Genomic DNA, 429,261 nt, shown 5'->3' with positions numbered 1-429,261 from the left:
ACATTGCTTTGTGCATGTATACCAGGTGCTGCTGGTTTGAAAGGCAATTTCTTGAGCTGGGCTGCAGTGTTAAAGCAGCTTTGGGGTATGTGCACATCTCCATTTCTATTGCTTCTCTTGGTGTGAAGCTGCAGGACGTGGACAACAGGCCACAATGCTGATGGTGAGCTGTAAAGATAGACATGATTTGCATTGGGAATTCATGCAGCACTGCATCACTTGTCCCAGTCTTGATGTAACTCTTTCGAGTTATCAACAGTCACAGATTGCAACTCTTTCGAGTACAGTCACAGTTCTTGGTTTCCGGGAGTGGGACAAGAACCCACAACCTTCTGATTCAAAGGCGAGGGTGCTATGAACTGAGCCACAGCTGACACCTCAACTTGCACATGCTGTCTCCTTGGGTGATTTGCAATCATTGTGTGGCTTGAATCTGCATTTGTTCCTTCTCAAATTACACTGAAAGAACAAAAACAGTCTGTTCAGCTTAACTGGCCTATTCTGGTGTTCATGCTCCACATGAGCCTCCTCCTGCCTTAATTCATTTAATTCTATTAACATGCTGTTATGAAAGTATAATAATTTTCATAATATTATTCTGGTTTATTGTAAAGTAGGTTTATGGGTGTGAGTGTAGTTGGTTCTGTCCGTCTGATTTAATTACCTTGGAGTCAGGTAGACTGCAAACTTGAAATTATCAAAAGTAGTTAGGTGTACAAATGTACTTGAAATGCTAATGAGTAAATATGGATGCTGTCTTAGTATGTAAGGTGTGAAGGGAATTTGCATTTTTAGATAAGTGAAGGGGTTGTTTGGATTTCAAAGGGATGTAAGGATGTTTACAACTAGCCAGATAAGCAAGGTTAAGCAGTATGTTTATTTTCCCAAAAGGCTACTGACAATATTGGCAACATGAAAGATTTTGATGTTATGTGAAAGGTAAAGTTCCAAAGATGTATGGAGCAATGGAATTTACATATTAAAGAGAGAGAAATGTATATCAAGGCGAAGGAAAGGCTATGTTGGGGTGGGGGTGGTGGGGGGGAGCGCATGTAAGAACTAACAGGAGTGTGTGAAACAGCCTTAAGGAAGCCTCCAGCCATATCTGCATAAACCTGCTATGTCCAGTAACTAAAGTTAGAGAAAAGCTTTTTGGAATTCCACTGTCAAGTGGGTACTGTGATAACTTGTTGGATTGCTTTTTTAAAAAATTTAAAATTTTGGACTGTTGCCTTAAAGGGGATGTGTAATTTAGAGTCAGGTTAATTAGGAATTTTAGGATTTGTTATAGTATTAAGCAGTTGTAGTCTTATATATGTGCTTGAAATCTTTTCTTTTGTTAATAAATATTTTAATTTAATTTTAAAAATCTCTAAAGGTCTTAGTGGACTCATTGCTTCTGAATTCAGTGCACACATCTTCTTGTAATAAATACAAATCACAAAACCGTTGTGATAGTGTGGCCAAGTTTCCTTGTGGATTTGGTCCGCCTGGCACACGTCATCTGCCATGCCATAACAATGTCGTCTTTTATTTTTCCTTCCTTGTGCTTGTTTAGCTTCCCCATAAATGCATTCATGCTATTTGCTTTAATTACTCCCAGTCGTAGTGAGTTCCACAATCTCACCACTCTCCTGAGTTCTCTGTTAGATTTATTAGTCACTATTTTATATTTATGGCCCCTGGTTCTGCTCTCCCCAACAGTGGAAACATCATCTTTATCTCCTATCCTTTCAAGCTCTGCCATAATTTTAATGGCCTTTATCAGGTAACCTCTCAGTTTTCTCACTTCTAGAGAAAAGAACCCCAGCTGTTTATAAGTTGTTTAGAGTCTTGAACAGTGAATGAGAGAAAGAAATAGCAAGGTGCTGCTTACCCAGTTGCTACATACTCTGAATGTGCTTCTTGCTGCAATGCTGTAAATGTATTGAAGGTAAAATTTACCTTGTGCAGTGATGAATGAATTGTTTGCCTGCATTGACTTCAATGGAAATAGTAATCGGGGCGGAGTGTGAAACAGGCAGCTGATTTGTTGTCGCTGCTTTGCGCTGCCATCCAAAATGAATTTCACCTCCGTCGTCTTCTGTCATCGGGGATGCGAGATTTCTTTGTTTTCTCACTAGGCATGCTTGGTGCCCCTAGGTTGTATTGTAACAATGACCAAGAATGCAGGAAGACCAACTATCCCTAGACCTGCTTGAGATGGACGGGAGTGGTGTGGTGCTAATGTTTTCTGCTGGAGAAATGAAGTTGAAATAGGAAATTGAGCCTGTGTCTCATTGCACTGGAATGCGCTGCTTGTTGCCTCATTATATTAAATTAAACAATATCTTAAAACTACCATTTGTGCTTGGATGATTCTTCATCAGACAGAACTGCCTTGGAAATTGGATGGGTAGGCACAGAGGAGCAGGAAGGTTTTTGCTTTATTTTTTTCTTATGGTTATTGTGAAGCCTGTTATAATGGTAGGCCAATTTTGAATTTGTATGGGTGGCTTTGACATTTGTCAAACACAAGTTAATTATTCCCCAAATGTTGAGAGATGTGGAAGAGTTTACCAGGAATTTAGGAGGGAAGAACTGTTGAGTTCTGTTAAGGAGAAAATCAATTTATGCTGACAGACATCTGCACGTATTCAAATCAGCACTGAACTGTGGCTGTGTTCCTGAGATGGGACTGATTCAGAACAATAAATTTTTAATGTAAACTGAAATTGATAGGGCTGAAACAGACCTATAAATGAGTATGCTTTTATTTAATCTGAGAGAGTTTTGGGTGGAAAATTTGAGCCGTTGGTCATCTAAATTTCACGGTGACGTAGTTTTCTTGTCATGAGTAAATGAGGCATCCGTTGTATTTCTGTTCAAGCCAAGGTTGTTTTTTTAACAATAACTTGTAATTGTCATGTGTGCATGAAGCAAGAACCAAGTCATGGTAAGTATCAGTGCTGCAGGGCCGGATGTTTAATCAAAGAGCCGGAGGTATTTACCAGCCCGGCTCCTGATACAATACCTATCTGTGGATATTATTTAACAAGGAAAACGGTGCTGAATATTTATATATCTCCTGACTCATTATGTCTCTTGAATCCTGTCCCCATTGTATTTCTGATGTAAACTTGCAGAAGGAACCAAGCCTGGAGAAGCAAATCTTCAAAAATGGGACTTAGCAGCTTACATATTTTGTTTACATATTTGCCACATTACAAATGGGCAAATTTGAAAATGTTCTTCATCTTTTTCAATAGAATATGCCCCTCCCACAAGTTGAAATCATTTTGTTTGAAGTTGCATTGGGCTGTAAAGGGAGAGCTACCAAGCATAAAGGACACTGTTGATTTTTGTTTGCTGTTTTGCTAAATACAGTATTAGTTGAATGTATGAAGGGAATGACAAAACCAATGTATGCAGTAAGTAGTTAACCACAGCACCTGGTATCACTCAAAGACTGGGTAAGCTGCATGGTCCAGTTCATCAGAACTGAATTGTAAATTTTTCATTTACTATGTAGGATATTGCATTTATCAGAAGCTTTTATTCTTTAGAGTTTAAAAGAATGAGAGGCGATCTCATTGAAACCTACAAAATTCTGAAGGAGCTTGACAGGGTGGACGCTGAGAGTTTGTTTCCATTGGTTGGGGAATCTAAAACATGGGGGACACAGTCTCAGGATAAGGGGCCCATCATTTAGGACTGAGATCAGGAGAAATTTCTTCTCTCAAAGGGTTGTGAGTCATTGAAATTCTCTACCGCAGAGGGTTGTGGATGCTCCATCATTGAATACATTTAAGGCTGGGATAAACAGAGTTTTGGTCTCCTAGGGAATTAAGGGATATGGGGAGCAGGCAGGAAAGTGGGGTTGAAGCCCAAGACCAACCATGATCGTGTTGAATGGCAGAGCAGGCTCCATGGGTCATGTGGTCTACTCCTGCTCCTAGGTCTTATGTTCTTAAGCCTAGAGAGAATCAAAATCTATTGTTCCTATTCACTCTACCCATTGTTCTGGTGAAAAACTGGTACTTTCTTGGCAATAGCCTTGAGTATGTGAACTCATCGTGTTTAGCAGTGGCTCAAATTAACACATTGGTTTATAACCCCTTGTACACGATTCCCTTCTGGAACCTTTTCTTCCTATAAGATATTGCAAACAGTTATTCTTCCAGGGTGTGCTCACCAGCATAACCGGGTGACCTTCTCCATTCAGGTACACATTTGAACTATCTTTGAATTGAGTGTTGTTCATTGCTGGGGAAAAAGACATGCTGTTGAAGCTTTTTGTCTTGCACTCACCAGAACAGATGCGCAACAATTTATGCTGCATGAGAAGAGAGTGCTGATTGGTTTGCAAGTGGACTCTGGTAGAGGTGTTGCCATGGAGAATGCACTACGGAAATGTTAACTGCCAAGCTTTTGTTTAAGTTCAAAACTGGTAGGTTAACTCTGGTCAAGGCATTGCCATGATTCGAATCTGGTCAAGGCATTTCCATGGGGAATGAATGAGGGAATGGCTACCCCCCAAGCTTTTGTTTAGTTGGAAAAGGTGCAATACATGGACATGCACCTCAGGTCTGCAAAGGACAGCGCCCTGTGTGTAAATATATGTAACTTCTAGCACGCATAAGTGAGCCACACTGCAAACCCGGCTGATAATTTAAATTGGTTCAATGTAATGGTTAGCATGATCAGGATTATTTAGCAAGTGCTATACGATTGCGCATTCACATCTAATGTTGGACACTGTTTTGAATTTTGCGAGCACGACCTGGTTGGATACGGTCAGTACTTTGCCTATTGTGAACAGCTGAAGGGATGTGCTGTTTGATACGATCCGCCAGTCGTTGGGACATATGGCCTATGTATCTGGTATCACGCCAGCACTGAAATTCATGTACCACATTTACTCATTTGTGTGATAATCAGAACGTTGCTTTGGCTTGATAGCAGCATCCTGTTAATGGGGAATAGCACTCGTGTTGCTGCTGCATAGTAGCAATGTGAAACGGCTAGCTTCACCTGTTGCTCAAATTTTTGAGACGCCTGGCCCCTCCAGGGTGTCTGAGGTAGACTGGGCACTTCTCAAGACCGAAAGTAGTGGCCATAGGCTCATTCATGAGTTTGTGTGATATATGGTGAGCAATGATCTGATCAGGGTAACTGTTATCCCACAGGATGGCTTTGATGTGCCCAATTTCAGCATCAAGCTTGCACGGTGAACAAATGCCTCAGTGCCCTATTTACAAAGCTGCCAATGAGGCCAATCTCAGAGTGTGGAACTGTAGGAATCCCAAAACGTATATTGACCAGTGAAGGTAGACTTGCTGTTCTTTGCAGACTTTGCACCTCTTTCAACTAAACAAAAGCTTGGGGGGTAGCCATTCCCTCGATCATTTCCCATGGAAATGCCTTGACCAGATTCGACCCATGGCAATTCCTTGACCAGAGGAGACAGTACTAGAAGATCCACTGGCAGATTCCTCAACTAGCATGTCAAGGAAAGGCAACTCATTTGATTGCTTCATTTCAAAGGTGTATCTGGGAGCAGGATGGAGCCCATAAAGATGTGTAAGGAAATTCTTACATGCAGCTGCAGGTTCAAATATAGCAGATGTATCATCTACGTAACGCAAATATGCAAGGGGTAGGAGGTTTGGTGTCATTCCATCGAAGATTATTTTCTCGTGGAAACAGACAAAAATGTTTGCAAGAGCTGGGCCTAGAGGGGATCCCATGGCACCACCATCTATTTTGGCATACGTGGTGTTGTTGAAACTGGACCCAACTGCACAAGTTGCTGAGTTCATTATTTAAATGAATACAGATTCAGACACAGGTGGTGCATCTGGATTGTCATGATATAGTGACACAATGCAAATGTCTACTGCTTCCCTGAGCAGTACATTGGTGAGTGGGCTAGCAATGTCAAATGAGCACATGGACACGGCATTGCTATTGATATGTAAATTCATCGTCTATGTGAAAAAATTGCTCAGAACTGGTTGTCGCAACTCGCCCGACCATTTGGCCAATTCATGTTGTGCAGAATCAGTCATAGATAAGAAATGACGTAAAGGGACATCACTTTTGTATGTCTTTGGCAGCCCATATATACGTGGACACAGTGAGATATGAGTACGAATCCTATCAGATACCACCTAACAGCTCGTTACTCTTACACAAGTCCAACAATCATTTTTGAAACAAAAATTGAAAATGCTGGAAAAACTCAACAGGCCAGGCAACATCTGTGGAGAGAGAAACAGAGTTAACGGCTCGAGTTCGTGCGACCCTTCTTCAGCGGCCATATGGATTCTGTTTCTCTCCACAGATGCTGCCAGACCTGCTGAGTTTTTAGAGTTTTCTGTTTTTGTTTCAGATTTCCAGCATCTGCAGTATTTTGCTTTTATTTAAGCATTTTTGAAACTTGGTTTTGAGCAGGGTTGTCCGGTTATGCTTAGCAGCGGGTCCAATGGATACTACAGGTCTACTCTGATTGGTCAAGGCATTGTTGTGGGGAATGAATCAGGGAATGACTGCCCCCCCAAGCTTTGCACCTCCGTGCATTGCGCCTTTTTCAATGAAACAAAAGCTTGGGAGATAGCCATTTACTGGTTCATTCCCCATGGAAATGTCTTGACCGATTAGAGTCGACCTGCCTGGTTTGAATTTAAACAAAGGCTTGGCAGTTAACTGTTCCCTGATGCATTCTCCATGGCAATCCCTCTACCAATCAGAGTCCATTTGCCAACCAATCAGTACTCTGTTCTCGTGTAGTATAAATTGTTGTTCCCTTTATAATTGGTATTCTTGCATATCTATCCTGATGAGTGCAAGATGAAAAGCTTCAACAGCATGTCTCAGCAATACTCAAGGTGTGTACTACCAAACGACTGAGAGTTATTCCTTTGTGTTTTATATTAGGGAAAATTGACTGTTTTCTGACAGGAAGTGAGGGTCAGTCTATAGCCAGTGAATGAAAATGAGTGAATGATGCATTTTCATGTTGATGCAGACATCTGTGTTTTTGCTAAGGTTTCTGAACACGGATATAACAAGGCAAATATTTCAGTTGAACAGACATTCTCTATTAATAAATGTCTCTTGATGAAAGCCAGAATATGAGTTGTCAACATGATATGTGCTTAAATTTATACAATTTCATTTCTGGTTCATGTTGGTGTGTAGGGCTATTAAATATGTTTAGACATTTCTGGCTGTTAAAATGATAGACTGTTTGCTGATTACTAAGTAAGAATAGGCTTTATTAGCCGTGTTGCACTGAGAGAAATGGATGTCACATTTAGATTGTTTTTAATATATGTTGTGCAGGGTAAAAGGTTGGAAAGATGAATTTGCATTTATATAGCACCTTCTCATTTCCTCAGGCTATCTTGAAGTTGTCACAGACAATGGATTACTTAGAAGTGTTGTTTGTTAACCTAACTTTTATGAGAAGCCTTTTAGAAGGAGCACCTGTGGTTAGGAAGCTTATTAGCCTCTTCTGCTTAACCTGGAACCAGGGCTTCCATAACTCACCTGTACAAAAGGAAGGGAAGCAAGTCCATCTTTGACAATCATTGTGGTATTTCACTTCTCTTTGCAGCGTGAAGCATTCTTGCAGGGGTTATTCTCAACAGGATTGTCACTCATCATGCAGACTCTGTGTAACCAGAATCACAGTTTGGCTTTTGTACTGGATGAGGAACGGTTGATATGATCTTTTCAAAGTGTCAAATTCAAGAAAAGTCCCACAAACAGACCAAGGACCTCTACATGTTGTTCATTGACCTGACCAATGCCTTCAACACAGTAAATTATGAAGGTCTGTGGAAGGTACTGTACAAATATGGCTGCCCTGAAAAGATGATCAGGGTCATCCAAATGTTCCATGACAAGATATTGGCCAGTGTGATGCAGAATGGCACCTTATTCAAATTGAAAATCAAATCAAGGCTCGCATAAAGATCACAAAACAGCTACTAACTGAACTTTTGTTTGCCAATGGCAGTGCTCTCACAGCACGCACTCTGGAGAACATGCAGCTGCTTGTTGAACGCTTTGTCTCAGCCCCAGAACACTTCGTCCTTACAGTAAGCCTGAAAAAGACAGAGATTTAGTATAGACAGGAAAGTGGAGTTGAGGCCACAATCCTATAGGCCATGATCTTACTGAATGGCCGAGCAGGCTCGAGGGAACGAATGACCTACTCCTGATCCTTGTGTTCTTTGCTGGGTCAGCCATGTGGTTCACATGGAGGATTCCCACATACCATAGACAATATTCTTCAACTAGCTGAACACAGGAACCCACACTTTAGGGCATCCCCAAATCAGATACAAAGACATTCTGAAAGCCGATCTCTCAGGCTGTAAGTTGCACCCCACTACATGGTGGGGGGGGAAACCCTAGTCAGATTCAAATGGAGAAATATCTGTCATCAAGCAAACTCAACATTTGAGGAGAATAGAGTCAGGTCCCTACAGGACTAGCAAAGACACCACAAAGCTAGTATCTCCAGCCACCTTTCCAACAGTGTCTTCATACAGCTATTCCTCATTTAGCACTCCTAATGTGTTCCTTGAAAACCACTTTCCCTTTAGAAAACATAGGCTGGGTTGTGTTCCTGACCTGTAATTATTAAAAACCTATTGGCTGCCTTGAACCTAACTGGCCCATAATCCTCTTTCTACTTCCCTCTAGCTTGTCGCTTCCCTCTCACGACCTTACCGCTCATCGCTTCCTGCTCCCTCCCCCACTCCCACTTGCCACCCTTCTCATTCCCTCCCAGCCACTGGCTATTCTTTTCCTGAGACCTCTCTCACAGTCAGGGCTTGGGAAGACGGGTAGTGAGCGAGCCAGGCAGTGGGAAGTGATGTGGGTTCTGGAGAGAGAAGCGGCGGGTGGGAGGGTTGGAATAGGGAAGTGGCGGACAGGAGGGGTCCGGTGAGGAAGTGTGTGGGTTGACAGAGGTGGTGAGTGAAGCAGTGGTTTGTCTTTTTAAAAAAAAGACTGAGCATGCTTAGTAACTGCACTAAAACAAAAATGAAGACATTGATATTTGGGAAACTTCTCAACTTTACAAACTGAGCTAAAACAAAAAAGCATGATTAAAACATACATTAAAGAGGGGATACATGTATGTAATGTTTGCAATCAGATGTGCAAATCAAGATTTGGTTTGACATCACAAATAAGATGACACCAACCTAAACAGTGAGCGATTGGTCTCCTTGCCTAACACTCATCTGTAGAAGCGATGAGAGAATCCATCATGAGGAGCCTTGGTGATGGATTGACTTCCAAAGGACCAATTACAACTATTTGCCATAGCGACCCATGCATGATGTTAGCTAAACCACATTTGTACTGCAAGATCTTTTGAATCTTAATATTTAAAATTTTCTATGTATAATAAAGTTACATGAAACCAGTGATCCACTTTGATTGTTAACAAAATCACAGAAGTGGTGCTTCTTTGTGCCCTGTATTGTAACCAAAGCAATGAATGTTTTATTGGCGTTTGTCTCACAGAATACTTGTTACAACTATGAAATGTAAATAAACAAAGTAATATATTTTAAACAATTCCAGTTCCAAAAGAAAATAAAATAAACTCTGCAGGATATATAAATAACATGCTCAGCACTAAACTACTATTTAAGTACCAGTTTAAGTTTTATGTTCAGGTAACTCTGAAGTGATTGATATTTGGTATTTCTTAAGGAGAAAACATCAGGTTTAAGTGGTAAAGTTCTAACATGCAACAATAGTGGAGAGATCACACAAAGTTGCTCTTCATTAAATGTGTTGTCAATTAGAACCTAACATTTACACTTTATCTCAATAACTTTCTGGATGAATACTGGAAGTATTGTAGCCAGTCATTTAAAATGAACTTTTGGTCAGCAATCCTGGGAAAATATTTAAAAATTACATCAAATACGTAGGATATGCAGCATAGAAACAGGCCATTCAGCCTAACCAGTCAATGCCAGCGTTTATGCTCCACTCGAATTTCCTCCCACCTTTCCTCACCTAAATTTATCACTGTAACCCTCTCTTCCCATCTCTCTTGTATGCTTCTCGAGCTTCCTCTTAAATGCATCTATATTGTTCGCTTCAACCATTCCCTGTGTAGCAGTTTCCACAATCCCTACCACAATCCTACGGGATTTCTTGGTGACTATCTTATATTGATGGCCTCTAGTTATGCTCTTCCCCACAAGAGGAAATATTCTCTGTGTTCCACTCTATCAAAACCTTTCCTAATTTTAAAGACCTCTTTCAGGTCACCCCTCGGTCTCCTTTTTTCAAGAGAAGAGAGACCCAGCCTTTTCATCCCTTCCTGTTCGTATACTCTCACATCTCTGGTCTCGTCCTTGTAAATCTTCTCTGCGTTCCCTCCAGTGCCTTTTTATAATATGGTGACCAGAACTGCACATAATACCCTGAGTGTGGTCTAACCAAGGTTCAACACAAGTTTAGCATAACCTTCCCTGCTTTTCAATTCTCTTCCTCTAGAAATAAAGTTTAATGCTTGTTTGCTTTTTTAAAATGGCTTTGCTAACCTGTGGTTCCATTTTTGGTGTTTGGTGTATTTGTACTCCGAGGACTCTTTGTTCCTCTACCCTACCTAGACTTTCATCTTCCAGATGATCTCCCTATTCTTCCTACCAAAATGTACCCCACATTTATCTGTGTTGTATTTTATTTGCCAATTCTGAAAGTTTATTAATGTCCTATAATTTGTTACAGTGCTCCTCTGTGTTGACTATCACCCACAATTTGGTGTCATATGCAAATTGGAATTAAAAACACAATTTCTAAAAGTCCAAACCATTAATCTAAATAGTGACCAGCTGTAGATTCACTCTCCAGAACTAGATTCTGAAATGTGGGTGGCAGAAAATTGGATCTACCATTGTAGAAGGATTCGCAGGTTAAACAAAGCCTGACAGGAACTGTGATGGGCAAACATTGGCACACAACTTTAATCTAGTATATCTTGGAGTAACATTAGATTACACTCTAAGTTTCAAAGATCATATCATTAAAGGAATGGCAAAGGTGTCAACCAGAAACAACATCTTAAGCAAGTTGGCCATCTCTAAATGGGGAACTGACTTGACAATATTATAACCAACTGTACTTGCCCTGGGCTACTCATCAGCTTCTCAAGGGCAATTAGGGTTAGGCAATAAATTGTGGCCGCCAGTGATGCCCACATCCCATGAGTAAATTAAAATAAATAAAAAGTTGAATGTGCCTGCTCAGCCTGGGAATGTTCTCCCCATGGAAAGAAGTTGGATGCACCCTCAACACAACTTGAAGAACTATTACTGGCTGCTTGAAACCTATTAATGTGGGTGATTTGTACCTGCTTGCTGGTATTGTTCCACCATCGTAAGGAGGCATGTAACATCAAGAGTAGAACTGATAAAGCAGACCACTGACCCTCGTCACCCTTTCTTCCAGAAAGAACCAACATCATAAAGGCTCAAGTCAAGGGGCAGCTTCTTCCATACTGTCCAGCCCCTAGATTGTAACTCCCACTGATACGCCTTGCTAATTGGTCAGCACATCTACAGATGAAGGCACATGGGTTGTCTAATGACCCAGAGGAATCCCTCTCATCAAGAGCCAGCGAAACATGGCCTACTTGACTGTGGCTCAATCACCTCAGGGCTAGTGTCGGCCACTGCAAGACCCTTATCAGATGTGGGGATTCTGGTGACTGTGAAGAGGCCTCCCAAATGATGAAATATCTCCTAGAATGCCCTCTACTACCAGAGCCATGCAGCCACTGAAGATTTAGGAACATAGGACTTGGGAGCAGGAGTAGGCCATTTGGTCATTCGAACCAGCTCCACCATTTGTTAAGATCATGGCTGACCTGTTTGTGGTCTCAATTTCACTTTCTTGTCTGCCACCACACTCCTGCCACATAACCCTTGACTCCCATGTCTTTCAAAAACTCGATCTAACTCAGCCTTGAATAAATTCTGTGACCCAGCCTCCACTGCTTTCTGGGGAAATAAATTTCACATACCAACAACCTTCTGAGAGAAAAAAAAATCTTCATCTCCATCTTAAAAGGGAGATCTCTTATTCTTAAACTGTGCCCCTTGGTTCTAGTTTTCCCCACAAGAGGAAACATCCTCCCAGTATCTATCCTGTCAAATCCCCTCAGGACCTTATATGTTTCAATAAGATCACTTCTTATTCTTCTAAGCCCCAATGGGTATAGAACCTACTTGTTCAACCTTTCTTTATACCATAAGCCCCTCATCCCAGGAATGAGTTGAGTGAACCTTCTCTAAGCTGCTCCTAACACAATTATATCATTTTTCAAATAAAGAGACCAAAACTGGTAGACAGTACTCCAGATGTGGTCTCACCAAGGCCTTGTACAACTGCAGTAAAACTTCCCTACTTTTATGCTCTGTCCCATTTGCAAAAAAACTTGTGATAAATTTGAAGGCCTTTAACTCTTGAGCTAGAGTCTGCGTGGAACAGTGGCGAGGGATGGTATGACAAAATGATGAGAAGAAAGAAGTGGACAGCAGTGGTCCGAGCACTGATTCTTTTGCCACTCTGAATAATTGCCCTTTATTCCCATTCTGTGCTTTCTGTCTTGAAGCCAGCCAGCAATCTATTCTACTCCTTGTCCCCTTACTCCATGTTCTCTGACCTTTTTCATTAGTCTATTATGGGGCAACTTATTGAAGGCCTTTTGAAAATCCAGATAAATTACATCTGCTGCATTACCATTGTCTATCCCCTTTGTTACCTCCTCCAAAAAATCAATAAGGTTGGTAAAGCAAGATTTTTCCTTTTGAAATCCATGCTAACTATTCATAATGTGCCACTGCAGTAACACATTCCATGTTGAACTATAGGTTTGTATCTGTGAGGTCGGTGAATGGCTTTGGCACAAGAGTAAAAGAACTATTATGAATAGGAAAAGGCCTTTGGCCAACCGACTCATCTCTTCTGTTGAGGGAGGGCAGGTGTTTTTAGCACTGAATGCTCTTTAAATTCTGAACTTAACAAAACTGTTTTTGTTTAAGTCGATAGCTATAGGTTATTTCAAATGGTCAGGAAAATCTAAATGGCGGCAAGAAAAAAGGCAAAATAAGAGGTGCAAGGAGAACCTGAATGACTGAATCCCTTTATTATAGCCTTTGAAAAAGCTCCATATCGAGGCTCTCATAACCATGGATGGATTTCCATGGCATAAATTACACTTGGTGTCCTGCAGGCAAGAACTTCAGGAAATAGCAGGATGAAGCCATGTCTCCCACCACCCAATTTTAATTTAAAGTTTCCTACCCTGTTTGTTTGCCCAGCAGAGGTGTGTTTTGTGTACATATGAGGCACAGATCACTGCCAAATATTCCTCTTTGTTACACTCTCTTTGTTAGCTTGTGGGACTTTACAGAGACAAAAATGGCCCCATGGTGTCTTATGGTGCACTGACAACCCCAGCACCTGAAGTGACTTCAAGACCCTTGGGTAATGGCTTGCCTTCCAAAAACTGGTTGTCAAACATTTTTGGCTGTAGGATCCCTTTACGAATTAATTAGTAATCACAGACTTCTTCAAGCTATAATACTGTACAATATTCATAATATCTGGGCAAACTTGTATTTTGATGCCCTTTGAGTTTAAAAAAGGAATATTAAAAAAAAACTCCCCTCTCTTGAACAAGGCTGAATCCACCTAGTTCTCACCACCAGCCTCAGTGACTGTGGGTCTACCTGATGATCTTCCTGCTGCTCTCAGCTCTCCTCCATGTGCACTGTCCTCCAAGATGAGACAGTCAGCCAATGCTGCCTCATTCCGCTTCCCCCTCCAGTCGTCCCTTATTTGTATACTACCTGCCTATATCGCACAATCCCCCCCCCCCCCGAAAATCTCCACTGACCCTTGGGTCCGCGGTCCTAGTTTGAGAAAAACTGTTCTGAAGGGAAGAATGTGATGTAGTGGCATGACATTAGTTACACTGTACTGAATTAGTGAAGTGAAATTGTGGTGCAGGAATGCTCCATTTTCTCAAAAAACATTTGGATTAATACACGTTGGAAATGGTTTCAAGTTTGTAATTTAATGTTGAGATAGAGATGATCCTACAAACTGAGACATAGTCAAATGAGCATAGGTTGCTTAACTCTAAAATGTAATTACTGCTTTGTACTTAATCCTTTTGTACTGTTTACTAAATAAACACATTCTAGCAAAACTAACTGCCATTTCAACTGTGACAGCTTGGTACACAAGGTCATTGTGATAGAGTATTTATATTGTGACAGGAAAAAACATTATGAAGAGCAATGGAATATGATCTTCCAGCCACAAATAGGCTGAGCTGAAAGTGACAACCCCTGAATGATAGTCATTGCTAGGAATTAAATCCCTTGAGACTTCATAATGTTTTTTGTTTTACAGCAAAAGAAAAGTGAATTGGGTAAAATATTATGTGACGTCGGGGCCAGTTATGGTAGGGGTGCCTGTAAAGTGCAACATGGAGCTGTTTTGTGTAATTTTGGTATCTCAGGGCCCTCTGTATAGCTTTGAGTTTTAAATACTAGCTACATTTTTAATCTTAAGCTGACGTGACAGCCTCTTGAGAGCTTTTTTCAAAGTTGACACTCTACAGAGTGTATTCATACTGTAGTCAAAGTGAAGCCAAATAGCTGGATATCAGGCAGCAATGGTCTCCTGGATCGTAGGGCTCAGAGAATACACTTAAGAGGAGTGGTGAGTGATAATAGCTGGAGCAGACCTGTGGACTTTGTAGAGGATCATATAACTGAGTCATTAAAAGAAGTCTTTATGATTTTCTCCCTTTGATTCGATCCCAGTATAGCTGGGGCAGCATAAGAGCTAATCACCGATTCTTGTGTGGAAAGATTTGGATTGTTTATATGTCTAATATTTTCTTTCAGTTAAGCTCCAAAGGGAAATCTAGTTGCAGTAGGTAGCGAATACTTGGGATGAACAAGTGACTTTAAACCTATGGTTCCCAAAACCCTCCGCCACTGGGATTTTCCTTACCTCATGTCTGGGTCTGTTGTAAATTCATAGGTTGATTGCTTTGATTACTTGGCTCCATTATTGTTGTATCATGTGTCCACCAGCTTGGTAGTGGGTGATCCAGATGAACTTTGGTGGTCTTATCATCCAGGAATTCCAGTATTTCTATGATTACAAAAGTAGATTTATATTTCAATGGAAATGCATTCACATATTATACAAAATTAGAAAATATTTTCCTACTGTTACAAGGCAAAGTTAAAAAGAAACAGTACCTCCTCTCTGTCACTTGAGTCAATCTCTGGACAAGTTCCTTTTTTATTCATGGAATGTGGGTGTTACAGGCAAGGGCGGCATTCATTTTCCTTCTCTAATTTCCCTGCATGCTTCTGGTAATGTAATGTCATACATGACATGGTGGTGAGTTACATCCTTAATAACTGAATAATTTGAGACCATTTCAGAGGGCAGTCAAGAATCATCCACTTTGCTGTGGGTCTGGAATCTCTCACAGGCCAGCTGTCCAAACCTATATTTTGTTTCAAACAAATTGTATTTGCTTTGTGTACTCAAACATGAAAACAATTGCATTATTATATATAGATGATTGTCGGCCAGAGTCCAAATGAAATCAGCAAGTCACTGGCTGTTCTAAAACATCAATATGTAAGAGTGTTTATGGGGAAATTCTTAAAAACTGTAATCCAACACAGAATTCTGTTGTTCAGAAACACCAGTTGTCCAGAATATTTTTCAGCAGACCCAAGCAACTCATGGACTCGCCACTTGGCTGTTTAGTACAGTTCTTTGGGAGTGGAAGACTGAAGTTACAGTATTTTGTTATGGTCCCTGTAGAGACCGATAACTTTTTAAAAGAGGTGAATATCCCAAATGACCAATGAAAATAAACCAGTAGACAAGATTTTACTGTTTAAGACTTTTATTGTAACAAACGAACTAGAATCAACATAGGTCAAACATTAACAGGCAACTAATGTATCAAGCTAAAGAAAAAGATGTTTCACTAATTAACATAAATATGTCTTACGAAACACTTTTATGCAACACTTTCAGATATGTAGCATTACAGGAACAGTCCGATGGTCACTCCCAGCTCTCCAGTTGAGGTTCACCTCACCATTCCAGGTTGGAACTTCCAGTGCCCGTCGGCAATCCTTCCACTCAGCCGGAATTTTCCCAAATATGATTACCATGAGTAAGGCACGCCTTGGCGTCTCTTCATTTCTTAAATCTTCAAGACCCTGTCTGTTCTGTTCCCTTTCTTTTGAACAGAAATTGAGCTCTCACCAGCATCCTGCTTGGTCGGTACCACAAAAAAAGTTCATCCGGCTTTCCCACAGCAATAGCTCCTTTGTCTCTGCATCTCAAACAGGAGCTGTCCTTTTTCTGATGTACTGCGAAAAGGTCTTTAAACTGCTGTCACAGAGGAAGATACGGAAAATCTTTCAGAAATACTAAGGAACCAAGGGGCTTGTGAAAAAAGGAACTGAAAGAAATTAGTATTAATAAAGAGGTAGTACTTGAAAAATTAATTGGATTGAAGGTTGATAAACCCGCTGGATGTGATGAGCTACATCCCAAACTGTTGAAGGAGGTGGTTATTGTTATGACCCAGCAGTTGGTAAAGCTGAGTTATTTAAAAATCCCAGAGGGATACTTTAAACAACTGTCATAACCTATATTTTTATTTTTGTATGTTTGAGATGCAGCTCTAAATTCAGGAATCAGACCTCCAGTTCTTGAAAGATTTTATATCAAAATACATGAGACATTTATTAATTTACACAAGTTAAGTATATACACGTAGCTACAAATTACTACTATCATAACTTTTAACAAATTCCCAAACTAATCTCCACTAAGTCAACAGCAACCCATAGACTTTCAGCAGACACCAGGCAAAGTATTTTCACCTTACAAATTCAAAATGAGGTTCCTTTCACTTTGGCCCCTGTGGAGACAGTTATAGGCTTACAGCTGCTTTGATCTTACATTGCCTCTGCCCTGCACACACGAAAACTGCTGCCTGTTATATCTAACACAGCTCATTTGAATGTAAATTCTCATTGTATCACCAGCCCCTTTGAACCCACCTCTTCTAACAATAAAACCCATTTCATAGTACCAATTTTATTATTAATATAGACATATTGCTTGGCCTGAGTTAGCTAGGTGCCAGATTTCACCCCCCTTTTTGAATGCTATATTCAAAAAATTGCAAATGCACTCTTCCTCACTTACATCTCAAAACTAGTACACATCAAAGCACACAGATTAGCTGTCTTTAATCCGATTAAGACACGCCCACAGACTAAACCTCTATTTTAAAAGAAAAATATTTTCCAAGAATATTATATACAATAATAGCTTCATGACAGTATAGCGATGCATTGGTGGTTATGTTTGCAAATTCTGTAGAATGGAAAGGTACCTGCAGACTGGAAAGTAGCAAATGTAATCCCACTTTTTAAGGAGGGAGAGAGAAACTGGAGAACCACAGACCTGTTATTTTGACAGTAGTAGGGAAATTGTTAGAATCGATTATAAAGGATCTGGTAACTAGACACTTGGAAAATAATTATATGATTGGGCAAATTCAATATGGATTAATGAAAAGGAAATCAAATTTGACAAACCTGTTGGAGTTTTTTGAGGATGTTACTTGTAGCATAGATAAAGGAGAATCAGTGGATGTAGTGCATTCGGATTTTCAGATAAGGCCCCACACAGGAGGTTAGTAAACAAAATTAGATCACATGGGATTGGGGGTAATATACTGGTATGGATTAAGAACAGAATAGGAATAGACGGGTCAGTCTCAGGATGGCAGGTTGTTATTAGCTGTTTACAATCCATATAAACGATTTGGGTGTGGGGACTAAATGTAATATTTCCAAATTTGCTGATGACACAAACTAGGTAGGAATGTAAGTTGTGAGGAGAATGCGAGGAGGATGCAAGGGGACTTGGACAGGGGCTAAGCGAATGGGTAAGAACATGGCAAATGGAATATAAGTGAAAAAGTGTGAAGTTATCCACTTTGGTAGAAAAAATACAAAGGCTGAGTGGTGATGACTTAAATGTAAATCACTTAAATGGTGAGATGTTGGGAAATGTTGATGTCCAAAGGGACCTGGGTGTCCTTGTTCATGAGTCATGAAAAGCTGACATGCTGGTGCAGCAAGCAATTAGGAAGACATGGTATGTGGCCTTCATTGTAACGGGATTTGAGTACAGGAGTAAAGGTGCCTTGCTGCAATTGTATAGAGCCTTGGTGAGATCACACCTGGATTATTGTCTACAATTTTGGCCTCCTTAACTAAGGAAGAATATAATTGCCATGGAGGGAGTACAACTGAGGATCACCAGACTAATCCCTGTGATGGTGGGATTGTTTTATGAGGAGAGATTGAGGAAACTGATCCTGCATTCTCTAGAGTTTTGCAGAATGAGAGGTGATTTCATTAAAACTTAAAACAATTCTTATAGGGCGTAAAAACAAAATACTGCAGATGATGGAAATCTGAAACAAAAACAGAAAATGCTGGAAAAATTCAGCAGGTCTGACAGCATCTGTGGAGAGAGAAAAACAAAGTTAAGAGCTCTGAAGAAGGGTCATACGGACTCGAAACCTTAACTTTGTTTTTCTCTCTCCACAGATGCTGTCAGACCTGCTGAGTTTCCAGCATTTTCTGTTTTTGTCTCTTAAGGGCTTGACTGGGTAGATGTAGATAGGTTGTTTCCCTTGGCTGGGAGATCTAGAACCATGGGACACAGTCTCAGAATAAGGGGTAGGCCATTACGACTGAGATGAGGAGGAATTTATTCACTGAGGGTGGTGAATCTTTGGACTTCTCTACGCCAGAGGGCTGTGGAAGCATTGAGCATCAAGACAGAAATCAATAGATTTCTGGACATTAATAACATCAAGTGATATGGGGATAGCACAGGAAAGTGGCATTGAGGTAGATGATCAACTGTGATCTAATTGAATGGTGGAGCAGGCTTGAAGGGTTGAATGGGCGGTAGGTGTAGTGGTATTGTCACTGGACTAGTATTCCAGAGACCCAGGGCAATGCTCTGGGGATCCGGGTTTGAATCCCGCCACGCCAGATGGTGAAATTTGAATCAATAAACACCTGGAATTAAAAGTATGATGATGACCATGAAACCATTGCCAATTGTCATGAAAACCACTAATGTTCACTAATGTCCTTTAGAGAAGGAAATCTGCCATCCATACCTGGTCTGGCCTACATGTGACTCCAGACCCACAGCAATATGGTTGACTCTTGAAAATGCATTCCGAATGAGGGCAATTAGGGATGGGTAATAAATGCTGGCCTAGCCAGTGATGCCCACATCCCATGAACGAATAAAAAAAAAATGGCCTATTCCTGCTCCTATGACTGCAGGGAGGATGAGTAAACTGACCACAACATTGTGGTACAGGGAGCCGTTCACATTGGGGAAGTAAAAAGGAATGTAGTAGTGGTAAGAGATAATATAGTTAGGGGATAGATACTGTTCACTGTAGCCAAGAGTGTGAGCCTCAACGGCTGTGTTGCCTGCTCATTTCCAGGGTTAAGGACATCTCCAGCCTTGAAGAGAACTTTAAAGATCCAGGTGCTGTGGACCATTTTGGAACCATTAACATAGGTAGAAGTTAAGCAAGACGTACTACAGGAGTATGAGCAGCTAGGGGCTACCTGAGCCACAAGCAAACATGGCCAGTAAGATCCAAGAGTAGAATAAGTGGCTCAGAGATTGTTATTGGAGAAATGGGTTTCAAATCATGGGACATCGGCACTAGTGCAGTAGTGCAGGGTAACTATATAGATACTGATAAACTGAGTGTGACAGGAAAGGACAGAATGTATAAACCTAAGAGTGCACTGGCAAATCAGGTTGGAGTAAGGAAAAATGATAAGACAGGATTAAAGACTCAATCTGAATGCATGCAGCATTTGCGATAAGATGGATGAGTTAGAAGCACAATACAAATAAATGGGTATGATATGATGGCCTTTACAGAGACATGGTTGCAAGGTGACCAAGGCTGGGAACTGAATATTCAGGGGTACTTGACATTTCAGAAGGATAGGGAGAAAGGAAGAAGAGGCGGTGTAGCTCTGTTAATAAAGGCTGAGATCACTACAATAGTGAGAAACAATCTTGGTTTGGTAGGTCAAAATGTAGAATCAGTTTGGATGGTAAACACGGATACAAAGAACTCAAAGTATTGTAACCTTGCCTTGCACGTCCAGGCACATATCACTCTCTTTGTCCCTAGTAAGATCCATTCCAACTCTTATTACTCGCTCACTATTTACATGGTGGTAGAAGATTTTTGGGTTCCATTTTATGTTGATTGTCATTCTATTCTCATAATCTCTCTTCACTTGTCTTATTTCCCTCTTCACCTCCCCTCTCAACTTAAAGTATTTGGCCTGGTTCTCACTTGAAGAATTCACCTGACGTGCATCATGCACCCTTTTTTTTTGTTTCATATCCTCTATTTCCCTCATCATCCAAAGAGCCCTGGCTTTAGATGCCCTATTTTTCTCCCTTTTGGAATGTACTTAACCTTTACTTGAAGCATCCTATTGTTACGTTATAATTTTTCCTATCAGTGTTTGGTTTCATTTTACTCTGGCTAGATCCCTTCTCATCCCAGTGGAATTATCTGCCTTCCAATTTAGAAGTTCTACTTTAGATTGTTCCTTGCTCTTCTCCATTACTCGTCTAAACCTTATGATATGATGATCACTCTTTGCCAAGTGTTCCTCCCCTAGACACTTGGTGCACTTGGCATACCTCATTCCCCAACACCAGATCAATGTCTCCTTCCTAGTTGAACGGAGAGTATACTGGTGAAGGAAATTCTCCTGAACATGTTACAGAAATTTCTCCTCCTCCTTACTCTTTAATGTTATCCCTAGTGATATTTGGATACTTAAAGTCCCTCAATATCACCACTCTAGTTTTTGCTCATCTCTGTGGTTTCTTTGCAGATTTGCTCCTCTATCTCTCTCACTATTTGGTGAACATAACATAAGAAATAGGAATAGGAGTAAACCATTTGGCCATTCAATAAGATCATGGCTGATCATCTTGTATTTTGATTTCCAATTCCCATCTTTTTTAAAAATTCATTCAAGGGTTGTGGGCGTCGCTGGTTGGGCCAGCATTTATTGCCCATCCCTAGTTGCCCTTGAGAAGGTGGTGGTGAGCCGTCTTCTTAAACTGCTGCAGTCCATGTGGTGTAGATACACCCACAATGCTGTTAGGAAGGGAGATCCATGATTTTGACCCAGTGACAGTGAAGGAACTGCGATATATTTCCAAGTCAGGATGGTGAGTGACCTGGAGGGGAACTTCCAGGTGGTGGTGTTCCCATCTATCTGCTGCCCTTGTCTTTCAAGATGGCAGTGGTCGTGGGTTTGGAAGCTGCTGCCTAAGGAGCCTTGGTGAATTCCTGCAGTGCATCTTTGTAGATGGTACACACTGCTGCTACTGTGCGTCGGTGGTGGAGGGAGTGAATGTTTGTGGATGTGATGTCAATCAATTGGACTGCTTTGTCCTGGACGGTGTCCAGCTTCTCCAGCGTTGTGGGAGCTGCACACATCCAGGCAAGTGGGGAGTATTCCATTACATTCCTGACTTGTGCCTTGTAGATGGTCTAACCCCAATAACCTTTGATTCCCTTGCCTAACAAAGATCTATCTACCTCTGTCTTAAAAATATTCAATGACCCCGCCTCCACCACCTTCTGAGGCAGAGAGTTCCAAAGTCGCACAATCCTCAGAGAAAAAATTTCTCCTCATCTCTGTCCTAAAAGAGTGACCCCTAATTTTAAAACAGTGCCCCCTCTAGTTCTGGACTCACCCACAAGAAGAAACAACCTTTTGACGTCCACCTTGTCAAGGCCGTTCAGGATCTTGTATACTTCAATCAAATCACCCCTCACTCTTCTAAACTCTAGTGGAAACAAGCCCAGTCTGTCCAACCTTTCCTCACAACACGACCCACTCATTCCAGGTATCAATCTAGTAAACCTCCTCTGAACAGCCTCCAATGCATTTACATCTTCCCTTAAATAAGGAGACCAAAACTGCACACAGTATTCAAGGTGCGTTCGCACCAATGCCCTGTATAACTGAAGAACTCAGAATATCCCCGGTAGTGTGATCATACTCTTTTTTGTTTCTCAGCTCCAACCAATAGATTCTGTCTTTGCCTCCTCTCTTTCCAACACAGCAATGTCTTCCCGAATCAGTGCTGCCACCCCATCTCCCTCTTTCCTTCCCTATCTTTTCTGAACACTTTATATTCTTGAAGGTTAAGTGCCCAGTCTTCACCACTTTTAACAATTTTTCCGCCATTATCACATGTTACTACTCCCTTCTCCAGTACTGTCCAGATAGGTTGAGTGGTCAAAAATTTGGCAGATGGAACATAATGTGGGAAAATGTGAGGGTATCCATTATGGTGGAAGAATAGAAAAGCAAAATATTATTTAAATGGTAAAAGATGACAGAATTCTGTGGTACAGAGGGATTTGGCTATCCTTGGACATGTATCACAGAAAATTAGCATGCAGGTGCAGCAAGTAATTAGGAAGGCAAGTGGAATGTTGGCTTTTATTACAAGGGCGACAGAGTATAAAAGTAGGAAAGCCTTGCTACAGCTATAAGGGGCATTGGTCAGACCCCACAGCTGGAGTACGGTGTACAGTTTTGGTTTCCTTATTCAAGAAGGGATATTCTTGCATCGGATGTAGTTCAGAGAAGGTTCACTAGGTTGATTCCTGGGAGGAAGGGGTTGTCTTATGAGGAAATGTTGAGCTGGTTGGGCCTATTCTCATTGGAGTTTAAATAATGAGAGATTATCTTATTGAAACCTGTAAGATTCTGAGGGGGCTTGACAGGGAAGATACTGAGAGGATGTTTCCCCTTGTTGGGTAATCCGAAAGTAGGGGGCATAGTTTAAGTTGTAGTCCATTTAAGACAGAGATGAGGTGGAATTTCTTCTCTTAGGTTTTGTGAATTATGGAATTCTCAATCTGAGAGTTGTGGAGGTGGTGTCATTGAATATATTCAAGGCTGAGATGGACAAATTTTTGAACTATTGGGGAACAGGCAGGAAAGTGGAATTGTGACCATGATCAGATCAGCCATAGTCTTTTTGAATAGCAGGGCAGGCTCGAGCTGTATGGCCTATTCCTGCGCCTACGTCTTATGTTCTTTGGTATCCTCAGTAAGCTTGAGATCATCCAAAACTCTGCTGCTCATGCCTTTACTTACGCTAAATCCCATCCAACCATCGCCCTTGTGCTCACAGGCCTACATTGGCTCCTGGTTAAGCAATGCCTTGACTTTAAGTCCTTATAGTTATCTGATAGTACAGAACTTGAGTATTGCTGAAAAAAAGTCATGCTGTTGAAGCTTTTTGTCTTGCACACTTCAAGACAGTTCGCAAGAATACCAATAGTAAAGGGAACAACAATTTATACTGCATGAGAAGAGAGTGCTGATTGGTTGGCAAATGGACTCTGATTAGCGGAGTCATGACCATGGAGAATGCACCAGGGAGCAATTAGCTGCCATGCTTTTGTTCAGATACAAACCAGGCAGATTGACTCTGGTCAAGGCATTGCCATGGGGATTGAACCAGGGAATGGCTGTCCCTCAATCTTTTGTTTAGTTGGAAAAGTTGCAATGCGTGGACATGCTCCTTCTACCTGCAAGAAACAGGGCCCTGTTTGTGAATATACGTAGCTTCTAGCGTGCATGAGTGAGCCACACTATGAGCTCGACTGATTATCTTAAATTGGTTTTCAGTGTAATTCTTCGCACAATCTAGATTGTTTAGCAAGTGTTTGCCTGTGCCGGTGCGATTCCAAGTATGTAGGCGATACATCCCAATGACTGGCGGATTGTATCAAACAGCATGTCTCATCGGCTACTCGCAACAGGCAAAGTACAGACAGTACCTAACCAGCTGTGCTTGCAAAACTCAAAACAACATTCATTATTAGATGTGATTCCATAATTGGACAATACTTGCATTATTTACCTTCTCTAACAAAAACTATCACAGATCTGAATTAATTTGTTCATGTCACATGCAGTGTTGTGTTTATATACCAAATGACACAATTAAACCAATTTATACATCAAAATGATGGACAACCCATAATATCCAGAATTTGCAGTTGCTTGCAGCTGTGCGCCGGAGCCTCTTCACTGATTACTAATATTATTAATCCCAATCACTATAGCAAGGTCACACCTTTCTTGACTTTTTGTCTCTTGATTGGCCAGAACTTTGAACTATTTGATGAGTCAGTTAATTGCTGATTGTTTGGGTGTCAAGTGGTTGTAACCGATCACAGTTGAATTTAGTCCTGTTATTCTGTCTGATGACACCCACATAATTATAGATCCATTTAAACAAAATGTATGATGACTTTGCTGGGAAAGTGAATGTGGTAGCCTGTGATATATAAACACATTGTATGGAGCTTAAGAGTATAAATGATGTCAGGTAAGGATTGAAGCAATAACTGAGCTGTGACTGATTGTAAATGCCTTGCTATACTCACTTGGAACATTCATTTTGAATTTCAGTTCTTTTAACCTGGTTCCTGCAACTAGCACCAAATAGGTGCCATTGGTATTGATATGAACCAAATTTCTGCTTGATCCCTCCCCTTCCCCAGGAGCTTCTACATCCACTTCTGACCCACCTGATTCCTGGGACTGAATACATCATTGTGTTAGCACCTAAAGAAGTTCAGACCAGTAGCTAACCTCACTAACACTACCCAACCCTGTTTAGATATTATCCACCTCTCCTGTACCAAGGCCTCTTGCACAAACTCTCTACCAAAGAGGGACCCAATAACCTAGAAAGGATATCATTTTACAGCCCCTGCCTTTTAATTTTCAGGAGATATGCCCAAATATATTTTCAGAATCTTTGACCGCTTGTCTGTTATTTCTCACATGGATTACCAACATGGTCTCCCTTTCCCACTCTGTAAACCTATCTGCAGCCTCCCATGTATTAGCAACCTTTGCCCCGGTAAACAAGGGACCAACCTTTCTAACTTTTTCTGTACACCAAAAATATGTCCAAAATTCACACTACCGTAACCTCTTTTCCTCCCCTCTTATCACATTTTTACTTTGTTTCCCTTCCTCTTTGTGTGAAACATCCTGAATGTTAATCATTTCTTGCAACTTGTTGGTGATGTTACTTCCTGTACGGCAAAGTCCCGCCATTCCTGGGTGTTCCGTTCCTGTGTGATCTCACGAAGGGTGAAATCGCGAACAGTGAACACAGTTTATAATGGGACTGAATTAGGTATGTTCCAGCCATCCTAAAACTTCACATTTTTTCATTAATGGAGTCAATGACAACTATTTTTTTTTGTTTAAATTGAAGAAAGTTTTACTGAAGAAATTTTGTCAGCACAAGAAAACAAAAAAACAATTTAAAATTTTTTAATTACAGAATACAGTAGTACAATTTACAAATCACAGTACATTACAGTATTGCAAAGTACTGTACTACTGCATAATCCTGTAAATCACAGCAACCCACATGCACATGGACACTGTACACGCGCAGCGAAGGGACATTTGCAGTGCACGCTTTATTTGAGGGCAAAAAATTTTTTTATGGTTTCTGATATAAGGTACAGTAAGTTCTTTATTAACCTTTTGGGACCATATGCATGTGTGCTGTTTAAATGTCACTCTGCACGTGAGGCTTTCTGCTGGTTTGACAGGCTGCACAAGCTTGAAGCACAGAAGCAGCAAGTTTGTCAACAGTTCGAAGACCTGCAAAAAGAGACAAGTTTGTGTCCCTCAAGTGCCTTTGTTTTTTGGTTTGACTTTTCCGGATTATTACATTTTTAATTGTGGATGAGCGAAGCTTCGGAGGCGTGAACTGAGATTAGATACACAAACATGTTCGCACAGGTAAACAAAATCATGGTGGGGCACGAACGGCGGGAGTTGACTGTATTTATTTTATCTCTTTCTTACTGCAGTTCCTTGTTTGTAACCCAGTCCTTGCCTCATCCATTAATTCCCAGGTATGTTCTTTATTCCCTCACAGAATCCTAGAATAGTTACAGCATAGGAGACCATTCAAACAGTTGTGTCGCTGCCAGCTCACCTAGTCCCACTTTTTCCTAGTGGCCCTGTAAATGCTTTCTCCTAGTGGTGCTTATCCAATGCTCTTTGAAAGCCTTGATTGAATTTGCCTCCACCACACTTCTCAGGCAGTGCATGCCAGATCCTAACCATTTGCTGCATAGAATCGTTTTGCCCCAAGCTGCCATTGCTTCTTCTGTTAGTCAACTTAAATTGGTGTCCTTTGGTTCTTGACCCTTTTTGAGAATGGGAACAGTTTCTCCATATCTACTTTGACCAGACTCCTTATGATTTTGAAAACCTTCATCAAATCTCCACTTAATCATCTCTTCTCTAGGAAGAACAGCCTCAGCTACTCCAGTTTATCCACATAACTGAAGTTCCTCACCCCTGGAACCACACTAAAATTTTTTTCTACACCCTCTCTAATGCCTTCACATCCTTTCTAAAGTGTCTTAATACTTATACTCCAGTTGAAGCCAAACCAGTATTTTATAAAGGTTCACACAGCTTCCTCGCCTCTCCTCATTCTACCTACCAACCCTCACACTTCTCTGCATTAAATTTCATGTGCACTTCTCCAGCCATTGCACTAGCTTGGACCCTTGGGGAACTCAGTCCTGTGATTTGCACATCCTGCGCTATGTGGGAAATCATAGACGTTCCTGGCAGTCTGGATGACCATGTGTGCAGGAGGTGCCTCCGACTGGAGCAACTCGAGCTCCGGGTTTTGGAGCTTGAGCGGCAGCTGGGGGCACTATGGTGCATTCATGAGACTGAGAGGTTCGCGGACAGCACGTTTCAGGATGTGGTCATCCCGCAGCTGAAGCAAGTGCAAGCAGAGAGGGAATGGGTGACGACCAGACAGAAGAAGGGGACCAGGCAGGTAGTGAGGGAATCCCCCGAGTGCATCTCGCTGGCAAACCGTTTAACGGCCTTGGAAAATAGTGAGAATGATGGTTCCTCTGTGGAGGCCAACCAGAGCCATGGCCATGGCACTGTGGGTGGTCCAGCTGCTTGGGGGTGGGGGGGTGCAGGAAGAAGTGTGGAAGGGCAATAGTGGTAGGGGATTCGTTAGTGAGGGGAGTAGACAGGTGCTTCTGTGGCCGTAGACATCACTTCAAGATGGTACGTTGCCTTCCAGGTGCCAGGGTCAAGGATGTCACAGAACTGCTGCAGGACATTCTGAAGGGGGAGTGTGAACAGCCAGAGGTCGTGGTCCATGTTGGGACCAATAACATAGGAAGAAAAAGAAATGAGGCCCTTCAAGCAGACTTTAGGGAGTTAGGTAGGGAATTGAAAAGCAGGACTTCAAAGGTAGTAATCTCTGGATTACTCCAGGTGCCATGCAGTAGTGAGTATAGGAACAGAAGGATAGAGCAGTTGAATGCGTGGCAGGAGAGATGGTTCAAGAGGGAAGGCTTTAGATTTCTGGGGGAGGTGGGACCTGTACAAGTTGGACAGGTTACACCTGAACAGAAACGGGACTAACACCCTTGCGGGGAGGTTTGCTAATGCTGTTGGGAGTGGATTTAAACTAAATTGGCAGGGGCATGGGATCCTAAAAAGAAGTCCAGAGGGGAGAGAAGCTGAGATGGAATTAGAAGTTAAAATGCTAGTAAGTGAGTCTGGAAGGCAGAGGAAACATAGGCTAGATAAGAAAGAAGTGAGTTTAGCAAGGCTAAATTGAATATATTTTAATGCAAAGAGCCTGAGGAATAAGACAGATGAGCTGAGGGCACAGATAGGCACGCTTGAATATGATATAGCTATGACTGAGACTTGGTTAAAATAAGGGCAGGATTGGCAGCTTAACATTCCTGTTTCTAGGATATTCAGACGAGATAGAGGGGGGGATAGAAGAGGAGGGGGGGTTGCAATATTGATCAAGCAATCAATTATAGCAGTGAGGAGGAATGATATCTTGGAAGGATCATCAAATGAGGCCATGTGGGTAGAAGTAAAGAACACAAAAGGGGCAAACACACTGTTGGGTGTGTATTATAGACCCCCAAACAATCATGGAGAAATAGAGGATCAAATATGTAATCAGATTTCAGAGAAGTGAAAGAATAATAAGGCAGTAATAGTAGGAGATTTTAACTACCTAAATATTAAATGGGTTAGTTTTACTGTGCAAGGGAGGGAGCAAAATTCTTAAGTTGCATCCTGGAGAACTTTTTTAGCCAGTGTGTGGAAAGCCTAACAAGGGAGGGGGCAGCTTTGGACCTAATATTTGGAAATGAGCCTGGGCAGGTGGAAGACGTATCAGTAGGGGAGCATTTTGGAGATAGTGACCATAACTCAGTTAGGTTTAGGATAGTTGTGGAAAAGGAGAAGGTTGGGCTGTGAATAAAAGCTCTAAACTGGGTAAAGGCTAATTTTACTAAGATGAGATATGATTTGGCACACGTGGACTGGGAGCAGCTACTTGCAGATAAAACTGTGTCAGAGCAATGGGGGGCATTCAAGGAGGAAATAGCGAGAGTACAGGGCAAATGTGTTCCCGTAAAGACAAAGGGGAGAGACAAAGTCCGAAGAACCTTGGATTTCAAGGGACATAAAGGTTAGGATTAAGTAAAAAAGGGAAGCTTATGGCAGATACCAAGGGCTCAATACGGCAGAGACCATAAGACCATAAGACATAGGAGCAGAAATTAGGCCATTCGGCCCATCGAGTCTGCTCCGCCATTCAATCGTGGCTGATAAGTTTCTCAACCCCATTCTCCCGCCTTCTCCCCGTAACCTTTCATCCCCATACCAATCAAGAACCTATCTATCTCGGTCTTAAGTACACTCAATGACCTGGCCTCCACAGCTTTCTGTGGCAATGAATTCCATAGATTCACCACTCTCTGGCTAAAGAAGTTTCTTCTCATCTCTGTTCTAAAAGGTCTTCCCTTTACTCCCAGGCTGTGCCCTTGGGTCCTAGTCTCTCCTACTAATGGAAATATCTTCCCCACGTCCACTCTATCCAGGCCTTTCAGTATTCTGTAAGTTTCAATCAGATCCCCCCTCATCCCTCTAAACTCCATTGAGTATAGACCCAGAGTCCTCAAACGTTCCTCATATGTTAAGCCTTTTATTCCTGGGATCGTTTTCGTGAACCTCCTCTGGACCCTCTCCAGGGCCAGAACATCCTTCCTGAGATACGGGGCCAAATATTGCTCACAATATTCTAAATGTGGTCTGACCAGAGCCTAAAAGCCTCAGCAGCACATCCCTGCTTTTACATTCTAGTCCTCTCGAAATAAATGCCAACATTGCATTTGCCTTCCTAACTACTGACTCAACCTGCAAGTTAACCTTAAGAGAATCCTGGACTAGGACTCCCAAGTCCCTTTACACTCCAGATTTCTGAATTCTCTCCCCATTTAGAAAACAGTCTATGCCTCTATTGTTCCTACCAAAGTGCATGACCTCACACTTCCCCACGTTGTATTCCATCTGCCACTTCTTTGCCCATTCTCCTAACCTGTCCAAATCCTTCTGCAGCCTCCCTGCCTCCTCAATACTACCTGTTCCACCACCTATCTTTGTATCATCTGCAAACTTAGCCAGGATGCCCTCAGTTCTCCATCTTGATCATTAATGTATAAAGTGAAAAATTGTGGTCCCAACACTGACCCCTGCAGAACTCCACTAGTCACTGGCCGCCATCCTGAGAAGGACCCCCTTATCCCCTCTCCCTGCCTCCTGCCAGACAGCCAATCTTCTATCCATGCTAGTACCTTGCCTCTAACACCATGGGCTCTTATCTTACTGAGCAGCCTCCTGTGCGGCACCTTGTCAAAGGCCTTCTGGAAGTCCAAGTAGATAACATCCATTGGCTCTCCTTTGTCTAACCTACTCGCTACCTCCTCAAAGAATTCTAACAGATTTGTCAGGCATGACCTCCCCTTGATGAAACCATGCTGACTTTACCCTATTTTACCATGCACTTCCAAGTATTCTGAAATCTCATCCTTAATAATGGAGTCTAAAATCTGACCAACATGTATTAACGAAACCTTGACACATTCAGAGCCTGTAATTCTTGAATAACGAGTAGATCTAGTTATGCTTAATTTGGTATTCTGGAGAGTTTTAACAGAGTTTTGATTATTCTTCCTTCTAGTTAGACAATTAGAACATTCTCTAGGCCGAAGGTGGGGAGTTATCTCTCCTCTGGCCTTTGTATATGCTGCTTTGTGATTGGATGCTGGGCAGTTCTAACCTGACTCATCACTTTGTTAATCTGCAGATGATTATATCTTCTTCTTTCTCTTCCTTTGACTAGAAAATGACTTCAACTTGATTCCACCCATGATGGCCTCATTGGCTGCTACTCAGGGTGGGTGAGGAGGTTGAACTTTGATCCTTCTGCTCTTTATGGCAATGTGCCAATCGTGACAGCTTTGATATGTCCAAATCTGCATTCTGGTATTCTATCTCATAAAAACAAAATATTGAGGATGCTGGAAATCTGAAATAAAAGCAGAAAAAGTTGGAAACGCTTAGCAGGTCAGGCAGCAGCTTTTTCCCAAACAGTTAATACTTCAGGTTGTTGACCTTCTGTCAGAATTGAAAGAAGTTAGAGATTTAATAGTTTATAAGCAAGTACAGAGGCAGGAAAAGATGAGCGGAGGAGGAATGAACAAAGGAAGAGCATAAGATTAGAAGGAGGAGGAGGAGTGGAACATACAGCACTCTCCCCACCCCACCCTGAGCCTGCTCTGTTATTTGGTATGATCATGGCTGATCATCTGTCTCAGCTTCACTTTCCTGCCTGCTCCCTATTTTCCTTGATTCCCTGAGACACCAAAATCTGTGGGATGGGAAGAGCAGGAGTCATTAAGTGACAAAAGAGGTAGTCGTGCATGGGGGTGGTCGTGAGACAAGTAAAGAGACAGAAGCTGGGTCTTAAGGGGGTCTAAATGGGAATAGCAGAATCATCGCCAACACCTGCTGTCTGAAAAAATAGGAATGATGGTTTTGATCTCAACTTGACCTCATTTCCAAATGATCATTGGTGTTATATTTGTACCTAAGCAGGTCCCATCACTTAACACTGCCCACACTTATCACAGACACCTGGGAAAATAGTGCTAACCATTTGGCAATTACAGAAGAATTCACAAAAGTGCAATACTTGGTAATTGTGGTGGCTATTGTTATAATCATATATTTCAAAACTATATTCTTTTAAAATATGGAAAGACATGGCATTATCTGAACACTTGGATACTGACCTGAAGTTTTTTTTGTTGAAAAAATGTCATCAGTTCACCTTGCAACTGTCAACAAGTATGCCTTTTCTAAGAAATCACCTGATCTGCATGGTACTTGGTGGGGGGAAGCTGTTTGTTTGTTTTGAACTGCAATCACTTTTATTGGTGAGGGAATACTGGTAAAGGCAAAGGCTAGTGATTTACTGGAAATCACATGACTGAGACAAGCTTTAAGTTTTGAACCTGTTGGTTTTGAACTCAGTCTTTTGAGGAGTAAACTGAGAAGGAAGTCTGCCCTTACTGGCACTCTGCCTGCCTTGCTTGAAATACCATGTGAGATTATCAACTTGTGGACAGAGGACCCTCATCTGAGTATAATTTACCTGTGTTTAGAAACCTGCTGCAAAGCTGAGACAAGAAGAATAGATCTAGCTCTATATTCTCCTCAATGCCAAAGCTCCATTTGTGAGAACATCTAGACACCTACTGGGACCAGGATCCCATATTCACATGAGGGAGCTCCAGACAGTGTCGAAACCCTGAGAACTTTATCCTTTGTTTAATAAAGCCTATCCTCCAAAACCCATCTCTGCAGTGACCCTGTCTGTTTGTCCTTTGTTTGTGGGTGTGTGCTGGAGTATTTTTAAAAGGGTAGATAGTTAAACTGCCAGAGTAAAATTGTGTATTAACCAGTTCTTGCAACTTGTTTAAAGAGAAGGAAGTTTTATTTTATAATAACTCAATCATTGAGTTTCCTGAAAGAATCCTGGTTAAAGTCTCTTTTGTATTGCTGAAAAAGAGACAGTTTGTCAAAGTTTTTCATCTTGCACTCTTCAGGACTATTTGCAAGAAAGTACCAATGTCAGGGGAAACAACATATTTATGCTATATGAGAAGAGAGTGCTAATTGGTTGGCAAGTGGACTCTTGGAGAGGCGTTGTCATGGAGAATGCACAGTAGATTGTGACTGATCGTTAACTGCCAAGCATTATTTGAAATTTAAAGCGGGCAGCTTGACTCTGGTCAAAACATTGCCCTAAGGAATGAACCAGCGAATGGCTGTCACTTATTTTGTTTAGCTGAAGCAGTCGCATTGTATGTATATGTTCTTTTGTCTGCAAAGAATAGGGCCCTGTGTATTAATATATGTAGTTTCCAGTACACATAAATGTGCCACACTGCGATCCAGACTGACCAACCTTAAGTTAGTTGTCAGCGTGATTCTTAGTACACTGAGGAATTCTTAGCAAATGTTGTCCAATCGCGGAATCACATCTAATGTTGGACACTGTTTTGACTTTTGCATGCATTGGCTGTTTGGGTGTGCAACTTGCCCATTGATAACAGCGGAAGGGACATGCTGTTTGATATGATCCGCCAGTCTTTGGGATCTACAGCCTACATACCTAGCATGACACCACATGAATGGTGAGTGCAAGATGAAAAGCTTTGATTAAAAAAAAAATACTGAAGTTCTGTACTACCAAACGACTAAAGTCTCTTTTATTCTGCATGACAATAGTGAAGGTAAACAATTGGCTATTTTGGTGAGTGAATTGAACACTTAAATTAATTTTGCGATTTATGGAGTAGTGGGGCTGGATCAACTGTGCACTCCTCCCATCCTGGTTGTAACACAGACTGGGGGCTTGTTTGAGATTTTGAAACGCGGACAGTGGGTGATTGGACACAGAATAATATTAATTGGTAAAGAATAAGAGGACAGATACCAGGCTTCTTATACATTGGTAAACCAAATGGCGTTGGAATTTGCTAAGACTTTTCTATAGATGAAAGATTTATCCCTGATTGGTTTACAAAAAGTAACCAAGACTAAGCAAATGGAATTGGCGGATAAGTTGGAGTTAGAATTAACTGTAAGGATGAGGAAAGCAGACGTAGTTTTGGTCATAGCACCAGCTTTTGGAACTGGAAGGTATACCAGAGAGACCACGTTCTCCAGGGAGTGAGTAAATTGAATTGGCTAAGATTTAGTTGCAAATGAAAAAACTTGAATTGAAGGCAAATGAAAGAGAAAATTTCAGGAACTGGAATTTCAGGCAAGGGAGAAGGAACAGGAAAGAGAATACCAGCTGAAAAGGCTGGAATTAAAAAAATTAGGCCTCAGATGGTGGGGAAAGTTCTGATGATAAAAAACTATCTCCAACCCTAAGCTCAGTGGAGAGATGTTTAAATTTGTACAAGCACTCAAAAAGTTTGAGAAAAGGGATGTAGAGACATTCTTCATTTTGTTTGAGATGGTAGCTAAGCAAATGAAGTGGGCAAAAGAAAACTGGACATTGCTCCTACAAAGTAGGTCGGTGGGTAGATCTCATGGATTTTATGCATTGCTTTCAGAAGAGGTTTCTCTGGATTATGATGCAGCAAAAATGGGCAATTTTTATGCATATGAGTTGGTTCCTGAGGCATACAGGCAGAAATTTTGAAACATAAGGAAACAGCCTGGGCAGACTATTATTGAATTTGAGAGGGTAAAGCAAGTTTTTATTAATTCATTCATGGGATGTGGGCTTCGTTGGCTGGTCCAGCATTTATTGCCCATCCCTAGTTTCCTTTGAGAAGGTGGTGGTGAGCTGCCTTCTTGAACCGCTGCAGTCCACCCACAGTGCTGTTAGGAAGGGAGTTCCAAGATTTTGACCCAGCGACAGTGAAGGAACGGCGATATATTTCCAAGTCAGGATGGTGAGTTACTTGGAACCTCCAGGTGGTGGTGTTCCCATCTATCTGCTGCCCTTGTCCTTCTAGGTGGTCATGGTCATGGGTTTGGAAGGTGCTGTCTAAGGAGCCTTGGTGAATTCCTGCAGTGCATCTTGTAGATGGTACACACTGCTGCTACTGTGCATCAGTGGTGGAGGAAGTGAATATTTGTGGATGTGGTGCCAATCAAGTGGGCTGCTTTGTCCTGGCCGATGCCTAGCTTCTTGAGTGTTGTGGGAGCTGCACTCATCCAGGCAAGTGGGGAATATTCCATCACACTCCTGACATACTTAGAGGCAGGGCGACAAGAGGATCTAGTGAGGTTACTTACAGAATTTAAGACAATCTGTAGGGACAAACCAGGATGTACAAACTTAGCCGTACATGATGTAGATGTAAAATAATACCCTCCTAGAAAACAGCATTCTTACTGCTTAGGGCCAGAGAAACAGTCCCAGGTGAGAGCAGAGATCCAATATATGTTGGAAAATCACTTCACTGAACTGAGCCAAAGCAGCTGGAGTTCCCCTGTTGTGTTAGTGTCTAAACCAGATGGTACATCCAGATTTTATATAGACTACAGAAAGATCAGTGCAGTAACAAAAGCAGATTCCTACACAATCCCTTGTTTGAAGATTGTATTGACTGGGTTGGCAGTACCACATTCCTTACTAAGATTTATTGAAAGGATGCTGGCAAGTACCTTTAACGTCACGAGCTAAGGAGTACCAGCTTTTGTCAAACCGAATGGGCTATACCAATGCTGAGTGATGCCATTCAGGCTAAAAAAAATGCTCCAGCCACTTTCCAAAGACTAATGAATCAAGTGACAGTTAGTGTACCTAACTGTGTAGTTTACTTGGAAAGATAATGTAAAATAATTGGAAGCCTTACTTAAACCATTACAGTTGGCAGATCTAGTAACAAATCTGGCCAAGAGTGAGTTCACAAGTAGCTTACCTAGGGCACAATGTAGGACAAGGACAAGTGTTGCTAAGAACAGAGAAGGTACAGGCTTGTGATGGAAATCCCTGTCCTTAAAACTAAATGGAAAATCATAAGATTTTTCGGGATGTGCGGTTTCTGTCGTAAATTTGTCCCAAACTTCACAATACCAGCTCCACTAATGGATTTATTGCAAAAGAAAGCAAAGATGGCATGGTGAAGAGAGCTTTTGAGAAGCTTAAGGTGATCCTAACTAATGAACTGGTGTTAACTACCCTAATTTCACTAAATCCTTCAAGGTGGCAATCAATGCTAGGGACATGGGGGTGGGTGCAGTCTTATTGCAAGAAGATGAGTCCAGCATAGAGAATACAGTGGAGCACATGTATCTGTCATGGCTGTAAAGAAACACTGGTATATACAGACCATAATCCCTTGCCCTTTGTGCAAAAGTTTAAGATTCAAATGGCAGACTGTTCTGATGGAGATTGCTAATACAGCCTTATAATTCAAAGATTGTTCATATTGCTGGAAAGGATAATATAATTGCTGATGCATTTTGAAGAATGTAATTTTTGTAGAATTATCTGGAAAGCAAGGAAGTCAGAAAACTGTATAGATTCTATAAGGAATGAGTGAGTGCATGTTGAATTTTGTTTTATACATTGTATATATCTTTTTCTGTACACTTTGTAATGAAATGCATTTTGGAAAAACTGTTTCAATCCTTAAGGGTGGAGGCATGTCAGAACTATATTTTTCACAACTATATTTTTCTTTTAAAATATGGAAAGGCAGTGCATTATCCTAGATACTTGGATGCTGACCTGGAGTTATTTTTTTAAAAAGGTCATAAATTCTTTTTGGCACTGTCAACAAGCATGCCTTTTCCAAGAAATCATCTGACTAGCATGGTAATTGAGGAGGGAAGAGCTGTTTGTTTTGAATTACAATCACTTAATTGCGGGAAAAACTGGTAAAGGCAAAGGCTAGCGATTTACTGGAAATTGCATAACAGAGACGAGCTTTAAGTTTTGAATTCAGTCTTTTGAGGAGTAACACGAGAAGGAAAGCTGCCTCAACTGGCGCGCCCCCTGCCTTGCCTGAAGTTATCAACCTGCAGACAGAATCGTCATCTGAATTTAACTTGTCTGCATTTGGAAACCTGCAAATCTGAGAGAAGGAGAATTTGTGTATATTTGTGTGCGTGAGCGTGCATGCTGAGGTATTTTTAAAAGGGAGAGATAGATATACTTGCAGAGTACAATTACGTGTTGATCAGTTCTTGCAACTTTCTTAAAGAGAAAGAAGTTTTTTATAATAAATCAATCATTGAGTTTCTTGAAAGAATCAAGGTGAAAGTCTATTTTATTCTATGTAACAGTAGTGAAGATAAACAGTTGGCCATTTTGGGGAGTGAATTGAACATTTAAACTAATGTCGTGACCTGTGAAGTAGGGGGAGCTAGATCAGCTGTGCATTCCTCCCCTCTCGGTCGTAACACTACTTTGTGCAGTTTAATAAATTCTTCCATGAGGAAAACCAAGCTATGATGACTTGTCCAATGTGTTAAGCCTCTGTATTCACTGATTTAAAAGCTCTGCAGACTTCAGGCAAAGTAAGGTCTTCAAGCAACTTTATTCAGCTCTTTGCAACTTGTTAAATTGCAATTACCTTGGCGATTGAGAGACTCTCAGCATTAGTATTGATTCAAATGCAACTATTAACAACTACAGGTGGCGGTTGAAAAGTGGAGACTTCAGGCATTTTGTGCCAAGCTTGATTTTTAGAAGGTCTGAATGTGAAATGTTTCTACTGTCTCTCGAGATATCCTGCCAAAAAGGGACATGTCTAAGCTTTTCATCTTGGACTTATCAGGACACCTCAAGAATACTAAAATAAGGGGAAAACAACAATTTATACTGTATGTTAAGAGAGTGTTGATTGATTGGCAAGTGGCATTGCCATGGAGAATACATCAGTTATGGTGACTGACAGTTAACTGCCAAGCATTGTTTGAAATTTAAACCATGCAGCTTGACACTTATTGGTCAAGGCATTGCCCTGAGGATGAGTCAGCAAATGGCTATCTCTTGTTCTGTTTAGCTGGAATAGGCGCATTGGTGTATATGTTCTTTCTGTTTGCAAAGAACAGGGCATATACAGCGCAAAATGACCTGATCAGGGTCGCCAAGACTGGCGGATCATATCAAACAGCATGTCCCAGCCACTGATCGCAATGGGCAGGGTACAAACCATACCCAACCAGCCTGTGTTTGCAAAACTCAAAACACAATGTCCAGCGTTAGATGTGATTCCGTTATTGGACAATGTTTGCTAAATAACCCTCAATGTGCTAAGAATTACGCTGACAAACAATTTAAGATTGCCAGTTGGACTCGCAGTGTGGCGCATTTGCGTTTACTGAAAGCTACATATATTAATACACAGGGCCCTGTTCTTTCCAGACCGAAAGAACATGTACACGCATTGCACCTGTTTCAGCTAAACAAAATAAGTGACAGCCATTTGCAGACTCATTCCTCAGGGCAATGCCTTGAGCAATCAGGGTCAAACTGCCTGGTTTAAATTTCAAACAATGCTTGGCAATTAACTGTCAGTCACCATAACTGGTGTATTCTCCATGGCATTGCCGCTTGCCAACCAATCAGCACTCTCTTAACATACAGTATAAATTGTTGTTTTCCCCTTATTTTAGTATTCTTGCGAGGTGTCCTAATGAGTGCAAGATGAAAAGCTTAGACATGTCTCTTTTTTTCAGCAATGCTCAAGTTCTGTGCTACCAAATGACTAGATCCTGCCAATTTAATCAACATACTTCAAATGAATTCTGACCAGCATTCTTTGCAACTTCAGTGTTGTTTACTTCTTTGCTTTTTATAACTTTGGTTTATTGATATCTTTTTGCATTGTACAAAATAGCTGATTTTTATGTTGTAGGTTTTTGGATCATCATAGCAGACACTCCTCCCCAAACTTGTGCTTTATTGTTTGTGTGTACGTTGGCATAAATTGATACTTTGCATATCATATTTTTATTTTTTTATTTTTCTTTCCCAAGTTGTTATTTATTTGCAGACTGACAGGAATTCTTAGCAATTTTGAAGGAAGCATACAGTATCCTAGTAGTATTGGTACTGGACGAACAACCCAGTGATTGAGCTCAAATCCCATCAAATAAAGCTGGAAATTGTTGGGCCAACACCAGAAGAATAACTATGGAAGCTTCTGGATTGTTGCAAAAAAAAAAAATCCTTAATGTCCAGCAAATCAATTCAACATGTTGCCAGCTAGTTTGATGGCACACTCTTTCAGAATCTAAACAGTGCTGTGAAGTGTGGCATGTCATTTCCTGTTTTATCATGTTTGAAGCTCTATCTACTGAAGGTTAACATTCTGAACCTGGGGTGACAAGCAATCACACTGCTGCTTGTGGCTGGAGAAATGAATGTCACTTGTTTAAAATGTGACCTTACCAAAGAAGCAAGGAAGAGCAGAAAGATCAATATTGCATGGGTGTTTGGGTTTTTCATCTCATTGCCCTCATGTTCGTGGAGAGGGAAGAAAGCTAATAAGATGTATTGAAATAAACTCTTTAATAGAAGTCAAAGCCTTGAGTTGCTCCGTATTCAAGAAGGAGCATTTTTACTGGCTCTTATGAGAGGTAGCAGATGATTTCTCAAGTATGGTACTCATATTCTAATTCACTGTATTTGAAATCCTTATGTTTAAATCATGGCTTAGATAAAGGATGTCAACTATATGACAGAGATTTTGTGACTGTCATTAGCAACCACCTGTATTTATGTGTCTATTAGCAATCAGTACTAAATATTAGTGATAGATTTCTGTATATAGAAGCAATAAATCTCAAAAGATGTCTTGTATATTTTAGCACTAAGTTCAGTTCCCATCCTATTCCTTTCCCGCTTTCTGTCTTTTCGTCTTAGCAATCTTGATAAGAGTATGACGAGACTAAGTGATTTGTTCTCTCAGGTTTCCCAAATGATTGTTTATACTTGATCTGTCCAACCAGTTGGATCTTTTCCTCTTGCATTAGCGAATGATCCTGTGGGTGTTACTTATCCACCAATACCCTATTCCAATGGCAGTTCTGTACACGCAATCTTAAGCTCTGAAATTCATTTTGGGGAACATCAGTGGTCAAGCTGCACCCTGTCCTCACCTGAAGCTGCACATGAGGAGTTTCCAGGAGAGCGGGCCGGGGGGAGGGGGGGTGGGTCACTGGAGAGCAATCGCTATTTGTTATAGATTGCTACAATCTTAATAACTTAACCTAAAGGACCTCTCCTTACTGGTTCCAGATATTGCCCTACATCAAGTCAACAGTAGGATTATGGGTTAATTTTCCACAGAATTCACTTTGTTGCCTAATAAAAGCTGAAAGAATGAATGTAGTCTTTTGGGATTATTGAAGTTGGCAGAATATGTCCTGAACAGGAATGACTGCAGGGGCAAAAGAAATGTTATAATTAATGTGGGCAATCTACCAATGCTGTATCAATAACACAGACTGGCCAACCCCACATGCTAAGATAAAAGCAAAATACTGCGGATGCTGGAAATCTGAAATAGAAACAGAAAATGCTGGAAAACTCAGGTCTGACGGCATCTGTGGACAGAGAAACAGAGTTAACGTTTCAAGTCTGTAAGACCCTTCTTCAGAGCTCTGAAGAAGTCTTACAGACTCGAAATGTTAACTCTGTTCCTCTCTCCACAGATGCTGTCAGACCTGCTGAGTTTTTCCAGTATTTTCTGTTTCTATTTCAACCCCAGATGCTATTAGCCTTGTCTTTGTCTCCTGGAAGATGTATAAAGAAGAGTTGCTGTTCTTTATTTAACAAGTACAGAGGAATTTGAAAAAGCAACTGTTTCACTTATGGGATGGTGCCTTTAGCATACTGTTATCTTACTTATAAAAAAAAACTTTGTTTGAAGTTAGCCTTAGATGAAGATAAGCCCATTTTGCACTTCTGTTGAAAGTGTTTAACTGTATGTTTGGTAAAGTTATCCAGATTAAGTCACTGCTAGAAAGAAATTAAAAATAGAACAAGCCAATATTTCTGAATTTATGCATGAAGCCATGCAAATTTGGGAATGGTGTAAACTCAATGAATTATATTGATTACAGAGCAGTAAGATAATCAAGTAAACTCAATTTTAAAAGTTGTGCTGTGTTTACACTCTACCACAGAGCTAGTTGCCCATTTGATGTTTTTTAATGTAATGGCAACTTGTGCAGGATTCTGTGATTAAATTAAATGATATAGTTCATGTTGACTATTTTATCTTGAGCAACAACTAATTTATGTACCTCAAAGCTGTACAGAGCAGCCAGAGATCTTGGTATTAATCTGTTTGTAGTGTAGGACAGAATAATAGTCACATATAACTGACCATTTATTGTCTTTCTTGATTTTTGTAGTTTTTTTAAATTTAAAAACAGTTCCACTAAAAAGGTTACGGTTTTTAAAAGATTATTTTGGATGTTTGGTTTGTAAATAGGGAAAATTAATAGATGCATAACAAATACAGTTGGCCGTTAAAGTGGTTACATCTTCTTGTATAATTGGCTCTGGAAAGGATTGGTTATCGAGTACTGTGTTTCTTTGTGAAACCTAATTGTGCTAGATCAGGAAATATGACTCATTGCTACCTTCCATGCCCGGTTGAGGACATTCTGAATTTACTGAACTGAAGTAAAGAAAAAAACTAGTGTTTATAACGCACCTTTTACAACCTCAGGACGTTTTGAAGCACTTGACAGCCAATGGAGTATTTTATAGTTTAGTCATAAAATAAGTCATAAAGCCATAAAATGAGCTAAAAAGCTGATAGAATGCTTGGCTTAATGACAAAATATACATGCGACACACACTCCCACACACACATGTCTCTAGAAAAGCCAGCATTTATTGCCAACCGCTAAAAAACGGTGGTGCAATTTTGATTCAACTGAGTGGCTTGCTAGACCATTTCAGGGTGCAGGTAAGAGTCAAACACATTAGTGTGGGACTGGGGTCACGCATAGACCAAACGGCAGGTTTCCTTTCTAAAAGGACATTAGTTAACAAGCTGGACAGTTTCATAATGACTTTTACTGATACCAGTTTTTTATTTCCAGACTATTTTCAAATTATATTCAAATTCTCAAACTGCCCTGGATTTGAGCCCCCATTCTCATGATTATAAGTCCAGCCCCTGGATTACGTTCGGTAGCATAAAAGAGGGTTGAAAACTTGATACACCCATTTGTTTCAGCCATACCTTAACCTCCTCCCCTAGCTCAAGTTCATTTATAAGCACCTTGCATTTATAAATCACCTTTAATAATGCACAACAACTTACATTAACGATGAAAAAGGGACTAAGGTTTTGAAGACAATTTACTAAAAATTCAAAAATTTCAAGTTGTTATGAAGAAGTTAGCATTAACACAACTCAAATGATAGGACACAGCTGAAGGACACTGACCACCTGGAAAGTTATTCTCAGCATACATGGATAATTGGTGAGTTCATATTTGAATTTTTAGAATCATAGAATAGTTAAGACACAAAGAGTCCATTCAACCTGTCGTGTCTATGCCAGCTCTCTGTAAGAGCTACTAAGCTGGTCTGACTCCCCTGCCTTTTCCTCATAGCCCTGCAAATTTTTTCTCTGGATACTCAATTCCCTTTTGAAAGCCATGATTGAATCTGCCTCAATCAAACTCTCAAAGTGCAATCCAGGTCCTAACCACTCGCTGCATAAAAATGTTTTTCCTCATGGCACTAGGAAGTTCTGAGGAACAAAAGGACCTTGGCGTGTGTGTCCATAGATCTCTGAAGGCGGAGGGGCATGTTAGTGGGGTGGTGAAAAAGGCATATGGGACACTTGTCTTTATCAATTGAGGCATAGATTACAAAAGTAGGGAGGTCATGTTGGAGTTGTATAGAACCTTGGTGAGGCCACAGCTAGAGTACTGTGTTCAGTTCTGGTCGCCACATTGTAGGAAGGATGTGATTGCACTGGAGGGGGTGCAGAGGAGATTCACCAGGATGTTGTCTGGGATGAAACATTTAAGTTATGAAGAGAGGTTGAATAGACTTGGGTTGTTTTCGTTGGAGCAGAGAAGACTGAGGGGCGACCTGATCAAGGTGTACAAGATTATGAGGGGCATGGACAGGGTGGATAGGGAGCAGCTGTTCCCCTTAGTTGAAGGGTCAGTCACAATAGGGCATAAGTTCAAGGTGAGGGGCAGGAGGTTTAGGTGGGATGTGAGGAAAAACCTTTTTACCCAGAGGGTGGTGATGGTCTGGAATGCACTGCCTGGGAGGGTGGTGGAGGCGGGTTGCCTCACATCCTTTAAAAAGTACCTGGATGAGCACTTGGCACGTCATAACATTCAAGGCTATGGGCCAAGTGCTGGTAAATGGGATTAGATAGGTAGGTCAGGTGTTTCTCATGTGTCGGTGCAGACTCGATGGGCCGAAGGACCTCTTCTGCACTGTAATTCTGTGATTCATGTCGCTGTTGCTTCTTTTGCCAATTGCCTTAAATCCGTGCCCTCAGGTTTGTGATCTTTCTGCCATTGGGAATAGTTTATCCTTATTTACTCTGTCCAGAACCCTTGTGATTTTGAAAACCTCTATCGAATCTCCTCTCCATTTTCTCTAAATAGAACTAGTCTATCCTCATAAGTGAAGCCTCTCATCCCCAGTAAATTTTTTCTGCATCCTCTCCAGTGACTTCAGATCTTTCCTAAAGTCCGGTGTCTGGAATTCAACACATTACTCCAGTTGAGGCCAAATCCGTGTTTTATAAAGGTTCATCATAACTCTCTTGTTTTTGTACTCTATGCCTCTTATTTATAAAGCCCAGGATAACATATGCCTTATTTATCACATTCTCAACCTGTCCTGCCACATTCAGTGATTTGTGCACATATACCCCCAGGTCTCTCTCTTCCTGCATCTCCTACAGAATTGTGTTCTTTATTTTATTGTTGCCTCTCCTTGTCCTTTCTACCAAAATGTATCACTTCACACTTCTCTGCACCAGCCTGTGACCTTTTGAAGTCTCTCACTATCCTCTTCACAGTTCACAATACATCCAAGTTTTGTGTCATTTACAAATTTTGAAATTGTACTCTGCACACCCTAGTCTAGGTCATTAATATGATCAAGAAAAGCAGTGGTCCCAATATCGGCCCATGGGGCAACCCACTGTGAACCTTCCTACATTCCGAAAAACAGTGGATCACCATGACTCTGTTTACTGTCACTCAGACAACTTCGTATCTGTCCCTTTTCATTCCATGGCCTTCAACTTTGTTGACAAGCCTGTTATGTGGGACTTTATCAAACACTTTTGGAAGGCACACTCCCTTCAAAAGGACATTGATGCACAGGAAAGGGTTCCGAGAAGAGTGGTGGGTATAATTCTAGGAAGTAAGACTGGCAGGAATTTTACATGGACTCCTTATTTAAGAAAAGATGTAAATGCGTTAGAAACAGTTCAGAGAAAGTTCACTCAACTAATACCTGGGATGGGGGGTGATGAGGGTACTTGCTGGCCAAGCTGTACAGACTACGAATGAGCTACCTTGAGATGTTGGGTTGGCAGTGTCTACTTTCTGGAGAGGCTGTTGGCTGATCTGTGCACCTTGATGGCAAAGGAGGTGAGTCCAGATTGTATTGGCAGGCATCTGATGCCAGTGGTTCGCAAGGTCACTGTGGCTCTGAAATTTTACATATCGTGCGCATTCCAGGGGCCCACTGGAGACATGTGCTACATCTCTCAGTCAGCCACACACCACTGCATTAAGTTAGCGACAGATGCTTTCTCCTGGAGGGCCAACCAGTACATCAAATTCAGAACCAGTGTGAACAATCAGGCTGAGAGCCAGAACTCCGATTTCATGGCTGGATTCCCCCTGGTATAAGATCTCATAAACTGCATGCATGTGGCCATCAAAGAAACACATAAGATCCTGAGGGAACTTGACAGGGTGGATGTGTAAAGGATGTTTCCTCTTGTGGGAGAATCTAGAACTAGGGGCCACTGTTTAAAAATAAGGTGTCGCCCATTTAAGACAGAGATGAGGAGAAATTTTTTCTGAGGCTTGAGTGCCTTTGGAATTCACTTCCTCAAAAGGCAGTGGAAGCAGAACCTTTGAATATTTGTAAAGCAGAGCTAGATAGATTCTTGGTAAGCATGGGGGTGAAAGGTTATTGGGGATAGTGGGAATGTGGAGCTGAGGCTACAATCAGATCAACCATGACCTTATTAAATGGGTAGAGCTTGTGGGGCCAGTGGCCTACTCCTCCTAATTTGTATGTTTGTATGTAAGGCACTCAGAGGCCAGCCAGGGCTTTCATTAACTGGAAGGGGTTTCACTCCCTCAACATCCAATCTATCAGTGACTACCCCCAGTGGATCCTGCAGTTGTATCCTCATTATCCTGGGAGCAGTCATGATACCTACATTCTTTGGTACTCCCATAAATTTTCACCCCCTCTGAGCACCTGCAAGAATGGATACTTGCCTCATGGATTACCCACTATAGAGTTCACTACTGATACCAAGGCCTGAGGCAGAGGAATGCTATAACGTGAGCTACGCTGCAATCTGAGCAACTATCAAGCAGACCATTGGTCTCAGAATGCGATTCCAGTGCCTGGACCAACCAGGCGGCACTCCTCAGCCAGCAAACTGCTCTCCGATTCAGTTGGTTTGCTGTATGTAACACAACTGGCTCTACAAATAGAGGCTGCAGAAGACATGATGGAACTCAAGGCATCCTCAGACAAGGAGGATGATGAGGAAGCTGAAGTAATTACTTGTTTGGTCACTTGGTAAGTCTCTGCTCCCCCTCCCCAACCCCTTTTTGAAACCCATACAAAGGGCAGGGATCTTGAGCCATGAATGTATAATTGAGACAAGCCATGACATTCCCAACAGAGTACACATATATTGGCAACCAAGGTTAGGCCATGCCCACATCTGTTTCAGGCATACCTAACAACGAGGCATCAACCTGGTGAAGCTACAACACAGGACTGCTTGCATGCCAAACAGCATAAGCAGCAAGCAATAGACCGAGCTAAGCGATTTCACAACCAAAGGATCACATTTAAGCTTTGCAGTCCTACCACATCCAGCCGTGAATGGTGGTGTACAATTAGACAACTCACTGGAAGAGGAGGGTCCACAAATATCCCCATCCTCAATGATGGGGGAGCCCAGAAAGTCAGTGCAAAAGATAAGGCTGAAGCACTTGCTACAATCTTCAGCCAGAAATGCCAAGTGGATGATCCATCTCGGCCTCCTCCAGAGGTCCCCAGTATCAGAGATGCCAGTCTTCAACCAATTCGATTCAATCCACGTGAAATCAAGAAATGGCTGAAGGCACTGGATACTGCAAAGGCTATGGGCTAGGGCAAAATTCCGGCAACAGTGCACTCCAGACCTTGTCGCACCCCTAGCCAAAATGTTTCAGTACAGCTATAACAGCGGCATCTACTCAGCAATGTGGAAAATTACCAAGGTATGTCCTGTCCACAATCGGCAGGTCAAATCCAACCCGGCCAGTTACCGCCCCATCAGTCTACTCTCCATCGTCAGTAAAGTGATGGAAGTGGTCATCAATAGTGCAATCAAGTGGCACTTGCTTAGCAATAACCTGTTCACTGACACTCAGTTTGGGTTCCACCAGGGCCATTTAGATCCTGACTTCATTACAGCCTTGGTTCAAACATGGAAATTAGAGCTGAACTCCAGAGGTGAGGTGAGAGTGACTGCCCTTGATATCAAGGTTGCATTTGACCGAGTGTGGCATCAAGGAGCCCTAGCAAAACTGGAATCAATGGGAATTGGGGAAAACTCTCCGTTGCTTGGAGTTTTACCTAGCACAAAGGAAAATGGTTGTGGCTGTTGAAGGTCAGTCATCTCAGCTCCAGGACATCACTGCAGGAGTTCCTCAGGTTAGTGTCCTCCGCCCAACTATCTTCAGCTGCTTCATCAATGATCTTCCTTCCATCATAAGGTCAGAAGTGGGGATGTTCGATGACTGCACAATGTTCACCATTTGTGACTCCTCAGGGACTGAAGCAGCCCATGTCCAAATGCAGCAAGATCTGAACAATATCCAGGCTTGGACTGACAAATGACAAGTAACATTTACACCATATATGTGCCAGGCAATGACCATCTCCAACAAGAGAGAATCTAACCATCGCCCCTTGACATTCAGTGGCATCACCATCACTGAATTCCCACCATCAACATTCTGGGGGTTATCATTGACCAGAAACTGAACTGGACTAGCCATATAATATAAATACTGTGACTACAAGAGCAGGTCATAGGCTAGGATTCCTTTAGCGAATAACTCACATCCTGTCGCTCCAAAGCCTGTCCACCATCTACAAGGCACAAGTCAGGAGTGTGATGGAATACTCTTCCACTTGCCAGGATGAATGCAGCTCCAACAACACTCAAGAACTCGACACCATACAGGACAAAGCAGCCCACTTGATTGGCACCCATCCACAAACATTCATTCCCTCCACCGCCGCTGCACAGTAGCAGCAGTGCGTACCATCTACAAGATGCACTGCAAAAACTCACCAAGGCTGTTTAGACAGTACCTTCCAAACACACGACCACTACCATCTAGAAGGACAAAGGCAGTCGGTACATGGGAACGAACGCCACCACCTGGAAGTTCCCCTCCAAGCTACTTACCATCCTGACTTGGAAATCTATGGCTGTTCCTTCACTCTTGTTGGGTCAAAATCCTGGAACTCCCTCCCTAACAGCACTGTGGGTGTACCTACACCACATGGAGTGCAGTGGCTCAAAACGTCAGCTGATCAACACATTCTCAAGGGCAATTAAGGATGGGCAGTAAATGCTGTCCTAGTCAGCGAAGCCCATATCCCTTGAATGAATTTAAAAAAATCTGATTCACGTGGAGCACCACCTGCGGGTTATATGCAAGTTTCATGCTGTTGGCAAAATGACTGGGGAACAGCAGGTGGAAGGGAAACAGCCTTTAGGTTTCTTTGGCTACCCTGGCGCCTCAAGCGACATTAAATTAGTTTTCGTATTAATTTGCGTATGTTCCATGTTGTTGATCCGAATGGAGCTTGGTGTTCATTTCTCTATCAAAAAGCACCAAGAACAGCCCTTTCAAATCTCCAGGCCAACAAAATTAAACAGAACAGCCAATGATTAAGAAATAAAACTCAAATAGGACTGGATTCCTGGACTTAGAGGAGACGCTGGGGCTATAGGCTGAATGTTGCCCTTGTTTTAACTTCAGATTTGTCCCACTGACTTAATGTTGAAGGTTTAAAACACTTAAGCATTTGTATTTCTGTCATGTGGGTTTGGCTCATTGCTGCCTCAGGATTAGCCTCTGATGGATCTCCACTGCTGTTCGTTTAGGACTAAAACTGAATTAAACACGAATTGAGGAATGTAATGTGCTGACTTTTATGCATTAACAGGAGCATCTATAATTTCAGCAAGTCATGCTGGAATTCATGAAACATACAAATCAAAAGGCACGTTAATTAAATAAATCTCCAAATGTATTTTTCTGTTCAAAAGGTACTAGAATGTATAATTAAAATGCATTATATGTGTTATCACTGAAATAAATAATGCAAAAACATTTATGTAGGGATCTAGATAAGTCGCAAACAAAATCTTGCGATTGAACTTTATAGGATCATCTTATGAAATTAGCAGTTTTGCTATAAGCCTACAATGTTCAACAAAGCTGTTGGTAGCCTTGTTAAAAGATTTCATCCTGTTGGCATTTCCCTCATTGATTATTTAACCAAATCTTCTGTTTTCAATGATAGCTATTTTAACTTTCATTTTCAGCACCCTGATCTTACTGCTTTTTGCCATAGCAATCAGATTGAAATATTTATACATCTTTCTTTTGTGACTTATCAACATCCTTCCGTAAAAATTTTTGCATTATTCATTTCAGGCATAAATATTTAATACATTTTAACATTATGTCCTATCTTTTTTTGTGAACTGGAATTTTGCAGAGTGTAGATGTCACTGGTAAGATCAGCATTTATTGCCCATTCCTAATTGCTTTTTAAAAAAATTCTTTAAAAATTTTTTAAACAACAGTCATAATGAGTAACCGTACAAAAAAACTTAGTGCAGCAATAATTCAATACACTTACATTTGGAAGCGAAAGAAAGGAAAAGAGAAGTAGAGGGAAGAAGAAGCAAATGGAGAGAGCCAAAAAACCCCCTCCAACCCCCCAAAAAATAAATAATAAAATCAACAGCAATCATAGGTCAGATATAATTTCACTTGATACAATACGTACAACTTAATTAGGGTCAGTTATATGAAAGTAGAGAGCTGTAGCTCCTCAAAGTAATCTGAGAAGGTTGCCAAGCTACATAAAATCCATCAGTGGACCCTCTCAGAGTGTACTTTATTTTCTCAAGTTTAAGATTCTGCATAAGATCATGTATCCAATTAGTAAAAGAAGGTGGGCAGACTATTTCCAATTTAATAGAATAACATGTCTAGCCAATAATGTTGAAAAGGCAAGTGCATCAGTCTGAATTTTTGTAAAAGGGATGCCATTTGGTTCCACTCCAAAGAGTGCTGTAATAGGAAAGGGATCAATGTTGCTACTGAAAATATGTGAGAGTGATCTAATTTTCTTTGTCCAGAACAAAGCCAATTTAGGATAAAACCAGTACATATGAATTAGAGAGGCTGGGTCAGTATGACATTTATCACAGGTTGAATCAAAATTTGGATAAATCTTAGATCATTTCACCTTGGATAGATGGATACTATGTAAGATTTTAAATTGTAGCAACCCATGTCTTGCACACACAGATGAGGAATGTACATGAGAGAGAATAAACCTCCTAGTTATCTTCTGATAAGTCTGAGTCAAAATCTTGCCCCCAAAGAGTTTTTAAGGTAGAAAGCAAAGGGCAGTGTAGTGAAAAAACTAGAGAATACAATTTGGAAATGAACCCCCTAACAAAAGGATTTAATTCTAACATAATATCTATCAGTGATTTAGGGAGCAATAAAGAAAAATGGGCGTTCTTTTTTGTATGCAAAATCTGATTTGTAAATAGTGAAAGAAGTGAGTGTGGGACAGATCATATTTTGGAGAGAGAGAGTCAAAAGAAGCAAAAATATTATCAATGTTTAAGTTAGCAAGGGTTGTGACACCTCTCGCGAGCCAGACTTGAAAGGCAGAATCTCGGAATGAAGGCGGAAATAAATGGTTTGCATTAATAGGGCTGCATAAAGAGAGAGATTGTAGCTCAAAGTGTGTTCTGAACTGGGTCCAAATCTTGAGCAACTGTCTAACAAAAGGGTTTGAAGAAAAATGACTGGTTGAGAAAGGAATGGAGTACAACAGAGCAGGCAGAGATGTGGATTGACAGGAGGCAGCCTCCAATTACACCCACGCTAAACTAGCTGAGTCCGAATGAAGCCAAAAAGAAATATTACAGATATTAGCAGACCAATAATAAAACTGAAAATTTGACAGTGCCAGATCACCTAAATGCTTGGGACTTTGTAAAAAAACTTTACGAATTCTGGGTTTTTTCTTATTCCAAATAAAAGAAGAAATTAATTGACCTATTGCAGTAAAAAAACTCTTGGGAATAAACAATGGAATGCACTGAAATAAGTATAGAAATTTTGGCACAATATTAATTTTTACAGAATTTATGCGACCAACTAAAGAAAGGGGTAAGCTAGACCAACGTACTAAGTCCTGCTTTGTATGTTCCAACAAAGGGTCAAAGTTGAGCTTAAAATGGTCCCCAAGGGATCGAGTAACTAAAATTCCTAGTGTAATGCTGCTTCACTTGAAAGGGGTGTTTGGGCCCTTGGATGGTGAGGAGAGAGGAAGTGAAGGGGCAGGTGTTGCATCTTCTGCGGTTGCATGGGAAGGTGCCGTGGGAGGGGGTTGAGGAGTAGGGGGTGATGGAGGAGTGGACCAGGGTGTCACGGAGGGAACGATCCCTACGGAATGCCGCCGGGGGGGGGGTGAAGGGAAGATGTTTTTGGTGGTGGCATCATGCTGGAGTTGGCGGAAATGGCGGAGAAGATGCAACACCTGCCCCTTCACTTCCTCTCTCCTCAATGTCCAAGGGCCCAAACACTCCTTTCAAGTGAAGCAGCATTTCACTTGCACTTCCTTCAATTTAGTCTACTGCATTTGTTGCTCCCAATGCGGTTTCCTCTACATTGGAGAGACCAAATGCAGACTGGGTGACCGCTTTGCAGAACACCTTCGGTCTGTCTGCAAGCATGACCCAGACCTCCCTGTCACTTGCCATTTCAACACTCCACCCTGCTCTCATGCTCACATGTCTGTCCTTGGCTTGCTGCATTGTTCCAGTGAAGCTCAACGCAAACTGGAGGAACAGCACCTCATCTTCTGACTAGGCACTTTACAGCCTTCTGGACTGAATATTGAGTTCAACAATTTTAGATCTTGAACTCTCTCCTCCATCCCCAACCCCTTTCCATTTCTTCCCCCTCTTTGTTTTTCCCAATAATTTATATAGATTTTTCTTTTCCCACCTATTTCCATTATTTTTAAGTGTATTTCCACCCATTGTTTATCTCTACCTTTTAGCCCTTTTAATATTCCCCACCCCCACTAGAGCTATCTGTACCTTATCTGTCCTGCTTTCTACTCTTAATTAGTACATTCCTTTAGATAATATCACCACCTTCAACAGCTTTGTCCTTTTGTCGGTGACAGCTTTTGGTTATCTCCACCCATTACTGGCTGCTTGTCCCAACAACCCCCCCACCCCCTAAACCAGCTTATATTTCACCCCTTTCCTATTTTTACTTAGTTCTGTTGAAGGGTCATGAGGACTCGAAATGTCAACTGTGCTCTCCTCCGCCCATGCTGCCAGACCTGTTGAGTTTTTCCAGGTATTTCTGTTTTTGTTTTGGATTTCCAGCATCCGCAGTTTTTTGCTTTTATCCTCCTAATCTTCATCTTAAATGGGAGACCCCTTATTTTGAAACTGTGCCCCTTCATTCTAGATTCCTTCGTGAGAAGAAACATCATATTAGCATAATCCGAACATTTAACAATCCACCCTATCAAACCCCCTCAGATCTTATGTATTTCAATAAGATCACCTCTCATTCTTCTAAACTTTAATGAATATCGGCCAAATCTGCTCAACGTTTCCTCATAAGACAACCCCTTAATCCCAGGAAACAACCAAATGAACCTTCTCTGAACTGCCTCCAATGCAAGTATATCCCTCCTTAAGTAAGAAGACCAAAGCTGTACACAGTACTCTAGGTGTAATCCCACCAATACCCTTTACAGCTGTGGCAAAAACTTCCTTACTTTTATACTCCAACCCCATTCCATTTGCCTTCATAATTACTTGCCATACCTGCATGCTAACATTTTATGATTCATGTATGAGGACATCTAGATCCCCCTGTACTGCAGCATTCTGCAGTCTCTCTCCATTAAAATAATATTCTGCTTTCCTATTTCTTCCCACCAAAGTGGACAACCTCTCATATTTTCCCCAATTATACTCCATCTGCCAAATTTTTGCTCGCTCACTTAACCTATATCCCTCGCAGAATCTTTGGGCCAACCTCACAACTTGCTTTCCTACCTATCTTTGTATCATCAGCAAATTTGGCTACAATACACTCTCTTCCTTCATTCAAGTCATTAATATAGATTGTAAATAGCACTGAACCCTATGTTACTCCACTAGTTACAGTTGGTCAACTTGAAAATGACCCATTTATCCCAACTCTCAGTTTCCAGTTAGTTAGCGAATCCTCTACCCATGCTGATATATTATCCCCAACATCTTGAGTTCTTATTTTGGGTAGTAAGCTTTTATGGCACCTTATCAAATGCCTTTTAGAAATCAAAATGCAGAACATTTATTGGTTCCTCTTTATCCATCTTGTTACATTTTCAAAAAATGCTAATAAATTTGTCAAACATGATTTCCCTTTCATAAAACCATGATGACTCTGCTGGACTGTACAGGTCGAGTATCCTTTATCCAAAAGCCCTGGGGTTGATTGTGTCTCAGTATTCGGATATTTTCGGTTTGCAGATGTGATTTGCCTACTGTATTGGATATCGTTAGGATGAATAAGCAGTGACTTGTGGAAACCTAGCTAGTAATGAGTTAGAGAAAGGTTTTGTATCCTTCAATTTGTGAAGCAAGGGAAAGCAGCCTCTGGCAGACCAGGCTTGGTACTCAAACCTGTACTTCCAAAGACTTGCTGATTCCATTTGGATCAGATATCATTATTTGATCGAGGGGCAGCATCTTCTTGGTTGAATTTACCATGATAGGGTTTGGGTCAGATGCAAAAACCCTCACAGCAGCTGGGCACAAGGCAAGGCAAACAACTAGACTCCCCGCGCTAAAGGCTGGTCCTGTCGGTAAGGTTCATGTTGGCTCGGGTCACAGACTTGCCATTCAAAAAATGTTTGGTTTTTGGATGTGTTTGGTTTTTAGATGCACGGATAAAGGATACTCGACCTGCATTATGATTTTCTAAATGTCCTGCTGCTACTTCCTTAATAATGGATTTCAGCATTTTCCTAGTGATCTTAAGTTAAGTTTCCTCTTTCTGTCTCCTACTTTCCCGAATAGAAGTGTTTCATTTGCAGTTTTCCAATCTGCTGGATCTTTCTAGAATCTAGGGAATTATGGAAGATTGCAGCCAATGCATCCAGTATCTCTGCAGCTACTTCTTTTAAGACCCAAGGATGCAGCCCATTAGGTCCAGGAGACTTGTCAGCCTTTAATCCCATTAGTTTTCCGCTAACTAGTTTTTTCTCTAGTGAAAGTGATTATTTTAAGCTCTTCCCCTTTTGACGTTCAATTTCCTACTATTCTTGAGATTTTTTTGCTTCTTCTTTTGTGAAGACAGATATAAAATACTTGTTTGAAGTCTCTGCCGTTTCCATGTTTGCCATTTCCATGTTTGCCATTATTAATTCCTCCATCTCAGTCTCATCCTGTAAGGAACCAATGTTTACTTCAGCTACAATCTCCCTTTTTATTTACTTGCAGAAGCTCTTATGGTTTGTTTTATATTTCTTGATAGTTTACTCTCAAATTCTAATTCTCCCTCATATTTTTACTCATCCCTTGCTGGTTTCTTAAATTTATTGGTATCTTCCTCACTTTGCCACACCTCCAAGTGCACTGCAGCAACTCGCCAAGCCTCGTCCGACAGCACCCTCCAAACTTGTGACCCCTGCTATCCAAAAGGACAAAGGCAGTTGATGTTTGGGAACAGGGGTGGTGGTTGCAGATTCAGTAATAGTATTTAAAATGGAACTGGGTAAATAATATAAAGAGAAAAAATTAGTGGCATGGGGAAAAAAAGCAGTGGGGAATAACTGGATTTCTCTTTGAAAAAACCAGCCCAGACTAGATGGGCTGAATAACTTCCTACCGTGCTGTACTATTCTATGATTCTGATGACTGGAGTCAGAGGTTACTGTTTTTCCCATTTAAAAATCACAATTATAGGTTGGAAATGTGAGAGGCTTTAGTTGCCTGTACTATTCTAGTTCATTTGCAAAATATCAACTGTATTGTAACCAGAATCTCCAACGATACCTGTATAGCTCAATGCATCAGGAACATTAAATTTTTCAATCTAGCAGTGTACCTTTGAGGCAAAATGGCTGCTTGCAGCGTCAATATTGCTAAATGTTGTGAAATAGGAATAGAAAATAGTGAGTTGTTGATGCTGTAGAATTTGAAAGCTGACTGAAATTTTGGAAAGCCATAGTCTTGAACAAATGAAGACCACTTCAGCTAAAATCTTGATCACTCACCTTGGGGAAGAGCAGTCGGAGAGGTGGACCTGTCAGCTGCTCGGAACCGGCCCGTGCTGAGTTCGATAGGAGAGTTTAAAAAAAAACACAAACTGTGACATCACAGGAAAGAAGCAATTTGATTGGTTCGGGAAGAAGCTAACTGTTTAGTGAGTATCTGGTGAGTATCTAGTAAGTTTTAAGGTTAATTCTATTCATAAGGTTTAGAATAAAGTAGGAACTGTACTTTTTGGTATGATTTATTAAGTAGGGCCAACTAAAATCATTTTCTATTTGGATAAAACAGCGAGAGTTCGGAGGATAAAACAGCGAGAGTTCGGGGGATAAAACAGCGAGAGTTCGGGGGATAAAACAGCGAGAGTTCGGGGGATAAAACAGCGAGAGTTCGGGGGATAAAACAGCGAGAGCTCGGGGGATAAAACAGCGAGAGCTCGGGGGATAAAACAGCGAGAGTTCGGGGGATAAAACAGCGAGAGTTCGGGGGATAAAACAGCGAGAGTTCGGGGGATAAAACAGCGAGAGTTCGGGGGATAAAACAGCGAGAGTTCGGGGGATAAAACATCGAGAGTTCGGGGGATAAAACATCGAGAGTTCGGGGGATAAAACATCGAGAGTTCGGGGGATAAAACATCGAGAGTTCGGGGGATAAAACAGCGAGAGTTCGGGGGATAAAACAGCGAGAGTTCGGGGGATAAAACAGCGCGCGTTCGGGGGATAAAACAGCGCGCGTTCGGGGGAATAAAACAGCGAGAGTTCGGGGGAATAAAACAGCGAGAGTTCGGGGGAATAAAACAGCGAGAGTTCGGGGGGATAAAACAGAGAGAGTTCGGGGGGATAAAACAGAGAGAGTTCGGGGGATAAAACAGCGCGCGTTCGGGGGATAAAACAGCGCGCGTTCGGGGGAATAAAACAGAGAGAGCTCGGGGGATAAAACAGAGAGAGCTCGGGGGATAAAACAGCGAGAGTTCGGGGGATAAAACAGCGAGAGTTCGGGGGATAAAACAGCGAGAGTTCGGGGGATAAAACAGCGAGAGTTCGGGGGATAAAACAGCGAGAGTTCGGGGGATAAAACATCGAGAGTTCGGGGGATAAAACATCGAGAGTTCGGGGGATAAAACATCGAGAGTTCGGGGGATAAAACATCGAGAGTTCGGGGGATAAAACAGCGAGAGTTCGGGGGATAAAACAGCGCGCGTTCGGGGGATAAAACAGCGCGCGTTCGGGGGAATAAAACAGCGAGAGTTCGGGGGAATAAAACAGCGAGAGTTCGGGGGAATAAAACAGCGAGAGTTCGGGGGGATAAAACAGAGAGAGTTCGGGGGGATAAAACAGAGAGAGTTCGGGGGATAAAACAGCGCGCGTTCGGGGGATAAAACAGCGCGCGTTCGGGGGAATAAAACAGAGAGAGCTCGGGGGATAAAACAGAGAGAGCTCGGGGGATATAACAGCCGAGTGGAGAGACGGTTGGGTGATTGAAAACAGCGCAAGTACAGAAACATTCATTTCTAAACAAGCACAAGAAAAGTAAGAATTTATAGACACAGGAAAAGTATCTGATTTGTGAGTAAGGGCGAAGAATTTCTACTTTCTACTGATCTCCAGTTTATAGTTAATAGTACAAGAGCAAGGTTAAAGTAAGTAAAAGTAACTAAAGTTTAAGTAAAAAATGTGATTTAAAAGTTTAAGGTTAAGGCATGGCAGGACAGCTCAGCCAAGCAGAATGCCCATCCTGTGGCACGTGAGGAGTTGTGGACCCTTCTCGTGACCCAGACGAGCCCATGTGCAGGAAGTGTCACCGGCTGCACAAGCTGGAGCTCCGCGTTTCAGAGTTTGAGCAGCAGCTGGAGTCACTGAGGTGCATCCGTGAAGCAGAGAACTATGTGGATAGCGCGTTCAGAGAGATGGCCGCACCGCAAGTTAGGGGCAAGTAGGCAGATAGGGAATGAGTGACCACCAGGTAGTCCAAGAGAAATAGGCAGGTAGTGCAGGAGTCCCCAGAGGTCACACTCACTAACCGGTTTTCCATTCTGAGTATCAGTGAGAATGTCGGATCCTTGAAGGAGTGGAGCAAGAGCCAAGTCCATGGCACCACGGGTGGCTCAGCTGTACAGGAGGGGAGGAAGAAGAGTGGAAGGGCAGTACTGATGGGGGATTCTTAAGGGAGCAGACAGGCATTTCTGCGGCCGTCAATGTGACTCCAGGATGATTTGTTGCCTCCTTGGTGCTAGGGTCAAGGATGTCACACAACGGCTGCAGGACATTCTTGAGTGGGAGTGTGAACAGACAGAGGTCATAGTCCACATTTTCACTAACAACATAGGAAGGGGGTTTTGGTCCTGCAATCGGAATTTAGGGAGTTGAGTAGAAAACTAGCCAGCAGGACCTCTAAAGTAGTAATCTCAGGATTACTCCCAGTGCCCACGTGCAAGTGAGTACAGAGATAGGAAGGTAAGACAGATAAATGTGTGGCTGAAAAGATGGTGCAGGTGGGAAGTTTTAGATTCCTGGGGACACTGGGACTGGCTCTGGGGGAGATGGCACCTATACAAGCCGGAAGGGTTGCTTCTGAACAGAGCTGGGACTGAGTTCCTTGCGTGTTGTTTTGCTAGTGCTCTTGGGCAGGGTTTAAACTAACTCAGCAGGGATGTGGGAACCAGGAGAGAATATTATAAAGTAATACCAGGGTGTGCGGAATGCTGGGAGAGATGCAGATAGCACCAAAATAGAGAAATGTAAGTTAATAGATGGAGTCAGAGTAAGGGAACAAGTAATGAAGTCTAAATCAGGGTTACACTGCATGTATGTGAATGCACGGAGTATAGTTAATAAAATTAGGGAGTTACAGGCCCTGTGGGGTTATGATGTTGTGGCAATAATGGAGACCTGGCTTAAGGAAGGGCAGATCTGGATGTTAAATATTCCTGGTTACAAAGTGTTCAGAAAAGATAGGAAAGGGAAAAAAGGAGGAGGGGTGGCGTTTTTGGTTCAGGAGAGTATTGCAGTACTGGAGAAAGAGGATGTGTCAGAGGATTCAAGGACAGAATCAATTTGGTTAGAGCTAAGGAATGAGAAGGGTGCAGTTACATTACTCAGTGGAATATATAGACCACCAGCTAGTGGAAAGGATATAGAGGAACAAATCTGGAAGGAAATCAGAGGTGTAAACGTCGTAGAGTAGTTATAATGGGGTACTTTAATTACCTGTATATAGACTGGGATAGTGGTAGTGTGAGGGGCAGTGAGGGACAAGCATTCCTAGATTGTGTTCAGGAGTATTTCCTACAGCAATGTGTGTCTAGTCCGACAAGAAAGAAGGCACTGCTAGACCTGGTTCATGGGAATGAGGTGGGCCAAGTAGATCAAGTGACAGTGGGGGAACATTTAGGGGACAGTGATCATTGTATCATAAGGTTTAGGATGATAGTAAAATGACATTGGTCAATCCAGAGTAAGAATAATTAACCGGCAGAGAGCGCACTTCACTGGGGCAAGAACGGAGCTGGGCCGGATAGACTGGAACTAAGGTTGGCGGGGAGAACTGAGCAATGGGCTACCTTCAAAGAGGAGATGGTCTGGGCACTGCAAGGTATGTTCCCTCAGAAGGGAAGGGCAGGACAAACAAATCCAGAGCTCCCTGGATGACAAAGAAGATAGAAATTAAATTAAAGAAGAAAAGTGTGCTTACGACAGGTGTCAGGTAGCAAATACATTTGAGAACCAAGCTGAATGCAGAAGGTTCAGGAGGGATGTGAAAAAGCAGATACGAGAAGCAAAGAGTGATTATGAAAAAAAATGGCAGCTAACATAAAAGGAAATCCCAAAGTATTCTATAAGCACTTCAATAGTAAAAGGGTGTAAAAGGAGGAGTATTAAAGTGTTTTGCAAAAGAAGCAAATGCGAGGTGAGAAAAAACTTTTTCACACAGCAACTAGTTAGGGTTTGGAATGCACTGCCTGGAAGTGTGGTGGAGGCAGATTCAATTGAGGCATTCAAGAGGGTATTGGATGATTATTTAAATAGAAACAATGTGCAGGGTTACAGGGAAAAAGCAGGAGATTGGCACTAAGTTAAAATGTTCAGAGAGCCAGTGCAGACACGATGGGCCGAATGGTTTCCTTCTACACCATAACGATTCTGTAATTCTGTGAGTAGGGCCGATTGGGAACCAAAAAGGGGATTTACACATAGAGGCAAGAGGCGTGGCTGAAGTGTTAAATGAATACTTTGTATCTGCCTTTCCCTATGAGGTAAATGCTGCCCAGGCCATGGTGACAGAGGAGGAAACTCGGTCACCAGAAGGGTCTAAAATTGATAAGGAGGAGGTATGGATAAGCTGCCGGTACTTAAAGTTGATAAGGAGCTGGGACCAGGTGAGATGCATCTAAGAATGTTGAAGGAAGAGAGAGTGGAAATTGCAGAGGCACTGACAATAATCTTTCAATGTTCCCTGGATTTGGGGGAGGTGCCGGAGGACTGGAGAATTGCAAACATTATGCCCTTGTTCAAAAAATGTTGTAAAGACCTGCTCTGCAATTATAGACCAGTCAGTTTAACTTCGGTGGTGGGAAAAGTTCTAGATACAATTATTCAGAATAGAATTAATAGTCATATGGAAAAATGGGGATTGATTTGGAAGAGTCAGCATGGATTTGTTTCTCACTAACTTGCTGGAGTTTTTTGAAGAGGGCAAGGCCGTTGATGTGGTGCATTTGGACTTCTAAAAGGCGTTCGATACAGTACACACAACAGACTTGTGAGGAAAGTCATAAGTCATGGAATTAAAGGGACAGTAACAAGGATACAAAATTGGCTAAGGGATAGGAAACAGAGAGTAATGGTTAATGGGTATTTTTCAGGCTGGAGTATGATTTGTCGTGGAGTTCCCCAGGGGTTGGTATTGAGACCCTTGCTTTTCCTGATGTACATAAATGATCTCGATCTTAGTGTGCAGGGGACAATTTCAAAGTTGTGGCTGACACAAAACTTGGGAGTATTGTAAATTGTGAGGGGGACAGTGTAGAACTTCAAAAGGACATAGACACATTGGTGGAGTGAGCAGATGAAGTTCAATGCAGAGAAGTGAGAGGTGATACACTTTGGTACAAAGAACATGGAGAGTATAAAATAAAAGATACTATTCTAAAGGGTGTGCAGGAGCAGAGAGACCTGGGTGTATATGTACATAAGTCATTAAAGGTGGCAGGACAGGTTGAGAGAGCTCTTTCGAAAGCAGGCAGTATTCTAAGCTTCATTAATAGGGGTAAAGAGCACAAGATCAGGGAGGTCATGATGAACTTATATAAGACACTGGTTAGACCTCAGCTGGAGTATTGTGCACAGTTCTGGGCGCCACACTATCGAAGGGATGTGAATGCTTTGGAGAGAGTGCAGAAGAAGTTTACAAGAATGGTTCCACCAAATGAGACACTTCAAGTTATGAGGAAAGATTGGAGAAGTTGGGACTGTTTTCCTTGGAGAGGAGAAGGCTAAAAGGAGACTTGATAGAAGTTTTCTAAATCATGAGAAGTCTGGACAGAGTAGATGGGGAGAAACTATTCCTGCTTGTAAACAGATCAAGAACCAGAGGGCACAGTTTTAAAGTGTCTTGCAAAAGAAGCAAATGCGAGATGAGAAAAAACTTTTTCACACAGCGAGCAGCTAGGGTTTGGAATGCATTGTGTGGAAGTGTGGTGGAGGCAGGTTCAATTGAGGCATTCAAGAGAGCATTGGATGATTATTTAAATGGAAACAATGTGCATGGTTACAGGGAAAAGCCAGGAGATTGACACAAAGCTAAAATGCTCAGAGAGCCAGTGCAGACATGATGGGCCAAATGGCTGCCTCCTACACAGTAACAATTCTGTGATTCTGTAATGGTTAAGTGGTGTTTAAGCTTTGCTGCAATTGGGGCTAAATTATTTTTTAATTACAGCAGACAGAATTACTTCATTGTCAACACAAGTAGATCTCAAAATAGCTGCATTTTATGTAATCACATATCTTTCAGAAGAATTGAACATTTCCATCATATTAAATTATGTTAACTTCAATCCCTTGGAGCAGGTGAGTCATACTCATGGTGCAGTTTTTAATGTTCAATACAAAGTACTTATAACATTTAATTTGCAATTCAGTGGCTAAGGTGGATGCTGCTTTTACTGTATTGAATGAGCTATGTCCCAGTGATAATTCATGACTAGATATATTGACTGCTGGATGGTTACATGGTGACAGATCAGGATTAGGATACATTTTTTATTTTTATTTATTTTGGGTAATGAGTTTATGTGGCAATATTAATCATAAAATAGTATTTCTAAGTGCTTTTTAAATGAGATAATGCATCCTATTGCAAATAATTTGTCTTTGTTTTCTGCAAATGCTTCATAAAATTAAAAAAAATGTATACAACATTTGTAGAAAGTGTTAGAAAAGGGAAATCTAAAGTTGATTGGACAGAGCATTCAAAGTGAAAGATGCTCAAATGATTTATGTGGCACACATCAATGAGTACAGCACTGTTACACTACCAGTAAGATGTACTATCGTTTTGCATAATTAATTTTGTTTCAGGCGGACTAATGGTAGAAGAGAAGTACTTAAGGATCTCAACTGTCTACTTGGATTCTTCAATTGAACCAGTGATGGTGACACCAGGAAGCCCAGTGTTACTGGGCAGAAATCAGTACCAGAAGTAAAAACAGAAACAGAAATACCTGGAAAAACTCAGCAGGTCTGGCAGCATCGGCGGAGAAGAGTACAGTTGACGTTTCGAGTCCTCATGACCCTCATGAAACGTCAACTGTACTCTTCTCCGCCGATGCTGCCAGACCTGCTGAGTTTTTCCAGGTATTTCTGTTTCTGTTTTTGTTTTGGATTTCCAGCATCCGCAGTTTTTTGTTTTTATTTCAGTACCAGAAGTGTTGTCTTTGGGAGGCCATTACCTATAAAATAATCTAATGTGATGAATTGTTCCATGTGGAATAGTAATAATGGAGTCGTAGTGGCAGTCATTTTGCTGCCTGTGACTTAACTTGCAGCAAGTCCTGTTCCCCTATTATACCCATGCTTGCTCAAATACATTGGCAATATCTTGACTTTAAAATTCTCATCCATGCTTTTAAATCCCTCCATGGTCTTGCCTCTCCCTATATCTGTAATGTCCTCCAACCCCACAACCCTCCAGGAGATCTGCATTCCTCTAATTCTGACCTCTTGTGCATTCCTAATTGTAATTGCTCTGCCATTGGTGGCTGTGCCTTCGCTTGCCTAGGCACCAAACTATGGAATATGCTCCCTACACCTCTTAGCCTCTCTACCTCACTTTGCTCCTTTAAGTCACTCCATAAAACCTACCTTTTGACCAAGCTTTTGGTCATCTGACTTAATATCTGACCTAATTATGTGACTCAGTGTCATACTCTGTTTTATAATGCTGCTTTGAAGAGCCTTGGGACGTTTCATTACTCTAAAGGAGCTATATATAGGTTTTTGTTATTGTCTACCTATTATGCTTGCTTGAGTCCTCCCACTTTATGATTTCAGTTACCAAGGTAAAACAAGCCTCTTGCTGGACCTCCAGACTGAGATGAGGAGAAATTTCTTCACCCAGAGAGTGGTGAGCTTGTGGAATTCGCTACCACAGGAAGTAGTTGAGGCCAAAACATTGTATGTTTTCAAGAAGGAGTTAGATATAGCTCTTGGGGCGAAAGGGATCAAAGGATATGGGGAGAAAGTGGGAGCAGGCTATTGAGTTGGATGATCAGCCATGATCATAATGAATGGCGGGGCAGGCTCGAAGGGCTGAATGGCCTACTCCTCCTATTTTCTATGTTTCTAAACCCATGCTTCCACTCCCTGTGAATTTACTCTTTTGCCCATTCCCTTGTACCACTCTTCCTTCCCTTCCTCCAGGTCGTTGTGACATTTTTCCTCTACTTACAGTTGGTCTGTGCTCGGTGCCACTTTCCTGGAACCTGGTGTTCAACCTTTTGACACAATGAGGACGGATGACCACATGTAGCTTTTCCAGCCTTGATCCAGGAACCACGTGTATCTTATTAAGGAATGTAGTTCCCTTATACTATATATAAGCTCACAGTCAGCAAATACAGCGCAACACTGTGTATGATTTATAAAGCCAACATGCAGTTTCCAAGTTTCCAGACTCCCATATCAAAAGCTCCAGATCGCAGCCCCCACTTTGTCACCCCATACCCAGGCACTCTATCTGCTGTACTCAAACCCCACCCTTTATCATGTATATCCCAGATCACAGAAACCCAATTCTGATGCTTCCAAAGCCTGTAAATCCCACCTAAAGTAGCCCAGCAAGTTAATCAGTTGTGCAAATAATTGCTCAAAAAATTGGCCAACTAGGGATAGCTTATAAATACAATCCTGCCGCATCGCTCATATCCTGAGGACATTGAATCATAGGGTGGTTATAGTACAGAATGAGGTCATTCAGCCTGTTGTGTCTGTGCTGGCTCTGCAAGAGCAATTCACCAAGTGCCACTACCTCGCCTTTTCCTCATAGCCCTCCAAATTTTTCCTTTTCGGATAGTGACACAATTCACTTTTGAATGCCATGATTGAACCTGGGCCTCCACTGCATTCCAGATCCTGACCGCTCGTTGCGTACAAAAAAAGTTCCTTCATGTTGCCATTGCTTCTTTTGCAATTTCTTTAAATCTGTGCTCTCTTATTCTTTCTACTAATGGGAACAGTTGCTCCCTATCTACTCTGTCCAGACCTCTTATGATTTTGAATACCTCTATCAAATCTCCTCTCAACCTCCTCTTTTCTAAGGAAAACAGCCCCAACTTCTCCAATCTGAAGTTCTATCTCTGGGTTACTCTTGTGAATCCTTTTTCCACCCTCTCTAATGCCTTCACATTCTTCTTAAATGTGGTGCCTAGAACTGAATGCAGTACTCCAGTTGAGGCTGAACCAGTGTTTTATACGGGTTTATCATAACTGCTTTTGCACTTCATGCCACTATTAATAAAGCATAAGATGCTGTATGCTTTATTAACTGCTCACTTGACCCGGTCTGCCACCTTCACTGATTTATGCACATATACACCCAGGTCTCTCTGCTCCTGCACCTCTATTAGAATTATATCCTTTATTTTATATTATCTCTTCACATATTTTCTACCAAAATGAATCACTTCACACTTCTCTGCATTAAATTTCATCTGCCACTTGTCTGCCCATTCCACCAAACTGTCTCTGTCTTTTTGAAGTTCTACACTATCCTCCTCACAGTTCACAATACATCCAAGTTTTGTATCATCCACAAATTTGAAATTGTGCCCTGTAAGCCAAAGTCCACGTCATTAATATACATGGGGCAGAGCTGGGGTCCTAAGACCAACCCCTGGGGACTTCACTATAACCCTTCCTCCAGCCCGAAAAACATCCATTCTCTGTTTCCTGTCACTTGGCCAATTTAGTATCAGTGTTGCTAGTGTTTCTTTTATTGCATGAGCTCAAACTTTGCTCATAATTCTGTTATGTGGAATTGTATCAAATGCATTTTGGAAGTCCATGTACCCCACATCAGTGGCATTGCTCTCATCCACCCTCTCTGTTACAGCGCCAAAAATTTAAGCAAGTTAGTTAAACACAATTTTCCCTTAACAAATCTGTGCTGGTTTTCCCTAATTAACCCACATTTGCCTAAGTGACTTTTAATTTTGTCCTGAATTGCCTGTCAGCTGCTTCTCTTCAGCTGCTTCTCTTCAGCTGACGTCAATTAAATATAACATATGTATCAAATATAACATATTAATAAAACATACTGGACCATGAGAAAACCTATTTAACCTATCAAGAGTTCGCTGCTAGAATTTTGTCATATGGCCATCCAGAGAAAGTTCTTCATGTACCAGTGACCACGAGTATCTCGGCCTGTGCTGCTCTGAGAGATGTAGAGTGAATTTTTTTTTATATGTGAAAGAACATAGTCAACCACATCCATGCAGTAGTTTAACTGAGAATGCTTTGTTTGGGCAACTGAGGGGCCAGAGTCATGTCACAGCTACGTTATGTCAAAGTTGCATCTCAGGTGCCTTTTCCATCATTCAATTAGATCATGGCGAATAGGTGCCTTAAATGCATTTACCTGCCTTTCATGCATGTGTTCCGATATGTGTTTTATACATAAGTGTCTTCTTTCTTTTTATTCTTTGCAAACCACTCCTCGGTCAGGAGTCTGCACACACAATTGATTTTTGGTTCCTTCCTCCAGGGCACTAATTGGTAAAGCCTGTGATGACTCAATTACCAAATTGCACTTCAATGACTTAAAATGTAAAAAAAAAACGAGCCCTCCCTCTCTGCCCCAGTGACAATTGTTTTTGTGGGAAATCAAGTGCAACATTACATGGCCCTGCTATATTGGTGATATTAAGCCTCAGGATATTAACACATGAAAGTTTACCGTGCTTGTCAGAAATTCATTGATTGCAATTTAGTGCAGGTTTTAAAATATTTTATTTTTCAATAAAAAGATCAACGCCTCTACTAAAATAACAATGGGAGCATCAGACAAATGCTTCAGCATTCACTTGCTGATATCACATGGTGTTATTTCGGAACCAGTTTTTCTTCATTATTTCCAATGCTTAAAGATTCTTGTGTTTACATACTTTCATGGGTGTTGCTCACTGTAATAGTTAAAACAATTTTGTTTTCAGGGAATGGAAGATTAAGTGAATGATTGCTTTGATTTCTGGAAAGTCTGTTTCTTGCCAGGATAACATGACAGCTTGATTGTTAATAATTCCATGTGCAGTACTTGCAGTGATGTTTGGATCAAACTGCTGACAGCAAAATCTGCCACTGAATGAGGGAGCTGCTTTCAGATTGACTTATTCCAGGAATTTCTAAATCATGAAACTTACATATTGAACGCCATTTTTGTTGTGGTTTATTTCAGTTAAATGCTACTGTATCATTCCTTAAAACCTGTCTTAGAGATGGATTCTTCACTCCCTTTTGATTTTTTTCCATTCTTGTGGGATTATTCTGTTTTAGCATTTGGAAAATTTAAATATTGCACATGATGATTTCAAGAATTTGATTGTAAATTGGTTTCCAATAGCAGACAGGTGAGCATGGTACACCCTGGGCAGAATATTTGAAATTTTATTTTATCTAACTATGCATTGCACGACAAAGGATCACTGTTTTGCACAGCCGTTGTTCCTGAATAGGTTTTTCGTCATGTCACTTGTCAATACAACTGGCTGACCTGGATGTGCCAACAAAGAATCTGCAGATGCTTTTTATTTGTTGCACACTGAACCCCATTCATTGTGTTTACATTGGAAACCAACAAACCATTATGTTTCTCACTGTTGAAGGCTCATCCAAGGTGCATTATGGTTGCATAACTCTTCAGTGTAGTTATGATGACCGATCACTGGTTGGAATTCACATTGGTTGCATCTTTCATTATGGATTTGTGTTATGCTGATAATATGGCCATTTGTGTTTCTCTCACTAGAGAAAACGTACTAGGGAAACTAATGGGGCTAAAGGCCGATAAGTCCGGACCTGATGGGTTACATCCTAGGATATTAAAGGAAGTAGTTAGAGATTGTGGATGCACTGGTGGTAATCTTGCAAGAATCCTTAGATTCTGGAAAAGTGCCAGAGGATTGGAAAATCGGCAATATAACACCCTTATTCAAAAAGGGAGGGAGACAAAAACAGGAAACTATACGCCAGTTAGCTTAACATCCGTCATTGGGAAAATGTTAGAGTCTGTTATAAAGGATGTAATAGCAAAGCATTTAGAAAGCCATAATATAATCAAGCAGAGTCAGCATGGCTCCATGAAGGGGAAATCATGCCTGACAAATTTATTAGAATTCTTTGAGGAAGTAACAAGCAGGATAGAAAAAGGGGAACCAGCAGATGTAATATATTTGGATTTCCAAAAGGTGTTCGATGAGGTACCACACATAAGGCTACTTAATAAGATAAGAGGCTATGGTATTGGGGGCAGTATATTAGCATGGATAGAGGATTGGCTAACTAATACAAGACAGAGAGTTGGGATAAGGGGGGCATTTTCAGGATGGCAACTGAAACTAGTGGAGTGCCACAGGGATCAGTGTTGGGACCAAAATTACTTACAATATATTTTAATAACTTGGATGATGGAAGTGAATGTACTATCACGAAGTTTGTGGATGACACAAAAATAGGTGGGAAGACAAGCGGTGAGGATGACACAAGGAGTCTACAGAGGGATGTAGACAGGTTAGGTGAGTGGGCAAAAACTTGGCAGATGAAATATAATGTGGGAAAATGTGAGACTTTGGCAGGAAGAATAGAGGAGCTGAATATTATTTAAATGGAGAAAGACTACAGAAAGCTGCAGCACAGAGGGATTTGGGGGTCCTCGTGCATGAATCTCAAAAAGCTAGCATACAAGCTCAGGTAATAGGGAAGGTAAATGGAATGTTGGTCTTTATTTCAAAGAGAATGGAGTATAAAATTAGGGAAGCCTTGCTAAAACTACACAAGGTACTAGTTAGACCACACCTCGAATACGGTGAACAGTTTTGGTCCCTTTATCTAAGGAAAGATATACTAGCATTGGAGGCAGTCCAGAGAAGGTTGACTAGGTTAAGCCCAGGGATGGAGGGATTTTCTTATGAGGAGAGGTTCAGTAGGTTGGGCCTGTACTCATTGGAGTTTAGAAGAATGGGAGGCGACCTTATAGAAACATATAAGATTCCTAGGGGGCTTGACAGTGTAGATGCTGAGAGGCTGTTTCGCCTTGTGGGAGAGCCTAGGACCAGAGGGCATAGTCTCAGAGTAAGGGGGTGCCCATTTAAAACAGAGATGAGGAGGAATTTCTTCTCGGAGGGTATTGAATCTGTGGAATTCTTTACCGCAGAGGGCTGTAGAGGCTGGGTTGTTAAGTATATTCAAGGCTGAGATAGACAGATTTTTAATCAGTAAGGGAATCAAGGGTTATGGGGAGAATGCAGGAAAGTGGAATTGAGGATTATCAGATCAGCCATGATCACATTGAATGGTGGAGCAGATCTGATGGGCCGAATGGCTGACTTCTCCTACGTCCTACGGTCTTATGTTTCTGTTAAAGTGAACAGTATCTGCCTAGCCTACATAGGAAAAAAAATTAGCTGAGGTTTGACTGCAGTTTGGACAATTATCCTATTGGGTGCAGAGACAAGTGAGCCAGTGGGGGCCTGCAAGTGTTTCATCACAAAAGAAAAAATTTTGGGAAAACAATGAAAGTGTATATTGCATTTTGTTTTATAGAAGAAAAAAGCTAATCCAGGATGTTGGCCGTGGCTCAGTGGGTAGAATTCTAGCCTCTGAGTCACAAGGTTGTTGGTTCATGTCCCATTCCAGAAACTTTAACACAAATTCTAGGCCAAGATTCTAGCACAGCACCAAGGGAATGTTACACTGTTGGGGGTTAAACCAAGGCCCTGTCTGCATTTTTGGGTGGATTTTGAATATCATCATCATCTTCAGCTCTCTGCCCAAAGGCAGGTCTGACCCATGACCACCACCACAGATAGGCAAGGAGGCAGGTCCTGAACCTACCCCAGCCGGAACAGGGATCGAATCCTGTGCCGTTGGCATCAGTCTGATCCACACTGGTCATCCAGCGAACTGGCCCCCCCAACCTTTGCTTTTGCACATTCAGATTGTAGTCTGGAGCTATGAATAGTGATGGTGGATGCTCCAATTTTCTTTTCATCAAATGGCTGACCCAAAAGGAAGTTCCAGTAATAAGGGTACCAGCTGGAACCAGTTCTGAACGGGGAAATAAGAACAGTTCAGAACTGGCGCTCCAGTAGAAATTGCTAGTTAATACTGGTTATGGTACCATTAAGCCAGAGGGTGGTGCTAGTAATACTGGCAACAATAGCTACTACTGGTCCAAACTGGTTATTTTCCAGTTCAGCTGCTGTGCTTTATATTGCACTTACATTTATTGTTATATGTATTTATTTACCACATTTATTGCTGGTGAGCATCAACTGATGTCATTAACTCCCCCTTCCACCGTGTAATTATTGGATGGAAATGCTCAAGATTAATGAGCGGGATTCTGCAGATTTGCAGGTCAGACAAAACACTCAAAATAGAAAATAAAAAACTATTAATAAAAACTGAGCAAATTTTGATGTGAAAAATGTCAAGCAGGCAAAATTAAAATTCCTCATTGATCACAGGCAAAAAGAAACTCAGAATGACGGCTTCAGTAAAGCATCAACAACTTTATTCCTGGGAAAGAAGTGAGAAAACACACACAACTCATGCACAGCATCAAAATGCTGATTGATTTCAGGCTAAATTTGCTCATGGTTCAGATCCATTATTTTCTCTGTTATATAACTGATCAACTTGCTTTGAAACTTTGAGACCTCATCCTCGCTGAACCCCTTCTTCTCCAAATGACGAGTGAAACATGCTGCAGATGGAGGAGGAAGAGGGAAAACATAAGCATTGATTCATTGAAACCGTTAAACAAATAGTGAAAAACAATTAAACAGAAAAAACAAATGGAAAAATAATTGCTGCTCACTGATCTCCAGACCTTGAACCTGTAGGGGGCAAAAAAGGAACATATCAGTGTTCTGCATGCAAGATCTGTAATACAGACTAAATTACAGTGCATATACAGACTGCATGAATGAAGATGATGTATAATCACCCCCTTAGATAGCCATCACCTTTAAGGATGCTGTGTGTGTGTACTGGCGCAGTTTTTATCTGGAACATTCAGAAAATCATACCTTCCCATCTATTGGAGTGTAAAGCACCTCCGCACATGTGCTTGCCCCAACTGTGTGAATAAATGCGGGTGCAGTTTCGATCTTTGCAGGCCTGTTGCTCTGATAAGCGTGGTCATGTGCTGCAGTGTCCCCACACGTGATTGCTGTGGCCCTTGGGCTGCAATAGAAAGCAAAAGTAATAGTTAAGCACGAAGATGGCTGTTGCATAAGGCTTGCAGTTATCTAAACACGTACCATTCTGTGTGCAGGTGCTGAAAAATTGGTCCTGCAGCCTGCAGTTGAGCCTCGATAGCTTGAACTCTAACCTTTCCTGAAGGCCTTGATTGATCTCCAGATTCTGCTGGCCAAGGGCTACCTTCTCTGCCTTCAGCTTCTGCTGGCCAAGGGCTACTTTCTCTGCCTTCAGCTTCTGCTGGCCGAGGGCTACCTTCTCCGCCTTCAGCTTCTGCTGGCCGAGGGCTACCTTCTCCGCCTTCAGCTTCTGCTGGCCGAGGGCTACCTTCTCCGCCTTCAGCTTCTGCTGGCCGAGGGCTACCTTCTCCGCCTTCAGCTTCTGCTGGCCGAGGGCTACCTTCTCCGCTTTCAGCTTCTGCTGGCCGAGGGCTACCTTCTCCGCCTTCAGCTTCTGCTGGCCGAGGGCTACCTTCTCCGCCTTCAGCTTCTGCTGGCCGAGGGCTACCTTCTCCGCCTTCAGCTTCTGCTGGCCGAGGGCTACCTTCTCTGCCTTCAGCTTCTGCTGGCCGAGGGCTACCTTCTCTGCCTTCAGCTTACACCCAGAGTTCTGAAGGAGATAGCTGAAGAGATAGTGGAGACGTTAGTAGTGATCTTTCAGGAATTACTGGAGTCAAGGAGGGTCCCAGAGGACTGGAAAATTGCTAATGTAACCCCCCTGTTTTAGAAGGAAGTGAGGCAAAAGACTGGAAATTACAGGCTGATTAGCCTGACCTCGGTCGTTGGTAAGATTTTAGAGTCCATTATTAAGGATGAGATTTCAGAATACTTGGAAGTGCATGGTAAAATAGGGTAAAGTCAGCATGGTTTCATCAAGGGGAGATCATGCCTGACAAATCTGTTAGAATTCTTTGAGGAGGTAATGAGTAGGTTAGACAAAGGAGAGCCAATGGATGTTATCTACTTGGACTTCCAGAAGGCCTTTGACAAGGTGCCGCACAGGAGGCTGCTCAGTAAGATAAGAGCCCATGGTGTTAGAGGCAAGGTACTAGCATGGATAGAGGATTGGCTGTCTGGCAGGAGGCAGGGAGTGGGGATAAGGGGGTCCTTCTCAGGATGGCGGCCGGTGACTAGTGGAGTTCCGCAAGGGTCAGTGTTGGGACCACAACTTTTCACTTTATACATTAATGATCTAGATGAAGGAACTGAGGGCATTCTGGCTAAGTTTGCAGATGATACAAAGATAGGTGGAGGGACAGGTAGTATTGAGGAGGCAGGGAGGCTGCAGAAAGATTTGGACAGGTTGGGAGAATGGGCAAAGAAGTGGCAGATGGAATACAACGTGGGGAAGTGTGAGGTCATGCACTTTGGTAGGAAGAATAGAGGTATAGACTATTTTCTAAATGGGGAGAGAATTCAGAAATCTGGAGTGTAAAGGGACTTGGGAGTCCTAGTCCAGGATTCTCTTAAGGTTAACTTGCAGGTTGAGTCGGTAGTTAGGAAGGCAAATGCAATGTTGGCATTTATTTCAAGAGGACTAGAATATAAAAGCAGGGATGTGCTGCCGAGGCTTTATAAGGCTCTGGTCAGACCACATTTAGAATATTGTGAGCAATATTTGGCCCCGTATCTCAGGAAGGATGTTCTGGCCCTGGAGAGAGTCCAGAGGAGGTTCACGAGAACGATCCCAGGAATGAAAGGCTTAACATATGAGGAACGTTTGAGGACTCTGGGTCTATACTCGATGGAGTTTAGAGGGATGATGGGGGATCTGATTGAAACTTAAAGAATACTGAAAGACCTGGATAGAGTGGACGTGGGGAAGATGTTTCTGTTTGTAGGAGAGACTAGGACCCAGGGGTACAGCCTCAGAGTAAAGGGAAGACCTTTTAGAACAGAGATGAGGAGAAACTTCTTTAGTCAGAGAGTGGTGAATCTATGGAATTCATTGCCACAGAAAGCTGTGGAGGCCAGGTCATTGAGTGTATTTAAGACTGAGATAGATAGGTTCTTGATTGGTAAGGGGATCAAAGGTTATGGGGAGAAGGCGGGAGAATGGGGTTGAGAAACCTATCAGCCATGATTGAATGGCGGAGCAGACTTGATGGGCCGAATGGCCTAATTTCTGCTCCTATGTCTTATGGTCTTATGTTATGAATGTACCTTTCTTGACCATCTGGAATGGGACTTGAACCCAGAGCTCCTGGCTCAGAGGCAGGGACGCTACCCACTGTGCCACAAGATCTCCTACTTTGAAGGCCCCATGGCACTATTTGAAGAACAGCAGGGGCGTTCTCCCCGTGTCCTGGCCATTAGTTTTCCCTAAACCAACATCTAAAAAACCTGGTCATTTATCTCAGTGTTGTTTGTGGGATCTTGCTCTGAGCAAATTTCCTGCTACATATCCTACATTACAGTGGTGACAATACTTTAAAAGTGCAGGTAATTTAGCACGTCCTGAGGTTGTATCAGATGTTATATCCGCACAACTTTTTATTGCCATAAAAAGAGCTTAACATTCTGGAGATCTGAAATTCAAACAGAAGGGCTAGTGCATCCAACAGAGGGCGGTAGTGAGAAGTGACTGAGAAGCATTCTGGGAGAAGTCAGTGCAGTCACCGCAACTCAGAAGGGGATTGAGGAGGACCCACTGTCAAAGAAGGGAATAGCCCCAACCATTACATTGCTGTAGTGTTTCCATCCCTCCCTCCTCCTCAAACCAAAAAAAAGAGAGAGAGAGGTGGTCACACCGCAGGTGAAGATTACACAGGTAGAAAGGGAATGGGTGACCATCAGGAACAGTAAAAGACTCAGGAAGGTAGTCCAGGAGTCCCCTGTGGTCACCCCCCTCTCTAACAGATATACCGCTTTGGATACTGTTGGGGGGGATGGCCTCTCAGGGGAAAGCAGCAGCAGTCGAGTTCACGGCACCGTGGGTGGCCCTGCTGCTCAGAGGGGCGGGAGGAAAACAAGTGGCAAGGCTATAGTGATAGGGGATTCAATAGTTAGGGGTACAGACAGACGCTTCTGTGGCCGCAAATGTGAATCAAGGATGGTATGTTGCCTCCCTGGCGCCAGAGTCCAGGATGTCACGGAGTGGCTGCAGGACATTCTGGGGAGGGAAGGTAAACAGCCAGTGATCGTGGTACACATTGGTACCAATGACATAGGAAAACTAAGGGATGAGGACCTGCAAGCTCAGTACAGGGAGTTAGGAGATGAATTAAAATGCGGGACCTCAATTGTAGTAATCTCAGGATTACTCCCAGTTCCACGTGCTAGCGAGAGCAGGAATAAGAGGATGGACCAAATGAACACGTGGCTGGAGAGATGGTGTAGCTGGGAGGGATTCAGATTCTTGAGGCACTGGGACCGGTTCTGGGGAAGTTGGGACCTGTACAAACCGGACGGGCTACACCCAGGCAGAGCTGGGACTAGTGTCCTTGCGAGGGCTTTTGCTAGTTCTGTTGGGGAGTATTTAAACTAGTGTTGCAGGGGGATGGGATCCCAGGAGTAGGATCAGATAGGTCAGATTCAGATCAGAAAAATGAAGGTAGAACATTAGCTAGGGACGTTGTGATAGACATGGAGTTACAGGAGAAGCAAAGTTTAAAAAGTGTCCAGCAAGGGAAATTGATGGGGTTAAACTGTTTATACTTCAATGCAAGGAGTGTTACAAACAAGGTAGATGAGTTAAGGGCACAGGTAGACACATGGTAGCAGAATGTCATTGCTATAACGGAGACCTGGCTAAAGGAGGGACAAAACTGGCAGCTAAATATCCCTAGTTATAGAATCTTCAGACACGATAGAGTAGGAGATAAAAAAAGGAGGGGGAAGTTAGCACTAATGGTTAAAGAATCAATTCCAGTTGTGAGAAGGGATGATATACTAAATGGGTCAACAAACGAGGCTTCATGGATTGAGTTTAGAAATAAAAAACGGGCAGTCACACTACTGGGAGTATACTACAGACCCCCAAACAGTGAAAGGGAGATAGAAGAACAAATATGTAGGCAAATTTCTGCTTGTAAGAACAAGAGGGCAATAATAGTAGGAGACGTCAACTATCCTAATATCAACTGGGATTCAAACAATATAAGGGGCACTGAGGGAGAAAAATTCATGCAGTGTGTCCAGGAAAATTTTTTCAACCAATTAGTGACAAACCCAACGAGAGGAGATGCAATTCTAGACCTAGTATTGGAGAACGAAGAAGGGCAATGGGTGAAGTGACAGTTGGCGACCATATCGGGGACAGTGATCACAATTCAGTTAAATTTAGCATTACCATGGAAAAGGACAGAGATAAGGCAGGAGTAAAAGTCTTGAACTGGGGGGAAGGCAAATTTTGCAGAAATGAGAAGGGACTTGGCTGAGGTAGACTAGACAGCACTGCTGGAGGATAAAACAGTGGAAAACCAGTGGGAAGCACGAAAAATGCAAGATCCTAATTGTACAAAGTAGACTTGTACCCTACAAAAATAAGAGTGGTACTGCCAAATCTAGACCCCCCTGGTTGTCTAGAGGAATACAGGGGAAAACCAAACAGAAAAAGAAAGCGTACGATAGGCACAAAGAACTAAGTACTGAAGACAGCCTAGACGAATATAGGAAGTGCAGGGACGAAGTAAAAAAGGAAATAAGGAAATGAAAGAGAGGGCATGAAAAAAGGTTAGCAAGTAAAGTTAAAGATAACCCAAAGATGTTTTACCAATACATTAATGCTAAAAAGTTAGTTAAGGAAAAAGTGGGACCTATCAGAGATGAAGATAGAAACTTGTGTGTAGATGCAGAGGCTGTGGGAAGGGTTTTGAATGAATATTTTGTCTCCGTGTTTACAAAGGAAAGGGAGGATGTAGATATAGTAGTCCAGGAGGAACACTGTGAGATAATGGACGGGATAGTCATAAAGAGAGAGGAAGTACTCGAAGGGTTGAAATCCTTGAAGGTTGACAAGTCACCAGGGCCAGATGGATTGTTTCCGAGGCTGCTGAAGGAAGTCGGAGGAGATAGCAGATGCTCTGAGGATGATTTTCCAATCTTCACTAGATACGGGGGAGTTACTGGAGGACTAGAGAAATGTAAACATAGTTCCATTGTTTAAAAAGGGATCAAAGGAAATGCCAAACAATTATAGGCCAGTTAGTCTTACATCGGTGATGAGCAAATTAGTAGAATCAATCCTGAGAGATAGGATTAACGGTCATGTAGAAAGGCATGGACTAGTCAGGGATGGTCAGCATGGATTTGTTAAAGGAAGGTCTTGCCTCACAAATTTGATTGAATTCTTTGAGGAAGTGACAAGAAGGGTTGATGAAGGTAGTGCAGTGGATGTTGTGTACATGGATTTTAGCAAGGCAATTGACAAGGTCCCACATGGGAGATTGGTCAGGAAAGTAAAAGCCCATGGGATTCAGGGTAATGTGGCAAACTGGATAAAAGGTTGGCTTTGTAACAGGAAACAAAGGGTAATGATCGATGGATGCCCTTGCGAATGGAAAGTTGTCTCAAGTGGTGTTCCACAGGGCTCGGTGTTGCGACCCTTGCTGTTTGTGTTATATATTAACGATTTGGATGTGAACGTGGGGGGCACGATTGGGAAATTTGCAGATGACACAAAGATTGGCCGAGTAGTGGATCATGTAGAGGATAGCGATAATCTCCAAAATGATATAGATGGGTTGGTGGAGTGGGTGGTAAAGTGGCAGATGGACTTTAACATAGAGAAGTGTGAGGTCATACATTTAGGGAGGTCAAACAATTACAAGGATTACACAATAAATGGGAATATACTAAGAGGGGTAGATGAAGTGAGAGATCTTGGCGTACAAGTACACAGGTCCCTGAAGGCAGCCGTTCAAGTAGACAAGGTTGTAAAGAAGGCATATGGAATGCTCTCCTTCACTGGCAGAGGTATGGAATATAGAATTAAAGATATAATGTTGGAATTATATAAAACACTGGTGAGGCCACAACTGGAGTATTGTGTGCAGTTCTAGTCACCACATTTCAGGCAGGACATAATAGCTCTGGAGAGAGTGCAGAGGAGGTTTACAAGAATGTTGCCAGGGTTAGAAAAGTGTAGCTACGAGGGGAGATTGGATAGGTTGGGGTTGTTTTCCTTAGAACAAAGAAGGCTGAGAGGTGACTTGATTGAGATGTACAAAATTATGAGGGGAATAGATAGAGTGGACAGGATCAAATTATTTCCCTTGGTGGAGAATTCTAGAACCAGGGGATATCGATTCAAGATAAGTGGCAGAAGGTGTAGGGGGGACATGAGGAAGAACTTTTTTACGCAGAGGGTAGTGGGTGTCTGGAATTCGCTGCCAAGTTGGTGGTAGAGGCTGAAACTCTAAACTCTTTTAAAAAGTACCTGGATCTGCACCTTAAGTGCTGTAAGCTGCAGGGCTATGGGCCGGGTGCAGGAAGGTGGGATTAGAAAGGGCACCTGGTGTCCTCAGGCTGGCATGGACAACAAGATGTGCCAAATGGCCTCATTCTGTGCTGTAACTTTTCTATGGTTCTAGGAAAGACTGAAGCAAGTCAGTTAGCATTTAAAAAGATTGTTGATGTTAAATAAAGTTGAAGAGTCATAGAGTTTTACAGCATGGAAAGAGGCCCTTTGGCCCATCGTGTCCATGCTGATTATCAAGCCCCTATGTACTCTAATCCCATTTTCCAGCACTTGGCCCGTAGCCCTGTAAGTTATGGCATTTCAAGTGTTCATCTAAATATTACTTAAATGTTGTGAGGGTTCCTGCCTTTACCACCACCCCCAGGCAGTGAATTACAGATACCTCCCATCCTCTGGGTGAAAAAAATTTCCTCAAATCCCCTCTAAACCCCTTGCTGCTTACCTTAAATCTATGCCCCCTGGTTATTGACCCCTCCACTAAGGGGAAAAGTTTCTTCCTATCTACATCCCTCAACTTTGTACACCTCAATCAGGAACCCCTCAGCCTTCTCTGCTTTAAGGAAAGCAACCCCAGTCTATCTAGTCTCTCTTCATAGCTGAAACACTCCAGCCCAGGCAACGTCATGGTGAATCTCCTCTGTACCCTCTCCAGTGCATTCGCATCCTTCCTATAGTGTGGCGACCAGAACTGCACAAACTACTCCAGATGTGGCCTAACTAAAGCTTTATATAGCTCCATCATAACCCCCCTGCTCTTGTATTCAAGCATTATTATAAAACATTATTTTATAGCAACAGAAATTATGAAAACACTGTGTTTGTGGAGAGAAGAGAGAAGGTAATGTTTTGGATATACTGTTTTGAATTTGAGTCATAAACTTGCCTGTTTCTCTTTCCACAATACTGACTGACCAGTTAAGTGTTTCCAGCTTTATGTGTTTGTTTCAGATTTCCAGTATCTGCAGGATTTGACTTCTTGTTTAGGTGCTGTTGTGAATTATTAAACATATGAGGCTAAGTCTGCCTTGTCTTGCAGAACACCTTCCAGCAACTAATAACATAAGAAATATGAGCAGGAATGAACCATATGCTCCCTCGAACTTGATCCACCAATCAATAAGATCATGGCTGATTTTCTATCTCAATGCTATTTTCCCACCTGATCCCCATATTCTTTGAGGCAGTGGTAGTGAGTTCAGTGGATTTGTAACATTGAACATAGGTTGCCCACCACTTAGGCTGTAACATTCTAAATTGCTGGAAATTCAAACTTAGTTTGTGCAACAATTCCACAACAGCTGGATATCTTTAGTTCAAAGCTATCCTCGCCAGTCCTTTGTTTGTCTGGGGAGACCAAACACAGATTGGGTGACCATTTTGCGTGACACCTCCGTTCAGTATGCAAGATGATCCTGAGCTTTCAATCACCTGTCATTTTAATTGTCCACCTTACTCTCTGGCTGACCTCTCTATGCTTGGCCTCCTGCAGTGTTCCACTGAAGCTCAACATAAATTAAAAGAACAGCAACTCATTTTTTTGATTAGGCACTTTACTGTCTTCTGGACTTAACGCTGAATTCAACAATTTCAGAGGGTAACCCCTTTCGCCATTTTTGTTTTCTTTTTGCAAGTTTTGGTTTTGGCCTCGTTTTTCCCTTGTTTCCACTTTCAGGTGGCAGCTGTTCATCATTCTCCTATTCACATCTCCTCTCAGCACATCCTTTAGTTCTTTACTTGTCCCATTACCACTCCTTTTGGCTTTGCGCCACTACCTCTCTTGCCTTTTACTCTATCACAGACCTTCTCTTTTATTCTTTTCAACCCTCCCACTGTCATTGATTAAAACCTATGAGATTGCAAACACTTCCCAGTTCTGATGAAAGGCCATCGACCCACTTGCTTTGTAGAGGATTAAGGTATGCTTCCTGTGCTGTCCCTTGGGCTCCAGTGTATAAAGCCACCCCTCAGAACAGTTATTGCATTAATGCCACAAATGCAACATCTCTTTTACTGTACAGATCTAACAGGAGCTAAATTTGTCAGAAATAGTGTTTTGCAGTTCTCAAGCCAATCATCTTCCATAAGGTAATTTCAGAAATGCGTCTGGTCAGTGACGTCCAGGAAGGGGAACATGCCCATTTGTGTGTTAATTTGTTATTTCATAGGAATTATTTGCATGGGAGAAAAAGCTCCTCGCTTTTTCACTATGTATCCCTCATCACTTTGGTTTCAATTAAAAAAATATTCTTTTGAAGATTTTCCTCTATGCATAAGATTAATTTTCTGTAAATAAATTCTAGTGCCTAGGGATATAGGAACAGGAGGAGGCCATTTTGCTCCTCGAGTCAGTTTTGCAATCGAGCAAGATCATGGCTGATCTGTGCCCCACCTCCATTGAACTACCCATGCCCCATATCCCTTAATACAAAAATCTATCAACATCAGATTTAAAATTAACTGTTGATCTAGTATCAATTGCAGTTTGTGGCAGACAGTTCCAAACAACTTTTGCATGTCCAAGTGTTTCTAACTTCTCTCCTCCGAGGCCTGACTCTAATTTTTAGGCTATATCCCCTAGTCCTAGATTCTCCAACCAGAAGAAAGTTTCTCTCTATCTATTCTATCTGTTCGCCTTAACATCTTGAAAACTTTGACGAAATCACCCTTCATCTTCTAAATTCCTGGAAATACAAACCTAGTTTGTGCAACAATTCTACAACAGCTGGATATCTTTAGTTCAAAGCTCTCCTCGCGCACCAGGAGATATTTCAACAGCTTTACAGATTTGAAGTAAAAGAATGAATGCCAAGCAGAAGGGGGATCTGTGTAGGTCAGAGAAGTGGCAAAATTACAGTCAGAAGAAAGGATTTCGGAGTTTTTTGAAAGTGGGTGGGGGGGGGGAGAGCACTGGCAAAGCAGAGTGATATAGGAAAGGGCTACAAAATATAGTGGTGGAATTAGTGCTGTTAATGAAAGGAATGAAGAAAATAGAAGAATATCCTGGTAATAGAAGAGAGAAGTGTACACCTGGGGCATACAGCTGGAAGAGATCGCTAACCTAACAAAAGGGATTTTAATGTGAAGACAAAGATATTTACTGGGACAAGGTGGACCATTAGAGATCGGTAGAGTGTCTGAGAGGCCAGGGGCTTTGACGATCTGAAGGACATGCACTTCATGGATGCATTTGAAAAGTTTGATTTGAGGTGGTTAAAGGCACAGATCAGGGTTTAGGCTATGGTGGGTGAGAGGTGGGGCAAAGCAAGCAGTGTTGTTGATATGGGAAAAAAAAACAGACTTGGTATTGGAACTGATGGGAGGTTGGAAGTTCAGCTTGAGTCAACGGGTGCGAGGAGCTTCTGGATCTCCTGACACTGCCTCAGATGGTATCTGGGTGATCGAATCAGTGCTCCTCCAAGTATAAACTGAGAGAGAAAAATTGTATTTGTTAAACTGTACACATGTTCCCTACAGGAGAAGTAAACAACAGTAATCATGATATCTGTGTTCATTTCCTCAGACACCATGTATGTGAGGCAGCTGTTATTGACGTCGACAAGTCAGTTTTGCCTCTCTGATATCTTCCTTGAATCTTGAAAGCGAGTGGAAGTTGCGTACAACCAGGGTAAGTAGCTGTACACTAAAGATCTATGGTTTTCGCTGTCAACTTGATAGATGTCTTGTGGTGGAGGGAAGTGAAGCAGTACACAGGATTAGTAAGTCCAGATTTCTGTTCTGCACAGAAATATTATCTTTGCTGTTGGTTAGTTATTGCGCAAAGCTATATTAACTAATTCATTCTTGGTGTCGACAACAGGCTACATATAAGGTAGTGAAAAAGCATGATAAGATCCTATGGTATAATGGCTTACTGATACAGACAGGAAATGTATTCTGAGTTAAGGTTTTTCTCTCGTCTCTGTAGTGAAATTTCATTTGTATGGTTGAGCTAAGCTTCTTGTGTGAAACAACGATGTTTTTGGAAATAATGCTAATTGTAGTTAAAATTAATATTTTGCTGACCTAAAGTTGTTTCCTAATCATTTTAATTGCTGCATACAACTCTGTGTGTGCCCTTAAAGTGTTACAAGAGTGTGGGACAGAACTAGTGCTTGGCTGAAGTAAATACTGATACTTAGAAGTGAGCGAATCAAAGTATTTTGATTCAACAGCAATTTATATTTATATAGCTCCTTTAATGAAACATCCCAAGGCGCTTCAAGGAAGCAATCATATCGCTCAAATTTTTTCCCCAAAGCTAACTATCTAAAACTGCCAAGTATCAAAGCCGACAGAGACACTAACTGCAATTTAAATTATTGAAAATATCAAAGAGTCTGAAATACGGAGCAAAATAATCAGCGCCAGTAAAGGGAAAACACAGATTAGCATTTCAGGTAGCACTGAAGAACAACATTATTGAATTGGGTATATTGCCTGTGGGTTTTTTTCGCTAATGCTTTTGTTCTTTTCACTTTGTTCAGAAAGCTCCCTTCCCCCTTCCTCTTGGCTACACCACCTTTGCTGAAGCTGTGGTAATCCATCTACTACCCTTGCTCTCTCCCTTAAACAGTACATTTCCAGTTTTGCCCTCTGATCCTTTCTCTGTTCTGTTCTCTCCATTGCTGTATATCTGTTTTCTCACCTGCCTACCCAGTCTTCCTGCTTGTCAGCCTACTTGCATATTGTCAGCCTGAATACTTCCTGGACTGCAGGCTTTAGGCTCACATCTGTTCACCTGGGAGCATCTCAGTTCAGACTGAAGTGTGTTTCGTTGCAGGCCTAGCTCAGGTTATCTAACACAAGTCAGACCAGGGATCAAATCTAGTACAGTGGCATGTATTACTTAGCTTATTCTCCTATTGCTTAAGTTTTTGATGGGAGTTTACTTTTCAAAATGATCTCATAGTTTACTTTGAGATGTTGCTTAAGACAAACTCAGCGTTGAGAATATGAGTGATATTAATAATCATCTTAAAATGCATGCAGCAGTACAAGGGTTTCTTTTAGTGTTTGTCGGGTACTACCTATCTTAAATGAAGATGTTTCAGAATTATTCCTGTAATGCTAGGGGATTTGAGTAAAATATTTTCTGAGTCAGCTATAGAATCATAGAATTTTACAGCATAGTAGGTAGCAATTTGCTGTTCTTTTCATAGCTGCAAAGGAAATGCGTATAAATGTTTTTTACAGATCTTATCTGCATGCTGAATTTGTGGTTTGTTTGTGTCTCTTATCGACCAGTAGCTGGTTGGTAAGTTGTTGATGAAAGGATGATGTATGATGGTGCTGCATAATGAAGTTTGAATTTATAGCAACATAGGCTTTAAAGATGTGTTAGTGATGTACAATGGAGAGAGATCTTGTTAAGTTCTACATACTTATGCAAAGGAAGTAATTATTGTTATAGATTTTCTATAGAGCCAGAAACCACATTTCCTTTTTTTTAAAAAAAAGTATTCAATATGAAATAAAATCTATTTGCCTGCATACTGTAGAGAATGTGTTGTTCAAAATCTCTACTGCCAATATTTACAAGTTCCTTGAACAATTGTGAATCCCATTTGTGGTATTTAAATGATTTCACAAAATCCTGTAGTAGAATTTTAAAAGGATTAGTATAACACAGCTTAGGAAGGGATCCTTGTGGACCGTAGTGGCTGCTAAACTTTAGGATTGCTCTATCTGTAATTATTCATGGTGACATGATGGGTCGAATGGTATAAATCTTTCTGTTTCTATGTACGAAAGGAAGCAAACAATGCACTTTAATCCCTCCAAAATTTATTGCATTGAGAGCACCTTTCAAGCAAAAATTCTAATTTAACAGTTTATATGCAATTTACAATAAACCCCTGATAAATGCACATATATTATGCAATAACAACTGATACCCACAAATATTTTTTTAACAGAGAGAAACTTTAAACTATTTGAAAAAATGTGCAAGCAAAGTACACAGAACAGAGTCAACAGGAGGCCATTCAGTCCCTGGAGCCAGACCCAAATTCAGTTAGACCATGGCCGATTTGTACCTGAACTCCATTTATTTGCCTTAGCTCCAGGTCCCTTAATACCCTCTCATTAAAAAAAATACATAGAGAAATACAGCAGAAAAACAGGCCAGTTGACAAATGTTGGCAAGATCTATCTCTTTCAGTCTTGAAAGTTTAAATTGACCCCAGCATTGAGTCTTTTGAGGGAGAAAGTTCCAGATTCCTACAACTCTTGTGTGAAAAGTGCTTGCTAATTTTACTCCTAAACAGCCTAGCTCTAATTTTAATATTGTGCCCCCTTGTTCTAGAATCCCCCACCACAGGAAACAGTCTCTTTCCATCCGTCCTGTCAAACTCCTTTGCCATTTTAATAGAGAATAGAGGTCAGAAAGAAAAGTCAAAGGGGAAATTCTTAGCGTGTGAGTGGGAATCAGGAAAGTGGATAGATGTATTCATATCCTTTATGGTGTTCAAGGACAGCAAGGCACATATGAAATGCAGTTTAATTTACAATTAGAAACTAAGATACGTAATGGAGAAGTAATGACATTGAAATTGTAAAATAAGCTGTTGTTTATGGAATGATTTTGGTGAAGAGGACATTGCTACAATTTTTATATTTACATTTTCCCACACTGTTGTCAATGATGAACATACATAAAGTAAACCTGTCTCCAAACTGCTTGTGACTGAGTTTAAATCATGGATATGAGTGTACTTTCATATTAAAGCATTAAATTATGAATTTTCTTACGATCCCAGTAGAAACTGATAACTTCTTAAAAGGAAAGGATTTCCCACCACTCCAGAAAGAATATTTAACTTTTTAAAACTTTTACTGTTACAAACCAACTAAACTCAACATAACTCAAAAATTAAATAACAGGTGAAAGATATTTCAAATAAAAAGGTAAACTTTGCTTTAAATAGTCGATTCAACAAAGATACACCTCACGCAGTTATCAGCAGTCTCATTTTTTCCCACACAAATGTGGGACCATGTACAATCTCAGCCTTTCCAACTCGACTTTCGTTTTGCAGGATTCCTCACTTCCCATCAGCTCGAGTCGCATTTTCCAGCAACTGTATTCCATTTAAAGTTCCCGGACATGGTTACCACTGACAAGGGCGTAAGTCTATGAACCCTTTTTCACTCATGTCATGACAGTCCTGATGATACAGAATCCCAGAGACTCCTTTGTCTGACTCCTTTAAATGGTCTGGTGGGCTCAGGCACCACTTCAACAGCAACAATGGGTATTGTCCAATCCAAAATCTTTGTTCTTCCTGTCTTCAGTGTTCTGTCCTTTCCAGTTATATAACGTACAGAGTAACACTGCCCTAGTCTGAGTTCTGCTTCAATACCAGGATCTATTTGAAGACTGCCAAACACAAAACTTTCTCATTTGGAGAGAGCCTTATTTGTTCCCTCTTTGCACTAATTCCCAGTCTTCTGAACTGCTAAACAGAAAACAAGCTGACCCCTCCCACTGCGATTAGGTTTCCATGTACCTTTGCTTCTAAGCTTATCATCTCTATGGCAACCCAGGCCACATGGGCATTTCTTAATGAGCCTAATGATGTTATAATAGAAAGACCAATTAACCATCTTTCAGAGTACCTCCCTACCCCACTTTGGTCTTAATGGGACATCACACTAAAGAAATACAGGACTTTCTCAGCTGGTGGCCTATGTTGCTACTTATTAATGTGACCGAGAGGCATGGTCAGCTTCCACGTGTACACTGATGAGAGCCAATCTCCCCAATCCCAGAATGACACTGCTCTCAATCTGCTCATCTGACAGTAAAGTGGTGTGAGAAACATTGGTAAGACTAATGCCTTTGTAGGAACATAGGAGTAGGCTGTTTGGCCCGTGGAGTCTGCTCTGCCATTCAAACAGACCACGGCTGATTGTCAACCTCTACACCATTTTTCCCCACTATCTGAATGTCCCTTGATGTCATCAGTACCCAGAAATCTACCAATTTTTGTTTTGAACATGCTCAATGATTGGGCTTCCACAGCCCTCTGGGGTAGAGAATTCCAAAGATTCACCGTCCTCTGAGTGAAGAAATTCCTCCTCATCTCGATATTAAATGGCCCACCCCTTAATCTGAGACTGTGTCCCCTGGTTCTAGACTCACCAGCTAGGGGTAACATCCTATCTACATCTGCCTTGTCACACCCTGTAAGAATTTTGTAAGTTTCAATGAGATCACATTTTATTCTTTAAAACTCTAGGGAATGCAGGCCCAGTTTCTTCAATCTCTCCTCATAAGGCAATCCTGCCATCCTAAGGATCAGTCTGGTGAACCTCTGTTGCACTCCCTCCATAGCAAGTATATCCTTCACTAGGTGAGGAAACCAAAACCGTACACACTGCTCCAGGTGCGGCTTCACCATGGCTCTATACAATTGTAGCATGACATCTTTATTCCTGTACTCAAATCCCCTTGTGATGAAGGCCAGCATACCATTTGCATTCCTAATTGCTTGCTGCACCTACACTATACTACATCCACTGGTTCTCCTTTATCTATGCAACAAGTAACATCCTCAAAAAACTCCAACAGGTTTGTCAAACATGATTTCCCTTTCATAAATCATGTTGACTCTGCCCAATCATATCATTATTTTCTAATGTCCAGTTATCACATCATTTATAATAGATTCTAACTTTTTTCCTACTATTGACATCAAACTAACAGGTCTGTAGTTCTCCATTTTCAGTCTTCCTTCCTACTTTCCAGTCCACAGGAACCTTTCCAGAATCTATAGAATTTTGAAAGAAGACCATCAATGCATCCACAATCTCTATAGCCACCTCCTTCAATATTCTGGGATGTAGTTCATTAGGTCCAGGGGATTTATCAGTCTTTAATCCAATTAATTTTTTGAGCACTACCGCTTTATTAATACTAATTTCTTTCAGTTCCTCATTTTCACAAGTCCCTAATATTTCTGGGAGATTTTTGTATCTTCCTCTGTGAAGACAGACACAAAATAATTGTTTAGCTTCTCTGCTGTTTCCTTATTCACCGTTATAAATTCCCCATCTCCGTCTATAATGGACCAACATTTGTCCTTGCTAGTCTTTTACAGTCCGCCTTTGTTTCTTGCTAGCTTGCATTCATATTCTCTTTTCCGTTTCTTTATTAGTTTCTTGGTCCTCCTTTCTTGATTCCAGATTGCTCCCAATCCTTGGGCTTACCATTTTTCTGGCAACCTTATCAGCCACTTCCATTGATCTAATGCAATCTTTAACTTCTTTTGTTAGCCACGGTTGGTTCACCCTCCCTGTTGGATTTTTGTGTCTTAGAGGAATGTATATTTGTTGTAGACCATGTAATACTTCTTTAGATACTAGTCATTTGCCTGCCTACAATCAAATCTTTTAATGCATCTTCCCAATCCATCAGAACCAACTTGCCCCTCATACATTCATAGTTTCCTTTGTTCAGATTTAAGAACCGAGTGTCAGAATGAACTATATCACTTTCAAATTTAATGTAAAATTCTATTATATTATGGTCACTATTTCCTAAAGAGCTTCTTTACAGCAAGGTTGTTAATTAACCCTTTCTCATTACATAATACTAATCTAAAATAACCCAATCCCTCATTGGCTCTTCAACATACTGCTCCAGAAACCCATCTCGTACACACTGCAGGAATTAATCCTCCACAGCATTAGTGCTAATTAGGTTTATCCAGTCTACATGTAAATCGAAGTCGCCCATTGTTACTGTATTTCCCATGTTACATGCAGCTCTAATTCCCTGATTTATACTGTGCCCAACATTGTCACTACAGTTTTTGGTGACCTGTAAACAACTCCCACTAATGTTTGCTGCCCCTTGCTCTTTCTTAGCTCCACCCAAACTGATTCTACATCTTGATCCTTCGATCTAAGATCCTCTGTCACTAATGTACTGACAGCGCCACCCCACCTAATTTTCCTTTTTGCTTATCCTTCCTAAATGATGAATATCTTTGAATATTCAGTTCCCAGCCTTGGCCGTGTAATTACGCTTCTGTAACAGCAATTAAACCATATCCATTTACCTCTATTTGTGTCTTCAAATCATCCACCTTGTTATGAATTCTGCATGCATTCAGGTAAAGTGTCTTTAACCTGATCCTTTTAATATTATTATTCCGTATTCTGATCCTATTTAAGGCTTGCCTTCACTTTTTCTGCCTTCTAATTTTGCTTACCAGTTTTCTACTACTTGTTACCACTTTTGCTTCCCTCCAATTAGAGCTCCCTCTCAGGTTGCCATCCCCCTGGCATTCTAGTTTAAACCCTTCCCAACAGAACTAGCAAATCTCCCTGTGAGGATGTTGGTCCCAGTCCTGCTAAGGTGTAGCCTGTCTATCTTGGACAGGTCCCACCCATCCCAGAACCAGTCCCAGTGCCTCAGAAAGTTGATGCCCTCCCTCCTGCACCAATTCCCCAGCCATGTGTTCGATCGCTGAATCCTCCTAATCCCATGCTCACTAGCGTGTGGCATTTGGAATAATCCTGAGATTGCTGCTTTTGAGATCCTGCTTTTTAATTTCTTTCCTAACTCCCTAAAATTTGCTTGTAAGACCTCGTCCCTCTTCCTGCCTTTGTCGTTGGTCCCAATGTGGACCATGACCCCTGGCTGTTCTCCCTTCCCCAGAAGAATGTCCTGCAGCTGCTCTGTGACATCTTTGACCATGGTACCAGGGAGGCAACACAGCATCCTGGAGTCACATCAATGGCTGCAGAAACGCCTGTCTATTCCCCTAACTAATGAATCCCTTGTCACTTTTGCTTTTCTTTCTCGCCTCCTGTGCAGCTGAGCCACCTGTGGTGTCAGGAATTTGGCTTTTGTTTCATTCCTCTGAGGAACCATTGCCCTTAACAGTACCCAAATTTAAAAACTGGTTTGTGACCGAGATCGACTCAGGGGATTCCTGCACTGCCTGCCTGGCTCTTCTGGACCGCCTGGCAGTCACCCATTCCCCCTCTGCCTCTATGCTCCTAACCTGCGGTGTGACCATCACCTCGCTGATGCACCACAGTGACTCCAGCTGCTGTTCCAAGTTCTGAAACCCAGCGTTCAAACTTCTACAGCTGGTGACACTTCCTGCAGATGTGCTTGTCTTAGACACATGGTGCATCCATGACTTTCTGCAATCGACAGGATGCACGTTCCACTTGGCCGAGCTGCCCTGCCATACCTTAACTTTACAAACTTTTTAGTGTAAGCAGAATAACTTACCAGCTATTTGTCAGTTAGCTTCTTCCTGTATACCAAAATAAGAACCAAATACTGGAGACTGAAAAAGGTAGAAAAAGAAACGAACACTTCCTTCCCCTCATCATCGAACTTCCTCACTCTGTCAAGCTTCACTCTGTTTTAACCTCTCTGCCCTAGAGTCTTGCCATTTTAACCAATCTTCAACCTCATATTCCAGCCCCTTGCCACTGACTCCATTACCCTCGCTGGCTGGTCACTGAGGCTGAACCAAAGGAGCTGCCCGACCCAGAACTAATCTTACGTCCTAATGTTCTATCTTGCACCAAACCTGCTCACTTGTGAAATTGTCATGTTTCCTGCCTTTGTTCCTCTTTTCTTCCCCCCACCTTGCCACAGCAGAAACCCTCATGCACGCTTCTGTCACCTTCAGATTCTCTTTCATCAATGGCCTCCTCTTGAATTCCACCCTCCATGATTCTGATTCCAAAATGGCAGATGTGTATGGCTGGTAAGAGGCCAATGATAAAGCCATAAAAAAGTTAAAGGCACGTAAAAAGGGCAATGACATTTTGGGTTTCATAAATAGGAGCATAGGGTACAAAAGTGAAAAAGTCATAATGCAATGGTTAGGCCTGAGTTGCAGTAGTGTGTGTAGAAGAGGTGCATAAAAACAAGACAATTGAATGTATTTAAGGAAGGAAGTAACTAAATAAATAGAGATCAGATATTTAGTGATCTAGCTGGATTAACACATGTCAACTTTTCAAATTTTAACAAAGAACTGTGAACTGATGTTTAAAAGATGGTTGCTTGGTAGATGTCATTATAAGGAGGGGTGTTGATGGGAGCCACACGTTGATTGCGGGGGGGCAGTGGTTGATGACTCTGCACATCAGTGCCAGATAGCCAGTAAGAGTGCCAATTGAGGGTACATTTCAACTGCTATCTGGATTTTCCAGACGGTGGACAGCCCTGCCGATGTGTCTGGAGCCTATAGATGGAATGGCGGTGGCCTCTAGGTGGAAGGCCTGGAGTTGTGGGGGTGGGGGGAGCGCGGGGGGTGGGGGCAGGGGGGGATGGCGCAGAGGAGCCCAGCACATCAGTGCAAAAGATAAGGCTGAACATTTGCTGCAGTCTTCATCCAAAAGTGCTGAGTGGATGATCCATCTCAGCCTCCTCCGGAGGTCCCCAGCATCACAGATGCCAGTCTTCAGCCAATTCATTCACCATGTAATATCAAGAAGCGGTTGAAGGCACTGGATACTGCAAAGGCCATGGGCCCTGACAATATTCCAGCAATAGTACTGAAGACTTGTGCTCCAGGATTTTCTGCGTCCCTAGACAAGCTGTTCCAGTACAGCTACAACACTGGCATCTACCCAGCTATGTGGAAAATTGCCCAGGCATGTCCTGTACACAAAAAGCAGGATAAACCCAACCCTGCCAATTACAGCCCCATCAGTCTAGCGACATTTCCTTAGCAATCACCTGCTCACTGAAGCCCAGTTTGGGCTCCATCAGCCATTACTGCCTTGGTTCAAACATGGACAAAAGAGCTGAACTCCTGAGGTGAGGTGAGAGTGACTACCCTTGACACCAAGGCAGCATTTGACTGAGTGTGGCATCAAGGAGCCCTAGCAAAACTGTGGAGTCAAAGGGAATCAGGAAAACTCTCCACTGGTTGGAGTCATACCTAGCACAAAGGAAGATGTTTGTGGTTGTTGGAGGTCAGTCACTCAGATCTAGGACATCACTGCAGGAGTTCCTCAGGGTAGTGCCCTTGGCCCAACCATCTTCAGCTGCTTCATCAATGATCTTCCTTCCATCATAAGGTCAGAAGCGGGGACGTTCGCTGATTGCACAATGTTCACCATTTGCAACGTCTCAGATACTGAAGCAGTCCATGTCCAAATGCAGCAAGACCTGGACAATATCCAGGCTTGAGCTGACAAGTGGCAAGTAACATTCGCGCCACACAAGTGTCAGACAATGACCATCTCCAACAATAGAGAATCCACCCATCACCCCTTGATGTTCAATGGCATTACCATCACTGAAACCCCCACTATCAACATCCTGGGGGTTTCCATTGACCAGAAACTGAACTGGACTAGCCATATAAATACTATGGCTACAAGAGCAGGTCAGAGGCTTGGAATCGTGCAACGAGTAACTCACCAGCTGACTCCCAAAAGCCTGTCCACCATCTACAAGGCACAAGTCAGGAGTGTGATGGAATACTCCCCATTTACCTGGATGAGTGCAGCTCCCACAACATTTAAGAAGCTTGACACTGTCCAGGACAAAGCCCACTTGATTGGCACCACATCCACAAGCATTCATTCCCTCCACCAACGCACAGCAGCACCTACAAGATGCACTGCAGGAATTTACCAAGGCTCCTTTGGCAGCATCTTCCAAACCCACGACCACTACCATCTAGAAGGACAAGGGCAGCAGACACATGGGAACACCACCACCTGGAAGTTCCCCTCCAAGCCAATCACCATCCTCACTTGGAAATATAACATCATTCCTTTACTGTTGCTGGGTCAAAATCCTGGAGCTCCCTTCCTAACAGCACTGTGGGTGTACCTACACCACATGGACTGCAACAGTTCCACAAGGCAGCTCACCACCACCTTCTCAAGGGCAAGTATGGATGGGCAATAAATGCTGGCCTAGCCAGCGAAGTCCACATCCCGTGAATGAATGAATGAATGAATAAAAAACACAGCATGGATCCATTGGATTGTGAGGGTCACAGCCACAGGCCCACCGTGGAGGGGTTCCCCCTCCATTATGATGCCCTGGCCACATATTTTGCATTTTTTGTTTCTTCAGTGAGTACCTCCATTTTGGGGTTCCCTCTTGTTCTTCCTCCTTTAGTGGCAATTCCCACCTCTTCGATAGCCTGCCGGCTGCCCAGAGCCTCAGGCACCCCCATTGGCCCCCTCGACTGCGGAGTTCATCCCCTGTCCTGAGTTCAGTAGGACCTCTTAATTGACTGCCTCCTTGAAAATCTTCTCTGGAGTCCTGCCATGGCCACCCCTGGGTTCCCAACCCAGAAGTCAGGCCAGCTTCAGGATCAGGTCGCTGGAACTAAAATTCAACCCCATGTCTTTTGCTTATGTCTTTGCTTATACTTGTCCAGTCTTTCAGGAGGTGGACTGAAACCACTTTAGTAAGCAACACCAAGTTGATAAGCTGTTTTGTTTTATAAACAGCAAGTGAATGTATAGAGTGACACTTGCAATCAAATCTCATTTTACTTGAAATTAACCCTTCTCTCCGAAAATTAAAAAAACAAATAAACCATTCCACACTCTTCCACCTTATTTGGCTAACTTTTACTGATCAGCTTTTTGGTTCAGCCCTCAGCTTAAGCTGTGGAAGTTTTTCCTTGCCAGGTCAGCTTCTTCCTGGGACTAAAAGAGCTCCAAAATGGAGTTTTCTCTCTCTATTTCATCTGAGCACAGGAATTAGGTGGGCTGTCCCTTAGACTCCTCTGTTTCACCAACAGGCCTGTCCATCATACTGAATAGTATATCTCTTCCTTCCCTGCATTCTGAGCACACACACACATCCTACACTGGACTCAAATGAACAGGTCACCCCATTGTTAATAGGCGTGAATGTTCACTGGAAGCTTGAACTAATTCCGAATGCTGAGAGCACTGTGATTCACATCGTTTGACTGAGTCCTAACATACATTTTCCAGCTTCATTCTTCTGTGGATTCAATTCTTCAGAACTACATTTAACTTTCTGGTGTTCTTAAATTATGCCAGGATCCTCCAATGGAAGCATAGTCACTAATCCTGGAGCAGGACACAAAGGGACATTATGAAGCAACAGTGATGCTGATAATTGAGCCCTTGGAGTCCTAGCAAAACTGGAGTCAATGGGAATTGGGGAGAAAACACTCCACTAGTTGGAGTCATACCTTGCACAAAGGAAGATGGTTGTGGTTGTTGGAGGTCAGTCATCTCAGCTCCAGTCATCACTGCAGGAGTTCCTCAGTGTAGTGTCCTAGGCCCAACCATCTTCAGCTGCTTCATCAATGACCTTCCTTCCATCATAAGGTCAGAAATGGGGATTATCGCTAATGATTGCACAATGTTCAGCACCATTCGCGACTCCTCAGATACTGAAGCAGTCCATGTCCAAATGCAGCAAGACCTGGACAATATCCAGGCTTGGGCTGGCAAGTGGCAAATGACATTCGCGCCACACAAGTGTCAGGCAATGATCATCTCTAACAAGAGAGAATCTAACCATCACCCTTTGACATTCAATGGTATTACCATCACTGGATCCCCCACTATCAACATCTTGGGGGTTATCATTGACCAGAAACTGAACTGGGCTAGCCAAATAAATACTGTGGCTACAAGAACAGGTCAGAGGCTAGTAACTCACGAGTAACTCATCTGCTGACTTCCCAAAGACTGTCCATCATCTACAAGGTACAAGTCAGGAATAGAATACTCCCCACTTGTCTGGATGAGTGCAGCTCCAACAACAATCAAGAAGCTTGACCCCATCCAGGACAAAGGGGCCCGTTTGATTGGTACCACAGACATTCACTCCCTCCACACCGACGCACAGTAGCAGCAGTGTGTATCGTCTGCAAGATGCACTGCAGAAACTCACCAAGGTCAAGGTTCTTTAGACAGCACCTTCCAAACCCAAGACCACTACCATCTAAAAGGACAAGGGCAGTAGAAAGATGGGAACATCACCACCTGGAAGTACCCCTCCAAGCCACTCACTTGGAAATATATTACCATTCCTTCACGGTTGCTGGGTCAAAATCCTGGAACTCCCTTCCTAACAGCACTGTGGATGTACCTACACCACATGGATTGCAGTGGTTCAAGAAGGCAGCTCACTACCACCTTCTTGATGGGATGGGCAATAAATGCTGGCCCAGCCAGCGAAGCCCATGTGCCCTGAATGAATGAATAAAATAAAAAAATGAAACAGACTGCCTAGCTTGTTGAGTGACAGAGGATACCTGCAAAGTTAGCCACCGACCACACGTATCTAATTGAAAATCCAGATGGAGTTAATGCATTTTTGATTAGTAAATTAAAAAGGGGTAATAAACAGTCGGGCATTTGATCTCCATGTTCACATTCCGATAGCATGTGCCTGTGAACTTCAACCTGTTTGAGGTTTTATAGGTAAAATTGGTATGATGAAAACTGTGCGGGTGTTTTTTTTAAACTTGGTGACTTAATGGTGGCAGATGTTTGTTCAGTAAATATCCACTCAAGATAGAGGTGCCCTCTGAAGACTTTTTAACCACTTTAAAAATAAAAAGCTGCATGATTACCATTGAGGCAGGGGAAACATAAGATCATGGGAAAGTGGTCCTTTGGCCTGTTAAGCCTACTCAGCCATTCAATAAGATCACGACTGATCTGGTTGTGGCCTTAACTCCTTTCCTGCCTGCCCCGCCATAACCCTTCATTCCCATGTAGATCAAAAATCTAACTCAACCTTGAATATATTCAATGATCCAACTTCCACTGCTTGCTGTGGAAGAGAATTTCTAAGACTAACGACCCTTAGAGAGAAGAAATTCCTCCTCATCTCTGTCTTAAATGGGAGACCTATATAGGCGGCTTAACCGCTGCAGCTGTGGCCGTCTCGGTATGTTGGCTACGGGCGGTGGTGGTGGGTTTTAAATGATGTTGGAGCGCTTAACCAATGGTCTGCTGCTGGCATCAGCTAGCTTCGACTGCCATGTGGGCCTACTAGTCAACTGGGAAATTCAGTCATGGCTCAGTTGGTAGTACTCTTGCCTCTGAATCACAAGGTTCCTGGTTCAAATTCCACTTCAGGGCTTGAGCACAAAATTACTCCAGTGCAGTACTGGGGGAGTGCTGCATTGTGTTTTGGATGAGGCGTTAAACCGAGGCCCCATCTGCCAGTTTGGATGGATGTAAAAGACCCATGGCACTATTTTAAAGAAGAGCAGGGGAGTTATCCCGGTGTCCTGGCCAACCTTTATCCCCCAAACAACATCAAAGAAAAACAGATTATCTGTTCTTAACATGTTGCTGTTTGTGGGAACTAATCTTGAGTTGTTCGCCCAAACCAGAGCCATCTATATTAGGAGAGTAAAAATGTCAGAAAGGACCAATTAATCAGGAAGTAAATTAGTCAATTCAATCCAACTTTTATTGTGTCATTACTTGCTTCCCAGATTGTATGTGAAAAAATAAAATCATTTTTAAAAAACAGACATGGCCCCCATCTCTGTTCTCCTGGGATTGTGACTAAAGGCACTCCTGCATTTGGTGCCTTGTCCCAGTGCCCATTGTGCATGTATGAACCTAGTGTTGGCATATTGGCCGGCTGTTTGGCTGTAGGGGCAAGCTTTGATCTGTTCTATCTTGGTGCCTTCACATACACACTTTTTTCATTTTTCCATGAGATGTGGGCATCGCTGGCAAGGCCAGCATTTGTTGCTGAGTGACTTACTAGGCCATTTCAGAGGGCAGTTAGAGTCAATAACATTGCTGTAGGTTTGGAGTCACATGTAGCCAGACCAAGGATGACAGATTTCCATCCCTAAAGGACATTAGTGAACCAGATGGGTTTTTACAACAATCGATTACTGAGACTAGCTTTATATTCCAGATTTATTAAACAGAATTCAAATTCTGCCAGCTGTTGCGATGGGATTTGAAACCATGGTGTCTGGATTACTAGTCCAGTGACATTACCACTACACCATCATCCCCCCTTGTTCCATAGAATCACTGGAAGTGATCAGCAGAAGGCACCCTAGCTAATTTGTTTATTCCTCCTTAGCCTAAGCCAAATGCAGTGTCCCAACTACAGATGTGGTAACTCAACACCCGCCACACTGTGAACCTAAGATCTTCTGGTGAGTTTTGATTTAGTGCTACCATGTCTCTCTACTTGACTATTAGAGGAGTTGATTTGTTTACAGTTTTAATACCCTGCAATAGTTTTTGGGAGCAAGATTCTTGTCAGATGCAGTGGATGTGACCATCTCTAACAAGAGAGAATCTTACTGTTGCCCCTTGTCATTCAATGGCATTACCATCGCTGAATCCCCCATTATCAACATCCTGGGGAGTTACCATTCACCAGAAACTGAACTGGACTAGCCATATAAATACTGTGGCTGCAACAGCAGGTCAGAGGTTAGGAATCTGCGGCAAGTAACTTACCTGCTGACTCCCCAAAGCCTGTTCACCATCTGCAAGGCACAAGTCAGGAGTGTGATGGAATACTCCCCACTTGCCTGGATGAGTGCAGTTCCAACAACACTCAAGAAGCTTGACACCATCCAGGGCAAAGCAGTCTGCTTGATTGACACCTCTTTTGCAAACATTCACTCTCTCCACCACCAACGCACAGTGGCAGCAGTGTAAATCATGTACAAGATGCACTCAGGAACTCACCAAGTCTCCTTAGACAGCACCTTCCAAACCAACAATCACTATCATCCCGAAGGACATGGACAGCAGACACATGGGAACGCCACCACCTGAAAATTCCCCTCCAAGCCACTCACCATCCTGACTTGGAAATATATTGCTGTTCATTCACTGTCGTTGGGACAAGACCCTTGAACTCCCTTCCTAACAGCACTGTGGGTGTACCTATACCACATGGACTGCAGCATTTCAAGAAGGCAGCTCACTCCCACCTTCTCAAGAGCAATTAGGAATGGGCAATAAATGCTGACCTATCCAGCGACGACCACATCCCATGAATGAATTTTAAAAATGTGATGACCTGTCATTATATATAGTTGTGCACCTGCTGTATAAAAATCCACTAAGCATGTGATTTCCTGGATGTTTCTAAGTCAAATTCGAGATTGACGAAGCTGGGATTGTTCTTCTAAGAAAAGAGAGGGTTGAGAAGGAATTTGATAGAGGTGTTTAGCATTATGAGGGCATTGCACAAAGTAGATAGAGAGAAACTGTCCCGCTGACAGACAAGTCAAGGACAAGAGGACACCAATTTAAGGTGGTTGGCAAAAGAACCAGAGGCGACATGAGGAAAAACTTTTTTACAGAACGAATGGTTAGGATCTAGAATGCCCCTGCCTGAGAGTGTGGTGGGGGTAGATTCAATTGTGACATTCAAAAGGAATTTGGATAATTATCTGAAGAGCAAAAATTTGCTGGGCTATGGGGGCAGTGGGTTCAAATCCCGTTAATAAATCTGGAATATAAAGCTAATCTCATTAATGGTGACCATGAAACTATCAACAATTGTCATAAAAACCCATCTGGTTCACTAATATCCATCAGGGAAGGAAATCATCCATCCTTACCAAGCCTGGCCTACATGTGATTCCACGCGCACACTAATGTGGTTGTCTTTTATCTGCTCTCTGAAATGCCTAGCAAGCCACTCAATCCAAGGGCAATTAGGGATGGGAACAAATGCTGGCCTTGCCAGCGATACTCACATCCCATGAAGGAACACATTTTTAAAAATGACAGACTGAATGGCCTCCTTATGTGCTGTAACCATTTCTATTAAATCCATTGGGATGAGTGTTGGGAAGAGCAGAATCAGCTAAACTATTTTGATACACCATCATGTCCATGTTTCCCTCTGCTGACTTGTGTGTCACCGTTACTTCATTGTCATTGGTCTTGTGGAAGCACCATCACTACATGGACTGTAGTGATTCACCATCTCATATAGCTAGTGATCTTCAGCAGATGCAACTTTTCCGACATCACCCGAGTGTCAAGAACAAAGTTAAGGAAAAAGCAAGCTCGAACAAACTGCAATGAGATGTGACCAAGGAGTGAAAGTAGGACTAATACCTGGCTGGGAGAGAGTAAGGGGTTTACTGGGAATAGGGGCATCAAAGATGGAGGAAAAGAAGTGGTTGCACAGATGACAGCTGCAGAAGTATTTGGGTTAATAAAGGGTCAAAGGCAAGGCAGGTGACCCATTGAAAATGTCGTTGTAACTGGCTGAGAGGTGGACGAAAGGAGTTAATATTCCAGAAGTGAATGCACATGGAAGAAGGTTTGGAAGGGGTATGGGATGTGGCTGGTGAAGGAAGTTTACTCTTTTTACTTCAAAACTATTGTTCCTTTCAAACCTTGACTTCAACTTGATATTTTTTACTACTGAGCTGAAGGGAACTTTTGGATGTTAAATATATACCAGTTGACCCCCAAAGATTTTATGCACGTTGAGTCTGGACCAAGCACTGTCTTCTGGTTCAAAAGCAAAATATAAAGCTCGTTCACCAACCCGTAGACTCAAGTTCTTTTTGTTATATTTGTTCTCGGGATGTGAGTATTGCTGCCAAGGCCAGCATTTATTGCCTATCCCCCTGGCCTTTTAACTGAGTGGCTCGCTAAGCCATTTAAGAATCAATCACATTGTAAGCCCGGAGTCACATGTAGGCAAGGCTGCATACCCCCGATGGGTATTAATGAACCAGATGGGCTTTTACAACAACGCAATAAGGCTCAGGATTAATGTCATGGTTATTATTAATGAGACTAGCATTTTTGCATTAATGACACCAGCATGTTTGAACATCTAACACATTGCAGTGTGCAAGCTTTCAGTGTAGATCTCGGAATTGAATAATTTAATCTTTTTGCTCGAGATTTTTTTCTCTTTGCTGAAAGTAGTGGTGATGTTTTGGGTATCAGCAATATTCTAGTCACTCATTGAAGTCACCGTTCTTCAAGTCGGAGTTTGAATAGTGAATGATGAGCCCTATAAAGGGCTTCAGAGTTGAACTAGTTCTTCTCTTGACCCAACATATATACATTCGAGTTTCACTATGTTCCTGGCTGGAGATGAGGAGCAAGAATTCTGATTGTCTTTTCCCCTTCTTCCCTAGCCCATAACTGCCGGGGCCAACTGAAGTGTCCACACTGGAACCAGGATCCAGGCATATATCTGGCCCCTTTCAGATGTGTATTGTTGAATGCTGCGCAATGAGTGCACTTTCACACCATACTTCCTGCTGGTTGAGTCTTGTATTTGCAAAATCTTAGATTGTATTTTTAATTCTTTATTAAATACTATTTATAAAGCACTGATTTTTTTATCCTTCCTCTTTTTCTTCCCTATCTTCCCAGTAAGCTGTCATTAAGAGTGCCCAATAGCTATAATGGACTTTCAGTCTTCAGAGCGCTAGGGTTGAGATCCAGCCTAAACTGAATTTGCCGGGGTGTGTTTCCCAGGCTCTGCTGATTTCTGCTCATAGCATAGATGCTTGCAAATGCTGTGTAAGAGATACCCATTCTCCTCTGGGGAAAGTAATGTAATGAAAATATATTTTTATCTTGTTTAATGTGCTTGTCTTTAAGTCGGTCTTTTGCCATCCAGTTTCAAAATGATGCCCATGCGCTAAGCTAAAAAGCTGAAATGCTAACATTCAGCTACAGTATTTGTAGTAGTAAAGGATTCCCCACCTTTAGATTATCCACAGTACATATTACCGCAAAAAGCCTACAATCGCCACTCTTGAGATAATATACAGTCTGACTGAAGTCAAAACAGGAAATGCTGGACTTAGGAGATCATGCAGCATCTGTGAAGAGAGCAACAGAGTTAATGTTTCAGGTTGATGACCTTTCTTTGGATCTGGGGAAAGTTTGACATGTAACAAGCTTTAAGCAAGTACAGAGGCAGGGAAAGAGGGGAGAGGAGGGAAGAACAAAAGGAAAGGTCTGAGATGGAATGGGAGCTAGGAGAGATTAAACAACAAAAGGGATCTTGGTGCAAGGTAGAAACAGATAGTAATGGGACAAGTAAAGAAACAAATGATGTGTCAAGAGGAGGTGTAGATGGTAACAGCAGAATCATCACCAAAGCCCATTGTCCAAAAAACTGGGAGGAGTGGTTATGATCTGAAATTGTTGAACTCAATGTTGAGTTGCAAAGTGCCCATTGGAAAGATAAGGTGCTAATCCTTGAGCTTCCATTGAGCTTCATTGGAACAATGTTAGAAGCTGAAGATAGAGAGGTCAGAGTGTGGGAGCAAGGTGGGGAATGAAAATTAAAAGTGACTGGAAGCTCAGAGTCACGCTTGGGGACTGAACAAAGGTCTTCAGCAAAGCTGTCACCCAATCTGTGTTTGGCCTCCATGATGTAGAGGGGACTGCATTGTGAGCAGTGATTACAGCATTTTAAATTGAAAGAAATACACGTAAATGGCTGTTTCACCTGGAAGGAGTGTTTGGGGCCTTGGACAGTGAGAAGGGAAGAGTTAAAGGGATGGTTTTGCAACGCTTGTGGTGGTATGGGAAGGGGAGTAGGTTTCAGATGGTGGAGTGGACCAGGGTGCCGAGGAGGGAACAGTCCCTTCGAAATGCTGGAAGTGGAGAGGGGAAGATGAGTTTGGTGGTAGCATCACGCTTGAGGTGGCAGAAATGGCAGAGGATGATCCGTTGAATTTGGAGGCTGGTGGAGTGAAAGTTGTGAACCTTATCTGGGAGGAGGGAGAAAGGATGAGAGCAAGTGCAGGAAATAAAATGGACACAGTCGTGAGGGCCTGTCAACCAAGGTGGAGGGAATCCTCAATTGAGGAAAAAGGAAAGCATATCGGAAGCCATGGTATGGAATGTGGTATTGTCAGAACAGATGAAAAAAGAGAGAAATTGGGAGAATGGAATAGAGCCCTTACAGAAAGCGGGATTTGAAGAAGAATAATTAGGGTAGCTGTGTGATTCAGTGGGCTTATAGGAGGCATTGGTTTAAAACTTATTGCCAGAAACGGAGACAGGGAAGTCAAGGAAGGGAAGTGAAGAGTTGACGATAGATCATTTGAAGAAGGGAGAGGGATGGAAATTGGAGCAAAGTTGATGAAATTTTCCAGTTCTGGCTAGAGCAGGAAAACAACACTGATACAGTCATCAACGTGCAGGATAGGGAGGTGAGGGATGGGACTTGTGGATTGGAGCGAACAATATTCCACGTATCCCACAAAAAAGGCAGGCATGGCTAGGACCTATGAGTTGCCATAGCAACATCTATCAGGACGTCCTGTTTGTGAATCTCAGGAATTACTGTTTTACTGATTTGCAGCTTGTTTGGTAACTGCCAAAAATGAATTTTCTGGTTGCTCCAGGGACTCCAGTTGGCTGTAACTGAATAAACTGAGTTTTGTGTTTTCATACTAGTTCCAAGAATTTTAGCAGTGTTTTGTGAATTCGCTTCTGAAGTTCTGTCCATTTTTCTCAGTGAAGAACATAAAACAGAGCTCAAATTTGGAACATTGTTTGCCTATTCAAAGATAGTGCTTGCAAGTGTTAATCTTGTGATTAGTGGATCTGGACCCTTGACAAGTGGAACTCCATGTTTGGTTTAATGTTGCCAACTTTACATTTTTCACTGAAGGACTGAACTACTGTACCATAGTTGTTGTGACATCTGATCACTTGTCGTTTGTCACAAGGCTTAAGAATTGGGTTATCAGTGCCAGATCGGCATTGTGTTTGTCACAATTTTCCTTTGTGATCTGAAGTTTATGCCTTTTAGTTAATGAGTCAGTGAATAGTGGAAGTTATTTTTCCTTAGTTACCTTATCTAAACCTTCATGAAGTTTGCACATATTGATCAGACCTTCTCTCAACCTACTTTACATCGAAGGGGAGTTTCAATTTCTATAGTGTGTAAAGAACATATTTTTATTTTTTCTTGGATATGGCTTTAAGATTGGACTGTGGCTTTAAAAACCATGGCTGCAGTTTAAAAGAGATGTTCACTGGAGCAGGAAGAAGAAAATCTACAATGTTGCTATCTCCTGGAACAGTGTGTGCCGGTTGGACAGAATGGTGCTGGAAAGGAGACCTGGTTTAAGAGGGAACTACTTAGCGGCGGTGTTTTGATTGACTCCTGACAAAGTGGTAAGGTTTTGTGTGAAGATAGTGCAGTAGATCAGCTCTTAGCCTGAAAAGGGGAAAGACCTGAAACCCCTCTCTCCTGTGTTTTATAAGATTCCAGTAATCCTGCCAGTGTAGCTAGCTGGCTATTCCTCAAATCGCTGTATCCTGCTTTCTTTGAGAAACCTCTGTCAGGAGGGAAAGGGGAAAAAATCACCAGAAGAGACGTTAAGAGCAAGTTTCAATCAGAGAACCACAGACTGCAAGTGCTGGGAGACCATCTCGTGTCAGCCACAACAACCTGCAAGGAATTTGGGAAAAAGCAATCAGTCAACCATCTAATCCCAAACTCCAGATTGGTGCTATTGAATTGTTTTATCTCACCCTTAAAATCCATGTGGGGTGTGTGTAGATGGGTTAAGAAGGGGTAGAGTTTAAGTTACAGAGTTAAAAGTTAGCAGTTCATATTTCTTTCTTTTGTCACTGGTTATTCAATTTGTTTAATAAACAATTATTTACTTAAGTTTACAAACCTGGTGCTCATATTCTGCTAACCTAAATTAAACAGGTAGAATTGCGGCAATTTGGTGATCTGATTGAACTTTTCGCATTTGTCTCGGCTCGGGGAGCAGTGGGGCTTATTACAGCGCACTATCCTTAGTGAGTCATGACAAGTACCATAATAAAAGTTCTTGTATCATCTTAGCAATTCTCTTCTGCACCCTCTCCATGGCCTTAACAATCTTGCTAAAGAAAAATAAACAGGTCCAGGGGCAGAATTTTGTGCCTTGCCCCGTGCCATGTTTGGTGAAAGGGGGCATTTAATCAGGTGGCAGCGTTACGTGGGAACCCCATCACCTTCCCACCGCCACCCGATTAAGTCCATGGCGGGAAGGCCCATGGGCCCCACTGCCAATTGAGGCCCTTAGGCAGGTAATTAATACCCACTTAAGGGTCTCATCCACCACTGTTGGTATTAACTCAATGGTGGGTGACCAGCATCAAGAAGGAAAGGGACCATTGAGTCATTCCCTTCACTTTGTGCCGACAACCCCCACTCCTCCATGACCCTGACCCTGTGACCCCCTTCTACCCCACCATCACTCAACTGTGCCTGGGTCTGTGGCTATCCTGGGCCTTGGCTGGGTGTCATACTAGCAGCAGCCATCCCCTGCCAGTGGCGCTGCTGAGTACTAAAAAGTTGCCAGCCTTTGATTGGCTGGCAGTTTTTGACAGGCAAGACTTCTGCCCCTAGGTTCCATAAACCCATGGAAAGGCCTATTAACTGCCTGAGCGGCACAAGCTGCAACGGACCTTCTCGAAAAGAAATGACGCAGGGGTCTTGCCGACTCTCCAACGAGCGGCCGAGACCTGGTCTCCGCAAGATTCCATGCCAATCATTTATGTACCTTTGAAATAACAACAGACCTGACACTCTCCCTGACCCAATGCTTTCAATGTGGCACCTCACTTCAAACATTTTTGCGAAAACTCATTAGCAATATCTACTGCATTTCCTTTCTTAACATAGCTTTTTGTTTCTTCAAATAACACAATTAAAGTAGTCAGCTGTAAATTTCTTTTGTACTATCTGTCTCTGATGTTTACTGCATCTTTTTTAGGTGGGGCAGCTGTGGACATTATTTAGGTGCATAGTGTGGTCGCTCCCATAAGTCATCTGTTCAGAGATGTAAATGCCTTTACTACTCAATATCTAGCTATACAATAAATAGCATGGCTCAGAGGTGGAACAGGAGGGCCCCTTGTGATCCAAACTTGATATTCTGTCTTTTTCACATGCCCTCGTGTAATCGCCTATAATCTTTGAAGGCAGACTCAAATATTTAGTGAGGCGAGGTTGGATACAAATCTTTAAGCTGCTTCATTTTATAGACAGCTAGTGAACAAAGAGAGTTAAGAAAAATCTCACTTTATTCAACCAACTACAGAACCCTCTTTGAGAACAAGAAAAATACTAAAAATATGTCACCCTAGTCAGTTTAGCAGGCTCATTTCACTTTTCCTGGTGAGCTGTTCTGGTTCAAAACAGCTGTGGCTCAGTCCATAGCACCCTCGCCTTTGAATCAGAAGGTTGTGGGTTCATGTCCCACTCCCGGAAACCAAGAACTGTGATTGTACTCAAAAGAGTTGCAATCTGTGACTGTTGATAACTCAAAAGAATTTTTCAAAACATCCCTGGGCCCTCACCAGCCAGGCTTCCTGCCTATGCATGGCTAACCTATCTCTATCCCTGCGCACAGTGTTACACAGCCAGGGGGTAGGGGGAGCTGTCCCTCTGAGTCTTTCCCTTATCATTGGCATTTATTTCAAGGAGAATCGAGTATAAAAGTAGGGAAGTGTTGCTACGGCTGTACAGGGCCTTAGTGAGACTATATCTGGAGTACTGTCTACAGCTTTGGCCGTCTTACTTAAAAAAGGATATAATTACATTAGAAGCTGTTCAGAGAAGGTTCACTTGACTGATTCCTGGGATGAAAAGATTATCTTATGAGGAAAGGTTGAGCAGGTTGGGCCTATGCCCATTAGAGTTTAGAAGAATGAGAGATGACCTTATTGAAAGGTATAAGATCCTGAGGGGACTTGACAGGGTGGATGCTGAGAAAATGTTTCCCTTTGTGAGGGAGCCTAGAACTAGGGACACTGTTTAAAAATTAGGGTCTCCCATTTAAGACTGAGATGAGGAGAATGTTTTTCTCTGAGGTCGTTAGTCTGTGGAACACTCTCCCCCAGAGAGTAGTGGAGGCTGGGTCATTGAAAAGGATCAAGGGAATCTAGGGTAATGGGGATGGACAGGAAACTGGAGTTAAGGCCACAGCCAGATCAGCCTTGATCTTATCGAATGGCAGAGCAGGCTTGATGGGCCGATTGGCCTTGCCCCTGGTGCTTGTGTTCATTGATTCACCAGTAGCATTGTTGAGCACATCAGCCTCTCCCATGCCCTGTGTGGATTTAACAAAACTATTTCTTACTATTCTTAAAAGTGAATCAGAAATACCTAGCTTAAGGGGCCTGGAATAAAATAATTGACCCTCAGTGTGTGCACTTGCTGGGGAAACAGGCTGTATAGGTGGGTGTAATTTCTCAGTAGCCTGAAATAAGAACTCTTAAGCGTGTTGATAGGTTCCTGAATGTGTCAAACATCCAGCTGATCAAAATAATCTAGATTGCAGCAGTTTAAACAATGTTCTGCAAATGTGTACATTGATATCCTTCTATTGCATTATTAAAATTGTTTATTGTAAATTAACGCAATGACATGAGAAGTACTTCCTATTTAGAAGCTGCAGGAAGAGTACGTTGTGGAACAATTATATTTTTTAATGTGGGAGTACAGTTTGGTGAACTACAGTTGCGGTAAATGTAGTGAGAGGTGTTGAAAAGGTTTTGTGTTGAGGAATTTCTTTTCCAGGCTAAAATTAGTACAAAAGCGGATTATCTCATTATTGACCACATCCAGGCAGACTTATGATATCCTCTTAATGGATAGCCAGCATAGACATGTGGTGCAAGTAGCATTCAATTTATGAAAACAAAAATCGTTAGCACACGAAATCTTATTGTACAGACAGAATATCACTATGTACAAGGAGCATCGCTAGAGGAAAAAAAAGTTAGTTTTCTAACTGTATCACATTGCAGCTCCTCAGATCGCATCAATTACTGGATGGCCTTCAGAATGAATGTATAAGGCTGACTGTTAACATTAGACTTCTACGTCTCTGTGAAACTTATGCACACCGTGTGTCTGTCACATGATTTTGTTTTACAGAAAGCTTCATTGCTGCTTCAGCGTGACTCTTTTTTCAGCAATACTCAAGTTCAGAAAGCTTTATGTTTTTATTGAATTCTTTTAAACTTGAAGGTAATTGCTTCTTAAAAACAATTAGGTCAGAGTTGGGGAGGGCAAAGGTGGAGGATGTGGGGAGGGTGGGTGGGGTGGGGTGGTGTGTGCGGGCAACAGTGCCTGTATTAGTATTGGCAGCGAGAAAGTTTGGTGTACAGGTATGCAGGTACAGGTATACAAGACCCTAGCAAAACTGGAGTCAATGGGAATCGGGGGAAAATGCTCCGCTGGTTGAAGTCATACCTAGCACAAACAAAGATGGTTGTGGTTGTTGGAGGTCAATTATCTCAGCTCCAGGACATCACTGCAGGAGTTCCTCAGGGCAGTGTCCTCAGCCCACCCATTTTCAGCTGCTTCATCAATGACCTTTCTTCCATCATAAGGTCAGAAATGGGGATGTTCGCTGATGATTACACAATGTTCACCACTTGTGGCAACCCAGTTACTGAAGCAGTCCATGTCGAAATGCAGCTAGAGTTAGATAATACCCAGGCTTGAGCTGACTAGTGGCAAGTAACATTTGCGCCACACAAGTGCCAGGCAATGACCATTTCCAACAAGAGAGAACCTAACTTTGACATTCAATGGCATTACCATCACTGAATCCCCTACTAGCAACATCCTGGAGGTTACCATTGACCAGAAACTGAACTGGACCAGCCATATAAATTCCATAGCTAAAAGAGCAGATCAAAGGCTAGGAATCCTGTGGCGAGTAACTCACCTCCTGACTCCCCAAAGCCTGTCCACCGTCTACAAGGCACAAGTCAGGAGTGTGATGAAATACTCTCCACTTGCCTGGATGAATGCAGCTACAATAACACTCAAGAAGCTTGATACCATCCAGGACAAAGCAGCCTGCTTGATTGGCACCCCATCCACAAACATTTACTCCCTCTACCACCGATGCGCAGTATGTACCATCCACAAGATGCACAGCAGGAACTCGCCATACCTGTAGGGGGTTCCCCTTTTCATTCAGAGATACTCAAGTTTATGACACCAGACTCACAAGTGTATGGCTTGAACAGAATGACCAGCGAGACAAGTTTCTTCTGATAATTCACAATTGCTTGATTGAATCAGCTACAACTCCACAGTACAAAACCCAAAATTTGAAACAGCCTAATCCCAGTACCCGACACAAAGTCACCATGACTCGGTTAAACTTACAAAAGCACAAGCAAAACACCCTGTCATGTCCTGAAACCTTAAGAAAAAAACCCTCGGACCAATATCACCAAGATACGGCTGAAACAAAATACAAGGTACCTGCAAAAAACGCCAAGTTTTCACCCCAAACCTTCAAAAAAGCCTCAAACCAATATCACTACGATTTCGGCTGAAACTTACAATCCCCAACATGGCTGGCCTGTCCAGTGTTGACTGTAAGCCTGAGTCAGGGTGACCATATTCGACCCTTCTTCTGACTGCAGCCCAAAACCTTCAGGCCATTATCACCACAATATGGCTGAAAGCACTTACAATCCCCAACACGGTTGGTCTATCTGGTGTTGACTATAGGCCTGAGTCAAGGTGACCAAATTCGACCCTTCCTCCAACTGCAGCCCAGATGTGCAGATCTGCTCTCTGCTTTCATAATAATTTAACTCCGACATGTCAAAACACATCTTCTGTTGTTCCAATGTCCATTTAATTGATTCCACACAAAATCCGGACAAATGTCATCAGCTCCAGCTGGTTGAAACCATACAGGGTTTTCCAGGGAAGATGTATCCAGACAAATATTATCAGTTCTCATTGTATGAGCAATTCTCCTGCTGTTTGAGGTGGCACAGTAACAACACCTGGCTCTAAAGTTAATGAGGGTTTGAGTGACCCTATTTCCAGTGTTATTGTCTGTGGTGACTGAATAATTCCTTGAGTGTATTGTATTGATGGTATGCCCTTTGTGCCACTGTATTGAGTAATCAGACCTCTTGGTCGTGTTAGTCAATGTCCAAACCCTTTTGATGAGTCACAGTATTTCCACTAAATGTCTGAATTAACCCCTTGCTGTCCAGCCCTGTACTGCTAACAGTAGCTTATCTTTTTGAAGTTTATAGCTCCAATCATGAGGTCAAAATATGTCTGTGGGTTTGAAATTATGTTTCATAAATTTCCAAGTTGGAGGGGATTTTTGATCCTACACACCTCCTTAGACAGAACCTTCCAAATCCACAACCACTACCATCAAGAAGAGCAAGGGCAGCAGGCACATTTGAAAACCACCACTTGGACATTCCCCTTCAAGCCACTCATCATCCTGACTTGGAAATATATCACCGTTCCTTCACTGTCGCCGGGTCCAAATCCTGGAACTCCCTCCCTAACAGCACTGTGGATGTACCTACACCACATGGACTGGAGCGGTTCAAGAAGGCAGCACACCACCACCTTCACAAGGGCAACTGGGGATGCGCAATAAATGCTGCCCCAGCCAGCGATGCCCACATCCCATGAATGAATAAAAAAAAGTTCTTAATTCCTAATATCTCTGCTTTTGTTCACAATTGATTATCTAGTCAGAATAAAATATCTTTCATGTCTACAACTTTCAATATATAAAAGCTTTCGCAGGATAAATATTGTTGAAAACAGATAGGGAAAACAAATACTTATATTTAAAATAGGAATTTGAGTAATGACTTGGAGGAAATGATCTATTTTGTCTGTTTATAGTTTTTGACGTGATTGGAAATGAGGTTAGAATTTTGTCTTAGGAATATTTATTGAGCCAAACCACGAAGCTCTGCTGTTGTCAAACTTGCCTGTTCACACTGGCAGCGCTTAAAAGTGCATCACTGAGGAAAATACATTTTGAGGGGCAATCATGAGGATTAAAGTTGTCCTGGTTTTCTCCTTGTTGTTCGACAGAATGTACCTGTTTAAAAATCTGCATGCTGCATTGTGAGAACATTGTGAGTTTATTTGTGAAATATGTGATCCCAGTTCCTTGTGAAATGACAGCAGTTTCTCTTTAATGAATACCTGGAATACAGCAAATTAATAATTGCTCCCCCCACCCACACCCCTATCCCCTTACCCCCGGAGTGGAAATTTCTTAATGTGCTGAGTTTTAGACCTATTTAGAAAATGATTCTTCCAGGTAAATGTTAAAATTTGTGTGCACTTTGTATTTTGGGAAATATATTGGAGATGTGCTACCTCACATTTGAAGTATTGTTGTCATGTGGGCAAATGCAGTAGCAATTTGTGCATAATGAAGTCCCACAAACAGTAAATGAGATGAGTGATGTTGGTTGAAGGACAAATGTTGGCCAGAATACTGCGTAAACTCTCCTGCTCACCAGATAGTGCCATGGGATCTTTTGTATTTTCTTCATTCTTGCATGGATTGTGGGCATTTAAAGTGGCGTATGGGTTTATTTTTAATATTCAGTTATGGGATGCGGGCATTGCTGACTAGGCCAGCATTTATTGCCCATCCCTAGTAGCCCTTGAGAAGGTGTTGGTCATCTGCCTTCTTGAACTGCTGCAGTCCATGTGGTGCAAGTACATGCACAGTGCTATTTGGAAGGGACTTCTGGGATTTAGACCCATGGAGAGTGAAGGAAAGGTGATATATTTCCAAGTCAGGATGGTGAGTGGCTTGTAGGGTAACTTCCATGTGGTGGTAACTTCCATGTGGTGGTATTCCCATGTGTCTGCTGCCCATATCCTTCTAGATGGTCGTGGGGTTGGAAGGTGCTGTCTAAAGAGCCTTGGTGAGTTCCTGCAGTGCATCTTGTAGATGGTACACACTGCTGTCACTGTGCGTCATTGGTGGAGGCAGTGAATATTTGTGGATGGGGTGCCAATCAAGCGGGCTGCTTTGTCCTGGATGGTGTCAAGCTGTTTGAGTGTTGTTGGAGCTGCACTTATCCAGGCATGTGGGGAATATTCCATCACACTCCTGGCTTGTGCCTTGTAGATGGTGGACAGGTTTTGGTGAGTCAGGAGGTGAGTTACTCATCACAGGATTTCTAGCCTCTGACCTGCTCTTGTAGCCATAGTATTTATATGGCTAGTCCAGTTCAGTTTCTGGTCATAGGTAACCCCCAGGATGTTGATAGTGGGGGAATTCAGCGATGGTAATGCAATAGAATGTCAAGGTGCAATGGTTAGATTCTCTCTTGTTGGAGATGGTCATTGCCTGGCGCTTGTGCGGCATGAATGTTACTTGCCACTTGTCAGCCCAAGCCTGGTCCAGGTCTTGATGCATTTGGACATGAACTCCTTCAGTATCTGAGGAGTTGCGAATGTTGCTGAATATTGTGTAACCATCAGTGAACATCCCCCCTTCTGACCTTATGATGGAAGGAAGGTCATTGATGAAGCAGCTGCAGATGGCTGGGCCTAGGACACTAACCTGAGAAACTCCAGCGGTGATGTCTTGGAACTGAGATTGACCTCCAACAACTACAACCGTCTTCCTTGTACTAGGTATGACTTCAACCAGCGGAGTGTTATCCCCCTGATTCCCATTGACTCTAGTTTTGCTAGGGCCCCCTGATGCCACACTCGGTCAAATGCTGTCTTGATGTCAAGGGCAGTCACTCTCACCTCACCTCTGGAGTTCAGTTCTTTTGAACCAAGGCTGTAATGAGGTCAGGAGCTGAGTGGCCATGGCGGGGAATGCAAACTGAGCATCAGTGAGCAGGTTATTGCTAAGCAAGTGCCGCTAGATGGCACCGTTGATATCCCCTTCCATCACTTTACTGATGATAGAGAGTAGACAGATGGGATGGTAATTGGCTGGGTTGGATTTGTCTTGCTTTTTGTGTACAGGAAACACCTGGGCAATTTTCCACATTTTCAGGTGGATGCCAGTGTTGCAGTTGTACTGGAACAGCTTGGGTAGGGGTGTGGCAGGTTCTGGAGCACAAGTCTTAAGTACACTTGCTGGAATATTGTCAGGGCCCTTAGTCAGGCCCTTAGTCAATCAAGTGGGCAGCTTTGTTCTGGATGGTGTCGAGCTTCTTGAGTGATGTTGGAGGCATACTCAACCAGGCAAGTGGAGAGTGCCTGGTGGATGGTGGACAGACTTTGGGGAATAAGGAGGTGAGTTACATGCCACAGAGTTCCCAGCCTCTGACCTGCTTTTGCACTCATAGTACTTACATGGCTGCTTCAGTTAAGCTTTTGATCAGTTGTAACCCCCCCAGGATATTGATGGTGGAGGATTCAGTGATGGTAATGCTGTTGAATTTCAAGGAAAGATGGTTAGATTTGGTCTTGTTGGAGATGGTCATTGCAGGGCTCTTGCGTGGTGCAAATGTTACACTCTACTTTTCAGCCCAATTGTGAATGTTGTCCAGGACTTGCTGCATATAGACTTTGACGACTTTAATATCTGAGGAGTCATGAATGACATTGAACACTGTGCAATAATCAATGAATATCTCCACGTCTGACTTTATGATGGAATGAAGGTCATTGATGAAGCAGCTGAAGATGGGTTGGACCTAGGACACTACCCCGAGGATCTCCTGCAGCGATTTTCTCGGGCTGAGATGATTGACCTCCAACAGCCACAACTACCTTCCTTTATGCTAGGTATGACCCTAATAACTGGAGAGTTTTCCCCTTGATGCTCCTTGATTTCAGAAAGACAGATAGAATGGCAAAGGAGGAAGGGTGGTGCTGATGGTAAAGGATGACATAAGGATATTAATGAGAGTGCATCTGGTCTCTGAAGATCATGAAGTTGAATCAGTATGGGTGGAAATTAGGAATACCAAGTCAGAAAAATATGGTGGGAGTAGTTTATCGGCCCCTTAACAGTAGTTATACCATTGGACGGAGCAATAAACAAGAAATTATTAGAGCCTGTAGCAAAGGCAATGTAATAATTGTGGGGAATTTTAATCTTCAGATAGACTAGGACAATCAAATTGGCAAAAATGGTCTAGATGATTTTATTGAATGTCTTTATGGCAGTTTCTTGGAGCACTATGTTGTGGAACGGTATAGGGTAAAGCTATCGTAGATCTAGTATTGTATAATGGAACAGGGTTAATTAGTAATGTCATAGTAAAAGATCTGCTTGGAAATAGTGATCATAATACCATTGAATTCCATGTTAAGTTTGTAAGTGACATGCTGCAATCACAAACAAGAATCTTAAACTGAAACAAAGGTATGAGGGAAGAACTGGCTAAGGTAAATTGAGTAAACAGACTAAAAGGCATGGAGCTAAATGAATAGTGGGAAGCATTTAAAGAAGCAATTCAAAATGTTCAACAGAATTGCATTCCATTGAAAAACATAAGCTCAGCAAGAACGACCCATCTGTGGCTCACCCAGGAAGTTAAAGATAGTATTAGATTAAAAGTGGCTTACAATATTGCAAAAAAACAGTAGCAAGTCTGAGGATTGGTAGTGTTTTAGAAACCAGCAAAGGGCCATGAAAAAGTTGATAAAAAGGGAAAAAATAGAATGAAAGTAAAACTAACCAGAAATATAAAAACAGATTGTAAGAGCTTTTATAAGTGTATAAAAAGGAAGAGAGTAAACGTTGGTCCCTTACAAGCAGAGACAAGGGAAATTATCAGGGGGAATGAGAAAATGATAGAGGCATTGAACAAATATTTTGTGGCCGTCTTCACAGTAGAAGACGCAAGTTTCATGCCAGAAATAGTAACCTAGAGGCTAAAAAAATAAGGGAATTGGGGAAATTAATATCAGCAGGGAAAAAGTATTGGAGAAACTTAACGGACTAAAATCCGTCAAATCCCCTGGATGTTATGGCCTACACCCTAGGGTTCTAAAAGAGATAGCTGAAGAGATAGTGGATGCATTAGCTATGATTTTCCAAACTTGTTTAGATTCAGGAATGGTCCCATCAGATTGGAAGATGGCAAATGTCTCAACAGTTATATGGCAATGCCCCTTTATCTTTGAAAATATGATTTTTCAACTTTCAACTGACTGGAAATTTTGCAGTTTGAACTGAGACAGAGCAAATTGCTTAAAAATGCAAGGTCACGTTCCAAGGTGAAGGTGAAAAACCAACAAATCACCCTCAGTGTGAAGAGAGACATCTCCAATAATCCAGCCACCCATCGAATGTCGTGACTGTCTAAGGGAGAGACATTAAAAATATATGGGCTGCATATTGAAACAACATTTGCCACAGACAGACACACCCAAAACCTCTTGGAAACACTAAAGGGTGAAGTATTTCAAGGCAAGGCTGCCAGCCATTAGAGAGAGCTTGCAAGTGGTATAGATGGTGTCAAGAATGTCTTCAGCAGAGGAAACAAGCTGGGAGCTGCTCTCTTTTGGAGTAAGCGTGTCACCTGGTTCGAGAAGCCAATTCTACCGGAAACCGACCAGCGAACTGAGATCTCGTAATAATTGCAACATTACATCTTCTACATCTGACCACATCCAAGAAACCAGCCAACCTCAATCAGCCAGAACGTTTAAAATCTACGCCTCAAGGACAATCAAAGGACATGTAACTATATTCTTTTACCTTTTTTTTATTGGACTATAACTCCCCTTATTTTTGATAGATGTGTGTGTTTGGGCTCGAATGACTGTATGAGGACTGAATGCCTGAGGTCACATTTTTATTATTTTTCTCAGGTTTAGTGGTTAATAAATTTGCTCATTCTTTGACTCAAGAAAGCTTTGTTTGATTGGGTCTTTATTGCTCATAGCTTAAATACTCAAAATATATTCTGATTTGCAAAAGGCATATCCTCGTGAAAAAGAAATTTAAACCTTTGGTGTGACCAATCAAGGAGGCTGAATAGAGGGGAGCTAGTTCACCCTTTCTCATCCATAACACACCACTTTTCAAGAAAGAAGGGAGAAGAAAACAGTGAACTACAGGCCAGATAACCTAATATCAGTTGTTGGGAAAATGCTGGAATCTATATTCGGTGCAGACACGATGAGCCGGATGGCCGCCTTCTACACCGTAACACTTCTGTGATTCTGTGATATTAAGGAAGTCTTAACAATGCGCTTATAAAAACATAGTATGATTAGAACAAGTCAACATGGTTTTACTAAAGGGAAATCCTGGTTGACAAATGTATTAGTTTTTTGAGGATGCAACTAGTAGGGTAGATAAAGGGGAACAAGTTGATGCAGTATACTTGGATTTCCAAGAGCATTTGATAAGATGCCATAGGCAAGATAAGGACTCATGGAGTTGGTGGTAATATAGTAAAATGGATAGAGGATTGATAAATGGATAGGAAGCTAAGAGTGGGTATAAACAGGGCTTTTTCAAGTTAGAAGGCAGTGAATAGTGGAGTGCTGCAAGGATCAGTGCTGGAGCCTCAACTATTTACAATCTATATTAATCACCTAGATGAAGAGACAGAGAGTAATGTATCTAAGTTTGCTGATGATACCAAGCTAGGTGGAAAGCTGAGCTGTGCAGAGGACATGGAGGCTGCAAAGAGATATAGGCTGGTTAAATGAATGGACAACAATATGGCAGATGGAGTATAATGGAGGGAAGTGTGAAGTTATTCACTTTGGTCGTAAGAGTAGGAAAGCAGAATATTTTTGAAAAGGCGTGAAGGTTGTAAGCGTTGATGCTCAAAGAAACTTGGGTGTGCTCATACAAGGAATGCAGAAAGTTAGCATGCAGGTGCAGAAAGCAATTCGGAAGCACATGGCATGTTGGCCTTTGTTACAAGGGGATTGGAGTACAAGAATAAAGAAGTTTTTCTACAATTGTACAGGGTGTAGGTGAAACCAAATCTGGAATACTGTGTGCCATTTTGGTCTCCACATTTAAAGGATAAGCTTGCGTTGGAGGTGATACAGTGAAGGTTCACTAAATTGGTCCCTGGGACGAGGGCCTGAGTAAATTAGACTTCTATTCTGTGGAATTTAGAAGAATGAGAGGCGATCTCAATGAAACCTACACAATTCTGAAGGGGCTCGATGGGGTGGATGCTGAGGAATTATTTTCATTGATTGGAGAATCTAAAAAACAGGCATACAGTCTCAGGATAAGGGGCTGATCATTTAGGACTGAGATGAGGAGAAATTACTTCACTCAAAGGGTTGTGAATTTTTGGAATTCTCTACCGCAGAGGGTTGTGGATGCTCCATCGTTGAATACATTTAAGGCTGGGACAGACAGATTTTTGGTGTCTCAGGGAATTGATTATATGGGGAGCATGCAGGAAAGTTTTGTTGAAGCCCAAGATCAGCCATTATTGTATTGAATGGCAGAGCAGGCTCAAAGGGCCATATGGTCTATTCCTACTCCTAATTCGTGTTTTTGTATGCCATAGTAGGTCAAATGTTGCCTTGATTTCAAGCGCAGTCACTCTCACTTCACCTTGTGAGTTCAGCTCTTTTGTCCATGTTTAGACTAAGGCTGCAATGAGGTCATGAGCTGCATGGCTCTGGCAGAACCCAAACGGAGTGTCACTGAACAGGTTATTGCTGTGTGAGTGCCATTTGATAGCACTGTAAATGACACCTTCCATAACTTTGATTATGAATGAGAGTAGACTGATGGGGTGGGAATTGGCTGGACTGGATTTGTCCTGCTTTTTGTTGGCAGGACATACCTTGGCAATTTTCCACATTGTCAGGTAGATTCTAGAGTTGTTACTGTACTGGAACAGCTTGGTTAGGGACGAGACTAGTTCTGGAGCACAAATCTTCAGTACTACTGACCAATGTTGCCAGAGTCCATAGCCTTAGCTGTATCTCGTAGTTTCATGTGGAGTGAATCAAATTGTCTGAAGGCTGCATCTGTAATCCTGGGGGCCTCAGCAGGAGGCTGAGATGGATCGATCATCCATTCAGCACTTCTGGCTGAAGATGATTGCAGATGCTTTATACCTGCCTTTTGCATTAATGTATTGAGCTCCCCATAATTGCGGATGGGGATATTTGTAGAGCCTTCTGCTCCATTTAGTTGTTTAATTGTCCACCACCATTCATGACTGGATGCTACCCCCACTGTTAGGCATGCAGGTCATCCTATGTTGTTGTTTCACCAGCTTGACACCTCATTTTTAGGTATGCCTGCTGCTGCTCCTGGCATGTCCTCCTGCACTCTTCATTGAACCAGGGTGATCCTCTGGGCTTGATGGTAATGGTCGATGTTAATTCCAAGAAGTGCTTATCGTGGGAATATGAGTCCAAAACTAGTCTTTTACCTCAAGCAGGTTTATTCTTAATTCAGCTCTGCAGAGTAACAGACTCTCCCAGTCCCTTCCACCCTGGAGTGTTACAGCTGTACCCATTTATAAGTGAGCCAATGTCCATCACCTGTTTTGACAAGACAATTGTCTTAACAATGTAATTTCTATACATTGTAATTCCCAGTCAACAAGAAGATTGTTATTGGACCTTGACAATGTAATTACTCGTACATTGACAGTAGAGTGGGGGATATGCTAGGTCGTGAGGTTACAGTTTGTGGTTGAATAAAACCCTGCCGCTGCTGATGGCCCACAGTGCCTCATGGATGTCCAGTTCGAGTTGCTAGATCTGTTCTGAATCTGCCCTATTTAGCTTGGTGGTTGTACCACACAGCATGGAGGATATCCTCAATGTGAAGATGGAACTTTGTCCCCTCAAGGAATGTGAGGTGGCCATTCCTATCAATACTGTCATGGACAGATGCATCTGTGACAGGTAGATTGGTGAAGATGAGATGAAATAGGTTTTTCCCTCTTGGTTGCCACAGCACCTGCCGCAGGCCCAGTCTGGCAGATATGTCTTTGAGGACTTGGACAGCTCAGTTACCACCGGTGCTACTGAGTCACTCCTGGTGATGGACATTGAAGTCTGCCTCCCAGAGTACATTATGTACCCTTGCTACCTTCTGCTTCTTCCAGGTGTTGTTTAACATGGAGGCTATGACTCTGAAGACTGATTCATCAGCTGAGGAGAGCGGTAGGTGGTGATCAGCAGGAGCTTTCCTCACTCATGTTTGACCTGATGCCATGAAGTTTCAAGGGGTTTGGAGTCAACATAAAGGATTCCTTGGGAAACTTCCTCCCGACTGTATACCACTCTGCCACCACCTCTAAAGGGTCTGGAAATACCCAGAAATTGAGATGACAGTGTCTGGGACATTGGCTGTAAGGTATGATTCTGTGAGGATGGATGGGATGGTGCCAAATTTGCTGATGACACAAAGATAGGTAGGAAAGTAAGTTGTGAAGAGGACACAAGGAGGCTAAAAAAGATGGAGATAGGTTAAGTGAGTGGGCAAAAATCTGGCAAATGGAGTATAATGTGGGAAAATGTGAAATTGTCCATTTTGGCAGGAGGATAAAAGAAAGGCAATATCTAAATGGTGAGAGATTGCAGAGCTCTGAGATTCAGAGAGATCTGGGTGTCTTAGTGCACAAACCGCAAAAGGCTAGTATGCAGGTACAGCAAGTAATTAGGAAAGCTAATAGAATGTTATCATTTATTGTGAGGGAAATTGAATACAAAAGTAGGGAGGTTATGTTTCAGTTATACAGAGCACTAGTGAGACCACATCTGGAGTACTGTGTACAATATTGGCCACCTTATTTAAGGAAGGACATAAATGCATTGGAAGCAGTCAGAAAAGATTTAACAGACTAATACCGGGAATGGGCGGGTTGTCTGATGAGGAAAGGTTGGACAGGCTAGGCTTGTCTCCGCTGGAGTTTAGAAGAGTAAGACTTGGCTGAAACATATAAGGTCCTGAGGGGACTTGACAGGGTGGATGTGGAGAGGATGCTTTCTCTTGTGAGAGAGTCTAGAGCTAGGGGTCACTGTTTAAAAATAAGATGATGCCCATTTAAAACAGAGATGAGAAGAAATTTTTTTTCTGAGGGCCGTGAGTCTTTGGGACTCTCTTCCTGAAAAGGTGGTGGAAGCAGACTCTTGAAAATTTTCAAGGCAGAGGTGGATAGATTCTTGGTAAGCAAGAGGGTGATAGGCTATTGGGGTAGGTGGGATGCAGATTTGAGGTTACTATCAGATCAGCTATGATCTTATTCAGTGGCAGAGCAGGCTTGAACAAAGATCAAAAGCTCCTGCTCCTTCTTCATATTCATATGATAATGTTGGGCTGTTTCTTGACAAGTCTGTCGGGCAGCTGCCCCAATTTTGGCACGGGTTCCCAACGTAGTGAGGAGGACTTTGCAGGGTCAGTTGGGCCGGGTGTGCTGTTATTGTTCCGGTGCCTAAGCCAATGCCGGTTGGTCTGTCCAGTTTCATTCCTTTTTCATTTCTCTGTAGTGGTTTGGTACAACTGAGTGTCTTGCTAGGCTATTTCAGATGGCAGTTAAGAGTCGACCACATTTCTGAGAGTCTGGAATCAAATGTAGGACAGACCAGATGAGGATGGCAGATTTTTTCCCCTAAAGGACATAGGTGAACCAGATGAGTTTTAGCAATTACTATGATCTTGAAATAAGTGATATGAATAGGTTATAAGTTCTGTATATATATCGACCTTCCCTTTGGCATTCCTACCCATCTACCTTTCTAATCCCTGTATGTTGTTTAAAATTTAATAATAGTGCACACACTACTGAGGCAGGTACTTTTCTATTAAAAATATTGCTTTTGCAGCAATATGCAACTCCAGTGTCGTTAAAACAGTAAATTTGTCATATAGGCTTAGAAATTAAATCCTTGTCGGACTCTGATTATTGCATTTGACTTTTCTGGAATGACTGATTTTTGTTTTAATAGCTGAGTCCAACAAGTAGTAAGTAATTCAAGGATATTTACTATAGTGAATGTGGTAGTGTTTTGAAATTACTGTGTAGTCGAGTGGTAGAACATTCTTGATTTGGTGATGGGCTCTCTATTCTGCATTAGCTGCTTGGACCAGATATTTTCTGATCTCCCAAAAAATGGTGCATCAAACCAACATGAAGAAAAAACCATTTTCTTTATCCGTAAAAAAACACAATCAATTTCTGCCACAATTTTTCTAACTTCGTGTACGTGTGTCTACGTGTGTGTCCATGTTTAACTGTGTGTCTCGGTCCCCCATCATCCATGTGAATCTTGTGCGTTATAATAGTTTTGTGAAATCAATAAACAAATTAAATTAAAGTGCTGCCCTACAATATTAAACCTCTGCAGCTACATGTCCACACTGGAAGACCTATTGGTTTTGTTTGAGCATAACAGCACTTTCTACTTGCTATACATGCACCGTACAGAAAATAATTGACTAACTGTTGTGAATATTTGTCTTCTGAAAATGATTAAATGGAGTTTAATTCAGATTTCTGGCCATCAAATTAGAGCACAACTATGCAGTCAGATGGACATAAAATGAAAACTTAAGGTGCTGTCTCTTGAATCTGGATGCCTTCCTGCAATCAGTGAGTGTTACCATTTTGCTTTGCACATCCTTGATGAATTTAACGTTTGGAAACAAAGGCCAAACAAGTATATGGCTGTAATCTGCATCATAGATCTGGCTCCATACATCTTGTATCATTTTCCTAAACATGACTGTCACCATTCCTAATTGAGAGCGAGTAGTCATCCTCTTCCCATGATACTTAAAGGTGCAGATTGCAATTATTTGGTACTGGACTAGCAATTTAGAGGTTGAGAATTCAAATATCCCCCCTCTCCAACCAACCATGGCAAGTTGCAAAATTGAATTCAGTAGCATCTGATCATTTGTGGCTTGGCATCAGAAAAGCTGCCATGAAGTTGACAGATTGTTGTAAAAACCCCAGCTGGTTCACCAATGTCCTTGAGAGAATGGAATCCGCTGTCTTTACCCTGAGTGGCTTACATGTGACAGCAGTCCTTTATTACATGATTAGCTATCAGGGCAATGTGGAATAAGCATTGAATCCAGTCTTGTCCAATAACTTTTTAAAAAAAAATTCATTCATGGGATGTGGGCTTCGCTGGTTGGGCCAGCATTTATTGCCCATCCCTAGTTGCCCTTGAGAAGGTGGTGGTGAGCTGCCTTCTTGAACCGCTGCAGTCCATGTGGTGTAGGTACACCCACAGTGCTGTTAGGAAGGGAGTTCCAGGATTTTGACCCAGCGACAGTGAAGGAACGGCGATATATTTCCAAGTCAGGATGGTGAGTGAATTGGAGGGGAACTTCCAGGTGGTGGTGTTCCCATGTGCCTGCTACCCTTGTCCTTCTAGATGGTAGTGGTCGCGGGTTTGGAAGGTGCTGTCTAAGGAGCCTTGGTGAATTCCTGCAGTGCATCTTGTAGATGGTATACACTGCTGCTACTGTGTGTCGGTAGTGGAGGGAGTGAATGTTTGTGGATGTGGTCCCAATCAAGCGGGCTGCTTTGTCCTGGACGATGTCCAGCTTCTTCAGTGTTGTGAGAGCTGCATTCATCCAGGCAAGTGGGGAGTATTCCATCACACTCCTGACTTGTGCCTTGTAAATGGTGGACAGGCTTTGGTGAGTCAGGAGGTGAGTTTCTCGTTGTAGTATTCCTAGCCCCTGACCTGCTCTTGTAGCCACAGTATTTATATGGCTAACCCAGTTCAGTTTCTGGTCAATGGTAACCCCCCAGGATGTTGATAGTGGGGGATTTAGTGATGATAATGCCATTGAACATCAAGGGGCAATGGTTAGATTCTCTCCTGTTGGAGATGGTCATTGCCTGACACTTGTGTGGCACGAATGTTACTTGCCACTTGTCAGCCCAGCCTTCCGGACTGAATATTGAGTTCAACAATTTTAGATCTTGAACTCTCTCCTCCATCCCCACTCACTTTCCATTTCTTCCCCCTCTCTGTTTTTTCCAATAATTTATATGGATTTTTCTTTCCCCACCTATTTCTATTATTTTTAAATGTATTTCCACCCATTGTCTATCTCTACCTTTTATGCCCTTTTAGTATTATTTCACCCCACCCCCCACTAGAGCTATCTGTACCTTGCTTGTCCTGCTCTCTACTTTTAATTAACACATTCCTTTAGATAATATCATCACTTTCAACACCTCTTTGTTCTTTTGTCTGTGACATCTTTTGGTTATCTCCACCTATTACTGACTGCTTGTCCTAACAACCCCCGCGCCCCCCTCTTAAACCAGCTTATATTTCACCCCTTTCCTATTTTTACTTAGTTCTGTTGAAGGGTCATGAGGACTTGAAACGTCAACTGTGCTCTTCTCCGCCGATGCTGCCAGACCTGCTGAGTTTTTCCAGGTATTTCTGTTTCTGTTTTTGTTTTGGGTTTCCAGCATCCGCAGTTTTTTTGCTAATATTTGACACCGGACCATATATTGAGATATTAGGAATCACGACCAAAAGCTTGGTCAAAGAGGTAATATTAGGGAGCGGTGTAAAGGAGCAGGGAAAAGAAGAAAGATTTATGAAGGGAATTTGAGATTAGGGCCCAGCCAGCTGAAGGCACAGTTGCCATGATGGCCCATTAAAATTGGGGTTGTGCAAGAGACCAAAATCGGAAGAATGCAGAAATCTGAATGTTGTAGGCTGGAGGAGGTTACGGAGATAGGGAATGGCAAAGCCATGGGGGATTTGAAAACCAGTATGAGAATTTTGAACTGATATTGCCTAACCAGGAACCAGTGCAGGTCAGTGAGCACAAATATGATAGGTGAACAGAACTTGGCTGTCCATATCCAAACTCTCACCAGGTTTTGGATAAGCTCAAGTTTATGGCATTGGTAAGATGGGAGACTGCCAGGACAATGTAAGAATAGTCAAATCTAGAGGTAGTAAAGACATGATTGAGGGTTTCAGCAGCAGCTGAGTTCAGGCGGGGAGGGGAATAGTCAGGTGACATTGTAGAGGTAGAATTAGGCAGTCTTAGCGTTGACAGGGCCCTCAACCGTGTCCGGCCCATATCCCGCGCATCCTCCCTCACGCCTTCTCCTCCTTCCCAGAAACATGATAGGGTCCCCCTTGTCCTCACTTATCACCCCACCAGCCTCCGCATTCAAAGGATCATCCTCCGCCATTTCCGCCAACTCCAGCATGATGCCACCACCAAACACATCTTCCCTTCACCCCTCCTGACGGCATTCCGTAGGGATCGTTCCCTCCGGGACACCCTGGTCCACTCCTCCATCACCCCCTACTCCTCAACCCCCACTTATGGCACCTCCCCATGCCCACGCAGAAGATGCAACACCTGCCCCTTCACTTCCTCTCTCCTCACCGTCCAAGGGCCCAAACACTCCTTTCAAGTGAAGCAGCATTTCACTTGCATTTCCCCTAACTTAGTCTACTGCATTCGTTGCTCCCAATGCGGTCTCCTCTACATTGGAGAGACCAAACGCAAACTGGGCGACCGTTTTGCGGAACACCTGTGGTCTGTCCGCAAGAAAGACCCAAACCTCCCTGTCGCTTGCCATTTTAACACTCCACCCTGTTCTCTTGCCCACATGTCTGTCCTTGGCTTGCTGCATTGTTCCAGTGAAGCCCAACGCAAACTGGAGGAACAGCACCTCATCTTCCGACTAGGCACTTTACAGCCTTCCGGGCTGAATATTGAATTCAACAACTTTAGATCTTAAACTCCCCCTCCCCCCATCCCCACCCCGTTTCTTCCCCCCCCCCCACTTTTTTTTTCAATAATTTATATAGATTCTTCTTTCCCCACCTATTTCCATTATTTTTAAATCTAAAACTAAAACCTTGTTAGTCTGTCCACCCCACCCCCACTAGAGCTGTACTTTGAATATCCTGTCTTCCATTCTTAATTAGCACTTTTCTCAGACAAATATCACCACCTTCAACACCTCTTTGACCCTTTTGTCTGTGACATCTTTTGATTATCTGCTCATCTCCACAATCACCACACCCTCAATGTCTCTCTCCCCCCCCGCCCCCCACCCACCTTAAACCAATTTATATTTCTCCCTTCTTCTAACTATGCTTCAGTTCTGCCGAAGGGCCGTGAAGGCTCGAAACGTTAACTGATTTCTTCTCCGCCGATGCTGCCAGACCTGCTGAGTTTTTCCAGGTAATTCTGTTTTTGTTTTGGATTTCCAGCATCCGCAGTAGCTTTTAGCTTTTTGTTTTTATTTTAGTCTTAGCGATGGAGTTGATGTGTGATCGGAAGCTCATCTTGGAGTCAGATATGACATCAGTGTTCCAAATGGTCTGGCTCAGCCTCAGACAGGGAGAAGGATAGACTCAGAGGTTCAGGAATGGACTTTGGTTCCCACTAACAAAAAGACGATGTCTTCAGTCTTCTGCTCATCAGTATTAGATGTTGCGTTACATAATGAAGCAGTTCCATTCCACATACTGGCTTGAAAATCATTTAACTCGTATAAAATTTATAACTCTGAGCCTGTCCATCCATTAAAACTGCATAAGGCAGATATTTAGTGACCTGAATTTCAGCAGAAGGCGGTTGGCTAATTACCTTTCCTTCCTTCCTCTCCTGCACTCTGTGACTAATAATACATATATATAGGGGCAGTGATATATATTTGACCTGAACACTCTTGTTTCCGCCAGCACAGAATTTAACAGATACCACCTCACTGATCATTGTGGGAGTGTTGTCAGCAGGGCTGTATTGCATGCTTCCTAGTGGCCAGATCAGTTATGATATTGGTGGAAGACTGCAGCAGGTTGGTTAATCATTCTAAGGTACTGGATCTCTAGGGTTAAAGGAGACCAGCCAGAGGACAGTTGTAAGGGGATGCGCCCTGAAAACACAAAATGTGTGGATTCACATTTCTCTAGAAGCGAGAAGTCTGAAGGGTGACCTGATTAAAAAATCTTTAAAATTATGAAAGTGTTTGATAACGTAGACATAGAGAAGATGTTTCCACTTGTGGGGGAATCCAAAACTGGTGGTCATAAATATAAAGTAGTGATTAATAAATCCAATGGATAATTCAGGTAAACTCCTTTACCCAAAGATTGATGAGAATGTGAAACTCGTTACCATAAGGAATGGTTGAGAGGAGTTGATCTCAGAGCAGAGAAGGTTGAGAGGAGGTTTGATAAAGGTGTTCAAAATTATGAATGGTTTTGATGGAGTAAACAAAGAGAAATTGTTTCCTGTGGCAGGAGGATCGGTAACCAGAGGACACAGACTTAAGGTAACTGGCAAAAGAACCAGAGGTGACATGAGGAAGCTGTTTTTTGCACAAGTAGTTATTGTGATCTGGAACACTGCCTGAAAGAGTGGTGGATGAGATTCAATAGTAACTTTCAAAAGAGAATTGAATAAATATTTGAAGGGAAAAATATTACAGGGTTATGGGGAAAGAGCAGAGAAGTAGGACTAATTGGATAGCAGTATTAAGAAGCTAGCACAGTCATGATGGGCTGAATAACCTCCTCTGTGCTGTATCATTCTATGATTCCATGGATAGCATAGATGCATTTAAGGGGAAGCTAAATATGTAGATGATTAAGAAAGGGATGGGGTTAGTTGAGATGGGGTGGGAGGAGGCTCATGTGGAACAGTTAGGTTGAACAACTCATTTGCTGTAAAATTCTATGTAATACTTCAGGAGAATCCAAATTTCCGATTAATCGCCATTGATGAGCTCAGTCATTCCAAATAATGGCTAGCACTTTGGTAATTCAGTATTTTTTAGATTTATCCTCCTATATGTTTTGAAGGGTTGAGAACAGCTTTTCAATCATGTCTGCTTCAATATGGAAATACACCTTCCTGCACACTTCCCTCTCTGACATTGACACTACAGTCTCCTACTCTAATACTCTCCCAGAACATTAAACTTGTGGAATAATCCATACCTCCTCCTCCTTGAAATCCAGGCCATTTAATGTGGCTGCTGGAGGGTCCTGTGATGTAGTGGTCAAGTGACTGAGCAAGTAATCCAAAGCCTGGGCATGATGGGTTGAGAATGTGAAATTTAGATTGCAAAAAAAAAAATCAGGAAATTAAAAAGATGGTCTCAATAAAACTGATCCTGAAGCTGTTGATTTTCCATAAAAACCCAACTCTTTCGGAAAGGAAACCTGCTATCCTTACCTGACTGGGCCTACACTCTAAACTTTCTCTGCTCTGAGACCAACTTGTCTCATCCACTCCCTGTGGTAACAAGTTTCACATTCTCATAGTCTCTGGGTAAAGAAATTTCTCCTGAATTATCTATGATTTCAGTCGACAACCAACTTGGGTGTCCCTTGATTGCTCTCAGAAGTGAAACAGAGTTACTCAGTTGTATTAAGCCCCAAGAAAGATCTTCTCTTTTCCTCTTGCTCTTTGTGTCTTGCACTATGCGCTTGAGCCATGCATAAATCTGTAAATAATCCAGATATGCAGCAGTGCTTTTTGTGTGACGTGTATAATAGCTAGCTTGTAGAATCACAGAATAGTTACAACGCAGAAAGACACCATTCAGTTTGTTGTGTCTGGGCCGGTTCTCATATGAACATACGAACAAGGAGCAGGAGTAGGCCATTTGGCCCCTCGAGCCTGCTCTACCATTTAATAAGATCATGGCTGATCTGATAGTAACCTCAAATCTGCATCCCACCCAACTCCGACAACCCGTCACCCCCTTGTTTACCAAGAATCTATCCCCCTCTGCCTTAAAACTATTCCAAGACTCTCTTCCTGAAAAGGTGGTGGAAGCAGAGTCCCAAAGACTCAAGACCCTCTGAGAGAAAATTTTTTGCCTCACCTCCATTTTAAATGGATGACTCCTTTTTTTAAAAAAGTGACCCTTAGTTCTAGATTCTCCCACAAGAGGAAACATCGTCTCCACATCTACCCTGTCAAGCCCCCTCAGGATCTTATATATTTCAATCAAGTCGCCTCTTACTCTTCTAAACTCCAGCGGATACAAGCCCAACTTGTGTCAAACCTTACCTCACAAGACGACCCACCCATTCCAGGTATTAGTCTGGTAAACCTTCTCTGAACGGTTCCAATGCATTTCCATCCTTCCTTAAATAAGGTGACCAATACTGTACACAGTACTCCAGATGTGGCCTCACTAGTGCTCTGTATAACTGGAACATAACCTCCCTACTTTTATATTCAATTCCCCTCAATAAATGATAACATTCTATTAGATTTCCTAATTACCTGCTGTACCTGCATACTAGCCTTTTGTGATTCGTGCACTAAGACACCCAGATCCCTCTGAATCTCAGAGCTCTGCAATCTCTCACCATTTCGATAATAAGCCTCTCTTTTATTCTTCCTGCCAAAATGGACAATTTCACATTTTCCCACATTATACTCCATTTGCCAGATCTTTTCCCACTCACTTAACCTATCTATATCTTTTTGTAGCCTCATTATGTCCTCTTCACAAATTACTTTCCTACCTTTGTGTCATCAGCAAATTTGGCAGCCATCCTTCGTTCAAGTCATTTATGCAAATTGTGAACAGTTGAGGTACCAGCATTGATATCGGTGGTATACCACTCATTACATCTTGCCAACCTAAAAAAGACCCTTTTATGCCTACTTTCCGCTTGTTAGCCAGCCAATCTTCTATCTATGCTTTATAACCTTTATCAAATGCCTTCTGGAAATCTAAGTAAGGTACATCCACTGGCTCATCTTTATCCACAACACATGTTACTTCCTCAAAGAACTCCAATAAGTTGGTTAAACATGATTTCTCTTTCACAAAGCCATGTTGAATCTGCCTGATTACCTTGAACTTATCCAAGTGCCCTGTTACAGCTTCTTTAACTATAGCTTCTGACATTTCCCTATGACAGATGTTAAGCTAACTGGCCTGTAGTTTCCTGCTTTCTGTCTCCCTCCCTTTTTGAATAATGGAGTTACATTTGCTGTCTTCCAATCTAATGGAATCTTTCCTGAATCTAGGGAGTTTTGGAAAATTAAAACTAATGCATCAACTATCTCACCAGTCACTTCTTCTAAGGCCCTAGGATGAAGCCCGTCAGGACCCGGGCACTTGTCAGCCCACAGCTCCAACAATTTACTCAGTACCACTTACTTCTCTGGTGATTGTAATTTTCCTGAGTCCCTCCCTCCCTTCCATTTCCTGATTTATAGCTGCTTCTGGGATGTTAATTGTATCTTGTATAGTGAAGACTGATGCAAAATACCTGTTCAATTCATCTGCCATTTCCATTATCAATTCTCCAGACTCACTCTCTATAGGACCTACGTTCACTTTGTTAATTCATTTCTTTTTAAAATATTTATAGAAACTCTTCCTGTCTGTTTTTATATTTCTGGCTAGCTTTCTCTCGTACTCTAATTTTTCCCTCCTTATTAATCTTTTAGTCATCCTTTGCTGTTCCTTATGTTCTATCCAATCTTTTCACCTACCTATCGTTGCACAATTATATGCTTTTTCTTTAAGTTTGATACTATCTTTAACTTTTCTAGTTAACCATGGATGGTGTTTCCGATCCTTGGACTTTTTCTTACTCCTTGGAATGTATCTATTTTGTGTATTCTGAAATATCCCCTTAAATATTTGCCACTGCATCTCTATTGACCTATCCCTTAACCTAATTTTCCAATTCACTTTAGCCAACTCTGCTTTCATGCCCTTGTAATTGCCCTTTTTTAAGTTTAAAAACGTAGTTTCGGACCCATTCCTCTCTCTCTCAAACTGAATGTAAAATTCAAGCATATTATAGTCGTTGCTACCTAAGGGTGCCTTCACAAGGGGTCATTAATTAATCCCATCTTGTTGCACAATACCAGGTCTAGTATAGCCTGTTGGTGCCTGAACATGCTGTTCTAAGAAACTATCCTGGAAACATTCTATGAACTCCTTATCTGGGCTACCTTTGCCTATCTGACTTTTCAGTCCATACATAGATTAAAATCTCTCATGATTATCACTGTGCCTTTCTGACAAGCTCACTTTATTTCCTCCTTTATGCTCCATTCTACCATGTGGTTACTTTTATGGGACCTGTAGATGACTCCACCAAGAGACTTCTTGCCTTTACCATTTCTCATCTCTACCCAAACTGTTTCCACATCCTGGTTTCCTGAACTTAGGTCATCCCTCTCTATTGTGCTAATACCATCACTAACCAATAGGCCCACCCCTTCACCTTTCCCTTCCTTCCTGTCCTACCTAAATGTCCTATACCCTTTAATATTCAGGTCCCAATCCATGCCCTCCTGCAGCCGTGTCTCTGTAATGGCTATCAAATCATACTTATTTCTTTCTATGTGCACTCTCAGTTCATTTAGTTTTATCCCTTTACTCTTTTTATAACCTCTAGTCTCCACTGTTGATTTACTGTTAGATTTGTGTACTCTGTCCCTTCCTGTCATAGTCTGTTTTTCATTTCCTGTAATTATACCTTTCTCTTTTGCCTTGTCTATACTCTTTGGTTTACCACATCTTCCCAAATTTGTACCCTTGCCCCCACTGCTTAGTTTAAAACCCTCTCTACTTCCTTCGTTATGCGGCCCGCAAGAACACCAGTCCCAGCACGGTTCAAGTGTCGACCGTCCCAATGGTACAGATCCCACTTTCCCCAGTATTGGTGCCTGTGCCCCATGAACCAGGCTTTGAGCCACACATTCATCTCCCTAATCTGTCCAATGCCAATTTGCACGTGGCTCAGGTAATAATACAGAGATTATGACCTTTGAGGTTCTGCTTCTTAATTTGGTGCCAAGCTCCTCATTCTGGCTATGCAAAACCACCACCTTTGTCCTGCTTGTTGTTGGTACCAACATGGACCTCGATGACTGGGTCCTTCCCCTCCCACTGCAAGTTCCTCTCCAGCCCCAAGCAGATGTCCCAAACCCTGGCACTGGGCAGCTGTCTGGACTTTCGATTTTTGCTGCAGAGAGCGGTGTCAATCCCTCTGACTATACTGTCTCCTACTATCACTATATTTCTTGTAACTATCGCCACTTGAATGGCTTCCTGTACCATGGTGCCATGGCCAGTTAGCTCATCCACTCCGAAACCCACACTCGCATCCAAACAAGCAGAAAAATCCTCAAACCTGTTGGACAATTGCAAGGGCTGAAACTCCTGCCCTCTGGGTCCTCTTACCTGCCTCACTTGCAGTCACACCCCCCTTTCCCTGACCACTGACCAAATCAGAAGACATCCTAAGGGGTGTGACTGCCTCCTGGAATATCGTGTCCACGTAACCTTCCCCCTCCTTGATATGCCGCAGTGTCTGCAGCTCGGCCTCCAGCTCAATAACTCAGAGCCAAAGTTCCTGCAGCTTCAAGCACTTACTGCAGATGTGTTTACCCTGGATCACACCAGTGTCCAGAAGCTCCTGCATCCTGCAGTTTCAGCACATCACCTGCCCTGCCATCTCTAATATGTGTTAATTAATTGCTAATTAATTATAATTAATAATGCTTACATTTCCCAATAGGTTTTGGCACTGCCAGTAAACTTTACAATACTGATAAAACAATACAGTACTTATAATACTGATAATACTAGTTACTGGCTCACCTGCTCCTTCTCCTGCACCAAAGTGGAAATCAAATACTGGAGGCTGAAAAAGAGTAGAAGAGAAAAAAAGGCACCTCCTCACCACCCTTCACCAAACTCCCCACTCAGCACACTTTACTTCTTGCAGTAAACCTTACCTAAAGCAACTCACCTAGTCCCACACTCCTGCCTTTCCCCCATAGCCCTGCAAATGTTTTTGCTTCAGATAATTATCCAATTCTCTTGAAGGCCATGATCAAATTTGCCTCCACTGCAATCTCAGGCAAAGCATTCCGGATCTTAACCACTCGTTGCGTAAAAATGTTTTTCCTCGTGTCACTATTTCTTCTTTTGCCAATCACCTTAAATCGGTGTCCTCTGGTTCTCGATCCTTCTACCAATGGGAACAGTTTCTCCCTATCTACTCTGTCCAGACCACTCGTGATTTTGAAAACCTCTATCAAATCTCCTTTTAAGCTTATCTAAGAAGAACGGTGCCAGATTCCCCAATCTATCCATGTAGCTGAAGTTCCTTATCCCTGGAACCATTCTCGTGAATATTTTCTGTATTCTCTCTAAAGTTTTCACATCCTTCCTAAAGTGTGGTGCCCAGAACTGGATGCAAAACTCTAGTTGAGGCTGAACCAGGGATTTATACAGGCTTATTATAACTACTTGCTTCTGTACCCTCTGCCCCTATTTATAAAGCCCAGATTCCATATGCTTTGTTAATCACTTTTGCAACCTGTCCTATCAACTTCAATGATTTATGGACATATATAAGGTCCCTCTGCTCCTGCATCCCCAAACTCCAGGAGTTTGTGGTAAAAGTTTTAAATTGTTTGAGTGCTATGCTGTGGTTCATTTCCGGTGATATTTTCACCATTCTTGTTGCTTTTCTTTCTTTCATGGAATGCAAGTGTCGCTGGGAAGACCAGCATTTGTTGCCCATCCCTTATTGCCCTTTAGAAGGTGGTGGTGAACCACCGCAGTCCATTTGGTTAGGTGTACCCAATGTGCTGTTAGGAAGGAAGTTCCAGGTGTTTGGTCCAGCGACAGTGAAGGAACATCAATATAGTTCTAAGTCAGGATGTTTTGTGGTTTGGAGGGAAACCTGCAGGCGGTGGTGTCCCCATGCATCTGTTGCCTTTGTTGTGCTTGGTGGTTGTCTCTGAGGAGTTGCAACTGTGCGACTATCCCCACTTCTGACTTTACGATGGAGGGAAGGTCATTGATGAAGCAGCTGAAGATGGTTGGGCCTAGGACACTACCCTGAGGAACTCCTGCAATGATGTCCTTGGGCTGAGATGATTGACCTTCAGTAACCACAATCATCTTCCTTTGTGCTAGGTATGACTCCAACCAGTGGAATATTTGTCCCATGATTTCCATTGACTTCAGTTTTGTCAGTGCTCCTTGATGCCACACAAGGTCAAATGCTGTCTTGATGTAAGGGCAGTCACTCTCGTCTCAGCTTCTGATTTCAGCTCTTCTGCCAATGTTTAAACCAAGGCTGTAATGAGGTCAGGAGCTGAGTGGCCCTGGCTGAACATCAGTGAGCAGGTTATTGCTGAGTAAGTGACACTTGATAGCACTGTTAGCGACACCTTCCATCATTTGGCTGGTGATTGAGAGTAGACTGATGGCACAGCAATTGGCTGGATTGGATTTACTGGGTAATTTTCCACATTGTCAGGTAGATGCCAGTGTCCTACTGGAACAGCTTGGCTAGGGGCATGGCTACTTCTGGAGCACAAGCCTTCAGTACTACAGCCGAGATGTTTGTCAGGGCCTGTAGCCTTTGCTGTACCAGTGCCTTCTGCCGTTTCTTGATATCATATGGAGTGAATCAATTTGGCTGAAGACTGGCATCTGTGATGTTGGAGACCTCAGGAGGAAGCCGAGATGGATCATCCACTGCTTTCAGTTATCTAGTTGTATAGTGTTTAATGTGAGTTCTTACCATTGCACTGTTTTATAATATTTCATGACATTTTTTGCTTTTATGTGTAGTCTTTTAATTCTTCCCACACATTCTATGACACTGAGTTGTAGGGTCTTAATGAAGTCTTTATAGTCTTAAGTAGGTTAACCGTATGTATTTTTTAACTCAAGAACTATATACATATATACAGAAAAGGGTTCAGGCTAGGAGCTGTCTCCATGTTTGCTTGTACACACGGCCCTGTCCAACACTAGACTGATCCCGAGGTGTGGGTCATGTGTTCTCTTACATTACTGTGTTCTGTACTGTACTCAATCCCACGTTAACCCTATATGTGCCTGACTCTTATACTACAGTGTGTTAGCTGAGTAGCTTTAAGGATGTGAAGATGAGAGCAGACAACTAACTAGCTGCTATAATGAACTGCTGTTGTTTTTTCTTATTGTGAGAAGCTCCAACATTTTAAAGCAACGATAAGCGCCCACTGCAAATAGTTTCAATTGTTTTTGAAAAGGTAAGTATTTAAACCTGCTGATGATAAGACCACATCTGAGTTGCTAAGCAACGGAGACGGTCAGTGGAGGCTGTACATTCCTTTTATTTTGAGTTTGGCTTTAGGTGCCAGTCTTTGTGGTTTGAGACTTGCATATTACGCAAGAAGCAGTCACTCATGATTGGACCAGGTGCTGTATATGATTTAATGGCAAAACAACGAATTAGATGTTCATTGGAGGGGAACAAAACTGGACCTGGGGCAAAAACTAGTGTTGCTGTTTGAGGCTGAAAGTACTGGCTGAATAATTTTAGATCAGGTTGATGCATATATGTGATACTTAAAAGCTTCTGTTCACAAACCAGTTGTCTGCTGATGGAGGTGAAATTTGATCACAGTTGAGAAAAGAATCTGTGTCCTTGCATAGTAAATCAGTCCATTAAATAAACTGGCTTTATTATTCAGCCTGTAATTTAATGTTGTTCTTCCACTTTAAAATGAAGAATGCAATTGTTGGCTATAATAAAAGCTTTTAACTAAAATGCATCGTTGTATGAGGAGGCGGAGCCTTTTCATTTTAAATAGCTGCGTACCTTGTTGATTGGCTTTGCATACAGATCACGGGCGCAGTCACTACTCCCGAGCTGAGGGAAGCTCCTGGTTGCAGTGAGATGTGTGGTGTTGCTGATTGGCCATTATTGCCTTATACTGGCATAAAGTGTCGCTTCTCCAGGCCTCTGATCAGCTCCTTTCTCCATGGCAACTTAAGCTGATGGTTCCAGCAGGGAAGAGAATCAGTATTCTTTCTGAAGGTGCCATTCCAGTTGAAGTGACATGCTTGCATGATTAAATCCCACTGGTCTGCTGTATGTAAATGAAGGGTAATGGTGAGCTCACAGCCAGGGGATGTAAAATGGGAAGCACTTCCAGTTCCATAAGGAATCCATGAAGATGTTTGAGTAACCGAGGCTTCAAATGTGTTAAAAAGGTAATTCATTTACGCTGCTACAGTAGAATATATTAGCGCTGGAGTGAAGTGAAGTATTTTACGGTAATGAACAGGGTAGCCGATCTCTCTTACAACGCGTTATGTCGATAAATGAAAATTTAAAATAACTTGGTCACGCTAGAGGCGATGAGGTACATATCGTGAACCATACTTAACTCAGGCATTGTACTGCTTATGCAATCATTACCAATAAAATTAATTGAGAATCTGATGCATTCATGCTAGAGGAGAAACTGAAGTTTGAGCAAATGTTTCGACTGTTGTGGCAACCCTCCTGAACTGAAATCTAGCGATCCATGAAGCAAGTAATATAATTTAACTGATACAAAAAGACCCTTCAGTTTTAACCTAGTAACGATGACTTGTGAGCTTTGGTCTGTGCTTGTGGCTTCTCCTTTACAAACTGGCAGAGCAATGCTCGTGTTCCTCAGAGAATAACGCTATCAAGGAGGAGCTGTAAGATTCCTTGGGCAATTTCATTCAAGACTTTTCCTTTTGCAAAAGGTTATGTTCGGTGACATTACGAGTATTGTAAATTGTCTAATGGTGAGTTGGCAGTGTACTAGTATTTACATCTATTAACCCTTTGCTGTTTGGCATTTATGTGCTGGCATGCATTTTCCTCTCAGTGCTTACTGCTCATTTCTATCCCACTTTTGTTTATTTTCTTCATTTAATTTCTAACTAAATTGTAATACCCAAGACCACATTTCCCTTTGTCTGTTTATATTTTATTTACTACTGTCTAACAGTCTCCAGTTGACCGCCATGTGCTTAGTTTGTTCTGCTCTATTTTGTATAGAGGAAAGGAGACAGATATGAAGATCAAACGTTTGTCATTCATTTCACAAACTGTAAAACGCATGCAGTTTTTAACAAATTCCTCTGAAATAACAAATTAATAACTTGAATTGAGCTTTTTTTTCTTATCCTTTGACTGAGGTGTTAAATCAAGATCATGTCTGCTCTCTCAGGTGGAAGTAAAAAAAAAAAATCCCATGGCATTATTTTGAAGACAAGCAGGGAAGTTTAGTCCTGTGTCTTGGTCAATATTTATCCCTCATTCAGATCACTAAAACAAACTACCTGGTCATTACCACTGTTACTGTTTGTGGGAGCTTGTTGTGCACAAATTGGCTGCGATGTTTTACATTACAACAGTGTCTACACTTCAAAGTGCTTCATTGGCTGCGAAGTGCTTTGGGACATCCTGTGTTCGCGAAGGGCACTATATAAATGTTAAGTATTTCTTTTAGAGAAAGGCTTAATTATTGTGCTATAATTAGTATTTGCATAAAGTGCATGGCTAATGTATAATTAGCTAAGTGTACTTGCTTTGTTTAATTCTTGGAGTACAAATGCACCAAACACTAGAAGCTGTACCACAGATTAGCAAGGCCATAAAAAAAGTAAACCAAATACTCGGGCTTTATTTCAAGAGGGATAGAATTGAGAAGTAGGGAAGTTATGCTAAACCTGTACTGAAACTTGATTAGATTACTAAGAGTACTGTGCGCAGTTCTGGTTGCCGTATTATAAAAAGGATTTAGAGGCACGAGTGGGTGCAGAGAAGATTTGCAAGGATGATACCAGAAATGCATGGGTATACGTACCAGGAAAGCATGAAAAGGCTGGATCTCTGTCTCTTGAAAAGAAAAGACTAAGGTGTGGCATATTCAAAATCTTTAAAATTATAAAAATTTTAGATAGTGATACAGAGAGCATAGCCAGAGGCCATCAATATTTGATAGTCATCAAGAAATCCAATAGGGAATTCAGAAGAAACTTCTTTACCCAAAGAGTGGTGAGAATGTCAAACTTGTTAGCAAAGGGAGTGATTGAAGTGAATAATGTAGATGCATTTAAGGGGAAGCTGGACAAGCTTTTTTTTAACATTTTCACAGGATGTGGGTGTTGTTGGCTAGGCCAGCATTTGTTGCCCATCCCTAATTGCCGTTAAGATGGTGGCGAGCTGCCTTCTTGAACCGCTGCAGCCCATGTGGTATAGGTACATCCACAGTACTGTCAGGCAGGGAGTTCTAGGATTTTGATCCAGGGACAGTGAAGAAACAGTGATGTAGTTCCAAGTCAGAATGGTGTGTGGTTTGGAGGGGAATTGGTGGTGGTGTTTCCAAGCATCTGGTGCCCTTGTCCTTCTAGGTGGTAGAAGTTGCAGGTCTGGATGGTACTGTCGAAGGAACCTTGGTGAGTTGATGCACTGCATCGTGTACAAGAGAGCAGGCATGATCTTGATTTAACACATGCCAATGTGTGCCGGTGATGAAGGGAGCGAATTAAGGTGGTGCATAAGGTGCCAATCAAGCGGGCTGCTTTGTCTTGAATTGTATTGGGCTTCTTGAATGTTGTTGGAGCTACACTTATCCAGGTAAGTGGGGAGTATTCCATCACACTCTACTTGTGCCTTGTAGATGGTGGACAAGCTTTGGGGGGGTCAGGAGGTGAGTTACTTGCTGCAGAATTCCCAGCCTCTGACCTGCTCTTGTAGCCACAGTATTTATATGGCTAGTCCAGTTCTGTTTCTGGCCAACGGTAACTCCCAGGATGTTGATAGTGGGAGATTCAATGATGGTAATGCTGTTGAATGTTATGGGGAAATGGTTAGATTTTCTTTTGTTGGAGATTTCCTGGGATTTGTGTGGCATGAATATTACTTGCCACTTATCGGGCCAAACCCGAATGTTGTCCAGGCCTTGCTGCACATGAACATGGACTGCTTCAGTATCTGAGGAGTCATGAATGGTATTGAACGTTTTGTAATCATCAGCAAACATCCCAACTTCTGACCTTATGATGGAGGAAAGGTCATTGATGAAGCAGTTGAAGATAGTTGGACACTACCCTAAGGAACTCCTGCAGTGATGTCCTTGATTGACCTCCAACAACCACAACCATCTTAATTTGTGCTAGGTATGACTCCAACCAGTGGAATGTTTGTCCCATGATTCCCATTGACTCCAGTTTTGCTAGGGCTCCTTGATGCACACTCGGTCAAATGCTGCTTTGATGTCAAGGGCAGTCATTCGCACCTTACCTCTGGAGTTCAGCTCTTTTGTCCATGTTTGGAGCAAAACCGTAATGAGGTCAGGAACTGGCGGAACCCAAACTGAGCATCAGTGACCAGATTATTGCTGTGTAAGTGCCACTTGTTAGCACAGTCGATGACACCTTCCATCACCTGCTGATGATCAAAAGTAGACTGATGGGGTGGTAATTGGCTGGATTAGATTTGTCTTGCTTTTTGTGAACAGGACATACCTGGACAATTTTCTACGTTGTCAGGTAGATGCCAGTGTTGTAGCTGCACTGAAACAGCTTGGCTAGGGGTGCAGCTAGTTCTGGAGGACAAGTCTTCAGTACAACTGCAGGAATGTTGGCAGAGTCTATAGTCTTTGTAGTACCCTGCGCTTTCTGTTAGACACAACAGGTGCTTGTTGTGGAAGAGTGAGTCCAAAGTTAGTCTTTTACCTCATGCTGGTTTATTCTCAAGAGAGCTCTTCACTGTCGCAGACTCTCCTTGTCCCTTCCACCCTGGAGTATTACAGCTGTACCCATTTATAATTATTTTGATACCATTTTTATAACTCTTTTGATCTGTACCCACTTATAGGTGAGCCAATGGCCCATCATCTGATTTGACGAGGCATTGTCTTAACAATGTAATTGCTATACAATGTAATTGCTAGTCAACAAAAAGATTGTTATTAGATCTTGACAATGTAATTAATGATACATTGACACCTTCAACCATTCCTTGTTATCACATGAAGTGAATCGATTTGGCTGAAGACTGGCATCTGTGATGCTGGGTCCTCAGGAGGAGGCAGAGATGATTCATCCACTTGGTACATCTGGCTGAAGATGATTACAAATGCTTCAGCCTTGTCATTTGTGCTGATGTGCTGGGCATCCTCATTATTAAAGATGGGGATATTTCTGGAGCCTCCTCCTCCTGTTAGTTGTTTGATTGTTCACCACCATTCATGACAGTGTGGCTGGACTGCAGAGATTAGATCTGTTGGTTGAGGAGCTGCTTAGCTCAGCCTTTTGCATGCTGCTTCTGCTGTTTGGCATGCAAGTAGTCCTGTGTTGTAGTTTCACCTCATTTTCAGGTATGCCTGGTGCTGTTCCTGGCATGTTCACCCCCAGTCTTCATTGAACCAGGGCTGACCCCCTGGCTTGGTTGTAATGGTAGAGTGGGGGATATGCCGGGCCATGAGGTTACAGATTGTATTCTAGTACAATTCTGCTGCTGCTGATGCCACATAGCACCTCATGGATGCCCTGTTTTGAGCTGCTAAATCTGTTCTAAATGTATCTCATTTAGCATGGTGGTAGGGCCACACAACATGAAGGGTATCTTGAATGTGAAGACAGGATTTCATCAACTGTGTAATGATTGCTCCTACCAATATTGTCTTGGACAGGCACATCTGTGGTAGAATGGTGGGGACAAGGTCAAGTAGGTTTTTCCCTCTTTGGTTCCTCACCACCTAGCAGCTACGTCCTTCAGGACTTGGTCAGTTCAGTTAGTAGTGGCACTACTGACTCACTCTTTGTGATGGACATTGCAGTCCCCAAAGTACATTCTGGGCCCTTGCAACCCTCAATGCATCTTCCAATTGGTATTCAACATGGAGGAGTGCTGATTTATCAGCTGAGGGGGGTGTGTTAGGTGGTTTTACCCAATACCGTGAGACTTCATGGGGTCCAGAGTCAATGCTGAAGATTCCCAAGATAACTTCCATTTGAGGGAGGAGGGAATAGCGGTATATGCTGATAGATTTGGTTGAGAAAAGATAGGAGGAGGCTCAAGTGGAGTGTTAAACACTGGAATGGACTGGTTGGGCAGAATGACCTGTTTCTGTGCCATGTATCCTGTGTAATCCTATGTAATTAAGGTTTTTGACATGCAAGAAATGAGTTTTCCCTGATTTTTGAGGAATTAAAGGCTTCAATATGTGAAGGATAAGCTGCAGCTCATAGATTCAGTTTTGCTCCAGTTCAACTAAGTGATGTGATCTGCTATTTAAAATGGGAGTTCTGAAAGTACCACATGAATGGCACCTTGTTAACTAACCACAGGCTATTAGAAGCAAAGGATGAGCCACTTGGAGAGATTTAGAAGATATAAAATAATCAGCACTTCATGTCAGCCCTAAAGCAGAAAGCAGAATTGCTGGGATTCCAGGTTCACACCTGATCCTGCACAGGTTAATATTTCGGTTTAAGGAATTTCTCTGCGACACAACACGCATGTTCATTTGAAACAAAAACAGAAAATGCTGGAAAAACTCAGCCGCTCTAACAGCATCTGTGGAGAGAGAAACAGTGTTAATGTTTAGAGTCCGTATGACTCTTCAGAACTACAGAGAAGTAGAAATGTGATGAAATTTATACTGTGTGTGTGTGTGTGTGTGTGTGTGTGTGTGTGTGTGTGTGTGTTTGGGGCGGGGTGGGGGTGGGGGGTGGGGTGGGGGGGGCGGGGTGGGGGAGGTGTGGGGCTGGAGCAGGCTGTTTGACCGATGCAGTTGATAAAGTTGAGTTATTTAAAAATCCCAGAGGGAAACTTAAACTTATAGGTTATGACAGTTGTTTAAAATGTTATGTTTGAGATGCGACTCTAAATTCAGGAATCAGGCCATCAGTTTGAGGTTTTGCATTAAACTAAATGAAACATTTTGTTAATTTACTATATGCATATGGCTACAAATTACTACTTTCATAACTTCAAACAAATTCCCAAACTAATCTCCATTAAGGCAACAGCAACCCATAGACTTAACCAGACACCAGGCAAAGCATTTTCACCTTAAGAATTCAAAATGAGGCTCTTTTCACTTTGATTCCTATGGAGTCAGTTGGAGGCTTGCAGCTCCCTTTTGATCTTACATTGTCTCTGCTCTGCACACCCAAAACGGTTGTCTTGTTATACCTACCACTGCCCATTGAATGTTAATTCTCATTGTATCAAGAACCTCTGAACTAAACCTCTTTAACAATAAAACCCCTTTCATAGATCAATTTTATTAGTAATACTGACATATCGCTTGGTAGCTGCAAGATAGGTGTCAGTTTTCACCCCACTTCTTGAATGCTCTATTCAAAAAAATACAAATGCATGCTATCTCTCTTACATATCAAAATTAGTACACAAAGCACGCAGACTAGCTGGCTTTAATCCAATTAAGACACACCCACAGACTAAACCTCTGTTTTAAAAGAAAAATATTTTCCAATAACGTATACATTAATATCTTCATGACACAGGTGAAGGCCAGCGATAGGTCACGATTGCTTATCCTTTCCTGCTATTATCACATTCTGCTTTCTTAGCTTTATGCCACTATCAGCGCCTCCCTTAGCCCTTACCACTACCATTAACACTCTCTCCAGCGATAGGTGGGGGCAAAGGAGAGATTGACAAAGATGTCATGAACAAAAGGACAAAGGGAATGTTAATGGTAGTGGTAAGGGCTAAGGGAGGTGCTGATAGTGGCATAAAGCTAAGAAAGCAGAATATGATAATAGCAGGAAAGGATAAGCACTCGTGACCTATCGCTGGCCTTGTATCCCGCTTCACCTGCTCCACCCTCCCCCAACAGTGTAAATTGCATCACATTTCTACTTTTCTTTAGCTCTGAAGAAGAGTCATACGGACTCGAACGTTAACCCTGCTTCTCCCTCCACAGATGCTGTTAGACCTGCTGAGTTTTCCCAGCATTTTCTGTTTTTGTTTCAGATTTCCAGCATCCACAGTATTTTGCTTTTATCACACATGTTCATTTCCTACTTGAGATTCTGAATCGTTCAAGAAAAGTTTCAAAGGGAAAGAGGTGTGGCTAACACCTCATTCACATTCACAGGATGATTTCTATTAGAACAATAGCAGAATTCCTAAAGGCATTTCATTTTATAGTGAGCAGCGTGCTCTGAATTGCTTCCAGTTCCAAAGACTGGAAACGGTCTCTATTGACCAAAGTTGAAGCTGTTGCAGACTGTTGCTGTCCTGTGCAGCGAGGACTTGATTCTACCCCTGACACTGATGTGATATTAGACAGATGGCCAAACAATGTCTTGTATGGCCATGAATCGCAGAACCAGATGGGAAAGTTTGTTTCTGTACACTGAGCAGTCTCGTCTGATTGATTTTCATTAATTTTATAATTGAATTCATACAGGATTCACTCCAGAATGGAATGGGTAATCTAAAAGGGTAATCTAACAGTATAACCGGCAATGAAATCCTAGTCATGATTCAGTTTAAGTGTTTTGATGCCTTGCATCCAAGATATTCCATTCAGTGCTTTTGTTTAATTGCAACTTGGTTAATTAAGTATCAGGAAGACTGAAGCCTTTGTTTTCAGTCCCCGCTTAGAACTCCATTCCCTAGCTACCAACTCCATCCCTCTCCCTGACAACAACCTGAGATTAAGCTAATTTGTTTGCAACATTGGTGTCACATTTGATCACAAGATGAGCTTCCGATCCCTCCTTCACGCCATCACTAGGACCACCTATTTCCACTTCTAATGTTGCCTGACTTCACCCCTGTCTAAGCTCAGCTGAAACCCTCATTCATGCTTTTGTTACATTTAGACTTGAATATTCCAATGTTCTCTCCGTAAGCCCTGTAAGCTTGAAGCTATCCAAAACCCTGCTGCCTGTGTCTTAATTTGCACCATGTACTGTCCTGGTGCTCACTGATCTACATTGGCTCCTCAGCCAACATCTTGACTTTCAAATTCTCATCCTTGTTTTCAAATCCCTCCATGGCCTTTCCCCTCATTTCTGTAATCTCCTCAGCCTTACAACACTTTGAGATATCAGTGCTCCTCGTAAGAGCTTTCCTCCTTTTAAGATACTCATCAAAACCTCAATCTTTGACCTAGCCTTTGGTTTTCTGACTTGGTGTTATACTTTGTTTTATAATGCTCCTGTGAAGTACCTTGGGACGTTTTATTATGCTAATGGAACCACATAAATATAAGTTAGTGTCTCTGAGGGTATTAATTGCATGTGCAATGGAGCCATAGATTGCACAAGTGCACTTCATAAACCAACATGGCTAATTGAAAGAGAATGGTAAGAGCTACACTAAAGTGTTCTGAAACATTAGTGATCCTGAAGCTCATTGAATGGAGTATCTAATTCAACTACCTCCAAGCTCTGATATTTCGTGATTGTTCCAGCAACAATATGACACTTGCAAAATGAGCTATTTATTTGCGCACAGCAACCTATTGTTTGGTTGATGATCCATTCAAAGCCTACTGTTTAAAAAGGGCAAGTCCTCTGTTAGAATGAGAAGAGGCATAACAGTCAGGGGACTATCATGCACAAGCATAGAATACTATAGCACAGAAGGAAGTCATTGTGTCTGTTCTGGCTGTTAAAAAGAGCTATCCAATTAGCCCCACAACCTTGTTCTTTCCCTATAATCATGCAATTCTTTCATAAGATCATAAGATATAGGAGGAGCAAGAGTCGGCCATTCGGCCTATTAAATCTGCTCCACCGTTTAGTAAGATCATGGCTGATCTGATTGTGACCTTAACTCCACTTTACTGCCTGTCCCCCATAACCCTTGACTCCCTTGTCAATCAAAAATCTGTTTAACTCAGCCTTGATATAATCAATGAACCTGCTTCCACAGCTCTCTCTCGAAGAGAATTCTAAAGACTGATGACCCTCTCAGAGAAGAAATTCCTCCTCACCTCAGTCTTAAATGGGAGACTCCTCATTTTTAAACTATGTCCCCTAGTTGTAGATTCCTACATGAGAGGGATCATCTCCTCGGTATCCATCCTCCCAAGCCCCCTCAAAAGTTTATATGTTTCAATAAGATCGCCTCTCATTCTTTAAACTCCAATGAGTATAGGTGCAGTCTACTCAACCTTTCCTCATAAGATACCCCTTCATCCCAGGAATCAGCCTAGTGAACCACCTCTGAACTGCTTCCATTGCAAGTATATCCATAGGCAGGTCTCACATGTGTTCTTTATGTTTCATCCAGTTTCAGTTTTCCCAGAAGGTTTGGTGTCCAATCTCAGTTTCAGCCTTAGTTTCCTTAGAAACTGGAAGGGCCAGTTTCCTTTCTCAGTTTTCCTTTTAAGTTAGGGTCTACCTTGAAAAATGCAAGCTTTGAAACCATAGATTCCATCGCAACTCTAATAAATTTGTCAAACACTATTTCCATGGTTCACGAAATCTTGTTGACTCTGCCTGATTAGTATTGTGATTTTCTAAATATCTTGCTACCTCCTTAATAATGGATTCTAGCATTTTCCCAATGACAGATGTTAGACTAACTAGCCTGTATTTTCCTGCTTCCTGCCACTGTCCTTTCTTGAATAGTGGCGTTATATTTGCGGCTTTCCAATCCATTGGGACTTTTCCAAAATCTTCAGAATTTTGGAAGATTATAACCAATGCATCCACTATCTTTGCAGCCACTTTTTTTTAAGACCTTAGGATGCAGGTCATCAGGTCTAGGGGACTGGTCAGCCTTTAGTTGCATTAGTTTTCTTAGTACTTTTCTCTGGTGATCATGATTGTTTTACGTTCCCCTCTCTCTTTTGTCCCCTGCTTTTCTACTATTCTTGGGATGCATTCTGTGTCTTCTACTGTGAAGGTAGATACAAAGTACATGTTCAAAGTCTCTGCCATTTGGTGCACAGAACTTGAGTATTGCTGAAAAAAAGAGACATGTTCAAGCTTTTTGTCTTGCACTCATCAGGACACTTTGTAAGAATACTAATATAAGGGGAAAACAACAATTTACACTATGTGAAGAGAGTGCTGATTGGTTGGCAAGTGGCATTGCCTTGGAGAATGTACCAGTGATGGTGACTGACAGTTAACTGCCAAGCATAGTTTGAAATTTAAACCAAGTAGCTTGCCCCTGATTGGTCAAGGCATTGCCCTGAGGGATGAGTCAGCGAATGGCTGTCACTTATTTTGTTAGCTGAAAAAGGCGCAATGTGTGTACATGTTCTTTCTGTCTGCAAAGGACAGGGCCCTGTGTATTAAAATATGTAACTTCCAGTGCACGCAAATGTGCCACACTGTGAGCCCAACTAACGATCTTAAATTGGTTGTCAGCGTAATTCTTAGCACACTGAGGATTATTTAGCAAATGTTGTCCAATCGCAGAATCCCATCTAATGTTGGGCACTGTTTTGAGTTTGGTTGGTCGGCTATGGTCTGTATCTTTCCCTTTGCGAACACTGGCTGGGACATGCTGTTTGATATGATCTTCCAGTCTTTGGGACCACACTAGCACTAAAATTCATATAGCACATTACTCATTTGTGTGATAGGCAGAGCATCTTTTTGGCTTGACGGCAGCATCCTGTTAGTGGCAAATATCACTCATGTTGCTACCGCATAGTAGCAGTGTGAAACAGCTAGCATCGCCTGTTGCTCAAATTTTTGAGATACCTTGCCCTTCCAGGGTAACCTGAGATAGACTGGGCACTTTTCAAGGCTGAAAGTAACAGCCTCAAGCCCCTTCATGAGATTGCGTGATGTACAGTGCAAAATGATCTGATCAGAGTAGCCATTATCCTGTAGGATGCCTTTGATACGCCCTATTTCAGCATTAAGCTTGCATGGTGAGCAAATGGCTCGGGCTCTATTTTCAAGGTTGCTGGTGAGACCAATCTCAATGTAGAACTGTAAGAATCCCAACATGTATATTGACCAATGAAGGTAGGCTTGCAGTAAACTGTGATAGAGACCCCCTGGCAGATTTCTCAACTAGTACGTCAAGGAAGGGGAGTTCATTTGACTGCTGCGTTTCAAAGGTGAATTTGAGCGCTGGATGGAGCCCATTAAGACATGTAAGGAAATTGTTACATGTAGCTGCAGATTTAAATAAAGCAAATGTATTATGCACATATTGGAAATATGCAAGGGGTAGGAGGTTAGGTGCCATTCCATTAAAGACACATTTCTCCATCCTGCACTACAAAATTTTCCCGATCTTCTGGCTTACCATTAATCTTCGCAGCATTTTACATCCTTTCAATTTGATACCATCCCTTTTGTAGGATCTATCTTTCTCAAAGCATATAATTTTGTTGAGAGTTAGGGAATATCTCCTTGAATGCCTGCCACTGTTTCTCTACTGCCTTAACTTCTAACACATTTTCCCAGTCCACTTTAGTCAACTCTGTCTTCATATCCTTGTAATTGCCTTTATTTAAGTTTAAGACCTAAATTTCTTGCCCTCAAACTGAAGGTGAAATTCTAGCACGTTATGATCACTCTTACATAGAGGGTTCATTACTATAAGGTCATTTATTAATCCTGTTTCATTACATATTACCAGGTCTAAAATAGTCTGTTCCCTAGTTGGTTTCAGAAAGTATTGTTCGAAGAAACTGTCCCAAATACACTATGCACTCATCCTCCAGGCTACCTTTGCCAATTTGATTTATCCAATCTATATAAAGATTAAAATCTCCCATGATTGAGGTACGTTTCTTGCAGGCTGCTATTATTTCTTGATTTATACTCTGTCTTCCATTGTAGCTACAATTGGGGGGATTGGACCACTCCAACCAGTGGCTCCTTTGCTATTTTTAACTCCAGCCAAACTGATTCTACATTTTGATCCACTGAACCAAGATCATTTCTCACTATTGTAATGATTGCATCCTTGATTAACAGAGTTACCCTATTTCCTTTTCTTCCTGTCCTTCCGAAATGTCAAATACTCCTGAATATTTAGGCCTTAGCTGTGGTCAGTTTGCAACCATAACTCTCTAATGGCTATTATGTCATCCTCATTCATTTCTATTCGTGCTATCAATTTATGTTATGAAAGCTGTGTGCATTGAGAAGAAGAGCCTTTAATTTTGTCTTACCATTTTCCCCAATTCTGACCTTATTTATTGGTGCACTCTTATATTTGTATGCTCGGTCCCTTCCTGTCACACCTGGTTATCATTATCTGCACCCCCACCACTCATCACTATTTAGTTTAAAGCCCTCTCTACAGCCCTAATTACACAATTCTCCAGGACAATGGTTCCACATGGCTCAGGTGGAGGCTGTCCCAGCGATACAGCTCCCTCTTTCCCCAGTACTGGTATCAGCTGTGCCCCATGAACCAAACCCATTTCTCCCACACCAGTATTTGAGCCACATGTTCAATTCTTTGACCTTATTTGTCCTATGCCAATTTGCTCACAGTTTAGGTAGTAATCCAGAGATTATTACCTTTTGTGGTGCTGCTTTTTAATTTAGTTCCTAGCTGCTCATACTCCAGTCAGCAGAATTTCTTTCTTAATCTTACCTATGTCACCACATGGACCACAATACAGGATCCTAGTGCCCACCATCTCCACCCCCACTCCAAGTTCTTCTTCAGCTGAGGAGATGTCCTTAACCATAGTCAGTTTGCTCATTCTCCCTGCAAATCCTGCTCTTGTCTATAAAGGCTGCAAGAATCCTGAATCTGTTGGACAATTGCAAGGGCTGAGACACCTCCATTGCTACCTTTTGGATCCTGATACCTGCCTCTCTTACAGGCAAACCCTCTTGTCCCTGACCATGGACCAAATCAAAAGTACCTAGCCTAAGAGTTGTGACTGTTTTGTGGAACAGTGTCTGGGTTCTGCCCCCTAACCCCCCGCCCCGCATCGTAGTGTTCCTTGAGGTGCAGACACTTGATGTAGATGTGGTTGCTGTGGATCACACAGATGTCCACCAGCTCTCACATGCTACAGCTGCAACACACCACCTGCCCTGCCATTTTTATTTTGTTTGTATTTAACTAGTAAGGTTTCAAGTTTAGATGATCACTCAACGATTATCTGTAGTTATGGTATGGCGTTTAACTAGTTGCACTATAAAATTAATATTATACTCATGTCTCCCCACTACTGGTTTAAACTACTGCCACACCTTAGAAAGGTAAAAAAACTTAAAACTCATCAATTAAATTACCTACCTGAACATCTGTTTAATGCTCTGGGCTTCAGCCCTTGGGTCTCACTACCTCCTCCTCGTTCCCTTTTTGTAAAAGGCCAGAACAGCACCACCTCCCTCACAGCACTGAATTCCTTCACTTCCCAAATTCCCAGATTTATGCACTCTGTCTCACTGCACCCATGTACAACTTACTTGCGTGTGTGTTGAACCTTCTGTAACCCTTTTCTTTTTAAACTTGAGCTGTACTGTAACTCTTTCGAGTTATCAACAGATCGCATGTAACTCTTTCGAGTACATTCACAGTTCTTGGTTTCCGGGAGTGGGACATGAACCCACAACCCTCTGATTCAAAGGCGAGGGTGCTATGAACTGAGCCACAGCTGACACCTCTTGAACCTTCTGTAACTCTTTCGAGTTATCAACAGATCGCACGTAACTCTTTCGAGCACATTCACAGTTCTTGGTTTCCGGGAGTGGGACATGAACCCACAACCCTCTGATTCAAAGGCGAGGGTGCTATGAACTGAGCCACAGCTGACACCTCTTGAACCTTCTGTATTTATACTAGTTCAGATCCCAGTGAGATGAGTCAACCACAGATGGTTAGGGAACCAGTTCTACCTACTTACCCAATTAACTACCCTGCAGGTGTTTCTCAGGACCTTGTTTATCATTAAGACTGAAAGAAACCACAATTTACTGTTACAGTTAAATTAAATGCAAAATTAATGAGATTTTAGAAAGAGAGCATCCCTTAAAACACCCTCATTTACCAAATTCTCTATTTAAGAACTTGGTCTCGCTGCTTTCAGTCTCTAGCTGCACCTTTGTGCAACTCATTTTGCGTATAATGCAAAAGCACGCTCTATGGTACTGAATTGCCACATTTAGTATGCACATTGGCAACTTGTAGCTCAATATAGACAAATTGTCTCTCATTCCCCCTCCTTCCACACTACTTATTTTCAGCGGTTTGGTCTGATGGAGCCAACGACAGTCAAAGTCTCACTACATTCTCAACTGGAATCTGAGTAGGTGTTTTGAACAGAGGATAAACTAGGCCTAAAGTATTTATTGGTTATGGTACTTTCTAAACATCCTTGCTAGAAAATTAACAACATTGATTGGAAAATGATCAATCCCTGTATAAAAGGACCAATGCCCCTCAAATTTGCTTAATGTAGATTGTAAAGCAGTCTGTGCTGTTGCTGCTTCTGTAACATACAGAAGAAACTCTTTCCTTCCTCCAAACTATCTGTCATTTTCTCCTACTGTCAATTTTTTTTGCATTTCCAAATCTCTCATACTTCATTCTAATGTGCCAGAGAGTGTCTCTTTATCTTTGCAAAAAATAGTTTTCTCAAGTTTTTTTCCCCACTTTTGAAAAGGAGTTCACTTGTTGAAAAATTATAAGTTTGGACATGGTTGGGTTGAGAAACTATTGAACTTCATTTGGAGAATAACTAAATTGCATTTGAAGCTAATTCTATCAATCATGAGCATGAGGATTTTTCGTATATTAAGGCAGAAATGTTGAAAATATTGTAGATGATTTTACAGCTCATTTTATTCCAACAGCATTTCCACATGGTTTAAAAACAAGGTAAAATTTTAATGTTAAACATTTAACATATCTGTTGGTTTAAAATAAAGCATCAAAATTTAGAAAAATCATTATCTGATTGTTTGATTTGCCACGCAGAATTTGTATGCAGCAGATTGAAGTCGGTATTGCCTTGTGTCAAAATACATCAACGTTCATTCTTTGTCTCTCTTTTTCCATGTAGCATCCTTGATGCCTGAGGGTTGATAATAAAAGCTCATGATATCACAAGGTAGCCAGTATGGGGGTTGAACCTCCACTGTTGGCGTTCTACTCCAAACTCTAGCCATCTAGCCAACTGAGCTAATTGCCCCCTATCAATGTACATTGGCTATTTAATTGCTGGGTGCTCCAATCACCCAAGGATGCCCAGAGTTTCCAAATAAAGCCCATTAAAGTAAACTGTTCCCTGGTTTACAACTTTAAGTTTTTGTACATAGTGTTTAGTAGCAAATGGAAAATTGGTTCTGACATTTAGACGGTCATGTGCTGGAGCATAGCCTTATTCCCCAGCTGTTGGTCTCTCAACATTTCCACTCATTTTAAAAATGTCTCCCAGTTACTGAGAGCACGATGAAGCATTAATCCAAACTGCACAGAAAATTGGCATAATCTATTCCAAATGCACGTAAATATAAAATGTGCTGTGATGGCAACACTGACATCTTGAAAAACTTCAATGTAAATTCAGCATCAGATAAGCTTTTAAGATGGAATTAAGTGTTTAACGTTTAGTTAAAAACATATAAAATTTACCAAAGATTTTAGAAGTGATTTGCTGGCTTTGAGAGCTCACTCACTTCTAGTTTTGTGTGTGACAAGGTGTCATAATAGACCATAGAGGTTTAACCTGGTGTTATGACCTGCATTATGGATACTTTGGGATTTGGCACTGAAACTGAGAATTGAAATGTTTTGATCTTGTTGCTGCTTGATGCATGTCCATTCAGTGTGACTGCACCAGTGCCACTGACTTCAAGGGTAAAAGCTGTTTGTTTTTAGTAAAGCTGAAAGATCTTGCCTTGTACTGTTTGTTAGTCATGCCAGTACATTTGAGTTGCTAACAGCTCAAACGTTTTATTGATGCAGTTAAATTTACCTGGTTGTAAACTCTCAAATTTATGGAATGGAGGCTGAAGCTGCCTGTCATGTGTGCATCAATGAGACCTTGTTAATTTATTTACACCATTCATTCTATCAGAAAGCAATTATAAGAATGCTAGCATGCTGTAGCATAGAGATATCCTACATAAGGACATGGATGAAGTGCTCAATTCTGCCTTTAAATATAAGCCGTGTTACTATGGAGAGATGCTGAGCAGATACTACAGAGTGATTGGCAAAATCAGGAGTGATGACCCCAAGCTGCATTTGTACACATCAAATGGCTCAATCCTTATGGTATTGGCTGAAGGCTGTGAGTGAGTCACCTACGTGCAGTCTTGGCTGTGGGTGATGAATGATGAAAGGACATCTGGGTAGAAGAATGAGGACTGCAGGAAAGGATAAGCACTTCTTTGATGTTTTGAGAGCAGACTGTAGAAAGAAAAATATTTAACTTTACTTGAATCACTTAAATTTAGTTCAGTAACTGAGATCATAATGAAATCAGAAGATAGCTGCTAGCCACTTAATACATGCTACAAACCTTAACTGGAATTCTTGGCAGTGGAATCATTAATGGTGCAAGGCTGTTGCTAACAATCTGACAAATAAAAATTTTAAAGCCCGGAGGCATAGATACCATATGAGGACTTGGAGTTCAGATGTGCTAAAGGATTGCAGCTGAGTTTTCTGAAGGAATCAGAATCAAGTTCTCAGTAGCGAGATAGATAGGCAACATCTTCGCATGCATATTTGTCAATCTGATCTAAAGGCCATGTGGAGCAGCATGCACCTGAAGCATTTGTATTTGTCTGACCTGATCTTGATATTTGTTGATTGAAGATTGCACTTCATTTAATTTTTTAAAATTAAGTTCATTAATTTTGGTTCATCGTTTTATCTAGAGAATGATTGGATCTCATTATTTTCAATTTTAAATGAAATAACTGAACTTAAATGGATCCTTTACAAGAACTGCTTTAAGTTTGAACCATGTGCTCGGATTGCTGAAGCTCTGGAATCTGACCCATTTGCATTTTGATGTAGATTTCTGAGTACTGAAGGCACTGGAGAAAAATTGTGCCGATGCTTAAAAGCCACAATTGAGACCTTTGTTTTGTGACTGTGGATCTTCCTTGATTTTTGGGATTGTTGTGACAGACCAATGTTGGGATTCCGGGAACATCCTGGTGGCAGCAGCTCAGAAAGCCACTTCCTGAGGTCGTGCTTGCCTCACCTGGGAGCAGTAGTGATGCACCAGCTCTATTAGTGTTTCTGAGGGTTGGTCAGCTTGGGCACCATTCATACAAAGGAGCCACCTGAGAACATAAGAATTAGGAGCAGGCCTCAAGCCTGCTCCGTCATTCAATAAGATCAAAGCTGATCTGATTGTTGCTTCAACTCCACTTTTGTGCCTGCCCCCACCCACTCCCTCATAACCCTTAATTCACTTTTTAGATCAAAAATTTGTCTAACTCAGCCTTGCTAGCTTGTCTTTCATCCAGAACCAGCTACAAGTTTCATATTCAATGAGAATAGTTTCTGTTTGGCAGTTTGGAGCATCTGTAGGAAAAAGGCCAGTTTAAAATGAGGCAGATTGTTTAGATAAAGAATACATTCCTGGCTGAAGATATTTGGCATGTACAAACCAAGAATTTTACACTAAAACGATTAGCTAGATGTCTGGATCTAGTGGTTGATCTCCATCCCTGGAAAAAATCACCCTGAACAAGTTGATATTTTGAGTACTGTCCACCATTCCTGCTTGTTGAATTTGATTACTGCTCTTTTTGTAGACTTAAATTCATTTTCCCATATCATGCACTTTAGTATTGTGTGTTTCCTGTTGTGGTTTGTAATTTATCTCTTGCAAATGTGTGTCTTCTGCAGATATATTGACATTTAAATATGTGATGGTATTATTGATAAGCTAGTCAAGCTTTTTTTGAGCAGTTGTCATCCTTGATGTATGTTTGTTGTATATTTGTAGGAGAATCTGCAAGTCAAAATTGTAGCTTAATAACATCAGTTAATTTAGTTTCTGCCTTAAGTGATTTTACCCTTGAATTTTTGGGAATGGTTGCTGAACCTTGCTTGAATAGTCTGCTAACTCTCAGATGAATTTAATGAAAGATTAACAGCAGGTTTCAGAGGAAACGTGGGATAAACTTTTTAACACGTTGATCATGACAGCAACATGTTTTGATCATCTTTGTAGAAGACGACGTGCCCGATTTATGTTATCCAGCTTTCGAGGTGTACAGTGACTTCATGAGCTTGTCCTTGCCCTTTTCAGCCTTTATAGTACCAGCAATGGGGATTTTTTTCATACATTTCAAAAGGCTGAAGTGGTTTGAAATTGAAGAGTGTGCTACTTCAGAAGGTGATTGTTGAGAAGAATATCAAGATGCTTTCCATTCTAGGAAGTCAGTAATTGGTTGGCATTCTTGAAGAGCGAGGCTGCAAAGAGTGCTATAGATTGGTTAAATTTATTTTATTCTTTTGTGGATGTCGCTGGCTATCCCAGCATTTGTTTCCCATTCCTAATTGCCCTTGAGAAGGTGATGGTGAACTGCCTTCTTGAACCACTGCAGTCCATTGGTATAGGTACACCCACAGTACTGTCAGGGAAGGAGTTTCAGGATTTTGACCCAGTTACAATGAAGGAACGGCGATACAGTTCCAAGTCAGGATGGTGTTCTGAAGGAGATAGCTGAAGAGATAGTGGAAGTGTTGGTGATCTTTCAGGAATCACTCGAGTCAGGGAGGGTCCCAGAGGACTGGAAAATCGCTAATGTAACCCCCTGTTTAAGAAGGGAGTGAGGCAAAAGACGGGAAATTACAGGCCAATTAGCCTGACCTCGGTCATTGGTAAGATTTTAGAGTCCATTATTAAGGATGAGATTTCAGGGCAAAGTCAGCATGGTTTCATCAAGGGGAGGTCATGCCTGACAAATCTGTCAGAATTCTTTGAGGAGGTAACAAATAGGTTAGACAAAGGCGAGCCAATGGATGTTATCTACTTGGACTTCCAGAAGGCCTTTGACAAGGTGCCGCACAGGAGGCTGCTCAGTAAGATAAGAGCCCATGGTGTTAGAGGCAAGGTACTAGCATGGATAGAAGATTGGCTGTCTGGCAGTAGGCAGAGAGTGGGGATAAGGGGGTCCTTCTCAGGATGGCGGCCGGTGACTAGTGGAGTTCTGCAGGGGTCAGTGTTGGGACCATGACTTTTCACTTTATACATTAATGATCTAGATGAAGGAACTGAGGGCATCCTGGCTAAGTTTGCAGATGATACAAAGATAGGTGGAGGGACAGGTAGTATTGAGGAGACGGGGAGGCTGCAGAAGGATTTGGACAGGTTAGGAGAATGGGCAAAGAAGTGGCAGATGGAATACAACGTGGGCAAGTGTGAGGTCATGCCCTTTGGTAGGAAGAATAGAGGCATAGACTATTTTCTAAATGGGGAGAGAATTCAGAAATCTGGAGTGTAAAGGGACTTGGGAGTCCTAGTCCAGGATTCTCTTAAGGTTAACTTGCAGGTTGAGTCGGTAGTTAGGAAGGCAAATTAAATGTTGGCATTTATTTCAAGAGGACTAGAATATAAAAGCAGGGATGTGCTGCTGAGGTTTTATAAGGCTGTGGTCAGACCACATTTAGAATCCCCGTATCTCAGGAAGGATGTGCTGGCCCTGGAGACGGTCCAGAGGAGGTTCATGAGAATGATCCCAGGAATGAAAGGCTTAACATATGAGGAACGTTTGAGGACTCTGGGTCTATACTCAACGGAGTTTAGAGGGATGAGGGGGGATATGATTGAAACTTACAGAATACTGAAAGACCTGGATAGAGTGGACGTGGGGAAGATGTTTCCATTAGTAGGAGAGACTAGGACCCAAGAGCATAGCCTGAGAGTAAAGGGAAGACCTTTTAGAACCGAGATGAGGAGAAACTTCTTTAGCCAGAGAGCGGTGAATCTATGGAATTCATTGCCACAGAAGGCTGTGGAGGCCAGGTCATTGAGTGTATATAAGACCGAGATAGATAGGTTCTTGATTGGTATGGGGATCAAAGGTTATGGGGAGAATGCGGGAGGATGGGTTTGAAAAACTTATCAGCCATGATTGAATGGCGGAGCAGACTTGATGGGCCAAATGGCCTAATTTCTGCTCCTTTGTCTTTTAGTCTTATGGTGTGTGGCTTGAAGAGGAGCTTGAATGTGGTGGTTTTCCCATGCATCTGCTGCCCCTGTCCTTCCTGGTGGTCGAGGTCACAGGTTTGGAAGGTGCTGTCGAAGGTGCTTTGGTGAGTTGCTGCAGTGTCCAGTGCCTTCAGCTGTTTCTTGATATCATGCGGAATGATTCGAATTGACTGAAGACAGGCATTTGTGATTCTGGGGGCTTCAGGAAGAGGCTGAGATGAATCATCCACTCGGCACTTCTGGCTAAGGGTGGTCGCCAATGCTTCAGCTTTGTTTTTTGCACTAATGTGCTAGGCCGCACCGTCACTGAGAATGGGGATATTTGTGGAGCGTCCTCCTGCAGTTAATTGTTTAATTGGTCACCACCATTCACAACTGGATGTGGCAGGACTGCAGAGCTTAGATCTGATCCGTTGGTAGTGGAATCAATTGGGTAAGCAGGTGGTAATTGGCGTATAATGTGGGAAAGTGTGAAACTACCCATTTTGGAAGGAAGAATGGAAAAGCAGAATATTTATTAAATGATAGCCTAGTAAATGCTAGTATTCAGAGGAAAATAAGGTTTCTTGAACATAAAATCACAAAGTTCACATGTGGGTACAGTAAATTATTAGCAAAGCAATTGGTATATTACCCTTTATAGCAAGAAAGTTGGAGTACAAGAGTATGGAAATCTTGCTGGTGCAATTCTATAAGCCTAGATGAGATCACATCTAGAGTACTGTGTACAGTTTTGGTTCCCTTACTTCCCTTACCTCCCTTGGAGGGAGTTCAGTGTGATTGATTCCCAGGTGAACGGACTATCTTATGAGAAGAGATTGAGTAGAATGACCCCCACCCCCTCTTCTCCAGAGTTCAGAAGAAATGCAAGCGGTGATCTCATTGAAATGTTTGAAATTCTTAAGGATTTGACAGAATAGATGCTGAGAAGTTGTTTTATCTGACTGGGGTGTCTCAAATTAGGGGCCTTTGCCTAGGATAAGGCAATGGCCATTTTGGACTGAGATGAGGAACAATTATTCACTCAAAGGGTTGTGAATCTTTGAAATTTTCTATACCGGAGGGTTGTGGATACTCAGTTGATGAGTATATTCAAGAGTGAGATCGATAGATTTTTGGACACTTGAGAATCAAGAGATATAGGGATAGGGTGGCAAATTGGCGTAGGAGTCCAGCTGTGATCTTATTGAATGGCGGAACAATCTCAAATGGACTTACACCCAACTCTTGCTCCTATTCATTACGTTAGTCGTGATGAGCCCTTATACAAGCGAGGGAACACTGATCAACTCAATGTCACTGCTTGAATATTGAAAGAAAGATGAAAACATAAGAATAGAAGAGGGAGTGGGCAATTTGACCCCTCAAGACTGCTCTGCCATTCGATAAGATCATGGCAAACTTGATTGTGGCCTTAATTCCACTTTCCTGCCTGTCCCCCATAACCCTTGACTATCTTGACGATCAAAAACCTATCTAACTTGGCCTGAATATGTTCAATGACCCAGAATCCCAAAGACCAATGACCCTCTGAAAAAATAAATTCCTCACCTCTGTCTTAAATGAGAGATCCCCTATTGTTAAACTATGCTCCCTAGTTCTAGATTCCTCCATGAGAGGAAACATCCTCGTAACATCTACCTTGTCAAGTCCTCTCAGAATCTTATGTTTTAATAAGATCATCTCTCATTCTTCTAAACTTCAATAAGTATAGGCCCAAACTGCTCAAGGTTTCTTCATAAGACAAATCCTTCAACCCTTCAGCCTAGTGAACCTTGCTTAAACTGCTTGCAATGCAAGTGTATCCCTCCTTAAGTAAGGAGACCAAGCTGTACACAATACTCCAGGTGCAGTTTCACCAACGCGCTGTACAGCTGTAGCAAGACTTTCCTACTTTTATACTCCATCCCCTTTGCAATAAAGGCCAACATTCTATTTGCCTTCCGAATTATTTGCTCTGCCCACATGCTAACCACCTGTGATTCATGTACAAGGAACCAAGATCCCTTTGTCCTGCAGCATTCTGCGGGCTCTCTCTTTAAATAATATTCTACTTTTCAATTCTTCCTGCCAAAGTGGACAACCTCACATTTTCGCAATGAGCATGCAATTCTAAAACGTTTTGCACAAACTCCCAATGTACTTTACATGGAGTACTTTTGAAGTGTAGTTACTGTTGTAATGTTGGGGGAAACAGCATCAAATATTGTATTCTGTGAGCAGACAACCCTTGGAATCCAAAGTGGACTTCTTTCAGATACACTGCCTGATATTTCCTGTCCACTGATGACCCAACATAAAGCACAGCAGAAGCAAAAAACAGGCAAGCACTATAAATGAAATAAATCTGCCTAAAATCTGGATAATTGGTCTTGGGTTTGGAAGGTGCTGTTGAAGGAGCCTTGGTGAATTTCTGCAGTGCATCTTGTAGATGGTACACACTTCTGCTACTATGTGCCGATGGTGAAGGGAGTGAATGTTTGTGGATGTTCCAATCAAGTGGGCTGCTTTGTTCTGGATGGTGTCAAGCTTCAATAGTGTTGTGGGAGCTGCACTCATCCAGGCAAATAGGGAGTATTCCATCACGCTTCTGACTTGTGCTAATGGCAGAGTGAGGGATATGCCAGGCCATGAGGTTACAGATTGTGGTTGAGTACAATTCTGCTGCTGCTGATGGCCCACAGTACCTCATGGTTTCCCATGAGTCCTGAGTTGCTAGATCTGTTCAAAATCTATCCTATTTAGCACAGTGGTAATGCCACACAACACAATGGAGGGTATCCTCAATGTGAACCACCAAGGATCAACTCTGGTTCAATGAAGAGTGCAGGAGGGCATGCCAGGAGCAGCACCAGGCATACCTAAAAATGAGGTGTTGACCTGGTGAAGGTACGACACAGGACTATTTGCATGGGACTTCGTCTCCACAAGGACTGTGCAGTGGTCACTCCTACCTATACTGTCATGGACAGATGCAGCTGCAGCAGGCAGGGTGATCAAGCAGGTTTTTTCCTCTGGTTGGTTCCCCACCAACTGCCGCAGACCCAGTCTAGCAGCTATGTCCTTTAGGACTGGGTCTGTGGTGGTGCTACCGAGCCACTCTTGGTGATAGACGTTGAAGTTCCTCCACCCAGAGTACATTTTGTATCCTTACCACCCTCAGTGCTTCCTGCAATTGGCGTTCAACATGGAGGAGCACTGATTCATCTGAGGAAGGGCAGAACATGGTAATCAGCAGGAGGTTTCCTTGCCCATGTTTGACCTGATGCCATGAGACTTCATGGGGTCCGGAGTTGATATTGAGGACTCCCAGAGCAACTCCCTCCCGGCTGTATACCACTGTGCTGCCACCTCTGATGGTGGTGCCTGGGACATTGTAAGGTATGATTCTGTGAGTATGACCATTTCAGGCAGTTGCTTGACTAGTTTGTGAGATAGCCCTCCCAATTTTGGCACTAGCCCCCAGATGTTAGTACGGAGGACTTTGGCAGACTCAGCCCTGTTGACCCTGCAATGTCATTTTCGGTGCTTAGGTGGTCTGTCTGGAAAGGACGGTAGATTTCTTCCCTAAAGGACATTAATGAACCAAATAGTTTGACAATGGTTTCATGGTCATCATTAGCCTTTTAATTCCAGAGTTTTATTGAATTCAAATTTCACCATCTGCCATGGTGGATTTGAACTTGGGCTCCCAGAACATTTCCCTGGGCCTCTGGATGACTAGTCCAATGACAATACAAATATGCCACTGCCTCCCCTCCTATTGACAGAGCGACCATGATGGAATGCTAGTCAGGATAGTCCATGACTTGCATGGGAATTTGGAAATGATGATTTTTCCCAGAACATTGCTGAACTTGTGGTTCTCAGTGGCAGGGAGATGATGTTGAAATAACCTCAGTGAATTATTATAATGCATCCCACAGATTGTACCTGATGCAGTGTTATGGCACAGCTGATGATAATGCCAAGCTGCTGAAATCCCAAAGGGAAACTTGAAACAGCTGCCAAAACAACTTTTGTAATTCGTATAGTACAAAGAGAGGTTCTGAAATCAGGAAATGATGTCCCTGACTACTTGTTATGATTTTATAGTGGAATAAATGTTTATTAAAAGAATAAAACAAGAAAAAACTCAATTGCACTTCAACACACACAGTAAGCAGTACTTTAAAACATTTCCACATGATTTTAACTTAGCTACCTTCAGAGCTAACCTTCCCCTTTTCTGTTCAGCAACTATCCTTATTGATTTTCAAAGTCTATAGAATTCCAGTAATTTTTACCCCACAGTGCCTTTTCTCCTTGGGGTGTCTTTAAGGCTGACAGCAATTGGGTCTTCAGGTCTGGCCTTGTTCCTACTGTCTTCTGGGAGTTCTGGCTAGCTATCCTGCTGTCTTCTGGGAGATCTAAACAGCTACCCCTTCACATAGGCTTCAGTATTTCCTCAAATGCGTTCCTTCTTTTTGATCTCTCCATTGTCTCAACCAGTCTCTTTAGAAATGCTTTCTTCCGAGGCTTGATTAGACCCTCCTTTACTTTAGCTCTTAGGACAAGTTTAATTTTGTAAAAAAACCTATCTTTGCCTTATTTACCCTCACCTTTTTACAACCTGCATATATCCTCCTTTGAACTAAAACAACTCGATTCAAAATTACTCCTGTTATTATTTTATGTAAAACTCTGATTGAAGTTCCTCTTGGTTCATTAACATATCAAAACCACTTCTTACTGTTGGCTTTAGACTCCTGCAGTCACTCTGGCTCTTAATCCAATTACCATATTTACACCCCTAAGACATGACTTCCAGTACATAAGAAATATGACAAGCATTATTAACAGAAGAAAATATTAAACTAAAATACCTGAAGAGTTTTACGGCCTCAACGTTAACTCTTGTTTTTTTTCCTCTCCACAGATGCTGTTAGACCTGCTAAGTTCTTTAAGTGTTTTCTGTTTTTGCTTAAGATTTCCGGCATCCGCAGTATTTTGCTTTTATCTTAGTGTTTAATTCACTGCCACCTCTCTTCCAGGAATGCCTACCTTGACGTAGTACTGCTCTTCTCTCCGACAAGATTTCCATTTGTCTCTTTTGCTGTGTTCACCTTCATTGCTTTCTATTTCCCTCCTGGTGTTTGACATGGTGTTTACCAAAACTCGCTTTCACAGCCATATTTCCTTCCTCAGTGACTGTCCCCGTCTCCGACTTACCCCACGTGGATTCCAACTGAAGTTCCATCCCTCATGTTTCGAACCCACCCAGGATTACCGGTATCTCCGGGACATACAACGCTCCTTGGACTGCTGTTCTCGCCGCATCCTGAGATCCACACTCAGTGCCATGTGTCGCCGCACAAACACACTCGACCTCTCCCTCCAGCAGCACCGACTCACCCTATCTCAAAGCAGTCCTTGTCCCCAGTTTCATTTCATTCTTCAACTCATCTGATGCCTTAACAAGAAACTTTGTCTCTTCCTTTCAGGTGCTAAGGAACGCAAGCTCCAACAGCTCTGAAGAAGAGTCTTACGGACTCGACGTTAACTCTTTTTTATCTCTCCACAGATGCTGTTAGACTTGCTGAGTTTTTCCAGCATTTTCTGGTTTTGCTTCAGACTTCCAGCATCCGCAGTATTTTGCTTTTATAATAAAATATCTTGTTTACTTGACAGCAGCCGTAGTCTGCTGGTGATTGAGGGGTTGGATATTGGAAGACCAATCAAGCAAATTGCTCTGTGTCAGATGGTTTTGAGCTTCCTGATCACTATTGCAAATAATCCCTTGCATATCAGTGGTTAGTCACCCATCACATGATGCAGATGATGGCGATTCTCTCAGGGATCAGGAGACAAGGCTCTTTTGCAGAATAACATGTCTCTGTCTTGGTCTTGTTGTCAAAATGATGATATGATTGGTCCAGGTCAGGCTGATTATTGATGGCCTCCCCTAAAGATGGTGACACCATTGAAGGTCAAGTACCAATAACTGGGCTTTCTCTTGTTTACAGTGAGTTGTGCTGCTCACCATGTTGTATATTGGGTTCTTTTATCTTATGTCTGTCTAGTGAGAGCTCAAACCCTCAGTTATTTATTGACCAATTAGTGATTCATCTCCAAGGGAGGTGAGGGAGATATGACTTCCGACGATATTGTCATGACTCACTTGGGATAACGCGCTGTAATATCAAACCCCACTGCTCCCCGAGCTGTGACAAGTGTGAAAAGTTTGACCAAACCACCAGATTGCTTGACCCCGGTCCGAATGTGGATTGGGTCTGTGGTGGATCTGTTGGTCAGGATCACGGCTTGCATGTCATCGTGGGGCAGGCGGAGGATGGTGACAGACTTCTGGGGGCAGCCGAAATGCAGGAGGATGCTCCATATTCCTTTGTGGTTGACGGTGTCAAAGGTTTTTGAGGTCAAAGAAGGCTATGTACGAGGGTTGGTGCTGTTCTCTGCATTTTCTCTGTTCCCTATTCTCTGCTGTGTGGTGAAGATCATGTCTGTTGCGCCCCTTGGTAGGCAGAATCTGCTTTGTGACTGCGGGAGGAGCTCTTCAGCCACAGGGAGAAGGCGATTGAGGAGGATTCTTGCGATGACCTTTCCTGTGGCCAACAGCAGGGAGATTCCTCTATAGTTACCGCAGTCAGACTTGTCACCTTTCTTCAAGATGGTCATGATTGTGGTGTGTCTGAGGTCTCCTGGCATACCCTCATTCTTCCAGATAAGAATCATGTACTCATGTCAATTGTGCTTCTCCGACATGCTTTAGTGCTTTGGTGGGGATTCCATTGACTCCTGATGCCTTGTTGCTCTTTAGCTGTCTAATGGCCTTTTTGTACCTCGTGCTGTGTTTGGGTTGTGCTGAGATGGTGGCGGGTAGCGTGCTGCATGACGGAGTCAAGGACACTCACGTTGAAGACAGAGTCTCTATTAAGAATATAGATCGGTTATGAGAGCATGGTTCTTTCCAACTCAGCTCCAGCTATTCCCACAAGCCACTGGTTTGTCCCAACTGGACAAGCAGTGGAAAGTTTATATAAACTTCAACAGTGCCCTCATGCATACGTAGGTGTGTCCAGCAGCTTTGGCTCTTGCTAAGCTGTACCTAAAGCTCATTAGGATTTGAAAGAACATCCATTAACCGGAGCATTTTACTTAAAGAAACTAAGATGTTATTTGTAACTGAACTTGGCTCTGAAGGATGCATTGCGGTTCCAGATATGGCCTTTAAGTGCACAATATTAAATCAAACACTGAAGTATTACCAGTAATGCACTCAGAGTTACTGATTTGTAATATTTTAAGCTGCTGGTTTAGAAATAAATCATCCATATGGAAAAGACATGAATCTGTGTACCCATTGTCGAACTTTCCCTCGATCATTCCTGTAATAATTGACCAAATAGAAATGTTGGCAGTGTTGATATATCACATTACAGTGTAGCAGTCGTTCAGCAGAAGTGTACTTTGTAAGTTTCTCTTCACTCTGTAGCATGTTACTCAGTGACTACACTCTTGGTCACCTGCATTACTTTATTTCTGAAAGGGCAGTGAATCATAGAATTGTTATGGTGCAGAAGGAAGCCATTCGGCTCATCGTGTTTGCACCAGCTCTCTAAATGAGCATCATTACTTCGTGCCATTTCCCTGCTATTCCCCTGTACCCTTGTACATTGTTTCTATTCAAATAATCATCTAATGCCTTCCTGAATGCCTCTATTGAACTTGCTTCCACCACACTTCCAGATAGTGATTCCCAGACTTGAACCACTCACTGTGTGAAAAAGTTTTTTCTCATAACACGTTTGCTTCTTTTGCAAATCACTTTAAATTTGTACACTCTTGTTCTCGATCCCTTGACAAGTGGGAACATTTCCCCCTATCTACTCTATCCAGCCCCATCGTGATTTTGAACATCTCTATCAAATCTCCTCTTAGCCTTCTCTCCAAGGAGAACAGTTCCAATCGCTCCAACCTATCTTCATAACTCAAGTGTCTCATCCCTGGAACCATTCTCGTAAACCTCATCTGCATTCTCTCCAATGTAGTCACATCCTTCTTATAGTGTGGCCCCCAGAACTGTACACAATACTCCAGCTGAGGTCTAACTAGTGTCTTAAACAAGCTCAGCGTAAACTCCCTGCTCTTGTACTCTATGCCCCTGTTAATAATGTGTATGTTTTATTAACTGCTCTCCAACTGTCCTGCAACCTAAAATGATCTATGCACATATACACTCAGGTCTCTTTGCTAAAAACAAAAAGCTAAAAGCTACTGCGGATGCTGGAAATCCAAAACAAAACAAAAACAGAATTACCTGGAAAAACTCAGCAAGTCTGGCAGCATCGGCGGAGAAGAAATCAGTCAACGTTTCGAGCCTCCATGGTTCTGCCGAAGGGCCATGGAGGCTCGAAACGTTGACTGATTTCTTCTCCGCCGATGCTGCCAGACTTGCTGAGTTTTTCCAGGTAATTCTGTTTTTGTTTTGTTCAGGTCTCTTTGCTCCTGCACACCGTTAAGAATTGTATCCTTTACTTTATATTGTATCTCCATGTTCTTACCAAAATGCATCACCTCTCACTTCTCCACAGTGAACTTCATCTGCCACCTATCTGTCCATTCCACCAACTTGTCTGTGTCCTTTTGAAGTTCTATACTGTCCTCCTCAGTTTATAATGCTGCCAAGTTTTGTATCATTTGCAAACTTAGAAATTGTCCCCTACACACCACGACCTAGAGCATGAATATATATCAGGAAAAGCAAGGTTCCCTGGGGAACTCCACTAAAATCCTTCCTCCAGCCTGAAAAATATCCATTGACCTCTGTTTGCTCTTAGCCAATTTTGTATCCACATTGCTACTGTCCCTTTTTTTCCCATGAGTTATAACCTTTCTCTCAAGTCTGTGTGTGGCACTGTATCGAATGCCTTTTGAAAGTCCATGTACACCACGTCAACAGCATTGCCCTCATCAACCTTTTCTGTTACCTCTTCAAAAAAACTCCAGCAAGTTAGTTAAACATGATTTCCCTTCTGAAACCCATGCTGGCTCTTCCTAATCAACTCACATTTTCACATGTGTCTACTAATTCTATCCCGAATAATTTTCTCTGGACACTTCCCCGCCGCTGAAGTTAACTGACTGGCCCAGTGGAGGCACCCTTTTTTCCCCCAATAATTCATATAGATTTTTCTTTTCCCACCTATTTCCATTATTTTTAAATGTATTTCAATCCATTGTTTTATCTCTACCTTTTAGCCTATTTCGATCCCTTCACCCCACCCCACCCCCACTAGGGCTATCTGTACCTTGCTTGACCTGCTTTCTACCCTTAATTAGCACATTCTTTAGATAATATCACCACCTTCAACACCTCTTTGTCCTTTTGTCTGTGACATCTTTTGGCTATCTCCACCTATAACTGGCCCTCTATCCAGCTCTACCTGTCCCACCCCCCTTAAACCAGTTTATATTTCACCTTTTTTCTATTTTTACTTAGTTCTGTTGAAGAGTCATACGAACTCGAAACGTTAACTGTGTTCCTCTCCGCAGATGCTGCCAGACCTGCTGAGTTTTTCCAGGTATTTTTATTTTTGTTTTGGATTTCCAACATCCGCAGTTTTTTGTTTTTATAATAGTTTTCAGCGCTATGGAGAAAAGGCATAGAAGCAGGTCTAACTGGATAGCTCTTTCAAAGAGCTAGCACAAGCGGGAAGAGCTGAATGGCCTCCTGCTGTGCAGTTATTGTGTAATTTTCAATTCTTCAGCCAAAAACTGTTGAAACATCTTGTGCAGTAAAGATTGTTAAAAAATAAATGACTGCTAGGAAAGCATGTATTGAAAAAAAAAGCCTCACCCAAGACTTTAAATGCCAAATCCTAGTTCGAACTGGTATAACATTTTTTGGATGGTTGCCTTGTTAAACCTGTTCTTACAAGGCAGTGAGCAAGTGCTGCAGTCGTTTACTCCAAACAAGTGAGAAAATCTTGCAGAAAACATTTGATTGCAGAGCTTTGTGATTTCCTTTGCTGCCCATTCCAACGTTCTGACAATTCTATGAATAATGCTCCCTTCTAAATTGATGAAATGTTCAGGGATTAAAATACTTTCAAAGCCAGAGTTTTACAGCTACATTTTTAATAAGTATAATTTCAAGATAGCCTTGTCGCGATGTTTTCTCACTTTAAGCCCTGTGGGAACTGGTGAACTTTAATTGAGGTCTGTTTTCTGCATATTAATGCTGATTCCAGTTGTGATTTAACGTGTAACGCAGATTTAGTAAATTTTTAAAATTCATTCATGGGATGTGGGCTTCACTGGCTGGGCCAGCATTTATTGCTCATTCCTAGTTGCCCTTGAGAAGGTGGTGGTGAGCTGCCTTCTTGAACCGCTGCAGTCCATGTGGTGTAGGTACACCCACAGTGCTGTTAGGGAGGGAGTTCCAGGATTTTGACCCAGTGACAGTGAAGGAACGGCGATATATTTCCAAGTCAGGATGGTGATTGACTTGCAGGGGAAATCCTTCATTCTCTGGTGTTTGTTTTAACAGTCTTTCAACCTGAACTTTAGGGTATTTGCAACTTTTGGCTTTTTGATCTGATATAATTTTGTTCTCATTCACTTTTGAGATGTGGGCCTCTCTGGCAAAGTTGTCAATTCTTGCCCATCCCTAGTTGCCTTGCTGGCGTCAGGCCACTGCAGTGGGCAGTTAAAAGTCAGACCAGAGTGGGTAAGGATGACGTGTTTCCTTCTCTAAAACTCATTAGCTATTCAGTTGGGTTTTAACAATAACCTTACAGCTTCATGGTCACTTCTACTGATACTACCTTTGAGTTTCAAGGTTTTATTTTTAAACTAAATTCAAATTCTCAAACTATTGTGGTGAAGTTTGAACTCTCATTCTCTGCATTATTGGAGAATTAAAGCATCTTGGCCACCAATTTTGGTCCTAATGTACTCCCTGTCAGTTTTCAGTTTTGAGTTCTTTCCTGCCCATCCTGACTCCAGTTTTATTTGTTTGTTTTTTGTTGGCCCCATGCACACTTCTTCGGAAGCGAGGTGGGTATCCAGCATTTCTGTTCCTTTGGCTCTGCCTCAACTCTCTTTCTAAACGTTAGGTGTGAGCAAAGAGTGTTCTGAGGCTAGCTTCAAATTCCCCATTTCAGAACAAGCTCCTTTCCTCCCTGACACCATCCCAGATGAGGACCTTGCCCTTGTGGAAGATTGCAGATGAAATGCTCACATGCCAATGTTTTAGTATTGTTCTACGCGTGAAGCTATCAGCTACTACAACTGTAGGACCTTTAATGTAATGAAATGTCCCAAGGTGCTTCACAGGGGCAGTATAAAACAGTGTGTGACACCAAGCCACCTGACGATAGATCAGATGATCAAAAGCTTGGTTGAAGAGGCAGGTTTGAGAAGTGCCTTTAAGGAGGAAAGTGAGGTAGAGGGGTTTAGGGAAGGAATTCCAGAGTTCGGGGCTCTGAAGGCACAGTCACCAGTGGTGGAGCAGTTATGATTGGAAATGCATAAGAGGCCAGAACTAGGGGAGCGCAGATATCTCGGTGGGTGGTGGGGCTGGAGGAGATTACAGAAATAGGGAAGGGCAAGGCCGGAAATAAGGATGAGAATTTTAAAATCAGGATGTTTCTTGATCAGAGTGAAAGGGGAATGGGACTTGCTGTGAGTTAAGACAAGGGCAGCAGAGATTTGGATGACCTGAAGTTTGTGGAGAATAGAATGTGGGAGACCGGCCAAGAGTACCACAAACATTGTGCGCAAATGAAATTGCACCTTTGAATTTTGGAGAAGAACTAAGTTTTGCTGCAAGGTCACAGACCTGAAATGTTAACTTTGTTTACCTCCCCGCAGATGCTGCCGGACCTTCTGAGTATTTCCAACATTTTCTGTCTTTCTTGCAGATTTCTAGCATCTGCAGTATTTTGCTTTTCTAAGTTTTGAATGAACTGTTTTAGTAAAAGCATTTTATTGTAATCTTTTGTTGTGAAATGAGTTTGTAATAGGTGTTATATGCAGCCTAAAGAGCCACTGCTGGTTGTCAGTTTTTCCATCCTTCATTTTTGTTGCTGTGAAATCGAGTCATTCTGTCAGTATTATACCAATTACATGTTGTGGCATGCAACACCCATACAGTGTCAAATACATCAACACGTCCTGTGATGCAGCTTCCCTGCTTTTTGTGCGCTTATATAGTAAGTAGCTAAACTGTACTGATGAGAAGGTCTTGAATTTAATTCCTGCTCTGTACCGATTAAACTGATCTTAACACACGCGGGTTTGGTGTTCTACAATTAGTCTTAGTGTCTGTAGATGTGGAGAGGTTGCTCCTGATTGCTATCTGCTGAGGGCTGGTGGAATTATGTATGTGCAAGTTAAACAAGGACAGGCTCAGGTTTGATTATGATGCACCCTAAGACCCAGCAGCTCATCAACATTTTTAAAAATTGTTCACAGAACGTGGGTGTCTCTAACAAGGCCAGCATTTCTTGCCCTTTCCTGTTTACCCTTGAGTAGGAGCAATGTCCAGGTGGTGACATCAACTGTCAAAGATGGCACATTGAGTAATGGGTGAGCTGCAGTAATGCCTCAGCCAACATGACTCTATGCTCTGTAGGTCTCTTGTCAGACTCTCCAGTTTTCACTCGTTCTCTACATCTTCAAAAGCTTTTCTCTTTGTCCATGCATTTCAGTCAGCTGCCTAGCTGTTGTCCAGACATCCATTTTTCTCCTTGGTGAAGCCCTGTGGGACACTTATTATGCTCAGGTATTTGTGATAAAAGGTGGTCACTGAAATCCATGCCAGGTATTTAATTGTGCTGGGTGGCCTATGCTTTTGAAGTTGAAAGGACTTTTGGTTAGCAGCGCAGTACCAGGGAGTGATGAATATCAGGTTTGTTTTACTTGTTGAGATTCTGATTTCAACTGCAATTCTTTGGGTAGGTGGTGTCAGAGACCGAGTGTACATTGCTGCTTGTGCTACAGAATTACATTGAATTTTACAACTTAGAAACAAGCCATTCGGCCTAACTGGTCTAAACAAATGTATATATTTCACATGATCCTCCTCCCACCATATTTCATCTCATGCTATCAAAATATCCTTCTAATCCTTTCTCTCTCATACCTATCCAGCACCCCCTGAAATGCAAGAATGTTATTCCCCTCCACTATTCTTTTGTGTTTGTGGTTTCCACAGTCCCACCACTCTGGGGCTAAAGAAGTTCCTCCTGAATTCCTTACTGGATTTATTTGTGACTACCTTATATTTATGGGCTCTAGTTTTGGATTTCCCCATGTCACCCTGTCGAAATACAACCTATTCCTACTTCTAGTGGGCAATGGAATAGCCTCTGCTTTGTCACAGCAAGAATCAGATGTGGAAGTGAGGAGCTGGGCTCAAACCTGTATCTATCTAAACTCCAGAGGCACAATGTTTGTCAAACTACTGGATTCAGCAACCAATTTTAAGTTGCTGAACCTAAACCCCTCAGCTTGTAATGCAGGAGGGACAATCGGTGTACACTTTTTAGTAGGTCCCTGGATACCTTTGATTTTGTGTGTTCAGTGGCGAGTATACATGTAAAGTATAGATTGAGTTGCCAGCATTGTAGATTTGCACAATAATGAATTTTAATATGTTCTAAAACTGCGATATCCCAGATATCCACCCCCCACCCCCCCAAACTCCCCACTCCCCGAATGTCTGTTTTGAAGGAAGCTCTTCCAAGCTGTAAGTACCAATGCAGGCGGCTGTTGGAGGATCAGACCCATGGGTTAGCAGGATCACTGACACTGGATTCACTGGTCTCCGCCATGTTAATTATCCATGGCTAATCTTTACCCCACAGGATGTGAGGTATCTCTGACTGTTGTTCGAGCCTCCTGGTGACTGGTTTCAGAGTGCTGTTGGTACAGTCTAGATAACACATTGCTCATCTTGCCCTGTGGCTGGTGTAACAACATTTAATTGCAGAAAGTCAGCAAAGTCAGTTTGGAGAGATAGTGTTATCTCCCTGATTAAACATGATGCAGCTCTGAAGGTCAGGTTGTATCTGTTGAGCTGCCATATCCCTCTATCACTGTCTTCCCAGTGTTTGGTAACTTCACTGTTAATGAAATTTACAGAAAGCTTCTACAAAATCAAAATACTGCTGATGCTGGAAACCTGAAATAAAAACAGAGAGGTTCTGACAAAAGGCCATTGAGCTGAAACATGAACATGAAACATGAATTCTTGCTCCACAGCCAGACCCGCTGAGTGTTTCCAGCATTTTCTGTTTTTATTTGTATGGAAAGGTTGCCTTTCTGCAGGTATCACAAAAAAAGGCATTCTTACTTGTGGCTGTCAGCTGTTCATGATAGATTTTGTAATACATGAATCACTAACATCCCTTGAATTTTGATATCCTTGCCGGAAATAAAACAACTGAGACGGCAGGAGGCTGTGTAATTTTTATTAGTGTCAAAAATGGGGGCAGCTTGCTCTCATTGAGCTTTACAATGGAAGATGGCAGAGTCTCCAATCTGTGAACCAGACCATGCTGCTCATTAGAATACTAGTTAAGAAAAAGGTGCTTTGATCTTACTCTGTATTGTATATTTGAGTGCTCTGAACCCAAAGTGTTTAGCTTCTCATTAATGTTCTGTGGGACCATCTTCACGTTATTGCACCTTTGAACACAAGTAATCAACAATATTGTCTCAAAAGAATTGAATTACACAAAATTAATAGTTGCTTTGAGGAAAGATTATCCTGACTCTGTGGGGATGTTTACAACTTTTGTAACATCTCACCCCAAAAGAGTGTCTATCAAAGAATGGAATGTCTCTGCTAATTCAGCCAACGTTTGCTTTTATCGTACTGTTACGCTCCCTGAGAGTATGAAACATTCTGCTTCCTGAGAACCATAATATATAACAGAAGGAGGCTTTATAGTTTTTAATGCATTATTTCCAGGTTTCACTGGGGAAGATACTGAATATAATACTTCCATTGTTTTGCTTTAGTGTTTTATTTGTTATTAAACCTGTACACTACTTTTGGTTTTCCTAAAGTAGGGACTGCAGGCCAGCTTGCCGTAGCAACCCAGCACCCACAATCCAGGCAACTCCGTTTGATTCAGCTTTGTATTTTTTATGTGCTGGTTTGTCCTGGTTGATTTCATGATCATGGAGTTGGAGAGGATTGTTCTCTTAATATTGTTATGTCATTGGTGGATAATCCTAAATCAGGATGCTGAGATCTGCCCCCTCCACAGTTTTGAGATACAGTCACACTTGTTGACTCACAACGTTGTTTCACTTTAACGTCGTTAATAAAGTCATGTCAATATATCCATGTAATGTTGCCAGTTTCACTTTAACGTTGTTTGCCACAGAATTCCTCTTCTATGGCCTGCCTGCTCACATGACCTTTCCTGCAACACTCCTCTTGCTGTCAGTCCCTCTTCCTCCCCGCCAGCCTTGTCTCCCGGCATTGCCCCCTGGCCTTGCCTCAGCCCGGCCTTGCTTCTGCCTGGCCTTGCCTCCCGGCATTGCGCCCTGGCCTTGCCTCTGCCCCAGTGTTGCATCCCACCCTTGCTTCTCACACTTGCCTTCCGACCTCTTTTCTCACCTTAATCGCCAGGGTCTGATCTTGTTCCGCTCCTGGCTCTGCTCCTTTCTCTACTTCTGGTTCCATTCCTGGCTGCTGCTGAACTTGCACTGAAGTCCCTGGGCCCCAACTAGTGGCAGAATCTGGTCAGTGCACATAGTCAGCACTTCTGCGGGCTCCACTAGATGGAACCTGGTCAATCTAAACTACTGTAGGTGAGTGCACAGTAATTCTTTTAAGCATTTTACATTGTATTTTACATTGTACTACTTTTACAATTAGTGACGTATTTTATTTTGTAAGTTATTTTAGCTAGGAATGCACAGTGCTGTACATGTATGGTACAGTATTTCAACTTGTACATTGTTTTTCAAGGCGAGAAAGTAAGATTCACTTAAAGTCATTTCACTTAAAGCCATGATTTTCAGGAACGCAGCCACAACTTATAATGCGTACTCTTTGTATGTGCAAATTTAGCCGAACGTTGATTTGAACTTTACACACAGCCTGTGAAATTCCAAGGTATGGGCTGAAAGGCCGTGAAAACAATAAACTGAACGCTCGGTGTACACAATAGTTCACTGGTATTTTCTTTAGCTGCCTGAAGGGATAGGAACGCTAGGTAATTGCAGTGTGGGACTAACTGTTAAGAGCTGAGCTACACCAAACATGGCAGAGAGTAAAGACAGAAGCCTCAACTCATTGGAGACTTGGTTTGTTTATGGTACTGTGAACCAGACATTTATGAGGTGAAGTACTGAGGGCAATGGAAGAGCCTGAATTGTAATATACAGTCCCAAGGATTTCAGCATTGTGTTATTAAAATTCACTGTGCATTTGTTTAAAGAAAAACTTCCAATTTATTTTTTTTATTGTTTGTTGTATCCTTATTATACCTTGAGATTTGCTGTGAGGGCCCATGTAATAGAACAAAAGGTAAAATCTCGCTAAGCGATATCTTTTACTGGAATGGTCGCTATCCTGTCTGTAACACAGTGAATAACAGATGACGTATCCTGCCTATAACCTATTAAATGGAAATTGATTCAGTCATAACCCATAAGAGCACGACTCGAGGGATTTACAAAATGTCAGCGGAACCCCTCCGTGTGCTACAACCTTCAATTCCGTCTAGTTATTGAGCATTTATTACAACAAGTGATTTTTGAAACAGGAGAGCTCAGAAATTTGGCATTTTCCCATTATTATCAGACTAATTACAGCTAACATTTCATGTGCATCTTTGTCATGTGACCTGGCAGTAATAGCACACAACCACACATTGTACTGTGCTGTGGGATCATGCATTCAACACTAAACTGAATCAAATACCGTGTGCCTGAGGCTACAGAGCTTATAAATGTATGCAGCATGCCATAGCAAAACAAACTAGTACAATCTTCTAGTTACATAAAAGCAAATTTTATTTCCTGGTTCCTCCCATGCCACTAGCCTTGTAAAGCTTTGGTCCCCCACCACCCAGCTTCCAGATCATATCGGAACAGGAGTGGGCTATTCTGTCCCTTAAATCTGTTCCACCATTTAATTATATTGTGGTTGATCTGTGCCTTAGATCCATTTACCTGCTTTTGCTCAATATCCGTTATTGCCATGACCTTAACAAACTGCCGATTTCAGCCTTGAAAACTTCAATTGTACCCCCCAGCATTCACTTTTGAGGGAGAGTGTTCCAGATTTCCACTGTCCCTTGTGTGAAAATTGTTTCCTGATTTCACTGCTTAATAGCCTATCTCTAAGGTTGTGTTGCCCTGTTCAAGATTCCCAACAGATTTAGTGCTTGTTTTGGTAACCTTTTCCAAAAGATGACAACTCTCTGAAAACAAATGCTTCTTGGCATTCAACTTCCCTCTCAACCTAAGGACTTTGTATCAATGCACTCTGTCTGCTCTTGCCATCCACATCCATGGAGGCTAAAAAGATTGGATTATGAGGCTACATGGAGTAAGCTTGTATTCACTTCTATATAGAAGATTAAGGGGTAATCTTATTGAAGATGATTAAAGGTGTTGATAGAGTGGATAGAGAAACACTACTTCCTCCATTGGAGGAGAACAGAATAAGGGGGTATAACCTTAAAATTATAACTAGGTCATTCAGGGGTGATGTCAGGAAACACTTCTTCACACAAAGTGATTGGCATTTCATGGTAAGTCCTCCCTACATTGTATAGAGCCTTGGTGAGACTACACCTGGATGTTGTGTACAGTTTTGGTCCCCTTACCCAAGGAAGGATATACTGTTAAGAGCTGAGCTACACCAAACATGGCAGAGAGTAAAGACAGAAGCCTCAACTCATTGGAGACTTGGTTTGTTTATAGTACTGTGAACCAGACATTTATGAGGTGAAGGAGATTAGGTCTGTATTCCCTAGAGTTTAGAAGGATGAGAGGTGATCTCATTGATGTATGTAAAATTTTTAAACTACTGAGGGGTAGATGCTCGGAGGTAGATTCCTCTGGCTGGAGAGTCTAGACCTAGGAGTCTCAATCTCAGAATTATTGACCATTTGGGACTGAGTTGAGGAGAAAATTCTTCCCTCAGGGAGTTGTGGACCTTGTGAATTCTCTACCCCTGACAGCTGTGGATACTCAGTTGTTGAGTATAGACGGAGGTCGATATAGATTTTTTGGATGCTGAAGGACTCGAGGGATGTGGAGATAGTGCAGTTCATAGTCCCAGTGTGCAGTGGATAGCACGTTCAGTGAGGTGGTCACCCTGCAAGTTAAGGGCAAGCAGGCAGATAGGGAATGGGTGACCGCAAGGCAGTCCAAGAGAAATAGGCAGGTAGTGCAGGAGTCCCCAGAGGTCCCAATCACTAACTGGTTTTCCATTCTTGATATAGGTGAGGACGATGTATCCTTGGAGGAGTGCAGCAAGAGCCAAGCCTGTGGCACCACAGGTGGCCCAGCTGTACAGGAGGGGAGGAAGAAGAGCGGAAGGGCAATACTGATAGGGGATTCTTTAGGGGAACGGCTAGGCGTTTCTGCAGCAGTCACTGTGAATCCAGAATGGTTTGTTGCCTCCCTGGTGCTAGGGTGAAGGATGTCATTGAACGGCTGCAGGACATTGTTGTGGGGGTGGGCGAACAGCCAGAGGCCATGGTCCACATTGGTACTCATGACATAGGTAGGAAGGGGGATGTGGTCCTGCAAATGGAATTTAGGGAGCTAGGTAGAAAATTAGCAAGCAGGACCTCTAAAATAGTAATCTCTGGATTACCTCTAGTGCCACGTGCAAGTGAGTACAAAATTAGGAAGATAAGATAACGAATGCATGGCTGGAAAGATGGTGGAGGAGGGAGGGCTTTAGGTTCCTGGGACAGTGGGACTGGCTCTGGGGAAGATGGCACCTGTACAAGCCGGACGGGTTGCATCTGAACAGAGCTGGGACTGAGTTCCTTGCGGCTCGCTTTGGTAGTGCTGTTAGGGAGGGTTTAAACTAACTCAGCAGGGGTGTGGGAACCAGGAGAGAATATTAGAAAGTAACACCAGGGTGCACAGAATGCTGGGAGAGGCAGATAGTGTTAAAGTAGAGAATAGTAAGTTAATAGATGGAGTCGGAGTAAGGGAGCAAGTAATGAAGTCTAAATCAGGGTTACACTGCATGTATGTGAATGTATGGAGTATAGTTAATAAAATTAGGGAGTTACAGGCATAGATTGTCTTGTGGGATTATGATGTTGTGGTGATAACGGAGACCTGGTTTAAGGAAGGGCAGGTCTGGGTGTTAAATATTCCTGGTTACAAAGTGTTCAGAAAAGGTAGGAAAGGGAAGAAAGGAGGAGGGGTGGCGTTTTTGGTTAAGGAAAGTATTGCAGTACTGGAGAAAGAGGATGTGTCAGAGGATTCAAGGACAGAATTGATTTAGCTAGAGCTAAGGAATAAGAAGGGTGAAGTTTCATTACTCAGTATAATATATCGACCACCAACTATTGGGAAGGATATAGAGAAACAAATCTGCAAGGAAATTACAGAGGTATAAACATTGTAGAGTAGTTATAATGGGGTACTTTAATTACCTGCATATAGACTGGGATAGTGGTAGTGTGAGGGGCAGTGAGGGACAAGCGTTCCTAGATTGTGTTCAGGAGTATTTCCTACAGCAATGTGTGTCCAGTCCAATAAGAAAGGAGGCACTGCTAGACCTGGTTCATGGGAATGAGGTGGGCCAAGTAGATCAAACGACAGTGGGGGAACATTTAGGGGAGAGTGATCATTGTATCATAAGGTTTAGGAAGATGGTGGAAATCCAGATTAAGAATATTCAACTGGCACACAGTGGACTTCAATGGGGCAAGAACTGAGTTGGGCTGGATAGGCTGGAACCAAAGGTTGATGAGAAAAACAGAAGCTGAACAATGGGCTACCTTCAAAGAGGAGATGGTTTGGGCACAGTCAAGATATGTTCCCTCAAAAGGGAAGGGTAGGACAAACAAATCCAGAGCGCCCTGGATGACAAAGGAGATAGAAATTAAATTAAAGAAGAAAAAGTGTGCTTACGACAGGTGTCAGGTAGCAAATACATTTGAGAATCAAGCAGAATGCAAAAGGTTCAGAAAGGATGTGAAAAAGCAGATATGAGAAGCAAAGATGGATTATGAAAAAAGACTGGCAGCTAACATAAAAGGAAATCCCAAAACATTCTATAAGCACATCAATGGTAAAACGATGGTAAAAGGAAGACTAGGGCCAATTAGGGACCATGAAGGGGATTTACACTTAGAGGCATGGCTGAGGTGTTAAATGAATACTTTATGACTGTCTTTACCTACGAGGTAAATGCTGCCCAGGTCATGGTGACAGAGCAGGAAACTCAGTCATTAGAAGGGTTTAAAATTGATGATAAGGAGGTATGGATAAGCTGTCGGTACTTAAAGTTGATAAGGCACTGGGACCAGATGCAATGCATCCAAGAACATTGAAGGAAGAGAGAGTGGAAATTGCAGAGGCACTGGCAATAATCTTTCAATGTTCCCTGGATTTGGGGGAGGTGCCGGAGGACTGGGGAATTGCAAACATTATGCCCTTGTTCAAAAAATGTTGTTAAGACCTGCCCTGCAATTACAGACCAGTCAGTTTAACTTTGGTGGTGGGGAAATTTCTAGATACAATTATTCAGGACAGAATTAATAGTCATATGGAAAAATGTGGATTGATTCGGAAGAGTCAGCATGGATTTGTTGAAGGAAAACCGTGTCTAATAAACTTGCTGGAGTTTTTTGAAGAGGTAACAGATGATTGATGAGGGAAAGGCCATTGATGTGGTGCATATGGACTTCTAAAAGGCGTTCAATACAGTACATACAACAGACTTGTGAGGAAAGTTATAAGTCATGGAATAAAAGGGAGAATAGCAACGTGGATACAAAGTTGGCTGAGGGATAGGAAACAGAGAGTAATGGTTAATGGGTGTTTTTTTAGGCTGGAATATGGTTTGTAGTTGAGTTCCCCAGGGGTCGGTATTGGGACCCTTGCTTTTCCTGATGTATGCAAATGGTCTCGATCTTGGTGTGCAAGGGACAATTTCAAAGTTTGTGGACGACACAAAACTTGGGAGAATTGCAAACTCTGAGGATGACAGTGTAGAACTTTAAAAGGACATTGACATCTTGTTGGAGTGGGCAGATAGGTGGCAGATGGAGTTCAATGCGGAGAAGTGTGAGGTGATGTACTTTGGTACAAACAGTATAAAATAAAGGATAGTATTCTCGAGGGTGTGTAGGAGCAGAGAGACCTGGGTGTATATGTACATAAGTCATTAAAGGTGGCAGGACAGGTAGAGCTGTTTTGAAAGCATACAGTATTCTAGGCTTCATTAATAGGGGCAGAGAGTATAAGAGCAGGGACGTTTTGATGAACTTATATAAGACACCGGTTAGACCTCAGCTGGAGTATTGTGTACAGTTCTGGGCACCACACTATAGGAAGGATGTGAACGCATTGGGGAGAGTGTAGAAGAGGATTACAAGAATGGCTCCAGGGATGAGACACTTCAGTTATGAGGAAAGATTGGAGAAGTTGGGGCTGTTTTCCTTGGAGAGGAGAAGGCTAAGAGGAGACTTGATAGAAGTTTTCAAAATCATGAGGGGTCTGGACAGAGTAGATAGGGAGAAACTGTTCCTGCTTGTAAACGGATTGAAAACTGGAGGGTACAGTTTCAAAGTGTTTTGCAAAAGAAGCAAATGCGAGTTGCGAAAAAAACTTTTTCTCATCGTGAGTAGTTAAGGTTTGGATTGCACTGCCTCGAAGTGTGGTGGAGGCAGGTTCAGTTGAGACATTCAACAGGGCATTGGATGATTATCTAAATAGAAACAACGTGCAGGGTTACAGAGAAATGGCAGGAGATTGGCGCTAAGTTTAGATGCTTAGAGAGCCGGTGCAGACACAATGGACCGAATGGCCTCCTTCTGCAACGTAACAATTCTGTGATTCTGCAGGAAGGTGGAGTGAGGTAGTTGATCAAATGTGGTCTTATTGAATGTTGGAGATGGGACAAAGGGCTGAATGTCTTGTCCTGATTCTAGTGCTAATGTTCTGAAGGGTTGTGGAAATCCTCAACACTCTCCTCCAAAAAGCTATTGAGGCTGAGGATCAATTGAAAATTTCAAAACTGAGGTTGATTAGAATTTTGCCCAACAAGAACCTTAAGAGTTATGTAATCAAGGCGGTAAATCGAGTTAAGAGACAGATCAGCCATGATCTAACGGAATAGCAGAGCAGGCTCAAGGGGATGAATGGCCGCCTCCTGTTCCAATGTGGACATGCGCCATAAGCCTATGTTTGTCTGAAGTAAATAGTCTCAACCTTAGGAATGCTTCAGAATTGCCGGTTCTATGTTGAACTAGGTGGGAAGCGCAGCAGGTGGCATATTCAGAAGAATGGTCTTCCTCAGGGAAGCGTGCTTGCACTGCTGCTGTACAACATCTACACGAATGACCAACCTATAGACGATGTCACACGCCATTTTATATATGCTGATGACTTATGTGTCACTGCCCAAAGCACTGATTTTAACACTGTGGAGAAAATGCTTTCTGAGGCTTTGGAGGGACTAACATCCTACTATGAAGAAAACCACCTTTGCGCAAACCCATCAAAGACACAAGTTTGTGCATTCCACCTCAGAAACCATGAAGCCAAATGCCAGCTTAAAGTAACCTGGTGTGGAGCAACACTGACGCATTGCGAGCACCCTATCTACTTAGGAGTCACCCTTGACAGATGCCTCACCTTCAAGATCCACATTGAAAAGACAAAGGCAAAAGTGAGCGCATGAAACAACATCCTGAATAAGCTCACTAAAACAAAATGGGGAGCAAGCTCGAAAACATTGCGAACCAGTGCACTTGCTCTTTGCTATTCCACTGCCGAATTTGCTTGCCCTGCATGGAAAAGATCTACTCATGCTAAGAAGATGGATGCCGTTCTGAATGCAAGCTGCCGACTTATCACAGGTTGTTTAAAACCAACAAACACCAACAGCCTATATATCCTGGCGGGTATCCCTCCCCCTGATATAAGAAGAACGGTAGCCAGCAAGAAAGAGCGACTCCGCCAAACATCAGATGAGAGGCACCCTCTACATGGTCATACACCTACACCCAGCCGCCTAAAGTCAAGGAAGAGCTTCATGAACAGTGTTGTTCCATTACAATCAACCCCATCTGAAGCCCGCATCGCCTTGTGGAAAGACTGGCTCGCCAGTCTCGAACAACCCCCAGCGATGGAAATTCTACCAGATGAAAGCCTTCCCCCAGGAGCTAATTGCAACTGGGCAACCTGGAAGTGTCTTAACAGACTTAGGACTGGTGTAGGTCGTTCAAAGGTGTCACTAAGCAAATGGGGATATACAACCAGCCCGACAACTTGTGAATGTGGAACTGAGCCACAGACTATGCAACATCTCCTGCAATGCCTATCGCTAGAGGAACCCTGCACTGTTGCAGATCTTACCGAATTCAACAACAAGGCGCAAAAATGTGTCCAGTTCTGGCTGGGCCATGTATAGACTGTCCGTGGACACGATAAGAAGAAGACCACCTTAGGAAACTGTCTTAGGAACTAAGAACCCGAAGAAGAGATATCGATCCAGTCGCTCTATTTTGCACATTGTCTAAAACCCAATACTTAGCCATATGTGGAAAATAAAACTCTCTACAAGTCCATGTGAATCATTTAGTGTGAGTAGTCCTGTGAAAAGCAGTTGGCAGGAGAGCAGAATCACATCTCCCCTGCTGGCCAGGGCCTCTGCCACTCGTGTCTCACATCTCAAGCACTGGTCTGAGATGAGTACCTGCAATAAAACTCCACTCTTGGAGTATTTTAAACGACAAAATACAGTTTTAATTGCAAATAATTAGAGAGCTGGAGGGTTAGTTCTGGGAAGCAAGGTTAGCTCGGCATGAGTACAGCTGTTGCTGTTTGTTCTTGACATCAATCCTTGTTCTGATGGTAATTGAAATGACAATATCTATGGAAATTTGATGCCAGGTTGCACTGCTTAATGACTGGAAGGAAAGCTAACCACAGATGCTCTTGGTGTTCCCTATAAATAGATTTGTCGTTTTGTTCTTTTCCAAAATCAGTCCTGCCAAGAATTCCGATTGAAATGTGTACAAATGTTATGGCTCACCATCTAGGAAAAGAGTGCATGATAAAACTTGCACTGTTTAGTTAGCTCTACCTGTTAAGGCAGACTAGCAGTCATTACATCCAGACCTCCTTCACTTTCAAAGTGATTTTGTAAGTAAATGACACTTTTTAAAAAAAACACTGCTTATAGTTTTATCTGATGATATGTTGTAATGTTCTTCCGGCTTTAGTGAGATTCTAAAGCATATAGTTTATTTCATTTTGGAAGTAAAACACTGGACTGTGTTTCCCAATGATTGACCAATCAGAGTCAAGCTGCTTGGTTTAAATTTCAAACAATGCTTGTCAATTAACTGTCAGTTGCCATCAGTGGTGCATTCTCCATGGCAATGCCACTTGCCAACCAATCAGAACTCTCTGGACATACAGTATAAATTGTTGTTTTCCCCCTTATATTGGTATTTTGCGAGTGCCCTGATGAGCGCAAGACGAAAAACTTAGACATGTCTCTTTTTCAGCAATACTCAAGTTCTGTACACAAAAGACTATAAAATATTTGTTGATTATAAATGGTGTGGTAACTGGGCTGATTCAAGATTTGAGACTTCAGACAACCACAGTGATTGCCAATCCAGTCTTTTATGCAGTTTCCTTCACAGACACAGCTCAATCTTCAATCTCCATTCTGGACATTTACAAAGTACTTGAATGAGTTTTAAAAATTCGTTCTTAGGATGTGAGTATCACTGTCAAGGCCAGCATTTATTGCCATCCCCTTGCAAAAGTGGTGGTGAACCGTCTTCTTGAACTGCTGCAATCGATGTGGTTAAGAGCACCAACAGGGCTGAGTGAGTGAATGTTTAAAGTGGTGGATGAGCTACTTTCTCTGGCTGGTGGGGTGACAGGGCCCTCAACCGTGTCTGGCCCATCTCCCACGCATCCGCCCTTGCACCTTCCTCTCCCTTCCAGAACCATGATAGGGTCCCCCTTGTCCTCATTTATCATCCCACCAGCCTCCACAGTCAAAGGATCATCCTCCGCCATTTCCGCCAACTCCAGCATGATGCCACCACCAAACACAGCTTCCCTTCACCGCCCCCGTCAGCATTCCGTAGGGACTGTTCCCTCTGGGACACCCTGGTCTACTCCTCCATCACCCCCTACAGCTCAACCCCTCCCACAGCACCTTCCCATGCAACCGCAGAAAGTGCAACACTTGCCCCTTTACTTCCTCCGTCCTCACCGTCCAAGGGCCTAAACATTCCTTTCAAGTGAAGCAGCATTTCACTTGCACTTCCCTCAATTTAATCTACTGCATTCGCTGCTCCCAATGCGGTTTCCTCTACATTGGAGAGACCAAACACAGACTGGGTGACCGCTTTGTGGAACACCTTCGGTCTGTCCACAAGCATGACCCAGACCTCCCTGTCGCTTGCCATTTCAACACTCCACCCTGCTCTCATGCCCACATGTCCGTCCTTGGCCTGCTGCAATGTTCCAGTGAAGCTCAATGCAAACTGAAGGAACAGCACCTCATCTTCCGACTGGGCACTTTACAGCCTTCCGGACTTAATGTTGAGTTCAACAACTTCAGGTCATGAACTCTCTCCTCCATCCCCACCCCCTTTCCGATCCCCTTTTTTTCTCAATTATTATAATATATTTTTAAAAATATATTTATTTTTCTTTTCCCACCTATTTCTATTATCATTTGAAAACTCATTTCCATCCATTGTTTTATCTCCACCTTTTAGCTTATTTTGATCCCTTCCCCCCACCCCACCCCCACTAGGTCCATCTGTCACTTGCTCATCCTGCTTTTTACCCTTAATGTCACCATTAGCACATCCTTTAGCTAATATCACCACCATCAACACCCTTTTGTCTGTGACATCTTTGGCAATCTCTCTTTTGCCTCCACCCATCCCTGGCCCTCTATCCAGATCCACCTGTCCCACCCCCCTTAAACAGCTTATATTTCACTTCATTTCTATTTCTCTTCAGTTCTGATGATGTCATTCGGACTCGAAACGCTAACTCTGTGTTCCTCTCCACAGATGCTGTCAGAACTGCTGAGTTTTTCCAGCTATTTTTGTTTTTGTAGCAGACTGAGCTATGCAGTTCAGCAAGGCAATATTACTTGTTCCACAAGCCAGAGGCCTATGTCACATGATTCCCACCTCCCCACCAGGCCTTTGACAAAGGATCTGTATCAATCATTTTGATTCCAAAGACTGTTAAATGCCTTAGCCATTAGGATTTGAAAGGAAGGTTGCAGGGCCTGCTTCTTAGGAGATGAGCCATCTCCTTCTGGCCACCCTGGGTTATTAAATGCAGATGGCCTTTGTATGTCTGTCGTTGAAGTTGGGATGTACAGTCCATAGGTGGTCGTCAGTGGTTCTTCGGAGATAACGAGGTGTGAGTTTTCCTGAAACTGTCAAGTAGCTTTTATTAATGGGTCACAGACAAACATAGGTTCAGCCATTTTAAAGATCCTTGTTCAGTTTTAAAATTTTAGAAATAGCAATGAGCATATCTATATATATTTTATAAAAATATACAATGTGATGTCTTAGGCCCTCACACTTGGTTGATGTCAAGTGGAGAGTATTCCATCACACTCTGACTTGTGCTTTGTAGATGATCTACAGGCTTTGGGGAGTCAGAAGCTCCAACAAAAGAGAATCTAACCATCTCCCCTTGAAAGTCAACAGCATTACCATAGCTGGCACCCCACCAGCCATCTTAAGCATTCATCCCTGCGCCATCGGAGCACAGTAGCACCAGTATGTGTGCCATCTACAAGACGCATTGCAGCAATTCACCAAGGCTCCTTTGGACGCACCTTCCAAACCCGTGACCTCTATCACCAGGAAGGACAAGGGCAGCAAGTGCGTGGGAACATCACCACCTGCCAAGTTACACTCCAAGTCACTCACCATCCTTACATGGAACTATATCACCATTCCTTCACTGGTTCAAAATCCTGGAACTCCCGTGAAACAATGTGGGTGTACCTACACCAGCAGTTCGAGAAGACGGCTCACCACCACCACCTCGAGAGCAATTTGAGATGATCAACAAATGCTGGCCTTGCCAACGTTGCTCATGTTCCATGAAGGAATTTTTTAAAAAGTCTCACTTTTGCTCCTATTATTTGTGTATTTGTGTGTGGAGGATTACATATATACTTCTAAACTATTAGTGGACTAGATTGAGCAATGAAAGGATTACATTCAAACCATCTTTGCTTTGACAAACTATTTCTGAGAAGCCCTGCAGTCTCAGAAAACAGGCACTGTAGCATAATGGCTATGTTGCAGGACTGTTAATCCACAGGCCTAGGCAAGTAATCCAGAGACAGGAGTTCAAATCCCACCACTGCAGTTGGTGAATTTAAATTAAAATAATTAAAGAAATCTGGAATTAATAAGCTAATATCAGTAATGGTGACTGTGAATGAACAGATGGTCTTAAAAAACCTATTTGGTTCCATAGTATTCTCAAAGGAAAGAAATCTACCATCTTTCACCAGTCTTGCCTATCTATATATGACTCCAGATCTACAGTTATGTGCTTGGTTGACTCTTATCTATCCTCTGAAGTAGTCTAACAAGCCATTCACCACCACTTTTTCTACGGAAGTTAGGGATGGTGATAAATGCTGGTCTTACCAGTGAGGCCTACATCCTGAGAATGAATAAGAAATACCTTTCTTTAAAACAAAATCCCCCTGATGTGTCATGAACAGCTTTTGTACAGCACGGAGCTCATGCCAGAAATAAGAACAAATTACACTGAGGGGGAAAACTTTCAGTGGTGTCATCAGAAACATTACACAATCTCTGTAACAGTTCAGATCTCCTTCAGAATAGAAATTGACCATTTTTTTTAACTTTTAATTTTAATTTCTTTGACGTATGGTATAAAGGGGATTCATGATATGCTGCACAATATGATCTGTTTCCAACTACCCCTCTCATTTTCTAATTGTCTGTACCTTTACCTCTATCATTCTGATTGCAATCTCTGATTATCTTGGCCTTTCTTCCACCTTCTCTCCCTTTGTGAAGTCTCTCTCCTGTGTATGCCTCTCTGGCAGATTGTGTCTGTCTGTCTTTATTTTCTCTGTATATCTAATGTTTTGTACACCATTCTCTCACTTTTATTTCTCCTCTTTTCTAGTTTTGTGTCTCACTTTTTTTCCTGTGTTCTGTAACCTTTTAATTTTATTTCACCTTCAAGGAGATCTGAGGTTCCATAGCCCTCTGAGTTACAGAAACGATTCTGAGGAAATGGCTGGGTCTGTCTGTAATATTGTTGCAGAAGTAATCTGGGTGTAAGTGTCGATGCTATGAAGGAATGGAACAATGAAAGTTGAAGCTGGGACAGGGAAGGAATGGGGTGCAGGCATTGGGGATGGAACACCAGATTTATCATTAACAATTTGTCATATGCTCTTTGGGCTACAGTTTTGACTCTGTTTATATACTGTTCCTGTTGTCAGAGTATTGGCTGAGGCCTACTGTATAAGAGCAGGGAGGTTGCACTGTATTAGATGCTAGTTAGACTGCAGCTAGAATATTACGTAGGATATGATTGCACTAAAGAGGATGCAGAAGAGATTTATGAGAATTAAAAAAAGAAAGTGCTGCAAAAACTCAACCGGTCTGGCAGCATCTCTGGCCTGAGAAACAACACAAAACATTAACCCTGTTTCTCTCCACAGATGCTGCCAGACCTGATGACCTTTTCCACTAATTTGTTTATAGTTCGGATTTCCAGCTTCTGCATTGTTTTGCTTTTAGATTTACGAGGCTGTTGCCAAGATTATAGAACTTTAGCTATGAGGAAAGCTGGGTTTATTTTCTTTGTAATAGAGGAGGCTGAGGGAAGACTTAATTGAGGTGTATAAAAAAGTGTAAATAGAATAGATAGGAAGGAATTATCACCATTAGCAGAGTAGTCAATAACCAGGGGGCATAGATTTAAATTAAGTGGTATCCAAAGTGTTTCCAAACGAACACAGTATGATTTTGTTGATTTTTATGGTGGCTTTTGGTTGGCACCTTTCCCCAGCGGTTAATGAATGTTGCCATTGTTACGAACGTGTTGGAGTATTAGTCATTCTGCAATTGCACAAAGCCTTGGTGAGACCACACCTGGAATAGTGTCCACAGTTTTGATCTCCTTACCTAAAGAAGGGTATATGTCCCTTACAGAGGGTGCAACAGTGATCCACTAGATTGATTCCAGAGATGAAGTGGTTGCTCTATGAGGAAAGATTGAGTAGGCTAGGCCTCTATGCTCTAGAGTTTAAAAGAATAAGAGGTGATCTTATTGAAACATATAAAATTCTTAAAGGGTCATAAAATGTAGGAGCAGATGTAGGTCGTTTGGCCCATCGAGTCTGCTTCACCATTCAGTGAGATCATGGCTGACCTGATAATCCCCAACTCCACTTTCCTGCCTTTTCCCCATAACCCTTGATTCCCTTACTGATTAAAAACCTGTCAATCTCGGCCTTGAATATATTTAACGACCCAGCCTCTACAGCCCTCTGTGATAAACAATTCCACAGAATCACTACTCCTCTGAGAGAAGAAATTCCTCCTTATCTCTGTCTTAAATGGGCGACCCCTTACTCTGAGATTATGCCCTCATGCCGGAGACTCTCCGATACGGGGAAACAACCTCTCAGCATCTACCTGTCAAGCCCCCTAAGAATCGTTTATGTTTCAATAAGGTTGCTTCTCATTCTTCTAAACTCCAATGAGTACAGGCCCAACCTACTCAACCTCTCCTCATAAGAAAATCCCTCCATACCCGGGATCAACCCAGTGAGCCTTCTCTGGACTGCCTCCAATGCCAGTATATCTTTCCTTAGATAAGGGGACCAAAACTGTTCACAGGGTTTGACAGGGCATGTGCTGGGAGAATGCTTCCCCTGGTTGGGAAGTCTAGAAGTAGGTGTCACAATCTTAAAATAGGGGTTTGGCCATTTAGGACTAAGATGAGAAGAACTTTCTTCACTCAAAGAATGGAATTCTCTATTGCATAGAGCTGTGGATGGTCAGCTGTTGAGTATATTCAAGTCAGATCAATAGATTTTTGGATGCTGAATGTAGCAAAGGATATGGAGATGGGTTGGGAAGGTGTAGCTGAGGTAGAGGATCTTATTCATTGGCAGAATGGGCTCGAAGGGCTAAATAGCCTACGCCTGTATTTCTTAAGCTTTTATAAAACTCTCATTTAGAGAAGGTCAGTTTCATTTTCAGCCCTGTGATGTTCTAGAGTTGTGACGCTGTATGTGCACGCTCTGTACATGAGGCTTTTAATAATATAAATAGATTCCGTCAAACTTACCCAGTTTACCTACTTAGACATTTTTGGGTCAATAACTGCTCAAAGCAGCAGAGGTTCAATGACATTCTGAAAGTTGCAGCATGGACAGGTACACGCTTGCCCAGGGAATGGTTGTGTTGTCTGTAGCCATTTATCTCTTTCAAGGTTCTTGTGAGGCTGCTCTGCACTGCACAACAAGTTATCATCTACAGCTTAAGTAACTGCTCCGATTTTTAAAACCACCTGAACCGCACTTACATTTCGGCCATTCGGCCCTTCGAGCCTGCTCCACCATTCATTATGATCATGGCTGATCATCCAACTCAATAGCCTGCTCCCACTTTCTCCCCATATCCTTTGATCCCTTTCGCCCCAAGAGTTATATCTAACTCCTTCTTGAAAACATACACTGTTTTGGTCTCAACTACTTTCTGTGGTAGCGAATTCCACAGGCTCACCACCCTCTGGGTGAAGAAATTTCTCCTCATCTCAGTCCTAAATGGTCTACCCCGTATCCTCACACTGTGACCCCTGGTTCTGGACTCCCCCACCATCGGGAACATCCTTCCTGCACCTACCCTGTCTAGTCCTGTTAGAATTTTATAGATTTCTATGAGATCCCCCCTCATTCTTCTGAACCCAAGCGAATATAATCCTAATCGACTCAATGTCTCCTCATATGTCAGTCCCGCCATCCCAGGAATCAGTCTGGTAAACCTTCACTGCACTCCCTCTATAGCAAGAACATCCTTCCTCCGATAAGGAGACCAAAACTGCACACACTATTCCAGGTGTGGTCTCACCAAGGCCCTGTACAATTGCAGCAAGACATCCCTGTTCCTGTACTCGAATCCTCTGGCTAAATGACCTGATATTGTCAGTAAATTTTCCTTATGACACTTCTATGTCTGTGATAGTGTCTGGGTTGCATGTGTACAGTCATTGTTCTGAAAATGACTTGTAACTTCTTGAGTTTTATATTGAAAATTTTGTTCAACCTATCCTGATCACTTATTATTATCGCAGCTACACAAAGTACTTGCACTAATTCAATCACCAAGTTTTCCCCACTGCTACTACTTTAGTAACGTATTTGAGGAAAAGTAGAAAATACAATGGGATTAAGAATCCTCGGAAATGGGTTGTAATATTCCATCATTGGCTTGGAGTGGCCGTGTGGTTTTGTAGAACAGTGAGTGCTGATGGTGAGTGGTAGAATCATAAAATTGAAGCTTACAGAACAGAAGGAGACCATTTGTCCATCATGTCTGCTGTACTCTCTCACAGTCTTAATAACTCCTTTTGTCAGTAACCTGGAAGCTCCTTGATCTCAAGTACTGTCCAACTCTCTTCTAAAATTATTCCTGCCTTTTCTTTTGATAGGTGAGTTCAAATCCCACCATGGTAGTTTGAGATTTTGAATTCAGTTTGAAAACAAAATCTGGAAATGAAAAGCTGTCGTCATTAAAAGTGAGCATGAAGTTGTTGGCTTGCCTTAAAAACCCAACTGGTTCACTAATATTCCTTTAGGAAGGAAACCTGCTGCCCTTACCCAGTTTGGGTCTGTATGTGATTCCAGACCATACTAATGTGAAACAAAAGCAGAAAATGCTGGAAAAATTCAGCAGGTCTGGAAGTATCTGTGGAGAGAGAAACAGTGTTAATGTTTCGAGTCCATATGACTTCGGAGCTAAAGAGAAGTAGAAATGTGATGGATTTTATATTGTTTGGTTGGTTGGTGGGGGTGGAGCAGATGGAGCAAATTAGAATGTCAGAGATAGGTGGGAGCTTGGGAGCTCAGGAGAGATTGACCAAGTGTCTTGTGTCCATGACGTAAGGGAGTTGTTAGTGGTATTGTTAAAGATTAAAGAAGGTGCTGATAATGGAATAAAGGTAAGATAGCAGAATGTCTTCATGGCAGAACAAGGGTCAGTGCTCTGTGAAAGCAAAACATAAAAACAAGTGACAGATGACCCTGTTTTTTGGGGGTAGGGGGAAAAAAAGATTTTTAAAAATTTCAAAATGAATAAATAAAGAAAACATTTAAAAATGGATTAAAAGGGAGTCAAGATGAAGGAGAGACTACTTTTTAAAAATTCATTCTTGGGATGTGGGTTTGCTGGCTTGGCCAGCATTTATTGCCTTTGTGAAGGTGGTGGTGAATGTGGTTGACTGTTAGCTGCTCTCGACGTGGCCTATAAAATATTTCAGTTGCATCGATAGAAAGATGCAATAAATGCCAGCCTTGACAGTCCTGAGAATGAATAACAAAAACGTCACAGATTTCTCGAGGACCTAATGAATTAATACCTGAAAAGAAAAATCACTCACAGGGCTAGAATTTTTTTAAAAACTTGCATTTTTATAGTGCCTATCACAGGCCCAGAATGTCCGAAAGCATTTTACAGCCAATAAAGTACTTATTTTTGTAATGTAAGAACACGGCAGCCATTTTGTGCACAGCAAGTGCCCACCAACGACAATGTTATAATGACCAGAAAATCTGTTGTATTGATGTTGATTGACTGGTAAATATTGACTAGGATACTGGGGAGAACTTATGTGCTGTTCTTTGAAACTCTTTCGAGTTATCAACAGTCACAGATTGCAACTCTTTCGAGTACAATCACAGTTCTTGGTTTCCGGGAGTGGGACATGAACCCACAACCCTCTGATTCAAAGGCGAGGGTGCTATGAACTGAGCCACAGCTGACACCTCTTTGAAGTAGTACCACGGGATCTTTTAAGCCTAACGGAGAGGGCAGATGTCTCATCTGAAAGATGGCATCTCTGACAGTGCAGCACTCCCTCAGTACTGCACTGAGAGTGACAGCCAAATGGCCACCTCTGTTCTATTGTACTATAATTTGCACTCTGTGGGCAGTTTTTCAATGTCTTTGACTGTTGTTTACCTCGATTGAAATGTAATTGGCAAGTTAGGCCAGCAAATGTAAATGGAGAGAATTTGGAATTCTCTGAAGTTTAAATCCCCTTCATTGTTAACTTCCCTTAATTTGTGGTGAGTAGATTTGATGAACAACATAACGCAAGCAGTCGAGTTACCAGTGGCCTCATTAAGCCTGATTGTTTTAATTTGTACAAAGACTCTCTTAATATAATGAATCTTAGCACCAGGCAGTATTGAGGGATCTGGTTTCTTATTGCTCAAAGCTTTGCAAGCAGACTTATTTAAATCCCTGGTTTGAATTTTTTAATTAAATATTGGCAGAGGAATATTTGGTGATTGTATTTGCTGTATCGCGTCGTGTTTTTCAAGCTGAGAGTAATGAATTCAAGCTGTCAATTGCTGTGATATCAATCTGCATATCAACATTTGCAGACATAATGCTGAGGTTTAGCAATAGTTGGAAGCCTGATTACTGACAATACAGAATTTGATTATTAGTTTGGTTACAAGTGATGATTACTTTTCTTCCCAGTATTAAAGGGCTTATTTTATTGGAGAATTAAAAGTGACCTGTCAATGTTGCACATTTCTGGTGTGAAGAGGAACCTTGTCTAGTCTGATCTGTTTGTTATTTATCATGATGCCATTATTTGGATGATGTGATTTGGTGCAATTCACACAATCATACCTTGAGGTTTGAAGCCATTTGCCAAATATTTCTGGATGAAGACTGTGCATTTTAGTGGCACTTACACCAAGTATTTAATCCAAGACCACTGGATGTAGAACTTGTCTTGGTAAAGTGGATGAAATGACTCATGAGCATTACAGCAACAAATTTTGGCAGTACTTACACCAGTGCTTCCCAAACTACTTTCCATTGTGACCCCATGTTAAAACATGAAAATTAATGTGTGACACCAGCAGAAACTAAACAATATAGCAGCATATTAACATTCAGCATATTATTATTGAAATCAACATATAATAAATACATCATATAAATATGAAAATCTGTTTTAAAGCACTTTGTAAAAATATTATTATACATACTCACATAGGTTTCAACCTAGCTCTCCATATTCCCTGGTGACAGAAGACTCAGTGAAGCCCTTCTCCCTCTCTCCCTCCCCCATCCCCCCATTGTAATCAGCCCCTCTCCCCCACCACACACACATGCCACTCTTCCCAACGTTCCTCCCCACCAATCACTCATTCAGCAATCCCTCTCCTCTCCCCTTCCCTTATGGTCCTGTTGCCACTGTCTATGAAGCGGAGTCATTATCCTGTGGTAAGGAGCCTGAAGAACAAGAAGGCCTGGAACAGGAACACAGTAACGTTTGAAGCCATCACTCACCTTCCTGGCTTTTCCTGCATTCAGTCAGTGAGTGACTTACACTTCCTGGCCTCTAGCTGTTGCAAGTAGGTGCACAAACATCTGGGCCCACTGAAACTCACCATTAAAAGTGTTTTCCGAAGTTAAATAGCACTTTGGGCACACCGCCTGCCCCCTGCTCTTTGGTTGCATCGACCCAGTGGGTCCAGGGCTATCCCGCCAGTGCCTTTTGGACTGGATCATTTCCTCTCCACAGTTGCCCTTGCTGCTTTGAGGAGGGCAGCTCACAACCCAGATGCGACCTCTGCGACCCCATCTAGGATCTCAACCCACAGTTTGGGAGTCCCTGCCTTACAAGCATAATCATTGGTAAATTAGTTTATTCATTGGGTTATTCAATTTGCCTAGATTGCAATATCATAGTGAAAAGAAATTTTCTTGATTCTGCACTTTAGTGCAAAATGTCTTTCTGCAGTGTAATCCACCATTTAAAAAAACCTTTTTTATTCGTTCATGGGATATGGGCGTCGCTGGCCAGGCCAGCATTTATTGCCTATCCCGAATTGCCCTTGTTCAGAGGACACTTAAGAGTCAACCACGTTGCTGTGGGTCTGGTGTCACATGTGCCAGACCAGTCAAGCACAGCAGATTTCCTTTCCTAAAGGACGTTAGTGAACCAGGTGGGTTTTTACAACAATCGACAATGGTTTCATGGTTATCATTTAATTCCAGATTCTTATTGAATTCAAATTCCACTGTCTGCTGTGGCAGGATTCAAACCTGGGTCGCCAGAGCATTATCCTGGGTCTCTGCATTACTCGTCCAGCGACATTACACTATCTCCTCCCCCAATTACATCTTGAAACAGTGGGCTGCTGTAGCTTCACCTTTACATTCTGACATGACGTTAATTTCACAACTCCTCAAATACTGAAGTGGTAAGACCTCGACAACATTTGCACCACATAAGTGCCAGGCCAACAAGAGAGAATCTAACCAGCTCCCCTTGACACTCAGTGGCATTAACGTTGCTGCGTCTTTCACTATTAACATCCTGGGGTTTATCATTGGCCAGAAACTGAACTGAACCAGCCATAAAAAAAGTGTGTCTAATAGAGCAGGTCAGCTGGGAATCCTGTGACAAGTAACTCACCTCCTGACTCCTCAAAATCTGCCCACCACCTACAAGGCACAAGTCAGGAGTGTGATGGAATATGCTCCGCTTGCCAGGATGAGTGCAGCTCCAACAACACTCGAGAAGCTTGACACTATCCGGGACAAAGCAGCCCACTTGATCGGCACCCCATTTACCACCTTAAACATTCACTGCCTCCACCACTGATGCACAGTGGCAGCATTGCGTGCTATATACAAGGTGCACTGCAGCAGCTCCCCAAGGCTTTTTCGATAGCACCTTCCAAACCCGTGATCTCTACCACCTAGAAGGATAAGGGCGGCAGATACATGGGAACACCACCTGCAAGTTCCCCTCCAAGCCACACACCGTCCTGACTTGGAACTATTCCTTCACTGTCACTGGGTCAAAATCCTGGAACTTCCTCCCCAGCAGCACAGGATGTAAGGGTGAACAACTGTATCACATTTAGGCCAATTGTCCTGTTTCATGGGTTGCCTGCATTCTTATTTGCAGTTACCAAAGTATGTACGTGCATTGGCGCACTGCACTGTTCACTGTTTCCCAAGCAGCCTACTCACACAGTGGGCTCACTCCCCACACTCTTACAGACTGGCCTCACCGCCCCCCCCCCCCCCCCCCCCCCCCCCCACACACACACACACACACACACCCCAACCCCCAGCAGTAAGAGCAAGAGTCTCCCACTTAGCCAGAACCATGTGCTAGCTGCAGCCACCCCACATTAAAAGACTTCACATGCAGGTTCTTGCCATGTGATATACTCTGGCAAGCAACCTTCTCGCTTTGAGGGACTACCAGAGATAATGGAAAACATTATTGCTGAAACTAAGAGGTGCCCACTCTGAAATAATGTACAAAAATCTTGCATATCTATGTAATATACATAAAAAATTTGGCATCTAGCATGCACTTTTTGCTCTATTTCTTTTAATGTTTGATTTCCACTTGCCAATTCTCTCTTGCTTCATTCTGGCCAGCAATTTATCCTGGCCATCTCATTGAGATTTGGAACTCAGTGTCACTTTAATCTCACCATAATGGTTCCTCCCATGCTAGTTTCAAACCAAGACCCACTCCTCTCATGAGAGAACTTCCTCTCCTCCTCTTGCCACCCCCAGCTTGCGCTGTGCAGTCTCCGCCAGATGCTACTTGGGGTTTCAGGAAAACCGTTGCATTCCACCTTATCTTTCACACACATTTCCTCATCAATCAACCTCAGCCATCCACCCAACCAGGTTCTCTTGTCACTCTCCCAACACGATTCACAGCTCCAGCATAACCTTTCACTCTACAGCCTGAACACCATGCTCCAAAAGCCATGCTCCTGGCCCCAACCAGCTACTTGTTTTTGAAAGTGATTGTGTAATCAAGGCTAGCTGTTCTTATTTGAAGTTTAATTTGCTGACAACACTAAGTGGCACAATATATGCTGTGGATGGGAGCAGAAAGTTGCAAAGGGACATTGATAGATTACACGTGGGCCAAATTGTGGCAGATGTAGTTCAATGATGTCATCCGCTTTGCACATAAGAAAAAAAGATCAGAGTGGTTTCTAAATGCAAGAAGCTTGGAATGGTGAAGGAGCAGAGAGATTTATGGGTCCAACTACAGGCATCATTGAATGCTAGTGGACAGGTAGAAAAAAATAATTGAAAAAGCTAATTGAATACTGACCTTTGTCACAGGATGTGGGTGTCGCTGGCTGGGTCAGTATTTACTGCCCATCCCTAACTATCTATGAGAAGGTGGTGGTGAGCTGCCGCCTTGAACCGCTGCAGTCCACCTGGTGCAGGTACAACCACAGTGCTATTAGGGAGGGAGTTCCAGGATTTTGACCCAGTGACAGTGAAGGAACGGTGATATGGTTCTAAGTCAGGATGGTGTGTGGCTTTGAGGGGAACTTGCAGGTGATGGTGTTCCCATGCATCTGCTGCCCTTGTCCTTCTAGGTGGCAGAGGTTGCAGGTTTGGCAGGTGCTGTGGAAGGAGCCTTGGGGATTTGTTGCAGTGCATCTTATAGATGGTACACATTGTTGCCACTGTGCGTCGGTGGTGGAGGGAGTGAATGTTGAAGGTGGTAATTGAGGTACCAATCAAGCAGGCTGCTTTGTCCTGGACGGTGTCAAGCTTCTTGAGTATTGTAGGAGTTGCACTCATCCAGGGAAGTGGGGAGTATTCCATCACATTCCTGACTTGTACCTTGAAGATGGTGGACAGGCTTTGGGGTGTCAGGAGGTGAGTTACTTGCTGCAGAATTCCCAGCCTCTGATCTGCACTTGTAGCCATTGTATTTATATGGCTGGTCCAGTTCAATTTCTTGTCAGTTGTAGCCCCCTGGATGTTGTTATTGGGGGATTCATTGATGGTAATGCTGTTGAGTGTCAATGGGAGGTGGTTGGACACTCTTGTTGGAGATGGCCATTGCCTGCCACTTGTGTAGTGCGAATGTTACTTGCCACTTATCGGTCCAAGCCTGAATGTTGTCCAGGTCTTGCTGAATTTGGTCACAGACTGCTTCAGTAGCTGAGGAGCCACAAATAGTGCTGAACATTGTGTAATCATTAGCAAACAACCCCCTTCTGATCTTATGATGAAGGTAAGGTCGTTGATGAAGCATCTGAAGCTGATTGGGCCTAGACAACTACAAAGGAGTAGAAATTATGTTATAGCTGTATAGAGCTCTATTCAGACACCATTTGGTGTAACTGCACCCTGGGCATCATACACCTCAAGAAGGAAATATTAGCCTGGGGGGGGTGGGGGTGGGGGCTACTGTGCAGAATTCACCAGAAGGAGACTTGGGCTAAAAGGGTTAAATAATGAGGACAGATTACTTTAACTCAGTGCTTTTTAGCTGTGAAATTGTGAATGTGCTATGTGAGAAGGCTGCTGCTGTTTGCTGTTTATGAAATCTAAATGTATTTTTCAGAACTGCCGGTTATGAATTTTCAACAGAAATCTTTCTTTTGTAACTTTTTTTGTCACTTATTCTCTGGATGTGAGCATGACTAGTAAGCAAGGCTGTGATTTATTTGTCATATCTAGTTGCCCGAGAAGGTGTGCGTGATGGGCTGCCTTGAACTGCAGTAGTCTATCTGGTGTTTGTAGTGGTTTGCTGCAGTTAAGTGTTTTTTTTTGGCAGTTGAGAGTGACCCACAGTGCTGTGGGCCAGGTTGACAAGTCCGATTTCCTTTAAAAAAAAGCACACTGGTTTACTGTAAACAAAGATGCAACATTTTTATTTCCAGGTTGTTTTAAATTGAATTCAGATTTTCAAGCTGCTGTGACGTGTTGAACTCTTGTGCTCTGTATTACTAGTCCAGTAACATAATCACTATGCTTCCGTTCTCCACACTGGGCTCTTCAGTCAGTGGTCCTAGCAGAGTACAATCCGTGAACAGTACCCAACAGCAGCTGGGGTCTGTTCCTTGACGGTTTTAGTTTCCTATTTTGCTTTATCAGCAATTTACAGTTGTAGCCCTGCCAATTGACTAATTTTTCAATATTTTGCTCCCTTGACATTTTTTGGCAATTGGAAGTCCTCTGGATGCAGTTGGACCTATCAAAGGTGAAAGTAAATGTAGAACATTTTTGTTGACACTGTTAATGCAACTGACAATTACTGAACCATTATTCACTTCTTGAGCAGGTGACACAACATTGCCTTCTAATTGATTGCAAGTTAATTGTGCATACACTAAAGAGCTACAGAGAATGATGACTGTACATAACCAGGAACATGGCTCTGTTCTAACCTGGGTAATCCAATATGTGGTAGCAACAAAGCCTGGATTTATATTAATTTTTTTGTGTAACAAAAGATTATGACTCTGGAGCAAGGTTTTCATTGGAAAACAGGTTCATCTGTGTCACAGACTAGGAGTGAAGACTAGTAGTTTTCAAGCGAAGCAGGCTAGAAATTAGGAATAATTGAACCAGGGTGCACTTATGTAATTTAGTCCCCATTTTAAACTCTTGCGTGCTGTCATTAATTTTTTTTCTTATAAATTCATGTGTTCACATTTAATCATGAAGTATAAACTTGGAAACACCACCGCCTGCAATTTTCTTTCCAAGTTGCACACCATTCTGACCTAGAACTATATATTGCTGATCCTTAATCATCGTTGGGTCAAGATCCTGGCAACCCTCCCCAAAGGAACTGTGGGTGTAGCAACACCACATGAGTGGCAGTGGTTCAAGACGTAGCTCTCCACTACCTTATCAAGGGCCATTAAAATTAGGCAATAAATGCTGGCTTTGCCAGCAACACCCACATCCCATGAACAAATAAAATATAACTGGAGCAGCTGTCATTGTACCTTGCTGCACTGCAGCTCCTCCAGTGAGGGGCGAGTGTTATTACACTGGGACTGGGTTACAGTGGCAGTTCCCATTATAAATGTGGACAGAGCGAGACCAAAAGTGTTTCAAACTTTAGCTGATGATTATAGCAATTATACATATTAACTTTTTTCAATATTACATGTATTGATGCTCAGTGTTACTTATTTAATTGGAAGAATATTTTCCATCTGTTCCCAAATGCATTTATTCACAACAAGAGTATTCACATCCAGTGTTTCCATAGTGCTGTCAGTGAGGTGCTTAACAGATGTCTCGGGTTTGGCATGATTCCTGCAAGAAATTCTGTTAATGATTTAGTATGTCCAACATTTTCTAAGCAGTTTTAGTAGAACACAAATTAGTGCCCCTATATTTACAGGAATTCCTGTAAAAAAAATACAAGTGAGTGTCACAAATTCGTCACCTTCGGGACCAAGACCGTGCCAGATTGTGGATTTTCCTGGATTTTGGTACCAACTCCTTCACACAGCCCTGTCTCTGTAGCACACTCTGTACTGATCATTAATGTCATAAAAATAACTAAGTTGTAGATCACGGGACGGGGAGTGTTTGCTTATAACTATTATAGGCAGAGACATTGAAGATTTAAAAGTTTGATTGGGCAAATTTTTAAAAATCTTAATTTTACAGTGGAGTGATTCTTGCAGGAAAAGAACACTCGCTTGAACTGCAGCACGGAGAAAAAGAAACAGCTGATTTCTGATCCTCTAAAGCGGCTGGGAATGTTGCCTCCGGTGTAACAGCTTTGTGTCTGGAGAATAGTGAGGGCCTGGGTGGGAGGCAGATCTTAAAGCACCGTAGTGGACTTGGATCCTGTGTATGCACAACTCTCGCTAATTTCATCCCTCTGGGATCAGCCCGAGAATGGCCTCTTCATTCCTGCACTTACTCTCCTATTGGAGCAGCGTCCAAGAGAAAAACGTCCGGTTTTTGGATAGCTGGATTTGAGACACTGTCCCTGTACTTCTGCAGAGGTACAGGAACTGGTAATTTTCAGAGTGTATTAAAGAAAGGGCAGGTTATTTCCTGGTGATTCAATCATAGCTCATTAACTAATCAGATTCAATAATTTGGATGTCACAAATGGAGTAAACTGTGTATTCTTAGCTGAGAATTAACAAGATATTGCCAAATGACCATTTTTCAATGCCTGGGACCATTTGTAGAACATAATTTGTAGATTAATGAGGTGCACCAGTCTCAACCTGCTCAGACTGCTGCATGTTTTTACTGCAGAATACTGGATACAGTATTTGCATATTGTATTTAATGGGATTTACCTCTTGCAAAATGATGACCAGGTGGTGGTCAAGTCTGTTCATGATTTTGAATGTCAAGGGCAAATGATGAAAACTTGAAACCATAAACTGAATTGCAAATTTTAGTACCTGCCTCAAACAGATTGTCCGGTTATTATCTCGTTGCTGTTTATGGATCCTTGCTGTGCACAAAATGACTGCTGCACTTTCTACAATGACTACACTTCAGAAGTTCTTTATTTGGTTGTAAATTACTTTGAAATGCCCTGAAGCTGGGCAAGGTGCTATATATGCAAGTTAAACCCCAGAGACTTGAACAAAAATTTAGGCTGATTCTTCAGTGTTGCACAGTTGGAGGTGCTGTTTTTTGGATAAGACAGTAAAATGGAGTTCCTGTCTGCTTTCTCAGGTGGATGTAAGAGACCCCATAACTCTGTTGCTTGTGGGACCTTGTGTGCAAATAATGAAATAGCAATCAGGCAAACTGTTCTAATGATGATGGTTGAAGGATATTGGCCAGAACACATCTTACATAGGATTTGAGTCGAACAGATCCATTTTGGTGTTTATGCTCCATTCACGCCGCCTCCTGCTCTTTTATCTAGCCCCATCAAAATAGCCCTCTAGTTCTTTTACATCATGTGCTGACTACCGCTTCTCCATGCTATTGACCGTAACTACTGTTTATGATGACAAGTTCCACATTCATGCACTCGCTTGGTAAAGATGATTTTTCTTATTCCCTATTGGATTTATTCGCGATTATCTTATATTTATTACTCCTAGTTGTGGTCCTGTCCACAGTGGAAGCATTTTCCCTACATCTGCTCTATCAAACTCTTTCATTGTCTATCAGATCACCTAACAATCTTTCTTTTTCTAGAGAAAGGAGCCCTAGCCTTTTCAAACTTTCCTAATCGATATAAGTTCTATTTGGCCATTTATTTTATTGTTCTCTGTGGGATCTTGTTTTGCACAAAGTAGCTGCCATGTTTGCCTACAAACCAACACTGAATACACTTCAAAAAGTGATTGACTGACTATGAAGTGCTTTGGCAAATCCCAAGGACTTGGAAGACAAGATTTAAATCAAGCTATTTTTGTTTCCCTGAAATAAAAGTTAAAATGTGGCAATTGAGCAGTACATCAAACTCAGAAAATTGCTCAATTTGTCCATCCACTTGCTATTGTATATTTTAGATGATGACTTGTTAGCTGGAAGCCACCTAGCAATTGTAGTTGAGCAGGATGTAGCAAAACTTTCTCATTGAGGAAGATAGAGGCTGAACTCTAGTTATGAGATGTTAAAGAATCAGAGTAGTCCAGTTCACGTCAGATACCATTCAAAGCTGACTGGAATGAATTCATAGGCCTTTCCTACTGACACATTTGGACCTGGGATTCAAGGTGACAAACCTGCCTGGTTGAGGTAAGCCAGACAGTGACTTTTCTGATGGTGGCTTTCAACCCTGCGCTGTACATTTAAAATGTTTATAACATATATGAAAATTTGATCCAATGATTGAGCCTATTGATTGGCACAAGATTGTAAAAGCTCTAAGCAAGAGATTGAATGATATCAACTTGATATGAAAGTAAAACTGGTGAGCTCAAAACATTTGTGTATTAAAAACAAATCTATACAAAATGTTGCAGATGCTTCAAGGACTGGATAAAAATCTGATGATAGAATAATTGTGGTGAAGCATAGGAATAAACACATTTTTCTGTGTAGATAGCTGTGAAAATTTTCAAACATGAAACACTAGAATAAATGATACTGCTATTGAAAATTTATTGTCTTATGGATGGAATTAAACTATCAGTCTACTAGTGTATCAGGGGAGCCCTGATCCCAAGGTCATCTTGACTTCCCAGAGCTTACTGAGAAAGCCTCTGATAGGAATAAAGAGCATCCTTCTGTGGATTTAAATCAAATCAGTATTTCAAATGATTTGAAAAGATGGGGAAGGGGTCCAAAACTATTTTTCATTAATTTTCAGGTTTATGGAGGTCATTGACAAGACTGTTATTTATTGCCTATCCATAATTGCTCGTGAAGGTGGTTGTGGGTTGCATTCTTGAACTGCTGCAGTCCATGTGTTGAACTTGGAGGTGATGGTGTTCCCATGTACCTGTTGCCCTCGTTCTTCCAGATGATAGAGGTCCAGCAGTGAAAATAACTTGTTTTTCGAGGGCTCTTCTTGACATTTTCTCGAGGCCTACTTTTGGATTTTTGGGGGCTGCTTTTTAGTTTTCAGGGATGTGATGATCATGGCATGCCCATAAAGATCATTAGGCAGTGAACACTGTACTTCAAAGAAAAGAAGAAAATAACATGGAATAATGGACATTGTAGCTTCTCAAAATGGATTCCAGTAAGTCAGTTGTCTTCTGTTTGTGGCTTCTGGACAGAGGCAGGAGGCTGAACCTTTGCTCCTGCATCGGGAACGCAGAGTTGGGAAAATTCCTGACTCCGTAAGTATAATATTCAGGAGAAAGTGCCCCAGATCTTTGTTCCGGGGAGGGTGGGGGGCAGATGCTAACCGGTCAATCCCACCGACCTGGGAAAGAGTTCGAAGGCAGCCATGGGCTGCCGGGTTATGAGGCAGGTTATTGAAAAGGCCTGTCTCAATGCTCTGGGTTTTCATCCAGTTACAATAAAAACAACAAAACAAAAAACACACCTCCAGTCCTCACACCCCTTCATCACACACACACTGCCCAAGCCCCGACAATGATAGGTTGTGGAATCAGATATGCAGCACTAATCCTGTAATGATAACCCCCAGGTGGTAAGACGGCAACCGGCCACAGCAGACTGTTTTCTTTTCAAAAATTCAAAGGTTTTTGGGTTTTAAATGACTTGACAGCTTGACTGAGCTTATCCACTTTTTACCCACTGTGACAGATAATTTTTAGGTGTTTCCTTTTATTTGCCCATGATCAAATATATTACTATGTGGATGCCTGTATTTTCTTACCCTCAGAGTGATTGAGTCAATTTTAATAACCCAGTAGTAAGCTTTTGTGTGTTAAAAATTGAGGCTACTTTATTTCTCTCAAACTTGCCCTGGAGATTAACAGAAATGTGTTGTCTCACTCATACAACTCACCCACACTATCAGTGCACACAAAAATTCTATGCAGATGAAAATAGAACATTAATTATAAAAATGAAATTTAGGTCAGTCTCTCTTTTGGTGCAGGCCTGATGTTTCTCAGTCGAGTTGTTACTTTAGCTGAAGTGAAGGCCTTAAAAATGCAGAGATTTCTCAGTAGCTATGATGGCTCCTATAGTTGATCTGCCAGGAGGCTAATTTCTCAGGTGAACTTGAAGATGGAACAGTTTAGAGGGGAGAAAGAGCCCCTTGTTCTCTTTCAAGGTACTGCGGTTAGGCACCTTGGCTGCTTGGTTGATGGTAGTGATCAGCTGACTTTGCTTGCCGGAGTCCCCCGTCTCTGATGGAATTTTGTCTGTAAATAGCTTGAATTTTTCTGCTACGGCTTTTAGCAGGGTGCAAAGATGGCTGCCTTACCCATGTGACCTTGTAACAAGGCATGGCCCTGTCATGAAGCTATTAATGTATATAATGTTATTGGAAATTATATTTTTTTTAAATAGAGCATTCAAGAAGGGGAGTAAAATCTTGCACCTACATAGGAGAGACCAAGCAATGTTTATATTACTAATAAAATTGGTACTATGAAAGGAGTACAAAGGGTCTGATGATTTACATTCAAAGAGAAGTGCCGGGTATAACAGAAGGCAGTTTTGTGTGTGCAGGGCAGATCTTTAAAGCTTTATTTTAAAGGCTATGTTTTTAAAAAGACAAACTCAAGATGACTCCAAGGAATACCATACATTTTTATGGATCGAATTGTTTTATCTATCAAGAGGACAAAGTTAACCTTTGATTTGATTATGAGCAAGCAGCGGTAAGCCTACAACTGTCTGCAAAGGAACCAAAATGAGAGGAACCTTATTTTGAATTTGCAAGGTGAAAATGCTTTGCCTGGTGTCTGCTTAAAGTTTATGGGCTGTTGTTGCCTTAGTGGAGATTAGTTTGGGAATTTGTTTAAAAAGTCATGATTGTAGTAATTTGTAGCCATGTGTATATGTTTGGCTTGTGTAAATTAATAAATGTCTCATGTAGTTTGATACAAAAACCTTCTTGAGAACTGGTGGTCTTATTCCTGAATTTAGAGCTGCATCTCAAACATACCACTTGAAAATATAGGTTATGACAGCTGTTTAATCTGGGATTTTAAATAACAGCCTTTACCAGCTGCTGTGTCATAACAGTTCAAATAAGGTATCGTGGTAATTCATAGAGAAGTCTGTTATCCTTCTCATCACCTCCCCCCCCCCACCCCCCCCCCCCCACACGCCAGTGGTTTTAGGTGGCTGAAATCTTTTCTTTTTGACAAGGCAAATCTGCATTTTAACAATGAAGGTGTCGAGGGACTTTTGTTTATCCCCTGATGAAACCTGCTCATAATCAAATCAAAGGTTAACTTTGTCCTCTTGATAGATAAAACAATTCGATCCATAAAAATGTATGGTATTCCTTGGAGTCATCTTGAGTTTGTCTTTTTAAAAACGTAGCCTTTAAAATAAAGCTTTAAAGATCCTTAATACCGTCACGCAGGTACTGGCATGATACGCATATTCATGCCTACAGTTAATAACCCTAAAGGGGCACCTGACCCCTCCCAGAGGGCATCTGACTTCTTCAGAAGGATACCCTACCTCTCCAAGTAACTCCAGCAGCTTTAGTCCTTTTTCTAAAATGTCTAAAGCCTGCGAGTTGTGTTTTAGAAACATAGAATCATAGAAAATAGGAGCAGGACTAGGCCATTCGGCCCTTCGATCCTGTTCCGCCATTCATTATGATCATGGCTGATCATCCAACTCTGCTCCCACTTTCTCCCCATATCCTTTGATTCCTTTCGCCCCAAGAGCTATATCTAACTCCTTGAAAACATACAATGTTTTGGCCTCAACCACTTTCTGTGGTAGCGAATTCCACCGGCTCACCACTCTCTGGGTGAAGAAATTTCTCCTCATCTCAGTCCTAAATGGTCTATCCCGTATCCTCAGACTGTGACCCCTGGTTCTGGACTCCCCCACCATCGGGAACATCCTTTCTGCATCTACCCTGCCTAGTCCTGTTAGAATTTTATAGGTTTCTATGAGATCCCCCCCTCATTCTTCTGAACTCCAGCGAATATAATCCTAACCAACTCAATCTCTCCTCATATGTCAGTCCCTCCATCCCAGGAGTCAGTCTGGTAAACCTTCGCTGCACTCCCTCTATAGCAAGTATATCCTTCCTCAGATAAGGAGACCAAAACTGCACACACTATTCCAGGTGTGGTCTCACCAAGGCCCTGTACAATTGCAGCAAGACATCCCTGTTCCTGTACTCGAATCCTCTCGACATGAAGGGCAACATACCATTTGCCTTCTTTACCGCCTGCTGCACCTGCATGCTTACCTTCAACGACTGGTGTAGGAGGACACCCAGGCCTCGTTGCACATTCCCCTCTCTCAATTTATAGCCATTCAGATAATAATCTGCCTCCCTGTTTTTGCTACCAAACCTCACATTTACCCACATTATATTGCATCTGCCATGCATTTTCCCACTCACTCAGCTTGTCCAGATCACCCTGAAGCATACTTGCATCCTCCTCACAGCTCACCCTCCCACCCAGCTTTGTGTCATCTGCAAATTTGGAGATATTACATTTAGCTCCCTCATCTAAATCATTAATACATACTGTGAATAAAACTAGGGTCCCAGCACCGATCCCTGCGGTACCCTACTAGTCACTGCCTGCCATTCGGAAAAAGACCCGTTTATTCCTACTCTTTGTTTCCTATCTGCCAACCAGTTTTCTATCCATCTCAATACACTACCCCCAATCCCATGCACTTTGATTTTACATGCCAATCTCTTATGTAGCACTTTGTCGAAAGCCTTCTGAAAGTCCAAATAAACCACATCCACTGGCTCCCTCTCATCAACTCTACTAGTTACATTCTCTCAAAATTCCAGTAGATTTGTCAAGCATGATTTCCCTTTTGTAAATCCATGCTGACTCTGTCTGATTCTGCCACTGTTTTCCAAGTGCTCAGCTATTAAGTCTTTTATTAAATCTTTTATAATGGACTCTAGGGATGTTTTGGACATCTCAGTTACAAAAATTGCATCTATTTGAAGACAACTGAACCACTGATGTACAAACTGCAACCTACCCCATTTCCCTTCATTCAATTGCCCCTCCACCCAGCAAAAATGATGGGTGGGTTTGGGGGCCATTTTAGCTAAGGTGCAGAGTCCTTCTGGCTTTGTGAACATTTGGGTCAATATGTTTGCAAGTTACTTAAAAATGCAAATGGGTTTTCCAGGTGTCCCTCACCATTTCAATGGAAGAGATTTAAAAGACCTTGGCTACCAGACCCGTCAACCCCATGAAAATGGAATGGTGAATAAAGTCTTTCAATGAGCAAATCATAACTGGAATGTTTGGTGGGGATATCAATCATCTCAAAAATACATCTTGTTGCGGTCAGCCAAGAGGTGAGGAAAAAGGGTAAAAGTTATCCCATCAGCTCTACCTGTCCCTAACAGGGGCTCCTTTTCCATTCTCATTAACCCTTTTATTAGCTAATGTGGCCACATAGTAACATTATCTTCTGCATTTGTGTTGCTTTTTTTAAGGTTTCCTTCTTTATATAGATACAGTAGCACAAATACCAAAGACTCTGTTTGTATTGTTATGAATAATGTATAATTTTAAGTTGAATTTGTGTGTTAAGAAAGGTAAAAATGGTTTCAGTTTCATTTAGGTTTTGTCTATGAACCTTGATGCCTTGGAGTCTGGATAGACTTGCGATTAAAAGGTCAGGTCTTTTGGGTTTGTTTGTATATACACATTTTTAATGAGGTCCCCTGAAGTGAAAGAGATGTGTTAAAAGGGGTTGAAAGTTAAGTGATTTTGGAAAAAATACACAAAGTAGAAGAGCTTTACTTTTGCCTAGCGACAGTGATCCAGTGACAGGAGTTGAGAGAGGGGAGTTCAGTGTGTGTGTCAGAGAGAGAAGACAGGGATTTGCAGCTCCCTGAGAAGAAAAACTGCAGGGCTTTGAAGAAGAGTCATACGGACTCGAGAAGCCTTTGTGTCAAGTTAGTGGTAACTCTTCACTGGTAACTTTTCAACCTTTTTGCCTGGTGTAATATAGTTCACTTGTTTTAATAAATATTTTATTCTTTGTATTAAAAGTTCATCAGACTCCTGTGAATTTGTTCAGTAACTTTCCTCTATCAAGCCTGGTTTCACTCTGGGGTCTGACTTATCCATTAGTAATAGCAGCTGGGATCGATAAATAAGGAAATAATCTAATGGACAGACACACCATCCATGGTTAACTAGAAAAGTTAAAGATCATATCAAACTTAAAGAAAAAACATATCATTAAACAAAGTCAGGTGGCAGATCAGAAGATTGGACAGAATATAAGGAACAGCAAAGAATGACTGAAAGACTGATGAGGGAAAAATTAAAGTATGAAAGAAAGCTAGCCAGAAATATAAAAACAGTAAGAATTTTTATAAATATTTAAAAAAGAATAGAGTTAACAAAATGAGTGTTGGTTCTATAGAAAGTGAGCCTGGAGAATTGATAATGGAAAATGAGATGGCAGATGAATTGAACAGGTAGTTTGTGTCAGTTTTCACTATAGAAGATACAAGTAGCACCCCAGAAGCAGCTATAAAGCAGGAAATGGAAGTGGGGGAGGAAGTCAGGAAAATTACAGTCACCAGAGAAGCGGTACTGAGTAAATTGTTGGAGCTGTGGGCTGACAAGAGCCGGGGTCCTGATGGACTTCAACCTCGGGCCTTAAAAGAAGTGTCTGGAGATAGTTGATGCATTGGATTTAATTTTCCAAAACTCACTAGATTTGGGGAAGGTCCAATTAGTTTGGAAGATAGTAAATGTAACTCCATTATTCAAAAGGAAGGGAGACAAAAAGTGGGAAACTGCAGGCCAGTTAGCTTAACATCTGTTGCAGGGAAAATGTTAGAAGCTATTATTAAAGAAGCTATAGCAGGGCACTTGGATAAATTCAAGGTAATCAGGCAGAGTCAACATGGTTTTGTGCAAGGGAAATCATGTTTAACCAACTTATTGGAGTTCTTTGATAAGTAACATGTGCTGTGGATAAAGATGAACTGGTGGATGTCCTGTACTTAGATTTCCAGAAGGCATTTGATAAAGTGCTGCATCAAAGGTTATTGCGGAAAATCAAAGCTCCTGGTATAATGGGTAACATATTGGCATGGGTAGAAGATTGGCTAGCTAACGGGAAGCAGAGAGTGGGCATATATGGGTCTTTTTCAGGTTGGCAAAACATAATGGGTAGTGTGCCACAGGTATCAGTGCTGGGACCTCAATTGTTTACAATTTACATAAATGACTTGGATGAAGGGATGGATGGAATGGTGCCAAATTTGCGGATGACACAAAGATAGGTAGGAAAGTAATTTGTGAAGAGGGCATAAGGAGGCTACAAACAGATATAGATAGGCTAAGTGAGTGGGCAAAGATCTGGCAAATGGAGTATAATGTGGGAAATTGTGAAATTGTCCATTTTGGCAGCAAGAATAAAAGAGAAGCATATTATCTAAATTGTGAAAGATTGCAGACCTGAGGTGCAGAGGGATCTGGGTGTCCTAGTGTATGAATCTCAATAGGCCAGTATGCAGGTACAGCAAGTAATTACGAATGCTAATAGAATGTTATCGTTTATTGCGAGGGGAATTGAATACAATAGCAGGGAGGTTATTCTTCAGTTGTACAGGGCACTAGTAGAGTACTGTGTTCAGTATTGGCCACCTTATTTAAGGAAGGATGTAAATGCATTGGAAGCAGTTCAGAGAAGGTTTACCAGACTAATACCTGCAATGGTTGAGTTGTCTTATGAGGAAAGGTTGGACAGACTAGGTTTGTATCGCTGGAGTTTAGAAGCGTTAGAGGCAATATGGTTGAAACATATAAGATCCTGAGGGGTCTTGACAGGGTGGATATGGAGAGGATGTTTCCTCTTGTGGGAGAATCTAGAACCAGGGTTCACGGTTTAAAAATATGGGGTTACCCATTTAAGACAGAAATAGGGAGAAATTTTTTATCTGAGGGTTGAGAGTTTTTGGAACTCTCTTCCTCAAAAGGCAATAGAGGCACAGTCTTTGAATATTTTTAAGGTAGAGCTAGGTAAATTCTTGATAAGTAAGGGGGTGAAAGGTTATAGTGGGTGGGCAGAAACATGGAGAAATCAGATCAGCCATGATCTTATTGAATGGCAGAGGAGGCTCGAGGGGCCAAGTGGCCGACTCCTGCCCCTACTTCGTATGTATCGATTTAAGGTGATTGGCAAAAGAACCAGAGGCAACATGAGGAAAAGCTTCCTTACGCAGTGCGCGGTTAGGATCTGGAATGCACTACCTATGAATGTGGTGGAGTCAGGTTCAATCGTGACTTTCAGAAGAGCAATGGATAATTATCTGAAGAGATAAAATTTGTGGGATAGGGCAAGGGAGTCAGAAACTATTCAAAAATTAGAGAATGAGTTAGATAAACTACGTCAATGTGTAGAACTATGTTAGATGAAATTTAATATGGATAAATATAGATTACTGTATGGGGAAGAAAAAAAGCCCTCAATGTACTCCATCAATGCTATTGAATTGGCTAACACGGAACCTGAAAGAGATCTGAAGTCTTGCTAGAGTTGACGCTTAACCCATTCGGAACAGCAATCAACAGACTATTTAAATAACAAAACTATACAACAGGATACAAATCAGAGGGATTGATCACCTGAGCACAGTGCCCTGCTCTGGTCAGGCACAGTTTGAGTTCTAATCATTGAGACACCAGAGAGACATTGAACCTCTGGAGGCAGAGCAGAGCCTTGAGCCTGATTCTTAGAATCAGGGTGTGCGTTATGAGGAGAGTCCAGAGAGACCTGAGCTTTGCAGCCTGCACAGGTGATCAATGAGCAGTGGTATTATAGGGTATATATTTATGGGAATGCGAAAAGGTAAATCTTGAAATTTACATTAAGTTGTGAGAGTAAGACAAAGGTACACTGATCAGAGGAGTAAAAGGCAAACTTAGGACTGATCTATCAGGAGAGTCTTTCCATAGAGGGGGATTAACGTGCATGACAGGCTTTCAGATAGAGTGGTGGAGGAAAAATCCCTGGGACCTGCTAAATGGATGCCGAAATAGGGAGACTTTAGGGTCTCTAGGAGGATGAATTAAGATGTGCTGAATGGTCTTCCTCTTCCTTGACTATTATATTCTTAAAGAATTAAGAAAGCATGAATAGAATGAAATAAATCACAAGTTTTACTTTGTTTAAATTATTAATCTGAAATTTTAAAATGGGGAAACAATAAATAGAACTTTATTTTGAAAAAACCCCTTGGCAACAATTAGGGACACATAAAGGATTCTTATCAAGATTTTAGCCCCTTAAATTTCAGAACCTTCTGTACATCAGTGACTCCAGATGTAAAAGGATTTTTTAAAAATTAAAAAGCTCCTATTTTGAGAATTTCTTTTTCTTGGGTCCATGTTTCTTTGTCACCATCACCTTTTCTTAATAACTTTACATTAAAAGCTAAAACAATACTTTTTAAAAATGTAGAAGTTAGATTTTAAAGAGGATAGTTTGAGCCGCCTGCTTCTAAAACTTAAATATTTCAAAATAAATTCCTGAAATTTCGGGGAAGCATTGAGGTTCAGAGGCAGTTATTTTTATGGGATTTAACAACTGTAACAGTAAGGGAACCTGCTGTTCTGGGAATGAGGGGGGAGGCAGTGCAGTTTGCTGAGAAGTTGCAGGGAGAACAGACAGCAACCATGGGGAAGAGTCAAGGCAGAGATGACAATTGCAAGAGAATAGGCAGAATGAGGAAGCCCAAGTGCTGGTCTACCTCTGTACTGATCCTGAAAGAATAAAGGACAAAGTGTTTTTCCCTCCCTTCACTGCGCCATCCTGTGGGCTAGGATCCCAGAGGAGGGGAATCACCTGCAGCAGTATCTCTTGGGAAAGCAAAGAGATGCAAATGTGCAAGGAGAACATATGTCCACGTTGGTTCTTCCCCATCTGACACATCCATCATTACCATAGCTTCATCCTGATCAGTTGAACAGCCCATGTTACAAATAATAGGAGCCTGCTTATACTCCCATTCAACAGCTGCATGCTTTTTGGTAGGCCTTTAGCTGTATCTTGCAACTGTGTTGTTCTTTTGCTGTAGAATTGTTGGTTAAAGAGAGCCTGAAGACCTTATTTGGGATTCCTTAATATGGTGGAATGTTCCTTATTTGATGTCAGTTTTTTGTGTAATCCACATTTCTGGCTTGTCATTTTGGAAGTGGCTGTGACTATCCTGATGACAAGTGCTGTTCTGCTTGCATGCCAACTTCCCAACTCAGGTAGTTGCATGTTTTGTCAAGTTTGGAGCTGTATGTGTGTGTGTTTTGTGGGCTGTTGGAAGGGGGTTTGCATCTATAAGATTGGGGATAAGTAATGGTCTGCTGTGAATTCTGATGCATTCACTTCTCTCTATGTCTGTGTCAGAGTGGGAGAAAGAGGTAATAGTTTGATTGGAGGCTGGAAGTGTGTGACAAATCACCTAACACATGAGCAGCTTTTACTTGTATCCTATTGAGGAGAATGAGAGTGATCAGGGAAAAGCTCCCTAAAATAGGATAAAGTAGGGATATTGAATTTGTAGGATAGGGAAGGATAAATTAATCTTTCATACAAGTGTTTTTATGAATAATTACACAATAAGAATTTGTTAATTCTTATAGTGCTCAGTGTAATATTTCAGGTTTGCTCAGCTCATTTCAATGCATTTCACCCCATAATAGTTACTTCAGAAATGTTCATAATTAAGTCTCTGAAGTGCTCATGGATAAATCCTCAATAATCCTTTGTCCACCATGTGTATTTTCCTGCTTGTATTTGTGAGCATCACATTGCAGGGACAATGAACAAAGTACTTAATCTACTGTGGGTTAGAGTAAGCTCACAGGAAACACTGCTTCATTTATAAGAAAACTTACCTCTGCTGCTGATTCTGCCCTCAGCTAGTGATAGATCAAAATGCATTGATGGACAATCCATTATTAAATTTCGATGCAGAATAGGAATCGCGCTATTGAATCAGATTAGCAGCTTTGCAACTACACTAGCAGTATTAAAATACAGATTTTATGAAAACTAATGTACTGTTAAATTTCTGTTATGCTGATATCCACTTTAGTGCGTCAGACATTGAAGGTTAAAATCACTTGTAGAATTCCAATTTTCATGTGGATGTTCTTCACCTCTGGCAGGCTGGTTCTTTTAAATATAGAATGAAGGGAAAGTCTCAAAGACATGTTCATATTCAAAGGAAAATCATCAGTTCATGCAGATTTACAACACAACAGTTACTGATTCATCAACCAATGGTGATTGTTTTTCCCAATTTATCCTTTTGTTATTGCCTCCATCAGTTCACCACTTAATCTTCCTTGTAATGAACAAAGCCCTGTTTCTTTGACTTACCCTCATAACTAAATCCCTCATCCTCTGGTATCATCTTTGTAAGCTGCTTCTTTAGCCTCTCCACAGAACTGACATCCTTCCTAAAGTAAGATACCCAAAACTGGGACAATGTTCTATCTGTAGCTTGACCAATGATTTAAATAAGTTTACCATGGCCTCATTTTCCATTTCTTTGTCTTGCACGTCCTTGTTTGAGCTGATGAGAGGAAGAGCACACTGGTGTTATTGGGCATGAGGTTGCACACATTATGCAAAGTGCAACACACAAAAGAATACAGCACCAGAGAGACCAATTGTGTGGCCATGCTAATATGAAGGAATGGTGCAATGAAGCTGCTCAAAGTATATATTCATTGTGAGACTATGAATGCCCACTCACAATACAAAGCCTGAACCAAGCATGCTTTCTGCACAGCTTTGAAAAATGGTCATGCTCATTGTTGGAGTTCAACAAGATATTGAAGGGAAATTCAGACTACACTTCCAGCCAAGTATAGCTGAGATAAGTGTCATAATGTAGAAGTGTCACAAGGAGTGGCTGGCAAAGTTGGATTGCAGCTGTGCCATCTGAATGCTGTGCTAATGAAGGGAAGTTTGCCATGATCCAGGTTTTACATGTCTTAGCTTCTACTCTTGTCTCATTCACTATAAGGCCCTGCCTGGTAGTTGCTGAATGACAAGTTGTTCATAAGTAGCTTCATTCCCGAATGGTGCTGCATCACTTTAGGAGCCTAAACTACTTATTCAGACCATCCGGATCATTACATTAACATATACTGCACTGATATAGGATAGTTGACTCAGGCCTTGTCACTGTTCTCCAATATTCAGCTTAATTGTTTACCTTGTTTTTTAAGAATTAAACACAGCATGTTTTACAGTCAATTTTACTTTCTCGATTCTATCTGAATTTTTATCCCAACTTGATTTTCAGCTCCGCTAGCAATAATATGAAATGATGGGTCAAAGTTCAATGGCCTTGTATTTGATTTAATTATTCTATCATTGATCTGCACAAAAGGGCACCCTTTGTAATTCACAATGAGATTCTTGAATTTGTCCCTGAGCTTCCAGTGCATCGTAGATTATTAATAAGATTATCTTTTGAAGGTGCAGAAATTGCCTGCTTTCTAGAACTTTATTCTGTTTCTTTCTCTATTGGAATAGTGGTATTGTCACTGGACTAGTATTCCAGAGACCCAGGGTAATGCTCCGGGGACCCGGGTTCGAATCCCATCATGGCAGATGGTGAAATTTGAATTCAATAAAAATGTGGAATTAAAAGTCTGATGACCATTAAACCGTTGCCGATAGCCGTAAAAACCCATCTGGTTCACTAATATCTTTTAGGGAGAGGAATCTGCCATCCTTACCTGGTCTGGCCTACAATGTGGCTGCCTCTTAAAGGCCCTCTGAACAAGGGCAATTAAGGATGGGCAATAAATGCTGGCCTAGTTAGCGATGCCCATATCCCATGAATGAATAAATAATATTTTACTGAGTTGTCAATTATGTTTGCTTGTATAGATGTGTGCACTTAAGATGTTTATAATCATAATAGTAGTACTAATTTCAGGTAGGAGACCCTCAGCCCGTATAAACCATTAGTTTCAGGTAGGAAAAGTGGAGGTCATTAAACTTTAAAGACTGTCAGATACTACAGGATATGGATAAAAATATACTCTGCAATATTTATGTAAGATAGATAGGTTCTTGATTGGTATGGGGATCAAAGGTTACGGGGAGAAGGCAGGAGAATGGGGTTGAGAAACTTATCAGCCATGATTGAATGGCGGAGCAGACTCGATGGGCCGATTGGCCTAATTTCTGCTCCTATGGTCTTATGGTCTAATGTTCTTGGAACTAAAAATGAAAATCAGTGGCTTGTTGCATCTAGATTTATAGTTTTTCTTGTTACCTGATATTTAATTTAGTTTGATCTTTACTTACTGTTTCTTTATTGGCCTCCTTATTAAAAATATTCCTTAAACTATTGCAAGTGATTAAAATATCACAAGTGCCAAAAGCTACTGATCAAAGTGTGAAGGCAGCTGTAAAAGTGCCATGGATCGGTTTGGAAAGTGTTGTGTTCCAAATTGATGCCGACCTCTGGCAGAGGGGGTTGACCCATTTTGTGATTGAAATTCAGCATAATGCACCAAAATGTTCTCGCTTCAGGATTCAGAAGATCAGAAAGAAGTGCTATAGGTTTCATACATCTGAAATAGCCGGGTTCAGAATATATAACAAAAACTCGCTCTTTTTTTCAGTCTCTTAAAGCCATTCCTTCCAGACCTTAGACTCTGTTCTATGAATACTTTTACAACTGTATATCATGTTTTTTAATTAACCTTTTCTTTCCTCTCCTCAAGACTCTGACTCTTGCTGGTATGTGGTTCCACCGGCAGCTCAGTCCTCTAGTATAGCGGTCACTTGGGTCATTCCTCATAAGTGAGTCACTCTGAGTGCTGGCAAACGATTGAGATGAGGGCAGCATCCAAGCTGAGTCAGCCCTTAACAGCAAGGATCCTGGGCAGTGATCAGGTGTTGGAAACCTGGCTTCTTTTTTAATCCCTCTTGAATGAGACCTTTGTTGTAGGGTGTTGGTTACAGTTCGGTAGGTCTGAAGAAGTCATCATAGTTATACATAGGTTAACTGTAAATCTTTATTGACTTTTAGAACTATTTACAAATATACAGTAAAGGATACAAGCTAGGAGATGTTTCCATGCTTGCTGGTGAACACGACTCTAACACCCAACTGACCCTGGGTGTGGGTAGTGTGCTTTCTTACATCAATCACTGTGGGCGGTACTATACTCAGTGCCACATTAACCCTACATGTGCCAGGCCCTTATACTATATTTCCCCTTAAGTCTTTATCCAATGTATTTTAAGTGATTATAGTTTACCTTATGTATTACACTGTTTCTTCCTATCATACATTTACATTGTCATTACTAGATTATCACTGCCCCATCTCCCCCTTCAAGTCCTTGAATTCAAAGGTTTAAGTGATCTGGAGGCCTTATAACCTTTTCATATCTCTCTCGCACTACTGTCAGAGGAGTGATAGGCTCTCTTGCTGCTGGATCTTCTGTAGGTTTGAATGTTGTTCTAGCATCTGGGTATGTTTTCATCCTTTTCTTCCGTTGTTTCATGTTGAAAAGCACTTGGTCAGTTCGGCTGTTGCGCTGGTCAGTGGTTCCTACCCAAACTCGTTTCTTGCGGGGTGGGCGAACGTTGTGCTAATTTCCTTGTCACTTTTTTTTTGCTGCTTCCGTCATTGTGTGGGTTATCACTACATATGTGTAAGTTTATGCTTCAAAAACTGAACCCTGTTCCCACTTATTTCACAATTTTACCCACATTTTGGGTACTTCCTTTTCCATTTGTTTCTCGAGCTTATGAATCTTTTCATTTAGCTCGGCAACCACTCTGGTAAGTTGAGTTTTCTTTGTTTCAGAGTTATCTGTGGAATTCTTATATAAGTTTGACAACTTCAGCTGGGTATTCATTTCTGTTTGGAACCTTTCTTCCATGGTCACTGACTGCTCCTTGGACTCTTTCAATTCACTCGTTAGATCGTCAGTCTGTTTTGTAGAATTTCTCTTAGCTGCTTTCAAAGTCTGGATTTGCTCTTCCATATTCTGTATCTCAACCTTCATGTTGTCCAGATTGGACCGAAGTTAAAGAATTTAATCAGTTTTGGTTGTTAATTCTGCTTTCAAGCAACTGTTCTGATACATCAGCAATTCTTTCTTCTGTTCCAGGCATTTTGTATGATGCTTACTAGAGACTTTTGACGCTTGGAAGTTCATCAAATTTTAATTGAAGATCTATCTAGGTTGTGTTTGCCTTGACAAGTTTGTCTATAAGCATTTCAAGCCCTCTTTCAAGTGTTCTACTTCCTGTGAGTGACGTTCCAGTGTTCTCATCAATTCTGGTTTTCCTTTACAAGCTCATCTTTTGTGCATTAAAGTTGGTTCTCTACACTGATCAGTTTTTTCTTTAGCAGAGCATAACTCCTCTGCGCTGTTCTTCAAGGTCACATTTTGTAATTGCACTTCTGCTAATTGTTTCTGAGACTCTTCACGGTCTTTTGTGAGGAGTCCTACTTGCTCTTCCCATTCTAGGTTCTTAATTTTCATCTCTTCATGTATATCTTCGGAAATGTAATGTTTCCCTAAACTTTCTTCCGAATGTCCAACCATTTTCTTCAGCTCTGTAGTCTCTTTCCTGTACCTCTTGGCTTCCTCCTGGAATATCAAACATTCCTAAGCCTTCTCTGCCAACTGGTTCTTCAGTCCTTTCACAGTGGAATTAAATTCATTTTGTTTCACTTGGTAATTTCCCAGAGGAACAAACTTTGACTTGAGAGATCTTGAAGGTGAAGGTCTTTCAACAGGTTTTCCTTTTGTTGCAAAGCTCAATTACTTCGTCTTGAGTTTTCTTGTAATTTAACAGAGTCTCATCGAGTTTGGTGTGCTGTTCTGCCATTCTGTTGTTCAAGGTAGTCTTTATTCCTTCATGCTGTTGAAGGGTTATGTACTGTTTTATGAATTTTATCTTGAAGGACAATTAGCTGTTCTTTCAACTATTTATTTTCTTGTTCAGCTCTTTCATTCTCACTCTGCACTTCAGTGTATTGCCTTGTCCCTACTGATGGCTCCAACGCAGCTTTTTCTCGAGTAACATTCAACTTTTTTTAACTCCTCGTATATTTCCTGGGGCACATATTAGTTCCTGAAAGAATCTTTCAGGGCCACAACTTCTCTGAGTACCTTTCCTGCCTGCTGTTGTGCCTGGCTGTACATCTGGTTGGGTTTTCCCAGTTCCTGCTTCGATTTGCCAACCATGGAGTTCAAGGTTTTTATTTCCTCCTGGTATCTTTGTGATGTCTCATAAATTTGTTCAGATCTCTAACAGTTTGGTTCATTGAAGACTTTATCGTACGTTTTCAAAGGTCAGCTTGAATTTTGTGTTTCAAATTTTCCAATTCAGCTTTGATGTGAAAATTTTCTGATTTTACTTCTGCTTTTTTTTGCTCTGCCGGCAGCAGGGCTTTGTCTTTGTCCTTGTCCTTCACTGCATTGCCACCTGCTGTTGCAGTTCATGAAATGTGTCCAAAAAGATACATTTTTGGGACTTCTGGAAAGTTCCTTGCCTCTCTGGTGCTCTTGTGTGGCTTGCTCAGGTATCATCTTTTGCCCTTTTATAGCTTTACGGAGGGTGCTTTCTATGCCTCTTTTTAAGCTCTGTGTGCACCACCACTTGAAGATTAAAATATTCGTCAAAAGCTTTTAATATTTTACCAAAGCTGGTTGAGGACTCGCCATTTCATTAGGATTACATCCTCAGCAAGTTTGCCAAACAAATATAAAAAGGTATTAATCTGGACTTTTTCTGATTTTCTACATACACCTGATGTACTTTGGTAATTCAAAGATTCTCTCCTCTAGGTCACCTAATTTTGTGATTAATCTGGGCTTTGGATATGTGGAATTGATTTGGAAGTGTGGAATTCTGATCGATGGTCAAATTTTTAAAAATGTAGGTTCAGTTCTAAGAGCTTTCAGAATTTCATGATGGTGTCGCTGTTCCCATGGAGACAAAGGGATTTTCTGAGCTTGCCGGCTTTGGCGGGCTCTGCTACAATGGCGATGCACTCAGCTTGAAAAAGTTTTCAACAATGCCTGGATTGACTGCCTGCAGAATTCTCTGGTTCATCGTTTTACTTCAAAGTTGCACATTTGTCGAATCCTGGCTTTAAACCCAGCCGAAAGGCAAGCAAGAAGTTGCAGTTCTCTCGGATTATTTAATTCATTATTTTTCCATTTTGGAGCAAGCTCAAGAGCCACGCCAACTCGAGGATTGGTTTTAGTGGTGACGTTTTTCAAACTATACTTCTGACTCTGACTATTTAAAGATTCCTCAGGACTTGCTGTAGCCTGGAGTTTAAAAAAGATTTAAGTCACCCTGCTAACTCTGGGATTTGAAGCTAGATCTCCAAAGGAGCTGCAATAGAATCTGCCGCAGTTAGGAATTTTAAATCTCTGCCTTCAGCTTTCAAGCCTTTCTTTGGAACTTTTTCCTGGCGATGTTTCCCCTGTGCCATTGCTTCTGGAGCTTCTTTTCAGGTCAGACTGCTTTGCTTTGCTGAATTTCTTTCTCAGTCTTCAAGCATTTTTGTTTTTCTCTGCATTTTCTGAGAGATTTGGGGTTTTTCCACAAGCTGCTGCCATGTTGTAGCGTCTTGGTTACAGTTCAGTAGGTCTGAAGAAGTTTTCGTAGTCATACGTAGTCAAACTGTAAGTCTTGATTGACACTTAGAACTATTTACAAATATACAGTAATTAATACAAGTGATGAGCTGTCTCCATACTTGCTGATACACACGGCTCTGTCCAACACTCAACTGACCCTGGGCGCGGGTTATGTGCTGTCTTACATCACTGTGTGGCCGTACTGTATGCAGTCCCACATTAACCCTATATGTGCCAGACCCGTATACTAGAATCTTGACATTGGCCAGGAAGAAATATTTATTCAGCACTTACTGTGAAATCAGTTGACGTTACATTATTGCTTTTTGTGGAAGCCTATTCCACAATTTACAGTTCTTAGACTGGAGTGGGGCCTCTTCTCAGCTCTGGCTTCTCTTCAGATTTATTAATTTCCCTAATTGTATCTTTCTGTTCTGTCAAAGGTAAATAACTTATTTTTATCAACATTATCCATGCATTCACACAATGTGTCACCATTTCCCTGCATATCTTCACTCTAAATCAGTTAGAATTACTGAATGGTACTGCGCAGAAGGAGGTCATTTGGCCCATCCTGCATGAGCCAGATCTTTGAAAGAACCAAAAAAAACCTCATTCTCAAATGCCACGATGGGATTTAAATTTCCATTCTCTAGATTGTCAGTCCAGGATTCTGGTTACGAGTTAAGTAAAAAAAAAATCACTATACTTCAATCCTAGCAAATAAAAAGGTTTCCTACTTTCATAAGGACTTCCAGCTCAATGTCATGATTGTTACTCTTCTTTGAACATTCTCAAGCATGTTAATTCCTTTTTGGAGATTAAGTGCTCAAAACACTGCTCAATATTCTAAATGAAGCCTCACCAGTTGAGTGAATTTTCTTCTAGATGCAGCTCTCTGTGACAGAGCAAATAGTAATTTTCTAAGATAATAGTGAACCAGATACATTGCCATGGCCTGTTTCTGTTCCATATTTACTATGTAATCATCAATCTCTGTTTCATCTTTGACAGAATTAAGATGTTGTAAAAGGAGAAATCTTTAAAAAAATGTGATGAAGGATTGGCTGCTGAGGTGAGAGGAGAAATGGTTTGTAACCAACACAGTGGAGAAAAGTCAACAAAGACTGACAGGGTTTTCCCTCAATAGAATTGCACCTGAATGCAGTAAATAAAATCTAGTTGTCATATTAATTCCTGCTTGACAAAAAAACCCCATTGTGGTTGCTGTGGATTCTGGATGTTGCTGCCAAGCAGGTTCAAAGACGCAGAAAGCTGCCTGATAGCAATATTCCTCATTGCCATGCCAGTTCCAGCAGCAATAACTAGCATTTGTAGAGCACGCTTAATACAGCAAGGTATCTTGAGGCACTTCAATGGGGGAGAGGGAGGGCAAGCAAGAGCAATGGGCACTGTGTAGGTGTTAGGGTGGTAGACGTAGGAATGGTTGAAGAGGTTGTTTTGAGGGTGAATTTGAAAGTTCGGAGGTATAGTGAGACAGGAGTATTGAAAGAACATGCGAACTTATATTTATATGGAACAAAGGAAATAGGAGCAGGAGTGAGCCATTTGGCCCTTTGAACCATTCAACTAGATCATGGCCGATCCTCTACCTCAAAGCCATAATATATGCATTAGTCAGACCTAGGATTCATGTTTTTAGGGTGTCCTACCCCATAGCACATGTGACAGCTGCAGCAACTGAATATTTAGAATATCCAATACCTAGAGGCCATTAACTTGACCTGAATCCAAGTTAGCTTGGACAATAAACCATTGGGGGTGTACAAGATTAGGAAGTGTTATGGTGTAAATTTAGTGGTGACAATAGCATAGTGATAATAATACTTGATTAGTAATCCAAAGACCTGAGTTAATGATCTGTCAGACATGAGTTCAAGTCCCACCCCTGCAGCTGGGAGAATTAAAATTACTCTCCACGTGTGGGTGAGTGCAGCTCCAGTAACACTCTAAGCTTGACACCATGCAGGACAAAGCAGCCTGTTGATTGGCATCCCATCCACCACCATAAACATTCACTCTCTCCACCACCAATGCACAGTGACAGCAGTGTATACCATTTACATGATGCACTGTGGCACCTTCCAAACCTGAACCTCCACTAGCTAGAAGGACAAGAGCAGAAGATGCATGGAATACCACCACTTCACGTTCTCCTCCAAGCCACACATCGTCCTGCATCACCATTCCTGTATCATTGTTCTTTCACTGTCACTGGGACAAAATCCTGGAACACTCTTCCTAACAGCACTGTGTATGTATCTATACCATATGGACTGTAGCAGTTCAAGAAGACGGCTCACCACCACCTTCTCGAGCAATTGAGATGGGCAATAAATGCTGGTCTAGCCAGCAACACCCACATCCTGTGAGCGAATAAATAAAAAAACTAATAAATCCAGTTTTAAAACCTAGTCTCTGTAATGGTGATTATAATGAACCATATGCCCTTCAAAGAGGGTGAGGTGGGGAGAGAATCTACCTTTGTTACATTGTCTGGCCTACATGTGACTCCAGATCCACAGCAATGTGGTTGACTCTTAACTGCCATGGCATGGCAAACCACTCAGTTATATGGCAATTGGGGAGAGGCAATAAATGTTGGCCTTGACAGTGACACTCACATCCCAAGAATGAATACAAAAAAAGTGATAACTTGTTTGCACAAGTAAATGAAATTCTAATGAGGGGGCTCAAATGCTAATATGATCATAAAGATACAATAGGAAGGTTAGAAAAAGCTTCTTTCCCCAGATGATTGCGGGAATGTGGAACTCTCTGCCACAAGCGATTGTTGAAACAGAGTCCATGCCTGCTTTTAAAAGGAAATTAGTTGTAGGAGGAATAAGACCATAACACATAGGAGCAGAAATTAGGCCATTCTAAAGTGAATTGAGAGAGGGCAGGAGAGTGAAATTGAAAAGGGTATGGAGAGGGAGCAGGGAAGTAAGGTTAGACTAGATGGCACATTGTAGAAAAGACTGGGCCAAATGGTCTGTTTCTGTGTTTGGAAATTTATTGTTCCAAATGACTGAAATTACATTAGCAAAATGCCTGCTTTGGAGAATTTCAAAACAGCAACCAAACTAATGTTGGATAGGAATTGAAAGTAGATCGGCGAGATTATTACACAAATGATCAAACACAGGAGATCAGTTTTATTCTATTTGTGAAAAGCCCAAATGAATAATATTATGTTGAAGATTTATCAAAATGAACACATGAATGTACACTGTGTGAAATTTTGATGCTAGAGAATGGCTGAATAAAACTCATCTTGGGACCTGGCTTGATGTGGATGTGTGAATGATTTATTTTACAATGGAAACCCAAGTTTTAACCATTCAAGTGTAATTTGCCTCATGAAATCAGTGTGAGCAACATTTGTGAGAGCTGACCATGGGTGCAATTTGACTTGGATCAGTAATAAATGCTATTAGAAGCTTATCTTAACCTATATGCTAACTAGAGTATGGCCACACCAAAGCTACCACAGTGCCCAATCTAACGTGGGAGCTTTATGCTAAAATGATATTGGGTTGGGTTTACCATTGTTGAGCTGATGTTGATACCATTCACATTGCTGCTTTCGAACTTGCCCTTTGCTTATGCTTTTGATGCAGGAAGTTGGCCTCCACTGAGTCAATTACATTTATTATTTTGAATTACTGCACTCAAATTTCTCTAAAATTTGAACTGGAGCATGCAGACAATGAAGCTGGATTGCAGATCTGGTGAATGATGATTGGTCAGGTTGTGATCGTGAAACCCTTAACAGACCACACTGATGATGAAGTTATTGAGATATGTTAATAGACTGGAACAATGCAGGACATTTCATCCTTTAATTGTTGTTTAACATCATGCAAGGTGATTCATAATTCATCAGCTAATGAAATGATCTGTGATGAATACAGTTATAGGGAAAAAAATCATTCTCATAAAAAAGCATCCAAATGATTTGTTTGTGCTGCCTTTGGGCCAAATCACCATCATATACCTGGTGAACATCCAGCAAACTGAGGATTAAAACATTTTAAAAGCAGAAAGTGCTGGTAAGACTTAACAACATGTCTGGAGAGAGAAACCAAGTTAACATTTCAGGCTGATGATCTTTCATCAGAACTGGAAAAGCTTGAGAGATGATGTAACAGGTTTAAAACAAATATAAAGACAGGAAAAGATAAGAGAGGAAAGAACAAAAGGGAAAGGCAGGTGAGATTAGATGACATTAATTTTAAAATGATAAGATTTTAAAATATTGCTTGTCTGCACATCAGTTTTGAAGTTGCTATTCACAGCCTAATGACATCTTGAAGTGAAACTCCTCAATCCAGCCAGAATGTGTTGATTTTAGCATGCAAATAATGTCCAATATGTGTCACCTATTACTTGGTTTAAACTTGGTTGGTTGGTTAATTATTCAGATGCAGAGTTATTTGTCTCACTTGGTATTTGTTTTAAAAACAGAAATTTGCGGATAGAGAAGTAGAGTTAATGTTGCAGGCCAATGACTTTTTGTCAGATCTGGTGAAAGATCTTGACCTGAAACGTTAACTCCTCTCTCCACAGATGCTGCCAGACCTGCTGAGTATTTATAGCATTTTCTGCTTTCATTTCCAAATTCCAGCTTTTGCGGTTGTCTATGTTTTGTTCAATTAAGTAGGCTTCATGCTACTGAAAGCAAATAAACTGCTAAGTAAGATATATTGAGAGGCTGTGAATAGGTATTCAATGGAGATTTATGAATGAGAACTTTGAAGCGAAGGAGGGTGTGGGAGATGTTTGAACTGAGATACAATGATCAGGAAACCTCCTGCTGATGACCACCCACCACCCTCCCTCAGCTGATGAATCATGTTTTTCCATGTTGAACACCACTTGGAGGATGCGGTGAGGGTAGCAGAGCACAGAATATACTCTGGGTGGGAATGTCCCTTAGCAAGAATGGCTCAGTAGCACCACTATTAGCTGAGTTGGCCAAGTCTTGAAGGACTTATCTGCCAGACTGAGCCTGCAGCAGGTGGTGAGAGAACCAACAAGAGGGAAAAGCCTATGAGATCTCGGTTCAACAGCCTACCTGTCCCAGATGTATCTGTCCATGACAAGTATTGGTTGGAGTGACCAGAGTAGCTTCCATGTGGGGACAAAGTCCCATATTGACATTGAGGACACCTTCCATCACGTTGTGTGGCACTAACACCGTGCTACATGGGATCGATTTAAGCACAGATCTAGCAATTCAAAACAGGGCATCCATGAGGCGCTGTGGGCCATCAGCATCAGCAGAATTGTATTCAGCCACAATCTATTACTTCATGGCTTGGCATATCCCCCTCACTCTACCATTATCAAAAGACCAGGGGATCAGTACTGTGCAGGAAAGCTTGCCAAGAACAGCACCAAGCATACTTAAAAATGAGGTGTCAACCTGGTGAAGCTGCAACACAACGATTTTTACAACTGCAACACTGGCACCTACCTGACAATGTGGAAAATTGTCCACATATGCCCTGTCCACAAACAGCAGGGCAAATAAAATCTGATCAATTACTGCCCCATCAGTCTAACCTAAATCATTAGCAAAATGATGGAAGGTGTCATTAACAGTGCTATCAAGCAGCATTTACTCACCAACATCCTGCTCACCGATGCTCAGTTTGGGTTCCGCCAGGGCCACTAGGCTCCCGACCTCATTATAACCTTGGTCCAAATATGGACAAAAGAGGCAAATTCCAGAGGTGAGATGAGAGCGACTGCCCTTAATAACAAAGCAACATTTGACTGTGGCACTAAGGAGCCTGAGCAAAATTGAAGTCAATGGGGTGCAGGGGAAATGTTCTCCATTTGTTGGAGTCATACCTAACGCAAAGGGAGATGGTTGAGTTTGTTGGAGGTCTCACTGCAGGAGTTCCTCGAGGGTAGTGTCTTGGGCCCCACCATCTCCAGCTGCTTCATCCAATGACCTTAGCTCCACCATAAGGTCAGAAATGGGGATGTTCACAGATGACTGCACAGTGTCCAGTACCATTTGCGATGATTCAGAGGTTGAAGCAGTCCATACTCACATGCAGTAAGACCAGGACAACATTCTGGCTTGGGCTGGTAAGTGGCAGATAGCGTTTGTGCCACACAAGTGCCAGGCAATGACCATCTCCAACAAGAGCGAATCTAACCATTGCCCCATGACATTCAATGGCATCAATTGCTGAATCCCCCACTATCACCATCCTGTGGGTTACCATTGACCAAAAACTGAACTGAACCAGCCATTTAAATACTGTGGCTGCAAGAGCAGATCAGAGGCTGGGAATCCTGTGGCGGGTAACTCACCTGCTGACTTCCCAAAGCCTGTCCACCGGGAATGTGATGGAATACTCTCCATTTGCCTGGATGAATTCAGCTCCGACAACACTCAAGAATCTTGACACCATCCAGGACAGGGCAGCCTGCTTGCTTGGCACTCCATCCACCATCTTAAGCATTTGGACTGTAGGGATTTGGACTCAATACTAAATTCCAGAGTAAGAAAATTCTTGTCTGGGAATATTGGCAAAAAGGACACCCACTAATTTAGAATGCAAACTGATGCGGTTTATTGGACAGTAAAGATTGATACTTAACATTTCATTAGTCGAGGCATGGCGCTATACACAAATTCAACGCGTGTTGGTCTGTCTTTCTCATGGATCCCAAGACTTCTGGGTTCTTCTGCTCTTGGTTCCTTGAACCTGGTCTTTTGACTCAAGATGTCCTTTGAGATTTTAGCTTAGCTGACTTAACCCTAACATACATACAACTCCCTTTGTAGCTTGCAGATTTCAACTCTAGTGGATCCTTTCCCAACCCACAGTTTCCAGCCAACCTTAACTGCTGAAGCTACATACTTCATAGCTGTCTGCTGAGTCTTCTCTCTCCCTTTCTCTCTGGTGGAAGCAGCTTTCTAACAAAGACTGTAGCTTTCCAAAAATAAATAAGACTACTTTATTACTGATGCTCCCAAGCTAGACTTCAACTAACTGAATGATTCCTTGGCAGGAACTTGCTCCCTAACAGCACATGGACTGCAGCGGTTCAGCCGCTCACCGCCACCTTCGCAAGGGCAATTAAGGATGGGCAGTAAAATGCTGGCCTTGCCAGTGAAGCCCACATCCCATGAATGAATAATTTAAAAAAGCCAAGTGGTTATACATTTACTACACCCTCTCTCTTAAGGCAATTACTTTAGCCCTGGAAATCCTGTCCATACTGGATCCACTGACCTCCACTACCAGGTTCTTACAGCAATCCTCAGTCCTGCGACAGTTATATTAGTCACTAAGCCTAATACTGGGTTGTTATGGCAACCCGTCAGCCCGTGACAATTACCCTTCAACTGGAATGTCCTACGCAAATGCTAACTTCCAGCAAGTGCCCTATTCCTGGCAAGTGCTCTCCCAGCAAGTGTCCTACTCCTAACTCTTCTCTCCTGGCAAGTGCTCTCCCAGCAAGTGTCCTGTGACAAATGCTAACCCTTGGCAAGTGCAAAGACCTCAGTGATGCACCCTTATTTTTATACCCTTTTTGCAGGTAGCTTTGCAACATTTAGCCCAGGTATAGAGTCAGTGTTATACAGCACAGAAGCAGGCCCTTTGGCCCATCGTGTCCATGCCGGCCATGAAGCACCTATCTATTCTAATCCCATTTTCCAGCACTTGGCCTGTAGCCCTGTATGCTCTGGTGTTTCAAGTGCTCATCTAAATACTTCTTAAATGTTGAGGGTTCCTGCCTCTACCACCCCCTCAGGCAGTGTGTTCCAGATTCCAACCACCCTCTGGGTGAAAAAATGTTTCCTCAATTTCCCTCTAAACCTCCTGCCCCTTATCTTAAATCTATGCCCTCCGTTTGTTGAAACCTCCACTAAGGGGAAAGGTTTCTTCCTATCTATGCCCCTCATAATTTTGTATACCTCTATCAGGTCCCCCTTCAGCCTTCCCTGTTCTAAGAAAAGCAACTCTAGCCTATCCAGTCTCTCTTCATAGCTGAAATGCTCCAGCCCAGGCAACATCCTGGTGAATCCCCTCTGTATCCTCTCCAGTGCAATCGCATCCTACCTATTGTGTGGCGACCAGAACTGCACACAGTACTCCAGATGTGGCCTAACTAGCGTTTTATACAGCTCCAACATAACCTCCTTGTCTTATATTCTATGCCTTGACTAATAAAGGCAAGTATTCCATTTGCCGCCTTAACCACCTTATCTACCTGTGCTGCCGCCTCCAGGGATCTATGGACATGTACACTGAAGTCCCTCTGATCCTCTGTACTTCCTAGGGTCCTACCATTGTGTATTCCCTTGCAGTGTTAGTCCTCCCAAAATGCATCACCTCAAACTTCTCAGGATTAAATTCCATTTGTCACTGCTTTGCCAGCCCATCTATATTCTCCTGTAATCTAAGGCTTTCCTCCTCACTATTCATGACACCACCAATTTTTGTGTCATCTCTGAATTTACTGATCATACCTCCTATATTCACGTCTAAATCATTAATGTACACTACAAACAGCAAGGGTCCCAGCACCGATCACTGCGGTACACCACTCGTCACAGGCTTCCAATCGCAAAAACAACTTTTGACCATCACCCTCTGCTTCCTGCCATTAAGCCAATTTTGGATCCAATTTGCTAAATTGCACTGGATCCCATGGGCTCTTACCTTCTTGACCATTCTCCATTGCTGGACCTTGTCAAAAGCCTTACTGAAATCCATATAGACTACATCAACTGCACTACCCTCATCTACACAACTAGCCGCCTTCTCGAAAAATTCAATCAAATTTGTTAGACGTGATCTCCCCTTGACAATACCATGCTGACTATCCCTGATTAACCCCTGACTCATCAAATGGAGATTAATCCTGTCCCTCAGAATTTTTTCCAATAGTTTCCCTACCACTGATGTTAGACTCACTGGTCTGTAATTCCCTGGTTTATCCCAGTGCCCTTCTTGAATAATGGTACCACATTCGCTGTCCTCCAGTCCTTTGGCACCTCTCCTGTGGCCAGAGAGGATTTGAAAATTAGTGTTAGAGCCCCTGCAATCTCCTCCCATGCCTCACACAGCAGCCTGGGATACATCTCACCTGGGCCTGGGGATTTATCCACTTTTAAGCCTGCTAAAAACACTAATATCTCCTACCTTTCAGTGCTAATTTGTTCAAGTATATCACAGTCCTCCTCCCTGATTTTTTTACACCTACGTCGTCCTTTTCCATAATGAACACAGCTGAAAAGTAATAATTTAAAATCTCACCTACATCCTCTGGCTCCACGCACAGATAGCCACTTTGGTCCCTAATGGACCCTACTCTTTCCCTGGTTATCTGCTTGCCCTTAATATATTTATAAAATGCCTTGGGGTTTTCCTTTATCTTGCCTGTTGGTGTTTTTCATGCCCCCTCTTTGCTCTCCAATTACTTTTTAAAATACCCTCCTACACTTTCTATACTCCTCTAGGGCTTCTGATATTTTCAGCCCTCTGTATCTGCCATAAGCCTCCTTTTTTTCCTTATCCAATCCTCTATATCCCTTGACATTCAGGATTCCCTGGACTTGGTCCTACCCTTCACCTTTACATATATGTGCACCTTGATCAATACAACGAATAACTTGTAACCCAATATTTGCAACTCTTGACCCATGGGAAGAGCCTTCCTAGCATCCTCACAACAATGTAACCTTAATTTGTATCTCTAACCAAAGGTCCTCAGAACATTCTAGGCACAAGATCATTTTACTAATCAATCAGCTTTGCAGCCTTGGCATCCCTTCCAACTGCTAAACTATAACTATGGTCGGATTGGAGGTCCTGAAACATCTAGTCCTCAGGCCACCTTTCTGGCCAATCAGCATTGTAGCTTTGGTTTCTCTTTACTGCAAAGCTAGACTTGCTGGAGTCCAAATGTCTTCTAGCTATAACTTCAGTTCACTCCCAAAGGACTCGTGTTCTGTACTTAAACCTACACCACAGTATTTGGCACTTAATGTGATGCCAACTTTAAGACGTCCTTAACAACAAACCCAAAGTTCACAAATCCTGCCAATAAGACTTTACAGCACTAAGCTTATGTACAGTACAGTTTGATCATTTAAGTCGTCTTAATTGCACAAATGTGCCAACGAGGTGAAGTCTAACAATACACTCCTTCAATGGTGCTCAGTGGCAGCAGTGGGTACAATCCACACGATGCACTGCAGCAACTCGCCAAAGCTCCTTCACCATCACCTTCCAAACCCGTGACCTCGACCACCTTGAAGGGCAAGGGCAGCAGATGCATGTGCCATTATTTATGGTTCAATGGCATTGAACTTTAGAGCAATCTCAGTTTTAATAGCTAGTTTTTGTAGTTTTGGTTGGTTTATCACTTGGCCACAATTATGGCTGTTGTTTTACACACACACACAGTGCAACCATAATGAGTCCTTTTAGCCCTTGTTTTTCAGCTTAAGAGCACAAGAACTAGGAGCAGGAGTAGGCAATTCAGCCCCTCGAGCCTGCCCCACCATTCAATAGGACCATGGCTGATCTCATTTCGGCCTCAACTCCAAATTCCTGCCCTCTCCCCATAACCTTTCAACCTGTTACTAATTAAAAATCTATTTCCTCCTTAAATTTATTCAGCATCCACTGCACTCTGAGGTAGTGAATTCCACAGACTCACGACCCTTTGAGAAAAGTAATTCCTCCTCATCTCTGATTTAAATCTACCACCCCAAAGCCTAAAACTATGGTCTCTCGTTCTACAATGTCCCACAAGCTTTCTGGCATGTTCTGACTTTTAAAGGAACCACCATAGTGTAAGACCAGAAATCCTGAGCATTCTCACTGCTCCCCATTTGCAATCAGATTTGCTGCAATTTTTAACCATATTCCCCACTTGACAGCAGACGGCCAAGCATCTAACCGTTGATGCTGAGAGGAGATGTCCTTTTCATAAATTCTGATATTGCAGCTACCATTGAATAGTCGGGTAAATTATGCAATTTCTCTAAATGTACCATCACTAATTTATGCAGCAGTGTTGTAAGCATGCAACATTTAAAATGAAAACATTTTTGACAACATGAAATTGGAGGATTTTGTGTTTTTTTTATACTGTACTTTGGAAAGACTCTTAGACTTTAAAACCACGAAGTGCAACACCATGGCTAATGCTGGCCAGATGTTCAATAGACCGGGAGCTTGAATCTTAGGCATTTACTATTGAAAGTAAGGGGAGGAATGAATGTTTAATGACATCCTCAAATGCAGCAGTGAAGCCAGTATATAATTCTATCGATTGATAGAGCAAGAGATTGTGTATCTCAAAAATAAGCTTCTGTTGTGACTTGGTCTGTTGTGGATTTTCTGAGCAGAGGCTAGGGGTTTCATTACAGGACAAGAAGTAAACCTTTCTGAATGAATCACTTAAGGTCACTTTTGTTCACCCTGCTAATTGCTGCTAATTGGAACGTGAAATAGAATGAGTAAACTAATAAAATTGCGTTGTACTCAAAGGAGCATAAAAAGATTTTTACAGCCTTCGTAAAGTTAAGGGGAATACATTTTGTGGCATTGAATTTCTTATAAGTTCAATTAAAATATGTGAATTTAGATAATTTTGGTAGTTATCTTTAGATCGTAATTTTTTTTAGTTACTTTATGAGTTCTATATTATGGAACAAAAACAAAAATACCTGGAAAAACTCAGGTCTGACAACATCTGCGGAGAGGAATACAGTTAACATTTCGAGTCCGTATGACTCTTCATCAGAACTGTTGTAATATATAGAACCGATGTTCTATATTATGGGTTGTTTTTATTTTCCTTGAAATCCAATTGGATAGCTGTACTATCATAAAGCCACAGTATTTTTCTTGTCTGTGATGCATGTTCTTACTATTACTGTTAAATATTTCCCCTCTGAACTGATGGTTTCCAACTAAAGCATAGTAAATAATGGTCTACATGCCTGTAATTTGCACAAGTTGCCCTTTATGAGCACAAAACATGTATATACCTTAGCAGGGGGAATGCCTTGTTGAAAAACACATTCTGCAGGGTGGAAAATTTCAAGAGGAATGACGTGGAAGCAACTACAGCCAAATACTGCTTTATTTTCAGCAATAGCAGTTATATAAAATACAGTGATTAGCTGTATTAAACTAAGCACGAGTGCCAGTGTTTAGACAAATGGAGTGAAAGAGGTGGGCATAAAATCCTGCTTTGTGAATTCTAACCAATGGATTAAGAAAGCAATTAAGGTGGGTGGGTTGTAATGCAACCTATAGAGTTAAGAATATTATAAATATTTACTTGAAATAGTGTTTAATATGTTGCTGTTCCTTCCTTTTTTTCAGCTGTATTTATGAATCACAAGCTCTAAGGGTTTGCTGGCGGTCCTTGGATTATTTTTTAAGCTGTGAAAGGACTTTCCATAAGACAAAATGCTTATAAAGGAATACCACATCCCTCTTCCCATGAGTGTTGAGGAGTATCGTATTGCACAACTCTACATGATACAGGTATGATTTACATCAGTCAGTAGTTGGCTTAAAATTAGACAAGACCAGTGAAATTTAACTAGCTCATACATTTTGATTGGGAAATGTTCAGTACTTCTGGTGACACAGAATTGGTTCGGGGTAGTGCAGCAAGGTAAATGTTTACCAGTGTTACATTTGCAAGAACAGTGTTCCTTATCCCCAGACGTGTCACAGTGCTAGTTTTGTCCTGTGCACAAATTTTTGCTTGTGACCATTGAGATATGATTTGAATTATATCTGCATGTTATAAAAGAATTGTCTGAATATAAGCTTTGTATAATAGCTGGCCATTTGAATCAGAAATGCTGTTTAAGCTGACGTCCTTTAAAAATATTCTAAAGTAGCCCGACAGTGAAGGTATTGTTCCGTTCTACAATGTTGTTGCAGATTAAAGGACAAACATTTGCATAGGGCTATGAGTAAACTAGCATCCTATTTATACACCTTTTACTTTCAAATCTATGGAGACTGTTTCTTCCAATGTAAATTATTTTTATCCATTCTGCATATAGATGGCATTTCAAGATTTGCATAGTTTATTTTTTTTCAATTTTTGTTTATCTTTTAATGTCATTCGTGATATTTAATCCTGGTGACAGAATTTCCATGTTTGACTTTCATTAGCTTAAAATCCAATAAACCTGGACACTGAATATTCTGATATCCTGTGTGCATCAAGCTTAATTCTACTCTTTGCCATGTTCTCATTTTGAACATCACCAAAGTACAAGTAAATTCAACATCTCAAATGTCAAATATAATTACACCATATGGCTTTCTAGATTCCGAATTAAACCGTCAGAAATGATGCATAGCTCTGCATCTGCTCTATAACTTGGAACAGGGCTCCATATTAAAGGAACTTTGTACAGCAAGATAGCATTCAGGTCCAAAGCTGGGGGATGATAGTTAAAGCCTTAGCTGCAAGGACTTTCAGATTTGAGTCTAGCCAGGTCTTGGGCAAAGGCCAGGCTTTTCCCCAGAGCCAAGGGAGGGAAAATCTTAAGGTGATGCTTTCACAGTGAGCTGTTGTTGAATGTTTTCTCACAAACCTTAAACCCTGCCCTCCTCATACTTGTAGAATCCTGGGTGAAGATCTATGAAATCTGCTAATAGCACTGAGACTGCATTGGTCCAAACCTTAAGCAACTTGACATGGTCCTGTTTCTCTCCTCATCTTTCTCAATCTTTGATGCCTTTAGACAACTCCATCCTCTGCAGATATCTCTGTAGCAGTACTGTCTCCTGATTCTATTCGTATTTGTGGTAATGAGGCAGTATATAAAGGCTTCTTCCCTACTTGCTTGGTCACCTTTGATATATCTTTTGGTTCCATTCATGGCCCCCTTCTCCACATCATTTATAGAAGTAGACCATTGGCCCTATCAGGTCTGTGCTGGTGTTTTTCTCCACGCAAACATATTAATCTCAATTTAATATGGTCCTATATAGTCCCACTATCCTCCTCTTCTCCTCTCTCCCACCTCCCCCCCCCCCCCCAAAATACCCTTTAATATCCCATCTACCTAATCATCATCTCCAAGTCACTACCCGACCCTTTAATGTCCCTTGTTTGGATGGTGCCAGGAAACTGACATGCTGGCCAGTGGCAAGGGTTTCTGTGCCCTTCTGCCTCCATATATGGAGGTGAAAATTTAGCCCCCTATGTCTGTAACTTGCTTCAGCCCTACCTTCCGAGATCCCTGCATTCCTCCAATTCTTGTGCATCCCTGATTTTCAGTATTCCACCTTTGGCAGCCGTGCCTTCAGCTGCTGAGCCCCTCAGCTTTGGAATTCGGCCTGCCCCTGCCCCCAACAAATCTCTACACCTCTCTCTCTCTCTCTCTCTCCTTTTAAGACTCTCCTTAAAATCTACCTTGTTGACCACGCTGTTGATCCTAATATCACCTTGTATGGCTTGATGTTTGACAACGCTCCTATGAAGGGCCTTGGGTTATTTTACTAGGCTAAAAGTGCAAGGTGTTGTTTTTATACTAAGTATGACCTCTTTAAAGCATTCAGTTATTTATTTGCAGTTATTTAATAAATCTTTCATCCTGTAAACTTCTAAATTTCTATGATAATTAAATCCTTTACCCAAGCAAATGTAGAGTGAAAATTTGTTTCCTTGAAGGCATAATTATTTAACTTTTCACCTTGTATTATTATATTCTAATTGAAATTTCATGTCTATACATAGGATAGACATGGAATTGAGTAGCCTGAAATTTTCAGCTTTGTTTTGGAATGAAGAAGGCTCATTTCATGTATTAGCCTGAGCTTTTTGCACTACTCTTTAAGAAGCTAGGGGAGGGAGAGTTGATGTTCGATTTAAGTAAACTAGGGCAAGGGAGTGGAAGGGACAGGAAGAAGCATGAATAACTTGGACAGAAGCAACAGCCATAATCTCAACTCAGCGAGGTAATTAATGTTCTCCATTAAATAGTTGTACCCTGACAAAAGGACAGAATAATACCGTTTTTGCAAAAGAGGTAATGTGAGATAAATTATCTGGGATGATTTTTCATATACAATATTTTTAAAATGCCTTAAAATCGTAACAGCTTAAAATAATGGGAAATTTACAGATCTCAATGGCTTTGGCAGAACCACACTGGCATTAATGAATTATCCTTTAACTTCAAGCACAAAAAAATACTTAGCTATATACTCTAAAGTAAAGCCTGGAGTTTGAAATAGATTCCTACATTGAAAATTAAAATAATTGAAAATAGCCACAATTAAGGTTTCTCTTACTCGGATACATAACAAGGTGTTTGTTAAAATGTTGAGATTAATTCCTGTTGAGTGTTATAAAATTACAATTACATGAAACGATTTTGATTGTGTGCTTCTTTAATTAAACTGAAATTAAATTGAATACTTTTTCTTTTTTTAAGTATTAATTAGTCTGTATTATAATAGATATTTGGGAAATAAGAGTTATGAACTGGTAGCTCTGTAGAGTGATTCTGATGACATCTTTGAACATCAGCAAGACTTTCAAATTATACTCATTTATTCATGGCCAGCTGTTTTCTGTTCTGTTCAATATGTATTGACTGATAATTTGAGAGAAGGCGCGTTTGCTTCCTTGCTGTTTAATATTGCACATGATTGCAAGGCTGAGCTAGTATGACATAACTAGAAGTCAAATAAAACCTATTAGATGGTCTAGCTGAAAGTATATGCAACTAGTTTTGGCTGCAACTATCAGTAAAATATATATAACCATTAGCACAAACTAGGTGTGAAATCCAGACAAGACTGAGTCGTGTTGACAAAATTTAAAATGATGCAGCCTCCGATACTGAAGCCCAGGATGTGCTGAGCTGTTTCCACTGGCTCACAGTTCCATTTGAGCAAAGCTTTTAAACTTGGGCATTCTGTTAGAATATGAGCCTTTCAATAAAATGCTGCATGAACTTAGTTTTATTTCAGAGTTTTCCTCCATCTATTTGTCAAGTTAAGTGACTATGTGAAATATCCACTGTAGGTAGAAAATATCAAGGAAGCTCATAAAGCAAGGCTGGGGAACCTTTTTCTTATCTCAGGCCATTCACACATATACAAAATCAGTCGTGGGCCCCACACACACAATCAACTTTAATTTAGCTTTTTTTAAGAGACAATACAGAAACATTCAACTCGTCTGCTGTTTCGATGCGATGGCTGAGTTTGCTTTTCCTTAATGAGCCTTGTTATGTCTGAATTGTTAAATATTATTATACTAATTTAGCTGACGCTTTTATCTAAAGCAAATTTGTAACAATGATGATATAAGTAATTTTGAAGGCGCTACTGTTTTTATATTGTTAGAAATCTTGCTGCAGGCTGGATGAAATTGAGCAATGGGCCGGATCCAGCCATAGGTCCCCCACCCATGTCATAAAGGAAAAGGACTCTTAGATAAAATGTAGGGTAACATCATCTGTGGTTGACTAAAGGAAGAGTGTCTTTTTGGCTTTACGTGACTTGTATCATTAGTGAAAATCTCTGACCTGTCAAGAGAACTATTTGTTTTCATCCTTTGCTGCATCTATAAGGAGACTGGCATTTAAAACTGACTGGAAGCCCCTGACATCTCAAAAGACTGTCAATCCTGTGATTAGTCACAAACACCTGCAGTGAGGTGCAAGAAATTCTCATCCTCGAATTTTTTGAATTGACAGCTCTAAGTCAGATTCCGGGATACCAATTTCTGCCATTTCAGTGCAGAGACCATTATGCTTTTTAAAATTTATTTTTATTGTCTTATTGTTCACCAAGGTTTGAAGGATATTATTAATAAATTGAATGCTTTACAACTTGGATGGCCAGCATCAATGTCAAATGCCCCCAGGTCAGGTAACAGCTGATCAAATGCCGAGTGAAGTCTCCTGTTTTCTGCTCTCAAATTCAGAGGAGCACTCACTACTGTACCAAAATCACACTTGTGCTTTTCCTTCAACAGTAAGGATGGCAAGGCAGGTGATGTGCTGCAACTGCAGGATGTGGGAGCTTCTAGATGTCAGTGAGACCCAGGGCAAACACATCTGCAGAAAGTATCTGCAGCTTGAGGAGCTTCGGCTCAGAGTCATTGAGCTGGAGGCCAAACTGCAGACGTTATGACACATCAGGGAGGGAGAATGTTACCTGGACACTTTACTTCAGGATGTGGTCACACCCCTTAGGATAGGGTGTTTTGTTTTGATCAGTGGTCAGGGACTGGAGGGTTTGACTGCAAGTAAGGCAGGTAAGGGGATCAAGAAGGCAAAAGTGGAGAAGCCTCAGCCCTTGCTATTGTCCAACAGGTTCGAGGCACTTGCAGCCTGTGCGGACGAGAGTGGGGACTGCAGGGTGGATGAACAAACTGACCATGGCACTGTGGTACAGGAAGCCGTTCAAGCAGGGGGAGCTAACAGGAAGGTAGTGGTAGTAGAAGACAGCATAGTGAGGGGATATGCACAGTTCTCTGCAGCCGAAAGCGAGAGTTCAGAAGGCTGTGTTGCTTGCCTGGTGCCATAGTTTGGGACATCTGCTCTGGGCTGGAGAGGAACTTGCAGTGGGAGGGGGAGGATTCTGTGGTCATGCTCCATGTAGGTACCAATGACATAGGTAGGACTAGGAAGGAGGTTCTGTTTAAAGAGCATGATCAGCTAGGGACTGATTATAAAGCAGAACCTCAAAGGTAATAATCTACCGCTGGGACGGTCTTTACTTCAACTGCGCTGAGGCCAGTGCTCTGGCGAGTCAGATAGCTAAGGCAGTAGAGAGGGCTTGAAACTAAATATTGGGCTTGAGAGAAGATATGATAAACTAAAGAGAGAGGAGAAGGTAAGAGAGCAGGAAGCAATAAGGGAAGTGGTTATCAGAGTGTGTCAGAAAGGGACAGAGCATACAAACATAAGAGTGCAGTTAAGGCTAGAGATTGTGAAAATAACGAGACAGAATAATTGCAAAAATAATAAGACCAAATCAAAGGCATTCTACCTGAATGCACACAGCATTCGCAACAAGATAGGTGAATTGGTGGCGCAAATAGAAGTAAACAGATATGATCTAATTACCATTCGGAGACATGGCTGCAGGGTAATCAAGGCTGGGAACTGAAAGTTCAAGGGTATTCAGCATTTAGGAAGGATAGGCAAAAAGGAAAAGGAGGTGGAGTCGCACTGTTAATAAAGGATGGGATCAGTACATTAGTGAGAAAAGATTAGAAGATCAAAATGTAGAATTAGTTTGGGTGGAGCTAAGAAAGAGCAAGGGGCAGCAATTTTGTTCAGAGTTTGTTTATATAGACCACCAAATAGTAGTAATGTTGGGCAAGGTATAAATCAGGAAATTAGAGGTATAAAGTAACAAGGGTAATATAATAATCATGGAGGACGTCAGTCTACATGTGGACTGGGTAAGTCTGATTAGCACTAATGTGAGGAGGACGAATTCCTGGAATGTATATGCGTTGGTTTCCTAAAATAGTGTGTTGAGGAACCAATGAGAGAATGGGCTATTTTAGATCTAGTATTGTGCAATGAGAAAGGGTGAATTAATAATCTCGTTGTAAAGGAGCCTTTTGGGAAGAGTGACCATAACATAATTGAATTTTACGTGAAGTTTGAAAGTGATCTGAAACTAGGGTCTTTATGCTAAATAAAGGAAACCACAAAGTTATGAGGGGCAAATTGGCGGAGGTAGATTGGGGAACTACATTAAAAAGTATGACGGTAGACAGGCAATGCCATCATTTAAAGAATTAAGACATGGTTTGTAACAATTTTACTTTCTTTTAAGACACGAAAAGCCATCAGGAAAAGTGATCCAACCATAGCTAACAGAAGTTAAGGATTCTATTAGTTTGAAAGAAGAGCCATATAAAATTGACAAAAGTAGTAAGCGATTGGAAGCATTTTAAAATTCAGCAAAGGAGAACCAAAGAAATTGATAAAGGAAGAGAAGATAGAATATGAAAGTAAACTAGCGAGGAACAAAAACGGACTGTGAAAGCTTCTCTAGCTATGTAAAAAAGGAACAGGTTAGTAAAGACAAATGTGGCCCCATTACAGGCAGAGAATGGAGAATTTATAATGAGTAATAAGGAAATGGCAGAGAAACTAAACAAATACTTTTTGTCTGTCTTCATGGAGGAAGGCACAAAAAATTTCCCTGAAATATTGGGGAGCCATGGGACTAGTGAGATTGAGGACCTCAAAGAAATTAGTATTAGTGAAAAAATTGTGCTGGACAAATTAGTGGGATTGCAATTTGATAATCTCCTGGACCTGATGATCTACATCCCAGAGTGTTGAGTGGGTGGCTGTAAAGATAGTGATCACCTTTCCAAATCTATAGATTCTAAAACTATGCCTGTGGATTGGAAGGTATGCAATGTAACCCCACTATTTAAGAAAGGAGGGAGAGAGAAAACAGGGAACTACCGACCTGTTAGCCTGGCATCAGTAGTAGGGAAAATGCTAGAATCTATTATAAAGGATGTGATAACTGGACACTTAGAAAATAATGGTAGGATTGAGCATGGGGACAAAGTCTCAGAATAAGAGGTAGGCCATTTAGAACCAAAATGGGGAGGAATTTCTTCAGTCAGAGGGTGGTGAATCTTTGGAATTCCCTACCCTGGAGGCTCAGTCATTGAGTATGTTCAAAGCAGAGGTTGATAGATTTCCAGATACCAGTGACATCAAGGGATATGGGGATGGCATTGAAATAGAAGATGAGCCATGATCTAGTTGAATGGCGGAGCAGGCTCGAGGGGCCAAATGGCCTACTCCTCCTATGAGTGAGTGTCAGGGGCAGATTGTGAGGTATTTTTGTTCTCTGCCCATTAAATACTGTCTTGAAACTTTACAAACTTATTTCATGTGGGATCCATGCAGCAGACACTGGAGAATTTCATCTGCTTGATCCAGGCTGGATTTAAAGTCAGGTCTCAGTGACTGCTACTGCATCACTCAGTTTCCTGTTGTTGGTTGCTAATTGAAGCCAATGATATGCATTGCCGGAGTCTGTCTCAGTCCTGCACTATCTAAATGCTGCAAAATTATGCAAGCAAAATTAAATGATGAGCAGTGGGATATGATTGGTACCTTGCAAGTGGGCTGCCCTGATGATTCATAAGTAATGTAGTTATGTGAGTATTAGTAATTGGATCCCATGACTCCTCATTATTAGGTGGGTAACTAAAATATTGTTGTAAACCTTGGTGTCATTGGTTCGTTCTTGAAGTGCAGATATATTTATGATAACTGCTTTGTATAATGTTTAACTGTTGATTTCTCTCTATTTAAAGGGATTCAGATGAACATTGGATTTGGATTCAGACCATTGAAATTTTCAGATCCTGGATCTGAAGTCCAAACACTGCACTACTCGGCCCATCGAGCATCTGCTAGCTCCTTTTAAGAGCAATCTAGTTAGTCCCACTCCCCTGTTCTTTCCCCATATTTTTAAAGCATTCAGCCAATTCCCTTTTGAAGGCTTCCTTTGAACTGTATCCACCATGTTATCAGGCAGTGCATTTTAAATCCTGACTACTCGTCATGAAAAGATGTTTTTCCTTGTTGCATTTGGCTCTTTTGACCATCATCTTAAATCTTTGCCCTCTGGTTATTGACCCATCAGCCACTGGAAACAGTTTTTCTTTAATTACCCTATCTAAATCCTTCATGATTTTGAACACCTCTGACCACTCACCGTTCCTATGGACTAAGAAGGAAAAACAAATTACGTTTTTGTGATACCCATCTAATAAAAGAACACCAGACCAGTCTCAAAGAAGAGAGTGGACACTGAGCAGGAAGTGGTAGGAATTTGGAGTGAGAAACACCAAAAGCAGTCAGAAAGATCAATTTTTGGGAGGCTTTGAAAGCTGGATCAGGGTCAGAGAAATGGCTTTGGAGAGAATTCTATAGGACAAGGGGTTCCCTGTGTCCCAGCAGTAGACAAAATCACTCCAAGGCCTTATCCATTGGCAGGCTTCCTTCTCCAGTTTCTACCCCAGCCTGCTGCAGGGAATGTCTGGAGGATTACCAGCAATGGTAAGGTACAAATGGCAGTCGAGAGTCAGAGGAATGGGGCTGCAGGCCAAAATTTATATATATGGAAAATTACATAAAAAGGATGCATGGAGTTGTGAAATTGCATGGAGAAGAGATAGAGGAATTGTGTATGTATTTAAGACAGGAGGGTGTGTAACCATTGGGCACAGATTTAAGGTAATTGGCAAAAGAACCGGAGGTAAGTTGAAGAAACACTTTTTCCACATTGAGCTGTTATGATCTGGATGCACTATCTGAAAGGGCGATGAAGCAGCTTCAGTAATAACTTTCAAAAGGGAATTGGATAAATACTTGAAGGGGAGAAAACTGCAGGGCTATGGGAAAGGGGGGGTGAAGGTGGAATAATTGATTAGCTCTATCAAGGAGCTGACACAGGCACGATGGGACAAATGGCCTCCTTTGCTGTAAGATTCAATGTTAGAACATTAAAGGAATTAAAAGTCCAGAAAAATACTATCTGATCCATCAAGACTTTCCTGTCTGGACAAGAGGCAACCATGGTGTCACTCTATGACAATCACCTTAAATCTTTGCAAATGCTATGACAATTGAGTGCATGCTCTAGTTGTGATTAAGAGCAGCTCATACTAATTGGGGACAGGTTAGGCCATATATACAAGAACCAGTTTCCACCTGTGTGGTAGAGAAACTGTGTGGAAGGGAAAAGCAGTCTGCATTTGTGTTATACTGGGTTTTGTGAATAAATCTATGTTGAAGATTTATTTTCAGATGACTGGCTTCAGCTTCTTCCTTTACTAGATGCCTGCTCATTGAATTAACACTCTGCTGGGACTGGTGAAGAAACATGTGGCCAATTGAAGTCTTAATTTCTGAAAGAGAGAAGGCCTGGGGGGCTGGATAAGGATGACAATGGGTGGGTCTGATCGTAATTGTATAGCCGAGGACTCGAGTCACAAGGTTGTAGGTTAGCAGGAATCTGTGATAGCTGGGTGTATAGATTTCAATGAGGGGAAGATTGGAGAAACTGACCACCAAGATGGCCTTGGCACAGAGACCATTGAGGTGGATGTGACTCAGAAAACTCAGCTATGGATCAAATGGTACACAGAGATTTCTGATTACTTTTTTTATCCTTGGAGGTCATTGAGGCCATCCAAGTATAAGACACCCCTCATTTAACAACAAATTTGCATTTATACAGTATTTTTAATGTAATAAAATGTCCAAAGGTGCTTCATAGGAACATTATCAAACAAAAATTGAATCTGACCCACATGAGATATTAAGACAAATGACCAAAAGATTGGTCAAAGAGGTAGATTTTAAGAAACATTTTATTGGAGGGTAGAGAGACGGAAATGTTTCCAGGAAGGAATTACAGAATTAAGGGCCAAGGAAGCTGATGGCATATCTGCTAATGATGGAGTGATTAAAATCGGAGATGCGCAAGATTGGGGTTGGAAAAGTGCAGCTATCTCAGAGGGTTACAGGAAGTTACAGAGCCATGGAGGGTGAGACCGTGGAGGTATTTGAAAGCAAGGATTAGAATTTTAAAATTGCTCAATCTTGAACCAGTGTGGGCCAGTAAGCACAGAGGTGATGGGTGAACAGGACTTGTGGGAATTAGGAAGCCAGCAGCAGAATGAGGTTTAGGTTTATGGAAGGTGCTAGATAGGATGCTAGTGAGGAATGTGTTGGAATATCAAACGTAGAAATAACATTTAAATCCAAGTGAGCCTCTCCTGAAAGAATATGCCCATTCATCTATTGGACATGGTGAACCATACTTAAAGACCAGGCTGGATTCTACATTTGTTTTATGGAGTCAGCATTTTATGTCAAAAAGCTGCTGATCGAACACAGCTTAAATAGTATCTTTCTAACCTAAAAAACCCATTTATGAAGCAGCCTATTCAATAAAAGCTTATGCAGAATTTTGTGTAAAGTGGTTGTGCTGCAGATCTTGAATGAGCTTGTCTTGTAATATTCAGACTTTAAATTTAACAAATTGCAGAGTGGACTTTGTTTAGTTACCAGGTTTTTTTCCCGTCCTTGCTACGTCCTGTTGAGGTCACTCACTGCTACCCTATTCTCCACATCACCTCCCTCTTAATCACTGGGCTTATTGGACTGTGATATTTTCTGCTATTGCTGATGACTAACGTGAGAATTTTGTAGGCTAGATTTTTTTGTGCAAGTTTTGCCAAAACACAAGCTGTTAAAATATTTATTTGGAGCAGATATTATGATACTTTATGATCCATTCCAAAAAAAATTTAAATGGATGTTTTCAGTCAAACACCCATACATTTATTATGGCAAATCTTGACTCTGTGGATAGCACTCTTGTCTCTAAATCAGAAGGTTGTTGATTTGAACCTCTCTCCATATAATGCAGGCTGATAATTCAGAGCAGTATTGAGGGAGTGTTGCACTGTCAGTGTCTTTCAGGTGAGTGTTTAAACAACTGTCTGCTCTCTAAGTAAAAAAAGTAATAGCGCTAAAACAATCAAATTAAAATAGCAGAGACACAGAAATAAGTGAGTTGGAGGATAGTCCAATACCCATTAAAAATGTATTTTTTAGGCTACCTATTCATGTGTCATGCACAAATGTTTGGGTGTCAGTTAGCAATCTGCTTGCAGGTTGGAACAAGAGGTTTCTTTATTTCACAATAAGAAAGTGACTAAGTAGTACTGAAGACCTCAGTACTGAAATAGGGACTTTCTTGGGTGGGAATTGTGGCAATATTCAAGTACAAAATGGTGCAGCATGCCCTCTGCTGTGCCTGTATCCAATTTAGTATGATGGTGGAGTGAGGAAGGGGAAAAATACAATAACGTGCCAGGCAAGTTGATGCTTCAGTTAAAAGCAAAATACTGCAGATGCTGGAAATCTGAAATAAAAAAAGAAAATGCTGGAAAAACTTAGCAGGTCTGACAGCACCTGTGGAGAGAGAAACAGAGTTAACGTTTCAAGTCCATATGACTTCTTCAGAGCCCTGAAGAAGAGTCATACAGACTTGAAACGTTAACTCTGTTTCTCTCTCCACAGTTTCAGGTGAGCTGGCACAAATGCAATGAGTTTAATGCCCTCTTCCTGTGCTACACAATTCTAGATGTTAAAGCTCTTAGTACTGGAAGAATAAAAAGCAAATAAAAGCTAATATAAACAGAAAGCATTGGCATCATTTTAATGTCAATAGTTTTAAAGCTCCAAGAAACCTTTAAGAAACAACCTTTGACTCACCCTGTGAAATGCCACGAGAGATTTGCTCATTCAAAACAAAAGGGTTGAATGTCAGCTATATATTCAGCTTTTAGCGTGTTCAGATGTAATTGTGTCTAGTGTGGTACTTAATGTGTGAAAAGCAAGAAAAAAAACTGCAAATGGAAATCTGAAATTGAAAAGAAAATGTTTGAAACATATAGCAGGCCCCTGAGTATCACCTTTTCTCTCCAGCATTTTCTGTTTTTGCTTGGAACTTTCTCATAGCTGTCACACCGAAATAAAAGCTCAAGAAAACTTTATTTATGAGAAAAGGTAGAAATCATTCAAAATTTAATAATATTTGAAAATTTCTTTTACTTGTTTTCTGTGCTTACGAATATCTATGGGCGGAATCATCCCTGATTTGCACCAAATATAATAGGCAGGTAAAACCATGTTTTTACCCGCCAGCCGCAAGGGCAGCTTCTCACGCCTTATCGCCCCAAACCCGCCGCTTTACTTATGCATCCCTGGGAAACATGCCATTTTGATGGAGGGCAGACTCCAATTTGTCCGCCATGCCGTCACCTCGCCACTTCATCGTGGTGGGTACCACGTTTAAAGTACAGCTGCGTGCACACCTCTCAGTGCTTCCAGCCAGGACTGCTGCAAATAAGACATGAAAGGCAAGAAGACTGCAGGCCCCAGGTTTAGTGAAGTGCCCCTCGAGTGCCTTTTGGATGCTGTGGAGGCCCCGCTGTGATGTCCTCTACCCCCCCACCCTGGCCACAGGAGGGGCAGCAACATTACCATTCTGGATTGGTAGGCGATGACAGTGGTGATCAGCGCCAATGCGGCACAGAAGAGGTTGGCCATCCAATGCAGATAGAGGATGAATAATCACATCCATGCCACCAGGGTAAGGCAACCATCTCACCACTCTGAAATCACACACTCAAGCCCATCACACATTCACTGGCATCTCACTCACTGCCAGCTCAAGGGACATCACCGTTCACCCTTTCACCCACACCCTCACGTCTCCATCTGGCCTCATCTGCTCTGGAGACTGCCTCTTCAGCCCTCACCATCTTGAGGCCACTTGCACATATCAAAGCAAACAAACCTTGGGATACCACCCTTTCCTCAGTACAGCCCTCACCCTGCAACCTCTTCCCTTCCCTGAGGCCACTTTTTCCCCTTCCCCAAGCAAGCCCTAGCCCTGTAGCCGTACAAAGCCACCCCCGCCTTCTGGCTGGTCTGGTAGGTAGATACCTGCCCGTGAGTCCCCCCAAAAATGCTGTGATGCTGGCTGCGAAGCCTGGCGCAGATGACTGAGAGTGCTGCCTGAAGCAAGGCAGACAAACAAACCTTGAAGTCCCGAACAAGGTACAACTTGCCAGTTGCACATCACTTGTGTGCAGTTGTGAAACGCATGGGGGATGAGTCCGACAGGCTAGCCTTATAATGATATGTAGATGTATTACATTAAAGTTCCTGATGTCTAGTGACGGGAAACACGGCCCACCGTCAACGGGCTGAGCAGACGATCACAAACTGGTTTCACGACGTCGTGAAACCGATTTTTGGCATTCTCACCATATTGTCTCCTCACAGCTCTGAGCATGCCCGAAACCAGCGGGCACGGAAAATTCCATTCAATCTTCAGCCAGCTCAATTCATGATATCAAGAAACAGCTGAAGGCATTAGATGCTGCAAAGGCTATCGGCCCAAACCACATTCCAGCAATATATTGTGCTCCAGAACAAGGTGTGCCTTTAGCCAAGCTTTTCCAGTACAGCTACAACACTGGCATCTACCTGGCAATGTGGAAAGTTGCCCAGATATGTTTTGTCCACAAAAAGCAGGACAAACCCAAGTCTGCCAATTAGTGCCCCATCAGTCTACTCACGACCATCAGCAAAGTGATGGAAGGGGTCATCAACAGTGCTATCAAGTGGCACTTAGAAACAACCTGCTCACTGATACTATATTTGGGTTCTGCTAGAGCCACTCAGCTCCTGACCTCATTACAGCCTTAGTTCAAACATGGACTAAAGGGCTGAACTCGAGGTGAGGTGAGAGTGACTGCCCTTGACATCAAGGCCGCATTTGACCGAGTGTGGCATCAAGGAGCCCTAGCAAAACTGGAGCCAATGGGAACCGGGAGGGGGAAAACTCTGCTGGTTGAAGTAATACCAAGCACAAAGAAAGATGGTTGTGGTTGTTGAAAGTCAATCAAATCAGTCCCAAGACAGCATTGCAGGAGTTCCTCAGGGTAGTGTCCTAGGCCGAACCATCTTCAGCTGCTTCATCAATGACCTTCCTTCCATCATAAGGTCAGAATTGGGGATGTTCACTGATGATTGCACAATGTTCACCATTAGCAACTCCTCAGACGCTGAAGCATTCATTGCAAATATGTGGTAAGACGTGGACAACATTCAGGCTTGGGCTATATGTAGCTCCCAGTACATGCAGAGAGAAAGAATATAAACACACATTGTCCATGTTTCAGCTAAACAAAATAAGTGACATTCCCCAGGGCAATGTCTTGACCAATCAGGGTCAAGCTGCCTGGTTTAAATTTCAAACAATGTTTGGCAGTTAACTGTGAAGTCACCAACAACTGGTGCATTCTCCATGGCAACACCTCTACCAATCAGAGTTCACTTGCCAACCAATCAGCACTTGGTACATTTGGTACTTTTACGAATTATCCTGATGAGTGCAAGATGAAAAGCTTCAACAAAAGAAAGTATCTTTTTTTTTCAGCAATACTTTGTAATGCCTAGGTGTTTTTGGTGTATTCTTTGAAGGATCTCGAGTCTGAGGACTGTTGGTATGACCAACCTCTGATTGTAGATTAATAGGTTGTCCACAATGCTGAGATATCTGTGTTACTCAAAGTATTGTTTCAGGATGAAATAGTTTGGAACATATTCTGGCCATCCATTTTTGCAGTATTCTCTAAATTTGGCCCATTAAATTTTAAATCAAAGAAATTACTTGAAATTGACTTGGAACTAATTGAATATGGTTTGTGACAGAATTAGAGATTGTGTCTTATGATGTTGCTTCTGCAGGCACACTGGTATTCTGTTAATATAATCTCAGCTTCAAAGTCTTGGACACAAATTTGTTAAAATACATCTCCATGGATTTGTCGGTAATTTCAATTGGAAAATATTAATTCTCTCTTTAGTTTTTGGTTTTCACATTTAATCACTGGCCCCCATGATCTGCTGAACTTCACTTCCAGTTAGTGTGTGCAGAAACATGTGAACTTATTCAGATTCCACTGAAGAAGCTTTACCTTAGGTACAGTAGATATCTCCTTTCACCTTTAATTTGTTCTGCATTTTTAAAAATTCTTTTATGGGATCTGAGCATTGCTGGCAAGGCCAGTATTTGTTACCCCATCCCTAATTGCTTTAGAGAAGGTGGCGGTGAGCTGCCTTCCTGAACTGCTGTAGTCTAAGTGGGATAGGTACACCCACAGTGCTGTTATGGAGGAAGTTCCAGCATTATGACCCAGCAACAATGAAGGAATATGGTTCCAAGTCAGGTTGATGTATGACTTGGATGGGTACTTGCAGATGGTTGTGTTCCCATGCATCTGCTGCCCTTGACCTTCTAGATGGTAGAGGTCACAGGTTTGGAAGATCCTGTTAGAGGAGCTTTGGCAAGTTGCTGCAGTGCATCTTGTGGATGTTACAAGCTGCTGCCACTGGGCACCTGTCATGAATGAAGTGCCAAACAAGTGGGGTGTTTTGTCTTGGATGGTTTTGAGCTTCTTGAGTGTTGTTGGAGCTGCACTCATCAAGGCAAGTGGAAAGTATTCCATCACACCCTAACTTGTGCCTTATAAATGGTGGACAGACTTTGGGGAGTCAGGTGGTGAGTTACTTGGCACAGAATTCTAAGCCCCTGACCTAAGTAAGGTGATAATTTCATAAGAAATAGGAGCAGGAGTAGCCATTCAGCCCCTCTAGCCCACTCTACCATTTGATATGATCATGGCTGATCTGATTGAGGCCTGAACTCCACTTTCCTGCCAACTCTTCATATCCTTAACTCCAGTATCGGTCAAGTCTGTCCAACAGCCTTGTCTAACGCTTAACTCCCTTGTCAATAAAAAATCTGTCAACCTCATCCCCCTCAGATCTTGCATGTTTGTATAAGATCACCTGTCATTCATCTAAACTCTAATAAGCTTAGGCTCAAGCTGCTTAAGGTTTCTTCGTAAGACAACCTCTTCATCCCAGGAAACCGCCTAGTGAACCTTCTCTGAACTGCTTCCAATGCAAGTGTATCCCTCCTTATAAGGAGACCAAAGCTATACACAGTACTCCAGGCGCAGTCTCAGTAATGCCATGTACAGCAGTAGCAAAATTTCCCTACTTTTATACTGCATCCCCCTTGCTATAAAGGCCAACATTCTAGTTGCCTTCTTAATTACTTGCTGTACCCGCATGCTAACTTTTTGTGTCATGTACAAGAACATCCAGATCCCTCTGTACTGCAGCATTCTACAGTCTCTCCTCATTTAAATAATACAGTATTCTGCTTTTCTATTCCTGCCAAAGTGGACAACCTCACATTTACCCACATACTCCACCTGCCAATATTTTGCCCATGCACTTTATCTATCTATATTTGCCTTTGCAGACTCTTTGGCCAGAATTTTTGCACAGGTTCTCCATTTTGGCAAAAATGGCAACGGAGGCCCAGATCCAGAAGTCCCGTCCCCGAACCCAGCCGCCTCTATTTTTGGAGGCGGAGTAATGGGTCGGGTTCTAATATGCACATCCATGGTTTACAGAGGCAAGCGTGTATGTTAAAGTGCAGTTGCCTCAGTCATATCTGATTTTGGCTAGTGGTTTGTCTAAAACATGATGTGCATTTTAGACCAGGCAGGAGAAGGTCTAAAGCTTCCAGAGTTCTTTGGAGACATAAAGTATCCTTTTGGAGAGGCCAGTACTGTTTTGGATGTGGTCCTGGGACGCCATTGGGAGAGGGACGGTGTCCTTTGGAAGTGGTAAGGTTCCCCATTGGGGTTGTTAAAATTTAGACATGAACGTGTGTAAAAAGTACATCAACTCATTGGGGCTGTCAAGGGATTTAAATTTCCAGCCCTTTAAATTTTAAAAAAGGGCCTACAGTGTTAAAAAGTAAGTTTGCTCTTTCACTCTGTCTGTTGACATAAGCCTGGGGACTATCATAACAAGATTGGTGCTGCATGACTGATTTCACTATCACAGTAGGGTACCCTCTCAGTGTGCAGTTCGATTGACTACAAGTGGGTATAAACTCTTTGAAGTGGGACTATGAATACAAATGCTTGTTTTCATAAGGGATTAAAGGAAGTTAAATGTAATGAATGGGCTTTGAACAATGAGAGTGTTTTTTTTTCTTTGAAATAGTGTATTCATAAATAGATGCTTATGAGCTTTTATTTTATCTCAGCATGGGTCCTGAGGCCTGCCCGTGGTGGATAGATACTAGGTTAGCTGGCATGGAGGGTGGGGGTCATGGGTTGGCATTAGTTGACACTGTTGACATAGGAGCTATAAAGCATGGAGAGTATAGGGGCCATGGTGCTGGGTGGAGGCGCATAGGCTGGCATGGAGGGTATGAGGGGCCATGGGGTTGTGTGGGGGCATGAAGTGGCATGGGGTTGGCATGCGTAGGGCATGGGGAGTGCATGAGTGTGAGGGTGAAGTCTGGAGGTTGTTTTTTGTTTTACTGCTTATTTTCATAGCCTCGACAATGTGCTGGTGCACTGAGGCCTGACGTTCGCCAGCTCGCCTCCACACCTGGCAGCCACTGACCTCCTCTAGAGCAGCCCTCTTTGACTCCCATTTTCACCTGCACCCCACTGCCCCCAACCCCTGGACCAAATGTCCGACCTTCTGGGGCACTTTTTCCTGGGTCGGGTTTGCAGATCTGGGAATTGTCCAGGCCTCCTCATAACTAGCTTTCTTACCTATCTGTGGCTACAATATACTCTGTCCCTTCTTCCAAATCATTAATATAGATTGTGCATAGTTGAGGCCGCATCACTGATCCATGCAGCATTCCATCATTTCCAGGTTACCAACCTGAAGATGATCCATTTATCCCAACTCTCAGTTTTCTGTTAGCCAATTCTATCCAAGCTAATATATCACCCCCAACACCATGAGGTCACATCTTGTGCAGTAACCTTTATGTGGCCCCATATCGAATACCTTTTGGAAATTCAAATATACTACACTTACTGGTTCCCCTTTATCCACCTTGGCTGTTACATCTTCAAAGAACACGAATATATTTGTCAAACACAATTTCTCTTTCACAAAGCCATGTTGACGCTGCCTGATTGTATTATGATTTTCTAAGTGTCCTGCTACTACAGCCTTAATAGTAGATTCCAGCATTTTCCCAATGACAGATGTTAGACCTGTTCTTATGCTGAACACTGCAATCACCAGCAAACACCCCCCCTTCTGACCTTATAGTGGAGGGAAGGTTATTGATAAAGCAGCCGAAAATGGTTGGGCCTAGGACACTACTCTGGGGAACTCCTGCAGTGATGTCCTGGGACTGAGATGATTGACCTCCAACAACCACAACCACCTTCCTTTGTGTTAGGCATGACTCCAACCAGTGGAGAGTTTTCCCCCTGATTCCTATTGATTTCAGTTAAGGACAGTGATTTACAGAATATCTTATTACAGAAATATTGAGGAATATCAAATTGCAGGAAATGGGGAAAAAAAGCCATTTGATCCATCAAATTTATACATTGTAACCATGCAAGGAGTTCAGCTCGGCCCCTTTCTGCCAAATTACCCACATTTCAATTTTGACCTGCACCATCCAATCCCCCCCTCCCCAAAAAACCCCCAATCAAGCATATCTATCTGTGCTACTTGCCCAGCAGACTGATCAGGGCATCCAGTTGCATTGTAACTGAAGATTTTGCTTCATTTGCCACAGCTGTTGCTCAGCTGTGAGTACACAATTATTATTCATTCTATTTTACATTTAGTTGAGGGGATAAGACTGCATAAATGTTATTGTACATCTGTTGAAATTAACTTACAAAATGTTGCAGTTTTGTTTCGTCACAATGGGTGCTGTAACCCGTGGGAGGTGATTTATGAATTCCTAAAAATCAATAGTAGGGTGTCGCTGACAATGTTCCATTAAAAAGCAATGAACTTGTCAAATAGTGGGTGAATGAATAGCTGTTTATAAAACATTTCTTTCTTGAGTCTGAGACTACAGAGTAATCCCATTTCACATAATTACTTGCATACACTTCGAGGTAGTCGGTTGATTCCTATAACTGTTTGTCAGTTGTTGTCATTTTGATGGAATTGTACATGTTGTGAGCAGATTTGAAATTTAATTAAACAAGATTGGGACCCAGATTAAATCACTAACTTCATGTTGGCAACATTATTGACTTAAAAAAACAATTAAATAAAATCGGGCCAGCTAGTTTGTAAAGGAAACATTTTCTTTAATTATGTAGATAGTCTTAAACAGTTATAATTGCTATTTAAACATCTGAATAAGTTTTATTTGTTTAAAACTATTTATAGCCGGTGGGTGGGTAGGGTGGAAAGCAGTTAAAAAAATAGGTTGTTTTCCCATAATGGAAACAGAGCTGCTTCATGCCTCATTATGAAACGTTTATTTTATTAAAACAACAACGCCAAATGCTGGAAAGCCAGCAAGCCAGGTGCTATCTGTGGAAAAAGAAGGTATAACTGTTTGTCAGAACAAAGGATTATACCTGAAACAATTACAGAATTGTAGAATGTTTACAGTACAGGAGGAGGCCATTCAACTCTTTGCGTCTGTGCCGGAACTCTGTCAGAGCAATTGACTTTTTCCCATAGCCCTGCAAATTTTCTCTTCAAACAATGATCCAGTTATCTTTTGAAAGCCAAGATTGCCTCCACCATACACTCAGGCAATGCATTCCAGACTCTAACAACTTGTTGAGTAATAAAGTTTTTCCTCACGTCACCCCTGGGTTTTTTGCCAGTTTACCATGAATCTGTGTCCTCTGGTTCTCAATCCTTCCGCCAATGGGAACAGTTTCTCCCTATCTACTCTGTCCAGACCCCTCATGATTTTGAACACTGTCAAATCTCCTCTCAACCTTCCCTACTGTAAAAAGAACAGCCCCAACTTCTCCGGCATTTTTCTCTTTCTGCACAGATGCTGCTTGAGAGGTTCCAGCATCTTCTATGTGTGTTTCACATTTCAGCATCTGCAGTACGTTGTTTTGTATGAGTCTTTTAAATTTGTGTATTTTAAAATCAACTCTATTTAGTTACATTCTTAGAATCATACAGCACAGAAGGAGGCTATCTGCGCTTCTGCCAGCTCTTTGAGAGAGAATATAAGAAATAGGAGCAGAAGGTTAGGCCCTTCGAACCTACTCCACTATTCAACAAGATGAGGATCTTCTACCTCAACTGCACCTTCCCGCACTATCTCCATATCCCTTAATTCCCTTTGCCCAAAAATCTATCAATCAACTGTTTTAAATCTAAATGCGCCCAACATTTCAACGAGAAAGAAAAATTCCCAAGGGGTGGACCCACCATCTGTGGTTAACTTAAAATGTTAAAGATAGTGTCAAACTTACAGAAAAAGCCTGTAATTGCGCAAAGGTAGGTGGCAGGTCAGAAGATTGGACAGAATATAATAAACAGCAAAGATGACAAAGATTAATAAAGAGGGAAAAATTAGAGTATGAGCGAAATTTAGCTAGAAATATATAGAGACAGATAGAGTTTCCACAGATATTTTAAAAAGAAAAGAGTTAATAAAGTGAACGTTGGTCCTATAGAACTTGTTTTAATTTTCCAAAATTCACTAGATTTATGGAAGGTTCCATTGGACTGGAAAATAGCTAATGTAACTCCTTCATTCAAGAAGGGAGGGAAACAGAAAGCAGGAAGCCATAGGCCAGTTATCTTAACATCTGTTGGAAGGAAAATGTTAGAAGCTGTTATTAAAGACGCTATAACAGGGCACTTGGAAAAACTTAAGGCAATCAGGCAGAGTCAACATGGTTTTCTGAGAGAAATTTATTGGAGTTCTTTGAAGAAGTAACATCTGTTGATAAATGGGAACTGGTGGATATACTGTACTAAGATTTCCAAAAGGCATTTTATAAGGTGCTGCATCAAAGGCTATTGCAGAAAATAAAACTCATGGGGTAGGGAGTAACATATTGGCATGGATAGAAGATTGGCTAGCTAACAAGGAAGAGAGCAGGCATAAAGGGTCATTTTCTAGTTGGTAAGATGTAACAAGTGGTGTGCCACAGGGATCAGTGCTGGGGCTTCAACTCTACAATTTACATAAATGATTTGGATGAAGGGACCGAAGGTATGGTTGCTAAATTTGCTAATGACACAAAGGTAGGAAAGTAAGTTGTGAAGAGGACATAAGGAGGCTACAAAAAATATAGGTTAGGTGAGTGGGCAAAGATCTGGCAAATGGAGCATAACATGGGAAAGTGTGAAATTGTCCATTTTGGCAGGAAGAATAAAAAAGAAACATATTATCGAAATGGTGAGACATTGCATAGCCCTGAGATGCAGAGAGATCTGGGTATCCTAGTGCATGAATTGCAAAATTTAGTATGCAGGTACAGCAAGTAATTAGGAAAGCTAATAGAATGTTATCATTTTTGCAAGGGAATTGAATGCAAGGGTAGGGAGGTTATGCTTCAGTTCTACAGGGCACTGGTGAGACCACATCTGGAGTATTGTGTACAATATTGGTCTTATTTAAGGAAGGATATAAATGCACGTAATACCTGGAACAGCTGGATTGTCTTATGAGGAAAGGCTGGACAGGCTAGGCTTGTATCTGCTGGAATTTAAAAGAGTAAGAGGCAACTTTATTGAAACATATAAGACCCTGACTTGACCGGATGGACGTAGAAAGGATGTTTCCTCTTGTGGGAGAATCTAGAACTCAGGGCCACTGTTTAAAAGTAAAGGGTTACCCTTTTAAGACAGAGATGAAGAGAAATATTTTCTCTGTGTGGGTCGTGAGTCTTTGGAACTCTCTTCCCCAAAAGGTGATGGAGGCAGAATCTTTGAATGTTTTTAAGGCAGAGGCAGATAGATTCTTGATAAGCAAAGGGGGGTGAAAGGTTATTGGGGATAGGCAGGAATTTGGAGTTGAGGTTAAAATCAGATCAGCCATAATTTTATTGAATGGTGGAGCAGGCTCAAAGGGCCGAGTGGCCTACTCCTGATTTGTATGTTCACATGTAGATGTTAATGCATGCAAGCTTGCGGGTATTGGTGTCAATCTCTCTGCTTCAAGACAGCTATTTGTTATGTAAGTCAGACGTCACTCAAAGGGTTGTGAGTTTTTGGAATTCTCTGCATCAGAGAACTATGGATGCTCCGTCATTGAGTATATAAAGGAGAAATTTTTGAATTCTAGGGGAATCAAGGAATGCGTGGATTGTATGAGAAAGTGGAATTGAGGTAGAAGGTTAGCCATGATCTTATTGAATGGCAGAACAGGGTCAAAGGGCTGAATGGCCTACTCCTCCTATTTCTTAAGTTATCTTATGCCCAATTTTAACTGTGTTCAAATTGTAGCAGTGAGGCAGGAGTCCATGAAGCAAAGAAACACCAACTTGGGTTTCATCAATGTCTCAGTTATAAGATTTTGAAAAAGACTCAAAGCTTAGAGCTACAGGAAATAAAAGCTTCAGTTCCGTATCTCCAGTAAATAAATGAAAAATACTGAGCTGTCCATGCATTTCTCACCATGGTCACAGGAGACGTCTTGTGAAAACTCACTTATGGAAAGGAAGGGTGCTATCTGTATTTATTTCAACAGATCATAATCACATCTGGCCTGAAAACTGTCCCATCATGTCTACAGAATATAATTTACACTCTTTCTTCCACTTTGAGCAAGTCTAGCAACTTCAGTCACCTTGGACTATTATCTGTTTCTATGTGACAAAAGCAACATAGAGTAGGATAAGACAGCAGCATTAGTGAGGCATTCTGAAATGGCTGAGAAAATGGAGCAAATACTCTATAGACTTTAGTAAGTAACATTGACATCAGTCAGCTGTTCAAAATGACTGTTAGAAAGGATCGATAGTTCTTATTATTTGGCTCCTGCAACTGGCAACAGAATCAGAATAGAGAATTCTGCACAAAGGAGGAGGCCATTTGGCCCATCATGCCTGTGGCTAGCTGGCTTTCTGAAATATGCATCCACTTAGTCCTATTACCCTGCCCTTTCCCCATAACTTCTCAAATTTCTCCTGTCTGGTGTTTCCTTTTTAAAAGCTATTATGCATTCTGCTTCCCACTGTTTGTGGTCGAGGATTCCATGCCCTAACAACATTCTGCATAAAAAGAATTCTGCTGCCCCATCCTCTTTTCATTTTGATGATCTTAAATTGATATCCTCCAGTTACTTACCAGCCAGCAACTCCTCAATCTGAACTTTTCTATCATATATCCTCTTGGCCTTCTCTGTTCTAATGGAAAGACTCCCAATTTCTCTAGCCTCTGACTGAAATCACCTTGGTGAATCTTTGCTGCACTCTCTGCATGGTCTTGACATCTTTTTTGAAATAACCAAAACTAGATAATACATTCTAACTGCAACCTAACCAAGGATTTTTGCAGATTTAGTAGTTCCACTTGAATTTTGTACTCTATTTATTTATCAAATCAACAGTCACCTCGGGAATTTATTTTTACACAGCTTTCAATTGGCCCTCCTACATGAAAAGATATGTGTATCTGACCCTCAGTTGGTCTGTTGCCTCTGATATGCTCAGAGGGATAAAACTGCAAACCGTGAATATTGGAATAATTCTGAGCAATATTCACTGTGAAGAGATAGAAGTTGGCACACAATAAAAGTCAAAAATAGTTTTCTGCATATGAAACAGACTGTCAAAATTCAGCTTAGCTTAATTCCTTGTGAAGTCTGAGCTTCCCATCTCTCTTACAACATGAAAGTCTCCCACATGAATGACTACAGAATCCCTAAGCAGATTTTCTGCGGGATACTGTCTCAGGGCATCTGATATCAAGGTGACCAGTACAAACGATACAAGGACACCCAATAAAAGAGCCTTACAAACATCTGCACTGAGACACCTCTCTTGGGAAAACACAGTAGCCGACTGGCCCATGTATAGGCCAGCACCGAAATTTAGTTCAGCATGTTTAAGGACCATCTACGCCAAACTTGCAGCATCCACATGCCCAGAGGAAAGTCAGAGGTGGCGTAGCTACAGAAGTTCCCCACGCACCAAAAACAACATGAACTGACAGTTCTGTGGACGTCCATGCTGATCCCACATTAGACTCCTCAGTCAGAAGGCGATGAAGTTACTTACAGCTTTGACATACTTGAACAATGATGAGTCTGCCACTATAATACAAAATTTCCATCCTGTGTGCTATGAGTGGGAGTAACTTGCCTCTGGATATTACTGTGAAATTTCGCAGCAGAGATACCACAGGCTGTCCTCCTGACCATTCAAAGTTAGAAAACATCACACTACTTTATTCTAACTAAAACTAGCAGCTGAATTTATTTGACATTTGTTACATCAAAAAGAATACTGTAGTTAGTCAGCAATACAATGTGATTTATACAATACTTTAAACGGTCTCAAAATACGAGTCTTATAGTCGCATGGAAACAGCTAATAGTCCAAGGTGACTGAAGTTGCTAGACTTGCTCAAAGTGGAAGAAAGAGTGTAAATTATATTCTGTAGGCAGTGATGGGACAGTTTTCAGGCCAGATGTGACCATGATCTGTTGAAATAAATACAGGTAGCACCCTTCCTTTCCGTATGTGAGTTTTCACAAAATGTCTCCTGTGACCATTGTGAGAAATGTATGGACGGCTCAGTATTTTTCATCTATTTACTGGGGATACAGAACTGAAGCTTTTAATTCCTGTAGTCCCAAATGGATAATAATAATGGATTTGTTTCTTTAAGGTAATGGCCAAAACCTCTCATTTTAACTGAAGGTCAATGAACCATTTTCCTACCTGGATAAGTAGCTGTTAAATTCTATTGTAGAAATATGAGGAGAGATGATCCACAGGCTTGAGTGCAATAACTACCTTTACTAAATGCTATAAATCTGCAGTGAGCCATGCCTCTCGATCCTCTCGCAAACCTGCAGCAACATTCAGTGAGGTGGGAATTTAGAATTCTTGTAGTACTAATCTGCTTCAAAGAAATAATGATGTGGATTTTTATGAATTATCAGCTGACTTTTCTCTTATCTCCTAGCTATTTTCCTGAAGTGTAAATGTTAGCACAGGCCTGATGGAATATCTTCTGTGCTGTCATTTCTGGGATTCTTCATTTCCAGGCATGGAAAATGTTGGTAAATAAATACAACCTATTAGGTGCTATTTATACAGTTTTGTGGCTTCTTCCCATTTTTCTTGTTCACCAAATGAGGAGGATTTAGATTTAAAGCTTGAGATATGGAACTTTCTTATGATTGTTGGGATAAATAAATAAATAAAAAATTCAAGTATTGAATTGAATTTCCCTACATCTGCATGCTGTGATGATGCCCTCCCATGTGGAAGTGCAGTTATACTGCCTGTTTATATCTGTTGAAAAAGGCGCTACTAGAGTCATTGAGGTCTACAGCACAGAAATTTGGCTACTGCCAAATCAAGAAACCGTATGCAATCTACCATATCATGGAAGGGGTCATCAACAGTGCTATTGAGTGGCACTTGCTTAGCAATAACCTCACTGATGCCCAGTTTGGGTTCTGCCAGGGCCACTCAGCTCCTGACCTCATTGCAGCCTTGGCTCAGACATGGACAAAAGAGCTGAACTCCCTAGGTGAGGTGAGAGTGACTGCCCTTGACATCAAGGCCGCATTTGACTGAGTCAAGGAGCCCTAGCAAAACTGGTGCTGATGGGAATCAGGGGGAAAACTCTCCACTGGTTGGAGTCATAACTAGCACAAAGGAAGCTAGTGTCGTTGTTGGAGGTCGGTCATCTCAGCTCCAGGACATCACTGCAGGAGTTCCTCAGGGTAGTGTCCTCGGCCTAACCATCTTCAGCTGCTTCACCAATGACCTTCCATCATAAGGTCAGAAGTGGGGATGTTTGCTGATGATTGCGCAATGTTCAGCACCATTCGTGACGACTCAGATACTGAAGCAGTCCATATCCAAATGCAGCAAGACCTGAACAATATCTAGTCTTGGGCTGACAAGTGGCAAGTAACATTCGCGCCACACAAGTGTCAGGCAATGACCATCTCCAACAAGAGAGAATCTAACCATTGCCGCTTGACGTTCAGTGGCATTACTATCACTGAATATCCCACCATCAACATCCTGGGGGTTACCATTGACCAGAAACTGAACTGGACCAGCCATATAAATACTGTGGCTACAAGAGCAGCTCAGAGGCTAGGAATCCTGCGATGAGTAACTCACCCTCTGACTCCCCGAAGCCTGTCCACCATCTACAAGGCACAAGCCAGGAATGTGGTGGAATACTCCCCATTTGCCTGGATGAGTGCAGCTCCCACCAACACTGAAGAAGCTTGACACAGTCCAGGACAAAGCAGCCTGCTTGATTGGCACCCCATCCACAAACATTCACCACCGACGCATAATAGCAGTAGTGTGTACCATCTTCAAGATGCACTGCAGGATTCCCATTGACTCCAGTTTTGCTAGGGCTCCTTGATGCCACACTCGGTCAAATGCGACCTTGATGTCAAGGGCAGTCACTCTCACCTCACCTCGGGAGTTCAGCTCTTTTGTCCACGTTTGAACCAAGGCTGCTTCGACGGCACCTTCCAAACCCACGACCACGATCATCTAGAAGGACAAGGGCAGCAGATGGAGATGGGAACATCGCCATGTGGAAGTTCCCCTCCAAGTCACTCCTCATCCTGACTTGGAAATATATCGCCGTTCCTTCACTGTCGCTGGGTCAAAATCCTGGAGCTTCCTTCCTAACAGCACTGTGGGTGTACCTACACCACATGGACTACAGTGGTTCAAGAAGGCAGCTCACCACCACCTTCTGAAGGGCAACCAGGCTTGGGCAATAAATGTTGGCCCAGCCAGGGAAGCCACATCCCATGAATGAATAAAAAATAACTTCACATCCATTTCAATGTGCTTATTGACTGGGAGCTAACCATTAGGATTTTGGACAACCATTTTCTATTAATTTTTACAGTGGTTTGTTTTTAAAGTGCGTTTTCCTGTGGTCATCTCAATGTTAAAAGCGTCAAATATGAGAAGAGCATTGCTGAACAAAAAAACCTCTTTTTGTCGAAGCTTCTTTTTCTTGCACTCATCAGGACAATTCGCAATAAAATGCCAATATCAGGGTAAACAAACTTATACTGTATGAGAAGAGAGTGCTGATTGGTTGGCAGTTGAACTCTGGTAGAAGCGTTGCCATGGAGAATGCACCAGTTGATGGTGACTGACAGTTAAATGCCAAGCATTGTTTGAAATTTAAACCGGACAATTTGACTCTGATCCGTCAAGACATTGCCCTGAGGAATGAACTAGTGAACGGCTGTCACTTATTTTTTTTAGCTGAAACAGGTGCAGTGTGTGTACATGTTCTTCCTGTTTGCATAGAACAGGGCCTTGTGTATTAATATTTGTAGCTCTCTGAGCCCGACTGATAATAAGTTAGTTGTCGGCATGGTTTTTAACACACTGAGGATTGTTTAGCAAATGTTGTTCAGCCACTGTTGGCAACGGGCAAGGCACAGACTGTACCCAATCAGCCCATGCTTGCAAAACTCAAAACACAGTCTGCAGCATTAGATGTGATTCTGTGATTGGACAACATTTGCTAAATAATCCTCAGTGTGCTAAGAATTACACTGACAACCAATTTAAGATGGTCAGTCGGGCTAGCAGTGTGGCTCATTTGTGTATACTGGAAGCTACTATCAGTCAGCATCAACTGATGCATTCTCCAAGGCAACGCCTCTACCAATCATCATCCATTTACCAAACAATCAGCACTCTCTTCTCATACAGTATAAATTTGTTGTTTACCCTGACATTGGCATTTTATTACAAATTGTCCTGATGAGTGCAAGATGAAAGGCGTCGGCAAAAAAGTATCTCTTTTCAGCAATACTCAAGTTCTGTACTTCCAAACGACTATTTATAAGATAAGAATTCTGTGAAAGCAGGAGCATTGTATACCTGATCTTTCCCTTCCCTCTGCCTGGCTGAGTTTGTGTATGGTTGACTGAAGCAAGTACCCTCCAGTTGGTTATGAAACTGAGAGTTTTCAATGAGATCACGAGGAGCTCTAGATTTGTTCTTATCCTTATCCCTCTTTAGACATACTAATCTCACTGACTGCCAAGTCTAGTGCTTAGCTTTGGTTGAATGGGGCCTGCTGTTGAACTAGTTAATTAACACTGGGAGATCTTGCTGTTCATAACACAAGAGCTCTATTGAGTTGTTATTCCCATTAGTGTACTGTCTAAAACTTGAGTTTAATCTGTTGCAGAGTTTGGAGACAAAATATTGTTTCTGCATTGGATTTGCAATGAAGACGTGCAGTATTGACACCTTCCTTCACAAGCTTCCCTTACCACCTGGGGCATATGCTCCTAACAGTACTTTGCAGTGATTTCTGATCCCTCATTGCACTGCATAAATCCCAGAATTTGAGTGAAGCCACTAGCACACTGCACTACTGAAATTATTGTGAAATCTGGGAACAGTATTGCATAGGGTTTAACAGTACAAGGAAGGCCATTTGGCCAACAGGGGCCCATGCTGGTGTTTATACTCCAAGCCTCCCCCCACCTACTTCTTTAAATTCTGTCTGTACATCTTTCTATTCCTTTCTCCTTTTTGTACTTGTATAGATTTTCCTTAAATGCATCAATGCTGTTCGCCTCAATCACTTTCTATGGTGGCAAGTTCCACATTCTCAGCATACTCTGGTAAAGAATTTTCTTCTGAATTCCCTATGGGATTTATTAGTGACCATCTTATATTCATGGTCCCTATTTTTATACTCTCCACAAGTGGAAATATCTTCTGTGTCCACTCTAACAACCCTTTCATACTCTTGAAGAGCTCTGTCAGCTCACCCCTCAGCCTTCTCTTTTCTAAAGAAAAGAATCCCAGCATGTTCACCTCTTAGTTCTGGTATTATCTTTGTAAGTTCTCCAGTGCCTCTATATCCTTTCTGTAGAACCATGGTGAGCAAAACCAGACATTTTGCAAACAAATTGGGATGCGTAGCCCACAAGCAACCAACATTGCAGCTTCTTTCACCAGCTCATCAGTTGTCACTGGGAATCATTGCTGCTTTGACACTACCTCTCAATCTGAGAGGCTAGCTGCAGGGGTAACAGCAGATCTCTCATCAGGCCCACTGCAGTCACTCTTACCCTTCACCCTGTCACATTTAATGGTTACTAGTGCATCCTAATGTCTTTTGGCTACGCTCCTGATCCTCTTCATTGCTAACCTGCCCTTTCTCCTCCTTGTTCCAACTGGAATAAGCATCCCATCACCACTTTCCCACAGATCCCTGTACCTTTCCTGTCTCTGCATATCCCTCACCTCTCAGCACTCAGTCACCATCATTCATTCTTATTGCCAATCTGAACCTGTTCTTTACTCAGACCTCCATTTGGTGCTAGTGCGCTGAAAATATAAATCAGTTATAGCTAGTCAAGTTCTTCAAGTTGTGGCTTGCCAGCAAGCATTAGTTTGTACCACTTCCTTTTTTCCCCTCTCTTGTTTCCTTGCTTCTCTCTGTCTCTGCTTAAAAACTGGCTTACAATCTTAAATATTTGGAAAACAAACTAATCCAGCCAGCAACCAAAAATGGGGAAAGATTAAATTTTGTGACCAGAAGAAAGTGTGCCCAGGAATTTAGTAAAGAATCAGTGACTAGTAAAGCTGGTGGTGACTAACTTAACCTAAGCTAAGCAATGAAAGAATAATTGCTGAAACGGAATGCTGAATAATGGAGCCACTGCATAATCTGTCAGTGAAACTGAAAGGTATCCTTCTCTGAAGCATTGGTATGAAATATCCTATTGCCCAGGAGTAGGCCACTCAGCCCGTCAAGCCTGCTCCACCATTCAGTTAGATCATGGCTGATCATCTACCTCAACACCACTTTCCTGCGCTATTCCCAAATCCCTTGATGCCATTAATCTCCAGAAATCTGTCGAATTCTGTTTTGAACATGCTCAATGCTTTCACAGCCTTCTGGGGTAGAGAATTCCAAAGATTCACTACCCTCTGATGGAAGAAATTCCTCCTCATCTCAGTCTTAAATGGCCTACCCCTTATCTCGAGATCATGTGCCCTGGTTTTAGACTCACCAGCCGGGAGAACGCCTATATCCACCCTGTCGCACCCTGTAAGAATTTGGTAAGTTTCAATGAGGTCACCCCTCATTCTTCAGATGAGAATACAGATCCAGTCTCCCCAATCTCTCCTCATAAAACAATCCTGCCATCCCAGGGATTAACCTGGTGCACCTCTGTTGCACTCCCTCTATGGCAAGTATATCCCTCCTTAGATAAGGGGACCAAAACTGTACATAATATTCCAGGTAAGGCCTCACCAAATCTCTATACACCTGCAGCAAAACATCTTTACTCCTGTACTCAAATCCCCTTGCGATGAAGGCCAACATACCTTTTCCCTTCCTAATTGCTTGCTGCACCTACATGCTAGCTTTTAGTGACTCATGAACAAGGAAACCCAGGTCCCTTTGGACACCTGCACTTCACAATCTCTCTCCATTTAAGAAATATTCTGTCTTTTTGGTTTTTCTACCCAAAGTTAATAACGTCACACTTATTCACATTATATTCCATCTGCCATGTTCTAGCCCATTTGCTTAGCCCATCCAAGTCCTCTTGAAGCCTCCTTGCGTCTTCCTCACCACTTACATTCCCACCATGTTTGGTGTCGTAAGCAAATTTGGAAATACTGCCGTTGGCCCCCACATCCAAATCATTGATATAGATTGTGAACAGCTGTGGACCCAGCACTGATGCTTGCGGTACCCCATTAGTAACAGCCTGCCATCCTGAGAGTGATCTGTTTGTTCCTACTCTCTGCTTTCTGTCTGTTAACCAATTCTCAATCCATACTAGTATATTTCTCCCAATCCCATGTGCTCTAATTTTCTTTACTGACCTCCTGTGTGGGACCTTATCAAAAGCCTTCTGAAAATCCAAATACACCACATCCACTGGTTCTCCTTTATCAATGCTACAAGTAATATCCAGATGAAACTCCAACAGGTTTGTCAAACATGATTTCCCTTTCATAATTCCATGTTGACTCTGCCTAATTTTACCATTATTTTCTAAATGTCCAGTTATCACATCCTTTATAATAGATTCTAACATTTTCTCTACTACTGATGTCAAACTAACAGGTCTGTACTTTGCCATTCTCCCTTTTCCTCCCTTCTTAAATATTTGGGTTACATTTGCTACTTTCCAGTCTGCGGGAACCTTTCCAGAATCTGTAGAATTTTGATAACCACCAATGCATCCACTATTCTTCTAGCCACCTCCTTCAACACTCTGGGATATAGCTCATTTGGTCCAGGGGATTTATCAACCTATAATCCAGTTAACTTTTCAAGCACTACCTTTTTATTAATATTAATTTCTTTTAGTTCCTCAGTTTCACAAGTCCCTTGGTCACCTAGTATTTCTGGGAGATTTTCTGTATCTTTTTCTGTGAAGACAGATGCAAAGTAACTGTTTAGTTTCTCCACCATTTCCCTGTTCCCCACTATAAATTCCCCTGTCTCCACCTGTAATTGGCCCACATTTGTCCTAATTAATCTTTTCCTTTTCACGTACCTAAAGAAGCTTTTACAGTCGGCCTTTATGTTCCTTGCTAGTTTGTATTCGTATTCTCTTTTCCCTTTCTTAATCAGTTTCTTGGTCTTCCTTTGATGGATACTAAATTGCTCCCAATCCTGTGGTTTACCACTTTTTCTGGCAACCTTAAAAGCCACTTCCTTTGATCTAATGCAATCTTTAACTTCTTTTGTTAACCACGGTTGATTTACCTTTCCCTTTGGGTGTTTCTGCCTTGGAGGAATAGTGTCCAGTGCATTAGCCACTCAGCACATGACTAATCTGGCATGCAGGTTTAGCTAATTGTATTTCTGAATAATAAATAGTGAATAATTGGGCCTGTGATCTCAATACACATATTCACATGTTGGGTTAATGTAAACTTATTGTTGGTAAATGGTAAGATAAAATTTGTTTTTTTGATCATTCAGCATTTTACTTTCTTGGTTACTGAATAAGGAGAGATGTTAGTTAAATAAATATCCACATGGGAAGCACATTTACCTCTATTGTGTGTGAGCTGTTTTCTATTAAACTAAGTGAATGAGGCTAAAACAATGGGCAGAATATTAAGTTTGGTGGGCTTGCACGCCTTACCCGGCTGAGCATAAAATGACATGTGATGGCGCTGGATGAGCAACCCAACGTCATCAAGCAGTCCCCGATATTTCGTTTGGCAGGCGCGCGCCGGAGTCGGCAGCACGCCAGCTGACAATTAAAAGGTCTGTTAAGGCCATTAAAAAGGTAATTAAATTCAAATTTATGCAGTTGGCAGGCAGGTGTAAAGGCCAAGTGGCCTTTGCACTTTTTAGGAAATCTCATCCACGGGCGGGATGAGGTTTCCTAAAGCAAATAAAAATTTTGCACTTGAATCAAAAACATGTCCCTGCTCATGTGTTTTATGACATTTTTTTTTCTTTATTTCTTTTTAAACAGTTCTATGCCTCGGAGATTATGAAGCACTCACTCGCATGCATGCGCGAAGTTCACGTTCGGTCCACTCGCCCTCCTCACCCTGCCCGCACAGGCCGTGCTGAGTGCTGGCGCTCACGTTCCATGCTGGCTGGGCTGTAATTGGCCCACCAGCGTGAAATTGTGGTACAGTGCCGATCGCGAGCAGCGGTCGACTTCCTCACCGCCCCTGCCTGCCCCCGCTGAGTGCGCACGCCTAGGGCAAAATCCTGCCCAATGTCTCTGTGGTTAGTTACTGGATAAACACTGCTACAATCCAGCCTGATTTTATTCTGAATCCTGTATTAATGAGAACTCTTAATCTAAACTGAAAATTTCAAGTTACTATATTCTGTATAATCGTGTGCATGTGCAGATTTAGTTCCCAAAAAGCTGTATATCTGGCACGTGAATGTAATCCATAGCTTCAGAGGCTGAACTGAAAGTCTTTTTCTTACAAATTAAAACATAGAACCCACAGCAAGTTAATAGACTGCTGCAATATGGGCTAGTAGTGTTTGGGTTGTGAAATGTAACCAGTCGGATGCCACACCTGATTTGACGTCATATGACCCTGTCATGAGGCAATGTCATTGTCAGCTGCCATTTCTATTCAGTTCAATAAAGCCTGTCACTGAGACAGACATTGATGAAGGTTGCTTTCCTTATACTTGAAACATGGTGCCAGAAAGTGGAGAAAAAATAGATTTTTCAACCCTGGAAATTATCCAGAGAACACACTAAGAACCCAGGAACACAGAAGGGCTCAAATCTCTAAAATAAAACTGCTGAAAAAAGGACAAAAAGTAAAGCTGCAAGCACAATACTGGCTACAGAGAAGACACAGCTAAGAAAGGCACACTGAAAAGTTCAAAGCTGTGGGCAATTATTGCAAAAGGACAAAGGAAAAGCAGACATGAAATGACAAAAGGAACGCAAACAAAGGCTGTAAGTAAATTACTGAGTGAATAAAAATGGCTGCAGTAAATGTTCCACTTCCACCTCCAGTTGAAATGAATGGTGATATGTGGCAAAACAGGCAAAATTTCCACTTACAATGACAAAACTATGAGATTGCAACAGGCTTAATTAACAAGCCTGAACCAATAAGAATAGCCACATTTTTAACACTGTTGCTCTAATGGGCAAGCAAAGAAAACAGATGGAAGAGATTTTGAACGCCTTGAATGCACGTTGTTACATATGAACATTATGTATTCAACACTAGTGTTCAGAGCGAAAACAAGACCACTGAATGGTACGTGATGTCAGTAACGCAGTTGACAGAATCATGTGAATTCAGACAGCTAAAACATGATCTGATTAAAGATAGTTTAGTCTTACATGTGTGAGACCCCTTGGTGAAAGATGAAGAACTGACGCTTTCGAAGAAAGCGATAGATGAGTGTCAAAATGCGGAAATTGTGAAATGTCAGCTAGAGCGTATGTATGGCAGAGCAGACTAGGAGATATATTATGCTGAGAGACAGTCCAAGCTGAAAGAGCGGAGCAATCGCAGACAAAGGGCAGGATGCAAATACTGCAGAGGACTGCATGCACAGGAAAAGAAGGATTGCCCAACATGGAGGACGCAGTGTTTTAATTGCAAGAAGCAGAATCATTTCGCACACAAGTGCTTGGGCAGAAAGAATCAACACAAACCACTGGAGAAATATCAGCAGACGAGACTGATGAAGAACTATATACCATACAGTAGGCTGTTTTAGTCAAGTCTGTAGGCGACAAATGGTTTATGACTGTTACTGTCCCTCTGTGGTCATCATGGTATCAGGTGAACAAGAAATGCCAGGTAGACACTGGTGCGTCATGCAACATAATGGCCTTAATGGATCTGCGTGAAGTGGCTGAACACAGCAATCCAAAAATAAAGTCTTCGAAGGTAACGATACTTGTACCGAGAGGACAAATGGGTCTGACAACCCAATGCAATGGCAAGAAGGAAGATCTGGAGTTCCAGATCATAGATGAGACACAACAGCCGATCATTTCAGCTGAAGCAAGTGTAAAGCTTGGACTGGTAAACCTGAATGTGCCGACAGAGATTCAGAAAGTGTCACAGCACACAAACCTATTGACAGCAAAACAGATCCTAGAGGAGTACAAAGATGTGTTTACAGGGTTGGGATGTCAACCAGGCAAATATCAAGAAGTAGATGAGAGTGTAAGACCAATTCAGCATCTGCTGAGAAGAATTCCAGCTGCCATTGAGTCAAGCCTAATAGACAAGATAGAAGAACTGGAAAAGGGGGGAGTAATCAAAAAAGTGACAACTCCTACCGACTGGATTAGCAGCGTGGTAGCACCAACAACCTGGAAAGCTGTGTGCGTGCTTAGACCCAAAGGATCTAAATAAAGCGCTGAAGAGATCTCACCAGCTGTACTGAGTACAGAGTGACCATCATTCCCAGAGGACCACGAGTCTCCAACAACTGCAGTGGAACAACAACAGTCACCAAGGCAACGAGGGCCATGGGACTGACACTCTCCAGACAAGGACCATCGCCCAGACGAACAGCCAATGTCAGCATGTACGCATTCCATTAAGAAACCTGCATGATTTAAAGACTATCTGTGCAATGCATGTGCAAAGACTGACAAGTAGAACAAACAGTTGTCAATGCATGAGAACAGTCGGTGTATAGTGGATAATTTGGGTACCTCACAGTCACACAGGATTGTGCATGTAAATGTGTCTTTTGTCCACTATGAAAAGTAGGATGTTTGTATCTTTTGTTCGATATAGAAATTGGGATGTTTGGGTTGTGAAATGTAAGCAGTCTGATGTCACATCTGACTTGCTGTAGTTTCATGATTCTGCCGTGAGGCAAAGTCACTGTAGGCTGCCATTTCTATTCAGTTCAATAAAGCCTCTCATTGAGACAGACATTGATGAAGACTGCTGTCCATATACTTGAAACGGATAGATAGGATGCAATTTGATTCAATTTTATACTTTTTTCAGCCATGGAGCATTGTCTCCCCCAGCCTAGCCTTCTGCCTGGTTCTCTGTCTGCCTGCTTGCCTCCCTCTGCCGGCCTCCGTTCCCCCCTCTGCCGGCCTCCGTTTCCCCCCTCTGCCGGCCTCCGTTTCCCCCCTCTGCCGGCCTCCGTTTCCCCCCCTCTGCCGGCCTCCGTTTCCCCCCCTCTGCCGGCCTCCGTTCCCCCCCTCTGCCGGCCTCCGTTCCCCCCCTCTGCCGGCCTCCGTTCCCCCCCTCTGCCGGCCTCCGTTCCCCCCCTCTGCCGGCCTCCGTTCCCCCCCTCTGCCGGCCTCCGTTCCCCCCCTCTGCCGGCTTCCGTTCCCCCCCTCTGCCGGCCTCCGTTCCCCCCCTCTGCCGGCCTCCGTTCCCCCCCTCTGCCGGCCTCCGTTCCCCCCCTCTGCCGGCCTCCGTTCCCCCCCTCTGCCGGCCTCCGTTCCCCCCCCTCTGCCGGCCTCCGTTCCCCCCCCTCTGCCGGCCTCCGTTCCCCCCCCTCTGCCGGCCTCCGTTCCCCCCCTCTGCCGGCCTCCGTTCCCCCCCTCTGCCGGCCTCCGTTCCCCCCCTCTGCCGGCCTCCGTTCCCCCCCTCTGCCGGCCTCCGTTCCCCCCCTCTGCCGGCCTCCGTTCCCCCCCTCTGCCGGCCCCTGCCCCCCATGCCCGTCTCTCTCTGCTTGTATTGTTCTTTCTCTTGCTCATACATTGCTCACTTATCTCCTTGCCCTCACTTTTCATTTACTCTTCATTTGAGTAACAATCCAAGCTACGGAGTGACGGAACCAAATCCTCACAGACTGAGAGAAGCCACAATAGTGTGCATCCCGGTGAATTATAATCTTTCAGATCAGAAATGGACTCTGTATATGTGCACATTTTGTTTACAGAGTCGATAGCAGGGATGGCATCAGGAAGTGAGAGGCCCCAGCCTCAGTACCTCCTGATTGTTGGGAGGGATGGGTGCTTGTTTACACAAAGATTCTAGGTAGTTCTGTAAATATTGTATTTTGTTTATTATTTTATGCTTTCTATTTCTTTTTCAGGTACAGTAGAATGGGGGAGGAATTATTGCTGGATCTAACTTGAATTTTCTTTTGCTGAAATTAAGCCAAGTTTTTTTGATAGGTGATTTAGGAAGTTGTAATGGAGGAATTTGCATAATATGATTGGCAGATAATAACAGAACATAACCAATAAGAAAGGAGAAAGTTAGTGTTTTGAAATGGACATAAAAGATCCCTTGGACACTATTTTGAAGAAGAGCAGGGGCGCTCTTCTGGTATCCTGCCCAATATTTACCCTTCAATCAACATTACTAAAACAGATTATCATCTTGTAATCACATTGCTCTTTGTGGGATATTGCTGTGTACCACCAAATGGTGCCATGTTTCCTACATTAAGCACTGACTACACTTCAAAAAAGTATTTAATTGGCTGTAAAGTGCTTGGGGACATCCCGAGATCATGAAAGGTGCTATAAAAATGCAAGTATTTCTTTTGTCTTCATTTTTTGAAGTCCCTTTGCAGGACCTCAAATCTGTTCATGACTGTGTCAGTGGTCCCAACATAAATTCAACTGGCTGTCCCCTTCCCCTCCCTAAATCTTTAGCATTCATTCCTGGGTATCCCATACTCTTATATCTGGGAAGGAGCACAGCTCCATTGGCTGCAGTGCGCTTTGGAACATCCTGAGGATGTGAAAGGTGCTACAGAAATTCAAGTTGTCTTTCTGATTTTCTGTCAGTTTTAAGTTTCCTTTATTGTGGCGTATGAAATAACTTTTTTTAAGAGAAGGAGTTTTAATCATTTTAAGCTTTGCGTGGAGTTATATACATTATACCTTAAGGGGCACAAGGAAACCTCAGCTCTGGGGACCATGGTTACCAATGACGACATACAGTGTCATATTGACAATGATTTGTGTGCAGTGTTGCTATCCAACTGTCTAAGGTTAGCTTCAGCTAAATGAACCAAGGATGGGTTGCTGATGTAGTCACGTTGTCATAGTAACTGACGTTGGTACAGAAATGTGCCTATACCTGTGATCTATCTGCTTCCTGCGAGTAAGCAGGCCAACCTACTGTCCTAAAATAGCATCCCAATGTTCTGATATGCAAAACATGTTTGAATCAAAGATGAGAATAATTTCATGTTAACATGGTGAATCGAACATTTGATGAGGTAATCAATTCACTAATAGATTGAGAAATTTAGAATTTATTATTTTGACAGCAACATTCCCTTGCATTCCTCGCACTGGCTGTAAAAGCGTTTTTTGCGTCTACTGTCAATGTTAAATAAATGCTGGAGCACTATCTTGTCTGGAATGCGTCGATCATAAAAGGAAATGCTGGAAGGCAGAAGTGCTGAAAGCAGTTTACTGGGTAATGAATTAACTGCCAGAGCTAATAAAGGAATAGGATTGGCCACAGTCTGCAGGAGTGATTTGAATCATAGAACAAGACCTTGGGTCAGGTTTCATTCCTTCTCTTTCACTGTGTAGGACACTACTTTTTTTAAAGTGATTGTTTTTTGACTAATTTGCCTCTCCATTATTGTAGCCTTAAGTAACTCCTTCCTGTCACTCCACACATGACAGTTCATTTTCTGATGAGAAAGAGCAGGCAAGTTGCCTGTTTTGAAGCTTCATTCAGTTGTTCTGTTGGAGGTTGACTCATTCACTTCTTTATCTCTCTCCTCCTCCTGAGGAAAATCATGGTCAGAGCTGATATAAAAACAGAAAATGCTGGAAATACACAGGCCTGGCAACATCTGTGGAGAATGAAACAGAGTTAACAGGCTAGATTTTTTGCAGAGTTGTGGAGACTCCTCGAATCTTTAAAAATGCCACATAGCACCCAGAGTTGTAAGTTCCATCCCCATTTCCGACAGAGCCCATTTTCCCTGTCACAAGCACCGTAACCCACAATGTGGGAGTGACAAATTTTTAAAGAAGATGTAAATGTCCAGGAAGGGCAGATAAGGTCAACTGTTAAGTTCAATATTTAAAACACAGCCTGTCTGTGCCATTGAGAGTTGAAAAACCTGTTCTAGCAGTTACAATAATTGTTTGTTGATATTATTACAAGGGCTATCATTATTAACACTTGGCTGCATTCAACAACCTACAAATATCCCACCAGGTGGTCCTAAATTCAGTTTGATTGACAGCTTAGAGGTTATTAAAGGATTAGCTGTCTTTGATTTAGGGTTATGAATACAAGTCTGTTTTTATAAAGGATGAAGTAGTTGAGGGGCATTTAAAGTTTTGAATGGACATGAAATAAAATTTAAATAAAGTAAAAGCTGTATTAGATATTTAGACCTTTATTTTATTTCATCTCAACATGGCTTGTGAGGTCTGCCCGTGGTGGATACTGGATGAGTTGGCTTAGAGGGTGTAAGGGTTAAGTGCGGTGAGCAATTTGGCTTGAGTTAGCCTCCATGCCAACTTAATGCTATAAGGTGCCAGGGAGCTGGGTAAGGAGCATTGGTTGGCATGGAATTGGCACGCGGAGGAGGGGGATGATGTGTAAAATTTAAGTAAACAACTGGGATTAAGTCCCAGAGAATGGAGGCAGGTTTTTTAAACAGCCTGTCTTGCCATTCGGCAGCCCCTGTGGCCACCTCCAATCTACATCCGGGTGTGGCGGGCCTGACTTCATCCTGCACCTGCCCACTCCAGAGCAAAAATCAGGTCTGACAGGGCACTTCCCCCTGAGGTGGGTGCAGCAAGCTGGAAATTTCCCGATTCGTGCTACCTGCCTCGGGAGCCACGTTTCAGAAACGTTAACTCTGATTCTCTCTCCACAGATGTTGCCAGACCTGCTGAGTATTTTCAGCATTTTCTGCTTTTATTTCAGATTTCTAGCATTTGCAGTATTTTGCTTTGATATTAATGGTCAAAACTTAGCTCGTCACTCAGATTACTCAGTTGGTATTCAGAATTCACAGTGTGAAAGTCACAGAGAGAACCTGCATCATAAAAAGCACAGAGATAAGTACAGAATAAGGAAGACACGGCTAGTTATTCCTGCTCTAGAAATCTATACTCATCCCATCACAGCGCCTGACCGCCTCTTGACTCCTCTTCCACCCCCAACCCAGGAACACTATTCCAAGTATTGATCATTCCATTTGAAGCACTTTCTGACATCAGTCCTGAACTTGCTGTTTACCATTTTATTCCTATGTCACCTTGTCCTACAGTCATGGTTAGTCTGCAATATTGCTCCTAGTCAAGCTTTGATATTACATTCAATGCCTTGTATATAAGGTTATCTCAGTCACCCAGTTTTCAAGGTTGTAGTGTCCAAGTTTTTTTAACTCTTCGTCATATCTCCATGTTCTCGTGCTAGTGGCTAATAACCTTCTTCCAGGTCTTGGACATTTCCATGGTGCCCCACTGGCCAGGGTTTCTCAAGCAGAGCACTATACAGCTTTAAAATTATGGTTTTATGTCAAAATGATGACATTAGTTCAAACTCAGCTTATATGTAGAATGCAGGTATAAAAATGCAATGTTAAAGCTGGAAAGCATTAGAAGGCAAAAATTCTGAAAGAGTTTGACCGCATTAAAGCCAACCCAGTACTACCAATCCATGAAGAACTTCAGAAACCGCCAAATATATGACTCAAATCATGCCAACTCTTTTGGAGATCTGCGAATGCTTTGGACAATGAATGTCTTGACAAAAAGAACAAAACCAACCTCTGGACTGGCACCATATCGCCAACAAAGATCTGGTGAGTGATTGGATAGTACAAACTCCAGGGTTTAACCTCCCATAAAAACTGTGGTCTACACTCAACAGGATCCACATTCTTCATGCAAAAACTTCGCACCCCCTCCACAAATGGAATTCCAAAGACAGCCCAGCATGTGACTGTGGTCACCTAGATCAGCCTGTTCACCACATTGTGAGTGAATGTGGCTGCCAAAAAATCGCTGCAGGATTCAAGGCAATCCACCGAACAACACAGTGCTGTGACTTGGCTGTTCGACTTGGACATAGACTTCTAAAGCTGCAAGATACCATGCACAAGAAGCCATATAAGTTGCAATATGAATGTAACAGCCTCTGAATGTGTTGTGACTTCCTCGTTCTCCAGAGGTTGATTAGTGACTGTATCTGTAGGACTTGGTATTCGCTTAGTTAGAACAAAGGACATTTGGAATTCAGTGCATTACAAAAAGCTTATCAAGAGGTACTCCAACACGTAGTCTGGCTGAGGCTTCCTAAACCCATCGCACTCTACAATTTAGGCAGAAAATACTGGAAACACTCAGCAGGCAAGAGAGCATCTGTGAAGTGAAAAACAAAGTTTGTTTCAGGTCAATGAGCTTTGATCCGAACTGGAAGATATTAGAGTTTTTAAGCAAGTAAAGAGGCAGGGAAAGAAGGTCAGGAGAAAAGGAAGTATGGAGGACAGAAGAGATTAGATGACAAAAAGGATGTTGGTGCAAGGCACAAGGTGTTAATTGTGTATCAATTGTGGTTAGCTGCATGCAGGTGGAGGGCATTGATTCAGTTGTTACTTGAGCAGATATAAAGAGACACTTAATGATACAGGGGTGAGGGCTATGTTTTTTATCCATTCATGGGATGTGGGCGTCACTGGCTAGGCCAGCATTTATTGCCCATCCCTAGTTGCCCTTGAGAAGGTGAGCTGCCTCCTTGAACTGCAGCAGTCCATGTGGTGTGGGTACAGCTTGTTAAGGAGAGAATTCCAGGATTTTGACCAAGTGACAATGAAGGAACGGTGATATATTTCCAAGTGAGGATGCTGAGTGACTTGGAGGGGAACTCCCAGGTGATGGTGTTCCCATGTGTCTGCTGCCCTTGTCCTTCCAGATGAGTGGTCGTGGGTTTGGAAGGTACTGTCTAAGGAGCCTTGGTGGATTCCTGCATTGTCGATGGTACACACTGCTGCTACTGTGCATTGGTGGTGGGTGTTGGGGAAGGAAAAAATTAACTCTCAAGGAGTTTAAGTGGTAATTATTAGTTAAAAAACCAAATACCCATTTGGTATGCATAAAAAGGGAAAACAGGTGAGATGAGTTCTGGGGGTAGAGTGTTATACACCAGAATAAAACTCCGTTTTATCTTTATCTTTCTCTTAGCTGAGCTGAAGACATTGGAGAATGATAGAAGCAGGTGGTTTTATTCCACATTCCCATCTAACCCTGATAACCTTTGATTCCCTTGCCTAACAAAAATCTATCTCTGTCTTAAAAATATTCAATGACCCAGCCTCCTCCACCACCTGAGGCAGAGAATTCCAAAGTCACACAACCCTCTGAGAGAAAAAATTTCTCCCCATCTCTGTCCTAAAAAGGGTGACCCCTAATTTTAAAACAGTGCCCCCTAGTTCTGGACTCACCCACAAGAGTAAACGTCCTTTTGACGTCCACCTTGTCAGGGCCATTCAGGACCTTGTATACTTCAATCAAATCATCCCTCACTCTTCTAATCTCCAGTGGAAATAAGCCCAGTCTGTCCAACTTTTCCTCATAAGACAACCCACTCATTCCAAGTATCAATCTAGTAAACCTCCTTTGAACCACCTCCAATTCACTTACATCCTTCCTTAAATAAGGAGACCAAAACTGCACACATTCGAGGTGTGGTCTCACCAATGCCCTGTATAACTGAAGCAGAACATCCTTACTTATATGTTCAATCCCTCACATAATAAAGGGTAGCATTCTATTAGCCCTCTTAATTACTTGCTGTACCTGCATACTAAGTTACTTGCAGGATTCCTAGCCTCTGACCTGCACTTGTAGTCACAGTATTTGTAGGGTTAGTCCAGTTCAGTTTCTGGTCAATGGTAACCCCCAGGATGTTGATAGCGGCTGATTCACCACTTACTGTTGATCAAGAGTAGACTGATGGGGTGGTAATTGGCCAGGTTGGATTTGTCCTGCTTTTTGGGTACAGGACATACCTGGGCAATTTTGCACATTGCTGAGTAGATGCCAATGTTGTAGTTGTACTGGAATAGCTCGGCTAGGGGTGCAGCAAGTTCTGGAGCACAAGTCTTCAATGTTATTGCTGGAATGTTGTCAGGGCCCATAGCCTTTGCAGTATCCAGTGCCTTCAGTTGTTTTTTTTAATATCACGTGGAGTGAATCGAATTGGCTGAAGACTGGCATCTGTGATGCTGGGGACCTCCGGAGGAGGCCGAGATGGATCATCCACTTGGCACTTCTGGCTGAAGCTTGTTGTGAATGCTTCAGCCTTATCTTTTGCACAGATGTGCTTGGCTCTAAACTCTGGCTCTGATTTCATTTTTCACCAACTAGCTATCAGGAGTTTAAGGAAAGGGATGATGGTAATGAAACAAGTAAAGAAACAAAAGCTGGGACCACAAGAGGTATGAATGGTTACAGCAATAGCAGAGGGAGAGGGTAGCAAGGAAAATCTGGCTCAGAGGAGGGCTTCCATGACCTGGGAATGTAGCGCAGAAAGACAGAGCAACCCCAGGGATACAGACACCCTGCCAATGTGTACCAATAGTGAATCTCCAAACCTCCAGCACCAAGCCACAACACATACCTACCACCCCCAGCCCACACCACCTGCCTCCACCCCCCACCACCCCTACTTAGGAACATCGGAGCAGGAGTAGGCCATTCACTCAAGCTTGCTTTGTCATTCATTTAGATCATGGCTAATCATCTACCTGTTATGCCACTTTCCTGTGTTATCCCCATATCCCTTGATGTCATTAGTATCCAGAAACCTATTGACTTCTGTTTTCAATATGCTCAATGATTAAGCTTCCACAGCCCTCTAGGGTAGAGAATTCCAAAGCTTCACCATCCTCTGAGTGAAGAAATTCCCCCTCATCTCAGCCTTAAATGGCTCACCCCTTATTCTGAGACTGTGTACCCTTGTTCTAGATGCACCAGCCAGGGGAACCATCCTATCCGCATCCACCCTGTTACACCCTGTAAAATTTTGTAAGTTTCAATGAGATCACCTCTCATTCTTCGAAACTCTAGAGAATACAGACTCAATTTCCTCAATCTCTCCTCATAAGACAATCCCACCATCCCAATAATTTGTCTGGTGAACCTCCATTGCATTCCGTCCATGTCAAGTATATCCTCCCTTAGAAAAGGAAACCAACACTCTGCACAATACTCCAGATGTTATCTCACTAAGGCTCTATATAATTGCAGCAAGACATCTTTTACTCCTGTACTCAAATCTCCTTGTAATGGAGGCCAACATACCATTCACCTTCTTAATTCCATGTTGTACTTGAATGTTAGCTTTCAATGACTTATGAACATGGACACCCAGATCCCCCTGGACATCAACACTTCCCAACCTCTCACCATTTAAGAAATATTTGAGTACTATCTCTTTTTTAATACTAATTTCTTTCAGTTCCTTATTTTCATAAGTCCCTTGGTCCCCTAGTATTTTTGGGAGATGTTTTGTATCTTCCTCTGTGAAGTCAGGCTCAGTAATTGTTTAGTTTCTCCGCGATTCCCTGTTCTCCATTATAAATTCTCTTGTCTCTGCCTGTAATGGACCCACTTTTGTCCTAGCTAATATTTTTCTTTTCACAGGCCTAAAGAAACTTATACAGTCTGCCTTTATATTTCTCGCTAGCTTGCATTCATATTCTCTTTTCCCTTTCTTTATCAGTTTCCTGGCCTTCCTTTGTTGGGTTCTAAATTGCTTCCAATTCTCAGGTGTACCACTTTTTATGGCAACCTTTATAAGCCACTTCCTTTGACCTAATGCAATCTTTAACTTTTTTTAACGATGGTTGATGATTCACCTTTCCTGTTGTATTTTTGTGTATTAGAGGAATGTATATTTGTTGTAGACCATGCAATGCTTCTTTAAATACTAGCCATCGCCTGCCTACCGTGATTTTTTTTGTGTGTATTTTCCCAATCCACCACAGCAACTTGCCCCTCATCCTTCATAGTTTCCTTTGTTCTGGTGGCTTTGGTGCAGTAGTCCTCCATTAACAGCTTCTGTTGTCCGAGAGAGAATGGGAGCAGTAATTAAGATCTAAAATTATTATATTAGATGTTAAGGTTGGAAGGGTGTAACGTATCTAATAGAAAACTTGAGACACTCGAGAATATATCTGAATAGTAGAAGGCTCTGCAGCTCAATCTGTGCCACAACTATTTACTCAGCTATTCTGCAGGCACCATTACTCTGGGTATAAAGATGTAAATCGTTGTAGCTTTTAGTCTATAATTCATGCTTGAATTCTGTACTCTGACTTGTGGTAGTTGCATTGCAGACAGCAGTGAAGAAAGCAATGGGACCAGCCTTTAAATTTGTTTGTCACAGATCTTCCAACATGTACCACTGATCCTGGCATCCCATCAGAGTGCCAGGAAAGGTCACTTGTCAATGAGACCTTATGAACTTTTTAATATTCTTTTCACAAGTAATGCAGGATATTTTTCAATGCATCTGAAACCTAATCACTTTGCTGCTGTGATTATTTCTCATTCTGTGAAATCAAAGTTTCCAGGCCAATCTCAGATATTTCAGTCATATTCTTAGTCGCGATTCTAAAGAATTAAGTACATCTCTTGAGGTCAAGAGTAATGAGATAAGTGTCCAACAGGTACAGAAAGAAGACTAAAATCTAACCATGCTTCTGACAGTGCTGCAGACTATTACTTGGTGGACAGGGATTGTTTGTAGGATGCCCGGTGATTTCAAATTAATCATCTGTCTTGGTTGCTCTGGTTATTTTCCTTATTTTATTTTATTCCCCCTCTCTTCTTCACACAATTTCTTGATGGAAGAAGTCCATGATGTTGCTTCCTGTGTTTATGGTATGTGTCTGCTGAGCTCTGTGGGTTCTACCTTTGCTGGGAATGCTCTAGTACTATCCAATAGCACTATTTCGAAGAGCAGGCGAGTTATTCCTGGTGCCCTGGCCAATATTTAACTCTTAATCAACATCACAGAAAAGAAACACATTATTTGATCATTATCATAATGCTGTTTTGTGGGAGTTTGCGAATTGACTTGCCATGTTTCCTGCGATACAACAGTGACTATTCTTCAAAAAGCACCTCATTGACTGTAAAGTGCTTTGAGATTTCCGATGGGTATAAAGTGCTGAATAACTGCAAGTCTTTCTTTTGGTACATTCCTATGCTGGCTTTCAAGTGTGGATGCTGACGACCTGACTAACCTTCCTGACATAAGTGAGGCAGTACTGAGTGATGGGTGTCCCAGTACCACCTGCTGTATTACTGCAACTTCTAACGCCAGGGAGTTGTTATGATGGTTAGCAAATCATATTTGACAGTTGCATTTCAGCCAGTGATTTAGTCTGTGGAATCTGTTGAATGTATTTTCCATAGTACACAGGACAGCATCGTTTGTTTGGATTGGGTTCAGTTTGCAAGTGAAGAAATAAGATAGAATGATTTGCATTTATAGAGACCTTTAGCAACCTCATGACATCTCAAACTGCTTTACAGCCTATGAAATACTTCTGAAGGCAATCACTGTTGTAATGGAACTACAGTATAGTCTCATTCCAGTATCCTTGTAACAGACCACAGGAACTCTACTTTTTCCTTTTTTCCAATCTCAACAATACTGTATATTTCACAAGCTTTCACTAGCTAAATACCAAGAATTTGAATTTATATTGTGCCTTTGGTTAGAAAGATGTCTCTAAGCACTTCACAGAGCAAACAAGGGCTGGGTGGTGAGCCAGTGGAAGGTTTAGGACAGATAACTGAAAATTTGATTGAATATTACTTAAGACTTGATTGAAGAGATGGCTTTTAAGAATTTCAAAGGTGGGGAGCTAGCTGGCTAAAAGCTCTGACATCAAACTATGGAATGGAGGTAGAGTAGAAGCCGAGGAACATCACTGGAGAATATTCAAGGTTGCAAACTACACTGGAGTTATTGTCACGACTCACTGGGGATAGTGCACTGTAACATCAAGCCTGACTGGTCCCCAAGCCGTGACAAATGTGAAAAGTTTGACCAAACCACCACATTGTCCCAATTCTACCTAATTGTTTAATTTAGGTTAACAGAGTACGAGCACCAGATTTGTAAACTTAATAAAGTAAATAACTGTTTATTGAACAAACTGTTGTTAACCAGTAGCAAAAGAAAGAAATATGATCTGCTATCTTCTAACACTATAAACTCCACCCCCTTAAATCCTATATACACTCACTCTCTCTCTCTCTGTCTCTCTCACTCACTCACACTCGCACTCTCTCTCACTCGCACTCTCTCGCACTCGCTCGCATTCGCACTCTCTCGCATTCGCACTCTCTCGCACTCGCACACTCTCGCACTCGCACTCTCATTCTTTCGCACTCACACTCTCACTCTCTCGCACTCTCTCGCACTTGCACTCTCACTCTTGCAAACTCTCTTGCACTCTCTCGCACGCACTCGCTCGCACTCTCGCGCTCGCACCCTCTCGCGCTCGCACCCTCTCGCGCTCGCACCCTCTCGCGCTCGCACCCTCACGTGCTCTCGCACGCACTCGCGCCCTCGCACGCACTCGCGCCCTCGCACGCACTCGCGCCCTCTCTCGCTCGCGCCCTCGCACGCACTCGCGCCCTCTCTCGCTCGCGCCCTCTCTCGCTCGCGCCCTCTCTCGCTCGCGCCCTCTCTCGCTCGCGCCCTCTCGCTCTCGCACGCGCCCTCTCGCTCTCGCCCTCTCGCTCTCGCTTGCTCTCGCACTCTCTCGCTTTCGCACTCTCTCGCACCACGTACAAAACATGGATTTTAAGGATGGGATGAACAGTTCAGAAGCACCAATCCGGAGCACAGGATTTGATGGGTTGATTTTGATCAATGTCTTCCAAATTCCTTTCAGTTCTTGTTAATGACATGAGGTGGTCTTCCAGCACTTGCAGTATTTAGTTCACTGGTTGAGAACTTGCTTTTCAATGGCTCTAACAGTGGTTTTCCCCTTTCCTTTTTGCAGGGGTTTCCTCGCAAAGAGAGAGCAGGTTATAGAGATATGAGGAAAAGAGATTTTAGATCTTTTTTCTTTCCAGGCCAGGAGCTTTCTGTTGCCCTGCTCTTCACACACAACCTTGGTCAGCTGGTCAGGAGCCAATTAAAATGCTGTTGTCAGGCAGCTCCGTTGGTCCAAGACTTCTTTCCAGCACCATCCTCACTTTCATGGCACACTCTGTTCCAGGACTGCAACATCGTATATAGCTCTCGTCTCAGTGGAAATGTTTCCTAAACTGAATTACTGATTGTAATTCTAATCCACAGTCCGACAGAAATAAAAAGATATGTTCCTTACACTATGGAGGGATTTTAAAAAACTCATTCATGTGATATGTGGGTGTCGCTGGCTGGGCCAGCATTTATTGCCCATCCCTAATTGCCCTTGAGAAGGTCACGCTGAGCTGCTGCCTTGAACCGCTGCAGTTCATGTGGTGTAGGTACACCCACAGTGCTGTTAGGGAAGGATTTTGACCCAGCAACAGTGAAGCAACAGCGATATATTTCCAAGTCAGGATGGTGAGTGGCTTGGAGGGGAACTTCCAGGTGGTGGTGTTCCAATGTGTCTGCTGCCCTTGTCCTTCTGATATGCCAAAGAGGATTTTAACTTCACTCATTGTGAATGGAGAGCCAGTGTAGGTTAGCAATGATGGGATAATGCTACTGGGGCTTCAGTCTGCCTCTCTGCCCCTCAAGGGGACTCCCAGGCTCGTAGCGCCTTATGTTTTCTCCCATTACTTTTATCTCCCATTTTTTCTTCTTTGCTGCTGTGGTTCCTTCTCTCTTTCGTCCACTCCCTGTTACCCAGTCATGCTACATTTCACCTTCTTCCCTGGACACCTTGCTCCCCAATTTCTATGTCAGTCCATCACTATTTCTCTATTTTCCCACTCTCTTGTTCTAAGTTTAAATGTTTCTTGGATAAATCTATGCCTACCTTCTGTGTCTCTTTAGTATTCTTTGAATGGTAAATTGATGTATTTGTGGCTGCCTCCTTGAGAGCAATCCCAATTGTCGTATCTTCCACCTCTCACCGATCTTACTTGTCTGTTCGGGTTAATCTTGCCAACTTTCCCATCCTGCTCACACCACACACCACTGTACCCTTGAATTCTGCCATGGACCAATAATCACCACCCATCCACTCAGTTCACGCCAGGATATGGGTTCACGCATGAACATGAAGACCTTTGCCATCCATGTTCTTATTGTGCATGATTGCGCTGACATCATTGCTTTAGCCTTCCTGCCCACATTTTGCACCAGCTGCCCTGCCCAAACCTTGGTATCTCCGCCTACTGCTTTGGTACCTTGCCTTGTTCCATCCCGCTTGACCTCTGCTTGAGTGTCAAACTTTATATCATCCTATCACAAAGACAGTCTATTTCTAGCTCCATAACGTTGTCTGCTTCCACTCTGCCTTAGCTCTTAAACAATTTAATGATTACTTGGATGAAACTGATGGCTGGAGGTGAGCAGAGCCCTGGAGATGGTCAGGATTGTGTTTGAATCGCATTCAAAGAGTTGAGCCAGCATGAAGGGAAATGGGAAATAATTCATAAACTGAAAAATAAGAACAAAGATGCTCAGCCACTTATTTCATTAAGAAAGTATATGTGGAGCACTGTTAAAGGGTTAAAAAGTTTTGTTCTATGATAATTCTGCATCTTTTTAGATACCTATGGGTTTAGCTATGAAATTACATTCTTTTGGCTTTTGCATTTACGTCTTAACCCAAGTTCTGCTAGGCTGATGATTTCACGTCACCTATAGAATAATGGTGCACAATATAAGCTCAGACAGTGGTTTTTGAAGCTTATGAGTGTATATGTGCTGCCTCAGTGAAAATAGGTATCCATCCAGAAATGTATCTTTAAAATGTGTCATTTTCCAAGCAAAACTGGCACACTTTTGGTAGAGGACATTGAATCATTGCGTTGTGTTGCAGAGGGCAAAAAGGACTTAAAAGCCAGGCACTTCCCTACGGGCCAGAGTTAATTGGGACACATGATATTTGAGCTGCAGTTGTGTCACCAGTTAGCCTGCTGCTTGGGAGCAGTGGCTGGAATCTAAGTTGGGTGGTGGTCAGGGAAGTGGGAGTGATTTCTGCTGAGGGTAAGGTGACTGACCACATGCGATCTTCAGCTGTTCAGCTTTACATGTGCATCCACAAGGAGCTTGCCGAATCTTGTGGTGGAGTGGGCAAGAGGTCGGCATCCCCGCCATGACCCCATGGGGTTGAAGGTCCAGGTGCCATATTTAAAGGGCAGCCTGCAGGCCAGGAACTTTAGATTCTGCTGAGACCAGGATGTCACTGACCAGACAACATGTGGCTCCACAATTCAGCGAAGCTCCCTGCAGGTTCTACTCTAGGCCGTTCAGGGATGGCAGCAGGAGGCCCTCTCTTCTGACCACAACAGCCTGGGTGGAGGTTTCAATAGAGGTTAGCGCCATGGGGCCCACCAAAGATCTGCTGAGCAGTGAAGAACGATGAAGAACAACCTGGTCTCCACCAGGATAAGTGGCACCAGCTCCTCACTGCAAAGTGACACTCGTAAGGGCATCAGGCAGTGTAAGGGTGTGAGTGCAGAGGGATGTTGGGCAGGAGTTTGGGTTGCAGGACTCAGTAGAAGATGGGATGTGTGCACTGAATGTTTACCACTCACTTCCTGCTCTCAATCTTCTATCAGTTGCAGGACATCCTGCTTGTTAATCGCTTACTTGAGAGGGCTCAGCAGCTGGCATAGGCATGCATGCTCCTAAACTGCTCATGCACCCATTGGGATGACAATCAATCCTTGTGTCTGTCTGCAGGATAAAAACGCCCACAATAAGAGGGAGCAGACAAAGATCAGAGATGGCGTTCCAGACATTCGATTTCCACCCTGTATGAGGAGGAGGTCACTGAGCTAGCCGGGGAGGAGCAGGACTGTGCTTGTGCTAAAGGAGAGATAGGACTCCCCCAGGAAGCCAGTAAGGATGCCTCCAGTCTGCAGTTGTCAGCTGCACCCACAGAATAACACATTGCTTTATTTAAGGAACCTGTTTAGGCATCCACTAAATCCTCCATTTCTCCATTCTTGTTACAAGGATAAAAAGGGGGAGGCTGACAACGGAGACCAGCCACAGTTCCATTTCCAAACCCTCTGAGGAGGATGTCTCCGAAGCCTCAGAAGATTCACCATCACGAGATTCACCTGCACCCTCCACCAGAGCAGATACTGTCACCTCGGTGGGTGCATGTTTTACAATAGGTTCAGGGTCACAATCTGGTGAGCACGTCACAGACATGGGTCCACAGCTGGCAGACGAAGTGACAGCTGAGGTCTCTGACACTCGGAGGAGTGCTGGAGACCAGGCCCCTGCTCAGCCCCATGCAGATGATGAGCCTCTAGACTTGGCCATAAGAGACCCAATGGAGATACAGAGACAGACAGGGGAACATCAGGCAGAGATGCCAGAGGCCATGCGCAGACTGGACCGAAGGCTGGAGGAGTCGGTCCACGTTCTGTCTGATGTTGTGACTCCGGCATGCGAGTGTTTGGCTGCCTCCATGGAAAGGGTGGCGGCCGCCTTGGAGCCCCAGGTCCAGCAGAACCCACAGTGTCTGCTGGATATGTGCTTTGACCTGCGCTCCGTCACTCTAGCCATGGGTGCAGTGCAGCAGTGGCCAGGTGAGAGCGGGACTGGGCACCTCGGCCCCCTCCAGGTGTCCCTTCTCCTCAAGGAGTCCGGGAGGTGCCATCAGGCACCCACTGGAAGCAAGAGTGACAGCCAGGCATCCCGGGGGCTTCATCCCAGGACAATCCAAGGGTGCCCTGCCACTCCATCTCCCCTCTGCTAGTGACCCTTCACCTCCAACAGGTCAGGCCAAGGAGGTGAACCTGCACCTGAGCAGGAAACCCTTAAGTAGGCCAGGGCCCTCAAGGCCTCGGACCACCAGAGGACACCCGCCAAAGTCATCACAGTCAACAGGGCATTGCAGCCAGCAGGCTGCCTCCACCTCAGCTGTGAATGTCGGGGTTGCACCTAGACATTGTGATAGAAAAAGAAAGATAAAGAGGTTTGGAAGGCACACAGGTGGCACAATGTACAACCATTGTATACATTTCTGGCACTTGTAAATATATGTTCACTTGCACAGTTTGGAAGTTTCCTGGATTCCATCTTGCTGCTCGTTGCTTCAATGGTCGCAGGCATTTAGGATCTGGAATGTGGGCCCCTATCAGAGTCCGATAATGAATTCCTATAGATTCACTTCCATCGCATTATCAACATTGTGATTACTGAATATTCCAACGTGAGGATGGTTAAACACTGAACATCATTTGTGAGTGTGCGGCCTGGGCACACATTGTGCAATCCATTACTTGCAGCTCACCAGGTTCTGAGAATGATGTCTGCGCAGAGTTTCCAGTGAGGCCATTGCATCTCCTGCTGCTGGTGTCCTGATGTGAGATGTGGATGGATGCAAGGAGTACTCAACGGGAGTTAAACAGGCCATGTGAGTGACAAGGAACACTATTTCCAGTTTCATGGTGAAAAGAGTGAAGCGCTACACTGTCGTCCTAACAAACCAGAGGCTTGCCGACATGTTTGGAGAAAGCTTTCGTGGGCATCTCCAATCGTTGCTGGCCGTCCTTGGTGATTTGTCATTTTGAGAGGTAACAGGCAAGTTAGCCTTGACTGCAAGAGGGATTGAGTGTAAGATGAAAGAGGTGTGCGCGAAGCCTTTGTCAGACCTCGCTTGGAGATTTGTTTGGCCTGCTAACCACCTTGTCAAGGGTGGCAATAGACCTCACATAAAGGGTTTGCAATCAAAGTGCATCGGAGCTCATTGAAAGACTGGGGTCTTAATCCATGAGGTGAGAGAGAGTAGAATGGGCCTGTGTGCTGGACCATGGCGAGGACTATGAGACTATCCATGTGAAGCATCAGCAACTCTAACAGGCCTCAGCAGGGTCCATGCAGAAAAGATGTTTACCTTGGCTGGAGTGGTCACAATGACGGATCACACTCTTGCACTAATACGAAGGCAAACCAGGACTAAGGCTTGTAGGAGTCTCTTCAATTGGAGGCTCCAGACTGGTTACTACTCAACAACCCACGCAGCCGAGGCACTCTCAGTGAGTGGACTCCAAAGCAACCTCAAAACTTTTCAGTGTGATAAAGATGTTAAGGGATATGGGTTTACTGTGGGCACGAGGCGATCGGGAGACAGGAGCACCATCTTCCCTAATCAATCTGCATGGAGGAGCGATTTCGAGGGGCCAAATGGTGTTCTCTCTCATGTTGCTTCTCCCTGTGGACCCATCTATCTGGTTGTGCCTGAAAGAGCTCTCAGCAAGGTCTGTCCCCCATTAGGAGCAGGTGTGAGTGAGACATGAGTGCATCCCTGCCAAGGTTAGATTTCATGTTGCTTCCATGTAGCCAGGCACACGGACTTTGTGAGGGCATGGGGAAAATCTCAATTCTACTTACAGGTGCCCGAGTTTGGAGGAGAGCGGAGTGCTTTGCTGGTTCTAATGCGCGCATTTAGCGCCAGGGCTCTGTATATCAGCACAGTTTGGCACAAGCAAAGGATCCAACCCCCAGCATTAAGTTGTGCAATTTGATTCACTATCATGTATCAAGGCACGTTACCAAAAAGGAGCTGGGGGCTGCCAGCCAGCAGAGGATAGCAAACCAAAGAGTAAAGAACATGTCTCAGCAGCTTACTCTGCCTGGAACCTGTTAGCTATCAGATTGTTTGCCTCATTGTACCCTTGCAATGGCCTTTGCATGTGGCTCTATGATAGCACCATCCCGTTCACCGTCCTTATTGTCAGAGGAGACATCTCGGTCCTCCATAAACCCCTCAGTCAAGACAATCTCCTTTTTGTAACATGCAGTTATGCAGGGTACAGCAGACAATGATGATCTGGGACGCAGACTGAGTGGAGTACCCCACCTGAAAGGTCCAAACATCTGGACCTCATCTTTAGGAGGCCTATTGTCTGCTCAATCTAGGACCTGGTGGAGGCATATGTGGCATTGTAGCTCTTCTCAGCAGCACTCTGTGGACAGCAGACTGCCGTCATCAACCAGATCCTATGGGAGTATCCTTTATCCTCAAAGAGACAGCCCTGCAATTGCCGAGGTCGTTCAAAACGACCCTCCTCCCACTCTGAGAGATGCAGTTTCAGTGCGACAGCAACGCATAGCTGAGAATACCAAAATGGTGCATGTCACATTCGAGGCTCACTCCTCCACCACCTCCTACTCTCCCCCTGTCACCCACCAACCTCCCCCACCCTCTATCACCCTTGAACCTCCCCACTTCAGCCTGGCACCTATACCCATACCCTCTACATGTCTTCTGTACTCTCTAAGCCTATTCCCGTTACTGTCTTCATTCCCACCTTGACCCTGACCCCTGCCATTCTCTGAGCCACCTGTTTCATCCGTTTCTATGACCGCCCTCTCCATGAAACCTTCAGCTACCAGACTACCACCCTAGACTTGCCACCCTTCCACATTGCACTGCCCCCCACCCCCAACTCTGTGTGGCTGTTCCCTCCTCTGCCCAGTACCTTCAGTTCAATTCCTAGGACCCCATCCTCTAGGATCTTCTTTTTCCTACCATCCCGCCACTCTTGCCTGGAAACACGCTCCCCTACCCAACCATAGGACCCCCAGACCCTAGAAGCAAGGCCCTTCACTCCATCCTAGAATCTATCCATGTTGCCAGACAATCTCTACTGTGTACATCTCGAGATATTTCTACATGATATCAAGTTAAACAATAAAACAAAAATCTGCTGCATTTGATCCAATATCTTAACATCAGATAATTTAACAAAATTATTTGACAAATTGGCTTCCTTTTGCCCAACTTGTGGCTGCATTGCTTTAACTGAAGTGAGTAAAAGCTTTTGGTCCCTGCATGAAGCAATATAAAGCCATTAATGAATCTTTTGTACTTTAGCACATATGTCAGTATTTGCTGCTCCTGTTTGCTGAGCTGTATGGTGAGCTTTGTCTCTACAGAAGCCTATAAGTAACTACCATTTCCCTTAATTAAAATGAACTTGCTCCCTGGGTTTCCTATTGCATGTAATTTAATGCCATTAGTTTGGCCAGAAGATATGTTACCATCTGTTCTGTACAACTAGTGGCAGCCTTGATCGTATATGAAGTCTATTTGTTGTCTAAACACAAGTACTAAAAGGATTATGAGATTTCATTCTCTAATATTCATTTGGAGTTCTTTGCATAACAGCATAATAATGTCAGCTGTGATGTGCTGGTGCTATTTTGCAAAAACATTGTCATGTCACTAAAACCTGGTGACCCCCATGACTTGAGTAGTGCTTGGGACAGGACTCTAATCCTGTGCAGTGCAACAAGGCAAAAAAGAGAGCTAGAATAGCCTTGTAAATCCACCGCTTAGAGTATTTCAGCTTGGAGTAGACTCAATAAAGAACATTGGGTCAAACGTAAGCTGCCTTCTCTTCAGAAAATGGACCGTGTGCAAAGAGGTTTAGCGTATGTTAGGGAAAGACAAAGAGTGCGTGGTGGGAGAGTGTAGTCGACAGTGGTGGCACCCTTGCCTTTCAGTCAGTTGGTAGTCAGTTTAGGATGTTAGCATGTAATGTGGGCTGAGTACAGTAATGAAGGAACTGCTTTGTCCAGGGGGGAATATTTTGGATGAGATGTTTAACCAAGTCAGTCAGCTCAGATGGCTGTAGAAAAACCTGTCGCACAATTCAGAGAAGGTTAGGGCTAAACTTCCAATGTCCTGGTGAAGATTGATCCCTGAATTGACAGTACCAAAAACTGATTAACTGATTTTGCTGTTTGTGGGGCCTTGCTGTGTACAAATTGGCTGCTGTGTTTACCTGCACAACTGCAGTGACTACACTTGAATGATTTGTTGACTGTGAAGTATTTTTGGATGTCCTGTGACCATTCAAGGTGTTGTATAGATAATACGGGTTTTTTTTTATTCCTACGACAAGCTTTGCATTATTGAAAAGTGAAAAGAAAAGACTAAGTAATAAGTACATTTTTTTCATTCACAGGATGTGGGCGTCACTGGCTAGGCCAGCATTTATTGCCCATACCTAGTTGCCCTTGAGAAAGTGGTGGTGAGCTGCTTTCTTGAACTGCAGCAGTCCATATGATGTAGGTATACCCACAGTGCTGTTAGGGAGGGAGCTCGAGGATTTTGACCCAGCAACAGTGAAGGAACGGCATATTTCCAAGTCAGGATGGTGAGTGACTTGGAGATGAACTTCCTGGTCATTGTGTTCCCATGTATCTGCTGCCCTTGTCCTTCTAGAAGGCAGCAGTCATGGGTTTGGAAGGTGCTGTCTAAGGAGCCTTGGTGAATTCTTGCAGTGCATCTTGTAGATGGTACACACTGCTGCCACTGTGCGTCGGTGGTAGAGGGAGTGAATGTTTGTGGATGGGGTGCCAATCAAGTGGGCTGCTTTGTCCTGGATGGTGTCGAGCTTCTTGAGTGTTGTGGGAGTTGCACTCATCCAGGCAAGTGGGGAGTATTCCATCACTCTCCTGACTTGTGCCTTGTAGATGGTGGACAGGCTTTGGGGAGTTAGGAGATGAGTTACTCGTTGCAGGATTCCTAGCCTCTGATCTGCTCTTGTAGCCACAGTATTTATATGGCTAGTCCAGTTCAGTTTCTGGTCAATGGTAACCCCCAGGATGTTGATAATGGGGGATCCAGTGATGGTAATGCCATTGAACATCAAGGGGCGATGGCTGGATTCTCCCTTGTTGAAGATGGTCATTGCCTGACACTTGTGTGGCGTGAACGTTACTTGCCACTTGTCAGCCCAAACCTGGAAATTGTCCAGGTCTTGCTGCATTTGGACAAGGACTGCTTGATTATCTGAGGAGTCGTGAATGGTGCTGAACATTATGCAATCATCAGCGAACATCCCCACTTCTGACCTTATGATGGAAGAAAGGTCATTGAAGCAGCTGAAGGTGGTCGGGCCTAGGACACAACCCTGAGGAACTCCTGCAGTGATGTCCTGGAGCTGAGATGATTGACCTCCAACAACCACAGCCAACTTCCCTTGTGCTAGGTATGACTCCAACCAGTGGAGAGTTTTCTTCAGAGCTGAAGAAGGGTTGTACGGACTCGAAACGTTACCTCTGTTTCGCTCTCAACAGATGCTGTCAGACCTACCGGGTTTTTCCAGCATTTTCTGTTTTTGTTTTAGATTTCCAGCCTCCGCAGTATTTTGCTTTTATCCCTTTGACTCCAGTTTTGCTAGGGCTCCTTGATGCCACCCTCGGTCAGATGCGGCCTTGCTAGAGTCACATAGGTCTACAGCACAGAAAAAGGCCCTTTGGCCCATTGAATGTGCGCCAGTCAACCGAGTATCTAACTATTATAATCCCATTTTCCAACAATAGGCCCATAGCCTTGTATGCCATGGCATCGCAAGTGTACATCCAAATACTTCTTAAATGTTATGAGGGTTTCTGCATCTACCACCCTTTCAGGCAGAGAGTTCCAGATTCCCGCCACCCTCTGGGTGAAAGAATTCTTCCTCACATCCCCTCTAAACCTCCTTCCCCTTACCTTAAATCTATGCCCCCTGGTTATTGATCCCTCCACCAAGGGGAAAAGTTCCTTCCTGCCTACCCTATCTATGCCCTCATAATTTTATACACCTCAATCATGTCCCCCCTCAATCTCCACTGCTCCAGGGAAAATAACCCCAGTCTATCCAATCTCTCCTCATAACTAAAACTCTCAGCCCTGACAACATCCTGATAAATCTCCTCTGCACTCTCTCTAGTGCAATCACATCCTTCCTATAATGCGGATTCCAGAACTGCACGCAATACTACAGCTGTGGCCTAACCAGCGTTTTATGCAGTTCCAGCATAACCTCCCTGCTCTTATATTCTATGCCTCAGCTAATAAAGGCAAGCATCTCAGCCACCTTATCCACCTGAAGGGACCGGTGGACATGCACACTAAGGTCCCTCTGATCCTCGGTACTTCCCAGGGTTCGACCATTCATCGTGTATTCCCGTGCCTTGTTTGTCCTGCCGAAGTGCATTACCTCACACTTACTGGATTAAATTCCATTTGCCACTGATCAGCCCATCTGACCAGCCTGTCTATATCCTTCTGTAATCAAAGGCTATCCTCCTCACTATTTACCACCCCACCAATTTTTGTGTCATCCACGAACTTACTGATCAACCCTCCTACATTCAAATCTAAATCGCTTATATTTACCACAAACAGCAAGGGACCCAACACCGATCCCTGTGGAATGGGCCAAATCGCCGCCACATGCATTTTAAAGATTCTGTGATCTCTACAAATGAGGTAACATCCTTTGTAAAGGCCTTGGAGCAGTAGAAGTGGTTTGATAAATATGTTTTGAAGTGCCTTGTGGTCAGACTCAACTATCATTTTTTTTCTCCCAAGCAGTTACTGGTTAAAATGCTCACAAAGACAATAGCCACACACTGTTTCTCAAGCTGGGCGTAGCATCGTTCCATTTGCATTAATGCTCCGAATGCAAATGCAACTTGCTGGCATCACACTGCAGGGTGACTTGGTCGTTGACATCATAGTACCTCAGGACTGGAATTGTCATCACTAGTTTGATGTGAATGAAAGCTGCTGCTTACTCTGCACCCCAATACCAATGAACATCCTTTGCAGTGAGGTTCACACTCTGATGACAAATTGGAGAAGAACTTGGTTAGGTAGTTCACAAATCCTACAAATGTTGCACTGTCTTCACTTCTGTTGGTTGCTGCATCTCTGCTACAGCTCTCACCTTATCAGGATCAGGGTGACATCCTTTTGCTGTCAGTACATGACCTATGTACTTGACTTCAGTCATTTTCGGTTGCAGTTTTTTCTTGTTCAGCTTCAGGTTCATCTGGTGAGCTCTCTCTAGGAGTTTCTCAGATTCTAAGTATAGTCTGAGATGGCTTCTTCCATTGTATCTCCACGTCCGTAAACTAGCAGATCATTCACGATCGCTTCCACTCCTGGGAGATCATTGACTATCTCATGCTGTCTGTGATGCTTTTCCTAAACAGTAAAAATGCCAAACAGCATGCGTAACCACCTGTACCTCCCAATGGTTTCCAAAACCTGGTCAGGAAACTGCTGCTTTCATCCAACTTCACTTACCAGTATCCATCCTTCACATCTAAAGCAGTAAAGACCTTTGTCTTGGTGAGTTGTGGCAACATTTCTTCAATGGTTGGTACACGTTAGTGATAGTTCTTCAAACTTTATTGAGGTCCTTTGGATCTATGCACACTCTAAGCTTTCCAGATTTTTCGCTGCTACCATGCTACTAATCCAGTCTGCAGGAGTTGCCACTTTCTTGATTATTCCTATCTTTTCAAGCTCCTCTAACCTGTTTTGCAGGCAAGACTTGAGGGCAGCTGGAACTCTCCTCGGAAGGTGCTGAGTTGGTCCCACACACTCATCTACTTCAAGATAATATTCACCAGGAAATCATCCAAGACCTGTGAAGCATCTTTGTAATTTGTCACAATCTGTTCAGCATTCAATGGCTTTGTGCTGTGTGAAACACTGCAAACCTCTTCTGGTAAATGGAGGGTTACCAGTCCGGGTTTTTGACTTGTTTCAACTGAGTTGTGAGCATTTTGCTTAGTGTCCACCATCTGGAACTGCAGATCTTCTTTCTCCCTATTGTATTGGACTCTCAGCTCAGTTTGTTCCTCTTGGGGTGAGTATCATTACATCAAAGAACTTTTGATGGCTTCATTTTCGGGTCACCATCTTGAACAACTTCATACAGGTCTACAAAGTTCATGATGTTGCACGTAGCACTGGTGTCTATCTGACGCTTCACATTAACTTGATTGGTCTCCTTCTGCAGTCATTATTCCAACAGTCTCAAATCTTTTTTTTAACCTCGAGATTTGACTGTACCAACCTATTCTAGGGTATAGAGTGATTCTTCAGAATGATTGATATCTCTCCAGCCACCATCTTTATAGGCTTGCTTTTCTTTTTCCAGCAAACACACGCATGCAAAGTGGTTCTGCTTCTTGAAAGTAGAACATTGTTTTCCCCACACTGGACATGATTCTTTTTCTTTCATGTGGCATCCTCTGCAATATTTACATCCTGTACTCTGGCCTTGATCTTTCTGTTGGCCCTTTTGTGAATTGTCCTTCCTTTTCTCTATTGTCTCATGCTTGGAAGGCTTGGACTGCCTCTTAGCATAGTGCAAGCCCCATCAATACTCCTCAGCTGATGATTAGCAACTTCAGAGCTCCCGCACATGCCAGTGGCATACTTGGGAGTAAGTTTCTCTTCTCTCAGCAGATGTGTTCTCATGGCAGGATCTCTTGTTCCTAAGACAATCCTTATCTCTGATCAGATCAACCTTCAGTTGCCCAAACTCAAGATTCAGCTAGATGCCTCAGTGCAATCACCTACTGATCAATATTCTCCTTCTGTCCCTGAGTCATGATATTGTTTATGAGTTTAACAACTGCGGAGGGTTCAAAGTGGGTTTTCAGGGCCTCCAAAATTTCACCAGACTGGCTTTTCTGCTCCACAGTGAGGCCTAGGATGCAATACAGCTTGTAGTGCTCTTTCCCCAGCACTGATAACAGAGTTGCTACTCTTATTTGTTCAGCTTTCTTGTTTAACTCGGTAGAAATTTTATTGTTCTGCCATTGAGACTGGAAGAATTTCCAATTCATTCTCAAATCTCCCTTTATCTCTATAGGAATATAGGTACTGGAATATTCAAAGCTATACTGACTCACCCAGCAGTCAGTGTCCTGTTGAAAGTTGCAGACTGCAGTTTTAATTATTCTGTGCTGTTTCTTACAGCTGCTGACTCTCTTACAGCAATAAAAATCCACTCAATCCCAGCTGCCCAATTCTGACACTCTGTTCCATGTGGTGTATAAAGTGGCTTCTTCCCTAAAACCTTTATTTACAAAGATTAGACCAGAGATCATATGAGTATGACAGGCTACAGTGCACAGAGGTACTACTCCAAGCACAGCCTATTTAATCAGACTGGAGACAAAGCCTTGGAATAAGAAATCTCCCAAGCGATTTCAAACATTGATTTCATTTTAAATATTATTGTGAATTATTGAAATTTGTGTTTATTGGAAACCTGGAGTTCTGTCTACTTGGCGTAACTATTTGCATTTACATGTGCATCATTGAATACTTCACTTGTAACCTTGGTATTCTTAAAATACCGATCAAAACTCTGGATGGATTCAAAGCTTTACATTTCTCAGTGTTTTGATGCTATCATTTAAAAATGAAATGTGGTGTGTTTTCGCAGACATTGATCTCCTTATTCTAATCAATTAAAGAACTGGCATTTATATACTCTTATGCAGGTAAACTTGGTAGTCATCTTTCACTACTTTGAATAGTGATTGCTAAGGGTGTTTGTGTAATGAACAGCTTGAGAATATGTGGATATTTTCTTTTACCCAGAGCCTCAAAGATCTTGTAATATATCTTCCAATGAGATGCTGAACTCTGACTTCAACATGATGTAATGCATAGAAATTTATTACAATATATGCATTATTTTGCTTTTTGCATTAATCCAGCTGGAGTTGTAGCTGTTTAGCAAGATTTACAGAGCAGGATTGATCTGACTTTACAAATTGGGCTAAAGAAATAAATCATTTGCATTTATAAAGCACCTTTCTTGACCATGGGGAGGCTCTGTGTTTTACAGTCAATTGAGTACATTTTGAAATGTAGTTACTGCTGTAATTGGGGAAGGACAGCAGCCAATTTACGTACTTGAACATTGCAGAAGCAGCAGTATGATAAATGACCAGATAATCTGTTTTAGTGATGCAAATTGAGGGATAAATATTGATCAGAACACCAAGAAGAACAGCCTTTTTGGAACAATGCTATGGGATTTTTTTTTACATTTACCTGAAAGGCCAGTTTGGGCCAGTTTAATGTCACATTCAAAAGATGGAAGTGCAACTTGTTGTTTTACTTCCATTCTACTTAAGCTTTAGTTAACAGAATATTACATGAATTAAAACAGTGCCACAATAATTGGATCTAAAGAGGCTCCCCTGCTTTCCTAGCTACTTTTGCATTACTATTTCAAACAGCCTTCAAATGCTTTCAAACATTGTATTTATGTGGGAAGATATGATGTGAACTCTTACTCAATTTTTTTCATCTCTTACAGAAAAAGAGCAGAGATGAAACTAGTGGAGAAGGGAGTGGTGTGGAAATTCTTGAGAACAGGCCCTATAATGATGGTCCAGGTGGCTCTGGGCAGTACACCCATAAAGTATACCATATTGGTATGCACATCCCCAGCTGGTTCAGATCTATATTACCAAAAGCTGCACTGCGTGTTGAAGAGGAGTCGTGGAATGCTTATCCCTATACCAGAACAAGGTATATGTTCACAGTCGCTTGTGTATTCAAAATAGAATTAATATATCATTGATAATCTTTGTATATTTAAAAAAAAAACAAAGCTTCTATTACTAAACATCAATTAAACCAATTTACACCACTCCTTCCAGCTCATTCTTGCTTCCTGATTTTAAAATTAGTGATGTTCTGCCACCATGACCATGGTGTTCTCAGAATGCATCTTTCCTAGTCTACGTTTCTGAACCCAAGTGTAGAGACTGAGACAGACTATAGTGTGGGACCTAGAGGTTGCCTGTGAAGCTTCTGGCTGCTGGCGGAGTGATCGTTGGTTCTCTCCTTAAGCTGTCTCAGAATAACGTTGCTAAGTAGATACACCCTAAGTTTATCCGTGGACATCTTCAGGATCAAAGTAAATGAAAGAATCATTCAAAAAAATATGATTTTTCTAGGATAAATTTGTATAGTTTCAAGTTGAGCTTTTGTGGCCAGAGATAGCTGATATAAGCTTGGGGCTGAATTTGTAGAGCCTGCCAGGACCAGGAGTGGAGGCAGGCGGACACTAAAAATTGTGCCGTTGTTCTACGTACCAGTTGCCCGGCTCCATCCATCCCACACCCGAGCTATTTTCATGGAGGTGAGATACGGGGGCTGCAGGGCTACCCGACCGCATGGGACAGGTAAGCCAATCCTTTAAGGACCACTTAAGACCCATTAAAGAGACTGACTGTAATTTTCCAGTCAACCAGATTCCCACAGGTGGTGGGTTTAACTGCCTGGAGGCAGCCTCCCAGTGGCAGGCTTGGGGGTCAGTGCTTCAGGCCAGCCTAAATTCCCTCCCTTCTTGAGTGCAGATGGGCTCCCACAAGGTCTCAGCAGTGGTCACCTGGCTCAAAAGCCATTCTTCAGTTTAAAATTAAACAAGTTGGAGAGCACTTCCATTTTGAAGTGCCTCACTTATTTTCCATTTACAGCCTACTGCTCCTTTCCGCTTAGCCTCTGACCGGCCCTCCAGCTTGGAAGTCCCACCATTCTTAATTGGATAGTGAAGCCACCCTCTGTCCATTGAGTTCAGTATTGAAAAATGACAGGGTCATGTTTTGGAATTAGTCCTTGCATCTTGGCCCTTTTTAGGGATTGCTCATGACCTTCACCAAGAACACTACAGTCACCACACAACATTAAAGTGAAAGACTGCAGATGCTGGAAATCTGAATTAAAAACACAAAACAGTGAAAATACTCAGCAGGCCTGATGAAAGGTCATCGACCTGAAATGTTAACTCTGTTTCTCTCCACAGATGCTGCCTGACCTAAGCATTAAGTTAAAATGCTCAGCGAGCTGGTGCAGACATGGTGGGCTGAATGGCCTCCTCCTACACTGTAACAATTCTGTGATTCTGTGACCTGCTGAGTATTTCTAACATTTTATGTTTTATTTTTATCATTCATGGGATGTGGGCTTCGCTGGCTGGGCCAGCATTTATTGCCCATCCCTACTTGCCCCTGAGAAGGGGCCGCCTTGCCCTCTTGAACCGCTGCAGTCCATGTGGTGTAGGTACACCCACAGTGCTGTTAGGGAGGGAGTTCCAGGATTTTGACCCAGTGACAGTGAAGGAACGGCGATATATTTCCAAGTCAGGATGGTGAGTGACTTGGAGAGGAACTTCCAGGTGGTGGTGTTCCCAGGTATCTGCTGCCCTTGGCTTTCTAGATGGTAGTGGTCGTGGGTTTGGAACGTGCTGTCTAAAGAGCTTTAGTGAATTCCTGCAGTGCATCTCGTAGATGGTATACACTGCTGCTACTGTGTGTCGGTGGTGGAGGGAGTGAATCTTTGTGGATGTGGTCCCAATCAAGCGGGCTGCTTTGTCTGGACAGTGTCAAGCTTCTTGTTTTGAGAGCTGCACTCATCCAGGCAAGTGGAGAGTATTCCATCACACTCCTGACTTGTGCCTTGTAATGGTGGACAGGCTTTGGGGAGTCAGGAGGTGAGTTACTCGGCACTGGATTCCTTGCCTCTCAACTGCTGTTGTAGCCACAGTATTTATATGGCCACAGTATTTATAGCGTTCTTACTGTGCTACACTCACCCCTTGCTATTATTACTTCCACACAAGCCTTGCTACCATTAACAGTGGAGAACCGGTTAGTACTGAGGAAAGGGTGTGCCTTCGTAAATGTTACAAGACAGAAACTTGTCTGAAATCCTTTCATAAACTTCCTGGACTGTGCACCATCTGTGCATATTACAAGTGTGAGAAATGGAAAGATCAGAAGTAAAATAAGTGCACCAGTGTGATGCCCAGGGACATTTTTGTTGCTTGGCACTAGGTGAAAGTGATGATTATAAAATGATGGATTTTGATGGTGTAAATAAAACAGAGTGGCTGTTCATTTGTCAATGTCAGCCCTAAGATATGTCTGATAATCTCTTATCTGCCTTGTCTTTTATTTATGTTGCATTTTGGCCCTGGGAGCAGGTAATGGCAGCAAGAAGATTAGCCCACTGTGTAAAGATCAAATACTGTTTCAGAAAAATCTTCAACCTCTGTCTAGTGCTACGCGAGCTGCAATTATCCTGCAGCTATCTGTCTGAGACTCAGGCCTGTCCAAAATAGCAAGGATGCTGCTTATATGACTTGGCTATTGCCTTCTGACACTTGAACTGTACTGTTTAGGAGGAAGTTCTGTGCATGCCTGAATACACAACGACTGAACTGTCCCCCTACAGCTAAGAGATTGAAATGTTTGGGAATGATGAGAGTGAATTTCTGCTCTTTCAATATTGAAATTTTTCACCAATGCCAGTATTACCTGCAGCAGTTTAAAGATCTGTAAAGGCCATCAGATGTAGTTCTTTGCTTGTGTATGTGGAGGAAGGCTGCCATGTTCCAGCATTCATCTTGGCAAACAGCTGCTTTCCATTTTTGCTAAGCTCTGAGGCAGTGCTTCCTCTCAGCTTCCCACTGGGAGAGTGAACACGCTAAATTGATCCTGTAAAACCAGCTTATCCACCAACCTTTTTGCTTTGGGGGGCGGGGGGGCGGATGGCAGTAGCCATGGTTCCATTTTTTTCTCACTCAAGGTGCCGATGAACAAATTTTGGAAAGGTAAAGTTTGGCACAACTTGAAACTGAATTTCAAAAAAGTATTGAATAAAGAAACAATTGCTGAGCAAAAATAATGTCATAGCAATAAATTGTTCAGTTAAAAAAAGAGTAATTAGTAAAAATAACCAGAGTATGAGAGGGTCAGAGTGTGTGTGCCAAGCTCACACCCAAACTCAGGGTGCTGACTCACACAACCTCACCCACTGTGTGTTGGGGTGTGTGTGTTAATGTGAGAGAGAAACCGGAGACTTGGGAGTAAGAGAGACACACTCACACTCTCTGTCACAGACACTCACCCTCTCACTGCCACACATGCTCATACTCGCTTTCTCACTCCCCCCCACCACCCACACACCCACCCACACACACCCCCACACACACCCACACACGCTCTCTCATTCTCACTCCCACATGCACTCTCTCAGTTCCCTCCCCAACCCTCCAAAACACACACACACGCTCCCAATCTCCCACACAGACCAGTCAGCCGCTTCCCCGCCCACTTCCTCCTTGGGTTCTGCAGCGTGTTACTCCTGGGCCTCTCAGCCAGCCCCCCTCCCCCCCCCCGGCCCTCGGCCCTCGTGTTGCTCCACTGCCTCCCCTGAAAGAAAACTTCTTTCCAGCAAACTCACTGCTGCTGATGTTCGCTGTTCCTCCAATCAGAGACTGTTTCTCTCCCACATTCGCTGCTGATAGGCTGCAAATGCAGGAGAGCAGTGGCTTATGATTGGAGGAGCATCGCTCTGTAGAATGTTCCACTCTAACTTACCTGTTTGACAGCATTTTGAAAACTGGCTCTGGGGCCCACATAGAACAGCTTCAAGGGCCAGTGGTTGGTTAAGCCCGCTCTAATGTAAACTTGGTGTTTAATTGAAAAATAATAAATCTAATATTTTGTGCTTTTACTTGAGAGTTGGGTTTTTGGGGTGTATTATTACCGTATGGTGGATTTTAGGATATATTAGTGGGGATAAATTTTTGGGTGTACTAGTGGGATAGGGATTGATTTTAGGCTGACATTCATGGGGTGGATATGGGTTTTATGTGTACTAGTGCAGTGGGGGTGGATGTTAGGATGTATAAATATGGTGGTGATGGCATTTAGGGTGTATTAGTGTGGGCTGGGGATGTGCTTTTAAGGTGTACTAGTGTGGTAGGCATGGGTTTTTGGGCTTATTAGTGGGCTGGGCTTTAGGGTGTATCTGCGGGCTGGGATGGATTTTCGGGTATTTTAATGGAGTGGTCATGTGTTTTAGGGTGTATTAATGGAGTGGGGGTGGGTTTTAGGATGGATTAGTGCAGTGTTGATGGTTTCAAAATGTATTAGTAGGGATTGAATGGGATTTAGGGTGTATTAGTGCAGTGGGGATGGGTTGCAGTTGGTTATGAGAGGGGCACAGTCTTTGAACAAAAATGTTTGAACTCTTGCACCTGCAAAGCATACAATCATAAGGCAGTATAAGAACATAAGAAATAAGAACCTGCCCCTCCATTCAATAAGATCATGGCTGATCTGATTGTTGCCTTAACTCCATTTCCCTGCCTGCCCCTCATAACCTTTGATTTTGTTGTTGGTTGAATATCTTTCTAACTCAGTTGAATATATTCGGTGACCCAGCCTCCACTGCTCTCTGTGGAAGAGAATTCCAAAACTAACGACCCTCAGAGAAGAAATTTCTCCTCATCTCCTTAAATGGGAGAACTCTTATTTTGAAATGTGTCCCCAGTTCTAGATTCCCCAACAAGGGGAAACATCCTATGAGCATCTACACTGTCAAGTCTCCTCAGAATCTTAAGTTTCAATAAAATCACCTCTCATTCTTCTAAACTCCAGTGACTATGGGCCCAGCCTGCTTAACCTTTCCTCATAAGATAATCCGTCTATCCCAGGTATAAACCTATTTTCTAGTGAGCTTCAGGATCCCGACATTGGGACAAAATAGGGGTGCTGAGCCCCCACTTACCGGAAGCCAGACCAGGGGAGCTATTTTCCAGGAGGTGGCCCCTTGTTGGCCAGCTCTGGGCTCATCTGTTAAGGATGGTGGGCTGGCTCCCGACATTGCTGACCCACTTACACAGCCGGTAGCTCTAGAGCCTCGGCAGCCTGACAGAGAGGCGGATGCTGCTGAGGTGGATAGGAGAATGCCTTGGAACGGAAAACGAATTACATTTTTAAGAGGGGTGAAGGTAGGGAAAGCCCCCAAGGGAGATTGTTGGGGAAATGGGGGCGGCCTTTCCTCCTGCTGCTGCTGCTCCATCCATGGAGCACTGGCTCCGATGGCCCCCCCAAGCTTGCTGCAGGGAGGCCGCTTCCATTGAGGTGACAGGGGTGCCTTTCTGCCAGTGGCAAACTCTGGCAGGCCTTATGAATTGCCCCTAATTGGGGCTTTAATTATTTAAATTGGCAGCCTGCCTCTGTTCAGTGGGCAGCCAATTAACATACCACTCTTCCCTGGGAAACAATTTTGGTGTTGGGAATGCATCAGGAAGCCCCCCCCAACTATTTTTCCAGACCCCCTGCCTCCAAGCCTGCCACCTAGTGCCGACAAAACTCTTCCCATAGATTCCTAGTGTCTATTTGGCCCATCATGTCCATACCAGCGCTCTGCCAGAGAAATGCAGCTAGTCCCAATCCCCAACCTCTTCCTCGTGGCTCTCCAAACATTATCTCTTTTCAAGGCCATGATTGAACCTGCCTCCACCATATGTTCAGGTCGTATATTCCTGATCCTAACCGCTTGCTGCATAAAAAAATTTTCCTCATGTCGCCGTTGGTTCTTTTGCCATTTACCTATTAAATTGGCCCTTTCACCAAAGGGAACAGTTTCTCTCCACCTGCTCTAAAGTGTGTGCAGGAGCAGAAAGACATGGGTGTAAATGTACACAAGTCATTAAAGGTGGCAGGACAGGTGGAGAGAGCTGATTCTAAAGCATACAGTATTCTAGGCTTCACTAATGGGGCATAGAGTACAAGAGCAGGGAGGTTATGATGAACTTGTATAAGACACTGGTTACACCTCAGCTGGAGTATTGTGTATAGTTCTGGGCACCACACTATAGGAAGGATGTGAATGCATTGGAGAGTGCAGAAGAGGTTTACGAGAATGGTTCCAGGGATGAGACACTTCAGTTATAGGAAAGATTGGAGAAGTTGGGACTGTTTTCCTTGGAGAGGAGAAGGCTGAGAGGAGACTTGATAGAAGTTTTCAATATAATGAGGGGCCTGGACAGAACAGGTAGAGAGAAACTGTTCCCTCTTGTAATGGATCGAGAACCAGAGGGCACAGTTTTAAAGTATCTTGCAAAAGAAGCAAATGCGAGGAGAGAAAAAGCTTTTCCACACAGCGAGCAGCTAGGGTTTGGAATGCATTGTGTGGAAGTGTGGTGGAGGCAGGTTCAATTGAGGCATTCAAGAGGGCATTGGATGATTATCTTAATAGAAACAATGTGCAGGGTTACAGGTAAAAGGCAGGAGATTGGTACTAAGTTAAAATGCTCAGAGAGCTGGTGCAGACATGATGGATTGAATGACCTCTTTCTACACCATAACAATTCTGTGATTTTGAACACCTCTATGAAATCTGCTCTTGATTTTCTTTTTTCTATAGACAATAACCCCAGCTTCTCCAATCTATCCACATAACTGAAGTCTGTCATTCTTGTCAGCGCTGAGCTTTATTCGGCTATTAACAGCTGCTCTGGACCATTCTCGTAAATCCTTTCTGCATCCTTTCTAAAGCCTTCACATTCCTTCCTGAAATGTGGTGTCCATAATTGGACACAATATTCCAGTTGAGGCCAGAGCAGTGTTTTATAAAGGTTCATTATAACTTCTTTGCTGTAGTACTCTGCGCCAAAAAGCAATAGCACTTTTGAAAAAAATGGCAAATAAACATTTCAGTAATGCTTTTTGTGAACAAAAGCAAAATATTGCAGATGCTGGAGCTTGAAATAAAAATAGAAATTGCCAGAAAAATGAACTCAGCAGGTCTAGCAGCGTCTGTGGAGCGAGAAACAGTGTTAACGTTTCAAGTCCAAAATGACTCTTCTTCTGAACTGAAGAGAGGTAGGAATGTGATGGTTTTATGCTGTTGAAAAAGCGGGGAGGGACAGGTGGAGCAAAAGAGAAGGTTGGGGACAGGTCAGCGGGCTGGGGAAATTCAATGACAATGATGTCATGGAACATGAGGCAAAGGGAATGGTAATTATAGTATTAAAGAAACAAAGCATTGGTCCAGAGCAGGTGTTAATAGCTGAATAAAGATCAGCGCTGTCTGAAAGCAAAAAATGAAAACAAGGTGAAGACTGACACTTGGTTGGGGGTAGGGGAGGAGATTCAAAATGGAGAACTGAGCTCATGGCCAGAAGTTTTTGAACTCAATGTTGAATCCAGAGGGCTGTAAAATGCCTGATCAGAAGATGAGGTGTTGTTCCCCCGGATTGCATTGGGCTTCACTGGAACATTGTAGCAGGCCGAGCACTGAAAAGTGAGCATGAGAACAATGCTTTTTGTAAAGTCTGCCATGAATAGAAATGTTAATGTAAAGTTTAGAAAAGGCATACAATATTTTAAAGTATCTTTTGGGAATGGGTCGCTGTGAAAAGCTTAGTCTTTCTTGGGTTGAAACAATTAGCTTATTGAAAATGCTGCTGATTTCTTGCCAGCAAATAACACGCACTGTTAGTTGCACTTTTGCATGAGGAAGTATACAAGTTCTCAGCATGATGCTGAAAAGCTCACCGCTTGGCCATTTTACTCTAATTGATTAATTATCCAGATATGGTGAACCGTTTAAAGCTATTTTTTTTATTTGTTCAGGGGATATGGATGTCACTGGCTAGACCAGCATTTATTGTCCATCCTTAGTTGCCCTCGTGAAGGTGATGGTGAGCTGCTTCTTGAACCGCTGCAGTCCATGTGGTGTAGGTACACCCACAGTGCTGTTAGGGAGGGAGTTCTAGGAATTTGACCCAGCGACAGTGAAGGAACGGTGACATTGTTCCAAGTCAGCATGGTGTTTGACTTAGGGGAACTTGCAGGTAGTAGTATTCCCATCCCATGCATCTGCTGCCCTTGCCATTCTAGGTGGTAGAGGTCGTGGGTTTGGAAGGTGCCGTTGAAGGAGCCTTGGTGAGTTCCTGAAGTGCATCTTGTAGATGGTACAGACTGCTGGCACTGTGTGTCGAGTGTGGGTGTTTAAGGTGCTGGTTGGGGTGCCAATCAAGCAGGCTGCTTTGTCCTAGATGGTGTTGAGCTTCATCCAGGCAAGTGGAGAGCACCCCATCACATTCCTGACTTGTGCCTTGTAGATGGTGGACAGGCTTTGGGGAGTTAAAAGGTGAGTTACTCTCCACAGAATTCCCAGCCTCTGACCTGCTCTTGTAGCCACAGTATTTATATGACTGGTGCAGTTCAGTTTCTGGTCAGTGGTAACTCCCAGGATGTTAGGATTGTAATGGGTTGTAATACAGAGGTTCTAATCGAAGGTGCGAATTATAAGCAATACTGAGGGTAATAGTGAAACAACATAATTTTAGTATTGATATTTAATCATCATTATTCTTTATAACATTGATCATTATACTGCAACCATCCGTTACTACTAATTTAAAATGAATCTGACAGTACTCTATAGCAACTAAATTTCTCATAAACCTCTATCCTCATCGACAAAAATAATTTGGTGCCTGCAGTCATAACCTTATTCAAGAAAGACATTTATCCAAATAAAATTATTTGCACTTATAATATTCTGTCCTATCTGTCTCCCTGGCAAGGTTGAATTTTGCTGAATGTTATCTCTGTTTATCACCTGAGATTGCACTGAAATGAAGGTAGGGGTTCGATTTATAACTTGTAGACTGCGTGTATTATTAGCAAAAATTGCATCTTTTATATAAAATAACTTATTTCTAATAAAGATTCAAAGCTTTAATTTTCCAGCTGAGAGCACTTTCCATCGAACAACCTAGGTTTGGAAGCAAAAGAAGTTTACAGCACAGGTGGCCATTTGGCCCATTGTGTTGATGCCAACTCTTTGCTAGAGCAATCCAAAAATTTATCTCACTGCACTGCCCTCTCCCCAATGCCCTATATCAACCTGCCACTTCAAATATTTATCCTCTGTTCCCCTAAAAGTTCCAATGATCTCTGCCTCACCTCTCCTTGTGGCAAAGTATTCCATGCCCCTGCAAGCTGCTGTGAAATTCCTCCTACCTCTCTTTGATAATTTTAAATTTGTGATCCCTTGTCACTGACATCCCAACCAGAGGAAATAGTCTTTCCTTTTCTTCTCCAAAATCTGTTTACAAATCTACTTTTAACCTCCTCTGCTCCTGTGCAAATAGTTCCAGTTTCTCAAGTCTACCCTCATCAATATAATTTCAAATCCTTGGCACCACCTTAGTTATTTTTTTTTAGAAGCTCCAGAACCTTAAGGTCCTTTCGATAATGGAGCACTCAAAATTGCAAACCATACTCTAACTGTAGCCTAATGAACATGCTGGAAATAGAGTAATATACCTGTTTGAAGTTGTCAAGACCGGGTGCTTGCTTCTCTAGTGGAAACCCTGCTTTTACAGGAATGGTATTTAAGCTGTTTGTCAATGATTGAAAGATGAAACAGTCTGTTTGCAGAAATGATTGTGCATCTTTGCACTTTTTTATTGCAGATATACCTGTCCCTTTGTGGAGAAGTTTTCCATTGATATTGAAACGTATTATAAACCTGATTCAGGAGATCAGGCCAATGTATTTAACCTCTCAACTGCTGAAAAAAGACAGAGGATGCTTGGTATAGTATTTGTCTCCTTTTTTAAATATAGTTTCATTGATAAACTTTTGGTTATGGAAGTAAATCTAATTAAAGAAGATGCCAAGTAAAGTTCACACTGTCATTGTATTTTAGCTAAATGATTTCGTGCAATATAGATATGAAGATCTTCATATTGAGAGGTTCAATGCTGGATAGCTGGATCCTGGTTTGAATCTACTGCTGAGATACACTGGTCAAAATTTGCTAGTCTTAGGCCAAGTAGCTGAGTTAGGTGCCAAGCTGTGGTAGCACACTGCAGTTTGAATGAGAAAGAGAGGAGACGTTACCAACATGTCATTCCCTGCTGTGTGTGCATCTTGTCAGTGAGTCACTGTGCTTATAAAGACATTTATAGCTCAGAGTGCCAAACCAGAAGGAGGCTGTGTGTTGTTGAGGGAAGAATAAAAGTTTTATTGAACTAAAGATGTTACTACAGTAACATTCCACTTTGCATCCCTTTGGATGTATATAAAAATTGTATATTGTGAAAAGGGGGAAAAAGAAATACTTGCATTTACATAGTGCTTTTCATGACTACTGGATGTTTCAAAGCGCTTACAGCCAATGAGTTACTTTTTGAAGTGCAGTCATTGTTTTAATGTAGGAAATGCAGCAGCCAATTTTCACACAGCAAACTCCCACAAACAGCAATGTAATGTTGATCGTATAACCTGTTTCTTGTGATGTTGATGAAAGGATAAATCTTGTGCAGGACGGCAGGGCTAAACTCCCCTGCTCTTTGAAATAGTGCCATGGAGTCTCTTACATCCACCTGAGCAGGCAGATGGGGCCTCTGTTTAATGTTTCGTCTGAAGGACAGCACCTCCAACAGTGCAGAGCTCTCTCAGCTACAGCATTGGAATGTCAGCCTAGACTTTTGTGCTCAAACCGTGGAGTGGGACTTTCATTTGGAAGGCTTAACATTACTTCACATTATAAGTAAAATTGCACTGAAACAAAATGTTATTAAGGGATTGCTAAAAAAAATCCAGCACATTCTCATATTCTGAGTTACAGGCAACTTTCACCATTTTTACTACTTCATTCCCACTTAGATATTCCACCTGAGCAAAGACAAATGGTTTATTAACAGTACTGTCTGTTTAAAGTACTACTTCCAGTTTTTAGCTGTGTCAAGCATGTGGGTCAGTATTCAGCAGGGCAAAGGCAAACACCAGGCATCATTCTCAATGTGTTGCAATTTGGCATACTTTTAAAACAAAACTAAATGTTGGCTTCATTTACATAAAATGTATTTCACCCATGAACCCCACAACCTAAAATGACTTGTTTGAGGTTTAGGGAGTTTTAGTTTAGTGTAAAATACCCAGCACATTGCAGTTCAGCAAATCCAAGTATCCACATTCGCAGCTTTGTGTGTTGGTACATAGCCAGGGCAAATTTTTGCTTATACATAATTATGAGTCTGTGCATGTGTTCCATATTGTACCTATTTGAATATACCAGCAAAATTCAACAAAGATCTTCTGTGTACCAGTATCAGCTTTGCAGTAATTACAACTTAGTTTTAAGATTATTTTGTGTTTTAGCGATTTACTGAGATAACCTTCACTTATTCTGTGATTTGTATTACATATCATTTAACCATTCATGAATATTATAAACTTATCAAAAATTCAATGTGTTTGTCACTAATGGCATGATGGTATGGTTTTTGATCCTGTGTAACATATGACATTTACTGATTACAGATTTACAATGTCCATCTTGGTCAGGACAATCCCATTTTACATCTGATTAAATCTTAAGAGATACTTGGTTTGAAAGCTTTGTTCAATTAGACAAGTATGTAGCATTTAAAATGCATCATAAAAAAAAGATGGTTGCTGTACTCAAGTCGTTAAACTGTTGGCCAAACCATCCAGTTGACAAACAAATTGGGACAGTTGGCACATTCTGTAATGTGGTTTGAAGCCATGATTGTCCTCTGTGCTCCGACATTTCTGATTCTAACCTGAATCTGAGAGGGGAGCTTCAAGTAGAGGCTAAGTGCTTTCACCAGAGAGGGAAAAAGGGTGGTGGGGAGGTTGAATGGGTGCATTGGTGTTCAACTCAGAACTGTATTAGCTGAGGACTGAAATTGATTGTCTGCAGATTGCAGATGGACCAAGGACAAGGGAGAAATGATCCATTTACTGCCTATATTGCATTTAATATTCTATAAGCTGTGGCCTTGTTTATTGATTTTGATTCAATGTTGTCAATTTCTTTTGGGACTGTGAAAATTCATTTTATCTCTGGGATTTGAATTGAATCTTTAGTTCAATTTCATCGCACATGACAATCAGCATGTGTTGATTGGGATTAATTTTCCTTTTCAGGTTTAAGGTCTGCTGCAACTTTTTAAATATGACTGCCTTTTCTGCTGCATTTGAAATAAACATGACACCTGATATACATACTTTGTGCTTCTGTGTCTCAGATCCGATTGATATTGTCAAAGATCCCATTCCTCCTAATGAATACAAAACAGAAGAGGACCCTAAACTGTACAAGTCTTTCAAGACAGGAAGGGGACCCCTGTCTGATGACTGGATAGAGGAGTACGGGAATAAACCTGGAAAAATGCCAATTATGTGTGCATACAAACTCTGCAAAGTAGAGTTTCGATACTGGGGAATGCAGTCCAAAATAGAGCGATTCATCCATGATGTAGGTAGGTTTGCCAGTTGCAACTTACACATTTATCAAGAAAAAATAGTGATGTGTTTTGCATGAAACACTATCATTAAACTTGTAAAATAAAATTAATTCCGTGTCTGTGGTGTTTTCAAGTCTTGCTATGAAGGGTGACAAAAGGAAAATTATTTACACTGGTTACCAACTTGGTAGATAATCAGAAAACGCCACCTCTGAAGAGTTATCACATCAACATAGACCAATGCCCAGGAAGACATCAAGGTTAAACTTTGCATTTTAACACTTTGAATGACATTTTGCCTTAATGCGCTGTTCATGGGTATATCATTTAGTGGCAGAGCTGTATATTGCATATAGTTTTATAGTGTTAATGGCTGCTTGCACCATCGCTGATTGGACACCAAACCATGTTTGCTGCGACTGTGGTGTCCAGCAATGCTTACAACATATTCTGAGCAACTTGAGTGTTTTTTCTAATCTGTTACAGACTAGTTTCCACTTCTACCCCAATTCTGTTTTATAGTTATTTGATAGACGGTTGTCTATTAAGTTTAATTTTTTAAATTCAAATCAAAAGATGAAAGATGTCCAGTAACTGGGAAAAGAGAACTACTTTTTTGCCTTCTGTCACCCAGTGCCAGCTGCTGAGAACAGCCACTGTACAGATGACGCACTCATCATCACCATCAATGCAGCAGTCTGATTTTTGGCATATATTTTGACAGACTTTGATGTACATCAATAAAGTTAATGATTCCTTTGATTTGATATTCAATATACAAGAAAGTAAGCAGATTTCATGAGCGTTGAAAGATATTGATGCAGGGTTGTTATTTATGATTGTAACTGGTGACATGTACTTTAAAAAATATTAAAATGCAAGTGTGGATGTGTTGAGCAGGAATAGTTTGCTTAAATTGATGCAGAAAATGTTCTTAACAGTAGTGTGGTAGCATTTCCAGTAATTACCAAAAAGAGAAATTGCTGAAAACAGAGACATGTTGTTGAAGCTTTTCATCTTCCGCTCATCAGGACAAATGCAAGAGTGCCAAATTTCAAACGATCACAACAATTTATACTACAGGAAGAAAGAGTGCTGTTTGGTTGGCAGGTCAACTCTGGTTGAGGTGTTGCCATGGAGAAAGCAATGGGGAACTGTAGGCCTCCCAAGCTCCTGGATAATTCTAAAAAGGCGCAAGCCTTGAACATCTTCCTTTGTTTGCAGAAACAGGGCCTTGCACATAAATGTATGTCTCATCTAGCAATCATAAATTAACCATGTCATAAGCTCGACTGATTATCTTAAATTAGTTGTTACTGTAACGTTTGCACACTCAGGATTATTTAACAGGTGCTGCCCAATTACAGAATCACACCTAACAGTAGATGTTTTGTTTTGGGTTTTGTAAGTGTGGGCTGTCTGAGTACAGTCTGTACTCTACCGATTGCAAACAACTGAAGGAACATGCTGTTTGATTCATTCAGCCAATCGTTAAGTGGCCCTAGGTGCCACTGTCCACTGAAACGGAGCTGCCTACCACTTTCAATCCCCGCCATGGAAACAAAATTCAGTCCATAGTGTCCTAACATTGCACTACAGTGGACATACTTGTTGTGAAATCTACTTTTGCAATAATTTGAATGGTCCAGTTGTTGTTTGGTGATATTTGCTGGGTTCAAAATTTAATAGTTTGCAGTGGAATCTAAAAATCTGTTTAATGAACTGAACCCTGGGTTGCACAAAAAGCAATAAAGCTGATAAATAAATAATGCAGCAAAATTAAACTTATTCCCAAGTAGAAACAACAGTAATACCTTAAATTTTTGTGTATGGTAATACGGGTAGCCAGCAGAGCAGGTTTAACAAAAACAGAAGGTATTGGAAATCTACAGCAGGTCAGTCATCGACTGTAGAGTAAACAAACAGGCTAACTTCTCAGGCCACTGCCCTTTTTTGGAATCCAGTTCTACTGTAAGCTAAAACCTATCTGATCTCTACACCAGTGCTTCCTGACTTGTGTGCATCCAAGTATGTTTTATTTCTGTTCCAGATTTCCATCAATTGCAGATTTTTTTGTTTCCTTTTCATTAGAATTTGCTTAAGTTTTTCCCTTGTGAGAATTAAGTCTTCATGAGTTTTTGGAGGAAGCTCTGGCTGTGAATCAGTCAGAACCCTGTGAAGGACCAGGAGGAGACTGTGAAGGGACAATGGACCAGTGATTTCAATCAGATAATAAATACACTCTATTCATATTTATTATGTGTCAATCAAAGGAAATTCAATGTTGGAGAGTAAAACATTCTACATTTCAGGAATCCAATGTCAGCATTCATTGTGTGAAATTTAATACAACTAGAATTAAACTAAAAGCTAAACACTGCAGATGCTGGAGATCTGAAATAAAAACAGAAAATGCTGGAAAAACTCAGCAGGTCTGGTAGCATCTGTGGAGAGAGAAACATAGTTAACATTTCGAGTCCATTTTGAGTCTTCTTTGGAACGGAGTTAAGATAACCCTCACTCTGCTCTGCCCCAGTAATATACTTCAGCCCCAATCTTAGAAGAGCAGCTTGCTCTTTTCTCCATTTCTAATACTATCTGTCATTAGACCTCTGTAAATAATAGTCAGTTATTGTTAAATGAGGGCTAGTTTTGTGCTTGGGTGTAGACCTGGTAGGAACAGATTGGAACTGACCAAACTCCTGTGTAATCAAAAGAAAAGAAAGGATGAAGACTTGTATCCATTATCACATTTTTCACATTCTCAGGACATCCACAATGCATGGCCAATAAAAGGATTGTCAGCCATGCCATTTTATCGTTATTCATCACAGAGTTTTACAAGGTGCCTACAGTCAGGTTGTTACCCACATGGAGGTACAAAAGTAATTGGAGACAGTACATACCTGTGTAATTCATCTTACAACCACCTGTTATTATTTATAGCAGCCGCTTAAACTGTAAGCTAAAAGAACTGACAGCATAGCTGGGTGAATTGGCCTCACAGTACCTATTAATAATGATTAAACTTGAATAAAGATAAGGAAATTGTGCGTGCTCTGAAAACCGAACATACATGACACTAGTTTGTCCACTTCTGCTACATCTTAGCCCCCACATGTTATTATGTTTAGTGAGTTATTTTGAAACCTAGATAGGATGATGATTATAAATTCACTGGTGTCATAAATTCTGCCCAGATGATAATTACAATATCCAGCCCATTGCTATCAATAAGGTAACAGGCTTGTGAACCAGGGAATAAATAAAAATAATTTTGTTCATGAAACTTGATAATTGGCCCCTTCTGACCATATAATTTGCTGAATTATTTTCTATCAATGAATAAAATTGTGTCATTATCTATTACATAATGATACAACAATGCAGTGTGAAGTTTTTCTTTTGGTGGCCAAGTGTCAGACATTTGTGGAGAATCATCATGGAAACCAAGTTACAGAGAAACCCATGCATGTGGGGTTTCTGTTTACCTAACGTGGGGCTTTATACTTTACACACTACGGTTCTGTGTCTTTCTCCTGTACCCTATGGAGTTTGCACACCATGCATAGAATTCCACACAGTGAAATGTGGAGAAGTCAACACTGCCTTGAATGGCTGCCCCAATACTCTAATTTCTATCATTCCATGTAGTTCACACATAAAGAGGATTAAAGAAAAGGAGAATTTGAGTTAGTTTGTAGATGTGTGTGCTTTATTTAAAATTGCAGTTGATTTCTGAGATGAAATTTTACTTTAAGCAATTGCTACATTTCCATTTGAAAAGTGTAAGTGATTTCATTGGAGAAAGGAAGATAGTACATTTAATTTGAATTGTTGTTGCATTGCTACATCTAATTTTTGAGAAGCAGACATAAGGAGTAGAGGGCAAGAGGAGGCATCTCAGAAACAGGGTGGCAAGTGGTAAATGCTGGGGTCCCTTGGCATGTTATAACCTGACAGTTTCACCGGTAGGCATCTGCTTATGTCCAGCCAAGCCTAGCCACCCATTAGCTGAGAGATTCTATGGAGCCATGTCAAACAACTCCCTGCTCAGTGATTTGTCTACTCTCCAGGTATCAAGAATGACCCAGACAAGCTGTTGAAGCGTCAATGCTGGTGTACTGCAGGCCAGTCTGGCTCAATTGCCAGATGACTCTCAGCCATGGAGCAATGACTTAGAGGACCAGTTATCTGTATGTGATCTTGGAACCACCTCAACTCCAAAGGGATCCTACTTCTCTCTCTCTCCCCTCCACTTGTCTGCCAAAAGAGTGCAGTTATTAAGTGGCATGGGTTTAAGCACTTGCTCAACGAACATTGTTGGGGAGACAGCGTAGTGTTAATGTCACTGGACTAGTAATGCAGGCTAATGCTCTGGGGACACAGGTTCAAATCCCACCATGGCAGCTGATGGAATTTAAATTCAATTAATAAATCTGGAATTATAAAGTTGGTCTCGGTAATGGTGACCATGAAAATTGCATCGATTGTCATAAAAACCCACCTGGTTCACCAATGTCCTTTAGGGAAGAAAATCTGCTATCCTCATCTGGCCTGGCCTACATGTGACTCCAGACCCACAGCACTGCCCCCTGAATAGCTCAGCAAGTCACTTAGCTCAAGGGCAATTAGGGATGGGAAACAAATGCTGGCCTTGACAGTAATGCCCACATCCCATGAAAAAATAAATTTTTTAAAAAAGCAAGAAATTATCTGTGTGAGAGACTGTGTACACCATCTTGTGTTTGTTTAATCCAATCTTACTTTTATCTTGGAGTCATGGCTAAAATATGTTCAAACTCATTTAGATTCATGCATCTGATTGGTTTAAAACTGTCTCTGTGTATTGCAGGTTTAAGGAAAGTCATGCTGAGAGCTCACCGACAGGCATGGTGCTGGCAGGATGAGTGGTACGGCCTGACCATGGAAGATATTCGGCGACTCGAGCGAGAAACACAGCTCATGCTGGCCCAAAAAATGGCCCAGTTCATGTCGCAGTTCAACCTAAACAATGGTGAAGCTGAACAAGCCGGCCCAAGTCAACCCTCCAATGAGAGCGATCTAGACACAAACAATTCCATCAGTGGCCTCGATCCAGAACCTGACACTGCCAATCTGAAGGACTACAGTGGCTCGCTAACGGAAAGAGCGCTGACTAAACAGTGGTCTACATCATCCAAATCATCACGCTCATCAAAAAGAGGAGGTAGGATTTGGGAACTCATAGCTTACTGCTTTCTCAAGCGTGCCTTTAAAACAAAAATACCAACTTCACTTTCTCCCCTCATCCTGTCTTTTCATTATTGTGTGCAGGGTAATTCTGGCTAATGCCTGTATCTCAATCCATCATCATTTATCACATTGCAGTTTATGGGAACTTGCTGGGCACAAGTATCTGTCTTGTTTCCTACATTACAACAGTGACTATACTTCAAAACTAGAGAATTGCTGGAAAAAGAGACATGTTGAAGCTTTTTGTCTTGCACTCATCAGGACACTCATAAGAATAACAATATAAGGGGAAAACAACAACTTATACTATATGTGAAGAGAATGCTGATTGGTTGTCAAGTGGACTCTGATTGGTAGAGGCGTTGCCATGGAGAATGCACCAGTGATGGTAACTGACAGTTAACTGTCAGTCACCATCACTGGTGCATTCTCCATGGCAATGCCTCTACCAATCAGAGTTCACTTGCCAACCAATCAGCACTCTCTTCACATGCAGTATAAATTGTTGCTTTCCCCCAACATTGGTATTCTTGCAAGTGTCCTGAAGAGTGCAAGATGAAAAGCTTTGACATGTCTCCTTTTTCAGCAACACTTCAAAAGTGCTTCATTGACTGTAAAGCGCTTTGGGACTTCAAGAGGTCATGAAAGGTGTTATATAAAGAGAAGTCTGTCTTTTTTAGGACAAAAAATAAAAACATGACTTTCTCTACTATTTTTTGGCCTTTCTCTCCTCCAATCTTAAAAGCATTGACTTGTTGCTGGAGTACAGATTCCACATCTGACTGTTGCCTCTCCAGCACCTCATCCAAGTGGCATTCTTCATGTGTGAGCTGAGACAGTGTTTAACCACATGAGGCATCACACTGAGTCTAATCCTCCTTTGGCAAGGCATCCAGACATGCAGTTCCAACAGAGATCACTGCTCAGAATGGCAATTTTGATCATATTTTTCCCCCCAGTCCCTCACTTATTTCTTTACAGCTTTATCTGGATAAACTTGTATGTGCCTGCCAAGATAAGTTTTAGTATTTCTTTAATAGTGAAGCTTCAAGCTTGAAATATGAATATAATGAACAGGGAACGATTACATAATCCAGCTGGCTTGACCCCTCAACTATGCTCTGTTTCCAACATTGAGTCCCAAGTGGTATTCCTCATTTTTATTTGGGGATGAGTTCACTGCCCTTGATTTAGATACTAATTTATATTGATTCAACTCTCCAAGCCAAACTTCAACCATTAAAGTTGTGACCAAATAAATAGTACAAGTGAATGAGTTCCTCTAATGAAAATTTATTTTCTTTTCACTTCATATGTTGTATTATGCAAATATGTTAAATTGCTAGGCAAATATTTCACGGCAGTGGGTTTGCATTGATCTTTTAAATTGCCTTTCTGATACAGTTCACTGCTGCATCACAAGCGCTTAGCAGTTGCTGTCTTTCAGCACGCGTATGCTTCGGTGGAGCCGAACTCTTTGTTGTAATGCCAGCTGGCCAGAAAAGCCCAATTTGTTGAGGCATTGCGACATTGGTATATTGTGTAGTATCCAGCAGTGTAAGTGAAAGAGCCAAAGCTGGGCCTTGAGGAGAGAGCAAGACCTTAGTGCAGCATGACAGCCATTGTCCAAAGCATTTTAGATACATCAAAGTATTGCTTTCCCTGACAAGACTCCTGATGAGACCCCTTCCATTTCTGCCCTTTCTGCAGTGAGAAGACAGAATTTAGAATGCTGGGTATTTTTTAATGTCCTTCTGTTCAATTTTTAATTTGTTCTTCTAATTCTAAGGTTTTGTTTTGAAGTATTAAACAGAAATGTAGATTCTCGAATACTGATGGCGCTGAGCCTTTTTTTTTAATGAATTTGTGTGTACAGTCTGAAGTGCACCATGTGTAATGCTCCTAAGTGATGTTTGGAAGGAGTAGGTGTGGAGGATTTCGGAGTGGCCACCTACAATTTAGCTGGCACCTTATATCAGGACTGACCTTGTGTACTCTGGGTGCCTCTCCTGCCACTTGTACAAACGCCAAAGGACTAGCATCGAACTGAGATCCATACTTCTATTCCACATAAAAAGGAAAAAGGAAGACTTGCATTTATATAGTGCCTTTCATGACCTCTGGATACCCCAAATGCTTTACAGCCAATGAAGTACTTATTACGTGTAGTTTCTCTTGTAATGTAGAAGATGCTACAGCCAATTTGTATACAGCAAGCTCCCACAAACAGTGATGAAATAATGATCAGGTTATCTGTTTTTAGTGATGGTGGCTATGGGTAAATATTGACCAGAGCACTGGGTCGAACACCCCTGCTCTTCTATGAAATAGTGGTTGCGGGATCGTTTATATCCATCTGAGTGTTTGCAGGGTGGGGGTGGATCAGACAGGGCCTCAGTTTAACGCCTCATTCAAAAGATAGTGCCTCCAACAGCATGTGTTCTCTCAGTACTACACTGGGGGTGTCTGTCTGTATTGTGTTCAGATCACTTCACCATAGGATGACATGCGCTGCTTCCAATTCAAAACGTATAACCTTCTGCATGGATTAGCATGCAACTGTGGTAGTTCACATGGGAGTTCCACATAGCCTTTGTTCACTTCTGGAGAGGTCAAGAGCAAGCTATGCTGTTCAGGTTAAACCATCAGTCATATTTGCTAACAGAGAGGAATTCAAAAAGAAACAAGATGATCGCAGCACATTAATGTTTAAGCTGCACACTATTTGCAGATTTGGAAAGTGTGCTGGAGTTTTTGAGAGTAACTTTCCAGAATGTTTTAAATGAATCCTTGAGTAATATTTTTGTGTGTGATGACAGCAGTCCCCATAGTATTCTCTATCACCGTGATGACTTGAAAAATAATTGATTAAACTGAGAGAACAAAAGATAAGCTATTATTCCAAGGCCAGGAGAGACTGTTCATGTCACAAATGAGGTCTCCTCAAAGGTGAGACATTACACATGGCATCCTGGTCTGCTGCTCCCTGACTCTGTTTACATTCATGTTGCATTTCAAAAGCCTCAGAAATTTGACCAAAGCAATCTGCACATGACATCACAGCGTACCCTACGTTTGTCAAAGATTTTTGTTTGTTCTTATCATTGCCTGTGTTTGATGCATGCTCCCTTCAACCAGAACGCAGCACAAAATGAGGTATCAATGTGTGAAAGATTCTGGTTCTAATCATAGAAATGCAGGCCTTACAACCATGTATATATTCTGTCTTCAATTTTATTTTTTCACAGTTGCAATAAGCACTATAATCTGTATCACAGATTGTAATCAAGTTTTTTGTATATTTTTGAAGATAAATGAATCCTTCACTCTGCATTGAGTTGTGGTTGCCAATATCTCAGATTGATTTCAGTCAGCATGAGCTACGACTTTGCTGAAAGCCTCCTGGTAGATCTGTGATATTGACGCCATCTGTTACTTGTGATGCGGTTTATTTATAGAAATTGTTAGGAATGTGGTGCTGACGTCTTTTGCTGCGTGAATTAACTTTTGTCATTCAAACTGGCTTCTTGTGCTTTCTCAAATGGGCAGGACTGTTCGGTCAAGAACTATAGCAGTGAAGGAAAAACAAATCACTCCCTCCGCATCTCCTCTTAGTCTGCATTGAATCTGTAATAAGATCAGCCTGCATTATTTTGGGGACAATTAAAATGAACTCTTTCGTAAACTGAACAGTGATGTAATAGTCCGTTGGCAATATGGCTCAATATATTGACCTGCTTTTTATGGCCTTGTTGATTAGAAATATTTCACAGAATATAACTCTGCTAATCCCAGAGTAATGGGAAAGGTAGCACATAATTGAAAACCACGTCCACTGAATACTAAAGAGGTCTATTGCAATATTGATGCTGAAGCATGTAATGAATTTTATTCGGTAAGGTTTCTTACTTTCCTTCTCATTTGGGATGCACTACTTAATTAAGGATAGATTTTCCGGTGCCTCCCTGCAACCAGCGTATATCCTATTCACTTGTGTTAAAATTAAATTTTGATTCTGCAGTTTCAGTTTCTTGCCAAAATGCTGCTGCAAGTTCTTGGAAGGATTTGAAAAAGTCATGCAGTATGGAAGTCAGCATTTGAAAACTTATTCTGAGTGCTGTTTTCCAGCTCTCTACTTCCCTCGCCTCCTTTAAGACACTCCTTAAAACCAGATGTTTTGCTACGTTAAAGGAGTTGCGTAATTGCGGGTTGTTGCTGATGATTCATGATTGCTTCGAACTTAACTGCCACTCAAATGATAATGCCAGCCTTTATAATGTTACATATCTAAATCAGCGGTTTCTCAGCCACATTTGGACATTTCACTTTTCTGCTATTAACTTTGACATCACATCTCAACCAGTTGGCTCATGTTTTATTAAACAACAACAAATCACAAATAAAAATGTGGGCAACAAATAACTTGAGGGCAGAAGAAGTAGGTAGTCAAAATTCCAATGACAAACTACTAAAGATATCTGAAAACATCCAATATGGAATAAGCAGTTAATAAATGATGCCAATGTGAAAAAAAAATAGGCAACCAATGAAATTGCTCAAAATATTTTCAGATCAATTTTTGGGGTATTGTCTTGTGAGTAACATGGCACCTCATTGTGAATGGGAGGCTGGCAACATAAGACATGAAAAATATGTAACTTTAAAGAGAAACATTAAAAATGCTCATAAATGTACCCATCCCTTCTTTTTCTCCCTCAACAGTTTCCGTAAACATGAGTGTTCATAACCACAGGATCCAGATTTCAGCTAGTTGTCAAAAGAACCAGAGGGGAGATGAGAATTTTCTTTTCCAGCAGCGAGTTTTTGTGATCTGGAATGTACTGCCTGAAAACGTGGTGGAAGCAGATTCAACAGTAACTTTCGGAAAGGGAATTGAATAATTACTTGTAGAAAAGTTTGTAGGGCTATAGGAAAACATAAGGGAAGGGGGGACTAATTGGATAGCTCTTTCAGAGAGCTAGCACAAGCCTAATGGGCTGATTGCCTGTTGTGCACAGCCCTTGCATGCACACTGTGTGCCTTGAAACATCCTTGTCTGTCCCCTGGTTCCCTGCAGCAAATAGGTCCATTCTTACATTGGATATACGGCACAGAAACAAGCCATTTGGCCCATTCAGTCCTTGCCGGCAATTATGCTGCACTCAAGCCTCTTCCCATCTTTCCTCCTCTAATAACCATTTATTCCCTTTTCCTTTAAATGTTAGAAATAGCCATGCCAGTTCCTGCAAAATGTGTTGGTGAATTTGACTGCAGTCCCCAGGAGCAACTGTTGGGTATATGTTCCAGCAAGAAAAGTTGATGTATCGTCATCTTTAAAATTATCCCAGTCTGCAAACCTGCTTCTCCAATTGCCTTAATTTCCATATTCCCACATTGTTGCCCAGAGCCTCCTATGTGGTGCTACGTGATGGAAATGCATGTTACTGCTTAGTCTTTCATTAGAGTGAAGCAGTAGGAGCCAGAAAATCAACTTAAAAGAAAGGCTGAGTTCTCTTGCCAGTGATTCCATCCCCCTTCCCTGCCAGGTGGCTGGACTGAATCAAAAGGTGCAAACTGTGAAGTATGGTTTTGACCCACATGCAGGCAAGACCCCACATCTATTCTTCCCCATAAACATGTATTTTCAGCTACGCTATATTGCTTGCCTCAGGCCTCATCTTAGCTTCTGCTGCTGATTCCCTTACATGTGTTTTACCATCTTTAGGCTGACATCCGGTAATATCCCTTTCCTGGTTTCCCATCCTCCATAAAGTTCAAATTGTCCGAAAGTCAACTATTCTGGTCCCCCAGTCGTCACTATTTATTTATTTAGCATGTGCATAGTCACAGAGCTAAGCAATAGCTTTGTCAGTGGCTAGATAGAGTTCTTTAAGCCCATCTTCATGGTTAGTTAGCAAATACTCCTCGACAATGAGAGTCATTATTTGAACTGCATCACAGCTGCACTGTCTTGGCAACTCCACTGACATTGGGAGGCTGCACAGAGGCCTTGACCAATCCGGAAATGGCTTAAAAGGGCCCACTGTCACCTTGGGAGATCAAACCTGGGTGGACGAGCAGTGAGGTCCTCACTGATCCATACTTGCTCCCGGCCCTCTTTGATCCACACTCACTCCCGGTCCTCACTGATCCACACTCACTCCCGGTCCTCACTGATCCATACTTGCTCCCGGCCCTCTTTGATCCACACTCACTCCCGGTCCTCACTGATCCACACTCACTCCCGGTCCTCACTGATCCACACTCACTCCTGGTCCTCACTGATCCATACTTGCTCCCGGCCCTCTTTGATCCACACTCACTCCCGGTCCTCACTGATCCATACTCGCTCCCGGTCCTCACTGATCCATACTCGCTCCCGGTCCTCACTGATCCATACTCGCTCCCGGTCCTCACTGATCCATACTCGCTCCCGGCCCTCTTTGATCCACACTCACTCCCGGTCCTCACTGATCCATACTCGCTCCCGGCCCTCTTTGATCCACACTCACTCCCGGTCCTCACTGATCCATACTCGCTCCCGGCCCTCTTTGATCCACACTCACTCCCGGTCCTCACTGATCCATACTCGCTCCCGGCCCTCTTTGATCCACACTCACTCCCGGTCCTCCATGATCCACACTCCCTTCCGGTCCTCTATGATCCACACTCCCTTCCGGTCCTCAATGATAACACACACATTTCTGGTCCTCCCTGATCCACACTCTCTCCAGTGTCCACACTGATCCACACTCGCTCCCGGTCCGCTCTGATCCACATTTGCTCCCCGTCTCTAATGCATTAAAATTATCATTCTTTAAATCCTTCTGGGGCCTTCCTCACAACCCAATCTCTAGAGCATCGTCAAACCTTGCATCTCCTCACTTGTCCAAGGTGCCTTTGGCTCTCCGTCCTTTTACTTGTAGCCTGCCCTTCTCTAAACCATGGATGCCACTGGCTAGTTTATGTGGATTCCTTACCTGAGTGACTCAGCTTCTCCACCTTTTAGAAACCTACTCAAAATCTTTCTTTTTGGATAATTTTTTGAGCACCTTGTCTTAAAGTGTTAAGTTATGAGTGCAAGTTGAATAATTTGGGCTTGGAATCCCTTGAGTTTAGAAGGTTAAGGTGTGATTTAATTGAGGTGTTTAAAATGATAAAATGATTCAAAAGGGTTGATGCAGAGTAACTGTGTCTCTTGTGGAGAATTCCAGCACAGCGGAGGCTTAACATAAAATTAGGGCTAGGCTGAAAAATATCTTTTCACACGAAGGGTAGTGAAAGTTTGAAACCCATTCCCCCTTCCCCAAAGGTCGGGAATCAGTTGAAATTTTCAAGACTGCAATTGTGTTATGATCCCATAGAAACTGATAACTTATTAAAAAGAAATTTGAACTTACACTTCATAGCTGAACGGATGACAGGACAAGATTTCACATTTTAAGATGTTTATTGTTACAAACAGTCTAAAAGCACTAATAACCGAACACAATCTTTGTAGGCAACTTATACTTTAATCTACAGGACAGAACTTTTAACACAACCGGAAAAACCCACCATCAGGTACATGTTACACTGTTCTCCTGGAATCAATCCAAAATGGTTCTTAGCTCCTGAGAGTTTACTTCTGATCTTTTCCTTTCCCAGCCTGGAAACTTTTAACTCTAGAACTGTCTTTCACAGTGCAAGTTTTCCTGGAGACTTCTCCGTCTAGCTAAGACTAGGCAAATCTTCCAGCCTCATTTTAACTCCCCTCAAATTTGGTCTTTCTAATCTGAGCGTGAGCTCCCACCCAAATGCCTGCATGGTGAACCACAGCATCTTGCTGTCTATAGCTACCCTCCCTCTCCTGGGTCCTGGCTGAGTAACCCACCTGTTTGTGATATTCTGTGATATTTTAAGAGAGCCTGTAACTCAATCTTCCCCATATCAATGTGAATCACATGAGCCTTGTATCCAGTTGAAATGTTGATTAGCTATTATTTGTACCCCAACTATATGCTGGAATCAAACAGATAAGTTTAAGTATATGCTTTTATGACCTGACATTTTTGACATTTCCCTGGGACCTGAAGACCCACAGTCTGTCCACCGGCATCACAGCTGCCTTCACCATTGCCTACAAGCGCTAATACCTGCGTCATCTTCCCTGTAAGACAATCTAGACCTTCCTTTAATCACCCAGACCTGTTGCCTGCACAGGTCACATGACCACCTTCATTTTACCCTAACTTATAGACAATCCCAAAACATCATAATCTTATAAACCTCATAATTGTAACAGTTGACATTTTCATTAGGTTATGGCATCAGGGAGTTGGATCAAGGTGGGCATATGGAATTGTACAGATCAGCTGTGATCTAAGTAGAAGTTGGAATCGGCTTGAGGGACAAAATAGCTCACTACTGTTTCTATGTTCCTAACCCCCCTCGCTGCCACATAATATCTACGCTTGATTTTGTCCTTGGCAACTTCAAATCTGGCACAGCACTGACTGAATAACATGATTGGAACATATTTCTTTTCAAATTGAGCATCCAGTTTAAACATTCTTGTGTAATATGATGTAATTATCTTGGATTATCTTAGAACTGCTAAAGTATTGAGACAAGATAAATTCATTAACACTTGCAAACACTGGGCATGATTAACTGTCCAGTAAAATGTCCAATTAGAGTCAGCAATCCTGAATGTCCCTTATTGATCATCAGTTTTCAAAATGAGAAGTTTACTTGACCCTCCCTGCGAGTTCTTTCCAAATATCGATTGTTATTTAAAGAATAACTTTCTGATCTTAGGTCCTAAATGTGCCTTTGACCAATTAGAAACTGAGTCCAGGTTTCCTTCTCTTGCATTTTAAGTAATTTTATGGATTTGCCTTTTTTGTTCTCTTAACTATCTTGCACATCTTTACATGGTCACCTCAGACATCCCATTTCAAGGCTGGAAACTTAAATTTCTTCAGTCTTATAATTCAGAATTTTGGCACTATGAATTAGCCTTGTTGTTATTCTCTGCACTGTCTTCATTGCTTGACTGTGTCGTTGTATCTGAGTGACCAGATCTCGATCTACACCTTGACATGGAGTCCAATCAGAGCATTGTGCAGTTTGTCTGTGACTGCCTTTGATATGTATTCTGCTGTCCTGACCTTGTAGTCCAACATTCTGTGGATTTATTGATTGCTGGATGGATTTGTTAAGTCTCAAGTCTAAAACCTCTATTTCTGTTTCAGCTTCTTCCTTAGTTTAGTTTGAGCCTTTGGGGTCAATAGTTTTCATTTGTTTTGATGCAAAATCACATTGTTGATTATCTAGCCCAACTTCCCCCCTCCGCCTCCCGAACCCCACCATGTTAAAGCTGTGCAATGTCCGTAAAGCTCGCCATTTGGGGATGGTGGGGGGGTGATGGAAGAGGAAAAACCTTTTTAGTTGAGGTAGCAGATTGATCATAGTGGTTTTTATTTTTATTCTTCCATTAAGAGAGGCAAAACTGACTGCCACTCCCTGCTTTGTTCCTACCTCATGATCTGACTAAGAATCGTTGGAATTCAAGTGGTGAAAGAAAAAAAATTCAAGTGCCGAGAAGTTCCAGGAACTGAGCTCTTGACTTTATGAATGAGAGTTGAGTGTTCATCCTTTGAAGATTCAAGGTCATCTTTTGATTTCCATGCTTTTTTTATTGCTTGTTTTATGGCTTATACACCAATAAATTCAGGAATGGTGCCTGAATCTAGCTGATGCTAGAAAAGCAAGCAACAAGGTAAAAGCAAAAAACTGCAGATGCTGGAAATCCAAAACAAAAATAAAAATACCTGGGAAAACTCAGCAGGTCTGGCAGCATCTGTGGAGAGGAACACAGTTAACGTTTCGAGTCTGTGTGACTCTTCAACAGAATTATTATTATCTAAGGAATATGCTAATTAAGGGTAGAAAGCAGGACGAGCAAGGTACAGATAACCCTAGTGGGGGTGGGGTGAAGGAATCGAAAAAGGCTAAAAGGTAGAGATAAAACAATGGATGGAAATTCATTTAAAAATAATGGAAATAGGTGGGAAAAGAAAAATCTATATAAATTAGGTAATTTGGTTCAAGATCAAGGTTTCTGAATGTTCCAAGCTATATTTTTTTTATTTGTTCATGGGATGTGGGCTTCGCTGGGTCAGCATTTATTGCCCATATTGAATATCTAACTTATTTGCAAACTTTTAAAACCGATCTGAAACTAACTGGAGGTTGCTATAGGGGAGGCAGGCAACTTATTGTGGACTTTTCTTGTGATGTAGTCGATACTCCTGCAATGTTTGTTATCTGAACGTTTCCAGCTGTATTGTGTGTGATTATGAGGGTGGCATCATTTTCTTCTAACTGATTGATTGTCACCACAACAGCAGAATGCCACACACTTTCATCAAGCACTCGATCCACTGCCTCAAAACATTATCCAAATGCAGTAAAATCCCGATGAGTCGAATCCCAGGGGATCCGTGCGCAAACTTATATTAAGCAGAGCTTTGTGACAACCGAGGATGGCCTATTCCCACATGAATGCACTTTTATGTAACCCAAGATGCCTACAAAGGCAGTCACTGTCAAAACAACAGATTCAAATGCCGAATGAAAACACGGTAAAGCTATAAATGTGTGAAAAAGTCTTCATTCAATCTGTTCACACCTTACAATGGCCTGACCTTGTAAAAGGCCAGAGCTTTGCATTGAAAAATGTCAAGAATTAGCTCAGGAAAAATTCTGTAACCTTTCTCTGTTTAGCGTGCTGTCTCCTGAGGTGTGTGATACAATCCACCATGTCATCAATGCAGTTTCACACGTTTTCAGTGTTTTTGTACTGCATTGTGAAATCCCAGAGCATCTCTACAGCCTCTGTGGCATTGGCTCGGGAAACAGGTGGGAAAATGGGCAGGCATTCATCGACTCTTGAGAGTCATCGAGCTCCTCAGTTGAAGAACACACTGCACTACATTTTGTGATTGTTCCGTCGTGCAGTGAATGGCATTGTCCACCTCCCTGTAAGTTTCCAGGGTTGTCTCTGTTGGATTTTCTCTGCCGGCCTCACGTAGGCGAGTGAAAAGTGCCTCGTCATCAGGTTGGTTGGCCTCATCCTGTTCCCCCACGTTTTTTATGTCTTGTGCAGCCATAACCTGTTTGAACCCAGCGTGGTGGAGGCAATTGGCAATTGTGGCTTCTATCGCCATCTTCCACGCCACCTTCATCATGAACGTGGCCGCTAGAACAGTTGGATTGAACTCATGCTTCTTATTGATTGCCTCGATAACCTGAGAGATCAGCTGCCATTGGTAGTGGTTTTTCAGGTTCCTAATCACCCCCTGGTCCATTGACTGGAGCTTGGCCGTGATGCTGGGAAGCAAGAACATCACCTTGACACTCTTAATGTCAGTGATGCCTGGGTGCATGGAGCAGTTGCCTGTAATGATACCAGTCTTCCTTTTCTTTCACTGATATGTTTTGTCCACCTTTGTGATCCACACCTCAAAAAATGCTGGAGGTCACCCAGGCGGTTTTGTTAGCCTCATACTTCATGGGTAATGTCTTGACAGTCGCAAAGCAATGTGGCTTCGTGGACTTTCCAATTACAAGAAGCGGCAGCTTTTTGCTGCCATCCATGTTGGCGGAGATCATAGCAGTGATATGTTCCTTATCTCGCTTTCCACCATTACATATTTCACCTTTAAACATCAAAGAGTGGTCTGGCTAAAGATAGTAAAACAATTCAGTTTCATCCATGTTAAAAATGTCTCGTGGTGCATACTCATCCAATAGCTGAGTGAAACCATTTTGGAGCCAGTCATCTGCTATAACCGCTGCACCCTCACCACTTACCGCGCGGAAGACGATACTGCTCCTTGTCTTTAATCGGTCCAGCCATCTGTCGCTGCAGGTGAACCCCATGTGCTCCAGCTTCTTTGACTGGGTGACTCCCCTTTCCTGCAGGATAGGCAGCCAATCTCATCCTCTTCCTTGCTAGAGAGAATACTTGTCGAACTGTTCCAAGATGCTTGCCTTGTATTTCATAATGGTGGACAAATTTGATGGTGGAATTCCCTCACTCCTTTGCAATGCCCACTTTCCACTTCGTGCCACGGTTTCCTATTTTCTATCAACTTCACCTTCTCTCTGGCAACATTTTTAACTTTCTCACAGTTTACCCATACTCGCAGGTTTTGCAAGTCCTTTCACGGGGAGATTTTTTTTCATTCGTTCATGGGATGTGGGCGTCACTGGTTAGGCCAGCATTTATTGCCTACCCCCAATTACCCTTGTCCAGAGGGCATTTTAAGAGTCAACCACAATGTTGTGGGTCTGGAGTCACATGTAGACCAGACCAGGTAAGGACGGCACGAATGAACCAGTTGGGTTTTTACGACAATTGGCAATGGTTTTGTGGTCAGACTTTTAATTCCAGATTTTTATTGAGTTCATGTTTCACCATCTGCCGTGATGGGATTCGAACCCAGGTCCCCAGAGCATTACCCTGGGTCTCGGGGATTACCCTGGGATTACTAGGCCAATAACAATACCACTATACCACCGCCTCAAATAATGGCTATCCCAGTGTTCCATGATTTCACACTCTTGTGTGATCTAACTCTGCTCTGATTGGTCAGTGTTGTCATGTGACAAGTTTAGACAATTTTGGCTAATCTGGAGTTAACAGTGCTGAATTTTGGCTAATCATGGGCATCATTCAATGGGATTTGCTATTGTGCCAGCAGAAATAGTCGATGACTGCGATGTAACCGGAATTGTGTGTTATCTGAATTTCACTCATCATTGTACATAAGAACATGAGAAATAGGAGCAAGAGTAGACTACACGGCCCATCAAGCCTACAGATCTTGGGCTTCAACTCCATTTTCCTGCTCACTCCCCATATCCCTTAATTCCCTGAGAGACCAAAGATTTGTCTATCCCAGCTTAAAATATATTCAATGATGGGGCATCCACAACCCCCTGGGGCAGAGAATTCCAAAGATTCATAATCTTTTGAGTGAAGAAATTTCTCCTCATCTCGGTTTTAAATGATTAGCCATTTATCCTGAGACTGTGCCTGCATATTTTAGATTCCCTGACCAATGGAAACAATCTCTGTGTTCACTCCTATGTGCCTCAAATAGATAGGAAACTCTTGAGCATCTGAACCAGCACATGATCCAGAGTCACCCCGGCATCAGGATTAGCTGTCTAAAATATCCAAATTATATCTGGGTATTTGAACTTGTTAATCTAAACATGGACTGGCCATCACAGCAAATGAACTAATTATAACAGCAAGGTACCAGATAAATGGGTTCTGATTGCTAGTTTATGTACAGAGGCTCCTGTGACCTTTGCTTTAATCCATGATGCTGTAAATCTTTCACCATGTTGATAATTTATGAGGAACCAAACATGGGTTATAACCAAATTGAACAACACATATATTCTTAATTTATGCTTCATGTAACAGAATAAACATTGCATTTTAGTATTTAGATGTGTCGAGTATTAGTTGCATTGTTTCCACCAAGTTCTTAGATATGTATAATATAATTGTGCAAGTGACTTGGCAGTAACTTTATTTATAACACCACTTTTCAGCAGTTACTATTTCCGCAGCATGCTTATGTCAGTGGTATGTTGTCTTCTAACAGATGCTTCTTTGTTTCTCAGCCAGTCCTTCACGTCACAATATAGCAGACTGGCGAATGCAGAGTATTGCCCGAGATTCTGATGACAGCTCGGACGATGAATTCTTCGATGCACAAGGTACAGAATGCCAGTGCTAAGGAAAAGGTCTGGAACTTCAGTAAAGTTTCTGCATAACAATGTGTACTATTGAGTACAATTACCAGTATAACTCTGAATTTAGCATCAGGGCAAAGGTCAGAGGTACACTATCTTCCTTCTGGATTTTGGATGTACTACATGTATATTTTATCCCTGACTAATTTGTATTGCCTTGGCTTCTGGTTAATGGTTGGTCAGGATCTTGAAGTAGTTAATGAAGAATGACCTGCTTGTAATTTCTGTATAATTAATTCTATGAAGGAGTGCCACATAATACTAGATTAGCTAAATACCAGTGTATCCACCTGTACTAATTGTCCATGCTGATACTGAACTTGTATCGTTTTACAGGAAAGAATGCAAAGGGAGGCCTAGAGATTGGTCATTGACTTGATCCCTCCATCACCTATAAAAACAAAAAACTCCATCACCTGGCTGACATGATCATGCAATTACCATAATTTCATGTAATGGAGATTTGAAATTAACCTAAATAGAAGGAGCTTCATTTTAGATACTAGCTTTCATTGTTAAACCCCAGACCACAGCAGCACATTAGGGAGATTGAGGAGTCAACCTCAGTGATTTACTGCAGCACTTTAAAGGCTTCAGTATTTCTTAGATTATTTTTAAACTGTACTAATTGAAAATACAATTGGTGAGGTTCCGAGTCAGTACCATTAATATTTAATCCTGATGGTTAATTGTAAACACGATTCAACTTTTTAAAACAATGTACACTATTAAAAAGAGACATTTTTATAGCTATTCCCCCACTCAACAATTACATTGATCAAAACAAAAACTACTGCGGATGCTGGAAATCCAAAACAAAAACAGAATTACCTGGAAAAACTCAGCAGGTCTGGCAGCATCGCCGATGCTGCCAGACCTGCTGAGTTTTTCCAGGTAATTCTGTTTTTGAATTACATTGATCAACCTGCTGAAATTTGGAGAATAGTATACAGTGTTAAATGGATCCAGTCGGATGGTGAAGTACGGAACAAGAGACAGTTTGTTTCCTTGCTAGTAGGTTTATTCACAGAATACAGCATCACAGATATCTGCCCCCTAACGACTAACTCAGTGTCTCAGCTGACTCTCTTTATACTCTTCTGAGCAAACTAAAAAACAATTACCTTGTGAACTTAAAGGGAAACTGTAATAATGCCCATCACCTGGGTATCTTTAACAACGTAATCAACCAACCATTAACCGATCCCATTTCTTTTAAGCAAAAAAAAACTTAAATAATTTCAATGCAATAAAAAAAAATGGTTTTCCATATTTCTTACAGCTCACCATAACACAAGACATCCCTCTTCTAGGACCTCCAATAATTTCTTGGAGAAAACATTCCGTTTTGTAAAACAGTCTGATAATTGGTGACTTGTGTTGACCCATTTCATTTTAGAGATCATTTTAGAGATCCCTTTTCTCTCCAACATTTCCTTTATACTAGCATGATCAATACCCAACCTTTTCTCAGTGACACTCTTTGTCGAATGAATATTATCCCATAGAGAATGGTTATCCACAAAGCACTCAATGGGCAAACGTTTCTCAGAATGCCCCTTGTATATTTCATTCAGAATATTAGTTAAGTACAATCCCAAATCTATCGCTTCCACTAGCAGCTTGGGTACTTTTAACCACCCTTTTTATTTGCTTGGCTTCCCAGGCCAAAGGGCAACATTTTCCATTTTCACCCACCAAGAATATGATAAATCCAGCTGTACTCCAATACCCATCCAGAAGATTGGCGTGGGAAGCATCAGTAAAAAGGACTAACTTCATATCTTCTGGGTCACCCACTGGAAACTCAAGTGCACATTTATCCGAACTTAATTTCTCTAATGTTTTATTTTCCCCTGAACCTCCTCAACAGTAGCACGTTTCATCAAAATACTCAGTTCCAATACATCATAACCAGTTTAATATCTGACAGCACTAGTAAACCTCCTCGCGAGGACATTAGTCCCAGTCCTGTTATGATGTAACCTGTCCTCCTTGTACAGGTCCCACCTGCCCCAGAACCAGTTCCAATGTCTCAGAAATTTAAAGCTCTTCCTCCTACTTCACTTCTCCAGCCGCGTGTTGAACTACTCAAACTTCCTATTCTTATGCTGACTAGCACGTGGTACTGGGAGTAATCCTGAGATTACTGCTCTTGAGGTCCTGATTTTTTATTCCCTCACAACTCCCTAAAATCTGCTTTCAGGACCTCATTCCTTTTCCTGCATATGTCATTGGTCACAATGTCAACCACCACCTCTGGCTGATCACCCTCCTCCAAAAGAATGTTCTGCAGCTGCTCTGTGACATCCTTGACCCTGGCACCAGGGAAGCAACATACCATCCTGGAGTCACGTTTACAGCCGCAGAAATGCCTGTCTGCTTCCTTAACTATGGAATCCCCTACCACTATAGCTCTTCCACTCTTCCTCCTCCCCCCATAGAACCATAGAACACTACAGCACAGAAAACAGGCTATTCAGCCCTTCTAGTCTGTGCTGAAATATTATTCCGCTAATCCCATTGACCTGCACCCAGTCCATAACCCTCCAGACCTCTCCCATCCATGTATCTATCCAATTTATCCTTAAAACTTAAGAGTGAGCCCGCATTTACCACGTCAGATGGCAGCTCGTTCCACATTCTCACCACTCTCTGAGTGAAGAAGTTCCCCCTAATGTTCCCCCTAAACCTTTCCCCTCTTGTGCAGCTGAGCCAAATGTCGTGCCACCAACTTGGCTCTTGCTACAGTCCTCTGAGGAACCATCTTGCTCACCGCTATCCAAAATGGAAAAGCGGCTAGAGAGTGAGATAGTGCAGGAATCCCCTGAGGCTATCTGCCTATTTCTTTAGATACTCTGACAGTCACCCTTCCCCTCTCTACCTGTGTACTACTTAGCTGCAGTGTGACCACCTCTCTAAACATGCCATCCTTAGAATCCTCAGCCTTGCAGATGCACCACAGTGACTCCAGCCGCCGCTTGAGTTCTGCAATCCTGAGCTCAAGTTTCTGCAGATGTAGTCATCGAGGGCACTTTGTACCTGCATGACTTCCCACATCCTGCATGATGCACATTCCACATGGCGAGCTGCACTGACATACCTTAAAATTTAACTTCTCTTTGAAATTTTTCACTCTGCAAAAATGCAGCTTTTATATCAATCAGCCTACATTCGCACAAGTATGTGACTAAGAGAGGTAAGAAAATCTTCAAGATCGTTTTTCCTGCAACTGGGGAGTCCACTCTAACATCTTGATCACCAGGTCTCTCATCGAAGCCACGAGCCTTGCCTTAGCCTTATATGTCCCATCAGGAAGTACTTTTTCCATATATATCCACCTGTGTGATAAAGCTGGCTGTCCCTTATCTGGTACTTCAGAGTATACACCAAATTCTTTCAACTATCTAACTCTTTTTGTTTTGCATCACTTATTGATTTATCTTCTAATTTGTTTGTAGCCACTAAAACTTCTCGGTCATAAGAACTTCTACTTTTAGTGGTGTTCCTAGTTTATTCTATAGTCCTTGTTCAAACTATGGCCTGTACTTGCCCTCCTATCTCATTCTGGACTACTACTACGTGACGTCTCCCTCCCTCCCTAACCTTTAATCAACAGTTATATCTAGAAAGTATTAATTGCATACCAATAAATCAGGTCAGGTCCCCACAGATAGATGGTCTTGCATCCAAAAATAGAGCAGTTAAGAAGCTTGATAGCTTGATTGGATAATTAAACTGGCTATGCATGCTACAAATGATGTTTGGAACCGAGTACTATGATGAAACATGCAACAGTTGAGGAGTTTCATAGGACAGTCAGAGGTTCTGTTGCTAGTATGAAATTGTTTCCTAGGGCCAGAGTGACTTCCAGATCTGCTATGGGAACTTACACTGCGTTTTCTAGTTTTCCACATGTTTGCCTCATTTTTCCAGTCCATAGATCTTATCTCTTGTCCATCATCTCGAACACTTAGTCAATGTTTGAACTTGCTACTGGCTTTCCCTGCTCTCCCTTCAATGGTCACATCCCTCTATTCACTGGACCCTTCTGGTATGTACATCACCCTAGTACCAACTTTTGGCTGTTGAACCTTGAGCAAAGTAGCCCTATCCTGCGCATTGTTATCACTTTATATATTGTCATCAACCCCTCATAGCTGTGGAAAGTATGAGGATGTGAGGTGCAGGGTGCCGCATCTCCTCCTATTAATTGCTCAGAGCCTGCAAGTTTATAATCAATCCTGATTAACCCAGATGAATGTACCCGAATAGTTTGCCTACCAGGCTGGAGAATTACTGAAACAAAAACAGAATTACCTGGAAAAACTTAGCAGGTCTGGCAGCATCGGCGGAGAAGAAAAGAGTTGACGTTTCGAGTCCTCATGACCCTTCAACAGAACTGAGTAATATTAGGAGAGGAGTGAAATATAAGCTGGTTTAAGGTGGGGGGGTGGGGGGAAAGAAGTTGGGGGTGGGTGGTGGTGGTTGTAGGGACAAGCAAGCAGTGATAGGAGCAGATCATCAAAAGATGTCACAGACAAAGGAACAAAGAGGTGTTAGAGGTGGTGATATTATCTAAACGAATGTGCTAATTAAGAATGGATGGCAGGACACTCAAGGTACAGCTCTAGTGGGGGTGGGGTGGAAAGACTGACAGGGCATTAAAGGTATAGATTTAAAAATAATTGAAATAGATGGGAAAAGAAAAATCTATATAAATTTTTGGAAAAAACAAAAGGGAGGGAGAAGAAACGGAAAGGGGGTGGGGATGGAGGAGGGAGTTCAAGATCTAAAGTTGTTGAATTCAATATTCAGTCCGGAAGGCTGTAAAGTGCCTAGTCGGAAGATGAGGTGCTGTTCCTCCAGTTTGCGTTGGGCTTCACTGGAACAATGCAGCAAGCCAAGGACAGACATGTGGGCAAGAGAGCAGGGTAGAGTGTTAAAATGGCAAGCGACAGGGAGGTTTGGGTCTTTCTTGCGGACAGACCACAGGTGTTCTGCAAAGCGGTCGCCCAGTTTACGTTTGGTCTCTCCAATGTAGAGGAGACCGCATTGGGAGCAACGAATGCAGTAGACTAAGTTAGGGGAAATGCAAGTGAAATGCTGCTTCACTTGAAAGGAGTGTTTGGGCCCTTGGACGGTTAGGAGAGAGGAAGTGAAGGGGCAGGTGTTGCATCTTCTGCGTGGGCATGGGGAGGTGCCATAGGTGGGGGTTGAGGAGTAGGGGATGATGGAGGAGTGGACCAGGGTGTCCCGGAGGGAACGATCCCTACGGAATGCCGCCGGAGGGGGTGAAGGGAAGATGTGTTTGGTGGTGGCATCATGCTGGAGTTGGCGGAAATGGCGGAGGATGATCCTTTGAATGCGGAGGCTGGTGGGGTGATAAGTGAGGACAAGGGGGACCCTATCATGTTTCTGGGGGGGAGGAGAAGTCATGAGGGCGGATGCGCGGGAGATGGGCTGGACACAGTTGAGGGCCCTGTCAACGACCGTGGGTGGAAAACCTCGGTTAAGGAAGAAGGAGGACATGTCAGAGGAGAATTACTGTCTTCCCATTACATCCTATCACCTTAACTGGGTCTTTTTGATCTCTTTCTGACCCTCTCTTTTATAGTATACTAAATTCCCAGGATTAAAGTTTATCCCTGATGGTCTTATGCAGTGCCGTAAGGTTCTTTGAATTTTCTGAGACTTCTGCTTTGATGAACGCTCTTCTTGTATGTAGCGCATTCAAGTACACAGAAAAGTGGAGCCAATTGTAGCCCCTTCTGAGACTGGGACATGGTCATACCTCACAAAGTATTTTTGGCTTTCTCCCACAGACCAACTGATACGGACTATAGTCCCAACCATTTGAAGTGAATTCTTTTCATGGACTGCCTATGCCAGGACAGATGTTAGCTTATAATGTGGTTGATCAGTTGATTAGTTTGATCAGCTAAGATCTTATGGAGCATCTCATCAATCACTACGTGATTTCTTTCACAAGTCCCATTACTGAAGGGACTTTCAGCTGCAGTGTTCTTCACTACAATGTCCACATTCTCGCTTGTCTCTAAATTCATCATGGCAAATTTCCCCCTGCCCTCCATTGTTTGTCAGGAATTTAGCTGGTGTCCCCAGACATGTCCGAATCCGTTTTTTCATGATTTTATGTACAATCACTCTTTATCGTGTATTACTGTAGAACAACTGAATCCTGTTGTCATGTTTATTAAAAGGAAATGTTCCTATCCTTGTCCCACACCTTTAATGATGTAGTAGCTATGGATTTAAAGTCTCATGTTAATGGGAGACTTGCAATTGGCCATTATGGTGTACACCTATACTTTTGACATATATCACATTTTTTCACGAATCACAATATCTTTACAGTGCAGAAGGAGGCCATTTGGTCCATCGAGTCTGCACTGGCTCTCTGAAAGAGTATTCCACCTAGTCCCACTCCTCCTCTGCCTTATCCCCATAACCTTTCACATTCTCTCTTTTCAGGTAGCAACCCAATTCCCTTTTGAATACCTCGATCAAACCTGCTTCCACCACCTTTTCAGGAAGTTTGTTCCAGACTCCAACCACCCTCTGGGTGAAAAAATTTTTCCTCGCATCACATTTACTCCTTTTGCCAATTATTTTGAATCTGTGCTCTCTAGTTCTTGATGTTCTCTTGAGTGGGAACAGTTTCTCACTATTTACCCTGTCCGTACTCCTCAGGATCTTAAATATCAAGACTCCTCTCAGTCACCTTTTCTCCAAGGAAAACAGCCCCAACCTCTTCAGTTTATCCTCAAAGCTACAGTTCTTCATCCCAGAAATCATTCTTGTGAATCTCCTCAGTACGCTCTCCAATGCCTTCATATCCTTTCTCAAGTGTGGCACCCAGAACTGGACGCAGTACTCCAGATGAGGCCTAACTAGTGTCTTATAAAAGTTCAACATGACCTCCTTACTCTTGTACTCTTTGCCCCTATTAATAAAGCCTAAGATACTACATGCTTTATTACCTGCTGTCTCAACAGCATGGAGCCAGTGAGATCAGATAGTGTGTAACCCGGGGTTATGGAACCAGTGAGATCACATAGTGTGTAACCCGGGGAGGGTTACACACTTCATCTTCAATGGCCTATGTACGTATACACCAAGGTCCCTCTGTTCCTGCACCTCCTTTACAGGCGCTCCCTTTATTTTATACTGTCTCACCATATCCTTCTTGACAAAATGAATCACCTCACACTTCTCTGCATTGAACTTCTTCTGCCACTTGTCTACCCAATCCACCAGCATATTTATCTCCTTTTGAAGTTCAAGACTATCCCCATCACAGTTGACAACTTTTCCAATCTTCATATTATCTGCAAATTTTGAAATGATGCCCTGCATGCCACAGCCTAGATCATTAATGTATATATCAGAAAGAGCAAGGGTCCCAACACTGACTAATCACTTCAGTAAGTTTGTATGCTCATCATCAACTACCCTTAAATCATTAGTAGGATTTTTAATCCGAGACAAGACAGATGAGCAAATTGTCAATAAAACTTTAAGACAAATTGCTTTTTCTCTTGCAAATTCCTATCACCTGATGCCATTAACACTTTGTTAACATTCTGATTAGAGATGATAGATTTTGTTAAAGGATTGCAATAAAGTCCTGATTGAGTAAATTGCAAATTGACTGATGTTCCAAAGACAATTGCTTTATCTTGGCCCATGTCCAATTTCATTTGTGCCCTTTTCATGGGTGGCTTGCTCAGCAACAAGGGTATCTCACTAGATACTACATCTGTAGTAATAAATAGGCTTGCCCCAGCTATCCTGCATGGAATCACCACACTTTTCAGTGACCTTAGTGTTGCCAACCCCAAACCAGAAGTAAGTAGAACTTTTATATTTCTTTACTTCAACCCTTATTACTGAGTGAGTTTAAATAACAATTCAAGCAATCTGTTCCACGTACTGTGGATGTGCAACCACTGTTCAACATGGTGCAATTACCAGTCTGAAGCTTCTTGTGACCAGTACAATTCTCTTCGGCTGATAATTATCATTATCTTCCCCTTTCAAACTTTCCAGGTTGTGCTTTGCCTCAAACCCTGGTGTTCCGTTTTGGACAATTTATCGCATCATAATATTTTGAATCATCGGAAACAGCTGTTAATAATTCCCTGGACATTCCTGGGGGTTCATCCTTCTGTTGTTATTACTCCATTCCTGTTGTCTGCCAGATCTGTCAAAAAGGTCTCCATCCTCATTTCTTTTGTCTGTGGTTCTTCTGTTGTATTGACACCTGCGCCCATATCTCAAGGGTCTTGAATTGCCAGCAGGATTGAATCCTCCATCTTTTACACCACTGCCGAATGTCCCATTTGTGCCATGAAAGTGGCTGGAAATTACTGCTTTCCCAATCATTTTTTTTAAAGCTTCAGGCATCTGACCCATCTGAGAACCTAACTGCAGTTAAGACCAGGAGCTTGTCCACTTGCAACACTTCAGCACAATCCAATAATTTGAAAGCAGATTTGAAACTCTCTTTCTCTCTCCACAGATATAAAATGATGAGGGGCATAGATAGGGTAGACAGGAAGGAACGTTTCTCCTTAGTGGAGGGATCAATAACCAGGGGACATGGATTTAAGGTAAGGGACAGGAGGATTAGAGGGGATGTGAGGAAGAATTTTTTCACCCAGAGAGTGGTGGGAATCTGGAACTCGCTGCCTGAAAGGGTGGTAGAGGCAGAAACCCTCATAACATTTAAGAAGTATTTGGATGTGCAATTGTGATGCCATGGCATACAAGGCTATGGGCCTGGTGCTGGGAAATGGGATTAGAATAGTTAGGTACTTGTTTGACTGGTGCAGATTCGATAGGCCGAAGGGCCTTTTTCTGTGCTGTAGACTTCTATGACTCTCTGACTTTGAGATGCTGCCAGACCTGCTGAGTTTTTCCATCATTTTCTGTTTCTAATTTGAAAACAAGCACTGAATCAGGAATTTCTAAATTGAATTTCTGCAATCTTGTATATAGTCTCTTAAATTCCATGATATATTCCTTGTTCTGACCAGGATGGTCAGTTTCTCTAGCCCCACTACTCCACAGGTCGCACCATAAGTGTAAATGTTTTATTCACTCAACAAAATGGCCAATTGATTACTTTCGTTATTGTTAGAATCAGAACAAAAGAAACTTTAACCGGGCTTCTTTCAATAGACTCAGAACAATTGATTTATTATGAAACAAAACTTATTTTTAAAAGCAAATTGCAAAAACTGGTTAATGTAGAATTTTCAATCTGCAAGTGTAATTATACACCCCTTTAATTCCCAACACAACATAAACACAAAGGACAAAACAAACGGGAAAACTTTATGAAAAAGGATAAAGTTCAAAGGGTTTTGATGCTATCGATCTGGTGTTCCTATGTGCGAAGACAGATCACTTGTCACAGTAGTTGTCTGGAAGTTCTTTCCAAGGGAGCTTCAATGTGGAGGAGAACAGAGCGGGATCAATGTCCTTGGGATCTCTCTCTCATCTCAGCTTCTCAGGTTTCGAAATACAGACGAGTTATACTGAGATGAATTTTTCTAGCTGTATACTGATAACTACACTGAATTTCAGACAAGGCAGAGAAAGAGCCAGTTGAGCAACCTTCTCCTTTTTGGTTTATTCCCAAACTGAGTTTGCCCTTATTCAGAGGGCATTTAAGAGTCAACCACATCGCTGTGGGTCTGGAGTCACATGTAGGCCAGACCAGGTAAGGATGGCAGATTTCCTTCCCTAAAGGACATTAGTGAACCAGATGGGTTTTTACGACAATTGACAATGGTTCCATGGTCATCATTAGGCTTTTAATCCAGGTTTTTATTGAATTCAAGTTTCACCATCTGCCGTGGTGAGATTCAAACCCAGAGTATTACCCTGGATTACTAGTCCAGTGACAATGCCATTATGTCACCACATCCAAGAGAGTAAGGGTGGTGAATAAGGTGCCAATTTATAAAAAGGAATGGAAGGACAAGCCAGGAAATCACAGCTGGAAATTGTTATCAGCTGGCTGACTGAGGAAGGTAGTGCACGAGAGCTGCATTGTGGAACAGGTAGTACGGATTAATGGGCCTGGTCTTGCTCCTCACTGTAGTGCTTGCGGATAGGTCTCCTGATTTGGTTGAGAGGTACTGGCCGGCTAGGAGAGTTACAGCAGCAGTGGCCACTGAAGCGAAAGCTTGGGCTTGGGAGGAGTTTGGAGAGGCCATGGAGACTGACTATTGGACAGCATCAAAGTTGTTCTGGCAAACCATTCAGCGCCATAGGCGGGCTCAGCGGGATGTCGCCCAAGCTGTTCTCAGCAAGGGTGGAGAAACACTGACCACGATTAGGGAGATCGCTGAGAGGTGGAAGGAGCACTTTGAGGAACTCCTCAACTTGGCGGACAAGCCCTCCTTACAAGAGGCAGTGCCAGAATCCTCCAGTGAGATTGGATCTATCGCTCTTGCTGAAATCACTGAGGTGGTCAAGGGCCTTCGTAGTGGTAAGGCAGCAGGGGTGGCTGAGATTCGTCCGGAGATGTTGAAGGTGCTGGACAATGTTGGGATGTCATAGCTAATGCGCCTCTTCAATGTTGCATGGAAGGCGGGGTCAGCACCGCTGGATTGGTAAACTGGGGTGGTGGTCCCCATCTTTAATATAGGGGACCATAGGGTGTATTCCAATTATAAAGGGATCACACTCCTCAGCCTCCCCGGGAAAGCCTATGCCAGAGTGCTGGAGAGGAGACTTCATCCGTTAGTTGAACCTCAGATTCAGGAGGAACAATGCAGATTTCACCCTGACTGAGGAACAGTGAACCAGCTCTTTGTTCTCTCAGGGATATTTGAGGGTTCATGGGAGTTTGCTAATCTGGTCTGCCTCTCTTTTGTAGAACTGGAGAAGGCATAGACCATGTTCCTTGGGATATTTTGCAGAAGGTGCTGCAGGAATATGAGGTGCCTGTGCCTCTTCTTTGTGTTATCAGGTCCCTCTGTTCGCAGAGCGAGAGTTATGTTCACATTCTCGGCATTAGGTCGCATTTGTTCAAGGTGGGCATTGGACTCCACCATTGGTCTCCACTCCTGTTCGTGATTTTCAGGGATGGGATATCAAGGTGCAGCCGAGGTATGGAGAATATCCAGTTTGGGGACTTGAGGGTGGCATCTCTGCTGTTTGTAGATGACTATGTGCTTCTTACCTCACCTGGCTGTGATTTCCAGTACACTCGAACGTTTCGCTGTTGAGTGTGACGTGGCTGGGCTGCAGATCAGCATCTCTAAATCTGAGGTCATGGTTCTGTCTCAGAAAAGAGTGGGTTGCTCCCTTCAGGTGAGGGGGGAGCAGCTTCCCTTAGTGGAGGAGCTCAAGTATGTCGGGATCTTGTTTGCGAGTGCTGGCAGGGGGAGCGTCTGATTGACCAGCAGATCAGTGCGGCGGCTGCAGTTCTGCGGGTGCTGTACCGGTCTATGGTGGTGAAGCAGGAGCTGAGTTTTAGGACGAAGCTCTTGGTTTACCGGTTGATCTACTTCCCCATCCTCACCTATGCTCATGAACTGTGGGTAACGATTGAAGGGATACGATTGAGGGTACAAGCGGCGGAAATAAGGTTTCTCCGCAGGGTTGCTGGGCGTACTCTCTGGGACAGGGTGAGGAGTTCAGCAATCCGGGAGAGGCTCGGAGTAGAGTTGCTGCTCCTCCGGATCGAGATGGGCCAGTTGAGGTGGTTTGGGCGTCTGATAAGGATGCCCCCTGGTAGGCCCCTGCTGGAGCTGTGCCGGGCACGGCCCACTGGGCAGAGACCTCGAGGCCGACCCAGAGCACACTGGAGGAATTACATCTCTCAGCTGGCCTGGGAACGTCTGAGAGTCTTCCAGGAAGAGCTGGAATCTGTGGCTAAGGAAAGGGAAGTCTGGTTGGCCCTGCTCAGTTTGCTGCCATCGTGACTCTCACCAGGAGAAGTGGTATGAAAATGAATGGCTGGGTGAAGAAATATTTGTTTTATCTTTGTGTTCACGTCCAAAGAACTCTGTTGCCTTAAGATGTGTCAAAATAATTCATACTTGGTCCTCATGTTTTCTCTTTCATATATTCAGAAGATTTTTCAGACAATGAGGAGATCTTCCCTCAAGAAATCACAAAATGGAATTCGAATGATCTTATTGATAAAATTGAAGCGGGTGGTGAAGCTGAAGGAGGCCAGAGTAAGCTTAATTTGTTTAAAAACTTTAAAGAATTTGCATCATTTCAGTTCTGTGATGTTTGAGTTATAAAATCATTGGTCCCACTCCCCCCTGCTCTTTCTCCATAGCCCTGATAATTTCTCCTTTTCAAGTATTTATTCAATTCTCTTTTGAAAGTTACCATTGAATCAGTTTCCACTGCCCTTTCAGGAAGTACATCATAACAGTTTGTCCCCTTTACAAAAAAATTGCCCTAATTCTTTCCACCACCTCACCTCTCCCGGCCCAGAATTTTTGACAGTAATCTTAAATCCATGTCATCTGGTTACTGCCCCTTCTGCCACTTGTGAAGAGTTTCTCCATATCTACTCTTTAAAAACCCCTAATAATTTTTAACACAGAAGAATATAAGAAACAGGAGCAGGAGTAGGCCATTTGGCCCTTCAACCCTGCTCTGCCATTCAATAAGGGCATGGTTGATCTGATAGTAGCCTTAACTCCACTTTGCTGACTGTCCCCCATAACCCATGACTCCCTATCATGATCAAAAATCTGTCTAACTTGGCCTTGAATATATTCACTGACCCAGCCTCCACTGCTTTCTGTTAAGGAGAATTCCACAGACTAATGACCCTCTGAGAAAAGAAACTTCTCATCATCTCAGTCTTAAATGGGAGAACCCTCATTTTTAAACTGTGCCCTTGGTTCTAGATTCCCCCATGAGGGGAAACATAACCTGAGCATCTACCCTATCCCAAACCCGCTCAGAATTTTACACATTTCAATGAGATCATCTCTCGTTCTTCTAAATTCCAATGAGTATAGGCCCAATCTGCTCAATCTTTCCTTATAGGACAACCACTCCATCCTACGAATCGGCCTAGTGAACTTTCCAATGTAATACCTTTAGTAAATCTACCATTAACCTTCTCTGCTATAAGGAGAACAATTTGGTGTTCCGCAGGCTGACTTTTAAAAAAATTCCTCCACTATTCTCCCGAAAACCGAACACTTGCTGGCATAGGGGTTGGCGACTAGGTGGTGATTCTTCATTTGGCCTGGATAGTTAATGTTGACAGGCTATTTGACCTTGAGTGGCAGAGACCAAGGCCCACACACATGAACTTTCTAGCCAGGGATTGTCAGCACAGTATGAGTTCGGCTGGTTCCTTGTATACGGTGCCAAGACCAATTTATCATCCATCTCCTGTCTCAACAGAGATTAGCTAACCCTGTACAAGCTAGAGATTAAACATGGGACCTACCTGGACTGTATATTTCAGTGCCAATGCTTCATTTAGAATGTAGTTGGGTGGCTGAATAGGATAGTTAAGGGTCCTAGAGCTCTCTGCTTCAGTGAGTTGTGAGACCTTTCTTTGCCTGGGTCCTCTTAGTTTCCTGTGGTGCATTTACACACTACACCATTAGGAGGAGTTCAGGTTCCCCCTCCATTTGATGACCTGCCTGGATTTAAGAGCTCAGCATATTGAGAATATCCTGAGTGAAGAAGTCACCAAGGTGCTTTGGCTTAATGACTGACTTCAATACCAGTCGTATTTTCAGAAGCAACTTTTGTAGTTGTGAATTATGATAGAAAGAATCTTCATTACTATAATGCCTTCCCTGACCTCAGGGCGTCCTCAATTACTTTACAGCCAATGAATTACTTTTTGAGCGTAATCACTATTGTAATGCAGGAAATGTGACAGCAAATATCACTCAAACAGCTGTGTAATAATGACCAGATAGCCTGTTTTAGCGATGTTGGTTGAGGGATAAATATTGGTCAGCAAACCAAGAGACACTCCCCTATTTTCCTTCGAAATAGTGCCACGGGATCTTTTACTTTCACTTGGAAGAGTAGACAGAGCCTCGGTTCCTGAATGTTGATACTTCTGACAGTGTGGACCTATATTATATGTCCAGGTTTCTGTTGGTGACTTGAACCCACTATTTTCTCACTCAAGACACAAGAGCAAGATCGACTGAACCAAGGCTGACTCCATAAATAAAATAATTGAGCTGTCCTCATGAATAAGTACAATCTGTAGAAAGTAGAAAATCTGCATATGTGATAAGGAGACAAAGTGTTGCTGACACGATTTTTGTGATGTTTCCATAAGCCCTGCCCACTTTATTGAAAGTATGAATGTGCTGTCACTGAATCATTTTTCTTCCGCAGGTGACTTGTATCAAGGTCAATTGACAGACTATGTTCCTTCCAGTGGAGAGCAGCTCAACCCATTTGAGGTATGTTGGGATGTTTATTACTTTAAAGGTGCTATATAAATATAAGTTATGTTACTTTAAAATCTTGGGAGTGGAAGAAATGAAGGTAATAAACAGCATGTATGGGAGAAAGATTAACTAGCAGGAAAGTATAGGATAGCAATTCAGATTTATGGCTGTGATCATGCCAGAAACCATTGTAGCATCAAGTCAACTAAAAACCCATTCCCACTGCCTGTTATGTAAACTTCATACCGAGTAATATATGTTTTTTTGTCAAATGTTAGGTTTCCTCTACTCCATGCACTCTATATTACTTGTTCTGTTCATGCTATTCTGAAGCAAGCTCTAAGGAGATATGTGAGAGTGCAGAAGGATCAAGTATAATTTTGCATGAAATAGGACAATCTCAGTAAAGTCACAAGAATAACTGATGCGAGAAAATGAAGTGCGGCACCAGTGATGTTGAAAAGCTGGGATGATGATGCATTGTTGGGACAATATAACAGGAGCTTTACCCTTAATCTATCCTGTGCTCTATCTGATTTGCAAGTCCTTGATAATTGAAAAAGGTTGACAAAAATATTGTCTTACCCAGAACTGATGATTCTATCTTGGAACACAAGATTTCTGTAAAAAAAGAACACACAGATGCAGAGGAAACATTACAATAACCCAATCTAAAATATTTAGTAACTAACAGATGAAAAATGGCCAGTGCTATAAATTATTACACAGTCATGACCTTAAGTAATTTGAAATCTATGAAATAATCTCAATTGTCTGATTCTGAATCAAATTAAAGCAGAGCTTGTTGATAAATTTGAAACTAAAGGAATTCTCAAGCAAATTGTGATTGAAGGAATTAATTTTCAACAAACTAGAAACCTCTGAAAAGAGGCCACTCATTTCAAAGTCAACCCTGAACAACCAGCTGTTATTCTGAACAGAAAAAGTTCCCAAATTGCAATTATGATACAAATTAATCCATGTTGCTCTCATTTCATCTCAAATTACAACATCCAGTGATTTAAAATAAACGTAATAAATTTCAGCTTCTGAGACTTGACTAGACTGTAGGAGTGAAAAATAGTACATTGGAGATCAACATCTTTGGGTATTGTAGAAGAAATGTACCAGGTGCAAATAAAATTTGATATGTTCCTGTTGCCAGAGCTGAGCAATGATCTGGTAAACTTCGAGAATTGCCTCTGTTCTCAGGACATCAGAGTTCTGATTTGTCTGTACCTCCTCAATAACTCTTAAAGCCCAGAGAATTTCTCTTGCCACCACTCTCATTGTCACATTACAGAATATCTTTGTTGCTAATATACTTTCCATCCCAGACAGGCAGGCGAGGTAAAGACAGAGATAACCTGCATTTAAATGACAGCCTTTCAACACCTCAGGATGTCCTCCAGCCCTTCACAACCAATTAAGTACTTTTAAAGTACAGCCACTGTTGTAATCCAGGCAGCATGGCACTGTAGGTGGACCTACACCACATGGACTGCAGCTGTTCAAGGCAGCGGCTCACCACCACCTTCTCAAGGGAAATTAAGGATAAGCAATAAATGTTGGCCTAACCTGAGATACCTACACTGTGAAAGAATTAAAAAATGTTAATTTTCACATAGCAAGGTCTCACAAACAGCAATATGATAATGACTAGATAATCTGTTTTTAGTGGTGTTGGTTGAGAGATAAATATTGGTCAGGGAGAACTGGGATGACTACTCTATTCTTTGAATAGTGCCGTGGGATCTTTTATATCTACCTGAGCAGGTAGGTGGGGCCTCAGTTTAAACCTGTGCCTCCAACTATGGAGCCCTCTCAATGCTGCCCATCCAACACTGCAGCACTCCCCTAGCATAGACTCTCCTACACTGCAATTCTCCCTCATGACTGTCCCTCCAACTGTGCAGTGTTCCCTCAGCATACCTTCAGTGCTGTCTCCTCTGACAGTGCAGTACTCCCTCAGTACTCTACTGGAGTGTCATCTTAGATTATGTTCTCGAGTTTCTGGAGTGGGACTTGAACCCACAGCTTTCTGCATCAGAGGAAAGCGTTGTCACTGAATCAAGGCTGACCCCTGTGGTAAGATATTCACTGTTTCTTTCTATATTACAGTTTGATCAGTTGGCAACAGGTTCATTTTCTGCAATTCCTTGAGCTGAGAGATGATGTGTTCCACTGCCACAGCCTGTGTTTCATCTTGTACATGCTCAGGAATAGGAAATTCTTACTCATTACTTGAAATATTAAACATAACTGTTATTCAGAATTTTGGTGTGAAGTCTGCTGCACTCTACCTGTCTATCTTAAGCCTCACAGTGATATTGAAAACCACCAGCACTTTCACAATATTTTAGTCTGCAAGTTGAAACAAAAGACAAATTCCACACTCCTTCACAAAAAGAAAAATTGGGATTCTCCGTTTAAGATTGTTTTATCTATGAAGGTTGACATATCAACATAATTCACAGTTAAAAGCAAAATACTGCGGATGCTGGAAATCTGAAACAAAAACAAAAATTGCTGGAAAAACTCAGGTCTGACAGCACCTGTGGAGAGAGAGACAGAGTTAATGTTTTGAGTCCGTATGACTCATACGGTATATGAGTCACACGGACTCGAAACGTTAAGTCTGTCTTTCTCTCCACAGGTGCTGTCAGACCTCCTGAGTTTTTCCAGCAATTTTTGTTTTAATTCACAGTTAATATGCTTACAGTACAAAATGTTGGTAATTGCTGCTCTGTGCTTTGGGAGGCGGGTGTGGTTTGCTCAACTGTAGGTACTCCCTCCAGAGGAGGTTTATTCTCAGGATCAGGGAAATGCCAGAGGTTCTAGGTACGGCTGCTGGCCAGCACCATACATGCCTGTGACTCCTAGAGGGTTAAAGGTTGGCTACAGCTCTACTAACCTCCCTCAATAACAACCCACCAGCAGGAAAAGTTATTACTTACCCATTATATTATCCATTTTATTTGATTTAGGGATTCCACAAAAGAAACATTAGAAATAGGAGCTGGAATAGCCCTTTGAAACTGCTCAGCCATTCAATGAGGTCATGGTTGATCTACCTCAATTCCATTATTCCACCCTAGCCCCTTATTCTTTGATTCCTTTAGGAAATGGAACTGCTTGTGTTTTTTAGTGCCCATATTATTGAAGCCTAAATCTGTTAATTGTAATAAGATTTGCTTTTATATTTTAGTAATTTAGTTTACCATGCAAGTTTCAAGCTTTCAATGTTAATAGTTTGGAAAACACAATTGCTGAGAGTAGTGGATGAACGTTTAATGCAGATGTTAAACACCTGTTTATTTTCAAACAGATCAGAGCCTCTGCCCAAAACAGCAAACCTCAGAATATCACATTAACGTGCTAATATCAGCAGTGTTTGTTTCTGGACTGAAACTGATACTGAGATATATACGCTATTTTGGAAAAGATACTGTAAGTCCTTGGGTAGAAAAGTGCTGTGAAGGGTTTTAAATCCATTGCCCACTCGCTGCCAGTTTACATGTGTGAAGATTAGAATTATGTAAAGCAACACTTAGCAGTTTTCAGGAATGTGATTACATACATGTTGCTTACAGAAATGGAACTATGGCTTGTTTAGGGCACAACAGCTTCACTTATCCACATTATTGCAAAAAAGATTTTTCAAACCTGCCATTTAATTAGCCGCATTAATCACATGGTTTTGTATAGTGTAAAACAATTCAGAAGGTGACCATGTTAACAGTAATTGTTGTACAGGTTTCTATCAATTTCATGACCTATCATGTTGTAATTTGACAAATAGTGGATTAGCCTTTCCGGCAACCTTTGTTGATATGATGTACTTCCTGCAAGAATACTATTCATGCGGTTTTCTGCAGTCTCCTGACTGGCCTGTATTCTCATGCAGATACACAGCCCTCTTAAAAATAAGAGTGTCAGTACCTGTATACCAAAGATTACAGTTACAAGTATTCCAGCAGTAAGTAACATTAAAGTTGTAGTTTAATGCCCTTACTGCTTCCTAAGTGTATTGACTTGAGCAATATGCTAACTAACTAGATAGTTAAAATTTGCTACTGTAAGCAAGAAAGAAACTTTTACTGCGGGTGTGTTTGCTTGCAAGCAGAATTTAAGCTGTTGGCTGGATCAATTGACATTTATTTTTCTGTGTCCCTTCCCCTCCTCTCTAGTGTAATACTTTTCCCCCAGAATATGGACATTTATCACCCTCCAGCACTTTGCCCACGTTTGAGCCAGTGAGTGTTGGCAGGCTGTCTATCTGGAGCAAGCATCACAGCAAGCTTGACCTTGGCCATACATGCAGGGATTATTGGATAGGAATCCTGATCTCTTTCTTTCCCAACCCATGTGTGGTGGTCATTGTCACCTTCCTATTATCTCCCTTGCTGACAGCAGCTCACCTTACACACTGAGCAGGACTTTCCTGCTCTGTATGCTTCCAAAATGGTGATGTTACCTCAAGATCACTACTTCTGAGCTATGTCAATTAATTACTTCAAGGTGCTGCTTTTTGGCTTACTGGGGTGCTTGCAAGAGATGATGAGGAAAATTCAGTCTGTTTTCAGTAGGTGCTATAGAAAATTCCAGGAAGCTGGTAAAAATGGTCTAAACTACACAGGGGTAAGAAGGTTATGTGTGTGCTGAACCCCTAATTTGTCTCTTCAATGTACTATCATCATCATAATTTGCAGGTTTGCCATATAAGTTGGCAAATGTCTTGTTGAAATAACCCCTTTGATACCAATTGTGTATGTGAGTAAACCAAAAAAATGTACTCCATTCTTCTGTATGCATTAAATATGTCCTATAATGTTGCTGTTAATTTTAGTGATAAGATTATGAGCATATGATATTCTAATATTGACTGCAAGGATTTTACTGGAAAGCAATTTTGATCATCAATCAATTTGTGTTGCTTTTATAGCATCTCAGTGAATCTAAGACAACTCTATTGTTTTCACTTATAAAATTCTTCCCACGTTGTCAACATGATGGTTTGGTAAAAGTTCTTTTTTTTTTGTATTCTATGTTGCTTCTATGAGATTCATAATGTGACATTAGAAGAGAGTATCAGGCCAAAAGATGTTATTGTTCTCGCATTTAGTCTCTCTATCCTGCCTTGTCTGGTTTGTGCACAGTGTCCTGTTAAAGTAAATTCCTTCAAGATGGGGCACAGAATTGCAAGGCCTCTACACCTTGAATTGCTGCTCCACAATCAGTAGCCGGAGAAATGCTTCTCCCTTCCCCAGGACTATTTTGACCCATCTCACCTCACAACCTGTCAAAGACTGACTAAACTAATTAATTGCACTAATATAAAAACAAAAAACTACTGCGGATGCTGGAAATCCAAAACAAAAACAGAATTATCTGGAAAAACTCAGCAGGTCTGGCATCATCGGTGGAGAAGAAAAGAGTTGACGTTTCGAGTCCTCATGACCCTTCAACAGAACTGGCATGATAAATATGATAAATATATGATAAATATATAAAAAAAAATAAACAGTTCTGTCGAAGGGTCATGAGGACTCGAAACGTCAACTCTTTTCTTCTCCGCCGATGCTGCCAGACCTGCTGAGTTTTTCCAGGTAATTCTGTTTTTGTTTTTAATTAATTGCACTGTGAGCTGGTGATTGTGTGTGGAGCAACCTGCTTACTTATTTTTTAATCCTTTGCCTTCCCTATTTTAATAGTTCATTAAAAGGACAGCCTTATGTATCAGAAGTTTGTTTTACAATCATTTTACAATTTTAATTGAACAGTTTTGAGTTATGTTACTATTTAAACAATGTGACATGTTAAAAGAACCATTTCTGTCCTTATTCAGTATAAACTGACAACCTACCTTTAAAATCATTACGTACCCTTTAAGTTTAATGACTTGTGGAATTTTTATATATATCCTTCAATCATTTTGAGAGAAATTTGCACGGAGCAATTATATTTATGGCTAGACTTCAAAATATGACAGCAAATCTCATCAAAAATCATTAGAATGAAATGTCTCTGATTACGTTAATCAGATTTCAGCATGAAGAAAGTGTTTATTAAGCATGGAATGTATGGCAGTGTGTAGGCTTTTAATTGGTGTGTTTAGCTTGGGCTTCTTGCACAACATTGGTTATGGTATGTTTCTGAGGAGGGTTTGTGAAGTTGTATGATTAGGTATTTTTACTTCAACCATCATGATTATATATCCTACAATTGTAGCATTGGAAAGGACTTTTGTTTTTGGTCCTCATGTATGAGTCATTGGAGTGTGATGTTAAAACCATGCTTGAGTTTGGAAACTGCAGCTTTAAACTACTGTTTTGAAATTGTATGGTCTAAGGTGAGGCTTTGGCAAGTGTGGAATTGTTTGACAATTGCCAGAAAATCATTTTCAGAATTTTACTTATGTTTGTTTCAACAACCCTTGTTAATTGAGCTAATTGAGTTAAAAGGTATTAAACTATTTAAAATTATTGACACCAGATGAGCTGGTGATACCTATCAGACTGTTGACTCTTTCAAATAATTTATGTCATCCACCATCTTGGATTATACATTTCCAGTGTTTACAAACAGATCTCAATTTAGAGCCTTAACTCTATTAAGACTCCATTATTAAAATGATAATTTTGATACTTATCAGAATTGTTCTGGTGTGCTGAAATCAATCATAGCAAAATTGTCCCACTCTCACTGGTAATCACTAGATCATATTTATCATGCCTGTGGTAAGTATCTTAACTAAGTTTTTTTTAAATGTACAATAGCAACTTAGAGTGGAGATAAGGGGAAAAAAATCCCTTATAATTTTTTGTGTTTTTATCTTAGGCTGGAGCATCACAGCAACCTTTGCAGTCTTGCAAGATTCATGTCCTTGTCCTCATCCTGCATGGTGGAAACATTCTGGACTCTGGCAGTGGAGACCAAACCTCCAAACAAGCTGATGTCAACACCATAACCTCTGTCTTTGACACAGTGATGAGAGTACACTTCCCTGCGGGTCTTGGCCGCATCGTAGTCAAGTTGGTGCCATGCCCAGCCATCTGCTCTGAAGCCTTTTCACTGGTGTCAAAGTGAGTTTTCCAGCTGGTGTGGCAAGGATATAGTTAGTGCCCATGAGAGATACACTTTGAATCCAGTGTGAATTTTACATCATTCTTGGCAGCTAGCAAATACTTGCCAATATTGTGTATATAACCCATTCCCTAAATGCGCTGAGATTTTATTTGCATGTTTGTACTGAAAAGGCAGGGCTATTCAAATATTTTTTTCCTTTATTTATAATCTGTCATTGTACAGAAGGCTTTTTTTACTGCATTATTTATATTACTAACAAAATTATTGAGCCTGTTAAGTTGCACAAAATAGATTAAGTCATCATCCAGAACATTGTGAAATGCCATTTACTTTTGATCATGGTATCCAAGTACTCATGTTTTTAAATATTAAAACTAGGAGATTATGAACTTTATTTTATTTGTTAATACCACACTTAATATTATCAATGTTACACCTACACATATACCGCTATTTGTACATTGTTAAACCCATAGACATATACCTGTTCATACATTGTTCTACTTAAGAACATATGAAATAAGAGCAGTGCAGTGCTCTGCCATCTAGAAGGACAAGGGCAGCACATGCATGGGAACACCACCACCTGCAAGTTCCCCTCCAAGCCACACATCATCCTGAGTTGGAACAAATCGCTGTTCCTTCACTGTCTTTGGGTCAAAATCCTGGAACTCCCTCCTTAACAGCACTGTGGGTGTACCTACATCACATGGACTGCAGCAGTTCAAGAAGGCAGCTCACCACCACCTTCTCAAGGGCGAGATGGGCAATAAATGCTGTTCTAGCCAGCGATGCCTGCATTCCATGAATGAATAAAAAAGGAGTAGACCATACGGGCCTTGAGTCTGCTCCACCATTCAATAAGGTTGTTGCTGATCTCCTATCTCAACTCCACTTTCCTGTTCTATCCCTATATCCCTTGATTCCTTCAGTATCCAAAACTCTATGAATTTCTGACTTGAATATTTTCAATGACTGATCATCCACAGATTACTAGGGTAGAGAATTTCAAAGATTCACAAACCTCTAAGTGAAGAATTTCCTCCACATCTGACTCCTAAATGATTGACTACCTAATCCTTAGCAGGGCCTGGGAGAGAGGGGTGTACATGGTGCTAATCACCGGGGTCTGTGTTCCAGGGGGGGTATGAGCTCATTGGCCGAGTAGCCTGTCATCAGGATGGACAGTGTCCAAAACAGCCAATCTGGCACGTCGACCATCCCAATTGATGGGCTAATTGGCCAATGATTGCTGCTGTTCTGAACAACAGCAATCATTGGCCAAGTAGGGCGTGCCAGATTCCCAGTACCTCCTCAATGCTACCCTCATGGACTGTTCTGTTTGTGGAACTTGGGCATTGTTGCGTGCTGTCTTCACTCTTCACTTCAGACCTGGCTGGAGGTTGCTGGAGGGTAAGGTAAAGCATCTTGTGTCTGATCTCTATGTTTAGTTTACCCCCAGAATACTCTTCCCGACCTCCCTCGATGGTGTGTCCCTGGGCCAGGCCTACCCGCCCAACCTCCTCCCTCAATGGTGTGAGGCATAGCCCCTTCCTCGGCAAACCTCCCACCCGACCTCCTTCCCCCAATGGCGTGTGGCGTGGCCTCTTCCCCAGCTTCCCAACTTCCTCCCTTGAGTCAATGGTGGCCATAGAATGTGCACCGTCAAAGGCGAATGCAAGGTTGGTGTTAGTTAAACCCAACTCCTTAGCTCGTTCCCAGTCTCTCTTCCCCCGCCCTCCCTCCCCTCCTCCCTGGTGACCAGGAACTTGAAGCCTATAGTCTTTCTCTCTCTCTAGCTCTCCTCCTTAAGTGAAAAGGCAAAAAAAGGTTTTATTAGTTAGCTCTGCTGCTTGGCACTTTTTAATGCGGTCATTTTTATTAATTGCTCATTTTTTAATTTATCAGTTCATTGCTTTGGCATTGGCTTTATTTGCTCAGCAATTTGTTTATGTATTTTTCATACTTTTTAACTTTTTGTTTTGAAATTCATGTTTAATGTTGTGCCAAAGCAGATCTCAGGCAGCTGCTGCTGGGTTTCTTGCTTAAGGGGAATGAGGGGCTCACAAAGAAATCTGATTGCTCTTTGGAGGGCTGGAAAAAGGGGTTATTTTTTGCTCCAGTAGAAACTGGAAGTGCAAGAGATGTTCACATCTGTTTACATCTGTGCAGAGACAAACAGAGGTCAGTGACACTTCATCAGAACTAGTGCAGATCGTGAACATGAAGCATTGACTCTGTTTCTCTCTCCACAGATGCTGCCTGGCCTGCTGAGTATTTCCAGCTATTTCTGTTTATATTTCAGATTTCCAGCATCTGCAGTACTTTGTCCTATTATGCGCTTTGTGCTGGGCGTTTGTAAGTGTGGTTAGTTTCCGTTTAAAATAAGAAAATATTTATCACTCAATGCAAAGTGTAATTTTTCTGTTAACAAAACCTACTTGTGTGGATAGAACTAGGACATTATTGCAGGTGAATTGATTGGGGCTAATTTACTGGACTGTTTTGCCATGTTTAGACTTGGAAGTGAAACCATGAGTCATGCACCAATCGAATATGTCACTGTTAGTTCGTACATAGGATTGTTGTTTGCAGTGCTTGTGAGGTTCAAGTCTTTTGGATGTTGCTACCCGGATATTGCATAAGGCCAGGTTCAAAGAAGCGGAGCTGGTTGCATAATATGAACGACCAAGTTGTGTGTAATTGTCTGACAAAGCCATATCATATAGAGACCTGAGCTTTCGATGGGCTTAATAAATGGAGGCATAGAGTACAAAAGCCAAGAAGTTTTGCTGAACCTATATAGAGCAGTTTGACCCCACTGTGACTATGGTCACCTATTTATGCACCTGATGTGAAAGCTTTGTAGAGGGGTTCAGAAGAGATTTACTAGAATGACTCCAAGGATAAGGGATTACAGAGAAGCTGGGGTTATTTTACTGAGAGCCAAGAAGCCTGAGTGGACTTGATGGAGGTGTATAAAATTATGAAGGGTTTAGATAGAATAAACAGAAACTGTTTCCAGTGTCTGAAGGATTGATAATCAGATGGCTCAGAAATAAATTAATTTAAGTTGATTGGCAAAAGAACCAGAGGCAACACAAGGAAAAACCTTTACACAAAGAGTGGTTAGGATTTGGAATGCATTCCCTCTCTAATATTGTGGTGGATACAGATTCAAATTAGTGTTCAAAAGGAAATTGGATAAATACTTTGGAGAAAAAAATACAGGGAAAGAGTGGGTTGGGGGGGCGCAATGGGTGTGGTAGGTTTCTCTTCAGAAGATCTGGCACAGACTCAATGGGCTGAATGGCCTCCTTCTGTGCTGCACTATTGTATTCTATAGGATCCAGAGTGCCTTGCATCAACAGAAGCTATTGAGGGTTAAAGGAGGAGGACTAAAAGGCCCGGAAGCAGGAGAAGCCCCAGGGCCCATGATTTCTCTCCCTGGCCCTGATCCTGAGACTATGACCTCTATTCCCCAGCTAGAGGAAACCGCCTCTGTGTCTACCCTGCCAAGCCCCCTCAGAAATTCATGCACATACACCTGTTCATAGAATTTTTCTTAAGCCGTACAATCATTGGGATATTAATATACCCAAAGCAGCGTCAATAAAACAAAATCATAAAGCTTGTTCTTTCTGTAAGAGAGAGAACTAAACTATTCCATGAAATAATCAAATACTTTGTAATATGCTGACAATATAAAGCAGGAACAGGCAGGAATACAGCATTGAATTAATCTAGGAACAGCTGCTTCACACAAACAGCTTTAAACCACATTTATCTTTATATTCAATATTTGCCACTGGCACCTCAGACATTAGCTTTGGATTGATTACTGAGACTTACCATACAATATGTGCCAAGAATCCTATTGGTCGTCTTATTTTTTTTTTAAAGTGCAGTTTAAAATGTTTGTTAACTTATTTTGCTATTTCAAGCTCATGTGCTTGGTGTGGAAAATGTCATCACTGTTTCTTTTAATTTCTTTTTGAGTTGAACTTTAGTATTCATAGTGAGTCAAAAGGTAACGTGTCAGTTTGTTTCAGATAATCTTGTAAATTCTTATTATTAAAAGAGCTTTTGCTTTTCCAGCCTCAGCCCCGTGAGCTACGACGAAGGCTGTTTGTCAAACAGCCAGGATCACATTCCACTGGCTGCACTTCCTTTGTTGGCAACATCATCTCCTCAGTACCAGGAGGCAGTTGCTACAGTGATTTTCAGAGCAAATCAGGTGTATAGTGATTTCATCAAATCACAGGAGGGTGTCTCCTTTAGTGGCCAGGTCAGTATACGTAAAGGGAAATTCTTTAGAGGTAATTTTAAGATAGATTTTTAGGCCTCACTGGGGTCAGGATCAGAGGCGGGTGAGAGCTAGAAATAACCCTGGCTCCATTCCATCCCCAGACCATTTTCACAGAAGCATGATGAAGGGGTCAGCAGGGCATACAGTATTTAGCGGCCATGGCTCATTAAGACCCACTTAAGGCCAATTTAATGGGGTTGACTGGGATTTTCCAGTTAGCCTGCAGGTTCCTGAAGGCAGCAGGGCAACATCAGAGAAGGCGCTCCAGAGAGGCTGAGAGGTCCTCCCTGCCTGTCTGCCTGGATGTTGCAGCAGTCGCAGGCTGCATTGTAGAAGGACCTGGCTGCAAAACCCATTTTTAATTTAAACTTTTGGGTGCTTTGTCCCTTGCTTACCTGCCAGCACAGCCTGCTGCTTCTTTGAAACTGGACATGAGGAAGAACTTTTTTACGCAGAGGGTAGTGGGTGTCTGGAATTCACTGCCTAAGTTGGTGGTAGAGGCAGGAACTCTAAACTCTTTTAAAAAGTACCTGGATCTGCACCTTAAGTACTGTAAGCTGCAGGGCTATGGGCTGGGTGCAGGAAGATGGGATTAGAAAGGGCACCAGGGTGTCCTCGGGCTGGCATGGACAAGATGGGCTGAATGGCCTCCTTCTGTACTGTAACTTTCCTATGGTTCTATGGAAGGCCTCTGAGTCCCTCCAGCTTCAAGGGCCGCCCACTGCCCTTAATTGGCTCACCTCACCCACCCTGGTCATTAATTGGCTGCTCTGGGGAAGATCACAATGAGTTACTGATTCCCACAAAGTGTGGATTTCTGAGCCACGTTTGAGCCTGAAGACAGGGGTTCAGAAACCTGTAGGGAAAATGCCACCCCATGTGAGGAGTGGAAAGGGGTAAATTACTGTTTGTTACTTTCCCCCTATCATAGACCTTTCTTTTGTCCTTGCCTCACCCAGCCCCAAACCGATTACACCTCTAACCTTTCCCAGTCCTGTTGAAAGGTCATTGACCTGAAGCATTAACTCTGTTTCTCTCTCCACAGATGCTGCCTGACCTACTGAGTATGTCCAGCATTTTCTGTTTTTATTTTAAATTACTGTTTGTTTTTCATTCATCAAAAAATACTTGTGATTTATAACGCAACTCTTGACGCTTTTAAGGATTAAAATCAAGTTTAATTAATGGGGCTGGGGTATTTTTCCAGAGCAGTTGTGCCAGTGTGATGATCAGTGAACAGAAATAGGATTTTCTTTTGCTCCTCATGCAGTTGCTGTGTTTCTTTTTATTGACTCCTGATGTTAACGTTTGCACAGTGAAATTCGGAGTTCCCTACAGCTTAATGCAACAGCTCGCAATTATAATGCAGTCACCAGAGCTTTTTACACAATAAGGGACAGATGATTGCACTGTATAATTAGGCATCTGCCCCTGTTTAGTTTCACTGTCCTTTAAGCAAACAAAGAGCAAGACTTAACAGGAAAACGTTTAAAAATAATCATTTCCTGGTTTTCACAGCTTCTGAAGGTAATGTTCAAAGAAAGAACAAACTTGCATTTATATAGGTTAATATTCACAACTGTAAGATGTCCCATGGTACTTCACAACCAATGAAGTACTTATTAAATTGTAGCCACTGTTGTACCTGTCTCTTGATAAGGGCTTCTGAACTGTTTCTATTTCTTTTGAATATTGGGTAGTTGGAGTCCTTGAAAGAATGATGAAGTAGTGGAATCAAATGACTTCTGTACACATGAGGAGGGTTGCTCCCCACATTTCCTTGTATGGAAAATAAATTATCTGCCATTTTGTGAACAATTGGAATATACTAACCTAATTGATTCATCTTAACAAACACGCAATCACTTGTACCTGAAGTTTTAAAAATCAAAATTTCATGGTGCACATTTTCCATTTATGCATTTTCCAATCCACAAATACAGCTTCTGGGAGTGATATGATAGCAGAAGGGTATTACAGTTTAAGGGTGAGCATGCAAGTTTAAAGCTTACATTCGTCCGTTTTCGTTATATACTTAGTGTTGTCTCTCCCACCTCAGGTATGTTTGATTGGAGACTGTGTTGGGGGAATCCTGGGGTTTGATGCACTCTGCTTCAGTAATCAGACTGTCTCCGAGAGCCAGAACAGCAGCAGGAGAGGCAGTGTTGTGAGTGTGCAGGTAATGGACAAACCAGGTGCTGTCTTGCTTCCAGCCTACTGTCTTATAGTGAATAAGTTAGGTTTCTTTATCACATGGGTTCTTTGCCTATTGTATTCTCTGCTTCTGCCAATTTTTCTGTGAAAACCAGTGGCTGTGGTCATATCTTGAAATTAACGTAGAATTTAGGAGCAGGAGAAGCCATTTGGCCCTTTGAGCCTGCTCCGCCATTTGATAAAATCATGGCTGATCTGGTTGTGGTCTCAACTCCACTTTCCTGGCTTCCCCAAAAACCTTGACACCCTTGCCTATCATAAATCTATCTAACTCAACCCTGAATAAATTCAGTGACTCAGCCTCCACTGTTCTCTGAGGAAGAGAATTCCACAGACTTATGACCATCCAAGAGAAAAAATTTCTCCTCATCTCCGTCTTAAAAGAGACACCTCTTATTTTTAAATTGTGTTCCCTAATTCAAATCTCCCCCACAGGAGGAAACATCTTCCCGGGATCCACTCTATCAAGTCCGCTCAGGATCTTTTAAAAAATTTATTCTTTTGTGGGAGGATAAGGCAAATGAATGCGTGGCTGAAAAGATGGTGCAGGAGGGAGGGCTTTAGATTCCTGGGACACTGGGACTGGCTCTGAGGGAGATGGCACCTGTACAAGCCGGACGGGTTGCACTTGAACAGAGCTGGGACTGAGTTCCTTGCGGGGCGTTATGCTAGTGCTGTTGGGAGGGCTTTAAACTAACTCGGCAGGGGTGTGGGAACCAATAAAAAATATTAGGAATACCAGGGTGCAGATAATACTGGGAGGGACAGATAGCACTAATATAGAGAATAGTAAGTTAATAGGTAAAGTCGGGGGAAAGGAGAAAGTAACAAAATCTAAATCAGGGTTACTCTGTATGTATGTGAATGCACTAAGTACAGTGAATAAGATTGGGGAGTTACAGGCACAGATTGCCATGTGGAAATTTGATGTTGTGACGATAACAGAAACCTGGCTCAAGGAAGGGCAGAACTGGGTGTTAAATATTCCTGGGTACAAGGTGTTCAGAAGAGATAGGAAAGGAGGAGGGGTGGCAGTATTGGTTAAGGAGAGCATTGCAGTGCTGGAGAAAGAGGATGTCCCAGAGGGTTCAAGGACAGAATCAATTTGACAGGGCTAAGGAACAAAAAAGATGCAGTTACATTGCTCAGTGCGATCTGTAGACCACCAAATAGTGAGAAGAACGTAGGAGAACAAATCTGCAGGAAAATTACAGAGAGATGCAGGCATTATGGAGTAGTTATAATGGGGGACTTTAATTACCTGAATATAGACTGGGACAGTGGTAGTGTAAAGAGCGGAGAGGGGCAAAAGGTCCTAGATTGTGTTCAGGAGAATTTTCTACAGCAGTATTTGTCCAATCCAACAAGAAAAGACACACTGTTAGACCTGGTTCTTGGAAATGAAATAGGCCAAGTAGATCAAGTGTCAGTAGGGGAACATTTAGGAGACAGTGATCATTGTATTGTACGCTTTAGGATGATGATAGAAAAGGATGATAGGCAATCCAGAGTGAAAATAATTAACTGGATGAGAGCCGACTTTGATGGGGCAGGAACGGAGCTGGGCCAGACAGATTGGAATGAAAGATTGGCAGGAAAAATTAGCTGAACAATGGGCTATCTTCAAAAAAGAATTGGTTTGGGCACAGTAAAGGTATATTCCATTGAAAAGGAAAGGTAGGGCAAACAAGTCTGGAGCTCCCTGGATGAAAAAGGAGATTGAAATTAAGATAAAGAAGAAAAAGTGCGCTTATGACAGGTGTCAGGTAGAAAATACAATTGAGAACCAAGAGGAATACAGAAAGTTCAGGGGCAGGTGCAAAAGCATATTAGAGAAGTGAAGAGGGATTATGAGAAAAGACTGGCAGCCAACATAAAGTGGAATCCCAAAGTCTTCTATAGGCATGTAAATGGTAAAAGGAGGACTAGGGCCTATTAGGACCCAAAAGGGAATTTACATGGACTAAGGGACCACAACTGAGGTATTAAATGAATACTTTGCATCCATCTTTACCAAGGAGGTAGATGCTACCCAGGCCTTGGTAACAGACAAAGAAACTCTGTCACTAGAAGGGTTCAAAATTGATGAGGAGGAAGTGTTGAATAGACTGTTGGTACTTAAAGTTAACAAGGCACCAGGAGATGCATCCAAGGACATTGAAGGAAGTGAGAGTAGAAATTGCAGGGGCACTGGCACAATTTTTCAGTCTTCCCTAGACTTGGGTGGTACCAGAGGACTGGAGAATTGCAAACATTACGCCCTTGTTCAAAAAGGGTTGTAAGGATAAGCCCAGAAATTACAGACCAGTCAGTTTAACTTCAGTGTTGGGCAAGATTTCAGAAACAATTATTCGGGATAGAATTAGCAGTCACATGGAAAAATATGGATTGATAAGGAAGAGCCAGCATGGATTTCTAAAGAGGAAATCGTGTTTAACTAACTTGCTGGAGTTTTTTGAAGAGGTAACAGAAAAGGTCGATGAGGGTAATGCTGTTGATGTGGTGTACATGGACTTTGTAAAGACATTTGACACAATGTCACACAACAGACTTGTGAGAAAAGTTATTGCTCATGGAATAAAAGGGACAGTAACAACGTGGATATAAAATTGGCTGAAAAATAGGAAGCAGAGAGTAATGGTCAATGGATGTTTTTTGGGCTGGAGGAAGGTTTGTAGTGGGGTTCCCCAGGGGTCGGTATTGGGACCCTTGATTTTCCTGATATATATTAATGATCTAGATCTTGGTGTGCAGAGGACAATTTCAAAGTTTGAGGATGATATGAAGCTTGGGAGAGTTGTAAACTGCGAGGAGGATGGTGTGGAACTTCAAGAGGACATAAGCAAGTTGCTAGAATGAGCAGATAGGTGGCAGATGAAGTTCAATGTTGGCAAATGTGAGGTGGTGCATTTTGGTAGGGAGAACATGGACAGACAATATAAGATAAGGGGTGAAATTTTGAAGGGGGTGCAGGAGCAGAAAGACTTGGGTGTATGTGTGCATAGATCATTGAAGGTGGCAGGACAGGTGGAGAGAGCAGTTAATAAAGCATATAGTATCCTGGGCTTTATTAATAGGGGCATAGAGTACAAGAGCAGGGAGGTTATGCTGAATTTATATAAGATACTCGTTAGACCTCAGCTGGAATATTGTGTACAGTCCTGGGCATCATATTAAAGGAAGGATGTGAACACATTGGAGAGAGTGCAGAAGAGGTTTACAAGAATGGTCCCAGCGATGAGAAACTTCAGCTATGAGGATAGATTGGAGAAGTTGGGACTGTTTTCCTTGGAGAGGAGAAGACTGAAAGGAGACTTGATAGAAGTTTTCAAAATCCTGAGGGGGCTGGATAAAGTAGATGGGGAGAAGCCGTTCCCAATCGTAAAAGGATCAAGAACGAGAGAGCACAGATTTAGAGTGATTTGCACTCTAAGAAGCAAACGTGACATGAGAAAAAACTTTTTCACTTGAGTGGTTCGGGTCTGGAATGCACTGCCTGGAGGTGTGGTGGAGGCAGGTTTAATCAAGGCATTCAAGAGGGCATTAGATAATTATTTGCATCGAAACAAGGTGCAGGGGCAAGGGGAAAAGGCAGGGCAATGGCACTAGGTCATAATGCACATTTGGAGAGCCGGCACAGACACAAAGGGCCGAATGGCCTCCTGTTACGTTAAGATTCTGTGATTCATTTTTCTAGGCTACCTTTGCCAATCTGATTTGCCCATTCTACATGTAAATTAAAGCCGCCCATGATTATTGCGGTACCTTTCTTACAAGCCCCATTTATTTCTTCCTATATACTCTCTCATACAGTGTAGCTACTGTTAGAGAGCTTACTCCCGCAAGTGACCTCTTACCTTTCCTATTTCTTATCTCTACTCAAACTGTTTTTACATCTTGCTCTTCTGAGCTAAAGTCATCTCTCACTATTGTACTAATGTCATCCTTAATTAACAGAGCTACCCCACCACATTTTCTTAGCTTCCTGTCTTTCTGAAATGTTAAATACCCTTCAATATTCAAGTTCTAGCCTTGGTCACCTTGCAACCATGTCTCCGTAATGACTATCAGGTCATTACCTACATATTTATTTCTATCTGTGCTAACAATTCATCCATTTTGTCATGAAAGCTGTGCACATTCAGATACAGAGCCTTTAACTCTGCCTTTTTACCATTTTTGCAATCTATAGACTTAGCTGTGGCGCACTCTTAAATTTGTATGCCCTGTCCCTTCTTGCCACACACTGGTTATCATTCCCCAAATCGCTTCCCTGATCTATTACATTGTTGTTTCCCTTTAATTGACCATATCACCCCTCATATGATCCCTTCCCTGCACTATTTAGTTTAAAGCCCTCTCTACTGCCCTAGTTATATGTTGTTCGAACACTGGCCCCAGCATGGTTCAGGTGAAGACCAATCCAACGGTAGAGCTCCCACATTCTCCAGTACTGATGCCAGTGCCCCATAAATCAAAATCAATTTCCCCCACACCAGTCTTTGAGCCACGCTTTTGGCTCTGTCATCTTATTTACCCTATGCCAATTTGTTCGTGGCTAAGGTATTAATCTAGAGCTTACTACATTTGAGGTTCTGCTTTTTAATTTAGCCCCTAGCTGCTCATAATCCTTAAACAAAGCCCCTTTCCTCATCCTCTCTATGTCATTGGTACCCACATGGATACTCCCCCTTCTACTGCAAGTTCCTCTCCAGCTCAGAGCACATGTCCCAAAATCTGGCACCGGGCAGGCAACACAGCCTTCCAGACTCTCACTCTTGGCTGCGGAGAACTATCTCTATCCCCCTGACTATATTATCCCGTACTATCACAACATTCCTATTTACTGTAATAAAAACAGAAAATGTCGGAAAAACTCTGCAAGTCTAGCAGCATCTGTGGAGAGGGAAACAGAATTAACATTTTGAGTCCGTATGACTCTTCACCTATTTCCTTGAATGCCTTCCTGTACCATGGTACCATGGTCAGTTCACTCAATCACCTTGCAGCCCCCGCTCTCATCCATACAAACTGCAAGAACCTCAACTTTTAGGTAATAGAATAAATAGCTTCATATTGCTTAAAATAATAGTTGGTTTAAATTTTCTTTCTATTTCTTCTTGCTCAGTGTGGTTGTCATACACTGGTTTTCTTTGTGTGAATTTAAATAGTGAATGTTGCCATCGAGGTCCCATTCAAATCTGTCCTTGTCTCTAAATTTTCTTTTACTGTTGATCTTCCTGCTCAAACGTCATGGACTGCAGTGGTGCAAGAAGGCAGCTCACCATCACCTCAAGGGCAACTAGGGATCAGCAATAAATGCTGGCCTAGCCAGCGATGCCCACATCCCATGAATGAATAAATAAAATACACACTGTTCCTGAGCTTATTGGGCACGAATTCTGCCAATGCTCCACTTGATTTGTTTACTAGGATGTGCCTGACTACAGCAAGGATGATTTGCCTCTTACCTCCCCATACCATCATTCTAGGATCTTAAAAGAAGTGGCTAGTGAGATAGTTGATGCGTTGGTTTTAATTTTCCAAAATTCCCTAGATTCAGGGAAGGTTCCATTAGATTGGAAACTAGCAAATGTAACTCCTTTATTCAAAAAGTGAGAGAGACAGAAAGCAGGAAACTACAGGCCAGTTATCTTAAAATTTGTCATAGGGAAAATGTGAGAAGCTATTATTAAAGACCTTGTAGCAGGGCACTTAGAAAAATTCAAGATAATCAAGCAGAGTCAACATGGTCTTGTGAAACGGAAATAATGTTTAACTAATTAATTGGAGTTCTTTGAAGAAGTAACATGTGCTGTAGATAAAGGGGAACTGGTAGATGCACAGTACTTAGATTTCCAGAAAGCATTTGATAAGGTACCCCATCAAAGGTTATTGTGGAAAATTAAAGCTCATGGTGTAGGGGGTAATATGTCGGCATGGATGGAAGATTGGCTAGTTAACAGGGAACAGACGGTAGGCATAGATGGGCCATTTTCTGTTTGACAAGATGTAATGAGTGGTGTGATACAGAGATCATTGCTGGGGCCTCAACTTTTTACAATTTATATAAATGACTTGGATGAAGGGACCGATGATATGGTTGCTACATTTCCTGATGATACAAAGATAGGTAGGAAAATAAGTTGTAGAGAGGTCTTGAGGCTACAAAGGGATATAGATATGTTAAGTGAGTGGGCAAAGATCTGGCAAATGGAGTTTAATGTCAAAAAATGTGAAATTGCCCATTTTGGCAGGAAGAATAAAAAAGAAGCATATTTTCTATATGGTGAGAGATTGCAGAGCTCTGAGATGCAGAGGGACCTGGGTGTCCTAGTGCATGAATTTGCAATTCATGCAAAAGGTTAGTATGCAGGTACAGCAAGTACTTAGGAAAACTAATAGAATGTTATCGTTTATTGCGAGGGGAATTGAACGCAAAAGTAGAAAGGTTATGCGTCAGTTATACAGGGCATTGGTGAGACCACATCTGGACTACAGTGTATAGTATTGGTCTCCTTATTTAAGGAAGGATGTAAATGCATTGGAAGCAGTTCAGAGAAGGTTTACTAGACTAATCCCTGGAGGAAAGGTTGGACAGGCTAGCCTTTTATCCACTGGAGTTTAGAAGAGTAAGAGGCGACTTGATTGAAACATATGAGATCCTGAGGGGTCTTGACAGGGTGGATGTGGAGAGGATGTTTCCCCCTGTGGGAGGAACTGGAACACGTGGGTAACTGTTTAAAAATAAGGCGTGGCCCATTGAAGAGAAAGATGAGAATTTTTTCCTCTGAGAGTAGCCTCTCTTTGGAACTCTTTCTCAAAAGATGGAGGAAGCAGAGTCCTTGAATTTTCTTAAGGCAGAGGTAGATAGATTCTTGATAGGCAAGGGGGTGAAAGGTTATTGGGGGTAGGTGGGAATGTGGATTTGAGGTTAAAATCAGATCAGCCAAGCTCTTATTGAATGACCTCCTCCTCTTAATTTGTATGTTCGTATACAATGTGAAGCGTATCTGCCCCTCTCCTGATAATATGGCATAAATTGGGAACTCTCTAGGAAATTGAGTGTTGAGCGTAAGAACGCATTTTTTGCTCTTTTGTGCTGTGTTGATGTTAGGAGCAGCACTGCTGCTGAAAGAGAGCAGACAACAACAACTTGAATTTATGTAGCGCCTTCATCATAGCAAACTGTCCCAAGATGCTTCACGGAGTGTAATCAGACAAAATTTGGTTCCGAACCACAGAAGGGGCAGAAAGAGACTGGTTTTAAGGGAAGTCCTAAAGGAGGAGAGAGAGGCAGAGAGGTTTAGGGAGGAAGTTCCAGAGCTTATGGCCCAGGCAGCTGAAGGCACAGCGCCAGTGGTGGGGCGAACAAAATCAGGATGCACAAACAGCCGGGTCTGGAGGCCTGCAGAGATCATGAAAGGTTTCCCTAGGCCAAACCTGGAAGTTGGATTGAAAATGTGTCAGATGTTGCACCCATTTTTCCGATGTCACGTTATGCCTAATTATTCTCCAAATCTCATTTACCTACATCCAAATTTAAAATGAGTGTAAATTAGCGACAACACTCGGGGCCCAAGAAGAAACTGAGATACAGTTTTAGCATCATCCAGTCATATAAGAGCTGTGACCCAGGGAACCAGTGACACTGTTGCAAGTCTTGTGTAATGTAACAGCAGTGCAACTAAAATTGGATTATTGGCCAAGGTATAATAATGTTGCTGCCTATTTGAAGCCCCCAGTTGGCTGTACATAAGCAACAATAAACATGAATCATAGTGCAGCCAACAGGCCTTAGAGCTGCATGAATAATGTGCAATTTTACAGTCACTTTTTAGGTAGCCTTTTCTGTTGGGAGCAGTTACCAATTGCCTGTATGCTGTAATTGATTTACAGGACAACGATCTATTATCTCCTGGTATAGTTGTGAACAACAGCTGTATGTGCGGTGCTTCCAACCTGGAAACCAGCAGGCATCTCAGTAGAAGCAACATTGACATTCCTCGAAGCAGCATGGATAATCCAAATAAACAGCTGCCAAGAAAGAGAAGTGATTCTTCAACATATGAGCTGGACACAATTAAACACCACCAGGCTTTCCTTTCGAGGTAAGAGCTTAAAAGATTCATCCGACCATTAATTAACTTGGAGCAAAATGTGTAAAAGTGTCAATGTGCTGTCTTTACCTAAGGAAGGGTTTCCTTGCCCCAAAGAGAGTGCAACGAGGTTCATTGGACTGATTCCTGGGATGAGGCGATTGTCCTGTGAGGAGATATTGAGTAGACATGGCCTACATTCCCTGGAGTTTAGAAGAATGAAAAATGAAATGTATAAAATACTTAAGTGGTGGACAGGATAGAAGCTGGAAGAATGTTTTCCCTGGCTGGAGACTCTATAACTAGGGCTCACAGAATAAGGGGTCAGCCATTTAGAACTGAGATGAAGAGAAATTTCTTCACTCATTGGGTTGTGGGTCTTTGGAATTCTTTCCCCTGAGGGCTGTGAATGCTCAGTTGTTGAGTATATTCAAAACTGAGATTAATAGATTTTTGGGTATATTTTATTCTTTCAAGAGATGTGGGCATCACTGGCTAGACCAGCATTTATTGCCCTTGAGGATGTGGTGGTGAGCTGCCTTCTTGAACCACTGCAGTGCATGTGGTGTAAGTACACTTACAGTTAGGAAGGGAGTTCCAGGATTTTGAACCAGCAAAAGTGAAAAATGGCGATATATTTCCAAGTCAGGATGGTGTGTGGCTTGGAGGGGAGCTTGCAGGTGGTAACGTTCCCATGCATCTGCTGCTCTTGTCCTTGTAAGTGGTAAGAGGTCAAGGGTTTGGAAGATGCTGTCGAAGGAGCCTTGCTGAATTGCTGCTTTGCATCTTGTAGATGGTACACACTGCTGCCACTGTGCCTCAGTGGTGGAGGGAGTGGATGTTGAAGGCAGTGAATGTGGTGCCAGTCAAGCGGGCTGCTTGGTCCTGGATGGTGTCAAGCTTCTTGAGTGTTGTTGGAGCTGCACTCATCCATGCAAGTGGAGAGTATTCCATCACACTCCTCCTTCAGAGCTCTGAAGTAGAGTCATATGGACTCGAAATGTTAACTCTGTTTCTCTCTCCACAGATGCTGTCAGACCTGCTGAGTTTTTCCAGCATTTCCTGTTTTCGTTTCAGATTTCCAGCATCCGCAGCATTTTGCTTTTATTATAGATGGTGGATAGGCTTTGGGGAGTCAGGAAGTGAGTTACTCTCTGCAGAATTCCCAGCCTCTGACCTACTCTTGTAGCCACAATATTTATATTACTGGTCCATTTCAGTTTCTAGTCAATGGTAACCCACAGGATGTTGATAGTGGGGAATTTGGCGATGGTAATGCCATTGAATGTCAAGGGGACATGGTTGGATTCTGTCTTGTTGGAGATGGTCATTGTCTAGCACTTGTGTTGTGCGAATGTTACTTGCTACTTATCAGCCGAAGCCTGAATGTTGTCTGGGTCTTGCTGCATTTGGACATGGACTGCTTCAGTATCTGAGGAGTCGTGAATGGTGCTGAACATTGCGCAATCATCAGCGAACATCCCCACTTCTGACCTTATGATGGCAGGAATGTCATTGATGAAGCAGCTAACGATGTTTGGGCCTAGGACACTACCCTGAGGAACTCCTGCAGTGATGTCCTAGAACTGAGATGTCTGACCTCAAACAACCACAACCAACTTCCTTTGTGCTAGGTATGACTCCAACCAGTAGAGAGTTTTCCCCCTGATTCCCATTGATTCCAGTTTTGCTCAGGCTCCTTGATGCCACACTTGGTCAAATGCTGCCTTGATGTCAAGGGCAGTCACTCTTACCTCACCTCGGGAGTTCAGCTCTTTTGTCCATGTTTGGACTAAAAGAGAGGAATCAAGGATTATGCGATAGTGTGGAAAAGTGAAGTTCAGCCTAATCTTATTGAGTGTTGGAGCTGGCTCCAATGGCTTTATGGCCAACTCCTCCTCCTATTTCTTATGTTCCTATGGTAGCTGGGGTGGAGTTTGCTTTGGTGGACAAGAGGGGTGTCAGACTCGAGATGGTCATACGGACTCGAGACGTCAACTGTATCCCTCTCTGCAGATGCTGTCAGACCTGAGTTTTTCCAGGTATTTTTGTTTTTGTTCTAGATTTCCAGCATCCGCAGTATTTTGCTTTTATTGAGATTTGGGCAACTTGGCAGGAAGGGAGGGAACTGGGGAATGATGACTCACCTGGTCCAAAGTTTGAACCGGGAACTGCACAGACTTGCTGGCCAAACCTAAAGACTGAAGACAGGTGACAGAGGTGCCTGTGAATGAAATGGAGGTAATAACCTCCAAACCCCATTCTCTGGGCTCCAAATGATTAGGGAGTCATAAGACCCCTTTCCCTCTTCCTCCTCCCCCAAGCAATCTGGATCGATGGTGGAGAAAAGGTTATTTCCTGGGTAACTCAGACTCACCAAATGAAAAATTCCACAGGAAGCTGAGTTCAGTTTACCTTCTCTCTTTGGATCTAGAAAGCATCTCTGCAAAATATCTGTTCAGATTAGCCAATTTACTTTCAAACCCTACCGGACAAGGTGTTGGCTGAAGAGGTTTACTAGCTAATAACAAAAAAACTTGTATTCATGTAGCAGCTTTAGCTTAGTAAAACATCTCAAGGTGTTTCACAGGGGTGGTATAAACAAAATTGGCACTGAGTCACATATAAAGAAATTAGGGCAGTTTCTCAGTTGTATTCAAGAATGTGGCTCACCACTACATTCTTAAGGGCAGTTAGGGATCGGGCAGTAAATGCTCGCAAAGGCACAATAATTAGCAAGAGAAGGCTATTTGGCCCCGTGAGCCTGCTCCATCATTTGATCAGATCTAGGCTGACCCGATTGTGGCTACAAGAACAGGCCAGAGGCTAGGAACCCTGCGGTGAATAACTCCCCTTCTGACTCCCCAAAGCCTGTCCACCATCTACAAGACACAAGTCAAAAGTGTGATGGAATACTCCCCACTTGCCTGGATGAGTGCATCTCTAACGACACTGAAGAAGCTTGATACCATCCAGGACAAAACAGCCTGCTTAATTGGCACCCAACCCGCAAACATTCACTCCTCCACCACCAATGCACACTGTCAGCAGTGTGTACCATCTACAAGATGCACTGCAGGAACACACCAAGCCTCCTTAGATAGCACCTTCCAAACCCACGACCACTACCATCTAGAAGGACAAGGGCAGGAGACACATGGGAACACCACCACCTGGAAGTTCTCCACCAAGTCACTCACCATCTCACCATCCTGACTTGGAAATATATCGCCTTCACTGTCGCTGGGTCAAAATCCTGCAGCGCTGTGTGTATCGACACCACATGGACTGCAGCAGTTCAAGAAGGCAGCTCACCACCATCTCAAGGGCAATTAGGGACGGGCAATAAATGCTGGTCTAGCCAGTGACACCCACATCCCATGAATGAATTTTTTAAAATTGTGATCTCAACTCCACTTTCCTGTCTGCCCCTCAACCCTCGACTCCCTTTTGTAAAAACCATGTTGACTTGTTCGAATCATGCTATGTTTAGATCATAAGAAATAGGAGCAAGAGTAGGCCATTTGGCCCCTCAAGCCTGCCCCACCATTCAATAAGATCATGGCTGATCTGCCCCAGGCCTCAACTCCTCTTTTGTGCCAGCTCCTCATAGCCTTCAACTCCCCGATATTTCAAAAATCTATCTACCTCCTCTTTAAATACTTTCAGTGATCTAGCCTCCACAACTTCCTGGGGTAGAGAATTCCAAGACATTCACTATCCTCTGAGAGAAGAAATTCCTTCACATCTCTGTTTAAAATGAATGTCCCCTTATTCTTTAACTATGTCCCCTAGTTGGAGATTCCCCCTCTAGTGGAAACATCTTCTCGACATCTACCCTGTCAAGCCCCCTCAGAATCTTGTACGTTTCAATAAGATCACTTGTTGATCAAAAATCTGTCAAACTCAGCCTTGAACATTTTCAATGACCCAGCCTCTACTGCTGTCTGGGGAACAACAAGGACACAAGAATTAAGAGCAGGAGCAGATGCTGACCATACCAGTGACATCCACATCCTGACAAAATTAAAATGACCAAAACCTTGGTCAAAAAGGTAGGTTTTAAGGAATGTCTTAAAGGAAAAAAGAAAGATAGAAAGGCAGGGAGATTCTAGAGTTTAGGACCTTAGCAACTGATGGCACGGCCACCAATGATAAAATCAAGGATGCTCAAGCAGTCAGAGTTGGAGGAGCATAGATATCTCAGAGGGTTCTAGGGTTGGAGAAGGTTACAGAGATAGGGAGGGGCAAGCTAATAGAGAGACTTCAAATCAAGGATAAGGATTTTTAAATCAAGGTGTTGCTGGACTGTGAGCCAATATAGGTGAGCAAGCACAGGGGCGATGGGTGAGCTTAAGTTTAATAGAACATGGGAGGCTGCCAAATATGCATTGTTACCTCTAATCTTGACTTAAGGAATGGATGAGGAGTTCAGCAAGGGCACTGAACATTTATGCATTATATAAAAAAAAATTATTTTCATTTATATGACAGCTTTAACATGGATTCAGAGACAGGACAAAAATAGACATTACTACTGATTCTTGTCTATTAAGATGGTCATTAAGATGCTTTGCTTTTACAATTGTTTTTACTTGCACTGGAATTTGAAAATAATAATTTGAATAGATAACAGTTTTGTACATTGACACTATGTTAAAGGTTTTAAACTTCACTGCCTTTGAGAACTACAAACAAAATTATTTTGTGCTAGTGTTTATGTATTGTCAATTGAAGTTTAAGGTCAGCTTGGTTCCCTACCATTTTATAATACAAGGTTTTGCAGCACAGTGCTGGTCTTCAGTATCAGGGTATGTAACTGATTTAAACACAGTGATTCTCATCTTTTAATTTTTTGTTAGATTTTGCCTGATTCAAACCTTTAGACTTGACCTCAGTTCACAGTTAACGAAAGCACTTCTGCCTTTTGATTTATTGTGTGACTTGTTGAGTTTTTGTCATTAGGTTCCACTTGCTGTCTCTTTTGCTGCTGTTTACTGGTTTTTAGCCTCTGTGTTCACCTGCACCTCGGGTAGGCGGCAGCATTTATTGAGACCTATTAAAGGGCGGAATGGACCTGATTTCCCAGCACTGCTTGTAGCAATGCTGTCCATTACTTTTTCCTTAAAACAAACGTTCCCTTTAATAAGTTGGCAGGTTGATGAGCAAGCAGAGGTGTAATGCTTACAGGAAATTTAGTTTTTAAAAAAAGTTGTAATATGAATGTTCACGTTTTGTCTTTTAGTTTACATTCTAGTGTATTAAGGAATGATTCTGGGTCTCGGCGATCTAGCAGCTCGACCATGTTGGATGGAGTAAGCCCCGGAAAGTTTGAATTTGAAGTGACTGACTTCTTTGTGTTTGGTTCCCCCTTGGGACTGGTGCTGGCATTGAGGAAGACTGTTATCCCCAACTTGGACGGTGGGTAGCTTTACTGATCCACTTCTCTCTGTTACAGTGAAGCTGAGAGATTGTCTGCCAACAGTTTGTTTCTACATTCTGTGACTGGCGGAGAAATGTATTGGTGTCAAACCCCTTGCAGCCTTTCTTGTTTAGTACTGTGCTCGGGAAGTGGTTCTGCATCACTCTAATGGAGAAGACATCGAAAAAGGGCGGGAAACCGACTGTTCCATCCAACCTGTCTGATCCAGCAATGAACCATTCCTAGTCATGCAATCTCTTGGAAGATGCAAAACAAAATGTGGCCAATACCGGAAAAAAAACCTGCAGGGAATTCCACCCTGACCCCAAAGATAATTGAAACACAAAGACCACAGTGATTGCCAACACTGGCCACAGTTACCCACTCCCAAAAACAACTAAACTGCAGAGACTGTGGGGCTGCCAGCACTGGCTGTTAACCCACCCAGCTTCTATAACTTGAGATATCTTCCACTCGCTGCATCTTATCCAGGTCTCTCTCGAAACACTGTTGCAAATCCAGATTCAGTACACGTTCTGTTCCTGGGTAGATGACACTGAAAACAAATACTTTGGATCTCTCACCCAACTCTCTCTGTCTGGATTTTGTGCTGATTCCCCAGTTAATCCTCCCCATCCTATCTGGTCAAATAGCCAGGATTCATTTTAATTTGGTGCAAGTGCAAAATAGCGGTTAGCAAATCAACAGCCTGTTTTACCGCCTTTTATTTCCATTAACTTTCATCTCAAAGTCTAAATGACACCCAATGTATTTTAAGAATGGTCTGATTTTGGCCATCACGTTTCAGAAAGAAACTGAAAAGAAAAAAAAGACTTGCATTTATATAGTGCCTTTCACAACCTTGGGACAGCCAAAAGCACTTTACAGCCATTGAAGCGCTTTTGAAGTGTAGTCATTGTGCCATGTAGGATTGATATTAATGTAATGTAACTGATTACACCCTAGAAAGGTAAAGTGAAAATCAAGGGATCCAATAAACTTTTCACAAGGGAGGCAAAGTTTTCTTTTCCTTTCTCCTGTCATCTTGGATATCCCAAGTTCCCTAGTTAAGCTGCTGGGAGCATTCTAGCACCATTTGGTTAATAACTTATTTGGGAAAGACAAGGACTTGTACCAGATATATTTTATTTGTCTGTTATTATTGCTCACGTGTTGCATTTTTTAAATTAAGAAATAACCCAATAGGTAACTTCAAATAGAGGCAAGTGAACATTTAACTGACTTCAATTTAAAATTAATTTGAAGGTTTCTCTTCCAGTAGCTGGTATGAATAATGGGATATTTGCTGCTGTCCCTTTCCTCAATAATGTGTTACTTCTATAACGAAAACTAATGTTTACCTTAGAAGACATTTTGTCAAACTAAAGTCTGTTAATTGTCACATCTATTCCATTCTTCACTAGTCTCCCAGTTGAGACCAGCATGTCAGCAAGTTTACAATCTGTTCCACCCAGCGGATCCTTCATCTTCCCGCTTGGAGCCACTTCTGGAGAAGAAATTCCACCTGCTGCCACCATTTAATGTTCCCCGCTATCAGAGGTTCCCACTAGGTGATGGCAGCTCTGCTCTTCTAGGTAGGCATTCTTTCAGTCAGCAACGGAGAGCTACTTGTTAACATAACTTGTTAACATCCTGTGTGCATTGCACTGTGTATGTGTTTACCAAAAGCTACTGTGTAGGATGTTTTGAAAGTAAATGATTAATAATTAGCCAGCATGATTGTAACTATATATTACAACAAGTGCTCTATTTAGAAAGTGTTTTAATCAACTACAACATGCATGAGGATATAAAACTTGCAGTAGTAAATGCTTGCCAACAGACAGACTTGATTTTTTAAAAATCCTTTAAATTTAAATTTTAAAAAAACCTAAGAAACTGTATATGTTTTATGTTTCAATAAGTTTGCCTTTATTCTCAGTTTTAAGAAAAAAAATTTGATCCTGCAGTGTAGATATTTAAAACCACTTTAGTTAAATTAGATAAAGCTCAGTCTACAAACTATTTCAATAGTATATGGAGAAATAACAATCATAAAGTACAAATAAAAAGTTGCCAGCGTTTATCCTTGAAATCTCAGTTGCTTTAAATGGTTGACTGTGATGTTTGTGGTACAGTTTGTGGCTAGATGTCTGTCCTTTTGTTTTTTTTCCCATCTGCTCTAGTTGAGACAGTCCAGAACAATCCCACCCTCATCCTGGAAACTCCATTTGTGAGTCTCCAACGACAGGAGAGTGTAATGGAAACTAGTATACCTGTTCCTGTCCTTAACTGGCAAGATGGTTCCAGTAGGAATCCAACTGTTGCAGAGTGTGTGTAGTCTCTCCTTCTGTACTGTTGTGATATATGCTATGTGCCTGCTTCTTTGCTTAGAGGTGATGTGTTTTGTGATTCGAGTGGACTTGAAAAATTTTCACTGTTGTGGGGGTGGGGCAGTGTGCAAGGAGAATGTGACGCAACAGGAGTACGCTAATGTTAATCAATTGGGAAAAATGTGCAGGTGCATGCACACACCTGCACCTACACACATCCATCTCCAACAACAACTTGCATTTATATAGCACCTTTAAAGTAGTAAAATGCCCCAAGGCACTTCCAGACCTACAAATGCACCTACAGATGCTTACACAAGCATTGTAGTGTACGAATTCAGTTGGAATCTAAATCGCAAAATGAGAACAGTCACTAACCAGTACTTGGTTATAAATGGTTATATTATTAGATTATTTTCAGCGCAGTTGAAATTCTTTCAAGTCCACAATTAAGTGTTTAATTTTTGTCTGCATTTACTAAAGCATCCATTTTAATATGTAAGCATTTCATCAAACTAAATTCAAGACACCATTGGGCAGAGTTTTCCATGTGTTAATGTGAGTGTATACAGCATGAAACTTCACAATGGGAACTGAGCTATGTTTGTGCTCCCTGGTCCCATTATCCCCTGCCCTCTAATCTCACTTCAACTGAAGACTTGGTCCAGACCCCCTGTTTGCAATGCCACATGAGATTGATTAAAATGTAAAAAAAACTGCTGAACAGCTTCATGCATGAAGCTGTCCCTGACCAATGTACAGCTGGTGAGTAACATCCTCCAGCATCACTGCAAAGACCTCGATTTAAGGAATCCGCTGTTTTTACACCAGATTAATTTTGGCTTGTGTACTGTCAAGCCAACCTTCCATCAATATCAAAAACCAAAATATGCTTAGTAATTCTTTGATTTCATCTAGCTACAGCTTATAATTTCATTTTTGCATGCAGTTAATTTCTTTTCCAAAAATCATATTAATGAAATAACGGTCTATTCCAACCCTGTCTTAATGGAGTGAGTTTGAGTTTTACTTTGCATTTTGTGCTTTTGATTTTTTGGCATGACATCATTGCTGAGAAGTTTGTACTGAAATAATTCGTACTGTTTGAAGTTCCACTAAACTGCTAAATACACATGTAATAATCATTTTTTAATTTGGTTTCCTTGAACAGATAAACCAAGACATAAGCAAACACAAAATAACTGAATTTGTATTTCACAAAGTAACTTTAATAAAAAAACTATAGTGGATCATTGCACCGGTCAACCAGTACAGTATGGTGCCAATCAATGTCAGAATATGTGGCATTCTGTAATATCTCTGATGCAACTTTTTAATACAAGTAGTCACGTCTATTTGGTTCCCCGCTTGAGTTTTATCAATGACTCCTCCCTTAATACTACTCCTCACTACTCCTCTAGTTTCTTGATATTTCCATATCAGTTTGGAAATGGACAATAGTGAGATCACAGCTCTCTCTACAGCCACTGGCCAACCCTGTGCCTTGCTGGTATATAGAAGGCTTGGAGTGAATTGAGAAGGACAGTGTCCATTTGCTTGACTTTCCCCAAAACATTCTTGATGCACTGTACTGCCTAACAAAGAACCAGTCAGTCCTGGGATTCAAACCCTTCATTTTTAATTGTGAGATTGACATTATGACTGCTAATTTATCTTGCAATTGACAGGCTCGTTTTTTACCATTTTTATTGATGTTATGTTTCCATCTGTACAAATCAGAAATAGGGGTGTGAATAATAATTGAACAAGCCTTCCAAATAATGAAGATATTTAAACTTTTTTGCATGATTTTACTAAATCCAAAATTCTGCAGTGAATAGAGTGGTGTGACTAGCACTTGAAATTTAAGTCTAGTGACCCAGTCAAGGAATGTAGAATTTCCCAAGGCTCGGGTTTGACATCCCTTCACTATCAGCAATCTACCACCTTCTATGTTTACAAACTGATCCAAATCTTGCTGTTTTGTTTATTTTCCCTTCCTGTCTCCCAACAGCCTTTATTTGTGTCGACAGGCCACCTGTATTATCTTTACTCAGTTAGAGCTTCCTTTTTGTCTCAAAACTCAAGATGGAACATTCTGCCCCTTGAAATCAACGATAAAGATTTGCATCTTAGATATGATAGTTGATGCTTTGTGCTTTTTTTCTTTGAGCTTGTTCATTGTTGTCTTGATGGATCTAACTTTGATTCCCTTGTTTTGGCTCAATAGCGGATGTTATTCAGTCTCACGCTGGTGTCTTCATGGAAAGTTCATCTCCTTCCTCCCCGTTAACAGCCCCAGTCTTCCGAGGATTCCGGAGGGCGAGTGAGGTCAGCATCGCCAGCCAGGTGTCGGGAATGGCAGACAGTTATACAGCTTCCAACATAGCCAACAGTAAGTACTACAGTACATCAAAACATCCTGTGTCTTATCACTAAACATGACTATCATTCCATTCAGTTATCACAAAGAACCCTATCTGGCTGATCCTGCTGCTGCACTAGGACCCTGCAATCCAAACAATTGCATGGGGTGCCAAGCGGATTGAGTGCAGGCACTGGCTGTTAAAAGCTGATCCCTGATCAACTATTTTATTGTAAACGTGCCCTTTCCTGATCTCTCATGAGAATATGACACCAGATTTAGTAGGTGGAAGAGTTCATTTAGCAAACTGAACCTATGAAGAGTGTCCCCCACAAGGCAAATTCAACTTTTGCTTGTTCAATGCAGCTGGCTTACTGCATAGCAGAACGATAGGAAGCTGGATATCATTGCTAATATGTTGGTAAAAACATTATTATAAATAATATTGCATTGGTGCATTCCAGGACAATGTTCCATAAATAGGAATTGGGCAAAAATTTGCTTCTATCAATTCACGCCCTTTGGTATTCTGCAAACCTTTCTAAAGATTCTGTTGATATGTGTTAGCTAGCATGAGTATTTATCTTGGTTCTGGACAATATTCCTAAGAATGCAGAATGTATTCAGGAGCTTGGGCTGGGAATAGTGCTCAGAGTGTCCGTTTCTCCATTAGCCTTCTCATCATCCTTTTCCTTATTTATCCATTGATATTGAACTTCAAGTATTAATGTATTCCATCAGTTGAAATATATTGCTGCACATTAATATTACCAGAACACATTAGTTCTTCTAAAATAGTATTGTCCTGTCTTTGTAAGAGATCCATTTTCTATTGCAAGTTTGATTCACGTTAGTGTAGCTGCTGTCAAGTCATTTTTACAGTATTTAAGGTGACAAAACCAGATCGTTTGGTTGGATTGTGGTGTGGTGGATTGAAATGTTGATGCACTGAGCTACAGGCTGTAAGCAAACACGCTGCTGCTCCCAGCATAATCAGTTCCTAATTTCAACAACAAATACAGAAAACAACAGGAACACCCAGCATCAGTGGGGAGGAAAGATCAATTAATATTTCAGACATACAGCCCTTTATTACAGCCTAACAGGCTGTACACCTGAAACAGTAACTTGTCCATTCCTCTCCACAGATACTGATTGACCTGCTGCTTCCAGCATTGTCTAGTTTTGTTTGTTCTTAAGTCTGCGGTCACAGCAGATTTTAAATTGAGACTAAACACTTCCTCACAGCAAAGGAGAGAAAGTTAGAGGGAGAATTTTGCCTCCACCTGCCCCCAGCCTCATAGGTTCTCAGAAGAGCTGCATTGACAAAAGCTTGAGTTCAGATTACCTGTCTGATCTCCTATTAGTTAGCAGAGCACAGGATGGATAGAGTAAGTGTTGGGAGGGAGGGTAAAATTATATAGGCAAAGTTTAAGAAATAGAAAGTTTCTTGTATTATTTGCCATTATGTGCCTTTTTCCACTGTGATATATTTGTACAGTTTTGACCAGTCATTTTCTGTTCCTTGCATAGCTTTACGTTTGGTGTGGCAATGTCTAAAATGCTTTCAGCCTCACTTCACTTTTCTATATCTATTTGATCTCCACATTTCAGCAATAAGGCAGAACACACACAACATTCCCACATTATCAGGGGAAAACACTTTTTACCAGCAGTTTTGTATGTGATGCACCTGCAGTAGAGGCAATGGTGATTTTTAGACCCTGAAAGTGTAATAATTGCAGAACCGATTGCCAAATTATTTTGGAATCCCATCTTATTCATCAGACAAGATCATTTCTTAATTTTCAGTTATTTGTTTGAAAATTGGTTGATGATTGATCACTGATTTTGGATACAAACCTCAATACTAACTTAAGTACTGAGCTGTTTCAAATATCTGACTGTTTAAACTGTAATGCATTTTGGAAGGTCTATTACAGGCAGGAATTATACAGTAAATGGCAGAACCTTTAAGTGCACTGATGGGCAGAGGGATCTGGGTGTACAGGTCCACAGGTCACTGAAAGTGGCAACGCAGGTGGATAAGGTAGTCAGGAAGGCATATGGCATGCTTGCCTTCATCGGCAGGGGTATTGAGTATAAAAGCTGGGAAGTCATGCTGCAGCTGTATAGAACCTTGGTTAGGCCACACTTGGAATATTGCGTGCAATTCTGGTCGCCACATTACCAGAAGGATATGGAGGCTTTGGAGAGGGTGCAGAGGAGGTTTACCAGGATGCTGCCTGGTCTGGAGGTTATTAGCTATGAGGAGAGATTGGAGAAACTCTGATTGTTCTCACTAGAGCGACGGAGATTGAGGGGCGACTTGATAGAAGTTTACAAAATTATGAGTGGCATGGACAGAGTAGATAGAAGCTTTTTCCCAGGGTGGAAGAGTCAATTACTAGGGGACATAGATTTAAGATGAGAGGAGAAAACTATAGAGGAGATGTGCGGGGCAAGTTTTTTACACAGAGGGTAGTGAGTGTCTGGAATTCGCTGCCAGAGGAGGTGGTGGAAGCAGGTACGATAGTGGTGTTTAAGAGGCAACTTGACAAATACATGAATAGGATGGGAATAGAGGGATACGGACCCCGGAAGTGCAAAATGTTTTAGTTGATGGGCAATATGATCGGCGCAGGCTTGGAGGGCTGAAGGGCCTGTTCCTGTGCTGTACTTTTCTTTGTTCTTTATAAATAATGCCATTCATAGTCTCCAGGGCCCAGTAATCAGAATGCTTAACTCCCACCATGGAAGTCTTTAGATTGAGTGATAGGCCTGCCTCTTAGCCAGTGGCTAAGGTGAGCTTGTTCATTCTAAGCCAGGATACCAGCTGATAGTACTGTGGGAAAAGAAGGCAAAGTCATTCGGAAAAGCCAGAATTGATATCTGTCCCCCCAGTCCAACGTATTATCAGAGGTGCAGAAAGCTAAAGTTTCATTCATGATGAAGAGAGCAGTTCAAGAAGAGAGCGTGAAATATAAGAAGAACAATACAGCAAACCCCATTGCAAAATTCTGTTATAAACCAAACAAATACATTTTAAATGTTATAAATAGAAACCAAGGTCTTTGGTATTGATGTGTGTGTTGTGTAATGTGAATTTTGTTTTACTTTCATTTCTCAGAGCAAAAATATCACCCAAACAATTGCAAAAAGTTGGCTTTCTTGCTTAAACTTGTCCCCTACAACGAAGCCCTTTCAAAATGCACTTTCTCTCAGGACTATAAACAGTCCAAACCCAAGCTGTCACAGAATCAGAACAAGCAAAAGCTGAAACAGAATTGTGTGAATTCTGCTGAAAAACAGAGTCCAACACAACAGAGAGTCTCAGAGGTGGACATCCAGACAGGTATTGGGATCGTAGAACCAAACCTAGCTTTAATGTAGCTTTTAGATGCATTCTCACTTATAACCCCTCCCCCGGCTACATTTATTTTCCCTTTTTAACTCCTAGAAAAGAATTGCTATGTTACTGAACTTTGTTAAAAATTGGTCTTTAACACAAATTTGAACCTTTATTCTGTTACAAATTGGATATATACTTGGATGATGGACGTAGAGCAGTAGAAGTCATGTTTCAAAGTGAGTGCCACAAACTTGATCGCTTTCTAAGAATTGTCGACAAGTTTCTTCCAAAATGGATTTTGGCAACCACTTGCTGGGGTAGCTTTTCCAGTTCATACTGATCTCATACAAATTCCTACTGTGCAAAATTTTAATTCCTTTCTGCGCTACTGGGTTCAGCTATTAAAATACAGCAGAGAGGAATTTGGTAGCATTACATCAAGCACTTGCACAAGAATAGAGCCGGCTGAAAAATCTACCTCGTCACTTGGGGGGAAACTACAGCTTGGGTATCACTGTCTCTGCACCAGTTCCGAGATCACTTTTTTTTTGAATAAAAGTACATCGCAGCTGCGTTTCAATTCTACTTTTGAGTGAAATTTGTTACAGATATGAAAATCTCTACAGTAATGGGATTGATTACATTACGCACAACTCTTCACCTTAATAATAAAAAGCAACAGACATGTCAGTACATTCACCTTCAAACTAATCGCTAAATTCTTTTTAGTCATCTTTTTTAAATTTAATAAAAATCTTTTTGTTTTAGTTGCAGCAAGGTGGTGGGGAACTAAGAGGATTGACTATGCTCTCTACTGCCCAGACGCTCTTACAGCTTTTCCAACTGTAGCCTTACCCCATCTATTTCATGCAAGTTACTGGGAGTCAACAGATGTTGTCTCATTTCTACTACGACAGGTAAGTCAGAAAGAATTTACCCAGCACATTTGTATCACAACTTTCACAATCTCGGGATGTCCCAAACGCTTTACAATCACTGAAGTGCTTCTGAAGTGTAGTCACTTGTAGGAAACTCAGCAGTCAATTTGTGGCACGGCAAGGTCCCACAATCAGCAATGTAATAAATTACTAGATCATTTGTTTAGCTGTTGGTTGAGGCAAAAATGTTGCCCAGGAGAATTCCCAAGTTCTCCTTTGAATAGGTGCTAAGGGATCTATAATGTCCACCTGAGAGGGCAGGTGGGACCTTCCTTTTACGCCTCATCCAAATGATGTTGCCTCTGACAGGGCAGCAATCTCTCAGTAGTGCAGTGTGTGTGTCAACCTGGATTATATACTCATGTCTCTGGACTGGGAGTTGAGCCCATGACTTTCTGATTTAGCGCCAATAGTGATACCATTGAGTCAAGACTGTTGCTTTAGGTAAATGAAAACACATTTCCAATTAACAATCTGAAATTTTCCTGTTACCATTTTATTTTAACATAGATACTTCTGCAATTTAACCTTCAAACTCGATTTAAAAGTAATTGAAATTCTCACAGTAGAATTATGGTGGAAAGACGATGAAAGAGTAATAGAAAGAAAGACAAAAACAGAATACTACGGATGCTGGAAATCTGAAATAAAAACAGGAAATGCTCAGCAGGTCAGACACCATCTATGGAGAGGGAAATAGTTAACATTTCAGGTTGATGACCTTCCATCAGAAAGAAAGCTTGTATTTATCTAGTATCTGTCAAACCTCGGGACATCCCGAAGCACTTTGCAATCATTGAAATACTTTTGAAATATTGTTATAATGCAGGATAATAAATTATAATATAATTATATGTACATATAGGTAATGAGACATGAAAATGCAAGTGTTCTGGAACTGGATGGGAAAGAAGTTTCTGTATTCAGTCCTTCAAAACCACGTGAAAAGTGGCTTCGCAAGAGGACGCAAGTTAAAATAAGGGTATGAAAATATCTTTATTGTTTTAAGGTGTCTGTTGTATGTGATCTACTTGAATTATGTCTTTCAGTTAACTGAACAGTTTGAATGTAAAATAAATTTCCCTTTTGCATATTGTTTCACACAGAATGTTACAGCAAATCATCGAGTGAGTGATGTTATTGTTACTGAAGATGGTCCTCAGACCCTGACTGGGAGATTTATGTACGGCCCTCTGGACATGGTCACACTGACTGGAGAAAAGGTGGATATTCTATTGCTGAAATTAATGATGCACATCACATGCTGTTTCTGGGGCTGGCTTTGGGAGAGCCAAGTATAACACCAGGTTGTCTGATAAGAGAAATTTTTGTTAGGAGAAACTTCTTTACACAGAGGATTGTCTGAACAAGAAGTGCTCTCCCCGAAACAGTGGTGGATGCAGAATCCATGAAAGGTTGTAATAGAGAAGTAGGTAAAATTTGATAAATAACCGTTTTAAACAGTACAGGGGAATGGGAGTGTTATCCCTTTCAGGGAGCCAGCACAGGGCAGTTGGCCAAATGACCTGATTCTGTGTTGTAAAATTATGCAATTCCTTTCCTTTACCAGATAGCACTGCCAGCAGATTCAAATACAATAAATAATCAATAATGAAGCCCTGTAGTAGGTTAGAGAGGGATCTTGTACTCTCAACATTCCTACCACTGACACTTGGCTTTAAATGGGCAGTGATTTTTATACTGTGGCCGTTTGACGCGTGTTGATGTTGCATTGTGTCTCAGTCACCTCCCTTGCAGGCATGGTTCAGGTATTCAGTTCCTTTATGTGACACAGGAGTAGTGTAAGTACTGTTAGCTGGATGTTGGGAAATTCCAGAAAGCGGGTCCGTGACGTCACATGTGAAATATTTCCTCCTAACCATGAGTTGTTTGAGCTGGGAGTGTGGTTGTTGCAGTGCTGCACTCTTCACTGGGCATTTGTTTTACTGGTTGTCAGATCCATAAATGGGATGCTTTGCTTGGGCAGCTGTACTGTCTCTCTCAGACGAAACAATCACATGTTCTCTTTGATGTGTGTGTGAGAGCCAACTCTGGAGACCTCAGAACTGAGGATGGCATTTTTGGCAGATCTGTACTTCCTTTCCCAACACTGCAAGTCAATAATAACAGTGACTATAAATAACCACAGTGCAATTGGTTTCCAGTTCTTACACTATTAATGTTCAAATAGTTGTTTGGTAGTACAGAACTTGAGTTTTTTATAATTCATTCACGGGATGTGGGCTTTGCTGGCTGGGCCAGCATTTGTTGCCCATCCCTAGTTGCCCCTGAGAAGGTGGTGGTGAGCTGCCTTCTTGAACCGCTGCAGTCCATGTGGTGTAGGTACACCCACAGTGCTGTTAGGGAGGGAGTTCCTGGATTTTGACCCAGCGACAGTGAAGGAACGGCGATATATTTCCAAGTTAGGATGGTGAGTGACTTGGAAGGGAACTTCCAGGTGGTGGTGTTCCCATCTATCTGCTGCCCTTGTCCTTCGAGGTGGTAGTGGTCGTGGGTTTGGAGTATTGCTGAAAAAGGAGACATGGCAAAGCTTTACATCTTGCACTCATCAGGACACTTTGCAAGAATACCAATATAAGAGGAAAACAACAATTTATACTGTATGTGAAGAGAGGCTGATTGGTAGGCAAGTGGACTCTGATTGGTAGAGGTGTTTCCATGGAGAATGCACCAGTGATGGTGACTGACAGTTAGCTGCCAAGCATTGCTTGAACTTTAAACCAGGCAGTTTGACCCTGATTGGTCAAGGCATTGTCCTGAGGAATGAGTCAGTGAATGGCTGTCACTTATTTTGTTGAGCTGAAATAGGCGCAATGTGTGTACATGTTCCTTCCGTCTGCAAAGAACGTGGCCCTGTGTATTAATATATGTAGCTTCCAGTACACGCAAATGCGCCAAACTGTGAGCCCAACTGAAAATCTTAAATTGGTTGTCAGCATAATGCCTAGCACACTGAGGATTATTTAGCAAATGTTGTGCAAGAGCGGAATCACATCTAATGTTGGACACTGTGTTTTGAGTTTTGCAAGCACAGGCTAGTTGGGTGCGGCCTGTAACCTGCCCACTGTGAACAGCAGCTGGAACATGCTGTTTGATATGAGTCATCAGTCTTTGGGATGTATGGCCTGCATATAGCATTACACTGGCACTGAAATTCATATAGCACATTACTCATTTCTGTGATAGCCAGAACATCATCTTGGCTTGACGGCAGCATCATGTTAGTGGCGAATATCACTCGTGTTGCTACCGTAGAGTAGCAGTGTGAAACAGCTAGCATCGCCTGTTGCTCAAATTTCTGAGATACCTTGCCCTTCCAGGGTAATCTGAGGTAGACTGGGCGTTTTTCAGGGCCAAAAGTGACATCCTTGGGCCTGTTCATGAGTTTGCACGATTTACAGCACAAAATGATCTGATCAGAGTAGCCATTATCCTGGAGGATGCATTTGATGTGCCCTATTTCAGCATCAAGCTTGCATGGTGAGCAAATGGCTTGGGCCCTATTTACAAGGTTGCTGATAAGACCAATCTTATAGAGTGTGGAACTGTAAGAATCCCATATATTGACCAGTGAAGGTAGGCTTGTGGTAGAAAACCCCCTGGCAGGTTTCTCAACTAGTATGTCAAAGAAGGGGAGCTCATTTGACTGCTCCATTTTAAAGGTGAATTTGAGTGCAGGATGGAGCCCATTAAGACATGTAAGGAAAGTATTACATGGAGCTGCAGATTTAAATATAGCAAATGTATCATCCACATATCGGAACGATGCGAGATGTAGAAGGTTAGGTGTCATTCCACTGAAGACACGTTTCTCATGGAACCCGACAAAGATGTTTGTGAGAGCTGGGTCTGGAGGGGATCCCATGGCAACACCATCCATTTGGCATACATGTGGTCATTAAAACTGAACTCAACTGCTTGGGTTGCCGAGTTTATAAGTTCAGTGAATACTGATGCACGCATTGTTGGTGGGTCTTGATCACCATGATATAGTGCTACAGCGCAAATATCTATGGCTTCCTTAAGTGGAACATTGGTGAATAGGCTAGCAATGTCAAGTGAGCACATCGATACATCGGTATGCAAATCCTGTATGGTCTTTGCAAATGTGAAGGAGTCCTTCACCATGCTTGTAAAACTCAAAACACAGAGTCCAACACCAGATGTCTACCAAATCCTGCTGTGCTCTTAAAGAGACAATTTAAAACCTAAAATTTAAAGAGACTTTGTCGCTCCTGAAGAAGGATTAGAAAGCGACCCACTATATTCCTAGGAGCAGCTCACACTGCATTCCATATTTATTTAATTAACTAAATTTAAATTCCCCAGCTACTATGCTGGGACTTGAATTTATGGGCAGAATCTTACCTTTGGCGTGCGGGCGTCCTGATGTCATCACACTGTCTCGCGATATTTCGTTTGGCGGGCACACATCAGAGTTGGCTGTGCAGAGGCCGATAATTGAAAGGCCTATTAAGGCCATTAACGTACTAATTAACTTCAAATTTAAGCTGCCCGTCCAACCTAACAGTTGGCAGCAGGCGAAAAAGCCAAGCGGCCTTTGCATTTTTTAGGAAACCTCATCGATGATCGGGATGAGGTTTCCTAAAGCAAATGCTAATTAAATAAAAACTTTTCTTTGACATTAAAAACATGTCCCATCTCATGTGACATAATTAAATTTTTAATGTCATTATTTTTTTAAAAAGCACTTCATGGTATGGAGCTGCCTCAGGCAGACTGAAGCGCTCTTTCACACGCATGCGCAAACTGCGCACTAGACCCGACTCTCCCTCTCCCCCCACCCCGCCTGCACAGGTAGCGCTTAGGCTGCTGCTCACAATCCACGCAGGGCAGACCTTAATTGGCCCCGCCCATGTGAAATCGCAGTGTGGAGCCAATCACGGGCAGCGGTCGGCTCCCCGACCACTCCCACCGAGCCCGCTCAACGCAGGAAAAATTCAGGCCCATGTGTCTGGATTATTTGCCAGGCATCTGGATTATTAGTCCCATAACATAACCACAATGCTACCATTTCATATTTGTACATATGAACAACCTCTTCATCCTAGAGCAGTTCTCATTACTAAATAATGGCAATAAAATAACCAGAGGGTTAGCCACCTGATCTGCCGTTGTATGGTATGGTAACATAGCGTTAATGTTGCAGGACTAGTCTCAATAATGGTAACCATGAAAATTCCAAAACTCCAGACCCCCAGCACTGTGATTCTTAACTCCCTCTGAAATGACCTAGAAAGCCACACAATTTCCCTCCCTAACAGCACTGTGGGTGCACCTACACCACATGGACTGCAGCAGTTCAAGAAAGTGGCTCTCCACTACCTTCTCAAGGGCAAGTAAGGATGGACAATAAATTCTTCCCATGCCCATATTCCATGAGTGAATAAAAACACACTTGGGTCAAATGCAGTTCTAACTTTGTTAGCCTAATTTTCTGTATGTAACTCACCAAATTTAATTTAACTCATCCAATTTCATCATGCCAGCTAAATCATCTGAAGGACTTCAAAACAGTCCAAACTGTGTAAGTATTACTGCTTCAAGGGACGGTGTACCTGTGTGTAGAAAATCCAGTCTGAGTGTAAAGAGAACATTTGTCAGTTATTACTTCGATTTATTGAAAAGAGGATTGACTCACACAGGCAAAATCTACTTGGCCTTTGATTCCTTAAATATCCTGCTTCTAGTTTTGTTTCTACTGCTTAGAATTGACTGTGCCCCATGATATAGGACTTTTAAAGGGAAGGATGTATGCTATTTGAGATAGAATGAGGTCATTTCAAATGTAACTCATATCACCCTCAGTCTGAGGTGTCCTGCTTGACACAAGCAAGACTTTATGGAATCAGCCCTTCCCACGGGGTTGTAGATCTCCACTGTTCCATTAGCTTTCTGTAATGGAAATCACGGGTGGAATTTTATGGCCTTGCTGCAGTAGGGATGGGGCTGTAAAATGCGGCGAGCTGTTGACTTCGGCAGGACTGGAATATCACAGAATCACAGTGCAGAAGAGGCCCTTCGGCCCATCAAGTCTGCACCAACACGTGAGAAACACCTGACCTACTTACCTAATCCCATTTACCAGCACTTGGCCCATAGCCTTGAATGTTATGACGTACCAAGTGCTCATCCAGGTACTTTTTAAAGGATGTGAGGCAACCCGCCTCCACCACCCTCCCAGGCAGTGCATTCCAGACCATCACCACCCTCTGGGTAAAAAAGTTTTTCCTCACATCCCCCCTAAACCTCCTGCCCCTCACCTTGAACTTATGCCCCCTTGTGACAGACCCTTCAACTAAGGGGAACAGCTGCTCCCTATCCACCCTGTCCATGCCCCTCATAATCTTGTACACCTCGATCAGGTCGCCCCCTCAGTCTTCTCTGCTCCAACGGAAACAACCCAAGTCTATCCAACCTCTCTTCATAACTTAAATGTTTCATCCCAGGCAACATCCTGGTGAATCTCCTCTGCACCCTCTCCAGTGCAATCACCGCTGGCAGGAGGAGCCATAAAATTCTGCCCCATCTTTTGGATGTTTTAAGTCTGTCAAATAAATGGCTGCAGAGGGTGTTGTTTATTGACTTTCTGCTTGTAGCCTAGTTCTGTCTGATCTGTGTAATGATCTTACCTTCTGCTGCCCATTGAGGAAACAGGGCCATTGCCATCAATAACCAATAACTGGGCCTGTAAAGCCAGTAAATTCCTTTGAAGATCAACGTGAACTTGTCAGTGGCATCTTGGTAAAACCTATTTTGCTGGAGATGAGTGATATTTGATTGAATTCGCTGGTGCCTTGGAATCTTTGTTGTGCAACTTCCACCTGATATAATTTTGTTCTTTATTTTCTTTCAACAGGTGGACATTCATATTATGACTCAGCCTCCCACAGGAGAGTGGGTTTATTTTGACACTGATATTACAAACAGCAGTGGCAGAATTTCCTACGTTATCCCAAAGGACAAGAGACTGGGAATTGGTGTCTATCCAGTAAAAATGGTGATTAGGTAATTGTGTGAATTTTAAACTTGGAAATTGATAGAATATCAATGTGCACAGTTATAGGAAACTCCAGGAAATATTTTCTTTGTACAAACTCACCTTTCTTCATATTATTTCTAAATAATTGACTTTTTTTTTAGGTTAAAATGATTATCTAATTTAGGCAGAAGTTGATAAAGTCCTGACTGCAGGGTTTAACATTCAATCCAGTCTAATGAAATGAGAGCTTGATTTCTCCAGACATCAGCAACCCTTCAATGTGGAATAAATTTAGCCAATTCCCAGGGGCACAGCAGAAAGTGCTGACAATATGGTGTTAAGTTGCTGCCCTCTGTATAATCATTACAGTCACCCATCGTCCAGAAGTAGCAAACTCATCTTTGCATTGTAAGCTCATGGGTTCAAGCCCCACTCCAGAGACTTGAGCACGTAATCCAGGCTGACATATCTGTGCAGTGCTGAGCAAGCAGTGCAATGTTGGGGACAATTTTCAGAACCTGTTTAATACTTTCATACTGATAAAGCGTTAACGGAACAGTCTAACTAAAGGATTAAATGTGCACAGGTAAATTAAATGCAGAAGAATAATGTGATTTGTTTGAACAGCAGGAACTGCTTGATTGAGAAATGAGTTTGTAAATAATAATTACACTTAAAACCTACCCGCAACCAGTGCTGGAGTGTAAACTTGTTTTGATTGCCTGTGAAAAGGATTTTTTTTAAATATTTTTTTTTCTAGGGGCGATCATACATCTGGAGATAGCTACATAACTGTTCTGCCAAAAGGAACAGAGTCTGTGGTGTTTAGTATTGATGGATCATTTGCAGCTAGTGTCTCCATTATGGGCAGTGATCCCAAGGTCAGAGCTGGAGCAGTGGATGTTGTAAGGTAAATGTAAATAATTGCCCTTAACTATCAATGAAGAAGTGGGTATAGGTTCCTTCATTAAAGTTAGTAGAATAACCAAAGTAAGGAAAATTATTTTACAACACTTGTCCCTCTAACTGTAATTACATTTTGCTTTTGAAAGGTTGCTCTTGCTAAAGTGTGCACTGATTATGTACAATAAGCAAAATACTGCAGATGCTAGAAATCTGAAGTAAAGACAGAAAACACAGGAAATGTGGCAGGCCAATAGTCATCTGTGAAGAGAGGAACAAGAGGATAAATATACACTTTGACAACTGAAACGCTGGCTTGGATTTTCAGGCTGGCATCAGGCCACTGATCTCGGTCCCAAATGGGTCCCAAGCCTGCTCATGTCACTAGTGCACTGTCTGGCGTGACTTTCCGGAGGCAACGTCCTCTGTGACAGAGCAGGCTCCCAAGGCTGGAGGCCTAATCAGAGGGCCCACAATAATGTTAGAGGTGGGCATTGCTGCAGCAGGTCAACATGGAGGCACCCTTTGGTGCATGCACAGAATTTATCAGTTAAAGAGGCCTGAAGCCAGTAGGGAAATCAGGGTGGAGGAGAAAACCCCTCTGCAGGATTAGTCACAGGCAGGGCTATGGCCTTTCATTGCTGCAGCCCCATTGTTGGGGCATGGAGCCTCTAGCTCTGATGGCCTCCTGGTCTGCTACTGGGAGTCTGCCTTGATTGAGCCAATGGCCTCCACATATGTCGGGGGAGTCACGCTGACATCGGTAAAATATAAGCATCAACTTATGGCCATTATGTGGGGCCTTAACTGGACTAGTTACATACCCACCTTCGTAGAGCGGGCAGTTGGCCTGGTTCCCTGTCTTGCCCCCAGGAAAATTTCTTGGACCCCTGAAGGCAGAAATGCATTGGGGAGCCACCCAATGTGGCTTCTCCCTTTTTCCAACATCCCACAGCCCTCCCCACCCCACCCCACCCCCGTCTTTTACCCCATCTCCTTAGGGCTGGGAAAATCCAGCCTGTTAACTCTGTTTCTCCCTTTGCAGAAGCTGCCTGACCTGAGTATTTCCAAAGTGACTTTCATTTAATGTTTGTCATTTAATTTTCATAATACATTTTTCTGCTGGTAACCGTAAACAATTTGCATTTTCTCTCAGAATGATAGAAAGTTTATGGCACAGTAAGTGGCCACTTGGCCCATCGTGTTCGCACTGGCTGAAAAAAGGAGCCACCCAGCCTAATCCCATTTTCCATCATTTGGTCAGTAGCCCTGCAAGTTACTGCATTTAGATGCACATCGCATCCGCGCACCTTTTAAATGAGATGAGGTTGTCTGCTTCTACCGTCCTTTAGGCAGTGAGTTCCAGACCCCTACCACCCTCTGGGTGAAAAGGTTTTTCCTAATCTCCTCTCTAATCCTTATACAAATCACTTTAAATCTATGCCCCTTTCCTAAGGTAAATAGGCCCTTCCCATTCACTCTATCCAAGCCCTTCACAATTTTGTACAAGTCAATCAGATCTCCCCTTAGCCTCCTCTGTTCGAAGGAGAACAATCCCAGCCTATCCAATCTTTCCTCATAGCTGCAATTTTCCAGTTCTGGCAACATCTTCGTAAATCTCCTCTGTACCCTGCCTAATTCAATTACATCCTTTCTGTAATGAGGTGACCAGAACTGCACACAGTACTCAAGCTGTGGCCTAACTAATGTTTTATATAGTTCCAGCATAACCTCCTTGCTCTTCTTGTATTCTATGCCTTGGCTAATAAAGGAAAGGACTCCATATGCCTTCTTAAACACCTCATTGAACTGTCCTGCTGCCTTCAGGGATCTGTGGACATTCACTCCAAGGTCCCTCACTTCCTCTACACTTCTCAGTATCCTCTCATTTATTGTGTATTGCTTTGTCTTGCTTGACCTCCCCAAATGCATCACCTCACACTTCTCCAGGTTGAATTCAATTTGCCTCTTTCCTGCCCACCTGACCATCCATTGATGTCTTCCTGGAGTCTACAGCTATCCTCCTTGCTATCAACCACGTGGCCAATTTTTGTGTCGCCTTCAAACTTCTTGATCATTCCTCCTATATTTCCATCCAAATTGTTAATATAATACCACAAAAAGCAGGTTACCCAGTACGGAACCCTGTGGAATCCCACTGGAAACAGCCTTCCAGTCGCAAAAGCACCTGTCAACAATTACCCTTTGTTTCCTGCCACTGAGCCAATTTTGTATCCAGTTTACTACATTCCCCTGGATCCCATGGGTTTTTATTTTTTTTAACCAGTCTGCCATGTGGGACCTTGTCAAAAGCTTTGCTAAAATCCACGTAGACCACATCAACTCTATTACTCTCATCAATCCTCCTCGTCGCCTCCTCAAAAATTCAATCACGTTAGTCAGACACAACCTCCCCTTAACAAATCCATGCTATCTGTTCTTGATTATTCTGTGCCTAAAAGATAGTTTATCTTGTCTCTCAGCATTGATTCCAACAATTTGTCCTAGTCCAGGATTGGATTGACTGGCCTGAAATGATTCAGTCTACTCCTTTAATCAAAGATGCAGCATTAGCAGACCTCCAATCCTCTGGCACCACACCCGTATGCCAGAAGTTGCCTGAAATAGTAAACCTGAGGATTGGGAGCATTTTAGAATACAGAAAAGGATGACCAGGAACCTGTTGATAGAATATGAATGTAAACTAGCAAAAAACATAAAAATGGACTGTAAAAGCTTCTATAGGTATGTAAAAAGGAAGTGTTTGGCTAAGACAAATGTGGGTCCATTACAGGCAGTGTCAGGAGAATTTATAATGGGGAACAGAGAAATGACAGAGAATCTAAATGATTACTTTTGTGTCTGTCTTCACTGAGGAAGATACAAGAAACCTCCCAGGATTACAGATCCAAGAGACTAGGGAGAATGAGGAATTGAAGGAAATTAGCATTAGTAAGGTTGCATTGGAGAAATTAATGGGACTGAAGGCTGATAAGTCCCCGGGACCTGATATTCTACATCCCAGAATGTTGAAAGCTATGGAGATAGTGAATGCATTAGTGATCACCTTCCAAAATTCTACAGATTCAGGAATGGTTCCCGCAGATGGGAAGGTAGCAAATGTCACCCCAGTATTTAAGAAGGGAGGGAGAGAGAAAACAGGAAACTATAGACCTGTTAGCCTCGCATCAGTAGTAAGGAAAATGCTAGAATCTATTATAAAGAATGTGATAAATGGACACTTGGATAATAATGATCTGATTGGGCATAGTTAGCATGGATTTACAAATGGGAAATCATGTTTGACGAACCTGTTGGAGTTTTTTGAGGATGTTACTAACAAAATTGATAAAGGGGAGTTGGTGGATGTGGTATACTTGGATTTTCAGAAGGCTTTTGATAAAGTTCCCCACAGGAGGATGGTTAGCAAAGTTAAAGCACATAGGATAAGAGGTAATATACTTTCATGAATTAAGGATTGGCTAACAGGCAGAAAACAGGTCATTCTCACTCGTGGGGTACTGCAAGGATCAGTACTTGGGCCCCAGCTGTTCACAATATATATCAATGATTTGGATGTGGGGACCAAAAGTGATATTTCCAAGTTTGCAGATGATACAAAGCTAGGCAGGAATGTGTGTTATGAGGAAGATGTAAAGTGGCTTCAAGAGGATTTGGACAGACTTAGTGAGCGGGCAAGATAACAGCAGATAGAATATAATGTGGGAAAATGTGAGGTTGTCCAATTTGGTAGGAGGAACAGATGTGCAGAGTATTTCTTAAATGGTAAGCGATTAGAAAGTGTAGATGTACAAAGGGACCTGGGTGTCCTTGTCCATAAGTCCCTGAAAGCTAACATGCAGGTGCAGCAGAAATTAGGAAGGTTAATGGAATGTTAGCCTTTATCGCAAGAGGATTTGAGTACAGGAGTAGTGAAGTCTTGCTTCAATTGTATAGGACCATGGTTAGACTGCACCTGGAGTATTGTGTGCAGTTTTGGTCCCCTTATCTTAGGAAGGATATTATTGTCATAGAGGGAGTGCAACAAATGTTCACCAGACTTGTTCCAGAGATGGTGGGACTGTCTTATGAAGAGAGAACTGGGCCTGTATTCTGTAGCGTTTTGAAGAATGAGAAACCTCTCAGGATAGACAGGTTAGATACAGGTAAGATGCTTCCCCTGGTTGGGGAGTCTAGAATCAGGGGACACAATTTCAAAACAAAGAGGAAACCACTGAGAATCGATGAGGAGAATCTTTTTTTACTCAGAGTTGTGAATCTTTGAAATTCTCTACCCCAGTGGGCTGTGGAAGCTCAGTCATTGAGTATGTTTAAAGCAGAGATTGACAGATTTCTAAACACCAATGACATAAAGGGATATGGGGATAGTGTGGGGAAAAAGACATTGAAGTGGATGATCAGCCATGATTGAATGACGGATCAGACTTGATGGGCTAAATGGCCTACTCCTCCTATGTATTCAGTGAAGATTGGAAAATGATGGCCAGACCTTCTGCCATTTCGTCCCTGGCTTCTTTTAACTTCCTGGGATACTTAATACTTCCTCTCCCTCTATGTTTATCACATCTAATACTTCACACTCCTGCTCCTTAATCACAAAGTTAAGATTTTTCAGGCATTACTAACTGAGAGCAGTATTGTCTGATAAATTACTGTTGGAACTTAGGTGACACTTTTAGCCACATTACATAGAATTAATTATATAATTTCACCATCGAATTTACACATGCAATAAATTTAGTACAAACCACACCCTCCCAGTACAGGTAAATTTATTTCACACATAGATATTTACTGAAGAAACATCTACCACCATTCAGTAACTAAGAAAATAAAACATGCAACAATCAAAATACACTCACTCTGCTTTTCATTTTCCTGTTTTATCAACAAAAACATGCACAGGTTAAGGTACGTAGAAACAGGAGGAAGCCGTTACCCCCCTCGAGCTGTTTGCCATTAATTTAGATGATGCCTGATCTGTATCTTAAGTCCATTTACCAACCTTTGCTTCATATCCTTTCATACCCTTATCTAACAAAAATTTTATCAATATTCAGAAATTTTCAATCGACCCCCAACCTCAACAGCTGAGGAGAGTGCGAGAGGAGGACCCTGAGACAGGCAGTCAGCAGCACCTAGAGGAGAGTGCGAGAGGAGGACCCTGGTTCAGGCAGTCAGCAGCACCTAGAGGAGAGTGCGAGAGGAGGACCCTGAGACAGGCAGTCAGCAGCACCTAGAGGAGAGTGCGAGAGGAGGACCCTGAGACAGGCAGTCAGCAGCACCTGGAGGACAGGGTGAGAGGAGGACCCTGGGACAGGCAGTCAGCAGCATCTGGAGGATCTAGCATCTAGTCTATACTCAAGTAGAAGTAAGGGTAACATAAAAGCAAGGGTCCATGTTCTATTTAGTTAAGATATGTCTGGCATGCTCAGTCCTGTGATTTGCACATCCTGCGCTATGTGGGAACTCCTGGATGCTCCTGGCGGTCTCGATGACCATGTTTGCAGGAGGTGTCTTCGACTGTAGCAACTCGAGCTCTGGGTTTCAGAGTTTGAGCAGCAGCTGGGGACACTACGATGCGTTCACAAGGTTGAGAGGTTCGTGGATAGGATAGCACATTTTAGGGTGTAGTTACCCCGCAGCTTAAGCAAGTGCAAGCAGAGAGGGAATGGGTGACTGCCAGACAGAAGAAGGGGACCAGGCAGGTAGTGAGGGAATCCCCCGAGTGCATCTCTTTCACAAACTCTTTTTCAGCCTTGGAAAACAGTGAGAGTGACGGTTCCTCTGGAGGCCAACCAGAGCCAAGGCCTTGGCATTGTGGGTGGTCCAGTTGCTCAAGGGCGGAGGGGGAAAGAAGTGTGGAAGGGCAATAGTGGTAGGGGATTCATTAGTGAGGGGAGTAGACAGGCGCTTCTGTGGCCGTAGACATGACTCCAGGATGGTATGTTGCCTCCCGGGTACCAGGATCAAGGATGTTATGGAACAGCTGCAGGACATTCTGAAGGGGGAGGGTAAACAGCCAGAGGTCGTGGTCCATGTTGGGACCAATGAAAAAGGAAGAAAGAGAAATGAGGTCCTGGAAGCAGACTTTAGGGAGTTAGGTAGGAAATTGAAAATCAGGACTTCAAAGGTAGCAATCTCTGGATTACTCCCAGTGCTACGCAGTAGTGAGTATAGGAACAGAAGGATAGAGCAGATGAATGTGTGGCTGGAGAGATGGTTCAAGAGGGAGGGCTTTAGATTCCTGGTGCATTGGGACTGTTTCTGGGGGAGGTGGGACCTGTACAAGTTGGGTGGGTTACATCTGAACAGGAACTGGACCAACATCCTCATGGGGAGGTTTGCTAATGCTGTTGGGATGGAATTAAACTAAATTGGCAGGGGGATGAGATCCTGAAAAGTAGTTCAGAGGGGAGAGAAGCTGAGATGGAATTAGAAGTTAAAACGTTAGTAAGTCTGGAAGGCAGAGGAAATATAGGTGAGATATGAAAGAAGTGAGTTTAGCAAGGCTAAATGGAATATACTTTAATTGAAGGAGCCTGAGGAATAAAACAGACGAGCTGAGGGCACAGATAAGCACGTGGGAGTGTAATATCATAGCTATGACCGAGACTCAGCTAAAAGAAGGGCAGGATTGGCAGCTCAACATTCCTGGTTACAGGGTATTCAGATGAGATAGAGGGGGGGATAGAAGAGATGGGGGTGTCGCAATATTGATCAAAGAATCAGTTATAGCAGTGAGGAGGGATGTTATCTTGAAAGGATCATCAAATGAGGCCAAATGGGTAGAAGTAAAAACACACAAAAGGGGAAAACACACTGTTGGGTGTGTACTATAGGCCTCCAAACAGTCAAGGAGAGATAGGGGATCAAATATGTAATTAAATTTCAGAGAAGTGTAAGAATAATAAGGCAGTAATAATAGGGGATTATAACTACCTAAATATTAACTGGGATAGTTTTACTGTGCAAGGGAGGGAGGGAGCAAAATTCTTAAGTTGCACCCAGGAGAACCTCTTTAGCCAATACGTAGAAAGCCCAACAAGAGAGGGGCTAATTCTGGACCTCATATTTGGAAATGAACCCGGGAAGGTGGAAGCTGTATTAGTAGGGGAGCATTTTGGAGATAGTGACCATAACTCAGTTAGATTTAGGATAGTTATGGAAAAAGATAAGTTTAGGCCGGGAATAAAAGTTCTAAACTGGGGAAAGACTAACTTTACTAAGATGAGATACGATTTGGCCCAAGTGGACTGGGAGCAGCTACTTGCAGATAAAACTGTGTCAGAGCAGTGTGAGGTATTCAAGGAGGAAATAGCAAGTACAGGGCAAATATGTTCCCATAAAGACAAAGGGGGGGACCAAGTCCTGAGAACCCTGATGTCAAGGGACATAAAGGTTAGGATTAAGAAAAAAAAGAACCTTACGGCAGATACCCTAGAGGAGAATAAAAAGTGCGGTGGGGTTGGAGAGTCTTAAAAAGGAAATTCGGAAAGCTAAGAGAGTGCATGAGAAAGCATTGGCAGGTAGGATAAAGGAAAACCCAAAGGGGTTTTTTAAATATATAAAGAGCAAGAGAATAACTAGGGAAAGGGTAGGGCAATGTGTGTGTGGACCTGGAAGACGTGGGTACAGTCCTGAATGAATACTTTACATCAGTCTTCACAAATGAAAAGGACGACACAGGTATATACATCAGGGTGGAGGACTGTGAAATATTAGAGGAAATTAACATAGAGAGGAGGTACTAGTGGGTTTAGCGGCCTTAAAAGTGGATAAATCCACAGGCCTGGATGAGATGTATCCCAGGCTGTTGAAGGAGGCAAGGGAAAAGATATCGGGCCCAGGCAGTAATTTTCAAACCGTCTCTGCCCACAGGTGAGGTGCCAGAGGACTGGAGGACTGCTAACATTGTCCCATTATTTAAAAAGGGAGGGAGGGATAGACCAGGAAATTACAGGCCAGTCAGTCTAACTTTGGTGGTGGGGAAGCTACTAGAAAGAATTCTGAGGGACAGAATATATCTGCACTTGGAGAGACACCGATTAATCAGGGATAGTCAGCATGGATTTGTTAAGGGAAGGTCGTGTTTGACAAATTTGATTTTTTTTTGAGGGAGTAACCAGGAGTGTTGATGAGGGTAATGCATTTGATGTGGTCTACATGGACTTTAGCAAGGCTTTTGATAAGGTCCCTTATGGCAGATTGGTCAAGAAAGTAGGAGCCCATGGGATCCAAGGCAAAGTGGCACATTGGATCCAAAATTGGCTGAGAGGCAGGAAGCAGAGGGTGATGGTAGAGGGATGTTTCTGTGACTGGAAGTCTGTTTCCAGTGGGGTTCCGCAGGGCTCAGTGCTGGGGCCTTTGCTGTTTGTGGTGTACATAAATGATTTGGACTTAAATGTAGGGGGTATGATCAAGAAGTTCGTGGATGACATGAAAATTGGTCGGGTGGTAAATAGTGAGGAGGATAGCCGTAAACTGCAGGAGGATATCAATGGACTGGTCAGGTGGACAGAGCAGCGGCAAACGGAATTCAACCCGGAAAAGTGTGAGGTAATGCACTTGGGGAGGGCTAACAAGGAAAGGGATTACACTATGAATGGTAGGACCCTGGAAAGTACTGAAGATCAGAGGGACCTTGGTGTGCACATTCACAGATCCTTGAAGGTAGCAGGGCAGGTAGATAACGTGGTTGAGAAGGCATATGGGATACTTGCCTTTATTAGCTGAGGCATAATATACAAGAGCAGGGAGGTTATGCTGGAACTGTATAAAATGCTGACTGGGCCACAGCTGGAGTACTGTGTGCAGTTCTGGTCACCACATTATAGGAAGGATGTGATTGCACTGGAGAGGGTGCAGAGGAGATTTACCAGGATGTTGCCTGGGCTGGAGGGTCTGAGCCATGAGGAAAGATTGGATAGGCTGGGGTTGTTTTCTTTGGAGCAGCGAAGGTTGAGAGGGGACCTGATAGAGGTGTATAAGATTATGAGGGGCATAGATAGGGTGGGTAGGAAGGCACTTTTTCCACTAGTAGAGGGGTCAATAACTAGGGGCCATAGATTTAAGGTAAGAGGTAGAAGGTTAAGAGGGGAGTTGAGGAGAAATGTTTTTCACCCAGAGGGTGGTGGGAGTCTGGAACTCTCTGCCTGAAAGGGTGGTTGAGTCAGAAACTCTCTCAACATTTAAGAAGTATTTAGATATTCACTTGCGTTGCCATAGCCTCCAGGGCTATGGGCCAAGCACTGGAAACGGGGATTAGTGTCGTCAGATCTTTGTTGACCGGCGCAGACATGATGGGCTGAATGGCCTCCTTCTGTGCCGTAAACGTCTATGAGCTTGTTGGAGGAGAGAGTTCCAGATTTATACTACTCTTTGTATGAAAAAGTGCTTCCTGTCATCAGCCTTGAATGTCCTAGCTGCAATTTGAAGATATTGCTCCTTTGTTCTGTACTCGCCCACCAGAGAAAATAGTTTCTCTCCATCTACCCGATGAAATCCTTTCGTCACCTTGAACACTTTGATTAGACTACATTTTAAAGGAATAGTCCGTGCAACCTGTCCTCATAATTTAACCCTTTTAGCCCCAGTTTCATTCTGATGAACACATGCACACATTGTATGATATAAGTATTGAGAGCACAAGCCCAACAATTGTGTCTATTAGTCATTTGTTACCAACTCATTTCATATCAACGTCAGTTTCTCAAAGTCTCAGCAAGACGTGAGAGCAGCAAAAGGAAGGAGGAGGATGTATTTGGGTAATGGGACTGCTGACGGAATCTGAATTAGTGAAGGATATTAATAACCTTTGGAAAAACAGCAGCAACATTGGCTAGAGTACAGAAGTCCCAGTGCCAGAGATTACTGTAGGCCAACTGGATTCTATTGTAGATTTTTGTCTAGGTAATAAAGTCATTTTGCATCTGACCATAAATATTTTGTCCCAGAAAATGTGCTGTGAATAAAGTTGTAAACCACTTTTGAAATATCTAGTCACACTTAAACTACTATATTAAGCAAGAACCTAAGAAATAGGAGCAGGAAGAGACCACACAGCCCATCGAACCTGCTCTGACACTCAATATGACCATGGCTGATCTTGGGCTTCAAGTCTACTTTTTCACCCATTCTCCATGTCTCTTCATTCCTTGAGAGACCAAAAATCTGTCTATCTCAGCCTTAAATATATTCAATGATGAAGCATCCACAGCCCTCCTTGGTAGAGAATTCCAAACATTCACAACCCTTTGAGTGAAGAAATTTCTCCTTATCTCCATTCTAAATGATCGGCTTCTTATCCTGAAACTGTGCCCCCTGTGTTCTAGATCAGGGGAAACAACTTTTCAGTATCTACCCGTCAAGCCTATTCATAATCTTGAATGTTTCAATGAGACACCTCTCATTCTTCTAAACTCCAGAGAATATAAGCCCAATTTACTCAGCCCCACATCATAGGACAACGCCTTCATCCCAGAGACCAATCTAGTGAACCTTTGATGTTCTGTCTCCAATCCAAGTATGTCTTTCCTTAAATATGGGGACCGGCATTGCACACACTTTTCAATTGTGGTTTCATCAAAATCCTGTACAATTGCAGCAAGACTTCTTTATTCTTGTACTCTAATCCCCTTGCAATAAAGACTGACATGCCATTTGCCTTTTTAATTGCTTGCTGTACTTGCATGCCAACTTTTTGTACTCCTTGTACAAGCACGCCCAAGTCTCTCTCAACATCAACATTTACAAGTTTCATGCCTTTTAAAAAATATTCTGCTTTTCTATTCTTAGGACCAAAGTGAAAACCTCACACTTCTCCACATTTTACTACATCTGCCATCTTATTGCTCATTCACTTAACCTGTCTATATCTCTTTGCAACCTCCCTGTGTCCTCTTCAAAGCTTGCATTCCCACCTAGCTTTGTATCAGCAGCAAATTTAGATACATTATTCCATGTTTCTTTGTCTTAATCATTAATATAGATTGTAAATAGCTGAGGCCCCAGCACTGTTCCTTGCAGCACTCCACTAACTACTAATCTGATGAAGATATTGCAGACAATGGATATTGCAGACAATGGTTTTGAATGTGGCTGGGGTCTCAGTGACCTTTGTATTGTGTACATTATCTAGATATTGTTACATATTTGCAGGCACATATATAAGAAACTAACATTACAAAATATTTACACATTAAAACTGAATGATGCACAAGTAATTATCCAAGCCATAGGAATAAGCTTAATCAATTTAATGCAAAATCCAAATCAGGTAATACTGTTTGACATGTTTCTTTCTCAAAATAGGTAGTATAGAAATATAATCTCTGAGCCAACTGTTTTTCGCAGTGTGTGGCAGAAACTTGCAAATCATAAAGCTCTAGGCTGATATGGGGGCTGCAAAATTGGTCTTGGGTTGCTGGAGTCAGGGGAGGGAAAACCTGTCAGGGCTTCCCCTGCAGTTCATTAACTAGTGATCCCTGCTGAAAATACAAATGTGAGTGTCAAATGTGGACTGGATCAGGCTCAACCTTGATGGTCCCATAACTGAATAAGTCACCGACTCACTTCCACGTGCATGTTGGTCATTTGGGTAATGTTCATGTGAAACGTATAAAACTGAACCACAACAGGAGGGAAGGAGGGCAAAATACACAGTTAGTGGGAATATGAGAGAAAATGTGATGCTCACCCGATTTTAATTGCTGCACAATTGACGGCTGTGCCTTCAGCTGCCTGGGCCCTAAGCTGTGGAATTCCCTCCCTAGTTCTCTCTCCCACTTTAAGCCACTCCTAAAACCAACCTCTCTGATCAAACTTTTGGTCATCTACCCTAATATCTCCTTATGTAGCTTGGTGTCAAATTTTATTAATAATTGCTCCTGTGAAGTGTGTTGGGTCATTTTATTACATTAAAGATACTAAATAAACACACGTTGTCATTGGTGTCACTTGTGTGTATTATATCTTCTCCAGCTCATCTAAGAGTGATTGTAATAAATGAATGCAAGAGATTGTTACAGACTAAATAAACCAGGTATTGCATGACTTGGAGCATCTCCGCAAAAAGGAACAAAACTCTGAATTAGTTACTGGTTGTATATCAAAAGGAAATAAATTTCAACTTGGTGAGGGTGGTTGGAGCATTGATCATGTTGAGACCTATGGACATGTAAACCTTTTAACTGCAATTGTTAATGAGCTGTTGTGCTCACAGGCACTGGCAGGATCTTGGCTACTTCATTATATATGTAACGGGGCGACCTGATATGCAGAAGCAGAGAGTGGTGGCTTGGCTGGCTCAGCATAATTTCCCCCATGGAATTGTCTCCTTCTGTGATGGACTTGTTCACGATCCTCTTAGGCACAAAGCCAACTTCCTTCGCAGCCTCATGCAAGATGTAAGCATTTCATTTTCAAACTGTATTGTATCTCATCTAATGCTGAAATTATTGATGATCACCTCTAATTTTTCCTTGTTCACACATCTGTTTTTGATTAAACAGTGACTAGCAATTTAACGTCTCAATCCCTAATGTCTCCAAGTATTAATTCCACCATGTACTCCGGAAACTTGCAGGTGTTGATGAAGATTCATGCAGCGTACGGATCCACAAAGGATATTTCAGTTTACAGTTCTCTTGGCTTATCACCATCACAAATCTACATCGTAGGTCGCTCATCTAAAAAGTACCAGCATCAGTGTCAGGTATTGTTCCACACCGTTAGAATATTTTAAATTAGATAGATGGTATCATTCAGATTATAATTATCACAGGCCTTGGGCTGGAAGCGCATCATTTTTTTAAAAATAAGGCAGTAATACAACACCTTATCATTTATATCGGGAACGTCCCAGAGCACTTGGAGACAAATGGATCAATCTGATAATCCGGGTCTTTTTTTTTTTGGTGATGTTGATTGGGAGAGAAAAGTTTTCCAAGACATCAGGAGAACCCCTCAGCTGTTCTTCAAATAGTGCCAGATCATCATTAACGTTCCCCAGGGCCTAAATTTAATGAGTCACCTAAAGGACGGCGCCATCAACACTGCTGCCGCTTTTCATACTGCACTGGTGTCAGCCTGGATTATGTACTCGAGACTCTTGAGTTGAACCCACAACCTGCCGATTTAGGGGCAAGGGTACTACCCATTGAACCAAGTGCTGTGGGCTATTTTTTTTTAACTAATTTTTCCTGTCACACAACTTAGGCTGATAATTCAGTGCAGCGCTGAAGGAGTATTACATTGTCAGAACTTCCATCTTTGGATGAGAAACTGGATGAGACATTAAACTGAGGCCTTACCTGTCCTCTCAAGTGGATGTAAAAAGATCCCATGGCACTATTCAAAGAAAACAGTGATGTTCTCCCTGCTTTCTTGCACCATTATATATCCTTCAAACAACATAATTAAAATAGGTTATCCTATCATTTACATAATTGGTAGCCATATTTCCTACATTTTAACAATGACTATACTTCAACTTGATTAGCCGTGAAGCACTTTGGGACGCTCTGGGTTGTGAAGTGGTATTGAATTGCTAGTCATTCTTATATGTGAGGTTTCTTGGCCTTATTTATTTTTTAAAGAGGTGGAATTTTCTGGACTTTGGCCATTTAATGAGTAGTGTTATATTTTCTTAAGGCCCAATCAAATGCATGTCTTGATAGATGTGTTGGCTTCTCTAGTTTTTATCAGATGGATATGCAGCACATCTATCCCAGCTGGAGTATAACCATCGATCAGGTCCTGCTAAAAGTAATTCCAGAATGGTACTGCGAAAGGGCAGCTTTGGGTTACCCAGCCATACAGACTTCCTGAGAAAAAGGAGCCACTTGCTGCGCACTATCTCCAGCCAGCAAACGGCATCCACACCTCCAAAACCAGAGCGGACACATAGCCAGTCTGACAGCGAGCGAGATCGAGACAAGGAGCGCAGTCAGAGGAGCATGAGCATCACTGCAGGATGCTGGGGTCGTCCAGGCGTGTCGAAACTGGAATCTGGCGTTTAACAGCAGCAAGATACCGGGAGGAGGTGGCAAATCGGCTTCAGGGCAATGGGTCGACATAGCAAATGAAAAATCTGCTGGTGACATAAGAATTGAAGCAAGCACTGCAGGTGAATGGGTACCATGGTGCTAACAAAAAGATACTGAAGATATGAACTCATTGTGTTTAGTGTCAACTGCAGGCCTTAACAATGCAGTGTTGCATTTGTGGAACACTAGCTGAAAAGTTAATCTTAACTCATAGAGATGTAGCTCAGACTTATAGATCCTGCTTAATTCTGCATCTTTTCTATTCAGGTTTTGGCAATGACTATTGTAAATAGCCATGCCTCCTGTTCACAGTAACACTGGTACCTTTAACTCACTAGGTTTCTGTTACAGACCAGATATTTTCCAAAAGTTTTCTGGAAATTCAGCAGGAACGTCACATAAGATTAGCTGTTATTTTTCATGCAGTTTAGCTTTAGTAACTTGATACTGTAAAACCTCAGTTTTTGCACTGATTAACTTTAGAATTGGAATTCTGTTACTATCTCGTGTCACTACATCATCCCTAGTAGTGCATGATATTTACTTAACATCAATGTCAGAGTAATCCTCTTGTGTGTAGACTGTAAAGGTGTGAGGATTCATCCAAGGCAGCTTGCCAAATTGCCTGAAATCGCAGGTTGAAACCGTCCACGTGAAAAAAATAAGCCGTGTTTAAAAAGAACTTTGTTTGTTGACTTGCTAATAAGAAACTTAATACCATCCAAAGGGACAGATCCATTTTTGCAGTGATGAAAGGTTAATTATAAATTAGATCTCATGCCAAATGTTAGGTAAATCAAATTCAAAGCTGGTGTTTCTGTGATAATCCATTTCCGTGCTTCATTTTCATTTTGAGGTCTGTTATCAGTTGAATTTGCATTTCACGGATACTGAAGTGCTGTGGTTCCAAATCAATACAGTCCCATCAATACACAGGACTGTGGTTTCCATTTGCATTGGAAGGAAGAGTGCAGCAGATGTAATAACAAATATAATGAAAAAACAAATGTTGGTCTTTAGCATTAAACAATGGTCATTAGTCAGGTATTCACTGACCCAGAGGGTCAGAGCAAGTGGGTTTGTTATCCTGTAGTTACAATTCCAGATGGTGATAGTTTAAAGAAAGTATGAACACAGAAGGAATTTCCCTGTTGAACAAAGATGCTAAATCAGCTGTTAGTTTTAGCTTCTTTGTGTTTTTTGGACAGTTTGATTTTTTGACGAGTTTGCATGTTCACACTGATACTTTATTTTACAGGTGCATAACTAATGCTTTGATTTTATTAGATGTGTCCCGAGAAAGCTACTCCGAGGTGCCAGTGCGCCATATGTGTATGTTCTTTTACTTAAGTAAGAAATGAGTTCTACATTGCTACAGGTTTTTGAGACAGTTGGCAGAATCCATTCATTGAGATCAAGTTTTGGAAGCAGGTCAACCCATGTGCTTCCAATAGTAATGAAAGCTCGAGTGGCTAGGAAGTCGGTAGTTCATTTCACTCGCCATATTTTAGTGTCTGAATTGTTTGTGTTGGGGTTGGGGGAGAACTGAAAGCTGTTAACCACCTTCCAATCCTTGAAAATACCTGACTCTCAATTTAGCAACTTTAAAGGAGAAGGAACTAACCTCAACATTCCTCACAACAAAAATGGATTCTGTTTCTCAATGGCATCACCATAGGTAATGACAGTGAATGTATTTTTCCCAAAAAATCTTTTTTTTTTAAAAACTGAGTAAATTTTCAATTCACAAAGCTTGCTCAGAGTAGTTTTCTGGTAATCTGTTAGGTTAATTTCCCTCTTTCATTGGGGTCCTTGCACCACTCACCACCTGCAGGCACCATCTAGGCAGCCTACTCCCAGTCTCTGTCAGTGTTTCTTTGAAATCAGCCTTCAGGAAGTGGATGAGTGAGTTTAATGGAACATTCCCTCAGCTCTGTACTGTGTTGGGGAAGGAAGGGACATGATTGTGTGCAGGACTCATTTGCACCATTCTGCACTGAGACATTTCACTATAACTGCACTTAATCCCACTTAACCCACCTGGAATAGTTTCAGTTTAATTAATAGTTGTTATGCTTTCCTGTTACAGAAAGCTTTATCCATTTATTTAATATTAGATGCCAGTACATATACTAGATTGACCTGAATGATTAAATCATTAAAAGGCATGTGGTGGAACTGAAATGATTTTTGGCAAATCCTAAATTCAACACACAAGAAAGTTAAACCATGTAACGGATACACTCTGCAGGGGGATGTTGAAAATGTTCTGTAACAAATATTGTGTGTAGATAATGTAAAGCAAGATATGTAAATGTAGGTTTAAATAAGGCAAGAAGTATTTATTTGTGTAGATAAACTGCAAGAGGTGACAAATCCTTCAGATTTTATTAATATTTGGAACATAGAATTTTGTTTTGAACGTTATATATAAAATTGTTTTATGGACCAAGAATAATTTTACTGCCATTGCACAAGTGCAATACACAACCACTATTCATAATTGGTAATCATAGCATTGACAATCAATGTAGTGGACTGGAATAAGTGTGACCTTTTGGTGACTCCAGGTTAAAGCATTAATTCTCTTCCTCCTTCTAGAGATAAGGAACTGGTATCTTCTTGAGTTTCAGACAATAGATCTGATTTTTATATAGAACTAGAATTTACAACCCAATGTGGTCATGTGACAATCCAAAGCTTCCAAGATGAGCCCTGCTGAATGACCGCTGCACTGTATGCAGTTTGCACTGGATAGCAGCTTCCTTTGCTTTTAACCAGAGAGAGCTTGTTGTAATAGGTTAGTTTAGGTTCCTTGTACAATAATTTGAGATGTAGATTTTTTTCATTCTGAAGCTGTTAGGTCCTTGTTATGAAGCTGCAAAATTCCACTGGTCCCAAAGACTGAAGCAAGTGCCAAATATTTTTGTTTATACAGGTATTGGATCCTGTATTAGGAAGCTAGTGACTGGATGTGTACTGGATACGGGGATTTTTCCGAGATTTTGAGTCCTGGGCTAGGGTTTGGGAGAATAGGATAACTTAAAGGCGGACTGCTTTCTCTGCTGAGCTGGACCTAGCTGTGACAGGGAAAGCAAGGGACGAGGGGCGGTCCAGCCAGGCTTCCATCGTTAATCCCGGACCCAAAGAGCAGGGGATCAGCGCGGCACGATGCAGATATAACAAAGAGAAATGTCTGCTGGGGATTGTAGTTTCCAGGGCAGGACTTGGTTTTCGTGTCCTCCTGGATTTTGGGATGCTGAGTAAGGGGTCCGGGACCTGTATTTCATTCTGAGGGAGAGAAACGTCTAAGGAGGGACCATGATCAGAGTTTACTTCATTTCCTATCTCCCCTTCCTCTACAAGTCAGACATTGAACACATGGTGCCACTGTCACTTTGACCCTGTGTAGACTCCTAACCGACTGAGTTTAGAAGATTCAGAAGTCTGGCTTGATTCTGCATTGTAACTGTCAGAAGTGGTGGATGTGCCCTTGTTGTGAACCCAACAGAGATGCACATTCAGATCTCCATCATCAAACATACTAGATACACATCTGGCACTTGTACTGTTATACTAGCAGAACGACACTACATGGGGCGCAGCAGCATTTGGCACCGATGAAGACCGTGATTTCATTGAATTTTACTGCGTTCTCCCACAACGCTCTTATGTAGAGATACTGATTCTTAATTCCCAGTATCAGTACAAATTATAGCACATGTATTTTTCCACACAATTTTGAGTTAATTCCAAATCACAAAGCCTGTTTATTGCACTGATATTTTGATTTAAAGCCCTGTACAGTTGTAGTTGATGCTGAGGGCTGCTTGAAAACTGTAGTTAGCCATTCAATGTTTAATTACCTTAACCTCAGCTTAATTTATTTACAATAAAGCTGCATGTAGCATTGCTACAGAAACAGGTTATAAGACTATTATACTGACCAGTAGCTCAGTATAAATGTCATCCAGTCCTGAGCAATGCATGGCAGACAAACACAGTGTACAGGTTTGTAGTGTTCTTTACAACTCACCAAAAGGTCACTAATAAATCCAGCCGCACCCCTTCACAAACGTGTGAACACTTGGTTGTCTTGCTGATGAAAGGTAAGACAACTTGCTGCATTTAAGCATTAGCTGCTGAAGCCTCACGTCCTCTGTTCTGTGCATGATCCATGGATATATTGATAACTTTGACAGTAATTTTTTATTCAGAAGTGTTTGTTATATTTTATTTATAGAAATGTTACATATAAACACAAGTTAACTATTGCAACTAAAGTTGTGTACAATTTGTTTGACCTGTTAAATAGCTGAGCACCCCAAATTAATTAAAGACTACATTAGATTTAATCTGCTGGCCCTGGGTCTCCATTCCTTAGATTTTAGTTCAGTGTAAGTGTGTAGAGTAGAGAGAGAAGTTTTGAGGTGTTCACTTGTATGTAACACTCCACACTTGCACAAACTTCTACTTCTGGCTGTTGTCCTGCATTGTTATGCCTGGGTGTGCTTTTGTGCATAATTGTATGTTCTATGGATTAAATGAAAATGGGACAGCATTACTTTTCTTTGTGTTTTATTTATTACTTCTGATCGCGATGCTGACTAATTAAGAAACAAATTTAACCAGCAGTACACTGTAGGTGGGGATAACTGAGAGCCTGATTTCAGCATGATATTACTGAAGTTAAAGAAGATCGCAATGAAATGGGAGTTTTATAGATGACTGAGTAAATGGCTGATTATTTTAGTCCAATGTAAAAAGTCAAAGATGTTTGAATAAGCTTTCAATGGGGAAAAATCTTTGGCTCTGACATTGTAACATGGAGCTCTGATATTTGGTAGTCACTGTAACTGTCGCATCCAGAGGCTCCTGATTGATTCAATTAAGTTCTAATTACACATCTCCTCCCCCGGACTCAGGATTGTTGATTCAAGCCCCATTCCATGGATTTGATCACAAGATTTTGATTGATGCTTCACTGTCACCCTAAGGGAGTGCTGCACTGCCAGTGGTTGCATCACGGAGTTGGCTGAGGGACAATTATTCTGGATGTGGTTTATTCAGTGTTCTGCAAGGAAATTGCCAAGAAAAAGCACTAACAGGTTTACAGAGGGTTTCAAATCCTCAGGATGTCCCAGTAACTTCTAAACGTAGTCCCCTTGTTTTATAGGTGAACATGGCGGCACGATTTGTGCAAACTAGGCTTGGGGGAGACGGTGACATAGTGGTAATGCCACTGGACTCATAATCCCGAGGGCAAGGCCAATGCTCTGGGGAAACAGGTTCAAATCCCACCATTTAAAATTTAATTAATTGAAAGCTAGTGTCAGTAATGATGACTGTGAAACTATCATCGATTGTTGTAAAAACCCATCTGGTTCACTAATGCCCTTTAGGGAAGGAAGCTTGGCCTACATGTGACTCCTGACCGACAGCAATGAGGTTGACTCTTAAGTGCCTTCTGAAATGGCCTAGCAAACCAATCAAGGACAATTGGGGATGGGCTTTGCCAGCGACACCCACATCTCATGAAAGAATAAGAAAAAATTCACATATGCTGCCAAATCTGATGAGTTTTTCCAGCATTTTCTGCTTTTAATTCAGATTTCCAGCATCTGCAGTATTTTGCTTTTAGCTCAATCTCAAAACACACACTGGTTCACTAATTGGAAACTTGTATAGCCAAACCCACACCAACTTGGTTGCCTTTGAACTACCAAGCCACTTACTTAGTTGTATTAGGGATGGGCAATAAATGCCAGTCACGTCCACATCCCAAGAGTGAATTTAAGGAAGTACCTTCAACTTGTCACTGCTTTCTTATGGACACCACTGAGGTGGATCCAGACTTTGTCCTATACCAAGCAGGAAGGATCACTGGTCGACCTCCCTTCTCTCACACAAGGATTCCTGTCAAGTCATTGTAACTTGTTCTTTCTCCCCCCCACCACTGCCCAGTAGAAAAGACAATGCATCGTACAGGGCTTTGCAATTAATCACCACAGCAATATGACATCTCCATTGTTCTTCCTAATCACTTCAAGTAATTACCTCGCAACATCCCGGGGGTGTGGGGGGTAATTTCACCCATTGGGTTTACTTAAAGCATCTGCATCCGTATGATTCACTATTAGCTTGTAATTCAATGTAAAACTGAACAATCAGCACAACTAATTTCAGTGACTGATTACGGTGTCATTAGGAAGACGAAACTTGGCATGTCTTTTACAACACAAACAATATAATTGCAACACAATTTATTAAAAGCTAATGAAAAGTCATCCTTAAATACAAGCTGTGATTTAGAATGATTTGTTTTTTGAGTTGAAAACTTCAGTAATCCCAAAGGCTTTCAGCTCCTGTCACCTTTGATTTAGGCCCATTCTCACCTGGAAAGTGAACCCGTCACCCATCGTCGCAAGCTGCAAAACCAAAAAGTTATCATTAGGTTGGCGAAGCTGGGGTTGTTCCCCTTGATGTAGAAGAGATTGAGCTGTGAAAGATTATGACAGGGTTAGATAAGGTAGAGAAAGACTGTTCCCATTAGCTGATAATACAAAGACCAGGGACACAACTTTAAGATTCTGGGCAAAAGGTGCCAGAGGGATGTGAGGAAGAATTTTCTTTACACAATGAGTGGTAATGACCTGAAACTTGTTGCCTGCAAGTGTGTTGGAAATAGAGACAAATAATTTCAAAATAAAATTGGAAGGACAATTGAGGAAAATAAATTTGCAGGGCTACAGAGAGAGATCAGGGCCATGGGACTGACTGGATTGTGTTAGAAAGCCACCATGGAATCACTAGGCCAAAAGACTGACTTCTGTGCTCTAATGATGCTATCATCATGAGTAGTGGTATTGTCACTGGAACGGTAATCTGGAAACCCAAGGATAATGCCCTGGGGACCTGGGTTTGAATCCTGCCAGGGCAGATGGTGGAATTCGAATTCAATAAAAATCTAGAATTAAAAAGTCTAATGACCATGAAACCATTGCCGATTATCATAAGAACTCATCTGGTTCACTAATGTCCTTTAGGGAAGGAAATTTGCTGTCCTTATCTGGTCTGGCCTATATGTGACTCCAGACCCACAGCAACGTGATTGGCTCTTAAATCCCCTCTGAACAAGGCCAATTTGGGATGGACAATAAATGCTGGTCATGAACGAATTAAAAAAAAACAAAACCAATCTAGAGCGGAGCTGAATTATTTAATGGTTTCTTTTTATATCTCATTGATGTAATTAATGATGACAGACCTGAGATCTGGTGACTATTAACCTCAGAGCAACAAAGCCCAAGAGAAAATTGGATTCAACAAAACTGACATGTTTTATCCCTAGAATTCCTAGCTGGAAGATTCCAGCTGTGTCTTTTGAACCCTCACTATCCTTGTCTCTCATAGACACACACATACCCTTACATAAACATACCCACAGACCCCTACACACACACACACCCCCCAACCGTACACCATTACACACATACCTGTGAATATACATACATTCATTCTCACAAAATCCCTAAATAAACACACACATGCGTGAGCTTCTAATCTGTCTCCCTGACTCCTGTCTATGAGAAAAACATCATCTTTAAAATGGGAGGATGGGGTTTGATCTAGTGAATTTTACTGGCATTAAAAGGCCATTTGGCCCACTGCAGCTATGCTGGTGTTCTCAGCTCTTTTACAATACATTTTGAAAGCTTCCCTTTTAAAAGCTCTTATGTATTTAGCTTCCCCAACTCTTTCCAGTCCATGCATTCCATGTCCTAACAACCTGCATCAAAAATTCTAACTACTCCTGTTCTCATGGTCCTCTGGTTATTGACTTGTAAACCAGTGGAAATAACTTCTTTTTACTTCATTAAAACCCTTCATAATTTTGAATCCATCTATCAGATCTCGTAATCTTCACTGTTGTAATGAAACAGCCCAGTTTCTCTTGCCCCTTATCCTTGATAATAAGCATCCTCTGCATGGTTTTGGCATCCTTCCTAAAGTAGGAACTTAAAATTGGACCCAGTATCCTAATTGCAATCTAACCAATAATTTTTATAGGTTTAGCATTCCCTTCTTGTTTTCATATTCAATGCCCCATAGGATTCAATTTTTAATAACTTTAGCAATTTGTCCTGACATCAGAAAATAAAGCGATGTGATTCTCATGGAAAATCTTCAAACTTAAAGAGACCTAAGGATTCTCTAGTGTCTTAGAACAAACACACTGTTAGCACTATAGGTGTATCTCTTTGGGCAGTGTCTGCACGGTGATTATTCACCTGAGGAAATATTTTTTCTCTATCTACCTTATTGAATCCCTTACCATTTTAAACAGCTCTATTAGATCAATCTGAGATTAAATCAGATCATCTCAATCTTCTAAATTAAAAGGAATACAATCCTAGTCTATGCAACCTGTCCTCATAATTTAACTTTTTAATCCTGTTATCATTCTGGGGAATTTCTGCAGCAACTCCTCCCAGGCCAAGATGTCCTTTCCAAAAGAAATTTCCACTCGGGTTTACGTGTCCTCACCCCCCAAAAGGCTGTGGATACTGAGACCGATAGATTTTTGTTCGCTAAGGATGACAAGGGTCAGGGAACCAAGGTGAGTGAATAGAAGGAATAGACCAAATGGCGGAGCAGATGTGAAGGGCTGAATGAGCTCCTCCTGTATCACAGCTGCATAATAAACAGGGTTCGTTGACTGGTTGGGAGAGCAGACCTCCAACCCTCCCTCCATCTGACATATTTACTGGAGGGCAAGGTTTGTTAAGCGCTACTTTGGAATAAAGAAATGAAATTTCCTGCAGCAGCCAACACACCTCTGGACAAGGACAGAATAAGGAATGTATTTGTGGGAATGTTTTTAGCTAATTCCATCCCAGAATCTGACTAGAGGATACCCAATGGGAAATGTTACTATAAAATTACAACAGAGTTTAAAGAAGAAAACAAATCAGCTCTCTGAAACCAGTTTCTGTCATGTGGTTACAGTGTGATCATCAAAATCTGACTCAAAATATTCTTCAGGACAATTCAAACTTGGAACATTTTTACCTTATTTATTTCTTTGTGTCTGTCTCTGCTAACAATTTCTTCCAGGACTTCACCATCACCTTTAATAATCCTGGAAAGTCAGTTAAAATGCAAGTTAACATGTTTTTGTAATTTTTAGTCTTTTTAATAATCTAAAAGTAATAAAATCAATATTGTTACCACTGTTGAAAACTATCAAAAAAGCCTTTACTCTGTAAAACCGTAGATCTGTTTATGGAGTAATTGAATGCTCACAGCTCAGAAGGCCAGAAATATGCTTTCAGTTGCTTTTCTTTATCAATCAAGTTTAATACTTGTGGCTATCTGATATGTGTAGGAGTGTCACATGCTGCTGCATAAGCAACAATAATTCCTCCCTCACTGTTCTATTCTGTTGTACTGTGTGTTAGCTGTGGTTCAGTTGGTAGCACACTCACCTCTAAGTCACAAGGTTCTGGGTTCAAAACCCACTCCAGGACTTGAATTCAAAAATCTAGGTTGATACAATGCAGTACTGAGGGAGTGCTGCACTATCAGAAGTGCCGTTAAACTGAGGCACTATATGTCTGCTTGGGTGGATGTAAAAAAAATTCCATGGCACTGTTTCAAAAAAGAGCAGGGGAGATCCTGGCCAATATTTATCCCTCAATCTACCTGGTCATTATCATATTGTTGTTTGTTGTACTCAAAATTAGCTTTATTTATTCTTTCATGGGATGTGGGTGTCCCTGGCTAGGCCAGCAGTAATTTTTTTTATTCATTCACGGGATGTGGGCTTCGCTGGCTGGGGCAGCATTTATTGCCCATCTCTAGTTGCCCTTGAGAAGGTGGTGGTGAGCTGCCTTCTTAAATCGCTGCAGTCCATGTGGTGTAGGTACACCCACAGTGCTGTTAGGGAGGGAGTTCCAGGATTTTGACCCAGCGACTCTGAAGGAATGGCGATATATTTCCAAGTCAGGAAGGTGAGTGACTTGGAGGGGAACTTCCAGGTGGTGGTGTTCCCATCTATCTGCTGTCCTTGTCCTTCTAGATGGTAGCAGTCATGGGTTTGGAAGGTGCTAACGAAGGAGCCTTGGTGAATTCCTGCAGTGCATCTTGTAGATGCTACTGTGTGTCGGTGGTGGAGGGAGTGAATGTTTGTGGATGGGGTACCAATCAAGTGGGCTGCTTTGCCCTGGATGGTGTCAAGCTTCTTGAGTGTCGTGGGAGCTGCACTCATCCAGGCAAGTGGAGAGTATTCCATCACACTCTTGACTTGTGCCTTGTAAATGGTGGACAGGCTTTGGGGAGTCAGGAGGTGAGTTACTTGCTGCAGGATTCCTAGCCTCTGACCTGCTCTGTAGCCACAGTATTTATATGGCTAGTCCAGTTCAGTTTCTGGGTAACCAGTTGCCAGTTACCAGTGATGGTAATGCCATTGAACATCAAGGGGCGATGGTTGGATTCCTCTTGTTGGAGATGGTCATTGCCTGACACTTGTGTGGTGTGAATGTTACTTGCCACTTGTCAGCCCAAGCCTGGATATTGTCCAGATCTTGCTGCATTTGGACATGGACTGCTACAGTATCTGAGGAGTCACAAATAGTGCTGAACATTGTGCAATCATCATTGAATATCCCCACTTCTGACCTTATGGTGGAAGGAAGGTCACTGATGAAGCAGCTGAAGGTGGTTGGGCTGAGGACACTACCCTGAGGAACTCCTGCAGTGATGTCCTGGAGCTGAGATGACTGACCTCCAACAACCACAACCACCTTCCTTTGTGCTAGGTATGACTCCAACCAGCGGAGAGTTTTCCCCAATTTCCAATGACTCCAGCTATGCTAGGGCTCCTTGATGTCACACTCGGTCAAATGCTGCCTCGATGTCGAGGGCAGTCAGTCTCACCTCACCTCGGGAGTTCAGCTCTTTTGTCCATGTTTGAACTGAGGCTGTAATGAGGTCAGGAGCTGAGTGACCCTGACAGAATCCAAACTGGGCATCAGTGAGCAGTATTATAACCAAGCAGTTGGTAAAGCTGAATTATTTTTAAAAATCCCAGTGGGAAACTTAAAATTATAGGCTTTGACAGCTGTTTAAAGTGTTATGTTTGAGATGCAACTCTAAATTCAGGAATCAGACCACCAGTTCTCGAGAGGTTTTATATGAAACTAAATGCAACATTTCATTAAGTTACACACATACATGGCTACAAACTACTACCAGCATAACTTTTAACAAATTCCCAAACTAATCTCCACTGAGGCAACAGCAACCCACAGAATTTTAAGCAGACACCAGGCAAAGTATTTTCACTGTACAAATTCAAAATGAGGTTCCTTTCACTTTGGCCCCAGTGGAGCCAGTTGGAGGCTTACAGCTGTTTTGATCTTACATTGCCTCTGCCCTGCACACACGAAAACTGCTGAACTTATACCTAGTACAACTCATTGATGGTAAATTCTCATTGTATCACCAGCCTCTTCTGACAATAAAACCCCTTTCATAGCACCAATTTTATCTGCTCACTAAGTGCCAGATTTCACCCCACTTGAATGCTCTATTCAAAAAATTGCAAACGCACTCTACCTCCTTTTTACATCTCGAAACTGCTACACATCAAAGCACCCAGACTAGCTGGCTTTAATCCAATTAATACACATCCACAGACTAAACATCTATTTTAAAAGAAACATATTTTCCAATAATATATATATTAATAGCTTCATGACAAGCAGGTTATTGCTAAGCAAGTGCCGCTTGATAACACTGTTGATGACCCCTTCAGGTACTCATTTCCCATCCCTACTTGGCCTTGAGAAGATAGTGAGCTGCTGCCTTGAACACCCACAGTGCTGTTAGGGAGGGAGTTCCAGGATTTTGACCCAGTGACAGTGAAGGAACGGAGATATATTTCCAAGTCATGGTGCTGTGTGACTGTCGTGTTTCCTGCATTACATCAGTAACAACAATTCATTGGCTGAAGACGCTTTGTGACAACTGGTAATTGTGATAGTATAAATGCAAGTCTTTTTTTCCATTCCTGTCACAATAATGTTTCAAGTTGCCTATTAGTGGCCGCATTCGAACTCTGTGGAGTGAAGCAGTGATATCACCTGCGTTCATTGATCAGGATTCACTGCAATGAGTGGTGTGGTGTACAGTGCCACCAAGTGCAAGCACTGAGTTATTACAATTCCTCTGGCATCTACATGAGAATGTGGGGTTCAACTATTTCCTTCAGCTAATTTCCTCGTATCACTTAAATACAAACATACGAAATAGGAGCAGGATAGGCCATTTAGCCCCTCGAGCCTGCTCCGCCATTCAATAAGATCATGGCTGATCTGTTTGTTTCAAATTCCACATTCCCATCTACCCCCAATAACCTTTGATTCCCTTGCCTAACAAGATTCTATCTACCTTCGCCTCCACCACCTTCTGAGGCAGAGAGTCCCAAAGTCGCACAACCCTCTGAGAGAAAAAAATTCTCCTCACCTCTGTCCTAAAAGGGCGACCCCTAATTTTAAAACAGTGCCTCCTAGTTCTGGACTCACCCACAAGAGGAAACACATCTAACTTGACGAGATCGTTCAGGATCTTGTAAACTTCAATCAAGTCACCCCTTGCTCTTCTAAACTCCAGTGGAAACAAGCCCAGTCTGTCCAACCTTTCCTCATAAGGCAGCTTTCTCTTTAGACTTCATGAAGGGAGGGAGGAACTTGGGAAAATTACAGTCACTAGGGAAGTGGTATTGAGCAAATAGTTGGGGCTGCAGGCTGACAAATCCCCAGGTCCGATGGACTTCACTCTAAGGTCTTGAAAGAAGTGGCTAGTGAGATAGTTGATGCACTGGTTTTAATTTTCCAAAATTCCCTAGATTCAGGGAAGGTTCCATGAGGTTGGAAATAGTAAATATAACTCCTTTATTCAAAAAGGCAGGGAGACAGAAAGCAGGAAACTATAGTCCTGAAGATGTTATAGCAGATCACTTCAAAAAATTCAAGGTAATCAGGCAGAGTCAACATGGTTTTGTGAAAGGGAAATCATGTTTGACCAATTTATTGGAGTTCTTTGAAGGAGTCACATGTGCTGTGGATAAAGGGATGTGCTGTACTTGCTTAGATTTCCAGAAGGCATTTGATAAAGTGCCACATCAAAGGCTATTGTGGAAAATAAAGGCTTATGGTGTAGGGGGTAACATATTGGCAATGGATAGAAGATTGGCTGGCTAACAGGAAGCAGAGAGTTGGTATAAATGGATCTTTTTCTGATTGACAGGATGTGACGAGTGGTGTGCCACAGAGATCAGTGCTGGGGCCTCAATGTTTCACAATTTATTTTAGACAAAGGGACCGAAGGAATGGTGGCTAAATTTGCTGATGACACACAGGAAGGTAGGAAAGTAAATTGTGAAGAGGACAGAAGGAGGTTACAAAGTGACATAGAGAGGTTAAATGAGTGGGCAAAGATCTGGCAAATGGAGTATAAGGTGGGCAAATGTGAAATTGTTGATTTTGGCAGGAAGAATAAAAAAGAAGCATATTATTTAAATGGTGAGAGATTGCAGAGCTCTGACACTCAGAGGGATCTGGGTGTCCTAGTGCATGAATCACAAAAGGTTAGTATGCAGGTACAGCAGGTAATTAGGAAAGCTAATAGAATGTTATAATTTATTGTGAGAGGAATTGATTACAAAAGTAGGGAGGTTATGCTTCAGCTGTTCAGGGCACTGGTGAGACCACATCTGGAGTACTGTGTATCGTACTGGTGGTCTCATTTAAAGAAAGATGTAAGTGTGTTAGAAGCAGTTCGGAGAAAGTTTACTAGACTAATACCAGGAATGGGTGGGTTGACTTGAGGAAAGGTTGGACAGGTTAGGCTTGTATCCACTGGAATTTAGAAGAGTAAGAGGCAACTTAACAGAAACCTTTAAGATCCTGAGGGATCTTGACAGGGTGGATGTGGAGAGGATGTTTCCTCTTGTGGGAGAATCTAGAACTAGGGGTCACTTTAAAAATAAGGGGTCACTCATTTAAGACAGAGATGAGGGGAATTTTTTCTCTGAGGGTTGTGAGTGTTTGGAACTCTGCTTCCACTGCCTTTTGAGGAAGAGAATTTGAATATTTTTAAGGCAAAGCTAGATAGATTCTTGATTAACAAGGGGGTGAAAGGTTATCGGGGGTAGGAGGGAATGTGAAGTTAAGGTTACATTCAGATCAGCCATGATCTTATTGAATGGTGGAGCAGGCTCGAGGGGCCGAATGGCCTACTCCTGCCCTTATTGTTCGCAAACATTTTAAACTGGCAGGTTGTTAATTTCACAGGGCAAGGAATCCCACACTTGTCGGGTTTCCACTCTGAAGCCAATGATCTTCCCTCCTGACCCGCATTGTGGGTGTACCTACACCACGGTTCAAACAAGTGAGTTCACCACCACCTTCTCAAAAGGGCAATTAGTGATGGGTGATAAACACCACCCTGGCCAGTGATGCCTACATCCCACAAATTATTTTTTTTGAAACTTATTTAGCAAAATTGGGCAGGATCCTGGAATATGATTCAAGAAACATGGAATCAAATTGTAAGTTCACTTATTCAGCTGCTGTTATCCAAGAGTCAAACTGCAGCAGCAAAGCCTGAACAAATTATTCGAATGATCGAAACCCATTACTGTCACTTTCTTTAGTGTACTCCTCTGTGTTTCTTGTTCTGTATAATCTAGAGGCAGTGTATAAATTTTACATTGCAGATTTTGTGTGTGCTGCAACCTCACTGCAACATTGATCACAAGTCTGAATTATAAGGTAATGTCATTACTGCAGACACTTTATAAAATAATTTACAATGAGTTAATAAATTCTATAAACTACATATTATGAATGTAAGTGGAACTTTATAAAGAACTTTCATTTATATAGCGCCCTTCACAACCTCAGGATCAAAAGCACTTTACAGCCAATAAAGTACATTTGAAGTATAGCCACTGTTGTAATGTATTGATTGTAAGATAAAAGTTTGCTAAGATACCGGGGAGAACTCCTCTGTTCTTCGAATAGTTGCTGTGGGAGATACTACATCCACCCGAGAGGGTAGATGGGCTTTGGTTTTAAGTCTCACCCCAGAGAGCCCTCCTCAGTACCGTTTTTGGGAGTGCTAGCCAAGATTCTGGGCACAATTCTCTGGAATGGGACTTTCTGACTTGAGAATTGTGTGCTACCCACTAAGTCACAGCTGATATCTATTTGTCTTCAGGTCACTACTGATGGGATTCGCACCACCCTATCTAGCTCATCTGGATAACAGTACATAAAACATAAGAGAAACAAGTTTTATTCAAAGTATTCGCTATTCAATTTTCAAAAAAATACATACACAAAAATATGTTACTTGATTTGTTTTCAAATGCCAGATTTTTCTGGGGAGACATGTGCTGTGATATCACTAGCATCCAGAGTGACTCCTGTGGAGACGATGACAGATGTGATTTTGAGTCAGCCTCGAGCTGATATGAAGCTGTCTAACTCTGACAGCTTACTACGATGGTCTGAGGTCACAACATGCACTGTGTTTAGTGCAGTTGCACCAAATGCCATCTTATCATTGATGTTATCGTGAGTCTTCAAAAAGATTTGAAGCTTTAAAGTCTTGGGGATAATTTGATGAACATCCATTTGTGAATACAGAAGATAGTTTGAAAGTATCTGCCATAGATTTAATTAAATTTCAATTTATTTTATTGTCTTATTTCCTATCATTTGACTCTCTCTTTCCTCCGTTCTAATGGATCTATTTATTGGAGGTTGGGTGAATAACCAAGCACGTCAGTCAGAATCTGAAGAAATTAAAATTTTCAGGTGAGATATTGAGTCAGAATTTAACTGGTATTTATTTGAACACACTGACAGACTAAACCATACATATATTTGTATATTTGCATTAATCTTTACACAACTAAACCTTTAAGTAGTCAGTGTTAGTGCTGCTCTGGCATTCTCAGTATAGCACAGTAAAATGGGTTTTAAAGTGAACTGATGTTGGTATGATGTAGTTTGTACTGAGAAGCTTGTTAATCTTCCAAACCTCCCAAGTAAAATGTGTGCACATTAGGTTAATCCAGACTGTACCTTGACCTGCCAGTCTCTGGATCCACCACTCGACGAATAACACTTTGCCTGGCATCCCATTCTTCCCTTGTCATTGGTCGCATGGCCTGAATTCGAGCTTTCTGTTCATCTGTAATGGCTGAAAGGTTGGTATGTTACAGCAAGATACACGTGTGTGTGGTAGTGAGGCATGCACGTGATATAACTCTGCTGCCCTTTTCACTATCCCTACTTTAAAGGAAGACTGGAAAAATGTCACACAACATTTGAGTTTCTCACCACTGGGTGAGGTGTCAGTACTTTGTGACAGAAGAGAAACATTAAACTCTGAACAAGAGGGAAAGGGACGGGTTTGGAGGATTCTGAATGCGGAAAGGGAGGTGGATAATTACAGGCAATTATAAGATGGCTATAGTACTAACTTCTGTTAATTCTCTTTTATTCACCTGTGGGATGAGCTGCTGGAAAGAGCAGCATTTGTTGTCCTCCGGTAGTTGCCCTGAGAAGCTGGTGGTGAAGCACCAACTTGAACCACTAGCAGTTTGACACAATTGGGGGGCTTGTTCAGTTACTTCAGAGCACAGTTAGTCAACAATGATGGTGTGGGACTGGAGTCACTGAGGTCCTCAGGGGAGAGGAATGCATGTTTCCTTCCCTAAAAGAGTGAACCTGGAATCAATTCTCAGGCTGCCCTGGTAGGTTTTGCCCTCATGCTCTCGGGATTATCCATCCAGTAACACCACCTAGTGACCCCCCTGTTACAGTCACAGTTTGTTTTTTGTTACTGATGTTGCACCGACTGCCTCCGAGCTTTCTCCTCTTCCAGGGACGAGATTGGAGGTTCTGTGAATTTCTCTGAAACTGATCAGGAACTTTCCTGCCACCTTTTACTCTTCCCTTCAGTCAGAGGCACTCGCTATTGTACAGCCCTCTCTCCCTCTTGGTGTGTACCTCTCTCTCTCTCTCTTCCCCGCTCTCTCGCTCCTTCTTTGGGAGCTCAGCCAAGAACTGATCAAACATGTGGCTGTTGAGAGTTGAAGCTGGGCAGTGTAGAGACATTTCTGAAATTGGAATTTGTTGTCACCATTGGGGATTTGGTGCATTTAAAACAGAAACAGAATCCAAGAACAGTGCGGGTTCAACTTAGACGAGTCTGAGCTCCATCTCAATCAGTTACGATGTGTGTGTGTGGGAACACATTACTGCAGAAATGAATTCACCTTTTAATACTTGCCCAATTTTAACTCCTAAATCTTTTAAACAAATAAGAATGGAAGCTCCAGAGGCTTCAGTGAACATGGTGTTACCTATCTCCGTCTGCTGCTCCTCCAAACGCCCAGTCATTCCCTCAGTTGGAGTCCTCGTATCCAGGGGCGTTTCACTCTTCATCTTCATTTTCTTCTTCAGTTTCTTTTTCTCCTTTTTCCTTTTCTTCTTTCTCTTTCTGTCTTTGTTTTTCTTTTTTTTCAAACTGTGACTCCTTTTTTTACGCTTTTCTTCCTCTGATGACAGATGTGAAGAAGATGAGGAACTAGATGAGGAGGATGAAGAGGGCGAATTATGGTTCCTTTTAACTTTATGCTTTTGTGTTATTCCCTCGACCTTGCTTGGTGCAGGTGCTGAGCCTTGGGAATGTCTATGAGAAGCTGATAGACTTTCGCTGCTGCTCCGTTTCCTTTTCCTCTTTTCCTCTTTTTTTTTGACTTCACTTCTTGATCCATGTTCACTCCCGCTTCGCAAATCCTCCCTCGAACGACTGCGACCCATTTTTGTTTGTTCCAAAGATTATATAAAACATCTAAAAGAAACACATTGCAGTATCAGTCACCTCCTCATTTTGTAATACATTTTAAAGAACAGGTATCCAAATCCAGCATTGCACGATTCTGACTGCATGTTAGTGAAATATTCACCATCTTCACAAACCAGCAGTTTATCAATGTCACGTAGAAAAACCAGATACCAAATGTTAACAGCCTCAAAGAATCCCCATCATCATTCAGCAAATTAATGATATGTTCCTGAACCAAGGAGTAGAGTAGAAATGAAAAGAGATGATACTCAGTCAGGCACCAGTTAGACGTTTACTGCTGTAGGGTGTACAGTGCGAGTCATCAAACTGGGAGGGTGTTTAGCGATCAGTCCTGGCTCAGTGAGTAACACTCTGACCTCAGAATCAGGTTTGGGTGCAAGTCCCATCCAGAGGCTTGGACACATAATCCAGGCAGACACGTTAGTGCAGGCCTGAGGGAGCACTGCTCTGTTGGATGAGACATCCTGTCTGCCCCCTCATATGGATGTAAAAGATCTCACATTATCTGAAGAAGGGGAGCTCCCCCCAGTATCCTGCCTAATCCCTCAACCAACATCACATAACCAGGCTATTGGTCATTATCACGTTGCTGTTTGTGAGGGCTTGCTGTGTACAAATTGGCAGCTGTGCTTCCTACGTTACATCAGTGTGTACACTTATAACGCACTGGCTGACAAGTGTTTTGGGATGTCCTGAGGCCATGAAAAGCACTGTGTAAGTTAAGGTTTTACCTTTTTTAAAATTGGTAAAGGTGGTGAACACTCCCATTCTGATGATAGAACAGAGTCCAAATTATCCACCACGGGAAATGTGTAAGGATGGGTTTCATACATTGCCCCATACCCTGGTCCTTTGGTCTAACAGTACATTGGTGTTGTAGTGTTGCTGTATTGCTAAATCTGGATTATAAACAGAGTTGGATGGAGAGACATGACTCCCCATCACACTGGGGTCACAACAGTGTGATCCCTCAGCAACTGGGATATTCCCATCAAAGCAGCATTGGCTACAGTGATTAGTGACATATTCTACAATTCAGGCTCCAAACTCACATCTCCTTCCATTCACAGCCCCACAATAAGGCCCACGTCACAGATTTGGAAGAGGTTGTATAATCCAATTTCCATACCTGCAGTAAATTCACAAAAGCTTCACTCTCTTTGCTGTACCTGGTGTAACTGCGATGTTAGGAAGGTAGACAGGCAAGGGCTGGAAGTGAAGCAAATATTATAACTGAGCCAATCCAATTATTGACATTTTGGAAGTGTGGTACATAGGAATTGCTGCATTGAAGGTTTGTACAAAGTTCTGTGTCCAATAGTATTGATCCCACACTATAGGACTTACCAGGTTGGTTTGAAACACAACAATTTCAAAGTAGAGATAAGAGGAGTCTTCAACGACAGGAGCAGCTACTGCTGGTTATATGACCATCAGAGCCTCCCTTCTCTAATACTCAGTACTTGGAGCGATGACAGTCAATAGCGCTGACTCTACTTTGCTAAGCACGGAGCGAGCCTTGAGGACTCAGCAAGTTACTGTACTTGTATCTAATCAAATGAATATCATGTATATTCTCCACTGGTTGGAGTCATACCTAGCACAAAGGAAGATGGTGATGGTTGTTGGAGGTCAATCACCTCAGTCCCAAGGCATCACTGCAGGAGTTCCTCAGGGTAGTGTCCTCGGCCCAACCATCTTCAGCTGCTTCATCAACAACCTCCTTTCCAACATAAGGTCAGAAGTGGGGATGTTCGCTGATGATTGCACAATGTTCAGCACCATTCGTGACTCCACAGGTACTGAAGCAGCCCATGTCCAAATGTGGCATGTAGCATTCATGCCACACAAGTGCCAGTCATTGACCATCTCCAATGATAGAGAACCTAACCATCGCCCCTTGACATTCAATGGCATTACCATTGCTGAATCCACCACTATCAACATCCTGGGGGTTACCATTGACCAGAAACTGAACTGGGCTAGTCATACAAATACTGTGACATAAGGCTACTTAATAAGAGTCCATGGTGTTGGGGGTAGTATATTAGCATGGATAGAGGATTGACTAACTAATAGAAGACAAAGAGTTGGGATAAAGGGGGCATTTTCAGTATGTCAACCTGTAACTGGTGGAGTGCCACAGGGGTCAGTGCTGGGACTACAATTGTTTACTATATTAATTACTTGGATGAGGGAAGTGAATGTACTATCGCCAAGTTTGTGGATGACACAAAAATAGGTGGGAAGGCAAGTGGTGAGGATGACACAAAGAGTCTACAGAGGGATATAGACAGGGTTAAATGAGTGGGCAAAAACATGGCAGATGGAATATAATGTGGGGAAGTGTGAGGTTATGCACTTTGACAGGAAGAATAGAGAAGCTGAATATTATGTAAATGGAGAAAGACTGAAGAAAGCTGCAGCACAGATGGATTTGGGGGTCCTCGTGCATGAATCCCAAAAACTAGCATACAAGTTCAATAGGTAATAGAGAAGGCAAATAGAATGTTGGCCTTTATTTCAAAGGGAATGGAGTATAAAAATAGGGAAGTCTTGCTAAAACTATACAAGGCACCAGTTCGACCACACCTAGAATAGTGTGAACAGTTTTGGCCCCCTTATCTAAGGAAAGATATATTGGCATTGGAGGCAGTCCAGGGAAGGTTCACTAGATTGATCCCGGGTATGGAGGGATTTTCTTATGAGGAGAGGTTGAGTAGGTTGGGCCTGTACTCATTGGAGTTTAGAAGAATGAAAGGCGACCTTATTAAAAGATAAAAGATTCTTAGGGGGCTTGACAGGGTAGATGCTGAGAGGTTGTTTCCCCTTGTAGAAGAATCTATGACCAGAGGGCATAATCTCAGAGTAAGGGGGTGCCCATTTAAAACAGAGATCAAGAGGAATTTCTTCTCTCAGAGGGTAGTGAGTCTGTGGAATTCTTTACCGCAGAGGGCTGTAGAGGCTGGGTCGTTAAGTATATTCAAGGCTGAGATAGTCAGATTTTTAATCAGTAAGGGAATCAAGGGTTATGGGGAAAAGGCAGGAAAGCGGAGTTGAGGATTATCAGATCAGCCATGATCTCATTGAATGGTGGAGCAAACTCGATGGGCCGAATGGCCTACTTCTGCTCCTACGTCTTATGGTCTTAAGAGAGCAGGTCAGAGACTGGGAATTCTGCAGCAAGTAACTCACCTCCTGACTCTCCAAAGTCTGTCCACCTTACAAGGCACAAGTAAGGAATGTGATGGAATACTCCCCACTTGCCTGGATGAGTGTAGCTCCCACAACACTCAAGAAGCTCGACACCGTCTAGGACAAAGTAGTCCCGCTTGAATGGCACCACATCCACAAACATTCACTCCCTCCACCACTGAATCTAGGGAATTTTGGAAAATTAAAACCAAAGCATCAACCGTTTCACTAGCCACCTCTTTTAAGACCCTTGGGTGAAGTCCATCAGGACCTGGGGGTTTGTCAGCCCAAAACTCCATCAGTTTGCTCAGTACCACTTCCCTTATGATTGTAATTTTCTTGAGTTCCTCCCTCCCATTTCCCACTCTCTCTCTCTCTCCCCCTCGTTTCCCACTCTGTCTCTGTCCCCAGAGCCTGGACTCCTTCCTGACAGTTTGCAGAGGCTGAGCCTGTTTCACAGGGGGGCCGTGGAAGGAGCCAGAGGGAGGTGGCACTCCCTCCCCACCATCCCGCCCCCTCCAACCCCAGGTTACCCGTGCTTCGCCATCAGATCAGTGGCCGACAGTTTCCAGTCCCTGTCCTGTGCTCCTACTCCCAGATCCTGGATCTCACTCTCTCCCCACAGCTGGGCCTCTGGTCACTGCAGTGGTGGCTCCGGCACCAGAAAATGGTGGCGGCAAGTCCAGGGGTCAGTGTGGTGAGGGCGGAGCCAGGGGTTAGTGTGACGAGGGCGGAGCCAGGGGTCAGTGTGACGAGGGCGGAGCCAGGGGTCAGTGTGACGAGGGCGGAGCCAGGGGTCAGTGTGACGAGGGCGGAGCCAGCGGTCAGTGTGACGAGGGCGGAGCCAGGGGGTCAGTGTGACGAGGGCGGAGCCAGGGGTCAGTGTGACGAAGGCGGAGCCAGGGGTCAGTGTGACGAGGGCGGAGCCAGGGGTCAGTGTGTTGAGGGCGGAGTCAGTGGTCAGTGTGACGAGGGCGGAGTCAGTGGTCAGTGTGATGAGGGCGGAGTCGGTGGTCAGTGTGACGAGGGCGGAGCCAGGGGTCAGTGAGACGAGGGCGGAGCCAGGGGTCAGTGTGACGAGGGCGGGGAGGTTGGGGCTGGGGGGAGGGGCTGGGGGGAGGGGCTTGGGGGAGGGGCTGGGGGGCTTGGGGGGGCGGGGCTGGGGGGTGAGAGTACTGTATCTATCAATCTGGGATGGTAATGGGTTAGAATAAACTAGGAATAGTGCTGAATATTCACAGGGAGTTTCTGATTTAACAAAATTTTAAGAGACCTTAATATCTTTTCTGCACAATCCTAAACTGCACAACATCACATATTCAAAAACATTCCACCACAGCAGGTCATTCAGCCCTTCATGGATGTGTTAGTATAAAAGCGGAAAATGCTGGAAATTCTGCTTCATTATCTCGCTTTGGTTATCAATGGGAATTGAGCAGCTCTAGCAGCATCGATGGAGAGGGAGAAACAGCGTTAATGTCAGATCAATAACCTTTCATCAGAACTGTTCTGATGACAGGTCACTGACCTGAAATGTTGACTTTGTTTCACTCCACACACATGTTACCTGACTCACTGAATATTTCCAGCACGTTCTGTTTGCATTCCAGGTTCGCATACATCTTTTATAAGGATGTGTTTGTATTTTGTTCAACATCCCACCCAGTCTAATCCCACTCTCCTGCATACAGACTGTACCCTGTAATATTTTGTTTGTAGCACTCTTGCCTGAGTCAAAAGATTGTGGATTCAAGTTCCAATCCAGAACATGAACACAAATGTTCAGACTGACACTTCAGTCAAGTACTGAGGGAGCGCTGCACTGTCGGAGGGTCAGTACTGAGGGAGCGCCGCACTGTCGGAGGGTCAGTACTGAGGGAGCGCCGCACTGTCGGAGGGTCAGTACTGAGGGAGCGCCGCACTGTCGGAGGGTCAGTACTGAGGCAGCGCCGTACTGTCGAAGGGTCAGTACTGAGGCAGCGCCGCACTGTCGGAGGGTCAGTACTGAGGGAGCGCCGCACTGTCGGAGGGTCAGTACTGAGGGAGCGCCGCACTGTCGGAGGGTCAGTACTGAGGGAGCGCCGCACTGTCGGAGGGTCAGTACTGAGGGAGCGCCGCACTGTCGGGGGGTCAGTACTAAGGGAGTGCTGCACTGTCAGAGGGTCAGTACTGAGGGAGTGCTGCACTGTCAGAGGGTCAGTACTGAGGGAGTGCCGCACTGTCGGAGGGTCAGTACTGAGGGAGTGCTGCACTGTCAGAGGGTCAGTACTGAGGGAGTGCTGCACTGTCGGAGGGTCAGTACTGAGGGAGTGCTGCACTGTCAGAGGGTCAGTACTGAGGGAGTGCTGCACTCTTTGAGCTTCAGTATTGAGGGAGTGCTGCACTGTCAGAGGGTCAGTACTGAGGGAGTGCTGCACTGTCAGAGGGTCAGTACTGAGGGAGTGCTGCACTGTCGGAGGGTCAGTACTGAGGGAGTGCTGCACTGTCGGAGGGTCAGTACTGAGGGAGTGCTGCACTGTCGGAGGGTCAGTACTGAGGGAGTGCTGCACTGTCGGAGGGTCAGTACTGAGGGAGTGCTGCACTGTCACAGGGTCAGTACTGAGGGAGTGCCGCACTGTCGGAGGGTCAGTACTGAGGGAGTGCCGCACTGTCGGAGGGTCAGTACTGAGGGAGTGCCGCACTGTCAGAGGGTCAGTACTGAGGGAGTGCCGCACTGTCAGAGGGTCAGTACTGAGGGAGTGCCGCACTGTCGGAGGGTCAGTACTGAGGGAGTGCCGCACTGTCGGAGGGTCAGTACTGAGGGAGTGCCGCACTGTCGGAGGGTCAGTACTGAGGGAGTGCCGCACTGTCGGAGGGTCAGTACTGAGGGAGTGCCGCACTGTCGGAGGGTCAGTACTGAGGGAGTGCCGCACTGTCGGAGGGTCAGTACTGAGGGAGTGCCGCACTGTCGGAGGGTCAGTACTGAGGGAGTGCCGCACTGTCGGAGGGTCAGTACTGAGGGAGTGCCGCACTGTCAGAGGGTCAGTACTGAGGGAGTGCCGCACTGTCAGAGGGTCAGTACTGAGGGAGTGCCGCACTGTCAGAGGGTCAGTACTGAGGGAGTGCCGCACTGTCAGAGGGTCAGTACTGAGGGAGTGCCGCACTGTCAGAGGGTCAGTACTGAGGGAGTGCCGCACTGTCAGAGGGTCAGTACTGAGGGAGTGCTGCACTGTCAGAGGGTCAGTACTGAGGGAGTGCTGCACTGTAGGAGGGTCAGTACTGAGGGAGTGCTGCACTGTCAGAGGGTCAGTACTGAGGGAGTGCCGCACTGTCAGAGGGTCAGTACTGAGGGAGTGCCGCACTGTCGGAGGGTCAGTACTGAGGGAGTGCTGCACTGTCGGAGGGTCAGTACTGAGGGAGTGCTGCATTGTCGGAGGGTCAGTACTGAGGGAGTGCTGCACTGTCGGAGGGTCAGTACTGAGGGAGTGCTGCACTGTCGGGGGGTCAGTACTGAGGGAGTGCTGCACTGTCGGGGGGTCAGTACTGAGGGAGTGCTGCACTGTCGGGGGGTCAGTACTGAGGGAGTGCCGCACTGTCAGAGGGTCAGTACTGAGGGAGTGCTGCACTGTCAGAGGGTCAGTACTGAGGGAGTGCCGCACTGTCGGGGGGACGAGTCTTTCCGATTCGATGTGAAACCGAGGCCGGATCTTTCTACAGTTTTTATTATTTTGAAGGGGGGGCGATTTCTGGTGATATTCGGCCCATCCTGAACCTGCTATCCCTTGTCCTAGTCCCGGGTCTGATCCGGTTCCCTCGTGAAGTTGATGTTTTGGGGCCGGAGGGTTTTATTTTTACCTCAGTCTCCGCTCCAGTTGTTGTTGTTGTTGTTGTGGTTCCACATCCTGCTCCGTCCCCCGGCCCCTTCCGGTTACCCAGATGTGTCACAGCATTTTGTGTTCGTCCGGAAACCCAGCCCCGGAGCGACGCGGCCCGTCCCCACCCCCATCACTCCAGCAGGAGGGGAACTTTCCTAATGTCCAAACATCATTCAAGTGGAATTAAAACAAATATTGAGTGTTTGCATCATTTTAGATTGTACCTCGTTACAAATACCATTTGTATATATTTTCAACAGTAGCATTCATGTCCTCAGGCCTTCTCTCAACGAAATAAATAATTTTGAAGGGTCATCACTGCAGGAATAATTGTTGCCAACTCTGGTTTGGCTTATTCCGGGAGACTTGATCATGTGCCATTTGCCCACTTTTTGCCAATGTTACTGCAGTTGCTTTGCTGCAGTGTCTCATAACACCAAATAACAAACAAAAATATGTGATAAAGGCAAAATGCTGCAGATGCTGGGAATCTGAAACAAAAACAAAAAGTGCTGGAAAAACTCAGCAGGTCTGACAGCGTCTGTGGAGAGAGAAACAGAGTTAACGTTTCAAGTCCGTGTGACTCTTCATCAAAAAATATTTAATTTTTTCATTTACGAAATTAATAATTTATAAATCAAAAGAACATAAATGGACAGAAACATTTAAGGAAATGTAACAGCGCTCAGGAGACCACTTCACCATTCCAGTCCAAAGGGAACTAGTGGGGAACCCAAGTTGTAATGGAGCAGCCAATGTAGTGGCAGCCAATTTGTCTCCAGCAAGACCCACAAACATGGGGGAGGTGGTGGCAAAGTGGTATTGTCACTGACAGACCCAGGGTAATGCTCTGGGAACCTGGGTTGAAATCCCACCACAGCACTTGGTGGAATTTGAATTCAATAAAAATCTGGAATTAAAAGTCTGATGATAACCACAAAACCATTGTCATAAAAACCCATCTCTTTCACTAATGCCCTTTAGGGAAGGAAATCTGCTGTCCTTACCTGGTCTGGCCTACTTGCGACTCCATACCCACCCTCTGAACAAGGGCAACTAGGGATGGGCAATAAATGCTGGCCGAGCCTGGGACGTCCACATCCCATGAACAATTTGAAAAAACAGCTTTGAAATACTCTTGTGAGACGATGGCTTGCATCTTGGTGGTCAACTCTGTGTTCAACATCACAGGGTGGGGCTCAGGACCACACACTAAAATCTCATCTCTGCTGCATTTGCTGCAGAGGAAGACAGTGAACTGAGAAGATGCATGATTCACTGGCCTCTGTTTTCTCTCAGCCCTCTTCTTGAACAGCTGAACTTTTTGTTTCTGCTCGTCTCTTCCAATAGGTCAACCTCCAGAAGTCACAGCTGTTAGCGATTGTTTCCCAAATGTCAGTGTCAATATCCACCATCATCATATTTTGTTTGCAAGTATCCTTGTAGCAGAGGTATCTCTGTCCAGCAGGCTGTAACCCAGAGGTCAGTTCACCATACAGAAGGTATTTGGGTATACCTCCGTCATCTGATGAACATGGCTGAGCCAGCGCAGACTTCGTTGGCTTTGCAATATGTGTATATTGATGGAATGAACACATTCCAGGGCCCCTGAGTTGGTGACCTTGTCCTGCCAAGAGATGCCGAGGATGCGTCTGAGACAGCGAGGGTGGAAACTGTTCAGCCTTTTCTCTTGCCTGGAATATGTTGTCCAGGTCTCACCTCTGTAGAGGAGTGTACTGAGGATGCAGGCTTGGTAGATTCACAGGTTGCTGTTGTTCCAAACTCTCTTACTCAGCTTGGACATAACAGCTTTTGCAATGTGTGTGGTGATTTCAGCATCAATTGACAGATTGCTGGTGATTGTGGACCCTAGATATGTGAAACTATCAACAGCCTGCAGTATCATATTATCAATACTGGTAGATGGGGCTGTGGCAACATCCTGGACCATGACATTTGTCTTCCAGATGCTGACGGTTAAATCAAACTCTTCAGCGACATGAGAGAGTCTGTACTTTCACCACTGAAGGTGTTCCCTGGTATGGAATGCTTGTGCAGCATTGTCAGCGTAGAGCAGCTCTCTGGTGAGCGCAGCTTTCTGTCAGTCCTGATATGTAAGTAGGTATTCTCTGCAATCAATTATGGCAATATATAATGGTCTTCTTTGTTGAACAAAGGCTCAATGAAATAAATTACCAAATAAACAGTTCATGATGTTAGTTGAGACATAATTATTGGCCCAGACTCCAGCGAGAACCTCCTTGCTATTCTTTGAACAGTGCCAGAGGACCTTCACATCTTGTTCGGGATGGGAAGTAAAGGGGCTTCCCGCCAGTGGTGGTGCTCCAGCACTTCCAGAGGTGGGAAGGTATATTTGCAGTGTGGCAAGTTTACATAGGCAGGTTCCAATCTAAATGTAGTGATAGGAATTTATAACAGAAAAGGTTAACACAAACTTATGTAGATCACACCTAGGAGTCATAGCCAGCACAAAGAAAGATGGTTATGGTTTTGGAAGTCAATCATCTCAGCTCCAGGACATCACTGCAGGAGTTCCTCAGGGTAGTGTCCTCGGCCCAACCATCTTCAGCTACTTTATCAAAGACCTTCCTTCCAACAAAAGGTCAGAAGTGGGGATGTTCGCTGATGATTGCACAATGTGCAGCACCATTCACAACTCCTCAGATACTGAAGCAGTCCATGTCCAAATACAGCAAGACCTGGACAATATGCAGGCTTAAGCTGACAAATGCATACATACTTAACACACAAGTACCAGGCAATGACCATCTCCAACAAGAGAGAGTCTAACCATCACCCCTTGACATTCAATGGCATTACCATCGTTGATTCCCCCGCTATCAACATCCTGGGGGTTACCATTGACCAGACACTGAATTGGACCAACCACATAAATACTGTAGCTGCAAGAACAGGTCAGACTGTGAATCCTACGGCAAACAACTCACTTCCTGTCTCCCCAAAGCCTGTCCACCATCTACAAAGCACAAGTCAGGAGTGTGATGAATAATCTCTAATTGCCTGGATGACTGCAGCTCCAACAAGAAGCTCGACATCATCGAGGACAAAGCACTCAAAGCTTGTTTAATTGGCACCCCATCCACAAACATTCACTCCCTCCACCACCAACGCACAGGAGCAGGAGTGTGTTCCATCTACAAAATTCACTGCTGGGATTCACCAAGGCTCCTTCAAAAGCATCTTCCAAACCCACGACCTCTACCATCTAGAAGGACAAGGGCAGCAGACACATGGGAAAACCACCACCTGGAAGTTCCCCTCCAAGTCACTCACCTTCCTGACTTGGAAATATATCGCCGTTCCTTCACTGTCACTGGGTCAAAATCCTGGAATTCCCTTCCTAACAGCACTGTGGGTGTACCTACGCCACATGGACTGCAGCGGTTCAAGAAGGCAGCACACCACCACCTTCTCAAGGGCAATTAAGTATGGGCAATAAATGCTGGCCCAGCCAGCAGTGCCCACATCCCAGGAATGAATAGAAAAAAATCAACTATTAATATGTAGACATTGAAGCAAAGGGTATTTGCCATACATCTCAAAGCTCCTGTATATCTCTAACCAGTCACTGGGGAATAGGCTCAAACTACAGGTTAAGAAACACAGATCTTCTGATTAAAATATGCAAACCTTTGTGCTGCTGCATTGGTGTGTCAATGCACTCTAGCACACAATGGCTGGATGGAGACTTTACTGCTGTGGCTTTGTCAATTTGGGGCATTTAATGGGGCAATTACTTGCTCTATCATTTTGTACAAATCTTGCAACCAGTTCAGAAAAACGGACTCCTTCTAGCTCTACCCCACAGAGGGTAATAGAGGGGTGAAAAAGTGAAACAAGTGACAGCAAATATGTGAAGTGAGTTGATTTATTTAATCCAGTTCTTGGTGAGCATGAGCCACAGCATCAAACACATCACTCCGGTGACCTGAGTACAGTCACTAACTTAGTGCTAACATGTGCAGAGTCAATGACGCAGGTCATCAGTACGGTCAGAAATTAAGGATTGCAGCTTAAGAGTTTGTAATAGAATAGAGGGAGCGTTTATCTATAACTGGCTCTACTATAATTTTTTTCAATATATCTTTTCTTGGGATGTTGGCAACAGTGGCAAGGCTTTAGTTAATGTTCACTGTGGCACCACAAATCCATGAAGGCCAGACCAATCGGGTTTTTGCAAAATCCTTTATTTTTTACATCAGATTTGTTGCAGTCCGGTTCACAACTTGCACTCTTGTCCCAGACTCACTGAGTGAACGACATTTTGAAGTATCCTGATTTTCAACACTAACATCTTTCATTGAGCATTAGATAATTCAAATTTATTCCAAAATGTTTTAACATTTGTTCACCCTGGACATTTAACAAGACCATTACAGAGTAACAAAATCACAGTGGCAACACAAAATGACCTCAACGGATCCAGCTCACAATGATGTGTCTTTGACTGGGGCTAACCTGTACCAAGAACAGATTGTATTTAATTCCAGTCCACATACTCTACATTTCACACTTGATTTAAATAGTGTTTGAGCACTAACAGAGAAATTCCACTCTGGAAAAACACTTTCAATCCACGATGCAACCAGTATCCAGCAAAGAGGTGCCAGGTGCAGACTGTCCCATCAGACTGTAGGAGGGATGCTAAATCAGGCGTGACCTTATCCACCAAATCTGGACAACAAGAGGATTGGTGGGAGAGGGACAGCACCTTCGAGCTCCCTTAATGCAGCATGCAAGGCTTAAAACATCTAAGAGACAGAGAGAGACTATACACTCTTAAACCCCAAACACACACGTTACTAGATAATTGAGAGAAAATGCTGCTTGAAATAAAGAAATGGCATGAATGTTTTCTATAATTCTTCAATTAAAAAGGCATTTCTTCTGCCAGTGGGTGTGAATCAGCCAGGTTAATGGATGTGTATCTGGGTGCAGGACCTCCTTCCTGAACAGGGCAGGAACAAACCTAACACGGCTTGGAATTCACTAATTTAAAGTGCAGGCACTCACTGCCTCCTGCTGCACCTCTGATAGCTCAGAGGTGAAACCATCTCCAAATCCCACTGCTTCCACCAATTCTGGCTTCCTGTCACACATTGGGCAGAGCTCATTACGAACTGGAGACGATCGCATCCATATGATGAGATTCCAGCGTTCTCCTGAGGAGATAGGTAGGGCTCCATGGCAATGTTGGCCTCGATGGAGCAGTCCGTGACACTTTCTGTGCTCAATCTCTACACACTCGCTCTCACTTATTGGAACCTGAGACCACAAGGTGCAGACAAACAACTAATTAATGTTTATACACCAGCAGAGTTTTTTAAAAATTCGTTCTTGGGATGTGGGCTTCGTTGGCTAAGGGCAGCATTTACTGCCCATCCCTAGTTGCCCTTGAGAAGGTGATGGTGAGCTGCCTTCTTGAACCGCTGCAGTCCATGTGGTGTAGGTACACCCACAGTGCTGTTAGGGAGGGAGTTCCAGGATTTTGACGCAGCGACAGTGAATATATTTCCAAGTCAGGATGGTGAGGGACTTGGAGGGGAACTTCCAGATGGTGGTATTCCCATCTATCTGCTGCCCTTGTCCTTCTAGATGGGAGTGGTCCTGGGTTTGGAAGGTGCTGTCTAAGGAGCCTTGCTAAGTTGCTGCAGTGCATCTTGTAGATGGTGCACACTGCTGCTACTGTGCGTCGGTGGTGGAGGGAGTGAATGTTTGCGGATGTGGTGCCACTCAAGTGGGGCTGCTTTGTCCTGGATGGTGTCGAGCTTCTTGAATATTGTTGGAGCTGCACTCCTCTAGACAAAGGAGCGTATTCCATCACATAAGCACATAAGAAATTAGAACAGGAGTAGGCTATGCTCCATCATTCAATAAGATCATGCACGGCCCAACTGATTGTGACCTTAACTCCACATTCCTGCCTGTCCCCAGACCCTTACCTCCCCAGTGGATCAAAAATCTGTCCAACGCAGCCCTGCATGTATTCAATGCCCCAGCCTCCACTGCTCCCTGGGGGAAGAGAAATCCAAACACTAACGACCCTCGTGTAAGAAATCTCTCATCTTAAATGGGAATCCTTTATTTTTTAACTGTGCCCCTAACCCTAAATTCCCCCACAAGGGGAAACATCCTCTCAGCATCCACCCTGCAAATCCCCCTCAGAATCTTATATATTTCAATAAGATCGCTTCTCATTCTTCTGAACTTCAATGAGAATAGGCCCAACATTCCTGCCTTGTGCCTAGTAGATGGTGGGCAGGTTTTGGAGAGACAGGAGGTGAGCTGCTCACTAAAGCATTTCCAGCCTCAAACCTGTCCTTGTGGGCACAGTATTTATATGGCTGGTTCAGTTAGATTTCTGGTCAATGGTAGTCCTCAGAATGTTGATGGTGGGCTGATTATGTAACTAGACCAATAATCCAGAGAATGTGATTTAAAATCTCATTGTGGCCAGTTGAGAATTTGAATTGAATTAGCAAGATCTGGAAATAAAAAGCCGGTCTCAATAAAAGCAGCCATGAAGCCGTCAGATTGCCAGAAAAACCCAATTGGTTCACTAATTCTGATGGAGGGTCACTGACCTGAAACGCTAACTCTGTTTCTCTCTGCTCAGATGCTGCCAGACCTACTGAGTATTTCTGCTTTCTTATATCTTTATTTCAGATTTCCAGCAACTTCAATACTTTGCTTTTGGTTCACCAATTCGCTGACTCAGTCATGAGATTTGAGCACGTAATCTAGGCCAGCACCCCCAGTCCTGAGGGGCTGCTGCACTGTCGGAGATGCCATCTTTCCAATGAGACAAACCAAAGCTCTGCATCCCTCGCAGTTAAATTTGGAAGATTCCATGGTCACTATTTTAAGGAACAGAGGGTGTTCACTCCAGAATCCTGGCCAATATTTATCCCTCAAACATCTTCACTAAAACATCATCTAGTCATTTATCACATTGCTGTTGTTGGGAGTTTGCTGTGCACAAACTAGCTGCTACATTCCCTACACTGTTGTACAGTGACAATACTTCAAAAAGTGTTTAATTGACTGTAAATCGCTTCAAGACATCCTGAGGTCATGAATTGCGCTATAGAAATGCAACTCTTCCTTTTCGGTTTGATGTTGTTTAGTGAAGGAAACCTGTCATTCTTACCCAGTCTGGTATATATCGATGTGTTTACAGCGTGGGAAATGGTAACAGAGAAACTGCAACGCGCAGTTGATACCTGGTTACATTCCGGGACTCTGGAGGTAGCCCAGATAGCCAGAATGCAGGGATTTTGGAAATGAAACACATACATTTATGGTAAAGTTTGAGTCCTGAGAATTCTCTCCATGTGTTTACAATGCTCCTAAACGTAACTTTTTAAACTTATGTAATCAATAACTCAAAAAGGACCAGAACCATGATCTGAGATGGAGAAATGTGTTTTCATTAGTTGGTTTTGTAGCATCTACTAATTCATGAATGGAAAATAGGGCGATTTGATGTTGCTATTGAGGAACGAGAGGTCGTTCTTTGTTCCTGACTGGCTTTAAGTCACCTGTTTAGTGCCTGGAACTTTTTTAAAAAATCATTCATGGGATGTGGGCTTTGCTGGCAAGGCCAGTATTTATTGTCTGCCATTAGCTGCCCTTGAGAAGGTGGTGGTGAGCTGCCTTCTTGAACTGCTGCAGTCCCTGTGGTGTAGGTACACCCACTGTGCTGTTAGGGAGGGAGTTGATTCAGTCACAGTGAGTCAGCTGGATTCTTCACTGGTAACTGAACAGATGGTGGTTATTTGTGCCAAATAAATGTTTTTTTTTGCTGATAGGCATATAACGCTCCTGCTGCATTTTCAGGTGTGGGGCCAAGTTGAAAATGTTCCAGTGTTCGAGCTGATATATCGAAAGGGAAAAGAAAGAATCTGCATTTATATAGCATCTTTCATAATGCCAAGGCACTTTACAACCAATGTTTTAAAGTGTAGTCACTGTTATAATGTAGGAAATGCAGCAACTAATTTGCACACAGCAAGATCCCTGTAATTTTTTCCCTTCTAGTACTTATCCAATTCCCTTTGGAAATTGAATTTGCTTCCATTACGCTTTTGGACAATGTATCCCACTGTGTAAAAAAATGTTTCCCTATGCTGCCTTTCTTTTGCTAATCACCTTAAACCTGTCTCCTCTGGTTACGGTCCCTTTGCTACTCGTTTCTCTTTATTCAGTTTATCAAAACCCTTCATGATTTTGAATATCTCCATTAAATCTCCCCTTCACCTACTCTGCTCCAGTTTCTCTATTCTCTCCACATAACTGAAGTATTTCGTATTGATACCATTCTGGTAAATCCCTTCTCCACCCACTCCAATGTCATGACATTCTTTCTAAAGTGTGATCCCAGAATTGAACACAATATTCAAGTTGAGGCCGAATCAGTGTTTTATAAAGGGTGTTTTATGCTCTCATCATAAAGCCAAGGGTTCCTCATGTTTTCTTTTTTCAAAACCCGTCTCAACTTATTCTGCCACCTTCAAAGATTTCTGTACGCACACCCCCAGGTCTCTCTGTCATGCCCAGTGAAAGCATGTCCTATTCATAACTTCACACATGGGCTGTGTTCATATGGAAGCTTCTGGAACTTTTTTTTTTAATGGATATTCACAAGGTGGCTAAGATGGCTGCCAAGGGTCAGGTGACCTTTGCATCTTCAACACAGACTACCTGCAGCTTCCAGAAAGTTCCTAAACGAATCCCCCTGGATAGGGTGGAATGGATACACCCGGACAAATACTATATGCAGAATTTACACTTGTTATTGTTTAAGGATTTACCCAAAACACAAGTCCAGATTCCAAGTCTCTGAGTTGGAACCATAACAATGAGCTGGGCAGAAACCAATTCATCCTGAGTAAGTGTGAAGAACTCATCCATTATCTCCATTGTATAGCAATGGCTTTTAACTCAGCCATTCTGGGTGGACAAAACCAATATGTCATGTAACCAAAACCAGCTGGAGATAATGAGTTTTCATCTGAAGGCCCAGAGAGACCTGTGCAGCCTGCAGAGAACACCAAAAGCCACCACAGCTGCAGAAAAGGCAGTGTCAGGGTTGAATTTTAAGAACAAGAGGCTGTAAAATCTAAAAAGCCTTTCAGCCCGATTCCTAAATCCAAGTCCACTTGTCAAGAAATTGGATCTCTTGATATGAAAACCACAAATGCCTAGCTTCCTGACCTGCAAACATTCATCTCTTCAAGGGCATCCTGCAATAATCCTGATATCCGACTCCAGCTATTTGAACTCATCTAAACTACAATTCAAGAGTGAAGAAGGCTCCTTTCTTTATCAGGCCTGCAATGACTGTTCTTCTACAATGGATCAGGCAAGTGAACTATCAACTATTCTTTTGTTCACAACTTGTAAAAGTAACTATTCTCACTAACTATATTTTTTCTCAAGAGAGTGTGTGTGGTGTGTATGTGTGTGTGTGTATACGGATATACTGAGTGACTGTAGTGTTTAGACTTTTGGGATGAATGTCTGAATAAATAACTCTCTTTACTTAAACCCGGAAAGCTTGCTGCTGTTATTTAAATTGACCGCACACTCTGGGGGACTACGAAACACATTCACCTTCCTCTCCAAAAGCCACACTTAAGTCAAACAAGAAGGGAAAGGCTACAAGGGTTTCAGTTCACTTCTGACCCTGTCCGTAACAAACCCCTTTAACATTTACCTAGTACTGGCTCTCCCATAGCTCAGCTCTCCCTCAGTACTGACACCCCAACAGTACAGCGTCTCTCAGTACTAACCCTCCAACAGTGCAGCGTCCCTCAGTACTAACCCTCTGACAGTGCAGCGTCTCTCAGTACTAACCCTCCAACAGTGCAGCGTCCCTCAGTACTAACCCTCTGACATTGCAGCACTCTCTCAGTATTGACCCTCTGACATTGCAGCACTCCCTCTATACTGATCCTCTGACATTGCAGCACTCTCTCAGTACTGATCCTCTGACATTGCAGCACTCTCTCAGTACTGACCCTCTGACATTGCAGCACTCCCTCTATACTGATCCTCTGACATTGCAGCACTCTCTCAGTACTGATCCTCTGACATTGCAGCACTCCCTGAATACTGGCCATCCAACAGTGCACCACTCCCTCAGTAATGACCCTCCAACAGAGCGGCACGCCCTCAGTACTGACCCTTTGACAGTCCGGCACTCCCTCAATACTGACCCTCAGCACAGTGCTGGGAATGTCAGTCTGGTCAAGTCCCTGAAGTGGGTCTTGAACCCACAACATTCCAACTAGGAGGCGTGAGAGCTATCCAATGAGCCACAGCTGAGACTTGAATGGCCAGAGATGTCACACTTACTGGCTAAAGATCACTGGTAATCGAGGAGGAAGGAAACTGAGGGACAAGCAGAAAGGGTGAGGGAGTTAATGAGAGACTATGAAAACTGAACAAATTTTCTACAGTACCTGTCTCATGTCTCCAAAGTAGAGGTTTCCTTCACTAAAATCTTTTCCGAGTGACACATTTAGAGTGACTTCAGCGTTGTCGTAATGGAAACTTAATTCCCGGTCTTGGTTTACAGCATATTTCACTATAAAGGCTTTGTGACTGTCCATCCTCCAACCTCCACAATCTGGGTAAAGAAGTGATGTGATTGGCTGAAGATAATCCTCACGCAGCGAAGTAATAAAAGTTTCATCAAATCCAAGTTCATTTAAAAGCACCTTGATCGGATGATGGAAATGTTTAATCTGTGCCATTCACAGTCTTTATGTATTCGTACAATAAGCAGAAATTGATCACAAAATTAAAAACCAATACCTCCAAAGCAGACGAATTGAAAATAACCAGGACAATATTTCCCCCCAATATCAATCCCATTGTGTTTTAACAGCTGCAAATTCATTCAAGCCCCACATTTTGTGTGAATGTCATCCCAAGGCCAATCTCTAACCCCATTACACTTGAAGAATCAAAATGAATCATTAGGGTGGAAAGAGATAAAGTGGGAAGAAGCTCATGTGGAGCATAAACCCCAGCACAGAGCAGATTCTGTGCTGTAAATTCTACATCAATCTTACCTGTAGGTGAAGAGCAATTAGAGGGTGAGGAATAATGGAGTCAGTGATTCAAGCCTGTTACCTCACCAGTAATTTAACAGATTGCAGTTATTGGAGCTGAGCATTTTGCCTCATGGATGTGTTTTGAAATCCATCCCCATTTTAAAGTCATACAATTTCTGTTTATATTTTATATTCTTCTCTGTCTGTCTCTCTCTCTCTCTGACTGTCTGCCTCTCTTCCTCCCTCTCCATCTCCGTGTCCCTCTCGCTATTCTCCCCCGCAACCCCGGCTCTCATACTCTCACCCCGTCTCTCTCTCTCTTGCGCTCTCTCCATCTCTCTTGCTCTCTCCCTGTCTCTCTTTCGTTCTCCTCGTCTCTCTCTCGCTCTCTCCCCATCTCTCTTGTGCTCTCTCCCCGTCTGTCTCTCTCTCTGCCTTACAGGACTTTAACTAGTTTCACTGGCTGAAATGAACCTGGAGAGTGTCTATTCAAGTATAGAACAATTCACAGACTCTCAGTTAGGAAGCTGGCAATCAAAGAGCTGGTTTTCATGCCTGTGATGTAATGGAAGAGTGTGACTGGTGAATAATGGTGCCAGTTACTGTAGCTGACCGGCCAGGTGTGTCTTCATATCTTACCCCATAGTTATTCATAGTGTTGGGTCTGCCCTTTGGCATGTCGGACTGTTCAAAATTCTCAAGTTCTCCAATCAACTGGCTGCAGAATTCCTCAGTGAAAACTGGAACTGAATAAACTCTCTCAGCTACAAGGAGAGAGAGAAGCAAGAAACACAGTCAATAAACTAATGGCCTTTCGAAACATTTTATACAAACTGGCCAGAGCTTTTACCTTGTCAGACGGGCTCGGCGGGGGCAGGGGTGGGGGTGGGGGGGCTCGGGCTCGGTGGGGGTGGGCAGGAGTGGTCAGGAAGCCGCCCGCGATCGGGGCCGGACCGTGATTTCACTGGCGGGTCAGTTAAGGCCTGCCCAGCGTGAAACACGTCCCTCAGGGCTGCCTGTGTGGGGTGGGGGGGGCGAGCGGGGCTCAGCACTGCCTGTGTGTGGGGGGGGGGACTCAGCGCTGCCTGTATGGGGCAGGGGGACGGTGAGCGGGAAACTTTGTGCACGTGCAGGAAAAGCTCCCTGAGACACAGGGCCGAAGATATAAATAAGTAAAAATAAAGCATTTTAAGATGTTAACAAACAGGTTCCCTCATGTGTCTCTGTCACATTAACAAGGACGTGTTAGAAATTAGTATGAAAACTTTTTACTTTTTTTTGTAATGATCGAAACCTCATCCCGCCTGTGGATGAGGTTTCGCAAAAAATGCAAAGGCCACTTGGCCTTTTCGCCTGCCCCCCCAACAGTAAGGATGGACAGGCAGCAAAATATTTAATTCAATTAGATTGTTAATGGTCTGAATAGGCCTGTTAATTGTCAGTGGGCGCGTTGTGAATCCCGCGCCCACGCCATGGCGTTGGGACGCTCGCCGGATGTCATTCGCTTGGGTCTGGCGCACACTCGCCCAACAAGCTAAAAATTCTGGCCATTAAGTGATTTAATCTGTACACAACTGAAAAGGAATAACAACAACACAGAAAATTAAGAAAAGGAGGAAGCTGTTCAGCCCCACAAGCCTGTTCAGTCATTCAGTTAGATCATGGCTGATCTGTACTTTAACTCTATTTACCCACCTTGGTTCCGGAACCCTTATTATCCTCGACTAACAAAAGTAACTATCAATCTCCATTTTAAGATTTTGAATTCCTCCCACCCAATCCCAGAAGCCTTTTTGAGAAAGAGGGGTTAGGGTTCTGCAAGGGGAGGGGAGGAATGTAGCTCCTGCAATAATTAGTCTCTGTATTGATAGGTTCTCTGCCCCCTCCCCCACCCACAAGCTGAGATGCTCCAGGTATAATGCCGCCAGGAATTGATTTGAGCATCACTCAAGAATCCTTGGTTTTCCAGACTCCATCTTCAGTCCAGGCTGCCCTCAGTACCAGGAATTTTATCATTAGGCCTGTGACTGCTTCACAAAACCTTCCACTGATTCTGAAGAAGTGCAGAACCTCGGCGAGTTGGAAGAAGAATGATGGAGGATTGCAACTTTTTGTTTTAAACTGGCCTCAGAATCCAGTTCACAGGAACAATTTATTTGCACTGAGTTTAACTCCGGCATTCTCAGGAACACATAGGAAACATCGGGACATTGGAACAGGAGGAGGGCATTAGGCCTGAGGCTATTCCACCACTCAATGAGATGATGGCTGATCTGTAACTCAACTCCAATTTCCTGCCTTTGCCCAGTATATCTTCATACGTTTCACTAACAAAAATATGTCAACCTCCGTTTTAAAATTAATTGATCTAGCATCAATTGCCATTTGCAGAAGATAGTTCCAAATTTCTAGCACCTTTGTTGAAGAAATCTTTCCTAATTTCACTTCTGAAGGGTCTGGTTTCAGTTGTTTTGACAATGCCCCCAAGTCCTAGACTCCCCAACTAGTAGAAAATGTTTATCTACCCTATCAGTTCCCCATAATATTTTTAAAAATATGATCAAATCACCCCTTAAACCTTCTAAATACTAAGGTGTGGTGCCTAGAACTGTTCTCCAGGTGTAGTTTAACCAGGGTTTTGTTCAGCTGAAAATGACTTTTTTCTCCTTGTGTTCTCGTTCCCTAGGTTTAGATTTCAAAGCATCTTTGCTCTGACCACTCACTTTTTCCTAATTGTTTCTTAAAAGAATCCAAAGGAACTCCATGGTTCTAGCTGGAAGTTACCACCAGCTGACAGCACAGAAACAGGCCATTCAGCCCAACAGGTCTAGGCTGGACTAAAAACAGAAAATTCAGGAATTACTCAGATCAGGCAACGTCTACCTGGGGAGTGTAAAACAGTTAACGCTTCTACACAGTCACAACAAAGTCACTCTGTTCCCACAACCATACAGTATAAATACACTAAACTTCACAGCACAAGATTACATCACCAGACCAGGCATACTGCTCTAATGGGACTGATTGCTTCATTTTACATCTTCCTCTTCCTGTATTGTTACAATTTTATCCAAATTTTCCTCAAGCTATAGTGAATTTGTACAGAAATATTTAACATTCCTGTCTAATGAATATCAGTCTATTTGTACAAAACACTATCCTTATTTCTTGCTCTTGAACAAAAGTTTTAAACACACACCTGGTAATAAATGAACACGGTCCAGCAGTCCTTCAAGATCTGCATCCTCACTTCTGCAGTAGGCGACTATATCACAGAATTCTGGAGCAAGGAAGGATTCCTGGAAAAACAAACAAAGCACAGCATTGTTTTTCACACTGCACAATGAATAAACATATCAACTTCTTTAATACAAGACTGAACACAGTATGAATCTGGTCCCCATGAACACCAAATATTCGCTGATGTAACAACAGGGTTATGTGGTTACTGACAGATAACAGTGCATCAACTCTACCACCGCAATGCTGGTAAGAAAGACAGACTTGCACTTAAATGGTGCCTTTCACCACCTCAGGACAATCCAAAGCACTTCACAGCTCTTGAAGTACTTTTTGAACTAAGTACTTTGTAATTTAGGAAACACAATTGCGCACAGCAAACTCCCACAAACAGCAACATGATAACGAGCAGATAATTGTTGATTAAATGTCGATTGAGGGATAAATATTTACCAGGACACCGGAGAGAACTCTCATAATCTTCTTCAAAATAGTGACTGTGGGATCTTCTATGTCCACCAGAGAGGTTAGACGGGGTCTCAGCGTAACACTCATCTGAAAAACAGCATCTCTGACAGTGCAACACTTCCTCAGTACTGCATGGGAAGTGTGAGC

General features: G+C 42.3%; 3 protein-coding genes and 1 long non-coding RNA gene across 11 annotated transcripts in view; 1 reads left to right on the top strand and 3 right to left on the bottom strand.

The window, feature by feature from the left end:
• Positions 1-68,277: 68,277 nt before the first annotated feature.
• Positions 68,278-79,151, bottom strand: LOC144687942 (uncharacterized). The gene is made up of 3 exons (XR_013578243.1): positions 78,933-79,151; positions 68,817-68,973; positions 68,278-68,624 (listed from the first exon to the last, which is right to left on the bottom strand). It is a non-coding gene; the product is annotated as an uncharacterized LOC144687942 (long non-coding RNA).
• Positions 78,940-393,864, top strand: pitpnm2 (phosphatidylinositol transfer protein, membrane-associated 2). Of its 3 annotated transcripts, XM_078554572.1 has the most exons (26): positions 129,803-130,113; positions 222,912-223,076; positions 284,910-285,124; positions 294,885-295,006; positions 297,471-297,704; positions 302,545-302,898; positions 316,614-316,709; positions 328,862-328,969; positions 331,131-331,198; positions 338,027-338,271; positions 342,374-342,563; positions 344,644-344,763; positions 352,698-352,909; positions 358,143-358,318; positions 359,744-359,914; positions 360,506-360,652; positions 362,883-363,047; positions 366,148-366,372; positions 367,138-367,286; positions 368,173-368,289; positions 368,414-368,530; positions 374,209-374,357; positions 375,092-375,241; positions 387,479-387,662; positions 387,842-387,970; positions 388,953-393,864. In XM_078554572.1, exons 2-26 carry the CDS (start codon positions 222,999-223,001, stop codon positions 389,274-389,276), a joined length of 4,245 nt encoding a protein of 1,414 aa, XP_078410698.1. In that variant the 5' UTR covers positions 129,803-130,113; positions 222,912-222,998; the 3' UTR covers positions 389,277-393,864. The 3 variants fall into 3 exon arrangements, with proteins under 3 accessions (XP_078410699.1, XP_078410700.1, XP_078410698.1); XM_078554573.1 differs by lacking the exons at positions 129,803-130,113; positions 360,506-360,652 and adding an exon at positions 78,940-79,033; XM_078554574.1 differs by lacking the exons at positions 129,803-130,113; positions 360,506-360,652; positions 366,148-366,372 and adding an exon at positions 78,940-79,033.
• Positions 393,865-395,551: 1,687 nt separating this feature from the next.
• On the bottom strand, positions 395,552-414,981 carry arl6ip4 (ADP-ribosylation factor-like 6 interacting protein 4). 6 transcript variants are annotated; one of them, XM_078554579.1, is made up of 7 exons: positions 414,282-414,399; positions 410,448-410,631; positions 408,382-408,461; positions 406,747-407,237; positions 405,461-405,578; positions 398,376-398,445; positions 395,552-395,731 (listed from the first exon to the last, which is right to left on the bottom strand). In XM_078554579.1, exons 4-7 carry the CDS (start codon positions 407,204-407,206, stop codon positions 395,672-395,674), a joined length of 708 nt encoding a protein of 235 aa, XP_078410705.1. In that variant the 5' UTR covers positions 407,207-407,237; positions 408,382-408,461; positions 410,448-410,631; positions 414,282-414,399; the 3' UTR covers positions 395,552-395,671. The 6 variants fall into 6 exon arrangements, with proteins under 6 accessions (XP_078410705.1, XP_078410707.1, XP_078410704.1 ...); XM_078554581.1 differs by having other exon boundaries at positions 410,520-410,631; positions 414,282-414,371; XM_078554578.1 differs by lacking the exon at positions 410,448-410,631 and having other exon boundaries at positions 414,282-414,981.
• Positions 414,982-418,511: 3,530 nt separating this feature from the next.
• ogfod2 (2-oxoglutarate and iron-dependent oxygenase domain containing 2) overlaps positions 418,512-429,261 on the bottom strand; it is a 20,363-nt gene continuing 9,613 nt past the window's right edge. The window contains exons 3-6 of the mRNA XM_078554575.1: positions 428,606-428,705; positions 426,046-426,170; positions 424,810-425,067; positions 418,512-419,608 (exon numbers count right to left, since the gene is read on the bottom strand). Of these exons, the coding sequence (XP_078410701.1) occupies positions 419,333-419,608; positions 424,810-425,067; positions 426,046-426,170; positions 428,606-428,705 (759 nt within the window). The 3' untranslated portion in view covers positions 418,512-419,332. The remainder of the gene's footprint in view (positions 419,609-424,809; positions 425,068-426,045; positions 426,171-428,605; positions 428,706-429,261) is intronic.

This window comes from Cetorhinus maximus, chromosome 12 (assembly GCF_964194155.1).
Source record: "Cetorhinus maximus chromosome 12, sCetMax3.hap1.1, whole genome shotgun sequence".
Classification (NCBI taxonomy): domain Eukaryota; kingdom Metazoa; phylum Chordata; class Chondrichthyes; order Lamniformes; family Cetorhinidae; genus Cetorhinus; species Cetorhinus maximus.
This window is presented reverse-complemented; position numbering and strand designations above follow the sequence as displayed.

Coding starts and splice junctions, on each gene's coding strand:
- pitpnm2 (XM_078554572.1), top strand. CDS start 222,999: ATGCTTATAAAGGAATACCACATCCCTCTTCCCATGAGTGTTGAGGAG. Junction 328,970..331,130: donor TGAAGCTGAAGGAGGCCAGA/GTAAGCTTAATT, acceptor TTTCTTCCGCAG/GTGACTTGTATCAAGGTCAA. Junction 338,272..342,373: donor GCCTTTTCACTGGTGTCAAA/GTGAGTTTTCCA, acceptor TTGCTTTTCCAG/CCTCAGCCCCGTGAGCTACG.
- arl6ip4 (XM_078554578.1), bottom strand. CDS start 407,206: ATGGGTCGCAGTCGTTCGAGGGAGGATTTGCGAAGCGGGAGTGAACAT. Junction 405,579..406,746: donor GGAGCAGCAGACGGAGATAG/GTAACACCATGT, acceptor CCAACCTTTCAG/CCATTACAGATGAACAGAAA. Junction 398,446..405,460: donor CCAGAGACTGGCAGGTCAAG/GTACAGTCTGGA, acceptor CTGACTTTCCAG/GATTATTAAAGGTGATGGTG.